At 37.7% G+C, this 576,716-nt stretch overlaps 2 protein-coding genes and 1 pseudogene across 8 annotated transcripts; 1 reads left to right on the top strand and 2 right to left on the bottom strand.

Annotated features, from left to right (window-relative positions):
• Window positions 1-80,967: 80,967 nt before the first annotated feature.
• On the top strand, window positions 80,968-82,180 carry LOC308657179 (charged multivesicular body protein 5-like; annotated as a pseudogene). The gene has a single exon. The product of its transcript is annotated as a charged multivesicular body protein 5-like (transcript).
• Window positions 82,181-148,316: 66,136 nt separating this feature from the next.
• On the bottom strand, window positions 148,317-559,166 carry ARL15 (ARF like GTPase 15). 6 transcript variants are annotated; one of them, XM_081285378.1, is made up of 6 exons: window positions 559,000-559,165; window positions 530,505-530,561; window positions 411,956-412,100; window positions 394,257-394,316; window positions 341,414-341,622; window positions 148,317-150,636 (listed from the first exon to the last, which is right to left on the bottom strand). In XM_081285378.1, the coding sequence occupies exons 1-6, from the start codon at window positions 559,045-559,047 to the stop codon at window positions 150,484-150,486; spliced, it is 672 nt and encodes a 223-aa protein (XP_081141504.1). In that variant the 5' UTR covers window positions 559,048-559,165; the 3' UTR covers window positions 148,317-150,483. The 6 variants fall into 6 exon arrangements, with proteins under 6 accessions (XP_081141504.1, XP_081141505.1, XP_081141508.1 ...); XM_081285379.1 differs by lacking the exon at window positions 559,000-559,165 and adding an exon at window positions 534,665-534,681; XM_081285382.1 differs by lacking the exon at window positions 394,257-394,316 and having other exon boundaries at window positions 559,000-559,166.
• Window positions 413,960-414,563, bottom strand: LOC308656915 (small ribosomal subunit protein eS26-like). The gene has a single exon (XM_081308279.1). It carries the CDS (start codon window positions 414,353-414,355, stop codon window positions 414,008-414,010), a length of 348 nt encoding a protein of 115 aa, XP_081164405.1. The 5' UTR covers window positions 414,356-414,563; the 3' UTR covers window positions 413,960-414,007.
• Window positions 559,167-576,716: the final 17,550 nt, after the last annotated feature.

The following is a 576,716-nucleotide window of genomic DNA, read 5'->3' as shown; positions in this document are numbered from 1 at the left end:
CTACTGGGCTGGGGATGTGGCTCAAGCGGTAGAGTGCTCTCCTGGCATGCGTGCGGCCCGGGTTCGATCCTCAGCACCACATACAAACAAAGATGTTGTGTCCGCCAAAAACTAAAAATAAATATTAAAAAAAAAAACTACAAACATTTAGTTAGGAAAAAAAGGGCACACTCATAATCACAAAAGAAGAGACTGTTAACCACAGAAATAGAAAGGATCATATAACGATGAACAAATATATGCCAACAAATTAGCCTAGAAGAAATGGATGAATACATAGACATGTACAACCTACCACAACTGAAGCATGGAGAAACAGAATCTGAGCAGACCAATAACTGGTAAAGAGACTCAGTCAGTATTAGAAATGTCATCAAAGAAAAGCCCAGACCCTATAGCATCACTGCTGAGTTCTACCAGACATTCAAAGAACTAATAAAAATTTCAAAAAATTGAAAAGCAAGAAATAGTTTCAAGCTTATTTTACAAAGCCAGCATTGCCCCTGTCACAAAGCCAAACCAAATGCATTACAAGATGTGGGTGTGGGGAGAAACCAATATCCTTGGCTCCAGAGCAGATGTGACACCCTGCCTCCTGGGGACTCGGGCTACTTACACACTGGAAGTAACCCCTCCCCTTCCTGTGAAGCAGTGCCCAGGGGTTCCAGGCCTCTGGAATCATCAGAGCAGAGCACTAGTACCTACCAGTATCACAGCTGATGTGGCACCCCCATCCCTAATTATGCAGACAGTCCAGTGACCCATGTAGCTGTGCTTCTTGGTGCTAAACATGCCACGGAATAAATTGCACTGGCTGAGTGGAGCTATTAGTTTTCTCACCTATCTAGAGGTAGAATATTCCCCTGCATTCTGAGCTTCCTAAGGCACCCCACCTCCCTCAGGAGTGGGTACATTACAGCTCTGTAACCCCAAGCCCAAATTAACAGCATCTTGCCAATTCTGGGTCCTTGCTACTGTTCTACCTTGGCTTACAGAGCCTGTCCTACTGCTATGTCCCACCATCTGAGGGCTCAGAGTCATAACTACATGGTATCTTATCCCTCAAAGCACAAGATGCCATGTGCTCTGTTGGTTTCTGGTTCTAAACTACAGCTATGCTGTAAGCCCCTAGATCATCCTTTCTTCCTTGGAGCTATACCAGTGCTGTGCCCCTCCCACGTAGGTAAGAATCAAGGCTACCTTGCAGCCCCTTGTGCCTGAGCTACTGGAGGATACCTCAGAGAAACAGCTTCGGGCTTATTGAGGGACCCAAGACTCAAAGTCACTGATGTTACAGTATTTTCATAATGTGCTGAACCCAGAAACCTGACTCCACTGCTGCTCTAAGCACCTGTATGGTTGTCTGTGAGATGGTCACACCCAGCACCCAAAGAAATTCCCTCAATTAAGATTCCCCATTGTGGGGAAGATAGGGAAAGGAACATCCATCCCTAAAGCCCTTACCCTGATAACCTGCACAGCCACTGTCACTGTCTAGACCACTGACGCATTTATAGTCATTGCTAGCATTGATCACAATTGAAGAAGCTGCTTGGAAACCACACCACCACACCCACACAAAACCAGAGTTACCACACCTTGCCCAACTGGCACCCTTAGACCTATCTGGGTGAATTCTCTCTAGCCACTCCAAAGTTGGAATACATGACTGCACCACTAGATACAAAGACATTAACATGGGAACATAAGAAATATGAAAAAGTCAAATGCCAAAGGAACAAAATACTTCAGTAACATTTCAAAGAAATGGAAATTTACAAATTAAGAAGGGATTCAATTCAAATAATAACTTTAAGAAAACAATACAAGAGAATACAAATAGACAATTCAATGAATTCAGGAAAATTTATGATCTGAATGAGAAATTCAACAGAGATTAACTATTAAAAAAGAAAATGAAGATTCCAATCAGTGAAGTAACAAGTACAATTGGGAGCTTCAGGCAAAACCAAGCAGGTCTTCTGAAATTATTCCATCAGAAGAAAAAAGGAAGGAAAATAAATAAAGACAGCATATGGGACACCAGTAAACAAACAGGTATCTACAGTATAGTAGTTTAAGAGGGAGACAATTGGGGGAATTTTTTTTTTCTGAAAAAATAGATAAGAACATCCAGATTGAAACTAAAAGTCTCTGAGTATACTCAGCCCCATGAGGTCCTCTATAAGGTACATTATAACCTGTCAAAAGTTGAAGAAAGAGACTTTTTAAAGCAACAAGAGAAAAGCATCAAGTCACATATAAGAGAACTACCATTAGACTGTAGTGGATTTCTCAGCAAAAACCTTACATGTCATGAGACTACATGATGATGCAATCAAAGTGCCTAAAGAAAAATCTGTCCGCCAAGAACACTATACCATGCAAAAGTTATTCTTCAGGAATAAAAGAGTAGTCTTTCTCAGGTAAGCAAAAGCTGAGGGAATTCATTACCACTATACCTGCCTTACTGGAAATGCTTGAGGAAATTGTTCAAGTGGAACCAACAGGACAATAATTACTATCCTAAATACATATGAAAGTATAAACCCACTGGTAGAGGCAAATAAATACATTGTCAAATCCAGAATACTCCACTACTATTATGACATTGTGTAAATCACACAAATCTCTACTATGAGGTTAAAAGACAAAATAGTGAAAATAGTTAAAGCTACAATGAACTGATAAGAATACACAATATAAAAAGATGTAAATTGTGACATCAAAAAAGTCTATGGTTTTTGAATGCAATAGAAATGATCAACTTAAAATAGTAGATTATAACTGTTAGAGCTTTTATATAAGCCTTATGGTAGCCACAAAACTAAGTACAGAAAATTACCATATCACAGAGGTAGACACCAAGAGGAAGAAAGGAACAAAGGGAGTATATAACTACCACAAAATAAATGTTAAAATGACAGTATTAAGTTCTTACCTATCTCTACTAGTGTTGAATGTGAATAGAGTAAATACTACAATCAACAGATTGTTTAAATGAATAAAAAACAAAATCCAAGTGATATACTCCTTATAAAAGACCCACTTAGGCTTTAAAAATACACAGGCTGAAAATGAAGGGATAGAAGATGGAAGATATTCCATGCAAATGGCAACCAAAAGAAATCCAGGGTGGCTATATTTGTTTTTGATAAAATAATCATAAAGTCAAAAGCTGTCCCAATATTGGAGGACTTACAAAAAGCCATTTTTCTGCTGTTGTTGTTACCGAGGTTTTGTTGTTGTAGTGTTGTTGTTTTTGTTGTTGTAGTTTTGGTACCAGGGATTAAGCCCGGATGCTTAACCACTGAGCCACATCCCTAGCCTGTTTTATCTATTTATTTATTTTTTAATTTAGAGACAGGGTCTCACTAAGTTGTTTAGGGTCTTGCTAAGTTGCTGAGGCTGGCTCTGAACTCACGATCCTCCTGCCTCAGCCTCCCAAATCATTGGAATTACAGGCATGCGCCACTATACCCAGCAGAAAGCAAATGTTAATGAACATGAAGGGAGAAATATGTAGTAAAACAGTAATAGTAGAGAACTTTTAACACCCCTCTTTTGACAATATGTAATTAAATCAGACAAAATAAATTACTAGAATTGTAGTTTTTATCAAATGGATAGAGCAGACATATATAGAACTTTATATTCAGCAGAATATAAAATTTCCTCCAGTGCACATAGAATATTCTCCTGGATAGACCATATGTTAGGCTACAAAACAAATCTTAATAAAATTAAAACTAAAGTCTAGTATCTTTCAGACCACAATGATATAAACAAGATTTCACAGATGAAATCTAATTTTACAATATGTTCCTGAACAATGAATGAGTCAGGGAAGAAATCAAAAGACAAACTAAAAAAAAATGCCTTAGGACAAACAGAAATTGAAATACAACATACCAAAGTTTATAGGGATACAGCACAAGTTATTCTTAGAGGGAAATTTACACCTACATTACAAAATAAGAAAAATCCCAAGTAAACAATCTAACATCATGCCTGAAGGAACTAGAAATGGAACTATTATTATTTCTTTCCTTCATAGCAGAAGAAGAAATGATTAGAAAATGAAAAACATAGGAAGTTAATAAAGTTGTCATTTGATTTCTTTTTAAATTTATTCTAATTTATTATACATGACAGCAGAATGCATTTCAATTCATAGTACATATATAGAGCACAATTTCTCATGTTGTACAAAAAGTAAGAGTCACACCATTTGTGTCTTCATACGTGTACTTGGGATAATGATGTCCATCTCGTTTCACCATCTTCTACACCCTCCTTCAGCCTCGTTTCCCCTCCCTCCTCTTTCTTCCAATGCTCCCTCCCCCCATCTCAATTATGGATCAGCATTCTCATATAAGAGAAAACATTTGGCATTTGTTTTTTGGGATTGTCTTACTTCACTTAGCATAATGTTCTGTAACTTCATCCATTTACCTGCAAATCCCATGATTTTATTCTCTCTTTTTTTTTTTTTTTAAAGAGAGAGTGAGAGAGGGGAGAGAGAGAGAGAGAGAGAGAGAGAATTTTTTAATATTTATTTCTTAGTTCTCGGCGGACACAACATCTTTGTTGGTATGTGGTGCTGAGGATCGAACCCGGGCCGCACGCATGCCAGGCGAGCGCGCTACCGCTTGAGCCACATCCCCAGCCCCATTTTATTCTCTTTTAATGCTCAGTAATATTCTATTGTGTGTGTGTGTGTGTGTGTGTGTATATATATATATATATATATATATATATATATATACACACACACACATATACACCACAGTTTATCCATTCATCTACTGAAGGGCATCTAGGTTGGTTCCACAATTTAGCTATTGTGAATTGTGCTGCTATAACATTGATGTGGCTGCATTATTATAGTATGCTGTTTATAAGTCCTTTGGGTATAGACCAAGGAGTGGGATAGCTGGATCAATTGGTGGTTCCATTCCAAGTTTTCCAAGGAATCTCCATATTGCTTTCCATATTGGTTTCACCAATTTGCAGCCCCACCAGCAATGTATGAGTGTGCTTTCTCTCCACATCTTCATGAACACTTACTTTTATTTGTATTCTTAATAGCTGCCATTCTGACTGGAGTGAGATGAAATCTTAGTTTTGATTTGCATTTCTCTAATTGCTAGAGATATTGAACAATTTTCTCATATATTTGTTGATTGATGATATATCATCTGAGGGACTGTTCAGTTCATTGGCCCATTTATTGTTTGGGTTATATGTTTGTTTTTTGGTATTAAGATTTTTGAGTTCTTTATATATCCAGAGATTAGCGCTCTATCTGATGTATATTTGGTAAAAATTTGCTCCTATTCCATAGCTCTCTATTCACCGTACTGATTATTTCTTTTGCAGAGAAGAAGTTTTTTAGTTTGAATCCATCCCATCTATTTATTCTTGATTTTATTTCTTGTGATATGGGAGTCTTATTAAGGAAGTCAGGGCCTAATCTGAAATGATGAAGATTTGGGCCTACTTTTGCTTCCATTAGATGCAGGGTCTCTGGTTTCATTCCTAGGTCCTTCATCCACTTTGAGTTTTGTGCATGGTGAGAGACCAGGGCTTAATTTCATTTTGTTACATATGGATTTCCAGTTTTCCTATCACAATTTCTTGAAAAGGCTATCCTTTTTCCAATATGTTTTTGGTGCCTTTGTCTAGAATGAGATAATTGTATTCATATGGATTTGTCTCTGGGTCTTCTATTCTGTACTATTGGTCTACAAGTGTATTTTGGCGCCAATACCATGCTGTTTTGTTACTATTGCTTTGTAGGATAGCTAAAGGTATTGTATTGTGATGCCTCCTGCTTAATTCTTCTAAGGTTTGCTTTAGCTATCCTGGGTCTCTTATTTTTCCAGATGAATTTCATGACTGCATTTTTCTATTTCTATGAGGAATGTCATTTGGATTTTGATTGGAATTGGATTAAATCTGTATAGTGCTTTTGGTAGTATGGTCATTTTGACAATATTAATTCTGCCTATCAAGAACAAGGGAGATCTTTCCATCTTCTAAGCTCTTCTTTAATTTATTTCTTTAGTGTTCTATAATTTTATTTGTAGAGGTCTATCACCTTTTTTTGTTGATTCCCAAGGTTTTTTGTTTTGTTTTATTTTGTTTTTTGAGGCTATTGTAAATGGGGTACTTCCTAGTTTCTCTTTCAGAGGATTTGTCACTGATATACAGAAATGCCTTTGATTTATGGGTGTTGATTTTATATCCTGCTACTTAGCCAAATTTATTTATTAGTTGTAGAAGTTTTCTGGTGGAATTTTTTGGATCTCTAGGTATAGAATCATTTCATCAGCAAATAGTGCTGATTTGAGTTCTTCTTTTCCTATCTGTATCCCTTTAATTTCTTTTCTCTAATTGCTCTGGCTAGAGTTTCAAGAACTATGTGAAATAGAAGTGGTGAAAGAGGGCATCCCTGTCTTGTTTCAGTTTTTAGAAGGAATGCTTTCAATTTTTCTCCGTTTAGAATGAAGTTGGCCTGGGGTTTAGCATAGAAAGCTTTTGCAACGTTGAGATACGTTCCTGTTATCCCTATTTTTTTCTAGTGTTTTGAACCTGAAGGTACTGTATTTTGTCAAATGCTTTTTCTGTTATCTATTGAGATGATCATATAATTCTTAAGTCTATTTTTTTTCTCTTTTTTTTTAAGAGAGAGTGAGAGAGAGGGGGACAGAGAGAGAGAGAGAGAGAGAGAGAATTTTTTAATATTTATTTATTTTTTCTTAGTTCTCGGCAGACACAACATCTTTGTTTGTATGTGGTGCTGAGGATCGAACTCGGGCCGCACACACGCCAGGCGAGCGCGCTACCGCTTGAGCCACATCCCCAGCCCTATATAATTCTTAAGTCTATTGATGTGATGAATTACATTTATTGATTTCCTTATGTTGAACCAACCTTGTATCCCTGGGTTGAACCCCACTTGATTGTGGTACACTACTTTTTTATGTGTTTTTGAATTCGATTTGCCGGAATTTTATTGAGAAGTTTTTTGCATCTATGCTTGTTAGAGATATTGGTCTGAAGTTTTCTTTCTTTGATGTGTCTTTGTCTGGTTTTGGAATCAGGGTGATATTAGCCTTATGGAATGAGTTTGGAAGTATTCCCTCTTTTTCTATTTCATGAAATAATTTGAGGAGTATTGGTATTAGTTATTCTTTAAAGGTCTTGTAGAACTCAGCTATGTATCCATCTGGTCCTGGGCTTTTCTTTGTTGGTAGGCTTCTGATGGCATCTTCTATTTCATAGCTTGCAATTGATCTGTTTAACTTGTGTATATCATCTGCTGCCTCCCAGGGAGAGGGGAAGAATTGGGGACTTTTGGTACCTTGATATTGTTCTAAGCCACAGCCAGTGTTCTAATCTGGGAGTTGCCCCAACTGAAGATGGTGACGAAGGTGTCCCAAGATGGAGGCAGCTGCTTTCAGTGATGTGGTTCCGGTGGGGTCGGGAAGTGTCATTGAGCCGCTTGTTCAGAGATGCAGCTCTGGCGTGAAGCATTGTGACTGGCAGCTGTCACCGGTCCCAGTGTAGTTTCCCAAGTGCAGGCTACCACATGTAGAAGACTGTGGAAGTGGTTGCAGTGCCCCAAGATGGAGGCAACTGGAAGAGCCCCACATTGGTAGATGGGGGTCCACACAGGAGTAATGGCCGGAATTCCTACTTGTGGCCTGCAGCAGGGTTTTCTGCATGGGAACCGGCCATCAAGATTCCTGCATGGGTGGGCAGCCAGGAGTCCTATGCAAGTGCTAATGCTGGTGGTCCTACTTGGGCACCCAGAGGACTTGCATGGACTTTGAAGCCTGGAGACCTGCACTGAGGCTATGAATCCTGCACAGAACAGCTGTTAGGTGTCCTCTAATCACTCACAGAGAAACAATATTCCCACTACTTGAATCCCAGGTCCCAGAGTGACCTAGCTTGCCATCTTGGATCTCTATTTGATTTCTTAAAAACTAAAAAGTGACAAACCCTTAGCTACTTTAAAAAATAAAAAAGGACTCGAAATAAAAATACAAATGAAGAAATTACAACAGACATAAAATATAAATAGGATCACAGGGGATCATTATTGAACAATTATATGTGAACAAACTAACCTAAAGGAAATGGATAACTTCCTAGGAAAAAACCTACCAAGATTGAATCAGGAAGAAACAGAAAAGCTGAATAGACCAATAGCAAATAAAGAGATCGAAAAAGGAAAACATCCCAACAACAAAGTCCAGAAACAGAAAGACTTTTTAGCTGAATTTGTCTAGATGTTCAAAGATATATTGTTTGAAATATATTTAACATATTTTGAAATATTTTTTAAACTCTTACAAAGAAATAAAACTAAAGGGAGGACTTTCAAACACATTACAAGGTCAACATCACCTTGACACCTAAGCCAGACAAAGGCATCACAATAAAAGGAAACTAAAAGCCAATTTCTCTGATAAGCATTAATGCAAAAATCCTCAATAAAATATTTCCATACTGAATCCAACAATGCATCCAAAAGATTATTCATCATGACCAAGTGGGCTATTCCCTGACATATAAGGATGGTGTACAAATCAATCAGTGTGTTACCTCACATTAGAATGACAGATTAAAAACCACAGGTTCATCAGGCGCTTTGGCATATGCTAACTCACAACTCAGGAGGTTAAGGCAGGAGATTGTAAGCTTCAGGAGAGCCTCAACACCCTAGAGACCCTGTCTCAAAAATAAAAAGGGCAGGGGTAGTAGCTCAGTGATAGTGTCTCTGGATTGAATCCCCAGAATTGCCCATATATATTCACACAAAAATGGTCATCTCTGTTGATACAGAAGCATTCAACAAAGTCTAATATTTTTTCTTAATCAAAACTCAAGAGCTTAGGTATAGAAAGTTCTTCAATATAAAAAGGCTCTTCATGAAAACCCACAGCTAGCATTATAATCAATAGGGAAAACACTTTCCCACTAAGGTTCAGTATGAGGCAAGGATGCCTACTCTCACCTCTTCTATTCAGCACAGTACTGTAAGTACCAGCAACAACAATTAGACAAAAAAAAAAAAAAAAAAAAAAAGGAAAGATCATCCCAATCTGAGAGTAAGATGCAAAATTATCTCAACTTCAAATGACACTACCATATTTAAAAACTGACAAATATTTTACAAAAACCATATTATAACTAATAAATTCAGTAAAGATACAAAATACAAAATTAACATACAAACACCAGTAACATTTTATAAACAAATAATGATAACAAAATGAAACCACAAGAAAGAAATCCTATTTAATATAGTATAAAAATTTAAATACCTAGGACTGAATTAATTAAGGAGGTGAAAGATCTCTACATCTAAAACTATAAACATGGATAAAAGAAATTGAAGAAGACATAAGTGGAGAGATACCTATGCTCATGAATCAGAAGAATTAATATTGTTAAAATATCCATGCTACCCAAAACAATATATAGTTTCAACATAATATATATCAAAATACCACTGGCATTTTTTACAGAAATAGAAAAACAATCCTAAAGTTTGCTGGAACCATAAAAGACCCAGAATAAGCAAAACAATTCTGAGAAAGAAAAACTAAGTTGAAGACATTACATTTTCTGATTTAAAATTATATTACAAAGTTACAATAATCAAGATGATATGATACTTTCATAAAAACAAACACATAGACCAGTGGGACAGAATAGAAAACTCTGTAATTGATTTAAAAAATATGTAGTCAACTAATTTCTGATAAAGGCAAAGGACAGCGAGACAGTTTTTTCAATAACTTGTGTGGGGAAACTAGATTTCCACACGCCAAAGAACAAAGCAGGAATCTTGTTTGACCCCATACATAAAAACCAACTCAAAATGGATAAAAACTTAAATATAAGACCAAAAATATTAAATTCCTAGAAAAGAACATGGGGGGAGCTCCTAGACATGGTCTTTGTCCATATTGTTTATATATCACACCAACAAAAGCAAATAAAGGCAAAAATAAGTGAGCCTATATCAAACTAAAAAGCTTCTTCCCAGAAAGAACACAATCAACAAAATGAAACAGCAGACTATGGCTTAGGGAAAAATATCTGCCAACTGTATATCTGATAAGGGGTTAATACCCAAACTTTATAAAGAACTCATATAACTCAATAGTCAAAAACCCACCTAACAAAAAATGGGTGTGGGTAAAAGACTTAAATAGGCATTTTTCTAAAGACATAAAACTACAGGTATATGATAAGGTGCTCAACATCATAGACATCATGAAGTGTAAATCAAAACCAGACTGAGATACCACCTCATTTGGATGCGTGTTATAAAAAGTCAAAAGATAAAATATTGGTCAGGTTGTGGGAAAAGGATAACACTTTCATACTGTTGGTGAGATTGTTGATTGTTACAGCCATTATGGAAAGTAGTATTATGTTTTCCAAAGAAATTTTAAGCAAACCTGCTCTATGACCTAGCAACTCCTCTTCTGGGCAGGTAGCCAAAGGAAATTTTAAACCATCACCTCATAAAGATATTCACACTTCCATGTTCACTGCAGCATTATTCACAATAATACACACACACACACACACACACACACACACACACACACACCAATGTGTCCGTTGGTGGATGAATGGATAAAAAAACCTTTGCTGTACGAGCACACACACATTCTCTTGGCATTTGTTACAATATGAATAAGATGAGAGGACATTATGCTAAGTGAAATAGGCCAAAAAGAAAAATATTACATGATCTCACTTATATTTTAAATCTAAAAATAAAATTTGATATACTGAGACAAAGGACAGTGGTTTGGTTTCCTTGGGAGGGTAAGGGGAGATGTAAGTCAGAGGATACAAAGTAGCAAGTACATTGGATGATGAGTCTGGAGAGTTGAAATGTACAACTTGAGAACTGCAAGTAATAAAACTAATATAGTTGTGATTCAGGCTAGATGAGTATATTTTTGCTGCTACTGTCACACAAGTGTGGGACTAATTGAAATGGTAGATTTAATTTGCTTCATCATAGTGAACTTTTTGCCATCTATATGTATACCATAACATCTTGTGTACCATAAATATACACAATAAAATTCTTTTTAAAAAAATATTTATTTAGTTGTAGATGAACACACAGTATCTTTATTTATTTTTATGTGGTGCTGAGGATTGAACCCAGTGCCTCACACATTCGAGGCAAGCACTTTACCACTTGAGCTACAGCCCCAGCCGCAATAAAATTCTTTAAAAAATGAAATAAAACTTTTGACTCTTAGAAGCAAAGCATAGAATGCTATCACCATGTTGGTGAAAGGATACATATTTTAAGTTGGATAGGAAGAGTGAGTTCAAGACATTACTGTACAATGCAGTGGCCAGACTCAATAACAAGGTTATTCTTTTTTTTAATATTTATTTTTTAGTTGTAGTTGGACACAATACCTTTGTTTTTATTTATTTATTTTTTTATGTGGTGCTGAGGATTGAACCCAGGACATCACACAGGCTAGGCAAGCGCTCTACTGCTGAGCTACAACCCCAGCCCCAACAAGGTTATTAAAAATTGCCGAGGAAGGTTTCTTAGCAACTACACTCTTGAGTAGGTCTTCCCCAACCACTACCATATAAAGGATGGAACTGCATCCCCAGCCCCCTCTCTTTTTTTTTTTAATTTTGAGAGAGGGTCTCCCAAAGTTGCCCATGCTGACCTTGAATTTGCAATCCTCCTGCATCAGCTTCCTGAATATCTAGGATAATAGACATTGTGAAAGTAGATTTTGAGAAAACCCTGGTAAGTGGTACATGCCTGTAATCCCTGTGGCTCTGGAGGCTGAGGCAGGAGGATCACAAGTTCAAAGCCAGCCTCAGCAATTTAGGAATGCCCTAAGCAACTAAGCAAGACCCTGTCTCTAAATAAAAAACAAATGGGCTAGGGATGTGGCTCAGTAGTTAAGTGCTCCTAGGTTCAATCCCTGGTATGTATGTATGCACATACATACGTAAAATAAAAAACAACAAAAAAAGATTAGTGTCTTTTGAAATTATGTTAAATGGCTCTAATTGACCATACCCAAATGTATATTCCATGTATAGTCCAAAACATATTGTACCTCAGAAATATGTACAAATTTTTATTGACCAATTAAAAGTAAAAAATTTTAAGGCTAAAAAAAATTATTAAATAAGATCATAAATATGACGTTCTAATCTGATAGGACTGTGGCCTGATAAGAAGAGGGAGAGAGGTATCTGTCTATCCATCATGGGAAGACATAACTAGCCCTGTGCCAGCAGATCCCTCACTGGAAACTGCATCAAGCACCTGAATCTTGAAATTCCCAGCCTCTAGAACTTGAGAAATACATTTGTATTAGTTTAGCCAAAAGAAAAGAAATTCCACAGATATTTCAGTGAGAAGTTTAAATGTCAGTATAAAAAATATTTTAATCACCTTTAATATCATCTGCCTTACTCTTCCACACTATTTTAATTTCAAATTTTTAGTGCTAACAATTCAATTGATCATGTCCATAGGAATCAAACTATTATTTTTACTGACTGAATCCTGAATCTGATCCCCACATTTATGTAATCTGATTTTTGGTTGTAAACCAAAAAAACAGAAAAAGAAAAATCCATTCACTAATGGAATTAAGGGATTTGTGTGTGTGTGTATTTTTACTATATACTATGTAATACACTGGGGTCACAGTGGTCCCTGCTCTTATGTAACTTGTGAACAGAGAGTTTATATTCCACTAATAGTGGCTTGTGATTTAGTATAGGCTAAGTTCAGCCACTTTGGTTTGAATTGTGGTTCAACCATTTAGCAGCTTGGTGATCCTTATAAAATTAATTACATTCCTTACAGTCTCAGTTTCCTCATCTTCACAATGGGGTAAGTAAAGATTTAATGAAGTAGTCAGAGTGACTGTTCGGCACTAATAGCCTAATTGTTGAAGTGTTTATTGAGAACATTCCTGTGCTACGCAAGGCCTTGTGCAATGAACATGCTGTGTGGGAATTGCCTTCTAGAATTGGAAGTCACTCGTGTTTCAGCCCAATGAAGTCAGTCTTACAGAACTAACAATTCCTCTGGTGCTTAGTGTGTATTGCTTTGTACTGTTAACTATCTAAAATATTTATGTTCTGAAGATGAAAATGTTGCAAAAGTATTTGATACAGAAATTCATAAAGAAGAGAATATGATCATAAATAATACCTTCCTGAAATAATCATTGTTTTACAATTGATATACTTCCAGTAATTTTTCTGTGTATGTGCATTTTTTGCTTTTATAAAATAAAGTTCCAGTTGCATTGTACTTTAAAAAGAAAGAAAACTACACTAATTAACATAAAACACTTTTTTTCACTTAGTTCTTTGCTTTCTTATGACATGGTTCTACAACATGGTATTTAATTAGTATCTAGACTTTATAATCTTCCATTTTTTTAAACACTGAGATGACTTCAAGGTTTTTACTTTTATATCTTAATACGTAAACTGTTACCTCTCTCGTCAGACTGTGAGTGACTAGAAGGGTAAGAAATGTAATCTCTTTCTTAATATCTTCCACAAAGCCATACACTCAGGAAAACTCAATAAACCATGATTGGTTGATTGTTTAGACAATTCTGAATTCAAACCAAAGCTGGTATGTCCCATTCTCTTCTGGTTTTCATCTGGTATCTCTTTGAAACTATAAGTAGATATTTACTGGGACTCGATTCAACAACTATTTAAAGTTAAAGTTGTTTACACTCATCTAAAAATCACACTGAACATTCAAAGTATTTTACAAATGAATTTTGTCATTTTAGGACTCAATTTCTTAAAAAAAATTGATGTGCTCTATCTTTAATAATTTAAAAATAATTTCCCATAAATTCTCAAAAATTGAAAATGTTCCATGTAAAATTATTACAAGTAGTAAGTCTAAATCCTAAATTAAAACACAAAATTGAAAGGAAAAAATAGATTCTGATTTGTGATTTAATTAATCACCCATGAATAGAGAAGCGATCCAACTGCTCTTTGACTCTGTTTGAAGGCAGATCTAGTCTGAAGAAACTGAAAACTGGGATCTATGGCAACTGTAGGGAACTGATGAGAAGCTTCAGGATTCCCAGTTGTTCAAGGCATTTAACAGGAATGCATCCAGGAGATTTCATTATTGGAGGAAGCATGTGATGTAGATTCCGCAAATAAAGTGTGACACTATGGTACTTGGTAACAATGTGTTAATTTTAATAACATATTTTCTCCCAAAGATCACTGATTATATTTTGCTTTTTTCCACCTGAATTCTGGGCAAAATTCTGTTTATTATTGTCATGTTTAGTGGCTCAGAGTTGGCCATTGGGAGCTCCTTCAAACTGACTCCTATGTTATTTAATTAACATTTTGTTGATATTTGGAAGAATACCTTCAAGATTTTTCTTGTACATTTTTATTGTACATTTCCCTCTCTACCTAGAATCAGTCATTTCTCAAAGGAGCTATGTTTCATTTTAATGGAAATTAATATGTAGAAATCAAGATGAAGAGGTTCTCATTGGTACACTGACAGGCCCATGTTGTGGACAGAGTTTGTACATACACACACACAATGTCATGATAACCAATTCCAGCCTAGTAGCTTAGAGTTCTTCCCTCCACTCCACCCATTTCTAACACCAGTGAATTTAATCATTTGCTCTATCCCATAAGATACACACAATAGTTTTTAAGTTGCTGCTCTAACTCCACTAGCAACAAACTATACACATGAAGTTCAAGATTTTGTTACTTCTTTTTGTATCCAGAAATACATTTATAGGGAAGATAAGTCAGAATACTGCAACCTAAGTTACTTGAATTAATTTCTTACTCGGTAGAGAATATCATATTGTCAGAATTCACATACAGAATAATCCAAAAGTCAGATTTTTCCATCCCTGCAATCGTTTGTACCATGACGAGGATGGCCCATGTGGAGCCAGGCAAAATGAAGAAATATTGGAAGAAGTATTACTCAAAACTGGCCTCTGCAAAAAACAAGGAATAAGATACTTCTTTAGTTTCCGTTATTATGAAAAACAAAACAGAGAAAAATTCTTAACATACCTTATTTGATGAAGCATTTGCTTTTTGTTGTAATTTGGCCTTCTGTTTATAAACCTATGCATGGGAATATGAATTTATTTCTAGTTATATCAACTGCAAAATGCCAAAGAGCTATCCAGCCAAAGGTGCATAACAAACAATAGGAAATGTGGGTCTGGAGCTTAGCCAACTGGACAGAATTACTGGCTATTCAGTAATAATTAAAGTTCTGGGAGTAAATAGTGTAATAAGGGCAAGATTGTGAGAAAGAGAAAGAAGGGGTCAAGAATAGCCTCTTGGGAAAAGTATTTCCAGCAAATGAAGAAGAGGAGGTGGTAAATAAGAAATGGAGGAGGCCAATAATTTTTTAAAGGAACAGTTTTTATGGGCTCAACAGTTACACATTGGTATAGATTGCTAGGTGTTTTCATGGTTCAGAGGATGATACCCCAAAGTATGATACTGTGGCATGTTGAATACTTCCAACTGAAGGGCAGTGGAAGTGTCCTTTCTTCCCCAATGGGTGTCATTGATACCAGAGTTCCTCCCCTCCAAGGCAGGTCATAGAAATTAGAACTTCTTTCTCCCAATCAAGCCGTAAGACCTAGAAAGGTCATTCTTTGAAGGACCTCCACTGAAAGTCAGTCATAATGTTTGGGGAGGGACAGATGAGGATGGTGGGAATAGGAGGTTCACAGAACAATTTGATAAAATGGGCCCACTATGCTTATCCCCTGTGCTTTCTTTGTCAAAAAGCAATTTACCTGCGGTCCTTCCTGGCCTAAGTGGATAAGATATGTCACCTTCCTCAGCCAACTACTTGTTATCTACAAGGAAATGCAGGAAGGAAATAAGTTGATAAGAGGAAATCAAGTTACTTTGAAGGGAGAAATTTTAATGATCCTTTTCACAGACCAGATTCTGGAAGATAAGATAATTCTTCCTAACCATAAAAACCTGTAAAAAATGATTAATAATCCAGTTAGAACTGCTCAGCATAGGCCAAAGTGATCTAGAATTGTCATGGCAATTGATACTTGAAAGTCTGATGTCACCCTGCTATCAGCCAAAAATCAAAAGATGGACCTGGGTGGGACTCTCTGGAAACATCTCTGGGATCCCGGATAAAACTGGAGTGCAGGAAGGACACATTGTCCCTCTCCTGAGGGGACCCACTTTCTCCCTTGAGTGTGTCCCCTTTCCATTTTCCTATCCTTGCAATCAACTCATATGTCTGAAATCTGAGTTGATTGCAAGAATCGAGGTTTGAAGGGTAGGTCTTTGCACTGCCTCAGTTTCTCAGAAGGCCCCAACTCTGTAACCATAAGACCTCCATGTGATGGATGTCCTGCTTTATACCCAGAAGAAAGGAACGCCACATAGAGAGGCCAAGAAGAATCTGAACAAACAGGCCTTGAAAGATCCCCCAACTTATTACCATCAGATTATACCCTCTTTGTTCAATCATGTTTCTTCTCAACTATCTGCTTCTTTCATCAGTCTTAGCATAAGTTATGCTTATAATTGAGAATAAAGAGGACTTCGCTGTATTAGAACGACACATAGAAGATTCACACGGCTCCCGTGCAAGGAAGACATGCAAATTCGTGAAGTGTTCCATATTTTTGTTTTCTCTGATATGTGGATGCCAACAGTAAGGGGGGTGGCTAGGGAAGAAGAGAGTTACTTTGGATTAGGTAGAGGGAAGTGAAGTGAGGAGAGCGGGGTATGAGGGTAGGAGGGATCGTAGAATGAATCAGAAGTCACCCTATGTACGTATATAACTAACGATATGACCAGTTGGATTCCACATCGTGCACAACTGGAAGAATAAGAAATTATGCTCCATCTATGTATTATGTATCAAAGTGAAATTAAAACAAATAAAAATTAATTTAAAAATGGAGAACTTCGCTGACCAATTTTAAATTCTTGAAGTAATTATTTTATGAATGAGCAATCACTTGGAAACAATGTGTGAATATAGAGTAATGTGGTATGGCTGATTTTGTTACTAGCATCTCATTCAAATTTACATGTAAATAAAATTTTTCAAGAAAATTGCCAATAAGATTACAACATAAAATCTACAGGCATTTTTCAATATGAGCCCCTGTTATGGTTTAGATATGTGTCCCCCAAAATCTCATATATAAGACAATGAAAGATGGTTTAGAGGTGAAATGATCAGGTTCTGGGAGTCTTAACCTAATCAGCAAATTAATCATCTGGTAAAGATTAACCGAGTGGTAACTGTGAGGAAGTATGGTGTGGCTGGAGAAGGTGGGTCCCTGGGGATGTGCATTTGGAGTGTTTACTTTGTCTTGTTGTGTAGAGAGCTCTCTCTCTCTCTCTCTCTCTCTCTCTCTCTCTCTCTCTCTCTCTCTCTCTCTTTCTCCTGCCTGGTATGGTGTTTTAAGCTACTTTTCTCCACCACAGTCTTCTGCCATGATGTCCTGCCTCATGTTGAGCCCCAAGAAATGGAGTTGGCCATCTATGGGTGGAGACCTGAAACCATGAGCCCCCAAATAAACTTTTTCTCCTCTTACTAATTATTCTTGTCAGTTTTTTGGTCCCAGTGGTGAAAAAGCACACTAAAACAATACATAACTATCAGCTCCTAAAAGAGTTTGAATCTGAAGATTTTATCTTGATAAGTATGTATGAATGAAGAAATAATATTTATAATAGAAAAAAATGTTCACAAAACAGATCTTTATATTTTGACCGATCACCTCTTCAGGATGAAGATCATTTTCTGTCTTTTATAACAATGATATAATTCATAAATGGTTTACTTTAGCCTCTGATTACTTGGTAAGCCAAGGGTTTGTATTATACCTTTCTAAATAAGTAATGTACATGTAATTATGAGAGTAATTGACAAAAACATAAGCCAGTCAATTTAAATTGTTAATATTAAGTAAAGGCAACAAATATGAAAACCAAACAAAATTATTTTGACACCAGTTTACCTATTTCGTAAATAGGGAAAATTACTGTAAATATGTAAAGCTATTAAATGGTTCCTTAGAGCTTTCCATGTGTGTTTGAAGTAGTATGTGCTGCAGTTAGTGGCAAGCTCTAGACTTGCTTATAATGGCAGCTCCCCCAAAGGCACACAGGGGAGTGCTCTGGGGAACATAAATTACACAAATGCAAGACAAGAATAATTGAACTCTCCACAAAAAAGAAGAAGATTGCTAGAAATGAGGTGGCAAAGGGTAATTAACAGAGAACTGTAAGATGAGTTGAGTAAATACATAAAGGAGGACACTGAGGAGCACATAATGCCATGTTACTCTACTGACAAAGGACACATGTGGAGTAGGTAAAGAATTGCTTCAGTTAAGCTTCTGAAGGATCAAGTCCATAGAGCACTTTGTTTTAGGTTACAGCTCTTAAAGAGATGTGGAGAGAATAATAAAATTCCAGAGAAGAAAAAAGCAATAGTCAAATGCTAAAAGGTTGGTTTTAAAAATTCTTTTTTTTTAATCTTAAAAAATAAGAAAATGATAACATAAAGCAATGGTTCTCAAATGTTCTGGTGTCAGAATATCTTTGCACCAACTTTTAGAAGTATGAAGTACTCTGTTTTGGCTCCAATATATCAAAACGTAAGAAGTTTTCATTTACATCCTTATAAGATAGAAGTAGACCAACTGAAAATTAGGAATTTTCCCTGGACCCCTGAGATAACTGGAGAGAAAGCCATGGCCAAAACCAGTTTAACTTGAAAAGTTAATGCAGCCATAAACTAGCAGGAATACTTAGATGGCAATTTTGACAAGCGCTGGAGGTTGAGTGTGGACCAGCCTGAAAGTGAGAACTTCCTGAATGTCAGAGTTTTGGGAGTCTACCACATTCTGTTGAATATACTTCATCCCTGGTAAAGACCAGGGATGATTTTTATAAGGTTAAAAAAAAAAGTCCTGGAAATACATTTCACAACAATATGAATATCCTTAACATTACTGGATAATACACTCAAAAATTGATAGGATGGTGAATTTTATGCTATGTGTTTACCCAATAAAAGAATCAGATAGCATTCGTATACACAAATGACAACCAGTTAGAAGAGAAAATAAATGAGAGAACCCCATTTGTAATAGTAATAAAGGATATCAAGGATAAAATATACAGAAGTAAATTTAATAAGAAATGTCCAAAACTTCTATGAAGAAAATTATAAACATTCCAGAAAGACACAAAAATAGACTAGAAAAGATGAGATATCCTTAGTTTTTTAAAAAATCAGAAATGTCATTTTACTAGGATTTTAAAAAGATAATATATATTTTTTTCATTTTGTGAGAACTCTCCTCTAAATTTTGTGTTTACATGTAAAATATGTGATCATACTCCACTTAAGTTGCTGTTACCAAAAAGCAACTTAATCAAATATGGAGAGAAAATTAATCATGACATTTAAAAAATGTTTGATGCATTATAATTAGACACAACAGTGGTATTTGTTACATTCTCATACATGCACACAATACAACAATATAATTTGTTCAGTTTCATTACCCACTACCTCCTCTTTCGATCTGCTCCTTCCCTCCCCCTTGTCCCTTCTTCCACACTATTGATCTCCCTTCAATATCCATAAGATACCCTCATCTTTCCCCCCTTTTCCTCTCTAGCTTCCACAAATTAAAGAAAATATATGACCCTGGACTTTCTAAATTTAGCTTATACTTAACATAATGCTTTCAAGTTTAATCTGTTTTCCTGCAAAAGACATAATTTCATTCTTCTTTATAACTGCATAAAACTCCATTGTGTGTGTGTGTGTGTGTGTGTGTGTGTGTGTGTGTGTGTATCACATTTTCTTTACTCATCCATCCATTGATGGACATCTAAGCTGGTTTCATACTTTGGCTATTGTGAATGGTGCTGCTGTAATCATAAGTGTGTATGTATTACTATTATCCTTTTGATAGGACATCTCAACATCATGAAGATGTTGGTTTTCCCTAAGTTAATTTATAAATATAATGTGATCCCAGTAAAAGATTCAATGTTTCTTTAATGACTCTCAATAATTTGATCCTAAAGTTTGCATATAAAAATCCATTTAAAATACTAAATTAAAAAAAACTGAGGAGATCATATCTCTATCAGATACTTAAAAAATTAAAACACATAACTGGGAGAAAATATTTCCAAGGTAAATCACAATTAAAGGGCCAATTCCAAATGTACTAAGGATTTTTAAGAGTTGAGGGCAGAAAGAACAAAAATTTCTATAGAAAAATAGGCAAAAGTCATGAATAGACAAGTTCACAGGAAGAGACGAAAGTGGTTGATAAGATGTGATAAAGCAATCTGTATACGGGGTAAAAATGGGAGTTCATAACCCACTTGAATCAAACTGTGAAATATGATATATTAAGAACTATGTAATGTTTTGAACGACCAACAATAAAAAAAATTAAAAAAAAACATAATTTCAATTATAATAAGGGAAAATGCGATTTAAAACCACTCTGGGAGCCAGGCATGGTGGCATACACCTATAATCCCAGCAACTCAGGAGGGTGAGGCAGGAGAATCACAAGTTCGAGGCCAGTCCCAGCAACTTATCAAGACTCTTTCTCAAAAATAAAAGGCCTGGGAATATAACTCAGTGGTAGAGCACCCCTGTGTTCAATCTCCAGTGCCACACACACTCAGAAGTACCCTAAGCTGCTATATTTTTACCCATTTAATTGGTAAAAAGTACACAGTATACTTTGTTGTTGAGGCAATGGAGAAATAAGCACTCTTGTATATTGCTATTGGGAATGCCAAATGGCTTATTTTGTTAATCAGCTTTTCATGGCTATAAGAAAATACCTAAGGTAGCTACTTACAAAAGGTTTATTTTTGACTCCCGATTTAGAGGTTCAAATCCATGACTGAGTAGGCCCATTGTTCTTGGCCTCTGGTGGGGATGCAAGGCGGCAATGGCGATGCACAGTGGAGCAAACCTCTCACCTCAGGGCCAGGAAACAAAAGAATTAGAGGAAGGACCCAGGGCTCCACTATCTCCTTCAAAGGCACACCCCTAACACCTAAGGATTTCATATTAGGCTCCACCTCCTAATAGCATCAGCCCAGGGACAGTCAAGATCCAAACTCTAGCACCTATGAAAAGAAATATATAACAGAATGCATGTAAATTTACTATTTGACTCAGGAGTCATACTTGTTGGAATTTATCTCAAAGACACAACTTCATCTCACAAAAATACAAACATATACATAAAGTGATTAGCCACAGAATTAAACATAATTTTACAATATTGGAAACTATCAAAATGTCAGATTGATAAAAAGTTAAATTTTGGAAAAATAAGTTCTGGTGTCCTATTGCACAATAAGGTGACTATCTATAGTAACTACATTGCATTAATTATTTCAAAATAACTAGAAGAGAGGATTTTGAGAATCAGGAGATCTAACTTAGCACAAAGAAATGTAAGTATGTGAGGTGATGAATATGTTAATTAACCCAATTAATCATTCCACAATGTGTACATCTATTCATATGTTATACTCTACTTCATAAATATGTACAATCACTATGTGTCAATTAAAAACAAAATTTGAAAAAAGAAATTGGCTGAGTGAACTACAGAACATCCACACAACCAGGTATTATTTACATGTTTAAAGAAAAAGAGCAAAAAACTTTTGTAAGAATTGATATGGAGTGATTTTTTAGGAGTTATCATTATCTACTGGAAAAACAGGTATTACAAAGTATGTGTGTATATACATGTATACATAATATACATTATACACACTTATATATACAGATATAGAGATCTGTACACATATGCATACATTATACCCATACACACACCATATAGTTTTACTTTTTGTGTAACAAAGAAAATAATGAAATTTTTGACCTCCAAGGCATAGGCATGAAAAGGGGCAGCATGTGAAATTTTACATGTTTTTAAAAAAATAAGTCAATAAAGATGAGAAGGAAAAAAGAAATCCTAAAATGTAAAGCAAACTGAAACAAATGATCCCACATGTACTTATAATTAAAACCATAACCAGGGTGAAAAGAAAAGAAAGAACTTATTCAAGTTACTTTGAACACAGCATTTGACTTTATATTTACAGTATTGGATGGGGCTGGATAGTGGGGGAGAATTTCAAATGAATCATTAAACTCTTTTTTTGTTGTTAAGTTTGTTTTATGTAGTGGTATGGACAACAAGATTCCAAAACAAATTTGGATGATTTATAAGACTGACCAAATGAATAAATGTGTTGATATTCTTGGGAGCTAAAGTTTTCACTAAGGAAGAAGGGACATACAAATGTGAAATGAGAAAAGGAAAAAAGAATTTTTGTGGGACCAGTTAGAATTGAATGTATCAATGTAAACTCATGATTTCAAAAAAATATGTTATGTGTATGTATATACCTTTGTGTGTATACAAATTTGAATATGTACATACACAAAATTTCCTAATTTTGTCCAGAAAAAAGAAAAAGAAAAAAAAAACTCTCCAGCATCACACCAATGTATTTTAGAAGAAGATTTTGGTCAGTACTATAGTTGTATATTAAAGACTTGGTCCCTAATTTGGGGTTATGGAGAGGTAATGGAAACTTTAAGACCTTTGAAATACTGATATGTCTTCTGGTCATTGGGGACATGACTTTGAAGGAAATATCAGAACCCTGGACCCCCCTTTTTCTCCCTTTGAATTTCAGTCATGAGATGAGTGGCTTTTTTGCTTTGTCACACATTCCCCATTGACTATTTCAAAATAACTAGAAGAGAGGATTTTGAATTGCTCTTGGCACAAAGAAATGTAAGCATATGAGGTGATGAATATTCCACCATAGGCCCCCAAATCAAAAGGGCCAACTGACTATGGACTGAAACCTTCAAAACTGTAAGCCAGTTTATAAGTTATTCCTCTTTATAAATTATCTCAAGTATTTAATTACAGTAATTGAAAACTGGCTAGCACAAAAAATTGGTACTGAGAAGTGAGGCTGTTGATATAACTATATCTGAGATAGTGTAAAGAAGCTTTGAAGCTGTTTTATGGGAGAAATTTAGAAAAGCTTAGAGAAGCAGGCCTACAAAAGCCTAGAAGCCTGTAAATGGATCTTACTGGATGATTCCAGGAGGAGTTCAACAGACCAAAATGCTTATGGAAGTGTGTACAGTAAAGATTACACAGAGGATGTTTCATATAAAAATGAGGACTCTTGGGAATTTGACTAGAGGCTGTCTGTGCTAAACCATGGCAAAGTGATTGTCTGCATTCTGGGTATTCAGCTGTTATGGGAGGTTGAGCTTAAAGGTGATGGACTTGTTTATCTGGTAGAAAAGCAGGAAAGCATACAGGTAGTACCATGGGTATTACTGGCTGCTTTTAGCCCAATTTATAGTGAGAATCAGGAGCAAAAAGAAACAGAGCTGAAAGACTTGAAAAGCTTGTAGTTTGGCTAGAAAAGGATCACATTTAAACCTGCAGCTAGGCAGGTGCAGTTGCTAAGGACATTAACACCATTAAAAAGAAGTCAAGTGCTTTCATTGGGACAATAGAAAAAAGCCTGAAGAGAACCCAGAAAATGGCCAACTCATAGTTATCATAGGCTCAGATACGTAGAAATACAAATCTGTTTCAAAGACTTTTGTTATGATTTGGATATGAGGTGTTTCCCCAAAGCTCACGTGTGAAACAGCAAACTAAAGTTTGGAAGAGAGATGATTGGATTATAGCCTTGACATAATCAGTGAATTAATCCTTGAGGAGGTAAACTGAGTGGTAACTGGAGGCAGGTGGGGTGTGGTTGGAGGAAGGGGATTACTGGGGGTGTAGCTATGGGGTATATATTTTGTATGTGGAGAGTGGAGTCTCTCTCTCTCTGCTTTCTGATTATCATGTAAGCTGTTTCCCTTTGCCACACTATTCTGCCATGTTGTTCTGCCTCACCTCAAGCCCTGAGGAATGGATTGAGACTTCTGAAACCAGAAATACCCAAATAAACTTTTCCTCCTCTACAGTTGTTCTGGTCATATTTTTTAGTCACAGCAGTGAAAAAGCCGACTAAAACAACTTTCATGCTCAAAGTCTTTTGAAAAGAGAATCCCAGGGTAATTTGTTTGTCCAGAAACAACTAGAGTGTTATTTTGGGGGAGTATCTTGTTATAGTTTAGATATAAAATGTCCCCCAAAAGCTCACATGTGAGACAATGCAAGAATGTCAAAAGAGAAGTGATTAGATTATGAGATGTATAACCTAATAAGTGGATTAATCCAATGATATGGTTAACTAGCTGGTAAGTGTAGGTGGGTAGGGTATGGCTGGGGGAAGTAGGTCTTTGGAGAAATATCTCTGGGGTTTATATTTTGTTCCATGTGAGAGGAGATCTCTATCTTCTTCCTGGTTTCAATGTTCTAATCTGCTTTTCTGTGCCACATCCTTCTACCATGATGTTCTGACCTCACCTTGGGTCCAGAGCTATGGGGTTGGCCAACCATGGAGTGAAACTCTCAAACCATGAGCCAAAATAAACTTTCCCTCCTTTATATTGTTCTTGTCAGGTCTTTCAGTCACAGCAATGAAAAAGGTGACTAAAATAGAAATTGTACCAAGAACTGAGGTTGTTGATGATTAACCTGACCATGGGTTCAGTAGCCTTTGATGCTAGTTTGCAGGGAAAGGAATTTTCAAAAATTTAGAAAAGCAAACTATACAAGCTGTAAAATGTTGTAAAAGGAGCTTAATGAGCAATTCTGCCGAAATCTCAAAAGACCAGAATGCTAAGAGGATGTGGACAGTAAAGATTGGCTCATGAGGTTTCAGAGGAGACAGACTCTACTGGAAGTTGGACTAGAGGTCATTCATATTTTGTTCTGGCTAAGTTGTCTACATTTTTCCCATATCCTGAGACTTTCTACAAGGTTGAATTTAAAGGTGATGGACTAATTAATCAGGCAGAGGACATTTCAAGGCAGCAGGTTTTAGCCACATTTGCTATGATAATCAGGAGCAGAAATCAAAGGAGAAATATTTGAAAACTTTCAATTTTGCCAGAAAAGTGTGAGTGAAATTGGGGCTAAGGAACTGGAAATACCACACTCATCTCAGGTTCAAGGATATAAAAGCAATAATTCATTTAAGAAGATACAATGGGGGCACACTTCTTGCACGGGGTGGCCTAGCAAATTTTTTCACCATGCTTAGCCACCCAAGCACTCAGAGGCAGTTTCATCATGGTCCCAGCGGGTTTGGCTGCTGCTCAAGAAGGTGACAGACCTTGGCATCAACCACAGTGCTGGTTCTGCAGGAATTCAGGATGCTGAAGTTAGAGGGTCATGGAAGATTCTACCAAGATTTCAAAGGAAGACATGGAAGACCAGGCAAAGTGTAGCAGGGTTGGAGTCCCTGTGAGAGTGATGCATGAAGGTGTGAAAAGGAAGCTGAGGCTTCAGTGGAGATCCTCAAGATTAAGAGATACCACTCGTGTGGGATGACTGCCAAGGAAAACTGCAGTAATCAAGCAGAAATTAGCCAATAAAGAGGACATGTGAGCTGCAATCAGCAAGGCCATAGGGGCAGGGCTACATACGTGCTTTGGGGAGAACATCACAATGCCATGGGCCCCAGAGTCTGTAAGTGAAGCTTCAGGCCTTCTTTTCTGGTCTTGCTTTGGTACTGTCCCTTATTGCTAGGCCCCTATTTCTCCCTTGTGGAATGGAAATGTTTATATATAGGACATATATAACTTGCTTTTGACCTTTATAGGGGAAAACATCGAAGTCTCAGATAAGATTTTGGACTTGGACTGAACTTTTAGGAAATGCTAGAACTGTTAAGATTATGGGGACTCTTGAAATGAACTAAATGTATTTTGTATCATGACATGAGCATGAGCTTTTGGAGGCCAAGAGCAGAACTTCATGGTTTAGACATGAGGTGTCTCCCCCAAAGCTCATGTGTGAAACAATGCAAGAATGCTCAGAGGTGAAATGATTAGATTATAAGCAGTATAACCTAATCGGTGAGTTAATCCTCTGATATGGATTAACTGGGTGGTAACTGTAAGCAGGCAGGATGTGACAGAGGAAGTAGATCACTAGGGGCTGTCATTGGGATTTATATTTTGTCCCTGCTGTGTGGAAATACCTCCTCTTTCTCTGCTTCCTAGTTAACATGTCCTGCTTTCCTGGGCCATGCCCTTCTACCACAACTCTGCCTCACCTCAGGCCCAGAGCTATGGAGTTGACTGGCTACAGACTTAACCTCTGAAATCATTAGCCCAAATAAACTTTTCTTCCTATACATGGTTTGTCAGGTCCTTTGGTCTCAGCAAGGAAAAAGCTGACTACAACAGATCTCTATCTATCAGGTGGTAGGGTACTCAGAATTCACTATAGCCATAGTTCAGCTGGTTCAGGTATGGCTCATGCTTGTGGTAAAATAGAAACTTGAGAATAAAGGGAGAGAGATACTGAGTCTCAAAGGAAACACCCATGATCCACTGAAATGCAGAAAGCACCCATGAACAATTACAACTCCTGAGCATCCTGCCCTTGGCCTCTTCTTTCAATCTATACCCTTTTGACATGAGAGCAATGTGTAAGCACAGGGAAAGCTGACAAGAAATCTTGTAGCTCTACTCAGCCTCCACCTTTAGTTTAGCCACTATCAACCATCCCTCCACATCAATGGGTCACTATCTCTTCCTCTGGAGATAGCCAGCATTCTCCATGAAAGGATATTCATTGGTTTACTCCAAAGATTTCTTTCTTGAGATTTGCCCTATTTGCCCTATCTCCCTTGAATATGTATCTACTTTCTGAAGTAATTATCTTGAACTGGTGCATGCTGAAATTCTTTTCTATCACGTATGCTAGAAACACTGCTGGTCCTGATTCAAGTCCCTCCTTCTCTCTGGTAACTCCTTGGACTCTTCTTTGGAATCATGTCTTCTCCCATGACAGTGAAAGACATTGGTGTCATCCATGTCATGCTGTTTTTACAGGCATGCAGAATGCAAGAGTCATAAGATCATTAAAGATTCTAAAATTTCAAAGGACAACCTTTGGGGTCAGTTTGTGATAGAATCAGTCCCTGCATGTAGCTACTGATAGGGCAATTCATGGAGTTGTGAGACTGAAGCCAAAGTTGTAATGAAGACCTCAAGAAGATAGAAATACTAGGAATGTGGAATACCTGTTGAAGGAAGTCATAAGCAGTATGCAAAAGTCAACCCAAGAGAGTGGCCATGTGGACTGCTCAAACCCTTCAGATCCCACATCTCTCCACAGTGTGCCCCAAGTGCTAGGACTTACAAGTTTTCCCAGCTGGTCTTGGTCTTGATTTAGTCTAATCTTTCCTTGCTATCTTACCATTCCTTCCTTTTGGAATAGGAATGTTTACCCTGTGCCATTGCATCTTGTAAATATGTAACTTTTATTTTTAGAAGGGCTCATAACTCAGTTTGTCTTGAGTTTCACAGGATACTTTGGACTTTTTAGCAATGCTGGAACAGTGAAGATTCTAGAGACTCTTAAAGAAGGAATAAATGCATTTTTGCATTGTGAGATGGACATGAGTCTTTGGGACCCAGGAAGAAATGTTGTAATTTGGATTTAAGATGTGCTCCCAAAGCCCAGTTTTTTTTTTCTATCATGACACTATTGGACTTGTTTACCGGCATGGTAATATTGGGAGGTGATGGAACATGAGTTAGGGCCTACTCAGAGGTTTTGGGTCATTGGGGCATATTGTCAAAGTAGGTTCTGGGACCCCAGTCTCTTCTTTATTCTCCATGTCCCACAACGGTGGAGCTGCTTTGCTCCACCATGTGTCCCCCACTGTAATGTGTAACTATGCCACAGACTCAAAAGCAATAGGGCCAACCAACCATAAAATGAAACTTCTAAAACTGTGATTCAAAATAAATCTTTTCTCTTTAGAATCTTATTATTGCAAGTATTTTCTGCAGTAATGGAAAGCTAACAGTTTATAATACAATTTCTCCCTGAAATGAACTGGTTGAGGTAGGATAGGTATAATGAGTTTATAACATCTCAATAAACAAAGTAAACAAACAAACAAACAAACACCCTCCAAAAACACAATGTACAGGATTGCTACATCCAACTTAAAGGGACCACCACTGGCCTAATCTAGACAAATTGAGCAGAAAATTCCTGAACAGTAATAAAATATAAACCCCTGGGGGAGGGGAAAAAGGAACTAATTCATATTGGTAATAAATAAAGATAAAGAATGAAGAAGAAAGGATACCTCTTGTTTATAGGAGAATGGCAAATGCTGAGTGGTGAATTTGGAAAGATTGTTGGAATTGAAAATTAGCAGTTTGTAACCATTACAGGAAAAAAAAATTGATTAGGCAAAATTTTGTGATCCTTCTGCAATGTCTCCATAAAAAAAATATTGGCAGGCTCTGTCTTTATGGGGGGAAAAAAACAGTTACTGGAACTTGACATAAAGGACATACAATAAATTGATAAGAGTTTACACAAGAAAATAAATTCCATCTCAGTGAAAAAAGTGGAGTCTGCATCATTTACAACAGGGACTGTTCCCATCCTTCTTATATCCACATTGCAGCAATTCCTCACTGGATTGGTAGAGCAGTCCATAAGGACTGGCAGTTACCATCTTCCTTTGCTGGTTCCATATCTGTAACATAGGTTCTATTCTAGGAGAGGATGGGGCAGGTTGGAAGGAGCAATGTTTTCCATCCCCACCCCCATGGTGCTGATGTGATGATAGCACTGTTCAGTGTGGGCATCGTGCACTGTAAGAGGGGCAGCTTATTGGCCTTGCCTAACATAGTAAAAGCTATATTCAAGGACATACATAAAAAATGGAATGACATTTAGAAATTGGTAGAATAGGAAGTTCCATCCCTTAATCTTCCTTAGAACTACCAATTTTAACAATCACTCATAAAGAGAACTACTTTTATGGAATTTCAGGAAGTCAGCTTAGAAGTTCCAGCACCCAGTAGAGGAAAACAAAAACAAACAAAAAAACAAAACAAAACAAAAACTAAGAATATATAAATTCAAGAGGGTATGAATAATTTTATTTTACCTGTATCATCCTTCCCTTAAGGTAGCATGACTCATTACCAAGAGACAGTCCTGTGGCCCAAGATTTCTGCCTTGGGGGAAACAAGAGTGAAGCAATTGTCTAGCATATCTATTTTTTCAGGACACTGCCCAAGAGGCCCACTTTTTTCTCACTTCTATCCAGCACAATGAAGAGGCTGACAAAGGTAAATAATATGAAGATGTTAAGAGCAGGGAAAAGGGGTAGGGGCTCACAGCAAATAGTATGCAGACCTCAACAACCAATGTAGATCCCACTCTGCCACAGTCTGGCTGGGCACAATTCAGGAGCCACTTGTCAAAAGAAACAAACTTTATTTTTAGAACCACACAGGCCAAACAAAACAGCTCCTCAGGAAAAACCCTCAGAGCCCAACTGCCACCACCGGCTTCCCACAAGCCTCTTCCTCAACCACCAGCCTCTCCACCTCCCATCATCCTCCTGCTCTTGAGGCCGATTGGCTGGGTCACGTGGGCGGAGCCAAAAAAGTCCCCCAATGAGCAGCTCCGTGGTCTGAAAGGGCAGGGAAACAGCCCAATGAGCATCACTGCAGAGGAACCAATCAGCTAGATGTTGCTGGGGCCGCTGTGAGCCAATCATCAGCTGGCAGTCTGAAAGGGCAGGGAAACAGCTCAATGAGCATCTCCAATGAGCATCACCACAGAGGAGTCAATCAGCTAGATGTTGCTGGGGCTGCTGTGAGCCAATCATCAGCCGGCAGCTGGAAGTTTGCTGGGGCCCCTTCGGCTGCGGCTCTGAACATCTCCCCCTCTCTGTTTAAACAACAGCATGTGGCTTACGGACCGTGCCTGCCTTAGGTTGTCCAATAGTACATATGGTGCTTACCCGTTATCGGATGAGCTGACCTCAAGGCGTCAGCCTCCTGTCTTAGGTTGGTACCATTGTAATTGGATCTTACCCGTCACTGACTACCGGTCCAGTATACAGCCACACCTGTGGAGAGGTCTTTGTACCAGCGGGGGGGTGAGGTTCTTTGCCTCACCTCTGTTGGCCCCCAAATTTTAGCTGAACGATCATGACAAGCAGAAGGGAGGAAGATACACCAAGCCAATTGACGGCTCCTTTTGGAAAAATTGTACCACCGATGACATCATCAGCAAAAATACCCCAACACTACCACAAGTCGCTGCACCAACAGATAGTTCACAATGCATACAGGTGAGTTCACAATGCATACAAGTGATACATAGTCCAGGCAAGTTCTGCAAGCATGTTAAGAGCCACAGCCGAAGGGGCCCCAGCAAACTTCCAGCTGCCAGCAAACTTCCAGCTGCCAGCTGATGATTGGCTCATAGCAGCCCCAGCAACATCTAGCTGATTGGCTCCTCTGTGGTGATGCTCATTGGAGAGGCTCATTGAGCTGTTTCCCTGCCCTTTCAGACTGCCAGCTGATGATTGGCTCACAGTGGCCCCAGCAACATCTAGCTGATTGGTTCCTCTGCAGTGATACTCATTGGGCTGTTTCCCTGCCCTTTCAGACCACGGAGCTGCTCATTGGGGGACTTTTTTGGCTCCGCCCACATAACCCAGCCAATCGGCCTCAAGAGCAGGAGGATGATGGGAGGTGGAGAGGCTGGTGGTTGAGGGAGAGGCTTGTGGGAAGCTGGTGGTGGCAGTTGGGCTCTGAGGGTTTTTCCTGAGGAGCTGTTTTGTTTGGCCTGTGTGGTTCTAAAAATAAAGTTCGTTTCTTTTGACAAGTGGCTCCTGAATTGTGCCCAGCCAGACTGCAGCACCACTCAAAGTCTTATGGACTCCCCTAAGAATCCTTCCTATAAACCCTTAGATATCTTACCTGTAGAATTCCTTCAACTAATCAACAAGTTTTCTGACCACTGTCACCACTTTCCTCCCTGTAAGTAGCCAGTGTAGTAGTCACTTCATACCAGCAGTCAAATAGACTCTTCTGAGTTGGAAGATGGTATAAAACCTTAAACATTCTGAGGAACTGTCCTTTAGAAAATGAACAAAGATTTTCAGCACCCAGTCTCAGGTTTGTGGGATCAAGAGAAGGCACACAATCCTAAGTTTTCAATGTGAGGAATGAGGTGAGCATATTCATATAAGAGATCTGAGAGACTCCTAGAATCTCTATCTGGGTTGACTAGTGAAGGTGTTTCTCTCCTAAAGCCAGTCAGTAAAGCCTGCAGGAGATAACTCCTGCTCTAGATGCTGAGCCAGCAAAGTAACTTTCAAGTAACACACACACAAACACACACACATACACTCACACTCACAAAATCTAGGAAACATGACATTGCTGAAAGAAAAAAATAGAGAAAAGCTCTAATGGTTGATCACAAAGAATCAGATATTTATGAATTGTCTGGCAAAGAATTTTAAATAATAATCTTAAAGTAGTTCAGTGAGCTATAAGAAAACACAGATAGACAACTAAAACAATACATGAACAAAACAATTCATTCAACAAAGAGAAAGAAACTATCAAAAAGAACCAAACAAATTCTGGAGCTGAAGAACACAATGACTGAAGTAAAAAATACAAAAGAGAGCATTAATAGCAGAGTCATTCAGCAGAAGAAAGAATCAGTGAACTCAAATAAAATCATTTGAAATAATTCAGTTAGAGGAACAAAAGAGGCGGGAAAACAGTGAGGAAAGCCTGTGGCACATTCAGGACACCATCAATTGAGCCAATATAAATATGAAATTCTTACAATGAATAGGGAAATAATAAAGAGTAGAAAACCTATTTTAATAAAGAGTGATTAAAAATCTTCAAATTTGTGGAAGGAAACAAATATTCAGATCGAGTCTGAACAACTCCAAACAGACTAAATATGTTTTCATAAAGATGTACTATAACTAGACTGTCATAAGTCAATAAGAAAGAGAGATTCTGAAAGCATTGAGGAAAAAAAACACACACACACACAGGAAAATTCACAAATATGTGAACAACCCATATGTCAAAAGGAAAAACAAAATATATCTCGAGACAAATAAGAATAAAAATACAACATGCCAAAGCTTATGTAATGCAGAAAAAGCAGTTTTAAGAGGAAAGGTTACAGTGGTCAGTGCCTACATTAAGAAAATATTAAGTTCTCAAACAAACTAAATTTACAATTTGATGAACTAAGCAAAGAACAAACTAAGCCCAAATTTAGTCAATGAAAGGAAATAATAAACATCAGAATAGAAATAAATTTAATCAAGACTAGAAAATCAATAGATAAATCAATAGTGTTAGTTTTGGGAATATATAAACAAAAATGACAAATTCTTAGCTGAACTTAAAAAGAAAAAAAAAACTCATAACAAATTATGAATGAAAGGGGAAACATTACAACTGATTCCATAGAAATATAAATGATCATAAGAGAACACTTTGAACAATTACATGCCAACAAATTGGATAACCTAGATGAAAAAAAAATTCCTAACACATTTCAATTCACCAAGACTGAATCATGAAAAAGTAATAAATCTGAACAGATCAATGATGAGTAAGGAGATTGAATTAGTAATCGAAAACCTCACAATGAAGGTAAGTCAAAGATCTGAGGAATTCATTGGTGAATTTTCTAATATTTAAAGAAGAATAAATGGCAATTTCTCAAACTCTGAAAAAAAAATTGAAGAGGAGAAAAGACTTCCTAAATGATTTCATAAGTCAGAATGATCTTGATAGCAAAGTTAAAGATACTATAAGAAATTTAACACAGATGTAAAATGCCTCAACAAAATATTAGCAAACTCATTCAACAGCACATTAAAATCATCATAAATCATGATCAAGTGAAATAAATTCCAGAAATGCAATGATGATTCAATATTTGTGAACATATAAATGGGATATACTACATTATCAGAATGATGGATAAAAATTATATGATCATCCATAGATTCAGAAAAGACATCCAACAAAATTAAAAATTTGTTTAAGATTTAAAAACTCTCAATAAATTAGGTGTAGAAGGAATGCACATCAACATAATAAGGGTCACATATGACAAGCCCACAGCTAATATCATACTCAAAGATGAAATGCTGAAAGTTTTTCTTCTAAGATCAGGAACAAGACAATAAAGCTCACCTTAGCCACCTTTATTCAAAATAATACTGGAAGTTCTAGCCAAAGAAATTAGGCAAAATAAAGTCATCTAAATAAAAAGGGAAGAAATATAGTTTCCTTGCTCTGTAGATGATGTAATCTTATATAAAGAAAACCCTAAAGGTTTCACCAAAACAAAACAGAACAACAATGAAAAACCTGTTAGAACTATTCAACAAATTCAGTAAAGTTGTAGGACATGAAGACCATATACAAAAATCAGTTGCAATTTTGTTCACTAAAAGTGAACAATCAAAAAAAAGTAATCCAAATAACAATATCATATATAGCACCATAAAAAAGGAAAATATCAAGGAATAAACTTAATGAGGGTAAAAAGTCTGTGCACTAAAAATTATAGAATATCAACAAAATACATTCAAGACACAATAGATGAAAAAAATAGCCTGTGTTCATTTGTTGAAAGAACATTGTTCAAATATTGTTAAAATATCTATACTATCCAAAGTGATCTATGATTCAATGCAGTCTTTATCAAAATTTCAATAACATTTTTTTCACTGAAATAGAAAAAACATACTAAAATTCATTTGGTACCAAAAGATCCATAGCAAAGGCAAGCTTAGGCAACAAAAATAATTCCAGTTGCATCACAGTTCCTGATTTTAAATTTTATTATACAGTTATAGTAATAAAAGTAGCATTGTGCTGGCATAAAAATATGTAGACAAATGGAACAGAATAAAGAACACAGAAATAAATCTACACATACAGTTAGTTAACTAATCTATAAGATGCCAAGAATACAAATGGAGGAAAGATAGTCTCTTTTTAAAAGATACCGTAAAAGCTGAATATCAATATCCAGGAGAATAAAATTGGAATCTTTACATTACACAAAAATGAGCTAAAAATGGAATACAGACTTGTTTTAAAAATTAAAACTGTAAAATTCCTAGAACAGAGGAAAAACTCTTTGACATTGGTCTTGGCAATGTTTTAGTTGATGTTTTGATTTTTTGATATGACACCAAAAGCATATGCAACAAAAGCAAAAATAATCAAGTAGAATTAAATAAAACTACAAGAAGTCTGAACAATAAATGAAGTAGTCAAAAAAATTAAAATGAAAAGAATGGTAGAAACCATTTGCAAACCACATAACTGATAAGGGGTTCATATCTAAAATACATAAGGAACTCCTACAACTCAGTAGCAAAAGAACAAACAACCTGATTCGAAAATAGACAAATGACCTGAATAGTCATTTTTTTTTTCCCAAAGAGGACATAGAAATGACCACCAGGTATATGAAAAGGTGCTCACCATCACTAATCATTGGGAAAATACAAATCAAAACTACAATGAGCTATCACCCCCCCCCCATCTGTTAAGATGGCTATTTAAAAAACAAAAGGCAAGTGTTGGTGAGGATATAGAGAAAAGGGGAATTCTGGTGCATTTTGGGTGAGAATATAAATTAGTACTTTTTTTTTTTTTTTTTTTTGGTGGTGCTGGGGATTAAATCCAGGGCCTTGAGGCACACACTCTACCAACTGAGCTATATCCTCAGCCCCAGGTACATCTTTTATGGAAAATATTGAGGCTCCTCCAAAATTAAATCAAATTATGATATGGTCCAGAAATCCAACTTCTAGGTATTTATTCAAATAAACTGACATCAAGATCTTGAACAGATGCCTGTATTTTTATCTTCATTGCAATTTTATTTTCAAGAGTCAAGATACATTGATAGGGGGGCTGGAGTTGTGGCTCAGTGGCAGAGCACATGCCTAGCATGTGTGAAGTGCTGGGTTCAATCCTTAGCACCACATATAAGTAAGTAAAAAAATGAAGGTACATCAACAACTAAAAATATTTTTTAAAAGATACATTGATTGATGGATGGACAAAGAAAATGTGAAATACATAGACAATGTAATATTTTTGAGTATTTAAAAGGAAGGAAATACTACCATATGCCACAACATGAATGGACCTGGAGGACATCATATTAAATATAATAATCCAGGTACACAAAGATACATACCATATGATCTCCCTTATATGTGGGAATTGAAATAGTCAAACTCACAGAGAGTTGAATGGTGGTTGCAAAGGGCTGAGTAGAGGGGGAAATGAAAGAAGACAGCCCAATCAAAGGCTATACAGTTTCAGTTATACAAGATAAGTTCTGACGATCTACTGTACATTATAGTGTATATAGCTAGCAACACTATATAAAAATACACCATATAAGTACATCGTATGGGCTGGGGATGTGGCTCAAGCGGTAGTGCACTCGCCTGGCATGCGTTCGGCCAGGGTTCCATCCTCATCACCACATACAAACAAAGATGTTGTGTCTGCCAAAAACTAAAATATAAATATTAAAATTCTCTCTCTCTCTCTCTCTCTCTCTCTCTCAAAAAAAAAAAAAATAAGTACATCATATGCTTAAAATAAGCTAAGGGATTAGATTTTCTACAAAGTGCTCTTAAACTCTCCCATATGCAAAATAATAACAAAAACTGGATAAAAAGAAACTTTGGAAGGTGATGAATATGTATGTGGCCTTGATTGTGGGTGATTTCACTTGTGTATACTCATCTCTATACTCATTACGTCATAGGCATTAAATATGTACAGCTTTTTTACATGTCAATCATATTTCAACAAAGTAGTGTAAGAAAAAACAAACAGTAGATAAACAGCAAACAAGGAAGGCAAATACCTCTATGTTACTAATAAGAGCAAACAAAACAGCACAATTAGAAATTTACCTCATTAAGTGTCAAGTTTTCAATTCTGCAAATATTTCTATGAAATTGACACAGGTGCATTAAAGTAGATTGCAAATCATAATCTAGAACTTATTATGTAATTCACCATTAATAATGTTAGTGATATCATTAATAATATTATCACTAGTCATTTACCTATTACTTTTTTCCAAAGACTAGAACTATAAAAACAAAAATATTTATTTCAAAGTTACTGTAAGTGGTATATTTGTTGGTCAATGTAAGCTTTTTAGGTGTTCCATAAATGAGACAATGCATCATAATGAGTTAAGAGCCATGGAAAGAGAAAACCAAATAGAGCCTTACTAAGACCACATTCACCTTTGGACATTTGGAAAACTATATACAGGAGCAAGTCTGTACCTACATAATAAGAGGAGTTACCAGTCCTTGGGGTTGAACATGGGTTGGGTTGAACATGGACAGATCTTCCTTTCAATACTGGAAACTTCTAATAAACTGAAACAAAGACCAGACACAGAAGGACTTCCCCTTCAGAACTGTGATGTGCCGCAGTCTGGCTGGGCATAATTCAGGAGCCACTTGTCAAAGAAAGGAACTTTATTTTTAGAACACACACCAAACCACACAGCTCCTCAGGAAAACCTTCAGAGCCCAACTGCCACCACAGGCTTCCCACCAGCCTCTCCACCTCCCCCACTCCTCCTGCTCTTGAGGCTGATTGGCTGGGTCGGTGGGCAGAGCCAAAAAAAAGTCCCCCAATGAGCAGCTCTGTGTTCTGAAAGGGCAGGGAAACAGCCCAAATGAGCATCACTGCAGAGGAGCCAATCAATTGGCAGCTAGAAGTTTGCTGGGGCTGCTGTGAGCCAATCATCAGCTGGCAGCTGGAGGTTTGCTGGAGCCCCTTTCTGCTGTGGCTCTCAACAGTGATGTCATAGCCAAAGCCAAATGTTGATTTGAAATGTTGAAAGAAAAGGTGGAACTGATTAAAATGTTGAATTTACAGCCAGCAGTGGGTGTTTGCAATGATTCAATAATCATTATTCATTACATAATGTAAAAAATGATCAGTAAGTCTGCTTATACATGTGTATAATAGGCTTAAGAATCTAGGTTTGTGTAAGTACACTCTATAAGGTTTGCACAGGAAAAAAATGCCTACAGACCTATTTATCAGAATGTAACCCCATCATTAAGTGAAGTATGAGTAACTGTAAGTATGGTCAAAGAATAAATGAATTTATATTTAATACATTAAATGAAGATATGATAGCAATGGTTCATCAAATAGACAATATTAATTGAGAGAGAGGGAGAAATTCTTTAAAAAAGAACCAACTGGAAATGCTGGAGTAGGAAAAAAAATAGCATACCTGACATGTAAAACTCACTAGAAGGACTCAATGATGGATTTTAACTGGCAGAGGAAGAGAGAGGTGAATTTGAAGATAGATTAATAGAAATATTCCAATCTGAAAAACAGAAAGAGAAAAGAATCAACAAAGAACAGAACCTCAAAGACATGCGGGATATCACTAAACATTCCAGTGTGTACAGACTGGAAGCATCAAAAGGATGCTTTATTGGTTCCCATGTGTGCTGCATCTAGTTACCACAAACTTAGTGGCTTGCAACAACACTAATTAATTATTATTTTACAGTTCTGGAAGTTAGAAGTGTAACTTGGACTGTACTGGGCTTAACTCAAGGTGTTGGCAAGACTGTATTTCAATCTAGAGGCTTTAGGGAGAATCTATTTCCAGTCCTCTTCCAGCTTCAAGGAGATGTTCACATTCCTTAACTCATGGCCTTCTTCTCTTTGAATCCAGCAACGTTGCACCTCGTGATTTCTCTTTTGTGGTCACACCTCCCTCTAACTTGGACCTTAGTCAGGAAAAATTCTTCAAAAAACTTGTAATTAGGAAGGACCCACCCAGAGAATCTAGATAATTTCATTTTGACTTCTTTTCTTCTGCCAGCTTATTTACCATCGAACCACATCCCAAGCTATTTTAATTTTATTTTTTAATTTTGAGACAGGGTCTCACTAAGTTGCCCAGGCTGGTCTTGAATTTGCAAGTGTCCTGCCTCAGCCTCCCAAGTCACTGGAATTACAGGTGCGTTTCACTGTTCCCAGCTTTGCCAGTTAACCTTAATTACATTTACAAAATCCCTTTTTCCGTATAAGGCAACATATTCATGGGTTTCACAGATTAGGATGTGGATGGGTTAGGGTGACTTATTGTTCTGCTTACCACAACAGCAGGAAAAATACTTAAAGTAATAATGATTAGTCAATACCAAATTTGATGAAAAACAGTAATCTGTCCAATAGAAACTCTATAACATCCAAATAGAACATATTCACATTCCTATACGTGAATATGTCCTATATGTAGAAAATTCCTATATGTAGACATATCACAGGCAAAGTGTGGAGAGACAAAGACAAAGAGAACCCATGAAAGCAAAAAGAGAAAAATAATCCATCAATTGGAAGAGAAACACAGTACAATTAAAGGATGACTTTTTTTGGTACTGGGTATTTAACCCCAGAGAGGTGGGGTGGGGAGTGGTTAACCACTTAGCCACATTTCTAACCTTTTTAATTTTTCATTTTGAGCTAGAGTCTCACTAAGTTGCTGAGGTTGGTCTTAAACTTGAGATCCTTCTGCCTCAGCCCACTGAGTCGCTGGGATTATAGGTGTGTGCCACCTACTTATTAAAAAAAAAAAAAAACAGGCAGGCTAGTTTCAACATTTAAAGTGTTGAAAGAAAAAAAAATCTTATGTTTAGTAAAATTAACTTTCAAAAATGAAAACAAAATAAAGACATTCTCAGATAAACAAAGACTAATAGAATTCATTGCTATCAAACCTGCCTGAAAAGAAATTTTAAAGGCAGTTCTTAAGGCTGAAAGGAGTGACACTAGACAGCAATTTGAATCTACAAAAGAAACAATGAGGATCAGTAGTGCTAATATTTGAAGAAAATTATAGAAAGATTATGTATGTATGTATGTTTGTACATGTGTTTTCCTTTTTCTCTTAACTAATTTATTAAAAACTACAAAAATGAGTATTACTAAATTCCAGTTGGATTTACCTAAAGTTGTAATACATACAAGAATAGCACAAAAGAAGAGGCACAGAATAAAGCTATATTGGAACAAAGCAATTATGCTAACCAATAATTTGAATCTATACAGCAAAATGCATAGTAGAATAATTAAAGTTGATCAATATAAAAAACAATTTAAATATATTTCCCCCCTTTCTTCTCTCAGTTTCTTTAAAAGGTATTATATGAAGCAATATTCACAATGCTGTGCTGTGTGTACAATAATGTTGATCTGACATCTATGATGATAGCTCTGATGTGGGGAATAAACGGAGCTATACTGGAGCACAGTTTCTCTATTTTACTGAGATAAATCAGCTTAAAAAGAGAAAAGGCTTACTTTAGTTCACCGTCTGGAGGTTTTAGCCTGTGACCATCTTGCCCTGTAACTTCAGGCCTCATAGGCAAGGGGAGAATGTGTAGTCCAATAACCTGCTCACTTCATGGCAGCCAGGAAGAAAAGAGAGGGAGAGGAGAGGCCAGGGTCCCAATGTCTCCTTTGCGGGCAAGACCCCATAAGACCAGAAGATTTCCAACTACGTCCCACCTCTTAAAGGTTTCACCACCTTTCTATAATGCCACAGTTGAAGACCAAGCCTTTAACACACAGGCCTTTGGAGGATACTTAACTCAAACCACAGCAGGTAGAACAACTAGACAGAAGCTCAGCAAGTTTATTAAAGACATACAATACTATCAACCAACTAGACCTAAATGACGTCTGTAGAACAATCCACCCAAAAGAGCAGAATATAAATCCTTCTCAAGTGTACATGGATGTTTTCCAGGATAGAACATATGTTAGGCCATAAAAACAAGGCTCAATTTAAAAGGACTAAAACCATACAAAGAATGTTGCCTGACCATAATGGAATTAAAATACGAATTAACAACACAAGAAAATTTGGAAAATATGTGGAAATTAAACAACACATGTCTAAATAACCCACGGATCAAAAAGAAATAACAAGATAAATTAGGGAATGACCTGAATAGAAACATACAGAACACATCAAATATATGGGATACAGTTAACATAGTGTTCAGAGGGAAATTTATAGCTTTATAAATCTAAGTTACAAAGAAGAAAGATTTCAAATGAATAACCCAACTTTCTACTTTAAGAAACCTGAAAAACATGAAAATGGAAGTATACAAGTGGGCTCCAGATTTCTTTTTGGGATGATAGAAGTGTTGTGAAATATAAACATAAAGCAACACCACTTGATTGTGATGGTAATAGCACAGCTTTCTAAAAGTACTAAAATTAATTGAACTGGGCATGTATAAAAAATGAATTGTATGCTATGTAGCTTACACTTCAAGAAAGTCATTCGTAAAGCTTGCATAAGGCAAGATTCATCAATGGATATCAAATCTGGGGAAAATTTTGATGAGTGTGAAAATAGTTGCATGGTCTTTGTCTCTCCACAGGTTCCTCAACAATTGCACGGGAAAACATAGTAACTATGGCAGTGAAGAATCAGACATTACCTTGATCAGTTGATGAAAATTTACATCAATAGTAAAAATTGAATGAACAATGCATCACACAAGATGTGACACACTGAGCATTCAGTTTCAAACATCAGACAAACTGAAATTGAGGAGAGTTCTACTAAACGGGAGAGGGTATGCACTTCAAAATGCATCATAAAATAAAGAAACTTGTGGAAATTTCCAGATTAAAGAAGGCTAAAGAGACATGACAATTAAATGTGATACTTGACCTCAGAACAGAAAAAAAATGTTACAAAAAAACCCATTATTATACATTTGGTTAAATTATCTACAGAGATTAATAGAGATATTGTAATCAAAGTTTAATTTCTTCATGTTGATAAATGTACTATACCTGTGAAAGGGAATAATCATGGGAATGTACTTATGAATAAAGGACATTGATATGTAACTTATTCTTAAGATTCAGACACTCTCTCTTTATTCACACATATTTGTGAGAGTGGTACAGAAGGAGAGAGGGAAGGGGAAGGAAAAAAAGCACATAATAAATTGGATAGTTGGAGAAGATAATGCTAAGTGAGGTCAGCCAATCCCAAAAAAACAAATGCCGAATGTTTTCTCTGATATAAGGAGGCTGACTCATAGTAGGGTATGGAGGGGAAGCCTGGGAGGATTAGATGAATTCTAGATAGGGAAGAGGGGTGGGAGGGAAAAGGAGGGGGCAGGGGATTAGCAAGGATGGTGGAATGTGATGGTCATCATTATCCAAAGTACATGTATGAAGAATTGAACTGGGTGTCAACATACTTTATATACAAGCAGAGATATGAAAAATTGTGGTATATTTGTGTAATAAGAATTGTAATTCAAAAAAACAAAGTACATGTATAAAGGCATGAATTGGTGTGAACATATTCTATATACAAAGTTATGAAAAATTGTACTCTATATGTGTGATAAGAATTGTAATGCATTCTGCTGTCGTGTATTGAAAAAAAATGAAATAAATAAAACTTAAATAAATAAATAAATTGGGTAAACTGTTAGTAACAGTTGAATTAACATAATAAATATATGGGTGTTCTTTTAAAATTTTTTTAATTAAAATAAAGATATTGTGTCCATGTATAACGATATCTTTATTTTGTTTATTTATTTTTATGTTGTATTGAGAATGGAACCCTGTGTGCCTCACTGAGCCATAATCCCAGCCCTGGGTGTTCTTTATATAATTATGATCTTTCAACTTTTCTGTAAATTTTAAATCATATCCAAATGTGTTCTGATACTAGCAGCTTTCCTTCGATTTAAAAAAATATTTTATTTACCAATTGTGCAAAAAGTATTTAATCTTTTTAAAAAATTGTTAATTGTGCCAACAAGTTCACTATGCTTCACTATTTAGGAAGCCTATTTTAAATAGAAAAAATTGAAGATGGTAAAAAACTTTTGATATATCTATCAATGTCTACATTATAAATTAAACTAAGACGTATTTATTTATACATTTAAAAATAATAAATATACATTCAAGAGGAAGTTAGGGGAAAGGGAAAAAAACAAGGGGGAGAAATGAATTACAGTAGATGGGGTAGAGAGAGAAGATGGGAGGGGAGGGGATGGGGGATAGTAGATAGGAAAGGCAGCAGAATACAACAGACACTAGTATAGCAATATGTAAAACAGTGGATGTGTAACTGATGTGATGCTGCACTCTGTATACGGGGTAAAAATGGGAGTTCATAACCCACTTGAATCAAAGTGTGAATTATGATATGTCAAGAACTATGTAATGTTTTGAACAGCCAACAATAAAAATTAAAGGAAAAAAAATGATTGGGAACGTAGTTCAGATGAACTCTCCTAGGTTCAACCCCCTATTACCCCGCCAAAATAAATAAATAAATAAAATGTTCCAAGAAAAAAAAATAATAAATAATAGCTATATTTTCAAAACCAAAAAATATTTAGTGAGACAAGTGGTATTGCTTTATGTTTTTGCAAAATTCTTTGTCTCACTTATTAGAAAACAATAGGATTCACAAATCTGCTTTGGCATTCAATCTGTCCTAATATTTTGTTTTGGTTGAAGTATATGAAGAAACTCTAGCTTTGCATTGGAAAAGGAAGTGGTATCCTTAATGGCCTTTTCAGATAATTGTAGGTGTTTTTTAGACAGCAGTATTTTAAAGATTATTTGCAACGTAGAATTAGAAACTACATCACTGATCTCCTCTGCTGCATTAAAATCCATTGGTTTATCTGGCATTTTGAGTAAATCTTTTACTTATGCAGGATTTTGAAACATCATGCACTAGACATCTGTAAAGTATGAGTTTACTGTATTTTTGAGTTTTGATACATTATACAGTATAAAAATGACATTCATTAATATCAGCACCAGTCTCATCAGAATATCTTAAAATATTGAGAAACTGTCACATTTATAGTTTCCAAAATTCAAAATTTCATTTTAAAGTTGTAAGACTGTCTAAAATTGGCTAACCTACTATCAGTTGCTTCCTTAAAGGGACAATATCACCTCATTCATTTTTGAGATAATGCCTACCAAATATCCAAGTCAAAGTAACCATAGTTTGTCAGATGTTAAAGTAAAAATAGTTCCCATGAAAAAGCAGTTAGTTCAGCAAATAACCACAACAATCACACAAGTGCTTTTCCTTGAGATAAGCATCATACTTCAGTGTACAACAAATGTGCTTTACATTTCATCACACAAAATATCAAGAAAAAATCAAGAAAACATGTATCCAAGGTTACATATTTAAATAACTTACTGCTTCATCAAAAATATTTTTGAGTAAAATTATTGGCTGTTTTTTTCCTAAACTATAATGGCTAATAGTATACATAATGCCATTGCTTCAATTCATGTTCTGATACCAGCAGCTTTCCTTCCATTTAAAAAATAATATTTTATTTACCAATTGTGCAAAAAGTATTTAATCTTTAAAAATAATTGTTAATTGTGCCAACAAGTTTCACTATACTTCACTATTTAGGAAGCCTATTTTAAAACATTGTCAAATAGCAAATTTTCACTATTAATTTTGTACCATCAGTGTAAATGCCAAGACAATGGAAAGGGCAAATAACATTTTAGTCTTATTATTAAAAAAGTGTGGGTCTCAGATTTCCTGAAAAGGTCTCAGGGGAAATTCAGGGATCCATAGTTGATGTGTTTGAAAGAAAGAAAGAAAGAAAGAAAGAAAGAAAGAAAGAAAGAAAGAAAGAAAGAAAGAAAGGAAGGAAGGAAGGAAGGAAGGAAGGAAGGAAGGAAGGAAGGAAGGAAGGAAGGAAGGAAGAGGGAGGGAGGGAGGAAGGAAGGAAGGAAGAGAGAAAGAAGGAAAGAGAGAAAGAAGGAAAGAGAGAGAGAGAAAGAAGGAAGGAAGGAAGGAAGGAAGAAAGAGAGAAAGAAGGAAAGAGAGAGAGAGAAAGAAGGAAGGAAAGAAGGAAGGAAGGAAGGAAGAAAGAAAGAAGGAAAGAAAGAAAGAACAAAAGGAAGGAAGGAAGGAAAGAAGGACACAAGTTATAATCCTCTTTGTTGTGTATCTTCCTGGGAAGCAAATAAAAGGGAATGAATATGAAATTTAGTTCATCAACAAGCATAGACTGAATATAATTACTATGAAGAAATTAAAGCATGCTCTGAAGAATGATGTAAAATTTTTCTTCATGTGAAGATTGATTGATTGATTTAATTTTGGTACTAATAATGGAACCCAGGGCTCTTCAACTAAGCTACATCCCTAGCCCTTTTCATTTTTTATTTTGAGAAAAGTTCTCACCAAATTGTCCAGGCTGGTCTTCAACTTGTGATCCTCCTGCTTCAGCCTCTTGAGTGACTGGAATTACAGGTCTGCACAGCCTTGCTAATTTATTTTACAGAGCTGGGATAGAACCCAGGGATTGCAATGGCTAGGCAAGGTGCTCTATCACTAAGCTATATCCCCAGCTCCTATTTTTGTAATTATGAAATTTTTCAATTATAGAGGAAGAGAGAATAATATTGTGAATCTCCATGTGCTCTATTTAAACTGTGTTAATATTTTGCCAGATTTGCGTTTAGACCTAGCAAAGACCTAGCATTTACCTAATACTCTACTATCCAGTCCATATTCAAATTCCCCCAGTAGTTTTTTTTTTGACTGAATAAAAAAATTTATCCATTGATTGGGCTACTATGAATTATTCAAGACATCTGATCATTACTCAAATAGATTGTCATGCATTCTGGATTTGTCTAATTGCTTCCAAATGGTGTTACCTCCTTCCTCAATTCCCCATTATTTTAATAGAGTTCTATTTTAGGGTTTGGTAAGATTCTGGCCCACCATTTTGGGCAATACACTACGGTGCCACGTAGCTACAAAGACTTCCATGAGAGGGCAAAGGCTCATCTTTCTGAAGGATTTCCTGGAAGATTTAACTACAAATAGGTTTACATAGTTTTGCTTTTTTCTTCTTTAGGATCTATACAATCTAATTCTAGAGTTCAAAAGAAAAGAATGCCACAGTCCCATGGTCACCTGTTAGAACTGGAGCTACTCTCCTTACAGAGATCTAAACTAACTGACCTACCCAGAAGTACGCAATTGTTTAGAGGAATTTTGTCAGCAGGTTTACTTAGCTGTGTGATTAACAATAAAAAAGCAAGTATTGTTTTTCAAAACCAGAGTCACTATTTTCTTTCATCATTAGCCTGCACAAGCATCCTAAAAATTAACAATTTGGTGACTTTCTTCTTTATCATAAAATACCTTTCAGTGATGAACAAATTAAGGAAATTCTGTAGGTAAGTGTGTGGAATTTATTTATAAAGTATTTTAGAGTCATTGAACAAGTTCTTCTTTACCTGTGTTGGACCTATAATTTCTTGTATGTGGGTTTATGAATTAATGAACTTATTGATGTAAATCAAAACCAAAAAAGTGTGTTTGGGTACAGTTCAGTGGCAGAACACTTGCTTAGCATGCATGAGACCCTGGGTTCTATCCCAACACCAATCAATCAATTAATCAATCAATAAAGAAAGCCATCGGAAGATGGCCGCTGCGTACGGGGGTTGCTGAAGTGCTGAGCCTGGTGCTCAGAGCAGCAGCTTTAATCGAGACTTCGCGCAGCTTGTTAGAACTCCTTCCACCATTAATCTGTAGTGGACCACCCGGCCAAGCAGCAGAAAAAACAAAGAGATTGAAAAAGAGACACTTGGCTCCCGGACGCTTTCCTGCTCAGAGCGGCGGGCGCTTTGCACCCATCTGCTTCCTCTTTCACTTCGCTCCCAGCAGAGAAGCTGAATGGGTAATCAGCAGTGGATTGTAAGTACCTGAGGCAAAGAAAGCTCAGTACACCCGGCCCTTTTTTTTTTTTTTTTAATATTCTCTAGACAGGGAGAGTTAGTGGATTGGAATTGTTGGCTGGGCTGTGGTTTCGGGGCCGAAAATCCACTCCGCGGGAGCCACCATTTGCTTTCTGCATGCTGTCTTGATGGCCCTGTCTACACGGTCCAGCTGCCGCATCTAGAGACTGGAACTGGGCTGCGTGCTGAGCCCTTTCCTCCGAAGGCTGGACCACGGCCTCAAGTGCCTCAGTCGCCTGTTCCCTGCTGCACCTTGGGGCAGAGCCTGCTCTTGGGTCGTTCGGTATCCCCCTGCGAGGGGACCCGTGCTCCAGAGGAGGGGGCTGGAGAGGCGCGGCGGCAGCCGCTTCGGCCCTGGATGCTAGGCACCGGGCCGAGGAGCAGCGGAGGCCGCGGCGGCGCTGCTAAGGTCGCGGACAAGCACGGCGCCCAAGAGCGCGGCCCAGAGGTGGAGGCGACGGCAGCAGGGTTTCAGTTCTAGAAAACTGGACTGGAAACAGAAGCAGCAGTTTGTATAACCCCAAGATCTTGCTTATGCCAGGAAACTGTAAGGGTAACATGAATATCATTGAGGAGGTCTAACATGGCGGCAGGCGCGGAGAGATCAAGTCTCTGACCTCTTCAACTGCGCGGGCATAGGGAGCTATAAATTATCTAAAGCCTATTTTCTCAGGATCACTAGGCAATGCTGAGCTGACGTGGAGCTAGGGTGTACACTTTGGGCCCCTCAGAAAACACACACTGAGCACGAATCTGCTGCATTTAAGCCCCGGATCACCTGCTTCTCGTGACTCAGCACTAACGATCCCGCTGAAATAACTAGTCGGCCCACCTGATCTCACAGAGGTAAAAGCCAACTGAGCACCATAGCCAGACCCAGGGAATCAGGAGTGACGTGGGACTAGCGGTGCAGAAGCCCCGGCTATCGCTCCCACCAGTGCTGACAACAGAGGTCCCTTGCACCAGCCATCAGGGGAGTTGCTACCTGAGGGCAAACAAATTCACTGGGGGTCCTCAGCCCCAAGCCCTACAAACTTAGGGTCCGAGGGAGGCAAACAGAAAGGGTGTGCCCAGACATCCATGAAAACAGGGCTCCCAGGAGCAGCAGACCCGGCGTGTAGCCAGTAATGTGGTAAGCGTCACAGGTGAGTGGGGCCTGGATTGAGGAACCACAAGAGAAGGACCTAGGCACTCAGGACTGGAGACCTGCACAGTCTGGGAAGAAGAGCTGAGGCACAGTGATTGGTTCCCACCTATCAAGAGGAGAAGCCTGGCCCAGTGGGCATAGCTCCACCTACTGGAAGAGAAGTTAATCGAGCTCTATGACTGCATTTATTATTATTATTATTTTTTTAATGATTATTATTAGTATTTTTTTAATTTTTTTTTAATTCTCAATTTTTGTAGTTGATGTTGTTGTTCTTTAACTTTCTTATTAATGAATTTATTTTTTTTAAATTCTTTTTATTCTATTATTATTACTATTATTTTTTAAACTTCAATTTCCTTTTTTTATTATCATTATATTTTTTTTTGGTTTGTTTTAAATTTTTATTTTTTCGTTTTTTCTTTCTTTCTTTTCACTTTTTTTCTTTTGTCTTTTCATTTTTTTTCAATTTTCTTATTCCCCCTCTCTTGAATTCCACCTGCCTACACTCACTCTCTTTAGTGACTTCTTCCCTTCCCTTCTAATACCTCTCCTCCCAAGCATCAAATAAATTTATAAGAGTAAACAGTAACTCAGCAGTCAAACAGAACAAGAAGTATCATGAGCATAAAAAAGCAAGGAAGAAAAGAAGTACAAACAATGAAAGACAGCCTAAATATTCAGGAGGACGTGGAGTCATCAGAAAAATGGCCATATAAAGAACTCAAGGAACACCTTAGACAGATGGAAAGGAACCTTAAAGATCACATTGAAAATGAATTACATAAACAGATAAAAGAAGAAGTTAAGCATCTTTATCAGGAGATAGAGATTATAAAAAAAATCAAACAATAATTCTAGAAATGAAGGAAACGAGAAACCAAATTAAAAACTCAATCGAGAGTATCACTAACAGAGTGGAGCAAGTAGAAGCCAGAATGTCAGATAATGAAGACAAAATATATCATCTTGAAAAGAGTCTAGCCAACTCAGATAGGCTGGTAAAAAATCACGAGAAAAACATCCAAGAGATTTGGGATAACTTAAAAAAAACAAACTTACGAGTCATCGGGATAGAGGAAGGCACAGAGATTCATGCCAAGGGAATGAGTAACTTGCTGAAGGAAATAATTACAGAAAACTTTCCAGAAATAAAAAAGGAAACAGATATGCAAATTGTAGATGCATACAGGACACCGAGCACACAAAATCACAGTAGACCAACGCCAAGACACATTGTTATGAAGCTATCCAATATACAGAACAAAGAGAAAATATTAAAAGCTACAAGAGAAAAGAGGAAGATTACATTTAGGGCTAAACCAATAAGGTTGACAAAGGATTTTTCATCACAGACGCTGAAAGCGAGAAGATCCTGGAACAACGTATTTCAAACACTGAAAGACAATGGATGCCAAACAAGAATTCTGTATCCAGCAAAATTAAGCTTCAGATATGACAACAAAATAAAAATCTTTCATGATAAACAAAAGCTAAAAGAATTTGTAGCCAGAAAACCAGCATTGCAAAGCGTCTTGAGCAAAACTCTACACGAGGAAGAAATGGAAAACAATAACCAAAACCATCAGCGGGAAGTGCCTCGGTGAAGACAGAGGACGGGGGGAAAGCTAATCATGGAGAAACAAACTAAATTAGGAAAAAAAAGAGATAAATAATCAAACATGGCAGGAAGTACAAACCATATATCAATAGTAACTCTAAACGTTAATGGCTTAAACTCTCCAATAAAGCGACATAGGCTGGTAACATGGATTAAAAAAACAAATCCAACAATATGCTGCCTCCAGGAGACACATCTGATTGGAAAAGACATACACAGGCTCAAGGTAAAAGGTTGGGAAAAAATATACCACGCACACGGTCCTCGTAAGCAAGCAGGGGTGGCCATTCTCATATCGAATAAAATCGACTTCAAGACTAAGTTAATCAAAAGGGATAAGGAAGGACATTATATACTGTTAAAAGGAACCATTCACCAACAAGACATAACAATTATCAATATTTATGCACCAAATAATGGCGCTGCGACGTTCATAAAACAAACTCTCCTCAAGTTCAAGAATCAAATAGACCACAACACAATAATCATGGGTGACTTCAACACACCTCTCTCACCATTGGACAGATCCTCCAAACAAAAGTTGAATAAAGAAACTATTAACCTCAATATCACAATCAATAACCTAGACTTAACTGACATATATAGAATATATCAACCATCATCAAGTGGATATACATTTTTCTCAGCAGCACATGGAAGCTTCTCAAAAATAGATCATATATTATGCCATAGGGCAACCCTCAGTAAATATAAAGGGGTTGAGATAATACCATGCACTTTATCAGATCATAATGGAATGAAACTGGAAATCAATGATAAAAGAAGGAAGGAAAAATCCTACATCACATGGACAATGAACAATACATTACTGAATGATCAATGGGTTACAGAAGACATAAAGGAGGAAATCAAAAAATTCTTAGAGATAAATGAAAATACAGACACAACATATCAGAATCTATGGGACACAATGAAAGCAGTTTTAAGAGGAAAATTCATCGCCTGGTGGTCATTCCTCAAAAAAAGGAAAAACCAACAGATAAATGAGCTCACACTTCATCTCAAAGCCCTAGAAAAGGAAGAGCAAAACAATAGCAAATGTAGCAGAAGGCAAGAATTAATTAAAATCAGAGCAGAAATCAATGAAATTGAAACAAAAGAAACTATTGAAAAAATTAACAAAACAAAAAGTTGGTTCTTTGAAAAAAGAAATAAGATCGACAGACCCCTAGCCATACTAAGGAAGAGAAGAAGAGAGAGAACTCAAATTACTAACATACGGGATGAAAAAGGCAATATTACAACAGACGCTTCAGAAATACAGAAAACAATTAGAAATTATTTTGAAAACCTATATTCCAATAAAATAGAAGATAGTGAAGACATTGATAAATTCCTTAAGTCATATGATTTGCCCAGACTGAGTCAGGAGGAAACTCACAACTTAAACAGACCAATATCAATAGATGAAATAGAAGAAGCAATCAAAAGACTTCCAACCAAGAAAAGCCCAGGATCGGATGGGTATACAGCGGAGTTCTACAAAACCTTTAAAGAAGAATTAATACCAATACTTTTCAAGTTATTTCAGGAAATAGAAAAAGAGGGAGCTCTTCCAAATTCATTCTATGAGGCCAACATCACCCTGATTCCGAAACCAGACAAAGACACTTCAACGAAAGAAAACTACAGACCAATATCTCTAATGAACCTAGATGCAAAAATCCTCAATAAAATTCTGGCAAATCGGATACAAAGGCACATCAAAAAAATTGTGCACCATGATCAAGTAGGATTCATCCCTGGGATGCAAGGATGGTTCAACATACAGAAATCAATAAATGTTATTCACCATATCAATAGACTTAAAAATAAGAACCATATGATCATCTCGATAGATGCAGAGAAAGCATTTGACAAAGTACAGCATCCCTTTATGTTCAAAACATTAGAAAAATTAGGGATAACAGGAACTTACCTTGACATTGTAAAAGCTATCTATGCTAAGCCTCAGGCTAGCATCATTCTGAATGGACAAAAGTTGAAGGCATTCCCTCTAAAATCCGGAACAAGACAGGGATGCCCTCTATCTCCACTTCTATTCAATATAGTTCTCGAAACACTGGCCAGAGCAATTAGACAGACGAAAGAAATTAAAGGCATAAAAATTGGAAAAGAAGAACTTAAATTATCACTATTTGCAGATGACATGATTCTATACCTAGAAGACCCAAAAGGGTCTACAAAGAAACTACTAGAACTAATAAATGAATTCAGCAAAGTGGCAGGATATAAAATCAACACGCATAAATCAAAGGCATTTCTGTATATCAGTGACAAAACTTCTGAAACGGAAATGAGGAAAAACACTCCATTCACAATATCCTCAAAAAAAAAATAAAATACTTGGGAATTAACCTAACAAAAGAGGTGAAAGATTTATATAATGAAAACTACAGAACCCTAAAGAGAGAAGTTGATGAAGATCTTAGAAAATGGAAAAACATACCCTGTTCATGGATAGGCAGAACTAACATCATTAAAATGGCGATATTACCAAAAGTTCTCTATAGGTTTAATGTAATGCCAATCAAAATCCCAACGACATATCTTGTAGAAATTGACAAAGCAATCATGAAATTCATATGGAAAAAATAAAAGACCCAGAATAGCAAAAGCAATTCTAAACAGGAAGTGTGAATCAGGTGGTATAGCAATACCAGATTTCAAACTATATTACAGAGCAATAGTGACAAAAACAGCATGGTACTGGTACCAAAACAGGCGGGCGGACCAATGGTTTAGAATAGAGGACATAGAGACTAATCCACAAAGTTACAACTATCTTATATTTGATAAACGGGCTAAAAGCATGCAATGGAGGAAGGATAGCATCTTCAACAAATGGTGTTGGGAAAACTGGAAATCCATATGCAACAAAATGAAACTGAATCCCTTTCTCTCGCCATGCACAAAAGTTAACTCAAAATGGATCAAGGAGCTTGATATCAAACCAGAGACTCTGCATCTGATAGAAGAAAAAGTTGGCTCCAATCTACAAATTGTGGGGTCGGGCTCCAAATTCCTTAATAGGACACCCATAGCACAAGAGTTAACAACAAGAATCAACAAATGGGACTTAATTAAACTGAAAAGTTTTTTCTCAGCAAGAGAAATAATAAGAGAGGTAAATAGGGAGCCTACATCCTGGGAACAAATTTTTACTCCTCACACTTCAGATAGAGCCCTAATATCCAGAGTATACAAAGAACTCAAAAAATTAGACAATAAGATAACAAATAACGCAATCAACAAATGGGCCAAGAACCTGAACAGACACTTCTCAGAGGAGGATATACAATCAATCAACAAGTACATGAAAAAATGCTCACCATCTCTAGCAGTCAGAGAAATGCAAATCAAAACCACGCTAAGATACCATCTCACTCCAGTAAGATTGGCAGCCACTATGAAGTCAAACAACAACAAGTGCTGGCGAGGATGTGGAGAAAAGGGTACACTTGTACATTGCTGGTGGGACTGCAAATTGGTGCGGCCTATTTGGAAAGCAGTTTGGAGATTCCTGGGAAAGATGGGAATGGAACCACCATTTGACCCTGCTATTGCCCTTCTCGGACTATTCCCTGAAGACCTTAAAAGAGCATGCTACAGGGATACTGCCACATCGATGTTCATAGCAGCACAATTCACAATTGCTAGACTGTGGAACCAACCCAGATGCCCCTCAGTAGATGAATGGATAAAAAAAATGTGGCATCTATACACAATGGAGTACTATGCAGCAATAAAAAATGACAAAATCATAGAATTTGCAGGGAAATGGTCGGCACTAGAGCAGATTATGCTCAGTGAAGCTAGCCGATCCCTAAAAAACAAATGCCAAATGTCTTCTTTGATATAATGAGAGCAAATATGAACAGAGCAGGGAGGAAGAGTAGGAAGAAAAGAGTAACATTAATCAGTGACATGAGATGGGAGGGAAAGGGAGAGATGAGGAAAATTGCATGGAGATGAAGGGAGACCCTCATTGCTATACAAAATTACATATAAGAGGTTGGTAGGGGAATGGGAAAATAAACAAGGAGAGAAATGAATTACAGTAGAGGGGGTAGAGAGAGAAGAAGGGAGGGGAGGGGAGGGGGAATAGTAGGGGATAGGAAAGGTAGCAGAATACAACATTTACTAATAGGGCATTATGTAAAATTGTGGATGTGTAACCGACATGATTCTGCAATCTGCATTTGGGGTAAAATTGTGGGTTTATAACCCACTTCAATCTAATGTATGAAGTATGATATGTCAAGAGCTTTGTAAAGTTGTGAACAACCAATAAAAAAAAATAAAGAAAAAAAAAGAAACTATTAGAGCTAATAAATGAATTCAGCAAAGTGCCAGGATATAAAATCAACACGCATAAATCAAATGCATTCCTGTATATCAGCGACAAATCCTCTGAAACGGAAATGAGGACAACTACTCCATTCACAATGTCCCCACAAAAAATAAAATACTTGGGAATCAACCTAACAAAAGACGTGAAAGACCTATACAATGAAAACTACAGAACCCTAAAGAAAGAAATAGAAGAGGATCTTAGAAGATGGAAAAATATACCTTGTTCATGGATAGGCAGAACTAACATCATCAAAATGGCAATATTACCAAAAGTTCTCTATAGGTTGAATGCAATGCCAATCAAAATCCCAACGACATATCTTGTAGAAATTGACAAAGCAATCATGAAATTCATATGGAAAAATAAAAGACCCAGAATAGCAAAAGCAATTCTAAGCAGGAAATGTGAATCAGGTGGTATAGCGATACCAGATTTCAAACTATATTACAGAGCAATAGTAATAAAAACAGCATGGTATTGGTACCAGAACAGGCGGGTGGACCAATGGTACAGAATAGAGGACACAGAGACTAATCCACAAAGCTACAACTATCTTATATTTGATAAAGGAGCTAAAAACATGCAATGGAGAAAGGATAGCATCTTCAACAAATGGTGTTGGGAAAACTGGAAATCCATATGCAACAAAATGAAACTGAATCCCCTCCTCTCGCCATGCACAAAAGTCAACTCAAAGTGGATAAAGGAGCTAGATATCAAATCAGAGACTCTGCGTCTGATAGAAGAAAAAGTTGGCTCCGATCTACAGATTGTGGGGATGGGCTCAAAATTCCTTAACAGGACACCCATAGCACAAGAGTTAATAACAAGAATCAACAAATGGGACTTAATTAAACTGAAAAGTTTTTTCTCAGCAAGAGAAACAATAAGAGAGGTAAATAGGGAGCCTACATCCTGGGAACAAATTTTTACTCCTCACACTTCAGATAGAGCCCTAATATCCAGAGTATACAAAGAACTCAAAAAATTAGACAATAAGAAAACAAATAACCCAATCAACAAATGGGCCAAGGACACGAACAAACACTTCACAGAGGAGGACATACAATCAATCAACAAGTACATGAAAAAATGCTCACCATCTCTAGCAGTCAGAGAAATGCAAATCAAAACCACCCTAAGATACCACCTCACCCCAGTAAGATTGGCAGCCATGATGAAGTCAAACAACAACGACTGCTGGCGAGGATGTGGGGAAAAGGGTACTCTTGTACACTGCTGGTGGGACTGCAAACGGGTGCGGCCAATTTGGAAAGCAGTATGGAGATTCCTGGGAAAGCTGGGAATGGAACCACCATTTGACCCTGCTATTGCCCTTCTCGGACTATTTCCTGAAAACCTTAAAAGAGCACACTACAGGGATACTGCCACATCGATGTTCATAGCAGCACAATTCACAATTGCTAGACTGTGGAATCAACCCAGATGCCCTTCAATAGATGAATGGATAAAAAAAATGTGGCATTTATACACCATGGAGTATTACGCAGCACTAAAAAATGACAAAATCGCGGAATTTGCAGGGAAATGGATGGCACTAGAGCAGATTATGCTTAGTGAAGCTAGCCAATCCCCAAAAAACAAATACCAAATGTCTTCTTTGATATAATGAGAGCAACTAAGAACAGAACAGGGGGGAAGAGCAGGAAGAAAAGCTTAACATTAAACAGAGACATGAGGCGGGAGGGAAAGGGAGAAAAAAAGGGAAATCACATGGAAATGGAGGGAGACCCTCATTGTTATACAAAATTACATATAAGAGGTTATGAGGGGAATGGGATAACAAACATGGAGGGAAATGAATTACAGTAGATGGGGTAGAGAGAGAAGATGGGAGGGGAGGGGAGGGGGGATAGTAGAGGATAGGAAAGGTAGCAGAATACAATAGTCACTAATATGGCAGTATGTAAAAATGTGATGTGTAACCGATGTGATTCTACAATCTGTATTTGGGGTAAAAATGGGAGTTCATAACCCACTTGATTCTAATGTATGAAATATGATTTGTCAAGAGCTTTGTAATGTTGTGAACATCCAATAAAAAAAAATAAATAAAAAAAAATAAAGAAAGCCAAAGAAATGACAAACAGAAGAGAGTACCAAAGACTACTTACTATGTTTTACAACAGTTCCTGGTAGCATCAGTATAGTTGAGACCATTCATTCTCTCAGAGTTTAAGAGTTGGGCTGTGTGGTGTCCCCCCAAAAGCTTGTATGTTAAGCAATGCAGGAATTTTTCAGAGGTGAAATGATTTCATTATGCAAGCCATAAACTCATCAGTGTATTAATCCATTTTACGGGTTGATAATATGAATGGATTACTGAATAGTAACTGTAGGCAAGTAGGGATTGGCTGGAAGCTTGTCAATAGGACTGTGGCCTTGGACTATACCTTGTCCCTGCCTGCTCTCTCTCTCTGCTCCCCGGTTGCCATGAGCTGAGCTGGTTTCCTCTGCCATGCCCTTCCACCATGATGTACTACTGCCTCCCCTCAGGCTCAGAGCAATAGACTATATAGCATGGACTGAAACCATGAGCTCAAAATAGATGCTTCCCCCTCTAAAGTTGTTCTTGTCAGGAATTTAGGTAACAGCAACAAAAAACTGAAACGCAAGTTTCACAGTGAAAATATGCTCAAGGTTGTTGACACTGGCATGCAAATATTTACCCTAGAGCAATTTTTTTTATAAGAAAAATCCGATTAAGTTAGAGAATGAAGAGGGGTTCAAAGCCTAATCTGAAACCACAGAGAATTTCTTTTTTCCATTTCAAAAGTATTGTCATGCCTGGCAGTGCTAAGAAAGTAAATGAATTTTTTTAAATTTACTAATCAAAGGAAAACTCTCATTTCCATTTCTTCCTATCCAGATTTATCATCTCTAATCAGAAAACCAAAAACCATCCATGTTGATCATCTCCAATCTGAAACTTTTGAGCATTGACATGATGCCAGAAGTTGAAAATTCCATACTGTGAAACTATGTTTCATGCACAAAAATCATTTAAAATGTTGTATAAAATTACCTCAGAGTATGGGTATAAGATATACATAAAACAAATGCCACTTCATTTAGCTTGCACCTTTCACCCAGACCTCTGGTCTAGAGTTGAATTATTCTGCTTCTGAGAGTTTGACTTTGGGACAAAGGGAAATTCTAGAAACAGTGTCTTGCTTCAGCAGCCTCCGAGAGTCACAGATCAGATAAAACTCTAGGATCAATAGTTGGGGCAAATCTCTGGCCTGTAATCTTTCAAAATCCCATGCAGAATTTCCTGAGCTGTAGAGAAGATGAATGAGTCAGTTTATGGAAATTTTCCATTCCACTGTGGTATGGATTAATCTGGATTCACTTGGAATGGATACATAGTTTAAGTATAAAGCAAGTCCTCTGGGCCCTTGCTTACCTTTTCCTCGTAACTAATACAGGCTGAAAACAGTGACAGAAATACAGCTTACCTTTCTAGAAAATAAGAATAATACCCTTTCTGGAAAATTCAACTTGCTTTTGTTTACATCATCTTATCAGTAAGTAGAATGACATGTCTAGTTCTATTGATGGAACAGGTCAAGTATTAGAGACAGGTGGAAAGGGGATTTGCCAAACACTATACCTGGAGCAGGACTAGAGGACAGATAAGAGGACAAGAACGGTTTGACCAGTGACCTCTGTTAGATGTCATTCTCTATACTTCATCTCACCAGCCTTCCCCCCAAAGCAAATAAAACATGAAAGTTAATTCCCAGGATAATGAAAACCAACACCCGTTGAGTACTATGTGTTAAGTAATGTTTTAGGTGCTTAAGACAGAATAAAAGTCCTCACAGCTCTGTGGGAGAAGTAAGACAAAGAGAGTTGGAAGTGCTCAGGGTCTCACTCTTTAGTGCAGGGCGTGGCTTGTGAACTGCTGGTCTCTTAACCACTTAGTACCTACATTCTTCTACAATGGTTGCTCCTTTGACATCACAAATGTGTACTGCACCAAAAGTGTGAGCCTCAGCTAAGATAAAGAGCTGGTGACAGTCCTTTATCCTAAATTGTTGCCAAAATTCAGACAATTCTGAAATCTGTAAGGTTGAAGTTTTAGAGACATTTCATTTAGCCCTGAAAACTGAGACTATCTAACTTAAGACTATCTATAGTCTCATTAATCACAAATGAGTGCAAATATTCACACATTTTGTCACAGAAATAATTAACATACTTGATTACAGAGTATGCTTATAGACCCTAATCAGAGCCTGCTGAAGGTCCTATATATGATATATGCATCATGTTACATATCAAAAACAAACAAATTCTGGATTTCAAAGCACATCTGATCCCAGGAATTTCTGAATTCTGGACACATAGGAAGTATTTTTTTCAAATTCATAACTTTTAGGAAAAGTCTGGAAGATACATCATATTATTCACTAATCATGTACGTAAGAAAAAATATTAAGAGAATTTTTATGAATTTAACTAATACCATAGAACTGGAACTGGGGTCCAGATCCTGACACCCTGTCCTCCAGTGCTTCTAACATACCTCTTTGGCATGGGCTCTGCTTCCCTGGCTTAGGTCAGAACTTGGAATGGCCACCGTGAGCAGACCAGAGGCTGGCGCAGGCCAGGCCAGAACCCGGCCCCAGAAGCCAGAGGCCTCTGCAACTGAGAGTTTGCCTTTGGGGAAAGGGAAAACAGCAGGCAGTAACTTCACCTAAAGGTAGTACATTGCCAGTGGGCTTGGGAATTCTATTTAAAATAGAAATTCCAGCTCTCCTATTCCCTAGCCCAGTCTCATGCTGTAGGAATCTGCATTTTAACAAGTACTCTGATGATTCCAGGGCAGAGTCCTCATATTACACTTTATCTAGCAATCATTCTCAGTCAGAACCTGCATCTGTGGCCTCCAAGCCTTTAGATTCCACAGGTAGTCTATTCAGATCAGCCTCTCTGTGGATAAGAGCCCCCTCAAGTTGTACACTGAACAACATATAGAGGTCTGTGCTGTGCCCTGTATATCAGCAAGCACACATATCCTGATAAATGTCCGCTAAGCTGACCCAGTTTGGGGTTAGGGTATCAGTGGGAAGGAGAGGGAACTGCAAAAATGAGGAAGTCTTTCCAAGCTGATGAATAGATCCAGAATGTTGCAATCAGGATATGTACAAAACAGCTACTTTAATTTCATGTTAATTATATATATTTTATATTTTATAGTAAACTGTTTTCACTGTTCCTTCCAGTGCTTAAGCATTTAAAAGATCTTAATTTAGCCTTTCAACATCTTTTTCATCTTCATCTGTTAGTTCTTCCTTACTCTTTACCACTTACCTACCAGCCAAATTCCTCCCCAGATTAACCCATCTCCAATACCCCTCTTGCAAAAAAAGAGGAGGTGGTACAAAGAGCCACCTGCCCATCACTGTTGAAATCAGTCCCAACTACCCAAAACACACCAGCTGGCCTGGCTTCTGATCATCCAGTCTATATTTTCTAATCTTGTGGAATTTCAGGCACTGCAGCAAAGTGGGAAGGCATGTTTAGGGGTCAGTATTGTTTGGGTAAATTAAAAAAAAAACACTTTCAAATTCTATATCTCTGCCTCATCAATCATGAGTATTGATGAAAAGTCTAGTTCCACTTATTGTGTAGGACTTGTTATCTGTGTTTAGTTAGGACTTGTGTTCAAAGTCCTCTTCCTCATAGGAAAAGTACCTAGAAGCCAAATAAAGGGCTATTCTGAGAACAATTGCTGCCTCCTCTCTAGACTTGGTTCTAGATTTGTGTATTTATAGACTTCTACAACCCAGAACCAGGAAGCAAATGCAAAAAAAAAAAAATCCTATTTCCAATTAAGACAAAATCTTCCCATTCTTTTACAAGAAGAATAATGTTTCCTCCTTCATGAAAATAATATGTTTTAACCTCGAAGCGTGGGCACAAGACAATTTATTAATATGAGCTATTAGCATGTATTCCATCCTAGTTACACAGACCAGCATGCAAATCCCATTCAAACTTCATTCTGGTCTTAGAACTAAGAAGTTGTAGTCAGACACAATACCTTTGTTTCATTTATTTATTCTCATGTGGTGCTGAGGATTGAACCCAGGGTCCCGCGTGTGCTGGTGAGCACGCTACTGATGAGCCACAATCCCAGCCCCCAGGATATACTTTTTAATTTTTTTATTTTTGGTGGTACTGGGGGATTAAACCCAGAAGTCCTCTACCACTGACTCATACTCAATCTTTCTTATTTTTTATTTTTCATTTTGAGACAGGATCTCACCAAGTTGACCAACCTGGTTTCAAACTTGTGATCATCCTGCCTCAGCCTTCCAAGTTGCAGGGATCACAGGCATATAACACTGTGTCTAGCTTCTTAATATACCTAATAAAGAGCAAATCACACTGAGAGGGTGGGAAGGAACACAAATATTGATCTCTGCTGAAAAAAGCTCTGCAGCAGCAAATTGAACCAACAGAATCTAAATGATCCTGACTAAGGGGTTTACAAACGTCTATACCTATGTTAAACCTGATGACCATGACCAAGGACAGGTTAGAAGTCAGATACTTGATCACATAGTCACTATTTAAAATACAAACACTTAAACGCTACCATCTTCATTACCCTGAGCCAGCCTAGAAAGCAAAGATCGAAACACCCACTGGTTTTATGAGATCTTAAATTTGTTCAGTAATTCTCAATGACTTGTTAAATAATAATTATTTCTATGTCTACATATGCTGAAAATTCTTCACGTTTCTAGTTCTCAACCCTTCAGAGCACTTGAATGAGTAAACATATCTGGATACACTGTTGATATATTCTATATAACATTCAGGTCAATTTCCTTAAGTACATATAGTTCAAGCTGATTAGTGGGTAGGTTTGTTTTCAGTGTTTACTTGGGTGAATTGTATATTGCTTGTTTGGCTAAAATATCACACATTAACTAATCAAATATTTTGTGATAGAGTTTGTGTTACTCAGCTAGGGCTACCATAACAAAATGGCACAGACTGGATGGTACAATAGAAATTCATTTTCTCACAGTTCTTAATGCTGGAAATCCATAAATAAGGTACCAAGCAGGTTGGCTTCTAGTGAGGCCTCTCTCTCTGGCTTGCAGACAACCACTCTGACCAATACACATACACTTTCTGCCCTCACGTGGCCTTTTCTCTGTACATGTAGAGCTAGTGTTGCTCTCTCTCTCTTCCTATAAAGACACTAATCACATTGGATTAGGATCCCATCCTTATGACTTTGATTAACCTTGATTACCTCCATAAGGGCCCCGTTTCCAAATACAGTCACATCATCTTAGGAGTTAGGTCTTCAGTATGAATTTGAAGGAAGAAGAGACACAATTCTGTCCAAAACAGAACTATAATAATTAGAGAATATTTGGGTTTTAGAACATACATAGAATTTACTCTTGCTTAATGTTATGCCTGTTATATTTTCATAAAACTAAATCTTCATCTTAATTAAAACCATCTTGGAAATAGATCAAAGCAAAGATGAGAGGATTATGTCCAGTATCCAAGGAAAAGAAAAGTTCTTTATGGTAGAGGAGGACAATACCCATGGTGTTGAAAACAATAAGTAGTGTTAATTCTCTCTATGCTCTTACAATATTTTGCAGTCTGCTTCATGTTCTCATCACTATAGACTGATGCACACAGAAAGCTTCCTCATTTTCTGTAGTCTATGCACAGTGCTAATTTAAGACCAGATCTCACAAAGTGGAGAATTATACATACTTCATTTAATTCCCCAAAACATCCCATATGAATGACCAAAATTAGAATGTAATTGAATGAAAGCTGTGTTTAGTGTCTGGTTGACGGGTAGCATGATCATTAATACGTAAAAACAAATTTCCAAATTATTTTTCCCATAAACCTGTTGAATCTCAAGACTTTCTAAGTCGCTTTCTCTGTTGTGGCTAAACACTGGGAATAATAGAATAGAAAAGGGCATTCATTAGCCCTTTGAGATTTCTTCTACTGACATCTCCAACTCCACCCATAAAGAGTATCCAAACTTGCTTAGGAGCTGAAGTAGATTAAATGAATGGAACTGAAGGCGAGGTCCATATCTACCTCACCACAGCCCTAGGGATGTTGCTCAGTCCTAGTTATCCTGACATTAAGGTGTGAGAAGCTATCCCAGTGGCACTTCCCTATCATGATCCCAGCACTTTAGAAGTTGAGAATCTGGCCAGGCACAGTGGCAAACCCCTGTAATCCCAGCAATTCAGGAGGCTGAGGCAGGAGGATCCTAAGTTTGAGACCAGCCTGGGCAACTTAGAGAGACCTCATCTCAAAATAAAACAGAAAGGACCAGGGATGAAACTCAATAATAGAGAACCCCTGGGGCATCAATCCCCAGTACAAAAAAAAAAGTTTAGGATCTCAAATATTGATTATAGTAGGGCATTATGGGTGATATTTTTAGTGAGCAATTAGATGCATAATAAATTACAATACAGAGTATCAGTATTGAAAAAAATCTTAATGGTGGTCTTCAAGTTTTCAGTGAGAGAGAGAAAGAAAGAGAGAGAAAAAGAGAGAGAGAGAAGCACAACAGCAGTGATCCTTGAGATCAAGAATCTCCAACCAATAAAATCAACATCCATAAATCAAATGCATTTCTATACATCAGTGATGAATCCTCTGAAAGAGAAATTAGGAAAACTAACCCATTATCAATAGCCTCAGAAGAAAAATAAAACACTTGGGAATCAATCTGACAAAAGAGGTAAAAGATGTCTACAATTAAAACTACTGAGCGCTAAAGAAAGAAATTGATGAAGACCTTAGAAGATGGAAATCTCTCCCATGTTCTAGGATAGGCAAAATTAATATTGTCAAAATTACTATACTATCAAGAGCATTCTACAGATATAATGCAAATTTCTATTAAAATCCCAAAATTTCATTCTTCATAGAAATAGAAAAAGCAGCTATGAGATTCATTTGTAAAAATAAGAGACCCAGGGTAGCCAAAGCAATCCTTAGCAAGAAGAGTAAAGCAGGAAGCATCACAATACCGGAACTTAAACTACACTACAGAGCAATAGTAACAAAACAGCATGGTATTGGCACCAAAATAGACTTGTAGACCAATGGTACAGAATAGAGTACACAGAGACAAACCCTCATAAACACATTTATCTCATACTTGACAAAGGTGCCAAAAACATACATTGGAGAAAAGATAGCCTATTCAACAAATGTACTGGGAAAACTGGAATTCCATACGTAGCAAGATGAAATTAAACCCCTATCTCTCACCATGCACAAAACTCAACTCAAAGTGGATCAAGGACCTAAGAATTAGACCAGAGACCTATGCCTAATAGAAAAAAAGTAGGCCCAAATCTTCATCGTGTGGGATTAGGCCCTGACTTCCTTAACAAGACTCCTATAGCACAAGAAATAAAAATCAAGAATCAATAAATGGGATGGATTCAAACTGAAAAGCTTCCTCTCAGCAAAAGAAAAAATCTGTGAGGTGAACAGAGAGCCTACAGAATGGAAGCAAATTTTTACCCCTCACACATCAGATAGAGCAGTAATCTCTAGGGTATATAAAGAACTCAAAAAACTTAACACCAAAAAAAAAAAAAAAAACCCAATCAGTAAATGGGCAAAAGAACAGAATAGACATTTCACAGAAGAAGATATACATAAATATATGAAAAAATGTTCAACATCTCTAGAAATTAGAGAAATGCAAATCAATATGACTCTAAGATTTCATCTCACTCCAGTCAGAAAGGCAATTACCAAAAATACAAGCAGTAATAAATGTTGTCAAGGATGTTGTGGGGAAAAGTATACTCATCCATTGCTGATAGGACAGCAAATTGATGCAACCACTCTGGAAAGTAGTATGGAGATTCCTTAGGAAACTTGGAACGGAACCACCATTTGACCTAGCTATCCCACTCCTCGGATTATACCCAAGGACTAGGCCAGGGTTGTGGTTTAGTGGGAAAGCACTTGCCTAGCATGTGAGGCTTTGGATTTGATCCTCAACACTACACAAAACAAAATAATATAAATAAAATAACGGTATTGTGTCCATCTACAAATATATCTATATCTCCCCAAAGGACTTAAAATTAGCATACTCCAATGACACAGCCACATCAATGTTTATAGCAGCTCAATTCACAATAGCTAAACTATGGAACCAACCTAGATTCCCTTCAATAGATGAATGGATAGAGAAAATGTGGTGTATATACACAATAGAATATTACTCAGCCTTAAAGAAGAATGAAATTATGGCATTTGCAGATAAATGGAAGGAGTTGGAGAATGTCATGCTAAGTTAAATAAGTCAATCCCAAAAAAATCAAAGGCCAAATGTTTTCTCTGATATGTGGACGCTGATCCATAGTCGGGTGGGGAGAGCTAAGGAAGAATGGAGAAACTTTGGATTGGGCAGAAGGGAGTGAGGAGAGGGGAGATAGTGTGGGGGTAGGGAGGATGGTGGAATGAGATGGACATTATTACCCTATGTACATGTATGACTGCATGAACGGTGTGACTCTGCATCATGAATAGCCAGAGAAATGAGAAGCTGTGCTCCATTTGTGTACAATGTGCTGAAATACATTCTACTGTCATGTAGAACTACTTAGAATAAATAATAAAAAGAATCTCCATCCAGAACCTTCCTCTGTAGAGATAATGGAATCAGCCTTAAATGAAGCAAGGATGTCTTAGAGTGAAAATAGAGAAAGCAATCCAACAAGCTTTGAGTAGAACTCCAGGCAATACAGCCCCAAGATTGTGATCATAGACTCTGGCATCAGACAGAGCTGGATTTGAACCCCAGAACCCACCACACAATAGCTGTGGCACCCTGGAAAAGTTTATGCTCTGAAGGCCTCACTGTCTTTACCTGAAAAAGTAACAAGAGTACTAACTCAACTGGTATAATTTTGTGAGCATTAAATGCTTAAACTAGGCCATACATAGTGCTCACTGTATTTTAGCTATTTACCAGTTTCTCCTTTGAACAACCTAGAAAGGCACACAGATGCAGAGATTTCAGGAATCATTTGAATAATAAATACAAGAATACAAATGTAATTATGAGATTTCCAGTCTATTTCCAATATGGATTGAGGTAACATAGAATTCTCTTCAGCTATGAGGATATTAAAAAAAATATAAAAACTGTACAAAAGATATTTAACCACAATGTTGAGTAAAAATAGGAAAAATAAAGTCTCCAGTTAGAAACAAAGGAGTAATTTATAGCCCAAGTTGTCAGAAGTGGCTGGAATGTTCTTGCAGAGAATGTTATAAGGGAAAGTGTTATGCTCATAGGCTTGTAGATGATAGAAATCTAGAATGGAAATCCTTTAACCCTGGAAGGACTGACTTCCTCATGAAAGAATGACCCAAAGGACTTCACTCAGATCATCTTGCCTAAGGCTCCAGGAAAAAGCTTCCATGAGAAATTGTTATTAAAAGGAATCATGAACAACTTGTTGTAGCAATATATCTACAACCCAGGCATCATGTTTTGGATCTGGAATGTTCCCCCAAAGCTCATGTGTTCAAGGCTTGGTCCCCAATGCAATAGTGTCCAGAGGCGGGGCTTTTAGGTAACCATTGGATGATGAGAGCTTTAACCTCATCAGTGGATTCATCCATTTGATGAATTAATAACATGACTGGACCACTGGGAGAGGCTGGAAACTGTAGGCAGGTGGGATGTGCCCTTAGGGACTGTCTCTTACCCCTGCCCTTACCCCCTGAACAACAGCTGTCTTGAACTGAGCAGTTGTCCTCTGCCATGGCCTTCTGCCTTGATATTCTGCCTAGGAGACAGTTGACCAGGGCCTGAAACCTGGAAACCATGAGCCAGGATACATATTTCTTCCTCTAAGTTGTTTTTCTTAGGTATTTGTCACAAAGGCTAAAGCTGAAAACATACCAGGCATACTAAATTTCTACACACACACACACACACACACACAGAGAGAGAGAGAGAGAGAGAGAGAGAGAGAGAGAGAGAGAGAGAGAGAGAGACTGATAGAGATGTCTTTATAATAAAAAGAAATTAAAGGCTAGGGTTGTGGCTCAGTGGTAGAGCAATTGCCTAGCACTTGTGAGGCACTGGGTTTGATTCTCAGCACCACATATAACTAAATAAATAAAGGTCCATTAACAACAACAACAACAAAATTTTTTTTAAAGAAATTAAGCTGTATGAGGTTCCAGATCATGGGGAGGCACACAGCATAAGTAGACATAAACACAAGGATAGCATTAAAATTTTGGGAGATAATATAAGATTCTGAAAGAATATATAAAATAAATAACATAAAACTATATTTAAAATTATTATCCAAGTGTGATGGTTTATACTTGTAATCCTGGTGGCTGGAGAGACTGAGGCAAGAGGATTGTAAGTTGAAAGCCAGCCTCAACAACTGAGAGGCCCTAAGCAACTTAGTGACTAAATTACTAACTAACTAACTAACTAACTAACTAACTAAATAAATAAATAAATAAGGCTCAAGATGTGAACCCTGGTTGAGCACTTTTGGGTTCAATCCCTGGTACCATAAACAAACAAACAAATATATAGATAAACAAAATTACTAAGATGACTTTTAAAAAGCAAGGAAGAGAAACTCCAAAGAAGGATACTATAGTAAAAGAATAGCAAATGCTTTTGAAAGAACCAAGTATAACTTCTGTAAACAAAAAACAAAGTATTTGAAACAAACAAAAGATTAAATATGAGATTAGACAAGCTGAAGACAGAGTGGTGAGCTGGTTGCTAGATCTCAGCAAATAACCCAAAATGATTAACAGAGGTAAAGAAATTAAAAATATTTTAAAATTTTCAATGAAATTAAAGAGGGACTTACAAGACCCAAAACACATTTTCAATAAGAGCTGCAGAAAAAATATTTGAAGAGTATGGTTGAGAATTTTCAAGAGTGATGAGCTTTGTTTGAAGCGGCATAGGTCTTGAATGAAAGAAAGAAAAATAAATTCAAATTTAAACTTGTGAAACAGCAAAAACCATCTTAAAAACAACTGAAGATGGGGCTGGGATTGTGGCTCAGTGGTAGAGCTACTTGCCTAGCATGCTCGGGGCTCTGGGTTCGATCCTCAGCACCGCATAAAAATAAGTGAATGAAATAAAGGTATTGGGTTCAACTACAACTAAAAAAAAAAAAAAAAAAAAAAAAACCCTGAAGAGCAAAGGTAGAGTCTTTACCTAAAAGTAATCATTAAAATAAAAACAGGCTGGGGATGTAGCTTGGAGGTAGCGTGCTTGCCTGGCATGTGCAAGGCCCAGGATTCAATCCACTGCATGGCAAAAATAAATCAAAATATCCTCTAAATGCTGACAAAAACAGAACTAAACAAATTTTATACTATTCAAGAATAAATGTGGATATGTTTGAGAGTTGTTTTCTGAAAGAACCACTAATGGATGGTCTTCTTTAGGAAGGGAATTGAAGCAAGCAAGGAAGGAGCAGGTAGCAAAGATAAATTAATAATTTTATAAATCAAAGTATATGTGAGTGCTATGGTTTGGAAGCAGACTTGCCCCAAGTGGTCATGTTTCAGGGGCTTTGTTCCCGGTGTGATAAAAGGTGATGGGGCTAGTGGGGGGGTCCTTAGATCACTGGGTGCCCTGTACTAAGAAGGGATCAATGCAGTTCTTGTAGGACCCAGTTTGTCCTCTCAGTGCCTCCCACCCCCTTTCTCTCTGATTCCCTATCTCACCATTTGATCTCCCTTCCTATATGTGTTCTTGTCATCCACAATGCTATCAGCTATGACATAATGTATCCAAGAAGGCCTTCACCAGGGCCAGTACTAGCGGTTTGGACTTTCAGTCTCCAGAACTGAGAGCTAAATAAGCCTCTTTCTCTTATAAAGTACTCAGTCAAGTCTCACACACTATAGTAACCAAAAATGAACTAGTAGAATGAATAAGCATTGACTTTTGAACACAATGATAATAATAAGACTAATTTGAGGGAGGTGAAAACAAGCTGCAACTATCATATTAAATAACAATAACATGGAAAGATGATGACTGGTGAAGAGGGTGCAGCTCTCAGAAGGAGGGTAGCGATAATGATTAAGTTTAACCTTTGTAAAGACAGGTATGCATTTTAAAAACCGATCAATGTTGTAAAAACGGAAATGGATAACTTTCAAACCAGAAGATAAAAAAGGCAGAATAAGAAAAACCTAATTAAGATGTCATATATACATGTACACATATGTATACACATATGTATACACATATGCACATATGTATATTTAAAATAGCACAAATAAAAATTTTTAAAAAATTGAGCTACATCAGTAATTTAAAAAACTATACAGGTATCAACAAAATGATGGAATAGGTAGGACTTTTCATGCTTGTCATCTGTAGAATGGTCAATTTGAACAATTATCCATGAATGAAGAGAACTTGAAACAAGAGCTAAGGAAGTCATTTGGGTTATTATAGCACCTGATTGTAGTACAGAAATAAGAAAAGATGCATTTAAGAAGATAATAAGGACAGTCCATGCCAGACAGCTTGCCTGGAATTTCCAGATGGACTAACTGGTGAGAGGTTTTCCCAGAAAAATCCAGCCTCCAAAGACTGGCATAAGTCCCCATTTCTTCAAATGCAAAATACCAGTGCATGACCAGGATTCAGAACAATCAGGAAAATGTGACATCACCAAAGGAACAAAATAAAAAACAGCAAGCTAATCCCTTAAAAAAGGAAGTTTAGAAACTGCCTGGCAAAGAATTCAAAATAATCACCTTAAAGAAGCTCTGTAAGTTATAAGAGAATAAAGGTAAACAGCTAAACAAAATCAGGAAAACAACACATGAACAAAATGTTAAGTTCAACAAAGAGATAGAAACCATTAAAAAGGACACAACAAATTCTAGGAATAAAGAACACAATAATTGAACTGAAAAGTTCCACTGAGAACTTTAACAACAGATATGATCAAGTCGAAGAAAGAATCAGTAAACTTGAAGACAGACATGTGAAATCACCCTGTCAGAAGAACACAAAGAAAATGGAATGAAGAAAGCTTATGGGATTTATGGGACAAGAAAAATAGCAAAGTTTTAAATTTTAGGTGTTAAAAAAGGTGGAAAGACAGAGAAAGGCTTTTTTTTTTAATTTAAAGAAATAATAGCAGAAAATCTTCTAAATACAGAAAGATAAACATCTAAGTACTGGAAGATCAAATGTCTTCAATTATAATCAGTTTAAAACAAGACATCATCAAGATGTATTCAAACCTTCTAAAAATCAAAGACAAAGAGAGGAACCTGGAAGCAACAAGAGAAAAGCAGCATATCACATATAAAAATGTTTCAATAGGCTAGCAGCAGATTTCTCAGCAGGAAACTTGCAGAACGGGAGATACATTCAAAATGTTGAAGTAAAAAACCTCCCAACTAAGACAACTTTATCTGGAAAGGGGAGATAAACTTTACCAGACAAACAAAAGTCAAGGGAATTGATGATCACCAGACCTGTCTTAAGAGAAATGGTAAAGGGAACTCTTTAAGCTGAAGGAAAGGGACAGTAATTAGTAACACAGAAACATGAGAATAAAACTCCCTGGTAAAAGCAAAGACCAGTCAGATCCAGAATACCCTAGTAATATAATGATGGTTTATAAATCATTTATATATTTAGCATGAAGATTAAAGTAAAAAATGTTAAAAATAACTATGATCACAATTTATTAAGTGACCCACACTACATAAAGACATAAATTATGATATTAGAAACACACAATGAGGGTGGTAGGATAAAAGTGTAGATTTTTTTAAATGTAATTAAGGTTAAGTTGTGATTGGCTGAAAACCAATAGGTCTATTATAAGTAGAAGATGTTTTATTTAAGTCTTATGGAAACCACAAAGCAAAAACCCATAGTAGATGCCCAGAAGATCAGAAGTAAGGAATCAAAGTATTAAACTAGAGAAAACGGCCTAACCACCAAGGAAGATGGCAAGAGAGGAAAAGGAATCTATAAAACAGGTCAGGAAACAATGAACAAAATTAAGGTAGTATCTCCTTACATAGCAACAATGACTTAGATTACAAATAGATTAAATACTCCAGTAGAAAGTCATAGAGTGGCTTAATGGATTTTAAAAAACCAGCCCCAACTATATGATGTCTCCAAAAGACATATCACCTCTATGGACACACATAGACAGAAAGTCAAGAAATGAAGAAATTTAATGCCAATGAAAACCAAAGAGACTAGGGCTTGCCATATTTATGTTATGTAAGATAGACTAAGTCAAAACTTGTAAAACGAGACAGGAAGGTCATTATATGATAATAAAAGGATCTTTTCATATGAGGATATAATAATTGTAAATACGTATGCACCCAACATCAGAGGACCTAAATACATAAAGTAAACATTAATTGATCTGGGAAAATAAACAGACTATAATACATAATAGCAGAGGATTTTGATGCATCACATTTCAGCAATGTACTGATTATCTAGGCAGAAAAATCAATAAAGAAACATCAGACTTAAAGTACACCTTAAATCAAATGAGCCAAACAGAACATTCCATTTGACAGAATGCACTTTCTTTTCAAGCAACAGAAGACACATGGAACATTCTCCAAGATACAGCATATGTTAGGCCACAAAATAAGCCTTAGTAAATTTAAGATGATTGAAATCATATCAAGTATCTGTTCCAACCACAATGGTATGAAACTAGAAATAAATAACGGGGAATTTTGGAAAATTCACAAGTACATGGAAATTGAGCAACATGCTCCTCAACACCATTGGGTCAAAACCAAAAGAAAAATCAAAAAACATCTCAGGACAAATAAAAATGAACATACAACAAACCAAAACTTCTGTGATGTAGCAAAAGTAGTTTGAAAAGAGATAACAGCATAGGAACCCAAATGAATATCCCAAACAAACAGCCTGATATTACACCTCAAGGAACTAAACAAAGAAAAAACAAACCCAACATTAATAGAAGGACAAAATAGATCAAAACAGAAATGAAACAGACTAAAGAGACAGTAGAAAAGATCAACAAAAATAAGGTTTTTTCCCAAAGATAAAACTGACAAATCTTTACCTAGACTAAAAATAAAAATAGAATCAAACAATAAAGAGGAGACATTAAGCTGATACTACCGAAATACAAGGATTTCAAGAGAAAACTATGACTATTTATATGACAATAAATTGGATAACCTACAAAAATTCATAGATAATATGAAACCAAATCATGAAAAACCACCGAATCTGAACAAATCAATAATGAATAAGCATGTTGGTTCCCAAAAGTTTCCCAGAGACAGGTGGCAGGACAATGCAGCAAAGCTATAATAAAAGCTGCTGAAAGAAGCAAGATTTCCAGTGACCATAAAGAGCCAAAGTAATCCAGAGGTCAATGTTTTCCAAGAGCAAGGAAGTTGGAAAAAGACAACTAAAATCCTTCAGGGTGTTTGGTTTTGAAAAGAAATCCACTGGTGCATATTTATGTAACTGTTTTAAATAAAGGCAAAATATTTCTGGAGCTCGTTACTGGATAAGAAAGCATTCATATTTATCTGCTGTTCCGTATCATCATTTATTTTATTTAAGAACATCAAAAGAGTTTCATTTATATGTCTCCACCCAGTTATAGAGGGGAAAGAGTGTTCAGAGAGACTTGAAGCTAAGTGGGCAAATCCTTAGGAGCTGTTATGTTCCTACTGTTTGACAAACACTACTGAAATAATAAACCCCATATAGCTCCTTCTACTGTTTTACTTGCTGGCCTGTACCTTTGGAAGTACCTATGAATTTTATGGGACATTTTAGGAACACAAACACCAGACCTGAACCCTCAGTGACTGCAGAGGAAGTATGTGGTCTGGACTTATTTTTTCCGCATAGGTCATACCCACCCCATACCAGGCTATTTCCCACAAAGGTGCTCTGTCAGCCTCAGCAATACCAGCCTCTATTCCAACAAGTTGCTTCCATTTCCACATCTATAAAATGGGGAGAGTGAAAGGACCTATCTCAGGATTATTGTGTGGGTTAAGTAAGAGAATTATCTCAATTCCCATGGTTAAAAGGCTCTGGAAACACTGCCTGGTACATAAATAAATCTCTCTTAAATGAGTAGATAAAAGGATGAATAAATGAATAGATTCATCCACCCACATCCAGGACAGCCAGAAGTCCATGCCAAGCTTTCCCTGATGTTGGGCTAAATTCCAAAGGGTTGATTGGATAGCTGAGGTACTAATTCCCACTACAGGGTTGCCAAGCACCTGCCCTTAGTCTGAAAGAAGACTTCAGAATGTTCCCTGGACTGCAAGTCGTGCATAATTTCAGCCAGTTCCTAATTCAAGTCAAACCTTGTTTCCTTTGCCCCAGTTACTACACAGAACTTTCCCAACCTTTAACCCCTACTAGAATACCTTTGGAGAAATGTCAAAGTAATTTGCCTCCTGGGGAGACATTTGGCTCTGTTAGATTATTTAGGTCCCAATGTCTGTGTGTTTATAGGTAGCTCTGGACTGAAGGGGAGTTGGGTAAATTCTCCTGATGGGTGTATGTGTGTATGACTTTTGCTCTAATGTGTTGGACCTCAGATATCACCTTTAGATCGAAAGTGGAGGGAAGAAGAGAACATGGTCTTTCACAGCATTTTGTCTTTCTCTACTGGGTGGCCAATGTAAGGGGGTTTTGACCTTGCTTTTCTTGGCTTGAAAAATCCCTGCTTTTCTCTACTAACCCTAGGTTTGCCCTGGTGTATCAGTCTGTACCTTCTGAGCCAGTGGAATTGAGGCCAAGTCTCTTGCCTACAATCTTGTAAATCTGATGGACAGCTGCAAGGTATGCCCACCTCCCTGCCCATTCTCCAGCTTCTCAAGTCTTCCCTGGTTGATGCTGAGTAGTACTGCCACTTGCTCTTGCTCCTGGCATAGACCATGTATCCCTGCGACCCACTCTTCCCCTCCCTACTCTCTTCTTCACTGTCATTTGGTCCCCTTGTATACACAGACTGGACTGTGGCCTCCAGTGCTCAGAGCTGAGGCCTGGCTCTCAGGAACCTACTCTTGCAGGGAATCCAAATGTTACTCAAAGTTGAATATGAGGGGTGAGGAAACAGACAGGGCTCTGATGTCATTTCACTTTGCAGTCTCGCCTTGCAAGCAATAGAAACTAGGTCCTATCTAAGCATGAAGGAACTGTTTTCAAAGGACATGAATAGTTCACAAATTCTTCATGAACACTAGGCTCAGAGAGCAGCAGGAGCACAGAGCCTGTCCAATGAGGCTCTCAGTCCCCATGGAACTCCGGCAGATGGAGGTCTGTGCTATTGCTACCACCCTCGCCCAATTATTTCTCTCTTATTTTTGCTCCTTTGCACACTGGCTTGCTGTTCAAAGGTTAAGATGACACATCTGAAGGCTCTGCCCTAGGTCACATGCCCAAACTTTAGTGCAAGAAGTTCATAAAGGGGAGCTCCTGACCTTTAAGAAGGGACTTTCCCAGACACAGAAGGTAGTGATATACTAGCTAGGCAAAAATGGCAGATGTCTATTGCCTTGGTCTCATCATTCTCTATTCTGTTCTTCACTCCTATCTCCTAAAAACAAGCACTGTCAGAATGTCATTTTCACTACAGAATGTCCTGGAAATCTAGACTCTGAGCTTTTGCTTCAGTCGTGGTATGAGCTTCCTCAGCCCAGAGTTTATGACACAGTTTCCATTTTTCCTCCAAAAATTTTCTTGTGCCAGTTTTGAAAAACTAGAAATGTCATCTCTCTCAGCTCATCCTGACAGACAGGCTAGGACGGCGTATGCCATCATCTTTCTTCTCTGTTCTGAAGTTTAACACATGCTAACAAATTGTTCATTGTCAGATCAGTTTCTTTGCCTACAAAAGTCTGTAATCGCAGCTCTTATAATGTACAGGGGCCGGGTTGCTGAGATCCACAGTCTTGTTAGGGCTGCTTGAACGATTTCTAGGGCCCTTGAAGAAAACGTGTGCCTCAGAAGATTCTGTCACACAAAGGTTCCCTGAATGTCAGAGCACTTACAGAGACGGAGAATCAAAAGGTCATCATCTGAGGGAGAAGATGCTCCTATCACCCCCCTTTCATGATCTTGAGCAGAGGGCTTTGTATTCATACCACCCCCCTGCCAACATTTGGTTCCCAAGCTTGTTCTCTTGTATCTGTCTGCCCAGGTCCTGGAATGCAGCCAGCCAACCAACACTGAAAGGATGGATGCTAGCTGCAAAGAGACTGCTTGTCTGCTGGGTACAGAGAGGGTGACAGCAGGACACCAGAACAGCTGCTGGAGGGGAGAGGAAGTGGGCGACTGCAAGCAGGGTGGTCAGAAGAAATGCCTCAAAGATGCCCTGAGAGGCCACAAACCACAAAGCACCACATCTTTAAGTAGCCAAGAGGCAGAGCAGCCTGTTGAGAAGTGACCAGGAGCATGGGACTCCTTTCTGAAAAGAAGTCTCAGTTAGGAAGTGAGTCAAAGAAGCAGAACTGCCAAAGGAGGTAAGGCCCATTATATACTGACAGCAGTTCTGGGGACCAAAACAAAAGCCTACTTCTGTGTGGGCCCCTGTGGAAGGTTCTCCAGGTATTCCAGTGCCCCCAGGAGAAGGTTACATGGTTTAAGATGCTTTAGGGACTAAAGTGGTCTCAAAATGCTTCTGATACTATCCAAGTACTTCCTAGCTCATTTACCATACATACACCACAGAGAGCATATGAAGTCTTTATGCTAAGGTCACTACATGCCTTGGAACAGATATATTTGTACCTTCGCATGACTTTGGAGCCCAAGAGCAAAACCATGACAAGCTGTTTCATATAACTTTTTACTTCACACTCTTCCCCATAGGATTTGAGATTGTTTACAATAAACTTAAATGCAATAAAAGAACGAACTATATAAACAGGAAAAGAACAAAGAGCAAAGTGGAGAAATCATTATGAAGATCTGACAAAAGAAGATAACAGCCCAAATTCTAGCCTTGGATGCTGAGCTCAAATCTAAGAGAAAACCCAGTAGGCTAAATAATTCTTTTTTTTATATTTTTATTTTTAATATTTATTTTTTAGTTTTTTTTGGCGGACACAACATCTTTGTATGTGGTGCTGAGGATCGAACCCGGGCCACACGCATGCCAGGCGAGAGCGCTACCGCTTGAGCCACATCCCCAGCCCAGGCTACATAATTCTTAATTTCTACTGGGAAATAAAATAAACTTTTCCTTCCTCCTGAACTTGTACCTATATATTAGGCAGTACAGTACTGAGCACACATACAATACTGGTTTTCTTGTAACACCTCCTCTCTTCCTCTAAAGCATATTTGCAATACTTTTAATGCCTGATTCTGTAAGGGTCCAGAGAAATGCAATTCAAAAATGAAACTTTCTGGTCATCTAGAAGCTTAATACAGGAACAGCATTTATAGGCTCATAAAGTCACTCTGTGCTTCAGATTGAGCCTGTTGACTTGCTCACCATTCAAAACCCCTTTTATTAATGTCTCCAGATCCAAATGAGTCAATTATTTTGAAAGATTTTTGCCAACTAAACAAATGTCCTTTTAAGTGTTTTTAAATGTTCATACTTAATTATGAACAAATGTTTCATTTTCCAACACTCTCTGAAATGTTGAAATAGCCTCCATTGCATTAAACTGTCCCTCAAGAATATCTCTTGACTCATCCTGACTTTTAGCAGAAGCCATTTTGCCTAATAACGTACGTTTGAGGTAACTGACAAGTACCTGAACTCACTGGAATCATTGATTTACATGCCGTTGCTACAGACAACAGGTATGTGGACTATAAAGACTGTGTCATGCAAGCAGTACAGAATCTTGTATTAGTGTCCTAACAGAGGACCCTAGGCTTCACCTCCAAGCTGGCCAGGTTTTTTTTCTGAACCCTGAGCAATCTTTTCTTGTAACAGTAAATTAGTGGTTGAAACTCCAGACTTGTGTATGATAAAATATGAAAGTTAGGACCTAGCCTGGCAGATGTCAAGTGGAGGGCTATCTTCCAAATGCCCGTTGCACGTTTTATTCAATATGAACTGCTTATTGGATGAGTCTACCAAGGAAGATGAATACAAAATAAGTTAACTTAGAGTAGAGATTTACTGAATATTATCCAACTGGCTATTATTACAGATTTCAATGTGATTAAAACATAGATTATCCTCCTGGCAATGATTGTGCTTTGAATACAATTAGGGAAGAATGGAAAGGGCAGCTGGGTAGTGACACATCTCAGAGTATGCAAAATCAAACAAGCTGGTAAAGAAAAGGAACAGGGTGATTGTGGATCTGGCTGAAATGGGTCTCTACCCACAAAAGATAGAGTATGAAGAGGTTGGAAGGTGTGATTGAGAAATGAAGGAAAATAGAAAAATGAAGGGTTTTTTTCACAATCAGAGTTTTAAACAAGTGACACCAGGCTGCTGGATTTTCCTCTACCACATTATTTCTAAACCTAAATTGCTTCCGATGTTTTTTCCCTTCATAACACAAATTTTAAAAGATAAATTTAATTGGGATTCAGAGAAAGTTATAACAATGATTTCCTGATTTTAAATTCACATGTGTCCATACAATGTACAGATTCTAGAATGAGTCATCAAGGAATAATATCTTTTGTAATGTATTTGTTTTCTAATCTTGAGCATAATTTTCGTGCTCAGTTATGCTTTTGCTTCAGAAGATTCGATGGCAAAGGAAGGGAGGAGGAGCTGGAGTCCAGCATTGAGAATGGTTTCCATCTGTCAGTAGCAGAAGAAAATCTGCCTTTGGTGAAATGAAGACACAGTATATTTTTACCTAGGCTTAGTTAACTCGAATGGGAGACAGAAAAAAAGAAAGAAAGAAAATAGAAAGAAAGAAAAAGCTATTTAGATCATGACAATAAAATTCCAAAGCAAAGCATCTTATTCTTCCAGTATCTATCCTTTGGGCTTGATGATATCCCAGAGCTAATAGTGGGTGGTGTGTGACTAGTCCTGTGCCTTGGGCGCCCACACACAGACCACCACTAAACAGGCTCTTGTACCTCACTAACTAACCTCTCACACTCTCCAGGTGGGCCTGTGATGAGGATGGAGACTGCAGAAGAAAGTTACTCCATTTCTCTGTACCCTCTCTGCAGTTAGAAGATAATTCCTCTATCAGCAAAGTGTGAAAGGCTGAACTGGGTCTGTGCATAGCAGATTTCAGGCCTTTCGTTTTCCTCAGACACCTACAGCCAAAGAGTGATTCCTCTCTCCTTCTAATGGAGGGTGATACTTGCTCAATTCTGAATTTCTGCAGGAGTAAAAAGATGTGCTTTTAAAGGAAGCAAAAAGTATCAGAGGCTGCTCCAACACATCTATGCTGCTAATCTCCTCACCAAACTTTCATTCAATTTTTTTTCTTTTACCAGTTACCTATCCAAGACTTCCTGTGTCCTCAGAGTTTAACTGTTACTAAGGGATGAGTGTCAAACAGTATGGTCTGCTGGCTAGCCACCCAGGCTGGACTGTAGCACACAGGGCGATTATGATCTTGAGTGCTGGCCCTTCCTAGAGAAATGCTGATCACACAAAGCCTCTGTTTGTTAAATTCCTAGACAAAACACCTGTCCTCAGGGGCTTAGGTTCCCTCTGTGGGACTTCTTATCTTTTCCTAAATGTAATATTAGAGGTTAGATCATGCTGATGCTAGAAATTTGCATTCCACATAAATACCTTCGTGCTTTGTAAACTGAATGCAATAGTCAGGTCAGGCATGTAATGAAATTAAGAAGTATTGAGCATCAACTTTGCAATAAACCTGCACTGGTTACCCTTTTATTAGTTTTTTTAAATCAAAGTATTAAATAATTGTCAATTAAGATAAATGTATTTGCATGACATTGATAAAAGTAGTATTCGTTATATATTATGATTAGATGCAATTATGCCTACAAGTTGTTTCATTGGGGGTTAATATTATTTTGGGAAGAGATGTCAATATACAAAGCAATGGCACATCTGTTCCCTACAAATTAGGGGTGACTTGTAGGCAAGCCTCCCTTTACATAGTTCTATGCTCATTAGCATTTTGATCTAATTAAATGATACTGCCAACTCTGGGCCATGGCCTGGTTCACTAGGACTTGTGTGGAGGGTGTCTTTTTGATGTAGCAAAAATTGCCTCAATAGCCCAGGGACTGTGTGGAAAGTGTCCTTGAAGCAAGTCATCCAGAGGTCTATGTTCTAATCGATGCACATGGGAAAAGGCTGAGCCCTTGCTGCCAGCAGCCATCTGGGTGGGGTGGGAGCTGTGGGAAGAACACACCTACTAATGGGAACAAGATAACCATCCAGAGAGTGAGCTATGCTGCTCAAGAATGGAGTTTTTGTGACTAAAACTGTGTGTGTGTGTGTGTGTGTATGTGTGTGTGTGTGTGTGTGTGTGAAAACTATATGAGCTGTGAAGGATCTTAGTGGAGGTCAGAGTTCCGTTTTTGAGCTGGATCCGTCTACACTTCCTGGCATAAATCATCCCCAGCTAAAGGAACTGGACCCTCAGCTTTCTCAGACCCCTATTTTTGGGGCAGACTCAGGCTGACAGTGAGATGAGCACCACAGAGAAGGCTCTCTGTAGAAATAGCAAGGAGGAAAAGACCCTGACCCCTCCAGCTGGCAGTTCTCCTGAGCTCCATCCTCCAAGCAAAGCTGGACCTTGGAAGCTAGACATCTCCTACCCTGACCACATTCAGAAGCCCTGCCCGGGGCCTCCATCTTAGTCTCATGGCCTCTGCACATGCCTCCCAGGCAGGCCCTCAGCTGGGAGTTCTTGGAAATCCTGAGTCAATAGGCGCTTCTGCTTAAACATGGCAGATAGGTCTCTTTGCTCCTGAGTGGCCACCTCTTGCCCAGGTTGTTACCTCCTTCCAAAGGGATTTAGGAGCATTACAAATCCAGACTTCTTTTCCATTCCTTGGCACTTTCTTTCTTCTTCCTTTCTCTCTTCCTTCCCTCTGGTTCCCCCTCTCCACTCAACACACACTAGAAGTAGGGCTAGAGAAGCTTCTAGACTATGAAGGGAATGCCTGTTTCCTCAGTGGCCCCCAAAGTCCTCTCTCTGGAGAACAGCTGGTCTCTGCAGTCTCTGGCACAGCCTCCAGGGAGGGGATCAGTCATGCACGTGGGAGGAAGGAGACTGCCACCTGCTTCCAGCTCCCCCCAGTGTTGTAAGGTGATGGGTCCAGCAAGGAGCTGTTCCTAGCCATAAAAAGAAACCTCTAAATCCCAAGGGATCAGCTCAGTAATGAAGGAGTTACTCCAGGGTGTGGGGCTGGGGATATGGAAAGTGGCTGGACACTCTTCTCAGCTTGTCTGATAGAGATGTGACCTGGCACCACTGAAAAGCTTTAAGATTAATGGAGAAAGGGTGAAATCTGACAGCTTTTCCGCTGGTTTCAGTCCTCCTGGGTGGGCCAATTGGTCTTGAATGTCACTAGCTACTTAATCTTGTGTATCTGAAACAGACTGGCATGTTTGGGGAGCCCAGCCTGCTCTGTATAGACATCAATTGAAGAGACAGATAAAAGGGAACTGCATTGAATTTCTCCTTTAAGCCTTTCACAGGGTACTTTCTGACTGCAAAATGACAAGTGACCCCAGAAGACACACCCAGCCTGTAGTGGATGCTCCTGCCACACCCATGCTGCTGCTGTGATTGCCCCAGTCCACCTGCTTCTGCTCTGTTCCATGCAGACTCCTGCTGCCTAGACCCTCCTTTTTGCTAGCTACCTCTTAGAGTGTTAAACTACAGAAAGGTTTGGGGGCTTGCTTACTCTTTATAACCATGGGTTATAACCATGGCTGATCTGGCAGAGATAGAGATCTACAAGCACAGACGTGGACAGGGAAAGGAAGGGAGAAAAAATCCCCCAACACACCTGTCTCAAACAAATAGTGTTGAACGATTGTTTCATATCCAAAATATCTACCCAACAAAAGAGATTTATAATCAAAATGGTGCTTTCTACATCCCATTTTGTCAAACTGAACACACAAACATAATTCAGGTCAAGTGCCACCCATCAAAGAAGAATGAATAAATAAAATGGCAGTGTTTGCCAAGGAGGTTACAGTAGGCTGGTTTCTTATATTTTAAAGATCCGGATGTTTTCGTGGTTACTGTGTGACATAGCTCTGTGTCTGCTCTGGTTTGTTCTCAAAGAGTCTCTGACACATCTTAACACATGCTAACTTGTAAACCTGATGGTTTATGAGGAACCTGCCATAAACTTAAATAATAGCTCCACTCAGAAATGAGCTTCCATGGGTGTATTTCAGATCATCCATCCTAACCTTGCATCACTTTCTGATTTTTTAAACCCATGTGCATGGGTGAGTATATAATTGGGTGATGAATAGCTGGGGTTGACTGAAGCCCACAGACTATATGTTAATTGCCCTTAGCCTGGCATCTGGGAACAAGTGAAACTCTGTATTTTCAAACATGGGAGAAAGTCTCATCCTCTTGAGTCTGAAACTTCCCACATTACAAGCAGAACATTTTCCAGTAAACATACACAAAACTCATCATAAACCAGACTATTTCTTCTGTTTGCCTAAGGAAGATGGAAGACATAAACGGAGCCCAGCACCCCAGCAATATGTCACAGGTCTCTATATGCCTTTGAAATATCACCAGCTATCTGGCTATTTGTAAATCACCATCTTGTCCTCTCTGGCCAAGGATGTCTGCTGAAAAGAAGACACAGGAAGTCACTGTTGGGCCCTAAAATGGAAAATGAGTACACCAAAGCAACCTCATTCCAACAGTCATCTCAAATATGAGGCTATGCTTCATTTTGTAAGCTTCTTCCTCTTTTAAAGACACAGCCTCACATAGTAACAAAGCATTAGACCAGAACTGACTGAGATGATGTAGAGGAAATCAAAGCCAGTCTGTGCGGCCAGTGAAGAGATGGAAGGCCAATGCATCCCTGTTCCTCCCAGGTGTGGCCATGTTCCCATGTGTTCCCAGGGAATGGAGAAGTAGCTGGCCAAAGAGCATGGAAGGGTACAGAGTGCAGTTTTCATGAATACCAAGAAGTTAAAGGGAAGGAAGGAAATTCAGTACAAAAACTTGAAATGGGACAGACCACTAAATAAAAAGGACCATTTTTCCTGGACATTGACTGTGGACATTTTTCACACTTATTGAGATATCCGAAATAATGCCTTTCCTCTTCCAAACAAAAAGAAAGGAAAAGGTATGCAGCTATGGACAAGAAACCTGAGAACCCACAGAATAGGAATCCCCAAGTTCCACATCTCAAATGGAGGAGCCAAAGATCCAAAGAACACTAAAGTCACCCTGGCTGTAATCCCTGGCAGACTTCAAGTGGTTTCTCCACAGCTATTGTCACGTTAATTTTAATAGGCTCTGCAAGTAGCAGATATAAATGTAAATTAAATTTTGGGATCCTGTAGGACCTCCTCAAGAGAATGAATCTACTTCAGACAGTTTGATGATTTTGAGGAATAAATATGTTAAGAGACAGAACTGAGAAGAAATGAATTTAAAATGCAGCATGAAAGGCTCTCAGCTCCCCAGTATGATATAATCCAGTAGGGCCGTTTTTGATATTCTTCTAGTGTTTGGGTTCTTCGCAGCCACCCAAGATGAACTGATTCTTGGGGAAAGCGAAACCCAAGGCTCTGCCGCCCAGCCTGACCGACTGCATTGGCACGGTGGACAGCAGAGCAGAATCCATTGACAAGATTTCCCAATTGGATGCTGAGCTAGTGAAGTATAAGGATCAAATAAAAAAGATGAGAGAGGGTCCTGCAAAGAATATGGTCAAGCAGAAAGCCTTGCGAGTTTTAAAGCAAAAGTGGATGTACGAGCAACAGCGGGACAACCTCGCCCAACAGTCCTTTAACATGGAACAAGCCAATTACACCATCCAGTCACTGAAGGATACCAAAACTACGGTTGACGCTATGAAAGTGGGAGCAAAGGAAATGAAGAAGGCATACAAGGAAGTGAAAATTGACCAGATTGAGGATTTATAAGGCCAGCTAGAGGATATGATGGAAGATGCAAATGAAATTCAAGAAGCACTAAGTCGTAGCTACGGCACCCTAGAATTAGATGAAGATGACCTGGAAGCAGAGTTGGATGCACTGGGTGATGAGCTTCTGGCTGATGAAGATAGTTCTTACTTGGATGAAGCAGCATCTGCAGCTGCAATTCCAGAGGGGGTTCCCACTGACACAAAAAACAAGGATGGAGTCCTGGTGGATGAATTTGGATTGCCACAGATACCTGCTTCATAGACTTTCATCATTGAAGTACACATGTAAAATAAACACATATTGTGGGACTAGGAAATACATCCAGATTTTCCATAACAGATTTAAGTTCCTTTCCCTTCTTTGAAGGAAAGGTTAATTACACTGCTCTTTTATTTTTTTTTCCGTTAAGAAATTCATTGCTTGGGGAAGCTTTCTTATACTAAAATTTGATTCTTTTTCTCTTATGAAAGATTAACTTCAAAGTATCTTTGGCTTTGTATGACTTTTATTTTCACTCATTTATAACAATTTGAAACAAAACCAAGGATATGAAATCTTAAATTTTGTGACAGTGTAACTCTACAGTCTCAATATGACCTGATAAATTGATGAAGTGAAGATGAGATTATTGAGACTGTTCATATTATGATTCAAAACCATTTTCTATTGTGGCATATAGGTGGCTCAAAGTAATGGCTCTTTTGATAGGTTTTGTTGTGTCTTGTGAGCAAATCATGTGTCCAGTGTTGGAATGGAATTGTCGCTACAGTATCACAAGTGGATATTTTGACTTTGTCATTCCCTCAGTATTACAGCCTGACTTGTAATCAATAATGAATATTTCTTGATATTTAATGTATAGGACATTTATTTATACTCAATAAATATTTTTCAAAAGGAAAAAAAAATCCAGTAGGCACATGAAGACACCCCCTTCCCCACAAACATCTTACCAATTGGCTTCTTGGGTGCTTTGAGATTAGGATTCTGTGTTACCTAGAGTCCCCATTCAAAGAGAAATAACTGGGGGCTAGGGGCAGGGTAATACATTCATTGATACAACAACATTTTTCTGAGTACCAGATACTGTACTGGGGATACTTTAACGATCACAATAAACATAGTTCTTGCCTTTAGGATTCCTTACGGCTATAGGGAATGGGAGTCAGATGTAAGATTAGAAACTGTATGTCTGAAGAACATTTGAAAAAAGGCAGTATAGGATGTTGTGGGAATGTAGGCTAGGGGTCAGAGAAGGGTGTCCTGATGACAGCTGAGTGACAGTCATGGTGATGTTTCAGAAGGAACAGAGACTCAGGGCAGGGAACATTGCAGCGTGCACAGGGAACTGAAAGGAGACAAAATGAAAAGAAGAGTGGTGTGGCATAACGGAGGCCAGAGGGTGGGCCAGTTGTGGCATAAGGATCTCGATTCTGAGAGAATGGGAAGCCACTGAAGGATACACTTTAAAAGGAGAGTGACACGTTCAGATGTAAACTTCAGAGAGACCCACTGTGATTGTTGGGTGAAGAATGTTGAATTGGGGTAAGGAGGATTCTAGGAAACAGGTAGCAGAGTCTTGCAGAAGTCCTAGTGAGAGGCAATGGAGGAGGGGACCAAGGCCATGGTAGCAAGATTGGAGAGAGGCAGGCATATCCTAACATCTAGACACATTTACAGTGAAGACCCTCAGGGCCCAGAGACAGGCGGAGCAGGGAAGGGAGCTATGAGGCATCACACCCTATCTTTTGAAGGTAGGACTTGACACATCCATTTGACTGGAACAAGGAGAGTAAGGAGAGAAAGGTGGTTAGAAAGAAATGCCCTGAATATAACCAACCAACTTCATGATTGCCAACACTTATGCTAAGAGAAATTTCATTATAGTAGAAAAAATTCTGCAAAGCTTCCTTTAAAAGGGGAGCCTGTATATATTCCAAAAATGAAATGACTTGTGAATTTTAATTTACATGCACCCATTCAGAAAAGTACCTATTTCATAGCTCCAAAGAGCAGCTGTACATATGCATAAATGTCAAAATCCTATAAATGACTGTATTATGTATACTATGTATTCCATATCTGTATTCCATCCCTTCCCTTAACACCAACAACTAGTAGACTTTTTTCTGCCGTACTTCACTTCTGGGTCTAACAGTTGAGCTATAGGTTTACATTAGGAGTTCACATTTTAGACTAATTTAGTGTCTCAATCTTGTTATTTCAATCATGCAACTTATTTGAATATTACACAAGTGAAATATAAAAGCAAATTGAATGTTGTTTCCATGGCAGTCAGGTTGGAAGCTTGAAAGGATTTAACAAAGGCGAGTCTCTAAATAAAAAATTGCTGTCAAACTAGGCATGGGCAAGACAAATATAAAGGATTAGAAAGGGGAAACATAGAAATAAATATATTGTTTATATTCTAGAGCCTTAAAGTTTTGATCCACTTCAATGAAACAGAACCAAAAATTGTAAGTGAAGCATTAAGGGCATATGCAAAAAACATGGTATAAAACCTGATCAGAAAAACCTATATAAAATGAAAACCTGTGTTATGATGTACTCCATGCAAATTCTATTTTTTAAAAATATTATTTTAGTTGTATATGGACACAATATCTTTATTTTATTTGCTTATTTTTATGTGGTGCTCATGCATGCTAGGGAAGCACTCTACCACTGAGCCACAGCCCTGGCCCCAGCAAATACTATTCTAAATGTCAGAAATAGTTGAATATTAGCAAATTCATGGGCTTATATGAATGTTTTAAGTAAAAATATTAAAGATATACAAATATACATATATACATATATATGGATACATATGTATGTATATGTATTATATATGTATAAAGATATATATGTATCTTTTCCTATGTAACTCCCCTCATAACACAATGTTTTCAATCATCTGAGTACTCGCTATTCCTAAATATAAAAGAAGCTGATAGGCTTCTACTGTTCTGCCAATATGGCATGGCCATACTTCAAGTACAGACTGCTGGTTTGCTAGAACAGTGTGGGAAACTGAAGAGCATCAGAATCCAAACTCATCTAGAAAAGAGACTATTTTGTCAACCACACCTGATAAGATTTCACCAGTAACTAGTAAGGAGGAATTGGAAACTCTTACCAGAGCCCCTGAATATCATCTATAGTTTATTACATAAACACACTGAACATGTTTAAGTTTATTGCATAGTAAACCATACACAGTTCTTATTTCATACTGTTTAGCCATTCACATTAAATCCTTTTGATTCTTCATAAAGTCCCCAAAGAAGGAATTTCTGCAGCTGTTGTTAGTGATAGTGGTGTGCACCCACGGGTCCTGCTTGGAGTTGGCTCCCAGGCAAGCTGTCTCCTTTCAGACTCTGCTGTAGTAGTCAGTTTTTAAAATACACAGGGAGAATGGCCCATTGCAAAGAATTGCCATTTAAAGGCACAACTGGATTCTAGTGATAATTACTTTCATTTATACTGAGGTCTATGGATGGGATTCAAGGGCACTAGGAACACTTGGAAACTGTTACATATGTATATATATATTTTTTGGGGGGGGAGTTGGGGTGAGGGGTTGGGGGATGTTTAGTTTTCAGCAGATTCTCAAAGGCTCCCTTAATTCCCCAAGAGATCAAAAACATTGGTATAAAAAAGAAAGAAGTACTGATACATGCTACAACAGGGATGAACCTGGAGAACTTGCTGAATGAAAGAATGTAGTCACAATTTTCACATACTACCTGTTTCCATTCATGTGCAGGGCCAAAACAGGGAAGTAAATACACAGAGTAGATTAGTGGTTGCTTAGGGATAGATATGTTGGCAGGGAGGACAAGCAGAGAAGGGGAGGATAACTCAAGGACACGGAGTTTGTGATGAACACTTTCTAAAATTGTTATGATTACAATTATCCAAGAATATGCTAAAAACCATGGCATTGTATTCTTTAGATGAATTGTATAGTATGTAAATCATCGCTTCACAAAACTAATTTTGTAAGAAAAAGAATCATTGGTACAGATTTATTAGTCTGACAATCTTGTTCCTATTCTTTATTTCATGAGATGTTATTAATCCCCATTTACAAATAAGTAAGTAAATATCCATGAGTCACTACTAAGTGACCCTCAGAGTCTTCTGAAGCCAAGTTCATTTCCCACCATGCTACAACTGTGTCTAATGACTGAACAGGGTGAAAAGAACACAGATTGGGCAGTCTATGCCACTTGCTAGCCATGTGATTTTGTACAGGTGCTTAATCCTACTGTTCAGCTCTTACTTTTGTGTTCTGAAATAGAACATTATCTGAGAGTACTGAGAATACTACTGTGAAGAGTTACCAAGACACTGTATAAAGGACCTGGCAGCATACCTAGCAGATGGTAAGCCCTTTGCAAAAGGTAGCATGTTTTTATGATCCTGTGTGTATTGTGTATTATTGCTTTCAAGTGACAGAAGCTCAGTTTAACCTAGTTGAAGAAAAGAAGGAAATGTATTAATTCTTTATAGCTTCAAGAGCAGCTATAGCCAGGGACTTAAGTAACCTCTCAAGATACTCTGTCCCACTCCTTCTGGCTTCATCTGCAGGTCAACTTTTCACATGTAGAGACAAAATTGTCAAAGTTCCAGGTTCAATTGTATCAGTTTAGCATCCCAGGTGGAAGAGTTAAACTCTTTCCAGATAGTACAAACAAAAGTCTCAGGGAAGAGTCCCATTGGCCTGGCTAAGATCCTTTGTTTGTCTTTGAGCCAACAACTATGGCAAGGAGGATGGAAGTACAATACTTGGCCAAGCCTGAATCATGTGCCTTATTTGTGGGTAAAGAACGAATCAGCCCCTACCCCTCCTTCACCCCAATAATATATCTGCTACATATATAAAGACATTTTTTTTTCTTTCTCAGGGTAAGATACCTTTTCAGGTTGAATGGCAAAGCAAAGAAATTACAATTCAACTTTGCATTTGCTGCTCAACTACTCCATGGGAGGCACTTATCAATTTGTCTCTTTCTACATTCTATGCATGCGTGTGTGTGTGTGTGTGCATGCATGTTTGTGTGCACACAAGTTCTCAAACACATGGAGAGCCTGCCAGATGCCAAGGCTAATGAGAATCTTCTATAATCAATTATACACATTTCATAACAAGAGTAATCCCTTCCTGATGGCTTCAACTAGTTGTTGAAGTCTAGAGGAGACAACCTTTGTGAGAAATGTGGATAAAATTATATGTCATGGATAATTTTACTTATTGAATATTTTCCTGGTTGAGAGTTTAGAAAAGAGAACAAGAAAATACAAATGAATGTTTCGAGAAGCCCCTGCAATGTTAGGCAGGATTGATGGGAAGAGGCCAATACTGGGTTTGCATTTGTAAATGGCCAACTCCTGCAGAGTGGAGCTCTGGTCTAGCTAAGGGTCAGCCCCCCTGGGGAGCCGACATGAGTGTAAATCAGATACATGCCATGGCTCATTCTTCAGGCCATTTTGTTGGGTGTTTGGATTTAATTTGTGGGTGTCTTTTCCTTTTCCAAAAGCAGAGTTTAGAACATAGAAGAAATTTAAGGCTCCAGGATGCTCTGCTGAGTTGTGGCCTCCACTGGGGCCTGTTTCCCATCTTTAAGTATTTTCATGGGTGATTCTCATTATGATCAAGACATGTCATACATGTGGGTCTCCCTTGCCTCAGGAAGGGCCTGGATCCAGTTGCTTATTATCACTAACAAAAACAGCTTCTTTGTAGATTCCCCATGACCCAAGAACTCAAATAGAAAACTAGAGTGTAATGGTGAAGAGTATTCATTTTGAATTCTAACCTGGCTTTGAATCTTTACCTCCTTCTACTTTTTCTTTTATCACCAGATCATATTTTAACTCCCTTCTTTACTATGTTTATTGGTTATGTCTGTCTTCCTCAGTTAGGATATGAGCTCCAGGACAGAAGGCACCTCAAGCACCTAGAACAGAACCAGGCACTTGGAAGGCACTCACATATTTATTGAATATGTGAACCTAGAATCTACCATTTAACAAAGTTTCCGTTTTCACCTTTAGAGTTTCAGGCTGAGCATGTTGGATTTTGTGGTTAATGGAACAGGGCTTAATTCCAGCATCTAAATGTTCATTATTCTTTCTATCCTCAATCTACTCCTTCACCTTCCCAGGGAAGAGTTTTATTTTTTCGGATAAACACCTGTACTTGGATCCTGTGCATTCTTCCCTGCTTGAAGTGCAGTGTACAGACTCTGTGTAACAAGTTTTCTACCTTTGCTCTTGATAGAAAAGGCTAGATTTTGGAAGGCCAGCAGAAATTCATGCTTCCGGAAAATAAAAAGTCAAAAACACTTTGGCTTTTGGACTACTGTGTCTTCTGTGGACTTAAAAAGCTCCATTTTGGAACTCAGAGCTGAGCAATGGCTTCTTTATCTCAACTATATGCCGCAGTCTGGCTGGGCACAAATCAGGAGCCACTTGAAGATTCAAGCAAGAACGAACTTTATTTTTAGAACCCACCCGGCACGCTGCCCACGCGAACTCTCATGTCAGGCACCATCTTGACCTGGCCGTGGCTCTCAACATCTATATCCACTTAATATGACAGATAGGAAACTATTATTGCTGCCTGGGAAACCAGGATTTCTCAGGCTCTGAGTTCCATAATCCTTTTCCATAATTGACTAACCTCCCCTTTGTTGGACTTCTTTACCTGTCTATACCCATCTATGACTACTGAAGTGGGAATTATGTTTCCCTCTTTGGAATGTCTTTACATGTCTTCATCTGATGCATAGTATGCTCATTTTGTTCTCCAGTTCCACAGGGCAATCTCCACATGGAGCCTCATAAACAGGACCCCCTCTCAGGAAATGCTGGGGACCTCCTGTTCAGATTTTGCCATCTAAGCCTGCTTCTCACCAGATTTTACCATAGTGACACACCTAAATAAAGCTTTGCCTGGGAAAGACAGTTTACTCTTATTCCATACACAACTTATAAATGACCCTGAAGAGTTTACATGAAGAATACATAAAGAGGGAGTTAGAGCTCCAAAGAAAGTGTCTGAAACCACCAGTTTCCTTTCCAGTAGTGATAAAAATTTTAAACACGGTGAGACCAACTTAAAGGAAATTTATCAGAGAGCTAGGAAGAAATACTTCTCCCTAAAGAAAGCCTTGCATGCGGACATGTAAGTAAGTCCCCAGCTGACAGTCCAAGGCGAAGGCACTGTGACCCCAGAGTGGGAGGTGGAAGGAGTGGTTCCTTCTCACACTGCAGTGTGGCGAGCAGGACAGGTGTCCTTAGACTGAGGCCCTGGTAGCCATGGACAGGGGAGCAAGCTCCCTACAGATTGTGACTTGAGAGAACTGGGAGAAATCTGTTGGTTATCTCTCAGGGCTTAAATCCACCACAAAAGATTCCTAAATTCCAAGAAATGGAGTTCAAATTTGGCAGTGGAAAGGGACAAATCATTGTTAGACTCATTGTCTGGTGTCTACCAGAAAATGAATATGTCAGATGCTGTGGGCTCTTTGCCACTGAAAGCCTTCCATACTTGGCAATCTCTGATCAGAGTTGGCTTTCCCATGTTTGTTTGTTTGGCTGTAAGTTAACAAAAGGCAATGGAGACTGGCCCAAACAATAAAGAATATAGATTTCTCAAAGGAGAAAGAGTCTGAGGTATGGCAGGTTCAGTGTTGGTTAATTTAGAGGCTCAATAACGTGAAGAATGAGATTCTTTTCATAGTTGTGCTCTTGCTGTCTTTGTGGTGTTGGCCTTTGTCCTCTAACAAGTCTCCTTATGGTGAAAAGATGGTGGCAACAGCCCTAAGATTCTCAAGATTTACCTTTCTTATAAACGAGGAAACTTTCCCAGGCTTCTCTCCACCCTTCTCAAAAACCTTCCCATTGTATCTACTGGTCATAATTGTTCCTCTGTCCTTTTCTAAACCAATGGCCACCAAATATAATGCATTGACTATTATTGACTTGGGCTAATCAAGACTAATCACCTTTTGCTCTTGAGGGTGGGTCTGGATTCCCTAAAACAGAGGGTCACATGTTAATGCATCAGAATTCTATTAACAAGAAAAACCTTGGAAAATAGCTGTTTCCAAAGAAACCAAAAGTGTCTGCCATAGCACAAAACATATCCTTCAAGACAAAGTGCACTTATAGAGAATTCAACTGTCTGGTCCCTGTGGCAGTTATTTGCCTCACTGTTTTAAAAAGGATATGCTTATTTACTTTAAAATTTTAAGTCCTCTTTAAGAACAAAAATGTGTCCAAAAAGAAAGAAGTGACCTTTTAAGCTTCAAAGTGTTGTTGACTTACCAGATGTGTGTTACTGTAGCATGAATGGACAGGTGCATGGCAATCCCAAGAACTGTGTGGGGCGGACAGGGGACATGGAAAAAACCTTACCTAGTAAATGGCTTTGCAAAAGCTCATCAAAGTCTCTTGATGTGTGGAGCCCCATGCTAAGCAGAATACTAAGGAGATGGGGACAGACACTACACCTTAGTACTCCAGTCAATCTCTTGCCTTTGCCTGGGAATACTCTTTATTGTGAGGCCTATACTCAACAGTCCAGGAGTCAAAGACCGTCCAGATATTTGGGGCTTCTGTCTGCCCAATGAATAAGCTTGACTAGTCTGCTACCAGCAGAGGAAAAAAAAGCCAAGAAGTAGTCTCTTAACTGTCCCCCTTGGCTCAGCAGTGTTCAGAGGGTCCTGGATCTGTTTCTTCTTGCCATCAGATAAGGCAGCTGTGTCTGCCCTGTTCTACAACTGAGTTGAGTCCAAATCTTTGCTCTTCAGTAAAGCACTGGCAGCATTTCTTTGCAACAATATCTACATCAGAATGCCTTAAGAGAAAAAGGGCAAGAAACAAGCTGGGTCAAGGACTGGAGGGGAGTGGGCAGAGTTCTAGGACCATGAGCAATGCTGTATACAAGAAAGCACAGATCAGGACTGGGGCATGCAATAAAGGGGCCTGCATCAATTTTCCTTGCAAAGCAATGGTAACATATAAAGAATGATTCCAGGGTCCAGGGTTGTAGCTCAGTGGTCGTGTGCTTGCCTAGCATGTGTGAGGCACTGGGTTCAATCCTCAGCACCACATAAAAATAAATGAGTAAAATAAAGGTACTCTGTCCATCTACATCTAAAAAAATATTTTTAAAAAATTGATTCCAAACAACCTTAAGAGCTCAACTTCTATAAGAAGCCAATACCATGACCCCTTATTGCATGGACATTTTGAGTTTTGTGGGTATATTAGATTAAGCAGACAGTGTAGAATTCTGTTATTGTCACTATGGTTAAAAGTAATTTGAATAAACTAGAATTACTAAAGGGAAAAATAAAGTGAATTCCCAGAAAAAATAACCACATCTATTATTAATGCCCAGAGGGTAAATTACTTAAGTAATTTACTGTTGCCCATATGGATGTAGATATTTTCCATGCAATGATAATTAATAGCATTGTCCATAGAAATTTACCTCTACAGATGTAAACAATGAAAATTTACCACAAACCACCATTTCTGTTTATATTCTTTCTTGATAAAGAAAATGAACTGAACAAGATTCTATCACACAAACCAATAATTAAATCCATTCTTGAGGGAAATATTATTGTCCTTTCTGAAAGACTAAAGTGCTTATGCAGTTAGAATGAAGTTTTTAACCTTCCATGTGAATGTGTCTCAACCGGAATTCTGTGAAATGAAACCTCCAACTGAGAGAAAGCTCAAAGACTGAAGGGCACTACTACTACTCTAGGATTTCCCAGCTAAATTTAGAAATCAGAGGGTGAACCCTGGAAATGAAACACCTGACAACAATTCCATTTAAGGTGAAGGGGACAAGACAATAAATTCCTCAATGAATCTTAACTTTCCTGTATTTTCCAAGCTTCTAAAGAGACCAAAGACTGTCCAGATCCCCTGGGTCCAGGATAGCTAATGTGAAAACGATGCAAAATAGCTTAAAAATAGGATGTTGGCTCCAATGTGAATGTGGGCAGCAGCCATATGAACAGGCAGGGATGCAGGATGTGTGACATGAGCGCCACAAGGGCAGGAGTTTGGCCGATCTTGTTCACTGTTATATTGAGAGCTATGCCTGCCACTTAGTAGGTGCTTAATAAATATCTGCTGAGGAACAGATAAATGCTAAATGCTGGCTGGACCATCCACCGTCCTGTGTGGGATTTCTCTTTTACAGTGTGCTTCTCTCCAATTCTCCTTTCACAGGGTCGTATGTGGTAACCTCACTTTTCCCATGTCTCTCTTTTCTGTTTACTGTCATCTAGCCAATTTATTGGGTTCCTCAGCAAATGTTTTGACATCATTTGAGAAAACAAGTTCTCAGTGCCATCATCATTAGCTGGCCCAGACTCCCCAAACAAACCCCATGTTGAAGGAAATGTCAATTGAGAGGGTTTGGTCTGCTCCTCTGGCAGCCTACGGAGTACTTACAAAGTACTTACATGGTACTTACTGCTGCAGTCTGGCTGGACACAATTCACAAGCCACTTCTCAAGCAGAAATGAACTTTATTTTTAGAACACACACACACACACACACACACCCACACACACCCACACATCCACACACACACACACACACACACCGCACCACAGGAGCTCTTCAGGAATTCCCTCAGAGCCCAACTGCCACCACCAGCTTCCCATGAGCCTCTCAACCCCCACTCCTCCTCTCTTGAGGCCAATTGGCTGGGTCACATGGGCGGAGCCAAAAGAGTCCCCCAATGAGCAGCTCCGTGGTCTGAAAGGGCGGGGAAACAGCCCAATGAGCATCACCGCAGAGGAGCCAGTCAGCTGGCAGCTGGAAGTTTGCTGGGATTGCTGTGAGCCAATCAGCTGGAAGTTTGCTGGGGCCCCTTCAGCTGTGGCTCTCAACAACTTACAAAGTCTGAAACATATGTGGATGTTGAGCTTGAGCATCTTCATAACCTCTCCAGAGAAATACTTCCTGAGCCATTTCCGTCTGCAGTGGTTCTAAAGCCCTGCAAGACAGCAGTGCCCTATTACCTAAAATAAAAGTGGGAAATTAAAATGACACTTAAACTGAAGTCACTCTGCCCTGGGACTTGAGAACAAGAAAACCAAAATCAAATCTCTTTATCTATCATATGGGAATGTGGATTCCGATTTGTGGTGTTGCATGGGTGTAACCTATTCTGTGTGTGTGTGTGTGCTTGGCCTATTGTATTAATCAAGGTTTTCCAGAGGAACTGAACCAATAGAATATACAGATACAAAAGAGGGGATTTTTCAATGAGAATTGGCTCACCTGATTATGGAGGATGAGAAGTCCAGGATATGCTCTTGGTAAGATGGAGAACCAGGGAAGCAGGTGCTGTAATTCTGTTTGAGTCTGTAGTCCTGAGAAACCAGGGAAGCTGACAATGTAACTCAGTCCAAGCAGAAGCCTGAGACCTAGGGGGTTGCTGGTGTGAGTCCTGGAGTTGGAGAGGCCCAGGAACCTGGAAATCTGATGTCAAGGGGCAGGCGAAAATAAAAATCCCAGCTCCAGCGGAGAGAATTACCTTATCCTTTCCTTTTTGTTCTGTCTGGGCCCTCAAGGGATTGGCTGATGCCCATTCACGTTGTGTGAGGGCGGATCTTCCTGGGCTATTCATTCATTGCCAATCTCCTCCAGAAACACCCTCACAGTAAAGCCCAGAAATAACATTTCACCAGGTATCTGGGTATCCCCTAAGCCAGTCAAGGTGAAAAGCAACTGTCAATCACACCCATAGAAAAAAAATTATAAAACACAAATTGGTAGCCATCATGGAAAGAACAGGCAATTTCACAGAGCTACAGCAGCTGCGCAGACTTGCAATGGAAGCTGAGTCCCATCTCCTCCCTCGTGGGGCAGGCAGTGTGTTCTTCCCTCAGTCCTCACTCCTCCTTGTCTTCTCTTTCTCCTTTAGAGTCTAAGGCCCCTGCTGTCTGTCAGGCTGGTCAGCCTGCCAGTCCTGCCTGCCTCGTTTTGCTGTTCTGCCTGATCTCTGTAAGGAGATTCAGGTCTCTGAATTAAGTGACTAAGATATCTTCTGGTTCTTTGATCTTGGGGTATTTTAACAAGCCACAGCTGAGAAATTTTGCATAATTTATTCCCTCTATCAGTGATACTCAAAATTTTAAAGTACCTTCAAATTCTCTGAGGATCTTGCTAAGATGTGAATTCTAATCCAGTTTGTTTGAGATGGGACCTAAGATATGAATTTCCAGTAGGCTTCAACAACAAGTTTCTGCACCCCATACTGTGTGTGCCATTTGATCTGGAGACTGATCCAAAATTTCCCTTCCATTAGTTTAGTGGAGAGTGGGACCAGTTGGGGAGTGTTTCAGAACTATACCAATACCCAGCAGTCTGCATACCCAGAGATTCTGATTTAATTAGATCAGGATGGGGACAGACAGTTTTTGTTTTTTTTTAATGTCCCAGATTATTATAATGTGCCTCCAGGGTTGAGAACCCTGCGTTAAGTGACATTAATCCTCAGTATCAAACTTTAGCTTCCAGGCTTAATCTTAGCTCTACTAGGATGACACTGAATTTGTGTTGCTTTCAAAGGATAGACAATAATGGTTATTGGGAGCTTTAGGGCATGCAAAGGATTCTCTTTGTGACCTCATCCGATGTCCTTGGGCTTTGAGACCAGGAACCAAACCTGGTTACATCTCTTGTATCTTTCCTCACTTGCCTGTATTTCTCAATTCCAAAGCGGATATCTTTCAGTAAATCTTTTTATGCATTCCTTTCATGCCTCTCTCCAAGACCTCAAGTCTGGCACACACTTCTCAAGTTCATTCTTTCCCACAACCCTGCTTCTGCAAGATTGCTCATTCTGGTCAAGTGCAATCAGGTGAGGTAGGCAACTGATGGCTTTAGGCATGGCTCCTTCAACTACTGTCAGCCTGGGCCTGACTGTCCCTGCTTCTCCTCTGCCCTCTCATTGTCACACTTCCTTAGCACACTCAGGAAAAGAACACACAGGAGTTTGCTTCTTGTTCTGCCCCTCTTCCACACACATCTCTCTTTCCTCTTTCCTGGCTCCATCTCCTAGCCTGAAGGCTGCTCATAAGGATACTTCTCTGAAAAGTATGGGGAAACCATTCTACTCCAGACACCACCTACACCTATCTACCTCACTTGCTCTACCTCACTTGCTCCAGGACATGGGAATTTAACTTCTGGAAATTGCCAAGAATTCATGATCTTAAGCCTATGAATAGTTGATTCCAGGAATAGAATCTTTAGAATCTAAAAGAGAGTGGTACCCTACTCTCTAGGCTATTCTGGGTTCAGAACCCATCTGCTACACTTCTCCCATCCCCAAGGCCCTTCAAATACTAAGCCCCAGCAGAGGCTTGCTAGTTGTCCTGTTTCGAGGTAGGCTGGCCTCTCCTCACTCCCAACCACAAATGAATGGAACTAGAACCTACTACTTTTTGGTGCCTTGAAAAACAGACACAAGACCTTCAGGCTTCTGAGAACTGTTGCTTCTTTCACATATGGGGAAATGAAGAGGGAAAGATTACTTAGTTCAGTTGAGGAATTTGCTTTCATTTCTTGTTTTATGCGATTTCTCTTTATTTATTTTGTTGTTCAAAATCTTTCCAGCCAAAAGTTTAGAATTTATAAAGCTACCTGCTGATAAAAATTTAAATGAATAAATAAATAAATGTGATCAAAATGAGTACAGTTTAAAGGCATGTCCCTGCAGAAAGTCCAATGAATGTTTTTTAAGCATCACCACAGGCTAGGGCAGGACCTGGAGACACAGTGTTGAAAAAGATGGCATGGCCCTTGTTTTCTCCCAGCTTGCAGATCAAATTAGTTAGGGAGAACTAACATGCATACTTTAGTATGTCAGAGTCTATGCACCTGAAGGCAGCGTTGTGTGGAATGGAGCTGCCAATCAAGGGAGAGGGCTGAGAGGACTCCTTAATTACCTCTGGGTTCCTTGATCTAAAATGATGCCTTTATGGGCAGATGATGGAGGCAGGGGCTCACTAGCTTTCTATTATGCCAATATAGTTGAAAGAGCATTAGACTGGGAATTGTAAGCTCTGTCTTCTAAATCTGGCTTTAATTATTCCTAGTCATATATGCTTGGGTAATTAGTTTTTCAGGAACACTAAAAAGTATAGAATTAATTCATTTTAGTACAGCACAACCTCTTACAGAAGCTTACTGAAAAAAGCTACGGGGGGCTATTTTTTTTGAGTCTTGGCATCTTTGAAAATGTCATTTGTCTATCTTCATCTCACCAACAAAGTAGTAAATCATAGCTTTAAAGACAGGCGGGGGAATTGAAAATGGTAAAACAGAGTAATACACATAACTGTTGTAAATGTATAACTGGACATAAATATCATTAATAATCCTTAATACTTGTTAAATCCTTAAAAGGAACCAAGGGTATTACAACAGGAAGGGATGAAAAATGACAAAGAAGGAAATCAAAGCAAACAAAAGCTGGGCAGAGAATTATAGGGTAAAAATTATGCCACCTATGCATTATAGAAACTGTTTTGTTTTTGCCCAGTTTCCAATGTTGCTTCTGGCACTCTCTGCTACCATTTTCACTCCAATTGTGATATTGGATGTGGTCTGTTTTTGCTTTCTGGAAGGTCTTGGGGTCTCCTCTATGCCTGCTGCTCTGAAAATCCTGTGATAGCCTGGTGTCCATCTTTTTTGCATTTACTGTATGTGTCAGTTGATCTGGAGATTGGTGTCTGTCAGTTCTAGGAATGTTTCTTGTCTATATCTTTGGAAATTTCCCCCTATATTTTCTGCATCTCTATTTCTTGAATTCTTGTTAGTTATGTGTTCAACCGCCTTTATTAATTATCTTTCCCTTTTTTCTCCTATTTTCCCTCTCCTCTTCAAGTCTACTTTCTTGAAGTATTTTTGGTACTAGGAATTGAACCTGGGGTCTCCTGTGTACTGGACAAGTAAGTACTCCATCACCCAGCTATTTCCCCTGTCCATCTTTTTTTTTTTCTAGGAAATTTCTCTATTCTTTTTTTAATCATACCCCATCATAGATACAATATTTCTATTGTTTATTTATAAATTAATCATAGAACTTAAAACTTACATTATAGTTTGCTTCTGCTTCTTGGAGTTTTTGCTTTCTCTGAGTTCCTTCTTGTCGTTTTCCATCTATCCCTATTGTAATATACATGTTTCATTTTGAGGGTTTAAGACTTAAGATTTATTGTTGACATTTAAATCCAGACACATACTTACAACAAGTATTTGGATTTGACTCTTTGTTTTGCCATTTTCTCCCTGTCAGTCTTTTATGCTATGATTTACTTTTTGTTCTTGGAATTTTAATTTTGATCCATCATTTACTCAACCAGATTATATCCTCAATATGATTTTTTCAAGGTCAGATAAAGTAATTCCCCCTTATCTGCAGATGATGTAGAACAAGATCCCCAGTGAATGCCTAAAACTGGGGAGAGTACCAAATTCCATAAATACTATATTTTCTCTACATCAATTTACACCATTAAGAGATTTAAAACAGTAAAATAGAGAGATTATATTTTAATAAAATTTACCTGAATGTGTTTACTCTCACTTGTTCTTTCTCAGAAAGATTTATTTGAACATAAGCATTGTAGTGTTATGATAGATGATCTAATAGCTAAGTGACTAAGGGCAAGGAGTGCATATAGTATGGATATGTTGAATATAGATGATTCTAGTCTACAGGAGCAAGCAGAAAAACATGAGATTTCATGTCACTAATTAGAACAGTATCCAATTTTAAACTTATTTTGGGGAATTTTCCATTTAATATCTTCAGACCTGTACTCTCCTATGGCAGTCAGGGAGAAGTGCCACTTAGATTTCCCTCTCTAGAGAGAGGTGCAGTTGATTAACAGCCTGCAGCTGCCAGAGCTTTGGATTCACCATGACATTCATGCTGTGGCTGGGTACCTGCTGAGCTGCAGCCAATCAGTGCCTAAGTTACAGCGGTAAGGAGTTGGGGCTTTTCTTGTCCAGTGTGGAACTTCCATGATAGACAATTGGGCTCAAGGAAGCCCCAGCCACCCAGCCAAGACTTTCTCAGAACTGCATTGCAGTCTAGAGTTCTCAGAACTGCAGTGCAGTCTAGACCCCAGCCCTCCTTCCTTCCCACTCTCCCTTCACAGATGTCAAATCCATAGTATGGTCTGAAAGCTCTGCCTGCTGTCCCATCCCCTCCTCACGAACATTACCCCCAACTCATCTCTTGCATGCCAAATCCTAACTTTGTCATTGGCTTCTTAGAGGATTCAGAAAAACCTACTTAAAGAGTAACTTCACATAAAGTAACAAAACAAAACAACAACAACAACAACAACAAAAACAACCAATGTTTAGCTCCCAAGTAACCTATTCATCTGATTTAAAAAAAAAAATTAAAGAAACTCTGTTTTTTCTTAAATTCAAACTAAGGCCAAACAGAAAATTGTGCTTGCCTTAAGTAGTTGAACATTGGGCTATTAAACATTTGCCATGTGCCAGATGTTGTGAAAGTATAGTGAAGGATACAAGGACAAACAAAAGATAGGGCCCCTTCCCTCAAGGAACTTATAGTCTGTGTCTATATCTCATGAATTGCTGATTTCTGGAATGTTCCATGTAATATTTTCAGACCTTGGTTAACTGCCACTAACTGAAGCCAAAATGTTGGAGTGACACCTCAGAAAAGGGGGACTACTGCACATAGCAAGTATATTTTTGGAATCTGTCTTTGTATAGAAATGTATTTCTGCTGCTTTAACAGATGAAAAACAATGAGTATAGTATTCTTGGTTTATAGATTTTCCCATCCAAATATTGTAGTCATAGCACCATTATTTTTTTGGCATTTACTGTTGTGGAAAGAAGCTGAAATCTTGTCTGATTTTGTTCATTTGTGGGTATGTTTTTCTGGCTTCATGCATGCCAATTTATTCACTTATCCTTGTAATTCAAAGTTTTGCTAGGATTTTTTTTTTAGAATAATTTTTGGCTGAACCTTATACAGGGTCTTTTACATCTAAATTTCAGGGATTTTATTCTTTGTTCAAAAATTGTTTGCAACATTATTTTGATTATTGCCTTGGTTCTAACTACCCTAGTTCCCTGCCCCCAAGGAAATCTGTAGCTCTTACTTATTTCTCTTCATTTTCTGAATAATACTTTATATTCACTATCTTTTTACTAGTTTTAAAGTATTCCTCCTCCCCTTTATCTTCTGGAAGTGTTTCATATTATAAGTTTAAATTCTGTCCGTCAGTTCTGTTGCTTATGCCTTTGGTGCAGATTTAAATTATGCTATTGTAAGTATTGTTTTCTTGAAGTCCCTATTTTACCACTCCTAGCTCTCTTTTCCTCTCCAGATTTCCATTTCCATTGTGTCACATGATACGGTGGTTGTGTTGTTGGTCCTTCACTTCATAATGTTCCCACCTATGGCTTTTTGTTCCTTTTTCATTATGATCATGTGTTATTGAGGATGTTAACGATTTATAAAAATTTATTTTTACAATGTCATTTCTATTTATTTTATAGTCCCTCTTAAGTCATTAGTTCTAAAGGCATCAAACTTATCTGAGAATGTGTGGGGTTGATTTCTGGCCCCATCCTAGTACCAATTCAGCAGGCTATCTAGTATGCTCCAGAACTTGAGCAGGTGCATGACCCATAGGAGTGCAGGTTCCATTACTTTATACCTATGTGCAGAAATGAGATGGATGTACCCAATATACATCACAATTTCTGGTCACTCATAGGTATGCATTATATGGGTTCTGATGGAAAGAGGTATAAACAAAGATCTGGGACATGATGAACCAATTAAATACATTTAATACTCAGATACCCCACAAGCATTTTAGCAGAGCTTTTTGTCTCTGTTCTTGTCTACAGTGTGCTGTGTGAGGGACCTCAATCAGTAATGTTACACCATTGTCTGCCCACATTTATTAAAGGAACAGGGGTTCCATGCTCAGCAGAGCACATAACGTTGCACATCTTTGAACAAAGAGAAAAAGGAAAGTAGACACAAGGGCATGAGATCTCTCTCCTCTCAAGGTGAAGGTGTAGAGCTTGTATTACAAAAGGAAATACAGATTGTGAATACGAGCTGGATTATTTTCCCCCTTCAATTTGGATCCATCAGCCAAATTACAAATCCCTTTTAGCTTCTAGCAGTAGAGGTTTGTTTGTTGGATAAGAATTTTATTCTATGCATTTACATCTTGATTTGAGCCTTTACAAATAGTTTTGTCAAGTTGGAAATAAAAGGAGGCAGCATCAGTTCCTACTACCTAGATAAAATCAATATTTTATCTGAAAACTCTGAAATGGAGCATAAGATGATTTGGAAAACATCGACAAGCAAAGCAAAGGAAATGAACTCTTGTGACCCTGTTGTTCTCATGACTGCCCCAATATACATGTCCTTTCAGACCATCCCTTTTGCTTCTTTCTTTTGTATATGACAAAGGCTCTTTCCCTTATTTCACCTTTTTCTTTTCCAACCAGACTGTTTCTGGGAGATTTCATGCTCCACTTTCTCTAGAAACTTGGAGCCCTTTTGAGGGCTCCATCTTGGCCTAGGGAGCTTACTTAAATCTGCCGCAGGGCAGTGAGTGCCTTTCTCAGGTAGATGCAAGTACTGCTGTTTTCTATTAATTTTCTTTCTACCCACACACTTTTCCAATTACCTCCCTTCTTCTCTCCTGCATACCTCCTGGCTCCTCATACAGCTGTCATCACTTAGGTATATATTTTGTACTTATGTTACTGGGGTTATTGTGTATATCCATTATATTCATCCTGTTTCCACAGTTATACTGCACACTCCTTTGACCAGAGGAACCCAGTCTTCCATTTCCTTTGTACCTTCTCAGTGTGTTGTCTGTGCCCACACATGAAGGCCCCTCAAATTGAGATGATTACATGTTTCCTTTTGCACATACACCCCCAACTATAATGACAGGTTCCCCCCCCCCCCCCTCTGTAGTTTCTCTCTGCTTCTTAATGCTTCTCATTTCCCTCCCCATTAACTTCAATTCTACAAGGTTTTGGATAGAGTTTTGATACGCAAAGCCAGAAAACCTCTGTTCTTCTCCGCTTATATCTACAACCCTGGAACTTTATACATGTCATTTAACATCAGTGAGCTGTGGACTGCAACACATCTTTGCAAGGGGGGAAATTATAATGACTTCCCCCTAGGGTTCCTGATTGCTACTGCTAATAATGAGCTCATATTATGCTCCTAGCTCTGCTGAGGTTTCAGAGCTCCTCATGGGTGATTTTTTTTTTTTTTTGTTCCACATTCCCCTGTCCCTGGGCCAACGGAGTACATATTTTCTGCAGTGTCTTCCAGCCTTGATAACAGGTGAGCCCGGCTCTTCAAGTAGGAAGACCCCACCCAAGTTATAACAAATACAACTTATAGGGTGTTTGAGAGTTCCAGAGGCCAGCAATACCTCGTCTGAGCACTCTGGTTCAAAGAGTGGGATTGGAAAGGACCTCCCAAATGCCACAAGCACAGTCTTTGTGTGTGGGAAGGAGAACTGTAGCTGAGGGCTCAAGCTCCCACTTACAATCCCTGCCCAGAACCAAACCTCTCCCAAACGCTCAAATTGGTTATGGTATTGTAGCCCCAGTGCAGTCATACAATATGCTCCATGGCTGCCATTTCATTCCAAAATATTGTGTATTTAGCCTTTATCCTAGAGTAGCTCATTGGTATCAAATTCCTTCCAGTAATAGCATTGGCTTTTCCAGTGCCTGATTCCAAATGAATCATATATGGTCTTATTTCTGAAATTGACATCAATCGATGTTAGGCGTGGGATTTATATAATAGCTAAGATGTTTATGAGCACCATGCCAGTATGAATGACTTCTCTCTCAAGCCTCTCCAAAGAGGATAGGGTTGCAATTCTAGGTTTCTACTGCTGGCTGGAGCCCCATTTAGCTTCTAGATATTTGAGACTAAGTCTTAGTACAGTGCTTGATACAAAGTATGTACTCAATAAACCTTTTCTGGAGTAAGAGAATACATAAGTCCCATGAGAGAACTTGATGGGAAATTATTATTGTTAAATTTCTGTATGAAGTATATGGAGAGATTGGTTCTCTCCTCCAGATAATAAGTGATAAAAATGACCAATTCCTTTATTCTCAAGTGTGACTTGGGTTGGGATGCAAAGAGGGTTCCAGCTTGCTAAGTAGTCTTGTTAACTTGATTCTACCCTTGTAGTTTCATTTGGTGCCAGTTCCAATTGGCAATTCCCAGAAATTCCCAGCAATAGCATCTCCTGATGGTGATAATTCCTATTGACTGCCTGGGGAATGGCAGCCACTCCTGTAAAATCTTCAGTCTCCTTTAAGATACTCTAGGCAACTTTTTCAGCACCATTCCTACAGAGCGGTTCAAAGCTGGAGCACTGCTTTTTGAGCAATTTCCATTTGTTGTTGCTCCAAGTCCTCTGCTGCCTTGCTGCTCAAAGTGTGGTCCATGGATTGGCAGCATTAGAATCATTTGGGAGCTTGTTATAAATGCAAGATCTTGGACTGCACCCCAGACCTACTGAAACAGAATCTGCATTTTAACAAGATTCCAGGTGTTTCCTATGCACATTAAAGAAACATTTCCCCACTACAATTCTGATTCAATAGGTCTGGAAGAAAGGGCCAAAATTCTGCATTTTTGAACAAGGTCCCAGGTGATGTGGATGCAGCTGGTCCAGGGACCACCCTTTAAGTAGTAATGTCTTAGATTCAAGGGGAGACTATGTGAGCCCCCAGTCACCACCACCACTACCACCTATGGCTGCACCCAGAGGCAAGGCATAAATGACTGATACTCCCTTAGCTTAAGACCCTGTTTCTCAGTCCTAGCTGCACACCAGAATCACCTGGGCAATTCTAATAATATTGACCCCCTGACCCATCCCCAGAATATCTGGTTTGAATGATGTGGAAGGGACCCAACCACTGGAATTATGTAGTAATTCCTTAGGTAATTCTAATGGATGGAGAACTACTGGCCGAGGACGAGCTCCTAAAATTACTAAGAATGCTCCCTGCCTCCTTCTTCCACCAAAAATCTCCTGCAGGTCTAATCTCTTGCATCTGGAAGACTTTAGTTGAAATCCTAATTCCTCTTTAAATACCTACTATCCTCCAGTGAACACAAGGATACTTGTGTAAATCAAATTCTAGCAGCCCTGGGTAGATATTTTAAAGACACTCTAATAATGACTCCAGAGCTCACTTGCAGATGCTTTCTTTACTCAATCTTTGCCATGAAACTAAGTCTGAAAAGTGTCATTCTTTTAAAAATCTCCAAGAAGGGCCCTGGTACTGCAGAAACCTTGTCAAGGCCTTCCCGCATCACACGTTGAAAAAATTCTCTAGCACAAAATTGAAGATTCCGCTTTCCTGTGGTCTTTGGAATCTTTTCCTCAATTCTTAAACTGTTTGTCACTTTATTTCCCACGTCATTTCCTTCATCTTTCATGTCCTTCTGATCCCACAGGAATTCTCTGGCTACTCTCTTCATGCCTGAGGGCAGTGCCAGAGTCTCAAAGCCTCAGGTGATAGTCACTTTCCTTCTTTTCAAGCCTGGCACAACTGAGGCACAAAGGAAGCCCAGAGTTAGAGACAATGTGTGTGCTCTAATGCGGATAAAGCTAGCCTCCAGGGCACAACCAGATTGGAGGCCCCAGTTGGCTTACAAGCCCTACTACCTGACAGTTCCCATCTAAACTGCAGGCCTCGCCTCTGCCAAGGCAAAGTCCAATCCCAAGAAGCTTCCAGAGAACAGAAGAGGCTTGTCTTGAGGCTTGAGGTTTCTCGGAGAGTGAGGAAGGGGTTGAACACACCTGTCGGGTTCTTTATCCCAAACTTGCCAGATGAGAAGACTCGCCTGCATCTATCTTGCTCGGGTTCTCAGAAAGTGGATGTCAGGGCTTCCCGTCCTGATTGGTCCTCAGAGATTCAGTGATGAAGAGAACCAGCCAATCAAGTTCTTGCCACAGCCTGGCAGTCTTTTTAGAGCCAGAAATCCTGTGAGGTCACCCCCGAGAGCACCATCAGTCCACCCTTCAGCCTGATGGTGATTTCACCAGATGTGATGGGCTTGGGGAAGGCTCTGCTGGTTCACATTTGCAGTAGAAATGTGGAGTGTTTCAAAAGAAATGTATTTCCCTTGCACTCAATCACACTCGGCCAGAGGCATTATGTGTGGGCCAATGAGAACTTGAAGCTGCTATAACTCAAAGAGAAGCTTAGTTAATGCCAAGCAGTTTTCCAGTAAGATGATTTTAACGGGGGGTGGGGGGGGTGGGCATGGGGAGACACAATGATGACCAGAGAAGAGACAAACTTTTAAGAAGTCACTGGAAAAGACTGCCGATCCTAATTCCAGGGAAACAATGCAATTCAGAGGCCCTCTCTGCTTTCATAACTGGAAATGTGGCTAAGGGGAGAAAGGGGAGGAGGGAGATTGGTGCCTGCCGCGGGGAGTGCTTGGGGTTCACAGTGGATACATTGCTGACGTTTAGCCAAGATCCAGTTAATTGCTCATGATTGTTTTCTCTTTTCACATTTACTCATCTAAGCTGGGGATGTCTCCCAGGCACCACAGATATAATTAGAGTTGGGTTTCTGTCTCAGACTTGGGCTTCTCTTTGGAAAATTAGCAAAAGTGTAGTGATCTTTGGTTTGAAAAACATTCAAATGATTTCCTAGAAGCATCCTCAAAGTTCATAGACAAAAGTTTCACAGGAATTGATTTTCTAAAAATGAAAGCTCAAAGAAAGTAGATATACTAGTACCATGAGTGGCGACGAAAAAAATGGAGTCTGAGTAACTATTCTAAATAGTTAATTACAAAAGGTATTGCAGTTTTCATTGCTAAGTAGATCTGGAGCCCCTCTGTGCTAATTAATGCAGTTACAAGTGGTCACAGATGTAGTAAGGGGAGTGAGCTTGACTGATCCATTCTCATAAACAGGCCCTGTGTTAGGGCTTATGTGTTTGTTTTCTTTTCTTTTATCCTTCAGAACAAAAATACTCAAATTTTAAGCGGGGACTTTTCACAGCACCAAACTTGCATCATATGTTTAAAAGCTGTGGCAAAATCATTTTTTGGCAGAAGTTGTGTAGACTTAGACAAGTCATGCCCTGGTGTGCATCCTTCAACAGAGGGATGGTTCTCAAATTTGCCATCTGGTACATCCAGTCAGTTCTGCTGATTCATTTTGGACTTGGCGCTGGGACCTGAGACCAGAGTTCAGAAAGGTACAGGTCATGCACACCACCTCAAGTGAGGGTGCTCACTGCTCCCCCAGTGAGGAGCTGCCCACTTGCCAACAAACACAGTCCAAACTATGACTTTGCAAACATCATGGTTTAGCTGTACAAAATTTAATCTCCTTTATCTTAAAATACATTTTAAGTTTTTTGTTAGTTTCTTATTTATTTATTTATTTATTCATGGTAGATTAGACCCAGGGGCACTTAACCACTGAGCCATATCCCCAGACATTTTTATTTGAGACAAGGTCTCACTAAGTTTCTTAGGGCCTCTCTAAGTTGATGAGACTGAATTTGAACTTGTGATCCTTCTGCCTCAGCTTCCCAAGCCCCTGGGATTACAGGCATATGCCACCATGCCTAGCTAATTTCTATTTGTAATTACAGACCCAAGGGTGTTTGAGAGGGAGAGAAAGAAATTTTAAGTTAGGTGGATCCCACATACAAACTAGTTTTGTCCATTTATGATCAACGAGTACAACACCCTGGTTGTAAATCTCACAGGCATACAACCTGTTCTTGAATGGGTCTGAAATTGCCCAGCTTCACTGAGAATCATTTAAAGCACTGCTGCAAATCAACAAACAAACAAAAAGTCTCTAGGTTAAGTAGCAATACTAAGGAAAAGTGGAATTTTCCATGAACAGAGAAAATAATGTTCAAGTGTATATCAGAGCAGAAATCCTTTTTTCTCTTCGGTGAATAACATTTAGGCCTGAAGCCAGTGCATGTACTATTCAAGTCCCGTTTTATCAATACCTTGGTATATCTGAAATATGAACAGGGTAGGTATTTCACCACTGACATGTCTTCAGAATGCAAGTCACAGGCTTATGAGGTTGGTAAAATTTAAGGAACTTAAGGTTGGGCTGGAATACCATGTATGAGTTTCCCTAATCCTGCTTGTTTTTGCTAATATATGTAAGGATACATTTTAGCTTGTGCCTAAACTATATCCACTGCTAGGATCCTGATGAGCAGTTAGCAACCTAACCAATCTCATGTGCATAAAGACTGTGGGCCCTCATGGGTGAGTGAAGGAAACAAGGATCAGGAAGATCTTACCTCAGTCAGAAAATCTTAGTTGTAGAAAGAGAAGGATGAGGAGACCATCCCAAAGCTATGAGCGTGACTCTACTTGTGTCCGTAGCTGATAAGACCTAGAGTCCTTCAGGTTACAAACACGAAAAACAGAAAACCCTGACTAGCTTTCTTTTGGAACAGATGATGACTTCTCAGGATGTGGACCATGGTCCTTTTTCTGGGAAAGTATCTCTGATGCCTCAGGTGAGCCCCCACCCAGCAGCTACATTTGTAGGATGGGACATTGGCCCTTCGCCTCTGGTTCATTAGGTCACTGTATCCCCTGATCAAAGTTGAACCCATCAAATGCTTCTTCCTAAGAATTCAGTCTAATTAATAGCTAGTTAATCTTCAGGTGGCTGAGAAGATAACATGTGGGGCCAGGAGCCTTAGGGCAACCACATTCTGCAATGTGGCCAGAGAACCAGAGACAGTTGGTCTGCAGAAAAAGAAAAGCAGATGTCCTGAAAGCAATGGAAACAAGAGGAAAAATTTGTTACTGGGTCATTGACAAGGTTCCCAGGCCTTATTTCCTCAGGTTGAGCAGTATTCCTGCTCTTGGGTTCCATTATCCCTTATCCTCATACCACCACTGACATTTTGCTTAAGCTAGTTCAAATCAATTTCTAGTTAAAAAAAAAAAATACGTAAACCAATACCAGAAAATACATTTTTGATGATTTTTTGTGAAAAAAATATATGTTATGTATCACTATTTTATATATCCATTGTATATTTTATACATATATGTCACTATATATAATTAGTTATCTAATTAGGACAAAAGACAAACATTCAGGAGTACCTCCTTACCATACAATATTTCATAACATGGTACCAGTATGTAAAATTGCAATGTCAAGATGTTTTGGCAGGGCTGGGATTGTGGCTCAGTGGTAGAGCACTTGCCTAGCATATGTGAGGCACTGGGTTTAATTCTCAGCACCACATATAAATAAATAAAAAATAAAGGTCCATTGACATATAAAAATGTTTTGTTGTTGTTGTTGTTTCTTTTTTAAAGATGTTTTAGCATCCAGGGATGGTAGTGTATACCTATAATCCTCAGGAGGCTGAGGTAGGAGGATTGCAAGCTCAAAGCAAGCCCCAGTTACTCAGTGAGGAGGCCCTGGCTCTAAATAAAATATTAAAAAGGGCTGGGGATGTGGCTCAGTAGTTATGTTCCTGAGTTTGATCCCTGTAACCCAAAAAAGAATAACTTAGCTACTTCACTCACTCAATTTTTCCTAAGGTAGAAAAACGTTGAAATGCAAAGATTCATGAAATTCTAGCTGAAAATTACACAGTCAATCCTAGAGAAAATTATGAAATTGTTAATGTTTTCCCCACTCTTCTTCCTGTGTATGTCTCCCACTAGGGCCTTTACCATCCCCTTACTCACTTCCCTGAGAGAAAAGCACCTGACAAACTAAATTACAGTGAAGTTAGTGACAAATTGTTATTCCCATTGGGTGTGTTTGCATTTTTTTTAAATCTAGAGAGGGTAGTACAAACCCAAAGAAATGTTCTTTAATGCCAGCTCTTTTGCTCCAATGTGAATTGGTAGAGGAGCTGTTTGGAAGATGTCTAATTTCTCTGAAAAATTACTTTTATGTGAGTCCTGAAGTAACTTGATAAGTAAGGCAAATACAGAACAGAGTGACAACATGGATGAATTTTGAGGACATCGTGCCAGGTGAATTAAGCCAGTTACGAAAGGACAAATACTGTATGATTCCATTTATAAAAGTTCTCTGAAGAAGTCAAACAAACAAACAAAAAAGTGGAATGATGGTTGTCAGGGGTTGTGGGACAGTTTTGTTTCATGTATACCGTTTCAGTTTGGTAAGATGAAAAGTTCGAGGGATCCTTTGTACAAACATATAAATATAGTCAGTACTATGTACAATACCCTTAAAATAGTTAAGATGATAAATAAATTTTGTTATGCATTTTTCAATCACAATTGAAAGCAAAAAAAAAAAAAACCAACAACCAAACAGGTGATTTATAAGGAACAAGTGGGGTTTCCTTTTTTGGTGGGCACAGCTGGAGATGGACCACCTGCAAGTCATGCTCTTCAGGAGAAGAGAGGGTAAAGCAGATCAGCAGGTGTCCACGTGATGAGGGAAAATTGACACATTTAGCAAAACCAGGCTGACTCTGGGGCGGTTTCTGTTTCAGGAGCAGCCCCAGAAGGCGCCCCATTCTTGGGCCTCCTCCTTCACTCACTGGGAAGTAAACAGAGATGGGAGGCTCCCTGTTCTGGGAAGAAAGCTAATCAAATGATCCAACTGCTCCTCATTTGCAACCCCGAGAGAGGTACCAGGAAATACAGTTTTGGCTACAAGAAGAATGGCCATGAGTAAGGAAGGCTGTCACTGAAAGCCCCCACCCCAGTTCAACCCGGACCTTAGCCTTCACAGGCAGAACCACTATAGGTATCAGCCCAAGAGCTGAAGTTAGACCAGGTTCTGGGAACACAGCCACCCAGCCTCCCGCCTCTGCATTTTGGAAAAGAAGCTGTCTTCCATCCTTGTCCCATTATTTAGTGTTTGGAAAAGGACCCAGAGTTAGCTTTAGGAGACAGGGAGCTTGGAATCACTGCAAGGTGGCATTAAGAGAACGGTTATGAAGTCTGTAAATCCAAACCCCCATGAATAGTTTCCTGATGCGCTCCCAAGTGACAATGTTGGCTGAGATGCTAGGGAGGAGTAGGGGCTGCAGAGAGATAGCTTCTCCCTCACTGGGAAGCAGCGTTCCTGTGACCCTGTTTCAATCCTTGGTAATGAACCATTTCAGAACAACCGAAGTCACTGGAGTCACTGATAATTACATAAATTTTCTTTTTGCACTTAAAACTCTTAAGTCTCCATCCACAGAGCCCCATTTTTAGTAACACATCAAATCCTGCCAACATCCCGGGGCTGATTTTGTCTTTACACTTCTAGGAATTTCCAAGGACGAGGGGAGGTTCAGGCTGCCAAGACGGATGTGAACGTGTGTGACCAACAAGGAGCTTCTGAGGTCTGAAGATTGGGAAGGTCAAGGGTCCATCTGTTTTAAGCTCTTAACAGTGAGTGGCCCCCTCTTGAATCCTTTCCCTTGAGCCCTTCTCCTCCAATCTTTTCAAAACAAGATCCCCATTTCACCTCAGCCACAAGGTGATCCAGTGCCAGGATTGTTTTTAGTCACTCTAACCAGTCCCCAGGGCCACATCAATGTACTGTCCAAAAAGGCAAGTATTTGGAACTCTGAAACCCCCCAGAGACAGCAACAGGACTCTGTGATGATGTGGTTTATGGAGTCTCATTTTTAAAAATCTGACATACTTACAACGGAAGATGCTGTGGAAAAATAATTGGATTGACCCCAACTCCTTTGCTATTTATTGCCTTGGATGGCACTAAGGTTATATCAGAACACAGCAATAAGGGGAAGAGGCTTTGGAACAACTAAAACACATTTTCCCCCAAAGTGGATCTGCAGTTAACCCTTTGAACAATCTAAGTAATGTGACTCTTGCACACTGTGTTCAAAATACTGAGGTGAGATTGGCAAACAGAAGTAATTTTATGCCCTGAATTGAGGCCACATTCAGATTTCACAGTTTCTGCCATTTTTACAACAGGGAATTGGATAGCCAAGCCCGACATTTTCACTTGCCCAGGGTTGTAAGTCTCAGAATCTTCTTTGCCTTCCATGGCTAAGAGTCCACCATACAGAGGCGTGGATACTCTTTCTTTTGGCCTCTGTTCTTTGCAGGAAGCCAGCCCAAGGAGGTATGTTGCACTAAGTCTTGTTTTACTTAGGCTGATTTTACTGTGTGCTTATGTCCCAGGACTCACTATTTGCAGCTCCTAAACTTCATCTCAAATCCATTACCACTTACAGGTAGCTAATAAAACTACTCAAGGATCAAGACAGTTGACTACAGCAAGACAAAATCTGGCACCTATTTCACAGGCAAGATTCTGCAATTAGAACTTTTGTTTCAGCTGACCACCAGTCAACACCTGGCTATCCCTCTCCAAGCTTTCCTGAGAAGTTTGTAGAGCCCCCAAGCCAGTTGATCATGACTCAGTTGATATCAGATGGGAGGTTGTTCTTCCTACCATGAATCCATTTCTAGTTAAACAAGATGGGCTAACCTGAGCCAATTATTTGCTCAGTTTTACACAGCCATGTTTGAAGATACAACAAGGAATCTGCTCCTGGATCTCTTGGGAACATTCAAATCAAAGACTGCAGAGATCAAATGTCCTGAAGAAGCCATCTGGAAACTTTGTGTGCTGACAAGTTTGTTCTTGAAGCTCACACACACACTCACAAGATGACAGGCAGATACCACAAACTTCTGGGAGAATTCAGCACCTCACCATGGTTTGACAAAAAGCCACAAGTTAGCTGGGTGTGGTGGTGCATGCCTGTAATCTTAACGACTCAGGAGGTAGAGGTAGGAGGATTGCAAGTTTAAGGCCAGCCTCAGCAGTTTAGTGAGAACCTGCCTCAAAATTAAAAAAAAAAAAAATAAGGGCTGGGGATATAGTTCAGTGGGGGTAAAGCACTCTTGGATTCAATCCCCAACACCCCCTGCTAAAAGCCACAAACTCCGGAATGTCATATTTCCCCCATGAAGGCAATACCTGCACTCACCCCACTCCCCAACCACCAGGTCAGTGGTTTTCATGAGAAACAGTGTCAATGCTTCCCTGTTGATGGTCTAGTTATCGAATAAGTAAAGTAGGTAAAAACTATAAAAGTAACTACAATTTGTTAAGTACTTGGCACTTAGGATTTTGCTATGCTTTTAACATACACAATGTAATTGACCTTCATAATTCTATGAGTTAGTTATTAATATCTTCATCTTAAAGGTAATTAAATTGATGTTGAGTGAATTAACTTGTCTCAGGACATAGGCTTTCAGAGGCATGCCCAGGTTCAAAAGTAATACATCAGTCACCTTATAATGATGAACCACATATATGATGGTGGTCCCATGGGGTTGTGGCTCAGTGGTAGAGCAACTGCCTTGCACATGTGAGGCACTGGGTTCAATCCTCAGCACCACATAAAAATAAATAAATAAAGATAGTGTGTCCATCTACAACTAAAAAATTAAAAAAAAAGATTCAAATGGAGTTGAAAAATTCCCATTGCCTAGTAACAGCTCAATCATCCTAACATCATAGTACAAAGTGTGGTTTGTGTTGCCAGTGGTATAAACAACCTACTGCATTGCCAGTTGTATAGAAGTATAGCACAATTATTTTGTCAGCTTTTTCACTGCTCATGTCTAAAGGAGCCAACCAGAACAACTGTAGAGGAGGAAGTTTGAGGGCTCATGGTTTCAGAGGTTTCTATCCATGGACAGCAAACTCCATTCCTCAGGGTTCGAGGTGAGGCTTATCATCATGTGAGTCTTCCCTGAGGGAAGAATGTGGTGGAGGGAAGTGACTCACATGATGATAAGGAAGGAGAGAGAGAGAGAGAGAGAGAGAGAGAGAGAGAGAGAGAGAGAGAGAGAGAGAGAGAGAGAGATCTCCAATTATCAGATACAAATATATACCCCAAAGCCATACCCTCCATGACACCCACCTCCTCCAGCCACACCTCATCTATCTTCAATTATCACTCAGGTAATCCCATCAGGGGATAATTCACTGATTGGGTTAAGCTCTCATTTCCCATTTGTACACTCTTGAATTGTCTCACACATGAGCTTTTGGGGGACACTTCACATCCTAACCATAACAACAGTTATGTACAGTACATAATATTTGATAATAAATGACTGTGTCATTGGTTTATGAATTTAGGATACAGTATTTTATTGTTATTTTATAGTACACTCCTTCTATTTATTAGAAAAAGATTTACTGTCATATAGTATTCCATATGATGCCGGCAGCAGCCCCATACCTCTTGTATTTACATAAGGACTCTCTATGATAGTCCAACAATGATGAAATCACCTCATCACGATTTCTCTGAACATAGCCCTGTTGTTAAGCAATACATCTGTAAGTGTGCCTCATCTGCAATACTGCTTCAAGAAAGTCCAATGTTACTAAAGAAGTGTCATTCTTCCCCTTTGAAAACTCTGTCCATGGATGTATCTGATACTGTTTCCAATAGTGGTGGCAAAGTTTGACTCACCAATTACATCTCCATCAAATCTGCCTCTTCTGAGTGAAGACCACCCTGTCTTCTCCAGGCTGGTGCACACATCCTTTTCTCAGTCTCCCAAAACATTTTATGCAGAACTTCAGGATTGCATTCATCTTGTCTTAATTGAAATTGTATACTTGTCTGTCTCCTGTTAAATACAGAATTTCTTGGGAGCAAGACCCATGTGTGTGTGGCTTCTGCCCTTAGGACTGACATAATGTTTGGTACGGTTAACAATAAATACTGCTAGATGGATGGACAAACAAACAGCTTATATCCTAAGATGTACCATCTTTTCAATAGCAGCAAAAGTATTAGATTGAACCATATGAAAATGCAATTTTTGCAGGTCAGAAGGAATCAACTGTGGGTACTTTTGTACATTTTGACCTAATAAATCTATTTTAGTGGTTGTGACCATTCAGAAATGTGGTTGGTTTTCCAACAGATATACTAAAATTCACACATCTAAATGAGCACTTTCAAAACCTGTTGCCACATTTTATTAAGAAGCCCATTAATTTTTATAGTTCTGAAACATTTAGTCCTACATATTCATCAAATTCAGCTGCTCTTTGGAAGTCCTTTTGTTGCACAAAGCATTTATCACAAGATGTTTGGTATGCTTGGAAGTATAGTATCGTGTAACAGTTAAGACTGACTCTTTAGGTATTTACCTTAGACAAGTTCTTAACTTCTCTATTACTTCCTCATCTGCAAGAGCAGGATCATAATAGTATCAGCCTCACAGCCTCACATTAACAGAGATGGTACACAATGCTTAGAACAATGCTCAGGACATATCAAGAGTTCATTGAATGAGTGTTTGCTGTTATTATTACTATGATAAGATCTGGTCTGTATGGAATGCAAAGACGCTGGAATAGCAATAGCATGTGTGAGTTGCAAGTATTAGAAAGTAAATAATTGTTCACAACAAAGACTGTATTTCTATCTGAATATTTCCCTGCTAGACTATGTAAGTCAGGAAATGTCCCTATAGAAAATGAAGTACACTAAGGGTAAATGCATTTTGCAGTTTTTTGGGTGTCTGAAGCCTCGTTCTTTATTCCTCCATGTGGGTTTCCAGCACTTGGATTCCTGCTGAGGTCCTTTACAACTGGATGCTCCCTTATTGTACAAATCCAAGTCCAGCTGTGGTATTTGAAAATAATCAAACTGGCGTCACCAATCCCCTTCTTCCTTTCTTTCTCCCCAAAGCTCCTTTCTTTCAAACAGTTTTAAAATTCCATTACTAAATTTCCTCTTGCCTTTTAAATATATTACACATTGTGTTACGTATTTGTGGTTGAGATAATCACATGGATCCATTTGTTTTAAATTAAATCAGTTTAAGCAACAAAACTCTCCAAGTGTCCTGGTAAAGGGCTGCTCTGCATGCAATATGGGCAGAGCCTAGAGCCAAATAATTAGGAACTAATTTGTCAGAATCATAACCTGCTTGCATCTTTAGCACACTATCTGTTTAAATTCTTTTGTAGAGATACAGTTCAGATTCCTGCAAGTTCAACACAACTCAGTAGCAAAGGGCACATTGAACTTAATAGGACCACTTCTAAATTATAACCAGATACAAGACCCTTTCTTTATGTCCTGTGTTGGTTACTGTATGACATTGTTCCTAAATCAACTGCATGTTTGGGGACAATTAAATGAAGAAATTGAGTCCAATGGATCCTCTATTGTTAAGTCATTAAATAAAGGCAAAGGGACAAGTTCTGCAGAGATATAAGACAGGTAGTAAATAGTAGGAGCAAAGTAGCAATGAAAGCCTAAAGTTCCCTATCTTTGCTTTATTCAAACCCATATGAAAAGAAAGTGAATATTTATCCATGTTTACATACAGGGACATTATATATAACTTACTATAATGCAAAGAGTTGTTCAAAGCTAGTACATGAAGTTTAATTTTCAAACATGTCTCATGCTGGAATTTAAGTTAAAAGGATGAGCAGCAGTAGATATATTGTTAATGTTATGTTACTTTCCAAACTTTTAAAAAATTATGTTTAAATATTTTATTATTTAACTTTTTAAAAGTAAACATAATAATGCAAATGTGTGCAATAAGTTTACAGTTCATTTGACTGAGCTCACCTACCCAGAGTCAAGACCTGAGAGGGGGAGGGAATGCGGACTCCTATGCTATTGTCTTTCTATGAGAAAAGTTAGCATGCCTGCTGCCCACAAATCTATAAAAGTTTTTTTTTTCTTTAAATGCAGTATTATCCATGACACTGTGCAATTCCCACATAGACACTTTAAAGACCTGAAGTGTTTGTTTCATTCTGCAGAAGTACTAATGAAAGCTACCAGTCATTTCTAAGAAAAGGGATATTGCATTAAGAGAACAGTTCTCTGTCCTCTTAGCAGTAATTTTAGAGGGGCATCCATTTGTCATCCACATTTGGTACTATTTGGGGTCCTTCAGCTTTACCTAAAACTTTCCGCTCTCTCAGGATCCTCCTCTGTGTCCAAATTCTCACATTATCACTTCTATCCACCCAAGTCACAAAAGCTCTGTGAGGAAAATAGACACAGAGTTAGAGGAAGGAACATTACTCAGAAATCTATGGCTTACCTGGTAAAGATTGTGTTGATAATGGTAAAGAGGAAAGGCTCTCAGGGGAATCATTATTTGAGGTTTCTGGGTATTCAGCTGGCAATTTCCTTGAACTTAGATGCTCTGAATCAATATTCTTTCCCTCTGCCCCTGGAAATAGTTCCTATGCCTGCATTTGATTCAGAAGTTAAACCAAGAGCTTAGACTACAAAAAATAAAAATCAGTGTTTTTTTGCAAAGTATAAGGAAATATCATAAGCAGAGTAAAAAGACAAATGATAAACTGGGAAAAATATTTTCAATGCAAAGTACAAGGTTTTCAATATCCTTAATATACAAAAGTTTCTAAAAAAGAAGAAAAAATTCAACTACTTTATAAATAAATAAGATAGAAATATTAACAGACAGCTCATGAAATAGGCAGCCCTTAAACATAAAAAGATGCTTAACTGCTCATAATAAAATCATACAAATTAAAATTATATGGAGTTACTATTTCTCAGTAAATATGGCTACTAGAAGGCAAAATAAAAGTTAAACAAAACATTTTGTTGATGGAACTGTGCACAAATAGTGACTTTTTTTCCTTTACGAAATGCGAAATGGCTAGAAAGGAATTTGGCAATGTCCAATGTGTTCCACATGTGTTTAATCTTTGACTCATCAATCTTAGTTTTGAGAATCTATACTACAGACACACTACTAAGAAAAGTATGAAAAAAATATCATTAGGGTTATCCAATACAGTATGAGTTTTACTAGAAAAAAAACCCCTGAAAACTATGCAAATAAAAGACTTGTTGAATAAAGAAAAGTATATCCACTCAATAAAGTACTATAAAACTGTAAGGGTTAAGTATATGAAAATTATACACATATTTTCATACATTATAAAATGAAAAGGCTCTTCCTAAAGAAGAATGATGGAAGAGAGAACAACTCCCAACTCATTCTGTATGTCTGGTTTTGCCTTGATTCAATAACTAGACATCACAAGAAAACTAAACCAAAATCTCTTGTGAGTACAAACATAAAAATCCTCAACAAATACTAGCAAAAAAACCTCAACAGCATAATTAAAAAAACTGAACATAATGATAAAGTGGGATTTATCTCAGTAATGCAAGGTTGGTTTAAGCTGAAAATCAATTAATGTAATGCTCCACATTAATAGAATAAAAAACAAAAACCACACAAATACCTCAACAGACACAGAAAAACATATGACAAAATCCAACACTCTCTTGAGGTCAAAACACTCAACAAGCTAGAAATAAAAGGGAATTTCTTCAACATGATAAAAAGCATCCATGAAAAACTTACATATAGGAGCATACTTAGTAGTGAAAGGATGAGACATAATCTCTGAGATCAGTAACAAGAAAAGTGTGTTAATTCTCACTATTTCTACTCAAGATTGTACCAGAGATTCTAACCTGAGCAATTAAGGAAGAAAAAGAAATAAAATAAAATGCATACAGAATGGAAAAGAAGAGGTTGAGACCACCTACTATTACAGCACGATCTTGTATACAGAAAATCTTAAGAAATATAGTAAAAAGCTATTAGAAATAATAAATAGGTTCAGCAAGATTGTAGAATATAAGAACTATACATTAAAATGGCAGGAAAAGGGGCTGGGGATGTGGCTCAGGCAGTAGCGCACTCGCCTGGCATGCGTGCGGCCCAGGTTCGATCCTCAGCACCACATACAAACAAAGATGTTGTGTCTGCTGAAAACTAAAAAAAAAAAAAAAAAAAAAAAAAAATTAAAAAAATTCTCTCTCTTTTTAAAAAAAAAATGGCAGGAAAAAACATTTGCGTGATAACGACATGTTATCCCTTGAAGGGAGGGAGGGGACAGGTAGAGAGGACAGACACAGGAAGCTAGAGTTCTATCATTACGCTTGGCATTGTAGATTAGACTTTGGAACTTTGAACTCAGAAAAGATTCTGGATATTTATAAAGATAAAAATTATTTTTTTAAGAAGTGACAACTCCTTGGATACATTTATTATGTGTTTGTTCACATCAATAAAATGTCTAATATCATGGGTCAATTCCAGTGTAAATTATGGTGGGGTAATAATGATGTTCATTATTACATCTACCTTGGTAGGTTCATCAACTATAACAAATATGCCATTCTGGTAGGAGATATTGATAATGAGAGAGGCTATTCATGTATAGCCACAGGGTATAAGAGAAACTTCTGTGCCTTTATATCAATTTTGCTGTAAATTTAAAACCTCTCTTAAAATCTATTTTTAAAAACACTAAAAGATTGGAAAAAATTAAAACAATGACTCTGACTGGGCACCAAATTGATGGCATAATTACACCTAGACAAACTATTTCAGTGATATTAATACACTATGATTTCAGTGTGTAAAGAAATAAGAATTGCAAAAATATTTTTTAAAATCTTAAACAGTTTCAATAATCATATTGGTGGTAGTTTTAGCTGTGTTATTTTGAAACACTGGTGTGTGTGTGTGTGTGTGTGTGTGTGTGTTGTGCAATTAGATAAAAGATCACCATATTTTGTCACTGAGAAGCAAGACTTTCTCCACTTGGAGAAATTGTGATGGTTTGATGGTATTGTGGTTTGGAATGTGAGGTGTCCCCCAAAAGTTCATATGTGAGACATGCAAGAAGGTTCAGAGGAGGAATGATTGGGTTGTTAAAGTTCTAACCTAATCAGTGAATTAATCCCCTGATAGAGATTAACTGAGTAGTAACTGAAGTGGTAGAGTGTGGCTGGACAAGGTGGGAATTGGGGCATGTTTTGGGTATATATTTTGTATCTGGAGAATGCAAACTCACTCTTTCTGCTTCCTGATCCCCATGATGTGAGTTGCTTCCCTCCATAACACTCTTGTGCCATGATGTTCAGCTCTATTTTGACTCCTGAGGAATTCAGCAAGCCTTCTATGGACTAGGACCTCTGAAACCATGAGCCCTCACATCAACTTTTCCTCCCCTAAAATTGTTCAGGTCAGCAGAACAATTTAGTCACAGCAGCGAAAAAAGCTGACTAAAATGGATGGGGTAAATCTTAGAGTCTTGAATTTGAATTATAAATGTGAGTTATGAGTTATTTCTAATGTATTCTATCTGTAAGAAAAATAATTTCCAATCTCTGTCTTAAGAAAGGCCTATATATGGGCCAAGGAACTTCTCAGAAGAGGATATACAATCAATCAACAAATATATTAAAAAAAAGTTCAACATCTCTAGCAATTAGAGAAATGCAAATAAAAACTACTGTAAGATTTCATCTCACTCCAGTCAGAATAACAGCTATTAAGAATACAAACAAAAATATGTGTGGCGAGGATGTGGGGAAAAAGGCACACACATACATTGCTGGTGAAACTGCAAATTGTTGGAGCCAATGGAAATATGGAAAATAGTATGGAGATTCCTTGGAAAACTGGGAATGGAACCACCATTTGACCCAGCTATGCCACTCCTCGGTTTATACCCAAAGGATTTAAAAACCACATATTACAGGGACACAGCCACATCAATGTTTAGAGCAGCACAATTCACAATAGCTAAATTGTGGAACCAACCCAGATGCCCTTCAGTAGATGAATGGATAGGGAAACTTTGATATATATATACACAATGGAACATTACTCAGCATTAAAAGAGAATAAAATCATGGCATTTGCAGGTAAATGGGTGAAGTTGGAGAATATAATGCTAAGTGAAGCAAGCCAATCCCCCCAAAACAAAGGCCTATGTTTTCTTTGTTATAAGGATGCTGACTCATAATGGGGATGGGGGGTGGGAGCATGGGAGTTATGGAGGAACTTTAGATAGGGCAAAGGGGAGGGAGGGGGATGGAGGGGGCAAAGGGGTAGGAATGATGGTAGAATGAGTTAGACATCATTACCCTAAGTACATGTATGAAGACATGAATGGTGTGAAAATACTTTGTGTACAATCAATGACTTGAAAAATTGTGCTCTATATGTGTAATTTGAAATGAATTGCATTCTGCCATCATGTATAACAAGTCAGAATAAATGAATAATTTAATAGTAATTTTTAAAAAGACCTAGAGGGCTGGAGTTGTGCCTCAGTGGCAGAGCGCTTGCCTCACACAGGTGAGGCACTGGGTTCAATCTTCAGCACCACATAAAAATAAATAAAGAAAATAAAGATATTGTGTCCCATATATAACTAAAAAATTTTAAAAAGTGAAAATAAAAAGGCCTAGAAGTAGTGACTAACCCAGTGATAACAAGCACTTCTAGTGCTCAGCTTGAGTTGGTACCATTTTATCTTACCAGAAAGCAATAAAGCTATCACAGTCCGTAGGGATTGTTGTGGGTGGAATTATTGCTCAAGTCCTAACCTCCTGGTGCCTGTGAATGTGACCTTATTGGAAACAGGGTTTTCACAGATATAATCAATTTGGAATGAGGTGACGCTGTTCAGCAGTAAGCCCTAATGCAAGAACTGGAATCTATATAAGAAAAAGAGAAATTCAGAGCAGATATAGAGAGGGAGAGAACATCAAATGATGATGGAGTCAGAGACTGCAGTGATTCATCTACCATCCAGGGAACATCAAGAATCACCAGCAAGCTGGGCTCAGTGGCATACACCTGTAATCCCAGTAGCTCAGGAGGCTGAGGCAGGAGGATTGCAAGTTCAAAGCCATCCTCAGCAATTTCGTGAGGCCCTAAGTAACTCAGTGAGACCCTGTCTCTAAATAAAATACAAAAAAAAAAAAAAAAAAGGGCTAGGGATGTGGCTCAGTGGTTAAGTGTCTCTGAGCTCAATTCCCAGTACCAAAAACAAAGAAAGATCACTAGTAATGGCCAGAAGCAAGAAGAGGGGCGTGGAAGGAACAGATTCTCTCTCAAAGCCTCCAGTGGGAACCAGTCCTGCCGACATCCTAATTTCAAACTTCAAACTTTCTATTGTTTTAAGCCACCCATGTTTCTAGTAATTTGTAATAGCAGCCCTAGGAAAATGGTACCGAAATTCTGTTCAAAAGACACAGCAGCCAACTTGGAGGGACTGTCACTGGCTGAATATGGACAATTTGAGCATCAGCAATAAAAATTCCCACATAGTGAAACAAACTTTTAAATCCATAAAACTGAATTGTTATTTAAAACATAAAAAAATCAAGTTGGATAATATTGGAGGATACTGGAGAACTAACTGAATATTTGGATAATATTTAAGGAGCAGAATCAAGCATTTATTTTGCCTTTCCTATAGAAATTATATCACTTGGGAAGCCATAAAGTAGGTAAGGGGAATTTTCTCTTTATAGAAACTTTCCTGCTAATATGTAATAGAGTATCAACATTTTGCAAATTCTATTAAGTTCATAGATCCAGAAAACAATAATCAAGAATGACTAATGAAAAGAGGAAGAACTTTGCCACTTCTGGGAGTGAACAACACTGATGTACACTTGGAGGTGGGGGTGGGGAATCAAACAGATCAAGACTTAAGATCCAACCACCACTTTGCAGAAACTACATGGGACAAATGAAGTTATTGAAAAATACTGGAGATACAATCAGCAGAATGCAGGATAAATCCTATAAGAAAAAGCATTTGGTTTCTTAAATAAATTGTAAGGGAAAAAATGAAAGCAAGATAGTTGGGGGCTCCAGAACTGAAAGAGACTTGAGAGACACCAATCAATTATAATGTGTAGAATTTAATTCTGCTTCTAATAGCAAAACCAAAGAAAAATATTTCATATATTATGAAAAGATATTTGGAGAAATTGACTAGATATGGAGGAACCGTTGATAATTTTTAGGCATAATAAGTCATGTTTTAAAAATTAATTCTTACCTTTTAGAGAGAGGTATCAAAATGTTTACAGATCAAAGATGTGAGGGTGAGTGCAGTGATGCATGTCCAAATCCCAGCAACTGCAGGAGGACTGAAAGTTCAATGCTGGCCTCAGCAACTTAGTGAGGCCCTAAGCAATTGAGTGAGACCGAGTCTCAAAATAAAAAATAAAAATGGCTTGGGATGTTCCTCAGTGATTAAACACCCCTAGGTTCAATCCCTGATACCAAAAAAAAAAAAAAAAAAAAAAAAAAAGATATGAGGTCTGGATTTGTTCTAAAATAACTCAACAGGATGAGGGGAATGAATAGGGGATTAAGAAAATTAAATTGGTCACGTTTTTTTTATAATTGTTGAAGATGGGCATATGAGAGTTTATTATATTTTTCATTTTACTTTGAAAAAGTAAAAAAAAAAAAAAAAAGTGGGCTGGAGATGTGGCTCAAGCAATAGCGCCCTTGCCTGGCATGCGTGTGGCCTGGGTTCGATCCTCAGCAAACAAAGATGTTATGTCCACTGAAAACTAAAAAAAAAAATAAATATTAAAAAATTCTCTCTCTCTCTCTCTCTCTCTTAAAAAAAAAAGTGATGGGGAAAAATGTTAACTGAAAGAGCTAGGGCCTCTGGCTGTTAAAAACAGCTCCAAATGTTAGTGGAGACCAGTGGAGAGGCCCAGCTGAGAGGGAAGCCCATTACCACCTCCCCACCAGCCGCAGTGAGAGCCTTGCCAGTTGGTCCTCACAGGGCCGCAGTGAGTGAGTCAAGGTTGAAAGCATGTCACAAATACAAAGTGCTCAGTGTTTAACAATGGTCGTCAGAGGGCAGTTCTCTTTATCTTTTTGCTGAGTTCAGGCTCAGGGCCACATCATTCCTTTGGACTTGTGTATTTATTGCCATTGCCCTGGGCCTTTAGACACAAAGATGGATCCAGACCCCTGACTGCCAGGCCCTCAGTCAGATATCCAGACCACCCACCCACTTCCCATGGCAACTCCCACTGCAGGAAAATATTTATGGGAAGGCACCTGCTCCCAGGGTGAAAAAAAATCCTACATTTGAACTGAAATCATTTTCTCCCATCCTAGTTTTAAAGCACCATGCCCTGTGTTGATGGCATGATATGTGGAGGTTGCCTCCCATGAGAGAGGAGTCACAGATCCCACAAAATAAGAGTATTTCATCACAGGAGGGTTTGGCCTGTAACACAGAATCATCATTACCAGAAAACTACTTTGAAAATAATGAATCACTAACGGAATAAACACCTAGCAAGTCAGACATTTCAGCTGCCAAGGCAATAATTACAATTAATATGTTCACAGCACATGCAAATCAATGGTCTCCCTTATTACTGATGTCATCTGCAGGCTTTCTGGCAGAAGTTTTAATTGAGAATTAGTATAATTAGCAATAACCACAATTAAATTTGGGATCCCTATGGCCCCTCTTCAAGATTTCTCAATGAATCTACACAAGTGTGTATGGTGGCTTCATGTCAAATACGATTACATCCATTTCACAGATAATGAAATGGTTTTGTAGTTTTCTCAACACCCAGTATGTTAAGAATACCCAGAGGGAGTCCTTCATCTGCCAGCTCACATGAGGATTTTACTCTGACATGGCATTTATAATCTGAAATTTCAAAAATTTTTTAAATGAAACCTATACATAACAAAGCTGTGCTATAATATTTTTAAAAGTGCCAAAATACAGGGCTGGGGATATAGCTCACTTGGTAGAGTGCTTGCCTTGCATGCACAAGGCCCTGGATTCAATCCCCAGCACCAAAAGAAAAAAAAAAAAAAAGAAGCTTATGTTGATCAGGAGAAAAGAAAAGTGGCAAAAGACACGCTCCTCTTCAGGATCTTAAAAATGTTCCAAACTTTCATTCAGGGAAGGTCTTCATTCTATGAAATGTGTCTTTTTGTTCTTGGGTTAGATTCTTGATGATTTTCTTCTGAGAGATATAACTACACATCAAGCAGTAAATGTTTCTTTAATCATATGCAAAAATTAACTACAGATGGATTACACGCCTAAATGTTAGACACTAAAATTTTTCTATAAGAAGATAAAGGAGAAAAATACTTGTGATCTTGAGTTAGACAAAGGTTTCTTAGAAAAGTCACAAGAAATACAGACCAGAAAAAAATCTATAAATTGGACTTTGTCAAAATTTAACAGTTTTAAACTTTAAAAGATACTGTTAAGAAAATACAAAGATAAGTCATAGACCTGGATAAAATATTTGCAAACCACAGGGTGTGTGTGTGTGTGTGTGTGTGTGTGTGTGTGTGTGTCTTTGGATTCAATAAGAAAAACACAATGTTTTAAAAAACAAAAGATCTGAATAGACACTTCATCAAAGAGGACATACCCGTGGCAAATAAGCACACTAAGAGGTGCTTAACATCATTTGTCTAAAGAAATGTACATTTAAACCATAATAGGATATCACTACCTACCTATAGAATAGCTAAAATTAAATTAAAAGGACTGATAATACCAAGTTCTGGTGAGAATACAGAACATACAGAAATCTTATAGTTTCTTGGTGAAAATGCAAAATAGTATAACACTTTGGAAAAACAAGCCATTTCTTTTAACTTTAAATGTACACTTACCTTACGACTTAGCAATCCTACTCCAAGATATTTATCAAAGAAAAGTGAAAATGTATCCACACTAAGACCTATATGTAAATGTTTAAAGCACAAATCTGTTTATGCATATTTGTGTAAGTCTTATTTATAATAGTTCCAAATTGCAAATATCTAAATGTCCACCAACTGGTTACTGATAAATAAACTGGCACTTCCACACAACAGAAAAAAAAAACCAGTATATACAAATATATGGATGAATCTTACAAACATTATGTTAAATTAAAGAAGCCATAAATAAAGAGTCACATACTATTTAATTCCATTTGTATAACATTCTGGAAAGAACAAATCTTCAGGGACAAAAATCAGACCGGTGATTGCCAGAAGCTAGAAGTGTGGAAGACATTGACTGTCAAGAGGCAGAGGGAACCTTTCAAGGCAATTTTCCAGATCTTGATTGTGGCAGCAGTTACACAACTATATGCAGTTGGAGAATTCAATGAACTAAATACTCAAAAGGGAGATTATTAATTCATGCAAATTATACCTCAATAAAACTAATATTTAAAACATGTTTGTTGAACACCAAAGGCAGTACATTATGCAAAGTGCTGTAGAAAAGCTGATAACTTAGAGAAGCTATCTGTTGCTCTGAGAGATTTATGATTTAGGTGGAAGAACAAAAGTAATATTTAAATAATGATGAGTGTATCTGATTTCTGGTTCTGCATGTAAAGAGATTGAGAGTAGCCACTCCATCCTAATCCACACTAAACAGACTTTTAAAACCAACAATTCCTCTGTGAGGGAGGTGAGGACACAGGGTAAACCACTGTTCCCAAAATTAGAGAGACAGATAAATACAGGGGTCACAGTTTATCTGCACTGAGATTTTCTAGTAGTAACTGCCATCAGGAAACAGTGCCTGGGTAGGAAAACCTGAACTGCAATTGATAAATTACTAGAGGTTCAGTGAGGACCAGTATGAGTTAAAAATTCCAGAGCCACCCAGTATACAGGGACTCCCACAATATTGTGACATTGACCTCTAGAAGCTAGACCAAGTTTCCACAGTGAATGTTAGAGAAGAAATCCTCTCATGATTCTAGTGGGTGGAAAGAAAAAGGAACTATTTTTTAAAGTATATTTATATATATATGTTGTAGATGGACACAATACCTTTATTTGTTTTTATTTTTATGTGCTGGTGTTGGGAGCTGCCCCAGCTACAAAGACTAACTTCCCCATCCCCTAAGAAGAGCCATCCAATGGTGAGCCCTGCTGGCTCACATGATCCTTCCCCACCAATCAGAGCCCTGCTGGCTCACATGATCCTTACCCACCAATCAGAGCCCTGCTGGCTCACATGATCCTTACCCACCAATCAGACTAGCCCTGCTGGCTAACCTGATCCTTACCCACCAATCAAAAAGCACCCCATGCCAACTGTCAAACCGCCCCAGCTCTATAAATATGCAGAGCTGTTCCTCAATAAACGAGCATTTTCTCCAACAGCAAGCCTTGATTGTTCTTTCAGCTGGGGATCAAACCCAGTGCTTCACGCATGCTAGGCAAGCACTCTACCACTGAGCCACAACCCCGGCCCCAAATAGGAACTATTCTTTTTTGTTGTTGTTATTTTTTTTAATTTGTTATATATGACAACAGAATGCATTACAATTCATATTACATATAGAGAGCACAATTTTTCATATCTCTGGTTGTACACAAAGTAGAGTCACATCCTTCTTACATGTACTTAGGGTAATGATGACCATCGCATTCCACCATCTTTCCTACTCCTATGCCCCCTCCCTTTTCCTTTTCCCCTTTGCCCTATCTAGAGTTCATTTAATCCTCCCATCTACCACCCTCCCACAGCATATTATGGATCAGCATCCTTAAATCAGAGAAACCATTTGGCATTTGTTTTTTGGGGATTTGCTAATTTCACTTAGCATTATATTCTCCAGCTTCATCCATTTACCTGCAAAATCCAGGTTTTGATTTTATTCTCTTTTATTGCTGAGTAATATTCCATTGTGTGTATATAACACATTTTCTTTATCCATTCATCTCCTGAAGGACATCTAGATTGGATCCACAGTTAAGCTATAGTGAGTTGTGCTGCTATAAACGTTGATATGGCTGTGTCCCTGTAGTATGCTGTTTTTAAGTCCTTTGGGTATAGACTAAGGAGTGGGATAGCTGAGTCAAATGAGAATTCCATTCCCAGTTTTTTAAAATATTTATTTCTTAGCTGTAGTTGGACACAATACATTTGTTTTATTTTTTTATTTTTATGTGGTGCTGAGGATTGATCCCAGGGCCTCACATATGCTAGGCAAGTGCTCTACTGCTGAGCCACAACCCCAGCACCCCCATTCCCAGTTTTCCAAGGATTCTCCATACTGCTTTCCATATTGGCTGCACCAGTTTGCAGTCCCACCAGCAATGTATGAGTGTGCCTTTCTCTCCACATCCTCATGAACAGTTATTGTTGTTTGTATTAATCGCTGCCATTCTGACTGGAGTGAAATGAAATCTTAGAGTAGTTTTGATTTGCATTTCTCTAATTGCTAGAGATGTTGAACATTTTTTTATATATTTGTGGATTGATTGTATATCCTCTTCTGAGAAGTGTCTGTTCAGTTTCTTGGCCCATTTATTAATTGGGTTATTTGTTTTTTTGGTGTTAAGATTTTTGAGTTCTTTATATATTCTAGAGATTTGTGCTCTATCTGATGTGCTTGTGGTAAAGATTTGCTCCCATTCTGTAGGCTCTCTATTCACCTTACTGATTTTTTTTTGTTACTGAGAAGAAGCTTTTTAGTTTGAATCCATCCCATTTATTGATTCTTGATATTAATTCTTGCGCTATATGACACTGATTGAGGAAGTTGGGGCCTAATCCCACATGATGGAGATTTGGGTCTACTTTTTTTTGCTAATAGGCGCAGTGTCTGATTTAATTCCTAGGTTCTTGATCAACTTTGAGTTGAGTTTTGTGCATGATGAGAGGCAGGGGTTTAATTTCATTTTGTTGCATATGGATTTCCAATTTTCCCAGCACCATTTGTTGAAGAGGCTATCTTTTCTCCAATGTACATTTTTGGTGCCTTTGTCAAATATAAGATAACTGTAATTATGTGGGTTAGTCTCTGTGTCCTCTATTCTGTACTATTGGTCTACAAGTCTATTTTGGTGCCAATACCATGCTGTTTTGTTACTATTGCTCTGTAGTATAGTTTAAGTTCTGGTATAGTGAGGTCGCCTGCTTCACTCTTCTTGTTAAGGGTTGTTTTGGCTATTTTGGGTTTCTTATTTTTCCAGATAGGCAGAATTATTATCAAAATGACCATACTACCAAAAGCACTATACATATTTAATGCAATTCCAATCAATATCCCAATGACATTCCAAAAAGGAACTATTCTTAACAAAGCCTATCTTCAGGGGAAACCATTGAACCAGAAGCTAACTTGCTACAGAACCCCAATGACCTACCTCCTCCAGCCATACCCCATCTGCCTACAGTTACCAGTCAATCCATTCAGACAGGGATGAACTGATTAGGTCATAGCTCTCATAATCCAATCATTTTACCTCCAACATTCCTACATGAATACAGGAGCTTTAGGGGACACTTCATATCCAAACCATAAGGATAATCTAGAAAAAATGGACCAAATTCTTGAAAATTTGATGAAATTCTTCACAACTCACACAAGAAAAAATATAAAATTTCTATCAGAGGAAGTGAATCTATAATAACCTTCCAAAATAGAAAGTACCAGGTCCATATAAGTTCACTAATGAATCTACCAAAACTTTAAAGGAGAAATTGTGTCAGTTCTTTACAATCTTTTTCAGAAAATAGAAGCAGAAGAAATACTTACTAGCACATTATATGAGGTCAGTATTACACTCTTATTAAAACAAGGAAAATACTTCACAAGAAAATTATAGAACAATAACTCTCATAAACACATATGTACAAATTCTTAGCAAAACACTAACAAGTGTATCAAAAGAACTATGTACCATAACCAAGTTTGATGTGTGGAAGGCTTGTTGAACATTTGAAAATTGTTAATGTTATCTATCAGATCAATAGAATAAAAAGAAAAATCATGTGATAAAATCAATAGATGCAGAAAAAGTACTTGACAAAATCCAAAGGTAAATGATTAAAAACTCATAGTAAACCAGAAATAGAGGGGGACCTTCCTGAACTTGGTAAAGAATATCTACAAAAACCTGCAGCTGACATCATAGTTAATAGAATTTAGAGGCTTTCCTACTAAGACTGGGAACAAAGCAAAAATGTCTTGTCTCATTGCTCTTTTTTTACATTCCACTGGGAAAACCAGCTAATGCAATAAGACAAGAAAAGGAAATAAAATGTATACAGATTGAGATGGAAGAAATAAAACTCTCTGTTTATAGATCACATCAAAATCTATGTGGGAAAATTTGATGAAATTCTTTACAAAAAAAGTCTAGAATAAGTGTCTACTACTGCAAGGTTGCCAGATATAAGGTTAATATAAAAAGTCAATCACTTTCCTATGTACCAGCAATAAACAGTGAACTTTGAAATTAAAAATACAATACCATTTATATTTGCACATAAAATATTTAAATAATGAGGTATAAATCTAGCAAAATATGTGCTAGATATGAAGAAAACTACAAAGCTCCAAGGAACAAAATTACATGCATCAGTAGGAAGACTTGATATTGTCAAGATATTAGTTCTTCACAATTTGAACTATAGATACAACAGTTTCCTTTTTCCATTGGTCATACATTCTGAGACCTCCAGTGTATGCCTGAAACCATGGGTAGTACAAACCCTATATATACTAGTTTTTTCCATATATTCCCTGCTGTATTGCCTCTTAATGCCAGTGATAATCTGTCCTTCCATGTTTTATGCCCTGGTCCCTCCTTTGTCTCACTACTCTTGCACTTTAGGGTCATTATTAAATAAAATAGGGTTTTTTGAACACAAGGACTATAACACCATGACAGTTGGTCTATAACTGAGATAGCTACTAAGTGACTTATGGGAGGGTAGCATTTCCAGCATGGATATTCTGGACAAAAGGATTATTCACATCCTGGGTAGAACAGAGTGGAATCATGCTACTCAGAATAGTGTGTAATCTAAGACTTATAAATTATTTATTTCTGGATTTTTTCATTAAATGCCTTTTGCACTTCTGTTTACTGTGAATAACTGAAACCATAGGAAGAAAACTTGCCCCCACCCCACCCCACACACACACACAAAAAGAATACTCTGCTGGGTTCAGTGGTGTGTGCCTGTAATCCCAGCTACTCGAGGACTGAAAATCCAAGGGCAATTTAGTGAGATCTGTCTCAAGTTAAGAAAATAAAAAAGATTGGGGGATGTAGTTCAATGGTAGAATACCTCTGGGTTAGATCCCCAGTACTGTAAAAATAATTACATACATACATGCATACATACACACATACATATATACTAAACAATGCAATCCCAATAAAAGTCTTATTGAGTTATTTTGTGGACATCTACAAACTTATTCTTAACTTCATATGGAGAAGCAAAAGCCTCAGAAAAGCCAGCACAATATTGAAGGAGAAGAACAAAATTGGGGGTCTTCTTAATTGAAGACTTACTATAAATCTACAATAATCAAGATAGTGTAGTATTGGATAAAGAATAGACAAATAGATCAATGGAACAGAATGGATTTTCCAGAAATAGAGCCACATAAATATAGTCAAGTGATCTTTGATAAAAGAGCAAAGGTAATAGAAGGGAAAAAACAGCATTTTCAGTAAATGGTGCTGGAACAACTGGACATCTGCATGCAAAACACAGAAATGAATCTAGATATAGACTTATGTCCTTCACAAAAATTAATTCAGAATGGGTCTTAGGCCCCAAATTATGAAACTCCTAAAATAACATAAGGGAAAAAACTAGATGGTCTAGTGTGTGGCAATGCCTTTTGACATTCAACAATAAAGGCATGCCCCATAAAAGAAGAAACTCATAAGCTGGATTTCATCAAAATCAAAAACTGTCAAGAGAATGTGTGGACAAGCTACAGACTCAGAGAAATATTTGCAAAAGACATGACTGATAAAAAATTATTATCTAAAACATGCAAAGAACTTTTAAAATTCGACAATAAGAAAATGACCTGATTAAAACATGGGCTGAAGACCTTAATGGACACCTCACCAAAGAAGAAATACGGATGAAGAACAAGCATATGAAAATATGCTCCATGTCACGTGTTATCAAGGTAATGTAAATTGAAAACACAATAAATAGCCAACTCTGCAACACTAACATTGGTGAGGAGGTGGAACATAAGAACTAACATTTATTGCTGATGGGATGCAAAAATGGTGTGGCAACTTTAGAAGACAGTTTGGCAGCTTCTTGTAAAACTAAACATACCCTTACCATATGATTAACCAGTTGTACTCCTTGGTATTTACTCAAAAGAGTTGAAAACTCATGCCCACACATACAAAAAAATGCACACAGATGTTTATAGCAGCTTTATTCCTAATTGCCCAAACTTGGAAGCAACCAAGATACCCTTCAGTAAGTGAATGGATAAATAAACCAGGGTACATCCAGGCAATGAAATATTCTTCAGTGCTGAGAGAGAGAGAGAGAGAGAGAGAGAGAGAGAGAGAGAGAGAGAGAGAGAGAAAGAGAGAGAGCGCAAGCGCCAAGAGCCATAAAAAAGACACGGAGGAATCTTAAATACAAACTACTAAGTGAAAGGAGCCAATTGGAAAAGAATACATACTATATGATTCCAATTTTCTGATAGTTTGAAAAAGGCAGAACTCTGGAGACAGTAAAAAAAGATCAGTGGTTGCCCAGAGTTGGGGCAGGGAAGATAAATAGGCAAAACACAGGGGATTTTTAGGGCAATGAAAATGTTTGATATGATACTATAAAAATGGCTGGTATGTCTCACAAATTTGTCAAACTCATAGAATATACATCATCAAGAGTGAACCCAACTGTAAATTAGGGATTTGGGGGTGATTATGATGTGTCAATGTAAGTTTATCAATTGGACCAGATGTTGACATCATTCTGAGGGAGGATGTACATAGTGGGGGAACCTAGGCATTTGTGGAGGCAGGGAATGTACGGGAAAACTTGCACTTTCCTTGGAATTTTACTGTGAACCTAAAATTGCACTTCTAGCTACGTTGTGGGCACATACTTTTTAGAAAACTCTTAGCCAAAATTTCAGTGGACCCTGGCTTTACTGTTTTGTTACCCACATTTTCCATTTGTCCTGAAACCTTTGCTTTTAAATTAAAAACATTATGAGCAGTTCTTTAAATCACCTTACATTCCTAATGGAAGGTCAAAAGCAACCAAGGTAAGGTGTGATTACAATGAAAAAAATGAATTTATTTAAAAAAAATGTCACTTGGGACCGGAGGTGTAGCTCAGTGGTAGAACACTTGCCTAGCCTGCCTGGGTTCAAACTCCAGCAGTGCACGCACCCCCCATTCAGTCCCACTAAGGAAATCAGTATAAAGTATGGCTTTAAAAAGAAGTCACTTATTTTTAAAAAGCTATAGTGAATCTTCTAATAAACTATAACATTAGTTTTAACTATTAATCTTCCCAAACCAATTGCTTACAAAAATAGAGGTTTTTTTTTTAAAGAGAGAGAGAGAGAGAGAGAGAGAGAGAGAGAGAATTTTTTAATATTTATTTTTTAGTTTTTGGTGGACACAACATCTTTATTTTATTTTTATGTGCTGCTGAGGATGGAACCCAGCGCCTGGCACATGCCCGCCCAGGGTTTTTTTTTTTTTTTTGTGTGTGTGTGTGTGTGTGTGTGTGTGTATGTGGTGTTGAAGATTGAACACATGCTTGGCAAGTGTTCTGTTACTGAGCTATATTTCCCCTATGCCACAAATATAGGATTTTTTAATTTGTTTGGTACTGGGGATTGAACTGGACTTTGCACATGCAGGCAAGTGCTCTACCATGGAGCTACTTCCCCTAGACTACTATCAAGTACTGTTTTTGAAGTGTTCCAGCAGCCTCAAAAGTACTTCCTAAATGTCCAAGCTCCTACAGGTTCATTAATAACCTGTCTCATGTACTTTGTACTGAACCAAAAGAAAAAAAAATTCCATTCTGCTGTTTCATATGACTCTAAATATCGGGGTGGGAGGGTTCATTATGTTACTATGGGGCAAGTACTTGCTGTGAATATATATGTCTTACCTTTGATCTCATTATATTTCTGCAAAGTGAATATTACAAAGTGATTATTTCAGATGAGGAAACCAAAGTTCAATAACTTACCCAAATACCGAACAGTGGAACAGATTTTAAGCCAAAGCTACTGCAATGTCAAATATTTGACTCCACTTCATCCTGCTCAAGAAGAAAACCCTAAATTCTTTTCCTAGCTCTCTATAACTAGGAAGAGAGGGAGGTTAAAGAGGAATTTTTCTCTTCTTTAGGTTTTAATCATCATTATTTTCTTCCCTGGAAGAAGAGCAACATTATATTCTGAAAATTCTATACAGGATGTGGGTGGCTGGAATATATCTGACTGAGCAACAAGGGTGCTTGCATATATTCTGCTAGTTTGGTGGGCTTGGAAAGCAATTTGATTAAAAAATGAGATGCAACCATTTTCATATATGTATACATACACATGGGGAGGGTGTGTGTGTGTGTGTACATGTTTGTATCCCTCTTTAAGCAAATAGCCTTCTCTTATGGCTCTCCTTGGCATTAGCTTTATTCTGACTTGGTGGGGGCTGCTCAGTGGCACATGGTCAGTGGGCAGGAAGGAGATCTCCCAACCTCGGCTCTGAATGCTCATATATACTGAGGATTATACGGTCTCCTTGAGGTGGGAAGGAACTAAGAACTCTACAGAAGAAAATAGCTTTTCCTTCTGGCTAATAGATGAGAAGAGTCACCCCATCACATCAAAGGTACCCATGTTCGTCCGACAACGGTGGGGCTGTGGCCATCCATCTGCAATGTCACCAGCTCGGCAGCCCAGCCAGCCACATCTGGAAAAGTTAAGTGAGCTGGGAGTTGACACGTGTTAAGGAATGTTTTCAGCACAGCATATTGACAACAGGCTAACACAGTTTCCCTCCTCCTATTTGCATCGAACTTAGCTTGATGAAAGTTAATGCTTCAAGGTTTATTAAGCTAATGAAGACACTCTGTAGGTACGATAGCCAACACCAATTCTTTGAAAGGTAAGAAATGACAGGTCCAGAGGGGGGTAATAAGATCCATTAAAAGGGTGACCAGTCTAAGGGAAACAAGAAAAGTCTTCATGAGGAGCCCAGTGTGCGCACTGTAAAAGGACAGAGGTTTTAGGGACCCCTTTCAGTCAGAACCCAACACACTCCACGACTCGTCATCCACTTTCTTAAAGTCTAAAAACCAGAAGAACAAGCACTTGGGCTCTCTGAGTGACAGAGGTGTCCCAGAGAGGTATTGTGGCTGCTGTGACTGCCCTGGATGGTTTCAGTTTCCTATGTTTAAATTCCTAACAAGCCTTTCAAATCAGCAGACATGTCTCAAGACTTTATTTATTTGTTTTTGTAGCTTTGACAGTCTTGAGAAAGGTGCCACATGGAAGACACTTCATAGCAAACCTCTCTTGTTCTGATTTGGCATGAGAGATGACTGCCTGGTACAAAGACAAAGCCCTAGAAAGATAATCTTTGGTAGCTCTAATCTTCTCTGCAAGTATCTCAAATAAGGAACACGTTCTCTTTGATTCTAAATTCTTCTCAAATATTCTTGCCATCCATCTGCAGATGCTTTCTGTTGGAATACTGATCTTTTAAAAATAAGTTTTCAGGCTGGGGTTGTGGCTCAGTGGTAGAGTGCTTGCCTCGCACATGGGGGCCACTGGGTTCAATCCTCAACACCATATAAAACGAATAAATAAAATAAAGGTCTATTTATTTTTTTAAATAAATAAATAAAAGTAAGTTTCAAAGGATCACAGCACCTCCTTCCTCATATCTTCTCAGGGAATTTGAGGAGAGAAAAGGAGGTATATGGCAGGGGCAAAAGTGATTCCTTTTCTTTTCTACAAAGGATCTCACTGCAGAGCTGGCTTCATGGTGAATTTAGCTCTTAGAAGGTCCTGCTTAGGTCCTGGTTTAGTGTCTAATTTCTCCACTCTCTCCTGCTGCTCCGTTTCCCTTCAGGAAAGGGTCATGTGGAGAACTTTTGCTATGGCCGGCCTCATCCCCCAGGGAACTGGTAGGGCAGGAGTCTTCTCAGAGGTGAAAGCCCAACTTAAGAGGCTGTTCACTCCAACTCAAGATTAAGTCAGGCAGGATGCACAGCCAGTGTGGCAAGACCCTCCCAGTCACACACAGACTGAGAGGTGTTCTTGTTAGGAAAGCTCAGTTTGTTCAACTTCTGTTTTCTAGAAGATCGTGGGTAAGCTCCTAGATGAGAGGAATGATTGGACTAAGGCTCAGTGAGGCCCACATGTGTGGTGGTGGCAGAACTAGCATTCAAATCTGGGTCTTAACCCAGTTCACTGGGAGTTTTGTATCATTCTGTGTGACCAGTCAGTGGTGGTTCTGCAGGACCGTGTGGTAGAAGTAGAGGTGGATGACCTTGTGAGGGTCTGAGCAGCTCCCCTTGATATTTCTGCTTTTATATTTGATCTAAGGATATGATTTAAGAAAGGGGTTCACTGTGAAAGAAAGGTTGTCTTTGTTTCTCCAATTTTAGGAAGATTCCAGTAAGATAAAAAACTTGGAGGCCATTTTCAGGGAGGTTTTGGTGAACTCAACAAAAAACCTTGCTTATGATAGAAAACATTTACATGTGGATCACTGGCTCACATATGCGCTCCCAATCCCCTGAGTGACTGAAGAAATTCTGATTTGTCATTTTGCTATTTCCAGATACTGTTGAGATTTTAATACTCACTACAGGAATAGCAGAGTGTTCTGAGTGTGGGCTCTTGTCAGACAGCCTGGGTTTGCAGCTCGATGGACTACATGCTAGGTAACCTTGAGCAATTAAGAAAACAAAAACAAAAACAAAAACAAAACCTAAGAAACACAAAACAAAAAAGCAAATTTTTTTTTTTTTTTTTTTGGTGGTACTGGGCATTGAACCCACGGAATACTCAATCATGGATCTATACTCCCAGCCCTTTTCTTTTATTTTGAGACAAAGTCTCACTAAATTGAGGCTGGCCTCAAACTTGTGATCCTCCTGCCTTAACCTCAGGAATCACTAAGATTACAGGTCTATACCATTGTGTCTGGCAAAAAGGAAAAGCTTTTGTCACACAGAGTTGATAATTAACTGAGCTAATATATTGAAAGCACATAGTAAGCACTCAGTAAATATACACTGTTATCATCGTTGTTGTTGTTATCTGAGGGACCCACGCAGAGACCTTATATAAGGTCTGGCACTGGCTTCTAACCAGAGCAATGGGCTCAGTCTCATAATCCAGGAAGCTCCAAATTCTTCACTTAGACCAATTAGTTGTTGTTGGTAAATGACGGTGTTGAGGACAGAGCTGTGCCCACAGCAGAGGAAAGCCAGCGGACTCCGTGGGGGAGTCCTCGGCCTCTGGAAAGGAGGAAGCTGGCAGACAACCCCCCACTTCCCCAAACTGGTGTGGCGCTACCAGTGGGAGCCAGCAGCTCTGTTCTCTCACCGTCAGACAACTGCAGTCTTTGGATCTGTTGTCGTTGGCTCTGCTAAAACCCACACTTCCAATTTTCACACTATCTGTAAACGTTTAATTCGAAAGGCTTTCCTATTTAATATCAAACAAGTGAGAAAAAAATGTCATCAGCTCATTAGTGCCGTGCCAGACTTCCACTGGGAGATGGCGGCAGGGGAGCTCAGCTGTGCGGAGGCCTCGGTAGGATTTCTCAAATGGCTGAACGGAGAGCAATACATCAGCCTCCTGAAATCTCACATGCCATTTGGTTTAAATATTAAAGTTCCTTTGAGGTTAAGTAAGTATTAGAACCAGAAGGAAGGCAGGTTTACAATCTGTTAGCCTGGGCTCCACATGCTGCGGTGATCACAAATATACCGCTTTCCAGCAAGAGGGGTCACTGCTAGCCCAAAATCTCCCCAACTCTCTTTACCAACCCAAACTGGATCCTCACTTTCCCATCAACCTTTGCCGGAGGCTGCTCAGCCCAAGGTCTAGACTGACAGACTGTCAGTAGTTGTCTAATGTGAGCCAGGAATGGGAGACACATGTCATTTAAAAATTTCTAGTAGCCATATTTAAAAAAAAGTAAAAAGAACAAGTGAAATGAATTTTAATGAAGTATTTTATTTGATACAATATATCCAAAATATCATTTCAGCATGTTATCAATATCAAGGTGATTGATGAGATAGGTGACACTTTCTGGTTCTATCTTTGCAACCTAGTGTGTATTTTAGCCTCATAGCCTGTCTTAGGACCAGCCACTTTCAAGTGTTCAATAGCTATTGTATCAGACAGAGCAGGTCCAGACTCTGGACTAGATTATTTCCACACATTGCACTAGATCCTACAGCAGCAGCAGGCCAGTGGTGAAAACACTCAGCAAAGCCCTAGGAAGGGTCTTGAGAGGCGGAGAAGAACTGAGAGGATCCGGTGAAACAGAATCTGTCACCAGAGTTCCTTTTGAAGTGCGTTTGTTTGCAATAACTTTTATAAACATCATTGGGTCTCTCCCCTTTGTTTCACAGTTCGGAGGACCCAATTTATCTCTGACTGAGTATTATTTTCTCAGCTGCAAATCATGTTAATTGGGCAGCAGATAGATAGGAATGTGGAGTAAACAGCCCTAATACCTTTAATGCTTTTGATGACTTTTCCAGCCCCATACTGTAGATACTGTATTGAAGGAGGAGAGCAGCCCCCTCTTCCTGTCAAGGAAGACAAGGCCCTGAGTTCTGCAAGGAGGTGGGGTGGTGAACTTATTTCAAAGTTCTGATCTCTTGTTCTTTGCTTTTATTTGATACTCAGATGACTTGGATAGTTTGGTTAGACTAAATGCGAACGCAAGTTATCTGGAGTCTTCTGAAATGAGACGAGGTTGGGAGACCGGAGGTGCAGAGTGGCATTTGGTCGAAGCTCTAATTTCTTTTCAGGAAGTCAGTGTTGCTTTTCCTTCTACTCCGCTTGCAGTCTTTTAAGTTCTCAGGTCACTGGAGGCTTAACCAGCTCTAAAGGGTAGGGAGAGGTCTGCCTGTCTTTCTAAAGTGGGACAGAGGAATTGTAAACAGGAGGGAGAGAAGAAGCATTTCAGTACCAGCCTCTTCATGGGCAGACCAATTTTAGGAATGAATATCTAGATGAATTGAAGAACCAGAAATTGATTTCCATAAAACTGTCCTGCCTCATATCTACTGGAACACCTTTCTGAAATGCAAGAGTAGGTGCAATGTGGTCTGATGCCTGCCTGCTTCAAGCACACCCAAACCTTCTCACTAGAGTCCTTCAGTGCTTTTCTTCAGAGTCCTCAGTAGGATTTTTTTTTTCTCAGATCTGGGTCCTCATTCTACTTCCAGAAGCCCCCTTTATATATCAACAGGGCTCACACTACAGCGTGCCACTTAGAACCCCAAGACTACAGAGGACCTGTGGATTCTAAGTCCAGGCAATACCCAACCACAGCTTTAGAAGAGCATGGCTGATGTGGGTTGAATTTGATAGCACCTGGAAAAACACATTTCCTTATTCCTAATACATCTTCATTATTGATCACCCGCTGCTGCCCACAAACTCTAAAAAGTAAGCATGGTCAGAGTTGCCTGGGGATCAGTCCATTGAAATGCAGATTCCTGGGCCTTCCACTTCAGGTCTTTTGACTGTTAGAAGAGCTGGACCTAGGAACCTGTATTTGGAGGCATACTCCAAGTCCTTTTTATGCTGATTACATATAGGCTACATGCTCAGAAACCCTGTTAGAAGTCTGCTGAAGTAATGCTATTTCAAGCTCAACAGTATGATGTCAATATCAGTGGGTAATTTTGTTCCCTGCCTTTAAAAGGTAGTATTATGATTTCAGACTTGTGTTCTATCTTGGGAAATCCACTTTATCAAAAAGACATTTAAAAAAATTCCAAAAGTTTCAAAGATCACCTTCGAGGGCAGGCCACACTTTGTCCTGGGTGAGAAGTAAGAAGTGCTTGCTGGTTGTCTTTTCCCCTGCTGGGAAGTGACAGAGGGACCCTTGTACTCCCTGGGCCTCATTTTGGAATTTCTTTTGCTACCATGTGACTTGGGCCATAATTCATGGGACTAAAAATGGGTATGCTACCTAGAGTCAGCATCTGTAAGATGGTAGGGACTTACAAGCCACCTGCCTACAAGGAGTGCCCCATGCTAGAGAATGACTGGCATATCTTTCCTCTCAGAGAGAGGAAGGCAGCTAAGTGGAGGTGGGTAGAGCAAGTACACATAGCAATGCTGCACCAGCATCACCATATGGTGGAACCCCAGACTGACTGACTGCAGAAGCTGAGTTTTACCCTGTGATAGCTAATGTAAATTAGTGATTGCAAGAGCTAACATTAAGCATCTGCTGGATAGCAGGCAAGGTGCTAGAATTCTTATTTACAGTATTTCATTTAATGAATATAAAGATCCTATGGTTATTTAGTATGGATTGTTAATATTCCTATTTTACAGACGAGGAAATTGAGCCTTGAAAAGGTCAACGACTTGTCAGGGTCAACAAGCATCCATGTTGGAATCAAAGCTAGTTAATTTGTTTCAGAGTCAGTGCATCCATTTAGCACAGGGCTGGCTACATAATTAGCAGGGCTCAGTGCAAAATGAAAGTGTAGTTCAGAAAGCAGAGGAAAAAAATGATGCTGATAAAAGTTTTTCCTTTTTTCCAAGGTCCTGATCTTGATTGGCCATGGTGATTCTATTTGCTATTTAATGTCATTCTTAGTCAAGAAAAATTAAAAATTCAAATTGTTAGCATGATTTCTACCATTCATCTTTATATTGTGTGATGCCAGTTTTTAGAAGCCAGTTGTAACTTGTATAGTCACTGAAAGTACACAACTTGTGTTTCATAGCTCACACATGCGTTTGTGTTCTTCACAAAACTAGCTTATCTGTTTTTATTTTATTTATTACTCTATCAACTCTCTACTTTGGATTCTGATGCATAAGAAAGAACTGAAAATAACCAGAACCATGTGTTGCCTTATCTTCCCCACCCTTGGATGTCATTATCTTTGGAGTCAAAATTTGGCAGATACAGAACAGCAACACAGGTGAGAAAGGCTAAGATAGGCTTCCCTGCATAGTCTGTATTTCTTAGAATGCCATGGCCATCTTCTGCAGTTGAAGCAAGTTCAGGTTTGGACAGACAGCATGGCCTCTGGGGGATGTCAGCACCTGTATTAGTCAGTTCCATGTTACTACAATAAAGTGCCTAAGGCAATTAACTTATAAAGAGAAGAGTCAGGCTGAGGGTATAACTTACAAGCTTAGCATGTGCCAAGGCCCTGGGCTCCATCCCCAGCATCAAAAAACAAAAAGTGGGGGGAGGGGAGAAGAAAAAAAGATTTATTTAGCTCATAATTTGGAGGTTCAAATCCAAGATTGGCTTGACCTCTAAAGAAAGTGGTGGATGACAATAGTAGGAGCATATTTCAGAGCAAGTAGTTAAATCTAGAGGCAGGAAGCAGAGAGGGAGAGAGGAAAAGGAAGAGTGAAAGAGAGAAAGAGAAAGGAAAGAGAGGAATGGTGCTCTCCATGACCTAAGGACCTCCTGGTAGGCTCCACCTTTTAAAGGTCTACACACCTCCTGATACCACCCTGGGTACCAGGCCTTTACTTACAGACCTTTGGGAGACACTCAAACCATGGCAGCACCTTCTCCACCTAGGTGTAGACTCAACACACCTACTTTGTATTTGGTTTAAGTCTTGCTGAACTCCTGTGAATTGTGGATCCACTGGAATTCTGTGCTAATGGAACACTTGGAGATGCAACATATGAAGAGGCAGACATATTATGGTAGCTCCTCTACTCATATTGTCCTGTGGAATTCCCTTACAAAACACAAGTTCTTAATAAAATTATTAATTCCAAGATGATGGCAGCAGAGTATTAAACCAAGCCCAGGGCCATTCTGAGCACAGCATGCTTTGTGAACACATTAGCTGCACACCTGTGAAGGTGGATCCACCTGGAGGAATGAAGTACAGGTTTTGCTTTGTTTTCACCTAGCTATTGCTGGGCCATATAAAGTTAACAACCCAGTTATGCAGCTTCAGAAATGGATTCCTATCCACCTTATTTAATGGCCTAAAAGTAAGACCCATTATCTTTTTTTTTCTCCCCTCTTCTGGAATTGAGGATTGAACTCAGGGTGCTTTACCACCGAGCTGCATCCCCAGTCCTTTTTTTTTTTTTTTTCCTTTTCCTTTCTCTTTTTCCAGACAGATCTTGTTAGGTTGCAGAGGCTAGTCTTGAACTTTTGGTCCTCCTGCCTCAGCCTCCTGAGTTGCTGGTATTACAGATGTGCACCATCACACCTGGCTACACCCTACTATTTGAGGCAGTCTGAGTGTCAACAAAACACTTTCTGGGTGGCCTATGGGAGTCTTCAGACTTTTGAAACCTTCCATGGATGGGTAGGTGGGGGCAGCACCCTCTAGAACCTCCACTTGTCCAACAGCATCATGGACTCACCAGTCACCTCTGGAGGCCATCCATTTCTGTCTTTACTATTCACAACTATGGGGCTCTGCACCAGAAGGCAGGTGAGAAAGGCAAGGAGTCTGGTTTTCAAGTTCTCTCTCATTACTTCAGCCCTTCAGTTCGGCCTTAATAATTTTATTTTTGTTGCCTTTGAAAAATGTTCTCCTGGCACACCTTTCATTCTAACGCCTTTGTCTACCTGTTGCCTGTGATCACCCAAGAGCTGCCCCCGGCAACCCACCCTCTCCCTCGTTGTTTTACTTGAAGGACTATTTTGATTATGCTAGTCTTCCTCAAAATATTCAATCATTGCCCATTAGATTTCATCCCAGTTCTCCATCCTGGTATTCAAGGCTGCCCATTATCTGACTTCAGCTTTCCATCCTCTTTGTGTTTTTATCCTTTCCTCTGGGAGAGAATAACAAATATGTCTGATGCTTGCCTTCTCTGTGTCTGTACTATGTCTTTTCTTTCTCCCCTTGTTTCATGCTTACTTTCTGCACATGGACTCATCACAAGTACATGGTGTATATTTATAAATCTTTCCAGCCCACAAATACAGACACTATATACATTGCAAATCTACCCTGTGTTCAACAGTAAGTAATAAGTGGGAGGAAAGTTTTGAGTTAGGCACTTAGAATTAAATATTGGTCACTTGTTCCATTTCCCCAGAAAATGATGGCCAAAGCTATTTTGCTTATTTAAAGTCTAGCTATAATGCAAGTTGTTGCAAAAGCAAATTAAGATTTTGTCTTCTACCTATTAAATCAGGAGATTAAAATAATTAAAAAATTCATGTTCACAAGGAACTAGCATCTAGGCATTTCCAGGAATGGTGAATTGACATTGCTTAGGAGGGTGGTTTCAGAATATGTTTTAAAAATTTTAAAGTGTTTACACATCTTGGTCCTATAACTCCATTCAGACGCTGGAATTCTAACTTCTATTTATTCTATGGAAATCACCAAGGAATGTGCACAAATATTCTTACACGAAGACATTTAAAACAGCCAAACATCCAACAAAAGGGAACTTGTAAATGCTAGGCAGTACTAATTAACCCATTAAGTCCCAAGTTTTCAATTCTGTAAATATTTTAACAAAATTGACACAAGTACATTAAAATAGGTTGGAAATTATTGGGCACTGTGCCACATGTCTGTCATCTCAGAGACTAGTGAGGCTGAGGCAAGAGGATTACAAGTTTGAGGTTAACTTGGGAAACTTAATGAGACTCTGTCTCAAAAAAAGTAAAAATGTTTGAATATCATAACTATAACTTATATGTTTTCATATATACATATTTAAATGTTCTAATTATTCAAGTATTATTTAACTAAAAAACTCTAATAAGTATTTCAAAAGTTATCATCAGTGGTATATTTGTTTCTCAATGTAAGTCTTTATATGTGTCCCACATATAACACTTAACAACATGAAACAATGTTTCTAAGATATTAATAAACAAAAATATTCCAAAAATAATTTGTACAGTATGAACCCAATTTTGTAAAAGTATATAGAAAGGAAACTGAAATAATATGCATCATAATGTTTGTCATTCTTTCAAGGATTATAGTTATTTACTAATTTTTCCTTTACAATCTTTGTATTTTTCTGCAATGAATGTGAATCACCCTTATAATCATTGATGATGAAGTTCGAGTTCAAATCCAGCATAACAGTGGAATCAGTTCAAATCAGCAACAGTGAGGCACTAAGCAATTCAGTGAGACCCTGTCTCTAAATAAAAATGCAAAAAAATAGGGCTGAGAATGTGGCTCAGTGGTTGAGTGTTCCTGAGTTCAATTCCTGGTACCAAGAAAAAAAAAAAAAAGTTCACCCTTATACAATTCTAGTCATATGGGGAAAAAAATGTTCGATTGAAACCCAACTTCATCTTTTTTTTTTTTTAAGAGAGAGTGGGGGGGGAGAGAGAGAGAGAGAGAGAGAGAGAGAGAGAGAGAGAGAGAGAGAGAGAATTTTTAATATTTATTTTTTAGTTCTCTGCGGACACAACATCTTTGTTTGTATGTGGTGCTGAGGATCGAACCCGGGCCGCACGCATGCCAGGCGAGCGCGCTACTGCTTGAGCCACATCCCCAGCCCCCCAACTTCATCTTGAAGTTGCTAGCTAATCAGCAATATTCATGAAATGTTTTGTATTAGTGCCATAGATGTATAAATGGTGACAGAAGATATAGCATTGCCTTTCTATGATTTATAAATTGATGATGCCCCATAAGCATCATAATTTGGTTCTTTCTAGCAAATACTTAGCCCTGAGCTTTACATCTTCTCATAGCTTTCCCTAGTGCACACAGCCCAGTGTATTGCACACAATGCACATCTGATCAGTGTTTGCTGAATGAATTTACTGACCTAGAAATGCTCCATGACCAGGCTAGGACTGGGTTACAAGACTAGTGTTGTAGCCATTGTGTGATTTCATTCATTATAAAACCTTACCGTTTGTACCTTCAAACCTACCTCAGCTCTTGCAGATATTTCCACCTAAGAAATGCAAAAAGAAAGTTGCTTCAAACATGTTCCTGGATTCATTCATATTGAATGTTTAAGTGCCAGCTGCTAGGAGAAACACATTATCATGTATGGTGTTATTTAATTCTCATGATAATCCTTTGAAGTAGATACATCTTTACTATGGATTAAAAAACCTGGAAACATATTAAAATGATTTGTCTAGTGTCATGTGGCTAGTGAGGAGTGAAGCCAAACTCAAGGCAGTTCTGGTTGACTCCAAAACTTGAATTAGTCAATATGTTACAAACTTCCTTCTTGGAATCAGGACACGAATTCTCAGTGGTGATTTGCATGCCAGACTGACACTCATTTTATTCTTATTCTTTCTCTTGGTGTTGTCTTTGATTGCTATTCTGGTGAGTTGTGGTGCTCTTATGGTAGTTTTTATTTGCATTTTACTAATAAGGCCATTTGGATATCCTTGTCCTTGGGAAGTGCCTGTTAAAGTCCCTTGATAATTTTCCCATTAAGTTGATTTTTTTTTTCCGATTTGCTGTTCTGAATATGTTCTGGCAACATGTTTGGTTTTGCATGCAAATATTTTCTATTCTGTAGTTTGTTTTTACTTTACTCTCTTCACTTTTTCCTTTTTTTCTTCCAAAAACTTTTTCTTGAGGGAAAATGTCAATTACACACTCAGAGGCAGAAAGCAAGGCAGCACAAATATCTGTCACCGTTATTTGGCTTCCACAGTTATCACCCATGGCCAATTTTGTTTCATCAATATTCCTACTTAATTCTCCTCTCAAAAGTAAATCTTGAACATCACATTTATCCATATATATCTCAGTAGGTACCACTAGATAAGTGTTCCTTTTAAAAATATACAATCCCATCGTCACACTTGAAAGATCTTACTAATCAAGGATTTCTTGATTTATCAAACATTCAATAAGTGCTAATTTTTTGCTCCAATTGCCTTCAATTTTATTATTTTACATTTTGGAAGGTTGGAACAGAATCCAAATAAGTCCCATGCTCTACAACTGTTTGATAGAGCTCTTAAGACTCTTTTAATCTATAGGTCTTCTCCATTTCTTCTTTTATTTCCCACAATTTATTAAAGAAACAAATTTTCCAAAGTGCTGATAGTCTGGAATTTGATTATTTCATTACTGTGTGTCATTAAACATACTTCATATTTCTCTATTTTTTCTGTGAATTTTTAGATTTTGAGGACTGATTGACTCAAAAAAATTGACTGTTCAATTTTTTTGATAAGAATACTTCCCAGGTAGTACTCACTTCTATTTGAAGCACATAATGCCTGCTTGCTTCCTTCTTTGTGACATTAGTGGACAGTGGGGTTCACTGGTCAGATCCATTATTTCCCTATCGCAGACATCAATTATAAAATCTACGCATTTTAATTTATCTCTGGCATTATGTGACTTCATTGGATCCTGCTGTTTTCCTAGAAATTTGAGTGATTTAAAATTAACAAAATGAAAATAGAGAAGTTTCTATTTCTAAATTTCTTTTTGTGGTCCTGCCTGGACATCCAGGTGGTCAGTTGTAAGGGTATGATATATCCTGGTGCTCTAGAGGCACATGCACCAAGGGATTGGGGATGGTGAGGGAAGAACAGTGTTGGCTTTAGGTGTTCATGGATATGCAAATGGCCTTGGCATAGATTTTTCAAAAATGTTCTAAATCCAAAATTCATTAACTTCTACTTAAGGAACAACTTTGCCCAAGGACTCTTTAGGAATAAATAATGGATTTAAAGTAGTTATCTCTAAGTTCCCAATCTCAATGAGAAGAAAAGAAAGCAGCTGCTTGAGACAAAAACACAGGGGTTCTACTCTCTTACAGGTTACTGCCTCTGTCTGGCACTGAACTGTAGTACGCTTTTATGCAGCAGCCTTTCCTGTCAGGTAGAATAAAACACATGAGAGAGCTACTAAGAATTTTCCTTTAGGAGAGTCAACACTCAACATTTCAAATGTAGATCATCTGTCCCATCAATAGACAGAAGGATGAGACAAAGCTATTCTAGAAAAGAAGTAAAGCCCTTTGAATACAGGGAAGATGAAAAGAATAGTAGGTAATTGACAGAGTTTGGTTTTGCATTTTGGAAGTGCTTTTGTGTGCTAGATGTAGTGCTTTGTTGTTGTGGCAGTAAAACAGCAGAATAAAGGTGCTAGCTTTACAGGGTTCTGTTTATAAAAAGATGCTAAGAAAGAGACAAAGCTTTTTCTATGTATGTGTTTTAGATTTCTAGTTTCATTAATGATCTCAAAAGAAACTAAACAGCATTCAAAACCAATTCCATATGAGGACTAAAAGCCAGGAATTAGGACCCAGAATTTAAAAATCTGGAGACTCAAATAACAATTTTAATATAACTCCCCCTCCAAGACTTCTCTACATTCACATAATAATCCAGTTTATCCAATGTTATAGGAATTAACGTCCTCCAAAAGTATGGACTAAGCCTATCATTCACTGTCATATCCCTAGCGGCTAACAGAATGTGTGGTACACTGTAAGTAGTCAACAAATGAATGAAAGCCCTAAAATTGTTAAAACCAAGAGTCTTAATTGTGAAATAATACCTGTAAAAAGGACAACAGTAGGCCAAGTCTCATAAGCTGTCATTTCAAAAATCCTGCTTAATAAAAGTGTTGGGTTGATACATCCAGTGTCTAGAAAGCTGTAAAACAACTGGAGAAGGTCCAGAGCCAGACCTGACTTGCTCCAGATTACAGAGCATGACAGCTGGCCTTACTGTTTGCATTCCTGTCTCTGCCTTTTGGTGAGCAGTTTCCGTTCCAACAAAATCTCATTTTTAAATTTACTCTGATATTTATGTTTAATGATTTAATATCATATCACACCAGTCTGGCCTTCGGGGTGCCCTTGACATGCATTTTTCTGATTGACCTTTACATATATTATATACAAACAGGCCAGAAACTATCCATCCCCCACAGGAGCCTCTCAGGTGATTTCACTTCTTGCTCCAGAAACAGACTTCTGCAGACTTTGTTTAAAGCCAGCTCCCCCGACCCTCATGTCTTCTGTAAGCTTGTCCAGACACGGGGAGCATCGTTAGGCCAGGTCTTTCAGTCGTTCCATTGCTTGCAAAGCAATCATTTCTAGGCATTTGGTGTCTTGTCTGACATCTGTTTGATGCTGCAGCTCCAGCCTCTATCTCAATGAATCACTTGTCAGCGAAGGTTGTGGCATCTGAGGCTGGATTTCACACCTCTGGGAAGGGTCGCCTGTGATGTAAGTGATCTCAGGGTTTTTGAAATGACCAACCCCATCCCCCCACATCCCAAGAGAAAATGAGGGAGACAGGGGAACCTGATGCTTGCTTATTCAAGGCTTATTTTGATCTGTCCCCATAGGCTGGAGCCAGGCTTTCTTCTCTGGGGAACATGTTGCCAACTCATCTCCATGGTTGGAATGCTGCTGCTGGGAAAAATCAGACTGAAATATTTGTGTAGAACATTTTGAGAATATCGGATAGAATAAGAAGAGATTTTTGAAAAAAGAAACAAGGAAAAAGGAATTTACCATTCTTTAGTAGTTTGCAGATCTTATTTTTTTTTAAAGTGCAGTTTGATGGCTGTATCCATGTTGGTTCATGTCTAGCCCGAGGAGCAAGGAAGGGGGATAGAGGGTCAGGAGTTAGATTGGGTTATAAACCTGTCCGAGATTAGCAAGGCATCTAGGCTTTTCTTTCTTTATTCTCCAAAAGGTACCAATGATCTCACAAGTACATATGGCAAATGACGATGCTTTGAAAACCACAAGTCCTACAGTAGCCCCTAGTAAAAAGTGATTATTCACAATGTCCTAGGGAAGCTCCCTTGTGCATCTGAGGACTTGAGGAGCACAGAAAGAAAAGGAAGGGACATGCTAAGCCTGAGAGCTCCATAGGTGCCTTTCTAAACTAGAATCCCTTGAATAGGGCATGTTTCATGGAGCAGAGGTGGAATGCAAGATGAAATTAGAGAAAAATAGTAAATTTTTTATTTCACTTTGTTTTGTAGGAAAGGAGGATGCTAGATAAGGCATATGATGGAGGGGTTCTTCTTTGTGACTTTAGAACTCTTTGCCTTGGTTTCAGAGAAAGTCACAACAGGAAGAGATTGTCACAGACAAGCTCCCAGGATGGGAAGATGGAATTTCCAGATCTGATGAAATGGGAAATTTTTAAGGTTTTAATTCAAAGAAAATTGGAAAGGGGAGGGGAAACTGATATCCCATCTGAGGCTTCTGAATCTTACAAAGGATTCTTTTCATGTTCCTAAATTAGTACAAGTGGGTGGGGGTGCTGTAGGGTGCCAAAACTTGGGCTCATCAGTCACTTCATGCATTTAAGTTGCAAAACATTTAGCCCTGAAATGCAAATCATTTAATCACCTCTGACTCAGTGGTTGACCAAAAGTTGTGAACCCTTGGGAGCAAGGAATTCCTAACACTATGGATGATATGGTAATAATACACTTCACAGCATGAACTTCAGATCTCCTGAAGGAGGCTGGGGAGCAATGGAGTATTTTTTTTTTTTTTTTGAGAATCAATATTCTAAAGTTTCTGCATAACAAAGACAGACCCTCTCTTCCAAACAAGTTGAAAAGGAGTGATCCCAAAGGGCAGCTCTCAAGTCCATCCCCACTACCCTGCACATCTTGCTCCATTCTGATATGTTAATGAAAATGCACTTTGAAATTAAAAAGAGGATAAAGTAAGAATACTCCATTTCCATTTCAGTCTGACTATGCAACCTGGGTATGAAAAAAAAAAAAAAAACAACAATCACATTTGCTTAAAAATCTTACAGTTCTGTCTACACTTGCTTGGGTAGGTGTGAGATGCTCAGGAGGTAAAGAACTGCTCATTCGCTCATTCATTGACCATCTTAGAAATGAGACTGGGGATGCAGGTTGGATTCCAGCTTAGAAGTGAAGCATTGCAAACTCTGTGCAGCCAAAAAGAAAGTGGAAGAAGAATGTTGATTTGGGGACCACACAAAAGTTGGGATTTGAATTTTATCATCTTCTATTATGTGTTTTCTTTTTTCATTTTCTCTCTTCTATCCACTGTTTAATTTTACCTTTCCACTCTCTCTGTTAGAGTACTCTCATCCTTAAGGATTGACCTGTAAATGTATAGGATTTCTTCTCTAGTCAATTAAAAAGTATCCATAATTTCCTAAGGGCATCCATCACCACGGAAGGAAACAGTTTATCACACCAAACAGTGCCACCCTCTGAAGTTGCTTTTGCTGAAAATATTATAAAATGATCCTTTGACAAAAGGATGACACTTCATTGACATCTCAAATCTGTTCACTCACTCCCCAGGAATAGCTCTCATGAGAGTAAACTGCTGCTGAAGCCACTGAACCAACTGGAAAAGACACTTGTGACTTTCTGTTGAGGTTTTCACAATGGCTTCAAAAGAAATGCGGATTAATCATTTGTTTTGACCCAAGAGCAGCAGAACTTATTTTGAAGACTTAAACAGGCAACACAAATGTAAACAGAAGTCTGCGACTCCCAAATGCTAAAGCTGAAAGGAGTCAGTCTGGAAACGTCAGTTCTACTCAGCGTTTATTTTCATTTGAAGAAAGTGAAAATCATATATAAATCACGGACAATACGAGTTCTTGCCTGGCAAATGTCCACATGAAACTGTTAACCTCTAAGTATAGATACAGTATTCTTTAATAGAAAGACAGGGCAATATGGCAGTTAATTAGCAACCAATACTGTAAACTACAGTAGATACAAAGTTTTATATAAATTAATTGCCATTATAAAAAGGCAACTGCTTTCACTAAGAAGGTACAAAAACTGGAAACTTCCATAAATATAATAAGAAGCTAAGTGAAGAAATACCTAACAGACTGTTTTTCCTATATAATATTTGAATATGCAAACTAAGACACCTGTGGCACATTACAGGAAAGTAGGAATAGGACATACACCCCCCAACCCAAGCACCCCCACCCGCCCAGGCCCACCCCTCCCCCCAGGTGGATTTCCCAAACATGGCAAATTCTAGGGTTACAAGGACAGGATGCCACACTGAAGCAGCAAGACGGCCAGCTCCAACCTGCTAGACAAAGAAGGAGCCTTATTGACAGTTGTAAAGCATTAGGCGTCAGACAGAAACTTGTCAAAAACAGCTGTTGTTGGGTACTGATTGATAATGTTTTCATTCTGACGGCTGAGATGCTACAGACAGTCCTGGGTCTGAGGAGAGGCCCATCCCTGGCGTGCACATGAACACACACAGACGACGGGAAGTCATTTAACAGATGGCTTAGGAGCACTCAGCCACAGTATCTTAAAGAGACGACATTTTACATTTAATGAACTTGCAGGGAAAGCAAGGCCTAATAATCATTTATTTTTTTCAGAGAAGATGAGCACAACAGGACAAAATAAAAACAGGAATTGTGTAACTGGTCATGGGAATATCAATTCTGTGCTGCTCACAGATTATTACACAGTGCTAAAAATATTCCAGGATAATGTAGACACAATTGTATATAAGTCACTATGGGTATTTTCTGACCCATGCCAAAAACAAAAAAAACAAAAAGAAGTTTTAGATGCTTCAAAGGTAATGATTTCAGTAAAATCCATTTCTAAGATCAAATAACAAAAACTGTGTCTGAAAGATGTGAAGGGTCTGAACTATATCATCTGGAGAATTATGAGGTTTTATGTCACTGTGTGAGACAGCGTGAGTCAGTGGTATTTGGGTATCGGTCTATGCTGCCTAAAAATTACAAACATGTTTTTATTGCTCAGGTGTAGGGAGCAGTTTTCTATCATTTGTCCACTTAGTATTTCAATCAATGGTCAAAAGTCTACAAAATGTGCCAAAGAAGATTTCATCTATGAACTTCAATATCCATAGATTATTCCTGATTTAGAAAAGGTCAAAGGTGCTAAACCTTACTAAAACTGTACATTTATCTCTAGGCAATTTTATCATTTAAATTAAGTGAAAAAAATTCGTTCCAAAGACTGAAGCTAAGCCCTCAAATTATTTATCTGCTGCAGCCCCAGCACATTTTAAGGGCACATTGAAACCCCTGAAAATAGAGGTTTATAATAGAAATACTGATAGACCTTTTAACTAGATGGAGGCTTTAAAAGACTCCATTAAACTATATTAGCACATAATGAATAAATACACAGATGAATCAGTCTTCAAATTCTTGCCAGCTTAAACATTAACCAGTATAAACTATGCTTTGTTTGGCTGTTTTAAAATTTTTATTTTTTAAAAATTATTTTCTCTATTTCAATCAAACATTTCTGGTTTTTAGAAAAAGATAACTACATTACGTTGCAGCTTGGCTTTATGGAGGCTGATTGTTCCACTAAAACATTTGAGGACTTGACCAAATGCAATCAGTGACGTATACATTGTGCCTAAGTTTCCTAAAACACCCACCAAAAAAAAAAAAAAAAAAAAAAAAAAAAAAAAAAAAAAAAACCTAGAACAGTGTTTTTGCTCTTAAAAGGGGAAAAGGAGTGTGACCTCAGATAGATCAAGGAAACACTATGCATCTGGTTTTTAAGTTCTTCAAACCTAATTTTCCTGTGGTAGGATACTCTTTCATAAGAGGATTAATCGAAGTTTTTGGTACTCATTTTTTCACTCATATTCTATAAGGTTGGTATACAAAACAAAACCCTAAAAAATAAAAATAAGATAAAAAAATTAAGAAAACTCAACCCCCAGAGATCTTGAAAATGACATACATAATATTGTGGGGTCCCGGTACACAATCTTCCACTCCCAAGCCCAGGGAAAATTAGTCAAGGTACTGTTGAGTCTTTCTGAGTTCTTCACAAGGGATTTGATTTCTGTGAGCCATGAATTTCATCCATTTTAGCACAAAGTATAGAAGAGATGCTTAGAACAACAGAAGGAGGAGACATGCGGTGAAGATAATTAGTGGTAAACAGAGAATAAATTCTCTCAGTAGTGTGTACTTGTCGTTAATGCCGATGATAATTCACCTGACTTACATAATATTCACTTTGAGAGATGAGAGTCTGAAATAACTAAAGGAAAACAGAGACTGAAGTCATGATAGTCTTGATACCAAAATAGAATTAAAATGAGACACTAACATGGGAGGTTCAAGGCCTTGTGGGAACCCGATTTCTTTGCCAGGTTTCACATTCTCATAGCTTCGTGGTCCTTTTCTTCTAACAAATGTATCAGCTGAGAGAAGCTGTCTTTCAGTGCATCCATGTTATCCAGCGAGCAGGGCTGCAGAATCCAGCGTTTTCCACGAGCAAGTGGTTCAAGTTCAAAATACTTTTTGATCTTAAGGGGGGAAAATAGAGATAAAGATGTTATTGATTATATCCGACACTTTCTCATACCGAAATTTGGAGTGATGAAATGAGGGAATTTCAAGAAGAATTTACAGGAATTGAGATGTCTAGGAATTTCTAGAACCCTGCCCACAGCTGTTGTTGTAACAGGGGTTATATGATGTGACCTGAGAGTGTTTTCTTTAGGGGTGGGTGACCTGCTTGCAAGACACCATTCCATCCATACACACAACAGCACGGGAGGTCTGCAGAAGTCTGAGAAAGAATTATATGCACTGTGGCACAAGACAAAATACACTGCAGGCACCAAGAAGGTTCCATTTCACCAAAATAATGGTAGCAGAGCAGTTTTTACTCTCACCTTGGCACATTATTAAATTGGTGATAACCTATAGTATGTACTGTATCAATTACTCAAGATAATTTTGGCCATCAAGGACATATAAACAACAATAACAAAAACTAATTTAAACCATCTTGTTCTCTCCTCTCAAATTTGCATTGTCTACTGCTGAGATCTATGAAAGAGTTTTCTAGGAAAGAGTACAGAAATAGAGTGTGCATGCATGTGCAAGAAAAAAAATATTTTTAACATACATTTACATACATGCATTGAGTCTCTCAACCTTTTTTCTGCCAGTTCTGAACTTACTGGGAGGAAAAAGTCAAAACTTTATAATGTTATAGAGGTGACATATTTGCTATCTTAAAAACTTTTCAGTTAATAACCAGTGACAGGTTGGGGTTGTGGCACAGTGGTACAGCACTTGCCTAGCATGTGTAAGGCACTTGGTTCGATTCTGAGCACCACATATAGAATAAAATAAAGGCCCATCAACAATCCAGTCAGAAGTAACTCTTACTGTCTCGGCTAGGATATTGACTAACAGCATCTACCATTACCAACTTCTGACTAAATCAATATCCAATTGTTAGGAGTTCCAGAAGGATTGATGGGGTTCTCCCAAAGTGTCTGACCAAGTACAGAGCTCATGAAGCTCCTCATTCACACACACCAATCACATAGGACAGAACTTTGCACTTACTGCCCAGCAAGGTTTATATAACATAAATTACAGTCAAGTAGCAACAGCAGAAAAGTCACTGTTCAAAGACATTCTTGATCAAATAATCCCATTAAATCCCACATGCCATGGAAAATTCCAGTGTCTTACTTGAGTCAACGCATGACCCAAGTGGATCAGTCTTAGGCCATTCTTGTGTGATATCATTTTGCTTGTACCATTGCAAGAACAAATGTCAATGGTAAAGATACATCACCCAAACTGGCATTAATATGTCTGTATATTTTTTCATATGAGCAAGAAGATATATATAAGAAATACCAAATTTTTATGCTAATTTAGGAGTGAGAAAATGCTAACATTTTATAGTTCAAGTGTGTCCCAAAAGTCATCTTATAAATGCCAACAAATTCACAATAAATACTAATTCTAGGAAAAAAGAATATCTGAGAATTGAAGAAACATCATCAATCTGATTCTGATTCTGGAGAGTACTAAGAATCCCATCACAATTTTTTTTTTTTTTTTTTGCCCCGTGTATTTCACAAATCACCTTGTTAGGAGAATTCTCATTTTTTTTTTTTTTGTTGTAGATGGACACCATACCTTAATTTACTTATTTATATGTGGTGCTGAGGATCGAACCCAGGGCCTCATATGTGCTAGGCAAGTGCTCTATCACTGAGCCATCCCAGCCAGAGAATTCTCATTTATTAAAAATAAAAACTCCATTTTTTCAGTTTCTTTTCATTAGGGTGTGGAAAACAATTTACCTCCAAGAAAATTTGAAACTACTTGTGCAATGACTAGTATCAGAGACCAACTCTGTCCCACAGAGGGAGGAACTTGCCAGTCAGCAGCAGCAGGGGGTGATGAGCAGGGGGGTGGAGGCAGGTAGGCAACTGTGGCTAAGTTCACTGCAAGAAAGGGGAGTGGGCTCCTGAGGATGTAAATGGGAGATGTGAATTTTCTTGCTTCTCCCAAAAAGTGAGGCTTCAGACTATATCACTGGGTGCAGGAACGGGGACTGCTATGCTTCTAAGGCATTCTGGTATTTTTTAATCAATAATACTTCTCATCAGACAAAGGACATCATGTAATGTCCTAAATCTGGTACATGAAGAGTGCCAGTCACAAGAAATTCAATAATATTAAAATTAAAGAAAGCACCAAGCCAGTAAGTGTATTTTACTAACAATACTTCTTCCAGTGGTTCATTTCAAAATGACACAGAATTGATGCTGGCAGCACATTCACAGCTAATTTGAAAACAATGTTGGATTTTTTTTTTTATTGGTTGTTCACAACATTACAAAGCTCTTGACATATCATATTTCATACATTAGATTGAAGTGGGTTATGAACCCCCAATTTTACCCCAAATGCAGATTGCAGAATCACGTCGGTTACACATCCACAATTTTACATAATGCCCTATTAGTAATTGCTGTATTCTGCTACCTTTCCTATCCCCTACTATCCGGATTTTAAAAATAGTAGCAATTCACGATATTTTGCATAACTGACTAGATGCAAAAAAAAAAAAAAACCCAAACAACAAAAAACAAGAACAACAACAACAACAAAAACCCCATGAGGTGTAGCTACCCATTAGATAGATTTGTTTCTAAGCAACTGAAAATACATTCCTGTAGCCTCACTTGGAAGAAAATGAAGATGTCCGAAGGCAGATATGCCCCAGGAGTTGCTCTGCTGAATACTAAACATGAGAAGGAAATGAAAGCTGTGATGACAGGGTGGTCACCACATAAAGAAGCCTGGTGGCGTTAAGCTGACAAATATTGATGGGTAACTTGAGATTTTCAGATTTGTAACCTACGTGGGTACCTAACCTGCCATATTCACCCCACTAGTATCCAAAGGATTCCGTGCAATTTATACTATCAATTTAAAAACAATATTGGGCACTCCACCCATGATCAAAGGACAGTGGGTGCTGCTGAATGTAGCCTGGCGTTTCCTGTTTTCTACACAGGTCAACTCAGCATAAGAAAGGGAATGGGGAAGACTTCATGTTCTAACTTTGATTTTTCTTTTTTTGTAGGATAATGTTTTTGTTTTGTTTTCTTATATTTACCCTAGCTTCAGATTATACTTTCCCAGTATGGTTACTCTGACTTTGTCTGTCTACCATTTACTTTTCTGTCCTTGTAGATGTTGGTGCATAATTATAAAGAAAGATGCTTAGGTTTGATAGATATAGATAATATGCTTAAATCTGAAATTGCTTTTAAAATTAAAATTTAAAAAAACCTGCCTCTGATGCAAGGATTTATTTTTCATGATGGACTTAATTTTTGAAGGTCATTTTCTCATCGAGATAAAAATTTTAAAGATGACTTAAGAGAAAATGAACTTAAGTCTTGTGAATACTTTATCAGCTGCTTAAATGTCATGGTTAACTGAAAACTGCTGGAATGAGGAGCTGGTGAATGTTTCGCTTTGGCTTTTGGAGAGAACACTTGGGGGAATGACATCAGAATACAGCTGCCTGGCAACCTGTGGTCATCTGGCTATTTTCAGGATACCCAGAGTGTGGGCATTTGTTAGTGGCCATGTGTCCACCCTAGAGATGGGAAAACAAAGCCACCATCAGTAGCCAACCTATTTTAGCTATGTCATTAGAGCTCTTCACTCTTGCCACTGCAGGGTGATCTGCGTTGCTGTATCCCATGATTGACACATCACTTCGGCTGTAAAGTCTCAATAGCGCAGAGAAGAATTGGGACCATCTCATTGTTGCTAATGTCTGTAGCAGCTGTTAAACTGGGGAAACGTTTCAGATCACAGGAGACCCACACACTGGGTAGGACATGTCCTTAATGCTTCCTTGAGTAGTGAAATCATAAGATAAGCCTTTCCTAGCTACATGATCGCTAAGGGGATCTGAAGGATGCTAACTGATTTCCTGTCTTGACCTCACTTCAGTTTCAAAAATTTTACTTTCAATTCTTGTCAACCCAGTAGGACTAAATTTTTAGAAAGCACATAAATAATTTCTGAACTGTAATAATAGCTCTTTCCTTTTTAAAAACCTGCAAAACTGATTTTATTTATGACAATAAGTTACTTATTTTTTCTGTTTTTTAAAAAATATTTTTATTTTAGATGTTGACAGACCTTTATTTTATTTATTTATATGTGGTGCTGAGGATCAAATCCAGTGCCTCACACATGCTAGGCAAGTGCTCTAATATTGAGCCACAACCCCAGCCCATTTTTTTCTGTTTTTGTTATTAAATCATGTAAATAATGAGGGCCCAGGGGTGAGCTGGTTTTCCTTTAAGCACCTTGGACAGTGTGGGGGAGGGTGGAGAACACTCCAGAAAGGTTTTATTCAGTGATTTTATATGAAATAGAGTTAGGTTCTAAGCTTGGATATTTATAAATAGAGTTTTGATCCACACGAAAGTATGGTAAGACAGTTAAAAATGAGTCAGAATGTATGACAGTTTTTTATTATCTGGGACTTGGCCCATACACTGGCTCATCCCTCATTATAGTTCATGTCACTCAGAGTCCTAGGAAACTAAATGCCATTAGCACCCATCAGTAATAGATAAAACTAAAAATGCTCCATCTTTCCTGGGTTCAAATCATCACCTGGGTGGTCCTGCCCTGTGGGGAACTGCTGCTCTAGCCCATGTGGAATGCAGGTGCCTCTTGCCTTTGTCTGGGCCCGGTGGAATCTGAATACTTCCCCATGGTTCCCCAGATCCCCATCTATGAATAACACACATGCTTCCTTGGTCAAAAACTAGCAGATTATAACTGACTCTTCTTAAGCTTGAAGGTGGTTGTTAATGGATTATGGTGGGTGGGGATCAGTCTGTTCATTTTGTAAACTATCACTTGAAGGTTGGACCCCCCCATAGTTTTACTCATGCCATCAGCACCCCTTGAAGAGGACTATGCTGAGTGAGTGGAGGCAGCAGGGAGGAGCCACCTGTGCCAGCCTCCATGAGCCAGTGTATGGGCTTCCAGTGATGTGGACACAATAGAAAAAATCCAGACAGAAATAACAGCAGCCTGACCAGAACACTGTCCTCATCATTTATATTATACAGTTAAATTTCCCTCTGGGGCTTTTTAGTGACCACAAAAGGTCATTCAGTACAATGTAATTTACTAAGAGCATTTTTACTCATTTCTAGTACCCTAGATACTTTGACTGGAAGTAACCCAACCAACTGATTCCAATGAAGAGGGACAGGGTTATTTAGAATAGTTCTTACAACCTGGAACTCAATTTGAATAAATAAAAATTTTGACATAGGGCTGTTAAAAAAAACCTTCAGAAATAAAGGCATTGGGCTGGGGATGTGGCTCAAGCGGTAGCGCGCTCGCCTGGCATGCGTGCGGCCCGGGTTCGATCCTCAGCACCACATACCAACAAAGATGTTGTGTCCGCCGAGAACTAAAAAATAAATATTTAAAAAAATTCTCTCTCTCTCTCTCTCTCTCTCTCTCTCTCTCTCTCTCTCTCTCTCCACTCTCTCTTTAAAAAAAAAAAAAGAAAGAAAGGCATGTTCTTTCTTCATCTCTGGGAAAGGGATGTGGTCTCATGAAGGCTGATGACACCAGCTCCTTCAAACCCACATGATGGGTCACCAGGAGGTGAGTATCTCAAACAACACAGAAAGTCGAGAAAATGAACTGCCATCATGGAACTTGGTAAGTAGAAGGCAGAGTTGAATTCAAAGGAATGTGGCTTAAGTAACAATCTTGAGCCCATCATTATTTTCTTTAATTCTGTTTTATATTTTGTGGTGCTAGGGCTTGAACCCAGGGCCTCCTGGGCAAGCACTCTACCATTATGCTACAACCCAGCCCTTTCTTATAATTTTAAACCCACAAAGTTTCCACTGTCTAGCTTGTACTTTTCAAAGAATTGTATGAATAATGGTCTTTAAGATAAGCTCATATTGGTTTTAAACTGGTAAAAGTGTGGTGTTGGTGCCAATTCACAGGATGCCAAGAGAGTATAAATTGACTGTGGAATTTTATTAAAAGGAAGTGTGCCTTTCCTGACTACATCCTTACTTCTTTCTTTAATCCCTGGAGCAAATATGGCTATTATATTAACCTGTCCTTCTGGGGGAAATATTTGTATTGAAATACTTCTTGGTGCATGCTGGGGCCACCTGACGTGGGCTACCAATAGTTGATTGTGCATGCTATTCTCTTTCCAAGTCCAGGCAAAATGATGTCAAATTATCTAAGTCATGAAATCAGCCATGGTTTGGAGTATTTACACCACAAAAATCTGCAAGTGCATCTGACCAGTTCTGTTCTCTTTCCAGAGAGTTGCTTGTTAAACATTTACTACACACCACTGAGTGTACAAATCTTGTCTGTGTTTGCTGCCTTAATTATGGAAGCTCCTGGAGCAGGCTTAACTTGGTAACCTTCACCAAAGTCAGAGAGAACTTTGCCCACGCCACGGCTCCAGGACGGGCCTGGAGATAGAGTGGCAGGACATCATTAAGATTCTTCAGAGTGCATTCTTGGCAGCTTGTTCAAAGAAAGGTTCGTCTACAGAGAAGCACCAGCTGTTCCCCTTTTCATTGTACTGCTTGCAGGATTTTGAAATCCTTAGAAAGGTACTAAATATGTCATTAAAGACACAAATAAATAACACAAATAAAACCAATATGCTACAGTTCCAAAGAATGAGTGTTATTTACTTTTTAGTGAGTACTACTAATATGGACCAGAAAATGACTATGTGACATTAACTAATATTATACCATCACTTTGGGAGTGCCTATTTATAACGGGTGCTTGATTTCAAGGATGGTGTGTAATGTAAAAAGCATACTTTCCACAGCATGGCTCCTTTCTTAAGGAAACAAAAGTTCAGTGCAGTCTTCCTGACTTTGGATTGATTAAAAACCAGATAATGACTGCAGGTTATTACCTGGGATTAAGTCTCATCCTTATTACTAGTCTTCTTTCCCAGTCAGTAACCTCCAACGTGTATAGAATGTTATATGTTTTGAAAATAATTGAAAAGAAACCTACTTTCCCATTGTATTGGGAAATTCCTCACAGCAAACAAAATGATGCTATTTGCTTTGGTGGTGGAACTTAGGATCTAATAAGCACTCTCTCTCTCTCTCTATATATATATATGTATTTTTGGGGTACATCTCGGGGGCTTATTTCTCTATTCAAAAAGATTGCTTATCACACAACTGAGAATTGCAATTAGGTATGGATGATCCTATCTTCAGGAACTGATGGAAGATACCCAGTGTCTGTACCACTCCACTTATGTGCTCCAGGCCTCTACAGCTTGGGCAGGTTCTTGCCTGCAGGCCTTTGCTCCAACTCTTGTTTCAAACTCAAAACTCCTCCATCTACAGGTTGTAAGGAGAAGCCTACAAATATTCTCTCATCTTTTAAGACCCAGCCAGAGTCTTTCTGTCACCTCAAGAGGAGGTCCTAATGGTATAGAAGAAACTTAAAAATTAGAAGGAACCTCAGTCACAGTGGCCTTTGTGGGTTGCTTCCATGGTACCCATGCACCATAAATTCCCTGTAAATAAAGTTTTAATAGAAGACAGCACACGCATTCACTTAAGTATTATCTATGGCTGTTTTCACGCCACAATAGCAAAGTTGAGTAATTGCCACAGACATGGTATGTTCCACAGAGCCTAGAATATTTATTATTTAGTCTTTTACAGAAAAAAAAAATATTGCCAGCCTCTGGCCTACATCATTTTGCAACTTTCTATTTTGTCTAGCAGGGAGTCACGGAGTGTTTGGGAGGGGTCTGAGGCATCACGCTTTCTGGGACTCAGTTTGACCTCAACATGTTAGACCATCTCTTTCTTGCTTGGCTCACATTTTAGTGGGATAGAGAATTTGGCTTTTGCAACTTGGCTAGACTCCAGTTATGATTTCAGATGCTTAAACTGTAGTCTAGCATGCAGAAGGGTCATCTCTCAGCAAAGCCATATTTTATTTCTTCTCTCTGTTCTGCCTGTTTTTATTTTGTATAGACTTTCTAAAGGCCACAAGAACTAGCTGGGCATAGAAGTTTTCCCACCAAGTCTCACTCCATGAGATAACATGGTCTGTGACATGTCAGTCTGAGGTTTTTGGTGTCCTTAAAGAGATGTTTGGCACACAGGAATACTTAGTTTGCAGTTTTAGAAAAAAATATACAGTTTACTAAATTCTTAAAAGCCTCGGGCTGGGGTTGTGGCTCAGTGGTAGAGCGCTTGCCTAGCGTGTGTGAGGCCCTGGGTTCGATCCTCATCACCACATATAAATAAAAAAAAAATAAAGATATTTTGTCCACCTACAACTAAAAAAAAAAAGATACATTTAAAAAAAAGTTCTTAAAAGCCTAGCTTTTGCTGAAGCTTTAATACTCAACTTAAGAATTTTAATGTTCTATTTATATTTCTTTTAGATTTTAACAATCCCATTCTGGGTGCCTTTGATATGTATATAATTTCTCCTCTCAGTATTGGGCATTGAACCCAGGGCCTCATGCATATGCTTAGCAAACACTATACCAACTAAACTATACTCCAGCCCATCTGATACTCTTTAGATCATTTATGAACTAAGTTTATTTAATCACCAAAACATTTTGTAGCTCCATTTATAAATTTAATGTATTTAATTTTCTTCTTAAGCATTTTAGCATGTCTAATAATCAAAACATCCTTAGGAAGTTGAGAATTCGTAAACGTTTCTTCCAATAAAGTTATAAATTCAATAGCTCTCAAATTCTAGTACATTTTAAATTCTCATACCTTTCAAAGGAGAGATCAATTCAGAAATCACATATTTCAAATTAGAATCAAAATGGCAATTTATCTGGTTGACCTACATCCAGCATATACTTTAATTGAAAGTATTAAAAATGTGAGTTTGACGTTTTATTATCTTTATACCCTTAATGTTAAATCTTCTAGGGTTAAAAATATTCTTCATTAAGGAAACGGTTTCTCATCCCAAATGAGATGGGTTATTATTCCATGCAACATGAGGTTCTCATTTAACTTGAATTGGTTTTCAACTAAAATTTTTGGAGACACTCATTGACAAATTGAGCCCTTAAAAAAAAAAGTTTCTGTAACTGTAAGAACTTCATGTTCTTCAAAGGTTCAAAGGGAGTTGTTCTCTCCTAGATACACATTACCATTACCTACTTCATTCTTTTTTTTTTTTAGAATCTCTTTTTTTTATTGATTGTTCAAAACATTACAGAGCTCATGATATATCATCTTTCATACATTAGACTCAATTGGGTTTTGAACTCCCATTTTTACCCCAAATACAGATTGCAGAATCACAACTGTTACATACTCACATTATTACACAATGGCATATTAGTGACTGTTGTATTCTGCTACCTTTCCTATCCCCTACTATCCCCCCTCCCCTTCCCTCTCCTCCCATCTTCCCTCTCTACCTCCTCTACCTACTTCATTCTTTACTCACAAAAGTGGACACCCTCTCCTAGAATCCTAATTTCTTTCGCTACTTCCATTACTTGGTTAGACCTCACAATTCCTTTATTTTTCTTTTTGTGGCATTGGGGCATTAAACCTAGGGTTTGTGCATGCTCGGTAAGCACTCTATTACTGATATACATCCCCAGCTGTTTTTATCTTGAGGTAGGTCTCACCAAGTTGTCCAGGATGGACTTGAACTTGCAATCCTTCTGCCTCAGCCTCCTGAGTAGCTGGGATTACATACGTGCACCACCACACCCTGCAGGGACTTTATAATTCTTCAACACATATTTTATTATCTATCTGGATTTACAGATATTTCATTTTCTTTTCCTGACATGATTTACATGCTATAAAAATTCATCCCATAGAAGTATACAGTTCAGTTGTTTTTAGCATATTCACAGAACTGTGAAACCATCTTTACCATCCAACTCCAGAAGATTTTCATCATTCAAAAAAGAAACTGCTTAACTATTGACAGTCACTCCCCAATTTATTTTTCTACCAGGCTGTGGGAACTACCAATTTACTTTCTTTCTCTACAGATTTGCTTATTTTGGGTAGTTTGTAAAAATGAGATCATATAAATATGTGAATTTTAGTGTTTGACTTCTTTCACTTAGTACAATGATTTTTTAAGGTTCATGCACTGGAATATGTATGAGTACTTCATTCTTTTTTATGGCCGAACCATATTCCATTGTACTGCTATACCCTCTTTTGTTTATCCATTCACCAGGTGATGGACACTTGGGTTAGCTCCACTTTTTGGCTATTATGAATAATGCTGCTATTAACATTTTTTAAAAATATTTTTTTTAGTTGTCAATGGACCTTTATTTTATTTATCTATATGTGCCTCACAAACCCAGTGCCTCACATGTGCTAGGAAAGTACACTACCACTAAGGCACAACCCCATCCCATTCTATTAAGATTTAAGTTTTTGTAAAAATATGTTTTTGTTTCTCTTGGCTCTTATCTAAGATTGGAATTTCTGAGTCACATATTAATTCTAGGTTGTTAAACACTTCTGCTCTATCTTTTAAGATATGTATTTTCTCCACATTCTATTAACATTATATATTTCATTGATTTTTGTATGTTGAAACAGCATTCATGGGATAAAACACACTTGAACATCAAAAGTATAATCCTACTTGGGCATGGTGATATACGTCTATAATCAGAATCCTAGTGGCTCAGGAGGCTGAGGCAGGAGGATCGTGAATTCAAGGCCAGCCTCAGCAAAAGTGAAATGCTAAGAAATACAGTGAGACACTCTTGTCTTTAAATGGAATACAAAATAGAGTTGGGGATATGGCTCAGTGGTCAAGTGATTCTGAGTTCAATCTCTGGTACCCACCCCCAAAATTATAATCCTTTTTTTTAATATGTTGTTGGATTTATTTATTGGTATTTGTTGGGGATTTTTGTAACTATATTCACAAGGGATATTTATAGTGTTCTTCCTGTCTGGTTTTGGTATCATAGTAATCCTGGCCTCATGGAAAGAATGGAGATGTATTCTTTCCTCATCTGTTTTTTGGAATAGTTCAGACTGTTAATTCTTTAAACTGTTTGTAGAAGTCAGTAGTAAAGTGATCTGGACCTGAGCTTTTCTTCTGGGAAGTATTTTGATTACTAACTCAATGTCTTTATTTGTTATAGTTCTATTCAGACTTTCTATTTCTTGATGAGTTACTTTTAATATAGGAATGTGTACACTGAATCCATGTTATCTAGTTTGTTGGCCTAGAGTTTTTCATTGTATTTTCTTACAATCCTTTTCATTGTAAGACCGGAAGTGATTTTCCACTTTCATACCTCATTTTGGTAATTGAGCTTCCTTTTTTAAATTAGTTTTATTAGTTGACCAAATATTTATTAATTTTGTTTTTTAAAAAACTAACTTTTGGTTTTATTTTTTCTATTGTTTTCCTGATCTCTTTTTATTTATTTCCAGTCTCATCTTTACCATGTCTTTCCTTCCACGTGCTTTGGGTTTAGTTTGGTTTTGCTTTTCCTACTTTCCTAAGGTTGAATCATTTCATTTTAATGGCATTCTGTTGACTATCACACCCTTATATACAATTCTGTCCCAATCTCTTTTACTTTGTTAATTGATTTAATAGTGCTCTAAGTTCTTTTCCTATTATTCTCACTTTGCAGGACTGAAGCTCTTACAAATGTAAAAATAAAATCCAATTGGATTGTGTATGTCTCACATTTTGGTTATCTTTATAGTTACAAGAGTTGATGACAGATATCAAGGTACAAAAAAGCAAAATATTATATAATCGGTTTTCAGAAAAGAGGAGTTGGAACTTTATAAGTCACAGGCAGAAGAGTCTGCCTTATTTATTTCCTCCATACAACTTTTTAACCAGTGCCTCATTTTGGAGATCATTTATTGTAAATCCCACTTTTAGTACCAAATTATGAATATCTGAAGATGCCTGAGGTTGAATGAAATAGAATGCTCAACTGAAGCTGACTTAAAATGATAAAGAGGATTTATTTGTTCACATGTTGAAAGATCCCTTAGCAGTATGGACCAACTGGAGTCAGAAGTTCACAAGGTCATGAGAGTTGAAGTTTGGTTTCTAGGTAATGTCTGCAGGATATGAATGCTGAATGAGGCAGTCCTGGGAGCTGCAGTGAGCCATCTACTATCAAATGGAAAGAACCTAAGAAATAAATTCTGAGGACACAGGTACACGAAGAAAGCCAAGAAACTACAGAAAAGTGGGTATGAATAATGCATACACTTCTGGATAAAACTGCGCCAAATATCTGTAACCTATGACCTTTTTAGTTATATGAGCCACTATGTTCTGATAACTGGCATTATAAATGATTATTGCAGGGCAGGGGTTGTGGGTCAGTGGTAGAGCACTTGCCTAGCACATGTGAGGCACTGGGTTTCATACTCAGTACCATATAAAAATAAATGAATAAAATAAAGGTATTGTGTCCATCTACAACTAAAAAAATTACTACTATTATTGCATAAATTGCTTAGGATATTAAGCCTCAATGGGGATGAAGCATTTCTGCAAGTCTGTGGTGAGAACCATTTTCAATTATAGGATAAACCAGATTTGGATAATTATTCTCCAGTTCTTTCATGTGTGTGAGACCTCTGTTCTTCAAGGGCACAGACAATGAAAAAATTTATTTTGTGTTCTCTATGTATCCAGTATAATGCTATACATAAAAAGCCTATTCATTTATTTTTTAGAAATAGATTTAAAGAGCTAAGTTATAATGAAAAAGGCAACTAAATAGGTAACATATTTCACCCTACATTAAAATGTCAGTAAAGAAAGAAATTGAATACTAGAGAGAAGTTACCACTCTTTCCAATTAATCAGGCCAAGGTTTCATGCAGGAGATGGGATTTCATGAACAGTTTCAAAACTGAAGGTTTAATTGGTTTAAACTCTATTACACATATGCCTACAGGCAGCTGCAATGAATTGTTTTGCAAACAGAAAAGTAAACAACCTATCCTGGAAAAGAACCACTCCAGAAATCTCAAGATCCATAGGACACTTGTGTTTTGAGTTACTCCTTTAATCTGTGTCCAAACAAAGCATCTAATTCTTATCTGAGAGAATGGAAAGCACTGACACACGCAAAACGGGAAGCCTCAGTACTCTTGTCTTTGCATGCAGGTGCAGGCATCAGACTTTTCAATAACAATCTATAATATAGTCATTAATTACAGAGGCAGCCAGGCTTCCACAGCACATCATTTTCTCCTCTTTCACTCCTTCCTTTCTGTAATCATTTCCATTCCACTCTTTGGAAAGAGCATTGATTTTTGGTACCATGCTCTTTTAGGATAGCATACTTGATTCTCTATCTTCCATGATTTACCTTTATTTCAAGAAAGCAAATATGGTAAGAGGAAGAAATCTATGTATGAAAAATTTTGTCCTGGCAACAGAATATGGTTATTTAAAAGTCCTACCTATATGTACAGGAGCTGGTCAAGTAGGTACTAGACAGGAAAGGAAGTTAATGAGTGAAAGCTCCAAACACCTAACAGAGAGACAACCAATTAGCTTGTCTGAAACACAGGCTTGTAAAGCTATCAGTAACTTATAAAATGGTCTGCTACACACGAGTAAAATGTTGCTTAAATGGTTTGCTTAACTAGATGCATTCACCATGAAATTGATTCTTTTAAGTTTTTTTTTTTTTTTTTAACTTAATAGCCATTAACTGGGCATATTGAAATGGCTGGACTGGGGGCAGACAGCCTAGTATTATGAAGTTCAGGTTGAAATATGAGTTCTGTATTTTATGGAGTTAAGGGGGATTTCAAAAAGAAAGACAATTCATCAATTACCAATAAATTGTGTCAGTAACTGAGATGGACCCACACAATTAGATTATTTTCCTTTGCCTTGTTGAAAATCTTGATTGGGATTGGTGGATGGGCTCCCAAGACATTCCAATACTGAGAACTGGTGCTTTTGTATTAAAGAAAGCACTGTTTTTTTTTTTTTCTTGTTGTTGTTGTTTTTTAATCATAGCCTTTGATTTTGTAAAACAGCTGAGAAGACGACGACCCTGGGTGTGGTACTTCTCAAATCTACCACTGCCTCAGAGTGAACTACAAACTTTATTCTCCAGAGATTTACTTTATAAAACACTATATATAGGTAACTTGATGTTAACTGACACATGAATGACAATTCCTGATTCGATTTCATATTTTGAGTTTTCTTAAAAATCAACTGCATAGGGCTGGGGTTGTACAGCTTGTTGGTACAGCACTGGCCTAGCATGTGTGAGGCACTGGGTTTGATCCTCAGCAACACATACGGATGAATGAATGAATGAATGAATGAATGAACAAAAATTAAAGGTATTGTGTCCATCTACAACTAAAATTATGTAAAAAGAAATCAACCACATATTTTAAATAAGGTTTTTGATCATGCTTCCTATTCAGCCTTTGCTATTACACTTTAGTGAATTTCTATCTGACTGGAAAACCACAAGAACATGATTCTGATTTGGTTGGGTCTAACTATTCTGTCTGCTTATTCACTATTTGTACCCCCCAGGGTACTTCAATAAACCACTTGAGGAATTCTCTGATTCAATAAAGTATTAGGGACAAATATACTTATATACATGGTTGAAGGTTATTCTGGACACAATTTTTTTTACAATTATTATCATTTATTCTCATCTTATAGAAAAATATTATCACATTCTCAAAAGAATCATAAAATTAATAAAATTGCATGTAAAACATCTAAACAATGCCCACCACATAGTAGATGTTTCCATCCCATTTTTTATTTAAAAGATAACAGGTAAAATATCAAACAGGTGAAAATACCATGATATATCAGACAAGTCTAGGTTCATCCCTGCAGTTTTTCCTCCTACTTGTGCAACATAGGGAAAATAAAATAACCACTCTGATTTCAGTTTCCATGACACATAATTTTAAAAAAATAGTTTATTTTCAACTTTATTTGTTTTTTGTAATGAACATTATTTTCCCCATCTCAATCTTGTAGCTGTTGGGCATGATAAAGCAATAATAGTAGTAACAAAACAAAATATGAATATATGGACCCAAGTAAACATGTTTAATATTGGCCTTGTGGTACTATGGCAGCACTCTGTCTTAACAACGACAACATTTACATGTTGGAGCAATTCAAATCCCTGGGCCTTAAACAGAAGACACAAATATGGCAAGATACACATTGCTTGGCCGCCAATGGAGGGTGCCAATGACTCTGTCCAGATGCAGAGATATTCAAAGGATGTTCCTGTCAGCAGTTTGTCCTCTGGCTACAGGAAGAAGCCACCATGGAAACACTGGGAGGAAAAGGAAAAACAGGATAGCATGGAGAGTTGGGAACAGGGAAGCAGAAAAAGCTGACAACCACCCCAATAATACACCTGAGCAAGGGGGACAGGTAACATGTGGCCTAATAACAAAGTGCCATGTTGCTAGTCATGGGGAGAGAATTTCTTTTCCTTCTGGCAATACAGCCAAGAGCCTAATATCCTGGCAACTGAGAAATATGAGCTTGGAAAGAGGCTGGCAGGCTGTCTGAGGCAAGAAAAGCTAAGTGGTAATCTGCCCTAAGGAATTTTAGCCAGGAAAAAAAAAAAAAAAAAAAAACCCACATAGGACTAGTTGAATGCAGTATAAAGCCTGAGCAAAATAAGTCTGGAGAATATTACTAACAGAACATAAAGAGAATAGCAGACATTAAGGTTCAAAAAGCCACTGACTAGATTTACCACAGCACTGTCAGTGTCACCCTGTGTCCCAGTTGCCACCCAACAACTAGTTGAAACCACTGATCATCAACCAGAGAAGGGAGAGGCAATGATACCTTTAAAGGACATCTGATCATGTTTGGAGACATTTTTGGTTGTCACAATGGGGGAAACACACAGAGGGTGAGTGCTTCTGGCATCTAGGGGGTACAGACCAGAGATGCTAGAGAACCTTCTACAATCCATAGGGTAGCTTCTCTTCTTCTCCAGCTGAGAATTCTCTAGCCCCCAAAGCCAACAATGCCTGGGTTGAGAAATCTGGCTTTGAATGGATCTTTTAAGGTAAAAATTAAAGAATGAAGATTGTGCCAATGATTCAATCCATGGTTTTGCAGCAGGAAGTCATTAGGCACCTCCCTGTAATCCAGAGATTTAAGACCTGGACTGGTCTATGTAAAAGTAGACCAGAAGTCCCAGCAAGGAGTGACCCAGGGAGGGGTTCAAAGTGAAGAATCAGGTATCAGTGGAACCCAGTCAGGACATCAAACTAGGCTGAACCAAGGGTATCAAGGAAATAACCATCACTCCACAGTTTGTTGCTTCTGGCTGTGGGGGATAAAAGGTGACTTAACACATCCTTCTCCTCACTGAGCTTGCATGATAATGGAAGAGACTGACAGAGATTTAGTAGTCAGGTCAGGTAAGTGATGTGAAGAAAAAGCAGGTGACACAGCAATGACATTCACCACATACCTAATCAAAGAGAGGGACTGAAGGCTGAATACAAAGCAGTCACAGCTAAGGACAAATCTTCAGTTGGTTCCAAAGCAATATTGTCCACAGTTACAATAAAGGCTTTCTTGATCAACCTCCACTTAATTGTGCAAGAGTAACTGACTGTCCACTGTCTAGGAGCAAGATGATGCTTGACGAGGCCTATACATTGCTGACCAGCCTCACCGGAAGATGGTCTCCACACATTCACAATGGTAGATTGCCTTTCACCAGAGCTGTGTCTGCTCATTTCTTTCTCTAAGCTGCTACATAATTCTCATTATGGCAATCATATTTGTTCTCATCATTAAGTAAGTTAATTAAATGTGACACCAACAGACGAATATGAACTTGAAAAGAGAATTTCTATTTTTATGAAAATCTACATGGAAAGTGTTCAAACAACTCCACAAAGATCAGTCACTGAAAGCAAGCTGCTGTTTATTAGATTTAAATAAAGCATTATCTAAAACTCTAAGATAAAGGGTTTGGAGGGAAAGGTACAGATTGCTTCCCAAATGTTTTTTAACTCATGGTTCTATTTTAAGGAAACAGAAGCTGAAATCATAGGTAATGGCTGTTTTATGAAAGATCAGACATATAACAACTTTGATGAGAGGCTATATGCTCAGAGAAAAGGCCTTGGACCAATATCAAAAGATTAGTACCATAAGCATATTTTAAATTAAAATAAATTACTTTGGGTATACAATTTTTAAAAATGACTTCCCACTTTAGCCAATTCTTTTGTTTTCTTTTTGGTGGGGCTGGGGATTGAACCCAGGGCTCTACCACCAAGCTATATATCCCCAGCCCCATTAATTCTTGATTAACTATTTAACTACCAGTTCAGATCAGGTCAGTAGACTTCTACCTCTACACTTACTGCCCTAAATTTCCAATCACACTTCTCATCATGTCTGAATCAAAAGCCTTCTCAGAGGGGAAGTCATTAACACCTACTTCAGTCTGAAGTTCAGAGTGATATATAAAAACATGTCCACTGTCAGAATCAATACTCATGTCTATCACCTCGAATCTTTCTGTGAAGGAGAGTAGAAAGCAACAAAATTAAAATACTCAGCTCCACACTCACATATATACACACCCTTGGAGCTTCTTATAGAAATATTCACACTATGAAAGCATATTATGGTTACAACTTGATACCACATTAGTAACTATAGACTCCTTTTAAAAATTAAACACTACCTTATTCTGAATGCACATGTGCAATATTTTCTAAATAGAACTTGTATCTATTTTCTAGGCCCAGGAATGGACACAGAACTATATAGTACATATAATGACTAGGAAAATTTTCCTGAGATTTTTTTACCCAGTCCTTTGGATTACTATTTCCCACAGGTTTCTAGGGAACAGGCAATTTTGGTGCTTTGAAGAAGAGTCCTATTTTACCTGGAAAGTATTATGTTTCTTTTTACACTTACCATATTAATTTTTCCATTTTGTAAAATGATTCTATAATGGCACTTGAAGTTAAAAATCATATAATGCTAATGCCTGACAATGACAGTTTATGCCAATTATCTATTTTTAACTAAGGGTGTCAGTAATAGGAAAATATAAAATCATGTACAAAAGTGACACCTGTGTGTGTCCAATTTTATTGTCAGTATTACCTGATACTTTGTCTTCATCACATTTAGCATAAGGGACCTAGACTTCAGAGTCCTTGAAATACGTTTTAAAAATTTTAAGTGCATATTCATAGCTAATCTTTCACACAGAAAGAAGAAAATGTGTGACTCTGGAGAAATTGGTATTTGAGAAACACATTCTTGCTTATTTGACCCCAGCCTCTCATTCAGACAGACAACACATGTAACCTGCACATTTATTAGTAGTTAAATGCAACACACGTTTTTCATAAAACATATGGGAAAGTTGAAATCTCTTACAGCTGCTGTAATACTTGAATTTTGCTTATTCTATGAAGTCTCAGACACCAAGTGGGTAGTAACCTGGTTATAGGTTGAACTGCTTTTTGGCATTCTCAGCAGGAGTGACTTGAGTTGGTAAACCTGAAAGGTGTCTGGTAAGACTCAAGTGTTGCAAGGTTTGGATCAGTAACCGAAAGCATTGTGCTCTGTAGTGAGGTTTGCCTGGTTCTGATATGTTCAATGACCCTTCAAGTTGCCAAGACTCAAGATATTTCCTAAGTAACTTAAGGAAAGAAAGTGTGGAAGAGATAAAGATGTACCACAAAACGGCTGGGAGTTCTGCATGTGAAGCGGAGATGGAACTGAATTAGCTGTCCTCTTTCTCTCCTGCTCTCATATATTAGGTTATTAAAGCAAGGAATTATTTCAAGTACTGAAAGACATAATTTATTAACTGGCCCTCATGGAAGACTTGAAAACATTTTTGTAAATGTTTGTAAATTACTCTATTCTTGCAGGCAAGTCTCAATGGAATGACTTGTATAACTATCTAAATGGTTTTTATGAAATATTATAAATTAGACTCTTACAATCTAGGTTTGAGAAATTCATTTGTGCTGCATCATAGATGTTTAAAAATATTTCTGTATCTGCACAAAGCATAGAAAGCTCTCTGGAAAATCATGAACCCCTTGCACACCCAATATGCCCCCCTCCCCAATCCTTCCCATCTGCCAGCTGGGTTTCATTTTAAGAATTTCACACTGAATATAAAGTGCTATTTTGACCATGTGGCTCCAAAAATGTGAATTTATAGTCTATTCAGTTTGTACGCAAGTGATTGACAGAAGGGGGATTAACCAACTGGATGTGGTGAGGCCGTTGCCTCTTCCTTCAGGTTGCTTTAGGATGGCCATGCTTATGTTGTTTCAGTGAGGCTAACAAGAGGTATGGTCTCCAGGAAGGGGGCCTGCTTTTCACTTAACTGCCCAAAAGGGTCCTCCATCTTGGAACTCTTTTCCCATGTTCGTATACCTACCATATTCCCCTATCTTCCCATCTGTAAAATGGGAATACTTAAATTGCCTTCTGTATGTCCCTTGCAACAAAGTCTATTTGCTGACACATAACGCTTATCTATAATGACTGGTCTTCATGTTTAAGAGTAAAAATTTTGCAAAGTATGCAAGTGTGCAAGCCTGCCAGTGTGTATGTGGCTTTCTTGAGTGGGAGCCGAGTAGAGAGAATGGGTGAGGAGGAAAAGGTTGGCCTAGAGTTCCTTTAACATGCCCTTACCCTTCTTACTAGTGATGCCTAACAACTTAAACATGGGAAAGACTCTCTGGTCCATAATAGCACAGAGATTGTCGGGCCATTTTGGGCACCTAGAAATGTCTCCAGCACCATGGCTATGTAAGCTTTTCCACATAAAACTGTCCTGCTTTTATAGCAGTTATTCAGTTTGTTTCCGACTCCTCATGGTCAGATATTATCAGAGACATGAAAATGATGTTATATCTATATATTCAGGTTTTCTAATCATTCTTTCTATAACTTTAGGGTCAGACTGTTCCTGTACACTTATTAAACTCACAGTAGGTAATACCATGAAGCAGATTACTTCCTTGTTTGACAAAAGCTCCATAAAAGGTGATTCAGGTATTGACTTTTGAGATGGATGTGTAGGATGTATTAGATCTGATACTGGAGTTGGTCTCCAAATTAATGAGCATCTCTAAACTTGTATTATACACACCAAAGTTGACATTAGAGGAAACATGCCACCATCAGAAAAATACCTACTCATCATATCCTTTCAAGTTTGGTCAGGTTCTGTTTGCAGGTGGGGTCTTTACCTTCTAAGTTATTCTGGAGAGTGATAATCACGTTTCCCCTATGTTCCCTCCAGACAAAACAAACAAGCACACTATAGAAAATCAAATATAATTAGGAGGAAATTTCTCCTACTTGCCAGCAAAAATAAATATAGCTCCATTTAAAAATCAGCAATATTATCCCTTTAAGTTTAGATGCATAAGAGCAGTTAAGAAAGTAATCTGAAGCTGGGCACAGTGGTGTACGCCTGTAATCTAAGATACTGAGTGTGGGGGTGGGGGATGCTGAGGTAGGAAGATCCCAAGTTCAAAGCCAACCTGGGCAACTTAGCAAGATCCTGTCTCAAAAAAGCGGGGGAGAGGCTGAGTGTAAACCTCAATGGTAGAGTGTCCTGGGTTCAATCCCCTGTACTAAAGAAAAAAGGAATGTTATTTGAGGTTAGAGTGAGGTGTAGGAGAATCCTCATCAACCTGTTAATACTGGATGGTGACATGGGGAGTACATGTGAGAATTATTAGCTTTTTCTTTATGTCTCTGAATTATTGGACTTGAGACAAAAAGTGCTTATACCTTTGTACTTTAAAGTAAAAAAAAAAGACATATGAATATATCCAAGAGCAAAAAGGATTTAAGAAAACAAAAATGCATATGCAGAGACATAGAAAAAAGGTAACCCAGTTCACCAGCTCAAAACCATTTGCTGTATGAATATGAAGACAATAGCTGACAATATGGACTTTTCCTTAAAGATACCACCTGCTCACACTGTCACTTTTCCCTAGTCATAGTTATGAAATATGGATTTTTATCTTACATAAACACTTTGGGGATTTAAATTTTAGGTCAATAATCATTTACATAAATTATAGGAGTCTGTCCACTTCTAGAAGGCAGGTGATTTTGCAGGCTGGCACAACTGAAAATCAGACACTGCTCACCAGGTTGCAAAGTCCATCTGTGATTTTCCATCATCAGTAGTACCAGCACTCTGAGGCCCTGGATAGGAAGTAACACCTCCTACTCTCTGTTCTTTATCAGATTCCCTTCTGGTAGAAGTAAGATTTAGAGAAGATCATTTAAAGTACCAGGTCATTCATCTTCCTCTATGGGATGTCTAATGCTATCCCTGAATGGAGCTGGAGTATAGCCTGTTCAAGGCTATAAAAATCACTTCAACTCCATGGCATTTTAATATGAGGGCCCCAACTTCATTTAATTCAGAAACTGGTTCAGAACAACATTTGCTATGAAAATGCTGTCATGGATAACTCAGATCATTTAGTGTCTCCCATAGAAAGTCATTTTAGAATAGAATTGTGCTAGAATAGTCCCCTTGACCCATGGAAGACACATCCTCCCTCTTTTCCAATGATGAGAAATGCATCACGGATCACCATTCTCTTGCCCTTTATTTTTCTAAAACAGGGCACTCAATATGAAACTCACTTGCGTTAGTGATTTCACCCACAGGGTTGCATGATTCTAGTTGCTGTTTTCTTTGTCCTGATATTCTATTTCAAGTTTTTATTATTCTATTTTGATGTGAGTCCCTTTAAGTTTTTTGTAGTCAGGTAGTAGACTATATAGACAACCGTAAGCAGCATCTCCCTTTGGAGTGAAACAGGGACACCCACTCAGTTCTCTCTTTGCAGGACACTGTTACCTAACACCACAACAGGCTGCATACAAGGCCTCCAGTCTTAAGTCTTTTCTACCATCCTGTGGGCTTCTTAGAAGAGCTTGCCAACACTATTACCATGAAGCACAGACTGCAATTTTATCAGAACTGTCTCAGTATAAGAAAATACCACAGAGGTTAATTGAAGAATGGATTTTATATACCACAGCAAGAAGAAATTCTTCAGTAGATCAAATTTATTAGAGCAAAATTTAAGATGAATCAACTATTTTACTGTATCAAGCAAATTATGCTTAAAATGTTGTTTTTCAGATTCCCTCTCCCCTTCCTTCTGAGGTAGAAGTACTTTCATGGCTTGTTCCCCCTGTGGTGTTCTTGGGTGATGGGATTTTAATTGTACTGTCCAGTTCTTATTATCTCCTAGATATCAGATGTCATGTGGCACTTTTAATGCCACATGATCAAACCCAACAACACTCCAAAATAATCTTTCAGGGTGGCTAAGGGGAATCTAAAAACAGCAAAGTTAAAGTATATTTAGCCATAGGACTCTGGCCAAACTCTGTGAGATAAATAAAATCTGCCTTTATTCCCTTTTCACCTTCCTCTCCAAGAATTCCTTCCAGCAATCCCAAGAATTTCCAAGTCTATGTATCTTATTAGATGTCAGGCACTCTTTTTAAGATTTAAAAAATATATGATTACTGTTAATCCTCATGTCAACTCATTGAGGGAAGTACTACTGTTATTCTCTTTTCCAAGGCCAGAACACTGGGGTTTGGGGAGGGTAAGTAACATGTCAAAGCTAGGGGCACAGGACGGGATTGTGGAGGTCTGGCCTCAGAGCCAGTGCACAGAGCCATGCTGCATGTTGGCATGGTACACGCTGACAGTGGAGAAGTGGGTCTCGATGAAAGATCAGTGACAACAACAGGAAATGAAATACAACCGCCTAGGACTTCAGGCACCCATAGTGGGGCAAGAATGAGACCAGTTTCAGAAACTTGAAAAGTCCCTTAAAAATTAATCCACATAAGTAGCTGCACGAGAGCATTCCCAGTAGGACACAGCACTCTGGTCCACAGGAATCCTCTTGAGATCACTACAATCTCTGCAGCAACACCTCCTCCAGAGGGCAGCACCAAATACACAGACATATGAACATGGTGACACTGTCCAGGCTTCCTGGTGGCTCTCCCATGACCTGGGGTCTCTGAGAGGCCAAGGTGGGGAGAGTACTATGGAACCTCTGGTGATCCAGACTCAATCTATCCATCCAGCCATTCAACACGCAGTCATTATGTGCAGATCCTCTTCTGGAAACTAAAGATGCAACAGTGACCAAAACAGAATAATTCCATACTTCTCGCCACTTATAATCTAGAGGAGAGAGAGTGATGATACATGGGAAAAATATATAAAATACCACCTGGTATGTCAAATAGTGTGTGAAATACAGGGAGATGAAGCGGAAAAGGTGCATGGGATATCTAGAATCCAAAACTGAGTCCTCCTCTCCCACAGGAGTCTATGTCCTTAACTTTCTAGCCTAACCAAGATGTCGCTCCTTAACTCCATTTTGCCCTTCCCACATATGAGCTCTCTGCTCAAGGCCCTAGTGCATCTGCCCTGGCTTCATGTGGAGGGTAGTTCAATATCATGTATTATGGGACTGGAGCCCAAAATAACCATGTTCAAGTTCTTACTTTACCACTTACTAGCCATTTGACTATGAGTGGGTTTCTTAACTGTTCTAACCCCTAGTTTCTTAATTTGAAAATGGAGGTAAGAATAATTATAATACCTATTTTACAGGGTTCATTGTGGAGCTCAAATAAATTAGGACATATAAAATCCTTAGAATAGTACCTGGCACTTCCCCTTTCCTACTACCATAGCTCTTAAAATCCTATCTCAGCTTATGACCCAGCTCAAATGCCACTTCCCAATCTCTAATCACAATATCTAGAGGAGAAATTTTCCTTCTCTGATTTTGTGATCTCTTGGTTGGATCACTCCAATCTTGCTTACCCTGTAATATTTGCAACAGCAAGTATTCATGCCATTTGGAAGTGGATATATATATTGCATGCCCCCACCCCCATGAAGTCACAGACCCTGAGGATTTACACTGAATGTGAACTTTTTTTCCTCTTCTCTTCCCCTCTGGGAGTTTTCATTATTCATATACATTAGTGTGTAGACAGGTCAAGGAATCAGAGAGAAATCAGCGCGCGCGCGCGCGCACACACACACACACACACACACACACACACATTATACTTCCACTTTACTTCATTAACTTTAAATCAACCAACATTCTTGATCTCCTTCTCTAAGGAAATCCTGTAGGAGATGCGAAGAAGGGAAGGCATAGTCCCTGTTACCAAGATTCGCAGTTTAAATCAGATGGAAAACCTTTAAGAAAAAAATGCTTCTGAACTAAACAACGTAAGCCCCAATCCTACTTGAATTTATGCCTCAAAGTGCTTGCTCTCTCCACAAATATATCATGTATTAATTTTCACACCTCAGGAACTTACTTCCCCTTCCTTTTCACCTCTTCTTTATTTTCCTTGATTTCTCTTTCTTTAAGAACTGACTGTTCACTCACTCAAGCTTTACACGAATACACATTTGTTCATGCATCCTCCATCTCCAGCTGCTAGATTGTGAATTTTCTGGGATGAAGACAGCTCTTAGGGCTCAGAGAATTTTGAACAAGACAGGCCCTTCCAGACCCTGGCAAACCCTACATCAGAAGCAGGAGAGGGGGAGCAGGTACTCAGTGAACGCGCACTACATGGAACTGAATGAACTACTACTAAGAAAAGCCAGAGGATGTCAGTCCCTTCTTCCCTCCCTTGTCCTTGATTCTGAGCAGAGATGCTGGAGCCAAGCAGAACAAACCAAAATACCGGAAGAAGGAGGCCCACAAATACTTCTTAAAACAGGAAGGGTGGGATTATCTGCAGTTCCTATTTATTTGGTTTGCTTTATTACATGCCAGGCACTGTGCTGCAGGGCAGAAAGACAAATAAGTCTGGATACAGCCCTCAAGAACCTATAGGACATTGGAAAAAAGAGGAGTCATTACAAGGAAGTGTGCTGCCTGCGTGCCAGGCAAAAAGGGCAGTGGGAGCCCCTGAGGGTGTGAGATTTACTCATCCAGAGATTACATAAAAATTACAAACTACTATATATCTAGTTCTCAAGTATAGTATTAAACAGTTTAAACAATATTTACATTATTTTTCAGAGAATATCTGCTTCTCAAAGCTCCTACTCTAAGACCCAACCAATAAGGGATTCTCTTCTGGCTGCCACTCTATTCATTCATTTTAATTATAAAACATTGAAAACGTTGGACTGGGGTCATAGTTCAGTGGTAGAGCACTTGCCTAGCACATGTGAGGCTCTGTGTACCCTGAAAAAAATAAAAGGGAAAAGTGAAAAGAATAAATTTTTAATGATCCATGAAGAACAATCTCAACCAGGGCAACATATATTTTGAATTACTGTGACAAAGTAAGAAAGATACTCTCAAGCTGACTTTTGACTTGCCAGGTGACTTTAAATAATTCACTGGTTGCATCCCAATTTGGCTTCTATTTGAAAGTAGAAATCCTGAAACTTGCTCATAAAACACCCAGAACAGATTTAATTAGGAGAATATATTAAACTCAACCTGGCTGTATCCACGTGAAGAGTCAAAACGCAAAAAAGAAAGCAAAATGGAAAATTAGGTTCCAGAGCACAGAATATTAAATTTTTAAAGGAAATTTTTAACTATGACAGGTGAAACATCTTTTAAATCATCAGTATAAAGCCTTCCCATCAAATACATGGCTAATCTAGCATCTTGTAAAGAAATTAAGGCACAGAGAATCTTGTATTGCACAAGGAAGAGGCTAGATGACTGACAAAAACCCAATATAATTTCTTTCAAAGGCCCTTAACATCACAGGGAGGCACAAGCCACAGACATGGAGCAAATTAAGACCTGATAGGTCACTTAGAAAACATTCCATGTTTTACCATTTCACTTTGTTCTGCATATCAAAGACAAGGCATACCTCTAACACCAAACCTCTGATTTTCAGTGATCCCCCTATTTGTATTTATATGAAGAAGCCCAGCTCTAAAGAAAGACACAAAGCTTCAGTATTGCACTGGATTGGATATCCTAGGGGAAGACAACAGATTTCTTTTCTTTCTGGGGAACAAAAGCATCAGATAGGAGAATCTGTCCCTTTGGAAAAGGACCAGCCATTTGTTCTCTAGAAGTCCCTGAAAGTAAGGAGATAAGGGAAAGTGGATATCTGAACTTGCCTGAGAAAAACCTTTTAGGTCCAATTGTAGCAACTTATTTGAGAGCTATAACTCATTAAGCGTGTCTCTGATATCACTTCAGATATGAAGATTAGTGGAACATACCAACAGATTGAATCATCAAAAAATTCTCTCAGGAATTTGAACATAGAAGATTTGCTGGAGAATTACTCCACTGGCCGGCCCTATATGGGACCCTGGTTAGAGATAAGGTGCAGACACTTTTTAGAAAAGGGCTTCATTCTTGAGAAATGAAAGTCCAGACTCAAAATGTTCCAAGGACATTAACATTAGTGTTTATTTGGAATTTGTGCACACTCTGTGGGCACTAACCAAACACAAAATCTAAAGTTTCTGCCTTTACCGAACATACAAATTTAAAAAAATCACCCATTGTCCATTCCCATTCTAGGGACTACACACCAAGGAACAGAGCGCTTTAAAAAAATGCTACCAATGTATTTCCTTAAATCCTATTAATCCAGAACTCAGTGCTCTTCAAGTCTCTGGATTATGATTAAGCTCCTCTGATATTCTTTGCCTTGCATGTAGAAGGATTCAACATTCTCTAATCCCTCATTTATCAAACTCCTTTACTAGAGGAGGGAAGGAAGCCCCTTTGCTCCTTATTTTACGAGTCTGCCAGGAGTGAACTGGCCATCAAAACTAAAACTAAATTCCTCAAAATGCTTGTGGTAAACAGACATGAGACAGCACTGTGCTTACACATACTGCCTATTCTGAGCTATCAATCTTGAACTGAGACTCCAAGAGGCTCTGAATTTCTCATTCTTAGAAATCACATGGCATATGCAATAAGAACATATGGCCACGAGATAGCTGAGGCTTCAATCTGTATCACAGCCAAGAAAACTAGACACCCAAGTGTGTAACTACTAATGAATTAAGGAATAATGCAGAGAAGTTGCTGAGAGAAGGGAAATATAGAAAAACCGAGTTAGAAAAACCAGGCATTTTAAAGGTATCTGGCAAGTGGGTGATATATAAAAATATTTACATAAATGTGATAATGAGAGTGATTCAGATTTGGGGGAACATGGGAAGAAGGAGGTTCCTGGACCAGTAGAATTTCAACAATTATCAAAGATGATAGTAAGGCTTTTAAAAACACAAACAGGACTGCATACTAATAAATATGAGGCTCTTAAAATCTGACTGTAAAGACAGCAACACAGCCCACTGACGTCTAGCAAAGGAAATCAAAGGATCTGAGTATCTGGAAAAACATTAAGGATACAAAGCAGATGAGAATTTGAACTCTATATTTTTTTATTTGAGGAACTTAATAGAATCTATGCATTCAAAGGTGGGAGGTGCAATTTGGTGAGGTTGACAGTAAAACAAAATTTTAAAAAAATGCTTCTGAAGGTCCATTAAACTTTAAAAGTTATCAACACAAATGTGTGATCCAATTACAGTTAAATCAGTATGAGTATATGTACAATTGACTTCATAACTTCTGAATTTCTACTGAGCTTTTTATTTCCTCTGTTGGTTTTATTCTCAGTCAGGAAGGAAAACATCCAAGGTTTATCTCAGAAGCGCCAGGTGTGGATGCACATTCCCTGGGCAGCCGTACAGGACAGGATTCGCCCCTCATCACACTTCCCTATCAAGGCTTTTGTTACACATCATTGCCAGTCTTTGTGAAAACAGGAACCATATTGCAAAGATCAGCAGCCATACAGTTTTCTTTAACAACTTCAACTACTACCCTCTAAGTCTAAGAGGTGTGTGCCAAAGGTGTCATCCAATAGACTGAGGAGTGAATAGCAGAAGCACCCACCCCCATCCAATCTGCTGAACTTGGTAGGAATTAGGAAAGCCACTGAAATGAATGTGGAATGGCTTGCAAACCTTAGGTATTCACAGTAGAATCTACCGCTGTAAACACATCTGTGCCCCTGCCAAGAGATCTCACACTCCTGTGGGGCAGAGCAGTCTGAACATGTTTACCTTCTTTTTGAGGAGAAAAAAGATAATCTTAGTGCTTGCTACTACTGACAATGATAGGAGGAGAAAGAAAGTAGTGGCTCGGGAAAATAAAGCAGGGTGGGAGAGGAAAAGCAGGAAGGATTCCATCAGTATGCATGTGTGTGCACTTTGAATAAACAGCTATGATTTCAAGATCAAAGGCGTGTGGCAGGCACAGGCATGGTATATTCCTATGGGATGACATCAGGGAGGGCAGGAGGAGAAGCAAAGGGACCTAATGTTTACTGGGCACCTACTGCCATGTTGGGCTCTAGAATACCACTTGTTTGGAGCATTCCACTGATTTCTCACAGCAACTGGTAAAACTGGTGTTTGAATTAGCACTTTTGTTCCTGTGCTCCCTGATCTAGAAGATAACTGTCCTGCCATCTTCTAACCACTTAGTCTTGAATGTGTCTGTTAATGACTTTAGTTTCCTAATTTTTAAAATAGGGAAATAATAGCTGTCCTTTAAGGGTTTTGGTGCAAATAGGTTGCACATATAGATAGCGTCTTTAGCATAGTGACTATGGGTGCTCAAATATTGGTGCTACTGTTAGGAATGAAATGTGTAAGTTCTTAAAAGGAAACTGGGATTAAATCCGGGTCTTCTAGTTCTAAAGACTCTTTTGTCTTCTATTTGGTTTTTCAACTTGTTTTATTCTCAGGGGAAAAAAAAATAAGATAAATATCATGCCAAAGCCCCAGACAATCTTTCCTACCTCCCTTCCTTCCAGTACTTTCATGTTCTTATAGTTTTGTGCAAAAATGGCTCTCCAATGTAAAGCAAATGTTTCTAAAGATTCAGGCTAATTCACACAGTTCCTCGCATCTGCCAAAATGATGAGCATCATGGTGGTTGTTCCCTGGGTGCTTCTGGAATTTGTAAAAATTAATAATAATAATAATAATAATAATATTTGAATATTTGACAACTTTCTTTGTGACCAGCACTTTTGGTATGAGCCTTTGATAATTGTGGCAGGAACTGGTAGTGCACAGAGACTTCTGTGTCCTCTTTTTCCACGGAAAAAGGCTACCCTACACTTCACAGCCTCTGCCATGACTTAGTGTGGCTAGGTGGCTTAAGTCCTGGGAAAGAGGGCATACATGATGTGCAGCATTTCTAGGCCTGGCCCAAATTAAGCCTATGTGATGTCCCCTTTGTGTGTACATAGTCGTTGTTGTCTCTTTCTCTGAGTAGTTGAATAAAGCAGACCCCAAAGACCTAGAGAAGAGCAGAACAAGAAGGAAGGTGTCAGGATCCTTGAGTAATTACCAGGAGCAGAATGCTCTTGCTGACTCCCACTGGACATCAACGTGATCCCTACAGTAAGCCATTGAGATTGCAGGCTGTACAACTCCTGTTACTCAGGATAACACAGAAACATAATTCTCTTACAATTGTCAGTTAATACATTATCACCTGCCTTTTCATTCACATGGGAATGGATGCTCAGAGAGGTAAGTCATTGTCCAAGGGCAAAAGCAAACAGGTAATAAAAGTGACATCCAGCCCTAGGTCCATCTAACTGTAACCCAGGGCAGTCTACAGCCCTGTAAGCATAACTATGCAAGCACCAACCCACAGAGTGGACACTTCTAGTTTTAACTCTGAGCTTACATTTCAGTAAGAGAAACATTTCTTTTCCCATTCATGATAATAGACAATAGAAAAAATTAACACAGACAGGCTGATTTCCATGATTTCACTGAGGGAGTGACAGATGAATGCAAGTAAAACATTAAAAGCAGGACTTCTCTGATTGAAGCAAGGGTGGGGTTTCCAGGAACAAGCAGTCTGAAAACCAGTGTGTGGTACCACACTGCTTGTCAACACTGTGCTACTCAGATTTCTTCCTTAAAAAATATCTAATTCAGTCCAAGAATTCAGTTTTATGGATGCACCAGAGCTATGGACTGCATGTTAATACACTCCTTTAAAGCAGTGTAAATCTACCACTGTCTGCTCACCAGAGCACTTGCTGTTTTACCTAATTTGTAGAGAAGCGCCATTTGGACACTGGTCCTCACCAGCCAACTGCCTTGTAATGAGGAAAGCCAGGTCTTCTGATAAGCCACTGGTTTGAGTTTCTGGCATGGCCTTCTCCAAATTTCAGTTCTTTCTTTCTTTAAGTCTAAAAATCTACACCCAGCTCTGTGTAGTTCAATTAACATTCACTGTCCTCTCGCCTGTGTTCAGCAGCAAGGGTGGCAAACATGGTTCAGACCTGGCCCCTGCCCCAGGGCTAGGAGCAAGAAGAATCTCATACATCACCATGAAAGATTCTTGCTCTGAACTAGTTCATTTTTCAAAAAATCAAATAGTTTTAGTTGTAGATGGAGACAATACCTTTATTTTCTTTCTTTCTTTTTATGTGGTGCTAAGGATCGAACCCAGTGCTTCACATGTGCTAGGCAAGCGCTGTACCAGTGAGCCACAACCCCAGTCCCTGTACTAGTTCACTGAATCCTTGGAAGTCCTTTTTTCCTTTATTCCTTCCTTCCTCCCTCCCTCTCTCCCTTCCTTCCTTCCTTTTGTTTGTAACTTGCAAGAGTCATTCTTGGAGGTCCCTAGCTTTCTGAGAATAATACTGAAAACAAGATATTAAAAAAGGGGTATGGAATGGACACTAATCAGTCAGAGGGAGAGCTAAAGCATGGGTCTGAAGGTTCCCTACTATGACAAGAATTACCCCTTTGGTTGTGGGATTGTGGGGCAACTCACAAGGTCCTGGGAGAAGGACCAGGGAAGTCATCTAAACAGGGTGGCCCTCGAAGAGATGGGCCAATACTTCAATATTTTAACAAGTGCTGCATACAGGGTGATGCATACTGACAAAAATATTGTCTGGACCTTGAACACCAGAAGGAAAATCAGACTTTTGAATGCCAACTACATAGGAAAAGGACAGCCACTCTGCTGTCTCAGCTGACAGTTGTGCTGTGTAGACCCTGAACCAGAAACACAGGAAAAAACAAACTGCCAACTGTCTACTCCCATGAGAACTTTTCCTTTTCCTTTACAAGCATTTCAAGTACAGCAGCACTCAATAAATGTTGCAGACTGGCTGACTGACCCTTATTGAATGCCCAGTGTATACAGAGAATGTTCTGGGAAATTATAAAGCAAATACAAATGGCCTAAATTAAACCTGCTGTTATTTTGAAGAGTGAGAAAAACGGCAGGCTTTTGGAGATGGGTATAGTTATGACTAGGCCCTAATAAAGTCTCATGAGGAGATAGGTAACTTGGGGCCAGATATGTTTTGGAGAGAGTCCCCTCTTCTTCATTCAGCTTCTGGTCTTTCCGACCACTAGTCAGAGTCTGATACAAACTCAAGTAGCTCAAAACAAATAAACCGCCACCTCCCACACCTGGGGGTGGGGTGGGGGAAGACCCTCACTGTCTCCCCAGCTTGAAACACAAGTTTGTTTTTGTGATCTGGTTGTAAAGACCATAAAACTTTACATCTGCATAAAATATGATACAGCTGCTTCTGAGGAGCCGGCTGTTCCCTGCCTCCACCCTTGTGAAAGGCTACTTGGTAAAATGATCTCTGAGTGCTGAAGATGAGTTACACATCCTGGAAGCTGTCAAATGACAAAGCTTTCTCAAGTAAGGATGATTTACTTGAAGAACTCATTAATAGTAACTAGACTGAGACATTCTTTCATTTCTGGTATATGTCTAAAGCTGGTCAAGATAAAAATTTTGTACTATCTAAAAAACCTCTACAAGGTTTCTTTTTGAAATAGTATATATATTTTTAAAAGACAGATTATCTTTCAGACCAGGTAAAATTAAAAGATCCCTAAACATTTGCACTTAAAACTTAAGATCTTGTATCTGAAAATGACTGAATGAAATTTTTCAATTAGAAAAGCTGAGGACTAGAGATAAATGAGACATGACTATGAGTTCTCTTCCTGGTGTTAGATTATGACTTTCAGGAAAAGGAGGTAATAAAAGTGTCGGAAGAAAGGTATTTGTCTGACATTGCGTCGGATTTCCTAAGGCCCAGGAGCACCTTGAGGAGGAACAGCTGGGAGGAGCAGACTGAGAGCTTCAGCAGCATTTGGAAAGCTGCCATCCCGTCTCCTTAGCTTTCTTAAAAAGCATTCATTTGGTATTTGTCTCTTACTTTTATTAGCTTAAAAAATTTTACCAGATTGTCACACAAACGACATTATGGGAGATATTCACAATTTGGTTGATTACTCTTCAAGCCTTTCTTAGTGTTACTTTAATGATTCTAAACAGCATTTTAAAACTGTTTAGATGAATTGAAAATAAGATTCATTCCAAAGAGCTGATATGGAAAAGATATTTAGAGCCAGAAGATATTTAGAGTCAGAATTTTAGAGCCAGAAGGGGACTTACAAATCATCTATTTCAACCCTCTCACTTTACAGCTCAGGAGACCTGGACCCAGATGGGTAAAATCACTAAACCCAGGGTCAGTTACCAAAGTGCAGCGCAAGAGCTAGACTCCTAACACTGCTGACTGTCTTTCTACTAATAACTCCACACTGCTTCTCTCTCTTCACTCCCACTCAGAGGCTTCTCCCTGTAAGTACCCCTGTCCCCCTCCCTAGCTCTGGACGGCAACCAGGCAGTCTTTGGCCTGTGGCATCACAAGGTGGGTGACACATGGAGCCTGGGCAATGCAATCTGTAGAAGGGAAAGGAAGAGACAGAATACAAAGAAACTACTAGCTTCCCCTTCTTCCTCAAATGGTGCAGTATCTATTAAAATCACAACTCAGCTGAATCCAATGTGGAACCTGACAGAACATGTTCTGTAGAAATGGAGCACACCTAGCTCCATGAGAAACATTCTTTCTCTCCTTACTAATGCTCTTTTCTCCCTCCACTTCAATTCACTAGGAAGTACTACTGCATGCAGACCTATGTGAGAGATTTCCAAAGGAAGTTGTTCTAGGCCGGGAAAATCCCCTCCAAAATCCAGCAGATCCAGAATATACCATGCCTGAAGGTAATGACATCACATGATGAACTATTTTATCACATTTTCAGGTGGCTATGATAAAAATAAATAAATTTATTTTGGTTGTCTTTCCAACATTAATATCTCTTTTTCAACTTAATTTCATTTACTGTGATAAAATGAACCTAACATAAAATTTAGTATTTTAACTGTTTTTCAGGCAATTAGTAGCACTAAGTACATTCAAGCTATTCTGCAACCATCGCTGCCCTTCATTTAATCACTGATCTCCTGAGTCGAAGTGAGGGCGTTAATAGGAACTTGACCTGGCAGAGACTGAACTAGGATTCCTTTCTGTGTCCTTCTCTTGATAACTTCATTAGCTGTATGCTTCCAAAGTAAGGAGCCTAGACTTTTTTCTTACACTGCCTGTTTATCCTATTTCTGCCTAGCTCCATCCTACCCATTTCTTGGCCTTGCCAAATCATACCAGTAGACAAGGCAGGCAGACAGACACACCCATACACACATGCTGCCTTTTGTTTTACTCTTTGAGCTAAAAACTCCTTGTCATATGTGGTTATTCATTTGACTCTGTTACTTCCTGTTGAAGCACTTGTCTTTGCTTTGCCCCAATTCACCTTCTCTGCCATCACATCTTTAAACCTTTTGCCTGAACTTTTCCTGAGTCCTCATCAAATTTCCTTCTCTAATCTTTGGTATTTTCTATCTTGATTCAGTGCATCCTTGAAAGCATTGATCACACATACACTATGTGTCTAGAACTATGTTCTGCTCCCTGAGAATGGCATGAACAAGGAGCTTAGGGTCTTGGTTGAGAATGGGCGCTTGGAAGAAAAATTATGTCTCTACAGAGGATATGTGCACCAAGTGTAGTGAAATGAAGACTGAGCCTCACCAAGAACAACCAAAAAAAAAAAAAAAATGTATGCTCTCAATGATGGTGGTGGCAATTCACAGCAGTCTTCAAGGTAGTGATCTTTAGACCCCAACTGTCCAAGTTCCTCTTCTGGTTTTGTCCTTTACATGACAATAGGGCTTCTCTTGAGCAACCTAAGCTGCAGTTGGGACAATAACAGCATGTAGCTCTAAAGGCTCTTCTATGGACCACAGAGAGGCTGCAAGTCAAGCAGTTAGCTCAGGGCCTGGCATATAGGAGACCCTGCATAAACATCAGCAGAATCACTGACCTCCACTCCCCACTCGCAGCCAGACACAGACTGATGGTGGCTAACCAGAGTCTTCATGAAGGAGGCAGGATTTGAGAGGGGCCTTTGATCATAGCTAAGATTCAAACAGAGGACTCTGAATTCCAGAGACGTTTCAGGAGATAGGGCTGATTTAGGGTTTTGTAAGTAGTTTAGATATTAAATTGAGGGCAATATTTTAGGATCAAAATTCAAGTTATCATTTTTTTAATTGCAAAGTTAATATAGCATTTTGGTGGAACATCAGTGCCACTCTTCTGGCCGTGATCTTTCAGAAGGGTCCCCCTGCTTCTCTGAGTCTTCTTTTTACTTTCAGTTTTCTAAACTTTACTACGAAGTGTGGATAAATAGAGGATTAAATCCAGCAGATCGCTTCAGGTTAAAGAGAGGAAGAGGCTTTGCCAAATACCCTTTGTAAGTGTGAGACATAAATTGAGACTCAACTTTGAGGGCTTTTATAAACAGATGGAGCTGGTTACCTTAAATCTACAAATTATCTGATATCCACTTATACATTCTCCTCTCTGCCTTCATCTACAAGTATGTACATATACTTATTAACTAAGTTGGAAAAAAAATCACAAGGACCTTATTATTCTACGAAGTGGATGCCTGGTGATTGATTCAAGAAGAAAATCGTATAATGCTCAGCTGAGTTCATACAAAGCTCTTATACTGTCTTAGCCTCTCATTCCCTTGCATTTGTACCACGAAAGACTCACTGCTTTAACCAGTGCCCACTCTACATTCTGAATGAAATTACTTCCTACTGTAAAAATGAGTGTCATCCAAACACCCACGATGCTGGGATGTCCACTGTAAGGCTAATGGATTTCCCAGCTTGTAGAGGGCCCACGTATTCATACTTTAGTAAAGCACTATAACTTTGTTTCTGAAATTTCATTCTTCTATACAGAGAACCCCTCCCCCCAAGACGATAATCTTTAAAGTTTTTAATGAAGTTAAAGGGCAGCAGTTTTCTTAGTCTCATTCAGAAGAGCCGTCTCACTCTTTGTTTAGATAAGCATTCCGGATAGGGAGTGTGTTCAAAAAATGAATACATAAAAGCATGTAGATTAGTTAGAAGAGAAGAAGGACAGAAGGAGGAACTAAGGGTAAATATTATTTTTTCCTTCAATGGGAGTATTTTAAAGTTAAGTGCCTTCCCCGAGAAGTTAAGTTTTATAAAGTATTGGTGGCTGTAGTCATTCGAAACAAGCACATACTTCAATGTGTTTTTCTATTATCGGTCAAAAAGAAGTCAGGATATCTGGGACTGCCCTTTTCACCACTCAAAGAGTGCTATGAAAAAAATAAGCATATTGAAAATTGCAATATTACTGTGTGTCCACTATACATGTATGCTAGCAAATAAGAACTATTATTTGTATCAATCTACTTACTGAATTGGAAATAGGTAACAATTTAGTTTTTCTGACATGGTTAGATTAATTAACCTTATTAAACTAGTCCCTAAAAGGCATTTCTTAAACTTAGTCCCTAAAAGCATTACTTAAACAAGGTCAAAAATATTTCATGCATGGCATTGCCAAGGAACTTGGCCATGGATAACTGTGGGGAAGGTCCAGGGGATCCCCATGAATGGGTGAATCACATCAGGGAGATTTGAAGCATGTGCTGACTTGGAGTCTCAATCAAAATAGTCCCTGAAAGGACAAAGTGTGACAGAATGCAAATGGAATAGCAGAACTTGTGCTAGTCTTCTGTGGTGAAAAACGGGGATTAAACAACAACAACAAAAAAATCACAGACGATGACAGTTTAGCTTGGGCAAACTTGCTGCCAACCTCAAGTGTTCTCTTTCTTTATACCCTGTCCTTAGGATGGGCTGATCCATTTATAATGTGTTCTTCTTATATTAAATACGAATGGAGCCAAATGATTTAGAGAGAGATTCAATTAAGCCCCCAAACATTAACTACCTGGAGAACCGAATATAAACCAAGATGGAGAACCAGCATTGCTCAAATTAAAAATAGACATCACTTGTCCTACATGCAAGAGATACCTTAATTAGAAAGGAAGTGATAGGTATCACTTTTGGAATTAAAAATCATCTCAAAGCTAAGTCAATAAAGAACAGAGTCTGGGTTGCTCAACAGTCCCAGCAAATACTTTATTTTTATTATTCTGTGTACCAGGAATTAAACTCAGGGGCACTCCACCCCCGAGTCACATTCCCTGCCCTATTTTGTATTTTATTTAGAGACGGGGTCTCACTGAGTTCCTAAGTGCCTCAGTTTTGCTGAGGCTGGCTTTGAACTTTCGATCCTCCTGCCTTAGCCTCCCAAGCCTGGGATTATAGGCCTGCGCCACCATGCCCAGAAGAGGGGAATACTTTATGGAGCTCAACTAATGCATATGGCAACAATGGAAGACACACCTGTGGACAAGGCAACTGGGGAAGAAGGACAGTTTCCTCTAAATTATCCAGTATAATGTCTCTGGAAACTTTTTTTTTCCTGGCTCCATATATCTTTTTTTTATTAGTTGTTCAAAAAATTACAAAGCTCTTGACATATCATATTTCATACATTTGATTCAAGTGGGTTATGAACTCCCATTTTTACCCCATATACAGATTGCAGTATCATATCGGTTACACATCCACGTTTTTACATATTGCCATACTAGTGACTGTTGTATTCTGTTGCCTTTCCTATCCTCTGCTATCCCCCCTCCCCTCCCCTCCCCTCCCATCTTCTCTCTCTACCCCATCTACTGTATCTGGAAACTTTTGATACAAGTGATTCTCTGTAGAAAAGTCACAAATTAGCCTAGAAAGTTAAGCCATAAATCTACCAGTTTAATTCAATGCAATCTTTTTGACATGAAAGCATTAAGCTTAGCAGAATGACTATGTCACAGATTCCTTGAGGAATTTTGGGCATTAGGCTCACTTCCCATGTTTTTATTTATTTCTAAATAAAAAGGATTCACAAGAATGAAAGTGGTACTTAACAAGCACATGAAGGGAAAGGTGGAAACGTAGAAGATTTATACTCTTCATAAGTCATGATTAGAAACAATCTCAGAATTTAATCCTTACAAATATCAGTGTGTAGTCCCAGTCTTATTTGGCTTACAAGAGGAATAAAGATTAATGATAGCTCTATGCTATTAATGTATGCTACTTAATTTTATAATGAAAAATTCAGGGGAAAAATTTCCCAGATTTAATCTTTCCTCCAACTAGAGTTGCTGCTTCTAGCTCAACAGGGCACCATTCAGACAAATTTCATGTGATCATGAAAATTCATGTGATCATGAATGACACTCCCACCATTTAAGATACAAATAATTAGCATACAACCCATTTGTTACTTTTTAACACAAACTTTCTGTCATTTCATTCTATTGAAGAAACAGTTTAAGATTTAATGAAGATTAAATAATTCCATGGAGGGAAGCTAATTTTTGTCTTTATATTTGGCTTTGGCAGGCATTTCCAGATCAGACCTTCCTCCTAAGGTAAGCCACAGAGATAGCTTTAGGAGCACTAATCCTATTCCCTTCATCTTTGGCAGCTTTACTTTTCACCATTTAACTAAGAACAATATAACAAGATACACACATTTTCCTACGTAGTACATCGCAATTTCCTCAACAGCATAAAACCAAACAAAATGAGAATGATTAAAGGCCAGACATTTCATTTCTTTTTACTATAGCCCACAAGCCTTTCTCTGTCTCAACTCCAGTAGACATTGTGTGTGTGTGTGTGTGTGTGTTTGCTTTTTTCAGTAAACTATCTTCCAAATAAACTTGCTAGAGAATCTTCTGTATTCCTTGCATACCTGGCACTGTAGTTATTTAATTAAAAGAATATTTTTTGATAGGTCAGATCTCAATTATTTACTACCCTCAGGCTGGTGCTCAAATTTATCATTATTTTACATAATGCATAATTTCTGGAAATTGGTCCCAACTTTGCTGAATCTCAAAAGTTAGTTTCGGTGTTACATCCAACTCAGGGGCAGCCTCGGTATCCACATAATGCTGCATCACAAAAACATCATTGCCATGCACGTTCTTAAACAAATGTGAACCTTATTAAGTAAGGAAACTTCTGCTTATTAAAGAGAACTAGGATAAAAAAATGCATAAAGGGGCTGGGGATATAGCTCAGTTGCTGGAGTGTTTGCCTTGCGTGCACAAGGCCTTGGGTTCAATCCCTAGCACTGCGATTAAAAAAAAATGCAGAAAACATATGCTTTTGGGGAGAGTGAGAGGAGGCAGTATAAAACTAAACTTAAAATGCTTTGGGTACAAATTCCCCCAAGAGTATAAACCAAACGGAACCGAGGAACGCCCACCAGCTCCTGGCCCTGCCAACAGCTCCCCTTTCCTAGAAAAGCTTTGCCAATGGCCTTTACCTCTGGCACAAAGACTAGTTACAAAATGGACCTACTATTCCCAAACCAGGGCTTTCTAAATGACAAATATGCAAGGAAGAAAAAAAAAAAAAAACCTTTGTAAGCAGATCACCATCTGGGTTGAGGAATGAATTTATGCCAATGAAGTGGTGCTACAAAATTATAAACATTCTGGAAGACTCCATGCCTTGATCTAAAGTACTGGGTGAAAGCCAAATTTGGAAACAGAAAGTGGGATACAGCCAATGTTTGTGGTCTTTATCATTCACTGCTATATTGGTTACAGGTAATGCTGAATACAGTGTCAATGTGAGGTTAATGAAGCCCTTGAGACCAGAGCAAGTGACTGCAATGACAAAGGGGGCCACAGGGAACCAAGGTTTGCAAACAGAGGTTAAATGTGAGATCTTCAAAGAGAAGGGCTCAAGAAATTTGCATGGAAAATTGCAGAAGAAGAGCTGGGGCAAAGGACAATTACAACCTGATGGTCAGTTTCTGATCTGTTTCTAGCAAATATAGTCCTTTCTCAGAATCTCTCTCATCTCCCAAATGTCCCCAAGTTTACTGTGCACTGTAAGGCTTATTCAAGATGATTTATTATGTAAGAATGAAAACTTACAGCCATAGCTATAATAGAGCCAATGTTATAGTTTATAACAAAGAAACAAATGAAAATTTTTATTAAAATAGGACCAAGCATCTTTCTGTACTTTTTGACACTACTTCCTGGGACAAACACAAACCTTATCGCCTGTCCCCTAAATAATAACCCTGCCTACCTTGGCTTCACACTCTCCAAGAAGCTTCCAAAGTCAGGGCACAGAGGGATGGGGAGAATGCATCCCTGCAAAACAAGATCAATCGATCTAGAAGAAAAAAAAAACTACACAGGACATAGGGATGGTCTAGTTTGAATACATTCCCCCACAGGTCTTGTCCATCAGGTCAAAGTTATTTTATCAGTAAAGATTTAGCAAAAACATTCACAGTATTAGAATGCTTACCCCAATGTCCATCGAGTTTAAGATATCTCCTAAAAAGAATGTATGCTTTTCTCTAAGTTGCTTAGTTCAGTTTTAGAAGATGACAGCTGATAATACATATTTTCACAATAACATCTGCAAGATATTTCCAGAATCTGGCTTAAATGGCAATGCCCAAAGGCTAAATCTAAATCTTGAATATTCCCAAGGTTATATAAATGAGTGCTGTGTGGGCAGAATCCCTTAAGCTTTAACTCAAAATCAGTCTGGATTGGTGAAATGATTTCTTTTTCTTTCACTCTGACAATTTCATAAAAAGGATATCATTAAGATTTCACTGGGGGTTCTAAATAAACTCTGAAACTATGAAAGCTATTTAATTAAAGACTTTTTGATAGATGTTCATAGGAGAGTTTACTAATCAGTACATGCATTTAGTTGACCTATGAAAATTCTCCTCTTGAGTGTTGCTTTGCCCCTTCATCAAGTCTTAATTTGGTAAAAGAGAATAAAGTATGATGAGCTGCTATTGTAATCCCACCTGGCTTGGAGGTGGGTGCAACTGCAGACCCTGTGACGACAAATGCAGAGTCCTCAAATCTGGGGAAATTGCCATTTAGTTCAAGGCTTCTTTACTGTCATTTCAGGAGAAATCTTAAGCATGTAAAACTGTAAATCAACTTAAAAGTACAATTCCATATTGTTTAACTAAATTCCAGGGAGGACTGCATATAAATTGAGAAAAAATAGAAACCTGTCCACACAGAGCTCTTAAATAAACTTAACAGCTGCCTGAAGACAGGAGATTTAAATAAATGTACACTCAACTCTTACCACTAGACACATACATCTTTTCCCTGTAGTTTGCAGGAAGACCAGTTTCAACAGAAGAAGGCCTTCGAGGATGTTATTACCCATTCTCCAGCTATTAATAGAATAATACAGTAGTCAGAAGACTTTCAAAAGATAAAAGCATCATTCTCTCTAAAGTTTCTGGATGCCTGCCCAAATCACAGTCATATTTTCATATTTGTCAGCTCAAAGAGACTCTTTTATAATAGCAAATAAAAATTAAGTGTTCACACTGGGCTTCAAAGCAAAATTCTTTCAGTGATGATGCATAAAGCACAGTATACATCTTTCTTTAGGAAGGCCTATTGCCTCAAATTCAATATTCGAACTGGTCACATCACAGAGTTAAAACATACTGGGACAATGACTGCTATGATCCAACTTAAAAAAAGTAGGCTAATTATGCAGAGAAGAGTTCTCACATGGGTGAATCCAGGGCCCTTTTGCAGAGGTGACATTTTTCAGAAATGTCCTTAATAAAGATCTGGAACTGAAGAGTGAACAGGCATAAAAAGAGAAGGGATCACAATGAAGAGGCTTTTACCACTTGGTGGGTGCAGAACAGTCTGAGTAAAGAATTCAATTACTTAATAAAACGAATCTGAAAAAGTCTGCTAAATAAAGCTAGTCCATTGGGTGAGACTTGTTTCTTGGTTGACATGCTCACATCCTAACACGTCTTGAATGACTTTCCCACTTACTGAAAGGGCTACTTCCTTTACACCCACCCTCATTCAGGAGCAGAGTTGGTTCATAAGCAGATACATGCTTGTGAAAGAGGGAAAAACAATGATTTAAACAACTTTACATTATGGACAATAAACAAGAATTCTATGTAGCTATTAGTTGACTAAAGACTACAAAAGCAAGCCTGTCCTCTTCAGTGGTGTCATCACACAGCATTCTATTTTAGCAGTCGCTGGACTTGTACATCTCTCTACAGGAAGGGAATTGGAAAGATCCGAAGCTTCAGTGCCTGGGATAGTGCCCAGCAGACAGTCAGCTCTCAATGAGTTGTTGAGAGAAATCCTTGAAATGTGGTTGAATGTTTTCTGCATTCCTGGGTAAATTTGGGAACAAGGAGGGCCAACTGGCAGTGGAGAGGAATTTATTCACATCAAATTTGCATACTGGTGGCCATATCCCCTCAAAGCAAATGGTGACAAAAACTACAAATCCTAGATAAGATTAGGAATAAATCTCTGAGATTAAGGAGAAATAAGGGGAAAAGGTGGGGGGAATCATTTATGGAAAGAATCATCTTTTAGAGAGAGGTGAATCATCTTTTAGAGAGAGGTGAATAAAACAAATTTTAATTTTCAAATATCTTCATGGTAGGCCTCTTAGGAATAATGATTATAAATAAACAGCTGAGGCAAAAGCTACCATGTACTTCCCATTTGCACATTTTTAGTGCTTTACATTTTTTGTGCATTTATCCTCATCCACTTTATTATGTAGATGTAATTTTGCCCAAGTCACAGTTTAACAATGTGAGGAAAGAGATTGGACAATTTGCCTAAGGTCACATGGCCAGAGAGAAGGATAGTAGAGTTTGAAATTTGGATCTGATTCTAAAGCCTGTATGCACAACTATTGTACCACTGTCACTTGGAAAATCTGAGCATTAGGGTAAGTATAGGGAGTTGGACCAATTTGTTTCATTCCTGGTTTAGCCATTTGCTACTTGTACGAGACTATGCAAACCTTTGTGTCATTATATGTGAAGTTATACCTATCATCCAGGGTTATTGCATGGGAATTAGAAACATTTTAAAGTACTTGATAGCTGCTATTGCAGTTGTTCTTACTATCATCATTATTACAAAGAATACAGGATTTTGAAGTTCATTTGAGGTTGATGGCCCATTGTTTTCAGTTTATTGGTGCATTTTATTTGTATATAACTTGAGGACAACAGCCAGTTAAGAAGAGATCCTGATCCTTTGCTAGGGCTGGCCCCAGGAATAGCTGAGACCAGAACTCTGGTCTCCTCTGTCCTTGCCCAGTGCAATTTCCACCACTCTCTTCTACCTAATACCAAGAAAACTAAACTAATACCAAACACTGCTAATCAAGTCCAAACCAAATAAGGAAAGAAACTGTTCTTCCTTTGCAGAGAACCATAAAATAGGAATGCAGAAAGCACATGCTTCTGGGGAAAAAAAATCAACAGAAAAAACCTCAATACTCTTTGGGTACAAATTCCCCCAAGGGAACGCAGACCTGATAGAACTAAAGGAAAAACAAAACAAAAAAACAAAAAACAAAACCTGCCAACCACACAACATAAGAAAACACCCCATAGTGAACCCTGCCAAGAGCTCTGCTTCCCTGGAGGCTCCATGTCAGTGGCTTTCACCTCTGGCATGGTGACCAATTACAAAATGGGCCTTCTACTCCTAACCACAGATGTCCTAAATGACAAATTAAGTGTCTGGGAGACAAAAGGTTATCAGGGAATAAGTACAAAACATACACTGTGTGCATACACACACACACACACACACACACACACACAGTGGCTAAAATAGGTCCCACTTGGTTTTAGTACATTTACAATGTTTCCTTTTCTAGGATAATGCTGGGTCAGTAGTTTAAACAACGTTTAAAATACCTAATAGAAAAGCCCCCTATGAAAGTGCAAAATAAATATCAAAATAACAATAACACAGACCACTTATGATGCGTCAAATCTATCCAAACATGGGTACGGTGAAGAATGGCAAAATAATTTTTAAGAAAAGCAACCATGGGCGGGGGTGGAAAGGATTTTCCAGTCCAAACAGTGCACAGCTAGGACAATCATACCACCTGCACCATTTGTACCAAGATCAGATCAATGTTCATATTAATTCTTCTGAGAATAGAAAGGGTTCATCATCAGAGATAATATAATTCTAAAATGCTGAAATAATATTCTCTTGATCCAGAGAATTATTAAAATATGCATCTTTAAATAAAAGAGTTAAGATTTTAAAAGAATCTACAATCATGTAAGATGTTTTGTTTTACTTTCATTTGCACAAAAAGTGGTTTATTCATATTTCTCCTTGGTTACTACTGTACTAAAAAAAAAATAAAAAATTTAAACTGGCTTATAATGGCTGTATCTCCAAGGCTACTTGGTGAACAATGGCACGACAGTGTTGCATACTTACTTCAGGGAATCTCCCTACCACTTGTATGGTTAAGAACTGACATTTTTGTATAAAGAATTAAGAAATCAAATCATATTTCCAAAATAGCCTGCACACATTTTCCTACCAATAACCTTTAAATTATTTTGCAATAGTGATATTTTGCCAAGATGTTCTAACCATCCTCTTAGGTTGACAATTAAAATAATAATAATTCTTACTGTGTTTTTAGCACTCATCACTTTGTTCTCTAACCACATTAGCCTCAGTTTACATTTCTGTGTTCACAGTTAATCACGATGAATTATTTAGAATTACTTTCTTATGATTATGTGAGTTTTCCTCATTTTTATACATATATTTATCAGCATATTAGAATTATAATAAGTTTTTTTTAAGTTATAGATTTCCTCTAAGTCAGCTAAAGTAAGACAACAAACATTCCATTGCTCCTTCTGAGATTCAAGCTAAGTGATAACTTGGTGCATTTATTCTAGAAGATACTTCCTCCAACTACCCACAGGAAGCATATTTCAGGCATCATAACTGATTGGGCTTGGGAAGCGCTCCAGATACACTCATGATCATGGTGAATAAGAAGGCATTTGTTATTTTTCAAGCACCTTCACCTTTCCTTTCACTTAGGTGAAAGGTGTTTTTTAATGATTTTTCTTATGGAAGTGTTACCTATCTTTTACATCTTTCTCATGGTCTTATATTTCAGGCTAAAACTTGCATTTTGGTTTCCATCCTACTGACTTTACAGTTTTTTATTAATGCCATTAAATTTCTCTTAGGGCTGGGGGGGGGGTGTAGCTCAATGGTAAGGCACTTGCCCTGGTTCTATCCCAGCGACCCCACCTCCACAATTTCCTCTCTTCACAAGCTTTGGGATTGAGAAAAATATTGTTATAATAATTCAGTTTTACAAGCTGAAAGTTCAGCATTCTATCACTCACTATTCTCTCTCAAGTCTATGGGTTAATAATCATATAGAATTAAGCACTGTATGAGGAGTCTAACGAATCTGAACAGAAAACTGTAATTTAGATATTACCCAGAAAAACGGAACACTTTGGTTTTTGCTTGAAAAGCAAACAACAAAGGATGGTGTTTTATTCTGAAGAGTTAGGGAGTCTGGTTACATTGCCCAGGCTGGCCTCAAACTCCTGAGCTCAAGCAATCCTCCTGCTGCAGCCCCTAGAGTAGCTGGGACAACTGGCATGGGCCGCCACATCAAGCACAGCCCTACAGTGGTGCAGTATCGCTTCACTCCCATAGGAATATGGCAAATTTGTATTTTCACAATTTTTCAAAGAAAAAAAATTATAACCTTTTCTTTCTACATTTGAACAGTTTAATAGAATCAAACTTCAAAAGAAATCCAGAGTAGGAATCAAAGTCTCCGTGATGGTTCACAGCAATTCAACCACTCTGATGGGAGTCATCTAAGTTTGGAGCAATTTTCCTCACTATGACATGGTGTAAAAAGAAATTCACTCACTATGCATGTCCAACTATAACATTAAATGCCAATAGGTTATTTTTAAGAATTTTATAGACACAGAAGTTACATGTGATGCTTCTATGTTTAACAGAGAACAACTAGGGATTTAAAAAGAAGGAAAAGACACAAGCATATTTCACTTATGCCCACAATCAACTGCAACTTTCATGTTTAATATGAAAAATTGAAAAAGCATTTCTAATGTGATGTCAATGCTTTTGAACTTCTAATATTTTAAATGTACATTTAACAAATAGCTTAGTGATCACATCACGCAAATGACAATTTTCAAAATTTCTTTGTAGTTTTCTTCTGTAAATGCAAACAGTTTCATTAAAAATTGGTGAGGCTTTTACAGGAAAATGTTTATTATATTGCTCATTAAAGCTTACCAATTAATTACTAAGTTTAGCCAATGGGGTTCTTTTGAACTGCCTGGGAGATGAATATCTTATTACTTATTTTCATAATAATGAGTAGATTTGAGAGATTTTTACCTTACAAAATGTCAGTGGTTTATTTCACAATGTTATTTATTTGTTAAACTAAAGCATTATTCATTATTTTCTTCTACATTTCTCCCTTTACTTTTGTATGAGTTTTTTAAAAAATATTTAAAACGTTAAGAAATCCAACGTTACACATCATCAAGCTATGGCCAAATTCACCAAAAAAATGTGCCCGCAGTCCTTTAAAAAAAAAAAAAGGATCATGCATACAGAAAATACATGGAAAACTTGCTGTTCTTACAATAAGAACAGAATGGAACAGAAAAATAAATAAATTTCCACATCTGCGTAAATTATTCTTTTTACAGAGAGGTCGGGTAAGTTCATGCAGAAAAACCCTACAGAATAGGCCTGTCATTAAAAATAAATGAAGCAAGGATTATTGGGCTTAAATTGTTTTTTTAAGAGTCAAAAGTTTTTCAAGGACTTTAGCCAAGTACATGAAGATAAGTGATGCCCACTCTGGTTTCACCAAAAACCACGATTCTTTTCAGAAATCATAAACTCCAGTGGCTCTGGCAGAATGAATAGTAACCTGGATCACACTAGCAGCACAGGAACCCTCAGAGTGTGCCAATACACTTCATCACTGAACTGTTAGATCAAAACAGGCAATGTGCATGCTCCTGATGGGGCACAGTTTATGTATTTGGTGGTACCTATTTGAGTAATTCCTTTTCTTCCTTCCCACCCCTCCATCTAGAAGAGGGCCCACTTCTTCCCATGGTTTAGCATTAGGAAAAGAAGCTGGAGAGCTAGGCAAGGGATGGCTCCTGAAGGCCTCATCAAGAGAATTATTTATTCTCCGTGTGAGGAGGAACCACTGGATGGCTTTGGGCAGGGGACTGCCATGATCTGATTTAAAAAAGGTGTGAAAGAAGATGAAGAGTGCAAGAATGGAAGCAAAGAGACCAGACAGGAGGTGTTTACAAGAATTCAGGCAGGCAAACTACAGAACGAAGCCTCGGTGCCCATCAACAGATGAACAGGTAAAGAAAATGTGATACATATATATATAAACAATGGAGGTCTATTTAGCAGTAAAGAAAAATGAAATTATGCCATCTGAAAGAAAATGAATGGAAACAGAGACCATCATATTAAGCAAAATAAGTCAAATTCAGAAGGCCCAGGGTTGCATATTTTCTCTCATATATAGAAACTTGAAAAGGGAAAGAAAGAAAAACATGGTGGTGGGGTGATTCTAATGAAAATCAAAGGGAGATCAGTAGAGCAGAGGAGGAACTGGGGGAGAGAGGAGAGAAAGGAAAGGGGGAAATTCTGGGGCAAGACACTGGTCAAATTTTATTGTTATACTGTGTACATGAATGAATATGTAATGACAAATGCCACTATTATGTGCAACTATAATGCACCAATAAAAAAGTCTAAAAAAAATTCAGGCAGGCTGGGCACAGTGGCATTTACCTGTAATCCCACTGATTTAGGAGGATGAGGCAGGAGGACTGCAAGTTCAAGGTCAGCCTCAGCAACTTAATAAGGTTAGCAAGACCCTGTGCCAAAATAAAAAAATAAGAAGGGCTGGGGATATATGTGGTTCAGTGGTTAAGTGCCCTGGGTTCACCCCCTAATACAACAAAAAAAGAAAAGAATGATCCATTTTCTTAGTAAAATAGGGATTAAGGCCATCCACTGAAAAAGGCAGAGAAGAAATGGATGGTTTGAAACACAGAGAGAGAGAAACTATGAAATAGTTCTTCCCAGAGAACTGAAAAAGGAGATATGGTAAGATGTCAGGAAATCTGGAGCCATTGGAGCTTATGGTTATCAGTTTAATGAGAAGCCAGTCAGGAATGTTGTAGGCTTTCCCTCCTATCATATTCAGCTATTCAAATGTAGGTGTGGAGCAAGATGAGAAGATGACTGTCCAAGTTATAGTCCTTGAAAATGAGGTTTTCCAGGTGGTTCAGCTACTGTCATGGAAAAGTCTAGAAGACAATGGCCTTAGAGTGGGTGACTGAGACAGAGTGACAGAAAGACTTTGGGAAAGATGGAGTTAAAAAGCTGGGAGTCCAGGGTGGTGAATGAATTTTTTTCCTGGGGGGCTGGTGTTCCTAAGAATGACAGACTGAGCCAGGGGAAGAGGAGTAAAACAAGGTACTCACAAGCTTCAGTGAGTGATGAGCAGAATTATCAGGAGGTTATAGAAAATGTTTCCAGGAGGGTGGCAGGTAGTATAGTGTGATGGCTTATAACTCAAGCAATGGGAGTTTTTGTTTTGTTTTGTTTTGTTTTCACTAGAAGGAAAATGCTCTGGACGTGGCCATGAGGAAGAAGAAAGATACTCCTTGACTGGTGTCCTGGGACATATGGGTATAGGAGATAAAAATCATGAAGAAGAGAGTAACAGGCAGTGAAAGAAGTTTCTTATAGAGACCTTATAGGGCCTGAGGCCTACATGGTAAACACCACCATGCCTGGCACAGAGCCAAATACATGACAGGGTTTGAATAAATACTTTGGTTTTAACTAAAAGGAGTTCAAAAGTATTATCAATTCCACAGACAAATAGTCTAGATATGAGGCTTTAGGTAAAGTCCAGAAGGGAGATTTAAACAGTTTAAAGAGATACTAGACAAGAGATATACAAGGCAAGAGATGAACTGAAGAAATGACTTAATCATCTAGTGAGCATCTTCTCACTGCCCTCTCAGCTAGTTTCTACCCTAATACTTTACTCTTTTCTTTGCTTATTATTTGTTCTTCCTCTAAGAATTGCTGATTTCCTGATTCACTGGAAATTTATCAGCTCAGATTCTGTTTCTTTTGCTCATCACTACACTCCTAAGTCCTAGTACAGTGCGGCAAACACGGAGATGCTCAAAGAATATTGAATGAACAAAACTGAGATGAGGAAAAGCACAGTCAGAGGCAACCAATAAACTTACATTGTCCAGAGAAAGGCTGACAAGTATCCAGCATTTCTATGAACCCCTTCTTGGGGATGGAATTGCAACTTGGAAAGGAAATGGTGAAATCTGGATGCTGACTGTTGATTCCTGAGCAAACGGGTGAGCAAAGTTGTAGTCTTGAGGGCACAGGGCTAAACAGCACGTGACTGAGGAAGAAGCTTGGAGTGGCCAAGAGAGACATGGGTCAGTTCCCACTTCTCTACTCACCCACCTTCAATGTCCTGCCTTATTCACCTCCTCCCAAGATAGCTCCATCCTGCCTGTGTTGTCTCCCACGTTCTCCATTTCCTGTTCTGATAGACCACCACTATTTCCACTCTACTTCCAGCTTCTGTACCACTCTTGCTTTGCAGCTGTGAACACGGACATATTTGCTGTATATTGAGTATGCACACATGAATTAAGACGTATTGACATCAGATAGTTTATCTTTTAGATTATAAACTCTCAGAGGCAGGGTCTGTAGTCTCCTTAATGTAATCTTTGGTTAGCTAACTCTGTTTGTTTAGGTCAAGGGTGAAGGTTTAATCTCTAAATGGATTACTTAATTTTACTTTGCTTTGCTGTCTCAAACTACCTCTAGCCCAGTCACTCTCTACACTGGGAGAAGTGTTAAGTAAAAACAATATGGGGGAGGGACCCCCACATTTGAATAAAAATTTCCACTTCACAATTGCAAACACCATATGTTAAAAAGAACAGCGGTGAAATTCCAAAGTACCTGAAAAATGAGTTGAGAAAACAAAAAGGTTTATATAATCTAAAATTCCTGACTGCAGAAATATGTAAATATATATTTAAACTTGAAATATATGGCCATTCCTATTAAATGTAAAGTCAAATAAATTTATGTTAAAGTAAAATGTAGTCTTCTCATTCCACCAACCATAAACAGAAGTTTCGAGCTGAGAAGGACCTTGCAGGCCAGCTTTCTCATTTTTAGCTAAATTGAAGCCTCGAGAAGGACTGCCGAGATGCCCGGCATCAGCCCACAGGACAGGCAGGAGTGTAGCTGGGAGACTATAGGCTTTGACCTTCTGACATGTCTTTGAACCTGATCTACTAACTATTAGCAGGGTGACACTGGGAAACCTCATTCATTCAAACCTTGACTTCCTTAAGTATGAGTGAGAGATAATGTCCTTATGATGTACTAAAGAGGTGTGAAAATTTAAAGTGACATTAATTACGAAGAGTCAAGTACAGAACTTTCAGAGTGTAGAAACAAAATCAAGCCAGATTACAGAAACTTTCCACTAAACCCTATTGGAATAAACTTTCTAATCACTATTTAAAAAGTAAAAAATGTTAGCAGAAACCAGCCAAATTAAGGAGAACATCATATCATAATCTTTAAAAGTTGTATCCAGGAGTGGAAGATTCTAAGGCAAGGGGAAGGACTGCATTGGAGATAGAAAAGCTAGTTGGCTAAAATCCAGAAAACTATGAACAGCCTCCAATTTGGGTAAAATGGATCTGAGGTAGCATTTTAGCAGGCTGGGGAGCAGGAGGAAAAATTGGAGTAAAAACCTTTGCTTGTCATCATAGGACCTCCTCAGGCACAGAAAAGTAAATGTGTGCGCCATTTTGGTTTTTCATGCCTGGGAGGAAAGGAGGAGAAGCAAAGGGAGATGAGTCATAATCAAGCAAAACTAATTCATTATAGCCAAATTCTATTATGATAGTATATGAAGGAGTCTGACAAATCCAATCATGTAACCTGAGATCTCATTATTGTGAAGCTAATGAAATAAGGGCATGGGCTGGGATGAAGGAAGGGGACAGTCAACTGTCAATTGTGTTAAATCTGGGTTTGTGCTAATCTGGGGTGTGCTAGACTGTAACAGCATTTACTGTATCTTAAGCAGTAAACAAAGGCTTAGCCAAAACGAAGAATAAATAAGATCTGAACTTGTGAGTGTTGAGGGTGGGTAAAGAATGAGAATGAAAGAGAGAAGAATTCGGGTGAAGAGTCCTTCCTTCTCTGTGGATTAATGATACATGGAAAAGGCATGCATGATTTGCTGGGAAAGTACAGAAACATGTCTGCTGGTCAGATAGGGTTTGTCAAGGGAAAGAAAGAGCTGAGGCTGATGTTCTTGGTCAAAACAAAAACAAAAGAACCAAACAAACAATAAAATACAACTAAACAAACAAATGAAAAACAAAATCCAAAAGGGTTGCTAGTATTTCACTGAATTAGAGGAATAATCAAAAGCCATAGAATTCCCCTCCCCCCATATCCTCACTCCTCCATCTGTGAGTACGTAGAGCAAACCCCCATATAGGACATTTAACACAATGACAGAGGAAGAGCAAAGGCCAGATCCTACAATCAATTGCATGTAGCCCCAGCTCAACTAAATCTACCTATTCCCCAATACACGGGTTCTCGGGTCAACCCCATAAAGTGAATGAAGGTCCGGGATAAGGCACAAGGTCAAATCAGAAAAGGCTGAATGAAAGACAAAGAATTCAGTAACACTGTAGAGCGAAGAGATGTTCATGACTGTTGTTCAAATTAAACTTAAGTCTAACATAAAGAGAAAAAAATATAATAATTTAAGCAGGATTCTCAGAGCAAAGAGAACAAAAAACAAAACAAAAAAAGAGGTGAAAAGGAGGCAAGAATACACTTTTAGAAGAAAACACAGTCCTCTACCTCTCCTCAAGATTCCCATGAGGCATTACAGTATAGGATTACAGAATATATAAATGAAAGGAGGCATCAGTGTTGAGATAAAGTAAAAGAATGAGATAAAAAGAGAGGATAAAGGAGGAAACAATTATGAATGAAATAATACTATGATAGAATAAAGAAATTAGAAACAAAAGAGGCACAGGTGAAAGAATTAGTGGCATACCCCAAAACCTTAGAAACTCAAGATAGTAATAGTGATGAGCAAGATAATGATGCAGAGATCGAGGCAATCCAGGAATGGAGGTCAGGGAATGGCAAAGAATATAAGTGTCTAACAAAGACCTGAAGCTTAATAGGAGGTTCCTACCCAATATTAATGACCTTTTCCCCACTCAACTGCAATCATCATTTTTGACGAAACAATGTTTCATGGTTCTTTTGCTTTATATAAGACTCCCTCATAAGCAAACAGTAAAAAATAAAATAAAATAATAATGTTTGGCTTTATTAAATTCTCTCTGATGTTTATTTTGTGGCCTTATAGATCTCCTATTTGTATAACAGTGACTCTCCTAGAAAGAAAGTACTAGAAATTTGGTCCTATATGGTACTCTTGTTCAGTGAATAAAAAAAGAAATCTGGAAGCAATCTGTTAATACAAAACTATTAGTTTATGCTGTTGGAGCCTTTATCTAATAGATTTCCAAAGCAGCTGTAGTTATTAAAATAGTGAACTTATTACTTCCAAGTGGACATGTTTTTATTAAGAGAACAATTAAGATAGTTCATTGTTTTTATATATTTTAACTTTTTCATTAACCAAGGTTGAACATTTGCTAAAACGCACAAAGTGGATCAAGTGACCCACAATTATTGCCATTCATTATCCCCTCACATTCATGAGGAGTACTGGGCTAGAGGCTTTAATGAGACATGCTACTTGGAACATAAATGTATGTGACCCGGATCTTTACACACACACACACACACACACACACACACGGAACCACAAATCATTATCTCTGTTGTTCTCAGGAGAATTTGTTCTTAAACTTTAAAGATTTTCTTTATGTTTAGAAGTGTCTATGAATGAAAATAACATTAACAAAAAGCATTTTATAATCTTTTTTTTTTTAAAAAATCAAAAGCTACATAATGATTGCCACATGGAAGGTGCTTGATAAACATTAGTTAGATGAATTAATGCTCAATGCCTTCAAGACAACAATTTAATAACTTACTTCTTGTTGCATAGAGCATTGTAAAATGCTCTAAATCCAACCAAAGTCAGTGTGTCCTCCATTGCATACTCTTTACAGACAGCTATGTAATTGGCACTCTACTCAATAGCCAGGGTTCTACAGGACAAGACATTTTGTTAAAAAAATACATTAAAATAATAAAAAATAACTCACTATGTATTTAAATATAAACAATGAAAAAAAAGCACTTATAGCAGTTTGACTTTTATTTTCAAGTAAAAAATAGGAAATTGCCCATTTAAAAAGTTGTTGGGTTTGAAAACAGATCTTCCTATGGATTTACAACAATCAAGCGAACCACTTTTGCAGTTCGTTCTCAAATATTAGGAGGTGCAGTCTGTCATTTAAAATGCTGCCATGGAAGGCAGAATGCACGGACCAAGCGCCCTCTACTCAAAATACAGCCTTAGTGGGCTTGGTTGTATTCCAAGGATATGTCTCCTCAAACACTGGTTTGTCTCACAGTTTTTAACTTTTTGAGGGCTTGACTTAGTCAAAATATGCCATGGCATGCATACAAAAGTTAACCTCTTATATTTTGAAACAGAAAGAAAAAAAAGGTGAACATATACTGACAGAAGATTCTCTCATATTAGCTCAAAACACTGAACTTTCTCAACTTGATGAAAGAGTTCCCCAAGTTTAAATAATACCAATAATTCTCTTTGCACAAGACTGTGGCATATGTGAAGAGTGGGGGGGGGGGGCAAATAAATAACAAAAAGAAAACAAAAACCAAGAAAAAGCAAACCTCAGTCAGGCCTAAGGACTAACACGTGAATCATGTTGCTGGAGGCTGCCATGGTAAGGGTGGCCTGGTTGGCCAACATTAAGTGAGAAAAGGCTCTACATGAATGTGGGAAAACAATGTTAAGTAAAACCATAAACATGGATGTTGCAACTGGATGATTATGTGAAAGACCAATCAAGTAATAAAAGGCAGTGCGTGGGATCGCAAGGAACCACTTCTGCTAAGCTGAGTGGACATCTCCAAGAACACAGACACGACAGTGTCATGATGGCAGATCTACTGTGGCCGCAGCTAGGGACAGAATGAGAGAGTAAAGACCTGAGAAAAGGGCTCCGAGCAGGTTCCTATTTGTTAGCTTAAGCTCCTACAGCCTGACCACGACTTCCATCATTTCGTTCCTGTCTCCATTTGGGGATAAGCATAATGGAAGATGATTTCAACCCCTTCTCTACCATGATGCATTCCAGGCAACACATTAAAGCAGTCCACCACTGCACTTATGCACCTGATAAAGACATCTTCCATTCCAGTCTTCTTCCATGCCTCTCCCCCAACCCCAAGCAAAGTTCACACAAACCAATAGGTCACAGTGAATCCTAAAACGTATTCCCACAGCGATATTCAGAGCATTTTCCTTCTGGACTTTATTAAACATAATGTTCTAAGAATTATGAGAGCTCTAAGGTATTCCTGAATAATAACCCAAACTGCAGAGAGAAAGTTAAGTAGCAATTAAAATCCCAGAGACAGAGGGAACACTGAGACTTGGAAACAACAGCACCTGCTCCTGGAGTGCTGGACTGCTGACCTCACTGGGTCAGCAGACTGCCAGAGGGCCAAATTGGGTCCACTGCTTGGTTTTGTATGGCCCACAGGACTTAAGAAAGGTTTTCACATTTTTAAATGGTTGAGGGGAAAATCTTTTTAAAAATAATATTTTGTGACGTGTGAAAATTAGACGATATTCAAATGTCAACATACATAAAGAAAGACTCATTTGAAGATGGCCGGCCACATCCATTTGTTTACATATTGTCTCTGGCACTTTGGTGTCTCAGAGTAGTTGGGACTTTGAATACGGTCTGCAAAACATAACATATTTAAAATCTGACCCTTTCCAGAAAAAGTTTGCAGCCCCTGAGTAAAATCAGCTTCCACTACCATCTGTGGTGAGGGATCTGGTTTGTTTTCTAATCCATCATAGATCTGAGCTACACTCCTGGAGAATACAAAATCACACACTTGGACATTGTAGCAATGTCAAATTACTCTAAGTTTCTCAAATGCTTTCTCTCAGTGTCAGTATGTATCTTCTTGCACACTGGTACAAAAATCAAAAATCATATGGACTGGAAGCAGACTTTGTTTTAAAAAGTACTGATCTAGATAATAAGTATACCTTCATATACATTTTTTTGGGGGGAATTTCACTCCTTCCCTAAATACTTTTGACGTGATGACTACTAAAAGTATCAGTAAATAAGTATACAGACCTGAATAAAATTATAGTTTTTCTATGAAACTTTTCTTTTTGAATGATTTGCTTTAAAATTAAACTCTTGTTTCTTCCTACCAACTGCTGCATTATATATTCTCTTAGGCTTTAGATAAAAGAAAAAAATGTTTCTTTTGTATTTTGTGCTTTTGGGAATGGTAACTCAAATTTCATAAACAGAACAATTAGTACGAATGTTTTTTGGACAATCTGTGCTGTGATTTTGGAAACTGTGAAAGAAGAGAGTGAGAGGATCTGAGTCCTTGCACAGACAAAACAGCTTTCTATGTTTAAATTTTTAAAAGGTTGAAAAGATTTCTTCTTATGCTTGCTTTATAATAGCAAAGTCCCTTGACATGTCAAAGGCCACAAAAGTAATTTTTAGCTTAGGTACAAAACGTGCTTTGGGCCTGTTTTATATGACACTCCCTAGTTTTAGTGTTGCATTTTAAAAAACGAATGTGAAAAAAAAAATCGTCTTCTTCTTCAAAAAATTTTTATTGGCTCAAAGTTAGTAGTGATTTACTTTCAAATTTCAATCTTCATCCCTCTAGGGAAATACTTATTTAATTTTACCATGATTCCTGGTTTAAGAAATAAAATAATTTCTAAATGTTTTTAAACATTAAGAAAGATGAAACTTCATTATTGTGTCAATGACTTTTTCTATTATTAGGTGTCAAATGATAGAACATTCAAATAAGAAACAGCACTGGGATTTCATTGTGTTAGTAGAAAGGAAGATCTATAAAAAGGAATACAAGGTGTATTTAAGTACGTGAAAAGAGTAAATGATCCCCGAACCTGTTTTATTAGACGACAAATAGGAAAATGTTCTCTTTATTTGTTGTTACATAAGAATGTTGTTGCTAGTAAAGGATAAAAATTTCAAAGCAGAGGCAATATAAAACTGCTGTAGATTGAGCTCCTGCAAATGCCTGGTTTGCTATGCAGCTTGCCATCATAAAACAGTCAAAATAGTAAGATATGCTAGTTTGGAACATTAATGTAATGTTTATAAATATTTATATGCATACTGAACTAGACCTTTACTAGGAGATGCAGCTGTGGTATAGAAGGAAAATTGGGACTTGATTGGAACCTTCATTTTGCCAAATACTAGGCTGCATAATCTTGTGGAAGTTACTTACTTAACCTCTCTGAGCCTCTTTCTCATCGGTGAAATAACATGAGATTCTATGTACTTCAGAGGAATTTAGGAAGATAATACAATTGTCTAGGAAACTATAAAAAAATCTACGCAAATGTAAGGGATTATTATTATTGAGTAGGGAGCTCAGAGAAACTTACTTTTTATTACATGTATAAATTTTCTGTAAATACAATGAGATTTTTACACTGCAAAATAGGTTCTAAGTTGTTTTTGCACTTTAGTGGCCTTTTCTAATGCCACTCCTTCTTAAAACTATTTATTGAGGTGGGCTTCTGTTAGAGGCTTTATTATAGGAGACTTTAACTGTAGTTGTGTTCCTTGCTGTGGGTTTGAAACAGGAGGACCCTGGTGGGAATGTGAAGAGGGAGTGATTTTTTGTTGTTGTTGTTGTCGTTGTTGCCAACACTTGAAGTTAGAAGAGGAGGGGGCCAAGACAACGCGAGAACAAACCTATCATCCCACATATTGCATTTTCCTCAGTTTATATATTCCCAATTAACATGGACACAGAAAAGATTCTCTGATCCATCATAATAAGACTATTTGTAGAATAAAAGATGCAGCCGACTTATTATATAGGAGTCTTATGCTTTGATGCATTATCTATGATCCCTCAAAAACATCAGGGTTTCCGTTTCAGAGTTAAGATTAAGATGTGAAATGGATTTTTGTTACCCTTATGCACATGCACATTAAACAGCTGCTACAAAAATAGCATCTCACTTTCAAAATCTAAGTTTATTTTATCTTCAGATTTTTAGTTAAATATATACTGGTTCAAGAACTCTATTCTATACAAGGTATTTCTCATTATCTGACTTTTTTTTTTTCTTTTTAATCCTCAAAGACAAGGTTGCTACATGCATCCTCTTCACCTATCATGTAGAAACACAATCCTCTTTCTTGGGATCTAAGTCCTATGTCTTGGTGTAGAACTTGTACCCAGGTTTCTCATGATTTGGAGAAGAACAAATGAATTAATTAATATAACAAAAGGGAAAAACGAGGTAATTGTTTCCTAATCATATTCCCAGGTTTCATAGCCTAACCCTAACCAAATCATATGTCCATTCCCTACACTATGTCCTCACCTTCCCCCACTTCCCAATCATTCCATGTCTGCCCCAGAACAGCTTTCTTGTTACGTCAAATGTTTGATAGTCTAAAAAGCCAGTTAAAACTCACATTCCATGTTTAGAAACTTTGAGAAGAGGTTACAATATTGAGAATTTATACTGTGCTAGGCCTCCAGGTCAAGGGCTTTTATGTACACAGCCTTATTTAAAATAGGAAAATTAGGCATTGTTATTCAAAGTTTGCCTTCAACGTTCTGCACACTGGACCACACTGCCTCTTTGAATAGGTGAGAGCATATTTCCTTTTAAAAGCATGGTTTGTAAAGTGGAAACTATTTCATGGAAGAAATTGATCTCTTCAATGTTTCCAACATGTCCTGACCTTGGTTAATGAATGCTTTATTCCAACACCACCTTCTAGAACCTGCCTATGGTTCTTTGTTCCTTTCAGCACCAAAATACATATCTCCTGTCTTTGGTTAATACAATACCAATGTCTTAGTTAACTTGAAGTTTATCTAACAAATAAATTGAGTACTTCTCATGCTACATTGGGCCAGGTCCCAGAGATCATCAGCAATGGAGAATTTAACATGCCTTCAGTTAAGGATTATAACACAAAAGAAGATAGCAGCAAAGTTAAAGACATCTCAATGATTTCCTTCATTAAACAATGAGGTTACTTCTGAAATGAATGAAATTTTCTATCTAATCATTTTTTTCCACCAAGATTTACCATTTCATTCTTTGTACAGCTTTATAAATATGTAAATACTTTGCAAAGTATTACTTGTGAGCTTACAGCAATTTTATATTAGGATTATACCTATAGATAAAAATCCTATAACTGGGAAGGATTTACAGTTGGGGAATGTTTTAATAAATCAAACACACTTATAAAACTTACATTTAAAACAAGGCAGAAAACTAACATCAGCAAAAAGGGCAGAGTGGTACCTCTAAAGGCTCTACCTCCAAGGAAATTTTGAAAACTTAAACAAAAACTTTCAGAATCAACTTTGTCAGAACTCTGGAAAACAGGCAAAGGGCTTCAGCAAACAAGTGAATACTGAATCAAGAGAAATGCAATTTAGAAATGGTAGGAAAGCACCATAGCACTTTTGTATGTTCTGGCCTAATTTCCCTCCCTGGCTCTCTTGTTTTGGATCTTGGCACTCAAGAAAATTTCTTTACTTTTGCCTTTTTTTAAAAAAATATTTATTTTAGTTGTAGATGGACACAATACCTTTATTTTATATATTTATTTTAATGTGGTGCTGAAGATCAAACCCAGTGCCTCAACACATGCTCTACCACTGAGCTACAATCCCAGCCCCAGAAAATTTCCTTTAAAACACTAGCTGAATACAAGCTAAAGAAAATGCGGATTTCAGAGGCCATATATGACAAAAATCAGGCCTTATAATAATGTTTTAGAAAAGTCACTAAACAGCTATAGCCTATTGCAAACAACAAAATAAACCTTGAAGAATGGAAAAACTGATTTCTAAAGTGTCCATATTGCAATACTCAAAATGTCCAATTTTCAACAAAAGTTAGAAAATACATAAAGAATAAGTATGGCTCATTCACAGGAGAAATTACCAAAAATTTCTCTGAGGGCCACAGATATTGCACTTGTTAGCCAAAGACTTTAAATCAGCTGTCTTAAATATGCCCACAAAACTAAAGGAAACCATGGATAAAGTACTAATAGACACCAGGAGAATGTTGTTTGAAAAAAACAGAGAATATTAATTAAAAGAGAAATTGTAAAGAGAAATCATACTGAAATTCTAGAGCTGAAAAGTACAGTACTTGAAATTAAAAATTCACTAGAGGATTTTGCTATCACACTTGAGCCATCAGGGAAAAAGAGTCATGAACATGAATACAGTTCTATTGAAATTATCTAGTCTGAAAGGCAGGAAGGAAAAAAAAAAAAAGAAAAATGAACAGTACCTAAAAGATCTGTGGGACACCATACCAGAGTACCAACATATACAAAATGGCAATCCCAGGAGAGAAAAGACAGAAAAAAAGAAAGAACATTTTAAGAAATAATGGTTGAAAACTCCTCCAATGTGACAAAACACATCTATCTCTGTAATTAAGAAGCTCAAAAAAATTCAAGAAGTATCGATATAAAAAGATTTGCACCAAGGCATGTAATGATCAAATTATTGGAAGCCACTGGATGTGGCTGGTGCATGACTGTAATCACAGCAACTTAGGAGGTTGAGAAAGGAAGATCTCAGTTTGAGATCAGCCTCAGCAATTTAGCAATCCCCTGTCTCAATGTAAAAAGTAAAAAAGACTCAGCTCAGAGGTAAAACACTCCTGGGTTCAACCCACATTACAAAAAAACCAAAACAAATGAAAAACACTATTAAAAACCAAACAAAGAATTTTGAAACAGCACAAGAGAAACTCCTCATAATATACAATGGATCCTTAATAAGATTAACATAAAATTTCTCATTAGAAATGTGGAGATCAAAAAGGAATAAAACAACAATTTTAAAGTCCCGAGAGAAAAAAATGCCAATCAAGAATTTTATATCTGGAAAAACTATTAGTCAAAAATGAAAGAGAGAGTTGGGGCTGTTGCTCAGTGGTAAAGCACTTGCCTCACATATGTGAGGCACTGGGTTCAATCTGCAGCACCACATAAAAAATAAATACATAAAAAGATATTGCATCCATTTACAACAACAACAAAACTTTTTTAAATGAAAATATCCCCAGATAAACAAATGCTGAAGAGATTTGTTACTAGTAGACCTTCCCTACTAGAAAGCTAAAGAGAGTCCTTCTGGATGAAATGAAAGGTCATTAGATTAACGCTAACAAAGAAATAAAGAATGCCATTGAAGTAACTCTATGAATAAATATAAAAGTCAGCATCATTTGGGTTCATAACCTCTTTTTATCCCCTACATTATTTAAAAGACAAATGCATAAAACAATCATTTTAGAGCCATGTTAAAGTATACATGATGAATAAATGTAATTTGCAAGAACAACAACATTAAGGTAGGGGAAGACAGAGTTGTATAGGAGCAGACTTTTTTTTTTATTTTTTGGAATTTTACTTTTTTTTTTAAATTTTTTTTTATTTTATTGTTGGTTGTTCAAAACATTACATAGTTCTTAATATACCATATTTCACAGATTGATTCAAGTGGGTTATGAACTCCCATTTTTACCCCATATACAGATTGCTGTGTCACATCAGTTACATTTCCATTGATTTACAAATTGCCTTTCTAGTGACTGATGTATTCTGCTGTCTATCCCATTCTCCACTGTCCCCTCACCCCTCCCCTCCCCTCCCCTCCCCTTCTCTCTCTCCATCCCCTCTACTATAATTTCTTCCACTTATATAATTTTTCTCCTACTCCTCCTTTCCTCTTATATGTAATTGTGTATAACCCTGAGGCTCACCTTCCAATTCCATGCAATTTCCCTTAACTCTCACTTTCCCTCCCGCCTATCATCCCTGTTTAATGTTATTCTTCTTCTCCAGCTCTTCGTCTCTACCCTGTCCTTGGTTACTCCCCTTATATCAAAGAAGACATTTGACATTTGTTTTTTAAGGATTGGCTAGCTTCACTTAGCATAATCTGCTCTAATGCCATCCATTTCCCTCCAAATTCTATGATTTTGTCATTTCTTATTGCAGAGTAATACTCCATTGTGTATAAATGCCACATTTTTTAAATCCATTCATCTATTGAAGGGCTTCTAGGTTGGTTCCACAATCTTGCTATCGTGAATTGTGCTGCTATGAACATCGATATAGCAGTGAGGGAGCAGACTTTTTACATGTTATGAAGTTAGTATCAAGTCAAAGTAGAATACTATACATTTAGGACATTAATCAAAATCACTATGGGAACCACTAGGAAAGTAACTAAAAACTATATATAAATGGAAATGAAAAGGGAATCAAAATAGCATACTATGAAAACTCAACTAACCAAAAAAATACTGGAAGAAATTAGGAATGAAAAAAGCATCAGACATATAGAAAACAAAAAGCAAAAAGACTTATATCCTTTTTGTCATAATTACTTTAACTGTAAATGGATCAAATTCTCCAGTTTCAAGGCAGAGATTAGCAGAATGGGTAACAAAACAGGATCCAAATGTATGGCTGTTTATAAGAAACTCACACTAGATCCAGAGGCATATGTTAATTGAAGTGAAAGATGGGAAAGACATTCTATGCAAAAAGAAACCAGAAGATGATTGGGGTGGCTATATGAATATTAGCCAAAACAAATATTAAGTCAAAACTTTTATTAGACAAAGAAGAATACTGTGTATTAATTAAAGCATCAACTCATGAAAAAGATATAACAGTTATAAAACATATGTAGCAAATAATCAGAGCTTCAAAATATATGAAACAAACATTGACAGAATTGAAGAAAAATAGCTTTAAAATAGTAGTTGGAGACTTCACCTCACTTTCAATAATGGAAAGAATATCTAGGCAGAAAACTAATAATGAAATGGAAAACTTGAACAATATTATAAGCCAATTAGATTTAATACATAGATCACTCCAGCCAATAACAGAGTATACATTTGTCTCAATTGCATATTGCACATTCTCCAAGATAGGTTATATGTTAGACCACAAAATAAGTCTCAGTAAAGCATGGTAAAAATAGATTTTAAAAGTTTCTATGAAATTGTATTATCTAATAAATGCATCTTATGTATAACAACATAAGATGCATAGTTAGGAAAAATGACTGTTAATACCTATTCAACTTTAGAGCAGAATGAAATGGAATGTGAATCTCTCAGGGACACTTTCTCTGTGCCAGGCAGTGGGGACACAATAGTGGATAAAACAAACGTGGAATCCTTACCTTCATGGGAGATGATCAATACATGTTTTAGAAAATAAAGGGAGTGGTTTTAGGGTCTAATGGATTTTATGCAAAAGGAAAAACAGGATAGTTAAGAGAGAATATTCCAGAGGCCACCTTTTGCTAGAATAAAGGAGGTATGGATCCTGCCTCCTCCACTCTGGTTCTAGCCACTGTCTTGAGGCTTTACACTTGTCATTTCTATTGCCAAGAGCTTTCTGGATTGGCTTGTTCTCTTCCTACCTTTGTTTATGTGTTACCTTCTCAGTGAGGCCTTCTAAGCTATCTTCATCTAAAATTGCATTCTTCCTCTTCCCCCTCCCCAACTCACTGGTAATTCCCTTTCCTTTTCCCTGTGTCCTCTCCTTCCCCCATTTAGCATTTATCACCATCAAACATAGGACACATTTTACTTTGTCACTGTGTTTACTATATTTTGTCTTTATTGAATCTTCCAAAAGGACAAAGACTTCACTCCTTCTGATAACTAGTATATTTTCTGGGCCTAGATCAGTATCTGAGATGAATTAATGGAGATGTTGAGCAGATTCATGGATATATGAGTCTAAAGTCAAGTGAAAGGGCTTGAATTGGAGACATAAATTTGAAAGTCAAAATAGATTAAAATGGATACTATTTTCTTCAACTTAAAGATGAGGAAATTGGTTCAGACAGAGGAAGTTATTATGTACAATGTATACACCATCTTCTTATTTCATAAGCTGAGATGAGAAACAGGAAATAGGATAATTGTTTCTACATAAAACAATGTTATGGGTAGGCAGAACATTTTTTTCAATTGCTATTTGGGCTAGAAAACCATAAATAAGTACAATCACAGACTTTAGGAATTATTACATCCATAAAGGTCAAGAGTATGATCTTAAAAACAGCAAAAACTCTTCAACTGGTTTTATTATATTTAAAAATAACATTTCCTATGGATTGTACATCCTTTATACAAAATGATTGGGACCTAAAGTATTTTAGATTCTTTTGGATTTGGGGGGGGGGAATATATATATTTAGTGTGTGTGTGTGTTGTGTGTGTGTGTGTGTGTGTGTGTGTGTATGTATTTAAAATAAGATATGTCAGGGAATGGGGGACCAAGTCTAAACATGAAAGCCATTTATGTTACATATATACCTTATACACATATTCAAAGGTTATTTTTATACAATATTCTTAGTGTACCAGCCTTTTAACCATGACTTGTCATATGAGGTCATGTGTGGAATTTGCCATTTGTAGTGTCATGTTAGAGCTCAAAAAGTTTCAAATTTTGGAGCATTTCAGATTTCAGATTTTTGGATTACGGTTGCTCAATCTGTAGTTTTTGTGATGTGTAGAAACTTTAAAAAAATACATCTAGTGTCATTATCCAAATAGCTGAGGAGAGCATTCAATTTTTTTAAAGGGGAGGGAAATATTCATAGGTTTAGAAAATTATAATAGAGAAAAGCATGAAACACAAAGCAAAAGTCTCATGATCACCTACTATCCCAGTCTCACTCTGCAAATTAGTTACCCTTAATTGTCTGTATTAATTTCAACACATTGTTCCAGAAAACAACCTTTTGTGTTTTAAGTTTGTGTTTACATTTATTAATGTGAGCATGTGTTCAGGAAAACATACACAAAACAACACATACTGTTCAGACTTCTGCAATTTCTCTTTGATTGTTTATCTTGAACATCTTCAATAGAAGCACATAGAAATCAAACATATTTTCCCTCCAAGAGTTGTGTGGAGTTCCACTGTACAGAGGTAATGCAAATAATTTACCCAGTTCCCTATTAACAGACATTTAGACTGCTCCCAGTTTGCTACTACCATCAGCAATACTTCAATGGACATCTTTCTTTAGCTTAGTATACTTCTACAATTTTATCTCTAGGGAAAACTACTGGCAGTAAGAGTATAGGGTCAAAGGGAATACTCAGTTACAATTTTAACAGGTATTAGCAAAATGCCCCGTAAAATCCTTGATAACTTGTATTCTAGATAGCAGCTATAAACCACAACATCTGTAATACTTTTAATGGAAAGATACATGAAATTAAAATCTATGATGTAAACATAAACTATGTGTCTATTCTTCCACATATTCCATCTTTAGTGCCACTATGATTTACATAAATAATTACCATTAACTACAACACATATCTGCAACTCCACATTATGTTATCAGACAACATTAATTCACTGAGAAAACAACTCATACTCATTGCTATAGAACTTTCCGTCCATAAGAATGATTCTGGGTGCTGGAAGCCAGCCCAGGATCTATAATTAGAACCATACAAGAGTGTGTTGTGTCAGGTTTTGAACAGTAAGTTTCATTTCAAAATCTCTGAAAATCTCAAAACCAAAACAATTTTTCACTGTCTCCATGCAAGGGTTGATCAGAGATATACATCAAAAGTACACTCTATTTTCTTCAAAAGTAATGAGAAATCAATCACAGAGGTGTTCAGGTTAGGTGATGTAAAAAGATTTTATCATTTAACTTTGGCTCCTTTAAATTGGATCAAAGGCCTAACTTAAAGTTTTAAAGTGAATTAATATTGTCTTGTGGATATATGAAAAGAGAAGACAATGGAAGGTAGTAGTTAAAAAGAGTTAGCAAAATAAATTTTAAAAATAGGAGGAGGCCTAGAGAGCTACATCTCAGTTTTTTTCTTTACAAAGTCGTGTGACTTCAGGCTTTTTAAAGGATAAAGAGTTAAATTACCTTTCTATGCTTTAAATGAGATAATAAAAATAAAACACCTAGCTCAGTACCTGGAGCTCAGAAAGCAAAATATGCATTTGGATTACTATTAATCCATAGCCACTATTACCTCTAAATTGAGAAATAGGTCTCAATGGAGGGAGGGAGGGAGGGAGGGGAGAGAGGGGGAGGGGGGGGAGAGAGAGAGAGAGAGAGAGAAATGTTTCCTAGGATATTTCCAAAAAATCAATATAAAATGGGAAGAATTTGACAGTAGAAATCTATTACCTAACTAGCACATTTATGCTTTTTCTTAAACAAACAAGCAGCAAATTCGTTATCTTCAAAGAAATATATCACAACGCAAGCCTGTCAGTTTCACGTTATGGTTCTGGTTTTCCAAGACTTTTTGCAGCCTTTGGCATGGTAAAAATACATCTTGAAACCCTTAATCTGAAGAATAGTAGTCTGGTTTGGGTGAAAAAGAGCATTTCCCCATAGGAGCCAGCACAGAAACTCACAGGGTCTTATGACAAGAAAGGCAAAGTTTAACTCTTATTTCTTCATCCAATTTTATCTATTTCATAGAAAATAAATTCATACAAATGAAAATTCAAGAAAATAAGATTAATCCTAAAATGTAACTTGAGTATTTCACATTCTTGATAACTGATTGCCAAGAGGATTTATTTATTTATTTATTTATACTGGGGATTGAGCCCAGGGGTGCTTAACCTCTGACCCACATCCTGCTCCCTCCCCTCGCTGCCCACCCCCCCTTTATATTTTATTTAGAGACAGGGCTCAATGAGTTGCTAAGGGCCTTGCTAAGTTGCTGAGGCTGGCTTTGAACTCATGATCCTCCTGACTCAGCCTCCCCAGCTGCTGGGATTACAGGTGTGTGTCACCACACCTGGCTCTCTTGCCTTATTTTTAATGTTGTAATAGTAAGATTCCCCAGATTTGAACTTGCAGTCTCTATTCACTTTCTCCTATGGCTGAGGAAACTTTGAAGACTAAGGTCTTCTTCTACAGTGGTTGTGACCATAGAGAGCTTCACGCCAAGTGTGAATTACTTCTCCCTCCTCCTAGACAGAAGCTGAAACTCCTTGTCACACCTTTATAGAATATTTATTTCACAGAAAGGTCTCCAATGAAACCAACTAGCATAATGTTCCACAGTAAAGTCATTTTACTTTTCTGTTTTCCTTTTAAAGAATTTTAGTAGTTTCTGCCTTTAGAAAGGTGCTTTAAGGTATTTCTACATTGTTTTTCTAACCCTCAGTGTGCTGGAGATTGAACACAGGACCTCCTGCAAGCTGCACAAGAGTTGTGTCACTGAGCCATACTCCCATCCCCTCTATACTAGTTTTAAACAGCTACTTACCAAAACTGATAGAATGTTTGAGCTTGTAGGGGTTTTCATGGTCATCTAATCTTATTCCTCCTACTGTTGACATACTTCCTACAACAGCCTTGACAATCAGATGCTGCTCTAACTTAACATTCTAGCACTATAGAATGTGCTGGTGTAGGAGTTACCCTGTTACTAAAAAAGGACAAGTTGAAACTCATGACATGTAAGGTTATAGTTCCACCCCACTCTGTGAGTTAAGCCCCTTATCCAGTTTGGGACTTTGGTATTCTTTTCTCTAAAACACATATATTGTTCACTAAGATTCCTTTGAGAACAGTTTGCAAAACATCTTGTGAGAAAATCCTTGCCTGAACCAGAAAGTCTGAATTGTTTGAAATCTGGCTTTAGTTGCCCTGTGCGGTATGCACACCTATAATCCCAGCTGCTTGTGAGGCTGAGGCAGGAGGATCACTAGGTGAAGGTCAGCCTGGGCAATTTAATGAGACCTTGTTTCAAAAGAAAAAAAAAAAAACAAAACTAGAAAGGGATGGGAATGTGGCTTAGTAGTAGAACATCCTTGAGTTCATCCCCAGAACCAGGAAGGGGAGGAGAGAAATCTGCCTTCCTTTACCTTTTGCCCATGCGACCATTCTATAAGCTAGAGAGGAACAAATAAGCACATATTCATCTGCATTTACTTAAAATTGAAAGCTAGATATCACATCTTTCTCTAGGCCTAGAAGATTCCTTGGAATATATTTCTTCTATTATAATGTAAACTTATCTACTAGTATCTGAGCAAAGTATGCGATGGTGAAAAGGACAAAACTTATTTACTGTATTTTGATGAAAGAGGGTAAGAGGGAAATTGAAGTTTTGCAATTTATAAGTGTTTTAAAGGCTTTGTTTTTCTAAGAGGTTAAATAAAGAGTATTATTTTAGCAATCTGCAGCTGATTGACAACAGCTGACATCTAATTAACTACTATTTCTATAAGCCAAGGTTCTGCTCTCTTTGTAGGATTTCAAAATGTTGAGATGGGGGACATTGTGTTGAAATATGGTGGAAGTCTTAGAGACCACAGAAGGCACTTGGGCTGCTGGGCCTGGAGTTAAATGGGACATGCACTGTGCATTTGGGGATGCTATTTCTGGTGTTTGGTTTTCTTGTATCATTCCTCACTCTTGGTCTGTCTGCTGTTACTTTACTGCCAATGGACCTGACTATAGGAACTCATCTTTCTTCTTCCAATTTCCTGCTTCTGATCTACTGTGGGTTTGGCAAACAGATAACCCAACATTTTAGAAACTTGTCTAAAATTGGAGTAAATGGCTGCAATACCATTTTTCATCTATCCAATTGGCTAAAAATAGAAAAGAATGGTAATCATTATTATTGTGGGAAACAGAAAAACAGAGATTCCTACACGCAATATATACACTGATATTAACTCTTTGCATAGATACTTGGCAGACAATTTTAAAAGCCCTAAAATAATGCATTCACCTCAAGCAGATAAATTTTTACCTGTAGTAAACTGCCCTCAGAAAATAGGTGGCTGAGTACAGAAAGATACACAAATAAGACTTCATTTATAATGATGAAAAAATGTTCAACATCTCTAGCAATTAGAGAAATGCAAATCAAAACTACTTGAAGATTCCATCTTACTCCAGTCAGAATGGCAGTTATCAAGAATACAAGCAACAATAAGTGTTGACAAGGATGTGGGGGAAAGGCACACTCTTACATTGCTGGTGGGACTGAAAATTGGTGCAACTAATCTGTAAAGAAGTATGGAAATTTGACCCAGCTATTCCACTCCTTGGTTCATACCCAAAGGACTTAAAATCAGCATACTACAATGACACAGCCACATCAATGTTTATAGCAGCTCAATTCACAACAGCCAAATTATGGAACCAACCTAGGTGCCCTTCAATAGATGAATGGATAAAGAAAATGGAATAAATCTATGGAATATTACTCAGCCTTATGGCATTTGCAGGTAAATGAATGAAGCTGGAGAATATCATGCTAAGTAAAATAAGTCAATCCCCCAAAACCAAAGGCTGAATGTTTTCTCTGATATGTGGATGCTAATTCACAACAAGGTGCAGCAGGGGTGGGGAGGTGCTAGGGAAAAACGGAAGTACTTTAGATTAGGCAGAGGGGAGTGAAGGGAGGGGGGTATGGGGATAGAAAGGATAGTAGAATGAATCAGACAATATTACCATATGTACATATATGTTTACATGACCAGTGAGATTCTACATCATGTAAAACCAAAGAATGAGAAGTTATACTCCATTTATGTATTATGTGTCAAAATGCATTCTACTGTCATGTATAACTAATTAGAACAAATAAAAAAAGCGGAAAGACTCCATAGCATTGGTTTAAAAAGCTTTGCTACAGCCATATAATGTCATGAAAAACTGATATTATAGATCTATAATTATCAAAAAATAAGTATTCGCATGCTATACTGAAAGAATAGAAACTAATTCACAAGTTATAATCCCATTTAAAAGATAATCATATATTTGCGTGGAAAAGTCTGCAATATATGGACAAATATTAATTAAGAGTCAGTTTTTGGTGTATTAGACCTGATAAATTTGTCTGATAAATAAGCCTGATAAATTTGTCACACAATTATCTCTTCTCTTTCCAAATATTCCATTGAAGTGGTAATAAAGACATATAAAAATTAATTGATAAGTTAAACCAAATGGAAGAAATCAAAAGCAGATGAGAAATTTTAGCCATGAAGATGGAGAGAAAAGTCGTTGGTATGAGGATACTAAGGCTATCCTAGCCTTGATAAGATATAATAATTCAGTTTGGAGCAAGATAAATCAAGAGTCAGATGCACGATTTAGGTTGGTGACCTGGTGGTGCTATTTAGTGAATAAAAAAGTAAGAGGAGGAGACAGACTACAAGGGGTAAAAATGGATTCAGTTCTATATATCTAACTGTGAGAGACCTGAGGGATGTCCAGGAGAGAGCTGGATACACAGATCTGCTGTTCAGATAACAGGTTTGGGAGCCATCTGCAAATATGTGGCAGCTGAATCCTGGGGAGGTTATGTAGTTAAGCTGGGAGACTTACTTGCCCAGCTACCAAAGGCCAGGGACTGGAGTCCTGGGAACATCAGCATTTGAGAAGCAGTGAAGGAAGAACAGTCTATGGGGGGGTTAAAAAAATAAGGAAAAGAAGTGTCCTCCAAATTTGGCACAAAGGAAGTGATCCTATAAATGTCAGTTACTATGCGGTGATTGGAGGCAGATTCCAGAGGCACAGGAGCAAAAAAAAGAAGAGGAATTACAGACAGCCAGTGTGACAGTGTGTTTAAGAAGCTTGGCTGTGACAAGAGAAATGACAGCTGTGAACGGCTACTTGGGGACATCAAGATGAGTTCATGGTTATGGTTTTGTCTCCTTAATATAGGAGAGTGAAGCATGATCAAGTGAAATTATACACAGCATGATGCAAACCCATAATCTATAAAACTAGTTGTCTGAAAAGATTCATACAGATTTCAAGTATTCAGTTAATATCTTACTCAACAAAATAGTTGCAAAACTTGACCTGACCTTTTCCTCTAAATTTTTCTTCTGTTTTATGATTACCTAAGACCTGGTAATATGAAAACATTAAAAATTTTAAATTTAAAACATCAAGCTAATTTTGAACACTTGGGGGAAGATGAGGGCTAAAACATAAACCAACCTTAAAGTATAAAAACATTTTCACTGATACAAGGTTCTTTAAAATACCTTAAAGCAGTATAATTTAATAGTCAAATCACATAGATACTTATTATCTTGGCAAATTAGATGCAATTTGAACTTTGTAAGAAAGTAGCCAGAAGCCAAAATCTCTCACACTCCAGTGTCTCCTGTTCAACTAACAGGAGTCCCAGTGATCTGAAAATGCACAGGGCTTCAGAGGGGCTGACTTATTGCTTGATTCACAGCATTTCAATGTGCTTCATTTTTTTTGTTGTTGTTGTTATGTGGGCACATTTTAAATCTCTTAAATTACTCACATGTCCTCATGTCTTTAGTAACTATATGTTTACATAACAGGCATGCTTTGTCTACCACAGCATATTTTTTAAAAACCAAGATACTTACAAAAGCACTATTAGGTATTCAACAATTTGAATTCCCTAGTTAGGGAGATGAGGCCAAATAGTATCATACTTTTTTTTTTTTTTGGTAACTATTCATGGCAGAACTTCAACTACTTTCCTCTTAATGTGGTGTTCTGTGCAGTTAGTTTTTCTTTCCGTGTCTATCTTAGAAAGATAGATTTTTTAAAATTAAAAACATGTGACAACAGTGATTTCAGCATATTCTGCCAGGAGCAGAATGCCGCATGAACAAAGAGAAAGATTAATTAATTTAGGTACAAGCTCTGGAGAATCAGATAGAATTATCTAACTGATAAGAACAGGTTGGTTCCCATTTTCCAGTCATCTCTTCTGTGTTTTAATATTTTTAAAAGTTACTTCTGTTCTAAATGTAATAATCTTAACAAAACCCACTATGAAACATAAAATGGGATAGGGATCTCTCAGTTTTGTGAGTTGACCATTTTCCTCAAGTGCCTAGAACATTCTGGAGTAAGTTACAGAACACCTCTTTGTTTCAATAATGGAAACATCGATGATTAAAATTATTGGTTAAAAAACAATTTGTGCTTATTCAAGAAGTTGGGATAGTAACATGGGCTAGGACATTTAAAATACAAAAATTGAGGTGGATTTTGCCTTTATTACAAGACCATATCTAAATGAAAGTATGGTTTAATGACCTAAAACATGCTGTGTTCTTGGTATATACATTACAGGTAGGCCTGGAAAGAAGGGAGAGTTGTGGAGGAGATAGTGCAAAGTGTGGCACATGTCAAAGAATGCATCTAGTTTAATCTCACAGGCCACAGCTGACACTTGAGGGGAAACTCCTCCAAAGCATTGTCAAATGTGGCTGTGAAAAATTTTGAAATAAATTTTATCTTTTATTGAAAAAGAAAAAAAAGGCAAGATAGCCAATGATAATTGAAGAACTAGTAAACATAATTGAATAAATTTTGATTATATCAACTATGAGATAGTTTTTAAAATTAGTTTTTGTATGCTTATACTGGTCTCATGGTGGTTGTGCCAACTTGAAGGTGGGTGCAGGAAAAAAAAAATCATACAACTCACTTTTTAGCAAACATTCAACACCAAAATCACTTTCCCTGAATAATTTGAACTAAGTTCCAGGTTTTCTTTTTCTTTTTTTGTTTTTGTTTTTTGTTTGTGGTACTAGAAATCAAACCCAGAACCATGCACATGCTAGGTGAGCATTTCTACCACTGAGCTACATCCTCATCCTAGTTTTGGGTTTTCTATAGCTCACTTCTTTTTCATTATCCTACTCCAAACGTTATAGGCCTGTGTCTCTGTTGAGGGAGAGGATGGGAGGGAGAGATAGAGAGAGAGAGAGGGAGGGAGGGAGGGAGGGAGAGGGCACTCCATATTTCCACCATGGAGTCCATTCTTAATGACACAGTTGCTCCATTTCACCTTCTTACCCTGATCCACTCATTGAACGTTATTAACGGTTATAGAGACAACTCAAAGCAACAGATGATTTTGTGTAGATAGGCTGGAGGACAAGCTGACTTTTGTTAATTGGGCCCTGAAAGTTTTCCATCCCACCTTGGGCAGTTTATTATAAGGCTTGCCAAACTTTTAAGTTATTATAACTAGTTTCACCCAGATGTCAGACAAAACAGACAAGGAATTAATTGGAATGGTCACAAATGCATTCCTTCTGAATAAATTAAAATACAATGACTAGTGCCAGGAGACATTTAAAATAGAAAATCTGAAACTAATCAATCAAAACAAGTTTAGTCCTTTTTTGATGTTATAGTTGGGAGATATTTCAATTTATAAATAACTGAAAAATTACCTAGGGAGAAAAGAAAAGAGAGAGAAAGTTTGATAACATTAAGAAAGAATTTTTGCACTGTCAAAAAGAAATGCCTAAAGGAGACAATATTTTCTGTGGCTGTTTCCTTTTTTTTTAATATTATTGTTATAAGTGATAAGAGTTAGTCTTTTACTGAGGACTTAAATTATTGGCTCAGTTTTTAAATTATAACACTGAACAAATCAAAGTCAAAGTGTAAAGCCCAGAACAATACTGGGAGATGAGGGTTTTGGTCAGATGTTAGACAGACTATCCAAACAGCTGGAAAAGATGTTGATTCTCCTTGGGAAATTTGTAATGTATTTGACTCATGTTTTCATGGAGCTGTGGACTGTCCTAGGGGGTTTGAAAGAGAGAAAACTTGCCAAGAACTTTATCTGGAAAATGATAGTATTTTACCAGCTTTCCAATTAGACAACAAAAGAATTTAAGGAACAATAACAAAAATACTCAAAATGGACAAACACTCTCTTTACAGCAGTAACAGGTTATATATCCACAAGTGACTAAGTTATCCAAATTCATTTCATTTATACACAATTATTTCTTAAAAATGTATCCACACATGAATACAACATGAAGTGATAAAAAGAGAGGAGAGCTGTTCATTACTTGAGTTGGATGGGTGGTAGGTTCGATCTCAAGTTCAGTACACACACATTTTCTCAACAATGTGTTCAGTAACAAGCCTCCTTATGCATGCCTTGGCATACCTACAGCTAGTATCCAATGCCGAGAGGCCAGAAAGGGAAGACTTGGTAATTGAATTCCTGCTGATGTGATGCAATTTCTAGTTCTAAACAACTCTTGTATAGACCTTGCTTAATCTCTTAAAGGCTTTTAATTATTTGTTTATCAATGACTACAATCTTCATTTCAGACTGGAAGAGGAATTGAGAATCATGTACTCTACACACTGAAATACTTATGGATGAAATATATGATATATAGGATTTGGTTTAAAAATAATCCAGTGTGGATAGGGAATCCATGGGAGTATAGATTAAATAAGACTCTCTAGGAGTTGTTGACTGTTGATGTAGGTAATGAAAATGTGGGGTTATTATACTATATTTTCAACTTTTGAAAATGCTTGAAATTTTCTACATACTTTTAAAGTTTTAAAAAAAAGGAGGGATACAAAAAATTACCTCTTGGTGTATAAATGTAAATAATTAGACAAAGCAAGCTCTTCACATATTTTTAATTTTCCAGTGATTTATTACCTGGCCACATTGACAGTGATATTTTCCCCCTTAAAAATTGGTTCTCTTATTTTGAATATTTTCAACACAATTAGTGTGATTATTTTATTTCCTAGGTGCATAGTATGGTATAGTAAAAAACATACAGACTTTTGAGTCAAGATGTCTTGGGTTCTAAAAGTCCTGGTTGTGGAATTTTTTCTTCTTATGTCAAAAATAGTTGGATTGGGCCAACTTCATATGGGTCCACCCAAATATAAGACAATGTAATTATAATTTTTTTCATTTAGAAATTTTTAGGGCCAGAAATCCTGGTCACATAGCTTGCTATAATATAGTGTTTGTGATATCCTGGATCAAACACTTTTTATGGAACATGAAATTGGGCCTGTTTCAACAAGTAAATTATAATTGGTCCGTCCTCCAGTACCAGTATTGTACTGGGATTTTGATGTCAAGGGTATATATAGTTACAAAAAAGCCACACAAAGATTTGTGGCTTCCCTTCTGGAGCTGAAGTGAATAACCGCTCCATGCCACCATTTTTCCTTGGTTATTTTTATGCTTGTAATGGCTTAAAAATACCCAAAGTAAGATTTCTAAAAATATTGTTTTTCACTCTATCACATTCAGCTTGTTTATGCAATTGTGATGCAACCTTAAAAAAAACGGCTGTATAAGAAGCATGAATGCACTAAATAAATACTATATACTAGTGATGAAGGACGGTAATTTACAAACACAACAGAATGCAAGAAATCCAAAAGTCCAAAGGTACACCGAATATAAAAATTCATATTGGGTATAAACTTGCTTTAAAATTTTAATAGCAAAAAATACATATAAATATACATTAACTGATGTTAAATAATGTCCCAGTTTTCATAAGGACCATTATTAGAGGCATTAAAAGCTGAAATGATATAGTAATTTACATATACATAAATAGTTCTAAGATATTTCCAGTCATTTCTCCCTTTTGTATTTGTGGTAAAGTCTTAAAAATTTTAGGATGATTTAAAATTTTATTAGGTCAGCTTCCAATTTTGTGAATAAGTCATGGTTCCTTTTCCACTGCTCTAATTGAATTGGTCACATCGAAACAAGCAACACAATTCTGAGGTTAGGCATTAAACACTTCCATTCCTCCAAAATGCGTCCCTTTAGGAGAATATTAATGGGAAAGAAGCAGAGTTCAAAAGATATGGCTGGTAATAAAATTTTAAAATGCAGCTCACTTTCCAAATCTTAATAGCAAACAACATGTTCTGTTAATTTCAAACTTTTAATACAAAATGCACAATTCTTAAAAACAATCATTGCCTCTGCATTAACAAAGTTATGAAAAAGTGTACGCCTTCTTTGTTAATTTACTATATTCTTCAATCTTTGAATTAAAACCATGATTCTTTTTAATGCTGTGAGCTGAGGAGGCTAACTCTAAAACTAATTTTTTTTTTTAAATACAAAAATGCAAATTTGGGGATGGGGTTGTGACTCAGCGGTAGAATGCTTGCCTAGCACATGCAAGGCTCTGGGTTCGATCCTCAGCACCACATAAAAATAAATAAATAAAAGTATAAAAAATGCAAATTTATGGGGGAAAACCTATTATGGTTTGAAAATGAGGTGTCTCCCAAAAGTTTATAAGATAATGTAGCAATAGGTGAAGTGATGACATTTTGAGAGCCGTCACCTAATCACTGGATTAATCCATTTGCTGCACTAATAATCTGATTACTGGATGGTAACTATAGGCAGGTAGGAGTAGCTAAAGAAAGCTGGTAACTGGGGCATGCCCTTGAGGATTATATACCTTGCCCCTGACTTCTCTTTTGTTCTGCTTAGGGGCTACCCACAGCTGAGCAGCTTCCCTCTGTCACACTCTTCAGTCATGATATTCTGCCTCATCTCAAGACTAGAGCAATGGAGTTGGCCAACCATGAACTGAACATTTGAATCCATGAGCCTCAAATAAACTTTTCCTTCTCTAAATGTTTCTTGTCAGGTATTTTGCTCACAGTAACAAAAAGCTGATTAACACAAACCTCTGTATGAAACCAGATTAATCAAGTTAGTATGTAAGTATTTTAGTTGAGATAATGAAATTAACAATTAGCAACCCAATACAACAAGTTGTTTTAGCCATTTTCCTAATAATAGAACAGTTTATGCTCTTAAATAGATGATCATTTATTCCATTAATATGATAAGACTGTTATAAAACACTCTTTCAAATCAACTGGTGAAGTCAATATCTTGATGTAAAACTTAAGTGAAAAGTCATTTATCTATTGTAACTCAGCTTAGTCCAAACATACAACACAGACATCCAAACATATCGAATGTGTTTGGAATAACAGGGCACATGAGCCATGTTGCATTTTGCATTTCCTCCCTCCGGTTGCACAAGCCACATGCACAGCAGTCTCCAGAATACTATTAGCAGCTTTAGCTCACTGGATTATTCCTACACACTTCTTCCTCCAGCTTCCACCTTCTCCTGGATTTCCTTAGGAGGTCTTGTTTCTTCTCCATATTCACTTGTTACCTTGGTTCCAACACCTGCCTGGCATCTTCTCTTTGATGGCTAACAGGTATATCTAACTTAACAAACCTCTACACTCGCATTTCTTAAAGCCCAATGTGAGTTTCCTAAACTTCCTAGCAACCTTATTTTCTATTTTTTTTAGGCCCTCCAATATCTCAAAGCTCTCTTGACTCTTCTCTCAAGTCACATGTCTAATCCGTGAGAAAAATCTGTGGGCCCTTCAATCTTCAAACTATCTTGATTGTGCCCACTCCAGTCTACACCACATGACTGTCTCTAGCTTGGATTATTACAGTGGCCTCCTAACTAGTCTCCATGTTTCTAGTCTTCTCCCCATGTAGTCTACAGCATCCCAAGAGAGCCAAATATCTTTCTGGTATATGTGTTGCTCTTCTGCTCTGAATCCTCCACAGGATCCCCATGTCAATCAAAGTCCTTGCATGTCATTGTTGATTACACAAATGAATGGATAAATGTATAAATAAACATGCGGCCCTATTTTGGGAAGAAGAGAAAATGGTATCGATAGTCAGGGCCTTGTGTGCAGTAATGCTGAATAGTTACTATTCTCTTAACTTTCCCTACCTGCCCCCAGCCTGTGGAACATGCCTGTGCCCCACCAGAAACCTCCCCAGGTAACACAGGATCAGAGCTCAGAGTTCGGGGTGGGGGAGTCCAGAAATTAGAAACACAAAGAGAGTGCTTTTAGCTACGTTGTGGGTAGAACTTGAGGTCTGTTGACCACAAGGGGACACTGATTCAACACAACATTATGTACAAGGTAGACTCTATTTCCCTGATGAAATAAAATCATACACTGACTTTCCAACTTATTTGCAAATTAGTTGCAGCCTATTCTTTAGCAAGGTACTGCTGTGTACCTGCCTCTTGGCAGGTCGCCTTACACCTCTATCATGCTGTCCATGTTGGTCTAGCCAAGAGAAAAATGAGCCAAGTCAGTGGCTTGGCAACTAAGAGGTTGTAAGTGCCTGGGACTGTCAATTAAGTCTTAATCTGAGAGGATAAAAATGACATTTTATAAGGTTATGAGGTGATTATTTTCCTCCATAATCTGCCCTAAGGTGTAATATATGAAACATGCCCTGCCCCTGTGAGGAATTTCTCCCTTATACTGGTAGACATGAATTATTTTTAATGCAAACAAAAGGCCCTCTGTGCTCAATGTTTTCTGCTTGGAAACAATGTGTCTATGAGAGAGATCAAAAGCACAGACACTGGCGATAATGGCAGAATTCTTAAGGTCACTGCTTAGTATTTGTAGCCCATCCTCTTGTCTAGACTTGCTCCAGAAGCATAAATTAGCAATGTACCATGATTTGTGTATTTGTTTATTCATTTATAGATGCAATGGCTCAACAAGTACTGAAGCGAGTAAATGTGACAAGCATTGTTCCAGCAGTTAACAAAAAGCCACGTCCTCACAGAACTTAAATGTCCAGTTTATGAGTAGATTTACCAACTCAAGCCTCTGCCTTGCTGCACACAGAATTTCAGGCAACTGTAATGCTACAGTTAATTGGAGCCTAGTTGAATCCTGATGATCATTGGGCAGGTATCCAAGATGTATGGAAAAAATTTTAAAAAGAACTTCTGGCTTCTTTATTGAAATGAAGCCTTCCTCCGTTTTCCTTCTGTCTATGAGATGATAATGAGCAACAAGAAGGTGAGTGGCAACAGAGAAGATGATCATCTGGTTAAGTGCTCCTCAAGAGAGGTCAGAAACAAAGGATCTGTGAATGAGGCAATAGGGCCACCCAGGGGTGCTGCCTGAATTGAGAGTGGCCAATGTGGATGTGTGGGTCTGATTACAGGGAGCCCATTCCTCTACTCCTGCCTGAAAATGCAAGCTTTTTTCTTATTACTCCAATTCTCAGTATTTCCTCCTCTGTCTCTAGCTCTTTATTCCACATCAATTCATAAGAGAAAAGTAAGAAAGGAGGTAGGCAGAAATGGTGCCTCCTGAAGCAGTTAACACAGACACCAGGAAGATTTCAAGTCTCAGCTAGGTGGGACCTGATTAGGTGACTGTCCAGTTTGACTAACTGTTTTGAAAGGCTGGCCTATGAAGGAAGCACTTGTAAAGGTTCCCCTTGTTACATTATACTACAGGGAATTCTCAAGGATATTGGCTTTTAGGGGCACCCCAAATCAATAGTAAATGTTTGACATGGACATGATGCAAGCCAATGCAAGAAGTATGCCGAGGACTGTGAAATGCTCAGTTTCTGATTCTGTTTCCTCTCATGGCAGCATTTAGTGACTTTAGTTAGCGCCAGAAAGACACTAGGATCATCTAGGCTCGTGGGGTGTGGCAATGCTAATGTCCTATTGAGAAAGAGTTTGAACACTGAAGGAATTAAAGGAAAAGTGTCTGTATGACTCCTCTGGGAAGGACTAAAGCCAGCTGAGACTCAACCAGCCACAGGGTTTGCAGGTGGGTGGGTGGGGAGAACATGTTGACCTGACCTGCACAGGCTGCTGATAGGTCTAGGAACATCAGTACAGCTGTTTGGCCAGAATCCCTGGCTTTGCATAGGTTGTCTGGCTGTGTAGCTATAATAATAAAAATGGCAAGAAGGAAATTAAGAAGCTATACCTTTCTATCAAGGAAAACTACCCACCATCACAGTTGTGACTTTCATTGGCACTGAAAGACTCAGCGTCCTGGATTTAGCTTGTGCACCATCAGTGTTCTGTTCATTGGAAGGAAAGAAAATGAGTTCTTGATTTCTTCATTAATAACATTGCATGTGTGTCTCCCATGTCCCAGGTACTGGACTATTTACAGGCAGCAGAAACACAAATGAAACATAATCTCTGCACTGAGGGTCTAATGGGGTGGGATGATAAAGGAGAGAGCAAGTAAGAGCAGAAACAGCTGGATAAGTGACATGTCAAAGACATACCTGGGTTGAGTTTAGGGTAGACAGGAAGGACACACAGGTAGAGGGAATAACATTTGCAAATGATCCAAGAGCAGAGTGATAACATGACCCATTCAGGAACATATAGTCCATTCTGCTGGGTTATTTTGTGTTATAAGACAGAGTGGCTGGAAATACATGAAGGATATGAAGTCTGGGTCACAGAGGGCCTTCTGTGCTGTGCCAAAGAATTTGAACTTGTAGGGAAAAGGGGAGCCAATTCACAATTTTATGCAGTGTCTTGATAGGAATAGATTTCCAGCATACAGAAAAATGATATGGGCAAACTTGCAGCAGTTAAGCCTGGCTGGCCTGAGACTAAATAAGATGACTGACCATTCTAAGAGACTACCTGGTATATGGAAATGTCATTCAGTGAAGTAGGACAAATAAGACAAAAAACAAACAAACAAACAAACAAAAAAACCCCCACAAATGCATGAAAGAGCAGATGAGCTCTATTAGTGGTGTATACTCAACTACAGGTGGGGTTGGTGGTTCAGAAATGTCTGTACCTAGGAGGAAGCAGCACCGGCAAGTGAGGGAGGTAGCAGCATGTGGGGGTTGCCCTAAAGACGTCTAGTAGCCACCTTCTGTGGATGATGAATTTGAATAGTGACTAACTTTATGGCTTTTTTTTCCTGGAATATTTACATCCAGTGGCAATTTGATTTGTCTTTGGACTATAGTAAATATTTCATTTTCCGTTTTTTAAAAAAAATAAGAAACACAAATCAATTACCAAAAGACTAACAAAAGGATTTTTCAAAGTTTGTACTTTTAACCCCAAATTACAATGTGAATACTGGTGTATTCAAGACACAGGCAAGAAAAACATAATAGTGGGTTTTTTCCTTTTGAAGTTAGCATCATAGCCTTTTTTACAGAGTGAATTTTACCACTCAAGGAACGAAAAGATTGTCAGTAATAACACACTTCTAAAGTTAATTCCTATTCAAACCAAAAGTTTTCCCATCGAGTCTGTGTCATGAATACCTGCTCTGAGTTTTTATGGAATATAGATCAATATAACCTCAGAACTTAAGTCCATACAATTTTGCCAAGACAAACTAACCCAGATGATTGACCCCACTGATAGAAGATATCATATTTTGAAAGATACCAGCACAAAATATAAGTATTTCAGACTCAAGCTCTTTGATGATGAAATGAGAGTAGAAAAAGTCTTATCAAGTCTCTGGAAAAAAAAAAGGTCTGAGAACAATGAATTTGAGTCAGGAGAATGTAGTTCTGTCTCTGCAATGTTTCCATGGGTGCCCTGCGTGACCTTAGGAAGTCCCTCTACCTTCACCCACCACTTATTTTCTTCCTCTCTATCACCATGTGGAGTTTCATAAAGTATTTTATGTTCTTAAGATGAAAGATACAAAGTGTACCACTTAAGTGGAACATCTGAGTCATCTCACCAGGAATAGGAGGAGACTCACCAGCACACTGCCATCCAGAGACAACAGCTTTATCCAGTGGCATTAGTTCCCAGCTAACACATCAGCAAAAGCCTAGGTCCATGTGGTCCCAAACACTTCAATGTAAAAAGGGCAGGGGGACCTAGTGGATAATCAAATCCTGTTAAGTGTTATTATGTTGCTTAGTATATAAGAAAATATATAAAGCTCAAAAGTTACTGGCAATTCAGGAAAGTTTTAAAGTGAATTTGTATTTTGAATAATTACATGGTATTCACACATATTTTCACACACATTTAAAGTAGTGATATCTGTATGTGTGAGACGACACCTCAGTCCCTAGCAGCCGTTTGGTTTGCAATGAGAATAAGAGACTCCTGACTTTCAATCTTACTGCCCACACTGATGTTTAGAAGACCTAACACTCAAAACACAACTCTTCTTAGCTTTAATGAATTGGGTTTTCTTACTCCCTAATGCCTCCACGTGTTAGAGTAGTTCAAAGAGAAAAATCATAGGCAGGAGGAGTGTTATCGGGGCTGGGGATGTGGCTCAAGTGGTAGCACGCTCGCCTGGCGTGCGTGCGACCCGGGTTTGATCCTCAGCACCACATACCAACAAAGATGTTGTGTCCGCCGAGAACTAAAAAATAAATATTAAAAATTCTCTCTCTCTCTCTCTCCCCTCTCTCACTCTCTCTAAAAAAATAAAATAAAATAAAATAAAATTCAGTACTATTTAAAATTTTCATGCAAGCAAATATTTTCTGTAGAGAAAGGAGCAAAGCACCTCAAGATGCAACTCATGTGGGAAGCCACAGAAAATTTCACATAATGAACTGAATAAGAAATGTGCTAATAAAATATATTGAATAAAATTTCTTTTGTAAAGGGTTTTATAAAATATAAAGTACTACACAAATAGTAAGAGGTTCAAATTCATAGGGTGGAACATTAATTTCCAGAACCACTTTGGCATGGCTGTGTTTTGAGACTTCATCTCTCTATCAGTAGAGCCAGTACCCCACTTGACGGTGGGGCTCCTGTCATTTCCCTAGCACTACTTGCTCTGAGTTCATGCTTTCAGAATAGTACATCTACAGATGGGCAAACCTGCTGTCAACAGGGGAAGAAAACTCAGATTAGTGTAAATTATAACATCTACCATTCATTGATTGCTTCCTGGGTGCCAGGCCTTTATATACCACTATATATATATTATATATATCACATATATTATCATTAAGCCACACAATGCAGAATCTTTTTAATCTCTATTTTCGGCAGCGGTGCCAAGAACAGAGTAATGGAGCTGGAGAAAATTATGGTATCCCTCCTCCTATACTGTACCAATGCTGCTTCCTGTTAAGTAATAGGCACACAAGCCAAGTGTGGTGTGCATGCCTCTAAACCCTAGCTACTAGGGAGGCTGAGGCAGGAGGATCACAAGTTGGAGGACAGCCTCACCAACTTAGCAAGGCCTTGTCTCAAAAGAAAAAACGAAAAAAAGGACTGGGGATGGTAAAGCACTTACATAGTATGGGGCTCACTCTTCACATACATACATACACATACATACAAACGCACACACAGTATAGGCACACAAAATTGGAGAAATTTTCCCCAGCAAGAAATGTTAAAGTAATCTGTTAGATACCAATCTGGCAGTTTTGCTTCATAGTTTAAAGTCTTGATTCTTCAAGTACTGATTTGAATCTATAATTCATCACTTTGGGCACTACTGATTTCACTGGCTGATAAGCACGTGATTCCTAAATGATCCTACCTATTGTCTTTCCTTGTTTATCTTGTTACACCCACTTTGCAAAAATACCAAAGCAACACAAACAATGCTGTTATCTCTATCCTCTATTTCTCCATTTCCTAGTAGTTTGAAAAGCAATCTGCAGCCACTCTTTCAACTAACAACCAAACAATGCCAGCATTATGCAAAGCACTTAATTCATATTACATATTTTTTTTTATTCCTTATGACAAAGCTATCATATCTTCATTCTGCAAGGGAGGAAAGCCTTCATATAGCTAAGTGGCTGAGACAGAATTCAAAGAGAGATATGTATGGGCTGGGGTTGTGGCTCAGGGGTAGAGCACTTGCCTAGCATGTGTGTGAGGCATTGAGTTTGATTTTCAGCATTGCATATAAATAAATGGATAAGATAAAGGTCCATCAATAACTAAAAAAATATATTTAAAAAAGAAAGGTACATTGGATACTTAAGACCCGATTTTTTAAAAATTTATTTTTTATTTACATGTAACAGTGGAATGCATTATAATTAAGCCCAATTTTAAGCATGATATTATGTATCCCCAGAATATGAACATAGTTTTTTCTCCTCAGAAGAGATTGATGGCTAAATAAAAGGACCTGGGTGGAGAGATACAAGTTATCAGAATTTAATACTCTACATTTGTTCAACTCCAGTCATCCTCAACTTCATTCCTTTTAATCCCACAGAGCAAAGAATTTAGGACTGTGAGCTATTCCAAGTCCTCAGATTTAAAGGAATCAGTAATAATGGCCTAAGATTATGGGCCTGAATTTCCTTTCCTAGAATAAAGGTATGTTCATCTCAAATATTTAAGGAAAACAAAACTCCAACCAAAGTACCTTACCAACACATGGAAGGGCGTCCCGAGAACCATACCCTTGGCCAGGGGCAATCACTACCGGAAAGAGACTGTTCAAGGGATAGTTTAGCTTCAGATGGACCCCAGTTTCTTCAGAGTGGACTCTGGTTGAGTCATTGATAGAAAAGAATTTTTGAAGGTCAAGGAACTAGATATAAAATAGCTAGATTCCAGAAAAAACAATCACAGAATTTCCTATTTCTTATTATTTTAATTTTATTTTAATTATGCTTGTGAAAACTGAGATATTAGTAACACGAGTTAAAGAATATGTGAGAGTGGTATTATTGTTGCCTTGAGACAGTTGTCCTTAGATTTTATCATTTGTTTTTTAAACACAGTGTAACACTTGCTACAGAGTAAGCCTGAAAGGCCTGTCATGGAATGGGGGTGTGATGCAGCAGGAATTTTAGTGCCTGATCTTTCTGGACTCTGAGAGTCTGTGGGCTGCAGTGGGTATGTTTCAGTGCAATCCTGATGAAAACAGCCACGCTACTTGGTATTCCTAGTTTGAAAACTTGAAAAATATTAACTTGCAACATCTGTAGGAATTCTTAGAAGAAATCATGAAGCATTTTCAAAAATTGGCAGAGAGTCTGGACCTTTCTGGTAAGAAAGAAGGAACTACTTGAGGTGTATGAGAAGATGGGGTTTCAATAGGAGACTCCTGTAACCAGAGGGCCAGCGAGGAGGACATGAAGAGAACCTGGTTACGGGAGTGACAGCAGGAATCGGAGGAGAGTCAGCCACCTCAGCTCTAGATGGGACAGTCTTAGATCCTTGCCACCACTACATGTCCTCAGATTTTTTATTGACTCAATTCTTATTTTCTTAGGATTAAATGGCCACTGGGTCATGGTGTTTTAATAAACCAGGGCTAATTATTTTACACATAGGGCTATGTTGAAGTCCATGAGAAGGAGTAGGCTCGAAAAATATGATCTTCTGAAAAGATGAACTCACTTATTAGCCTTGGCAGGAAGTATGGCCAAGCTACCACAAATGAAGGACTTAATAAATTTTAGTTAACCTCTCAAGATATTTTTAAAAAAACCCAACATTCAATTTCACAGTTTTTTCTTATATAAACTGCCAGTCACAGCATGAGGTGGTTTTTATTCTTTTCAGGATGGCATATGATATCATGTGGATTATAAATAGTGGACAATGGAAAACTTCTTAAGATAGAGACTTCTATAATCCTTTGGTAATTCGGTGCTGTTTATGAGATTTCTAAGCTGTTACTGGAGAAACTTGTCCACCTATTTTGAGTTATCAGGTGCCTTGTTACACATAAGTGTATTTTTAAAATACATTTTTGTTTTAGGGCTGGGAATATAGCTCCGTTGGTAGAGTGCCTACTTTGCATGCACAAGGCCCTGGGTTCAATTCCCCAGCACCCCCCCCCCCCAAATTTTCTTTTCTTTTTTCTTCTAAAAATATCATTAATTGACTCAACCCTTTTGCTCCTTAAGGGAATACAGAGAATTTAATGGTAGATTCACACTCCAAATTCATGCCACAGCTTTATAAACAGCTTCTGAACTTCTTAGTTTTAGTTTGGGGACTCTGATCTCCACAGCAAGAGAGTGTAGGCTGCTTAAATCATCACCTCAGTAGTTTCACTTCCTTTCTCTTCAAAAGGTGACAGAGGAGGTGCATAGTTCACTCCTGTTTCCCTCCAACTGCTCCCTTGTGACAATTTGCTTTTTATTTTGGACCAGGGCAACTGTAATTGTAAATTGGTCTACTTTCTTTAATCTGGGACTAGCAGCAAATCATTTTTAATAGCCCTTAATTCCCCATTTAATGGATATCTGTATTCAGCTGGTGACTCAGCCATGTACCGCCCAAGGCCAGGGTAGATGAATCAGAGAATAGATGGAAGAAACCCATTAGGTAATCTCAGGCAGCTCTCTGCCAGACTCAGGCTGATTCTCAACAATAAAACTTCTAGGACCAGTTTGGCATACGTTTTATTTGCCCCCAAGCATGGTACTGTGAACACTTTCTCCATAGGCTGGCCTATAATTTGAAAAGCCCACCCTTCCTCCCTGTACCCGGTCTTGTTAGAAAGCTCAGGGTACACTCCGACTATGTGCATGAACTTTTCTTCTTGGCTATTTGTAAGCACTTACATATTTAAAGAATGAATGCCCTGGATATAGAGGGAAAAATTGAACTACATATAAAAGAACTTCTTAACCACTGCCATCAAAATTAGAAAAGGACTCATATCATGGACTACATTCTCAGAGGCTGCTGTCTTTTATATGCTTCCCAGTTCTTTGTTCAGTCTAATTCTCTTTTTGCTGCTTTTCTCTGAACTCTGTCCAGCTGTTACACATCTGGAATCGAGCTGTGCATAATACAACGAACTATTCTTGGTGTGGTCTTACTTGGTGCAGATAAACTCTGGGTCTTATTTTCCTTACATCTTTCTTATCTTGCTTGCTTTCCCCTTTCTTTTTCCTTCTCTCTTTTTTTCTTCTCATTCCATAAACACTGTTTGGACATTATGTTGTGCTGAGTTGTCACTCATTGAATTCACTGTACTTAACAATAACAGTAACGATAAAAATCTCTTTTGAGGTCCCCAAACCTATTTAGTTGATAGAGTGATACATTTTGGGATTTCCATGTCCCATTTTTCTATAATTAACATCATTGCTATCAGCTGGGTACAGTGGCCTAAACCCATAATTCCAGCTACTCAGGAAGGTGAGGCCAGGGGATCATAAGTTTGAGGCCAACCTGGGCAACTCAGTGATATCCTGTTTCAAAATTAAAAAATCAAATGGGTTGGGAATGTAGCTCAGTGGTAGAGTGCCCCTAGGTTCAATTCCCAGTACCACAAAAACAAAACAAACAAAAACCCAACAACCTCTACCTTTTTAAAAGTTCAATACATTTCCTTCATAATTATCCTGCATAGCTACTATTGGTAATTGGCATTGTCTCATTTCCAGGTAGATGTACAATTTTATCTACTTTTTGGCTTTGGTTATTTTCATTTATGCTGATTTATAATTTTTTCTTTGCTGAGGTTGGATCATTCTGCCCTCAATTTACTGATAAAACTGGTGCTTTAAGCCTAACTTCTCCAAACACATTTGTCTATGGTCAAAATGATTCCTGCAATCTCTGCAAGATTCAGAACTGGAAAAGACTGAACCTGGAGCTAGGACACTTTCTTTTACTTTTAATCATGGCCACTTGTCCCGTCAACTTTCCCTCACGTATGTGAGGCTTTATATCAGGCTTTCAGAAGTCTTCTTTTTAAATATAGGACTTTGAACTAATCTGTGTAAAAAGCTTCCAATATAAGTTACTCACAAGAATGGAACAATCATGTAGCCAGATTTCAGCCGACCTGTTTACAAAGAATGGGTAATGCGAAAATATTGCCCTTGAAATCTCAAGGGAGCTTCTAGTGCTACACAGATGAACCTCTCCATCAACCCGCTCCTCCATGAAAAGCAGTGCTGTCTACATCCACTCCTCTTTCTCATCTCTATTAAGCTGGACTTAGGTCATTTTTTTCTTCTCTATTTTTTTTTATGGTGGCAAAATACACATGACATAAAATTTACCATCTTAAGCATTTTTAACTGTATGGTCCAGTGATATTAAATACATTCATAATGTTATGCAACTGTCACTACCATCCATCTCCAGAATTCTTCTCATCTTATAAAACTGAAACTCTTACCCATTAAACAATAATTCCCATCTTCCTCTCTCCCAACGACCATCCTGCTGTCTGTGTCTATCATTTTCACTTCTATAAGTACTTCATGTAAGTAGAATCACACAATATTTGCCTTTTTGTAACTGGCTTATTTTACTTAGCATAATGTCCCCAGGGTTCAGCCTTACAGATGCTGTAGAAATGTAAGAATTTTCTTCATGAATTGGGTATAGTGGTGTGCGCCCATAGTTCCAGCTACTTGAGAGGTGGAGGAAAAAGGATTGCTTGAGCCCAAGAGTCTGGGGCCAAACTGGGAAACATAATCAATCCTGTCTCTTATAATAATAATTTCCTTTCTTTTCAAGGCTTGATATAATCCTTTTGTTTATCTATTTGTCTGTTGATGGACACATGGATTGCTTCTATAATTTAGTTATTATGAAAATGCAGATATAAACATGGGTATACCAGATTATTCTTTGTAATGATATGTTCAAACATACACAAGAGTAGAGTGACTAATACAATCAAACCCCATATACTTTTCGGGGGGGGGGATAGTACTGGGAATTGAACTCATGGGCACTTGACCACTGACCCACATCCCCACTCCTATTTTATATTTTATTTAGAGACAGGTTCTCACTGAGTTGCTTAGTGCCTAGCCATTGCTGAGGCTAGCTTTAAACTTGAGAGCCTCTTGACTCCCCTACCAAGCTGCTAAGACCTCATATACTTAATAAGACCAATCTTTCACATCTCCAAGACCCTAGATTTCAACTACTCTTCTTCAGAGATGCAAAGACAGTCTTCATTCCCTAAGGTCCATTGGCAGGAATTTTCCAGGGTACCTTGGGAATGACCCTCTGGGTGATTACTCTTTGGATCTGATTGCCACTAATCTCTTGTAACCACACAAGTCCTCATCCTATTTGCTACTGTCTTCTTTTTCCTCTCACATCATTTATAGTTCTGCCAGAGGTTAAAAATGAAAGAACAGAGCACCTACCTTCTTTCAACCCCAACTCTAAAACACATAGCTTATTTTGAAAGTTTTGACTATGTTCTGTAATTCTTATAAGTGGTCATGACTTTTCAGTGGCTTAAGGCAAGATTTTGTAAAGAACAGGGTATTTCTAGGAGCGAATGAAAGTCAGTAAAAATAAACCAAAAGAGTGATTGATCATGATTTGGGGAAAGATTATTTAATTTTCTGTTTTGACAATCCTTTTCCACTTTGTTCTTTATCAGCACTTCTAAAACAGCTAAGAGATCAGGCTGGAGGTCCTGGACTTTAATGTGCACTACAATCAGTGTTAAAAGGGTAGATTCCGTGGCCTTACTCACCAGAGATTTGAGTCCATGGCTCTGGAGGAGAACTTATTAAGCATTTCAGAGAGTTCTGATGCAAGTACTCTCTGACTACACTTTGAGAAATGTTGAAAGATTAGATGAGGAGCACACAGTACTTATAAAACTTCTGAAGAAGGAGCAGTTGTTTATACTTTGGGTGATAAGAGGACAGTTTCACAGAGATGGAATTTGAATTTTGTAATTTTTGGTACTGGGTATTGAACCCAGGGGCACTTTACCACTAAGCTGCAATCCCAGTCCTTTTTATTTTTTTATTTTTAGATAGGGCCTTCAAAGTTGCTGAGGCTGGCCTTGAACTTGTGATCTTCTTGCCTCAGCCTCTGGAGTTGCTGGGACAGGTGTACATTACCATACCCAGCTGGATTTTGTAATTTTTAACCACTCAGTCACTGAAAAGAAACTATTAGGTATCTATTATGTACCAAGTTCTGTTTCAGGTGCTGGAGCACTAGTGGTGACCAAGCCTGACAGACCCCTATCCTAATGAAGCTGAGAGTCTACATGGTAGTATTGTAGGAACAGGCAGAAGAACCATCATAAACAAAGGGTGGATGGTATTAAGGAATGCTGGGTACTGTGAGAACACAAAAGGAATGAATATACAGTGCCTTATCCAGAGACCTACTCTAATAATTACAAGATGATTGCTTTGGATAGACTTGTGCTAGTGTTGCAACAGACTCATGAATAGGAAGACAAGACTAAAACCTGAAAGCCAATAAAGAATAATAAAGTATGTGACTTTTTAAATTGTAGGCTATGGAATAAAAAAGCAAATATATATGGATTTGAGTTCAGGCTAGTATAATTTAAAAGGGCTCCAGGAACAGTTAGATGTTGGTGCACTGGTATGCTAACAGAGAAACTGAAAGGGGAACCAGTCCTGTGGTCATTTTTAATGCCTAAGATGGTCCTTGCCACTCAAGGTGTGGTCTTTGGATTAGCATCACCTGGCAATACCCTGGTGTTCAGGCCCTATCCAGATCTCTGAAAATTTCTCTTCAAGAAGATCACCTAGTGATTCATATACTCATCAAACTTGAAAAGCGCTGTGCTATAGAGGGCTACACATATTTGGAGTACTATGGGAGGCCAGGGATGATAATATTTATTAAAATTAAAAACACAGGAACAATAACCTTTGCCCATCAAAGCGGAATGAATTTCTAAGTGTTAAGAGGAAAAAAAGTAAGAAAACTTGTGCTCATAGCTTGGACATCTCTCATACTGAAGACAGGGGGATGTTCATTGCAAGAGGGAGAAAGTAGAAAGAAAATCGGATTAGACAAAGAAGGGATTAGAAGGGGTAGGGATGGTAGAGTGAAACAATGTAAGTCAGTGAAAGAACTGGACTGGCCAAAGCTTCAATGACAGAGAGACTAAGGATGTGAAGCAAGAATGGGCACTGGACACAGCCAAAAGGAAGCCAGTGGTCATCCCAAGAGCAGTGGGAAGAGCTCCAAGGCACCTAAGCAGGAATACAATATAATCTCAGGATATGGTCCATGATACAAATTTAAAAGATCACTATTTTCCTAGAAGGTAGGTCAATAGATCAACAATGAAATACCCTAGAAAATATGCATAAAAATTGTACATGCAGAAATGGACAATGAACTGCTTCCAGAATTATACGGCCAGGCTGACAAACTTTTAATTAGATCCATCTGGTGTGAGCTCCTGTATCCCTGTCTTCTCATTATCTAGATCCAGCCTCTCCCTTCCATCTAATCTGAGGAAAAGGCATGTGCATGTGAGCATGTGTGCCCCCTATGCCCCATCTTCCTTCCCAAACCCAAGGTTTTAAGCTTTCAAGAGGACACCCAGCCCCAGACTTCCTTCCCTCATCTTTTTAAGAATCCATGCCTACCTTAGTTCTTGGATATCTCATGTTTAAAGAGAATGAAAAGGAGAGAGCATAGATTTTGTGGCTAAGTACTATTTGAAGAAAGGAGGCTCACAGAAAGTCAAGTTTTCTTTTATGTAGAAGAGAGTTTGGGGTCATTTCAGAAATTAGATTCTCTGAGCCTAAGTTTTTTACAACCATAGAAGTAGACATAATAGTCACCAGTTAAGGTTCTTAGAAGAACCTCAATAGATAAGGAACACACATCACCTGGAATAGGAGAAAAAGGAACAAGCTGACTAATATTTGTTTGAAGAACACTTATACTTATTATTGAACCAGGGTCTTTAATTTACTAATAGTCACATTTTGTGTGCTTAACATGAGCATGTTTTCTGTCTTTCTGTATTTGAATGAAAGATTGTAGCAGGAACCTGAAAAGTAAAAGTCAATATACAAAGGTAAGTCTTTAAGGAGAAAGAGGATGAGAATGAACCACAGTGCAAGTCTGAGGTGCTCATAGAGAGATGGGTTCCCTAGAATTCCAGAAACACTACCAAGCATGCCTGGCATCTCAAACTTGGGGAGGAGGGGTGAATTTTTGGAAGACTGATCAGCTGAGATAAATATGGGACATTTACTGCACATGTTCAAAGTTATTGAAAGGCATCAAGAACTCAATGTGAGGTGACCTTGGACAGTTTTAGTTGAGGAACTAAGAGGATTGGGGGAAGAGAATGACTAATTGAAAGAGTCTGAATTATGCAGTCAGCCAGACCTGGGCTGGAATTCTAGTTCTACCACCCACCTGGCAAAGAACTTTGTATCCCTGGGTCTCATTTTTTTCCTCCCCTATAAGTTGGAGAAAACATTTAATTAATGAAGAGTAAGAAATAATGTTTAGAAATTATCTGGCACATAATACATACTCAATTAAGGAAACACTCACATGTGATTTTGTGTTAAAGGTACCTACTGCCAAGTCTATGTATAGTTATCTTAAAATGGCAATTTTTCAGAATGCTAAAAAAACTTCTTTGCTTTACAAAAAAAGTTTCATCTTGGATTCCTCTTAGAATGTGAGTCAATGTTCACCCTAAGCATTAGAAAGACTTCTAGGGTATTGAGATCACCTACTCAGTGAAACTATGCATTTGTGTGTGTGTGTGTGTGTGTGTGTGTGTGTGTGTGTGTTGATGGTGGTATATGCATGCATGTGTATCCCCTTCTATTTACAGAGCTTGAAAGGAAGAAATGTGAAGCTTACAAAGTTGTGCAAAGATTGATTCTCTGCTCTTGGGAAACCAACAAAAACTTGTCTCTGTAGGAAGAGGTAAGTACACATTGCCAAAGGATCAAAAGCATTATTGTGAGAAGGAAAAATGAGGGAACTTCTTCCATAGAATAGTTCAAATTAATTAATGTTTATAAAGAACTTTGATATGCTTGTGCAGAAGGTACTTTGAATGTAAACATTTTAAGGGCACTTCGTTTTGTAAGACTAGATTAAGTACAGGGCAATAATTAGCATGCTGGGAGGCAAGAAAAGATTTTTTAAAAAGTACAGATACAGATGAATCCCAGGGAAAAAAAAAATCCGTGAAACTCCTTCCAAATGTTATGTAAAATATGATCCCAGGATGGGTTTTCTGTGCAGATGATAAGCCAGGTGAAATCTGGAAATACAAATGTTTTTGGCTCAGGAAAAGTCAAGCTCCTCAGTATAAATAAGTTTTAAATAAGTTTTTAAAAATACCAAATCAATTTAAAGTGCTAACGGCCTTACCAGGATGTAAATTCTTAAACAATTAGCCTCATTCCCAACAGGATCAAACATGAGCACACAGCCAAGGCAGTTTAGCTCCTAAGCTTGGTGTATTCAAAGGGAATTTTGATTTGAGCCGAGTGAGATCTCCAGATGCAATACAGGCCTTCCACACACAGCTCCATGGGAAAGCACTTTCTGGAAACAGATGCACCTTGTTTAAAACCAAAGTTTTGCTTCTGAAAGAGACTGGGCACAAATAGAAATTTAAAAAATTGAATCATATTTCAAATGCCCCAAGGAGGCTCATATCACAGAGAACACTGTGATGAGTATTTTTGCATTTTGAACAATTATTTTATAAATTGAAAAAACTCCTCCAAATTATTTGCTGCATTAATTTTGGGGGGCTTTGTTTTGTAATTATATGCTTGTTTTTTTGTGGCTTATGCTGAATAAATTTTAAGAAAACTTTTTTTTTTGTCTTTTAATATTTAACTTTGAAATATTTCCTTTACTAAAAACAAAAAAAATGTGTAACTTTTAATATATTCTGTGACTAATTCTTCTAACTACCCCTACCCCATGGGTATACCTCCATTTTTGAAAAAACAAAAACACACAAAAAACAACCTGTGGTATAACTGATTTGACTTTGCTGGAAATCTATTTTACTTTCAAATTTTAGGAACTCATCAACTCAATGTGGTATGGAATATATGTCCTATCAGGTCTGAGCACAAGATTAAGGACCTGGGGCATATGGTCCCTATTTTGAAGGATGGGTATAAATATCTGGCTTTGAAGCTCACCCCCGGTCAGACTAGGACTGACAGAACAGAATCGGGAACTTATGCTTCAGTGTAGAAAATCTGCTTCAGACATATTTGCCTTAACTCCAAGAGACTGAGTAATGTTGGGTAGACATTCCCAAACTTTCTTGATTCATGAATCTGTTAAGTGTCTTGGTACTTTTTTCATGGTGCCTCCTGGCCAAAAGAAATACCTAAGAGTTCATTTATTAAGTTGTTAGGACAGCTACTTAGTAGTTGTTTGAACCTAACAACTTAGTAGCAGATTGAAAAAATAATACACATAAATTAAAAGGAAGAAAAAGTAAATTTTTATTATATTCTTAACCACAGTTACTAAAAAATGTGTACACCTACAAGGAACTGTAAAACTTCTTAAATCTTAAACTCAGAATGGATACTGCCATTTTAACTTTTTATTCCACATTAATTACCATATTGTACTTGCTTTTTATCATATTAATTTCCCCAAACCCAACTTTAGAAAGATATGACATAAGCAAAAGGAATGTAGCGCCATCTAATGTTGAAACTGTAAACTACTACAAGGTAGTAGTTCACTGAGTGTTTGACAAGTATCAAATATTGTTGTTTTTCTCTAAAATTTAAAAATATCTTCTGTGAAATAAGTATGGTACCTTGGGGTGCCATGGCACAAAGTTTGGGAACTACAAGTTTAGTGTCAAGGGGAAGACATCCATTTTCCAGAATGATAAAACCATGTTAAGATTTCAATACTTTTTTAGTATACATACACAGGCAAAGACATGAAATATATACTTTCTTTCTGATTCCCAGATAAAGACTCTGCCATCCCACATATAGGTCACCATTTTAAGCACAATATTTTTATGGAAATATCTACCTGGATGCATTTAAAAACAATATACCATTACATTTTTCCATGAATTTATATATGACATGTGATATCTTTTAGTTTAATACTGGAAAACTTCTCATGAGACATTTTATGTTGTAATATTATCTAATCCAACAATGTCACTGAAACTACTATTATGGGTACCCACCCATTTCTAATATGTAAGATATTACTTATTTGGGTATAAGGGCTGAAAGGCATTTGTACCTCGCATGAAAAAGTTAAAAATGTGGCAACAGCTTTGTGAAAAAAAATATTAAAAGCATTAATTCAGGATGATAATAAGTAGAAATCTTCCATTAAAGTTGAGACTCCCCTTTTTTTTGTAGTAAGCACAGGTGAAGTTTGATATTGATAGAATGATAGTCTTTTCCTCTGGATCCAAAATACTGACCCTTTTCCTTGCTTTGCATACAGTGTATTTCCATTTTTTTTAATGTTGCTAGTTTTGAACCTGGGATTTCACACCTGCCAGGAAAGTGCTGTACCACTGAGCTACCCCCCTCCCCAGCCTGAAATCAACACCCTTCTCCCCTGCATACTGGGGATTGAATTCAGGGTCTTGCACATGGTAGGCAATTGCTCTACCATTGACTATAGTCCCAGCTAAAGCTATACCTTCAGCTATTTATTTCCATTTGATGCTGAGGATAAACCATATAATTCTCATTTTGCTATAATTTAACAATTTCCTTTTTCTACTTGGGAAATTAAACTCCCGCCTTACATCAAACTGTTACCTCCCTATTTCAACTCTCTGCATGTTCACTACACACTGCTTTTGCCCTGGGGTTCTCCTTTTTCCTCCAAGTTTTATCTGCCTGTGCTCTTACTTTCTCCTCTGCTACTTTGCAAAAGCCTCCCACACAATTTTAGGCAATAGTAATTTAACAGAATACCCTGGGGTAGAATAATCAGCCACCCTGATTAGTTCGACCCAGGTCCTGGCTGAATCCAGGATTAGTGATGGGTGTCTCCTCAGGACCAAGGCAGTCTGCAGTCCTGGAAGAGAGAACTAGAGGGGAAAACTGCACACAGTATTGTTCAGTGTGGCATTTTTAATCAGCAAGGCAAAGAACCATATTACCAACATGGATTAAAATGAACTCAATTCTAATGGCAGTGTGTCCACTGTCAAGATATTTGTGGTTCACGGCAGCAAGGAGGCTTCTAAGTCCTAACCCAATCCAGCCGGGGTAAATGAAATGAGCTGAAAAAGACAAATCACCATATTGATAAGGATGTCACCATGTAACCACTGAAAAGACAGCAGCTTAGGGGGCCCCAATCTTTTCTTCAACAGATTTGTATTTTGTTACTTTTTAATATCCTGTCATATAGTATTCCATCTCAGGAATATTTTAGCTCATATAATGACATTTAAGAAAGAAAAATAGCAAAAAAACCTAGAAGCCTTTTCCAGTGCCAAACTCATTTAGAAAGTTTAGCTTCTGACTAATGCAATGATGCAATGTAACAATACCAAATTCTTTCATAATATTTAGGAGTAAGTGATTACTTGTGGAAATGGTAATGTTTCCTAACAAACCAAGTGTTTCAGGGACAGACCACCCAAATGTATTATTATATAAATATGTCAGTTACATAATTACATGAGAAAACACCACATTTTACTTTTTTGTTTTTTAACAACAATTATCCTCTCTGGGGAGGATGGGCTGAATTAGCTGCTTAGCAAAGTGCCTCCTAGGGGTTCCAATTATCTTAGACACATTTAAACTGGAACCTTGAAAATGTACATTCAACATGAGGAGAATGAAAATGAATTTTCTTTCCCCCAAACTCCCACTTCTGCCTTGTCTGAAGTGACTTTGCTGAGACCACCAACAGTGAAGATGCATTTAAAACCTGTGACTCAAGTTTAAACGCAGACCATCTACCAGTTGTAAACGTTTTCTAGAATTTTTTATTTAACTGGTCTTATACTGACAATGTTAGAGCTATTTAAATAAAACACACACACACACACACTTTAACACTTTATTTTTTCATAGGCACTGAGCCATTCTTTTTAGTAAAGGAGAGTATTATAAAAATGTGAGTTTCATTTAATTCTACTAGTATTTAAAAACATCTGTGTACACTAGGGTTGTACAAAAAAATGGTCTTAAAAACGACTATTATATTTCCTATGTATAAAATGTAGAAACATTTGTTTTAAAAACCTTATGCTGGTGCTGGGGTTGTGGCTCAGTAGTAGAGCACCTGTCTCATATGTGTGAGGCCCTGGGTTCAATCCTCAGCATCACATAAAAACAAATAAACAAAATAAAGATATTGTGTCCATCTAAAACTAAATATATTATAATATATATTAAACCTTATGCCACATTACTCATATTTTCTGATGTTAGAAAAATGGTTGCACTGATAATGTCCAAATTAGCAGAACAGCTACAGATCACCTGTCTTTAATAGTAGAGAATCATAGTTTACCAGTGAAGTAAAGATGGCAACGGAGTAGGGCATTTTTGTCAAAATGCTCTGTTTCTCAATTTGGATGCCACTAGCACTGGGGATAGGTTAGTTCTTCCCTTTCGCAGGGCTGGCCTTATTTTGACATTCTTGGTCCCTACCCACAGAATGCTAACAGTGCTCCCCAGTGATAATCAAAACAAATCCCATACATTTCTAAAAGTCCCCTAAGCCAGAACAATACTTTCTCTATTTGGAAACCACTGGCTGAAATATCCTCTAGCTACCAAAAAGAAAAGAAAGAAACATAAGCAAGATATTGGTGAAGTCTTCTAAAACTTGGTTATGTGGTTTAAAAAGGTGTGTGGGGAAGGGGCTCTTTAATTATAGATAACCTTATTTGCTCATCTTTCATCTCATTTGTAAAAGGTTTTCTCTGAGCGGCTCATGCATTATCAAAGATTCACACCAGCTCCTTCAGGAGGATCTGCAGATGCTGTTCCAGGAGTCCAAGTCCATCTGGGGGAACAGAGCAAGAAGATGGCTCTCTCGTGCTTTTTCAAGAAAAGCCCTGCCCCCATCTGGGGTAGATGGGCAGAGGAAGTAAGATTGGAGAAGAGTGTCTCCCAGATTGATCTGTCATTTGGGGAGACTGTGGTTGAAGAAACCTGAGTATCACAACAGATGACGCACTTGTTATCATACCCAACGTTACAACACCCCTTCCACTGGTGATGGGCAGATAAGACCTCCTGAAGATTTCCCATAAAAACCCAAATGGTAACAGAAGACATAATTCCAGCACTGTGATCTGTGAGACATGGAGTGGGCCTTGGAGATCATCTAATCAAAGTGGTTCAAAAGTGCTCTGGGAACGGCTCCTCAGATTCCTCAACAGCCATCAAGTAATAGAAGGAAGGTTGATAGGAGGAGCTGCATACAGGACTTTACTCCTCCCCTCCAATTTAACCACAGCAATTCCACCTTTATCTGTATTTCTAATTTTGCTATGTATGATTTTATTTTAACAAGAAAACAAAAAGGGGATGGTGATATGGAAATCTCTGCTTAAAAAGAGAAATGGAAAACCAGGAATCACTTCAAACCATGCAGAGTCCTTTAGAGAGAGCCTCAAGTGAATCTTATAAAAATTACAATTAGCAAAGGTCTTTAAAAATCCTAGAATTGGGGCTGGGGTTGTGGCTCAGCAGTAGAGCGCTCGCTCAGCACATGCGAGGCCCTGAGTTTGATCCTCAACATCACATAAAAATAAAATGAATAAAGATATTGTGTCCAATTAAAAAATAAATATTAAAAAAAGCCTAGTATCTTAGTAACTGTAATCCCTTACCCTAGATACTGACCTGACTTGGAAAAGAGAAAACGTGGTTTACTGATGGACGTACTAGAAGAGAAATGAGGAGCCTCGAGTTTTGCTGCTGGTTTTCCTGGAGCTAGCCAAGCCACCTAACCTCCCAGTGCCTGGTTTCCTCGCCCACAGAGGGCTTCACTGAAGCATTTTCTTACTCCAAAATTTTGTGTTGGATGAACAAAACTTTGTTAGACATTTGTGAGGAAGGACACAGCCTACTTTCCCTCTGCTTTGTTCATCTCTTGAATAATGTATTTCTCTTTTCCAAAGGAGGAAAAGTGTCCAGGGACATCAGCAAAAACTCCAAGCTTTCATCCAGTCTAACGCTAGGACTAATGGGGTGTTTATAGACAGGCGGCTGCCCTCGGCCCTTCACAGCGCTCCTTTTATCCTTCTAATCCTCCTTTCCATCTGTCACCCCTCACATCTCTTTCCTTCCTTCCTAGCTCTGCTTCTACTAAGTTTAATATACCTTTAAGTGGCTACTGTACACAAGGTCCTGGGGTTCAGCACTCAGGTTATGAAAAGATGAGTGAGACACGGCTCTATCTTGAAAGGGACTTCTGTGTTTCAGGGGACGACCCTGGCAGAACTATAAATGACAGGTTAGAGATGCAAAAGAACAGAGGTAGAAAATGTACTTAAGAGACAAGGGCATGAAAAATCTTGAATTTGAAATCAACTAAACTTGAGAAACTGGGAAGTAAAGAGAGAAGCTGCTCAAAATTAACCTGCTGAGTTAATCACCTGCTTCTTTATTGAACTGTCTGTGTTCCAGGCACAGTACCAGATGTAGCAGTTACAAAATAAAAAAGCCTCGTATCTGCTCATGCTCTGAAAGGAAAGAGACATGTGGATGGGTTTGGTGTCAGGGACCAGGACAATACCAACCAAGAGATATCATGTCATAAAGTACAGACATGGGTAGGAGGAGAGAGAATAAACTCCAAATGGAAGAATGAGTTGACTTCACACAATGACATTAAAGGGATGCTTTATATATATACATTACGTTGACTCCTCGTAGTTCTATGAGGCATGCTCAGTGATCATTTTTATATTACATAGAAAGTGAAAGAGTTTCAGAGAAGTGATAGCAGCAAGGTTACTACAGTTTGAATCAGGAATGTTCCCTAAAGGTCCATGTGCTCAAGGCTTAGTCACTACTGGGAGGTGGTGGAACTTTTAAGAGGTGGGGCCTAGAGTAGGTCACTGGGGAATGCCCTTGAAGGGACTATGGGACCCTGGCTTCCTTCTCTTTCTCTCTTTTTCCTCTTTCTGGTCATGGAGTGAATGGTTTTGCTCCACCACACACTCTGGCTGTGAAGTGCTGCCTGGAAACTAAAATCGTGAGCCCCGAGATCAACCTTCTCTCTATATAAATTGATTATTTCAGGTATTTGTTAGAGTGGCTAAAAGCTAAGAACTTTTCCAGCAAAAAGTAGATGGCAAGATGCTGTTGTCAGTACCTGGATGCCACCACAGCCTAAATCCTGCATGGGACAGAGACATACTGGTGTCTGCTTGGCAATTTTTCCCCTCTCCTTAGGGCTCCTCTAAAGCAAAAAGAAAGACAACACATTTTCCATTTTATTTATTTTTATTTTTAATATTTTTTTAAAGAGAGAGTGGAGAGTGAGTGAGTGAGTGAGAGAGAGAGAGAGAGAGAGAGAGAGAGAGAGAATTTTTAATATTTATTTTTTAGTTTTCGGTGGACACAACATCTTTGTTTGTATGTGGTGTTGAGGATCGAACCCGGGCTGCACGCCTGCCAGGCGAGCGCACTACCGCTTGAGCCACATCCCCAGCCCCCACATTTTCCATTTTAAAAATATATTAATCCATTAGAAAAAAGCCTCCTGAGGATGGAAGCCCATGTTTCTGTGTACAAAGATCCTGGATGGCAAGTTCTGCAGCTAAAGTTTTAACAAATAATTAAGCCTATCTCTGGAGTACATGCTATAATCACTATTTCTCCAAGTCTGCTACTTCCTCTAAGTCTTTAATACCCTATTCCTTCTCTTACCATGTAGGAAACAACCCTAATTCTCAACAACAAAACCCAAACAACTAAAAAATATATATCTATCAAAACATTTCTGTTTTTCTGGGCATGGCGGTAAGCGCTTGTAATCCTAGTGGTTGGGGAGGCTGAGCGAAGATGATCACAAGTTTTAAGGCCAGCCTCAGCAAGTTGGCAAGGCCCTATGGAACTTAGTGAGACTCTGTCTCAAAATAAAAAAATATAAAGGTTGGGATGTAGCTCAGTGGCAAAGCACCTCTGGGTTCAATCCTCAGTATTGGGAAAAAAAATTCTGTCTTGTTTTGTGCAAACATATTCAAATTTCTCTATTTAAATCCTTTCCTGAAAAAGGGATTCAGGCTGTCATTAGATTTCACAGTAATTGTATCTATATCCAGAGTTGGCTTCATGTGTCCACCACTGTCACTATCTTGACATTTTTTTTACATTCTTGTTGGTACTAGGGATTGAACCCAGGGTCTTGCACATGCTCTACCACTGAGCTGCACTCCCAGCCTTGAAATTTTTAGTAATTTTATCTTTCAACTTGTGTTTTATAAGTGAAGTCTGATGGAACAAGGGAGTCTGTGCATGAGCAGAAGAAAAAGAGAGAGAGAAAGAAAAAGCTTTATATTTTAGGGCTTTTAATAGAACTTTCAGCCTGCTTTTTGAACAATGGGATTTCTGTTTTGTTCTAGGCCCTGTAAATTATATAATGAGTCCTGTTGGCCCCTTCCACCCCAATAGGTTTTGTGTGTTTGGTACTTGTCTCTCTACTCTTCTCCCACCTTTCCCCTTTCCTCGTATTACATTTACTTTTGAGGGGAGGGCCACTATCTTTTTCATCTCTATAAACAAGCTCTCTATACCCAGGTGCCTAATACAGTGCTAAGAACACAGAAGATACTTGATAAACATCCATAAAGTTAAACAATATACTGTTCCAGTTAGATAACTGTTAACAGTTCCATGATGACCACAACTTTTTTTTTTTCCTAAATTATAAAAACCTATCTGATTCCGAGAACACTATGAAGTACCAATCTCCTGTTTCTGTGGAAGGCTGTAAAAATAGTGGCTTCTTCCTTATATAAAAAAAAAACCCACTTCATATTAATAAAACAATAATAAGTGGCAGGGTATTAGGTTTGTTTTTAAGGGCTTTATTTCCTTTTAACTTTTTGTTAAATCTGAGCATCAAAGCATTTTTTTGAAAGTTTACTGTTCCAGCATCTTAGATTCCAAGACATGGCAACAGACTTTTCCTAAGGGTTGAATGTTGCTTCATGCAATGCTTAATTTGAGTCAACAAATGGCTGAGGGAACATCCCTAAATGCTTATCTCTCAGAAGGAGCAAATGTAACTACCAGCCTCTGGCGATCCAGAGGCAAATAACTGAGGTTAAGTTTCCATCTCAGATTCCCAACACTGTTACACCTTGTATTACTGCTAGATTCTCAAGCTGGCCCATCGGAGCCTCTTTACAAAGATAGAATTTATATCCTATGATTCAAGTCTATTACAGATGACTATACCCAAGATAAATGCCATCCGGAGCAGACAACTCTTCACACGTTCCAAAGTTTCACTGGTTATAGTCACGGGATGCTAAAATGTCACTTATATAAAAAACCTCAATTAAATTGGTCAAGTATCACACAAGACCCAGGTTCAACAGTTTTCTTTTCCCCATTTTGGCAAGCATGGAGAGGAAGAACTCAGAAATGTGTCCTTGGCTACTAAGAGGGGACGGAGATCCAGGACACACATGGAATAAAGAGAAAGCCAATTTAATAATGGTGTCCTTTATCCAAAGATGAAGGGGAGACATCAGTTGTCTTCTAAATATTAATAAAAGGACACAAAACCAAATGGCCATGCGTGAGGAACAAAGGAAGTGAGCTACAAAGAGTAGCAGTGTGAGTATTCATTATTCAGAGGAGGGGGGCCTGACAAGGTACATTTGGGTTAGGGGCAATGTCATAAGGCTTACGAGAGTCTCAGTTGCAACTTTTTCGTTAGCTTTAAAGAAGAAGTTGTTGATGTTTAACATTAGTGGTAATAATCTAAGAAGGACCAAATGTACACTGTGTTGAGATATTTTAGGCAGAGTAATCAAGAAGTGGAGAGCATACTTTACTCACACTGTGACTAAACCTAGCACACTGCCAAAAACTAGGATTTGGAACAAATTTTGGAATAAAAACTACTCATCTGTTTTGCAAAAAGGAATCAGAAGCACATCAGCGTAATCAGTAATTTAAACTTGCCTATTAAGTCAGGACACTGATCGCTAACAGATGCATATATTTGCAAATTTCTTCAACAAAGTTGACAAGCTCTGCTTTGCAGGTCTCTCCTTGCTGCCCTGGAATATATGTTTCTGAATTTCTAATTATGCTCATTACTAATGATTCTGGGTATCTTTGTCAGTTTCTATTGACTAGTCAGATGCTGTTGAGTAAGAAAGCCCAAAGAGAGGTCTCAAAGCAAGTCAGGTAGTCAATACATACCTGGTCCCATTATAAATTGAGCAAAAAGGATTTGCACTAAGTAGTCAATGGAAAATGCCCTGCTTTTGGAATGATAGTCTGGAGGTTAAATGTGGAAATACGCTGAGCTTGGAGCTAAAGTATTCTGGCAGAGGGCATGAGTTTGATTTACTTTTTAATTAATTATTATTATTATTCTTTGTACTGGGGGATTGAACCCAGGGACACTTTATCACTGAGTCTCATCCACAGCCCTTTTAATTTTTTTATTTTGAGACAGGGTCTTGCTCAGTTGCTGAGGGTCTTGCTAAATTGCTAAGGTTGGCCTTGTACTCATGATCCTTCTAGCCTCAGCCTCCTGAGTCACTGCAATTACAGGTGTGAAACACCATGCTCAGTTGAGTTTTAAAACATATTTGAATGGGCAAATTAGCTGCCAGGGTAACTCAGAAAGCAATTCATGAAAAAAAATTTATTTTTTTCTTTCAGTACTAGAAATTCAACTCAAGGGTGCTCTATCACTGAGCTATATCCCCCAGTCCTTCCTATTTTTTAATTTTGAAATAGGGTCTAACTCAATTTATTAGGCTGGCCTTGAACTTGCAATCCTTCTACTTCAGTCTCCTGGGGTTACAGACATGTGTCACCATGGCTGGGAACTAGCTCATTTTGGAATGAGCAAAATACTATGTTTGGGAGTTACAAACAAAATGCCCCCCTTATCTATGGGGGATACTTCCAAGACTGCTGGTAGATATTTGAAACCAGGGATAGCACCAAAATATAATTTAATAAACTATAATTTAAGCACTTAACATGTACTATTGCTGTATGACGTGTAACAGCAAATAAGCATGAATTTCTTTCTTTATAATTTCATGGATAGAAGATTTGTTCTTACCATAGATCATAGCAATTTCAGCACATGATTGTTTTCTCTTTTCTTATTTAGAACTTCTGCCTTCTCCTTTAAAGGAAGCACTTTATAGCTTCTCTCTAGCATATCCCAATTGTGAGCATCACTCCTCTTGTGCTTTGGGGCCATTATTAAGTAAAACAAAGATTACCTGAATTCAAACACACTCATATCACAATAAAGCAAGTCAATCTGATAACTGAGGTGACTACTAAGTGACTAATAGGTGGGTAGCATATAAAGTGTGGATACACTGGATAAAGGGATGAATCATATCTCAGGTGGATATAGGGGGATGACACAGATTTCATCATACTACTCTGAATGGTATGCAATTCAGAACTTATTAATTGTTCTGGAATTTTCCATTTAATGTATTTGTACTATCATTGACGATGGGTTGGTAACTAAAACTGAAAAGCTAAACTACAAATGGCAATGAGGGTTGGGGAGAACTACTATATGAGGCACCATGGGAGGAAATGGTATACTCATAACTGAAGTCTTTTTTTTTAAGTTGTAGATGGATACAATAACTTTATTTATTTTTTATGTAGTGCTGAGGATTGAACCCAGTGCCTCACATATGATACACAAGTACTCTATCACTGAGCCACAACCCCAGCTGTATCTTTGTTACATATTCCAGCAAGAACCATGTGTGAACTGAGAATTCTATAGGTACTATAATGTGTTATAGCCTCAAACTGGTTATATTTATTAGCCAGGTATTTCTCACAAATGTAGATTTTATATAAGAATTATGAAAAAAATATACATATTGAAGATCCAAAATTGTGCTGAAAGTCTTTCAGGAGAATTTTGAAAATTCCCTTCAAAATCAAACTGTTTTTCTCTAAACAATGCCTGAGCTATGGAAACAGGCTTAAGCTGCCAAAGAATTCACCTGTGATGTTTGTATTCTAAAACCTAAAGAGGCTGGGATGTCAGTCAGAACATATATATTGTCTTGGCCTGGAATTAAACTTTAAGAATTCAGAAACATCTTTATTGTGTTCCCTTCCTTTAAAAACAAGCAAATGAACCAAAATAAGTGCAGCTAATGGAGGTATTTCATTAAAAGCAAAAACCAAAAACAAACACAAAAAAAATTGTTAGAAACAAAAGCACATTTCAGTCAAGAACTTTAAGTACAAGAAGCCTACAGACTTCCCAACCTAAAAGTGAAAAGGGAATAGCAAAATGAACCTACAAAAAATGTAACACAGATGTGAAAACCTCTCTCATTTGTCTTTTCTGCTAGTCTCTCTCTAGCTCCACCTCAAATCTTACTAAAGTTTTACCTTCTCACTTTGTTGAAAAATCTTCTTTTAGTAACCAACTTTCATGTCATTTCTCTGGCACTCAAGTGATACCAAGAACTAACTAACTCTGCCTACCACTGGAGTGAATTTTCAGCACTTTATATATATTTATTCATTTCAGATCCATGCACAGGAAAACCCAATAAGGTAATTCTATTACTATCAATATGTTATAGCTGAGAAAACTAAGGACAGTGAGGCTGAAACACTTGTCTAGCTGGTTGGGTTGAGATGACCAGAGTCTACACTTTGAGTCACTGCCTCTCTGTCAAGAGTTATTTGCACTTGCTGGTGAATTATTTTGAAGGGTTTAATAGTTTATTTAGAGAACATTCAATTAATGTGCTTGTTGGTTAATATTCTGTGTGTAGGGGTGTGTGCATATGTGTGAATTTTGTGTGACGTGTGTATTTGGGATGGGTTATGCCTGAGTTTGTTTCAATGAGTTCACACATAGAAAAAAAAATCACATTTTATTGAGAACCTATAATCTGCTCATTAGTGTATAATATCTTCTGTTAACAATCTTCAAAATAATCTTGCAAAACAAATGTTCTCTATTTTTTAATTCTAAGTTTGCCTTTTCATATATATGTGTATATATGTATATACATATATGCCCCAGTCATGCTCTCTGTTATCCAGTATATTTGCCTTTTGATTCTCTTCTTTAGTTCTCAAAAGACTCAGGAAGCTAAATGGCTCACAGGATCTAGTGTTTTTACAGATTGTTTTCTGCCGAGTACTTCTCATGGTAGAATATATAATGTTTTTCCTAATATTATGTCATACCATTTTTTAGAATACTTCATTCTGAGGTAAAAGGATTGCAAGTTTTAGGACAGCCTGGGGAATTTAGTGAGATCCTGACTCAAAATGAAATAAAGACAAAAAATGCTTTGGGGATGAAGCTCAGTGGTAGAGTTCTTGCTGAGAGTGCACAAGTCCTGGGTTGGGTCCTCAGTACCACAAAAATGAACAAAGACAAAACATTGATTGTTTTAGATTGCATCTCCCAAGTATTGATTAGCTCCTTAAAATATGAATGTGACTGAATTCAGCCTAGTGCCATCAATAGTCTTAGTTTAACTACTGTCTACTAATAGTTCTGGAAGAAAACATACACTACTGACTATTAGGAGTCAATATTAGTAGTCAATAGTATATGTTTTCTTCCAGAACTATTAGTAGTCAATATTTGTAGTCAGTAGTATATGTTTTCTTCCAGAGCTGTAGCGAGTTACTTCTGGTATACAATTAAGATGACATTTCACAGGTATCCTATGGATATGAATCTTCATATAAAAACCTTTTGACCATGATTCACCCTTAGAAATACTCATGTTATTGAAATGCAGTACATGTGAATATATGTGTATATGCATTTGTATAACTAAAAATATTTTACAAAACAATGTGTTCTGTTACCGGAACACATTTTCCTTTTTTCTTTTCAATTCAGTGTTTTGTTGCTTTTTCCAAAATGAAAACCACCAAAGTCTTTACATGACTCCCAAATCATACTGCAACCAACAGCTTGAAAAACAGGGATCAAGAACATACTGTTTCAATTTTAATTAGTATTTTGTGCAAAATGGAATAAAACAGGCTTGTTTGAGCAAAATGAAGAATATATTGATTTCCGTGCATCTCTCTGGTTTACATGCACTTAAATGGAACTGTCACTGTCCTGTATGAGGTGGACAGACTTCCTTTTCATAATGTGCATCCTTTTTTTGCCTTTTGAATTTTGTACTTTTGAATGTTTTACCCATTTGAACGTTAAGAAAAATAAAATTTTTACTCCTTTTGAAACTGAGGGTTTTTTTTTGTTTTTAAGATTTTGTTTAGTTGTAGATGGACACACACTTTTGTTTATTTTTATGTGGTGCCAGGGATCAAACCCAGTGCCTTACGTATACTAGGCAAGCACTCTACCATTGAGCCACCACCACCCTGGCCCTGAAACTGAGATTTTTTTAATTGGGGCTGTTTTTGATTTATTTGCTTTCATTTTGTTCAGTGTTTTCAGACTGATTTCTCAAAAGTACATTTTCAGGAAAAGAAGCAAAACTTTAGGTTTCCAGGGCAAAATTCTCCTCTGTAAAAATACTGATACACTTTGGATTCTTTCCAATCTAAGGCACTTCAGTAATCCTCTTGGTATTTTCAAAATGAATAATCAATGGTGTTTTGATAAACTCAGTCAGTCCCCTTCTTTACTATCCTGGAATGCAAATAACTGTCCTTCTAGATTGGAATACAGCTATCATTCACAAATAAGTCTATCAGTAGATTTTTCTCCCTAACACATATTGGATTTTCATCCCTTCCAAAATGACATTGGATGCTGGCCTGAGAGGAAATATTTTTATCTTTAAATTTTAAAAGAAACAGAAAGATAAAGTTTATTTTTTGGTATGTTATTAATTTTTTTTAAATTTTTAAATATAGAGATAACTACTATTTCACAGTTTACATGCTTTATGTGCTTGAGTTATTCTATTTAAAAAGATACATGTTTAGTCTTTACAGAAATGGAAAGAAAAAGTAGAAAATTATATAAGCAAAATATTGCCTGGTAGCAGACTGCCATTGTCACCACTTTCCTCAGAGATTCCTTCCTTCTTTCTTTCTTCCTTTCTTTCCTCCCTCCAGACTTCCCTCCCCCCTCCCTCCCTCCCTCCCTCATACTCATGAGTAAAAAGAAGATACATAAACCAGAGTCCTCTATTACTTCAGAATTTCTTTTAAATCAAAAGCAGTTCACAGTGCTGGAGGTCTTGCCTGCTTTCACCATTTCCAAGAGGAAGTAGAGATTTCATGGAAACACTTGTCCTCAGGAAAGAGAGGGTTAACCTGCAAGAGACTTAGACCTTCAATACACCAGTGAGTCATGGAAAAATGTGAGACTGGCTCCTGCTTTAGTTCTGCTGTCTCCAAAAGCAGCTATATTTGATTGTCCTGCAGCTGATGTAGCACTATGTGTCAGAGGAACTAAATAACTTCTATAACTCAGAGGCAGATTTTTTTTTTCATATTGAGAAACTTGCCAGAAGACCTCCGGGCACATAAACAAAGGTTTAAAACACTTCACGTTAAGAGTAAGGAAAGATGAGTAACCCCACAAAAGCAGAACTGTGAGAAAAGATATCTAAGGGAAAGAAGGTGTGTCCCAGTGAACATTGGGTAGCCAGTGAAAATAGACGGGCTTCTAAAATCCATTCGACAGATGCTAATACAGTGCCACTGTGAAGTGGATTACTAAGATTGTGCAGATGGCTCAAAGCTTTGTGCCCAAAGCACCGGACTCTATCGTCCAAAATTTCAAAAGTACAAAAATCAATGCCTTTCATAACAGTAGTTCTCAGACTTTGACATCTAACCGCTGGCCTCGTACAGCACCAGGGCACACATGGGCTGGGAGTGTGGCTTCTGAGGGGCCAACCAGGTTCTCTCTCCTCCCTGTCTTGTTTATTCTTTTCTTACCAACACCAGACCAAGATCACCATTTGAGTTACTGCACACTTCTGCCAGATGTGGTGAATTGTAGGGGTGTATTTTGACTGCTACTCTGTCATGTGAACAAGAGACAAGTGCTAAAACCTGTGCTTCCACTTTGCTCTTCACATTTTCCCCAAATGTTTGTAAACAGCTCTAGAAAAATCTTTTTAACACTCCAGTCTTCTTTCCTCCTCTAGATTAAAAGGTTAAAGCTTATGTTGACAAAGTGTCATTAATTAGAAGTAATTTTGCATTGCTCTGGTATATCCCGGCATTGTCATTTCAGTATTGAGGCTGATTTGAAGTCTCAGAAGAAATTAATTTTTTAATACGTATTTTTTTTCAGTTGTAGGTGAACACAGTACCTTTATTGTATTTTTATGTGGTGCTGAGGATCAAACCCAATGCCTCACACATGCCAGGGGAGCACTCTACCACTGAGCCACAGCCACAGCCCAGAAAATAATTTTTAATGTAGGAGAAACAAACACTACAAATAATTTCCATGTAAATTACTTCAAGGTTTTGCAAATGACCTGATTATTTTCATTAGTACATCCAGGCAATATTGTTCGTGTTTCACTATATAACTTCTACCAGAATTTGTAAAATAAATTTACACACACACACACACACACGCACACACACACTTAATTCCCACCGATCTTTGAAAGCCTAAATGAAAGTTCTCTTTGCATTTCTCTCTATTTTCCATCATTGAAAAAATGCCTGACTACAATAAAATGTTACTTTTAACTTTTGAATCATGGGAGAAGATAGCAGTATTGGTGTGCACTTCATTCATGTCGAGTAACTTAGCAAAGTTTGTCCCCTCATTTCCCTCTACCAATCAACCTAAAATTACTAGCCATCAACCTTCATAAAAATCTGTAATTTTTTTCTCATTCACTTTATTTGTTCAAATATACATTTGTACTTAAAAAAAGCATATTATTCCATCATTACTCATTTGTTTAGTTAGAAAATGTCCTATATTCTTAAGGCTTTGTACTACATTTGCTGGATAACTATTTTAGGTCAAAAGAGATTGTCCTGAGCGCTCTGGCTGCTGCAGGCATTTCTGCTTACAACCCAAGGGGCTATGGATCTTGTATACAAACTGCTTTGTTCTCAGCCCAAGAGAAGGAATTCAGGAATTATGAAGCTGACTTCTGCTATATGAACAATAATCATTGTACTTCTAAAGCTTGCAACTTCTGTATTAAGAAAAACTTGACAAAAAATGGGTCAAAATTTGAGGCTCAGTATCAGCCTTGTTTGGCAACGGAGCCAATCCTTAGTAATCCTTGAAAATGGCAAGCAGGAAGAGAAGGGAATACCTCCAAGACTCATTTTAGCAATGTTCCAACAGTTTTAGTCATCAGAGTGCCTAACAAAGGGCAGATTTAAGGTTCTTCCTCCAGTCTCAGCCCACCCTGGAGGTGAGGTGAGAAAAGGGAGGGGAGTGGAGGAGGAGGAGAGGGCTGAGTGAAGAGTCTCTTTACTTTCCCTTCACAGAAGAAGAAACAAAACACAAAAAGGGAGGGTGGGGGGAGGAGATTAAGACAAACATAAGGCTACAAAAGAGGGAGAATGATTGAAGTCATCTGCATCCTTTTAGAAGGCCTAGAGTAAAAGCAAAGCCCTACTGAAAAGGCACAAAAACACTGTCCCACCTCATTTCTTTCTGGGACAGATTCATCAAGGCTGAAAATTAGCCCAAAGAGGAGACTTATTACTAAAGAATCCATGTGTAGTATTAACAGCAACTTTACATTTAACAATCACTTTCTGACTGCTAAGGCAATGAGAAAGTCTAAAGTAAAACAAGACTGATTTTTTTTTTTTCAACTAACAAGCTTCAAATTGAAGACTCTGAATACATTGTCCTAAAAAATGATCAATGCAGGCAATAATCCAGTTGATATTGTCCATGCTAAACATTTTTAGTTTCCAGTTAAAATAAAACATACACACACACACACACACACACACACACACACACACACACACATTCTTCTTTTGGAGTTATCTAGAGAGAGTTGATGAAACATAAGAAAACTAGTCTCAATACCTGAAAGATATTACTTTATTTTTTACCCAATCTAGAAGGGATCCATCCAACATGATTCAATATGTTCACCAGACTTGGCTCTGAATGACTATAATTTAGATAAAAATGATAACAATCTGTTATGCAAAGCCCTTGACTTTTTAACACAGAGGCCATCAAAAGATGACAGTAGCTGGGCACCTGCAATCCCACTGACTTGGAAGGCTGAGGCAGGAGGATCTCGAGTTCAAAGCCAGAAACAGCAACTTGGTTTCTTTACTCTTGTTTTAACAGGTGTTCCCTTAAAATTTGGGGATTTAAAGGAAGACCCAGTCATTATCTTGACTGACTCCTCTAATCTGTTCAAGTTATTTTTCTATCCAAGTCTCTTGAAGGCTTTCACCTCATGCTGGGGATAGAAACTGAATGGAAGCTGCCCACTTCTGGGCCTGGCACCAGGAGAACCCCAGTAGAACCAGACCTGAAAACAGATTATGCCTTGACCAAAACTCGGATGCATATGCATACCTCTTGGCTACCTTCTTCTGTCCATCCCCTAATAGTCCTGGAGTTATTGTTTAAACAGGAAAGACGAGTTTTCTAGACCAGTGGTCTTCCTGGTCTGAGCAAATTGAAATAAACTCCTTTCCTGTTTTACCACAATCTTTATTTCTCTTAAATGGACTTTGGGGATGGCAGGTGGCCAGATCTGATCTATTAAGACTACCTGAGTCAGGCTTCTGGCCAAGGATGCTGATAACTCTGTGAAGATATTTTGTGCACAGGCAGTTGTTAACATTGATGTTTCCACAGGGGATCACTACAGAGTCCTGGTCTACCATCTTGCTCTGCTCCCCTCCCTAGGTGATAGAAAACAGTGAGGTATATATAGGATATATCTTGCTTTGAGTTTCTTCCAAGTATTTATCATTCGCTGTCAAGTAATCTTCCCCCAAATCTCTGTACAACAGATAGTAAGTAGACAATGGATGAGGGGAAGGTCATCGAATGCCAAAGATCTTGGAAAAAAATGTAGGACCATTAAAATGACCAATCCCACCGCAGAGCCAGCTTCATGGGTGTGCCACTTGTGTAGCTGCCACTTGTGCAGTTGCTTAAAGCCTTGCACTCACAAGGGCCTTAAGCCTAGTTTAACCCTCTGCCTTTAAATTTGTATTGTCTTGAAATTCTTAACTTTTGAACATGGAGCCACAGCCATTTATGTTGTTCTAGAGTCTTTCAGCTACATTGTCTTTAATGCTAATCCCCATTCTGGTCAATGAATTAATTTCTAAAAGAGCTTTAACCACAATAAAATTGGGGCTCTGAGTCCTTCCCCAAGTCTCTTTCCCTTATTGCTGCTTGCTGAGAAGCTTATCACAACCCAGAGACCTCACTCAAATGCTGCCTCATTTTCCCTCTTCCATATGCTATGCTTTACATAGAGAACATTTTCCTTCTACTTTTCCAAGCCATATACTCCTTAACATCTTCTAAAATCTTCCCATCATGTTCTGCATTTATTACCTCCTATCTTCCCGGTTCCTGCTTAACACAAATTTCTTAGCATGGAGAGATCAATTGTGTGGTTGAAAGCACCAACTTCCTAAATGACTATAGAACAAGAAAAGGCAAATAGCAGCAATGTAAGTGTACTTGTCATCCTGTTAATACTGACACAACCCCTACTTTTGCCTCAAGTTCAGGCATTTGATTAGATCTGTCTTTGTCTCCTCTGCCTTGTGAAGCATCTAGTTCTCTGTGGAACTGAAACACCATAACAACAAAAAGCGTAGCCATGTCTGTGGAATATTCATTTACACATTTGACCTTGGAACACACCCTAGAGCACAACGGATAGGCTTGATATATTCTTCCCAAACAGTGTGCGGTGGTTCCCTCATGTGCAAATATGTGCATCCTGGCCAGCTTTTTCCTTTTTTTAAAATTAACTTCAAATAAACGGAAACAGAGTGAGGTATCCTCATCATTTTCTGCTTGGTACATGTCTGCCAGGTTCACCTGGTGCTGAGACATTGGCACAGAGCTGTCTGCCTTCCAGGAGAAAATACAGCTCCTCCGAGAGCTACCCGGGCATGCAGCCGGGATTCCCTGGCTATTCTGATTATAACTTCACTACCAGCTGTGTGGTCACCAGCCCAGGTCGACATTCCCACACCACCCAGAAAAAGCATGTTCTGTCAGTCTAAGAGGGAATCAGCTCCTTTGTGAAAGGGACCCTCCCAAAGGGAAGGCTGGAAAAATGAGCCAGAAGCAGTAACTGGGGTCTTTTGAAAACTAGGTTTTAAAAGGCCTCCTTTTCCTTCCCAATCCATCTGTTCTCTAACCCTTCCATTAACCCCCAGAGCCTCTTGTTCTTGCTCCCTTCTCCAGAATTTAAGCAATAGACAAAAGAAACTCTTACTTCCTTACAAGTCAAGGAAACAGGAATGGACTACAGAATGGTGAAGGTAAACCCAAGGAGGAAAATTAATAAACCACCTCAGTACTAGACAGGCAGATATCATAAATGATCACGATTCACAAAGAGAAAAAGAGACAAATCTCTCCTAAAAGGGTAGAATTTAGAAGGTTAAAATATTCATATAACCACCGGACTTGCTGCACACTTCTCATGCTTACCATTTTTTTTTTTTTTTAATATGGATTCAAAGCCAAACCCAACTGTACTAATAACTTTACCTCTTGCATGGTCACCAAAATACTAAGAAGTTTAAAAAAAAAAAAAAAAACCTTTTTCTCAAGTGTACACTTTTTCCCCCATGAACTTCACATTAGAGGTTTAGTGGACTGATTTATAATTTGTCACCTTTTGTCTTTTTCAGCAGTGTGTCATTAAGTCTTTAATTTGGCGTTTCCTGTAGTCTGTAGTAGGATATATGCTATTTTAAAATCCAAGGACTGCAGACATAGATGGTGGGTAAAGATCTGTGAACCATAAGTAAATTCTTATAAGGAACATACAAAAAAGATTGTTCTTCAGTCAGACTTAAGCCATTACTTTTTTCTAAAGAAGAAAAGGCACAAGTTAAGAAAAAGGCACCGTCAAAGACCTTCTGCCCAAATGTGCATCTCCATGAAGTTTCCTGCTGAGTGCGTATGAATGCACTGAGATCTGGGAAAAGGATCCAAATAGGATTTCAAACATCCAAAAATTTTAACTCAAACATTTAGGTATTTCACCATGCTGCTATTCATTCATTCACTGATTTTTTTTGTCTTAGTTTAAAGAGATGCTAAACAAAAGGAGGCAAGCTCTACATGTATTTACATTCCAAAACTAAGCTCCCCTCACCATCCCCCAAGTCTGTCATCCCTTCACAGCCAAACAAACCGTAAAGTCTAGCCCTAAGTTGGGGAAGAGAAGCAACAACTTGGAAAGAAAGTTTCTCCTTTTTTTCCCTTAAGAAAACAGAATCCATAGTGATTAATCTGCTCTAACTTCCATTTTTTAAAAAAATGATTTGCACACTTTTAAGAAAATGTATGTAGCATAAATTAAGGAACAAGATTATGGTCTTTTATTAATTTGGTACTATTGTATTCATTATTCTTCCACAGTTTTGGTCAATGAAATACTTCTGGCATCTTCATATAAAATTTAATGGAAAAACATATCAACCTAATTTATAAAATTGATTGATTCACCAATGCAAAGTATAAAAAGGCTTTCTAAATCCCTGAAGGAGATTCATTTTTATTATTTAAGTTATAATGTTTTAAATGCAGTTGAAAAGTATATAAGTTGGTTATCTAAGAGTAAAATTGTTCAAGTGATTTTATTTATGACCTTACCCATGTAGGTCAAAGGTAAACTAAGTAATGTTTAAGTAGGTACACATCTGCTTGGAAATAAGACTAAAGAAATGAATTCACTGGTATTCCTTATTTTTAAGAGGCTCTGCATTATTATTTTTGGAAGTATAATCTTATCAAATGAGATGAGACTCTTAACAGTAATTTAAAGTAGTGCCTTGTAAATCTGCAGAGTATTGTACTTATAAATCTATTATTTGTTGAAAGGATTTCTTTAAAGCCATCAATTAATATCATGGTGAACAACGATTGAGTAAAATAGGGCCATAAATCACTGAAATATGTTTACAATTCTCAAATTTTAAATTTAGATCTATATGCACATAATTCCAGAATAAACTTCTAAATTTGAAAAAGAGATAGATATTACATCTCACACCAACACAGTCTTCCATAAACATACATTTGATTGTCAAAAATCTAGAAAAGTAATATTTCTAATTGAGCTGTTATAAAATGAAGTATGAATTTAAGTACTATCTTCATTTAAAAAGCCAGACTTATCATTTAAGTGTTTTTCACAAAATATCTACAAAAGCACCAAACCCTTTCATCTACAGAACACTTGGCAATTATTCTCTTCTTCTCACATCTGAAAAGCAAATTAGCAGTTCTCAAATGTGATGCTACAACACCAGTCAAAAATGTAAGCTTTGAGCTTTGTTAAAACTAGTCTGACAAAAACTAAATATATCTGTAGATCTAAAAGAAATATAACTAAAAAAACCCTAAACTAAACAGAGGAAATGGAAAATTCATCTATCTAAAATATTAGCATGAGACTATAAAACTCAGTGGTGATCCTCCTCTCCCCTCCTCTGCCAGGGTCAGTAGAGACCCGGTGGGAAACCTGGACTTGCACCTAGGCATTGAGGAGCCCCTCTTACTCTTTAGAGGAGGAACACAGAGGAGGCCTATTGGAACAGGACTTTCATACCACCCGGCAGTAACCAGCACCTGCCCCCTCATGCAGAGCAGTAAGGAGGAATGCTTATCTCTCCCAGCAGGGCGGTATCAGCAGAGATCCAGAGGTTAAGTATGAACTTCCACCCACCTAAGCAATAAAGTGTGCTTACCCTGAGGTTGTCAATGAACCAAGGGAAGAACCTGGACTCCTAACCTCATTGATAAGAGGCAAAGCAGTATCATAGGATACTAACCAGAGGATTTTAAAAGGAATAGTACAGAACTTTTAAAATTATATAGTCAAAATTTCTAAGATTCAAAGGAAGATCACTTGTTATGCCAAGAACCTGGAAAACCTCAACTTGAATATGAAAAGACAGGACACCAATTCCAAGATAACACAGATGTGATAATTATCTCATAGGGTCTTTAAATCAGCCATCACCTCAATGTTTTAATGAGCAATTATAAAAGTTGTGTGAAAGAAAAAAATATAAAAAGTATCAGGAAATAGATGACATAAAGAAGAATCAGCCATAAATTTTAGAATTACACACAATAACTGAAATAAAACATTCAGGGAGTGAACTCAGCAGAATGGGAAAACAGAAGAAAGGGTCAATATAATTGATTTCTTCTATAGAAATTAACCAATCTGAAAAATAAAGAGAAAATAGGCTGAAAAGGGTAAACAGAGCCCCTAGGAACTTGTGAGACAATAACAGATGTATTTCATTTGTGACCTAGAGAGTAAAAGAAAAAAAAAAAAAGGAGAAAGGTGGAACTGAAAATTTTTTCTAAGAAATAATAAATGAAAAATTTCCAAATTTGATGGAAGATGTAAACCTACAGATTCAAGAAGCATTTGATAAACCCAAGCAAATCCATGCCAAGATACATCACAATTTAAGTTCTGAAAATAAAGATGCTTAAAAACAGTAAAAAAACAAATGACACCTTATCTAAAAAAGAAAAATATTGTTCAAATGACATATTTCTTATTAGAAACCAGAATGAAGTGACAGAACACCTTTGAAGGCAAAAGAAAAAAATCTTTCAACACAGATTCTTATCCTTAGTGAAAATATCCTTAAGAAACAAAGGGGAAATTAAGGTGTTCTCAGATGAAGAAAATCTGTCATTTGAAAGCTTCTCCTAAAAGAATGGCTTTACTAAGTTCTCAGGACAGAAATGATAAAAGAAGGAACACAGAAACATTAGGAAAAAAGAAAAGTGGAAAGAGTAAAATTTTACTACAGGTAAGAACAAAAGATTTATTTATTTATTTGTCTCTCTAAGATTTATCTCCATAAGATAAATCATGTTTGAAGTTTGAAGCCAGAATTCATCATAGCCTGATGTGGTTCTCAATGTCCTCAAACAGGAGATATGAAGAAAAAGTAGAAATCTCTAGAATTGAAGAATACAATAATGAAATTGAGAAATCAATGGATGGGCTCAACAATAGAATGAAGAGAATAGAGGTCAGTGATTTGAAGATTGAATAAGAATTAAGCAATCTAAACAACAGAAAGAAACTAAACTGAAAAAATAGAGGAAATATTTAAGACAAATTAGATTATAAATGAGAAAGGTAAACAGATTATGTAGAGAAAAAATTTTACCTGTAACTAAAGTTAGTGAAATGTTGACACCAATAGATTGTGATAGATTATAGATGTACAGTATAATACCTCCAACAATACAAAGAATACTGAATAAGTTGATGAATTTAAAAACAAAGATAAATCTATATGAAATTTTAAAGAATGTCAAAGTCACTTTCAAGAAGGTAGGGAAAACAAAACAGTGAAACATAAAGAGAAGTTAAAGCAACAACAAAACAAAGCATGAAGGCAGACTTAGGCCCCAACCTATGGATGATGGGAAATTCAGGTGATTCTAAGTGGGTAGCCTTGTATCTTGATTGTGATGGTGATCACACAAATCGGCACATGAAAAAAAAAATGACATAGAACTATGTAAACATGTTGTGGTGCAGTGGTGCACACCTGTAATATCAGCTTCTTTACTCAGAGATAAAAGCATCCCTGGTTCAATCCTCAGTACTGAAAAAAACAAAAAAGAAAAATGAAACCAGAAAAAAACATGTACACATATTATACCAATGCCAAATTCCCAGTTTTGATATTGTACTACATAGTTTTTTAAAAATGTAACCATGAGGGCTAGGGATGTGGCTCAAGCGGTAGCGCGCTCGCCTTGCATGCGTGCGGCCCGGGTTCGATCCTCAGCACCACATACCAACAAAGATGTTGTGTCCGCCGAGAACTAAAAAATAAATATTAAAAATTCTCTCTCTCTCTCCCTCTCTCTCTCTCTCTCTCTCTCTCTCTCTCTCTTTAAAAAAAAAATGTAACCATGAAGAAACCTGGGTGAAAGATGTAGGACCTCTCTGAACTCTTTGTAACTTTCAGGGACTATAAGTTTTTCAAAATAAAAATCAATTCAAATATGTAATAAGTCAATGGTAAATAGATAATTACAAGCTAAATGGAGATCATGGTACTTGTGTAGATTTAGGAAGAAAAACTGATACATGAGTACTGTAAAGTTGTATTGATCTGGAATATTTTTAATACTTTCAACTGTATATGACATTAAAGTGACAAATTTTAGAAAACTGATATCTGATATAATTTTACCTGATGTTTTAGGATCTATACAGCATTAACTCATTTTATATATAATTATTCTGACTCCAAGAATAAAATAATGCCTATAATGGGGATTCCTAAGCAAGTCTATAGTAAATATTCAAGAAGAACGTATTTATATTCATCAAAACATGTAACACTATTTTCCCATCTAAAGGACACATGGCTACCTCTATTTAACTTCAACAGCTAACCATAACATCCCATTAATAGTCAGGATAAAAACTTTCCAGTGTAAAGAAAATAAATAAATAAATATACATATATGTATGTATATATATACATACATACAAAAAACAAATGTATATACATCTATAATGTACATAAATGTATATACATCTATAATATATAACATTTAATATGTTATAATGAGTATTTATATAAGCTCAGAATATAACATATTAATATATATTAAATCCAGATCCTATTAAAAGGCCATTCAAAAGGGAAAGGGACTATTTTATATAAATTTACTTAATAAGTCAACAAATAAATAATCATTTGTGAATGATTCAACAGAAATATAAAAAATTGATAAAGGGAGGTTATACATGTGTGTTTGTAGTATGTGAGTGTTTTTGTGTACATATTTCTTAAAAATATAAATTTTCTTTCTTTTTTACCAGTAAAACCATTTAAGATAAGAGGTAGGCAGGACTAAATCCCAGGCTGATTTGATATCTACAGAAAAAATGAGAGCACTTTGCAGCTACTAAATGGAAATGATCCTTGGACACAACAATCCCTTCTTTGTGAAGCAAATGGAAAGTGAGGACAGCAACGTAAAACTCAAGTTCACCCTCACCTGAGTGTTTCTGTACCTGCGAGCTAAACACTTACATATGATATGACCACAGAGTGACAAAGGGGAAAAAGCAAACAATAGTCGTGTCTTGAAAGCATTCCCCATGCCAAGAACAGCAAACCTAATATCATGGCTTATGAAGGAGATTCTGTAAGGAAACAGAGAATTTAATTCAATTTCTTAAAATTAATTGGAACCTTGAACATAAGATGTTCGATTGATATAGAACCTGAGGCAAATTTCTAATATAGTATGATTACATTTTCATGAACAAGGATTTCAAAACTGGAAAGTACTACAGCCAAAAGAGAGTATTTTTAAAAAATATTCTTGATGAGCCTTTATATTATTCATTTATTTATATGCAGTGCTGAGACTCGAACCCAGTTCCTCACAAATGCTAGGCAAGTGCTCTAACACTGAGCCACAACCTCAGCCCAAAGGTTGTATTTTTTAAAAAATAAAAACAATGCAAAGTGATAATAACTTTTTATTTTCTTTCCTCATTTGAAAGGCAAAGTTCCTACACCACTAGCAAGTTGTTTGTTGGTTGGTTTGTTTTGGTACTTAGAAAAATCTAGTCATGTCAGTGAGAAAGCTATTGACGAGGGATAAATTGACAAGGAAGGGATTTTTGAATATTTTAAGCTACTAGGACATCATCTTAGAAGAGTAATTAACTTCTGGGAATATTTAACTTGCCATAAAAACCAGATTAGTCTGAATCTTCTTGGCACTTTTTCTCAGAAATATTTATAGAACTTTTCAAACTGTAGGTCTTAACATTCCTCTTTGGCAGAAATAGTAGAAACATCAGCTTCCCATGATATCTCAGCTTCCACCAAGAAGCAGAGGGCTGACAAGATAATTTCCAAAAACAAACTAAGAAGATTCAAGTTTTCAGTACCAGTGTTATAGCCATTTATTACAGAAGCAAATAATTTCATGTTAAATCATTTCCTTATAGTTTTTATTAGTAACTCAGTTAATGTTGAAGCTTTAGACTCACTAGCTTATCCCATTTTAGCACATAGTAAGCACTCAATAAACAATATGCAGAGTGAATAACTGGATAATGTCATGTTCAGCATATCCTAAAAATCAATCTTACAACAATCTATCTTACTGACAATCTGTCACACAGCAAAATTATAACCTTCAATTTATAACTCTGAGTCTGAACATTCAGGAGGGCAAAAGGGAATTTTCTTGCAGTTGTAAGAGGCCAACTTCCTAATCAGCTCACAGTAGGTACTTGGGACATGAGAGATGAGTAGAGCTGAGGCCTGCCATCACCACAAATGTCCCCAGACACCATTGAAAAAGCCATGTTAGGGGAATGGACTGGGCATTTGCCAGAAGGCTACCATGAAGAAACTTCTGCACTTTCTATCGACTGATGTGTCTCACTTGCAAATGCAGAGTTCTCTGCAGGATTATAAACCATACAAACCACAGCTATGGAAAACACAGAAATGATGGAGCTTCAGATGCTTTTCCTGGCTAAATGAGATGAGCTCACTTGTGACTGACTAAGGCACATTTTGTTATTCCTCTTCTCTTCCTATTCATTTCACATAAACGGGTTTGTGGTGATTTAAAATTTTCATCTGAGTGCCTCTGGCTTATAACACTCTAAACTGTGAACAGGCAAAACTGGAAAAAACAAAAAAACAACAACAACATAAAAAAACAAGTCATCCAGTATTTACAGACAGTAGGATCCTGTTGAAAGTCAATACAAACAAGCATCTTGTCCCTTACCTCCGCCCCTAAGCAATAAAACTGTGGTTCCAGAAAGTTTTTGAAAAAAGCTACATTACATCTTGTCTTAACTGGTTAAGGCAATTGTGAATGGTGAGATTCCTCCCTATACTAATTACTTCAACTTCCTTAATGAAACTCAGGTGTAATCCCTGAGGCTCTGCAGCCCAGCACAGTTAACCCAACTGGAGAATATGGTATTTGCCAAAGGGGAATTAATTATGTTACGAGAAGTCTATTATAAATACAAATCTAAACTCATGATTTACTGAACAGTAGAAAAGTCAGATAATAAATCGGAATTTAAAAATTCAAAATGTGCAATTCTGTCAACCTCAAAAACAAGGCCTTTCATTTGGTGCAATATTTTTGGTTTTATTTCATTTGTTACTGCTTCCATGTAGATCTATGGTTGGACCAGCCTGGACCTCTGCAGAAGATGGGGATACTTTTTCCATGTTCTTCCCTCTCAGTATTCCATACCATCTATTTCATAATCAGCATACTAAATACTAACCCTTTAGCTCAAACAATGAGAACAAACTCATCCCCTGTGTTTTGGGATGATTACTTTGAGAAGGCAGATATTATACATAATATGTGTATTACTAGCTAATATAAATATTAACATAAACTAATTCCAATGTCAAACAGATAGTAATGGATATTTCTACTTGGGAAGGCAATAATTTACACATACAATAATAAATCACTTCATGGTTTATAACTGACTTCAAAAATTAAATCATTTGCAAATCACACCACAGATCCGGGTATTTTACTTTCACAGTTCTCTCCTAATATTAAGTCCTGTAACAACTTCAGTGCCTCAAAAGCTAGGTAACTTTCTTTACCTATTCAAAATTCACCTTTTAAATTCATCGTCAAGAGAGGAGCAGGTTGAGGGCTTTCTTCTTTTTAATAAATTTAAAAAATAACTAAAAATTAAGCAAAAAAATCAACATTTCCTAACCTCCTAATAAAGTATTAGTTTCTTTAGTTTTTCACAACCTGTTGAACTGATTGTTAATATTCTGTGTTAATCAGCACTTAACTGGTACTCAGTCCACTGAAGGCAAAGGGCAGAACTGGATCTCTCTCTAAATATACTAAATATGGTCAGTCAGAAGTTTTATGAATTTTATGGGGCATGGAATAGCCTGCACCCAATTGCTTTAGACTGCAGCCTCTCAAGCCAGAATGCCTGGGTTCAAATCTCAATTCTCTTCACTGAGTTGTCAGGCTTAAATGAGCTATTTTTTGGTAAGAGCCTCGAAAAGTGCCTAGAAAATACTCAACAGTGACCATTACCACAATTACACCTAGATAAACCCACTGAATGGGAGTCATAATCCAGCTCTTAAAGCTTACAATCTTGGAGCGGGGTGTAACTCAGAAGTACAGAGCTTGCCTAGCATGTGTGATGCCCTAGGTTCAATCCCCAGTACCACGAGGAAGAGAGAGGGAGGGAGAAAGGATGTGTGTGCATGTGCTTGCTTACAATCTCGTTTAGGAAATATTCACCATCCAGAAACACACTGGCATACCAAATATCTATAATATACCTAAAAAAAACATACCCATCATACCTTCAGTGAAATGACACAAGTAAGGAAGTATATTCCCATTCAAAAAGACTTCTAGACATGAATGAGATGTAGGTGGAAAAGGAATCCTATACAGCAGCAGATACAGGTCAATCCTAAGGGCTTTGACCAGGGTACTGGAGTAGAGAATAATAAAAAATAAATAAAAGGTGTGGACCAACCCAGAGAGACTACATTATTGTGCATAATAACTTTCAATTCTTAAGAGAACAGATATTAACAAAAACTGTGGAAACAAACTCAGAATAAAATTCTTTCTAACTGTGTGTCTTTGATGTTTTACATTTTGGAATCATTAAAATAGTAACGTGGTGGGAAGTAACTGGGGCATGTGAGGAGGTTCAATGAGCCAAGGCTATAGCCAGGCATGCAGAAGTCTTTCTGAAAGATAATTCCAAGAAGAATCTTCAGCAAGCCCAAAGTCCTGAGGCAGCAATGAGTTTTGCTTGTGCAAAGAACAGAGAAGGCCATAGCATGATAAGAAGAAGTGGCAGACAAACAAATAGGAGCAAGATTATACATAAAATCTTAAGTTTGGATTTGATTCCAGGGATAAAAGGAAGTCTTGAAGTGGTTAAATTAAGCAAGGATGTGATGTTATATCAACACAAAAATTAGAAGGACAGGGATAATCTCCTACCTGTGTAAACACACTAAAATGGAAGTAAAAGCAGTTTTAATATTAAAATCATGTTAAGTGGTTAAAAGTGCCAATTAAAGTAATGGGAAATTGGGAAATGATGGTAAGATAATAAGATTAGGACAATTCTGGCAATATATTAAATTTAAGAAGAGAGGGTAACATAAATGAGGAGCTACCTTGGAAATGACTCTGAGTGCAAATTGTACACACGGCTTAAACTCCTAGCTGTGGAAGGTAACATGTGCAAGTGACACATGTGTATGTGATGTGACAAGATGAACTACTTGAAACAAGGAGCGAGTCTAAGATCGGGGTGAGAAGATGGGACCAATCTAATGCTAACAAAGGTTGAAACTTTATTTTCAAGGCACTTATAATGAGAAGAAAGTTTTGTGCCACACAAAGAATTTTCTAATAATCATGAAGCCACTTACTAAAACAGACATTTAAGACTATCTGGACAAAAATTAACGTCTGTAAGTCATTCCTATATACCACTGGGGGAAGATAACCTGATGCTCAGACCATTAAGAAATGCCATCTAGTTCCTGAAAGCCACCAGCTCAAATGTCAGCTTGGCCACTCAGTCAAAGCAGATGAATAGACGACATTCAATTTAATGATGAAACGATTTTGGAAGCGGCCTTAAAGAAAACATTCAAGTTTTATCTTGTGCAGGAACACCATAGCTCACAAACAACCCTTGTGAGAAGAAAGAATTGTCCTACCTAAGATAATATTTGCCAAGCTCTAGAGGCAATATTCTGGGGGAACATACCTTCTGCCCTATTGCTTTGGTGGTATTACTCATCAAAGAAAAGAAATTACTTTATGGGAAGTTTATTCAGAGCTGTATCACTGAAACCCATCAAATGCCCCATTCCTCCATAAAACAAGTTCCAAAATAATGCCACCATTCATGGAAGCAATGAATGATATGTTCTTGTTATAGTCATTGTTGTCTAAGAAATAATTGTCTTTCCTTTGAGAATCTGCAAATATTAAGATTGCAGTGTTCTATTACACAGATCATAGCCCCTCAACCATGCACCAATAAACACATTAAATTTGTGATACCAACGATGAAGCTTTTCTTTGGCTTGTTATATTGAAAGGGAAAAAGAGGATGTTTGGAAATTTTATGAAACACCTAATTCCTAAGGAATATATATGCTTATAATTCCTATCATGTTCATATGATTAGTGATTCTGAGACAGGTATTTCTACTTGTCAAAAGAAAAGATTTTTCATATTTTACTGAGCGTACGACTAGATAACCAAACTCTAGAATCTCCTATTTTTTTTCCCTCTCAAGGCTAAAGATGTAGTATGCAAAGGCTTTCCTGTCGTAACAGAAGAACCATAAAAGACTCTGACTTTTAAATTTTTCTTGAGACCACAGGATGAAAAAGGAGCTGCTTACTTGGGGGAATTATTAGTGTTTCCACAAATACACTTAAGGGATAGGGATACTTGATATTATTTTAATCATGCATAACAGGCTATCAAAATTCTTGACACAAAGTAAGTTAGAATTAAAAAGATGTGGTTCTTTTTTTTTTTTTTAAAGAGAGAGTGAGAGAGGAGAGAGAGAGAGAGAGAGAGAATTTTTAACATTAATTTTTAGTTCTCGTCGGACACAACATCCCTGCTGGCATGTGGCGCTGAGGATCGAACCCGGGCCGCACGCATGCGAGGCGAGCGCGCCACTGCTTGAGCCACATCCCCAGCCCAAGATGTGGTTCTTGACATTTTCTGATGGTCAAAAAATTTTAAGTTCTTTTTTTTTTTTTTTTACTGGACTGTTTCCTGAATTGATTAACCAGATTAAGTTTTAGCTAATATCTTACTTGTTAGACTTTCTTGGATTCCCATAGGTATATTATGTTTATGCACATGTTTTTTATGCATACACAAGCTGGAATCTATGGATGTATTAAAGATTTTAGCAAACACTGCTTAGAAAATGTTTACTTAAAAAACAGAAAAAAATTACCTACAAAACTTTGAGAGCTGTTGAGTATTTTGTTAAGAAAATATCCCAGAAATAATAGATTAGAATGGCATCTTAAGATACTACTCAAATTTTACTGAGAAATGTTTATGAAGTTTGTCTTAGGTTGCCTTGCTATTATTCCCTCAAATTATTTTAAAAAAAAAGTATAGCCAATATTGAGATATTCCAATTATCTTCACTAAAATTGGAAGATTAATCCACTTAATGTGGATGAATCTGACTCCAGGATGGGTGTGGGGAAAGTATTGATTCCAGTTATAGAAACTAAAATAAATGAGTGATATATAAAAACAATGCCCAATCTAAGGACCCTGGTATTCTTAATGCCTAAACCTCAACTGTATGAATCTTAACACAGACTCTGGAACAAGAGACAATAAATATTAAACTAGATCTATAAATACAGACTACAAACTATAAATATAGTCACTGCCTTCTATCATTATAAACAAAGTACATTCAAAACAAAGCTATCGTTAAAGTTAAAGGTGGTCAGCCTACAAACTTGTTTTGTAAATACTTCTGGAGATATTTCTACACTGTATAAGGAATTTTTAAAGTAAAACTTTATATGATGGTCTGAAAAGACAAACCTCATAAAAATCTACTTAAAAAGAAATACTTTTTGAATGATTTAATCTAAAATACTGAGATTGAAATGTTAAAAACATACGTAATCTTTTGAAAAATGATTTCTATCTGAGAACATAGACAAGACTACCAAATAAAATAGGTTAAATTTAAAGAAAAGCTTGTCAGTTAAATTTAAAAAATATATTTTAAGTTTTGAGTCATGCTGAATCATATGCTTCTCAAATTTGAGCAACTGCTTTGGATAGTTTTATAAAATTAGCCCACAGTTTTGTTAAGCTTACAATGACAAAACATTAAGAATTCAATCCCTGATGAGTAGCTATGATATCAAATAAAGAACTGTCTGGAGGAAAAAAACCTACAGACATAATAATTGAATTCCCTTACAGGATTAATGGGTGACATGTAAGCCAAAAAATGATTCATCTTATTTTAAAATTAATTACAAAGTCCTTGATTATTTTAGAATACATATTCCTGTAGCAGTTTTCCTTAGGCAATGGCAACACTAAATATATCTATAACTTGTTCATCAAAAGCAGTAGTAGAAAAAGGAAAACATGGCTTTTCTGAAGAACATACCTGATTTTCTCCTGTCAAGATGAGTCAAATGAGATTTACACTCAATTTTAAAACAAAGATATATTCAGGAACTAGTACATCAGTAGTAAATTATGAGATTTTTTAAGAAAAATAAAATAATGCAGCCCAGTATCAGTGTATATGCCTGTAATCTCAGCTAATTTGGGAGGCTGAGGCTGTAATTCCAATTGAGCCTGGATAACAAGAGATCTCAAGAAAAACAAAACAAAACAAAACAAAACAACAACAATAATAACAATAACAATAATAATAACCCAAGCAAAAACAAAAAAAAACTCATGGTGGATTTGCCCTATGTTCAATCCCCAGCACTGCAAACAAACAAACAAAAAAGACAAAGTAATGATAGAGCTTACTTTTATATATTCAAGAGATGTCTAGTCTCACTATTTTTCCCCCCTTGGTAAAAGAAAGGAAATATAAGTCTACTGACCCTTGAATTAAGCAAAATTACTTGAAAAAAACTGCCAGCTGCTATGGTGCATTCCTGTAATCTAAGCAGCTTGGGAAGGCTGAGGCAGAAGGATCTAAAGTTCAAAGCCAGCCTCAGAAACTTAGTGAGGCCCTAAGCAACTCAGTGAGACTCTATCTCTGAACAAAATATTAAAAGGTCATCACATTCCACCATCATTTCTAACCCCCTGCCCAGTGGAATGTGATGGACATCATTATCCAAAGTACATGTATAAAGACATGAATTGGTGTGAACATACTTTTTATACAGAGATATGAAAAAATGTGCTCTATATGTATAATATGAATTTTGTATTAATAATACATTCTGCTGTCATGTATTTAACAAATAAAATCAATTAAATAAAAAAAAAAATAAAAGGGCTTGGGATGTGGCTCAGTGGTTAAGTGCCCCTTGGTTCAATCCCTGGTACCAAAAAAAAAAAAAAAAAAAAAAAAATTACTTTAACTGAAGCATCCCTCACCTACCTATAAAAATACAATACAATAAAATAAATTCTGACCATCTACAAGAACCTCTGGGAATTAAAGGAAAATGTCAAATCATTTAAAATACAATAAGCCTCATGCAAATTATATGTTTAAAAGTGACTACCCATTATTTACAACATTTTCAAAATTTCAAGAAAATTCAGCCAATAAATTACTTTTAATCTTATTTCTGGCACTACTGAATGTCAGAATACTTTCAATTTTTAAAAAAAGATTAGAAGACATATTCAGTCCAATTTCTACAGCTACGTTTCCAATATTTGAATACTGACTGAAGATAAACACCTCATTTTCTTCACTGTTTACCCAGATGTAATAAGAACTCTGAGACTGTACCAAAAAGAAGGATCCTTCTTTCCTTCAAATCTATACTTTGTATAAGCTGAATGAGAAGCACCTGTTAAAGTTGTCAGATAATTAAAGTGGCAGATGGGTGCAAGGGCTGGGATGTATGCTATTTTCAGGCTAATAAAGGCCTAATTATTCAGAATCAATTATATTTATTACTAATTTTTAAAAGAGTCCCAAAAATGTAATGGCATTTTGCCATTTCAAATCTGAGTTCCAAAATTAAATGAATTCAGTGCTTCTTTTCATGTACCAGATAATATATAAAAATGATTTAAGCAATTTTGACACATCCCAATAAATTCAAAGACAAAGTTCAAAGGGAAGTTTTTATTTTTAAATGGTGATTTATATAAAGGATTCATCATAGATAAGGAAGAATACATTTTCTTGTTTTGCATCTTTTATCATTAAAACTGAACTGTGAGGAATATCAATGTCTTATAAAAATTCTTTATTCACCAGAAATTGGTCCATTTTTAGATTGTTGAAATTCTAACATCAAACAACACTGAGTGTATATATAAAGCATGGTATTGAAAATTTTTATGCTAGAAAAGAGTTATATACTACTTTTTCAATTATATTAAACATTTCTTAAAACACTTTTAAAGAATACATTTATTAAGGGTTAATAGTTTGTACTAATATTGTCTACCATTTATTTTTCCATTTAGAATACACTGAATTTAGCAAAAAGTTTACAGTTTTCTATGAAGAATGATAACCAGTAAGGAAAATTCAGTTAATATTTACATGAATATTAGTTTTTTTTTTTCAGTCACACAGATTAAACATTGGACAGTAAAAACTCATCACTGAACAACAACAACAAAAACAATTGCTAGAAATAGCCTATGTGATGCCTAATACTTCCACCCTAATTACTGTTAGGTTTATCTACCAAATAAAAATAATACAGAGAAGATACTTCAAAGATTTTCATATACTTGACCCAGGACTCCTGGCCACCATTGTGAACCTCAGGACAAGTATGGTGGTTAACATGAGAAGCTAAAGCACACTTGAAAATGGACAATGGCTATTTAAAAAACTTTCTCTGTATTTACCTCCATTTCATTAGAGTTATCATCTTAAAGATGTCATATTTGCAACTCAAGGGGATATCATAGTAAGTTAACAAAGTAAAATAAGCCTATAATTTTTCCCATTGGCAACAAGATAAACATTTTGAGATTTTCCAAATTTAGCAAACATTACAAGGCCTTTCATCAAGGGATTAAATTATCCACCCTAATCCCCAAACTATTACATACCTTAGAAATTATTTTATATAATAATCCACTTTAATTTTTATCTAATTCTTAGAATTGCAAATCAATCCTACTTTAGTAGACAACTGAATATATATTATTGATGTAGTTAACATAATACCCTGTAATTTATGGCTGATTATATAGAAATGGGTACTTTTTAAAAGGAGAGCAAGAAAAAGGCTCTCATGTGAATGTAATGAAATTGCTCTAATTCCTAAAAAGTTTTGGGCTTATTCTTACCTTGCTTACAGATAAAGAAAATTATATTTTATCCAAACACTATGTACTGTAATAATGGCATAATGAAGACATAGACTCTCTTGGCCTAATCTGATTCTCTGCAGAGCAGATGTAGTTAGTACTTTGCAGTCTAGACTAAATATAAGGAGATTTTAGAATGAATCTTTACCAATATTCTTGGGACGACTTGGTAAAGGATTTCGAAATTGATAACTCAAATGCCCTAAGATGAACTTAAATTTACTTCATTGTAATGATAAACCGTAAAATCATATTTATAGGCTCTAACAGAAGTATTTCAAAAATAAAACTTCCACCAAGAATCCATCAAAATGGAAATGCAAACTTTCAAGTGACTGAAAAAAGTGAAGTGCATTATGGGCAATTGTATTATTAAGCATAAGGGTAAATGAAAATTGAAATTATATAGACAAGACTCCCCCACTTCACTCTATGAATTTACATGAAGGATTTAAGAGGAAAAAAATATTTATAAACATCACTTTTGGCTTAAGAAAACAGACTAGTCTTATTTATAAAATGAAATCATGTAAATCACATGCACAGATGTACAATGAAGCACAATCAGATACCACGACACTAGATGTTTTTGGAGAAATCATCATTTCTAAGTTATAAATGCATTTGGGAACATCAAAGACTTTCCTTATATCGATGCATAAGCAACAGTGCTGATATCTGCCTTTAATAATATATTTTCCTTTTCAATATTTTTCCTCTAATTTTTTTTTAGTTGTGGATAGACAAAATACCTTCATTTTATTATTTTTTATGTGGTGCTGAAGATCAAATCCAGTGCCTCACATGTACTAAGCAAGTCCTCTACCACTGAGCTACAACTCCAGCCTCCACTTCAATATCTTTTAAAATAAAACTCTTCCATTAGTAAGATGCAATAAGCTTTTCTATGGCCACCATGAAGTCCTGAGCTCCCCAGAGATTATAGGATTCCAATCAGTAGGTCTCAGGAATTCCAAGTGACAGGGAAGAGGTGCCACATATCTAGCTTTCCAGCCACACATCTATCTACCCATCCGTTCACATGCTGATTCTACCCACCCATGCAGGCATCCCCCTACCCAGTCAAACACATCCAGCAGGTATTGTATCTTGTGATATACGGCAGGGACAGTAAGGCAGTCTGGTCTTTACGAGTTCCCATATTTGAACAAAGAAGGGAGACCTGAAAGACTAGTAGATAAAAATGAGGACTGAGAAGAGGAAATTAAATAAAAGCCATAGTAGAGAAGAATATAATATTCATTGTCATCCACAGTTCCATCATTCAATAATATCTTGGATATGAGCTTTCTACTGAATATAATATGGAATGATGTCACTAAAAAAAAGAATAGGATCACTTGAGGAGAACTTAAAAATTCTTTAAAAGGCAACTAAATTATTAAATACTGTTAGAAATGGTGGGAAATTTATTTTGAAAAATATATTTATTTTCTAACGTTTGCATTTCAGTATTCACAAGTCAACATTTCCAGTGAAGGAGAAACCACCCAGCAGTGTAAGCCATGGGTATGCAAAATTATAAAATAATGTAGTAACAATAGCAATAAACAAAAGCAATAACAATGTATTCAATTTTCAAACAAGAAGTATAGATAAGAGATGTTTATTCATTTGACAAACATCAGCTGTAGACCTCTGTGTCTATTTTCTGTGATTCACAGAATAACTGGTGAAATTCTAGTTTTTGTTATTCAATAAATATCATCATGCATTAAAATCTTATTTGAACTTGATTGGCATCACTGGCACATTCTTCCTGGCTAATGGCATTATGCAGATACTAATTTGTTTTGAAAAAGTGGCCAAGGGCATATCAGCAATACACTTGGTTCCTCTCTTAACAAAAGAACATTTATACTTAAACAGATGAATTATGATACAAATATCAGGACTAACAACATAGGAGCAAAAAATAGACCTTAAAAATGTATACTTTTAAGAGAAAGTATGTACAATTTTTGTTAGAAAATTGTATTTTAGTTTTGTGATGAAACAATTGCAGCCAGCAGCTTCAAGTATGTGTCCATAGCTCCCACGAAGTATGAACAAGGCATGAGAAACAGTACTGATCATAGCAGAGCTGCCAACTGCATCTGCAGTGTTTTTAAATCCTTAGAGCCAAATGCATTTTGCTACCAGTTTAAACGGAGTTTCAGAGTTAGAATGAAGTTCAGTACCTGCTTTAGGATACCTTTAAAGAATATAAAGCATCTTCTAAAGATACTTCTAGGTGCCATGGATATAATAAAAGGAGGAGGGTCTTCACACATGTAAATTGCTCCCTAACAATTTTATAATAAGCACTGGAAGTGATGGTCAATGAGGATTCAGCTCTCAGCATGCAGAAGGCTGACAGTTAGGATCTGCGTTTGTTTTTACTTTGTTACTCTTATTATCCAAGCCAGATTCTTCTTAAGACCTTATTTTACTCTGATTACTGCAATACAACTGCCAGTGAGTACAAAGCAGACTGGTCACTCCTTGGCTGAAGTCAGCCAAGAGAATACTCTGCTGGAGAAAGTAACATGTGCCTCAAAGGCTTGGAGGCCAAGGGAAAAACTGAGACACATACAAGACAACAATATATAAACCAATTAACTTAGCCTCTCAGGAAAACCATCTTTGCTCTCATCAATTGTGTATTATCTGGCAAAATAAACTGAAAGTCTATTTATAGAGTAGGCAGGCTACATCTTTTATAGCTAAAACAGAAGTAGTAAGGGTCAAAGAATGCAAAATCCTAGGCAACCCATCTTTTTTTCCAAAAGCCATTTAATGTGCTTTTGATACAGATCACTTTCTTGTCAATGATTCTTTTGTCTTTCTTAAAACTCCATCTGCGCAACAACCAGGTCACCTTGAATTTCAAGTACAACATTGCCTATAAATTTAATTTAACATCATATTATTCATAATTACCATGAACAGGAGACAGGTGTGACCCTTATTGTCACACTGAAGGGACTGAGGATAGAATGGGTTAATTGACTTGCTCAGGGCTACACGTGCTGTGCTGACTATAGGCCCTGTATGAACCACCAGTATGACCTGGCTATTAAAATATTATTGCAATCATATGCTTCTTAAAGAAAAAGAACTTCCCTACCAAGAGAGGCATCGGCCTCATTCACTAGAGAGTGCACACTGCTCATGTCATCTCTTAATCACTTATTTTAGCTCTGGATAGTATATTTTAACAGTTCACAGTTGGGATAGAGAGTACCCATAGGATGTCACCAGGAAAGCAAGGGATCTAAAATTCATGTCCCATGAACTCTGAATTTACAGGGAACTCTGAATGATTTATTAATGGAAGAAAAGTCAGAGCAAGGACTTGAGGGCTGTGGATTAATAGCCAGAGAATTATTTGATAAAATATCCCCAAAAGATGATTTGTTAGAGTTAGAAATTAAAAGGAAGAGGTGGTTTGTTTGTTTGTTTGTTTGTTTTCTGTTTCTAAATGCAATAAGGGCTACCACAAAACAGTGGAATTCTTCCTAATATATTTATGCTTTATATCATGCAAGTGTTCTAGATTATGTAACAGCCTAAACATCTGTCAGTTACCTTGTAAAAGGGACACCTAAGTTGGGAAGGTAGCTGAGTGACTGCACATGGAAGGTTTCTATTTTAGTCAGTTTTGTGTTACTATAACAGAATACCTGTGACCGGGTAATTTATAAAGAAATTTATTTCTCACAGTTCTGGAGGTCGGGGATTCCAAGAGCATGGCTCTCACATCTGGGAAGGGACTTTACACTGCATCATAAGATGGTGGAGGGCAGGCATTACATGGTGAGACAGCAAGGTACTATCTTGGGTCTCCTTCTTCTAAATCCACTATCATCATCATAGGGGGCCACCCTCATTTTCTCATTTAGTTCTAAATACCCCTCAAGGGCCCTATTTCCATTTGCCTTTAACAGATAAATCTGGAGATTATCTGGGGATATAGTCAAGCCATAGCAATCTCTTTTAAATGTAAGATTTTGAAACTCACAGTAGGCATTTGGCAGAGGAGCCCAAATCAGAACTTAAATCTATGCAACTGGTTCCCTTTTCTTTCTTTAACATGGGACCCTTGAAATACCTGATTGACAGGAATCTAGTTCAACTCACAGAATGCCTAGGGCTCTCTTTCTAACCAAGTTGATGCTATTAACTTGCTTAAAAATGTGTGATGACTTCTAAGTCCTCCCAGGACAAAGCCCAATCTGTTTAAAGTGACATATTGTGGTCACCACAGCTGAATCTACATGGTCTCCTACCACTCTTTTCTGACCATCCCAATAGTGCCCTGGATGATCCCACAGCTGGATAACCCAGCAGGCAGCTGTGACTCCAGCCCTCCTCCCTGTTTCAAAAGGGTAGCTTGCTTTATCTTTTTTTTTTTCTTCCAGGTAGAATTACATATAGGGTTTTTTTTTTTAAAGTTTAATTTTAAAAATCTTTGTTTCAGATATACAAAAGCATCATGGTGCATCTAACAGCACTACTTACAGTAAACTTTTGTGCATCCCTGCAGTCGTTAGACACTATCCATGTCCCCTCCAGGGACAACTGTTCATCTTTTGGGACTTTAAAAATATGCAACCTTCTTTCTGAAGGCTTATTCACCTCCCCAGCCTGAATAATTTGCTCTTTCTCAGCTCCATTCTATACACGCCTCTCTTCTGGCACTTAACCCCTGCTAAAATAGTTAACATTGGGCAACACTGTGCTTCTTATATACCACTAACTTCCCAGTGACAGGGGTATGTCCTATTTATTTCCCACACTTAGCACAATGTTTGGGACAATAGTAGACTCTTAATGAAATGTTTGAGTGGTGGTCACTGATTTTCAACCTGCAATCTCTGACATTCTAGGACTGGTCAAGACTACAAAAAGATTCTGTCATAGTAATGGTACTACTGTCCCTATATTTGTGAGCAACATTTTTCATATCTCTTGGAGTGGAAATACAGTAGTTTCCCCTCTTCTGCATCCAAAGACCCTGTGGATGCCTAAAACTATGGGTAATACCAAACTATATGTGCTTTTTTTATTGCACATACATACCTATGATAGTTTAATTTATAAATTAGGCACAATAAAAGACTGACAACAAAAATAAAATAGAACAATTATAATGAGACTGTAATAAAATGTTATTTGAATGTGGTCTCTCTCATGGAAGAGTTAAGACAAACATTAATAGTTTTGAACCACAGTTGACCACAGGTAACAAACCATGGAAAATGAAACTGATAAAAAGGGATCTTGGATGAGTTTGTCATCAAGGAGAGAGGAGGATCTCCTTCAGCGAGTGATTTCCAGAGCCATGATGAGAGAAGTCATGGAAATACACAGTTTTCCAATTAGACTGGCCTCTCCAGATATCTTTTTCTAGTTCTCGAAAGTAGGTTCTATTTTCTTCCTATGGGATCTATGCACTGAGTATTATAAGGAAGACTGCATATATTATTTCATTTAATACAATACCACAAATAAGATGGGTCTATTATTCTCCCTTGATAAATAATGACTGTGAAACTTAGAAATACTAAAATAATTTAGTCTTTTAATAACAGTAAATTCTATATTGTCACTTCTACTGCATCACGACTACTGGGCCACTCATATATTCATTCATTTTGCTCATTAATTTGTTGATGGAATTTATAAAGCACATAAGATGTGCCTTTAACATATGGAAATTTATGACTTGGACAGACTGATAACATGCGATCTCCAGTTCCAAGCTGCTTTGATTCTGTATTTAGGAAACAGCTTATCATTTAAAACAAGGCACATTTTCAATTTTAAAAAAGGTAATGATGCAATTTTTAGAGATAAGAATATCATATCCCTATCTGATATTTATAAATTATAATATGCATAGACAAGGAGGTTTTCCACTCAGATCATTTTCTTGGGTTATTTTAAATAACCATATTGTTATACTTTTAAATGTTAGTCTACATCTTATTGTGAAATCACCATTAAATTTTTAAAATCTTCACAGACCTTAGTTGATATCACATAAAAACATTTAACAATTTCAAATTCCTACTCCATTGAATTGGCATAATTTAATCTTCAACTAGTTTTAACAAACTTCAGGCAGTTTTGGATTTAAGATTTCCTTTTTAGTTTTGTTTGTTTTAAAATGCACCTCTCTGGCCAACTTTTCAGTAAGCCAAATTTCAGACTAAGAACACATTTTAGAAGTTTCTTCAGAACAACTGCAGTAAACCCAGTTATACCACAACTTGTCAGCTTAAGGATTTGGCTGTATCACAAGTTACATTATGTTCCTGGAAACACAACTGCTATGAAACTGTCAAGGCCTGGTTTACTATACCTTGCCTATGCTTATTAAGGTATGCCTACCCCAACTCCAGCATTATAAAGTAGTCCCGGACATAAAACACGAAACATATCTGTAGTAACTGGATCACCATTAGTTGCAACCAGAGTTGCTTAACAAAGCTGATTAACTGAAAAGCTAGACTGGAAAAACACTGGGGCTAGGAACCATATCCTCTTCATTACCTTTACCAAAATTGGCCAAAATAAGCTCCAAAATTCTTCTAAAGATAGTTCTGTGTCCTAAACATTGTATCAGACACAGACTACTTAAAAGATATATAATGGCAACTTTGTTATGTGTCAAATAAAAATCTCTGGCAAGAAGGCAATAATTTAACAGGGACACAGCCACATCAACATTCACAGCAGCACAATTCACAATAGCTAAACTGTGGAGCCAACTTAGATGTCCTTCAGTGGATGAATGGATAAAAAAAAATGTGGAATTTATACACAATGGAATATTAGTCAGCACTAAAAAAGAACAAAATCATGGCATTTGCAGGTAAATGGATGGTGTTAGAAAAGATTATGCTAAGTAAAGTTAGCCAATCCAAAAAAAAAACACCAACAAATGCTGAATGTTTTCTCTGATATAAGGGGGGTGACTCAAAGTGGGGTAGGGAGGGAGAACATGGGAGGAAGATTATTTCTACATAGGGAATGGAGGGGGAGGGGTTTAGCAAGGATAGTGGAATGTGATGGTCATCATTATACAAAATACATACATGAAGATTTGAATTTGGTGTCAACATACCTTATATACAGAGATATGAAAAATTGTGGTATATATGTGTATTAAGAATTATAATGCAAAAAAGAGTACATATATAATGGCATAATTTGGCGTGAACATACTTTTATACAGAGTTATGAAAATTGTGCTGTATATGGGTAATAATAAGTGTAATGCGTTCCACTATTGTCATGTATTTAAAAAATAAAAAAAGAAGGCAATAATTAAATTTGAATAAATAAGTCAGAAACCAATCATATATAAATCCACTTAACTTGGCTATTTTTTCTTGGATTGTCTACTGGGTTTTTTGGTTTGGGTTGTTTTGGTGTTGGGGATTGAACCCAGTGGTGCTTTTACACTGAGTTACAGCCCTAGTCCTTATTTTTATTTTTGATTTTGACACAGGGTTTTTCTAAGTTGCTGAGAGTCTCCCTAAATTGTCAAGGCTCGCCTTGAACTTGCATCCTCTTGTCTCTACCTTCCGAGTCTCTGGGATTACAGGCAGGCACTATCACATCCAGCAGGTTGTCTATGTCACAGAAATAGGACAGGAGCCAAGCAGAGCTTGCCAAGGCTTAGGATCAAAAACATTTTAGCATCTGCCTGTCAGTCAGTAGGAAGCAATAGATTCTAGTCATCATTTCTTTGTATAGTTCTTCATCAAGACACAAAGAATCAACTCACTTGAAGGAAACACTAAAAGCTGAATAAAAGAACAGTCACTTCCAATTTCTAGAATTTTGTCTTTCTAGATTTCTCAAATGATATTTTCTGCATTACCGAGGACCAATACTTTTCCTCTAGCAACAGTGCTTATTAGAATGAGGTTACATCTGTTAATTAAAAAGATAGTTCAAAATATCTAATATTTTACATAGTTCAGTGTTTTCATGCAAGAACTGAGAATAAACAGAACCATAAAGAACAGAATGATTAAATTCAATATTCTTATTGAGTAACTACTATGTAATAAGTACCATGAAGGATGACAGAAAGTAGTTCATAAATAGCAAATGACCCAATTAAAAAGGAATGAAAGATTTAAAAAATCAAAACCAATAAAAATATATAACTGCTTAAAGACCCAGACATTACATGATTAATTGACAGATTAATAACAGAGGCAATTAGTGCTCCAAACAGTTTGGAGGAGGAAATGATCATGCCAAAACAGTTCAAAAAAACAAAACAAAACATGGGATTGGGTTTACTGATTTTTAGAGACATGGGTAAATTCAAATGAGCAGATGAAGGGCATGAGACAAGCCATGCAAGAGAATGAAAATGAGTTGTTCGGAGAGGAGCAGATGGCTGGGGAGGTGCGGCAGGCTGGGGCCGAGTCGTCCGAGGTCTGGGCAGCCATGTCCAGGAGTGTAAACCTTCTTGCCGAGTGCTCACCGTGCCTCTGTTCTGCATCAAGCTCCTTACAGTGATTTTGGCACATTTTAGTTTCTCAGTAATCCACAGAACTAGGTCTTTGGATCAAGGGGCTCCGTGAGCTGAAGAGACTTGCTCAGTAGTGAAGAAGCTAAAAATCCAATCAGACACTCTGGCCCAAAGGCAATGTTCTTGCCAATGGGCGCATGGGGGTTTCCTGAACAGGGAATGATATAAAAAATGTAATGATCTAGGCTGTCTGATCTAGAGAGCTGGTACCAGAGGAGTTCGTGGAAATAGAACTGGTCAATAGTTTCATTAGGTTCAGAAACACAGGAGAGATCAATTATGTCATTTAACTGTGAGAGTCCACTGGACCTGGACTGAGACCAGTAGCCCCAAATCAATTAATCAATACCTCAGCCATGCTGCACTCTCTGTGTTGGTCTCATTCTCTCCTGCTGTCCTGTTTAGTTCCTTTGTCCACTACAGTGAATGCAGGAGTAAGAAAAGGAGCTACCAGCTTGGCCAGCACAGAGAAAGAGAGGACTCCCTTCTAATATCTTTGTTAGGAATCTCCGGACTCATTAGCTATCTGTGTGGCCGTGAGATAGAGTACTATGAAGTGGTAATACAGCAGAATGATTTTTAAAAAAATCGTAAGAGGGTAGCACACAAAAAAGGATATGGGATACTATTTTCAGAAGATTCTAAAAAAGAGGTGCTGAAAAGGTAAATGTTATTCACTACAACTGGTAAACAGAGAAAGCAAACAAATCACCATGACAGAGTAAATTACTCTATGACTGAAGACCATAGAAATGGCACTAATTATGCTCTCCTGAATTAATTCATGGTTACATAATGAAGTTTGCCTTTTTATTTGTAGATATGTAAAGTTATATAAGCATTACTTATCATTCTAATGCTAAGATGATTTCCATTTTTTTCTTCTACATCTTTCTTTACTAGTTCATATGTCCTTTTGGTAATTACTTTGGAAAAGATGATTTCAGTTTTGTCTCCCACCTGCTCTTATGCTATTCTACTTTCACGCTCAGTTACCTTTCATTAAATTTCTACATTTCATCATATTTATATTCTTTCTTTCCTAGCCTTTCCTGAAGGGACTATCAACCTATTACCAGGGTGATGGTGTAGCGAGGCAAAGGAAATAAACCTTTTGAGGGTTATTAGACACTGATTCTGAACTGACACTAATTCTAAGAGACCCAAAACATCACTGTGGCCCACTGCTTGGTCCTGATGGAGGGAAGGCGACCACTGGCATTTTAGTTTCAGGCAGTCCTACAGTGGATCCAGTGGGTGCCTAAAACTACATTGTGATTATTTCTCCAATTTCAAAATGCAGAATTGGACTAGACATCTTCAGCAACTAGCAAAATCCACATATTGGTGAGGCTACAAAATCTTTCTTGTATTCTTCTAATCTTTTCCACTTTACATTTTGGGTTGTGAAACTTATATGTCTAGTCTGTTTTGACTTAGTTCATTGATTTTAAAGGAGACTGCACATCTACATATACATCTAAAGACTGACATGGGAAGCAAATGTTTCTTCGTATATATACACACACACAAAGAAACACTTCAAAAATATACTCATTGCGTTGGAGATATCAAAAATGTATTTATTCCAGTTTTTCCTAAACTTATTTTATAATAAGAAGCAAACTCAATTATATTAATCAATTGCAGATAAATCATTTGATGAAACAGATTTTCAGTCTTAGCCTGAATTTGCTCTTCTGAACTTGCTTTCAGTAAGAATGAATAGATAAGTTGAAGCTGTGTTTTACTGGAGCAGACCCTCACTGGTATGTTTAGATGGCGCTGGCTCCCTTTCCTCTTCCCCTACCTCCCCCAAGCCATGTGCAGGTTAACACTCTTCCTCATCTGGACTGCCTTCAACTATGTGACAACAAAGAACTCAAGCACCAAAATAGCAGCAGCTACATATCCTCTATGACAGTGTAATTTCTTCTGCCTTAAGGCTGTGTCTAGCACTGAAATCATAGTCTGTTTACTTCGATCTGGTGCTACATTACACTGGGAGGGATTTAACTCTTACTTATAAATACACAGGGGAATTATCTCTCGGCTCTGTTTAGCTTAGAATTGGAGATGAAATTGTGCAGTTCTTTTTGCTGCTGAGCCAATCACACCATTGAGCAAAAATCTTATTCTCCAACTTTATTAGACCAGTGAGAATACAGTGCCATCTCTTAAAATGCTTAAACAATACAATTATTAGAACCCAAACAGAAAAATCTGGGTGACTGATGAATATAGGCAGTTAATCTTGAAGGTTTCACATTTGACTCAAATGTATGGTTTTCTCTTCAGATGCTTCTTCTGGGGAATCAGTACTTTTGAATTAAAGAGTTTTGCAAAATATAATTTGGCTTGGGATATCATATGTGTATGGTTTAAACTGTGTTGGTTACCAAAACATTCTAAATGACTGCGATACTCTATAAATCAATACTCTGCAATCTCTCAATCAGAAAAAGTCACTCATGTTTAATACCACTATCTTACCCACAGACCCATGTCTATTAGATTACACCTCTGAAACATCTCTTCCATCCTCTCCATTCCCAGTTCTATCCTTTTTGTTTCTTTGTACTGGGGACTGAACCCAGGAGTGCTGTACCATTGAACCACACATCCAGTCCTTTTTACTTTTAAAATATCGAGACAGGATCTCACTTAGTTGCTGAGGCTGGCCTCAAACCTCCTAGTTATTGGGATTACAGGCATGCACCATTGTGCCTAGCTCCCAATTTTATCTTGTAGGTCTTTATCATCTTGCCTGAACTTTTCAAAGAGCTATAATTAACTGACCAAATTATATTATTATGTTGTGTGCATGCATGAGAATGTAAAAACAAATCCCACTATTATGTATAAATTAATCCTTTCCTCTGGTTTCTTCCCACATAATAATCTTCTAAATTATGAATATAATGTCCGAATTCCATTTACATGACTTCTATAAATCCCACTACAAAGAGATTCATGGATGTATGTAGGTCCTGGTACAGAATAGATATTTAACAAATATTTAATGAATGAGTAAAGTCTCCATCATTGGGAGTATGAAAAACCATAATTTATTGAGCATTTCCTGTATGGTACAATGGTAAAGTCTCTAGGGCGTGCCCGATATCTACTTAACTATATTATTTACATTAAATTTGGGGAGGGGAGCAGTGAGGTAGGTAGTATTCTCACTCTTAAGTATGAAGAAACAGGTCCAAAGAGATTATATAATTTTCTTAAGGTCACAAGACTACTAAATAGCAAAGCTGTAATTTAAAGTTAAGTCTGAATTCTTAATCTTCACACCTACAACATGAAAGTCCAAGTTTTTTTCCTGATCCTTTTATTTAACATTTTAACATAGTATTTGATGTATACAAAAGAACACATGTAATGTATATGAATTATAGAGCCTAAAAATAAATAGTGAGCAACTCAACTTTTAAAAGAGGCAAAAGATCTAAACATACTTCTCACCAAATAGGCAACAAGCATAATACATGATGTTCAACATCATATGACACTAGATTGACCACACAATTAAAAACACTAGCAATACCAACTTTTTTGGAAAAGATGCCAAGCAACAGGATTTCTCTTGCACAGGAAGTGGGAATGCAAAATATTCCAACTAGTTTGGAAGATATTTTGATAGTTTCTCACAAAACTAAGGAGAGTCTTAACATATAACACAGCAGTCCTGCTACTAGGTATCTACTCAACTAATCTGAAAACTATGTTCACATAAAAGCCTATATGCAAATGCTTATAGCAACTTTATGCATAATTAAAAAACAAACCAACTAGAAGCAACCAAGATGTCTTTCAACAGAAGAACTGATCAAACTGTGGTGTAACTGTTAGATTAGCATTGGGCAGTAAAAAGAAATGAGGTATAAAATCATGAAAAAACATGGATGTGTCTTAAATGTTTACTGCTAAGTAAAAGAAGCCAGTCTGAAAGTTACATACAAAATAATTCTAACTATATGACATTCTGCAAAAGGCAAATATACAGAGGCAATAAAGATCAGCAGTTTCCAGGGATTCAGAATGGGAAAGTTGTATAAGTAAAACGGGGAATTTTTTTATGGAGGTGAATCTATTTTGTATGATATTATAAAGATGGATATAAGACATTAAACTCTTGTTAAAACCCCTAGAGGACTTTACAGCCCAAAGACTAAATCATAATATACAGAAATTTTAAAATTTCAACTAGAAGGTTGGAAGCTCCTAAGATGGAAAGCAGAAAGTGATGAAAGAATCTAAATGTATTACAAATACATAAAATAGCCCATTAAAGGGTACTGGGGCATCAGCTGCTGATCTAATAACTCTGGAAAAGTGGAGTGTATAGGTCTAAAATCAAAGGGAACTATGCAGGCGAACTGTTTCCCAGAGGGGTATGGATTAGCCATTTTGAAACCATCATGTATGCAGGCTGAAAGTGAACAATTCATTAAGGGATGGTGGATGGACTGAGCCAGGTTTCTATTGCTGGAGTGAGCAGTTACAGACAAACCAGGGTAAAAGGCTAGGACAGGCCATATGGGAATGAATTAGAGCTGAAGACATCAGTATGAACTCAAATTTAGCTTAATATAAATACAGAGGATTGCATATAAAAATATTTATAGATACACATATATACATGGATTATAGACACACATATATTTCCTTGCTCTGTCAAATGAGAGGGCCTAGAAATAACAGTACCCCAGCAGCAATGAGCATACTTAGTCCCCAGATCAAGTTGCTAATTCACTGTACAGTGTAAAGAACCATGTTTTTTTTTGTTGTTGTTTGTTTGTTTGTTTGTTTGTTTTTTATTTTATTTTATTTTTTTGAGAAATGGCTGATTCTAAGATTGGGACAAGAGATCCACAAGGTAAATGTGATACATTGTGTGGTGCTACAGAGCCAGGAAGTGGCAAAAAATGAAAAATATAAAACCCTCAAACCCCAAAATGCTGAGGGTATGTTAAAATGACCCAGGAGACAACTAAAAGAACTTTCCATGGCCAGAACTGAAACAATTGAAAAACAAAATAAAATAGTACTAGATTACAATCTGAAGTAGAAAACCAATGTCTGTGATCCTTTACTGATATAAATAAGTAAATACTTGAATAAATAAGCAAGCAGAGGAAAAGAGACAAATCTACCATGCAAAAGAATTCCAGTTAGTTTGATATCATTTCTGTACTTTGCCTCGAAGGAGGCAGGGCATAACTCCCTACTCTGTAAGTATGGCTGTGAATATTGATTACCTTCCACAGAGCACCGTATGAACAGGAGAAGAGAAGAGCAACTCTACAGCCATGCCTAACACTACCTCAGCCTGGCGCTCAGAGGGAATATCACCTGTGCTAACGCAGACTCATAGTTCATATCCTTGACAAGATGTGGTGATGCTCTAGACTTCTGGAAACTTCCCTTTAGGTCTAATGATGAGGAAAAACCTCAGAGAAATCCCAAACCAAGGGACATTCTATAAAATACCTGACTGCTATCCCTTAAAACTATCAAGGTCATCAAAAACAAGGAAACACTGAGAAACTGTTATAGTTGACAGGAGCCTAAGGAGACATGAAAACTAAATGTACTGGGGTATTGTGGACGGGATTCTAGAACAAAAAAGGCATTAGTTAAAACACTAAGGAAATCTGAATACAGATGACCTTTCATTAATAATAATGTATCAATACTGGTTAAACATTATAACAAATGTACCCCTTTGAATAACAGTGGAAGCAGGGTATGGTATAAAGTCACTCTATTATATTTGTAATAATTCTTTATATCTAAAATCATTCTACAATAAAAATTTTGTTTAAATAACAAATATCCCTGAACCAACCATCCAATCAAGAACTATGGCATATCTGTAACTTGCCCCCTGCCCCATTCTCCTTTCTGATCCCTTCTCACATTCTACCTACTTCCCCGAGTTCTCTAGAGAAATCTTTGTTCTGAGGCTTGTGCTTGCTATCTTTCCTTGTTTTAACAGGTTGTATCATACCTGACATAAAAGATTTTGCTTATTTGTGAGCTTTATAAAAAATGGGACTGTGCCTTAACTGTCTTCTAAGACTTGCACCACTGGAGTATTTACTTTTTTAAAAAAAATCTAAGATAAATAAATAAGTAAATTGCAGTATATTTATATAAATATTACATAAAAGTATGAATGGCATTCAACAATATGGATGAACTTCAGAGCTAGAATACTAGATGAGAAGACAAAGGCTTTAATCTGGTGCAGAAGGCCCTTTGTCAAATGGCCATAGGCTACCTCATCGATCTCACTTCTTAACAGTCATCTTAACGTTATAAGATTAATAATCTTATAAATGTTCCAGCCACACCAAACTTCTCATCATTAACCTAAACATTCTACAATCTTGGTTACTCACTTGCCTTTTTTAAAAAATAAAAAGTTGTCATATATTATTTACACACCACACAATTTACTCACTTAAAGTATACAGTTCAATGACTGTTAGCATGTTCTCAGAGTTACAATACTTGTTAGCAGTCAAACCCCATTTCCTGCCAACTGTCACACACCTTCCCTAGCCCTTGCAATGACCAATTTACTTTGTTATCTCTATGGATTTCCTATCCGGGACATCTCATAGGAATGATTTCATGAAAATGTGGCTTTACATGATAAATGGCCTCTTCCACTTAGCATATGTGTCCAACGTTCATCCATTTTGTAGCACATGCCAGCCCTTCATTCCCTTTTATTGCCAATATTCCACTGTATGGGCATGCCTACTTGCCTTGGTATGTCCACTGCCTTCTATCATTAGTGAATTTTTCCTGTTCTCTCCTGTCAAATTTCTATTCACTCCTCAATGCCTGGATCAGAAATCACTTCCTTAATTCCTAGGGAGTTTAAGCATTATTAAACTCTTCACACTTGTAATTAATTATCCATAGTACTGCCCCATCACCCACTAGTGAACTGTATGCTGCCTAGGAGCAGGGACTAAGCTTTGGTCATTATCAGGTTTGTGGTAGTCAGAAGATCCTCACCAGCTATTCAAGTGTTGAATTAGGGAGTCAGCAGGTTCTTTTCACATTTGTCAAGTTGACACTTTTTACATATAAGTACTATGTGACAGTGTGTAAATGATATAACTATGTAGTGTTATCATGGTTCCAAGTCTGAGTTCAGGTATAAGTTCTGCTTTTGATAACTGGGTGGGGTAGTCTTAGACAATTTGCTTAACAATATGACACTCATATAGTTATTGAATTTAACGTTATATTTGTAAAAATATACTTTGTGATAGTCATTATTACCAATAATAAAAGATATACACAGAAAGGTGGGGAAAGGGATAGAATCCTTATAGAAGGTTAGGATACAGACTCCTCATTTCTTTGATAAATAAAATAGATTTATGGAGTCCCAAGGGATGTTTCAATAATACATAGATTGTATGATGCTCCAATCGGGGTAAGCATGCCTATCTCCTCAAGCATTTATCACTTCTTTGTGGTGGAAACATTCCAAATCCTTCCTTCTAGTTCTTTTGAAATATATAGTACATTATCATTATCTATACTCACTGAATTAAAACTCTCAATTTACAAATAAAGAAACACAATTGTGAAGTTAGGTGAGATGCCAGAAGACACCTGGCTTCTTGAGGAGGGAGTGTGGTGTAATAGAAAGGTCTTACACCATACAGGAAGGCACACTTGATTTTGAATCCTGGCTCTGGCTCTTATTATTTGGATATCCTTGGACTTATTATTAAATTTTCTAAACATTAATTTCCTCCTGAATATATAAGGGACCATAAATTCCTAGGTGGCAGGACAGCTTTGATAACAAGAAATGGCTTATATAGTAAGGAGGCTTTCAACAATGATGATAATGGTAATAAACACACACCCACATTTAAAAACATACACATGTGAACATGAACACCAATACTCACTCAACAGTGCATGCTAATGAGCTGGCAGAAAGAAGTTTAAGAAAGAAGAAATGTACAACTGGACCAAAAAAGACAATAAAAGCCATCTTTAAAGGGAGATCAAATTTCAGCAGTGATTTATAGTCAGCCTGAAGTAGGACCAGCATCTTATAAATACCAGTAGATAAAATAATGTAGGATCTTTAAGAATAAAAGACATTTATAAAATTTAAGTTATTATTCATTGTGCTCTTCCTCCAAAGTAGCTAGTATTTTAAACTTTTCAATATTTTCTATGTGATATTCCTGAAGTAGATCCTAAAAAAACAAATGTTCTCTCCAAAGCATTTAAAAGTCCATCAACACAGTTTTCTCTTAAATATGAAATCTATTGAGATTGGTGACATATTTAAAGGTGATGAAGCAGGTGTTAACAGAACTATGCCATTGTTTAAAAAAGAACATTCCTATATTCCCACCTGAGAATCCTGTAGGTCCTCAAGTGTTTTTCCAAATTTTGCATTCAGTATAACACATGAACTTCAATTTTCAAGTTTCAAATGACAACTTAACCAGCTGTACTTAAGTAATGGCATGAACCTGTTCTTTCACTGAACTTGGCTAGAAAATAATGATGCACTAATTTTATAGCATTTATGCAAAAACACAGAGATAGGAAACAAAATATGTATGTAAAATGTGAAGAAGAACAGAAAAAGGTCGGAAAAGATACACTAAAGTATCAGTAATGGCTATTTTACAGATGTGGTTGGTGGCTGAAACCAGGATGAGAAAGCAGAATAATCCAAAGAAAGACTTTGCTTGATGAAAATGTAAGAATGAATTATTATCTCACTGTTTTAAAGGAGCAATATCTGGATCCTTCTGTAGAAGTTGATGTGTGAGAAAAAACTTCATTGTGAATTAATGCCTGTACTTCATATTCTACTTTTGGACAAGTAACACAGTTAAAAAAATGCTTTCCAAACTGAGATTTGAATTTAAGAAAGGAACACTGGCCATGCCCACAATATTTTGGACCTCTGCTAATGTTGAATATAAAATTTATAAAAACCAATAAGCTTATTCTGGTTCTATACCACAATAATATCTAGCTAGAAGGTGAAGAGTTAATAGGAGAGGTTAACAGAGAACAGAAGCTGGACTCAGGAATGAAAACCGGGGATGCTAAATCATAATACCAAGTTCCTTAACAGGAAGCCCATGAAAAGAAACAGCAAGAAGGAACAAAATGGTCATAGGAAGATAAGAGTTTTAGCAGAGGTTAAAGTAGAGAAATCTAGGACTTGTAGAATCAGTTGTGAGTAGTAGTTCCTCTGAAGTTGTTTTGTTTTCTTCTTTTAAGATGTTGAAATAATCTAATTTCTTTAGTCTTCACAGTAATCCTTGTATAGCACAATCATTTTATATAACTTCAAAAAAAGGAACTCTTCATACATCAAGCATGGAATGTTGGGGGGAAAAAACTAAACTGAAAACTAAAGAACCGATAATAAATCCTGTCCAAGGTAGGGCATCATGAGGACACAGAATGTCAAACGAGTGCAACTGACTTATGCTTGGAAGGACTATGGGCCAGAGACAAGTCAGTGGGCCTGTGGCTCCATACACATTCCCTAGGAAATATGAGGAGTCTGCAGCTGGTTTTCACTGTGCTGCCAGACTGTTGAGAAATACATAATAGACCTGGGGACGTCAATGAGCTTGTTTGTCCCTATTCTTCCAGTGCTCACCATACCTATCCTCATTCTGCCATTAAGCAGCACATCAGATACAGTAAGAGCAGAGATCCAATCAAAGCTTCAGATGAGAAGTGACTTTCCCACATTGTACTACGGGGAACAAAGAGGGCAAAGACCCTGGATTTAATTGCTTTTCCTACTCTAACTCCACTGTGGAGGAGCATTGATATATATGACAAACTCCAAATTTGATAATGTGAACTCATTTCTCGTTATTATGTTTCACTTGAAATTGTCTAAATGAGTTAGAATAACTCATTATTTTTTCACCCAAAGGGTTTGCCTGCTACTTGTTGTTTTTATCTCAATTAATTTGGTGTCTGCCGGACTAACACAAATTACCACTCCCATGTCTTGCACTTTTGATTTAAAAATAAAACTAATTTGGGAGGTGTTTAAAGCTTTATTAATATTTATATGGCCAGTAGCAGTGGCTATGATGTTAGCAAGCTTAGTTTTAAAATTAGAAATTCTTCTTCCACTACTGTCTCCGGGCTGTAGCATTCCCACTCTGACCACATCATTTTTAACATTTTTCTTAGGGCACAAAGCGGAACTTCACAGAGGGTCATAGAAAAGTTGGTTTTGGTTTTCCCACTACTTATCTTGCCCATTCTACTTAATGAGTCAGACTTACATAATACATTTCTTTCTTCAGAAAGTAAGGGCCAGCACTTTTGCCCACAAAAACACATAGGTGCTGTGTAACAACCAGGTGCTATTCTTTCTCATTTATTTGCTTTGTCCAACCTGAACCTGGGTAGGGAAAGTGGAAGAAAGGTGTCATGAATATTATTTCTAATATTCCCCCATCAATGTGTGTGTGTGTGTGTGTGTGTGTGTGTGTGTGTGTGTGGTGGGGGGGGAGGCAGGAAGGCAGTGCTTCTAGCACTGTGTTGAAGGAAAATCCAGTGGAAAATGAGACTATCTACTGGGAATAACAGGTCCTAAGGCTGATCACAAACAGGACAAGTAAAAATAATTGGATTGTGCTTAGAGAAATGAGAATTTGGGGGAAAGGCAGAACTGTAGTAGTTGATGAGAGCATGAAGCTATACAACCAGTTTTTCTGCTTTTTTGGGGTGCGGGGGCACTGGGGATCCAACCCAGGACTTTGCACATGCAAGGCAAACACTACCAACTGAGTTATATCCCCAGCCCTTTTCTGAATTCTTATCCCAAGTCTTTTACTTACTGGATCTGTGACCTCAGGCATTTGATTTGACCACTCTGTGCCTTAATTTCCTCATTTGGAATGTGAGGATAATGTGTGTACTTCCTTTATGGAAGTTTTGTGAGTACTAAAAAGTTAATGAAACATACAGTGGTGCCCCCTTACCCATGAGGAATATATTCTGAGACCTGCAGTGAATACGTGAAACCAAGGGTAGTAATGAACCCTACACATGCCGTTTTTTCCTATGATAAACTTTAATTGGTAATTAGGCATAGTAACAGATTAATAACAAAATGAGTAATAATTAGCAAAACATTAAAAAGGACATTATTAAGCAAAAGAAAGCTCACTTAATTGCAAGTACTTCAATACTGTGAGGGTATATCTGCTATTCAAGAGGGTTACTAAGTAACTAACAGGCAGATAATGTATACAGTAGGGATACACTGGACAAAGGAATGATTCACATCTCAGGGGATGGAGCAGGATGGCACAGAACTACATCACACTACTCAGAATGGCATGCAACTTAAAACCTAAACACTATTTCTTTCTAGACTTCTCCATTTAATATTTTGAACTGCAACTAACTACAGGTAACTGAAACTCTAGAAAGTGAAGTGAATGGGAGGAACCACCGTATTAAGTAATCAAAAAATATTGGCTAAATGGGAAAGTTTGGACAAACTAATTCAAACACTGAACTGTATAGAAAATTCTATGCAACGTACATTAAAATTATAGTAACTAAGGTATTTTTATTGACAACCATGGTATTAAACAAACTTAAGAAATCACATGCAAAACAAAGATATTTTACACATGGCATTGGGTGCTGGGGTGATGGAGAAGGGACCTTTAAAGATAATAACAAATTCCTTCCAAATATTTCTTAGATTCACTAAAAACTACACCTTAAGAGGGTATATGTAAATTACTTATAGATTAAAACTTGGCCATGTTTGCTCAGTCACTACTTGTCACAGGGATGATTGATTTAACAACTAACAGGAAACTGGCACCCTGTTCACTGTTGGGAGAGCATTTGCTAAACATCAAAATATTTTTCTCACTCCTCCAAGCAAGTAGTACTTCACGGGTGTTATTATCGCTGAGACTGACAATATATGCTGCTATTTGCACTGCATTTTAGGAAGAGATGGGAAGAGGTATTTTTTTTTTCTACAATTTTCTTCAGTAACTGCATCACTGTGATGAGAAACAGAAAAACATAAAACTTACACTTACATAAATTCTGTTTAAAAACTACTCATTTTGTGAACTAAACTACTTATACTAAGTATCTGATTAGAGACTTCACAAAAGTAGGTAATCTGTTGTGCTTACAGGCATCAAAGTGCATCTGCAAACTGTTTATAGACTCTTCATTCAGTTACATCAAAAGGGGATTTTAGCATAAAATATCTGCAGGAAATAACTACATAAATAGATTTATAGATGCTATAAGGAAGGTCTAATCAATGTCTAGCAAATGCTTGATCTCATCCTATTAGAGAAAAATGAGGACTCTCACTTAATATTCAGAACAAAGAACAATTCAGTGTTTTGTTTTTTTGTTTTTGTTCTTGTTTTTCCTTTTAATACTAATCATGGTCCTTGTAATCTCCAGTAAAGAGCATGCCACCTGGCACACAGTAGGTACTTGTACACATTAGGTAAATGAATGAATATTTATAAACAACACACCATGAGCTCTCTAGGGTTGTACTGAACCTTCTGACAAGAAGCCTTCTCAATTTCAACTCTGTTGTTTCTTAAGTTTCATTTACACATTCATTCGCTCACTTAACCTTGTTACCCACTTCTATGCTCCTTTTGACATCATGCATACCATCCCTGTGATACTGAATGCTTACTATAACAATAATTTGTTTATATATTTACCTATTTTCCTAAAATATCAGCATCTTAAGAGCAGAAACACTTCTTTTCTCTGATTCAATCTTTCCGACACATAGCTGGAGGATCAGGAAATGATGGTTGAGAGAACTTGAATAGAGCCACATACTTGAAAAGTGTTAGAGTCAGAATTTGAACACAGGATATCCCACTCCAAACTATCTTCTTTCTATTTTTATCAGAAAATAGAGAAAAATGGGAGTGGAGATAAGAGTGTGGGAGAAGAGCATGAATTAAAACAGAACAAAACCCAAGAAGTTTTAGATAGTAAGCAAGGTAAGATGTTGTCAGTTGGAAAAGAAAGTACAACTCAAGAAACTGATGCGGATGTTTGGTATGTACTTCAATAATAAATAGTCTCTAGAAAGGCAATTCATCCAGCATTTATGGAAAACCAATCACGGCCATTTGGGGCCATCCTAGATGAACTTCTTGAGGGGGAAAGACTGTATCTTTTCTCTGTTTGCGAAACTCCAATTTACACATTGCTGGAATAATGAATGATTCTATGTGGAAGGGGGTCCCTGCCCTCTAGAGTGACTTCAACAAGCCATGTATGATAAATCATATAATAAGCAGCAAATTGTTATAGGGGGATACTAATCTAAACAAAGTAGACAAAAGATTCTACAGTGACTTAAATATAATTTCCCAAAGTACCACCAAATGTAATGCTTTTGAGGATCATGCCATTTCATTGTAGTGATACCTTGGACAGGCTCTCTGTATGATGTTAACATTAGTATCACCAGGAGACCAAATAGCAGAGCAACCAGGAAAATGGGTTCTAGAGCTCAGCGACCAAGATTTTAGTTTGGCTTTGCCATTTCCTAGTTTTTTCAACTTTAGGCAACTTAACTACCCTCATCTGTAAAAAAGGCAAATAATGGTGTTCATTTCACTGACTTATTAGTAGATTAAGTGAAAGCCATGCAAAGCAGTTAACATAGTACCTAGCAAAATAGAAATGCTTAATGAATATTTGCTAATATTATTCTTGTTATTTTCAAATAGTGATCTTATTATATGACTTTTTAAAGAATCATGGGACTTCTTTAAGATAAATGACATCCTAAGTTCCAAGGATTAAAAAAAAACTGTGTTCCATATTTGGACAAATATTGTAATTTAAGGCATTTTTATCAATTTGGAATTTATGAAATAAAGCCATAAAAGTGTAAGTGGTGATGGTAATAATGATTACAATAATAATTATACCCCTTGAAAATCTAATTATATGATTATATGTATGTCTGTTAAAAAAACTATATTTTTAGATATACCAATAAATTAATGGTTTTAATCAGAAAAAATGACAGGCACCTTGTAGAAGATACCATTTGAATATCTTAAATTTGCAAAGAACTGCAAATCATTCAGGAAAGATTTCAAAATCACAGATAAGAACAGTTACAATTCAGTCCATATCAGATTTTTTTGTTCAAAAGCAGATTCTTCTTTCTTTTTTCAAAGTCAGACTTGACCTGAAGCATTCAAGTGTGAAACCTGAAATGGCCACAAGCTCTGGGCTTTTCTGATGCACTAGCATTCAGAACCTCCTCATGAACTGTGTCAGGGAACATGGTCACTGATTAGAAAATAAAAGCTACATATTGGCTATAATAATAATGAAGAGATACCCTACATCTACTCCCCCAAACCTGCCACTGCGTCACCCTTACTGCTGTCAGGACATCTGCACCAACACTGAGCCAGGTTTCATACTACTATAATAAGTTTCAGGATCTGCCTTAAAATCATACTGTGGACAGGACAGGTTGGTTACTATCAGTGACAATCGCTAACAAAACATTCCTTATCATCAGCCCTACCATCTGTCCCCTCAGCTCTCTCCACAATGGACTTGGTTGAACAGATTTTGAACTGGCCAAGGTCACTGCACAGCTAGCCTCCACAGATGGGGAGAGTGTGAAAAACTTAATTGCAGCTGTGGATAAACACAAACAAGGACACACGTTGGCAACAACCCTGTCTAGACTTAACAGTGGCTCAGTGTCACCGGGTACAAAAACGAGGACGTGGTTTCAAGGTAACAATTTTTCAGACAGAATACAAACATTAAGAAAATGCCATCATTATGAACTCTAAACTTCTCCAAGATCATTAACTATTAATTGAAAAAATGGCAATAGACAAGTAATATATTCTATGATACATACATTTGCATAAAAATGCCTGTCTAAAAAAAAAAAGAAAATGCTTGGCAATCAGCACAGTGCTATCACCCATGTGAAGGTCACAAATGTGGCCCACCCATGGCACAGAGAATACTGAGTTAGTGAAAGAAATATAATGTCCTGTTTCCACATATTTTTTCATCCTTATCAAGATTTCCTTTTCCCACTTCCTTTCCAAACCAAATTATGTGGTTAGAAACTTTACTTGTTTGCTGTTATTTTAGCAGTGTTGCATTGGGTACACATACCTTCTATTCTATACTTCCAAGAAACTCATCAAAATGGAATCACAGTGAAGCTGGTATTGTAGATTTCCCCCTGAAAGACATATGGCCCCAGGGAATTTGGACTGTCAATGTCTCTTCTAGACGCTCAACATGTCTGGTCACTTGAGTTTAAAGCCAAACTAGATGTGCATTACTTTTTGAGAAGTTGTTAAATTTGAAGTAAGTTATCAAGTCAGTGCTATTTCAAAAGATTGTTGATAAAAAAGAACATTTAACTGTAACCATACTGAACAGACAGTTGATTATAGAAAGACATGTCAGTGCACATATGGCAACCGGATAAATTATGCACATCTGGATTACTTTTGGCAAGAAACGTAGCTAAGTGTCTAAAGCCAAGTTTAGCAATCTGTCACTAACAATATGTACATTTATTTTAAAATGTCAAGGGCTCAAAGTCATATTTTCTATTTCTTCATAAACTTTCCAGCTCTTCATAAGACAGCAAACAGGTGACAAAACACATTGCCCAAACTGCCAAAGGCTGTATAAATAAGGGGTAATTTTGAACTTCTCACCACATATACAAGAGGACTCAGACTCTGAAACAAACTCATGTGTTGTGGGATGTACTGAAATACAGATCTCAAGTACGTAAAAGTGTTAACATTTTACTTTAGAAGTTGGTTGAAAAATGCTTTCATATAAAAACACGGCTGGCCCCTATACAAAGTCGTAAACAATATAGCACTCTGGGTAAAGAAGGTAGAAATAGGCTGATGGTGTCTACTATAAAAGGAAAAGACCAACGTCTCTGTGATCATCTCAGATTAAGTTTCCTTTTTCCTACTGCCAATTACTGACATCATTTAAACCCCAAAGAAATATTTTCCTCTTTCTAGTCCCCTTGATTAAAAGAAATGCCAAGAGACATGAAGGTGGCTCAAACTAGCAGGGACAAGAAACTTTACAATTGGATGTATGAGTATCAGCCAGGTGGGAATGTGGCAGTACCTGTAAGCACAACACTCATCTTGACTTTCATGCAGCTCAATAGTTATTCTAACATTCCAGGCTTCTTAACTTCAGTAGGAATGCCAAGATATATCATGGAGACTGGGTGGAGCTATGTCATTCCAGGTGTTGCCTTTGCATCACCTTTGTGCTTGCAGCAGAGAAAAACTAGCACAGAACTATTTTATTCACAGAAAATTCATATTTTGGTCATTCTCCCTTCCAGCTCACTAAGTTGACAATTCTACTGCCGATTAGCATCTTTTTTACGTACTCGACTTAGATCCCGACATTTTCAAATTGTATAAGGGGGAAAAAATCGTGTCTAAATCATAACTCAAACACCAGGTCCACTGCTTACAACTTAAGCCTCATTTATAGAATGAAGATGATGATGGAATCTATCTCCTAGTGTAGCTGTGAGAACTAAGCACCTAAAACTTGTTGGATATATCCAAAAATACTGGCTGTGATCATTATCATTCCCTTTCTCCTCCTGAAAGTGATAGGTGAGGAGAACAGACCACAGATTGCCAATAAAATAAAAACTCTAGAGAAGGTTTATAAAAAACAAAGATAGAGGGAGAATAAAGAAGAAAAAGATCTAAATGGAATGTGTTATGTATTTAGGCTTTTTGTTGTTTTTTTTTTTTTTGTGACACCAGGGATTGAACTCATGGCCTTACATATACCAAACAAGTATCATACCCAACCCTTTTATTTTTTTCCTTTGAGATAGGGTGTGGCCAACTTGTATAGTTGGTCTCTAACTTGCAATCTTCTCTGCCTCAATCTCTAGAGTAGCTGGGATTACAAACCTGCACCACCAAGTTGGCAGGAAAGGATATTTTGTTCACTCCAAATTTACTTTTTTAAGTTTAGTGAATTAGGATACCCAAACATCTGCAAGCATAAATACCTTTGTCCAACTGGATAAAGATAATTTTTTATGTTATTAAGAAAATACACACGATTTCAGGATTATCGGTTTCCATCGTTCATCAATTCAAGACTATTATTTAATAGTATTAGAGGTAGAGAGGAAAGAAGAATCTATTTCTTTAATTTTGATCCTTTGTATTTTTAAATTTTTTTGTTGTAGATGAACACAATACCTTTATTTTATTTATTTATTTTCATGTGGTGTTGAGGATTGAACCCAGTGCCTCACACACACTTGGCAAGAGTTCTATCACTGAGCCACAAACCCAGCCCCATATTCTGTATATGACCAAATAGCTTAATTTTAAAATATACCTGATATAAAAATGCTCAAATAAAATGTATGTATAAGTCAGTAAAAAAAGGAAAGAGAATTTTAAATTAGTCCATTTGCCCACATTTTACTTTCTAATACCTCAAAGGTAACAATCTTCATACACCACTCATGTTCTTTAGTCTTTACATTCTATTCTCCAAAAAATATTATGTCCCCAGGGGGTTATGAAAACTCTAGAAATATAAATTAAACGGATCTGGTATTATAGAATTGCTAAGTACCAGAAAATTTCAAAACCTAGCAAGCTGAGGAGAAACATTCACAGAAAAATCCAAAGCAGACCTGATAGAATGCTTTTTAGTAACAAATACAGAAAACAGAAGTCACGGGCTGTTGTACTTCTATTTAACTTTAAATGTCTCCTGGCTCTAAGAAGCTATTCAGAGAATTTACAACACAGATGGTTAAGTCAATGTTCATGATGGCTGCCAAGTTAAGGAGAGTAACACAGGGGGTTCTTCCAACCCCAGTGCTGTGTATCACAGACACATAAGGCAGACTTAGAAAACTGATGTGTTCTTCCCTAGAACGATGCTTTTTCATAATCAATTACATGAGGTTTTAGCTAATACTATTTTCCCAATTCTTCTATCATGATCATTTAAGATTTCTTTCACAAGATAGCCAAAACAAACAAACAAAATAATCCCAAACAGAAATTTGAATAAAATAGCCCTTGGGTTAATAACATATATTTGCTATATATATCTATACTTATGCATGTGTTATTTATTTATATATATATATATATATATATATACACACACACACACACACACACACACACACACACACACATACACACACACACACACACACACTAATGTTACAATATAGATTGCATGGGGCTCTAACATTGTCATTACTTAACTTGTATTAAAACAAACTTAATAAGTTCTCCATAAAATGTGGCAACATGAAAAGTGTGAACTAGGTGATTGAGATCTGGAATCAGAGACCCTAGGATCTGTACACTGACTCTGCAGTTTGTCTTTTACACTTTATACTATCTGAAATGTATGCATAAAAAATGTGTCCCAATCGGAGTTTGTGGAATTGTGAATCATACACATACACACAGAGGGTTGGGATGAGAACAAAGAGTATGTAGCACAGTTCCTGGAAGGCCCTTAAAAACAAACCAGGAAATCAGGGTGGTACAGAAAGAAGGTACCATGATGAAAAATTATTGATGCATATCATAATGTATGTTGAAGTTAAAGCCTGATATACTCTTTGAAACAGTGACAAAGAATACACAGTAGAATGCCTTTGAGAAGATGATCTTTATTATTGAATTAAACCACAATGAAAATAATAATCTTGTAAAAATTACCCTCTCAAGTCCAAAACATTACATTTTTAGCTGTGTCCTTTCTCTATCTCTCTCTGTCTCTCTCTCTCTCTGTTTCTGACAGAGTCTTGCTATGTTTCCCAGGCTAGCCTTGAATTCCTGAATGCAAGTGATCCTCCCCCCTCTGCCTCCTTAGTAGCTCTAGGGTCTACAGACATATGCCATTGCACTCATCTGGCTAACATCTTTTTATCTTTTTCTTTCTATTTTTTATAATGGCAATAAATTCCAATAGATTCTGGAGGTATATAATTGCAACATTTCAAAGATGAAACTAAATTAGCTAATAAAATTGATAGTGTTGAGTCTAAGGTAGGAGTGGTCCTTTTTAAAACCCTCGAACTTCATACAAAACATCTATGTTGGCAGACATCAGTGTAATTCCTAAAAAGGTGCCTGTACTCATAAAGAGGACAATCATTAGAACACCTCAGGTGCCACCTACTAAGTGTCTTGACTAAACTCTTCCTCTGAGCAGCTCAAGGAGTAGGGAATGCTTATTAGTTTCGTTTATCATAACATATCTGTACTACTAGGGCAAGTAACTCCAAGTAACTGCAAAGATAATTCTGTTTCCTTATCATCAATACATAAAATCCCAATAAGAGAGATTAAGAGCACTGATAAAATTTTCTTAATGCCTCCTGGCACACTATCATTAATTTATTCAAATTCTTTAAACTCTGACTTTCTTTTGAATGGAATGCAAAAGAATTAAGCAAAATGTTCTCTATTTGGGTTGATTAAGGGTGATCTGTTACTCAAAAGAAAGAAAGTGAATGTGGTAGGAATATCAAGAAAATGACATAGAAAACATGGCTTCAGAGAAGCAACTTAGGAAGTCTCTCACCAGGCCCAGGCAGAAAAAAATCACCCAGTTAATTGTTCTTTAAGCTTTTCAAAGGTCTGTAAGAGAAGAAAGATTGGAACCGTATATGCTAACTCCATGGAAGTATTCCCCAGAAAACTCAACTCAGAACCTTAAGTGCAAAGAACTTACATAGAATCAACTCACCTCCCAAACAACAAGGATCAAGCACTGAAAGGGGCGGAAGGAATTTAGTTTCCTCATGTCAGAAAGACTATAGGAAAAAACTCACATTCACTATTCCAAAGGAAGAAATGTTAGCATTTATGCTAAATGCTGCTGTGGGGTTCTCATTACCTAAAAAAACATGCACAAATAAAGCCTGGAGTCTATAAAAATAAAAAAAAACTGATAAAACAGCAGTCCTTGGTAATGGGTAAGTCACTCCACTTCAGGCTCTTTGCCAATATTTGACTTTAAATTGTAAACCTTATTTCAGGCGAGCTATTTTTAAGCAAAGATATTAAATTTTTACTTCAGGGCAAGGATACATAGATAGAGGGGCTCTAGCATAACCTCAGATTCTTAATTATATTTCAATGGTTATTTTATAATGCAGTTGTGAACATTTTGGTGGATTCTGGCATCCGAGAAACCACTCTCTTCAAAGGTTGCAATTAATAAAGCATTATGGGAAAAACACATGATGACAATGTCTTTCTAGAACTCTCCTAATTTGATTATAATGAATATAAATAAATTCTAAACTAATTATTTCTTTCAAACAATAGTATTTCCAGTATTTAAAGGAACTGCCCTCATAAGAGCCTTTCTAATGTAATTTTATTTGTCCAGTATTTATAATTCCCTCTTAAGGTTAATATAAGCAAAGCAAGCAGTGAGTTATTCCTATTGCCCAAACTGCTGGGTTTTTATCATTACTGAATTCAATTTGCTCCTAGGCGTCAATGCATCACTGTCAACTCAAAACCCTCAAATCCTCCGAATAGCCAGCGTGGTGGCACACACTTGTAATCCCATCTACTTGGGGAGGCTGAGGCAGGAGCACTGCAAGTTTGAGGCCAACTTGGGCAACTCAATGAGACCCTGTCTCAAAATAAAATTTAAAAAGGGACCAGGGGTGCAACTTAGTGGTAAAGAGCTTGCATAGTGTATGTGAGATCTTGGGTTCAATCCCTAGTACCACCCTCCCCCACCAAAAAAAAAAAAAAAAAAAAAAAAAAACCTCTCAGAATAGTTTTTACTTAGGATATATAATGTGCTTATTCTACAGGATGGTCTGAAGAAGAGCAAAGTTTGGAAGCTTGAAAAGTCAGGCAGCTAAAGTGACTGAAACTCCTGTAACTCACTGTCAAATATATGAGCAAAGAAATAACTGAAATCCACACTTAAAACTTTTAAATAATTGATGCATACTGATGATCAATAAACCTTTCCTTCAAGAATCACCTTATTTTAAACTTCTACTAAGAAGTATGTAATAAGGCATATCAGTGCTCAACAAAGTAGTTTAAAAAGTCTTGGCCCATTATAAACATTCAACCCTTGCCCAATCCCTACTTCATAAGATGACAAAAGTGTCTTCCAAAATTACTGACCTCCCTAACACTAATAACTAAAATGACTGCTTTCACAAACAAACTCACACAGTTCCTAAACAGAACAATAGAATAAGCATCATTTCCAACCACCAGAAATGCCTTAAGTTAGTGAATTAGCTTATAGATAATTATATGTAAACCTTAATAGCATAAAAATCTGCTTAACACAATTTTAAAATTATGATTAAGTACTAATATAAATACTAGTCTTTTAAAGTAGCAAAGTGTCTCTTCACTAAGTGACAAAGGGACAAAGTGATTTTTAAACGAATTGTTGACAATACTTTAATTCAAAAGAGCTTAGTAGTTTATTTATTTCATTGAAGTATCATATTTAATTGTTTTTAAAAGTAAATGATATTTACAGATGGATAGTAAGTAGCATTTAAAAAATTTATCATTTAAGTTATAATTTATATAAATATAAAAGGAGAATACTAGCATATTCATTTATGTATTAATGCCTATATTATAGCATTATTTCTAGTTCCTGAAAATAGGTTGCCTTTTTGTCATCTCATTACTTTGCTGTGATTTCACTGGAAAATTATGCATTGAAGTTTATTACTCAAAGCATCCATTGTTGGAAAAAACCAAAACCACCCCAACCACCACAGAATCAAGAAATGAAAGAAAATTGGATATAACCATGAATCTTAAAAGAGTACCAAGCAACAAACAAGTAATTCCCAATATTAAATGCTAATGCAAAATTCCACTGCCTGAAAATTATTTCTTTTGCTTGCAAACCTACTCAATATCAACCCATTTGAAACTCATAAATCACATTCTGATTTTTAAATACAGGAAAATTAAGAAAATCTGATGAGGGAAGAAAGAAAAAGATCTCCCTTCCCAGATGTTCTTTTTAAATGACTAAGATTGATATCTGTTGAAAACTTGGCAATGGGTATAGGCAGTTATGTAAACAGTGTCAGAACACAATATTCAAAATAAAAATGAATTTGAAGACCTCTGTTAACTCCTTAGAAAACAATGTTTTATGAACACTTTCCATGGAGAAGACCCTGTACTAGGTGCATCTGAATCAAAGTACTTCTAGGAGGGCATTACCATTGTGACTAAGTACTCAGGAATTCTACATTTGAGACAGGAATGGGTATTCTATCAGATAGTAATTTTTTTTAATTATAAAAAATTTTCCTATTTCACAAAAGAGGCGGAGTTGAAAAGAACGATGGTAAGAGGGCTCTCAAAATGTTCAGCATATGATTCGGTGCTGCTGGTTACAAATGGCACCGTATTCATTCAAGCTAGTTATTCAAGCTTTTCCTTTTCATGCACAATTTTTCAAAGATGGCGGCGCCGGGAGGGGACAACTTTGGCCCATAAAATTATTTTTTGAGTAGGTATTTGGATATCACTATAAAATAATTTTTCTTGAATTAGTTTTCACTGTACCCAAGAAAAATAGAGGCCTAAAGTTGTTTTTTTTTTTTTATTTTCTTAATGTCACTTGAAATAATCATGGAAATGGAAATGTGTTGAAACTAAGAATTTGAATACTCGTTTCAAATAAATATTCATATTCAAAAAAACCTTCAAAATTCATAAAATATAAATATCAAGCAAGGAGCAAAAAAAAAATAATCTCATGAGCCATGTATTCATCAGAGCAAATTCAGCTAAGAGCTATAGAATTGCCATGTCCTCTGAATGACACAAGAGACTGTGACAATAGAACAGCTCTTTTTTCATTTATTAAATACAAAAGGGAACCTGAAAGCCTTTAAAATTTCAAGTTTATATGTTGTCTTAATTTTCTTGGTAAGTTCACAATCGGGGAGCCAGAATGGTTAGTTTTTGATGAGGCTTCTCCTGGTATGCAGATGGCAGCCTTCTTACCATTTCTTCACAAGGGGAAAGATCTTGACCTCTGTCATCATATAGGCTATGAATTCTATTGGTAGGGCCTGACCTGGAGGACCTCTGTGAGAGTTTCAACGTGAATTTTGAAGGAACACAACTCACTTCATCCAAAAATACATATCACATGTCATTCATGAAAGTGTATGTTATTTAAAGTTTTCTTGTGTCTTAGTTATTGGTTCTTGTGTATTCTCCATTTAGCCTTAGTTTGAAATTTGTAGAGTAAAATAAAGAAGTTAAGCTAGGTGTGGTGGCACATGCCTGCAAGAGCAGCCATTCGGGAGATTGAGGCAAGAGGAGCACAAATTCAAGACCAGCTTCAGCAACTTAGTGAAATAGTCTCAAAATTAAAAAAAAAAAAATGTGTGTGTTTGGGGGGGCGCAGTTATGTTAGCTCAGTGGGTAAAGTACCCCTGGGTTCAATCTCTAGTGTGTGTGTGTGTGAGAGAGAGAGAGAGAGAGAGAGAGAGAGAGAGAGAAAGATAGAAGTATTCAGTTTATCAGGAAACTGCTGGTAGGATGGAATTGTATCAAGTATTTTAACCTTGAGAAAGAAAGGACTGAAACAGTCCCTGACAACCATTCAATTGGATGCGTTTATGTGCTGTAGATAGAAGATGTGAACCCCTACAATGGGTCACAGTTCTCCAGTGCTTCCCAGAGTGTGAACCTCTCCACTACAGTGTGTGATTCTAGTATTTAAAGATGAGTATTTCTTATTCAACCTATCCCCGAAAGCAAATCATCTACCATATCCTGTGCATAACAGAAGAAACGAACATGCTGCTTGGATGGAAAACAACAGTATGAAAATCCTAATAGATTTTTAGAAGGAATTTTGACTGTCCCCGATTTTCTCCTTAGAGGCAGACTTTCTAATTTAGTCACCATCATACTCTTGGTGTTGCTGTTTCACCTCTTCCAAAGTCACACATACATGTATGTATAGACAGATATACACATCTGAAAGGAAAATTTGCACAAAAATTTAAAACTCTCACTATAAAAAGTTTATCTCTTCTGATTACAATTGCTGTCCCAAATTGGATAGTCTGTCTTCCACAGATATACTGATGAAACACCACTATTTCACACTGTCAGCTAAGAGAAGAAGCCCTCACACAATCCCATTAGCCCCACCTCTCCTGTTTTTCTCCTGTTGTCTCAATGTAAATCACTCTTAAACCTTTAATGCTGAGAAAACCAAGGCTTCAGTTACTGCCCAGTGCTTCTTTCTCAAGCACAACATTTAGAGGGAAGAAAACACCGTGTGCAAATATCATCTCTTTATTATATGCAAATCAGTCAAACTTCTTTATTCAACAGTATCTTAAGGAAATAAGGATTGCTAAAGACCTGGGTATATTAAAAGACCTAGAGTCAAACTAATTTTATCATTTACTGCTGATCCTGGATGAATGGCTACCTTTGATGACAATATGGGAAAAGTGAAAATCCTTGATAATTGCCATTCTAACTGGAGTGACATGAAATCTCAGTGTAGTTTCAATTTGCATTTCTCTAATTGTAGAGATGTTGAACATTTTTTCATATATTTGCTGACCAATCATATTTCTTCTTCTGTGAAGTATTTGTTCAGTCCTTTGCCCATTTATTAATTGGGTTTTTTTATTTTGGTATTAAGTTTTTTGAGTCCTTATATATCCTGAAGATTAATCCTCTATTTGAGATGCAGGTGGCAAAGATTTTCTCCCATTCTGTAGGCTCTCTCTGCATTTTCTTGATTGCTTCCTTTGCTGTGAAGCAGCTTTTTAGTTTGATTCTATTCTATTTATTGATTCTTCATTTTACTTCTTGCATTTTAGGAGTTTGTTAAGAAAGTCAGTTCCTAAGCTGACATGACAATATGGGAAAAGTGAGAGAGGGGAGGGAGAGGGAGAGGGAGAGGGAGAGGGAGAGGGAGAGGGAGAGGGAGAGGGAGGGAGGGAAGTATTCAGTATATCAGGAAATATACTGATTTGGCCTACTGTTTCTTCTGTTAGGTGCAGGGTCTCTGCTCTAATACGTAAGTTTTTGATCCATTTTGAGCTGGTTTTTGTGCATAGTAAGAGAGAGGGATTTTAATTTCATTTTGCTACATATGGATTTCCACATTTTCCAGCACCATTTGTTGAAGAGGCTCTTTTTTCTCCAATATATGTTTTTGGCGTCTTTGTCTAGTATGAGATAACTGTATTTATGTGGGTTTGTCTCTGTGTCTTCTACTTTGTACCATTAGTCTATGTGTCTGTTTTGGGGCCAATGCCATGCCATTTTTGTTACTATAGTTCTGTAGTACAATTTAAGGTCTGGTGGTGTAACCACTATGGAAAGCAATATGGAGAATCCTCAGAAAACTTGGAATGGAACCACCATTTGACCCAGTTATCCTACTCCTCAATTTATACCCAAAGGACTTAAAATCAGCATACTACAGTAATGCAGCCACATCAATGTTTATAGCAGCTCAATCTACAACAGCTAAATTATGGAACCAACTTAGATGTTCATAAACAGATAGATGGGTAATGAAAATGTGGCATGCACACACATATACACACAATGGAATATTATTCAACCATAAAGAAGAATAAAATTATGGCATTTGCCTGAAAATGCATGGAATTAGAGAATATCGTGCTAAGTGAAATATGCCAATCCCCCAAAACCAAAGTCCAAATGTTTTCTCTGATATACGGATGCTAATTCACAATAAGGTGGAGGATGGTTAGCAAAGAATACAAGTACTTTGAATTAGACAAAGGGGAATGAAGGGTAATGGGAATAGGAAAGATAGTAGAATGAAATGGACATTACTATCCTATGGGCATATATGATTGCATGACCAATGTAATTCTACACATGTACAACCAGAAGAATAAGAAGTTATACTCCATATATGTATAATATGTCAAAATACACTCTACTACCATATATAACTAATTAGAACAAAAAGGAATGAAAATCATGACTACAAAAGCAAATGTGGTGTATCTAAAAGTTGGGGTTTCACACAACACATTTCTTTTTCTCAGTAGTTATGTTTGACAATGGGGTTTAATTTATCGAGGAAGAAATAACCATGCTGTCTTTTGCTGTCAAGAGAACAAACCAAAGATTTGTATTTCATGAGCAATGCCCTCCAATTAAATAAGAAAAAGGAAAGAGAAAAGCTCATGTATTCCGTTCGAGTATTTGTGTAACAAATACACAGTGCCACTGTGGCTATTTAAACAATTGAGATTCATGAAAGTAGGAGAACTCCTAAAGCAATTGGAATCAATTCAATGGTACACTTTAATTTTTAAATGATTTTTTAAAATATTCTATGCTATTGGGATTGACCACTCATTTGACTAATTTATTGCAGGGGTGGTTGTGCAAGAATGAAATGCTCTCTGGCTGTATAATGACAATGAAACAAATCTGAATGTATTTAAATGTGATACATATTTCTGCTTCAGGTCAAAAATTTTTCCACGAGAGAATCTCTCCAGATAATAGCTAAAATCAAAGGGAAAATGTCATTTTCTCCCTATTTAGATTCTTTCAGGAATGCATCAGTATATGATCAGTATCACACCTGTCCTGGTTAATAACAGATATACAGTAAATGGGTGGTACTCTGAGCTCTCAATCCTTAATCTCAGAAACTTCCTAAAGTAAATCATCAATTATAACACAGGACACTAATCATGTAGAACTATGATTTCTACACAATACCTAATGACTTTTGAGTACTATTTAATAGGGGAGTTTTTCTGTTTCAAATGACACGTCAGAAAAGGTTTATTACACTGGTCTTTGATCATTATTCAAAAAAAATTTATTATACATGTACTACAGTTTAATGGAGTAGGGAGGGGATTGTGGAATTAATAGAGATGATAAAATTAGTGAGGACTATGTGGAGGTAGTAATCTCAACATTACCAGTGTTTATCCCATAACTGGGGTGCTATGGAAACTGAGTCGCCCAGTCTTTGGGAGGAGTCTTATCTCAAAAGAAATCTTCCAGGAGGACCACTGGAAATTGGCCAGGTAGGAGTGAGGGGTAAAGGAAAGGAAACTGTAAGTGCTTGCAATGCTCCGTACCATTAGCCCTTGCTAACAAGTGGACCTGATACTTCCAGGGTGTATGAGCAAACTCACAAGGGGCCAAGGCAGCCTGTCAGGACACCACATACTTCAGAATGGGAGCAGAGTCTCACTGCACAGATGGTTGCTGATAGAATGATTGGGTGGGGTCAGACTCTTCTTGGGCTCATCTAATCTTAGAGATCTGGAGACTCCCAAAGGGGTGGAGGAGTAGGATAGTTTTGGGGCCACCACAGTGGTGTAGTCTTTCTTCGGAAAAGATCCAGAGCCTGTAACTTACAGTGGTCTATCTATGTGATTTTTTTTTTTTTTTGAGGGAAAAAGTACAACAGAAAGAAAAATCACTCTGCCCATCCTTCTGCTTCAACATTGCCCCTCCACATCCTCCTGGGAGACACTACAAGATTACGATGGTTTCTGTGACCCCTGCATGTACAAAGTTGTGGACTGCCCTCACATTGCCACTCCCTCTCCAGAGCTGATCTATCTAGGGCATCAGTGTACTGTAAGTGGAGGGGGTAGGGTTGGGGACTCTCTGGAGGACAAAGTGCTAATGCTCAGTAATTCTGCAAACATATGAAGACAACATTGCCTACCTTCCAAGGGTGTGGCACCATGTTCTGGCAAAGAGGACTGCAACTGATTTCACTCATCCAAGCAAATTCTTAGGGTGTAATGGGAGTTGAAAACATCATCTTGGAAGCTGCTAAAGGGACAAACATGATATGAAAACGACTGGGTGGGAGAGGTCATATTTATGAATCCTTAGTGAGGCTGTTTTATGGTTCAGATATTATTACTTTGGCTAATATCTGAGTGTACGTATATACAGATTTTAATAAAAAACATGAAAGCTGAGAAATCAGCTCATTGAAATTACAGAATATATATATTTATAACTTGGGTAATACACTTGGGCCAGCAGTGAATTCACTCACGTTGGATGAACTGAAATGACACTTCTACCTTATCTATTTATGGTAGAATAGGGAAACAACAATAAGAGTATAAATTGTTTTAACCCTGTGATCTTTAGAGTGCTTAGGAAACTACTGAGGATGAAAACAACACCATTTCACAGAACAATCTGTGTGTGTGTGTGTGTGTGTGTGTGTGTGTGTGTGTGTTAGTGTTACTGGGGATTGAACCCAGGGGCACCCTACTCCTGAGCTACATCCCCACCATTTATTCATTCATTCTTTCATTTTGAGACAGGGTTTCAATAATTCGCCCAGGATGGCCTTGAACTAGTGATCCTCCTACCTCAGCCTCCTGGGATGATGGGATCAAAGGAATGTGTGCCACCATTGCTGGCCAATCTTAGGTTTTATTTGACAATATTTAAGTGGTCTCATCATTCTGTTTACTTTATCTATTATTCCTTAATGTTACACCTGTTTATCTCATTTCCTTAGCCCTTGATATAGTTTAGAGCAGTGCTATTTAAACTGTAATCTGGGACCTAATAAATATAGAAATTGAGAATAAGCTCTTAAGTTTATGCAGCAATTTGACATGACTGTAACTCTCAAATATGTGATTGCTGGTTTATCTCATTGAACACATAGATTGAACAAAATATTGGTAGATGACGAATTGAGGAGGGGGCAGAGAATGGGTTCTTCACCACACTATAAAAAGTTTGATTAGCATTGATTTAAAAGATTTGACAACTAGAATGGTCAATGTCAGTGGTAGTAACCATAACTTTGAAGAAAAGACAAGGAGTTGATGGATATCAGGAAAGGCAGACTACAAATAACTGTACTTACCAAGGGTCCCAAGATGTGGTACATCATACCTAAATGTATCTTCCGAACACTTCAACAAATCTGGGTCAAGTCCAATGAATACTTTGACAGATTAACACTTTAGAAGTTACAATTTTTTTCAAAATCCCTCTAATTGCTCATTCATTCTAAAATTTTATAAATGCAAATAGTGTTACTTGGTCACAGAAGCTCTAGGGAGGTGTTTCATGATCTGAAAGAATCCTTCAAAACATACAGGCAGTGGAAGGGCTATTAAGCAAAAATAAGGTACAAGTATTTTGTAATAGCTTAAATGGCCATTTATAAGATGTGAATTTCATCAGGTTTTCAGTTGCAGAGGTTTCTTAAAATACTGTTTTATGGCTGTGACTACATTGTATTTTAGGACCTTTTGGGACAGCAGTAGTGGGGGTGTGGTCAAAAAATATTGAACTTTACTTACCACTATTGATCATAATCAATTCTGTATGAAATATGCTTGCTAATTAGCCCCCCCCCCCCCAATACAAACTGGTCCACTAAGTTAGGAACAAATAAATCAGAATGGGTTAAATAAAAGTAAGGCAACTAGCCATAAGTACTAAGAATTTGGCCTTCCATTTTTTGAACTTCGGGTTTGTTTTTCACAAAAACCGGAATCAAGTTCCTATAGGTAGTTGACTTAATGACTTGAAAATAATAAGACAAAAAATGAAGCAACTGGGAGAGAAAAGGAATTTATGTATGCAAAGTTAACACATACTTTATAGCCAAATAATTTTCATGGTTCTCATGATTTTCTTTTAAAACTTTGGTCAAGTTAGATTAATAGACTATTTTCATTTCATTGGGTAGGCAGAAACAGTAAGGTGTTTCAAAATTCAGTCATGTAACTTAGAGATGATGCTGCTCAGAACATGGGCTGGTTTCTAACTAAGCCATGATATTATGCTACTTTAGCAATTCGTAGTACCAGATCTCCTTAACAGCAACAACCAAAAGCATGCTATGGTTGGATTCTTCAAATTCCCCACTTTTAAGAAGTAGCACCTCTGGTTTGGACAGCTACAAGGAATGGCAGAGGTACTAGGCCACAACTATATTTACCACAAGTATTTCAGTCTGCTAAAATACAAATATGTGCCTTGTGTCTGTTGGCATTTATCACTTTCAACAAAGGCAACAATGGAAGAAGCCAGAAACACTGCAGATAACAGAGATGAAAAAAATGACTCAAAATATTAATAAGTATAATTATGACACTGTGTTTGGTCAGGGTATTTATTAACTGATTATACAGCCACAGAAATATGATACATCCACTAAAATTTTCCTGCTAAGATGGCAAGATCCTATGCCAACTAACATGATGGTTCCCAGAAAGTACATGGGAAGATGATAAAGAAGAAATAGAGGTAATGAGCAAAACATGAAAAGACCAAGAGAAGTAAATAATTAATTCTATAATTGGGGAATCGTTAGGACAAGGATATAAATAAATCAAGGTAAATTAATGTGAAGGAAGCAGCATTGGCTGAAGAGGTCATGTGGGATTGTTAAAACTGGGGTAGCAACATGGAAATAAAATGGTAGATAATGTGGAGCAGAGGATGTAAAAGAAAAACCTGCAGAACTAAATGAAAGAAACAAAACAAAGATATGTGCACACACTTAAGCAAAAATTTTTTAAAAGTCTATTTGGCCACTGAAAACCTGTCTCTTCCAATCTCTGCTCTATTGCCCAGCTTGAAAGTGGTTTTCTCAACATGCTCAAAGTTGGAGGAACACTGCTCCACCACCAAGGCAAAAACCATTCCCCAACAAAGATAAAGGAGGATTTGCATCAGTTTATGTCCAGGGACAACTGTGCAGCACAGTTGTATGATTTGGGGCTTGTATGATCATTTATATGGGAGCCTAGCAGAGTACCTTTAATATTATAGGTGGCCTATGAATATTTATTGAATAAAATTATTCTTAAATAGTCTTCTTTTCCATCTGCTTTAAGAATTAAATGGCTTATCGAGGAGAAAAAAAACAACAAAACCTCCAAATGTTTTGGAAGCTAAGTCTACAGCAGCAGGGGCAAGTATAGGACTAATGACCTACAATATGGTTAGTGGCAAAATAATTGCCCAGAACAGAGTAGGTCCTAAAGGGAGTTTCACTCAGATAAAACATAATACACCTATTGGAAACAATAGTCATAAGGACTATGACCTCATATGACTAATGAAGGTAGGTAATTTGATAAAGCAAATTAATGTTACAAAAATGTCATAAAGAAATAAATGGCCATTCATTAGTTTCAGCTCCAGCACCTTCTCCAAGAAGTTTGTTTGGGCAACTATAGCCCACAACTTAAAGTTCCAGCAACGTAGCAAATAATTAAAATCTATCCTTGTGGCATCTATTAACATTTCTGTATGTTAACTGTATGTTAATTAAGGGTAGAGAACTTCTGGCATTTTTTTTCTGTAGCCATCACATCTGCTCCTATGTAAGGATGATTAAATACTAGGTAATAAATTTATCACATTAATAGGCTACTACTAATAGGGAAAAAAATCACATAATCTTCCCAATAATTATAGAAAAAATTGTGATAAATTTCTACATGCATTCATAATAAAATCCATTTCACAAAAGAAAAGAACATCTTTTACAAAAATGTAGTTCATCCATCACCAGATTAAAAACATTTATCTAAATAATGAAGTAAATAGCCCACAGCAAACATCATTCTTAAAGGAAAAATGCTTAAAGCACACACTCCTTTTTACAAGCCAGAAGGAAACAGGAATTCTTGCTGACACCAATGGTATCTTTCAAAGTTGTCCTGGAGATAATAGTCACTGTAGGAAGATGTGCTAGCTTGTTATAGCTGTGACCAAATACCTGATAAGAACAACTTAAAGGAGGGAAATTTAATTTTGATACACATTTTCAGAGATTAGGTCCATGGCTGGCCAACTCCATTGCTCTGGGCTCAAGATAAGAATCATCATGGTGGAAGAGCTGGGGAGGACTACCCTAAGGCAGCCCTGGAAGCAGAGAAAGGAAGGAAGGGCACAGGGAAGATGACCCTTCCAGGGGACACCGCCAGACCCACCTGCCTACAGTCACCAGTTAGTCCATTCAAACTAGTATGGATCAATAAGGACACAGCTCTCATAATCCAATCATTTCACCTCATGCATAAACGCAGGAGCTTTGGGGGGACACCTCACAGATAAGTCATAACAAAAGATAAGAAAAAGAAAGAAGACATGGAAAGAATGAAGCTTCCATTTTCTAATGAAATTAATACTTGCTAAAAATATAGAATATATAAATGATGAGGATTAATGGTTTAATGAGTTTGCTTGCTATAAAAATCAATATACAAATGTAAATTTATTGTATTTAATAGAAACTATCAGTCATAAATTGTCACATTACACATAAAGGCTGGTAACATTTAAAAGTCAGATAATACTATATATTAACAAAGATGTAGACAAAAGAAAAGATTTACCCATTCTGGAAAACTTCTTGACAGTGTCTAGTAAGGTTGACTATGCATGTGCCCTGTAACTCTTTCCATTTTAGGTACACAGATCATTGGGAAATGGTTGTGTGAGGTCTATTTAAAATGTAAGATACACTTTTTAAAAATGCTCATAGCAGCAGTATTTGTAACAAACCAACAACGGAAAAAAAACCCAAACCCTATCAACAGTAGAAGGATAGATAAATCCTAATGCACTCATTTAACAGAATATCATACAGCAAAGAGGAACAATAAATCACAGCCTCAGAGATGAACATGAATGAATCCTGAAAAGATCATGAACAAAAATAGAAAATCACAGAATACATTCAATATGATTCTCAACTTATGAAGTTCAAAATATGGAACAATTGTTTTAATACACGATTTGGAGAAGCACACTTAGGGTGGCTGAATTAAACAAAGCAAAAGAATAGGCAACACAAAATTTAGGACAGTGGTTACTTCTGGCTGGGGAGGTAGCAGGATATACGTGAATGGCAGGCACAGATTTATAAGATTTATAAGGCACTAGTGGTGTTCTATTTCTTAATGTGGTGGGGACACTGGTATTCATTTTAATAATATTCTTTAATATGTAGTCCATATAACTTATAGTTTTTATTTTTTTCTACTGGAAAGAAGGAAGTGGAGGCAGGGAAGAAAAAGAAAGGGGCAGAAAAGAAGATAATTATAAATTTCTTAAAATGCTGAGAAAATAAAATAAGTGCAATGGAACCCTGTTTTGATTAAGAAAATACTGCTGCAGAGAGGGGGATGTGGCTTAATGATAGAGCATTTGCCAAGTATGTGTGAGGCCCTGGGTCCAATTCCCAGCACTACAAAAAGAGAAATTAAGGGGGAAATGTAAGAAGAGAAGAAAAAATATATTGCTGCAAACACTGTTGCTGCAACACATATGTGCAATACAACTGCAAGAGGCTATAACAAGACAGTCCCCTTGGGGCTGAGATTAGACTCCTTTCACTAAAACCAATGAAGTATTTTTCAAAATGCAGATGTTTTATGGCTGAAAAGCATGACTGAAAACACTGGTATTTTCTTATTTGAAAACAAGAATTTCACTAGATTAAATTTCCTCTAAAATTTTTAACCACTAGGTTGGAAATCAGAGGAATCCACTTTCACATTTCTCCAATTATTTGCAGTAAAACAAGAACATGTATCAGACCACGGGGGAAATTTTTTTTTCTTCCACACTGGAAATCTGAAAGGTACTTCTTTAATGTATGACCATCTACCGTAAATAGATTTGAATCCAAATTGTGCTATTGAGAGGCGAAAAAAGCCCATTAAAGTGTCAACACTTCTAAGACCAGCCAAACAACCTTCTGGCAAAAGCTAATCCAAATGTTTTCATAACCTATGTTTTCTAAGGTCGCTATTCAAATTTCATAGTCACACACATCTCTCTTTTCAGAGAAACTTTATTTCTGGGGTTTTGAAGGGCTGGATGTTGTTACTCAAAAATGACGTCAGGAGAGAGACCCTGAGCCTGGAAATCTATAACACTAGAGAGCTCCACTTATCTCCCCATATGCAGAGAGACAAGGTAGGGCACTGGCAGGACGAGGAAAACAAATCCAGAGACTGTCTGCAGAGCATCTGTTCCAGCAACCCAGTTGTGGGCCTTCTCCTGGACCAGTGAAACTCCATCTGGTATGGGAAGCTAACTGTTCCCCAGGTGGTGTGCCCACCTGTCAACTGACAGTTGGGCTTGTGCCATGGAGAAGAAGGGCAGACACATTTTGGCACAGGACTTTGGAGTATTTCTATAATAGCTGAGCAAAACTTGAGATGAAGAGATGAGGAAACACAAAAAAGAAAAAAAAAAGTACAATGGGCTCTACTGGTCCCAGCTAGGGAATCTAGGTCATGCCTAGAACAGGCATCTGATGGGGTATGCCATGGAGGGCGGAGAGTGGCAGGGAATGGTGCCAGCCTCTGCCTTTTGGGGCTTGCCAGCCCTTGGCAGGGATTCTGGAAAACGAGACATCCCAAGTCAGACACATTGCCGCACATTCCTCTCCCTCCCCTGCCTCTAGCTACTTACATGTGGCTCGTGGACAGACTGCTGAAACTTAAAAAAAAAAAAAAAAAGATATGGAATCTATACATGTTTATGTCAGAACCCTTAACTACATGTACAAAAGTAGTTTCCCTATAAAGCTTTATACTAAATACTTACTCTTACTCTACGTGATATCCAAAATAGTTTTGGAATTCTTTTTGACGTTTGGCTTTAGAATTCTTGGCATATTCTCGTCAGTACCTTCATTGATGAAGATGATTGGTTCAAAACAGTAAATTTTATTTACCAGGACTAGGTAAGTAGGTGCTCAACAGATACATATTAAATAAGAGAATAAATGGATGGATGTTACACACATATTCATAGTTTTAGACAAATTCATAATGAAACGGGTGACCATGCATGAAATATACAGTAATCTATTTAAAAATTAACCAAAGGGCTTGGGCTATGCCTCAGTGGTACAGCATTTACCTAGCATGTGTAAGGTCCTGGGTTCAATTCCCAGCACTGCAAAACAAACAAAACAAACAACAACAATAACAACAACACAACTTTTTTAAAACAAAAAAGATCTAGAGGTTTTCTTGTATGCCAGAACTCAGGTGACCATTTTAATAGAGAAGGGAGAAATTGCTGAAATAAGCAGAGAGTTTCTGGAGTTCATTTTGGATGTAGGATCTATCAACCCTTTTATCCCTGCATTATTCCTTAAAGCGTTCACCTTCAGAAACTCCAGGTCTTCTGCCCTTCAGTCCTCAGGTGACAGAGGACTTACATGTGGCTCGTGGACAGACTGCTGAAACTTTAAAAACAAAAAAAAAAGTAGCTTCCCAGGCTGTCCTCCCTGTTAATGGACTGGATTTCAGAGGTATCTGACCCTAATCTTAGACTTAACACCAATCCAGAGGTTTGTTAGGCCAATCTTTATTCTACAAAATCTTACATGAATTTTCAAACTGACACATTTTAAATAGAAAAATAAGATCCATATTTACCCTTTCACCTTACGTCACTTTTCCCTATAGTATAATATATAATATATAATGAATTTTGATGCATCCATTATTTGATATTGTCTATTTTTTATAATGGACCCTCCACTACCACCACCCAGTACTAGGGATTGAAACAAAGGGCACTCAACCAATGAGCTACATTGCTCCATTCCTTGCTCTTTTTAAAACAAATTTTGTTTTTCTTTCAAGACAGGCTCTCACTACATTGCTGAGACTGAGGCCTCAAACTCACGATTCTCCTGCCCCAACCTTTGAAACCACTGGGATTACAGGTGTGTGCCACAGTGCCTTGCTATGATGAATTTTAAGTCTCTGTGATCAGCAGAAGACAGCATTCGTATACTTTTGGTGTAGCCTTTAAAATGTCTTATTGCTTCAGAGTTTCATCCCATAACAGATACACATATATCATGGGCACATTTACAAGCAGACACATAAAGGAAGTATTCATAAAGGATGAGTGACAGACACAAGGCCACCCTTTGATGTTAAAGATGCAGCTCCTGACTGCTGAAAAGAACACATACTTGAATTCTTGGTAATCACTGCGAATAGTGTCTGTCTATTGTTGAACGCAGATTGCTCAGAGAACTTATCTAGGGAGTTTACTGTTTTAAGGTGAATTCTCTACAGCTCAACTCACACCTAAGAGACATCCTGGCACTGAACCAAATGCCTGGGCCAGGGTGTTCTCTGGATCCTGATGGGGCCACTCAGAGACCAAATCAGGTACCAAAATCTGACTGACATGAACTGAGAAAACTTGGGCAGCATGTGGCCCCAACCCTCTACTCACCTGCTATCTTTCTCTAAAATAAAAAGCTATGATTTAAGTGAATGTTCTGATTCTCAAGGCAGAAGGTATGAGGGAAGGTCTCCAGTAAAACTGTGCTTCTTACACATCTGCTGCCCATCCAAAGACTGACATAGCTCATCACACTTCTTAAGTAAGAAAGTAATCCCTGGCTGGGTGACAGCGCACACCTGGGAGCCCAGATATTGAGGAGCCTGAGGCAGAAGGACCACAAGTTCGAAGCTAGCTTAGCAAGTCAATGAGACCATGTCTCAAAACAAAAAGCAAAAAGGGCTGAGGATGTAGCTCCCCTGGACTCAATCTCCAGCACTATAAAAAAGAGAGCCAGAAAGTGTGATCTCTGGAAAATGTGCGAAAATGTCTTTAACTTGCTCTTCCCTCTCATAAATATCAATATTATACCATATTTAAGTGACTTCACTATTGATGGAAAGTTTGTAATGTATCCTGATGAATATAAAGAGTCTGCTATAAAAACGGATTTTAAATATAATTTATATGGATATGCACACACATATACACAGTCTTTAAAATCCACATCCTGAAGCACAGATGTTTTCAGTGTGGTCTCAGAGTGAAGGTTTCTACCCAGGGTTTGGACAGTGAAATGCTGAGGGGAACAGATGAAAGGCATTTCTGATGATTACCCCAGAGACACAGTGGTTCCCCAGGCTTCATGCATATCTGCCATACTGGGCCGGTAGATACATTTTTTGACATTTACCACCTGCTTTTCAAATGTCATACCAGTTCATCTTGATATTCACCAAATTTCTGACTTCTAAGACTAGACTAGGTCTAGGTTTTTCCTGAGATTGCCTTAAAAGTTGCCACATTTTCCCAATACACTAAATGTACTTCTACTTCTTAAGGTATAGAGGAAAAAAAGAACCATTCTACTAATCAAATTTTGCCAGAAATACACAGTTTATGTTTTAAACTGGCACTAGTAAGGATTTTTAATTCAAGAATAAAATATGAAAATTCCCAACTAAGAGCCAATATTGCATGAAAACAATGACACAGTGACTACAAGATAAATAACAATAGTTTAAAAAAAGGGTATAAAATGCACGTAGAGACTTTGAATAACTATCAACATTTTCTATGAAATACTCTAGTAAAATAGTGAAAGAATTTTTAGAAATATCATATTAATAATTCATTACCATCATTAAATGGTCCACTGTACCCATTTCTACATATGAAGCATGAAAACGACCATTCGGAGTGCTACATAATGACAAAAATGTGGTCTGGATGGCTAACAATTCTTTACGCAGGACATAGAACACTGTTTGGCTCATCATAGGCACTGAATGAATCTGTTTATCTGACAAGTATTTACTGAGCCCTACTAAGTGTAAGGAGCTACTCTAGGCACATATACATACATCAATAATCAAAACAAAGATCCTTGTGCAAGGAACATTTGCTGCCTTGATAAAAGGTAGATCAGCCTTCTTAAAAAGAATCAACTATTTCTGAAATAGAGATGGATTGCAAATACAAGACTGAAAGAAGACAACAGTATAAAATTTTTTGAGAGTTAAATATTTTCTGATGCCTCTGTCTTTCAGCAGGTCTGAAGTGAAGCATTCTTTAAGCCTGGGAGAAGAATTTAGGAATCCATTGCCACTCTGAGGTCAGGAGAGCAGCTCTACAACCCCAGACTGTCTTCCCTTTGTCACATGTTACCTCGATGGTAGAGGGTATTCAATAAGATGTGCTCTGAAAGGGAACTATTATCCACTGCAAGGGCTGCTTTTTTAACTCTGCTCTGGTTGTTTCCCGTTTAAGCACTGGAAGGTTTAACATCTAGAAAATCTGTAGTTATCTTTAGAATGGCTGCCAATTACCAAAATATGGCACATTGTTTTGTCTCTATGCTTTTTCTTAAGTTGTTTCCTCTGTCCTCAGAGATCCCATTCCTACTTTTCCTTTCCCTTCTCTCATTTCTTAAATTGATGAGTGAGTAAACACTTGAGTGAGGGAGTCTGAGAACTTCTAGAGCTGGTTACAGCTAGGAAAGTGTAGGGAGGAAGCTGGGTGTTTACAGAAATGGCTTTAGGTGCCATTAGCTCTCCATTGCAGCCCTGTGTTATTTCTAAAAACAAAGACAGAGGACAGGACAGTAAGTTATGATCAAATCAGTAGGCTTTCTTCCCCAAGTGCTGGAACACAAAAGCCACTCCATTTCACAAATATATAAAAACACACTTGGCTTAGTTTCTACAATATATTACTCTCATTTCAACTGAGCTCATTTAAAAAAAAAAAAAAAAAAAAAAAAAAAAAAAAAAGGCCTGTCTGCAAATTGGCTGCTGGAGCCTGTCCAAGGAGCAAGAAACATCCAAAGAGAAAATTACTTGATTGAAGTCTTCAAAGTACAAAAAGAAATTAAATTATATTTTTAAAATAAAATTAATAAAATGTGTGCATAATTTACTGTCAGGAGGTTGCTGTGATGAAGTGAAAAAAGCATATGATTTGAAATCCAAAGACTTGAGTTTAGGTCACTAGCTGGATCTTGCATAATTCATTACTTCATTTCTGTGGCTCTTGGGTTCTCCATTTATAAAAACAGATAAGGAGATAACACCGTACTTCCCAGGACAGTGGAGAAAATGATCCAATATAATGTATGTGAAACATACTTTCCACTCTATGTGCTAGTTCATATTAATTCCAGCCTGTCCTCTGTGTTCCCATAGCATTCTTAACTTATTTACAATGGCTCTTACATACTATGTGGTAATTATCTGTTCCAGGTGGGTGAATTAAGAAGAAACCCTCCAATTTGTCTTTATGCTTCCTTTCACAGTGCATGGCATATGGTAAGTGTGCAAAAAAAGTCAACAGAACCACCACAACTTTTTGTTAAATAACTAGTACGAATTTTAAAACACTAAAATATGCTTAAAATTCTGAATCAAGGTATTTTACATCTTTGGAAAAGCCCTTTTTGAAAGCTGAATATAAACAGGCCTACCAACAAGTAAACTGGTTTCCTTTTTTTTTTTTTTTTTAAGTTGTAGATGGACACAATACTTTATTTATTTTTATGTGGTGCTGAGGATCAAACCCAGTGCTTCAGGCATGCTAGGCAAGTGCTCTGAGCTACAACCCTAGCAACAAGTAAGCCTGTTTCTATAGATTAGTCTTCATATACTGGTCACTACATAAGGTTTACAGATTGTATCTTTATCCCACTAAATTAAATTCTCCATAGCACCTGAAACAATGTTAAGAACAGGCCAGTCCATCTCTGGGCATCACTATGGCACAAAGAAAGCACATTCACCAGCACACATTTCATAATAGCCCTCCTCAAGGACTACCTATGAAGCTTGAGCTAATGTCTGTCACAATTAGTCAATAACACTACCATTTGTTTTGGCTTCCATTTTTATCTCAAACACAAAGCTTTACATTTTACATATATATAAACACATACATTAAATAAAATGAAGAAGTTGGCACTTCCACAGGAAAATGGCTTTTATTGGTTATTCTTACAAAAATGGTAATCAAATAAAAGTAGTATTGTAATAAGAGTACTGTAATCAAGAACTGTAGAAAATTTTGTAGTATATTAACTCCAAAGTCCTTTTGAATATGCAAGAAGAAAAATTTTAAATTCAAGGTCACTTCTAGGTTCGTGACAAGCTTCAGAAACTTGGTTATCTTTTGGTAAATTATCGATTCTCTTTCACCTAAAAGGTGGAAATAACAATAAGATGTAAGATATGCTAAGCCTGAGGCAAAGAGAAGAAGGACTTTAAAAGCTAATTTTATTTTATCAATTAACATTTTGATTATACTCTATAAGGAAGACACAAATAAGTACACACACACACACACACACACACACACACGCACCAGTGTGGATGCAGAAGGACAAATCTCCAGTTATGAGGATTTGAATTCACAAACACACTGCTACATCATTTCCAAAGAGAAAGGATGGACACCTCATTAAGGGTCAAACACAGGGCATGAAAAGTATGATAACCTTGTTCAGTTTGGCTTCTCTTTCACATCCAAGCTGGCTGCAAAACAGGCCAAGCATGACAAGATGCTTAAAACTTGTAGCAATAAAAAAAAAAAAAAAGAACCTAGGGTCGCATAATTATTTCATAAATATATGCAAGACTGAAGAAAGTTGGATGTGCTTCTGTTTGCTGCAATTCAAAGGTGAGTTAAAACCAACTTTGGGATTAATAGCTTTCAGAGATTTGAAAGCTTTCTAATACAAGGATTTTCAACTTTGCAATTTAACAACCCTGCTGTTGGCCTTTCCTGACCTGTTGTGAAGTAAATCAGGCACACTAATGTGGGCTAACAAGTCTTTTTCACACTGTTCGATCACCCAGCCTCTCTTTTCTCTGCAGACATGCCTTTCTCCCGCTCTCTGTCTAGCCATCCTCCCCCAAAGCACACAAAATGGCCACTGTAACCCAGCATTACTGCTCATTAGATCACAGGTTAGTCAAGTGGAACTGCCCAGGGTTCCCAAAGGAGAGCTATACTTCAAAAATCTGTCCATGTCAAATGAAGAAAAAAAACCCTGAGCATGGGGTCACCCAGATCAATGATCAAAAGAAACTGAGAATGAAGGGGGAAAAAAAGCACACCCTCGTTTTTGTTAAAAACACACACAGGTCTGAATATAGAGATACGATGGGGTTTCCTTCTCTTATGCTCTGTTTTCATTTTGTAACTAAGTAATTTGTTTCAATCAGGTCCTGTTGGTTGTTAAACTTTAGACTTTTGGAAAAGTCTACAAGGAATCCTTAAAATTTCCCCCAAAGAAAACACACTCCAGGAAATCCAGTTTTTAGGAGAGCTCTTAAATATTTCCAAAAAAAACCACTTGAAAAGCAATAAAAGTAATACAAAGTAATCCACCTTTAATGCTTGAGAAGATTCTATTTAAATCTGAAAGGCTTGGTGTGACATACACTCTAAAATCATCTCAGTAACCTCTTGCACCTTCAAAGAGGGACAACAACAAGGCTGTCAATCACATCACGAGAACACACAAGTGACATGCTATGTAGAAAGAGCAGATCCCTGGGCTTCGGGAGCCCACAGAAACCTGCAGATAGGGCCATACCTCTTCATCACATCCCTCATTTTTATGCTTATCAAAGTTTTGCACTCTGTAGTGCTGCTTTTGTACTTTTTAAAAAAGACAATCCTAATGTAAAGTACTGCAAACTGACACATTAAAACTTAAGGCAATATATATATCTGGAACATCTTAAAGATGGAATATCAAATTCCACAGGAGCAAACCACAAAAAGATCCAATTTTCCTGATTTCTTCATAAAAGTACATTTAACCACTCAGTAATGAAAAAAAAGTTTTTGACAAGAGTGTCATATATTGTGAATGAAAGTAAATTAATTACTTATAATTTGATCTAACAAGTTATAAAGGTTGTATAAGGCCTTCATTGCTTTTTCCTTCTGTTGAATTATATTCTTCATTGTATTTGGAATGTATTATTTAAACACTCTCAAAAGTATGAGATATACTCCATGTTTGTATAAATATGTAAAATATATTTAAAAAAGTATATGAACATATTGTGCATAACTTGCATTATTGCTTTTTGTCCTGCTTTACTTTGGGGGAATTTAACAAGCATTTGCTTGGCCTTTACTGTCTCAGGCTCTGTTAGAAGGGCCTCATCAAACATTAGCCCATTTAATCCTCACAGCGACCCTGCTGGGAGGGTAAAGGACAGGAACAATGCTGATAGAGGACTCCATGGGCCAAGTCCCCACTTAATGCTCACCCCTCCCATGAAGCAGGTTCCAGTACTCTCTCTATTTACAGCTGAGGAAACAATTTTTGCCCAATATTACTCAGCAGGTCAATAGTAAGAAGGATTTAAATCTAGACTGTCTGACCTCAGAGTTTTAATGTTTGTCATCTCCAAATTCAAAGTGCCAAGTTAAATGTCCAGCAAGTAGCAGGGCACAGTGGCGCACGCCTATAATCCCAGTGGATTGGGAGGCTGAGACAGGAAAATCTCAAGAGTTCAAAGCCAGCCTCAGCAATTGCAAGGCACTAAGCAACTAAGTGAGACTCTGTCTCTAAATAAAATTTTACAAAGGCAGGGGATGGGGCTCAGAGGTTAAGCATCCCTGGTACCAAAAAAAAAAAAAAAAAAAAAAAACCAAAAAACACCACACTTCAATTTTACCTGTATACTTGGGAAACGCTTGCATGTATATACATATAAACATGTGCGACAATATTCATCAACTGCTTTGTTTACAATCACAAAGATCCAGAGACAACTGAAACTATCAGTAACTGAATAAACACATAAAAGTAAGCCAAAATCATGCCCTAGAACACAATATATCAATGAAAATCGATGAATAAGATATATAAATATCACACAGATAATCTCAAAAAGACAATGAAAAAAAGTACATTAAAATATATTCTATAAGACTCTGCTTATGTAAATATTATCACATAAACCATTTTTGTGTATCATTTAGAGACACATGAATATGTAGTAACAAACTAAAATGTTTATCAATAAAGATATACATCAGCTGCCTCTTATGTTTGGCAATAATGGGCATTGAATACAGAGTCTCAGGCATGATAGGCAAGCATTCTACCACTGAGCTATATCCCCAGGCCTTTTTGTTAGTATTTTATTTTGAGAAAGGGTCTTGCTATGTTGCTCAGCTGGCTTGCAACTTGTGATCTTCCTGCCTCAGCCTCCTGAGTAGCTGGGATTACAGGTGTGCACCACCACACTCAAGTATTACTTGCTTTTGAAGGAGTGAGGATGTGAAAAAGACAGGGGAAGGGGTTTTAAATGCATCATTTATGATTTATTTCTCTAAACAAAAGATCTGAAACACACTAAATGTCAACATTTACTAAATCAGGGTGATGGATGGACAGGTGTGTTTGTTATATTATTTTCAGTATCTGTTTGAAATGTTTCAAAATTAAATAAAGTATGACTACTTTGATGCATACTTTAATATGATCACAGATGAATCTTTCTTGTGATTTTTGAGTATATGGTTCCTCTAAGCTCCTTCCCCTCAAGTGACAATAAACTGCTTAGAACTCAAACCACGGTAACAAGTTTTAATAGTTTTATTAAAACTATTTTCTTGAATGGATTATCTTACTGAAAGTATCTTAGAAATACTATCTTTAGGATAATTACATTAATTAATATATAGTCCATACTTCATTATGTTGTTAAGCAAAATTCATTAAATTGGTATTTTAACCTTTTGACATTCAAAGTCTTGCAATAAGGTAAGAGCTGTAAATTAAAGCTGAGCAGGGCACATAAGCAGAAAGGAGAACTACTTTTAACTGTATACTCTTTGGTCCTACTTAAAATTGTACCATGTGGTTTTATTCATCATTCAGATTGTTAATTAAAACAGAATTTAATGGATTTTTAGGTTGTATAATGTTCTATGGAAATTCAAACAAAAATGATATACATTTTCTAGAAGATGTCAGTCATACAATTTTAATTGATGAAGAAAGGATCAAATGATCTCAACTATGATTCTTTACAAACTTATACATATTTGTAAACAAAATCAGTAGAAGAGCTATTATTCTAAATATAATTCTAATGAACGTAAACTCTTCAACATCTTAAAAAACATGGCCCTAACTTTTTTTACAGTATATTTTCCAGTTCAGCATTACTATGGCTAAAGAATTATATGGCAAAATCTTACTAAAATCCAAACAAGAAAAAGTAACAAAAAGAATTAGGATTTTTGTATTCCATTTCTAACAGACAAAACTTTAAAATTACAAATTCATACCAATGGTTTTACCAAAACGCAACGTCTATGACCTTACATGGATTTAGTATAAATTCAATGAAATACTCTACTTTCTGCATCTAAATTGCTAGGACTCATGTTCTAAATAATTAAAGGGGCATTACAAAATTCACAATCATTAAAGAAAAACTGCATTTTCCTAGCACAGAGAATCAGTTCAGTCAAAAAAACCTCAATAATATGAAAAGAAAACAAACAGATTCTGGAAAACTATAAAAGACATAGCTGAGATACTCAGACTTCCATGAACAATAACAGGCAAGCAATCTGGTGACCTCATGCTTTACCTGTTTTCCCTTCCTCATTTAAGAAATGACATTAATATAAAGTCGTTGACAAAGCCAGACTTAATTAAGGGGGGGTGCACCAGAAGGATGCCCAACTTTAACTAAAGAAAAACATCAGTTAATATAAAAAGATGAGAAATTGGTACCCATTGTTTTATTGACCAAAACATGCAAGAAACATGCTTACACACTTAAATAATTCAAATAAACAACTTTCCAAAAAATTCACAAGTACCACTTTAAATGAAACTATTGCAGTATTGATTAAAATATCAATCTTTATATATGACAAGAAAAACGTCCTCTTTTTTAGGAATCCGTGTTTTAATGTTTTTAAAACTCAATGCCTGGGGTATAATTATTTGCTTCTGCATAATAATCATAACAGCAATAAATGTGTATAAGTGTATATAATTTATACCTCTATATCAAGCTCTTTCTGAGGCCAATTTTTCAGGATCCATCTAATTATTCAATCTTCTCTTCAATGCACTATGCTAAAACATGATGAGAGAGTACCTTTCTTCTATAGCAGAGTCAACAATTGTAACTCTTCAACAGCTGTTCTCTAAGGATTCCCTGGTCAAGCTCTTATTCTCATTTCATTATTTCTTTGTTCTCCATGTCTAAACTGTATACAAGTTACCCAGACTTTCCACTCTGGCCCCTTTCAATAAAGACTTGTTTTGGCTTGACAAGTTATTAGTCATAACCATGGTATAAAAACAAATATTTTATAAAATCCTACATGTTACAATTATATTCTTCTATGCAACCTCCAGATTTTTTCACTGTTCATACATAGAAACTCCCTCCCAGAGGCTCACTTGATTTAAGTCATTTATGAAAATGATTCCAGTTATTTTATGAAGCTATTTACTATCTAAACATTCTTCATAGAGCATTCTTTTAAAAACCTCATCATCTTATTTCAGGTGTGGCATGAGCTAAATATGATCTATATACCCTGCTCAGCACAACTGAATCCAGACACCTGGACTTTCCTGAATTTTGTTGCTGTTGTTATTTTATTTGTAAGCCTACATATAACAAAATGAAACTCTACTTAACTCTTCCCAGCTGCAGCTGAGTAGAAAACTTATAAATTGTGTGTGTGTGTAAAAGATTTATATGCATACAAATCTAGATTTTAAAATTTTTAGTATAAAAGTAATTCTCAACTTCACTATTAGTGTGATATTAAAAACACAGCAATGACCAAAATAGGCCCAGTCAGGAGAAAACCATGTGGTACCTCGAAAATAAGATGCTATTTTTCTTCACAAGAACCTTGTAGAACACCTTCTCACTGATATTGAAAGTCTAAATCCTAATTTCATTTGAAACCAGTAGATAACAATTTTCTCCAAATAAAAATACTCAAGATAGTTATGTGAATGTATAAATAATAGAGTGTGGCTAAATAATATAATTCTACATAAAGAGCTATTACTAAAGAAAGAAAAAGAACAAGAGATAGAAGATTCTAGTAAACTAAATGGGGAGGTTCTATAGGCAAATTATTCAGGTATAGATTAGTTCCTTCCTATCAGAGCCAACATATACTGCAGAGTAGTTGCTTCTAAGCCACATTGAGTCTGCTGTTTTTACCACTGCACATGTCGAGTTCATTGTTTTCATCAAAGGCACAAATAATTCATAGGTAGAGAAAATAAATAAAATGGCAAGACGAAAGTGTCCATTTCCAAGTATCAGAGTATTCTATTCATCTCAAAAGATGAAAGCAGATATTTTTCATTCCATGTTTTTGTTCTTAAAGGAAGAAGGCCAAAAAATATGTGATTTTCATATCGGTGTTAACACAGTAGAGCCTTTTCAAAGTCACTGCCAGAAATGCACTGGTTTTCTTACCTGCTTTTTCCATGCTTTAGGTTAAGGATGCCTGCCTCATTATAAACCCTACTGCTTCCCCAGACTTTCTGTAGTCTGGCTTTGCTGTGATTACTGGTCAAAACCTTTAATTACAGTATATAGTTTGTGCAGCTGCCTGGAAATTGGTCTCAGGGTCAGTGGCTCTTCCCGTTCCCCTCTTTCCATTCTTTTGAAGCAATATTGCTGAACTGAAGGCATTGTTCCAGCTTTCTGGTGTGCTCTGTCTGCTGCACATTATGAATAGCTTTGCAATCACTCTAGCAATTGGTTCTTCAACTGCCTTTAGGTTGTCAATTGTAATTCATTGGCTCCAGGCACCTTTTCTCTTTTCATTCTCTTGAGGTCTTTTATTACTTAATTTGCAATAATATTAGGGAATGTCTTCTTCAGACATGTCACTAATGCCTTACTGATTATGAGGCTGGGAGGACAGCTGACTTTCATACATGTCTGTTAAAATGTTTCAATATTTCCTTCATCTTTGTCACTTCTAAGGCCAATCCGGGCAGTTATTTTGTAAGAAATTTTGCTAAATCCTTAAGTCCTCTAAAAATTCTCCTTAAGATATTCTTATTTGGGGTTAATTTATACAGTTAGTTATAGTTATTTTATAACTTTCCAAAGATAGAATTACTTATTTTTATAATAATTAAGCTTTTATATTTTGTTCCTATAATTATGGCCTAGTATTTTCAATAAATAAGAATTCTAATTTTGAGCTCTATACAATTCAGAAATAGTAAACTAAGAGGTAAAGGTCTTTGAATAGAAATCAATGCCTATGTTTTCAGAACCCTTTAAAACCTATAGACATCCTTTTAGAGATTATAGAAAAAAGCTTTCAAACTATTCAAAATAAGTTCCAACACTTCTGCATTATAGAGTCAAAACGAAGTTTATTTGAATTTTTAGGAGAAATAATAAAAACTTAACTCTTGATCTATTGAAAAAAAAATCTTTAGTGTATTATGTCTCAAATCCTGACTCTGGATAAAATCCAGTAGATTAACCCCTCTCATTAGGCTCAGCCATTCCAGAGCAACTAAGGGTATTTTTAAGCAGACACTATGTAATAATAATAATGATAATAATTATCATAATGATAATAACTAACGCTTATTGTGCTTTTTATCTTCAAAGCACCTTACTGACATTAACTATGTGTCTATTTTCAAATTAATTTAACTCAACAAATGTTTTATTAACTTTGTAAGCTATGGAATGTATAACTGAATTTGCTTTAGCAAATGAAAAACATAGTTAATAAAAGGAATTAAAGATCCCCCAAAACAAAAGATAGCACTACTGTATACTTCTGCCTCAAAATCATTCATTACCTTTGTTGAATCATTCATTACCTTTATAAATCATAAAATACTAATTTTTTATAAATATAGAGTTGAAATGAAGATGTAAAGAATAACATTGAACACTTACCACTTAAATCCATATTGCTTCAAGAAGACTCGAAATGAGCCAAATCATATTGCTCAGTAAAAGTAGTCTCTACCTTGAATAGTTATGATTCTTTATAAAATATAAAAACATGTACACAAAAAATTTTAAGTATGAGAATTTTTAATATCCAAGTTCATTAATGTAACACATAATCTTAAAGGCTCCATTTGTTTTTATTAAATTGAATTCATTTCTTTAAAGCCATCAACTATATTCCCATAGAGCTTATTATGTAGTACTCTCCACATGAGAATAAACAGTAAAAGACAGTTTGCAATACTAGCAAATGAAATAAACTCTATACAGTTAAAATGAGTAACTATTAAAAAAAAAAAGCATTGAAAAAATACTTGGTCAAGATGACCTGCCACTTTCTATAAGGAATTTTATGAGGAAAATAATAACTAACTATATTCTTACACATGAACACTAGTGGATACACACAAATATAAGTACATAAAAATACATAAGACAAATATTTGTAAATATGACAATTAACAGATCAAAACTTTTGTGAACTAATCACATGGTCAGAATGGTGAGGATTTGTGGACGATGTTATTCCTGAGCAATATTCAAATATCAGGAAGAAAATGAAAAATGTTTATATTCAAGGACTGAAACAGTTGAGTTAGACTGAGTGAAGACAGGAGACAGAAATCTGGATAAAGTCGATGGCATAAGGCCAGTAGGAAACTATGCATGATAAGACCCAGAAGGAGTTATTCCTGCAAACAACATATATCGAGTAAAGAGACATAAACAAGTCGTAATTCCTGTCCTTCAAGGAGCTTACAATCTTAAGGGGCAGTCAGAAAAGTTAACAGGCAATTAAATTTAATAGTATGATTTGGACAAGCCTAGGATGCCAAGGGAAATCAGAAGGGGCCACCTAACTGTGCCACAGGCATTCAGGATGTGACACAATCTTGAGGTGGTTTTCTCAGGGAATTAGGAACAGTGGGTGGTAGCTAGGCGTGAGTGAGAAAAGAAAAAGGAATCCAATTATGAAGCACATTAATGTTTAAGATATGTGGAGTTCCATCTGATTCCAGAAAGTATTAGAAAATAGTAGTCTTTAATATGGGTACCAGGTAAAGTAGGAAGTTTGTTTTTCTGGTATGTGTTGAGAAACAGGAAGGAAGGGGCAAATCTGAAGATGTAAACTACTAGAAAGGGGAGAGAAGTACTGCAGAGTCCGAAGAGGGAGAAGAGGACAATGAAAACATCTGTAAATAAATAAATAAATACATACATACATACATACATACATACTAAGAAAATAAATAAGACTCAGAAAGCAGGTTCAAAAATTTCCACATTTACATACAATGATGTCCTGAACATACTGAACAGGAGGAGAGTGGAAAGGAATGGAGGTTTTATAATGAAACACAAAGAATTCTTTTTGGAGCATGCACTGTCATGTTTTGAAACGCATTTCTTGGTGACCTCATCTAAGTATATAATAAAATGGACCTTTATTTTGTTACATACTTGTTAGTGGGACATTTACTGGTTTTCAGTGGCCATAGCACATTCTCATCATGTTACCTAGTGGACGTAAGAAACACAGATGTACAGAGGGAAGAATGTTGAGATCAAGGTGGATATGTGTAAAATTAAGGAAATCAAGTAATCAAATTAATTTCTCAAAAAAAATGTATATGAACAGAAAAAAAAACTCGAATGAATATATAATAAGCAAAATATTCTGGCTGTTCTAATACTCTCAGCTTTTAAATCACTTTTTAAAATACACTTAGAACATTGACATTTTTGTAACTAATGAAATGATTGCTAATTCAGCTTTTCTTAAAGGTTAGTAAACATTTTCAAAAGATAGTCATCTTTTCAGTGGAAGACTGACTTCGAAACCCTCTTGTTTCCCCAGGATTTAACTAACAGTGTGGAGGACATCTGTATGGAAAGGACAACAAATAACTTGTACTTTTTATATTGTTTTAAAATAAGTATATGTCCCATAAGGGAGTTTTCAGAATGATCACACCATAGGTATGTACATACTGTATGTGAAATTAAATCAGGGTTCTAAAATGCTGCCAAGGGGCAGGTCAAAATACTTGGAAAACTCTTAAGATTTAAAGTATATGACCCTTACTTCCCAATGACTATTTTACAAACACACACACATTTCTCTCCATATACAAAAAGTGATATTAAATCAAGCTAAGTATTTTATGTGATTCTGTAAGTGTGTTGCATTTTCTAATAAATGAATTGATAAGTAAAATCAAAGAAGATATTTGTTACTTCACAGAGCTACCAAAAAACAACTGGTCACTTGTCAAGCAATATAAATATAAAAGTTTTAAACTAGAGATTTATTATTTGGTGACACACATTAAGAAGAATAAAATACATTATGTGGAAAAATTATAATTAAAAGTGATAGCTAACTGCCATAAATGTACTAGTACTTTCTTCCAGAAGATATATACAAATTAGAAAATGAACACAAACTATTCATGATACACTGAATATTGAATGCATTGTTCAAAAAAAAAATCTCAACACTTATAACTAAAACAAAACAAGGTCTAAAAAATCAGTAATGTTTGCATTATTACAGAAATACTTGCAAATACTCTTCTCACGTTTACATTCTATTATTTCCAAGTAAAACAACAACTTCTATGCACATAACAACAAACTGAATTACAACTGCATGAAAACTGAGAAATTGCCTGATCACAAGTTTTAACTTTATCGACACTCTAATTTAGATGCAGGATTTTCCTATGCTATAATTAAGGAGCCAAGGAACCAATATCATCAGTGGTATATAACTCTGCTTCCAGAATATGCTACACCGTTACCATATCTTTCAACTAATATTTGGTTTAATAGAATATATTTAACAACTCGGGACTTATGGGGTAGTATTTCTGAAAAACTTAGATACTTTTAGATGAAAGAGATGGATAAACATCAAATCAGATGAGATAGCTTGAAAGAAATAATCATATTTTTAGCAAACAAAATGTGTCATTTTATATGACATGCTAATACCCAATAAAATGAAAATAAGACTTTAAAAAGACAGGAGGTAAAAGAATCACAATCAGCAACTATGCAGAAGGAAAATAGGATTACATTTATTGGCTGCTATATCAACTTAACTTCTCATAAAATCCTCTTGATCTATTAAATAACTTCAGAACTGAAGTATGCTCTCCTATGGGAGTTATAAAAAAAATTAGATACAATTACAACTCAATACAACAAAAAGTCAACCTATTTACCCTTAAGATTTTTCATTTTATAGCTTTATCATTTAAACCAGGCCAGATTTTCCCCTAATGTATCAAGGGGCCACTTGGCATAATTATGGATTTTTCTAGTGTGTTTTCTATAGTGAAAAATAGTAGATATGAATAAATTCTGGAAAACTGTGGTAACTACACCTCCCCAAAGTGAATACAACAAACATCTGTTGCAAGAACTGCTTGGCTTTCAGACAGTATATAAAGGGTGTTCTTTTTCCCAGTATTTGCTTTTTTTGTTAAAAAACCCCTATTTGTTTTAAAAAAGAAATACATGTTTCCACTATCAAAACACAAAGTCTTAAGAGTCTGGTAAGTTTGACTCAGTGAAAAAAAATGGTATATTACAGAAAGGGAAACTATGCCATGTGCAAGATTCCGCTTGCTTCTGAAAGGACACCAAAATAACTGGGCAGGTTGCCCTCTGCCTGTGGGTTCCAGAGTAATTTCAACCAGTGTTGTCCTTTCTTAACATAGTGCTCCAATAAACCCAGCAACACTCATTGTAGGAAGGGGACTAAATACTTAACTCTCTGAGGATGTTTATCCTCTGTTGGAATCCCAGTGATAATTCTGCTTTCTCCTATAGGCTTCACTGGCTCCACTCACTTCTAAGGTCAACAGCATCCTCATTCCTCAATTAAGCAAATGAATTCCAAGTTTTATTCCAGCAATGGATAAATAATGGCACATTTTCTGCATAAAGCATAAAATGTAGTAATTTTCAATGGGCAGAGGGGAAGGGTCAATAAGCCATTATGACTCATGTTTTTTTAACTGCACCCCAAGAGTGGTTCAGTACTTTTTGATAAACTGAATGCACCTTCATTGATTTTTAAAGAACAGAATCTTGCCTAAAATTCACAGATATTTTGCAGAGCAAAGCATGATCTTTTTAGCATTTGGAAATTTCAAAAAGTATACACAAATGAACAGGTGTAAATATAATGTTTACAAGCAGTAGGGCTGAGAACAGATAATACCTTTATGAAAGAGAGAATAATGAAAAGATGACCACATCTTTTTACACATTACAACTAACATATGACTTTGTTCTCAAAACGATTTTCTACCCAAGCCTGCTCCCAACCAGTTTGGGGTTATTTTTATACAACACTGAAGATTCAGTTTCACAACTCCATTTTTATTGCTAACAATAAGATACTGATTTAATTCTTACAACATGACAGAGTATTTCAATAGGGCCTTATGACACTAGTCAGAGAAATTTCTCTGCCATCAAGAAATGAGAAAGATGGGAAGCTTCTTTTCCTTTTGGACCAAGGTAAATGTAAACACTTCATTATGCTTCCATAAAACTCAAGATTTGCAACAGCATTTATTCCAACAAAGTAATCCAAAGTGGCTAACATATGGTATATGTTTATAGAACTATAGGAAAAATGCTTTACCATCTTCAAAATCATACTATACAAATTCCATTCTAAGAAAATATTTTAAGGAAAAGTGAAATTGATACAGATGAAAAGGAAAATCAAGTTTCATCCTCTACTACATACAAGTTTAGAATAATCTTCAAACCATACCTATGATCTTCTACGTTTATGGTCAACTGTCTTAATAAAAGATTAACCACAAAAAGGGTGGGGGGATATTTTCTCTTTTCCTAAGAGTTACTCAGCAAACACACACAAGGAATACTCAGAAACAATTAATTGCTAAAAGCTTCCTTTACTCAATGTAACAATGTTTAATTCCTACAGATGGTTTCTGAGTCAAATATTCAGTTTAAACAACACATCTGTCTCAATAATATTATGTCTAAGGAAAACAGATAGTTTCTATAATTTAAAAGCAAAAATAAAAAGAAAATCTCTTGTCAGATATTCATCTAACTTGAATAAAATCACCTGAAATGATAATGGCACTTTCATCATGTCTCAGATTTCACACTAATATGCATTACATACTTCATATATACAAATGTGTTGTATTATCTCTTCTATAATACACACATATGCAACATTTCTCATAATAACTATCAGAATAACAATATATTTTCAGCAAAGCACCTTATAATAATAAATTAAGGTAATATCTATAGCAATCCACCATTGCATGCCATCATACTCATTCTATAGATAGAAAGCCTGATGGTATGAAGTTAGAAGATTTACTTAAGGTCTTGAGGTAGGCACCACAGAAAGGCACCACACTCACAATGCTGGAGATCTGTACAACAATCCCTCTCTGTTTCTATTTTTATTGCTATTTTTACTTTAATTTTTATTATCTGTATTATATTTTCCAAAATCTATACACAAAAAAGGTAGTAGTTAATTCTGAATGAAGCAAATAAAGATAGATGAGAAAACTCTAATAATTGAAATAATTCTTACCTTCCTTACTATTTTTCTAAAACAAATGAAAATTGCCTATATATGGTTCCTCTTCTACTCAGTACTTTAAGCTACAAAGTAAATTACCTAAATTAATGTGAGTTACTTAAAATAATTTGCATGATTCCCATTTTATAGGTGAGAAGCCAGACACCAGAACAAAGCTATTAGCCATGGGTCATACTCTAAATGTGAGAAAGGTCTGGAGTTAAAACATGTTATGTTCTTGGCTCATTTTTCTGACTAAAGGTAATGACATTCCTATTAACCATCTTACTCCAAAGCCACTTGAGGAAACACACAATTTTCTGAAGGAGAGGGGGAAATATATCCTGAAAGTTACAGGTGTAAAGAATACATCAAGAGTTTTGATTTCATTATACTTGGCTTATAATTCAGTATAATTTAAGTTTTAGAAACTATTTATATAACTTATTACTTTAGTACCATGAATCGAATAAGAAGCTTGGCTGAGTGAGATACTAATTACTTGCCCAGAAGGGTCATGTGCTTTTATAGGAGCTAAGAAATAAAATTAGATGAGGAAAATAAAGAGTGGTTTGTATTAAAAGGTATTTGGTGGCATGGAACTTAAAAGATACAACATCAATTTTTAGCCTGGCTGATTACAGAGTAGGACCCACTGCTCCTAGTCAACAGCAGGCATTACAGAGGAGCAAGAACAAGACATTTAAGGGTAAGTGATGCATGGTAACATGCACCATGTATTTCTTGAAAAACTGTGGGAGAGGAGAAGGAATTACGTTGGCAGGTTAAATAACATTAAGTAACCAGAACATCTCTAGTTGTTTGCATCTTTCCAGATTCCAATGTGACAGCAATAGTCCAACAAACAAAAAGGTAGACAAAGAGTTGCCAATGCTAATGAGACATACCTCTTGTACTGAGCGAGCCGCTGGCTTGTCTTGATGATTGGCCAATATTAAAAAGGGTAAAGTGCATAATTGTGGGTGCTGAAGAGCTGAGTGCAGTTCATTTCTAGCAGTTTCTAAATCATCCTCTGAAGAGGCACTGTCTAATACAAATATTACCCCTTGAGATCCTTGGTAATAACGGCTCCAGTATTTCCGGATATTATCAGCCCCTGTCATAAAGAGAGAAAAAAAATCCCTTTTTAAGAATAACTTTCAGAAACTGAAAAATGTCCCCATTAGTATTTCCTACTGGGAACCAAAATTAAGTATGAAAGAAAGGCTGTGGTATAGAATAGAACAGGGATCTAGAAAAGACAGAGGTTGTGATGGATAAGAACAAAGGCCTAGAGCCAACAGGCAGATGTGGCTAACAAAATGCAAATGTTTAAGTCATTCTTTGTACTTCCATATCAAAAGACATGAGAAAGAACCAGGATGATACTTCTTAGACTTCAAGTCAAAACAATGTTCTCTGACTTTGCTTCATATTCGTAAGTGAACTACACTCCCTACAAGTTGGGTATGGACACAACTCAGAGAGTAGATGTTCCCTAAGGCTTTCTTCCACACCATTTACATCTATACCATCATTATTTGGTGATATTTTCTAATAGCACTGTACTACAAGTTTGAGGTAGCCCCCAAACTTCAGATGTTGGAAACCTAATACTCAAATTGTATATTGGTGGTATTTAAAGGTGGGCCTTTCAGAGATAACTCGGATTAGATGAGGTCATGAGATTGGGACCTCATGATAGAGATAAATGGATTTATTAGAAGAGGAAGAGAGACCCAAACCTCATGTTCCTTTCACCAAGTGATGCTTCTACCACATCATGATACAGCAAGACCCTCACCAGATGTGGACCTTCAACCTTGGACTTACCAGCCTCCAGAACTATAATAAATAAATTTAATTTCTTTATAAATTACCCAGCCTGTAGCATTCGGTTAATAGCAACATAAAGTAGACTAAGACAAACTCCTGGCTGGGCTGCTGGCTGGCTTGTTTAATTCCACCCAGAGAATTATTAGTACAATAACTTCACGTGTCAAAGTGCTGAAATTTGTGAACATCTAAAATCTTGGCCTTTGGTATATTTATATTAATCTGTTAGGGTTCATAACCCATGGGAAAGAATAAAAGGCAATGAGCACACTCATGGGCTTGATGAGATTGAGGTAGGTGTTCATAAAAACAGACACCGTGTTCTCATCAGGCAGGACATGTCTTACAACACATCTTATGTTTAACATTCAGTGCAATGTGTAACTCAAAAGTCTAATGCAGTAATGAAGAGGAAATAAGGAAACAAAACGAATTAAGCTTTCTGAGTTTGAAGATAAGAAGGAATTTTAGAGATTATTCAGTCCCATTCTCTGAGGAAACTGAAGCTGAGAGGTTGAGAGGTGAGATGAGTGATCCTACCATGTGTCTAAGTAGATCACAAAGTCAGGATTTGCAACTGAGTTGATCAACTTGCCCAGAAAGGGTATGGGCATTCCTGTTACATCATGATGATTGCTTTTTATTATACTGATTGGTGAAGGGAATGAACAATTTGTGTGGTGTGTGTAGGGGGGAATATATAATGAAAATCAGATAAAGAAATTTCACCAATTTTATGCATGTAAGTGCTAATCAGTTATTATTTTAGTCATTCATTGAACATTTAGCTACTGTCTCCAACATACTGTGCTAAATAAACATCAGGGATCTAAACAGTGAAGATTAAGTTGGTGTGCACTGGCTGGCAAAAGCCACTTCTATGTATTACTTCCCAACTCTGTGTTCAGTGATTTCATATTGGTAACTTGAAATTGGCCAGGGGTAGAAGTTTTTTTTTTTTTTTTTTTTTTTTTTTTTTTTTTTTTTTTTTTTACCATGGAAATCATCAAATGCTATCTAATCTATCAGGTCTCTTCCCTTCTTGGAGAGCTAACACACTATTGGTTAACACCAAGAAGCCCATATTTTCTGGGAGAAACAGAAATTTTATATATATTATATATATTTACATATATTTTAAACAAAATAGAAGATAAAGAAGAAAGAAATGAAGGGAAGATTCATGCATTAGAAAGAAGAAAAAGGACAGAAAGAAGAAAAAGGGAAGAAGGAAGAAAAAAGGAGAAAAGAACAGAGAGAGAGTGAGAACAAAGAAAATAGTAGCTCTCAGTTACAAGACATGCATTATGTACAGGGCAGCTTGTCAAGGACTTCACAAATGAGAAAACCCAGATTTTAATATAGTTCCTAAAGGACTATCCTAGAGGTACTCATTAGGTGTTCTGGGAGAAAGACATGAAATAGCTCACCCAAAGTGGAGAAAATAATTTAAAAGATTAATTCCAGTAACAAAATGGCTATTGGTTATTAAAGACTTCCTATATTCCAGGCACAGTGCTGTTTTACAAAGAACAGCTCATATATTTCTTACAACAACTGGGAGGAGGTATAACTGACTAAGGTTTAACCTTTTAAAGCAAGTTTTAGAACCTAAAATATGAGATATTCACCATTACATTATACTGAAATAACCAGGTATGTAAGAGAATCAGGGGCATTCATTTGATGTTGAGTAACTTTAAATGTGCAAAGACAAGGGATATGAACAGGTTGATTTTTATCAGGAAGGGTCCAGAGAGGAAAAAAAAACAAAAATAAAGAGAGGAAATTTAAACCAGAGATTAATTAATACAGAAAACTGGTTGCATAAGTGATAGTGAAACTAGGGCAAGAACAAGGGTATTGAGGTTAGCCATATCTTAGTTCAGGTTACCCAGAAGCAGGGCCTGAGCTGATGTTTTTTATGCACTTGATTATAGATGGGGTATTGTCAGGAGAAACCAGGAGTGAAAGAGCAAGCCAGATTCAGCAAAGGATTTTGGCAAAGATGTGGTTTCAGAAATCTAGTTTTAGCTTGATTCCATGAGGAAGTCTGGAGCTTGGACTGAACCACAGAAGTTGTCCAGTCCAGAGGTTAGGAAGCTAGGCTATTATACTCCCGTATAGTCGTTGGCTACAAGCCACTGCTGAAGAACAGGAGGGCGCTGGAGCCTGATCTCATAATCTCCCAGACATATTTGGTTGAAGCAATTACTGTCAGCCAAGAGCAGTTCTCTGGAGAAGGGTACAGGTGTGAGTCATTAGCCACTAATACCCACAGCAGCTGGGAGATGGATTCACTGGCCCAGTAAAGGAGATCTGGGTAGGATACCCACAGCATCTGCTGCAAGCTACATCCAGACATTATCCATATGCTAGAGAGCCATCCATAAGCTTGAGGGACAAAAGTGGAAGCCGTGATACCCAGAGATAATTATTTAAACCAACAACAATATTGTGTGCATATGTATCCACACATAAATTTGCCATAAAATTTACTGACATCATTTTATAAAAGATGTGTAACACAATTTTCATATAACAATATATGCAACGTTTTATTATAAATTCCATAGAGCCAATTAATGCTTACAGAATGCTCTTGTTATCCATAGACAACCAACGGTTGCAACTGACCAACTAATGTAGTATGGAAAATGACTGGTCATTGTTCTAAGTGGGTTTTCTGTTTTTCTTTCTTTTTAAACCTATATTAACTCTTTTATCCATGATAATCTGGCGAATTAGGTGCTCACACTCAGTTCATCAACAGGGAGATCAAGAGACAAGATAGGATTTGCCCAAGGTTACACATCTAAAAATACATGTATGTCCCAATGCGATTGAAATAGAGAAATCACTGACCAGAGGTGATGAGCTAAATAAAGAATGTACTGTATGATATAAGCTAGGGGAGTGGAGAGACCTATTGGAATAAAAGATACTTAAATGCCTGTATATATTAATATTCAGTATGGGAATATGTCTAAGAAAAAATTTCCCCACTCATTAATTCAATGAATACTTATTAAGTACTTATTCCATCCAAATTACCGAGGTACTACCTAAAGAGAGATTTAGCATTTTTCCCTTTAGCTCAAACTATCAAATCCTGTAACGTTATATTAATCACAAGGAGACCTGTAAATCTATCAGAGGGAACAAATACAGCCACACAGTAGATGGCATCCAGGGAGTCAAGTATAAAGAGAATACTTGTTATATGTTTGAGGATTGTCCATTAGAAAACATTTTGGACACAATGGAAATTCAACACATGACATCATCTCTTCCAGTAAGAAACTGCATTTTTTATTTGCCACACTGAGGAATAAAATGTCCCAAAATAGTGAGATAAAATTCCAGCAAACCCAACGGAAAAAAAAAAAAAACTCCAAGAGAAATACAACTATTTAAAAAAAGTTCCCTATAACATAATAAACAAATATTAATAGTGAAAATACCCTTTTATTTAATTTCTTGCAACAAAATTTTCTTTCCGATCTTAGGATTTCAAACTTTCTTCACAAGCACTGAATTTGGAATTCTAAATCCCAATTCATCCTGCTGCCAGTGGCTTTAGTTAGGGGCAGCTTAATCCAGACTGGGACCAAGGAAACCAGCTATGAAGGGAAGGAGGGCATACAGTTGTTCTGTCCCAGTTAGCAGACCAGAGTTTAGTAACCAGATTAAAATGAGAAATGTCTGTGTCATTAACCCAGCTGCCAGGTGCTGGGACTAATGGGGAATGCTATGGACACCTGTCTGATGTGATATCCCAACCTTCCTAATCCACAAACCAAATCCAAAAGAAGTAACAAACACAGGATATGCCACTCTTATCTAATGACTAAAATTGCATGTTCTGTGTCACTTAAATTAAAATTGTTACATAAAATGCTTAGATACCAAATTCAAACCTGGTCTACATTTTGTACTCTCAGATTAAAAACAAGGGGGAAGTCTGGATAGTAGAGGAGCTAGATAGGGCATCCGGGTGTTTCTAAATGCCCATGTTACACAAGGTCCAATTCTGCCTTACTAAAAGTTCTAAGGAATTCTTGGGAATCTAAGAACTCATTCTGAGTCAACCAGAAGGTACTATCTTTGTCTTAGTTTTTTTTGTACTCAAGGTACTATCTAGTAAGAGTAGAAGAAAAAGACAGGAGCATAATGTGCCCTGATTGTGTATGTTCACTTCTGTGGTACACCATGGTTGGTAACAATGGTCACTCATTTTTCACTAATTCATTCATCTAACAGACATGTACTAAATACCTGGCACCATCCTATGTACTGGGGATGCAGCAGTAAACAAAACAGACAGAAATTCCAGTCTTTATACTGCTCACAGCAGAGCTAGCCTACAATCACAAAGATTAAAAATGCTAGTACTTGTTTTCTCTCTTGGAGAAACATGGACATAGGGTTTAGTTCTGATAACGAGGATATAATGAGGGCTGTGGAAAGTTTCTGAAAAAGATTTTGCTCCTCAACAAGCTTTTAGATTTTTTGGGGTGATAAGGTGATACTTTGAGCAGCATTAGCCTTGTAGCAATCTTGACAGAGACATATCTACACACTCAGGTGTCCAAATAGGAAGACAGGAAGAGTCTGGATCTTTGAGAACACTGCTGAGCAGCAAATCCATCCCCCTACTTATAAGGACTCTACTCTAGTAAGTGAGAATCGTAAATACCCATTATTCAAGTCAATTTTTTAGAAGACTATTTTGTTTATTTACAACCAAAGAGATGCTAAGTTCTCTTAAGTTTTTTTTAAAATTTTTTTGTTTATTTTTGCATTACAATTCTTAATACACCATTATACCATAATTTATCATATCTCTGATTATATATAAGGATTATTAACACCAAATTCACATCTTCATACATGTATTTTGTATAATGATGAGGGAAGTTCCCTTATGTTAAATTTGAAAATCTCTGAATCAAAGTTCTTTAAAAGTTCTTCTTTGAAAAACAGATCCAATGATGAATTTGAAAATGAATTTGAAAATAGGAATATTCAGAAGTCAATAATGAAAGTAGTTACTCAATGTTTTCTCTATGAAACATATGATTTTCAGACTAGTGCTGTCCAACTGGAATTTCTTCAATGATAAGAAAATTCTACTTTTGTGCTTTCTAATATGGTAGCCATTAGTCACATGTGGCTAGTGAACACTCCACTCTAGATACTGTCATAACTAACTGTGAACATAAAAGACTGCTAGAAACCACTGCAACAAGAAGACTTACAGAGATCTAATCTGTTTTGGAAAAGAAGAGCACAGAACTCTGCTGATATTGAAGGGGCTGCAGTCACCCCATTCAGAGATAGCTTCCCAGAAGGCAAATGCCAAAGGGCTATGATGCAGGCTGCCCTAACCACTCATCAATCTGGGGTAGCATAAAGAGTCAGAATGAGAAGTTCTGATCATTTCCTCTGTCCATCCTCTTTTAACACCAGCTTAAGAAATTAAAACAGAGTAAAAATAATTTTCGTTTGGAAGACTTTATGGGATTGGAGACCCTATAGTGGAGTGCAATTTGGAAAACTTGAAATATAAATGGGTCTTCAAATCTTAGTGAACAATGTAGTTTTAAGAGCACAGATTATCTCAGCAGTACTACTTTAAGAGGAAGATTTTCCAACATAGGGAGAAAATGTTCAAAATATAAGAAAGCAAGAAGGGAGAAAAATAAAAATTTTAAACTTTTTCATTCCTTCCATCTATCAAACTTCCATCTTTTTGATCAGTGAGTTGATTCTTTTGTCTTCTACACAATAGTCTCATTTAATCTATTTGTAAAAATTGAAATACTAAGAATTCAGGAAGGGCTAAGACATACATATCAAAAGTCAAACTTCTATGCACACTTGCCTACCTATACACACACAATAGTCAGAATAAAGGAAAGTAAATGAGCCCTCTCTAAATGGACAATACAAAGTATAAAAACGTGAAGACTTCAAGTCAAATCCTCTAAAATGAGGTGTGTGGTCCTATTTTGCTTTTCAAGGTTAATGAAAGAATTGTTAGAAAAATGGGAACTGGTAAGTTCTTTCTGAAGAACATGTTTACTCTGCAAGGCTGAAGTGAGCCACCACTAAACAGTGGATAACCATTGAGCTGGAGAAAAATCCAGTCCCCAGAACCATAGTGAGATCTGCAGTGACATGTCCCCAGGAACAACCTAACTGCTTAAGAGGCTTACAGACAACATCCCCTTTAACCTTTTAGAATCTATTATCCTCACCTAATGGGTGAAGAACCCTGGGACAGAAGGGAAAAGCTTTCAATAGGTGGTAGATTTATGAGTCAAATTTTGGATGCTCTGATTCCCAAGTCTATGTGGTTAGTTCCCAGTACACCAGGCTGCTTTCCAGAGAATAAGAGAGGCTCTGGTGAAGTGCAAATCGATGGAATGTTCTATCTGAATGTGTGTGTTTAAAAAAATGTGCTTACTGGCTTTAAAGAATGGTTAAGAATGATATTGGGGAGAAAAGGAGAAAAGGCATTCCAATGAGGGGGAAGTAGGGATGGCAGAGCTCATAAGCTAGTAGAAAATTAGGACTCAGTCGATAGTGGGGCACATCGAAGAGAATGCAAACGTAATGGGAAATATGAGTTCATGACAAATAAAAGGCTAGAGTGAAGATAGAACATAGATGGCTTTGTAAGCTGGGCAATGTCTGGCCTAGATTCAGCAGTTAATGGAGAATTATTATAGAGCCCTAAGTAATAACTTCTGGGTTGTTCTTATCTTGTTTAAGGACCCTGTTGGTACTTAGGTTGGACAGTCCCACCTAACTATACCTCAGCGTCCTCCAGGCCCAACTTTCCAAGCCTCCAGAATTCACAAACCTTGAGAATGGATAAATAAACACTCAATACACCTCTTGCATGTATGGTTAACTACATAGCCTAAAATGATTAGCTCATTAAGGAATGCCTACATGTATTAGAAATCTGCTATGAGAAAATATTGTGTGGAAGGAAGCTAAAGTTCTTCTTTCCCCCAAAGGCAAGAAGATAGTCCATAAAGGAACCACGTAAACGAATAGCTTCTGCCTTTCTTTTGGATTCCCCCAGTGTAAACTGCTTGAGAGGTGAATACAAGAAACACTAGCTGCAGAGTAGGGATGTAAAATAGCGAAAGAGATAACACAAAAAAGAAGGGTAATCAAGCCAGAAATCAGTGTGGGTAACCAGAGTTTAGTCCTGCTGTATGTAACGTTGGAAGTCAGCCCAGAACAGATACTGGGGTGAAGGAGTCAGGTCTTATCTGCCTATCTCTTCTCCATGCCTCCATCAGCTGGTTGGTTGAGGGTTTTTGAGGAAGGCAGGCATTAGTTTCTGAGCACTTATGGCTTGTCCAAGGCACCCAGGTAAAGCAGAATCCAGCAGCCAGAGAAAATATCCCAGGCAATCTGATGCCCATGGAAGAGGGGTTATAATAAGACACCAATGCGGCCTCTCTCAGCTACCCAGAGAACACCACATTAGCATCACTGTTCATCTGACTAGCTGTTGGTTCATCAGCAGTCAGCACAAAAATAAAATCATTACTATGCAGATGTAAAAACCAAGACGTGGTTTCTGTAACACCTATATCCATTAGGGCAGAAGATAGGCAGTAAGTCTTCTAAAATCAAGGAACAACTCTCAAAGTATGTTTTTTGAGAACTTTCAGGAGACCCAGGAATTCAAAACTATACTTATAACTATACTGAGACATCATTTGCTATTTTCCCAGTGCTGATATTTTCACTCATGCTATAAAAGCAAAGGGGAGTAAAACCATGGCAGATGTGGCATATATACAGGTACCAGAATTAAATGAGCAGCCACTGTGTTCTTAACTACTACACAATTGCAGGGGGAAGATAAAAGCCAGTTTCACCTAAGAATAGATTTAATCAAACAGAAAAGGTTATTAGTTTTATTAACAGCTCTTAAACACATCTTTGAATATATTCTGTTCAATGAAATAGGAAGTATGCAAAAAGTATTTTTGCTACATACCAAGTAGACAGTTGTTTTGAGGATAAATTTGTACAACTGAGTTGTACTTTAAACCAGTTGCTTTTTTCTTTTCAAAAATTTCATATTTATGTCAATTTCAACTGACAAACATTTTCCAGACTTGAGTATTATAACAAACATTTTCTCAAAGATAAATGTGTATGCATGCACTTCAAGGCAAATAATTGATAGTATTTGTTGTCAATAATAAAATCTGTTTTGAAGCAAAAGCTAGGATTTTGGAAAACTCACTACTGCCACTTGTGAGCTTGATAGCTTCTCAACAGATATTGTTGGTAATATTAACAGGCACATATGTATAATGCAATGTATCAACATTTGGAAGATCTACATGACTCAATCAACACATATTCTGGATGTCTGTATTGCTCAAAACACAACTTTATATCACTACCTTCAATGTCAAGTTCTTTTTTTTTAAATTTTTTATTTGTTTTAATTAATTACACATGACAGTACAATGACCTTGACACACCATACATTTGAATCAGATGGGATATAATTTCTCATCTTTCTGAGTATACAGATTGCAGAATCATATTGGTCATGAAGTCACATATATACACACAGTTCAATGTCAAGTTCTAACAATCATGCTTGAGGACTATACCTGCATTCTGTTCTTCTCCAATGTATTTCACACCCTCATCACCTTCCAGAAAACCAATTCAAATGATGTCATTAATATACCAACAACTTGTCTATAAAAGTAGCTCAAATTACATCACCCTTCTGCTCAAAAAAATTAAATATCTATAACTTGAAGTTCCAAAATTTCTTGATTTAGCATTTATGATTCGCCATAATCTGGCTCCACTTGGCCATTTCTACTGCATTTCTCAATTGATCTCTCTGTGCATTCCCCAAATGCAACTGACTTCTTGCTCTCTGGGACCAGACCTGAGTGGGGCTTTGCTGTTGTTATTTTGTTTTTTAGTACCAGAGATAGAACCCAGGGGTACTTAACAACTGAGCCACACCCCCAGTCCTTTTTTTAAAAAATTTTTAAATTTTAAGACAGGATCTCGCCAAGTTGCTCAGGGCTTTGCTAAGTTGCTAAGGCTGGCTTTGAACTTGCAAACTTCCTGCCTCAGCCACTTAATTTGCTGGGATTACAGGTATATGCCACCATAACCAACCACATCTGAGTTTTTCACCCTCATGCATTTGTTCTTTATGTCATTTGCCTAAAATCCATACCATGTCAGTTCTCTCAGTGTCACCTACTCCACCAAGCCTTTCCTGATCTTCCAGTAGGAAATAAATTCTCAAAAGCAGTCAATTTCTCTTGGTTCTGTTCATACCACTTTCCACCCTGGAGAATAATCATATAAATGCATATATCATCTTCTTGATTCAACCGAGAGAGACATATGAAAGTTCTATGCATTTCTGTGTGGTTCTTCTCCATATCCAAACACTTGTTTTTTTAATTTTTTTATTGTTGGTTGTTCAAAACATTACATAGTTCTTGACATATCATATTTCACACTTTGATTCAAGTGGGTTATGAACTCCCATTTTACCCCGTATACAGATTGCAGAAAGTTTTACATGTAATGGGAACTTCAATAAATATTTTTCAATGAATTAACTGCATATTTATTCGTATTTCTTAAATGCAAAACTTAACCAGGTCATTCTATGGTATATACAAATAACCCATCTTTTAGGTTGATGGTAGTAGTTTGTTGAAGTAGTTTTTAGTATATAATTTTTATGTTTCTGGCACATACCCAGTTTGCAAGAAATCTTTCACTCCACATCTGTAAGAGTTTCTTAATTACATAATATGGAAATGTGCAGCTACTATGTACAACTCCACAATGCACCATGTGCTCTGCACTATACGAAACCACAAATAAGAGCAGCACCTTCTGCTCTCTGGGATCCTTTTAGAATTCATCCTATTTCTGGTCCTTTACAGTGCTGTGATGCCCAACTGAATTCGAGTCATGAGAAACCAAAAACGTTGAAAAAAAAAAAAAAAGTTGTGGGAATAGTCCTGGGGAAATATTCCCTTCTGGACTCCTGCAAAAGCAAAGGTCTCCCTGGAAGATCCACAAACCCCAGGTGATCACAACTTGAGTAGTTCCAAGTGTTTTACTAAGTAGCAAATTCCTGAACTGCCGGCATGATCCAAAAATGAAAGCACTTTTGTGGTATCTAGAAAATCTGGTAGCCAAGCTAGAAAAGCATGGAACAATTTTGTTGCAATAGCTATTAACCAAAGCAACAAATTGGGAAGCCAAAATGGGAAGTTTCTGGCTGAAGTAGGAGATATTTGTTACTTACCCAGGGGATAAAATAAGATCTTTTAAAACCATGAAAATGCCATTGCATTCTAGCATGACTTGCAATTTCTCCCACTGGGATTTTTCTTTATAGGAAATTTTCATTTACCCATCTCGTGACAAACTGATAGAGATGTATGAGGTTCTAATTAAAACAAATTCATAGCCCATGATGGTTTACAACCGTCTAATGTCTTATATGAAAAAGAGTTTATGTACAGTCACAGATGGCAAGACTTGACGCTATGAGTTGGAATATTAAATTTATCTCTCTCAGGATGGGGTTGTGGCTCAGCAGTGGAGCATTTGCCTAACACATTTGAGGCACTGGATTCGATTTTCAGCAACACATTTTTTTAAAAAATAAAAATAAACAAAAAATAAAGTTATTTAAAAAAATTTATCTCTCACTTTAACTGCAATTTGCCTTCTGTGATTAATCTGACCTCAAGACAAGTTATTACCATATAATCTAGTTATGTAATAAAACCTTAAGAAATTCTCTCCAATATTTGATTCTACCCATATTTTCTTTCATCTTATAACAATCTTTATGATATCCTTGATGGAAATGCTTATCACAGCTCTAAAGCGGAGAGTTTAGTTTTTCCGTCTGCACCATTCCCTTTTTTCTAGTTGTAACTTCATTGATAACAGAAGTATAGCCAGGATCATGTTTAGGCATAAGCACAAAAGGGTGAATGTTAAAGGAACAGCCTAGAATTTAGGGAAGTGACACCAATTTCTAATTTGATCATATACATGAACTAATACACATTATGATTTGAACTATGTGACTGGACAAATCGATATATACTAAAAAGTATAAATAAATAAGGGCAGCTCTCAGCGTAGGGATCAAGTATGTTTCAAAACTTTTCAAAGGTTCCAATATTTTCGGAATTCAGTATGTAATTTTCCTAGAAGGTCATGCACTGGAGTTGGGTTCAGCCCTGCCAGATAGACTAGCCCTGATGGACAGAAGGATATTAGAGTGATGAACAGCACCAATACTTGAGGAGCCTCACTGGGTTCAAAGTCCAGTTCTGCCACATGTCATCTGTGTAACTCTCGATAATCAGCTTACTAATTGCAAATCTTAGTTTCCCTTTCAAAAGGGTAAAAATAATAAGGCACTCACAGGATGGTGAAGATAAATGATATCACTTATTTAATATAGTGCTTAGAATATGCTAAATGTTCAAGTGTTGACTGTTCTTGTTACTATTATATTTGACCACTATTTCAATAGTAACTTCATGAACTACTGAAGTAACTTGAATTCTTAAGTATAAAAGAAAAAGAAAAGAAGAAAAGTCTACCAAGTGCTCAGTGGAACAGACAAGGGGAATTGGTTCCTTTGTAATATCTGAGACAGCCCATGTTGGGGAAAATAAGTCAACTTTTTATTTGGGATGAACCCTTTCTCCTATTCCAGTAGCCGCCTCTAGTAGTTTAGATTTTCCAATTTCTTCCTCCCTTGGTGGGGTCCAGATTTTTTCCCCTGCTCCACCAACATCAAAAAAGAGTTTAGTCTTTCAGATGGAAATGCAAAGTCCTTTAGTACAGCTATCTCAATCTAGATTTAAAAAAAAAAAAACAGTGTGATTAATCAAATTAATATATTCTCTATTTCATGATGGAAAACCCCAAGAGGATTACTGATACAAATTGAACTCCTGTGTATATGTGTGTGCCCTTGAGAGTTGATGTTGGGTACCAGGCTGGCCCACGATATACTCCCATATACACACAGAGCAATTACTCTGCTTTACATTGTTTTCCTCCTTATTACAAATGTCTAGATGAATAAAAATGGCTGGCATAGCTGCACCAATAAGAGCTCAGGTGTCTACGAGCTAAGGAAGGAGCTACCATTTGTAAGCAAGTGCTTTGTTTTTCTTTTCTTCTGTCAAGAACTACTTTTAATAAAAAAGGAATTGGATCACAAATTGAAGAGAAACAAACATACATCTAGACTCAAAATAAGCTCTTTTTCTCAGGAATTCACTCATAACCCGTTTTCTCACAGCTTTTTCATGGCTTGTCTTTAGGCATACCAGATTCACCAAGCACTTGTCTCCACAACACCACTAATTAACTTTGGTAAAATGCCCGAGATCTTCCTGGTTTGGCCTGTTCACCCCAAGGTTCAGAGCAGGCAGTTAATATTTGTTGATTAGGAATAAGTGAGTCTTAAAAGTGAATATGGGCAGATGCCACTGGTTGCGAGCGGGAGCCGAGTGCAAGCAGAGCGCAGTCGCGAGGGAGGCGCGGGGGAGGCAAGCCGGAGCCCAGGCGCTAGCAGCAGCATTGAGTGTCAGTCCGGAACACCCAACCGGAGACGGAGCCGCAGCCGCAGCCACGATGGCCGTGGCAGTGGGGAGACAGTCTGATCACTAGGCAATGCTGAGCTGACGTGGATCTGGGGCAAACAGTCTGGGCCTCTCAGAACACACACTGAGCCTGGATCGGCTGAATTCAAGCTCCCGTTCGCCTGCTTCCCGCAGACAAACAGCTGTGACTCAGCACTAATCCATCCAGCTGAAACAACTGGTCAGCCCTTCTCATCCTACAGAGGTAAATGCCTACCGAGCCTTCATAGGTAGTGGCCACAGGTTTGAAACGGGGCTTGGGAGAGACAGTAAGGACCCACCCGTTGCATTGGTCGCCCGGCAAAGGGAAACGAACTGTCGCCATTTGCAAGAGATACCACCATGGCAGAGAACTGACGTCATCAGACTGCGGTGGAGGAGATAACTTCATTGAAACCTGCGGCTACAGCATCTAATAAATTTATAGGAGTAAACAGTAACTCAGCAGTCAAACAGAACAAGAAGTAACATGAGCAGCTTCAAAAAGCAAGGAAGAAAAGGAGTACAAACAATGCAGGACAGCCTAAATATTCAGGAGGACCTAGAGTCATCAGAAAAATGGTCATATAAAGAACTCAAGGAACACCTTAGACAGATGGAATGGAACCTTAAAGAGGATACAAGACAGCAAATTCAAGCAGCGAAAGAACACATTGAGAATGAATTACATAAACAGATAAAAGAAGAAGTTAAGCATCTTTATCAGGAGATAGAGATTATAAAAAATAATCAAACAATAATTCTAGAAATGAAGGAAACGATAAACCAAATTAAAAACTCAATTGAGAGTATCACTAACAGAGTGGAGCAAGTAGAAGCCAGAACGTCAGATAATGAAGACAAAATATATCATCTTGAAAAGAGTCTAGCCAACTCAGAAAGGCTGGTAAAAAATCACGAGAAAAACATCCAAGAGTTATGGGATAACATAAAAAAACCAAACTTACGAGTCATCGGGATAGAAGAAGGTACAGAGATTCAAACCAAGGGAATGAGTAACCTGCTGAATGAAATAATTACAGAAAACTTTCCAGAAAAAAAAAAGGAAACAGAAATACAAATTGAAGATGCATACAGGACACCGAGCACACAAAATCACAGTAGACCAACGCGAAGACACATTGTTATGAAGATATCCAATATACAGAACAAAGAGAAAATATTAAAAGCTACAAGAGAAAGGAGACAGATTACATTCAGGGGTAAACCAATAAGGTTAACAACGGATTTTTCATCACAGACACTGAAAGCAAGAAGGTCAAGGAACAATGTATTTCAAACACTGAAAGACAATGGATGCCAACCAAGAATTCTGTATCCAGCAAAATTAAGCTTCAGGTATGACAACGAAATAAAAATCTTTCATGATAAACAAAAGTTAAAAGAATTTGCAGCCAGAAAACCAGCATTGCAAAGCATTTTGAGCAAAACACTACACGAGGAAGAAATGAAAAACAATAACCAAAACCATCAGTAGGAAGTGCCTCGGTAAAGACAGAGGGCAAGGGGAAAGATAATCATGGAAAACAAACTAATTTTTTTTAAAAAAGGATAAATAATCAAACATGGATGGAAGTAGAAATCATATATCAATAGTAACTCTGAATGTTAATGGCATAAACTCTCCAATAAAGTGACATAGGCTGGTATCATGGATTAAAAAAACAAATCCAACAATATGCTGCCTCCAGGAGACACATCTGATTGGAAAAGACATACACAGGCTGAAGGTGAAAGGATGGGAAAAAATATACCATGCACACAGTCCTCGTAAGCAAGCAGGGGTGGCCATCCTCATATCGAATAAAATTGACTTCAAGACTAAGTTAATCAAAAGGGATAAAGAAGGACATTATATACTGTTAAAAGGAACCATTCACCAACAAGACATAACAATTATCAATATTTATGCACCAAATAATGGTGCTGCGACATTCATAAAACAAATTCTCCTCAAGTTCAAGAATCAAATAGACCACAACACAATAATTATGGGTGACTTCAACACACCTCTCTCACCATTGGACAGATCCTCCAAACAAAAGTTGAATAAAGAAACTATAGAACTCAATATCACAATCAATAACCTAGACTTAACTGACATATATAGAATATATCAACCATCATCAAATGGATACACTTTTTTCTCAGCAGCACATGGATCCTTCTCAAAAATAGACCATATATTATGCCATAGGGCAACCCTCAGTAAATATAAAGGGGTGGAGATAATACCTTACATTTTATCTGATCATAATGGAATGAAACTGGAAATCAATGATAAAAGAAGGAAGGAAAAATCCTACATCACATGGAAAATGAACAATATGTTACTGAATGATCAACAGGTTACAGAAGACATAAAGGAGGAAATCAAAAAATTCTTAGAGATAAACGAAAATACAGACACAACATATCGGAATCTATGGGACACAATGAAAGCAGTTTTAAGAGGAAAATTCATCGCCTGGTGGTCATTCCTCAAAAAAAGAAAAAACCAACAAATAAATGAGCTCACACTTCATCTCAAAGCCCTAGAAAAGGAAGAGCAAAACAACAGCAAATGTAGCAGAAGGCAAGAAATAATTAAAATCAGAGCGGAAATCAATGAAATTGAAACAAAAGAAACTATTGAAAAAATTAACAAAACTAAAAGTTGGTTCTTCGAAAAAATAAATAAGATCGACAGACCTTTAGCCATGCTAACGAACAGAAGATGAGAGAGAACTCAAATTACTAACATACGGGATGAAAAAGGCAATATCACAACAGATGCTACAGAAATACAGAAGACAATTAGAAATTATTTTGAAAACCTATATTCCAATAAAATAGAAGATAGTGAAGACATCGATAAATTTCTTAAGTCATATGATATGCCCAGACTGAGTCAGGAGGATACACACAATTTGAACAGACCAATATCAATGGATGAAATTGAAGAAGCAATCAAAATACTACCAACCAAGAAAAGCCCAGGACCGGATGGGTATACAGCGGAGTTTTACAAAACCTTTAAAGAAGAATTAATTCCAATACTTTTCAAGTTATTTCAGGAAATAGAAAAAGAGGGAGCTCTTCCAAATTCATTCTATGAGGCCAACATCACCCTGATTCCGAAACCAGACAAAGACACCTCAAAGAAAGAAAACTACAGACCAATATCTCTAATGGACCTAGATGCAAAAATCCTCAATAAAATTCTGGCGAATCGAATACAAAAACACATCAAAAAAATTGTGCACCATGATCAAGTAGATTCATCCCTGGGATGCAAGGATGGTTCAATATACGGAAATCAATAAATGTTATTCACCACATCAATAGACTTAAAGACAAGAACCATATGATCATCTCGATAGACGCAGAGAAAGCATTCGACAAAGTACAGCATCCCTTTATGTTCAAAACATTAGAAAAACTAGGGATAACAGGAACTTACCTTGACATTGTAAAAGCTATCTATGCTAAGCCTCAGGCTAGCATCATTCTGAATGGACAAAAGTTAAAGGCATTCCCTCTAAATTCTGGAACAAGACAGGGATGCCCTCTATCACCACTTCTATTCAATATAGTTCTCGAAAAACTGGCCAGAGCAGTTAGACAGACGAAAGAAATTAAAGGCATAAAAATAGGAAAAGAAGAACTTAAATTATCACTATTTGCAGATGACATGATTCTATACCTAGAAGACGCAAAAGGGTCTACAAAGAAACTACTAGAACTAATAAGTGAATTCAGCAAAGTGGCAGGATATAAAATCAACACGCATAAATCAAAGGCATTTCTGTACATCAGTGACAAAACTTCTGAAACGGAAATGAGGAAAAACACTCCATTCACAATATCCTCAAAAAAAATAAAATACTTGGGAATCAACCTAACAAAAGAGGTGAAAGATTTATACAATGAAAACTACAGAACCCCAAAGAGAGAAGTAGAAGAAGATCTTAGAAGATGGAAAAATATACCCTGTTCATGGATAGGCAGAACTAACATCATCAAAATGGCGATAATACCAAAAGTTCTCTATAGGTTTAATGCAATGCCAATCAAAATCCCAATGACATTTCTTGTAGAAATAGATAAAGGAATCATGAAATTCATATGGAAAAATAAAAGACCCAGAATAGCAAAAGCAATTCTAAGCAGGAAGTGTGAATCAGGCGGTGTAGCAATACCAGATTTCAAACTATATTACAGAGCAATAGTGACAAAAACAGCATGGTACTGGTACCAAAACAGGCGGGTGGACCAATGGTATAGAATAGAGGACACAGAGACTAATACACAAAGTTACAACTATCTTATATTTGATAAAGGGGCTAAAAGCATGCAATGGAGGAAGGATAGCATCTTCAACAAATGGTGTTGGGAAAACTGGAAATCCATATGCAACAAAATGAAACTGAATCCCTTTCTCTCGCCATGCACAAAAGTTAACTCAAAATGGATCAAGGAGCTAGATATCAAATCAGAGACTCTGCATCTGATAGAAGAAAAATTGGCTCCGATCTACATATTGTGGGGTCGGGCTCCAAATTCCTTAATAGGACACCCATAGCCCAAGAGTTAATAACAAGAACCAACAAATGGGACTTACTTAAACTAAAAAGTTTTTTCTCAGCAAGAGAAACAATAAGAGAGGTAAATAGGGAGCCTACATCCTGGGAACAAATTTTTACTCCTCACACTTCAGATAGAGCCCTAATATCCAGAGTATACAAAGAACTCAAAAAATTAGACAATAAGATAACAAATAACCCAATCAACAAATGGGCCAAGGACCTGAACAGACACTTCTCAGAGGAGGACATACAATCAATCAATAAGTACATGAAAAAATGCTCACCATCTCTAGCAGTCAGAGAAATGCAAATCAAAACCACCCTAAGATACAATCTCACTCCAGTAAGATTGGCAGCCACTATGAAGTCAAACAACAACAAGTGCTGGCGAGGATGTGGAGAAAAGGGTACACTTGTACATTGCTGGTGGGACTGCAAATTGGTGCGGCCAATTTGGAAAGCAGTTAGGAGATTCCTGGGAAAGCTGGGAATGGAACCACCATTTGACTCTGCTATTGCCTTTCTCGGACTATTCCCTGAAGACCTTAAAAGAGCATGCTACATGGATACTACCACATTGATGTTCATAGCAGCACAATTCACAATAGCTAGACTGTGGAACCAACCCAGATGCCCTTCAATAGATGAATGGATAAAAAAAAGTGGCATCTATACACAATGGAGTACTATGCAGCAATAAAAAATGACAAAATCATAGAATTTGCAGGGAAATGGATGGCACTAGAGCAGATTATGCTTAGTGAAGCTAGCCAATCCCTAAAAAACAAATACCAAATGTCTTCTTTGATATAATGAGAGCAACTATGAACAGAGCAGGGAGGAAGAGTAGGAAGAAAAGATTAACATTAAACAGAGACATGAGATGGGAGGGAAAGGGAGAGAAAAGGGAAATTGCATGGAAATGAAGGGAGACCCTCATTGCTTTATAAAATTACATATAAGAGGTTGTGAGGGGAATGGGAAAATAAACAAGGAGAGAAATGAATTACAGTAGATGGGGTAGAGAGAGAAGATGGGAGGGGAGGGGAGGGGGGATAGTAGGGGATAGGAAAGGTAGCAGAATACAACAATTACTAATAGGGCATTATGTAAAATTGTGGATGTGTAACCGACATGATTCTGCAATCTGCATTTGGGGTAAAATTGGGGGTTCATAACCCACTTCAATCTAATGTATGAAATATGATATGTCAAGAGCTTTGTAATGTTGTGAACAACCAATAAAAAAAATAGAAAAAAAAATGAATATGGAAACTATTTCCCTATACAAGACTCATTTTTATATAGTTAAAATAACTTTCTCACTTCCATATTTGTTTGAAATACTCCTCTCTCTAAGCTTCTTTAAAGCAGTAAGTCTCATTTTATCTGTTCTCAGAAGTAAGCTTTTCCTCTGTGCTTAGAAGCTGCCATTATAAAGTGGATATAGTGATATGACTGTTCCATTCCAGATGATTCCAAATGAATTGTTACGGAGACTGAAGCTGGATGAATGAACCACTAAAATCCTATCTTAAGGTAATCAGACTTCCTCTTTTACACAATTATGTATTAAAAATAAGATTAGCCCACTGCTTCACATCTACCATTAAACAGATTTCTTCACACTTAATCATATCACTAGATCTGTTAATTGCCAACTTACATCTTTGATGCTGTGGGATGTGTCCTATTATCTTAAGAAGCAAGCAGGACTCTTGAAATGAAATTCAAGTGCGTCTGTGTCATACAACACTTGAGAACAGAGGATAACATAAAATAAAGTGCCACAATATAAAAAGATTAGGAATTAGTGCACTGGCCAAAGAGAAGGCAAATGAGTTTGAAACATTGCCTGAGGTCAAACATTACACTTCCAAATACACTTTCCCATGAAGAACACACTCAGAAGAAGATAGTGCAATTTAAATGATGCTAAGCCTCCTGCCTAATTTTTATTTAGACCATGACAGTTGAAGAATATATTTGCTTGAGGACAGAGAAGAAGACCACATGTGAAGAGATATTTATTAGGCATCCTGTAGGATTCAACAATGCTGAATTTTCCTAAAATTCTGATATTAGGTTAGGATTTATTTTCACAGCTGGCCTATAAAGAGATTCCCTTTAAACATTCCTTATTCTAGATAAATGAAAACAATTATAGGGTAGACAGGCATGAAAGCATGCTAATCTGCTGATACCTGCCATTCTGACATAGGAGCAACATCAATTTTTTCAGAAATTGCTTTACATAACTAATCATATAGACTTGCTACAATTTTGAATAGTTTTTCTTATACACAAATGGCTGAACATCAAAAGAATTATCAGAGGAAAAATACATTATCCAACCTACCCCCATTATTTGGCTTGTATCCTTTAAGATTTTATCTTTTTCTTGATGAGAAAAATTATGATCTTGCTATAAACCTAAAAGTCAGATCTAATTAAATACACAGGCTTAGTGAAATCTCTCTATAGTTATATGGTTTTGCTAATAATCAATGTACAAGAAGACTTTGTCCACAAAAATAGGCAACACGAAAAGAATAACCCATATTTTGTGTTTCTATAAAGTCAGGAACCACATCTTCTCTTTCTTTATACCCATCACAATGGTGTTACAGGTGCACAATACATAATTTGGGGGTTTACATGGGGAAGAATCTATCAGGAAGAACACAGGGGCATCCTAATAGAAATCACCAAAGCCTCACAGACATGTCACATGATGAAAGCGACTGTGACAGGTAACCTCTGGGATGAACTTCAATGATCTCCCACCTCTTGGTATTGACACCTTTGTGTCCTCTGCTAGAGTATGGCCTGGACTAGTACCTTGTTGTTAAAAAGAGAATGTGGCAAGGTGATGGGATGTCACTTCTGTGATCAGGTTATAACATATTTTAACTTCTGTTTTGCTCTCAGATTGTTTTATGAGAACTGGCAAGTAGAGACATACTGCCATGTTGGAGAGGTATATATGGCAAGCAACTGAGAGCATTCTTTGGCCAGTAACTGACCAGAAACTGAGGCCCACAGTCAATCCAAAAGGAACTCAAATCTGCCAGCAAGAAAGAAAACTTGGGAGTTCCTTTTGTGGATGAAAAGTATTCCACTATACAAATATATCATGTTCTGTTTATTCATTCATCTGCTGATGGACATTCAGGTCATTTCCATCATTGGTTATTGTGAATGAAGCTGCTCTGCATATTGGTGTGTTTAAGTTTTTGCTTAGCACCTGTTTTCAGTTCTTTTGTGTTAACTATAAGTGGAATTGCTGGGTCATATGGTAATTGTATGTTTAACTTATTGAGAAAATGTGTATTGTTTTAAGTTTCAAATTTTGTAGTAAATTGTTATACTGCCATAGATAATTAATGCAAAGTTTAAAGTGAATTTACAGCTAGGGAGAAACTTCCAAATGGGGATTAATGAACTAAAGGAAAAAAAATTTACGATTGCTCTTCTTGGCAACCCCTTATTGCTGTCGTCAACACCATATTCTGCACTCTCAAAACCTTTCTTTCAAAGGCAACATTTGAAAAACATTACAATGAGGATCTGCTGAGTGTCATGTATTATGATGTATTTCAGAGATTAAAAAGAAAGAGAGAGAGAGAGAGAGACAGACAGACAGACACATGTTCTCTACCCTCAGAGTGCACAGATCTTCAGTAAGAATTAACTGCTGCTGATGTTCTCTGAACTCTATTCATTAGCATCTCTCTTCTCCTTATACATCCTCCTTGGGAATGTCTTCATTTACTTTGTTTCAACTTCCTCTACTATCTTGAAAACACTCAGTTCATATGTTCTCATCCAATTTTCTTCTAAGCATCAATTTAACATTTCTCATGTATTCCCTTCTAGATGTTCCCTAAGCACTTTAAACTCAATTTGTCCCCAGAAGAACTCAATCCCTGCCCTGAAATTCTTGCTATGTACTTTTTTCTAACGAAGCCTCCTGAATTTCCTATCTGGGGATTGCCAGTCAGATTCAAACTATGAATTAAAAGTCATTCTTTTTTTTTTTAAATGAGTGAATGGTTAAGGTCCTTCTTTTTAAATATTTTTAGTTGTAGGCGGACACAATACATTCATTCATTCATTCATTTGATGCTGAGAATCTAACCCAGGACCTCACATGTGCCAGTCAAGTGCTGTACCACTGAGCCAACCCCAGCCCTTAAAAGTTATTCTGCATCCTTATCACTTATTCTAAGAGTAAGTCAATCATTAATCACCCCCCTTTCTTGTGCAGTGTACCTGTAGGGTTCTTGGACACTCTAAAGTGCCATGACGTGTTTTCTTCGGGTTGTTTTTCCTCTGCTCCACTCATGACTGACTTAGAAAATTCCTATGTGCATTTCAAATCTGAACCCAAGCCTTATCTCCCCATTAAACCTTAAATTTATTTTTACAAAATTGCTTTCTTCATCTATTGTGATCCAAGAGTAAATTATACATTCTTTCAGTTTAAAAAACTAGACTTATAGCAATGTAGTTTTACTTGTTAAGCTCTTAAAGACTGCCCTGGGCTGACAGTTTTCTGCATTACATTTTGAGACCAATTCTGGGTATTTTAGACATCTCCTATATGAACCATCATAAAATATTCACTAAATTCATGTGTGGGAAAATAAAAATAGCCACTGATTTGTATTATTTTTCATTATATCAACTAACATATCTATGGAATGGCTTTTAGGTATCAGACATCACACTAGGTCTCAGGGATACAGTGGCAAACCACTTAGACATGAGCCCTGCCTGACTCACGAGTTTATAGTCTAGCAAGTCACTGAGTTGATAATATCTCAATGATGCTACAGCATTTCGTCTTCAACCTACTTCTGAACAACACAAGTGTTTCCTACAAAAGCACATTTACTCTTCTGATTCTTGCAGTATTACTAAACACTGTAAAGTTAAACTTCTATTCAATGAGTTGCAAATTTGAAACCATTATCCTGCATTAAAAACAAATGCACAACAGCAACAAAAAACCTAATCCCTCCTTGTGCTTGACATGTGGTTATACAATATGTCTAAATAGGGTGTATCAACTATCTAGAAAACTGTTAAAACCTAAGAGCCATGGGACAGCCAACAGAGTGTCCCCAAATTAACATCTAAAGATTAAATACTTTTAAAATATCCCACAAGCTCACAAAGATATCTTGCCTAGAAAAAAAAAGTGATAACATTGAATTTCTTGGCAATTGTCTACATAGAGCTTAGTAGAAGGAGTAAATCATTATATGTGAGACAGGAGAGACAGAAAAACCACCAGACAGAGATGCACAGACAGCAGGAAAGAGAGACGGCTATAACAGAGATTGGATAAAAAAAAATCAAGGAATGAAAAAAGGGCAAGAACAAAGAGATCAATAACTATGAAAGAAAACAAGGTGAAGAACAGAAATTAAAAGCACAGCAGTTTAGATTTAACACAGCATGGAAGAGCCAGCTTCCCCTCTTGGTACTGCGGGTGGGGTGGGGGTGGGGGGATTCTGACACTCAAACAAATGATGAACTATATTCCTGATATTTCAGTTTCTCATTATAGAAAAATTTGAACAAATACATGTAGTCACAAAAGTATGATAAATAGTATCCATCACCCACTCTCAACAACTACCAAGCTTGGCTCATCCAGGCTTATTTCACTTTCTCCTTCATATTATTTTGAAGCAGGTTTCAGATGTTATATAATTTCATTTGTAAATATATTAAAATACATCTCTAAAAGCTGATGATTTTTAAAAAAAAAACATAACCAAACTACCATCATTGTATCTAAAGAAAATTAAAATCAAATTATAAGGTTTAAAATCCATTCTTAGCATTAAACTGTCTTAAACATTAAACCAAGATCTATTTTTATATTCTTAATGTAATTGGTTAAATGTCAAGAGAGATAAAGTGCTTTGAGAAGCATCCTCCTTGTTTATACACTAGCCAATGAAGATATAACATCATTAAGTTACAATATTTTGGTATTTAAACTAGATTCTTTAATCAAGGGAAATCTTTTTATAGAAATTAACTCATTAAGGTAAGTTTGTTTAGTCTGCAGATTTGAAGTATAACAAATTGATTAATTATTATTTGAGGGCCACATAATAATTCTCTAAAAGAGCAATCAGAATTGACATACATACTCACTTCCAGACCGAAATAATCTTAAGAGAATTTCATGCCAAAATTCAGATGCAGTGGTCCTGAGATGCAGTTACTTTTCAAAAGGATCATATAATCAAAAGCAAGCAGGGCAATGTAAGTATGATGATACACACCCAAGAAATTTCCATGTGTCATTGGTGACCATAACCTGGGTAGGACAGGTAGTCATCCCTTCCTTCAATTAAAGGCTACAGTTTTGAAGGCAAAATAAATGAATGGGGCTCTTGGTACTTGAACTGAGAACTAGATAAACATATGTGGCACCATCTAAGGAAGAGTCTGCATGTGTGTGCATGGGGGAAGTGGTTTACTGGGCAAAATGCTCAAAACAGCTTTCAACTGAAATCTGAGAAACAGAAATAAAGTCTAAAATAGAAATCTTATGTTTTTCCCAACTCAGATGTGCCTTGGAAAGATTTACGGATGTAAATCCTTTAGCACTAAAATCCCTGCACCACTTGGGGTATCTAGTGAGGCCAGGGTATGCTTTCCCACTTCTTATCACCTCTAGCTGTACAGACTTTCTGTTTATCTTCTACATCGCAAAAATATTATCATTTTCAATGTGTCTGATAATGTGAAAAACCTTGAGAAGCATTGGTGCAAAGAGCTAGGCCTGCCATTCAAAGCTCCTGATGATTTAATCTTATTGTCCTCTCTAACCTTGAATCCTCCCACCATTTTGCAACTTTGACACACCCCAAAATGAAATGCTCACATTTTCAACTTACACACATCATACGTCCCAACTGCCAATGTCTCTCTTATGACATTATGTCCATCTACAACTAAAAATATTTTTAAAAATCTATGCAAGTACAAAATATGACAATATGGAAAAAATATCCCATAATGTGTATACATGACACATATACATACATGCACACAAACACACAAAAAATGTTTGTATAAAGCATCACATGTAAGAAATAGAAATTTCAGTTGGGCATGGTATAATCCCAGAGGCTTAGAAGGCTGAGGCAAGAGGATTAGTGAGACTCTGTCTCTAAATACAAATGGGGCTGGGGATGTGGCTCAGTGTTCGAGTGCCCCTCACTTCAATCCCTGGTACCCAACCATCCCCAACAAAAAAAAAGAAATGAAAATTTCAAATCTTCTGAAACATGTTAATGAGTTTAATGTATCCCCAACCAAAAATTCAAAGGAATTTTTAATCTGAAATTTCACCTGGAATAATTAGTATGTAATAACAGCCATATTTTATAAGCAAAAATGATGAAAAAGTAAAAAACAATCACAATGGAGACATAAACATTAAAAATTTTGTCATTAAAAAAACTAAAATCACATGGTACTATTTTTCACTTATTCAATTTCCTCAAAAACATCTAAAATGGTCTGCAACAATAGGAAAGATGCAGTAACACAGACAACAGAATGTATTTCTAATGGTAATATAAATGTACGTAAATTTATTAAAAAGCAGTTTTGTGCTATGTACCAAGAGCCTTAAAATACCTTCTTAATTTTCTGTTTTTCATATCTAAGGTAATACTCAGAAACAATAAATTGAGAAGAAAATCAAATAACTAAATAAATTTCAGATCTATACCAGAGTATCTAGGATTTTATAACTACCAGGGATCTGAAAGATTTCTAGAAGGTCAGGGAAACTAAGAGTGAAGTTATTTTTATTGTTAACCATTAGAAATTGTCAAGCTATATCAAAGAGTCAACATTTCCCACAAGTCAGAATGAATTAGGAGTTTTGATGGCCTACTGAGAAGGATTAGCTAATAAGGAAGGTAGGCTGGCAGTAATACCCCAAGAAGTAGAGACCAAGTGGCAAATGTCAGCAGTTCCTACACAAACAATGCTCATGGCCAAACACGTGACTTGTCCAGTTCTGGTGGCAGGCAATATTGTACCAACAGTCACACTATCAGAACCAGTTGCCATTAGACACAAGGTTGTGATAATGTCCTGAGATCTGATATATTTATTCCTTATGCAGGTGACAATTTCATAACAAAGGACAAGAATATGATGAATCTAAGTGTCTGAATTTAATTGTGACCATCCAAGAAGAAGTGGGTGATATGTTATCATAGAAACCATAATACCAAAACTGGTCATTTACCCTAGATTTTATAAAGGTTTAAAATCATAATTGGAGGAGGAAGAAGAGAAAAACCAGCCCATGACTGATCATCCTAAAGAGAAAGATAGGAGGATGCAAGGGAAAGACTGAAGGGTCAGATGGATTTATGCTGGCAGAAATGTTAAGAACAACTAAAGGAAACACACACACACACACACACACACCCAGAAAGGACATAAAAAACAATGACTTTCAATCTGTAAAGGAGTTTGGAATCTGCAGGTAGAAGAGAGTGCATCCAGCTTCTCTACATTCACTCAAGTCTCCCAGCCCAAACCAAGACAGCAGACACACTCAGATGCCCTCATAAAAGTGCTCTAAGTGATGTTATATAGAATGGAGGATGAAAACGACACCAGACGACTGGCAACAGGCAAATATTGCCCACAGTTTTAAAAACTGGGATCACTAAGAACCACATGTGTTCATTAAGAATAAGCCTTCTAAAAATTCTCAGTTTCATTTGGACTAACTTGTCAGGTTGATGCATTTTGGGAATGAGGAGAGAGGGAGAGAGGGAGAGAGAGGGGGAGAGAGAGAGAGAGAGATAGAGAGAAAGAAGAAAGGAAGAAAGAAAATTTAATGAGCCTCTTGTGTCTTTTGGTAGGAATGAAAAAAGGAAGATAAAAAAAAGCACACCAGGTGTTAATAATTAGGTAGCATTATACCTGATAACTGCCATAACCAAAAATTCATGGATTTATGCCAACATGAAAGGACTGAGTCCTCCATGATTTGCAACCAACCTTGGTTCTCACAGCATTTTACACATAACTCTATTATAGTAATTATCACCCTGCATTATAGTTATATAATTACATGTCTATTATTCCCTACAGTCTGTGAGCTCCCTGAAGAAATGATTATATTCAAATCATCTTGATACCCTGAGCAGGGAGGACGAGACTAGCACAGAGCAGACAATTTAATATATGTTTATACATTTTAATTGAACAAAAACATTAAAGATATCATAGCAACATTTACAGAGGGCCCAAAGCTGAAAGAAATTGCTAACACATTAGATGACAAAATAAAAAAGAAATCAAAAAGTTCCTGACAAGCTAGAACAATGAGCCAGTGCTTACACAATGAAATTTAATACGGATATAAGTAATGTCTGGTACTTGGAATTAAAAAAAAATCAACCAAAGAAAAGAATGGGAAAGATCTGACTGAAAACAGCTGATGTTTTAACGGCACATCCAATATAAGCTAATGAGGTGCTACAGCTTGTATTGTTGGTATTAAGAAAAACAGTGCCAGATGAAAAGAGATGAGCCTCACTGTTCAGACCACATCTACAGCATCACACCTCTGGGCACACATTTACAAGAAACCACAATTTAAAACTTGTTCAGAATAAGGAACCAGGATGGTGATAGACATTCAGACCATTATCATATGAAAAATAGCTTAAAATAAGATATTTATATTAGAAAAACTATGTGGAGTTTCAGAGTATATGACAGCAAGATTGATGCTTTTGAATTACTGCATAGGAAGATGTAAGCATTAGTATGGCTCTATCAGATGGAATTGGGCCTGTTGTAGCAAACAAATAAAATTCAGATTTTAGTACATTACAAAAAATTGAAATAATTAAAACATTTCAAATGTGGTGTGTACAATTTAAACAGACCAATAACAAAGGAAGAAATAGAAGAAGCCATCAAAAGACTACCAACCAAGAAAAGCCCTGGACCGGATGGGTATACAGCGGAGTTCTACAAAACCTTCAAAGAAGAATTAATACCAATAATTTTCAAGCTATTTCAAGAAATAGAAAAAGAAGGAGCTCTTCCAAATTCATTCTATGAGGCCAACATCACTCTGATCCCAAAACCAGACAAAGACACTTCAAAGAAAGAAAACTACAGACCAATATCTCTAATGAACTTGGATGCAAAAATTCTCAATAAAATTCTGGCGAATCGAATACAAAAACACATCAAAAAAATTGTGCACCATGATCAAGTAGATTCATCCCTGGGATGCAAGGATGGTTCAATATACGGAAATCAATAAATGCTATTCACCACATCAACAGACTTAAAGACAAGAACCATATGATCATCTCGATAGATGCAGAAAAAGCATTTGACAAAGTACAGCATCCCTTTATGTTCAAAACACTAGAAAAACTAGGGATAACAGGAACTTACCTCAACATTGTAAAAGCTATATATGCTAAACCTCAGGCTAGCATCATCCTAAATGGAGAAAAACTGAAGGTGTTCCCTCTAAAATCTGGAACAAGACAGGGATGCCCTCTATCACCACTTCTATTCAATTTAGTTCTCGAAGTACTAGCCAGAGCAATTAGACAGACAAAAGAAATTAAAGGCATAAAAATAGGAAAAGAAGAAATTAAATTATCGCTATTTGCGGATGACATGATAATATACCTAAGAGACCCAAAAGGGTCTACAAAGAAGCTGCTAGAGTTAATAAATGAATTCAGCAAAGTAGCAGGTTATAAAATCAACACGAATAAATAAAAGGCATTCCTGTATATCAGCAACAAAACCTCTGAAATGGAAATAAGGAAAACCACTCCATTCACAATATCCTCAAAGAAAATAAGATACTTGGGAATCAACCTAACAAAAGAGGTGAAAGATCTATACAATGAAAACTACAGAACCCTAAAGAGAGAAAGAGAAGAAGATCTCAGAAGATGGAAAAATGTACCCTGTTCATGGATAGGCAGAACTAACATCATCAAAATGGCGATATTACCCAAAGTTCTCTACAGGTTTAATGCGATGCCAATCAAAATCCCAACGGCATTTCTTGTTGAAATAGATAAAGCAATCATGAAATTCATATGGAAAGACAAAAGACCCAGAATAGCAAAAGCAGTTCTAAGCAGGAAGAGTGAATCTGGAGGTATAGCGATACCAGAGTTCAAACTGTACTACAAAGCAATAGTAACAAAAACAGCATGGTACTGGTACCAAAACAGGCAGGTGGACCAATGGTACAGAATAGAGGACACAGAGACTAATCCACAAAGTTACAACTATCTTATATTTGATAAAGGAGCTAAAAACATGCAATGGAGGAAGGATAGCATCTTCAACAAATGGTGCTGGGAAAATTGGAAATCCATATGCAACAAAATGAAATTGAATCACTTTCTCTCGCCATCCACAAAAGTTAACTCAAAATGGATCAAGGAGCTAGATATCAAATCAGAGACGGTGCATCTGATAGAAGAAAAAGTTGGCTCCGATCTACATATAGTGGGGTCAGGCTCCAAATTCCTTAATAGGACGCCCATAGCCCAAGAGATAATAACAAGAATCAACAAATGGGACTTACTTAAACTAAAAAGTTTTTTCTCAGCAAGAGAAACAATAAAAGAGGTAAATAGAGAGCCTACATCATGGGAACAAATTTTTACCCCTCACACCTCAGATAGAGCCCTGATATCCAGAATGTACAAAGAACTCAAAAAATTAAACAATAAGATAACAAACAACCCAATCAACAAATGGGCCAAGGACCTGAACAGACACTTCTCAGAGGAGGACATACAATCAATCAACAAGTACATGAAAAAATGCTCACCATCTCTAGCAATCAGAGAAATGCAAATCAAAACCACCCTAAGATACCATCTCACTCCAGTAAGATTGGCAGCCATTATGAAGTCAAACAACAATAAGTGTTGGCGGGGATGTGGGGAAAAGGGTACACTTGTACACTGCTGGTGGGACTGCAAAATGGTGAGGCCAATTTGGAAAGCAGTATGGAGATTCCTGGGAAAGCTGGGAATGGATCCACCATTCGACCCAGCTATCGCCCTTCTCGGACTATTCCCTGAGGACCTTAAAAGAGCGCACTATAGGGATACGGCCACATCAATGATTATAGCGGCACAATTCACAATAGCTAGACTGTGGAACCAACCTAGATGCCCTTCAATAGATGAATGGATAAAAAAAAATGTGGCATCTATACACAATGGAGTATTATGCAGCACTAAGAAATGACAAAATCATAGAATTTTCAGGGAAATAGATGGCATTAGAGCAGATTATGCTAAGTGAAGCTAGCCAAGCCCTAAAAAACAAATGCCAAATGTCTTCTTTGATATAAATAGAGCAACTAAGAACAGAACAGGAAGGAAGAGCATGAGGAAAAGACTAATAGTAAACAAAGACGAATGGGGGGAGAGAAAGGGAGAGAGAAGGGAAAGCATATGGAAATGATAGGAGACCTTCAATGATACACAAAATTATAAGAGGTTATGAGGGGCAAGGGGGAGGGGGGAAAAAGGGGAGAGAATTGAACAACAGCAGAGGAGGTAGAAAGGGAAGATGGGAGGAGAGGGGAGGGGAGGAGGGATAGTAGGGGATAGGAAAGGTAGCAGAATACAACAGTCACTAATATGCCATTATGTAATAATGTGAGTATGTAACAGTTGTGATTCTGCAATCTGTATTTGGGGTAAAAATGGGAATTCAAAACCCAATTGAGTCTAATGTATGAAAGATGATATATCATGAGCTCTGTAATGTTTTGATCAATAAAAAAAAATGTGGTGTGTATACATGCTTTCTGAGACCCTAGCTTCCTCACCATGCAAGCACTCAATTTGAAACTGTTTAGTCCCATGCCAGAGATCTGAAAACAGAAAATACCTATTTAGCCTATCAGGTTTGAGTAAGCAACAGCTGATTTAACATGTTTTCATGTTATTTTAGGAGATAAAACCACTGGAAGTAGACTGAGACCTCAAATAATTTGTAAAACTCTTATGAAGAAGACTGCATATGACACTTTTTCAAAAATACATTTTAGTTGTCAATGGACCTTTATTTTATTTATTTATATGCGGTGCTAAGAATCAAACCCAGTGCCTCACACATGCTAGGCAAGTGCTCTACCACTGAGCCACCATCCCAGCCCTGCATATGCCACATTCTAACACTGCTTTTGAGGAGGTTGGCTTAGACCACTGCAGCAAATGTACCCATCACCCAGTGTGAACTCTACAGTGCAGGTGAAGAATCTGAAGACACTTCTGTGTGTCACATAGGTCAGAACTCTCCAAGAGGGAAAGAGGCAAGTGAGACCAGGACTATCATCTAACTATGTGGGTAAACAGTAAAAACAAAATAAAAATAAAAATATGTAAGCAATCAAGTATGAACTTCTAAATTCTATAACCACTCCCTTTTGTGCACACCAACTCCCAGACTCACTGATTCATTTAGTACCATTTTCAGCAAAAATATCTGGTTACCTAGCTGACTATCTATATTTAATATGTAATTTTTCCAAACCATCTTCAAAATACCTTTAATAGTCAGTTACATAACAGAGATAACAACACATTTGTGTGTTTAAGATTAATCCAAATGATAAGCAGAATTCCAAAGTGAATTAAAATATGACTTAGGTCCACTAAAATACAAACAAGTTAAGTTTTCAATGCATCTTGACTAAATGTAAAATATCATCTGCTTTTGTGACAAACAAGTCTGCGCCATTAATCATATGCTTCCAGCTGCAACAACTCACATTCAAATTAAAACCATGAAATAGCATCATAGTGTCAAGATTCACACAAACTGATCTTTTAACAGATTGTGAGAAAAAAAAACATACATTAAAAGAAGAATCTAGAGAAAATGTTACACAATAAAAACATCTGAAAGAGCTTAAGCACTCAAGAAGATAGAATTCTGGTTTTTGAATTGCATAGGAATTAAATGTTAAACAAAACTCAAAGCCTGCTCTTAAACAACGAAGACATCATAAAAAATATTTCTTTTTATAGCCACAGGGCTGAAAGTTTTGCAGTGTATATCTATCCCAGCATACAAATCTATAGTACTGCCAGGACTGTCCCCTCTGACTTTACTGGGAAGCTAGACAGGAGAGTCTGCCTGGGTTTCTTTTAGTAGAGTTCAGCTTGTGTCTAAAACTGGCCCAAGAATCATCTCTTTTCAGTCACTACACTCCTGCCTGCCAGTTGCACGGCTCCAAACACTTCCCTTCCAGACACAGATATTAAAATGTTTTGTTGTTTTAAAATTTGATTTAGAACTGCAGCAGATAACTACCCGCCCTCACCCCATCTGAGGCTCCCCCAGGTCAGCAAGCTGCAGCAATATTCAAACAGTGCAATAGCATCCACTGCACACTAAAAACAAGAACAGGGCCAGGAATAAGCACAGTGATATATTCTAGGTTAGTCTGGCATTTTCTAGTCCCAAAGAAGGTTTATATGGTCAGCACACATGTGGGCCAAATGATGCACAGGGTCATTCTGTACTGGCCCTCTTGTGTCTTCCTCTGGCCACTGACGTACCCCACTGAACTCCCTGGACACAATCCCCAGAGATGTTCTGCAAGGAGGATGAGTCCACAGAGTCCTGTCTTTCTGCCTCTCAGCTCACACTATATTAAAATGGAGCACTGCGCTTTGGGCTAGCCACATATTTTATTCCATTCTCAGTTGGTTCCTCTTTAGAATGGCAGCCTAATCCTCCCTTACCTGAGAAAAAGCCATTAGGAAAATAAGAAAGAGAACAAACACAGAAAACCACAGTACATGTAAAAATGTTAATAGCCACAGTGTCACTCACTCCAGGTTAACATTTTAGCTTCTCTAATTAATAAACCAAGATAAGACTGGGGTAGTTATCATAAGACATAAAGATATGAGAAAAGAATGACTATTTCAAAATTACTAGATTTTATTATTTGATACCCATTAATCTTTTGTTCTTTTCCTTATTCATAGAGACGTTTCATCCTAGATGACAAATGGAGGAGTATCTAACATTTTAATCCCACAACAGCCTACAGAGAACTTTACCAAAGAAATTTAACATAAAGTTAAAGTTGTACAAGATGGCTGTGCATGATGGGTTTTAGGAATGGATTCCGAAATACAGTAACACAAATTAGAATAATTTTAAGAGAGGAAACTTCCTAAAGGAAAATGAGATGAGTGAAGAATATAAGCAGAACATCTCCATGACTAATACAAAGAGAATCTTAGACTTGTCCTATGCTTTAAATAGTGTGGAAAATACATAGCACAAATAACTTAAAATATATTGGAACTTCAATATTTGAGGAAACTTTGGTATCAAACATTTTTTAAAAAAACAAAAATTCTTTTGAAATACTAAAAAATTACTTAATAAAGCCTAAAATATACATTTCTGTATTATTATATATAAAGTTTTCTTCAAGCTGAGTACAACTACATATGTCTTTCAAAAAGGAGGATCTCAGTAATATTTTAAATGACAGATGACTAGATTCTATTGATCTTTTTCCAAAAGCACAGTACCCATGGATGATAATGGTGGTGAGGTGTCAGAGTGATGTCAAAATCAATTAACCTCAATTTCTGGCACTATGGTAATGGAGAATTTTTTTTAAAAGTTATATTATAGGCAAGCAATCTAAAATAAACTAGTTAGGACCATTAAATCTGAGTAATACTCAATGCTTGCTGAACAAGGCAATAAAAATAGGATTTCTCTTTATCTTACCAAAGCTGAAAATCACAATAGAATTGTTTTCAAATGGCCCCATTTTATTAAATCAATCATAAAGAAATATATCTAGCAGTTTTAGATAAAATCTTTGGTAGGTAAAAACCCAAGTCCACTCCTCACTCCCTCATGCAATTTTTTCTTAAATACCTTTAGACTCAAAGTGAGCAGATCAGTGGAAAGAAGGGCAGAAATCAGCTGGAACAAAGAGCCCCCTAACAGTTATACTATAATCTCTTTCAGAAAGACGGAATCAAGATAAAGTGACAATTTACGTTCTTTGATATTTTTTTTTCCTTTTTCCCTCCACTGACCAAAAGAGGGGAAAAAAGAAATTCACAAGCCTGAAGGAGAAAGAAGGCATTAGGTGGGAAGATTCATTCAGAGGAAAGCTGTATGCTGTTTTAGGTCCAGGGAGTAATAGGACAAAGGAACTGTCCCCTGACTCCTACATGAGATCAAGTAGTTTAAGACCTGAGATTAAAAGGACCAATAGAAAGAAGTTCCAAGACTCAAAGCACTGGAACACCCAACTACCTGAAACAGGACTAGAAGAAGGCACTGATCTCTAAAAGGAGGAGAGAAAGTTGCCTTGTTTTTTTTTTTTTGTTTGTTTGTTTTGTTTTGTTTTTTGTCAATTTAAACATAAGCCAAGACAAAGGTTGATAATAGTTATCTAGTTAGAAAACAAGGTTCCTACACCTGAGCATCTGGTTCTCAGTCTGTGGGATTTGTGTGCACATTCATTTTGTCCTGCCTGGGCTTCCTTTATTTTGAATGATAATAACAGGACAGTGGCCTTGGGGTCCTTCTCTTAGTTCCAGTCCTTCGAAAGAACTACAGGAAATGTTTGTAGAAAGCAATTTCACTTAATGCAAAGGTTCTTATGTTCAATGTTGCTCTCACTTTTATTTACAATGTCATTCTTGCTATCTCAGTGTCAAAAATCCCCTAGTGAATTTTTTTTTTTAGTTGTCTTAAAAGTTGATCAATCAACAAGTACATGGAAAATTCTCTAGCAGTCAGAGAAATGCAAATCAAAACCACCCTAAGATACCATCTCACTCCAGTAAGATTGGCAGCCTTTATGAAGTTAAACAATAAGTGCTGGCGAGGATGTGGGGAAAAGGGTACACTTGTACATTGCTGGTGGGACTGCAAATTGGTGTGGCCAATTTGGAAAGCAGTATGGAGATTCCTGGGAAAGCTGGGAATGGAACCACCATTTGACCCAGCTATTCCCCTTCTCAGACTATTCCCTAAAGACCTTAAAAGAGCATACTATAGGGATACTGCTACATCGATGTTCACAGCAGCACAATTCACAATAGCTAGACTGTGGAACCAATCTAGATGCCCTTCAATAGATGAATGGATAAAAAAAAAATGTGGCATTTATACACAATGGAGTATTACTCAGCACTAAAAAATGACAAAATCATGGCATTTGCAGGGAAATGGATAGCATTAGAGCAGATTATGCTAAGTGAAGCCAGCCAATCCCTAAAAAACAAATGCCAAATGTCTTCTTTGATATAAGGAGGGCAACTAAGAACAGAGCAGGGAGGAAAATCACCATTAAACAGGGACGAGACGGGGGAGGGAAAGGGAGAGAGAAGGGAAATTGCATGGTAATGGAAGGAGACCCTCATTATTATACAAAATTACATATAAGAGGAAGTGAGGGGAAATGGGGGGGGAAAACTAGAGAGAAATGAATTACAGTAGATGGGGTTAGAGAGAGAATATGGGAGGGGAGGGGAGGGGAGGGGAAGGGGGATAGTAGAGGAAAGGAAGGGCAGCAGAATACAACAGACACTAGCATGGCAGTATGTAAAAAAGTGGATGTGTAACAGATGTGATTCTGCAATCTGTATACGGGATAAAAATGGGAGTTCATAATCCACTTGAATCAAATGTATGAAATATGATATGTCAAGAGCTTTGTAATGTTTTGAACAACTAATAAAAAAAAGTTGTAGCAAGAGTTAAACTAAACTGATGATTTTGACTTACAGAACAAACTCAGAAAGGGGAAAAGAAGCCTTTGAAGGAACCCTAACAGAGCTATATTTTCCAATTTGAGGAAGGGGGAGTCATCTGGATTTCAACCCTGAATTGTCAGGTGCTGCTGCCAATTTTCCTCCTCAGCCTCTTTTCAGTTTTGATAGAAACAGAGAGAGTAACAAATGACTAGGAAATTTAAGTCTATTCAGAGATATGCCTAGAAGATTTCAATACCTTTTCTACCTTTCTAAATTTGAGGCATAATCATTTTGGTTCTTAACCTATCACCATTTGCATTAGCTTCTCATGGCTGTGATAAAAATACCTAACAAGAACAACTTAAAGGAAGCAAAGTTTGTTTTGGCTCACAGTTTCAGAGGATTCAGTCTGTGGTTGGCTGGCTCCAAGGCAGAAACATCATGGTGGAATGTGCATTGCATAGGAAAGCTGCTCAGTTCATGGCAGCCAGGAAGCAGAAAGAGGGTAAAAATAGAAAGGGGCCAGGGACAGATATAGCCCCCAAAGACATGCCCTCAGTGACCAACTTCCTCCAGCCACATCTCACCTGCCTACAATTATGACCCAGTAGGGCATTCAAATTATGAATCCATCAAATGAATTAACTTACTAATGAGATTGTAGTCCTCAAGAGCCATTCATTTCCTAAAAGCATCACCTCTGATTCTTGCTGCACTGGGAACCATGCTTTCAACACATGGTGGAGACTTCACATTCAAACCATAACACCATTAAAGAAATCTGCACTTGGTCCTACAACTTATAAAATGTTTGCAAAATATATCTAAATATATCTAAATATATTTAGAGGACATTGGAGGTGAAGAATAAAATAAGAATGGCTAGCATTCTACCTTTGGTTCCTAAAGTATAAGCTTATCACTTATACAGTAATCTTATCACTGCTCTAGCTAGGCCACCAAAATCTATGAACACATTCTGCGATGTAGATAGATAGATAGACAGATAGATAGATATAGATACATAGATACATACATACACACAATCTGCCATCACCCTAAAAAAAACTTCATGAAGCCTTGGGCTTGATCCCCAGTACCACAGAAAACAAGACAAACCTTACCAAACAAACCCAAGAAGGAACACAGTAGCAGTGACTCCACTAGACGGAGATCACTGATGGCAAAGTACAGAGATAGAAAGCATATTTATGTTCCACCCTGTTAGCATATTGATTTTTGCTAAAAATGCCTATAACTATTTCTACCAGGCATTTTGCTGAGACTTGGAAAAAAGAAACAAGGAAAAATGCAAATGAAAAATACATTGCTTTTTATGCCAAACAAGGTCTGGTTGGAAAACTTCAACCAGAGGCATGGTCTGGATAACATAAGACTTAGGGAAGATCAGCCTGACAAGATGATTTAAAGCTGCAAAGATTCTTGAACAAAGCCCCCCCCAAAGGTATTTCACACATACATACATAAAAAATAGATTTCAAAAGCACAATTTTCTGTGTTTTGGAAGCAAGATACTTTTTTTCCATCTTAATGTCATTATTGTTGTTCTTTCCCACAACTTGTTACTTCCTATGGGATCTACATTTTGCCAACTGCAAAATTACCAACAGGAATAGCTTTTATAAATAAAACCATAAAGATTGGGAAGAGGATGTTGTACCAATATGGTTTTCAATATACCTACAGAATGAACCACAACTGGGTTAGTCTAAGAAATTGCTCACTCTTTGTATAACGAGTCTGTGGTACATATTTATTTTACTAATTAAGCACTACTATTATTAATTAAGCACTACTATGCAGATTAATCAGTCTTATTAGCAATGAGATTTAAAAAGTCTGCCTATTAAATTGATGCACTTGATAATATTTTGATATTAGTTTTAAGTGTTAATTTGCACCTTCAATTTTAATTCAGCTATATATGATTACTTATAAACTGATATATTTCCAAGTCTTTCCCCATCAAATTTAATTAATTAATCAATTTATTTATTTATTAGCTATTGCTTTTTCCTTGGCCTATTTGAAATAGCTTTTTACTGGAAAGCAATCCAAGAAAAGGACCAAAAGTCCTCCCACAAAATATATTTTCAATCATTTTTAATCAGAGATAATTATAAGTGTATCTTTTAATTTTGAAGAGTATATAATTTTTGAAAGCTTTACTATAGTATAACTGACACATAGTAAACTGTACATATGTAGCATATGCAGTTTGCCGAGTTTTTACATACATACACATGTGAAAGCATCTCTACAATCAAGGTAATAAGTCTACTCCCTGCTTGAAAGTTTTCTCATGATCCTTTTAAACCTTCTCTAGAACCTCTACCCTTACTGCCTTCCCCCCTTCTCAGGTAATCATTGATTGTTATATCACTGAAAATTAGTTTTCATTTTCTAGAATTGTATGTAAATAGTATACAAACAAATCCCATTATAATACTATTTTATGTGGCTTCTTTCTCTTGGCATAATTATGTCTAGACTCATCCAGGTCATCACATATCAACAGTTCATTTATTTATAAAGGAGTAGTCTTTAGTTGTATGGATATACTAAAATTTTTCTATTAACCAATTAATGACATTGGGTTGTTTCCAGTTTTGCATATTAAAAACACAATTGCTATGAACATTTACATAGATTTTGTATAAAATTAAGTTTCCATTTCTCCAATGAGTAGAATGGCTTGACTACAAGATTGGTGTGCTTTTCAAAACTCTTCCAGAGACTGCCAATCCGTTTTTCCAAACTGGTTGCTCCATTTTGCACTTCGATTGGCAATGTAGAAGTTTCAGTTCTACATTCTGCCAACACATTATGTAGTCAAGCCTTTAAATTTAAGACATTCAAATAGATGTATTCAAAAACATACACATATATGCTTTCTATTCATCATAACTTTTTTGGTTATTTTATTCCTTTCCTAAATTTTGTTTAATTTATCAAATATTCTTTGCTTTCTCTCTTTATTTTTTAAAAATTCCATTCTTTAAAAAAATTCTAAAAAAAAATCTCCCATGGAAAAAAATTTCATGTAACTCAGATAATGCAAAAATTGTATTTGATCCCAATGAACTCTCTCTCCATTCTTTTTATTTTTTAAATACATGACAGCAGAATGCATTACAATTCTTATTACACATATATACCACAATTTTTCATATCTCTGTTTGTATATAAAGTATGTTGACACCCAATTCGTGTCTTCATACATGTACTTTGGATACTGATGTCCATCACATTCTACCGTCCTTGCTAATCCCCTGCCCCTCCCATTCCTCTTCCCTATCTAGAATTCATCTATTCCTCCCATGTTCCCCCTCCCTACCCCACTATGAGTCAGCCTCCTTATATTAGAGAAAACATTCGGCATTTGGTTTTTTCGGAATTGGCTAACTTCACTTAGCATTATCTTCTCCAACGCCATCCATTTACCTGCAAATGTCATGATTTTATTCTCTTTATTGCTGAGTAAAATTCCATTGAGTATATATGACACATTTTTTTAAATCCATTCATCCACTGAAGGGCATCTAGTTTGGCTTCACAGTTTAGCTATTGTGAATTGTGCTGCTATAAACATTGATGTGGTTGTTTCCCTGTAGTATGCTGTTTTTAAGTCCTTTGGGTATAGTTTGAGGAGAGGAATAGCTGGGTCAAATGGTGGTTCCATTCCCAGATTTCCAAGGAATCTCCATACTGCTTTCCATATTGGTTGCACCAATTTGCAGTCCCACCAGCAATGTATGAGTGTACCTTTTTCCCTACATCCTTGCCAACACTTATTGTTGTTTGTCTTCAGAATAGCTGCCATTGTGACTGGAGTGAGATGATATCTTAGAGTAGTTTTTATTTGCATTTCTCTAATTGCTAGAGATGATGAGCATTTTTTCATATATTTGTTGACTGATTGTATATCCTCCTCTGAGAAGTGTCTGTTCAGGTCCTTGGCCCATTTGTTGATTGGGTTATTTGGTTTTTTTGGTGCTTAGCTTATTGAGTTCTTTATATATCTTAGAGATTAGTGCTCTATCTGATGTGTGAGGGGTAAAAATTTGCTCCCAGGATGTAGGCTCTCTGTTCACCTCACAGATTGTTTCTTTTGCTGAGAAGAAACTTTTTAGTTTGATTCCATCCCATTTATTGATTCTTGGTTTTAATTCTTGTGCTATAGGAGTTTTATTAAGGAAGTTGTGGCCTAATCCCACATGATGAAGATTAGGGCCTACTTTTTCTTCTATTAGATGCAGAGTCTCTGGTTTAATTCCTAGGTCCTTGATCCATTTTGAGTTAAGTTTTGTACATGGTGAGAGATAGGGGTTTAATTTCATTTTGTTGCAAATTTCCAGTTTTCCCAGCACCATTTGTTGAAGATGCTATCTTTTCTCCATTGCATGTTTTTGGCACCTTTGTCTACAATTGTAATTTTGTGGGTTAGTCTCTGTGTCCTCTATTCTGTACCATTCGTCTACTAGTGTATTTTGGTGCCAACATCATGCTGTTTTTGTTACTATTGCTCTGTAGTATAGTTTAAGGTCTGGTATAGCGAGGCCACCTGCTTTACTCTTCCTGCTAAGGATTGCTTTAGCTATTCTGGGTCTCTTATTTTTCCAGGTGAATTTCATGATTGCCTTTTCTATTTCTATGAGGAATGCCATTGGGATTTTGAACAAAATTGCATAAAACCTGTATAGTGCTTTTGGTAATATGGTCATTTTGATATTAACTCTGCCTATCCAAGAACAAGATACATCTTGCCATCTTCTAAGGTCTTCTTTGATTTCTTTCTTTAGGGTTCTATAGTTTACATTGTATAGATCTTTCACCTCTTTCATTAAGTTGATTCCCAAGTATCATATATATATTAGGTTATTGTGAATGGGGTAGTTTTCCTCATTTCCCTTTCAGAAGATTTGTCATTGATATACAGAAATGCCTTTGTTTTATGGGTGTTGATTTTATATCCTGCTACTTTGCTGAATTCATTTACTAGTTCTAGAAGTTTTCAACAAAGATGGAGTTTTTTGGGTCTTCTAGATATAAAATCATGTCATCAGCAAATAGTGCTAATTTAAGTTCTTCTTTTTCTATACATATCCCTTTAATTTCTTTTGTCTAATTGCTCTGGCCAGTGTTTCAAGAACTATGTTGAATAGAAGTGGTGAAAGAGGGCATCCCTATTCCAGTTTTTAGAGGGAATGCCTTCAATTTTTCTCCATTAAAAATGATATTGGCCTGAGGCTTAGCATAGATAGCCTTTACGATGTTGTGATATGTTCCTGTTATCCCTAGTTTTTCTAGTGTTTTCAACATAAAGGGGTGCTGTATTTTGGAAAGTGTTTTTTCTGTGTCTACTGAGATGATCATATGATTCTTACCTTTAAGTCTATTGATGTTTAATGGATTTTTATTGATTTCCATATGTTGAACCAACCTTGCATCCTTGGGATGAATCCCACTTGATCATGGTACACAATCTTTTTGATATGTTTTTGTATTCGATTTGCCAGAATTTTATTGAGAATTTTTGCATATATGTTCACTTGAGATATTGGTCTGAAGTTTTCTTTCTTTGATGTGTCTTTGCCGTTTGGGGTTCAGGGTGATATTGGCCTCATAGAATGAGTTTGAAGTACTACCTTTTTCCTATTTCCTGAAATAAATTGAAGAGTATTGGTATTAGTTCTTCTTTAAAGGTCTTATAGAACTCGGCTGTGTATCCATCCAGTCCTGGGCTTTTCTTGGTTGGTAAGCTTCTGATGGCATATTCTATTTCCTCACTTGATATTGGTCTTTTTAAGTTGTGTATATCTTCCTGACTCAATCTGGGCAAATTGTATGACTTAAGAAATTTGTTGATGCCTTCAATGTCTTCTATTTTATTGGAGTATAAGATTTCAAAATAATTTCTAATTATACTCTGTATTTCTGTAGTTGTATCACTGCATTCTCTAAGATATTTTATTATATAGGTTTGATATGTAACTTTTCAAAACGTTCATAAAGATGCATTAATGAATATGTCACTCTACTTTTATTGTGGTCATGTTTACCCTTAATTATCTTCAAGACACACATTTAAACTTCAATTTTCCTTTCATTAATTTCACTCTGTAACTCAAGCAAGAGAAGAATGTATTTTTATGCTAATTTCACTTTACCTTACATCACCCATGTTGAAATTAGAAATAATGTTCATGTGCATGTGCATGCGTGTCTGTCTGAAAGTGCGAAGAGCAAGTGTGATTACAGTTAATGATTTCTTTTTCTTCATAATATGTTCATGTATGGAACTTTCCTTGTTAATTATGTTTGGCATTCAGAGAACTCAATAAATTTTAATACTTTTATTGAGTATTTGAGGCTTTTTTCTTATTATTACTTTGATAATTTAAAAGTCTTTAGTTCTCTTCTCTCTTCTTTTAGAGCTCTTATTAGAAGAATGCTGGAACTTCTGTTAACTATCCCCCGTGTTTCTCAAATTCTTTCTCATACTTCAAAAGGATTCCTTTTTCATGACATTCTGAAAAAAATTCTCAAGCTCAGACTTTATGTTCACTAATGCACACCTAAATTGTGTCAACAAATATTTTCCTTTAAAATTTTAACGTTAAATTTTAAATTCCTAAGTTCTGTCAATCTTTCTCTTGAATACCAAACCTTTCTCCATCTCTCTGAATGTCTTCTTCTGATCACTCTATTGCCTCTAAATCTTTGAATACTTTTTCTCCCGATTTTTGATTCGGTATCTTTCTCTGTGGTATTGATTTTGTTCATACCATGATGGATCATAATTATATGTTCATCTTTTGTTCGAGAATCTCTGTTTGCCAGCTCTTTTGTTTACTCCTGCCTGTTTCCAGTGATTAATGGGGACAGACAAGTGGCTTGTCTCCTGTGTGTGTGGGCTTTCTAACCCACCTGGCAGTCAGAACATTACTGAGACACTGCCCTACCTCTCTGGGTCTAGCACCCACACTCAAGGATTTAGTTTGTGGGTAAACACAGCTGCTATCCACTACTTAACCAAGGAGAAAAGAAAAATAAAGGCACAGCTCCAAATGTACAGCTCCAATTAATAACTCCAATGAGCTCTTTGATTAATAATCCTGATGAATTCCCCTTCTATTTCATGTTTCCATTGTCTGTATATCAAGCTTTGTCTTGCTTTCCTTTCTTCATTTCACATTAAATATGTCTTTGTTATAGATTTGTTAATGTTCATTAGTTTGTTTTTGATACTTTTTTTTTTTGGTCATATGGAGTTTGAGCCAGAAAGAAAAAATAGACATACATTTTTTAAAAACTTTTAATTTTCAATCAGGTAAGTTACTTAAATTTTAGGACTTTACATACTTGTATTAAAAAATAACTAATTATATAATAAATTCCTCGTTTTTATTTCTCACAGTAATGCTATATCAGTGACTTTCAAGAATAAAATGATCAGACATTGTCAATGGAATCTTTAGACCTTGGGAAGTTAAAACCAACATATTTGTAAAACCCCTGAACAATTACATCCAAATCTATTTTATTCCATTTGAGGTCTGAAAGCCTAGTCTGGTAGGTGATGAACTGTTATAAACATATTACCTTTTCCGTGGTTGTTGAGTTGCCATTCCAATGATAGGAGTCTAGTAAAGTTCAACATTTTCTGAAAAATTACATAATCATTAATTGCCAATGACACTTTCCCACTCAAACATCCAAAGAAATGGACTTAAGATGATCTCATGTGTATGTGTACACATATGTACATGCATGCAAATGTGTGGCAGGGATTATATCCTCAGAGCCCATCATATTAATTGGTATTCACAAAATGTAAACATTTTGCATAGCATTAGTCTGGCATCTTGGGGCATCATTTGGCAAATTTCCCTCCAGCTTAGAATCACTGATATAACTTAAACTATAACACAGTGAACCCTTAAGATTATGGTGTGTTGCCAAGTATATATCACACATGCCTGTGATCCCAGGCTGAAGCAGAAGGATCCCAAGTTCAAAGCTAACCTTAGCAACTTAGTGAGGTCCTAAGCAACTTAGTGAGACCCTGTCACATCACAAAAAATAAAAAGAGCTCAGTGGTTAAGCATCCCTGGGTTAAGCATCAATCCTCCATACCAAATAAATAAATAAATAGAAAAAAGATTATAGTATACTTTTCAATGCTTTTATAACTTTCTTATACTGTTCCCATCCATAAACCAAACCCAGTAACCCCTCCATGACTTTTGTTCTGTATGTTCTTTTTCCTAGATTCTTTTCTTCTGTGAAGCCTTTGTTCTTTATATATGATCTTAATTGCATCTAGTACTTAATCCTGTTACAGTACTTACCACATCAAACTGTAATGCTTCTTAAAGAGCATAGTGATAGTAACTTTGTTAAGTTGCCATCAGTGATGTTACCTTATAAATGTATGCCCTGCGTCACACAACACAAAAAAATTAAGACTTACCTAAATGTCTAAATCAAAAATAAATAACTAAAGAAGTTAACATGAAAGGAAAACAAAGCAAATAATGCGATTCAGTTCTGCACAGTGATTAGAGGCCAGCTCTAACAGTTACAGAGGCTAGAGTGAAGGAGACACTGTGAATTCAAGATAAAAATAAGCTAGTTATGTCGTACTCAAACAGGAGAAATGTTACCAGCATCATCGGCTGCTAGAAAAGAAAGCAGCCTTGGAAAAGTTAAGTGCCTTGTCCAATGTCCCATGGCTTGTTTTGTTAGAGGAAAATACTGGTCTCTGACTTCAAGTGCTGTTGCTGCAACACCACATGAAACCAAATACACAATGAAAATTAGTTGCTATTATGGCAACCCCTGGGAGAAACAGAAATACTTATTCCCTTGAGAGGGATAGGAAGTTTTTTTTTTTTAATGTATAATTCTTCTTTTTTTTTTTATTGGTTGTTCAAAACCTTACAAAGCTCTTGACATATCATATTTCATGCATTAGCTTCAAATACAGATTGCAGAATCACATTGGTTACACATCCACATTTTTACATAATGCCATACTAGTAACTGTTGTATTCTGCTACCTTTCAGAGAGGGATAGGAAGTTAAGCCGAGACCCCAACACGGATGTTCTGTGAGTTCTGAAGAGCTGGAAGACGTGAAATGACCTGATTGCCCCTAAGTAGGAAACAGTGGTGTAGCTGCAACCTTCAGAAGCACATGAGATCCCTATTGGCAGGGGGTGGGCATGGGGTGGGGGCCGAAAAGACCAAGAAGCTAACTACTAGAACATTCTCCAGGTATACCATATTGGAAGAAGTAGACAATTATGTGCTATACTAGACTACAACTGGGAAGATAGGTTTTTAAAAATTTCCTAGGGCACTTTTCCAAAAGAAAACAAAAATTAAGGTCAGGTCTACATCAGCCAGTAACAGACTTCTGGGCCCCTGGATTCATTTATTTGGCTCTGCTGACTATTTGGCTCAGATTTCCCTTAGCAAGTGTAAAAAACGCTTGAACACCACCACCCTGGGATCCTGTTCAACCAATTCAGATAGCTGTGGCCTTTTAACTCACATCCAAGAGACTTGGCTTAATACCAATATCATTTCCCCTAGTATAGCCTAAGCTTAAGTGAGAAAGTACAAGCTCAGGGAGCCAGGAGTTAACTGGCTGTTCCCATTCCAGAGAGGCCTGGTTCTTTTCTTAGATAAGGAAACAATACTATATCAAGAAGTTTCGATCATTCAATATTACATATGACACTAGATCCACAACTATAAAAAGGGAATTAGTGGAAATACCACTGTCTATTCTTAAAGCATCTCTCTTGAGGAGCTTTAGGCAATTTAACTATTCTCTTCCAACCCAATCCCTTGGGAAATAAGTAGAGGTGACTTATTAAAACTTATATTTTACAGATAAAGAAACAATAGGAAGTGCAAATGCAGAAAGTGGCAGAGAGTCTTAAGACCCCACTCTCTTTGTTAAAATACATTTCTTCTAGAAAGTTACACACAGATAAAGAATATTACATTTCCTCATGTACAGCTGCCTCTGATGTACTCACAGGACAGTCCTAAGGTATTCCTGGGCCCTCACTCCTGTGCTGGCATCACCTCTGCCTCGGACATGGATTCTTGCCCCTCTCCTCCTCAGACACCCGTGTGTGCAGATGTTTAGAATAGCTTTCAAATGGCCAGCTGCTCTCTCCTATATCAGCAAGAAATTGCCACAACTCCACTTGTCTTCTCAAAGACAGGCCACAATAAGCCCAGAAAGTCTACCTGCCTACACTGTTTGCCTTTTCTAATATAAAACCAATTCATCGGTGTATACGATCTTTATTCTTTCCCTATTTCTGAAGTGTAGTATGACTCTGTGAGTCAGGGATTACATTAAATTTGGAATTACTAAGCTAGATTTTTTTTCATAAGAAGTGGCAGTGGGGCTATGGAGGGGAAGCGTAATATACACAGGACTGTGAGAAATGTTGTGTATAAAAATGAGAGTTACGCTTTCTTCCAAAGTTAAATCTTAATAAAAGAAGTCTCTGAAGGAAGAAAGCTTTATTTTGGTGACAGACATCAAATGGCCTGCACAGGAAGGCAGAAATTAAAAGAAACAGGCAGCAGTGCCCTAGGTTGCCTGTCAAGAAGTTTGCCCTGGATAGTTTCTGGAGAAATTCAGAAATGCAAATAACCTGGACAGATTAACGGCACCTAAAGATAACTAACAGGATACAAACAAACAGCACCTTTCACTATGAGGAGGCATGTTCCTCCAGGCAAACAAAGAAACAGGACAGAGTCAACATCTGTTTCATATAACAGCTTGGCTGCTGAAAGAAACAACCTTTAAAAAATGGCTGAGCCGACAATCCCCCCAAATCATTCACTTACTATTGCATGGGCTGAAATAAACGGGTAAAGGAATATAACTTGCACTTTCCACCCTGTACTTGCAGCCTTCTTTAAAAAAAAAAAAAAAAGAAGAAGAAGAAGCGGGGGAAAAGTTGTCCTTTCATAAGAGGAAAACAAAAAATTAAAATAGAGTGCCAAAAAAAAAAAATCCTCATGAACTTTTCCATTTGATTGACAACTAACAGCAATGAATATTGAAGCACAAAAAAGACAGCTAACTGCTTTTCAGCTTTCCTAATGTCAACTGTGAAGACAAGACTGCCAAAGAGTATACTGGGTGGGGATGGTGGCTGGGGGTGGGAAGAGAGAGACAATTCAGACACAACTTGTTAGAATATTAGAGGAAGAAAACAAGTCATGTGGCAAAGCCAATCATGGTTCCAGAATCCAGTTAGGGAACATGGCAATGTCTGGATCCTGATCAATAAATGACAAAACAAACATGTTAAGAAATGAAATTTTAATCTCTGGATTCCATCAATTCACTTCTAAAATTTCAAAATAAAAAGAGAAAAAAACAACAACAACAAGATGGCAAAAAAAAAAAAACAATGTTTGTAGATTTAAGAACTGCAAATTACTAAGATGAAAAATTATCAGAGCTACGATATAACTGTGTTGCGGATGACTACTACTTAAAACTCAACCAAATGTCAGACACTTCATGCACCTCAGTAATGTGCTTAAATCACAAATGCCAAATAGAAGACCAAAGCAATTAAGAAACTCTGAAAGGGCTGGGATTGTGGCTCAGCGGTAAGTTGCTCACCTAGCATGTGCGAGGCCCTGGGTTCGATCCTCCGCACCACATAAAAATAAATAAATAAAGGTACTGTGTCTAACTACAACTAAAAAATAAATATTAAAAAATAAAAAGAAGAGGCTCTGGCAGGCAGAGAGATGTTTTCAGGTGAAATCTGAAAACAGAAGTAAAGGTGGTAAGGTGGAAAGAGGCAAAAACAATTCACATTAACTAATGTGGAGCACAAAACTATGCTAGGTGGCTAAACAAGTCTCCAATGTAATCCCTTCCCAATGGCTTTTCAGTTTAACCAGGTAAACCACAGTGTGGGAAAAGAATGCCTTATCTGAAGTATGACCACAGAGAGAAAAAGCAATATGTGATGTATGCTGCTCTTTTTAGAGACCTTAGGGGAAAAGGCTTTGTTGAATTTTGTCTTTTATATTTTAATGTTTTTGGTTGGGGGAGTAGTGAGAATGTAACTATAATGAAAGCAAATCTGGCATAATGTTAGCTATAAGCCATGTAAACTCTAAGAACCTGGCTTGTATTACCTAATTTTGTCCTCACAAGGATGATAGGATGTAGCAATTATTATTGCTACATTTCACAGATAAGGAAAGAGAGATACAGGAAGATGGGCATGCCCAGAATTATATAGAAAAACTAGGTTTGGAAACAATCACTGGGAAGGAAAAAAAAATTCTTTAAAAGATTAATCCATCTGTCTCTGCAAGATCCCTGCTAGGAGTCTTACACAACAACGAGACAAATAAAAATAATTCAAAGCAAGAAAAGCAGAGTAATTAAATAAAAGAAGGGATTTAGAACTTGAATAAAAACCATGTAAATGAAAGAATATACAGGAAAAAGTAGTTTACAGAGCCTAGTGAGGACTATGGAATGTTCTTCAAAAGGATCAGCAAACCCTTGCTGGACAGTATTGGGAAATCCCTTCAGGTATAACAGCATTAACCCAGGAATTTCTTCTAGCCTACAGGAATTAGGATTGGGCTTTAATTAGGGAGAGAGAGAAAGAATACAAGAGGTTCCCTAGTGCCTACTGCCTGGTTTATGTAGGGACGATGTACATGTTCTTACACTATAACCACAACATCCTAAAACGGAGACTGGCATTCAATATGGATTCAGTAAACATTTGTTAATATTTATTTTAAAAATGAATACCAATTTTCATAGTCATAATGAATACAAAATATTTTAAGGAATACAATTTTCATATTTATAAAAAGAATATGAAAATGAAATGTTGTAAGCAGATCTGGATAGTTTCGAAAGTACAAGTGAGGGTGATTTAGTCGGGAGTGTTGAAGAAATTGAAGGAAGGAAGCAGGACTAGAGTACCCAAAGTGAGAGCCATAACTGAACAAGAGTTTGACCTGATTGACCTATATGTAAAAGAGTGACAGGAAAAAAAAAATGACAAAAGCAGCTGCAATAATCAGAGGCGAAGTCCCATAAATTTTTGAGAGAGAGCAATGTGTTCATGTTTTGTCAATATGATGTTTTATCAATATAGTGTTAATGAAAAAAATACCAACACTTGAAGACCTTAAATGACGCAGCTAATAATGATAAAAGCAGTAGCAGATGATGTGTGGGAGCCCTTCTCTTGTGCCAGGCCCTGGGCAAAATGCTTTACACATGTAGTACACAGGTTAAGCACCTCTGCGCAGGCCAGTCCCCACCTCCCCCTCCACGTAGCCTTGGTTAAGTCATTCAAGCTGTCCACATCCTGGTGCCCAGTGTCTCATTGTCTGTGAGATAATAACAGCACCTACTCCCTGGGCATGAAGTCACAAAGATAAAGTGAGAAAAGCTGAGGGAGAAAAAGGGAAGGAAGGGAAAAACAGAAGAAAATTTAGAGTTCTAATTTCACATAAAGATAGGCATAATCAGTGCAGATTGCAGGGGGTGACAGGCCAGATGAGGAAAGCAAGCTATTTCTAAAACGGCAAAAAGGAAATGGGCCCATCATACAACTAGGCAGCACTATCTCTGTGTCATCATTTACCTTATACTTCTGTGTTTAGCCCTTAGTTTCATTATTTTCAAAAATTTTGCTAATTCCCTGTATTTGTTGAAGACAAATTGTCTTTTAGATCTTTTATTGTCAGCTCCTGGGTACATGCTAGACTGTGGTACACGTTGTGGTACAATGACTGAGTGAGTAGTAGGAAAATTGGTGTGAATAAGAATTTTTAGGTAAAAGAGAAACACATAAAATAGAAAATTGATAACAGCCTATAATCTACCTGCACATACACTACATATAGTTAACACATGCATAATATATATACATGGACACAAACACATCAGATATGTGTGCAAACTCATAGTTTGTCACTCTGATCCCCCCAAATAGACTGTTATTAAATTTAACTCCATGACTCATAGTTATTCCATCCCTTATCAGTTCTTCTTAATAGATAGGAGCATAAAGTTCATGCCTTTTCCTATTTTGAAAAAATAAAACATTTAACTTCAGGTTATAAAAGGGAATGACAGGAAGTCTTGGAACTATCAATAAGAACAAAGAAAGGACGTTCACAGGGAGAAACAGGGGCTATGCCATCCCGAGTTAAGGATAAAGACAACTATTGGCATTCCCAGTAAGATGCCATCACTGTACTGGCTCTCCCTACCTGCCTACCTCTACCCACTATCTTCCTGAGTTTCTCCCTTGAATTCAAAATTTTTCTCCAGATTGACAATCGGACTGAACTCCAACTAACCTACCTTCTAAGCAACCCTGTGATGGTAAATATAAGCTTCAGATCTTCATACCAAATCCTAAAACACTAAACTCTTTCCTTTTGAATTTAAAAATTCTCAGTCAAGCAGCCCAGACAACTTGACTTTAATAAGTCGTAATTCTCCTAAATGCCCAAACTTTACATTGGGGATGATCCCCTTGGTATCTATAATACACTTAAAACCCTAGGAAAACTATACTTTCTTTACACATGTTAACCTTCCTTTCCTTTCTTTACATGTGTTAACCCACCTTTTCAAGTGTTCTTGGGTTAGACATAGATAGTACTGATTACAAAAAGAATATTTCGATAAATGAATTAGTGCAGGAACCATCTCTGAATCAACTCCCTCTTTTGCGAACCTCTGAGGATAGAACACAGGATACTCGCTACTCTGAAAGCTACCTTTTCCTTGAGATAGTCTCTCAACTGAAAAGACAGCTATTAAAGTTGAGAGGAAGAAAATAACCTGGACTTTTCCTAGAAATGTGCTCTTTAGTACTAACATATGCACAAAACCCACATATCATTAGCCTGGAACTAACACATCGGCTCCAATCCCTGAAGCTCTTTTACCTACATCTCTGAACCTCATTACAGAACAGGTACAAACTGAAACATTACCATCAAACCCTATAGTATTCTGCCCCATGTTATTTCCATCACCACACTCATCAGGGCACAGGTCTTTCAACAAAATTAAAATTGGGAACAGACCTATTCTCATGTTTTATATCCCTAATCCTTCAATTCAATCTTCCATTGCACTGAATTTCAGTGGCACAGAGCCAAAGTTAAAATAAATTCTTTAAATGTTTGTATTTTACTGTTCAGACACATTTGTTATTTATTTCATCCAAATAATCATCATATATAACAAATACTTCTCAATTAACCAATAGTTTTTTATTCCTGCTGCTAGGTGTTCAATAAGTTTCATGTCCAACCTAGTGAGATATACTAAGTACTAGCCAAACTTAAGGTCAACAGAATACTCCAGCCATATACACTTTGATTCTCTGGATTTTTACAACATGTTATCCAGCTCTAAAATATTTTTAAATGATATTATTGTCATTGAAGAGCAAAGAGCTGCCAGAAACTAATGTAGTATTAAAACACTGAACCTAATAAACAGCACCTTAAAATTTTACGTAAAAATGTTACTATGAGAACACTTGTGTAATGTGATTTGGGGTGTCAAAATTATAATAAAACTAAATCTTTAAAGGAAAATCAGAATTTCTCGATCATAGTTGCTTTTAAAGATTAATGCTATAAAAGCCAAATGTAGCTGTAAAACTGTCAGAGGCAAATCTGCTCTGAAAATAGACACCTGAAAAGGTCAATATTTCATTAGATAAAAATAAGAAGGTATCAAATACTACCAAAACAACATAAAGTCAGTATTTCAATTTCATCAGGCTACAAAATAGGTCACAGTTAGAAGGACCTTAAAGGAGAAGTGGAAATTAAAGAAAGAAGAAAAGAAAAGAAAAGAAGGAAGGAAGGAAAAAAGAAAGGAAAGAAAGGAAAGAAAGAAAGAAGGAAAGAAGGAAAGAAAGAAACAAACTGGGTAAGGTCAAGATCACGCTTTTAAATAGATGGAAGAGAACTTTTTTCTAAGCCATTAAACTCACTGATATTATACTAAACTACAGAGTGCTCACCATTTTCCTGTGCCATTAGAGAATTTAGTAGGTTCACTGAATTGACTGATTTCTTTGTTAATCTATTTACATGGGTTAAGACCCTGGCAGACATAAAACACAACCAAAATGTGCCAGACAGAGGGTGTAATGGAAGACTGAGTGATGTATGCCTTGGGGTACAGCCTACCCAATAAATGTGCTTGGCCAGCAAAGACCCACTGGCAAAGATTTATTATCAGAACAAATACATTCTAAAAAGATTGAATACAACAAAAGTAGTAGCATAAATACAAACTAAAACACACACACACACACACACACACACACACACATTTATTTATTTATTTGTGCCCTGTGCAGTTTGATTATACTAAAATTCTTTTCAGGTGTCATTCAAGAACAGAACAGTTTTCAACAAGTAAAGCCAAGAAGTAGAGCATATATAAATAGCTATTAGTGTAGTTCCTTAATTCATAGAAAAGAAAACAAAATTTATATCTCTTGGAAATCTTTGACAAATTTTAAAACCTATGTAAAAAGAGAAGGAAATATTTCTTGAATGTATATTATCAAGAGAAAAGGTAAAAATAAATCCCCTAGAATAAGTTATCATGTTTTAGTAATATATAATACATGGATACCAAGTTTTTTGGTAAAGTTAAACTGAGACACAGAAAGGATTTTAAATGCCATACCTCCAAGTTCTTTCACATTCAAGATGGCATTCTGAAATGGCACTGCCTTTATACTAAAACCTAAAATTAAAAAAAATAAGAATTAGCAAGTATTACATTAAAATACTCAAGATGCTCAAATTCTCTATTTTTTTGGCAGATCAGAATGTACTTTTGATAGATCATACCAACATTAGAAACGTATAATTTCTAAAATTAGATGACAACCTCATATTATCTTCTGTAATTCTGAAAACATTGTTAATTATGACAAAATATAATGCTATTCCCTTTACTTCAAAATAATGCTTTGTTATTTAATATATTATGCTACTGGGCAACATTTATCAATTGCCATTTGGAGGTATAGGGAGCTTCAAAAAATATTAAGTTGATAGCAGACTTTGGATCTAAATACTAAAATGAATGTCTTAACAGTTTTTTCACATATATAACTCAGTAACTCTAGAGATTAAGGTATTTATATTGTAATCATCTTATATTAGAATATATCATATTCATATCAGTGTTTTAAGGATATGATTAATAATGCATATGTATATGTTTCTTAAAAGTATAATCATAATTATACATTTGTAGTAATGCAATCATTTTTAATGCATTCAATAAAAATTTATATTACAAAAATATATTCAGAGTATATAGTCCTCTGATTAATAATATATTTAGGACTTAACTATTATCATTCAAGTTAGTCAATTCAGTTGAAACATAAGAATGTGCATATACCCATACAAATACACACATGTCCATATGTACACTAAATATTTTTGAAAGGGGGCCACAAAAAAACTTGAACTAGTAATGACCCTCAGAAGCACTGGGGATCTGAAAGCCTTCAATAGAAAGGAGATTCTTTTCTTTCATCTGAATGTTTTGCCATGTACTGTGTGTGTGTGTGTGTGTGTGTGTGTGTGTGTGTGTGTGTGTGTTTTAAACCCCACAAAACTTTAAAAGTTAATTTATCAGTAGTGTCTGAGAATCCATTTCATTTATGCCTTTAAAAGTTACTTAATGCATACAATTATAAGAATTACTAGGTGAATGAAACACAGACTCCTTTCCAAGAAATTTCAATAAAGAAGACCACACAAATACTTATTAATATTAAAACAAGTTATGGCTGAAAGGTGAAAAGATACATAAAAGTATGGTGTGAATAAGAACAATTATTTTACATGGATTTGCTTTGCTTTATAAAAATAGAAAATCAGCGTGTGCCTTCATAGTCTAGCCTATCCTTCACATTCCTTGGCCACATGTTGTCACAGTACATTGATAAACTATCCATCGCCATGCATGAAAGGCAGTGTTATGCAATGGTTAAAGAACTGACTTTGGAAGCAGACAGAACTAGGTTTCAATTCTAGCTTGGTCAGGATAAAACTACACATGAACTGTGTTTATTACAGTTCCCTGTGCACAATAAACATACAGTATGTCTTCTGGAATTATATTTTAATTGATGCTTAATTGTTGATAATTTAATCATTAGGTACACAGAATTTCAGCCTGCCTAAACATATTTCAAACTCACAAGAAAGAAAATTTGGGTGCTCATTTATTAATCAAGTAAAAGTTACCAGTACTGAAAAGTACTTCTGTTGAATTAATGGAGGTATCAATAGTTGAAATTTCCTGCACAGAAAGTAAATGTTCATTGGATCCTCTAAGCATCTTCCAAAACATATCCTTCCTTTGAGGTCAGTGCAGCATTAGGGTTACTGGTGCATGAAGTCCCTCAATCTTAGTAAAGCAGCAGGAGGAATGAGGAGGCAGTCCCATGTGGCTGTAGCACTGGCATGTACCCCAAGGCCTGAAGGAAAGACTCTCCAGGTGTTTGGCCTCTGGGAAATTCAGGAAAGCCGGTGCCAATCATAATACTTCTGTTGGCACCAAAATTCCACTGCAGGAGACTTGAATGCTTGAATGTATCAGTCTACCTTATGGATGTCATATGGATTAAAATGCAATGATTGTGAAATCCTGGAAACAAAAAGCCCTCTACAAATGTTAAAAAGTCTATTAGTGATCATGTTCAGGACAACTCAAATATGGATTTTCCAAAGAAGTAGGGCAGGTCCCAACTTTGGAAAAGAAAATTATGGCGCACACCAGCAATGTTTAACAGCTTTGATTCTTAAAAGCTGACAAAATGCAGGCACTCAAAGGGAAGTAATATTCTTCCAGTAATGTCCGCACCCATACACAAAATACGATTTTGGAAATTTATTAATCCAACTGGCAGATTATATTACTGTTATTGTCTTTAAATCCTTGCGGAGTCTTTATAATAAATTGACAACAAAAATATCCTCAAATGTTCATACTGAGCAAAGTAACCTAGAAACGTTATTTATAGGCATAGAAATGTTTCTATAGAATACTCATAAACATTTTCTCCACAAACAGAACACGTGTGGCTACAAAGGTATACCCAGTCCTCCATAATGCCATCTCTATATTATTTTTATAGTACAGCTGTATTAATTAATGTTCAGAGGGCAAAGTCTAAATAATCAGTCTAGAAAATAAGATATTAGTATAATCTTAAAAATACACTCATAATTATCCATTTGTGTAAGGAAATTATTTTTTAATGCATGCAATAAAATATTTATATTATAAAAATATATTCAGAGTATGTAGTTCTATAATTAACAATATATTTAGAACTTAACTGTTATCATTCAAGTTAGTCAATTCAGTTGAAACGTAAAAATGTGCATATGCCAATACAAATACACAGTGTCCATATATACACTGAATATTTCTGAAAGAAGGCAACTGAAAACGTGAGCTAGTAATGAATATCAGGAGCCATTTTTTTTCATGAAAGAAAAAGGTTTTTTTTACATTAGTCGTCTGCTGCATTTGCAAAGATTAAACAGAAATAAAAATTTAAGGCAACACTTTGAATTCACTAGAAAGGCAACCAAGAAAGGCAATCAGCACACTATATTTTACTCCTGTACACTGGGTTGGATGAGGTCAGGGAGAGAGGAGAAATTAATATTTAGTAGAGATACAAAAATCATTTAATCAAAAGACCTTTCTCAAAGGATTTCTTTGAGGAATAAAAACATAGGCTCTAGAGCAAAAACATCTGTGTTCAAATTTGGGCTCTACCTTTTACTAGCTATTTGACTAAGGGAAATCTTCTCTAGTGTCCTTAAACTAGGTTGATTTTCCTGAATCCATGTTCCTCCAACATTTAGTGCTTCTACCTAATTTTCACAGTTGTAACTACACATCAGTATACCTGTATTATGTATTTTGCCCACTAGACTGTAAGAATCCACATGGAGAAGCAAAAGTACAGCGAATCCTACATGCCAGGCTAGTGCTTGGCACACCACTGGATCTCAATATTATTTAAAGATCGAGGCTAAGGATTTACATCTATTTGCTAACTTAGCTGTTACAACAATCCCAAAGTTAAAGTCAAGAAGAAAGTAAAGCACAGAGGAGTTAAGGACCTGGTGAAGAGTACTAAGTACTATATTCAAAACCCAAACCCAGGTCTTGTCAACAGAATGCTACACCATTGCACGGCCTCCAAGTACCACAAAGTTGATAGAGTCTTCCTATTTTGTTCAACTTTGAACCTAAATACTGGTGGAGTAGACTTGGCAATGCACACATTCCTATTAAACCCAATACTTTACCCTCCTCTTTTTATAAATAATTAAACACAAGAAGTCCAAATAAGTGTTCTTAGGTCTACATGATACTGCTTTCTTAATAATGCAATAGAAATGACAGTATGAATTTAGGTTGTCTTTTTTGATAGATATTATTAATAAAAATAGGAACTCTGAAGGAACAAAAAATGTCTAACTGACGAAGCCATGTTGGTGTTATCATCTCTTACTTCTTCAGAGCTGAGTGTCCTTGGATGAGTCACTGGGACAAGACACTGCCTAGGAGGGCTGGTCATGGTGCTAAGACTCACCAGCCACATTTTTTCCCTTGCTTTGGCTTTGAATTCCTCATCTGCAAAATGAGTGAATTAGATCAGCTCTGCAAGTTTCCTTTAAAATTGGGAGTGCATTACTTTTAATCAGCAAGAAGGAGAAAATAACAGTAACCACTGAGTTGATCCTCAATGGCCTCCAGTATTTGGCTGAAGCCCTCAAGGGTAGGTCTCCCCAGGCTCCATTCAAACAACTTGATGGCTGAAGCCGAAGCAACGCACTCATTTTTTCCTGGCCTATCTAAGCTACATTAGTAAGACTGAAACCTCCCCTAAGATTTAACCCCACAAATTTTAATAAATATATGACTTAGTAACTCTTTGGGGAAATGATTTTTTGCATATCTTTCGGACTTTGTTCTGCAGTCCTTAAATCCAACAAAACCTGTGATAGAGGGAAGATAGATTTGAAATTTTTCATGCGGGAAAGAGCATTCCTGGAATTGTAACAAAATTAGTTTTGGGAGGAAAGTTAGTCTATTTTTATTCATCATGTGGAACACATGAGTGTGTTACTTGGGCCTACAAATTTAATTGTCCTCACCCCCACCCCCAAGGCTGCACACAATCATGCAGATACACGATGGTGCGTGTGCTTTTAACCTGGACACTCTAAGAACTGCTGAAGGAAAGACAGTCTATACATCTGGCAGTCTTGTTCTGGACCAAGAGCATCATTTATGCCATTGCATTGATATTTGTGATGTTTGAATAAAAATCTAGCAAAATTCTTGTAAATACAATTTCAATGTCACAAAGAAAATTTAATCTACTGGCATTTAGAAAACCATCCGTTAGCAGATACCTAAATCTGACTTTCTAACTTTGTTTCTCTTATTAACACATCTGCAGCTAATACTAAAGTTATTTAAATGCTTCATTCAAGTTTTCATGAACTTTTTCTTTCAAACCGTCATGATCTTTTTCTATTTTAACTGAATGACATACTACTTGACAATTTTTCAAGTACAGAAATACATATCCCTAAAGATATTTTCAACCTTTCTCAATTCAGAGTGTTCAGTTTTCTCTAGGTTCTTCTCCATGATATATCATTATATTATCCTGAGACTTTAGATTCCATTCCTCTGGTTTAAAAAGGAAAAAAAAGTGAATATTTGTGTAATCTATAGTTTAACAACCCCTCTTATCAACAAATTCCTCAAGCAGACACAGTCAAGAAATTTGTTCCGGGCAGAATTCACTTTTGTTTTTAGACCAAAGAGCAAGATGCCCAATTTCTCTCTCTCCACTAACCTCGTCCTGCTCTCTGGAGGATTTCTTGGCCCTTTGAGTTTTGACAATTTAAGTGTCTTTTAAAAATTATGTCAAAGCTGAAAGAATGCTGAAGTTAACGATCCAATAAAGTTTGGATTCCCTTTCTTCCTGGAAAAAAGGCAGGCACTCTTGCCTTGCTGAAATTGGATGGACATGCCCTTCTTACGATATGTTTTCATTTCATAAGAAACCAGCTCTTATGGTAGATCCTCTTTTTAATTCTTCAAAAATCTTCCAACATTTCATTTTTAATTGACTTTTTAGCGTCAAAACATTATCAAATAAAGAAATAATTTAAAATAAAGCTCAACATAATTCAGCCACATTAACAAAGTACATAGTGATGTTACATGTTATTTCCAGTTTATGTACAAAAGCATAGTTTTCCATGGCTTAACTTAAAAAATAAATGTAAGTTTAATTTTTTCACTTTCTTCAATAGAAAAATATATACATTTTCTAATCTATAATCATTTCAATTGAGATACCATAATTCATTTAATAACGTCCCTTGCTATAGGACGCTGAGGTTGCTTTTGAGTTTTAACTATCATACAAAATTTTGCAAGGAATTGCCTTCTGGATATAGTTTCTTTTAAATGCCTTGTTTATAATAAATTGCTATTGGCATCACGACCAGGCCTATGAGTATTTTGGTAATTTTTGGTTTATATGAATAATTGTTTTCCAAGAAAAGGGACAGTAACAGTCACAATGGTACCAGTAGTACATGTACATATCAATGCCACTACTATCTTCTCAGCATTGGGTCTTATCATAAAGAAATGAATTTTGGTAAATTTAAGTATAAAACTAACTTTTTTGTTTATTCCCTCATAAAAATGAATTTTTGGTAAAGCTGAACCTGCTCCATCAATTTCTTTGCTACTTTTTCTGTTTATGAATTATCTTTGTGGACTAAACATAATTTATATTAGATTCTCAATGATATCTGTAAATGTGATTGAATTCTCTAAGTAGGACAGCCACAAATTGTTATCTTAATGTTTTATGCAAATATTTCTCAATGGCATTATTTCTTTTTATGTTGAGCTTGTTAATTTTAGATTTCCAGTGACTCGGTTTTATATGCTCAAGTCCCCAGATCCCTTGCCTTGTGACTCATTCCCTATAGGCTCCCCTGGCTATTCTCCTCCCTTCTCTCTCACTCAATCATCCACAGGCATGTGTGGCTTTCTGACTTCTCATTTCTTCTAGTTACCATTTCCACTACTGATGCTTTTTTGTTTATTTTAGTATCTTCCTTCCACCTCCTTTATTCTTCACTTACATATACATCCAGGTATTCCCCAAAAAAGAACCCTGAGCCTGGGTTGTATGTTCAAACATGCCAGCAATGCCTATTTGGAATGCTAGCACATAATAGTTTCTGTGGGTCCGCTGCTTGACTCTCTGCTGCCTCTCCCTCACCCCATCCCCCCGCCATCATTAATTTGTTTCTCTAACATCTTGCCCTCCTTCTTTCACTACAATGAACACAAGGACCCAACCAACAACCATCTACTCCTTCTTTGCTCTTTGCTGTATCTTCATGCTTCTCATATCCAATGCAGCCCTACCTTGATCATTACAGAGCCCTTTCACTGAACTGTATGGAACCTCCCCTATATTAAGGAAAGTGTTCTACATGCTCCAACATTTTCTTGCACACTTTTTCTAGAGCCTTTCCTTATCAGTACCTCCCACCATAAGCCCTGCTTCCTAATAATACTTTGAGATCACTTCACTCACTACCACAGTCAATAATTTTCCACCTGAAGTACGGCATCTGCTTGCGAATGGGTGTTCATCTTTCCATCCTCTAATACTTGGAGAATATGTTCATCTATCTGATTGAATTCAGTATTCAACTTACCATTATAAACCATGCCCTACCTTCTTCTAAAATTAAGGCAACATTCTCCATATTAAATCCACAGCTAACCTCTAAGTCAGTTTTCAGATCTCTAAAATCATCAGCTCTAATTCACATCAGTCATGTCTAATTTACTGGTATAAAGTTGTAGATTCAAATTAAATTTTCTATATTGATGAGATCATGCCTGGTGTGTTGGTTAGAATCTCTACTATAATGTTGAGTAGATGTGATAAGAACAGACATCAGTCAGTGTCTTATGATCTGAGCAAGAAAGAGTCATCTTTCACCATAAATGTGGCAATAGCTGTGAGAATTTTCACAAATGTCCTTTAACAGTTGGGCAGACTTTGATATTATGATTTTTGTTATTCCTGTGGGCTGGGGGTCAAACCCAGGGCCTTGCACCAGCTAGGCAAGCACTCCACCACAGAACTACAAACCTAGCTCCAGATTGCTTTTTTAACATAAAAAGTAACTGCATTCCTAGGATAGATGTCACTTGGTTACAATAAATTATCCTACTAATATATTATTGCTAGATTTGATTTGCGAGTAGTTGTTTATCATCTCTGCATCTGTGTTCAAGAGGGATATTGGCAGGGAATTTTCTTGTAATGTCTTTGTCTGGTTTTGGTATCCAGTTAAATTCAGTTTTATAAAAGGAGGTGGAAAGTTTTCTAGAAGATATCAAGGAGAATTGACATTGTGTTTTCCTTTAAAAGTTTGGTAGGATTCACTAGTGAAGCCAATTACACTTCAAGTTTTCTCTTCTTAACTATAATTTCAATTACGTTGATAAAGGTCTATCAGGGTTCTCTATTTCCTCTTGAGATTGGAAGATTTTTCTTTCAAAGATTTGTCCATTTCAGATATGTTGTCAAATTCATTGGCAAAAAGTTGGTCGTAACATTCCTTAGGATCTTAATATTTATGAAATCTGTACTGATGCCATCTTTCTCATTCCTGATATTGGTAATTTGTGTCTTCTTTGGTTTTTCCTGATCACTATGGCTAGAGTTTTATCAATTTTATTGACCTTCTCAAAAAAACCAATTGCTTTTCCATATTATAGATTTTCATTTTGACCTTATTATTCCATTTCTTCTGCTTACTTTGGTTGTAATCTATTCTTCTCTTTTAGTTTTTTGATGTAGAGCTAGGAACACTAATTTGAACCTCTCCTTTTCTAATACGGGCAGTTGAGTTCTATAAATCCTCCCCCACCAAAATACTGCTTTGAGAGGCAAACCACAGATTGATATGTTGTGTAGTTGTGCTGTGATAAATACTTTATAGTTTCTCTTTTGATTTTTTTCTTTGATCCATAGATTACTTAGAAGTTATTCAGTTACCATACCAAGAGAAAATTTTTCAAGGTCTTCTTGTTATTGATTTCAAATTCCATTCCACTGCAATCTGCAAACATGTTTAGTACGAGTTGAGTCCGTCTAAATTTATTGAGATTTGTTTTATGTCCTAGATGATGGTCTAATTTGGTAAATGTTCCATTTGCACTTGAGAAGAATGCCTTCTGCTGTTGGGTGGAGTGTTCTATGTTAGTCAAGTTGGCTGATAGTGTTGTTCAAATCTACTCTGTCTTGGCTGATTTTCCTCTTGCATGTTTTATTATTTGATGAAAGAGTGAAAACTCTTATTATAATTTTTTCTAATTTCCTTTGTAGTTCTGTCATGTTTTGAAGCTCTGTTATTAGGTACATAAATGTTTGGCATCGTTATGTCCTCTTGAATTAAATGACCCCTTCATCATCATGAAATGAACTTTGTTATTCTCAGCATTAGTCTTTACTCTGAAAAGTACATTGTCTCATATTAATATAACCACTGCAACTTCCATCACACTTCTAGTATGATCCTATCTTTTCCCATTCTTTCCTTTTAACCTATTTGTGTCTATGTTTAAAGATTCTTTCCTAAAGTGGACATTTGGTGGAATTGCTTTTTTAAAAAAATCAAATCATATCAAATCAGTCATTTATATTTAACTTGATTGTTAATGGTTATCAACACTTGACTGGTAATTCAGTGTCACCTTGCTACTTGTTTCCTATTTGTCCCATCTATTCTTGCTCCCTTTTTTCTTCTTTTTCTGCCTTCCTTTGAATTGGTTGTTTTTGGTAATTCTATGTTATCTTATTTAAGGTATCACTGTGAGCAGGCACAGTGGCACAGGCCTGTAATCCCAGAAATGCAGGAGGATCGCAAGTTCAAAGTCAGCCTCAGTAACTTAGTGAGGCCCAAAGCAACTTAATGAGATTAAATAAATGAATTGTAAAAAATGGGCTGGGGATGTCCTCTAACCTCCCCCACAAAAAAAAAAATATCACTGATTTTAGTGCTACTTTAGGATTTATATAGCACATCTTTAATCAGTCTGCCTTCAAGTGTTATTATACCACTTTATATACAGTATAATGTAAGAACATTACAATATGCTGCATTTGTTTTTCCTCCTATGATGTTTATGTTATTCTCATGCATTTTACTTTTACAAATCTTATAAATCCCATAATACATAGTTATTTTTAAATACTTATCTTCTAAAGATATTTAAATAATATAAACTAAATCTTGATTGCCCCTGTAATTTTCATTTCTGGTACTCTTCATTGTTATATGTATCTTATATGGATACAGATTTATCCATATTTATATATAAATCTTTATGTATTTACATCTTCTTTGGATACAGATTCATATATGTATCTTATACACATATAGATTTATAACGGATATAATTTCTCATCTGCCTGGAGGTCTTCATTTATCATGTCTTATAATGTTGATCTGTTAGTAATACATTCTTTCAACTTTTGTATATATGGGGGAAAAACAATTTTTTACTTTCCTTTTAAATATTTTTTCTAGGATACAGGGGGCCTCACCACACTTTCACTACATCACTGATCCTGTTCCATTGTCTTCTCACTTGCACTGTTTCCAGTGAGAAATCTGATGTCATTTTCATCTTAGCTCTCATATATATTATACCTTTTCTCTGCTTTTTAGGATTTCTTTATGTATTCCTCAAATTCCCAAAATAAAAATCAAAAGGACATTTCTGTATATATCCATTCTCTTCCCCTCCCTCCCCCCCCCTCTCCTGGGGGTGGGTATTGATTTAAGGAATTAGCTCACATACAGGAGGCTGATAAGTCCAAACTCTGCAGCAGTCAGCTGGCAGGCTAGAGACTCAGAAAAGAGCCAGTGCAAAGTTCAAATCCAAAGGTCATCTGTTGTAGAATTCCCTCTTATTCCAGGGAGGTCAGTCTTTTATTCTGTTCAGGATTTCAACTACCTAGAGGTCACACCATAGTAAAGAGGACAATCTGCTTTACTCAAAGTCCAGAGAGTTAAGTACTAATCTCATCTAAAACAACATCATAGAAATATTCAGAATAATGTTAGACCACCTCTGTGGACACCATGGCCATGGTATATATAAAATTGACCATCATATTTTTTTTTTTAATCACAGGCTTCAGGCAATTTTATTATGATTTATCTTGGTATGCTTTTGTTCACATTTCTTACATTTGGGGTTCAATGGGCTTCTTGGATCTGTGGGTGCATAGTTGTCTTCAGATTTGGCAATGTTTCAGCCATTATCTCTTCAATTTTTTTTCTGTCCTTTTCCCCACCCCTTTGGCTTCATGCACTCAAAAGAGCTCACTGATGCTCTTCCCCCTCTCATGGATAGATTCTACAATGCTAACACTCTTAAGTTCATCAAATCCTTTCTTTTCATCAATTGGTATTAATCTCATCTGACACATATTTTATCTCAGGTATTATTCATGAGTAGAAGTTTTATACAGGGTTTCTTTTTTAAATACCTTTATTTGATTTATTTTTTTTATGTGATACTGGGGATCAGACCCAGTGTCTCACTCATGCCAGGAAAGCACTCTATCACTGAACCACACAACGTCATTTCTTAAATCTTCCATGTCTGAATCTTATGAACAGATATAATACAGTTGTAATGTCTTTCTTTGTTAATTCTAATATCTGTGTCAGTTCTGGTAAGTTTTAAATGAATGCTTATCCTCCTCATTATGAATTGTGTCTTTCTATCTCCTCCTGTGCCTGATAATCTTGAATTGAATGCCAGACACTGTGAATTTTACCTTGTTGCATGCTATTTCTCTAAATCTTATACAGATTTGTACTGGGATACATTAGCACCACCAGAAAATTACTTGAGCCTTTTGGACTGGGTAATATGATCTGCTAGGTGAATCCAGAGCAGTACTCAGCTTAGAGCCAATTCCTGAGGCAAGATCTTGTTGAGTATTCTACCTAGTTCCTCATGAATTATGACTTTTCCAGTCTGTCTGGTAGTTATAGTCATAAGTTTCAGCCCCATGAGAAGACCAAGCACTATTCCCCCTCGCACTTTCAGGTACTTCTTTTCCTGCCCTTGAGTAGTTTCCTCATGTGCTTGCTTTGTCCACTTCACAAGATATTCAAAGGATACACACTGAAGATCTGTAGGGGTCTGTCTCTGTGCAACTCTCTTTTGTCTAGTATGCTGTCTTATTAACTCTAGCTGCTTGATCTCCTTGATTCTCAGCTCCATCTTTTGAATGCAGGAAATACACTGAGTTCTATTTCAGCTCCCTCTGGAACAGTGTCACAGCCTGGAAGCTCTCTCAAGGCAGTAAGCTGGGGCAATCATAGGGCTCAATACATTTGTTTCTTATTTCTCAGGGATGACTGTTCTTTGTTGCTTCACATTCACTTACTTGAAAACTGTTTTATATATTTCATACTTTTATTTTTCACTTTATTATTTTTCAGTTCTGACAGTTGAACCCAGGGATGCTCTGCCACTGAGCTGTATCCTGGGCTATTGCTTTAATTTTTGAGACAGGGTCTAAGTTGCCCAGGCTAACCTCAACCTCACAATTCTCCCAGCCTCAGCCTCTAGAGTGGCTGAGATTACAGGTTTGCACAACTGCACCCAGGTGTTTCATTTTTTTTTAAATATTATCTCTGTTGTTTCAGGTGTGAGGGTAAGCCAGCCCAGTTATCCCATTTTGACTAGAACCAGAATCCTTACTGATTCTTGCATGCATCGCCCTCTCCTGAGCATCTTCTGTCTTTACTTCTCACCAGGCAACCACCTTTATGCCTCTGTCTCATGCTCACATGATAACCTTTCCTTATAAAAATAAATTCTTTTAACATTGCTTTCTTTCTCTCTTTCTCTTTTTATTTTTTTATTTTGTCTCTCTTCTTGAAAGAAGAGTCTATATGCAATCTTAGCCAAAGGACCAAGGAATGAAAATGATAGTTTATAGCTCATTCCCTTTACTTACTCATTATCTCCTCATTCCTGAGGTTGGTTTCTATCCCCAACAATCTACTGAAACTGTTCTACTGAAGGCAGAATTAGACAGGCCATAAGTATAGATAGGTAAATCAAGTCAGGTCAGATTAAGGAGGCCAATTTAAGTCTGAGAAGTTGGAGACTGTCCCCTGGGGATTGAAATGCCTCCAGAGCTCTTCCTCCACCCTTATCAAGATAACCGGCCCTGCTCCAACCTGTTGCTAAGGTAACCTGTCCCAGGAATTCTCCTTCCCTACAGGAAGTTATAAAAGTTGTTAATTAATGTGTTCTGGGTTGTTCCATCTGGCCCTTCCTCCTATCCATCTGCTTCTCACCTTTTGGCCATCCCACCTGAGCATCTCCTGGGCCTAGTCAAGTATACAGGAAGGAGAAAGATAAGGGAAAGAGAGCAGGAGACAAAGGAAGCCTAGGATATTAAAAAAAAAAAAAAAAAAAAAAAGGCAGAACATCCTCACTTCTTGAGATACCAGAATACCACCTATGGGCCCCTTCTCCCTCCTGAGAAAAGTTTATGTGATTTTACTTATTTATTTTTTGGGGGTGCCGGGGATTTAATTTGGGGGCACTTGACCACTGAGCCACATTCCCAGCCCTGGTTTGTATTTTATTTAGAGACAGGATCTCACGGAGTCACTTAGCGCCTTGCTTTTTCCTGAGGCTGGCTTTGAACTCGGGATCCTCCTGTGTCAGCCTCCTGAGCCTCTGGGATTACAGCTGTGAACCACTGTTACCCCTTTTAAAATAAACCCTGCTTTATATGCTTGCCTTGGCGTGCTTCTCTAATGTTATACTTCAGCATGTGAGGAAGCAGGACTCGTCACTGATAATTGGCAATATCACTACCATTGGTCATTAATGATCACACCCTTCTCATTTTTTAGACTTAGGTTTATATTGTTGGTTCTTTTTACTTCTTGACCGTACTGAACTTACATGATATTGCACAAAATTGCCCGGCTTATAGATTCCTCATCAGATACATAATATATAATAAGATACATAAAATATAAGGGCAGGGATATTTATCTGTTTTGATAACTGATCATGCTCAGTACCTAAATCAGGGCCAGTTGCACAGTATGCAGTCAACAAATATGCAATAGGTGAATGAAATATAGTTGGTGCTTAGCAACCTTCTTGCCTGTCTCTATCCATTCTTTCTGTATGATCTCATCCAAATCCACAATTAAAATTGTCTCTTCAATCTGGATCTGTAGCTCTAAAATCTCCCTAGTCTATTTTTTTTAAACTATTTGATCATTGTTGGATGTCATGCTGATACCTCAAAATTAGTAAACCCCAAACTAACCTCATTCTTTTTATCTTAAAACTATCTGTCGTGTTTTCCCTACTTCTTTTTACAATTCACTCAAACACCAAGTTAGAAACTTGAGTCATAATTGATTCTTTTCCCTTTCTTTATATTACCTAATATGATTATCACATTTTACAGTATCAATAAAATTACATGTGACTCTTAACTCTCCATCTCAAGTAACTACTTTGCCTGCTGGATCACCTCTAATGTCACAGGCCTCTACCAGCAACTTCTCTAGTCTCTGACCTTGGATCCCAACACTTCATACAATGCTGCATCTTGTGCATAAAGACCACTAACTGTTAAGACCCGGTATTCTACTCCTTTGATACCTAGTTTTGTTAAACCCTCCTCCTATGGGACAATTCCTTTTAAAATGTCCTATTTGTTCACAATTGTAGCATGTTCTTGGCCTGGAATCTAAAGCCTGTTTTACTGCAGCTGCCACAATTTGCCCTTGTTCATTAATGTCTCTGGCATCTAAAGCCTGTTTTACTGCAGCTGCCATGACTTGCTCTTGTTCATTAATGTCTCTACATAATTTAATATATGTGTTTAAATCTTCATGTTTCCATGGTCTAATGATATCTCTGCACCAACGATTCGCTTGGTCATAAGCCAGTTGTTTTATTAATGGAATTGCTTGTTCTGTATTCCCAAAAACTCTGGTAGCTGTTTGAATAAGCCTATCTACAAATTCAGCGTAAGGTTCATTAGCTCCTTGTATTACCTTAGATAATTGACCTTGTAAACCTCCATGTCCTTGTAAAGTCTTCCATGCCCAACTAACTTTTCTCTGAATCACCTATGCTTTTGATTCTCACACCCCTCTCCCTATTACTCAGATCTTCCCTATCATAAGAGGCCTTATTCAAATGTAATATTTGATTAGCCTTCTTTGATCTCCTAGGTTAGAAATGATCACTTTTCACTTTCATTTTATACTGTCAAGTATAGCCCATATCATATTCTGTCTTAGCACAGAGCCTGGCATATAATAAACATTCAATAAATGTGAACCATTTTATCACTAGAAAACTTATCTTCCAAACCCAGTGTAAACTTCTTGATGGCAAGGACCTCCAAAGAGGCCTCCAGAAAGGAACTCTGCCAAGTTCAGAATAATTGCAACTCATGGAAGTTTGATATCCAAAACGTTAGCCAACTTAATATCTAACTCACCAGAAAGTCAACTAGCACACAATGTTATCATTGGTTCCAGCAAAAAGAAAACGTTATTTTAAAAAATAAAAACAAATATAAAACACATATTATACTTTATGAGTACATTATAAAAATATTTACAGATAATTATTTCACATTATAATAGAAGAGCAAAACAATTAGCAGTAGGGCTAGATGACAACTCAGATAAAGAGAAGTATACTTTGTGTTACTCTTACACTTATATTGGAGGTTACTTGGCTTGGAAACAATTATTAAGCTAATAAAGTTTGTATAAGTTTGAGGCACATTACTCAAAAGCTATCCACAGTTTCAGAAAACCAGCAAGTACATACTCAGATCAGATCCTAAGCCTTAGATACCATGAAATGTTATTGGAAAATCTCTCCTGGCATGTGACTGTCATCGACTGTGTAACAATGGCCATATCACTACCCTCTTGTATCTTAAGATGATAAGAGGTAAAAACAGGATATGAAGATTCTTTTCTGTCACAGAAGATGGCTAGGAAGCTCACAGATGATACTTTATGTAAAAATATCATGCAGATTCAATTTACTATCATTTGTTTATTCACTTAACAAATATCTGTACCTATGCCTAAATCTTGTGACCGTGTAAAATGCTCTATCTGCCCTTAGGAGCCTGCAGCCCAGAATGGGGGAGTAGACGTGGGAACAAAGCAGTATGACAGGTACTGAACGGTAGAAATATGGACCACATCCAGTGGAGAGAGGAGGGAGAACTCTGTTCTGAGGGAAGAAGGAGGCTGGCCTGGTTCGGTGCACAGAGGTTGCTCTCCAGCTCTCTGCTCATTCTCTCTGTGGGCTCACAACACATTACCAATCCCTCACTCTCTCCCTCACCCTCTAATCAAGCTGAGTCTGTTTCTTTACAACTCCAGTTTCATGTCTATTATTCCAAGATCTGAAAAGTTCTCAAAACCTGCACTTTTTTTTTTTTCTTAGCTGGTAGCAAAACCTGAACTGCACTGATATCAGACTCTTGATTATCAATATTTTTCTGACTTGTTAGGACACTTGGGTCAACAATTTCATCATCCACCCACCACCAAAGCCAAGAATGAGTCATTCTCAGCTTCTTTTTTCACCCTCTAAACCCAACTGGTTACCAAGCCCTGTTGATTCTAGCCCTCAGATGTTGTATCCCATTTATCCCCTCTTCTCCATTCTTCCCACTCCTGCTGAGCTAAGGTCTCCAGCACATGTGTGGCACCATTTACAATCATCTCCTACCTCTGCCTCTCATCAGTGCTCTTCATGATTTATCCTCCACGTCATGGACAGCTTGATCCAGCTCATCATGCAGTTTCCTTGCTTAAAACATCTGAACGTCTCTGCACTGTCTACAAGTAAAGCTCACATTTCTGAGCATGGTATAAGAAGTTAGCCAGAAGGTGGCCACAGCCTCTCTTAGGATTCGCCCCCAGCACTCTATTAAACACACACGGCAGCCATGCAGGAAGCCATGGGGTTTCTGAGAGGTCCCATTTTGGTTTCTGCCTTCGCACAAGCTTTCCCCCTGCCCCCAAATCTTTTCTTCTCCACCTCCCACTCTGTTCCTGCTCATCTCCCTGGCTTGCCAACTTTGGATCCAAAGAAGAAAGACTCTTCAAGCATCCTTCCCTTCCCCAGCCAGGCAGCACTGACCAGACCCACTCCACTGGAAGTTTCTATACATGAATTAGCTTCTACTTGGCCAGCAGACTGGGTCTCTTGTAATGCTAGAATCATTGCTCACCCCCAGAGTACATAGTAGGTTCTCAAAAATCCAGCTGAATGAACAGCAGCTCTTCAACTTTCCCAGCCAACTTCTCGCCCTATCCTTCCCTGTCAGTTCTAGATCTCCTCCCACAGCAGCTCTATTCTTTATCTCCTACAATTGTTCTTCCGTTTATCATCTCTAATTTATACCCTTCTTTTCTGTTCCTCTGTCAGAAGAGAAAGTGGAAGCATTTGGGGAGTGACAAAGCTCTCAACTTTGGCACTGATAACCTTTGGAGCAGGAGGGTTCTTTGTGGTGGGGGCTCCCTGTGCACTGCAGGGTGTGCAGAAGGCACTGGCCTCTATCCACTCGAGGTCAGTAGCCTCTCTCCCAGTTGTGACAGCTAAACTGTGCCTGCACATCACCAACATCCTCTGAGAGGGAAATGACTGAGGAACTCTAACCTAGACTGACTGCTCTGTAAGTCAGAAAACAACATGGGAACACTTATCAAAGGCCCCCTGCACTGCTTATCCTCCCGGTGAAAAATGGTTAAGGAGAGAAAATTCAGACTCTGTCGTGGGGTTACATAGGGAGTACATGACCAACAAAAGCAGGACAAAGTGACGATTCAAGGGAGGACAGCCCTGCGAGGGCCTGAGATAAATTCACCATAAGAGGACCAGAGTTCCAGTCTTCAGAATTAGTTTGGATTAATATTTTACTGAGCCTGATTTATTCTGCAACACTGAAATGCTCAGCAAGAGGGATACAGAACACTGTGATGCAATGCTATTAAGCCCTCTTCATATCTTTTTTGGAAAAGAGGTACATGGAAATAAATACACTGACAGAAGTATTGAACTAGAATGGAAGTGGGGACATGGGCCACATAAATAACATAAGAAGCTGGAAAGGCCAGGATAGGAAGGAGAGAGGGCCTGGTACCTGGCACAGAACCTACCTGTGGTTGATACGACGTTCTCGGGACTTTCACTGCAGAGTTTTGACAACAGACTAGTCTTGCCGGAACCGGTGAGGCCTATGCAAACCAGGTCATATTCTGGTCGTGCAGGTGGTGGTCCCTTGCAGCAAAATGCTCTAAAACACTGCGGAGAAAGAAGAGGAAGTATGGTTCTTTAAACAAGAACATGGAAACAAGACTTAGTAACATTTAAAGATGTCTGTGCAGGTGTTAACAAATAGATAAGCATCCTATTAATTATAAAGAGGAAATAGTAACTTCAGAGCAAAGCAACCCAGATGACACCACCTCAACTGGATGGTCAAGGTTACCACCCCACCATGAGAGGTGTCTAGCCCACAGCATCCTTTCCTGTGATGGCAGGTGCTCTGCAGTGGGCATGACGTCATCATGCAGCATTCGAAACAAAATGCACAACCTGCACCCAACCCTGAGCAAACCAGAGAAAGCCAATCTGAGGCATGTTCTACCAGACAACTGTCCCGTTTCCTAAAGTATCAATGTCTTAAAAGTCAAAGACAGACTAAGGAACCATTCTAGGTTAAAGAAGACTATAAAAACAATATGAAATGCATCTGAGATTAGATCTTGAATCAGGAGGGAAAAAAGTGCCATAAATGACATTATTGGGACAATAATGAAGACTGAATATAGACTACATATTAGATAACAGTGTTGCATAAGGTTAAATTTCCTGAATTAAATAACTGTACTGTGGTTATGTAAGAAAAATCATTGTTCTAAAGAAACACACACGTAAGTACTTAGAGGTAAAGGGTCTTGATGTCTGCAATTAACAGGCTCAGAGAAATTCCAAATCTCTTCTCTCCATCTCCATCAGGGGAGGAGTGTAATAAAGCAAACATGGTAAAATGTTAATGATTCATGAAGTTGATTGAAGAGTTCATAGCAAAATTCTTTGTTCTATTTTCATAACTCTTTGATGCCAATTCAAAATAAAAAGAATTTTAAAGAATTTAAATGAGTCTTCTCATATCACTGTCTTCTTGGCCTTTGCTAAATTTCAATTGTTTCAGGTAAACTGACCTCAGGGTACTATGACCTGTAGGGTAGTGTGTGCACCGCACAAACATGTTTGCTCTCCTAGCGTTAAAACAAAGGGATTGAGGAGACAGAATATGATTCACACAGTTTTTGATCTTTGGCTTATGCCTCATCCATTTCATGGGGGCTTACTATATGCCAGTTTTGTAGAAACAGAAGTATCAGGCTCTGAATGATCCATGAGAGAGGGAGAGCAGGAGGAAAGGAGAGAGAAAGGCTGACCCCCTCTCTTATGGGTCATCATGAGAGAAGAGACCAATAAAAAGCTTGTGTCGATCTTCTCAGATAAAACCTGAGTCCTAATTGGCTGTCACACTTTCATAAATCAAGCTTGATTATTTCTCTTCCCCATTTCTCATATATGATCCACAAGTCCAGTCCATGAAACCTTTGAAATCTCTCTAGGATCTGTCCACTTCTCTCCAGTCCAGGCCATAGTTACCTGGACAACATCAACATTTCCCCCACCACTTCCAGTGTATTTGCTCTTGTCCTCTCTGTTCTCTGGACAGCAGCCTCTGTGATTGTTTATAAAAAGAAAATTATTACGTCTGCTTAACGCGCTTTGGTGACTTCCTCTTGCTTCAGGGCCCAAACCCCTATCGTGGACTATGAGGTGTCCACCACCTGCTCCAGCCCACTCACTAGCCCCTTGCCCACCTCCCCCAAGCCATGCGGGGGCCCCGTCTCATTCCAGGCACTGGCCTATGCTATTTCCTCTTCCCCTGACTCTCGGCTTAGCCAACTCCTCATTAGTGTTTGGGTCTCCACTTAGCCATTCCATCCTCAGGGCAGTATGCTCTGATCCCAAGACTTCATCAGCAATTGACTTCAAGCTCTCACAGCTCTTTTGTGAATTCATCTTGCAGATGAACACAGTTTCTTTTTATTATTATTATTATTATTTCCATTTTATTTTTTTTTTCCAGAAGATAGCTTTTCTTCACTCATTAAGGATGCAGTTCCTTACATGGGCTTTGGTGGAGGTCGTGGGGCAGCACCAACAGGTCTAAAACGAGGTGGGGATGTCCGGTCCTTCTGGGCTTCACGAGATCGATTCCTGACTACCTTGCTGTGAATGGCACAACTCACACAGTAATGCAGCTTCACGTACAGCTTGGGAAGCACATAAGCGTCGAAAACACTTGCTTTGGAAATGTCCCTGACGGCTGCGGCCTCCACGATGTTTCCAATGACGAACTTCTTAATGGCCTTGTCCTTGGACACACACCTGGCATAGCTCGTGCAACGAATAGGCTGCACATGCCCGTGGCCCTTTTTCACACGACCATTATTCCTTCTTTTTTTGGTCATCTTGGAAGCGAGGACCCGGGAGAGGACGTGACATCCGGCCGGACCTCTTATATAGCGCAAGATCCCTACGCTCACATGGGGAAAACCCGTAGTATCAAGAACGGAAAACCACTTCCAAAAATTTCTTGATTACTTAGCGTTTCCAAAGAAACCCAGAGCAGACAGAGGTTCCTAGGGTTTATTTATGCATGGAACAAGTTACGTTTGGGACTACTTAGCCTGGTGGCGGAAGAAAATTAGTGTTATAGGTTTCTCGAGAAACATCGCGATACCCTGAACCCAGTTTCTTATTAATTATTACACTATGGGAACCACATCTGTCCATCTCCATCCCAGTAACCCTAGTGCCCTTTATTGAGGTGAGTGTAGATCTCACCTCAATAAAAAAGGGTTAAAGAAAAAAAAAATGACAGTTAAAGTTTCACCTAAGAAAAGCAAAAAGGAAGCATGAAACCCAATAGGATGTCTGATCCACAGCCACTGGGTCACCCATGCTTGAGCAAAACGGTGTAAAACCAAAGAGAAACCTGTGACTTTCTCCTTTCACTTCAATGCCAGAAGTTAGCCTCATTTCCAAAAGAAAGGTTTTGATGTACAGGATCTATTCTTGAAAGAGGAGAGCTGCTTTTTGACCTAAATCCATTTTCCCTCAGTTTTTAAGAAGTTCTGCTGACTTCTGGTAAACAATATTTAATAATCCATATTCTACATGGATTTATTAAACTCTAATCCCATTTCCTCTCAGTCTTTTCAAGCCTGTGGAGTCTTAATTATTTCAGTCTGCCTTCATATAGCAACTCCTCCCACTCCTTGTGTCAGTTGCTTTTCTTTGGCCATGTTTTACTTCCATTAAGTGTTCCCCTATGATATTTGTGACTGCAGCTATAAACAGCCTTCTCGATGCCAACACAACACGTCCCATCCTGGATTTGCAAGAAAGTTAGCTGATATTGTTTCACTTTTGCAAACTTTTCCTCAAGTCTCCCAGACTCTTAATGAGAGTCCTATGTATGTATGTGTATGTACCTCCTTGAAGTCTGCCCCTGACTCACAGCTGTTCACACTAAGCAGAGGTCATCTGTGCTCTGCTATGACGGCACACACTGCTCACATCTGTTTCTATAGCTGGGCTGCTTCAGTCTCTGCTGAAGGAAGCAGGGAGAGACCCTATTCCAGCTCTAGAGGTGCCCGCTGCTGCTTAGCTCCAGTGCCAGAGTTCCTATGGACTGTCTCTTAGAGGGGGATGGACCCAACTACTGTGATCCAAATTACTATAAATCCTAAATACAAAATGAAATTATATGTAACTGATTGCTTTTATTGCCCTGTTCAAATTATTTACAAATCATTCATACACCAATATTATTCAACATATTTTAGCTCAAAGTTCTACAATTCCATCTTCATATTGTTCTTGATATCTGGAGTGTAAAAACTTCTGTACCCAAATCCATTAATCATCACCTGTTAACTTATTCCAGGACACCGGAGACACTTCTGACAGAACACACAATTTAGCAATGACATTCCACTTCTCTACTTTTTCTATATACTTCCCAGGATTGTCACCTATAACCCCCTGGTTCCAGTTGCACAGAAAGTAAAGACACCAAACATGGCAACTCCCCTGGCACACGTTCACTGCTTTCCTGAATTCCAGTCTCTGTAGTTCCAACTGTTTTTGAAGACCCCAAACTAAATCTGAGCAAACTAAAAATCTACCCCCAAAACTCAGGCTATGGAAATAAGGCATTTGGGAAAATAAATGCAACACTGACATTATTACAAGGCAGAATCTTTGAGATAAACTACAGAATCCTGAAAGTAAAAATGTATTTGAAGTAAATAAATACATCCCATGGCAAATGGGAAAAGTGTCAGACTTTGAGCCAACAAAATAAAACTTTTAAGAGTATATCATTTCAAATGGTGGGAGGGAGGAGGGTGTTCGTGGTGTTTGAGTCAGTTCCGAAAAGCTGTACAGAGTTTTCTTTTTTTTTCCCCCTGGTTTTGTTTAAAAACTTACTGAGGCTTTGGATCTTATAGTCAATTTACTTAAAATTACTCATTTTGGCCTCTAGACTATACTGTACCAAAGTTCATTGTGTTTGTCTCCTATAGCAGCTCCTGCATTGTTGAGAGTCAGCCCTTTTCACCGCTGTTCAATGAGAAACACAATGCCGTCGGGCAGTCCTGACAGCAAGCGGCAAACTCGGGCTTCATTCCCAGGCCAGACACTAAGGCATTGTGTAGCTCTGCCCAAGCCTCATAAACCTATCCATGCTTCAGTTTCCCCATGATTAACCAGTAACGTTTAACACTATCTGTCTCTTCCTTTCTTCAGGAGGATGTTATGAGGCATGGGTTCAATGCATTATTCTACTAAGAAAGGCGCCAGACGGGTAAATAACTGTTCATCACGATGCTCATTTTCCTAAGATATCTTTGCTGCTAGTTAGCTTCCTGGGCAAGGGCCTGGCAGCCTGACATACAGCCCAGACTGGAGTACTTCCCCTTCTTTTAGCCCACAGCTGCTTCTACAAGTTCCATCCCATCCCAGTTCAACCCAAGACGCACACACACACAACACTGCCCTCACTTGCAGCAGGAAATAGAAAACAAAGCCAGTCTGAATTATAATTATGTCCTCTGGGGGGCAACCAAGGTCATGGTCTCCCTCTGACTACTTGAGTTCACCAGGTTTCCCCCCGCCCTTCAGGGTCAGTTATGAGTCACTCCTTTTTGAAAAGAACCTATGAACCTATCTACCACATCATGCCAAGACACAGAACATTTCCCCCTGGCATGTGTGCACAAACTTCTACCTCTGTTCCTTATGAAATGGTACGTCCTGAGAGAGGCCGACTAGCTACAGCATAGCTTTTGGGAAAATCATATAATCCTATGCTCTTTAGTTGAAATATGGAGCACTCAAAATGCAGAATCATAAACGTTGGGAATATCTGCTTGAAGAAGAAACAGGGCCACATGGGTTAGGAATAAAATATAAGCAAAAGATTACATTGCAAGGTAAAATGAAGCCTTGCATTTCAGTCTGGTGGTTCTGCCCCAAGACAGCAAGACCATCTTAAAACATCCCAGCGCCGTTTGGGAATAGTGTCAGGGTTTAGCATAGCTGGCAGAGCACTGTACATGGTAGGTAGTCAGTGACTACTCGGTTACTAAGTCAATGATGTAAAGCATTGAGTAAGCACTTAACTGTGTACCTCGTTCCCCTCCCCTCACATTTCCATCTAACCCATCCTAGCTACTTCCAAGCCATTCACTAGTCCCTCCAACAGTCTGGGAACTCACCCTTCTTACCACCAGGTCCTGTGCACTTGCAATGAAAGGCCCCCTGCCCTTCTCTCTTCTTTCTGCTGAGATGGCACCACCACCAAAAGTCCTCCTTGAATCCCTCAGAGAACTAATCCTTCCTTGTCCTCCTTGGCCCTGTACACATACCTGCAGCACTGCAACTGATGCTATAGCACATGTTTATTTGTCTGTTTATTTGTTTTTTCTGAGTTATCACCTGATAGAAATAGATACACAGACCCAAAGACATAGCCATTCTTGGTCATATTACTGGTTCAAAAAGCTTAATTTTACAGGCTTCTGAGGGTAGCCAAGCACCCAAACAAAGCAACAGAGTTGTCCTGCAACTACATATTTCTGGATGAGAGATTTGCTCAAAAACCTCCCACTCTGGCACCAGCCCCTGCACTGCCAGTATTTCCAACCATCCTGAGTTGCTAAATTCCCAGCCTTTTGGGACATGGCATTTGTTTCAATTGATGCTCTGTCTTTCACCATGAATACAAGATTTTATTCTGAGCATGAATTCAATTTGATTGAAGCTCTGTATAGTTGCTGGAAATTTTTCTTCAGTCAGCTTTGGGAGTTCCTCACAGACACACAGTCACTGCCCAAGCCCCACAATGTTTCCTCCTTATTTAAATATGGGTCTCACCAGACAAAAAACCCAGGGCTCCTATCACAGACAGCCAGGTCTTTTTCTATGCAAGAGTGGGACCTGGCACAACAATGAGCAAACCCTTGTTAGATTAATGAAACATCTATAAGTTGGCACCTAAAGGCAAAAGAATATTCAGCCATAACTTTGACTAGATACAATTCTCATGCAGTTTGGCTTCAAAATCAGAAAGAAGCACCTGCACATTTAACCCTCACCAGTTTTCACAATGCAAAAGAAGTTTTTGAAAGTAAGTCAATTTCTGGAAGTGTTTTCTAATACTAAGAATGTTCAATGAATAAAACATGAAGAAGTTCTTAAATATCTGAAGTGACCTGATTTGGAACACAATGTTTTCCAGGTCTATAATAGTCAAATATGGGTCTGTCTTTTGAAAATCTAACCCCAATACAAAATACAACAGGAGGCCAAATGTGTTAGAGGATTAGTCAGAGCTGCTTGAGCTCTGTAAGAGACATGACAACTGGTGGGTGTCCTAGTAAGTCAAAAACAAAAACAAAGACAGCTAGTACTATTGAGTGCCATATGTAGGTAATTTATGTATAGTAATTCATTTATTCCCTAGAACAATTCAGTAAGAAAAGTACTCTATGACTCCCATTTTAAGATAAGGAAACTGAGGCTTAAAGTCAAGCAACTTGTCTAAAACGAACTGGATTCAAACCCTGGAGGTCTGGCTCCAGAGCTATTTGCTGAGCCACTGGAATGAAAAGCTTCTACCATCTGAGGGTGTGTCATGCGGAAGAGACCTCAGAGCTATTCTATGCAGAGGGCAACACGATTCTTTAAAAATGCACTAGGGAGCTATTAAATGGCAAAGTCAGAGGCTGAGTCAAGAGTGTCCAGCACCAGGACCCCTGCTCATGTCCTCTTGGCTCTGGGTCTGCCATGTCCACAGGCAGAGGTCAGAGCATCAGAAATGGGGCATTTCTGCTGTTTTGAAGATGTGGAAGAATCCTTTTAGTTTACCTATGTAGCTGAAGAGAAAGATGCCTGGACAGGAAGGAGGTGTTGCTAGGCTCCTTCACTGACCCTGTTAGCTTTCTGGTTAGCAGTACCTTTCATTCCAGGCAAAGCGACCTTGCAGTGTTTTCCCCCCAAGTTAGAAAATGTGGGTGAGAAGCAGAATCCTTAAGGTTCCTGTGAGCTGAATTAGGGAACAGGGAAGGAGGAGAGGGGGCCTGGCTGGGATGGAAGACAAGGGATCCTGAAGAGCCACTGGCTTCTTTTTCCCACTGTGTGCCTCTTTCATTTAACCCTTCTTTATCCTCTGGAAAGGACAAAGCTTGTCTATAGAGAGAAGCCCATGCTGGCCATTGAGACTTCTGATTCCACGCACGGCAGTGAGGAAAAAAGAAATCTCTATTAGAACAGTCCTCAAATTTTCCTCCTTAAAATACATGTGCAAGTAAATTTGACTGCAACTGCCAACATATTTCAACTGTCTTTTGAAAATAAATAAATAAGCAAATACTGAATAAAATAAAATTTGTTGAGGGAGAATATGGGAGAAAATGCACAAATAAATGGGGTTGTATGGAAATGCACATGAGGGAAATGATCTATAGGAAGCACAAAATCTCTTAGCTAGTTCTATTTGTATAAAGAAAAATGAATGTCAAATATGCCCTCGTGTCTTGGAATAACTAGTTGTTCCTGCAAACAGGTGAAAAGAATAAGTTCAAGACGGCACCTAGGGCAACAGAAAAAATAAGCCAGTGATGGAGTGCTGACAAGAGTGCCCTTGACCGCCAGATACAGCCCAGCAGAAGACTTCCCCGTGCAGTAAGAGCAATCCACTTTTCGAGGTGAAAATCCTGTCACACTTTAAAACCCTAGCGAGAAAAACAATAAATTGTTTTTACAGAAGATGGGTCAAACCTTTTGGCCATGTGGGCTGCTCCGGGCTCACAGACCAAGGCTTTGGCCCGGAATTGTCCCAGGGCTGAGGCTCCTGGCCAATACATCACACTGCCTCAGGACACTAAGTCTGTCTTTGCCTTACCCTTTGTATTTCTCAATCCACATTCCTTTTTGGGGTGAAATACTCCATTATTTCTGCTTTGTTCTGGGCTGTCTCCTGTCTCTGTCCCTATTAACTCGTGGCAACAAAAGAAACAAACAGAAGCAGGGGATTTCATGCTTAGCAGCTATAGACATTGGCCTCACGGCTTTGCAGAGGGGCAGACATCTGAGACTTTGAATGGAAGAGAGTGCCGCTGCACTGAACCAGACCAGGGGCCCACGTGGCTCCCAGTCTGTGTATCAGCCATCCTTCATCAGCAGCACCCGGGAGTCCTGGTATGTGTGTTTCACCATGAGCCAAAAGTGAGATTTTGAAAGGGCATGTATCAGATAATTAGATTTGAAGAAATCCCAGATTCTCACATATTCCTACCTATACAAAACTTCAGATCTTCTCAAGTTGGAAACTTTAAAAATAAAAAAAAATCCTATTTCTCTGATGTAAAATTGAAAAAGAGAGCTAGGTAGGTTGAAAATAAATGTGTCTTTCTTATTTTTAAAATGTAATTCTTATTTTGAAATGATTAGGTGGAAAATCTAATGTTTAAATACCAGTTTTATAATAACAGTATTATCCAATAAAACCAGCAATAAAATCCCCAGGCACTGTTGTCTATACTAGAACCCAAGCTTTATGTCTTTTCATAAATATCTGCATATCAGAGTTTCAACTAGGTTAGTTTCAGATCATACAGTATTTTTTCTTAAAGAACAAACAAAACATACAAATTTAGTTGAAACTAATATATTGATATATAATGACCACTGTTTTGGTCATTATCTTAACAGACATTTCTAAACAGAAAGTAGGGCATAAAAGGAAACACTCAGCATTCCTTACCAAGGGCATTTTTCTGTATGTTGTACACTTGGTGTTGGGTTGGATCTGGAATGTTGTCTAAAGTTTCTTGTGTGTTCAGAGATATGGGAATTTTAGAAAATGACTGGATCAAAGGGCTCTGAAATCATCAGTAGATTAATCCACTAATGGCTGAATGAATTACCGGGGGGAAGGTGGAACTCAGCTGGAGGAAGAAGTTCACCAGAAGCGTGCCTTGGAAGGGTTTACCTTCCCTCCCTTTCTTTCTCTGCTTCCAGCTGCCATGAGCTAACAGTTTTCCTCTCCCCCACTCTTTCAACATGATCTTCTGCCTCACTTCAGGTCTAAAGCAATGGAGCTAGGCCAACCACAAACTGAATCAATAGGAACTATGAGCAAAAATAAATCTTTCCAAGTTGTTCTTGTCAGGTGTTTTGGTCATAGCAACTAAAAGCTGCCTAACACTCATGGGGAAGAGTCAGGTCATGAGCACATTTAAAGAAGAGCTAGGCCCCCTAGGTAGACCTTTGAATGTATCACCTACAAATCCCCAAGAAAAATCCCAACAAAATACCTTCTATCCAATGTTGATATTTTTGAACTGGAGATGGGGAGACTTGTTTTTCTCTTTTTGGTTGCAAATCAAACTAATATTGTTTTTCCTATAATCCCTAACAGTGGAAATCTTACTCTATTTCTTCACTACACAATCTTTGGGGCCTTTCTAAAGATACAGTTCTGTCCTGCATATTCTTTGTCACCAATTCCAATACATCTGTCCACCTCTGCCTCTAATACCTTCCTGTTCCTCCTCTGTCTTAAATCATTTGATCAGGTCATCACCACAGTCTCCTGGACAACTATATACTGTGTGATGGAGTGACTGGCTGAGGTCTCATCCAATTCCAACTCAGTCTCCAAATGCTATGATATTTCTATAACACACATAAGATCATTTCCATGATTTAAAATCCTCCTAAGGCCACCTATACTTGTCTGGATAATGCCCAAATTCCTTCTCTAAGCAAACAAGGATCTTTATGATCTTGCTTTTGCCTTCATTTCTGGTCTCCAATGGTTGTTAGGGAGATTACATTAAAATAATGTCTGCAAAGCATTCCAAACAGAATTCAACACAGAAAACTTAACTGACAATAATTTTTCTTGTTATTTTCCCACTATATACCTGGTCCATATGCCTATCAAAAACAGACTTCTGTGCAGTTTCTGATCTATTCTCTTACCTGCTCCATATAATCCAAAAATCCCACCCTCTGCCTATACATCATTCCCTACTATCTTCTTCTGGCTAGACATCCTTCAAAATTCAGTCCAATGGGGGCTGGGGATGTGGCTCAAGTGGTAGCGCGCTCGCCTGGCATGCGTGCGGCCCGGGTTCGATCCTCAGCACCACATACCAACAAAGATGTTGTGTCCGCCGAGAACTAAAAAATGGATATTAAAAATTCTCTCTCTCTCTCTCTCTCACTCTCTCTCCTCTCTCACTCTCTCTTTAAAAAAAAAAAAATTCAGTCCAATGATCATTTCTTCCATGAACATATCTGTGTCCCTCAGCCTGATTTAAATGATCTTCCTCAAACTTCCTTAGCACCTTTTCTGTTCTACTATCATAACACTCATTATTAGATCAAGCAAAGTTGACTTACTGCCATCTTCCTCCACTAGACTTAGAAGTAGTTCCTATATTGAAATACTCCAATTGTGGACCTTGGGTGTCTGACCCAGAATCTACCACAGGATAAGACATGGTCTGGTGAGTAAGTGCCCAGCTTTGATGAAATGCACGGTCAGACATGCTGAAATTGAGCCCCATTCGTATCAGAACAAGTGACTTTACCTGGAACTGTAACCTAAGCTAGAAATAGGGATCATCTCACAGGATTGTTGGGAGTAGTTTGTGAGGCAGCACTTACCAAATGTTCAATAATCAATAGGTATTATAATCATCAAGATTACTGTTTTGAGATTTTTCCCTTAATGTTTTCCTAAAGAAAACTAATTTTTGTGACCACTAATCATGATTCTTTTCACAGTCTATAATTGAAGATAATTCAGGGTTTGGGTTTATTTTATCATCTATTTGGCCAAAAGATCTGATTTGATCCACCAAATAACAATGGCTAACACAGACAATCCTTTGGTTTGCTATATAGTAAGAAAAATTAAAAAGTGTCACAATATATTTTTAATATAGAGTGAGAGTATTGTTGGATTTTTTTTTCCTTCCCCTGAAAATGGGAAACTCCTAAAAAAGCTACTTGAAACATACTGGTCTATGCTAACAGTTAAATCCATTCTCTTTGAATATGAATCTCTATGCAGACTCAGACTAAAGCATAACGGGGCGGATGTGTAAAATCCCTGTGCATCCTCAAATCAGGTGGTTTAACTGCTGACAGGACAAATGTTTACTAAGGTCTAGCCCTGAAGAGCCAATACAGTGAGCTAGATGTTATCTTGCCTCACACATCCACACACGTGCCAGACAGATTCTGATTGCAAAGTCTGTTGTTGGTGATGGGAGAGGCAGAAAGGGCACAGCTGGATGTTTCAGATCCACAGCTGAGCTGGCAGCAGTGGTGGTTCAAGACATCTTCTCACCTTAAAAGCTGGAATTAATCTGAGAGAGTTATTTAAAGGTGTGTTTTATTAAAGAGGCACTTTCTGACTACTGTCAAATGCCAGAGAAAAAGCCAAGGCACATCTAATTAAGATCATCTCCAAGATATTCAATTGAATTGGTTCATGACCAACAACTCACTTATCAAAAATCAAATGTTAACAAAAATAATCAGTTCCTCCAAAAGATTAAAAGTAGCAAGTGGACTTACATATATTAAAAATGTTTTTAGTATCTGTTTTATTTTATTACCTGAAAATAATATAGGCACAAATGCCTTAAATTATGTTCATTTAAGTTACAGCCCAAATTGTATACATGACAAAAAGAATCACATAACGGTTTGATGGAGATATTAGAGGGATACCATGCACTTGATATTCTTAACTGCCGTCCTACTAAAAGGAAGGCTGAATATCATCATTCTCTCCCTCTCCCATCAAATAAAGCACCCACTCCATCAAGAGTTCTCAAACTACCAGGAAAATACATTTGAGCATTCTAAGTGTGGTTTTAAAAGGGTGCCCTCCTTTTTCTTTTGTACCAGACAGGGTTCTAATGCTAAATAAGATAAGAGCAATGCCCTGGAAGGATTCTGATAATTCACAGAATTGAGAAAAAGGCTAAAGAACTGCAACAATGAAAACAGCCCAGGTTATAAGGCAGCAAGCACTATGAGCTCAGGAGCTGTCACCGACACCAACTGCCTGACACCCTGTGCCAAACTGCAACACAGCCAGGAGGGTGCCCTCTGAAGGCTTTAGCAATGGGCTATGGAGCTTCAGTACCCAGCTAGCTAAGCTAGGGCCATGGCTGCCAGGAAATTGAGAAAAAAAAAAAAAAAGTCATCCCTTACTCCAGCAATGAAAAGGAGCCCTGACTCCACATTGTGGGAAAATCCACATTGTAGGATTTTCCCCAAAATATTCATTTGCAGGGCAGCCAAAACCAGCAACAACTATACATTTTATCCTTTGGCTCATGAGAGAAGCTCACTTATCTTTTACTACAATTTAAAGACATATACTAGTCAAAACAATATTTGTTCATCTTGTACTTCAATAAACCTACTCTGATGGAAAATGCTTAGAGAAGTCAGGTTGATTCCTGGCAGAGGGCAGGTGAAGAGCTAGTAGAAAATATGGCCTGGATTTTCCTGAGCAAACAGGTTTTGCCCTCTTAGTGTCCCACTTGTGAGCTGCTATTTAACACTTAGTGCTTCCATTCTATGGGCATTCCCTTCTTCCTTCCCATACTTCTGCAAATAAACTATTACATGTAAGAAGAGGTGGGCAGGTTGTGTACATGGAGGAGGAAAATGCCTGACAGCTCCTGTGTTCATACATGCATATTCTTGCTTTCCTTTCAACTTCAGTATCTTTTTTTTTTTAAGTGAGAGAGGAGAGAGAGAGAGAGGAGAGAGTGAGAGAGGAGAGAGAGAGAGAGAATTTTTAATATTTATTTTTTAGTTCTCGGCAGACACAACATCTTTGTTGGTATGTGGTGCTGAGGATCGAACCCGGGCCGCACGCATGCCAGGCGAGCGCGCTACCACTTGAGCCACATCCCCAGCCCTCAACTTCAGTATCTTATAGGAGGAAAATGGGCCAGGGCATACTTGGAGCCCTGTTTAGCACCTAGCCTTTGTAAATTAGAAACAAAAGCACAGTGGGGTAATCTGGACAATTGTTTCTCACTAGAAACATAGATATAAACTCTCTTAAACTACTTAAGGATGTGTGATTAGGATTATATTTTCTTTTTTAAATAAAACCACTATGCTTTTTAACATGTTTATCTAAGTAATGTATAATCCTTCAAGCCTCCCTGCTCCAATTTGCAAATCACACCATAATCAGGAAGCAACTATCACAACAAAAAATTACTCACTTGGAACATGCAAAAAAAGAAGAAAAAAAAAAGAGCAATCATATTTATGGTTAGCAAAAGTAAAACATGGTTCTTGGCTAACAAATTCAACTTTCGCCACAGACTAAAATCTGAAGGCTTGCAGTAAATTGTCATATTAAAGAAAAATAGTGGGAGAACAGAGTAGAAGGCAAATGATTAGATGAAAGACGATATCTTTTTAAAAAAGGACATCATGTCTCATTTGTTTGGTGAATCTGTGGAAATAATGATATTTTGTACAAGGAATTATGACTCTGTCCTGGACAGACTCTGCAGATCCCCACGGCTCTCTGTAACTGAGATGAGAACTACTCAGGATTCTTTCATTTGTGTTTAAAAAGACCCTCAAGAAAATCGTTCACAGACAAATTAGTGTTTGCCAGAGATACAATATTCAATGCCAGAAAGAGTTAAGAAAAATGTATTTGAGAGAATCAGGGTTCATATGACAACCATACAAGGACATTACTAGAAAAAGAGCAAAAATTCTCTATGTAAAAATATGAAATAAAGAATTTTAGTCTTAAAAGAATTCTGCATGTGTTAAAGAAAGACCTCACTGTCACATAATCTGGGGGCACAGGGATTGGGTGGAGGATTTTTAAATTACCATGAGGTTATCTTAACCAACAGGACTTTCAAAGCAAATTATACAATAAAAACAATAGCTTTCTCTTCAGTCCTATTCATTTTAAATTTCTTATCAATTAATAATTTATCTGTGCCCAAAAGAGCACAAGAGATATGGTATGTTAAAACATGAGATTTAGAAGAGCTGGGGATATAGCTTAGTTGGTAGAGTGCTTGCCTCACATGTACAAGGTCCTGGGTTCAATTCCCAGCACAAAAGAAAATAACAATAATAATAATGAGATTTTGAACTAATATATTACATGATGTTAAATTTTACTTCTTATATGCTTTTTTATTTAAGCCACATTTAAGTTCTTCACAGAAAAAACTGAGAAGTGAATTAGCCAGACAATTAAAGGATGCACAGCAAATACAGTTTGATCAAACAGGGGCAAGAAATATAAATCATGTTCAACTCAGGCTAATTTTGGATTTCAAACTTTCAAGGACTCAGGGTGAACACTAAATAACTATGATAACTTCTGGCCTGGGGGATGATATGGTCTCAGCAGCATGACTGTTGTAGTGAATGTCTTGAAAACTTCTAAGGTAGTTTACATTAAAAGTACCCAATATTTACTTTAGGTAGACAAAAAGATTAAAAAAAAAGATTTAGGAAACAAATGCACAATATTAAAATCAACTCCTACTGATAATTAGTTGTACTTTAAATATGGGCACTTCTCATTTATACTACAATTCCTAACAACTTATTACTCCTAAACCACGGCATCATTACTAAATAAACACAGAAGAAGAGGGTCACAAACAGAAGAAAAGTATAATTCAAAGATAATCTTTCATAGAAAAAGGACTCAAAATGCACAGAATATATATGAACTGGGTGGGGCCGAGAGGTGGCTACTGTCCAGGACATGTCCTAGAAACCACCCACTGTGGGCTCCACTAGCCATTGTGATGCTTATCTTCACTTGTGTGTCCTGGGTCTCTACACTTTCTCCAGCCCACACCAGTGCTGAGAGGCCCCTATGGATCCCACTGATGGGCACTTATGCTGCTGGCTTCTAGTTAGATGTGGCAGATTAAAGTCACCAGCAAGGGCTGGGGATGTGGCTCAAGCGGTAGCGCGCTCGCCTGGCATGCGTGCGGCCCGAGTTCGATCCTCAGCACCACATACCAACAAAGATGTTGTGTCCGCCGAGAACTAAAAAAATAAATATTAAAAAAAAAATTCTCTCTCTCTCTCTCTCTCTCCCCCCTCTCTCACTCTCTCTTTAAAAAAAAATAAATAAATAAAGTCACCAGCAAGAGAAGACATTAAGAGAATGAAATTGAGTTACTCTGACTTCCTACTTGTGAGGCCAAAAAGGGCTCCCTGCATCACTTGAGCGGGAATCACATCCCTTATCAGGTGAACCCTCTACTAAGCCTTCTCTGACTCTGGGGTCCAAAAAGAGCTCTCTCTTTTTTTGCTCTTTGGGGACAAGGGGTAGGTTCTGGGTGCCCTGTCTACACTTTCATAAATGATAGTCCTATTAGTTAACTCTCCTAAAATTACCAATTTGAAAATGCCATCTATTTCCTGACAGAACCCTAAAGAATAGAAATGAAATGAAATCAAGGATGATGCCTAGATTTGGAACTTAAACAACAAAGGAATTAAGGTTTGGGGATAATGGGATGGGAAAATTTGATTTTGGATACATCTGAGATGTCTATTATGAGACATCCACATGAAAATGTCAAGTATAAGAGCTGATAATTGAGCCTGTAGATGTAAGAAAGAGGTCACAGTTGAAGATACAAATATGACAATCACTGGATGGTTGAGGGGGGGATGAGTTAGGGAGTTCGTATGCATGGAGTGAGATTCTTGGTATGTTTGCACAGAAAAGACTGTATTTACTTTGGCAAATTTAAATGATTAAAGCTAGAAACATAAAGATTTGCTATTTCTATACCTTTAAGTTTATCTTACAGAACCCATTATTCTAGTTATAAACCAAGTAAATCCAGGCTGGGATTATGGCTCAGCGGTAGAGTGTTCACCTAGCACATGCGAGGCCCTGCGTTTGATCCTCAGCACCACATAAAAATAAGTAAAATAAAAGTTAAAAAAAAAAATAAACCAAATAAATCCTAGCAATAACTTTTAATAGGGACTTTAACATTTAGTCTTATTAGCACTTAAAAACTTAACTAACATTTGCAAACTTAATATATTCTATTTTCTTCTTAAAGTGCTTCAAACACTTCAAAAAATGTTTCCAATTATTAACTTCTTAAAACTCCAGCAAATTAAACACAAAACTTGGTGAATCTAGAATTCTCAAATATTCCACTTCTAAATACAAAAACATTTATACTAACAATCATACTAAATCACTTATTCAACTTGCTAATTATAACAATTAAATATTATTTTCAAACCAAAGTTTCAATACTGTGCCATTTGCCTCACAATTTTTCTCCATAATTCTACATTGCAAAATTTAACAGAGTCGTGATTTGGATTCTTCCCCACCATACTGATCAGTCATGTGGATAATTCTTTTTCAAGTCACTACAACATAAATATCATGCCTCAAACATGGTATGGTTGGTGGCATGTACCCTAGACTCAAGTAACCTATTACCTAATTTTCATCTGAAATTTGGATCAGCAACATCCGTCCTAGGTTGTACCTAAATCATTTCACTAGTTTAGTAAATTCTGCATTTCTTTGTCATTTTAATGTCTTCATCTCTAGCTCTAAGAGGACACTGAAGTCAACACTGTGGGACGAACTGTCCTGCTCTGCTCAAAACAACAATCCCTCCACTAGGCCATACCCTTCAACCTGCTCAACAAGGTGGTTAAAGCAGCCCTCTGCTCCGGTCCTGCACCAAGTTTCTCCTTATCATTGGGTATCCCCACAAACATATATTACACTGCATCCTGCCTAGAGAAAGAGGAAGAAAAGAAAAGAAAAAAGGAAGAAAAGAGAAGGAGAAGGAGAGAGAGAGGAGAAAAAGAAAACAACAGCAGTAAAACAAACTGAGAAAAATCAATGAAATCAAACAATTTTTTGAAGATAACAAAATTGACAAAACTTTAGCTATATGGACTAAGAAAAAGAAGCATCAAATCACTAAAAACAGAAATTAAAGTGGGACATTACTATTGATTCTACAGAAATACCGACTACATTAGAGTGCTCTGAATAATTATTCTCCCACAAATTATATAAAATTTAGCTGAACTAGACAAATTTCTAGAAACGCAAACCAACTAGGACTAAATTGTAAAGAAACTGAAAATCTGAATAGAACTATGACTAAAAAAAACATTGAAAAAGTAGTCAACAATCTGATAAAATCCAACTTCACTGGAAGATTCTATCACACATTTAAAGAAGTACTAATATCCTCAAAATTTCCCCCCAAAACTGAAAGAACACTGATGCAAAAACTACCAATAATGTATTAGCAAATCAAATTCAATAACATTTTTTAAAAGTACACACTTTTACCAAGTGCAATATATTCCTTAAAGGCAAGGATGGTTCGATATATAAAAATCTATTAATTTAACGTGCTACTTTAATGAAATGAAGGACAAAAGCCACATGATCATTTAATTGATACAGAAAAAGCATTTGACAAAATTCAACATGCTTTCATGATTAAACTAACACACTTCTCCTCCTCCCCTTCTTACTCTCCCCACCCTCAAAATTAGGCATAGAAAAAGACTATTTCAACATGATAAAATCCATACATGAAAAAACCAGGGTGACCATCATACTCAATGATGAAAGACTTATCTTCTAAGATCAAAAACGAGGGAAGGACACACACTTTTACCACTCCTATTCCACCTATAACTGGAAGTCCTAGCTAAAACATTTAGGAAAAATAAAGTTATATAAATTAAAAAGAAAGAAGTAAAATTGGTCTCTGTAGATGATATAAGGTAGTTGCATATCTGTGTACTAAGAGTGAATACTCTGAAAAGGAAGTTATGAAAACAATTCCATTTATAATAGCATGTAAAAGGATAAAAGCCATGGGAATTAATTTAATTTAAGAGATGAAAAACATGTGCAGAGAAAACAAGTGCTGGGGCTGGACCTGGGACTCAGTGGCAGAACACCTACCTTGCATATGTGAGGTATTGGGTTCCATCCTCAGCACCACATAAAAATAAATAAATAAAATATTTTGTCTGTGTATTACTAAAAAATATTTTTTAAAAAGAAAACAAGTGTGGAAAGAATTAAAACATAAATTAATTATAATCTATAGATTCAAAGCAATCCCTATCAAAATTCCTGTTTTTTTCCAGCAATAGACAAACTCATCCTAAAATTCTTATGCAATCTCAAAGGATCATAGATGGACAAAGCAACTTGAAAATTAAAAACAAAGCTGGAAGACTCATATTTTCAGCTTTCAAAACGAAACTGTACTAATAAAAATAGTGTAATGTCAGCATAAAGACAGACATATAGACCAAAGCACATATTAGGAAACCCAGAAATAAACCCTCAAATGTGTGGTCAAATAATTTTTGACAAGAGTGCCAAGATCATTCAATGTGAAAAAGACATTCCCCCCCCAACAAATAATGTTGGGAAAACTGATTATACACACATGCAAAAAAATGATTTTAACCTATTTCCTAGCATCATATATAAAAGCTAACTCAAAATGGAAAAAGTTCTAAATATAAGACCTAAAACTATAAAACTCTTAGAAGAAGACAGAGCAGAAGCTTTATGATATTGGATATGGCAAAAAATTCCTACTAGATATGACAACAAAGACACAGGGGATAAAAGGAAAAGAGACAAATTGGACTTAATAACAATTAAAATATTTTATGCACAAAAAGAAAATATCAACAATGTAAAAAGGCAACCCACAGCAAAGGAAAAATACTTGCAAATCATACATCTGATAAGAGATTAATATCCAGAATGTATAGAGAACTCCTAAACCTCAACAAAAACAGAAACTAAACAATGCTATTTAAAAATGGGCAAAGGACCCAAATGGTTGTTTCTCCAAAGATATACAAAGAGACAGCAATTATATGAAAAGTGGCTCATCACAAGGGCTGGGGTTGTGGCTCACCGTGGAGTGCTTGCTTAGCATGTGTGAGGCACTGGGTTCAATCCCCCCACCACACACACACACACACACACACACACACAAACTAAATAAACAAAATAAAGGTAGTGTGTCCATCTACAACTAAAAATATTTTTTTTTAAGAAGTGGCTCATCACAATCACCTCCAAAAAGCCTCACCTCTTAATAACATCATATTGAATCTTAGGATCCAACTTTATTTAAGAATTGTGAGGGGACACACACTATCAAACTATAACAGCTACTGAAAACAAACCAACCAACCAGAAAATAACCAGTGTTGATAAGAATGTTGAGAAATGGAAAGCCTTGTGCATTGTGGGTAGTAATGTACATTGGCATAGGCACTATGGAAAACAGTGTGGAGGTTCCTCAAAAAATTACAAATTGCATTGTCCTATGATCCAGTTATGTCACTTCATAAAGTATACACCCCAAAGAATTGAAAGCATGGTCTCAAAGAGATATTTGTACATTTGTGTTCACAGTAACATTATTCACAATAGCTAAAACATGGAAGCAAACCCCAAATGCATTGCCATGTGTACAATGGAATTTTAGTTAACCTCAAGAAGAAAGGAAGTTCTGGCGTATGTTACAACATGCATCAACCCTGAGTATATAAACCTAAGTGAAATAACTCAGCCTCAAAAAAGTTAACACTGTATGATTTTATTCATAAGAGATGCTTTTGGAGACAAAGTAGGACGGTGTGTTGCAGGGTCCAGGGAAGGAGGACATGGGGACTTATTGAATGATGGGTTTAGATTTCAGTTTGTAAGATAAGAAGTCATGGAGATAGGTGTTGGTAATAGTTGTACATTGTTATGAATGTATTTTCTATCACTGAACTGTACATTTAAAAGGGTTATATGGTAAATTTTATGTTCTTTGCCTTTTACTACTATTTTAAAAATGTGTGTGTGGGGGAACCCCTGCATAACTTATCACAAACCTATTCCTCCTGAAACTTTCCTTCTCTCAGCAACTCCATTTTTTTTTCAGCTGCTCAAGCCAAAAACTCTAGAATGATCCTTGGCATCTCTTTTTCTCTAAATCCACACATTCAATCCATCAGGAAAATCTGTCAGCAACAACTTCAAAATATATCCAGAATCCAACTACTTCTCACCACCTCTACCCTTACCACTCTGGTCTAAGCCACTAGCATCTTTTGTCTTGATTACTGCAAGAGCCTTATAAACTGGCTCTCCGCTTCCACTCTAACCTCCCTATAGTCTATTTACAGCACAGCAGTCAGAGCAACCATATTAAAATATGTCAGATCACATCTCTTTTCAACTTAAAATTCTCCAAAGGTTCCCCATCTCAGTCATGATGAAAATCAAGGCACTTTTATTAAATTACAAGGTCCTCTAATATCTTCTACTACCTTCATCCTCCCTCAATCCATTGCATTACTGGGGTTCAAAAAAACAATACCCATGAAGCACAACCCTTAAGCATGTTGAGTACTTTGAACTGAAGGATAGTGGAAGGCCGAGGTCTCTCTTTCTGTTCCCTTGACTCTTGCTCCTCATTCTCCCCATTGGCAAGTCATAGAAACCAGAACTTCCTTTTCCCAAGGCAGATTGTAGAAACTAGAATTCCTTTTACCCAAAACAAGCCATAAAGCCTAAAAATATTATTTTAACATTCCACTGCCTTCTGTTGATGAAATTCTATACTGTATCCATATTTTTCTTGAATGGAATGAATATATATCCTTTTAAATCCCATCCTATTAAGATTTGACATACCTTGTATCAGTTCTTCTCTTCCTCTAAAATTTTATCTCTAAGGGCATGCTAATGACAAAGAGGGGGAATCTTAGGCTTTTCAACCTTTATAAATCAGGTACAAGAGGAGAAAACAGTCAGTCTGGTGGTAGAAAACCGGGTTATGAAAGTCAAGAAAAGTTTTGCTTAGGGAGGAGGTAGAGCCCAGTTCAGGGGAACATGCCTGTAATCGCAGAGACTCAAAAGACTGAGACAGGAGGATCACAAGTCCAAGACCAGCCTCAGCAACTTAGTGAGACTCCCTCAAAACAAAAGCGGGGAGGGCTTTTTAAAAAGGGCTGTGGTTGTAGTTCAGTGGTAAAGCACCCATAGATTAAATCTCCAGTACAAAAAAAAAAAAAAAAAAAAAGGGAAGGAGGTAAATACCTATGATGAATAGTTTGAGAAGTTAAGTAAGATCAGAAGACACAGATAACTCATATCTGGGAATATGGAGGATGCCAGTTGTGATGATAACAATGATGATGTTAATGCAGTGGTGCCTACGGAAATCATGGTTTGTATTTAGCTCCAGTGACACTCTTCACTTGACAGCTTTCATCTGGCCATTCCTGCCATTCCCACAGCTTTGGAAACATTGATTATTTCCATATCCTAAGATTGGCTTCAATCTCTCTCTAGAGAACCAAATTAAGACCAATTTATATATCTATATCTAGGTGGCACTTAGGTGCTCAAACTAACAAAAAACAAAATTCAGTATTTATCCTACCATTTACAGTAAACCACTTTTAACCCCATGCTGTAATTCCTATTTTAACAAATAGCATCATCATCCAAAATACCATCCAAAGCGAGAAATCTACCATCCTCAAGCTTTCATGTTGCCGATAATTCATGAGGCACCCTGTTTATGTTAATTATACCTATTAAATTTTTGTTCAATATATATATACGCTCTATTGTTCTGCAAAAAAGTCTTCATCAGTTTTGCTAGAACTGTAACTATCTGAACACAAGAATCGTACCTAATTGATCACTGAGGTAGCTTATACGCCTCTTTTATAAATTGTCCAGATTTATGTTTATAAAATTAATTTGTTTTACCTCAATAGCATGATTAAATTTAAAGAAGAAAAAAAAACAAATTAAATAATTTGGGGCTTGGATATCCTGGATAATAACAACCACAGATAAAAAGAACCTAAAATAGAAAGTTCTATTGGATTTAGACATCCTCTGGGAGACTATGGTAGTGAATACTGTAGAATCCTGCTTGCCACACATTGGAATTATTATCTTCTACAATCCTTTCTTGTATACTCAGGCTTTTGTGACAATACATTTCCCCTTCATAACTTACTCTACACTGTTTAAAACTCATAACTTCATTGGATGAACATGAGCATTTCTAAGGCAGACAAAATACATGACATAAATTAATGGTTTTTCCTTTTCAAAGGCACAGACCCAATGAGATGTTCATCCTGAACAAGAAGAGATAAGTCATTACTGGGTAAACAGGCAAAGAGAAGGAATGACAAAAGCGAAAGAATCATGGCCCCTCCTCTCTCCTTCATTTTATGAGACCCAGCAACACAGTCTTGACCTTGATAACCTCTATAGAACCTTGCCAGGAGAACACAAAAAAAGGCCTCAGAAGTATTTGGCCCCCAAACAGTTTTGAATCAAGTTAGAGAAAGTTATGAAACTCACAGTTGTCATACTTGACTTGCATCCAGAAACACAATTCAAATGAAGCATGTAGTCTAAATGGTTGATGGTTTTCAGCTGGACATACTTTCTAGCCACCTAAAATGAAAAATCTTTCTAATCTCACTCCAATACATACATATGTGTGTGTGTGTGTGAGGTAAGGGTGTGTGTGTGTATACACATACAAATACACATATTACATATTTGGCCAGGTCAAAAATGTTTCTATTTGTGTGTGTGTGTGTATTTAAAAATTTGTATATATATATACATACACACACTACTGTGGCAAAGTGAGGAGAATCAGAGGTAACATAGTTTTATATTTTTAATTACTGATATTTATAGATTAAAAACTGTCTAGAAGACCAAAACTTGGGAAGAATTTACTTCAGCATACCTGATACATTGTACATACAAAATGAATTGTCTTTGATCTAACTCCTACCACTGGGGAGTTTAACCTTTTGCTGTATGAACTTCCCAAGAAGAACAGCTGAAAAGTTCATGTCATGCTCTTTGGAATCCCAAAGGGCTAGCCTGCACAGCGAGGGGACCCACAAAGTAAGGTGTCTCAGTCTTGCCCTACTAGTAGACAGCAAAGACATGGAGACATCTCTTGAGACATTTATTTACTCAGAAAACAAATTCTATTGTCCAAGAGGTGACATCTTATTCCTCAAGGCCCAGGGTCCCTAACTCTTTCCCATTTCAGACTCACACTACCCCTGCACTCTCAAAGTACTTAGCTCCTGCTGCTAATGTACCACCGCTATAGAGCCAGATGTGTACTGAATATTCATTTATGGGTTAACTTTAAGTCACTCTTTATCCCAGTTGGTGTCATTGTGCCTGCACACAGTATGTTTGTGAAGTGTGTAAATCAGTGGATAAAATTCATTATAACCAGTCTCAAGCAAATTGAATACATCAGTTAAAAACAACCCAAAATTAAGATTAATGGAAAATATGAAGGTTTTAGCCTTTTTTAAAATTGTGCATACACCTTCAATTCAACTAAATATATTCTAATCAGTAATTCATTTAAATATTTCACAAAGATCTGAAACAATATTTCTTGTCTTAGACTTTGAAAAACATTTTATAAGAATGAGAGGCAGAAGAGATCATTTAAAGATCTGTTTTAAAAAGAAATAAAAGATTAAACAAGACACATACACTTACATACTACCAGTAACTACTCCTTGAGAACAAAAATGAAAGCCATTAATTACCTGAATCTGTGGCCCACTGTATTCAATTTATATTTAAAAAAAGAAAAAGAGAGAGAGAGAGAGAGAGACAGAGAGAGAACTAGAGCTGCTTGAAAGCTTTGAGAACCATCAATCTTGAATCAGAGCTGTATTTCCTTCTAACAAACCCCACCAACATAATTGGGGTTCTCAAAAACATCAAGCAAACTGCACCATAGACTTGGGCAGGAACACTCTCTTAAGATAGGATCACTGTCAACAAAAAGGAAATTAAAATTTGATTCCAGATAATCATCAATAAAACTATGGAATAAATCTAATCTTTATTCATCTGGACTCATGCCAAAACGCTAACAAAAGAATTTTAAAAGGGTACATGGTGAAGGTTTAAATAGCTACCAACGCAACCCAAGGTTACACAGTCACTTCACAGGCTAGAAAAGGAAATAATGTGCTTTCCTTATTCATCTGAATGTTGGTCCAATCTGGTATTTCAGGAGACTTTCTTTATTATCTTTAGTCCACTTAAAAGCACAAATAGACATCCACTTAGTTTGAGTTTTTCCTCTATTTTTTGATATCTAAAGTAATACTTGCAATAATTCATTCAATATAAAATGTATGAAGGAAAAAAAATAAAAGCCCCCCATATGCTATATACCTCCTAGATAAAATAAGTGCTCAATTTCTCAACTTTTATATGCATATACTAGTGTATATACATCTTTTTTCTTTTCTAAATAAAAAATGGGATCATATTATGCATACAGTTATACAATTAGTTCACTGTTTTTCTAATGTGTTATAGACAATTCTTTTGTGTCACACACAGTTCTACCTGCTTCTTTTCATCTCAGCATAGTATTTTACTGGATAACCACTTGAAATTTTATCAGTCAACAACTGGCAACTAATATAAGATGAATTTTTAAGTTATATAGAGTTTAGATTTTTAGAGCTAGAAAAGTCCTTACATTATGTGTTATAGAATCCAAGGTTCTTACCATCAATAAAAATACTGAAGCCCATTCAAGGAGCTCACAGATTTGCTTGGTGACAGCTCACTCCGCTACTCAGAAGCTGAGAGCTTAAACCCTCCAGCCAGACTACTGGTTCTGATTCCCAGCTCCATCATACTTCGCAGCTGAATTACCTCTGCCAAGTTACTTACATTCCTTGAAAGTCATCTCATCTCAGTAATAGGACTAATAATACAGGTACTGTCAGGATTAATTTAGTTATAAGGTAAAGTGCTTGGAATAGTGTCTTGGCAAGAAAGCACTAAGTAATGTGTTTATTGTTACTAATCTGTGGCACTTATTAAGATTCTGTTCTTGGTGTGGGTAGAACAGGAAACACAAATTTTGGGGTTGTTATTCAAGATTTTTGTATTTGCAATGCTATTTCTTCACTATTCCCTAACTATTAACATATGAAATGGCATAAAAAGGTACAATGGGATAAACTGAACTATGGATTACAAAGGACTTAAGTGAATTCAACTAAAACAGGATCAGTAGAGTTTTGGGTTGCCCAAATTAACCTCCTTCAAATGAAGACTGGTTAAAGGAAAGGAAATAAAAATGATCAATCCTACTGTTTTTATTTATATGAATTTTACAACAAAAGATGACCTTTAAACTCTGAAGAACACATAAGTGAATACATATTGATTCTCAAGGAGTAAAAGCACCTGTCCCAGGTGGTGAGCTAGTAGTATTTGAGCTATTCATTTCAGCTCTTCAGGACTTATGAGAGTTGTACTTCCTTTAACACTATTGGTGATATTTCTGCTGTTTGATTGATTTACTTATTTTACTAAAGTGCATTAGACTGAAGTGTAAAAGCAGAGTCCAAATTGTTTGAACACCTTTCAGTAACAAGAACAAAACGTTATTTTGAGGCAAAGGCTAATAACCCCTGGGAGACGCAGAGGATTCTGAGACTAAGAAGAGACCAGGAAATTGCTCCTTTCAATATCCCCATTAACTACACATTTTGTTTTCCTTTATTGCTCAAAATAATAAAGTTTTAGGTCACAGCCTACTTTCTACTTTCACATGATCTAATAGCTTACTTAAAAAAAAAAAGGCAGAGTTCATTTTAAAAAACTTGGCAGATTTTGAATATGTAGTTCATCATAATGGCCCAAAAGAGCAAGCATGCAGTGTACAACTTAACCTTGTCAAATCTAAAACACATACAATACTCCTCCCTTAACTGCAGGAATTAAGTTCCAAGTCCTCAGAAGAAGCCTGAAAACAGGGACAGTACTGAACTCTGCCTATATTCTATGTTCTCTCCTATATACACACCCTATGATGGGGCTTAATTAATAAATTAATCACAGTAAGATATTAACAACTAACAATGAAATAGAGCAATTATAACAACATCCTATAATAAAATTACAACATCACTACGCTTCTGCTTTGGGTCCATTGTTAAGTAAAATAGGTTTATGTGAACACAAGCACTGCAATACTAGGACAGTGGATGGACTGAGTGGCTACTAAAAGTCTTACAAGTGGGTGGTGTGGGACTCAGGACACAGTGAGGCTTCATGTCCTAGGCGGGACAAAGTGGAATAGCACAAGATTTCTATCACACTGCTCGTAATGGTATGTGATTTAAGATTTATGAATTGTATGTTTCTGGAATTCTCCATTTAATATTTTCAGACTATGGCTGAGAGCAGGTATACAGCGGGTAACTGAAACCAGGGAAAAATCAAACTGCCAAATAAGGGTACTACTGTACACCTTTCAGAGAATTGAGTTCCTTATCATCTGCCTAATTCAGACTTGAACTCATCACTGGCTTACAATTATTTTACATATCTAATATTTAAATTTTTAGAAATAAGGGGGCATTTTCATAACTACTTTTCCAAAGAAATCTTTGGTAGTAAGTAGCCAACTAATACTAAGATCAAAAATTAAAATATCTCAGAGCATACTTCTTTTTCAGGTCTATCATAGCTAAAAAGGTAAACAAGCTTCAACTGCTGAAATCAGAGTTTGAATTCTAAAGAACAATTAAAATTCTTTTGAACATGTGGCAAAATACCCCTTTGAACAGAAATCAACACTATGAGAAATAAAGACAAAATAGCTGATAGCCATAGTACTAGCACAGAACTTTGTGATGAGTTTTCTAAAAAGTCTTTAAAATTTTATTTTAAATTCTTCAATTATTGAAAGGGGAAAGAAAATGAAATTTGAAAGACATCTAGCCTCAGTCTCACCTTGTCCCACACCCAATAACTGAACTGGGTCTGTACCCCAGAGAGGACTATACTGAAAAACAAGGACAGGTCATTCACAGGAGCCCCCGGGTGGGTTCCCTGCCCTGGTGACAAGCTCGCTCTTACCTCACAAAAATGTTAACGTGTGTGGTGCAGTTCCACTGCATCTACCTTTGTCTCATTTCAAAAGACCCATGTGAAAATTTGCTGACAGAAGCATCTGGAATTGGAAGTACAAGACGGAAGGGAAGGGAGAGGAAACAGTATTTAGGCGATTCACTGAAAAAAAGCAGCACGGACTTGCCTGGTTGTTCTCCAGGTAACAAGAAACATCTCACCAATGCCAAGGAAAGAACTTTAAAAAGACTGTTAACACGCCTTTCAGGTAAATGTCTTCAGGCCAGTGTCACAGAAAAGCACCTGAGCACGAGGGGCTGTGCCACTTTATGATCACACTAGCTCGGGCAGAACATAATTAAAACTAATCCTTTTACCTGCCTACATTTCTTACAAGCAATCTGTCTACTGGATACATTAAAAAGGTCTGGATGTTTTGCACCAACAAGATTCCATCACTACCTCAACATTTGGCAGTAGGGTGGGAGGAGATGCAAGTCCAAACAGCAGCATGTAGCTCATTCACTCATTTGAAACATTCAGCAATTTTAAAAGGTTTAGAAAACACAGAGCATAATAGTGTATCAAAGCCCTCATCCGACACAAGGGCAGCCAAATTTGCTTACCTTGAGCTTTGAGAGGCAGCACATACACGGAAACTCAAGAGGAAGAAAAAGTTGTGGCATGACTTGCATTAAGAAACAGGCCATAGAAACATGTGTTTGCAAACCAATTAAGAGGGCTCAAAATCATACCAGGAAGGGGGGAAAAAAGTAGGGAAAAGATTCTCTACTTGACTGATCTTTAGTAGGGCTTCAAAAACTAGTTGACAATACTAAACCAATTCCCTAAAAGGATTACCTGTTACCTGTAGAAGGGTTACGCAGAGGTCAGTGTAGCACCACCCTCATATTCATGGAATTAACTGAGAGAAAATACAGGGGAAATCTTTACTTAGGTGCCACAGAAAATAGCTTGTATCTTAGCAATAAGCACTTCAAACTGTTGATGACAAACTTTCTATATACTTTTATTCCTCCCTGCACTCTAGCCCAGGTAGGCCAAGATAACAGTTTTAAAAAATGAACCACAATCGTACTTCTTCTCATAACATTTTATTTAAACCCTATGTGTATGACAATATAATTCCTACGTTCTCGACTAGTTGGATGCACTTCCTTTGTGTGTGTGTGTGTGTGTGTGTGTGTGTGTGTGCTAGTTTAGTTTGATGATTGTAGTACACAATACACCTACAAGCTTTGGCTTCATTTAGGATTCCTCAAATTCAGTGGGTTAGGCAAAAGGAAAAAAAAAAGTGATGCTTATAACCTCAGTGGCTTGAGCTGGTTCACCCTCAGTTCATACCGATGGCTTCCCTGAGAGAAGACCTGAGCATTGCATTCTCCATGGCCTTAGTCTTGACTCTACAATGAATCACTCTTTCTTTCACAGATGCATCTCTTTCCATCCTTCCTAGTTTGTTCACCTTGCTCCTTGCCATCTCCCCACCCACATTACTCCAAAAAAAAAAAAAAAAAAAAAAGCTTTTGTGCTCTGAGTCTGACAAAGATTCTCTACTTGACTAATCTTTAGTAGGGCTTCTGAACCTTCTGCTAGGTGATCTATGTACTTCCCTATAAAATCCAGTTTTAGCAAAGAGCCAGTTTGGGTCAGTAGCAAGAACCCCTCCCCCTATCCCTGATATCTCATAACCCTTGATACAAGCTGAGGATTGGTTTCCTCGACTTGTATCAATCCCAAGGTAATGTCTAATCACCTGGCCTATTTTCAGTTAGGTTGGTTCAGCCAGAATCCCCCTCACCACTGATGTTTCCTTTTAATAATTTTCTATCCACTAACCCTCACACTGCTCCTGGCTATAAATTCCCACTTGCTCATGTTGTATTTGGAACTAAGCCCAATTTCTCACCCTCACTGCAGGACCCCATCACAGTGCTTCCTGTACCTATCACAGTGCTCCTGGGAAAAGTCTAGGATCCTTATTAATGTTTTCACAAGTAACAGTGGCTAATTTTTCTCTAACAAGTAACCCCCAAATCACTGAAACTCCTTAGAAGACTTTTAGCCAGAAATTTAAAATCACAAATGAACAAAAATCAAGGAAGCAAACTTTGCAACTAGTGAGATATTCAAAACTAGAATTCTCACACAGCCTAAAACATGGGTACCAGCTAGAATACAGGGGAATAAATTAGAAGTTTGATGTTTTAAAAGTTATATGAATGAACTCTCTTTACCCTGTCTTTAATGACTCCTATACACTTAAGAATTTTCATATTTAACTTATTTTTAGACAAGTACACCTAAAGAGCACCCTCCCATACCACGGAAGAACTAAGGCAGAAAAACTACATACGTGTGTGACACAGCCAAAGATATCCATGTTCTAATCCCTGGAACCTGTAACTATGTCATGTCAAGAGGGGAATTAAAGTTGCTAATCAGCTGACCTTAAACAACTTATGAATTAATCCTGGATTAATCCTGGTGGGCCTTGAGCAGGGAAGAGGGAAATAGAGAAGTCAGAATCACAGAGCTGGCATGGCAGAAATGACTGACCAGCCATTGCTGGTTTGAGATGAAAAGGGGCCAGCAGCCAAGGAATTCAGGCAGCGTCTGGAAACTGGACCATGCAAGAAAGTGGATCCCCCAGAGCATGAAGGAAGGAATGGAGCCTGGTTGGCATCTCCATTTTATCCTGTTGAGACTCACTCCAGAACTGTACTAAGTATATGTCGTTTAAACCATTAAGTGTGGCAACATGTTAGCTGAGAAATGAATAATGACCTCTCTCTTAGCTTATATATAAAAAGCAAGTTTATATGCAATTACCCTTGAAATAGTTGGAAGGGAGGATGTTGTACTTTTTTCTTTTTTCCTATTTTTAAGGTTTTCTACGGTCAAATTAATATCTCAAATATTACCTTTCATGAATGAAACCAACACCAAAAAGCCTTAAAATATCTAATTTTTTAAAATATATTTAATTGTTGATAGACCTTTATTTATTTATTTTTTTGTTTATTTATTTATTTATATGCAGTGCTAAGAATCAAACCCAGTGCCTCACACATGCTAGGTAAGCGCTCTGCCACTGAACTACAACTCCAGCCCACATATCTGAATTTTTAAAACATATTTCTGATTTTAAAAGCAATATACAAACAGTCCCAGAAAAGTAGTGTTTTTTTCATTATAAGGAAAGGAGATATTAATGTGGGAATTCCCTAGTCTCTGACATAGTTTCAGGAGGCCCCCTATTTTCCACAGTTATGGAGCTCCTATCAAGGCACATCACCCAGACATCTTTAAAATACTGCAGGTTGTTTTCTCTTTGCCACTTCACTTCACCTTATTCTCCTGAATCCACAGTAAATCCCATCCTACCCACTCATTCTCATTCTCTCTCTCCCTATTACACACATGTATGTTTTAGTACAAACCTCAGAGGACACAAAGTAGCTTCAACACCAAACAGAAAATACAATTGCTCTTAATCAATCAGCTACAAAATGTTTTAATGTATTTCAAAACCAAATATAGTAATATTTAACTTCTCTTGGTCAATTCATATTGATCTAAACTGAATATCACATAACCAGGAATATAGCTTCCAACCAAAAAAATATTTCCTAGCATCAAAATTCCCCTTTCTTGTCCATTCAAATAGATTCTAGACAGCTAACACCTCTTGATTTTTCTTCCTAAATCTCAAGTTAAACAAAAATACAATATCTTGTTATTTCCTAATATAACAAGACTATGAAAATATGAGCAAATATCAAATGATTAATATAGTCAATTATATGAAACTGTAGTTTGGGGTGGTTATGTCATACATGGTGTTAAGTTCTTCTCATAACACTGACTTTTGAAGGTAATTTTAATCACATTGATATTTTTATGTGTGTTTGGAACCAAAATTATTCAATAGACAAATGAATGTTTCTCACAACTGGCTTGTGGACTACTGCTGGTCAATAAAGTTTTCAGTAATCCATAGTCAACTGAGGAAAAACAAGAGCAATGCAGGTGGTTCTGCTTTATGTTGCCATTGTTCAATATAAATGGGTTTCCTTACTCAAAGATGATAATCTTCCTATGCAGGAAGATGCTAAAGTTATAAAATGAACTCGGTGGCCGTCCACAAGTGTTGTTTTTCCAAATGAACTTATTGGCAAAATAAAGTCCCACATCCATGGTTCTGTAAAATCCAAAAAAAATCTGGAAGCTACTACCTAAACAACTCTGGAAAGCTGGACGGCTGGTAAAGCATATATTGTTAAGTTACATACAATTTTCATTGTGAGAGAGAAATCAACATCTGTGTTTGTAAAACATTAACTAAACCACAAAATGTCCTATTGTGATAATTATATTAGTAACAGTGAGGCTGAAAACAAAACTGAAGCCTGAACTTTTCCATTCACAGCCACGAACACTTAGATGAAAAACAAGTCGCATACGACTGTTATTGATGCCAGACTCGACTCTCTTCACAGTAACTCCCATGGGAGACTTGCAGGAATCTGAACTGCCCATGTTTTCAGGAGTTAGGCCTTTCACTTTTCTCTCTCTCAACACTTCTGAGAACCTAGTCTTAGACTATCATAAGTGACTTAACGCTGTTGGAAGACGCGCCCTGCTTTTAACTGCTCATCAGAATCGGTAGTACCTAAACCCGTGAGTTACCATGAACCCTCTGGCAATTAAACTGACTCCACAATGGCCTTCTTAAAGCCCTGACAAACCACCCAATGCCCAGTCACCTTTCTAGAAACTAAAGATAACACACACACTCAAGATTGTTGATAACAGGAATAAAGTCACAAGTTTTGTACTATTTTTTTTTTCCCTACCTGTCGACATTTCAGTGCCAGTCAAGGTTTAAAAAATCAAAAGTTCTCCTTAGTATCATTATGGATCAATGGCCATGATTAAAGCAGTGATTCTCAAAATTTTGCCTATTTTGGAGCAAACAAAACTCATTATGTAGCAGTTAACATTTAAAATCTAAGAATTTGTGTGGCCTTTGTACCACTTTTCAAGGAAGAACAGGAGAAATAGAGTTACTTAATAGTAATCTTTATTATCAATTCACATGCACTTTTTTTTGTATTTTTAAAATTTAGAGACTGGGTCTTGCCGAGTTGCTTAGGCCTTCTCTAGGTTGCTGAGGCCGACTTGGAACTCAAAATCCTCCCGTCTCAGCCTTCCAAGCCATCGGGATTACAGGCATGCACATCCAGCTCCCATGCATTTTTGACTGCACACTCCTCAAAAATCGTAACTGCTACAGTGCAGGGAGCCCTCACTCTGGGTGAAGTACTTTCCAAGCACTTTCTTAGGATTACTGCATTTAATCCTCACTACTTCCCAGGGAGAGAGACATGTTCATCAGGCTCTTGGCTGTGAAGGAAAATGCAGCTCAGAGAAGTCACTTGCCTAAAATTACATAGCTACCAGGATCTGGGATATGAACCCAAGTCTAATCTGCCTTTGAAAATAAAAACAACCACACCACCACCACCATATTGCCTCTTGGGGAAAAGCTTGGGGAAGGGGTGGATGAAACAGAATTCTACCTAGATTCTTCCAAACAGAAAACCGTTTCTGCACATATATTCTAGAATACCACCGCACCAGAACTATTACCCCTTCTCACCCCTAGCCCATCTAATAGTTACTGAACAGTTCTTCATTAGCATGTAAACTATGCTACTTAGTGATTATCTCCAAGTCTAACTAGAAAGTTAAACCTGATCTCTTGAACATGATCAATCAGTCAACAAGTCTAATTTGAGCACAGCCATAATTAAATAACTTTGTTGTAAAAAATAAATATGTGAAAGCCATGTTTCTGTGTTCTAGGAACTTCCAGCTAAAGACATGAATAAGAAGAAAGGCACCTTCAGAAACAGCTACTCATGTTAACCTGGTGATCAATATTAACTTCCTCGGGGGCTGGGGATGTGGCTCAAGCGGTAGCGCGCTCGTCTGGCATGCGTGCGGCCCGGGTTCGATCCTCAGCACCACATACAAACAACGATGTTGTGTCCGCCGAAAACTAAAAAATAAATATTGAAAAATTCTCTCTGTCTCTCTCTCTCCCTCTATAAAAAAAAAATATTAACTTCCTTGTCCTTTTCCTCAAATTCATAAATTTATGGGGGTAGGGACTAGACTAAATCATCTGTATTATCTATATCTAGTGGAACAGACTAAATTGTATCCTTCTCCTTCTCCTTCCTTTGGACTTTCTCTCCCCTTCTACAATTTGTAGTTTTTTCTTTGGCTAATCTAGATTGATGTTAAATTAAGAAACATAGAGAGGTATTATAGTTTAGTTCCTAAATGTCCCCCAAAAGCTATTTGCTAAAGGCCTGTAGTACTATGAGGAGGTGGGGGCTAATGGAAGGAGGGTAGGTCATCAGGGTTGTGCCATGAAGGAGCTATTGGGACCCCAGCTTCTTGCACAGGCTGGCTCGCGCTCTCTAGCTCTCTCTGCACCCCCCCCCCCACCTTCTCCTTTCAAGCCACCATGAGGTGAGTAGCTCTGATCCAACATGTGCTCCCTACCATAATGTTCTGACTCGCTACAATCCCAAAAGCAGTGAGGCCAAGCAACTTTGGGCAGAAATCTCTGAAACTGAACCAAAAAATAAATAAATAAACCTCACCTGCTTTAAGTTGATTTTCTTAACTATCTGTCCTACTGACTGAAAGCTGACTAACATAAGGGTAAAAACAAACAAAAAAATAGTTCTGGGAGTAATACAGGGCAAATTTTCAATATATGAGTAGGCCAAGAATCTAAGTCTGTTTAATTCTAGCAATTATAGAATGTATGTGTAGTTGCAAAGCATACAGGGGTAAATACCTAATTCTCCTGCAGCTTGAAAAGGATGCCAAGTTGGATCAGCTTTCAGAGTTGGTTCTCTTTACTCATTCAATCAAGATAGACCAAGTGCTCACCATGCTAAGAGACAGACATTTATGGCAAACAAAGAAGACATGATCTCTCCTCTCATGGAAGTCAGAGTCTAGAAGGAAAGTCAAATTTTAAACAAAGAGGCATGCAAAATAAATGTTTAAATACTGACAGTGAGGACTATGAGAAGCAGAAGGATACTGAGAAGAAGAAGAATAGGGGGCCTGTAAATAAAAAATAATAATAATAAAATAAAAAGTTTACCAGATTATGTATCAATTATTCTTCCAAAATCTGAGGGGAAAAAAGCTTACCAAAGACATTTTAGATGGTAAGGTAGGAAACTGCATGGGGGTGGGGGTGAGGACACTTTAGCTGAAAGTAGGAGTTAGCCACACAAAGAACAAGGAGAATTACAATGTTCCAAGAAGAAGGGACTGTAGTTGTGTAAGCCTTTAAGAGGAAAAGAAATTGATTTGTTATCGAAATTGAAAGCCAGTGTGGATTTGTAGCCAAGAGAGAAGAGATGAGCAGGAATACCAGAAAAGCTGAGGGCAGCCTCACATGACCCACCTCAGCCAAGTCTTCTAATGACCCACAAGGAGGGGCTAGAACTGCCTAGGCTCAGTTTAATCTCTCAGACACAAAATAATAATAATGAATATCCAAATCCTATATCTGAAAAAAATAAGCCATTAAGAAAATACAATGAATTCTCAAAGTGACACATGTTTGGGGCTAGTTGGAAAGCCTCATTGATCCAACTAGCCCCGAACCTTTCAGTGAGGAAAGGAAGACCCAGGCAGGCAGGACACTCTTCTCTCTGGACCTTTTCCTGAGAACCCTTGCTTCACTGAGAGAGACACCTTGCCCCTTCTCACTGTATGTGAGAACACACAGTCCAAAGGGAATCAAAAGCCACTAAGAGCAGGTACAGTGTGTGGCACACTTCTAACTCCTGTGGCTCCTTCCAGTGCGCACATTTGTGTCGGAGTCCCTCTGCAGGCACGGAGAGTGGAAGAGAATAAAAAGGGCTCAACTGCTCTCAAAACTCTCCTAAAACAGATATTTCACTTCACCTGAATGTTACCTCCTCCTAAAAACTGTGAAAGGCACAAGAATCCAACTACAGACTGTGCATAGCTCTGTTCAGTATTGTTCCTGTTCCATGGAATTGCTCACCAAACTGCCTGTTTGAAAAGATAATCTGTAATTGGAAAAATGAGAAGACTTCTGATTAAAGTGGCAGCTTGAATGTAAGACATTTAGTTCCACCTTCTCTTGCAACTGCACTAAAATGATTAAAGATTTAAAAAAAAAAAAGACATAAACACACTTGGACATCAAAAACAGCAATGCTATTTTGGAAACTAGAAATCAGAAGAGTGAACAGTAACTGTGACCCAGCTAACCACAAGCAGCTCCATCTAAACAAGAGGTAGGGAAAGGTGAGCCACAACTGATTGTCCCACAGAACTTCCAAGAAGCTCAGGAAGGGATGGATTCCAGATCCTCCAGCATCAGAGATGAAACTGGGGCTAAAAACAGGGTGACTGGCTCAATGCCCTTTAAAGGACTTTGAGTTCTAGGTCCTCCCCACCATTTCACATAGCTGGCTGGCTCCGCCCCTGACACTCTCAGAAGACCACATATCCAGTTCCTAGAAAGGATAAAACAGATCTCTGAACTGAGGATTCACCAGACACTGATGACAGAGAGGGTATATACAGAAAAGGAAAGTTAACAAACTCAGCATAGTGAATACTCAGATCCCAGGTCCATGTCCCCACTTGCTTCCAGAGCACTGAGGGTCAGACTTATGTCCTCCAGGTGGGAGATTGAAAGATTCTTCTTTAGAGTATCCGACCAGCCCCAGAGAGAAAAATCTGAAGGTACAATTATGAAGGCCTCCTGATAAAACAGTCAAATACTCCTGGAGTGAAACCCACAGGGGGAAAAAAAAATCCCACCCATGCACACAGAGCTCTGAATGAGCATGACAAGCTTCACTTTTAAATATAAGTAGATAAGAACTTCCAGGAATCTAAGTAACATGGCTAATGTCAAAAAGTTAACACTCAGAAAAATAAAAACAAAAACGACTTGGGATAAGCACAGCTATACCATTAGATGAAAATTTACATACATACAGTATTTTTTTAAAAACTAAAAATTAAAAGAAAATATTGCACCCATGAAGGAAGAACAGCAACAGGGTACAAAACAAAACATGTTCCTAAAGTAGGAAAAAAGAGGGGGAGGAGAATTTGAGCAGAAATTTGAAATTCATTAAGACCTCGGCAAATTTAAGAAAAATCTTAAGTAAGGCAAAAGGACAGAGATGAAAAATGCAAAAGTCAAATATTTGAGGATCTGTCTGAGAGAGCCAACAAAGAAAGGGAAAGAAGTTTTAAGAAAATTTAACAGAACTTAAGGGTTTGGGGTTTTCAAACTTAAAGGGCCTAACACATTGGTTATGAACCCAGTCACACACAAAGCACACCATAAAATTTCAGAAAGCTAGAGTTGCCAGACAGGATTACAAACAAACCAGCCAACCAACCAACCAACCAGCAAAATCACCATCACAAAAAGTTTGATGGCTACAATGGGTTGAGGACCAGAATAACATGGCTCCTCTGGATAGCAACACTGGAAGCTTAGAAACAAAGAGTGTAAAGCCTTCACAACTGGGAAGGAAAATTATTTCCAACCTAGAATTCTACACCAACTGAACTATCAAGTCTGATAAGTAAGGTCTCAACAAATTGACCTCCAATGCACCCTGGGGTCAGCTGAGAAAGGGGACAACCTGGAAGCCAGCAGGACACTCACAGGGATGACCCCCAGCATGATAATCCAGTGGGCAGTCCAGATGAGAGCAGATCAGCAGCTCTGTAAGAAAGGTCACCAAGAAGATGAATTTGACAGACTTTGATGGCATACCTATTTAAAATTATGAAGAAAAGACATAATTTGGGAAAGAAAGATATTGAAATTAATGATAAGGACAAGCAATACTAAACAAATGGCAAAACATGAGAATAATTCACTCTATAGAAAACAGAGCAGAATAGAAAGGAAAAGTGATCATAATATACTAAATGACTGCTATGATTAGAGTTTGTAAAGATGTGATAGAATATAAAAACATGAGTCTACCCAAAACTATAACATTAACCATATTGGCAAGGTGGAAGTAGGGGTTAGAAGGAGGTAAAGAGAGGTATTAAGGATGATTTGGGGAGGGAAAAAGCAAATCTTCATTTTGCAAAGCAGAAAGTCAATGCTTAATGCCTGAAATGAGGAGGGTGGGGGGAGCAGTAGCCAAAATGCACATTAATTACAGTGATGCTGATAAATAAACACAAACAAATAAGGCTGGGGCTTAGTGGAAGAGCATTTGCCTAGTGTGTGAGGGCTGGGTTTGATCCTCAGCATCTCAAAACAAAGTAGCTGAAAAAATAGAGAGAGAGAGACAGAGACAGAGACAGAGACAGAGACTGGAGGGAATTGGAAATGGAGGAAAGGGAGTTACTGCTGGGTGTCACAATATGTTATACGAAATTATTTGACCTTTAAAAATATGTTCATGTATAACTCTGATAAAAATTAGAACTAAATAATAAAAAGGCAAAAGATATGGAATAGCATTCAATATTCCCCTCTCTATCCCCTATGATCTCATTATAAAAACACATATGCCTATATTTTGTAACACCAGTAACACCATCCTTTATAGTTAACTATTCTGAGGTCTTCTTTACTTGAAAGCACCTTTAATGGAAAAATTCATGCACCTCAGCTCATTTTTAGTACCTAGATACTGGCCAGACATGCTGAATGAAAAGGCTAATTTGTGAGCAGTTATTTGCAAAGTCAACATTCTTCTAGAGTCTTTGCAACTGCAGCCTAATTTTTTATGTTATTTATTCATAACCCCTTTCCCTCAAAGAAGCAAGGCAGCTATCTTTTTCTTACACCACAATTTTCTCTTCAAAATATAGAAATACAAAGTGAGTCAGAGAAGCATGGAGGGTTATTGGAACATACCTTCCGAAAAGCTAGACAGTTCTTGGAAAAATGAAAACAAGGGAATAAGTGGCAGAAACAAGATAATTTGTTCTTTGTGTCTTAATATTTGGCTTGAAAGCAATGCCAAATTTTTATTGCTTTACATCTTCCATGCAAGCAGAAAAGGCAAAGAAGTCAGCATAAAAAGCACAATTCACACACGAAAAAAGCTTTTTCTTTGTTATGAAATAGTTCTTACTAAAAAGCAAGAGATGTTTTTAGTGTATCCACTTCAAAATTATGTCGTAGGATTCTATGACACCAGTATCATTACCACAAAATTATCTGTCAAATTAAGATTCTCTCTCTCTCTCTCTCTCTCTCTCTCTCTCTCTCTCTCTCTCTCAAGGACTATAATTCCTTAAGAAGGCGAGAATTTGGATAAACATCATATGTATTATTGGTATTATCCACTTTAACTGGAATTCACTCTTCCTTTCCAACTAATTCTAGTATTTCCTTAGAAATCTATAATTCAAGATAGTGATTTGAAGGCACTCAATATGTTACTTGAACAAAATGACAAATATTTTATAAAATATATTGTATTTGATTAAGAAGTAGCACTGAAAATGGCCATCACAAATCCCAATTCATCCACAAAAGTCCATCCTCAAAACACTGACCCTGAAGGATACTTGAGTACGGCAAACCCTCTGAACTTAACAATCCAAGGGGCATTCTTTTTTTTTTTTTTTTTTTTTTTTTAAGAGAGAGTGAGAGAGGAGAGTGAGAGAGAGAGAATTTTTTTTAATATTTACTTTTTAGTTCTCGGCGGACACAACATCTTTGTTGGTATGTGGTGCTGAGGATCGAACCCGGGCCGCACGCATGCCAGGCGAGCGCGCTACCGCTTGAGCCACATCCCCAGCCCCCAAGGGGCATTCTTTAATGCTCTGAATTATCTTGATTCTCCAAAGGAAGATCTGCTGTTGTTTGTTTGAACTGGGTAAACATGGAGTGGTTTCTAGACACCATGATGAGTTTTTTCAAGTAGAAGTATCTTAGAACTGCAAGACACCTTAAATGCAGTATGCTCTGATCCCTTTTTGCAGATGCAGAAATGTTAATTGACAAATGACTCATAGTTAGAGTCTCCTAGAACCCAATCTAGTGCTCTTTCTACAATAATACATTTACATAATCTGCAAAACTAATACAATTACTATTGATATATCTAGCAGCCAAAATGAAAATACACATTTTTATAAGCATGTTTTGTTTATCTTTGTAGTCACACACAAAGGGATGTTCTACTTCAAACAAAAATCAAAGTAGAATTTCTCTTATTATTCAAAAGTCAGACTGTCCAATTATGGTCTGTTATTGAACCAGAAATGTATTTCCAGTTTACTTTCCCATATGAGGTTAATGATTTGTGTGCAATGTACCAAGTATTACCCATTGTCGCAGAGTGGGTGCTTGGGTAAGTTCTCCTAGTCCCACCGGATCACAAAGGGCAACAAACTTGTAGAGGGAAAGAGGGAACACAAGACAAGGAGTTGGAGAACTGTTCTCTCAATCAGGGCTTTAAGATCCATCAGCAGAGCCCATGAGAGACCTTGTGATCTTCCCAACCTATCATCCAGAACTCAATTCCTTGGACATTTATAAGACTAAAATATCAAACAGCAGATACTGTTCTAGATAGCATGCAAATGAGATACTTTCACATTCTTACCTTGTTTTTAAAAAGAAAAGAACGATTAAAGTTCTAGAAAGAAATAAAGAGGAGTAGACAAGGCCCAAAATTAGGGATATGCTCATCTGGAACAGACCTACTTAACCAGAGAAGACAAATTTGAGTAGGTAAAAATGCCAAGTCACAAATTTGTTTAGGGATCTGGGTTACTGGATGATTTCTTGGGAACTTATTTGGCTGCAAGTAACAGAAAATTCACTGTGCCTTTAAACAAGGAATCACCAAACTTAAAAGAGCCAGAAAGCAAATATTTTAGTCTTGTAGGCCACATAATCCAGTTGAAGTTACCCAAGTTTTCATAGCATGAAGGCAGCCACAACAATACATAACAAATGGGCATAGCTGTGTCCAGGAACCCTTCGGTTACAAAAAGAGGTAGTCAGTCAATGGGTCATAAATTGCCAGCCACTGGTTTAAACAAACAGGACTTTTCAAAAAGAAGCTGGCCTTTTCCCCCAAGGAAGTAAGAAAGCCATATAGTAGCTCCAGATGTCACATACATGTTCAGGAAAGGAAAAATATGAAGGGAAGATGGGGGTGGGGGTGGAGGCTGAGCCAGTCACACCTGTTCTTTTCACCAGAAAGCAAAAGCTTTCCCAAAAGCGCCTCAAACAGACTTCCCGTCCCTCATGCCAAGAGATCATTGGTCAAAAACCAAGAAAAACAGCCACACCTTGATGTGAAGGAAGCTGTGAAAATATGGAAGTCAATCCAGGGATATAAGTGGTTTAGACAATCTGTAATTCCTTGCTTGGTGCTGGACACATAGCAGCCTCAAAACTAGTACTCTTTTAATAAAAAAGGATAAATAGCTACTGGACGTACAGTTTACAGCATTGACCCCACTACGCTTTTTATATATATTTCTTCTGTTGGTATAATCTGTTGCAAGAAAATAAAATGTGCTTTCTTAACTTTGAATGCAGTCAAATTGAGACAGAGAAAGATGAAGCATGTTTAATTGGGAGAAAACAATAATAACAACAATACCCATTAAGGCTGTATGTACTACTAGCTGCTTGAAAGTAGTGATTTAAAGAGGAAGGAGGAAGTGAGAAACTGGAATGGCAGTCCTGATGGCCCAGCTTTGTGACTTTAGTCAAAATTCTTAATCTATCCCTGCCTCTGTTTCTCCAACTAGAAAAATGGGGTTGTTAAGTTAGATGCCCTTTCAGGTCCCTTGAAACCACAACATCCTAAGGTTCTTTTAAATATGTTGTCTGATCAAGCAAACAGAGCATAAAGTATACTATCAAAATTTCATTCTAAAAATAGTAAGCCCCAAATCACAGATGTGGAGCAGTCCCAGAGAGTGAAGTCTTAAAGAAGAAAAGGGAATTTACTCCAATAACTTTTCACACGTTGCTAAAAGATTGGTATTCCATTCAACGCTTCCAATTTCCAACAAAACACAAGTGTAAGAAGGGTAGTTAACTTTTTAAAAACACTATAAATGTGTCTTGTAAAATTTATAATGTTTCTTACAACAAACCTAAAATAGTTCTCATGTCCAAAATGGTAACTGCTTCAGCTGGTGACTAACTCAGGATGCTCCCTAGTAACTCCCTGTACTGACACAACTCCAAATAAGACTTACAAAAGAGCAGGGGACAGTAATTGGTCTTACTTTTGAGACCACCCTCAAATGATCAGCCTTTGAACAATGCATCGGAAATTAATGCAAACATAGTGAAGATCATTGAGGTTCCTTAAGAAATATACTCCTCAAAAGGAATCAAAATGAATATGAATAACTCTTCGCAGGTTAAGGAAAACAGGAAGAAAGAAAAGGAGCAAAAGGAAAAGGGAGAAGTTTTTGGAGAAAAATTCTGTTTAGTAAAATGTTCCCATATTTTTCTGGGAAATCTTCAAAATTTGTAGTCATATAACAGAGGTAATCTAAGTCTTTCCAATAAATTGGTCATAATTCTCTAAAAGAAAAAAAAAGTGAAATTCCAACAAATTAATACAGAAAATTAATTTACTATATTTAACTCAATATTTAAAGACTTGAAACTAGACAAAACTGAAAATCCATTACCTGTCTTGGAGAGAATGCAATTTGCTGAGATTTTATTTATTTGAGCAACAATTATGAACTTTTTTAGGTTATAATTGATTAATAAAACATATCACTGAATTTGAACACATACATGAGAGAGTCCTTTAGAAGAGAGGTAAAAAGAACAGTCTAACAAATGATGACTGTTCGGCAAAAGCAAAAAAGGAAGGAAGCTAGGGAAGGAGGAAGGAGAAAAATATCACCATCCAGAGACGGAGAGGCCACTCTTGGGTTAGCAGGAAGCCTCCAGTCCTTGCACATTTGATAGAGAATGCTTTATCAGTCCTGATCCCGCTTCACTTCACTACTGGGACAGGAGTAAATAAGATAACCTTCCAGTGAGGCTTCTGTGAGGAACGGGACTGGCAGTTCTCAATCCTGGCTGCCGAAGGGGTTAGCAGGGGTTTCCCCCAGTATCCAAGCTCAGACAGATGAAAGAACTCGCTTTGAAAAATGCTGCAGCTTTTCACCTCTGCAAAGCCCATTTCCCTATATATTGTCTGCCATGGCCGTCTGGATGTTTTGATCAACACCCACCCCGCCAGCCTCCTCACCATTTGTCATTTAAACCAGCATTCAATAGCAAAACATGTTTTCAGACATGCCTCAGCATGTCCAGGATGAGATCGACCTTCTCAAACCACTTTGGAGGAAAATGTGCAAAACCCATTCCTTGACCCAAAAAGCAAAAAGGCAGGCAATGAAGCTTAACCTGAAATGTCCTGAACACTCACATGGGCATCTGCACCCTTCTAGTGCCATGGCATCAATGATTGAGAACTGCAGAGGCTTTGGGTCATAATTATTTATTTGTTTTAAACCTTCATGTCTCTCACTTTCCTCGAAGGAACCTATGACTCTTGCATAGCATAGTAGCTGTGACCCCACGGTGGAAGGAGGTAGGATCAAAGGCAGCCTGGCCAGACTTGGGAAAACATTTCCACTGAGAATGGACATACTGCCTGTCAAAAGGTTATTCCCACTGCTTTGGGGCAGCAGATCACGTTACTCCACAGTAACAACATGAAAGGGCAAAATCTGGCCACAGTCACTCACATACATGTTTTTCTTTCCAACAAAGGCAAATGGGAGACACCAGCCCCAGCAGAACATCCTTCTTATCACTTGAGGGGCAGGAGGGGGTGGGGAGGGTTCCGTTCCCTAATCAATACAGCTCCTAAGCTGCAGCCACTGTTTAATTCCTTTTATATTTTTCTTTTCATTCAGAAACAGCTCACATTCAGCAAGACTCTTCTGTCTTAAAACTTTTTTTTTTTTTTTTTAAATCCAAGCAATCACAAGCTATATTCTGTGGAAGACAAAATAACTTTGGAGGCGTAAATCTTAATGTCAATGACAGGAAGGCTTTGGTGAACCATTACCATAAATCTGACAAACGCTAATTTGATGGGTGGCTGTATCTGTCTGCTGCACGGCCAGTCTAGACAGTCTATTGAGAAATCCTAAAACACAACTGTTTGTTCCCTGTAACACCATCTGGATATGGCAATAAGCGCCGACCCAGCGCCATTCACACATGGATCAAAGCACATGCTAATGCTATCATGAAGTCATACACATAAAAAATTCAATCTGAGAACTCGAAGCAATTTTCCTAAGTCTTCAGTGAAGAAACCCCAGACTTAGTGCGACTCAAGCTAAGTGTGCGAAGGGGGGAGAAAGGGGGAAAAAAGGAACCGAATATTTAATGAGCTTGGGCTTCCAGAGGAATGTTAGGCCACCCATTGTATTGGAAAAGGCTCATGTCACACTTCAGTCATGGTACCCGTCAGGGTGCCCCTTTACAAAAATTGATCTGAGGACCTTTGTAATTACCTGTTTCAGGCGAGGGAGGAGGGTAGATTCATGACAAGAAATAAAAGAAAGGATCCAAGGTGTAAATCGAACATTATATTATATTGGTCTGAGCTGGCTAAATTTTTCAATATTGCACACAATATGAAAAACCTTTCTCATTAAACTGCACTGTGGCATTAGATCAAAGAATCAAGGGCCTCCTATTGAACTCCTTTAAATATTACAAACATAAGAGCAAGTCTGGCTGCGCATAAAATAGAAACAAAGCCAATTTTTTTGTCCACCCTTATCCTATAGCTAGCTGGAGAGGAACGCTGCTTAAGAAATCTCTATTGCAAGTCAAAAAGGAATAAAACTTCACTTCTCCGGAATACTCAACAAGGCATAAATGAATTATGAATTATCCTGGGCAGGAATTTTTCAGTAAATACGTTGCTCTTTCAAAACTCTAAGGTACTCTTTAAAAAATATATCACTCACAGCACCAGTTCAACTTCAGACCACAGGGGCACTGACTAATCCTCACCTCCCTGCAATGGATACTTCCCAGGGAGCTAGGAAGTTCTTACTACACGGGGTGTCTCACTTCGCTGTGTGCTACTATAAGAAATTTGATGCATGTGCTTCTTGGTCAGCTTTATATCGTTTTCTATCAGTATCTGATGGAAGAACATGACTAGAAATACCTTGGGAATTGGTTATTACTACACTCATCTCTGTGTGCTAAGAAACATTAAATATGTTATGTCCCAAATTTTCATCTACTCAGCATTAGCTACACACAAATTCCCACCAGCATATTTCACAGCAGTTAGAATAGTTATTTCTATATGATGGGTATATGTTTGGGCATGTATATAAACACAACTAAATGAATCTTTAAAATATATTATTCATGGCGGGGGGTGGGTAGTAAACATAACAACAAAACCAGTCTAGAATTACATGCTATACCTACATGGTTCAGCTGTCACAGGTTGTAGCTTATACTGCAAATTTCAACTTTATATAGCAGCTGAGATTATAGTTTATACCCCCACAAACCAGGCATAAAATGACAAGTAAAGTTGTGCCCTTCTACCCAGCAGCACCCAGATGTGTTATCTCTTTCTATTCTACCTGCTAAAGCCCTCAGAGGTAATAGGGAACAAAAATTTTATCATTACATTCCTGTTTTTAAAATGTTTTTAAGTTTAAAAAATAAATAAATAAAACCAGATTAAATCTACAATCATTTTAAAATTCTAGACAAATTCAGTAGACATGGGAAAACATAAGATAAACAGTTAAGCCATGATTTTCTTAAAATTCAGTTCAATTTGAAAGTATTGTTTCATAAAACAATAAATCTCAAATGACTATTACACCACAAAGCTTTTGTTTCTTAAAAAAAAAAGCAAAAAGGGAACAAAAAAACAAGTTCATCTTCTCATATGAAATCTTCCTTAAAAATATCTTAAAATAAGAAAAGTTAGAAAATATATCAACTTGCCAATCAATTGTACAAGCTTCCGTTTTAAATGACCACAGATTGTTAATTACTTTATATTCAACCTAGAGAGCTAGACACTACAGCTAGTACAAAACCAAAAAAACAAAAACAAAAACAAACAACAACCACCAAAAAAAAAAACAGGAAACTAGCCTATTTTTCTGTACTACCTGCTACATAAAAGACCTACAAAAAAAGAAAAAAAAAAAAACTAATGTAAGAAGGTAACCCACCCTTCCACAAGGATAGCTTTAATCCCTGAACTTCCATGCAAATAAAAACTGTAAAGATATTAGCTATCTGGTCTACAAGTTAATTATTATACACAAAGTTATCTTAGCAGAATTAAGAAGCATCCCATTTGCATGAGCCAACATAATAATCATATGTTACCTTAGGGAGAATTAAGGGGGGGAAAGCTGATACAAAATAAGTAGGAAATTATAATCATTCTTGGTAACCATTTCACATATTTACATAGATTGTTTCCACATATATAATTAAAAATCTATATGCCGTTCTCTGTGTTGGGCTGACTGAAGTGCAACTGATAATCATGTCGTCTGCCAATAATGGTTTTCTTTCAGGCTGTGGCTGTAATTCTGTAAGTTTAAAAGGGAGGAAAAAAATCACCCAAACATTGCTTAATGTAGCTAATCAAGCATTTTCAAAATTAGACTGGGAATGAAATTGTATTTGCAGTGATTTTAAAATGCTGTAGTGGAACAGTACTGCCATCTACTGACAACCGTTTAACAGTGCCTGGGAAGAGTTTCCAACATTTATTTGTACCTGACCAAAGAAGTCTACAGAGGCTACATTAGGAACCAGGTGGGGGGGGGGGGGGAAATCGGAAATCTGAGTCACTTGTCACCCATGGTTTCACCTCTGACTTTTCAAAGACATATCTTCTCTTTTTCCATTCAATGCTTACCGAGTGCAGAGTGATTTTCTTTTCTTTTTGTTAGTATATAAAATGTCATTGACCTGCAGTCTAAGTTAATTTCCCAGTAATTAATATTCAGTCAAAAAGTCAGCTGCACCTTTATCTGCAGAATGCTCATGCTCCCACAGATAATTCTTTTCATTGCCACCAAATATCATATCCCTCATATAGATCTATTGTCTAAAGAAATCATATTACAAACCTACATAAGCTTTCATAAATCAGTGGGACTGTATTCACTTATGTGTCAATCATTATAGCATCCACACTACCACCCAGGAATCTCTTTACTAGAGGATTATTTATAGGCCCCTTCTGGCTCTGAATTCCCTTGGGGAAGGAGAATGGAGGGGAAGTCATAGTGCACAATGACATCCTAGATTCAACCAAACTAAATCAGAATCCATGCAAATCAGACAACAATACATCACCAGTGAGATGAGTTTTGCACACCCTCTCTAATGGTCAGGATGATACCTAGTAGATGCTTTACACAGGTTCAACTGGTTATTTTAGTAGCTTAAAAGTAGATGTCAAGTGGAGAAATAATACAACATGGAGATCCATTAAACAACTTGGGCCAGTGTGAGAGACCAACTGAAGATAGCATCTATTCCTCTATCCCTCTGATAGCATATACAGATATTGCATTCCATTGATGAACTGAAAAATATATGCCGTAATTATGGGCTATGAATTTTAACATTTCAGAGAAAAACTGCAACCATGGAGTTTTTTGTTTCTGGTTTCTTTTTTTTTTTTAAGAGTAATCTGAAAACAGAGATTACAGACAGAAAACACATAAATGACAGATTTTTAAAAGGATTTAGCCCCCACTAACATAGCCCTTTTAGGCCACATAATTGAAAAACTCTAAAGAACCACAAAATAAACCGAAAATCCCAGACATAAAGAGATCCACTTATTAATTAAAAGCAGCTCTCTTTCGCTATTAAAATAAGGTTGGCCATGCATACTTTATTGCTGTCACAGTCTCACATGAGGCAGTATTCAAAACACATAAAAGTAAAGTTGAATAGTTCTCTATGTAGGGAATGGAGTTAAGTCATGTCTGCTTGCACAAAACTGCTTTGCAAAGCAGCCATATATAGAGGATAAGGGTAGGCAAGAAAAAAGAGGCGAATGCAGCAAATCTCAAATTCAATGTCCCTTTTGGAAGGGAGAGTGAGGTGTATTGGGGACAATGTGAAGTGAGCCGGTTAAGGCCTAAAACTTTTCCTGTTTTAAAAACTGTAAACAGAAATCAAGATAGTCACCACAAAAGAAATAGGCAGGGAACTAATTAAACTATATGTTAATTAAATACAAGTTATTTGGGGACTTTTTCTTAAGTTTGGGTTTTGTTCTTAAACACATACTGTCTATCTACAAGAAAATGGTCATCAAAAGGAGAGACAGAGAGAAATACAAGAGGAAAAAGAAACTGGTAACAGTAAGCATTGCATGATAATGAGTTAATATTTTATAATATAGTTTTTAAGTTTTTCTTAATGTCATATTAGAAACATTGTGGTCAAAAAGTTCATCCCTCTCACTAACTGTTGTTTAAAAGCTATGGGTAATCAGACAACAAAATCAAGAAATTCTGTCCTTCCATATTTAATATTCATTTCTTCATGAAGTTAATAATCTACTAGCATCTTGGGGGAATGAGTACTCTCTTTTCAGTGACTAAGTGAATGTCAGTGCATGTCAAAATTATTTATCATCTTAAATGTACAGAAAGAAATTCCTATATTATTAAAAAAAAACACTATCACCTTATTTTATGGGGTACTACTAACCATGTGAATATTTCAACTGTATGGCAACTGCTATAGAATTACAATGCCTAATTATTTAGTACTGTATAATCTTGGAGACATAAAGAAAGTCACCTGTTACCATACATTTGTGTTTGGCAGATTTGGAAAACAGTTTACCATCAAGGTCTAAACTGGTTTCAAGATTGACCCAGCAGAAGAACAAGGTGTCTTTATCTCCATTCCACCCCCACACCTCCATTTTGTTTGCTTTTTGCTGTGGATGAAAGACTGAAAATAGAAGATTATAAAGGAGACAGAGAGCTTTGCAGAGCCAATGGTTTATCTCAGTGGAATCTGCTACTAAACTTTATTCAGCTGAGTTCTCCCCAGAGCACGGCCTGAAGTTTCGCTTTGACATTTCATTACCTTGAAAAACTCTGGCATGGTGTTCAGATATTCTTGGTCTTAAGTTGGAAATGGTTTTTCTGCTTGATTTTTAATAAAAGCACCTTGAGACCCAGCCCATATTCCATGGGATAAGAAGCAATGCACATCATATAATTTATTATTTTTCATTGGTAGTGGTGGTCAATAAACTGTGCAGTTGGCCTGAAACACCCGCTCTGCCTTGGTAAGACTCACAGGGCTGCCCCTAGCCCTGGCACCAAAATGGATAAATCCCAAGAATGACATTAGTAGACATGTGTCTTTTTTTCTCCTTAATTCTGAATTAAAATTCCAGAATTTAAGGACAATAAAAAGCACTTCTTTTCCCACCTGCCCCCCATACCCCAAATCTGACATTTTGTTCCCGCCCAATGTCTTATTTCTTTCCCCAAATTGCTTTAATGCACACAAAAAATAGAGTCTCCATTTTTTATCTTCAATCTGTTTTGCAGTTTGGGAATATATGAGATTATGAGAATCTTATATTCACTTTTAATTTTCTCATTTAGTAACGTTAAGATTCAAAATATGTACCTCCAGAATTGTGGTGCATTTCACTGAGGTCAAGAGACAAGCATTATGGAAATGAAATGATTTTATGATGACTTTGCTTTAATGGGGGTTTTACACAGGGGCTTTCCTGGGAAGATGTCCAGCCCAACTGTGTCCAAAGCCCAGAATGAAGGAAAAATTCACCTTGATGCAACATAGCTGAGGAGGGATTTGCTGATTTGTCATTTTAAATGAAACACAAACTACCATTCCAATCCAGGGAAGACAGCATTCCTTTGTCCTCTTGCTTATGGAATTTTACTTCTTCTTTTCCTCTCATTCTTTCAAATTTCATAACTGAGAAACCACTCAAGAAGCTGGTGTATGTATGTATGTACGTACACACACACACACACACACACACTCCGGCCTTCAAACAAGGGTTAACACAAGTCCAGCTGGTTCAAGAGAAAATATCTCCAGTGCAATCTCACTCTTCTTAAGCATGAATTTCACACAAAGAACTGGATATAAACAAAGCCACATTTTATAAGCATAAATAAAATTTGTGTCAAGTTTACAATGGGACCAAAAGAAAAAGAAAAAAAGTCATGGGATCCCAGATAAGTCATTTTTAGGTTATTTAGCCAGAAACACACACACACACACACACACACACACACACACACACACACACTTTTTTGCTTGGCAGTTTAGAAACTTCTGAACGATGAAAAAAATAAAGAAAAACTTGGGAAATTCTCCTCCTGTGCCAAATAAGCATAAACAAAATAAATTCTAAAAGTAAATTTTAAATACTAGGGGAGGATGGGAAGTAAAAATGAGCCAAGCTGAAGTGAAAGATCAATTCTGAAAGGATAAGATAAGAAAGCAACTTTTCCATGAACCTCAGTGAATCCCACATTTCTAAGGGGTAAATTTCAGTTATGTGAACTACCCTCTGAACAAAATTGAAACTTAAAAGAGACAGCACCATTATGTCAGCCCCTCAGGATTTTATTTTTTTAAATGACACGGATTATTTTTATCTAGAAGGTTTAAGAATAAGTGTGGCAATAAAGTGGCCACAAAAAGAGCCTCCCACCCCCTCAAGGCTGATGTTCAGCTTAGCAAATGGTTTGGCCAGGACTCAAAGCATGAAAATCAAACACAACCAAAAAAAAAAAAAAAAAAAAAACAAACAAACAAAAACAAAAATATCTGAACCGCCTTTTGGGGACACTATGATACTTGCTCCACAAAAAGTCTTAACACTGTTCTAGGAGCTCTGCGTCTCAGTTAACACTGACACTGCTGGTCAGCAACAAATCAGAGCTCTGCTTGTCATATGAGCATGTAAAATCATCACCTTAAATGGTATTAGAGTATTTGTACTGGAGAGAGGTAGGGAATGGGGTTCCCCCTATGCCTCTCTTGTCCTCCAAGGAGGAGCAGGAAACTTGTTCACCCATGCAGACACCCTGGGATAAAACTGGAGGGCACCAGTGAGAGATGGGGAAATCCCTCCCCACACCTTTCTTCAAGACTTGGCCTGGGCATAATTCAGGAGAGAAGATGAGTCATTTACCAGTCAATTAGACCCAAAACTACCATGCCTCGTGCTATCTAGTGGCAATAACTGTAGGGCAAATGCTCTCCTGCTTCTTTTCATGAAAACAGTAAACCATCCTCCCATCATTAAAAACAAACAAACAAACAAAAAACTTTTATTTTAAGTTTAAATCATTTTAAACTTTGTATTTAAATGGCTTTGTTAAAAAAAAAAAAAGACCACAAGGAGACATTTAAATTAAAATTTATTAAAACATGGAGACTTAAAGAATTGAAATTCTTAAAAGAATATTTTCAATACTTCAATAGTATCAAAATGCCAAGATACTTTGCAGCACATTATAATTCATGGAAGCCATGGTTGTGGAGCTAAATTTCACTGCAATCCAAAAGCCTCTTAAATAGGTCACTTTAGACATATGAGAAGATCTACTGGCTGACTGATCATTGATATGAACTATTTACACCAACAAGTACAGATTTCCACTGGTCAGATTATTGGGGCTTTCAGAGACCTAACACAATTATCTAAATATGAAAATTACAGATTTAAATCAATTTTAAGGTTCTTGAATCAAAGCTTTGAGAAAAATCCAAATACATTTATTTGAGAACTTACTATGCGTCAAGTAAATGGCATAAAAATACCTGCAACACAGTCCTTTCAAAAATATTTGCAGTCTAATGAGGCAGTAGATTTAAACTACACTCTTAACACATGGCGAAGTGGACCAAGTGTTAACATTGAGAACAAACAGCAACTATGGGAGCACAGGAATGGGAAGGGCCTCCTTGACTTGAGAACTGGAGGCAACTCGGGAGGAAGCCACAAGAGTGCCATCACATCTGAATGTTGAATGCATTCTGACCAGAGTATAGTATAAAAACAAGTAGAAAGATTAAAAAGTCAGAGCAGGGTCCAGAAACAGATGTGGCCACAGCTTAAATTCTATCGGGATAAAGTGTGCCTGTGGCCATTCAGTGAGGGGACACAATGACATTTAGGTTTGAGGAAGTTAAGTCTCAGCAGTTCAGAGTTCCGAAGAGAAGCCAGGGTAACCGTCCAAGCCAGAAGAGAGATGGGCGGAACTCCAATGGCAGCAACGTGACTGTACTGTGGTGACCTTTCTCCACTGAAAGGACCTGCCATCTGATTATATAGGGGTGTGCAGAGGAGGGCTGAATCAAGGACCTGGAGAGGACAGAATCACAACTGAGATAAGGTCAGGAAATGGGGTTGAAGGAGAAAAGAATATAAAAGAGTTGTGAGGGGCCAGTAGGACAGACAGGCAGAGATACAACCGACAGACTGAAAGATTAATTCATTGATTGATTGACTGGCTGATTGTTTTCACATCTACCACTATCCAAAAGAATTTCAAATGGCTCAAATATGTGAATATAGACAATGATATGGAAAAAATATAAATAGCTATAAATCAGCATCTGGGCTCAACAGTTACATACTGGATTGTGAAACTCAACAGGGACCTAGGGACTGAAATTGAAAACTTGGACATCATCAGTATAAAAATGATTGCTGTCACCACCCCTTGAGAGAGGGAGTGGAAGGAAGCAGAGGGAGAGAATTTTCATTTTTTTTTTACTCTATAACAAGCTTTTGTTGTTTGAATTTTTAATCAACAAGCATATACTATTTTTGAGGTTTTTATTGGCCATATTTTTTAAAGGAAAAAATGAAACAAAAAAATTGAAGCCATAGGAACATATCATATCCTAAATTTACCTCAACTATGTGCACTTTATAAGTACTTGTTTGGGCACTTCAGAAAACACAAAGGTGATCCTGCTCTGAGCCCTATGTGAATTCAGAAGGCAAAGCACAGGCATTGGAATCCAATGGATTCCAATACTTCTTCCACTAACTGATAGTAGGCAAGGTCTTGAATTCTCACATGTGTAACTTTTCTCCTCTAAAAACAGGATACTAAAAATTACTTCCCATGGTTGTTGTAAAAATTACAAAAATTAATGTAGTTGAAGTCCCTAAACAGCAGCATCTGGCTTTACAGTCAACACTCAGGATTCCCTCATGTTTCATCTAACAAGTTAGAGAAACTCAAAATTTAAGAGTCAGGAAGAAAAAAAGAGACTGAGAAGGACCAGTTAGGGAGACTAAAGTTGAAAAGGGATGGTATCCCGTCATGGAGACCGAGGAGAAAGACCGAGTTCCTTTATTCATCCATTCATTCACCTAGATTTTATTAACCATCTAGGGTGTGCTGAAGTGGATAAGTATGTTGAAGGTGGTGTAAATGGTGAGAAATAGATTCATCTGAGAAATAGATGGTGAGAAGAGGTCCTCGTGGACAAGAGAGAATGGTTCCAGTAGAAAAGCAGGACAGGATGCCACTTGGTCAGAGGACTACAGGACAAGTGGGTGGTAGAGCGGTAGTAGGAAGAGATGGGTCTCCTGGAAATTTATAACTAAGGGGATAAAAAGATCCTCTGAAGATGAGGTTTCAGGAAAGCTAAGCATTCCTGAAGAGAAGAAAATCTACGGGTAGGCAAGGCATGAGGAGGTGGGGGGCAGAGTTCACTGTTTGAAGCCCTGAAGCAGAAAGGGGCTCAGGGCTCCGCTCAGGGCTCTCCACTGACCTCAGAAAGATGCAAGTGAAAAATTCATTTGGATCAATATCTTCCTTCTTGTTGAACATCAAGGTAAGATTACTAGCGAAGGAAGGAAAGCTGATGAGAGTGGTAGGCAGAGCAGCAGGCGCCTGGATTTCCTCACCAGGGTTTCCCAGGGAAACAACCTGCTTCAAAGAATTGTTCCCACCAATGACCTGGTTTAAAGAGCTGCTGACTCGTCCCCGCAAGCTTTCCAGCAACCCCCCACTTTCGAAATAGGCCTTAACTTGACCCATACGTGACATTCGTGGGGTGGTGGTACGAGCACCTCTATCATCTTCTGTGCTGAGCCCAGAGCTGACTGCGCCTGCACGAGACCACCCTTCTCGTCTATATAAGCTCTGCTCCTCCAGCATTCTCAGGGAGCAGTTCCAGGACCCTATTCACAGTCTTCAATAAGCCTCCTTCGAATGGATTGATTTTCGTGCTTTTTATCTTGAATTGAGTAAAAGAACCCTTGAAGTGCTGGTAACACCAAAATGAGCTGGCAACAGTGGGACCACAGAGTGAAGAAGGGTCTAAACTAACAGGACTTTCTCAGCAGCACTGGGTTCCACAGAGGCAGGTGGCACACAGCAACACTAACCATTCCACCCGAGATGATTTCCTCCAGCGATTCTCAGTGACCCGGGAGGTAGAAAGTCGGAGGAGGCAGTCAGAATAGGGGGTGAGATAGAAGGTTTACAGCCAAGAGATCCTAGGGACACCAGTGAACAAATAGCTAAAAGGGTGGACAGAGGCCCAGGGAGGGGAGGGACTAAGAGAAGAAAAGGGACGTTCCTTAGATTTGAAGAACAAAGGCTTAGAGAGTGAAGGAATGGAAGGTCCAAGAGCAAGAGGCTAGGCCCAGGAAGGAGAGCTCAGAGGAGAGTCCTTGAACATGAGGCCATCACAGACCAGGCAAAGAGCTGACCAGCTCATGAAGAGGAAGGGGAACTCGGAATTGAGAGGCCCCGTATGCTGTCAGTCTTGAAACAGAAAGCTGAGGTTACCTGTGAAGATGTCAGAATAGCAAACAGGGTGAAAATCTTGAGACAAATCTGAAGGGGATCAATACCTCTAGCAATTACAAAAATGCAAATTAAAACTACACTGAGATTCCATCTCACTTCAGTGAGAATGGCAAATATCAAGAATACAAGTAACATATAAATGTAATAGGTTCACTCATACATTGCTGGTGGGACTGCAAATTGGTGCAACCACTATAGAAAGCAGTATGGAGACTCCTTAGAAAACTTGGAATGGAACCACCATTTGACCTGGTCATCCCAGCCCTTGGCATATACCTAAAGGACTTAAAATCAGCATGATAGTGATCAATGTTTACAGCAGCTAAATTCACAATAGCTGAGGTTTGGAACCACCCTAGGTATCCTTCAACAGATAAATGGATAAAGAAAGACGTGGTTATATATACACAATGGAATATTACTCAACCATAAGAAGAATGAAATTATGGCAATTGCAGGTAAATAGATGGAACTGGAGACTATCATGCTGAATGAAATAAGCCAGTCCACAAAATCCAAATGCCCAATGTTCTCTCTGATATGCGGATGCTTACACACAACAAGGAGGAGGGGTAGAAGTGCACTGGATTAGATAAAGGGGAATGAAGGGAAGGGAGCTGGGATGGGAATAGGAAAGACAGTAGAATGAATCCAACATAACTTTCCTGTGTTCATATATTTCCTATGTGTAACTCCACATCATGTACAATCACAAGAATGGCAAATTATACTTCATGTATGTATAATACGTCAAAATACACTCTACTGTCATTTATATCTAAAAAGAACAATTTTTTTAAAAAAGAAAATAAAAGAGATACATGGGGTGGGGGGAGAGGAAGATTCCACCATTCCACCATTCATATGTTTTCAAGTGAAGGAAAATATCCAGGATCTGTAATTTTCTTCTTCACCTCAACCTAGCTCACATAACACGGCAAACATCATCCATAGTACAACAGGTTCAATATTCCTTATCTGAAATGCCTGGGACCACAGATTCAGTTTTCTAATTTTTTTGGATTCCATTATTTATTTGCAAATAAATAATGCGGTAGCTTGGGGATAAAATCTAAATCTAATCACAAAATTCATTTGCTACACCTTATGCACATAGAATGAAGGTACTTTCATACAATACTTTTAAATAGCTTTCTGCATGAGACAAAGTTGTTTAATGGTAGGGGATTGTCCACTTGTGGCATCGTGTCAGCACTCAAAAGTTGCATGTCTTAGAGCATTTCTGATTTGGGATCTTCAGATTAGGGATGTTCAACATGCAATGGGAGGAAAGAACGTTGATTCTGTCATCACTGGGGCCAAGCTGTCTGAGCTCATGCTCTGGCTTCATCCAAGAGGGAAAAAAGAGCACTGATGACAGCAGGACCCCTCCACAGCGTGCAGAAGCCAGCTGCGCCGCAGCACATCCTCCCACACAAGCATGGCTCTTTGACAAAACCCAAGTTCCTGACAGCACTGCACTGACACAGCTCCTTCACCTCTACCTCACAGGCACTCTGGGAGGCTAGCTGTACTATGAGCATCTTTTTGTAAATAGAGGCTTCTGAGGCTAGAAATCTTGCTCAGTCCTTGAGCCTGGCAGTAGTTGAGATATTCCAGCTGCAGCAGTCAGCTCTTCCCATGGAATCACACCATCTGAAGTCACTGCAAGAGCCCAGGTAGACAAGGGAGAGCACAGTGGTACCAACAGCAGAGCAGCCCCCTCCACACCAACAGCCTGCACCTCTCACGCTACATAAATAAGGGCTGGGCAAAGTATGTTCACTTGCAAATCTTGGATTCTGGGTGTCATTCTCTCCTTGGGAGTGAGTCAACAGAGATGTCTGAATGTTCCATGTCACCCCCAAGGTGACACAGGCCAGCTAACACACCAGGCATGTAAGCACCATCAACAAACATTCCTTGAAGATTCATCAATTCAAATGATATACATGCTCATTAGAATACACTCAATAGCTGTCCATATGCTCATGATCAGCAAAAAGAGAAGAACACCCAGGCAACAGAGAAGTCCAGGATGACAGGATAGCCACTTTAGATCTGTAGGTATCACTCAATAAGTGGTCTCTGGGTAGGTGAAGATTGGGGTGGACTATCAGAAGCAGGAGACAAGAGTATGGGCTGGGAAAAGCAAATCACAACACCTTCTCAAACCAAAAGAGAAATAAGATACGGCAGAAATTTGGGACCCATGTCTGCAGAGCTAGAAGACCCTGGATACCTTATATGGAAATTACTAAAAAAGGGGAGACTGCCAGAGAGCTAACTCCCATGGGCATCTGGTTCTATATATATCTCATTTCCAGTCTCTGCCTCCTGTGCAATCTCTGATCCCAATAAAAGAGGAAAAGGAATATATCTATCCATAGAAAGTCATCCTGGTGTTGGCCAACCTTGGCAGAGCATTCTGGGACAGATCACATTTTATCATGTGATGCAAATTCCCTGAGATATATATTGCTGATTTGTAGAAGGGCTGAACCCAAACTAACTAAACCACTAAATTCTGCATAAAAGCATGGGGCAGAACAGATTCAATATTCAGGATTAGCTCAACTTGACTTACTCAGATCACCAGACAAATCATGTTTTGTAGACAGCAAAAAGGTACAGTAGACAGCCAGATGAAGGCACTGTACACACAAAAGTGTATCACCAGGTGATGGCTACATAATTCCACAAGGACACTAAACACTTGTGAACTGCACACTTTACCCAAGTAAACTCTATGGTATGCAGAAAAAAGAGAAAATGTATCACTAGAGACTGGCATTCATCTTATCAGTCTTTGCTAGCAGAATTTTTTGGTTTCACCTTAATTTTCTAGAAAATAAGTGCCACTTTAGCATCCCTCCCTCTGGCTCTCTTCAGAATTCAAGCTTCTGTTGTTTGAGGCATTTGCAGGCATCCTGGTGTTCCTCTCTGCTCTGCACGCTCTTGCCCACTGGACACCAGAGCACCTCTTTCCTTTACGCACCTGCCACTGTCATGAGTATTATCTCACATACTTAAAACAGGTTGAGGAAGGTGGCCTGCTTAAATTTCCTTTTCAAAATCAGGCTGTGAATTATTACTAGAAATTAATTAGGTGTCCTAGGTCATGTCCAGTAGACTCTAATTAAGCTGTTATTAGTCTTCTTAACAGAGGGATCCTTCCTATTCTAATTCTCCACTAATTTGGTGACAATTGAAATTATGATTCAATCAGCAAAAGAATCTGGAGAAGCCAATGTAGTGGCACATGCCCATAATTCCAGCAGCTCAGGAGGCTGAGGCAGTAGGATCATGAGTTCAAAGCCAGCTTCAGCAACTTAGCATGACCCTGTCTCAAAATACAAAATAAAAATGACTGTGGTTGTGGCTCAGTGCCCTTGGGCTCTATCCCCAGTACCAAAAATAAATAAATAAATAATCTAGAGAAAGAAATTCTCCAGTTAGAAAGTTATCACACACAGAGGGATTATTCTGAAAAGAGATTGAACTTGAAATATAATATTCTTCTGTAATCATCTTAGGACCAGATGAAATTTTAAGCTGAAAAATAATTCTGTAAGAAACACTGAAACCATTCATTTTAATAATTTAAAGGAAAGAATGAGTTAAATGAGTTGGAGATCTGAAAAAGAAGAAAACAGGCCATCTGGTCAACAGATGACAGAATTGAAGGAAGCTGGGAGCCCAGGTCAGTGATGGGGCTAGACCTGTGAGGAGAAGCACTGCTCTGCTCAGGCCTGGAGTCTGGCAGATGGACCCCCAGGACCTGGGACACAGCCCTCTAAGCAAGGGACTGCACACTAGCTGGTGCTGGTATCCCTGAGGAGGCAGAATAAGGCGAGGTCTGCTATGGAGAAGGGCCATTACGGAGGGGATGAACTGCAACAGCAAAAAATGGAAAGAGGGTCCCTCTGCCCTCCCCGACCTCCACTCTCCCGGGGACCCAGCAGGCGGCAGTGGCAGAATCTAAGGGGAGCACCTGGCAAAGGAGCCCCACAGCCCTACTTAGAAGGGGAGGTCTGAAGCAGAGAGATAAGAGCTTCACAACTCACTAGCTCAATAACTCACACCCAGGTCAAGCTCCTCACTCTAAATGTCACCGGTACTACAGGGACCAAAGCCCAGGACAACATAACATGAGGAAGTCAATAAATGCTGAAGACAGATGGTCATTCTCACCTCCTCTATTACTGTGTCTTGAAGTTTTCACCAGGTTTTACAATAAAAATGGATAGATAAGCAAAATAGTTCTAAGGTCTTCCCCAGTTAAGTTGCCCATTTGCTCTTCCTTTTCCTCCAGCCCATGCAAATCCCAATGTGACCTTCACTTCTGTGATAGGAAACATTTCCTTCAGGGGCTGGGGGTTGTGGCTCAGTGGCAGTGTGCTTGCCTTGCATGCATGGGGTACTGGGTTCGATCCTCAGCACCACATAAGTAAATAAAATAAAGGTATTGTGTCCTACAGCTAGAAAGAAAGAAAGAAAGAAAGAAAGAAAGGAAGAAAGAAAAGAAACATTTCCTTCAGTGAATTTGTCTCCAGTATCATCAATTCCAAGAACTCCTCAGGTAAGACATCTGTTTTCCATATTCCCCAATCTCCTTTAAATGAATTGTGCATCTTAAAAAGTTGCCATGATATTACTTTAAAAGTACCAAAAATACCATCCCCCCAATAACTTGTTTCCCATTGAGAGAAGCACAGAAGGCGTTTGTGAGGGGAGTCCTCCTGCCTGCGTGGGGGTAGGGGGTTTGCGTCATCTTTGATGCTCTTGGAGTACAAGGACCCCTCTCTTGGTTCTCAGTGGTCACACTCAACACATTTTCTTACTATTCCTCTACTGAGTTGTCTTAATTTGTTAAGCATCCACTGAACTATAGGCAGACTTTGACCATAAGGATACATCTTTGGGCAGTAACAAAAGCATGCTATGAGCTAAGGACATCAAGTCAAAATAGGATCACAAGGTTTATCTTTCCTTCTTTGTTTTTTTGGTTTTTTATTTGTTGTTGTTTGTTTGTTTGTTGTTGTTTGTTTTCTCTTTTCTTTTCTACCAGCTACTACTTGTACCTGAGAGGGTAATGGCCAAAGTATTTCGCTGACTATGCCTGCCCCCTGGTGGCTGTTGGGGTGAAGGACATGTTGTAGGAAACCCTGAGTCTTGTTCATCAGAATACAGGACAATTAATCAACAAAACAGACATTGCTCTATTGGAAAAGTATGAAGCGAGTATAAAGTGAAAAAATATAATTTAAAAAAATATTACTAAGAAACAATTTTTGAGGCAAGGTGGCAATACCTCAGCTGCAGATATACTGACCTGGGCCCCTCCTACTGAATTATGAACTGTTGTGGTTAGGTTATCTAAGGCACATGTGGTCCTAGTTCTTCCAATTAAATTACAGTCTTCAGGGTGGAGCTCAACTGTTGGTACTGATAAAGCCCCCAGGTGATTAAGGAAGATGTAGCCAGGGTTCAGAACCACTGACTTGGGGCAATGTTTCTAAGAATGTATCCAGGGACCACACAGATCACAATCAGATCCCATTTTGGACCTACTGGATTAAAATTTCTGGAGGTGGAGTCTAATATGTCTTGTATTTGCCAAAGCTTTCTGGACCATTCTTAAGCATAACTACAGCATAGAAATTACTCTCATACAGAAAGGGTTGGTGATAGGTAACTCCTGGCAATGAAGGTGAAAGGTACCTCAAGACAACGTGACCTGAAAACTAAGACCAGGTTCTCCTAAGTGGGGTCCAGGGCAACATCAACAAAGGTCTAAGAGGAGGAGTCAGCTTCAGGACAGGCCAGATAGACTCGACTTAAAAGGACCTGGCAGCAAAGGGTCCACCAAGCCTGGTGACTATTTGGAAGGCATTTCTTTTTTTCTTAGTGGGATGCCTTCTCTAACACACCCTCCTGTCCCCTCTCCTCCCTCTCTTGCCCATCCCACAGATGGCAGGCAGCTGGAAAGTGTTTTTTGAAGTAATTATTTAGAAAACAGGCATTCCTTGGGACCCTGGGTTAACCAAGGTCGGTCTGTTTTATCATCTGATTCTCTCTCCCTTCCCCCAAATACACATGCAAAGCAAATTAGGTATCTAGGCACCACATCGCTGTTAGTGGTATCAAGGGCCCTGAAATTAAGCATTCTGACTTTGGCTGCTCTTTAATACCACATCAGATCCTACCTGCCCACGAAGCTTCTATAACCATTCCCACCCCACAGTGTTCCCTTTGTGCCCTGTCATCTCATTCACTGACAAGGCCACTATTTTTTCCGATATTTTTTACTGATGCATGGTAGCTGTATATAATGGTGGGGTTTGTTGTTACACCTCTGTGCATGCAGACAACAGAACAGTTTGACTGATAGCATTTCCCACTATTTCCCCTTTCCCTCCTCTCCCTCTTCCCGGTCCCATCCCTCTGCTCTACTGATCTCCCATCGATCTTCATGAGATTCACCCCTTCCCCCCACACACACCTTTCTTTTCCTTTTTTCTCTGCAGCTTCCACATATGAGAGAAAATAATATATGACCCTTGACCTTCTGAGTTTAGTTTATTTTGCATAACACAGTTCTCAAGTTCCACCCATTTTCCTACAAATGACATTTTATTTTTGTTTATAGCTAAATAAAACTCCATTGTGTATATGTACCACACTTTATCCATGTATCCACTGACACCTAGTTCCCTAGTTTGGATATTGTGAATTGGACTGTTATAAACACAGGTATGCATGTATCACTCTAATATGAGGACTAATTCTTCAGGATAAACACCAAAAACTGGTATAGCTGTATATTCTTTGGAGGACCAAGTCTGTTCTTTGAAGGACCCTCCATATTGATGTCCACAGTGGTTGCACTAATTTATAGTCCCACTAATAGTGTAAAAGTGTTCTTTTCTCCACATCCCTTCCAGAATCTGTATTATTTTTAATGTTTTTTTAGTTGTTGATAGATGTTTATTTATTTATATGTGGTGCTGAAAATCAAACCCAGTGCCTTACACATGCCAGGCAAGTGTGCTACCACTGTGCCACAGCTCCAACCCCTATTGTTTGTATTCTTGATTACTGCCATTCTGACTGGTGTGAGATGAAATCTCAGCATAGTTTTGATTTGCATTTTCCTAATTGCTAACAATAATGAATATTTTCCATATGTTTGTTGACCATCTATATTTCTTATTTTGAGAAGTATCTGTTTAGTTCATTTGCCCATTTATTTATCTGTGTGTGTGTGTGTGCGTGTGTGTGTGTGTGTGTAGAATTTCTTTATATATTCTCGATATTAATACTCTGTCAGAAGAGAATTTTCTCCTGTTCTGTAAAATCTCTCTTCATATTCCTAACTGTTTCCTTTGTTGGGCAGAAGCTTCTTAATTTGTTACCATCTCATTTATTAATTCTTGGTATTATTTCCTGAGCTTTAGGGTCAAGGCCACTGCTTTCATAGTTGTATGTTACTTTGTATTAATGAGTTATATTTTTTTTTTTTTTTTTTAGAGAGAGTGAGAGAGGAGAGAGAGAATTTTTTTTAATATTTATTTTTTAGTTCTCGGCGGACACAACATCTTTGTTTGTATGTGGTGCTGAGGATCGAACCCTGGCCGCACGCATGCCAGGCAAGCGCGCTACCGCTTGAGCCACATCCCCAGCCCCAATGAGTTATATTTTTATACAATAGTCTCCTGATGTCTCTGTTGAAGAATTTTTTTCTGAATTAGCATGACTATCACCAGGAAACTGAAAACATTATAGATCTGAATTTGTCTTGTGTCAAAAAGAGTAAAAATGCACCCTCTGGTGGACTTGTAAGCTCACAGAACACAGAAGAAATTCCTTTGGATTGTCAGAATCATGGCTTCATCCCAGAAAATTCAGATAATAAAGGATATGAGCATAGGAATATTATTAACTTTAATTTTTCATAGCATTTCTCAAAAAGAACTAAGAAAATGTGAAACCAACTATGAGATTTAGTTAATAACTAAATGTAAAAATCAGTCTCACATTATAAAACAAAATATTCTTTCTTAAATTCTTAAGAATTGATTATACATTAGCTATCCAAAATAATCTGCTTAAATTACATCTTATTTAATGGATAATTATAACTTAAAATATTTAGAAATATTAACAGTGATTAAGATAAAGTTGGGTTTACTAGTTCAATCTCCATATATTAAAACTGCCCTCAATTTTAATCACATGGGCATTCCAAGATCCTTCACAAGATCTGAAAAGGGAATTCTGGAAGTAAGGGCCAGCACCTGGGGTATCCCTTTAAATAACTTTGTAAGTTAAAGTTAATACAATTTAAATCCTATGCATCTTCCTCTAGATGATGTAAGAAAAAGAGTGTGGAAATTTGTTAGACAAACTCTAGATAGGGCAGAGAAGTGGGAGGGAAAGGGAGAGGGAATGGGATTATTAATGATGGTGGAATGTGATGTGATGATCATTATTATCCAAAGTACATGTATGAAGACACGAATTGGTGTGAAAATACTTTGTATACAACCAAAGATATGAAAATTGTGCTCTATATGTGTAATAAGAATTGTAATGCATTCTGCTGTCATATATAAATTAAAAAATTAATATAAAACTGAAAAAATATGGCATGCAAAGATATCTGAAATATAGAGTTTAAAAATCACAGAATAATGAGGGGCAGGATCCATTTGTGTTCTTTTAATGTACACACGTGCATCCAGGTTTATGAGCATATATACATGTCAATTCATAATAAATTATTAACATTTATTATTTGGAGGAAGGAATATACATTAATAGAAAGAGTATTGAGAGAATTTTTACTTTACCTCTACCATGTCAATGTTATGAGCATTTTGAACTCAAAATAATCAAATAGGAAATAACGAAAGTTATTCAATCACTAAGGTATTGGAAGATTCCAAGATCAACAAGAAACTTGATCTAAATATTTGGCTTTTAAATCAGGAGATTCGTATTTGGAGAAAAAAAAAATTTTAATGCTTTTATCACAAAACTCAAGTGTCTGATTCCTTCAACGAAAAAACAAATGGGATTCCAGCGGATGCCACAGGAATCCTCGAAGCAGCCTCTAAAAGGTCTGGCTGAGACAGCTATTCCATTCCCATAGATTCTATTTGACCAGATGATACCTGTGTTCCTTTAACTCATGAACTCTAGTATCTGTGAAGTGCTGAGATCCTGTCACAGGGGCATCCTTGTTTGCACAGGCTAGTCTCAGCAACAGCAACCCAATGAATGCAGCACTTCATCTCAAATGCAAGTGACAGGGTAGCCCTCAAGCAAAATCTCAGTGGTACTACCAAGCTGAGGCCACTAAGGGGCGCACTCCTCCCCTTATAACTAGAGCATCAGGTGCATAAGTACAGTAGTAGTAAGATTGCTTCAGAAGCGCTGCCACTCTTCCCTGCATGTTCAATATTTCCAACTCAATGACATAGGAAGATGAAGCCGACTGGCCCAGAGTAAATTTCAGTCATTCAACACTTCTGTGAAATTCTACCGGTCCTTAAAATGTGACATTATTTCACTCTCATCACATTGCCCACTGGCTAGACCCATCAGAACAAACCCTTTCTTCAAGTAATTAAAACTCTTCAATCTTTTATCCTTTTACTCTAATGACTACTGATTCTTAGAAATTGATCTCATTTTTTTCTGAAATCCTCTGCCTGTGCTCAAAGAAATACAACTTCTAACTAGTCAACTAAATTACCTCAAATTTAAATGTGTATTTCTTTGTGCACAGGCAGAGCAAGTTTTAAAATAGTAGTAAGAGTGGATAATATGCGAACTGCGATTTTGTCATCAATGCTGCCAAAGTTTGCACGTTTAAGTTACATACAGGACACTGCTGGTCTCCAAGGCTTCCTTAACTGCTGGCCTGGCTCTCAGTGATATAAACCTTCACTCCCCCAGGGTGTCAGGCACTGAGATAAAAGGAAAGAGCCTTTCAGTGTCTGTTTTTCAACTCTCACCAAAAGATACATTCTTATTAATTTTGATATCACCTTCCAACACCTGAGTCTGAACAAATGTCTACCAGTTTGACCATTCTGGCATGCATCTTTAAGAACATGGAGATAAATAAGACAGACTTGTAATGAAATAAGAATAAATTCCTACAAGTAAGATGGGAAAATAAGACAGGCTTATAAACATGCTCTACATGAATAAAATGCCCAACAGGACCAAAAAAGTGACAAAGGGGGCAGGAAGCTGTGTGCAAGAGAACACAGAACCATCAGAACTAAAATTAAGGGTGAGGATTAACACAAAGAACCTGATGATTGACACAAATTACCTGTCCCACAAGCAGAATCTGGAAAAAAAAAATAGAGAGGAAACTTTGGTACCCTCACTTAGCACCACCCTGTCTCAACAAAACATTAAAGGGGCTGGGGATGTGCTTCAGTGGTAGAGCTCCTGGGTCCAATCCCCAATATTAACAGATAGACTATTCTGATGCACAGAACAAAACCCTACCCTGGTACCCTGGACAAAAGGAGACCCAGTGTCAGTATTATAAGAAGCAGCTGGCATTTTGGGAGAGCAGCAGTGAGCATACAGAAAGCTCTCAGGATTTCCTGAAGACTGCCCCCACCACAGCATGCTGACCCTGCTATCTTCCTTCTCAGTAGTCACGCAGCTGCACCCACGGCCACTCAGCTAGAGAATGCAGTCTGCAGCCTCCGGTGCAGCCAGGGTGGCCAAAGACACCAACAGAATGTGAGAAGTGAGCAGCACACATCATGTCATTTGCTTACAAGGGAACTGTCTGTCCTCTTTCTAATCTGTTTACTTCCCTACTGGTAGAGAATGCTCTATGGTATTAGAATATTACATAATTATAATCAAAACAATATGCTGTCAGCTCATGCTTGGATGAGAAGATCAATATACACAGAAAAAAAGCTAGAGGGGTTCCCCTATGGTATATAAGGGAACTATTATGAAGCAGGAACGTTTTAAGTAAATTATGCCACCTATTTGGAATAGTAAAATGATTATTAGTAGTGTCTTTTATACACAAAAGTATAAATAATACAAATGGAAAGAATAAAAATTCCTGGCCAGGGGCATGCCTGTAATCCCAGTGGCTCAGGAGGCTGAGGAGGGAGAATGGCTAGTTCAAAGCCAGCCTCAGCAATTTAGCAAGGTCCTAAGCAACTCAGCGAGATCCTGTCTCTAAAATACAAAAAAAAAAAAAAAAAAGAGGTGGGCTGGGGATGTGACTCAGTGGCTAAGCGCCCCTGGGTTCAATCCCTGGTACAAAAAAAAAAAAAAAAAAAATTCATTAAGAACCCATAACTTGAAGCCTGGCTCACCAACTATAAACTGGGTTTCTAAGGCAGCTGCCACCTGAGGGCACCACTTCAGCTGAGGAGAAATGGGTGATGCTTTGTAGAATTTGTCTTGCACTTGCCACATCTTCAAAACTAACTTCTAATCAGAAAGTGGCATTCTTGCATTAATGGTTAATAGAACATCTCCAACAGGAGAAAACATGGGGACTCAACAGACAGGGCTGGGCCACCAACAAGACACGCAGAAAATCAAGCCAAATCGCCCCTCTCTTCACACTCAACCAGATGCCACCCAGACTCAAATCTTAAATCAAGATTCAAATTCTTTAAAAAATAAAATAAAATAAAATCACGGAAGTACCAGAGGGCATTGAAAATAGTAATAGCTCTAAAACTTACATTCTTAGGGTGAGTATTCAAAGGACGGAAGGAGAGCCGGGAGCATTCTTTCCACATCACCAACTCTCCCAAATCCTTCCTGTCATGACCACCCCACCCGAGTTCAACAGAGTTGAAAAGCAAAATGAGAAAGAAAAGAGAGAACGACCTGGTTATTGATTTTTCATGGCCAAGGGTAAGCCCAGGGTCAGGGGCAGGCCACACTTTGTGCCCCAGAAGTGGTCGCATGTGACCCTAGCATGCCAGCTCCAAATTTGGGGCCTGGAATACTCTTTACCCCAAACCTGGCCCCTCAACAAACAATAAAATGATGGTAACAGCAACAGAGAAGCCAGGAACTGCTGGAACCAGAGGAAGCTGACAGAGAGGGTCCCCTTCCTGGCTTCTAAAACCAGCCTGCAACCCAGAACCGACTGTGAACTTGACCCTTGAGGGACGTCCAGCACTTCCCATATTTCCCCATAAAGGACTGTATTTTAGGAACACAGGGTGCTAGAGTGAGGGGTTATCTCCAAAGCCATCTTAGGATCATATTCTTCAGCAATTCTGACTCAAGAATTTGACCTTGACATTAAGCCAACTTCATGGACCAAATGTCACTTCAAAAAAAAAAAAGAAAAACAAGAAAAACCTTGAGTAAAGCTTAAATGAGAAGTGTTTTCCAAATTGCCCTCAAAGGAAACAGATCAGGTTGCTGTAATAAAGAATCCAATCCACTCATTTCATGAGCTGCAGGGGGATCCTCAGACACAGGAACACGTGACCCAGATGGCCGTGACTGCCCAAGGGTCGGGGCCTGATGTTCACAACAGGTAAATGAGACACCAAATGGCTGGGCACAGAATCACGAGCCACTCAAGCAGGAACAAAACTTTATTTTTGAAAAAGCCGCCAATACTCCATACACGCCGGTAAGCCCAAAACCGATCCACCCACGCGCGCGTCTACCTGAACCAGGGCACCCGGGCCTCCCCCGGAATTCCCTCCTACTATCCTTCCCCAACCAATGGGAACTCTCCAGGAGTCCCGTAACATGAGTCCCGTAGCAGGCCAAGGTGAACAGCAGGAGTCCAATTTCCACATGAATGTAAATCTTAACATAATCATATCATCTCAATGGCTAGCTGGCGTCACCGAAAGTGCCATGCATATTATTTGCTTGTGGCTCCTAGCATCTGCCCCCTTCTGTTTAATTAAGCAACAGGCAATGTGGCTAGGGACCGTGCCTGTTAGGTATGTCCAATTCAACATATGGTTCTTACCCATCATCGGAAAACTGACCTCTAGGCTTCAGCCTCCTGTCTTAGGTTGATACCACTGCAACTGAATCATACCCGTCACTGACTACCGGTCCAGTATATAGCCATACCTGTGGATAGGCCTATGCACCAATGGGGGGGGTGAGGTTCTTTGCCTCACCTCTGTTGGCCCCCAAATTTGACCTTGGTGCCGGTGGGGGGGGGGGGTGAAGTTCTTTGCCTCACCTCAGTTGGCCCCCAAAATTAGACCATCACTAGTAGAAGGGAAGAGGATACAGAAATGCCATGACATCAAGTCAATAGACGGCTCTTTAGGAAAAATTGCATCACTGGTGACACTACAGCAAAGATACGCCAGCACTACCATAATTCGCTGCATCAACAGATAGAGCACAATGCATACAAGTGATACATAGTCCAGGCAAGTTTTGTAAGCAGTTCAAAGTGGAGGAATCTATCAATATGTCCATTTCCTCCCAAATTAAATCGATTCAGTGATTGAGCATTACTTGTTGAGTTATTATTCATTGATGCATCAGTTTATACAGTTTGTTGTGATAATTATTGAAGAAGTTGTAGTTTGGTTTCATCTTTGTCTTCACCGGCACTGGGATGAAAATAGGGATTGACAATGATGTTAAGAAAAGAGAAAAAAAAAAGTAACATTTCAACAGGTATTAAGAAAACAATTTTTAGAACAATTTACATTATCCTGAACAGAATTATTAAATATAATGAAAAGGAAAGGTGAAAGTAAACAAACAGATCTGTTAACCTGCTTATTTGTACACATATTAAAACAGTCTTCAACAGCTGTTTACCCAAATTAAATTAAACCATTAAAATCACGTGAATAATAAAAAAAATTTGGGATCCATATTTTTATGAGCGCTCCTCATATATGATATATGGACATACGCACAGACAGACATACAACACAAAACAGAAATGTGCACACGTAACATACAACATATAAGACAATAGTAAAGGCCTTGTAGATTACCTAGGTGAAATCTCCATAGCAATGTTTAAAAACTCCATAGTCAAAAAATAAAACTGATCAGAAAAACATTAATTTATGTCTGTATGAGCTCAAAATTAAAATGGAACTTTTTGATGTGGGAAAAGCAATAATAAAATAGATATTGAAAAAAGCATCCTGGTTGATCACTGTCGCAGATGTAAGAATAGCCAAGCTGGAGTTCTGGATATCAGCTGTTATGGATTTGAGTCAAATCATCTTCTTTTTCTGTAGAAATTGTTTTGGTTAATCTCTCTGGAATCCAAATCGGCTGCTGTTCCTCCTGTGGAAAAACACAGACAGAGCCCCGACTCCAGACTATCACTGGATCCGGACCTTTCCATTGTCCTGTTAGAATATCTTTCCAAAGTACCTTAGGCTTATGTACATTTTTTGGATACAAATGTCTTTCCGCAGCACTAAGTCCCGATGAATCCAAATTTAAAAAGTTTAGAGTAAAAAGGGTTATTTTAAGTTTATCTTTGGGGGATATATACCCCTTTCCAATTCCCTCCTTTTGTTTTAATAAGTACATTTTAATAGTTTGATGAGCTCTTTCAACTATGCCTTGTCCTTGTGGATTGTATGGAATTCCTGTTATGTGAGTAATGCCAAATGATGAGCAAAATTGTTTAAAAGAGGTGGAAGTATAACCAGGAACATTGTCCGTTTTTAACTGTTTTGGAATGCCCACAGTAGCAAAATTTTGTAAGCAATGAGCTATAACATCTTTAGTTTTTTCTCCGGTATGAAGGGAACCCATCAAAAATCCAGAAGAAGTATCAACTGTAACATGCAAATATTTTAATTTTCCAAATTCTGGCAAGTGTGTGACGTCCATCTGCCAAATATGGTTAGGTATCAGTCCTCTAGGATTGACTCCAAGATTAACTTGTGGTAAAAATGTCACACAATTTTGACATTGTTTTATTGTATGTCTGGCTTGTTTTTTAGTTATTTTAAAATGCTTTTGTCAAGTATTAGCATTGACATGGAACCTTTTATGAAAATTTATAGCTTCTTCTATTGTGGAGAAAATATGTATGTCATGTGTAGATTTATCTGCTAGTTCATTGCCCATACTAAGGGCTCCAGGCAATCCTGTATGTGCCCTGATATGTCCTATAAAGAATGGATCTTTTCTGCCCCAGATTAGACTTTGTATAGCGGAAAACAAGAGAAAACAGTAGAAGAAGGTGAAATCCTACCAGCATCTTCAAGGGATACTATAGCATTAACTACATACTGACTATCAGAAAATAAATTAAATACAGAATCTTTAAACATCATAAAAGCTTGTAATACTGCATTAAGCTCTACCTTTTGAGCTGATTGTTTGGGTACTAAAAATGTAAAAGTTTGATCAGGAGTAACTACTGCTGCTGTACCATTGTTTGACCCATCAGTGAATATATTTAGAGCATTTATGATAGGGGTTTTTCTTGTCGTTTTTGGAAAAACTACAGGATGCTTAGACCAAAAAGACAACAAAGGATTAGATGGTAAGTGATTATCAAATGAAACACTAGTTTTACACATGATTATTGCCCAAGTATTTAACTCATTAGCTAGCTCATCAATTTGATCCATAGTATATGGAGTAATAATTTTATTGGGAGAAATCCCAAACACTCCCTTTGCTGCTTTTATTCCTTTGAGTATTAATTGTCCTACAGCCTCAGGATATCTACTAAGAATAGTGTTAGGAGAATAAGATAAATGTATCCACAATGATGGACCTTCTTGCCAAAATACTCCTGTAGGAATATTTTTTGTTGGTAGTACAATAAATAATAAAGGCAAACTTATATCAATTCTATTCAAATGCATATTTTCCATATATGTCTCAATGATTTTTAATGCTTTTCTTGCTTCAGGCGTTAACATGCGGGGTGAATTTGGATCTGATGGACCTTTTAGAATATCAAATAAAGGTCCCAACTCTCCTGTTGGTACGCCTAGATAAGGCCTTATCCAATTTATGTCTCCCAATAACTTTTGAAAGTCATTAAGTGATTTGAGTTGATCTACTCGTATTTGAATTTTTGGTGGACGGACCATGGTTGAGGATAATAGAACTCCTAAATAATTAATTGGAAGATTTAATTGTACTTTATCTATTGCTATCTCTAGATTATAATTTTTCAATAAGTTTGTAAGTGTGGCATAACATTCTAGCAATGTGTTTTTATCTTTATGTGCCAATAACATCATCCATATAGTGAAATATTTGTAGTTCAGGATTTTGATTTCTAAGTGGCTGGATTGCTTTATTAACATAAATTTGACACATAGTTGGGCTGTTAGCCATCCCTTGAGGGAGTACTTTCCATTCATATCTCTGATCAGGACCTTCATGATTCAGTGCAGGGATAGTAAATGCAAAATATGGACTATCCTCGGGATGAATTGGAATTGAAAAGAAAGAATCTTTAATATCTGTAGCTAAAACATGCCAGGTTTTTGGTAAAGCAGACAATTGGGGAATCCCTGATTGAGCAGGTCCCATAATAACCATCTCATTATTAATGGCTCTTAAATCTTGTAATAATCTCCATTTACCAGATTTCTTTTTAATGACAAAAATGGGAGTATTGTGGGGGGATATGGAAGGTTGTATATGTCCTTCTGCTAATTGTTGTCTGACCAAGTCATGGGCTACTTGTATCTTTTCTTTAGTCAGGGGCCACTGAGGAACCCACACTGGTCTTTCTGATTTCCAAGTAATTTTGATTGTCTCAGTGGCCCTTTCTGAAAACCCAATCCATGTCTATTTATTTCTTGATCTATTTGAATAGGTGCTATCATACCTTGTTCTTCTTCTCTTAATCTTTTTTCTTTCCTAAAGCCTTGTTTAGCCCTAGTAGTGGGCGCGTTAGGATTGATGTTATTTGTTAATGTCAATCCTAATTGATCTAGGACATCTTGTCCCCATAAATTTACGTGAAGATGATCCAATACATAGGGCTGTATAGTTCCTTCACATCCTTCAGGATCCCTCCAATCTAATACCATAGCACTTCTATGCGGATTTGTTGCCACTCCTAGGCCTCGAAGCGTTTGAGTGGCTTGTTGTAATGGCCAATGTTTTGGCCATTCTTGACGAGATATGATGCTGAGGTCAGCTCCTGTGTCCAGCAGCCCATTAAAGTCATGTGCTTGAATATTTAATTTTAGCATTGGGCGAGAATCTAAATTTAAAGACAGCATAGCCCAATCTACACCTGTGGAGCCTAATCCCTTGGAACCTCTTTCTACATTACAACTGGAAAATTTATCATGCAGGCTGGGTATTATTAATAACTGTGCTATTCTATCTCCTGGTGAAATTACTGATATACCTCTTGGAGAACTAGCTATAATTTTTATTTCACCCTCATAATCGGGATCAATTACCCCAGGACTTATCATAAGTCCTTTTAGTGTAGAAGAACTGCGTCCCAATAATAAGCCTACTGTTCCCTGGGGAAGAGGTCCTTTTACTCCTGTGGGAATGATTTGAACTCCCATCTCTGGAGTTAGTACTGCTCTGGCAGAGGCGCAGATGTCCAACCCTGCGCTCCCTCTAGTTTGTCTGATGAGGGATTTAATGGATAATGCATCCTGGGCACTACCTTGATGGTGCTGCTGGGTTCCTCCATTGCCCCGTATATTTGTGGTTTTGGGCCCCGGGGCATTGGGCCCTCTAGTCCGTTTTTTGGCAATGGAGCCTGATACCTTTCTCCATGATATCGTGGGTAAACACTTGGTCCTTGTCCGTTTTTTGATAACGGAATACCCTCTTTGGTGGTTTGAGAACGGCATTCATTAGCCCAATGTTTCCCTCTATGGCATCGTGGGCAAATACCCGGTATTCTATTCCTTTGATACCTAGTTTTGTTAAACCCTCCTCTTATGGGGCAACTCCTTTTAAAATGTCCTGTTTTTTTTTTTTTTTTTTTTTTTTGTAATGTGATAATGTAATTGTGAGAGAATCAGAAAGCCAGACCCTAATGTTACAAAATCCAAATAAATTTTTAAAAGGCCCAAGAAGACTTCCGGAGCTTTGTGTCCTGTTTGATTACAATTATAGCATGTTTTTGGCCTGGCATCTAAAGCCTGTTGTACTGCTGCTAAGACTTGCCCTTGTTCATTAATGTCTCTACATAATTTAATATATGTGTTTAAATCTTCATGTCTCCATGGTCTAATGACCTCTCTGCAGCAACGATTTGCTTGGTCATAAGCCAGTTGTTTTATAAATGGCATTGCCTGTTCTGTATTTCCAAATATTCTAGAGGCTGTCTGAATAAGCCTATCTACAAATTCAGCGTAAGGTTCATTAGTTCCTTGTATTACCTTAGATAATTGACCTTGTAAATCTCCATGCCCCTGTAAAGTTTTCCATGCCCTAACTGCATCTACAGCAATTTGTGCATATACGCCAGGGTCATATTCAATTTGCTGTCTTTGACCCTCATAAGGTCCCTTTCCTAATAACATATCTAGATTTCTTTGAGGGTAACCGGCTTCTGCATTTCGCCTAGCTGTCTCCATGCAAAATTCCTCATTGGTAACCTTCCATAACAAATATTGTCCTCCATTTAGCACAGATCGACACATGTTAGCCCAATCTGCTGGTGTCATGTCCAAGTTGGTAACAGATTCGACCATACTTATGGTAAAGGGTGCTTGCAGCCCATAGGTTGTTACAGCCTCCTTTAATTGCTTTACTGTTTTGAAATCTAAAGCACGGTGAATTCGTTGCCCTCCTGCCTGCTCAAGTACAGGGCATGCTAATCTTTGGGGTCCTGCCTCAGAATTCCGTCCATCAACTATGGGAGTTGAGGGCCGCTCAGCTGTAGATGGAGCTGTTGGTTGAATTACGCCCTCTGGTGATAGAACAGAGTTAGTAGCAGCCTCCTGTTGTAATTCTCCACCTGATGGCTGTTTTTCCTCTAAGCTTTCTTTCTTTAAATTTTCCTCTGTCTGACTAGCTTGAGAGACCTTCTCTTTTGCTTGACCTAGGATTTTTTCTACCATAGTTTGGACCTCTAACAATTTACTTAACAGTTTTTCGGTTTGTTTTTTATTAGATTCTAATCTACTATAAAGGTAACGTAACCCAATAAGATAGGATAAAACAAAGCCGAAGCAGAATGAAACAAAAATGGAGCAGAGAATGGTTATATCAATTTTCTCTTTCTCAGGGCCAAATAACTTCAAACCTTGAGCCAACCATTTTTCCCAGTTTGCCTGAGAAAATTCTAGGGCTAGGGAGCTTGAAATAAAAACAAAATAAATCAAAACAAGAACACATTGTTTTTTTAAATGGTCACCCATTCTGTCGCCTTCCCTCAGGGGCGAGCAATTTTACTCACCTCTAAGTTTCAGGCGTTCCCCTTCTGGGCCACCAATTGCCTCAGTCTGGCTGGGCACAGAATCACGAGCCACTCAAGCAGGAACAAAACTTTATTTTTGAAAAAGCTGCCAATACTCCGTACGCGCCGGCAAGCCAAAACCGGTCCACCCATGCGCGCGCGTCTACCGGAACCGGGGGGGCCCCCCGACCTCCCCCAGAATTCCCTCCTACTATCCTTCCCCAACCAATGGGAACTCTCCAGGAGTCCCGTAACATGAGTCCCGTAGCAGGCCAAGGTGAACAGCAGGAGTCCAATTTCCATATGAATGTAAATCTTAACATAATCATATCATTCAATGGCTAGCTAGCAGTCACCTTACAACCGAAAGTGCCATGCATCATATTATTTGCTTGTGGCTCCTAGCACAAATGAACGAATTTTAAGGTACAAGCATTAGAGGGATAATCCAAGGTAAACTGCTGTGGCATCACTGTTATGCTGCCATCAATGATTTTTCTAAGACACAGGATTAAAAACAGCATGTAGAGAACAGTTCAAATATTCCTTCTGTGGGAAAATACTGGTATGTAATAGGTGGGCAAAAGAATCTCTTTTCTACTCCAAATGTCAGTATGGCTGTGGGATGTAAAGGATCTCCTGAGGAAAAGAATGCTGGTTGGGTCCTAGGTTTCTCTGGGTTGGCATGAGGGTGTCTACATCCCTTGGAAGAGACTGCAGTTCCACAGTATAAATCCTCCTCTCCTTCCTAGTAAGACAGGGCTGGGCACACAGCCCTGGGACAAGGCTGTATTCTCCAGCCTCATTTGTTTATGTGTAACCACTGGTGTGACCATTTGTTTATGTTCTCAGACGGGAGGTTTTAAAAAAAAAAAAAAAGAGTGAAATTCTAAGATGCTTCCTTAAAGGATCAGAGCATATTATTCTTTGCCTTTTCTTCTTTGCTGCAGTCTGAAGGGTGGGCATGATGGCTTGAGCTCAAGCAGCCATTCTGGACAATGAAGTTTGAGCATTGCAGATGGCAAAGCAACAAGATAGGAAGCTGGGTCCTAGAAGATCAAGGGCCACCACATTTTCCTTAGATTACTAACCTCCAAATTTGCCTCCCGGACACAGAAATAACTCTGATTTGTTTAAACTGCTCTTCCCTGGAGAACACAACTTAATTCTAACTAATATCACACCCATGATATTTATTACTTGGCAACATTCAAGCACTTCAATGATCTCAATCAGAATCAGTAAATCCTCAAATTTTTAAACTTAATATTTCCCACGAGTACAGGTCCAAGCATACTTGTGCACAAACTAAGGACATTTCTAATTAAAAAGCATCAAAAAGCCCCACTCTGGGGCCATCGGGTATGCCTCGGCTGTGTTCTCTCAATCACTTACCATACTCTTTCTATAACACCTAACCTGTCATGTGGCAGGTGCTCATTTCTGAGTTTGCCAACACCAGCCCCTCCCCCTTCCAACTACACTAGGAAGTTCCTGGTTCACCATCAAATCCCAATGCCGTGAGCTATAAAGCCAGACAGAGCAGAATAAGTGAAAAGTGAAAGACTGGTCTTACCAGGGTCTTTCTCATGATCGACACCCTCCCCCGGTGCTTCTCAGACATGGTACCAGGTGAATGGTAAATTTACTCCCGTCCCATTAATAACCTGATAAGCATCCAGCCATAGAAACAGAGCTCCAAACTTCTGAAATACTAGTGATGTTGAAGCTATCCAATGACACCTAATCCAAGTCCCAATTCTTTGTTATTCCATTAAAAACAAGCCTGTAGAACAATTAGTACCAGATTACTATGGTAATATGAGGACAATTCATTCAATGGTTATGTTACCAAAAATACCCTATGTATATATTATTATTACACAAAATCATAGGAAATAAACCACTCTTGGGTTTAAAAAAAAAAATCTTCCTAAAATGTGTTATCCTCAGCTATTTGGCTTTTATTTCCGCATCTGTAAAACAGAGGTAAGTACACTTACCTCACAGACATGCCCCCACAAGATCACATTTTTTTTTTTTTACATGCTTTTCCAATAATGCCTCCATAAAGGGCAGGATAATATTATGTAATTTGATGCCTTCTCAAGTGGGGTACAAAACGCAATTCAAGTTTTTGTTGTGATTCAAATGCATTACAGTATGGGTCATCTTAAAGTAAGCAATTATATAATTCTGTGTTAAATCAGATTCCTTATGTAATAAAGGCATGTACACGCAAGCTATATAGCAAGAATCTAAGGTTTAAAAGTGAGCATGGGCTGGGTGGGGCTCAGTGGCAGAGCACTTGCCTGGAATGTGTGAGGCTCTGGGAAGGGAGAGCGGGGAGGGTAGGAAGGAGATCGCCACTTGAAATGGAGAAAAAAGTATTTTTAATATTCTTCTCTTTCAAAATTTTAGGGAGCCCCAGAGTGCCATAACTTGTTGGGGCTTGGGGAAAGGCCTGTCACCACTAAGAGTTTAAGAATAAATGAGTGCAATAATTTTAGGTCTATTTTGTTCATGACTGGAAGAAATGGACAACAATAAAAGGACCTAACAGAGGCAGAGGTACAGCCTTGGGTATGGTCACAGCCATGTAGTACGGAGACAGAAATCGAACTGAATGCTCAATTCACAATAGCTAAGCTATGGAACCAACCTGGGTGCTCTTCAATAGATGAATGGAGAAAGAAAATGTGATATATGCACATAGTGGAACATTACTCAGCTTTAAAGAAGAATGAAATTATGGCATTTGCCAATGAATGGATGGAACTGGAGACTATCATACTAAGTGAAAATAAGCCAATCCCCCAAAAACTAAAGGCCAAATGTTCTCCCTATGCAGATGCTGACTCACAATGGAGGAAGAATATTAGGAGTGCAGGTTCACCAGATTGGGACAGGGTGGAATGGGGGAAGGGAGGCGGGAATGGGAAAGACAGTAGAATGAATCAGACATCACATCCCTATATTCATCTATAAACACACAAGCAGTGTAACTCCACACCACGTTCAACCACAAGAATGGTGTTTTTTTTAAAAAAAAGGAAATTGAGCTGAGTGACCAGACCCAGACACTGTGCAGGGACAAACCAGGTCGGAACTCCAATCAAGTCTCCTCCTCCGAGAGCAGCATGGCCCAGGGACGCCTTCTGAGCAACAGGTGAGCCCCTCCGCTTCTCCTGCAGCACACCTGCCCTGCACTAGTGCTTCTCATAGTCCGTTCTATAAACTTTTTACTTAAAAAATCATTCTAAAAGCTGAATCTAAATTATTTGATTTTTTAACTACTTTTTGTTACTAGCTGGATGTTGCACCATTTCCTAACACCCCAAAGACCCAGAGTCAAAAATACACTCCTCAGAGATGATCCTCTACTCAGCCTTCTCATCTCTCATTCGGTCAGTGATCTGCTCCTAGTGCTCCAGAGAAAACGAGCCGACTGGTTATGAGCTGAGGCAGGAGCTCAGTGTGACCTGGAAGAGCTGGTGTGGGGAATAATTAAGAGGTGGGTGTGCACGGCACCACGGGGCAGCAGATGAAAATGGTATGAGATACAGGAAGGAGCTACAGATGGGCATGATTAGGTAGATGGTATACTTCTTAAAGACTATTTAAAAGAAGAAAATGGCACTGGGTGCAGTGGCACACACCTGTAATCACAATGGCTTGGGAGGTTGAGGAGGGAGAATCGCCAAGTTCAAAGCCAGCCTCAGCAGCTTAGCAAGGCCCTAAGCAACTCAATGAGATCCTGTCTCAAAATAAAATATAAAACAAAGGGCAGGGTTAAGTACTCTTGGGTTCAATCCCCAGTGCCAAAAGAAGGATAGAAGCCATATTTCAAGTAATTCCACTTATATCATTTCTTAGCTCAGAAAAATAGCAGAATTCAAGCCACCATGTTCTCTTGAAAGCACCTGAACTTAACCCAAATCTGAGATGGATCCTGGCACTGCAAGGCTTCCTTCAGAACTAACCTCTGGGTTTTGCCCACACAGGACTGCCTAGGGCTTTCCAGTGTCCAGTCATGATGCCTAGATCCAACCCGGATCTTGGTCCTCATGCACACCAGTCCCTGGGCAGGACTGGGCTTGCATGTTTATGACATGGTGTTTGGAAATCTTAAACAGAACTGCTGTAGAATGTTGGTGGAACTATCCGAGAGATCTGGTCTCAATCTTTGGTCCAATCTGCTGAGAGTGTTATGAAATTGCTGCCAGTAGACTCTATTTCCTAATTTCCTTGCTGAGTGGATGGGGCAGGGTGAATGCTGGAGAGGTTCAACAGCAGTCACCCAGCCCTTTGCCATGCCTGGGGGAGCCCTGCATAATGTCACTGCTACTGACTGCCCTTTCTTCTCTGCCCCCCTCTAGTATGAACACCTGGGCACTGTGAGCCATAGGAAGTACCCATTCAGGCTTGGGGCCACGTGAGGAGGACTTTTCATGATGGCTGGGTGACTTCCCTCCATCTGTCCTGCGGGCTAGGGCTCACGCTCTTTTCCAGAGTGGCGCAGTCAAACCGAGCAGTGTGGTACGTTGAGCTCTCCAGTTAGGCTGCAGTCACGGAAGATGTGTGCAGCAATGTGCCACAGGAACCATGCCCCTACTTCACACTCACCTGGGCTCTCAGGACAGGTGTGGGGGGCGGCCAAGGCAGGAGGAATGTACCTGTCCTTCTCCTAGTGACTCTGCTACCATGTCAGGACAAAGTCAAAACCACCCAGCCAGGCAGAAAGTCAAGAGCAAGCAGTTTTTAGCCTCTCCATACGCCCAGAGCCGCTCATTCCTATCTTATGTCCCTGTGCCGGCCCAGCTCCCCTCTCCTCTCCTCTCCACTGGCAGGAGCTGTGTCAGGCCAAGCTGGATGAAGGCAGGACACTCATCTCCTCTTGTGTGTCTCATCCTCCATACCCCCCTGATAACCACCTGATGGCCACTATTCCATAATAAAATATACTCACAGAAATACCATCTTAGAAAGCAATTAAAAGGGTTTTATCGTTACTGAGTCGTTACCAAAGGCTTCTTTTACTTCAGAAAAAAAAAAAAATTCACTATTTGGTTTCTGTAATCAATCAATCCATGAAGAAGGCTTTGGTCCTATTGCTACAAAGATTGGGAGAGCTGGTTAGAGTTCCAAACCCTGCATTATGAGTCCTAGCCCTTGTGCAAGTCACACAGGTTTTGAAAGATCAGCCTCTTCCTCATCTATAAAATGAGGTTGGTAGGCTAAAAATATTGTGAAAATAACTGAGATTGCTTCTACTTTTAAATCCCAGGTATTTCTTGAAGCCCGTCTATGTATTAGCATAAATGAGGACATATAAGACTTGATCTGAAGGAGCCCATGGTCTCATTTGGGAAAGGCCATATAATCAAATTCTAAGTCACATGTTAAATCTAGATGGATTAGGCAACATGGTAAGATAGTAATAATGATAACAACATAACAAGTATTTGAAAAACATACAGGAACATTCTTTATACTCCTGCACTGGGAAAGGGCACAGGTTTCTTCCTTCATGATTAGGTAGATGGTATACTTCTTAAGGACTATTTAAAAGCCCTTAAGGACAATTGCATTCTGGCCTCTCAGCAGCCCCTTGGGCACATATTCTCTCAAAAGATACCTTCACCTGGCAGCAGCACCTTGACTGATCAGGACAAACCCCTCCTCCTCCACATGGTTTGGGTGGGGATGAGCCCACCTCTGGCTCCAGAGATGGGCAGCAACACAGGCCTGACCCATCATAGCATCTCTAATCCTTGTGGTTCACAGATGGACACACAACCCAAATCCGGACAACCAAAGCCTCTTCTGACACTCCAGAAGAGGGCTTTTGTTGGAACTGCTGGGAACAAATGTTTTCTTGGAAGGAGATGCTGAGAGACTGGAATGCAAACACAGAGCTCTGGCAGCCATCCTGCCACCACTGGGGGTCCCCGCCTGATGCTGGAGCCAGAACAGCGGAAAGCAGAGTGGGAAACAAGCAGCAGGCAGGCTCTGGAGCTGTCACCTGAGCCTCTGAGAGCAGAACTACTCTTACCCCTAGGAGCTCTAACTCCTAGGGTCCCTCTGCACATTCCAAATGAAATTAAGATTACAGCCCTCAAAGGAAAGACAATCACTATGCTCACAACTTTCCAAGACAATGATTATAGAAATCAAGCTCTGGATCCAAATCCACAACCTTACAAATGTGATCGCCCTCAAAATATGAAAAACATCCTCTTGTAAACATGGCTGCAATGAAAAATCAATGATTTAATCATCAAACATTATTATTAACAGTAATGACTGGGAACAAATATTTTCTTGGAAGAGGTTGCTGAGAGGCCAGAATGCAACTATAGCACTCTGACAGCCATCTTCCCACTAGGAAGGCAGGCCCTACCTGAAGGTATAATATTATTACCTGCTCAGGAATAGACAGTTTCAGAAGACTGAAAGAGAATGGCAGGCCATTAGGTAATATGACAAATCATTTCTGTAAAACTATTATTAGCATCAGGAAATGGTCCTCCTAGTATCTTTTGAGAGAATATATGCCAAAGAATTCCTGAAAACATGCTGCTAAACCTCGATTATAGCCTACTATAAATATATGTAATCTAGGAAAACTCAAAAGCCTGTTATTTGTATAAATATAATGTATTCAAGCTGACAAGCTGAAATTATCCACCCTTTTGATTCTCCTCATAAACGGAGACTATGTTGTACATAAAGCCTTGCTAGTCTAGGCACCAATTGAAATTCATAGAAATGGGTGTTGGGAAAAGGCCTGTGATAAGTTGTAACACAAATGTAAAAATACATGTGTGGTAACTCACAGCAAAGTTTTCAGTTTTTTTATAATACAAAAATGCAGACACTTACAGAGCTCAGCCAGGACACAGAAAATGGGACACTGATTACCTGTGGGTCCCCTGAAATCTCCTGTTTTACAAAAGAAGTGAGAAATTTTGAATCTTTTGTGAAATCTGTTGACATCAAAAATGCACAGCCCCCAGGATCCTCTCATGTATTTAAAATTTTTTTTTAGTTGTAGATGAACACAATACCTTTATTTTTATTTATTTTATATTTACTTTTATTTTATTTATTTATTTTATTTATTTATATTTATCTATTTTACTTATTTTTGTTTTAAATGTGGTGCTGAGGATCGAACCCAGGGCCTCAAACATGCTAGACAAGCGCTCTAACACTGAGCCACAACCCCAGCCCTCTCATGTATTTTTGTTGGCCTGCAATTTCTTAAAATTGTCAACACTTTCGATCAACAGATTTCACATAAAATTTCAGGAGTGACAGCTGTCCTCTGTTCCAAGGGCAGAGAGTGAGAGATCCGGCCTAATCTCTAAAGGGTGCAGGTACAGGCTGCCTGGGACAGGCTGGAATGCAGGCAATGCAGGCAAGGCCCAAATTCCTTGCTCTTAATGAGTCCTCTTCTCTGAGCCTCGGTTTCCATAAAATGATGGAGGTAAAATAAATTATATGAAAGTCTCCTTCAAGAATGCAATTTTATCATTCCAATATGAATTCCCTGAAATCCTGTCCATATAAGGGAAGACTGTTTCAATTTCAACCATACAATGTACAAAAGAGTTTATCAGAGAAAGAAACACTTATCCACCTCCCCATACTGTCCCTATTAGGGAACAAGTTGAGTCTGCCTGGAAATGACAAGTACCTCATGGCCTGTGGTGTAAATAGTTCATGAAATCTATGAAGTTTTTCCACGTCAAATATCATTAAAGAACGGCACACCCAAACAGTTATCATAATCATGCAGAAAGAAAGGGTCTTTATCTGGAAGGAAGTATGGAACAGAACTAAAATAATGCTTTAATACCACTCCCTGAAACATGGCAAGGAATTCTCTCCTGTCTACACACAAAAGTTTAAAAAGAAAAATAGTTTAGCCCACATCATCAAACACAGCAGAGGCCAAACTAAGATATAATCTAGCATGGCAGCAATACCATAACTTCCTGTAATAAGTATATAGTATTAGGGTTTTAAATCAGAAATGCAATTTGTAGGAAGGGCCCATCCTACCAGGCTCTAGCAGCCAAGTTCAGGGACAACACTATCTGCCCCACCCAGCTCTGTCCCCCCATCATTCCCCATTAATGATTTCCCTAATTCCACACATCACTTAAACAAAAAGGCAGCCATAAAAACATCAGAAGGTTAATCCTCTGCATTAATTACAAATTATAGCACTGCTGGTGTTTTCAATGTTGTTAAAGTTTAAATTGTTGAAATTAAAAATGTAACTTTAATATTGTTAATCTTCATATTAATTTTCAATGTACAATATTTATATCATGAATTTTAAAAAAGTTATATAATGATCCAAAGTTAATTTTCTTTATGGAACCAGATTCAACTTAAGAGTAGAGGAATACTCCTCCGTCTGGGTATAATGATGTTTTGGGCCACCTTTCATTAGCTTCAGTCTTCCCTCTTGCTATCTTTCTAGACTTAAAGATTGCATCCCATCCCTTTATTTAGTCTCTCTCAAATAACCTCTAGAAGGAATCTTCAAGAGTGCTATATGATCTTCAAAAGAAATTAGAAAATCGGGATATATAACTAGCAGCCAGTAGATCTTAGCAGGAATTATTTAAAAGAAGACTCAAATAGCATGTGCCAAAGAAATAGTCACGCCCCACTTACCTTATCAAATTGAGCAGAAACCAAAGCATAAAAAACAAGAACATTTAAACTTCTTGATAGACTTCTTGAATTAACAAATTCTAAATTTTAAAATCTTTTCAAAGAGATAATAAAATGCATTAACAGAAAAAGATAACAGACACTTGGTGATAACAGACACTTGGCTCTGCTACTGCTAACCTCCTCTGGCAAGTTCCAAAAATCATCTGGGCTCTTGAGTACTGCAGCTGTGAAACGAGGGTGTAGATTTCGTCACATTTCTATAATGCAGGTCTTCAAATAATATTGATTCAATTTATGTGGTATTTAAAATAGGTCAAAGTAATCATCAACACCACACCCTTGTGTCATTCTTCGCTCTTACATCCACCCAGGGGAAGTGAAATTTGGTAGATTTCTAAGCCTGATTTCCTTATGTCATGACAATGTCCCAGAAACATTATGTGTGCCCTAGAAAGTTGGGGGATTCTTTGGGAGATCATTTCCTGAGCCAGGTCTTCTTATTTTTACACTCAAATTTAACAGGTTTACAAAAATCTATAAAGCTCTTCACTCACTGTTTAAGAACAAAACAGCCTTCAGTCAATCTTCCTCGTTTTTTCCTTCAAGACAAATATCACAACAAATACTCCCTTTATTCTGGGTCCTTTTCTTTTCACTAATCAGAAGCTCTTCCCCTCGTGGACACCATCCCTCCAGCAAGCTTGTGTACTTCTGGTCCACCTCCAACACTGAACCACCACCTTTCAGGTAACACTCTCAAATCTCTCAATACCCTGATGTTTCCTGCAAGCTTTAACTCACACAAAGCATGTATCGCAGAAGCCCACATGGACATCCCATGGACATCCCATGGACATCCCATGGACACCTCAAACCCAGCATATCCAAAACCAGCTTCCCCAAAACATGTTCTTCCTCCATTCCATATCTCAGTTCTCAGCACACCACCACGGTACATACATACAACACTACATATACATACATACATACAAATACATATACAGTATTCTTGTATTCAAAAGTCATGGCGGAGATGGTTAAGAAATAAATTTCTAAGAAGGTTGGGGGGTATAATAAGTTTACGAATGCCAAATCTGTTAGACTTATAGCACTTTATTGGTACTCAAAGAATATATAGATGCACATGTAAAAAAAAAAAAACTACAAGAGCGATGAAAAAAATTTTGTCTTCATTTTTTAAAAACATTTTTCATATCTTGGATGCTCCTGCTAAAGGGAGGGAGCCACAGGATAGACATTAAGGTGAGAACAGTTTCTTATTAAAAGTGACCTGTAAATCAAGGAATTAAAGTGTTCTTTTTTTTTTTTTTAAAGGAAATCGCCTTTTAAACTATATTATAAAATGTGTGTGAGAAAGTAGCTAGGACTGAATTAAGATTGAATAGTTATTTATATCTGTTTCCTGTTTGACAAAGTTCAGCCCCGTATTTTACAGTCCACTTTGGATAAGGCTTCCCAGAATAACCTTGAAATGGGGTCTGCTGGTAGGGAGGACCCCAGAACTACATCCTGCAATTCACACTCCATGAACTCCAAGTCTGCTAAACTCAACAACTTCAAAACAAACAACCAAACGTCACTGACCCATTTCCTCTGCAAAGCCCTTTTTTGAAACTCCCAAACACAAAGAAGGAAAGAAACACAAAACAAACAATATATTTAGAAACAAAGGCAGGCTGTGAGATAACACTAAACTGATAGTCACCTCTTACTTTAATTCAGCAAAAGTTTCTCTTCACAATCTGAAAGATGTGGGAGCCTGTGACTACAACAAACACCATTAGCGATGTATTTAACTCTGATGTGTCCAGCATCTTTACCCAATGTCTACCTACTAGGCCATGGACTAACATTTCTCAGGCTGAACAACCAAGAAAAGGAAGACCTGAAATCATAGACAAAACATAAGTAAACCATGCCCCTGAAGCTGATGTACCAAGTCTTTCACTGTAGCCCTGACCTCTACCTCAAGCTTCCAACTTACAGTAACTGTCTACTGAACAGACCCACTCAGACACCCCAGACACTTCAAACTAACATGTTAAAAACTAACCCACATAGAGCCTATATTTTAGTTCATAGCACCTCACCACGACCCCAGTCACCAAGTAGGAACTGGACATTGCTCAACATTCCTCCCTCTTAAGTATTTCTTGACTCTCTCCTTTCTCCATTTCTCACCAGCCATTACTCTCTCCAGTCTCCTATTTCACTGGCCAGTCCTAGTACATCTGCTCCTCCCCATCTCATACCTAAATTGCTGCCTCCCCCTTAAATCCTTCCCCACATTGCAGCCAGATTATTCCCACTAAAGTGCCAAGTGATTGCCTGGTTTCACTCTCTTGCTCAGACCCATCAGCAGATCCCCAATGCTTCCTAAGTAATAACATTTGTATGTAGAGCTTTGTAGGGACAATTCATAGCACAACATGTATTAAGACTGACAATAATTCTATCAGGTAGAAGTTACCTAATAACTTGGTGGGGGGAGGGGGATGAGATGAGAACTGAATCCAGGAAGCCTGATTCCGGAGCAGGTGCTCTTTAGCCAGGGAACTGGCCTCCTCAGCATGATACCTACTTTCCAGGGACCTGTGGCCACTTCCTGCCATACACATCCTCAGAGGAACACAAGTTGCCTGGAGTTCCACCCACACCCCAGGCTCTGTGTGCCTCTGCTTATGCTGTTCCTCTGAAAGGAATGACTCTCCCAAGGCTCTCACCCTCAGCCCCACCAGCAGCATGTCCAGACAGCCCTTCCTGAGGGTCCCAGTACCTATTTTCCCCTCCCACCACCACCAAAGTTCCCCTCCCACCTCTATTTTAGCAATTGTTACATTATCTTAATATTATTTTTGCCTGTTGTTCCCAGAAACCCTTTCTAATTCAGCCTTAGATATAACACAGGTCCTGATACATACTGAAAAATGTTAGCAGTTTACTTTGAAAAACCATACAATGAAACTGGACAATTCTTACAGGATTAAGAGTTGATCTGGAATAAATCCCTGGTGCCTCTCCTTTTCAGCACTTCAGATTTTGCCAATCCACTCAATCAACATTTCCTAATAAACATGCATACCTCGTTTCTCAGGTGTTTTATTCATTTGAAAATCCTACAGACAACACCCTACCAGGGAATCAGCAGATCTCCATTTCCACTGTTTAAGCAACACCCATTGGTAACAAATTAATAAAGAAACATAAAAGCCCAGGCTTTTGGGGACAGACAACCCTCGTCACACTGCCAAGAATGCATCAAGTCATGAAAACTTAAACACGCTCTAGTTATCACTTCCCCAGACTCAGCACTGAGGGAGCCTGGAAAGATGATGGGTCAGGCGGAAAAACCACAGCCCACAGAAGAGACTGGAGTCCGTATGCCTCAGTAGTCATAAAGCTCTAGCAAAATCCTTCACTCCAGGTCCTTGCTGCACAATTATTTCTTAGGACATGTTAACGACTAAAAATGAAATGTTGTAAAAAGGGCTTTACCAGGTCAAGGGAAACATCCAAGTAGGAACCCATTATTATTTTAACCTAGCAGGCAATGTGGAAAAACAACATAGAATAAAAGGAAATGTTTCATTTAAATCTTCATCATTTTGAAGTAGTTTCACCCTAAGGGAAACAAAATAAGAACCTTAAATTTAAGAAATGGTAGAAACGTCAAAAACTAGTAAATGAAAGCTACCCAAGAAAACTTATGGTGTGGCGCTAATTACCAAGCAGTTGAAATTTCCTAATTAAGAAGAAAAACAAACATGAATATCATTTCTGTCCTAAACATCAATCCCACAGTCATTTCTGGATCTCTAAGATCAATGACCTTGCTTTAAGAAAGAGACTCCAATATTTCATTTCAAAACTTTTGAAATAATTTTTCTAGAAAACTTCAAAAAAAAGTGGCCAATTCTTCCTTTAAATCAGCCCCTATAGTTACTTTCATTTCTTATCCATTCCTAAAGAGTCCAACTCCTGGTCCATCTTTTCTAGTGTTGTTACAAAATCCCCATTGTGTTTTGATAGGTGGAACAGATACAGATAAACAGATGGGGGACCAGGAGAGACCCTACTATATGGCAGACATTGGGGGAACTAGTTTACGTGACCAGTAGATTTCTTCTAATCCTTAAAGCACCCCTAGGGATGTGTGTTATTTTCTCCATTTTATAAATGAGAAAACTGAAATGCATATTAACTAAATATCAGCCTCACAACTTGTAAATGGCTGGCATCAGGGAGCCTTGTGTTTCTGTGTTGGAGAATGACATTCCTTCCCTTCGACAGTTTCATTAAATCATATCCATTACATTACGTGACAGATGTTGTTTTGATTACTTTAACAAAGTGCATCTGTGTGTGTGTGTGCAAGAGAGAATGGAAAGAGAAATGCAATCATCATAATAGAAAAATGCAACTAAAACCTAATAAAATGATTTCTTTCCCTTCAACTTACAAGTATTAGATTTAAAAAACTAAACTGCCCACACCTAAAAACTCTCGCTAGAAAAAATTTCAACAAAAAAATGAGCATACAACTTTTTACTGACCAGATGAATGATTGCTCAGTCTCCTGCCTTCCACATAGTGTCTGCAACACTACTTCATGTTCCATACATTTAATAACACTTTGCCTAAAAGCCTTCAATAGTTCCCAATCCTCCCAAGGACACTTTAATACAGACTGCAGACTGCATACAAAGCCCTTGTTGTGATGGATCCATGCTGCACTGCACCCGCTCCCTAGGGCCTTCTCTGACACATCCCCACTCTGTTCCTCCAGCCTCCTTCCCTCCAGAGAAAAGCCAGACCAACCACCCTTCTACCCCTCCAGAACCCAGGGCAAACTTGGCACAGCCCTGAGTACCTTCAAATCTTGGTTTGTCAGCTGCCTCCGACCTCTGACCATGACCTACTCCATGACTATAGTTGCCAGCACATATCAGAAATTCTTCCAAATGAGGATATTTTGGAAGCAAACTTCTGGGTTAATAGAAAAAAAAAAAAGGAGGGAAAGAAAGAAAGTGGGGTGGAGCAAAGATGTTATCACAAAGTAGATTCAAGAAATGTACCCAAAGGACTTAAAAACAGCATACTACAGGGACACAGCCAGGTCAATGTTTATAGCAGCACAATTCACAGTAGCTAAACTGTGGAACCAACCTAGATGCCCTTCTGTAGATGAATGGATAGAAAAAAAAATGTGGCCTATATACACAATGGAATATTACTCAGCAATAAAAGAGAATAAAATCATGACATTTGCAGGTAAATGAATGCGGTTAGAGAAGATGATAAGTGAAGTTAGCCAACCCCAAAAAACTAAATGCCAAATGTTTTCTTTGATAAGAGGAGGCTGATTCATAGTGGGATAGGGAGCGGGAGTATGGGAGGAATAGACAACTCTAGATAGGGTAGAAGGGTTGGAGGGGAAGGGAGGGGGCATGGGATTATTAATGATGGTGGAATGTGATGATCATTATTATCCAAAGTACAGGTATGAAGACATGGAATGGTGTGAATATACTTTGTATATAATCAGAGATATGAAAATTGTGCTCTATATGTGTAATAAGAATTGTAATGCATTCCACTGTCATAAATAAATAAATGAATGTGAAAAATGAAGGGAGAAAAAAAATATACTTGGCCTCCTGGCTGTTCCCTGACCAAGGGAACTTCCTCTGCCTCAGGACACTTGCAATGCTGTTTCCTCTGCCTGCAGGCCCATCTTCCCTTGTCTATGTGGCTCACTCAGACATCTTCCTTAGGTCTCTCCTTAGTGAATGCATTTCTCAACCCATGTGCTTTTTTTTTTTCCTCACTGCTTTAAGGGTCACTGCAGCTTGTATTACCATCTGACATTCTTACACTTATGTTTTTCTCTGATTTAGGGTCTTCCCTCCTAGAATATCAGCTCCATGAAGGCAAGGATTTTGTATGACTCACTAGAACAATGTGATCCTGCACACAGCAGGCGCTCTATAAGTACTTGTGGAATACTTCAAAAGGTCAGCTCTGAATCCTAAGTTCCTCCTGCTGCTGGTTGGGCATATATTATTCAGAGAAAGCAAGTCACATGCAGTAGGTAGATGAATCCACACCAGAAATCAGAAAAAGAGGAGGAAAAAAAGGTCGAGCATGGGAACAGTGGGAGACTGGTTGTACTTCAAGAATGAAGGATGAAAAAGAAGCCAGAGGAGAAGAAGAAAGGCCAGTCCAAGAATTTGAACAACAACTGAAAGAGTTGTACTGTGGAATTCAAACGGAAAGTGAAAATAAATGGTTGCATATAAAATTTGTTGACTGGGGGTGGGAGAGGCATGACAGTTGCCATTGACTGAAAGGAGAAGTGGAGAGAAAGAGGGAAGAGTAAGAAAGGGAGAGGGGAATGTTTTTGTTGTTGTTGTTGTTGTTGTTGTTGTTTTGGTTATTTTAGAACAGAAGAGGCTGGAATCCATGAAGGAAAAAAAAAAGGCTCAGGAAGATATTAGAGAAAAAAGTTCAAGAGGGAATAGAAAGAGCACAGTTGAACAATCTGACCTGTAGGAAGTAGGAAGGGGAGAGACAAGGAGAGAAACAGCTGGAGGAGAGGGAAAGAGGATTCCATTTCTAGTGAAGGAGTTCATAAGATCCTGTGTCTAAGGGAGGACGAATACGGATGTGACTGAAATAATTTTTAAACGATCTCTGCGGGCTGGAGCTGTAGTTCAGTGGTAGAGCGCCTACCTCGAACATGTGAGGCACTGGGTTCCATTCTCTGCACTACATAAAAAATAAATAAACGAAGATATTGTGTCCATCCACAACTAAAAAAAAAAAAATTTAAAAAAATCTTTGCAGCTAGAAGGCAAAAGAATCAAATTTCCAGCTATCTAAGAGGCACCCAGGATTCCTAGGGCACAAGAAAAAAGACAGGAGAGCTTGTGAATCCCATCTGTATGAAAGCCAGCCAATAGGTGACAGCGGCTCTTGTCATACAAAGTTTGCAGCTGGCTAGGAGAAAAATACCTGGATCTCAACAGCCCCGGAAAGAACATATTCTGGGACTGATCACAAGGATTTGAACTGAACAGTGAACTAAGAGCAGCAGGTATGGGTGGGGCTCAGAGAACTGGGCAACAGGGAGGAGACTTTCAAAATCATCACGAGAATGAAAAGTTTAAAGTAAGAGAAGTGGAGGCTTCAGGTGAGAAGACTAAGGTCCAGTCAGTGCTAGGAGGAGACAGGAACACTGCTAAGAGAAGGAGGGACTCTTAATGATCCTAGCAGGCTTGATTGATTTACTTACTTTTATTTTTTAGTTGTCAATGGATCTTTTATTTATTTTTATTTACTTATATGCAGTGCTGAGGATCGAACCCAGGGCTCACACAGGCCAGGCAAGTGTTCTATCACTAAGCCACAACTCCAGCCCCTATCCTGGGGGGTCTTGATAAGAGAGATTACAGAAGAGGGGGGAAAATGCAGGGATATGAGTAGCAGTGAAGGGACCTGAAAGATCAGATTAAAAAGCTGGTTAAGGTGACAGAGGGACATTTGAAGATGGAGTGGAGCCCAGAGGTACTGGGGCGGACGTGGGAAAACCATGTTAGCTGTGGAGTGAACTAGACAGAAGTCCCTGTCAGGTCAGCCCAGCTCTGCAAGATCTAGAATTACAAAGGGGCATAACAAAGGTTTCTGGGGGCCCCATTTTAGTCCACCTAAAACACCATTCACTCTCTGAGGTAAAATACATTCTAAAAACCAAGGTCAACTTCCTAAAAGTGGCAAGTTAATTTAGGTGTAGACTATTCAGCAATCTAACTTCAAATATGTTTTCAATCAAATGCTATACTAAATTAAATTACTTTTTTCACTCAGTATTAAGTATAGCTTGGAAACACTAAAATAACAACAACATTACTAATGTGCACAGAAGCTAAGCAAGTAATTCAGCTTCCTCAATTTAGGCAAGAAGAGAAGCAAACAATGGCATAAGGCTTTACACTTTTTACAATAAAGCACATACTTCAACCGTTCTAAGGTGACCAAAACGACAATCAGATTCATCAGACATAACTTTCCTAGCCTTGTACTGGAATACACGACCAGGGTAACTCCACATCACGGAGAACCACAAAAGTGGGAGCCTAAACGGAATAAGTTATACTCTATGCACATACAATGCCAAAATATATACCAAAATACATTCTACTGTCATGTATAATTAAAAAGAATTTTTTAAAAAAATGGTCTAGAGTGAAGCAAGAAATAAACATCTATAGGATTTCAAACAGACATCTAAGTATTGTTATTAAATTATACAAATCTTGTTTGTGGAAGTTGCTTTTCCACAAGCAGACTCAAATTAAGGAAAAGCCAGAAATTAACTGAATATTAACCCTAACCAATATCAGAAGTCTGTATTGGGGGACCAAGAATAATGCCCAAGTAATCAGCATGTAATCCCCTATAATCACACCCACCTAGCAGCAGGAAGTGGAGGTAAGGAAGGTTGAAAACCTGAGAAAAACAAAGTGTCACTAAATGAAAAGCTAGCTTATTCCAGTGACTATAGAAAACTAGAAATAGATTGATTTTAAAGTTATAGTTAATTATATAATTGAGATAAAAGGTCTGCTCATTTAAAAATAGGACACATTATAAGTACTTATATAAGGTTAAGAAATCAGTGAGATTATTATTTGTCTAAATTAAAAGAACTTCCCCACATTTTGGTAATCTTTTGGGCTCACTAACACATTCCTTGAGAAATGGAAGTATTGGGAGGTGAGGACTGGAAGGTGACAGAATATAACCAGAAGCCCTAGGCTGTCACACACAAATTGTCTTTCAAAGATTTAAAACAAAAACAAAAACAAAACACCTGTGGGTTAAAACAGAGGCTGTCAAACTATTTTCATGGAACACTGATGCCCTGGGTCTTGAACTGAGGTGTTCTATTACCCGAAATCACACAACAAAGACCCTTTGCCAAGTAGCAGAAGAGCACAGTTAACGACGTCATTCTCAATTTCGTGATGTATTGGCATTTTTTAACCTTGGGTACACTTTTCTACATAAGCCTCTGTAATATAGAGAATCTGATTTATTATAGACTTTTACCATTAGTTACTTGAAACTTATCTTTTCAACACTCTGGGTGTCACAGGAAGACTGCTATAACTTTTGGCACTTCAACTCTTCCAGTTCTGTCATCTCTACATGATTTGAGAATCAACTCTAGCAATAGTTGGACATCTGCATACTTTTTATAACTAATCTTAATAATAGACCATAAAGAACTTGACAGGAGTAAGGGACAGCCTCTTAGTACCATGGCTCTAAATCACAAAGGCTGTCATGATGGTTTTATGAGAAGGGTAAAAGATAACCATGGAACATGGCGAGGCTAACCATCTTAGACAATATGGGCATGACCTTGCTTTAACTACTCCAGTCCTTCAATTCTGGGAATTTATATTCCCAGGAAAGATTAGTTACTGAAATGGACACACATATATAATCACTTTAGGCAATATTCCGACTCTAAATGACTATCTTAATTTTGCTTTCCTTATTTGTAGAGAGCCATTTTGCTGTGCTGCCTTGTGTGGGCGTGAGCCTAATTCTTGGGCTGAGACCCAGTTCTTTGTTTTCAGCCACTCCCTAGAATACAATGTATCAATTGTCCAGCTCCTGGAACAAACTGTTTTCAAGAAGTGCTTGTTGCTTTGCACAAGCTGGAGCTGGGTGTCTCTTGCATTATGTGCAAGTGCTGGGTCTATCATTCTATTGGCTGCTGCTGTGTTGCTATGCACTCTTTGTCCAATGGTGTACGAGCAGGGCTGCAGCTGAAGTATATAAGGGGTGGTTTTTTCGGGCCCGGGGCCTTTTCTCTCTCATCTATACCTCATGGAAGCTTCCAATAAAGTGTGTTAAAGAAGAATCCTGCTGTTGTCGTCTTTCCTGCCGGCGGGTAGACGCGACAAGTGGTGCCGAAACCCGGGAGAATCAGAACTTTCAGTCGACAGGAGTGGTGCACCGATCGTCCGTGAGTGGACCCCTCGTCCCGGAGTGGACCCCTCGTCCCGTGAGTGGACCCCTCGTCCCTGAGTGGACCCCTCGTCCGTGAGCGGACCCCTCGTCCCCGAGAGCGGGACCCCGTAGGCCTCATATTTTATTGCAGCTGCAATGTGTGCTTTCACTTTTGTTTTCTGTGTTCTTTTTGTCGTCTGTGTCTTTTGTTTTCTGTGTTTTTCTTGTTGTTGTGTCAGGGGTGCCGCACCTTCAAGTCCGCTTTTCTCGGCCCTAGATGGTCTGTTACGCTCCAAGGGCCTGAAAGTGAAGCATAGCACTTTACAGAGATTGGTGCAATGTGTTGCTTCGGTATGGTTCTCTGCTTGTGGTTTCTCTGTCGCCTTAAGGCCCGCAATGCTCATGATAAGGCTATGCTCACACAAGCTCTTGCAGCTTTAGAAAATGGCAACTCACCTCAAGTTTGGCTTGCGCAAATTAAACAGTGAATCTTTGACATGGTCGTTGCACCCCAAGTTTACGGACATTGCACTGGGAACGACATGTCTCTTCTTGCTATTCTCTTAGTGTTGGAAAGCCCTTGCACTCTGCCGGCTTTACTGCCATTGCACGCAGATGGGTTTCCACACTAGTGCTTTTCTATCGCTTTAGGACCCGTGCCTTTCTTTTAGGGTGTTGCCAACTTGTTTGTCGTTGTATTTTTATAGCCACAGTTCAGCCTCAGAGACCTAATAATGACTGGCTGAGTAGATACCATTAAACGCCTTGGCAACAACGAGCTGATCTTGTAGTACCCAGAGACGGGCAACTTTCACGCTTGCACTGCAACCTAAGACAGGGGAATGGGGCCTCCCCAAGGACGGGTAAGCAATGTAAGGGCAGTGAACGACCTAAGACAGGGGCTACTTGATTCCCTTTGACGTGCAACAAACAAAAGGAAAACACTGCTGGCAGTGGATTCCCCCCGGCCCCCAGGGCTTGGATCCAGCCCTGAAGTTTATGCACGTCAAGGAGGCCAGCTCACAAGGCCTTGTAAGATCTGTGGTGTCTGTTTTCATATTCAGCCAATACCGGTCATGCGGGAACGTCCTGACCTGCTTGGGTCTGATAAGGTTCCTGGTTGAAGGCTTAGTATGAGTAATGGCAATTCACCTCTACTCTTGCCTGTATTGTTTTTAGAAAACAAAAGGGGGGAACTGTAGAGAGCCATTTTGCTGTGCTGCCTTGTGTGGGCGTGAGCCTAATTCTTGGGCTGAGACCCAGTTCTTTGTTTTCAGCCACTCCCTAGAATACAATGTATCAATTGTCCAGCTCCTGGAACAAACTGTTTTCAAGAAGTGCTTGTTGCTTTGCACAAGCTGGAGCTGGGTGTCTCTTGCATTATGTGCAAGTGCTGGGTCTATCATTCTATTGGCTGCTGCTGTGTTGCTATGCACTCTTTGTCCAATGGTGTACGAGCAGGGCTGCAGCTGAAGTATATAAGGGGTGGTTTTTTCGGGCCCGGGGCCTTTTCTCTCTCATCTATACCTCATGGAAGCTTCCAATAAAGTGTGTTAAAGAAGAATCCTGCTGTTGTCGTCTTTCCTGCCGGCGGGTAGACGCGACACTTATTCTTGTATTTACTTTTCTTACTTTCTTTTTTTTGCAGGGGGAGTCCTAGGAGCAATATGCCACTGAGCTGAGAGAGGGTCTTGCTAAGTTGTTGAAGCTGGCCTTGAACTATCAATCCTCCTGCTTCAGCCTTCTGAATCACTAGGATTACAAGCATATGCCACTGTGTCCAGCTTTATATTTAGTTTGATCAGCTGGAAATAACAATTAAAAAGGAACATACCAGGCACAAAAGTGATTTTTTTTCCTTTTGTGGAGCTGGGATTTGAACCCAGAACCTTGCATACATGTCCTACTCAAGTGCTTCACCACTAAGTTACACCTTCATTGTACACTGTCATGAAGGACAATGTAATGAGTTTAAAGCATACAAATCACTTTATAAAAAAATTCAATTCACTATAAAAAATGTAGATTAACAATAATTATGAACTAAATAAAAGATACATAAAATCAATAACATACCACCTTACTTTAGGTGGTCAAGATTGTGTGAGGCACTGGATTCAATCCTCAGCACCACATAAAAAAAATGAATGAGCAAAATTAAGTTGTTGTGTCTATCTACAACTAAAAATATTAAATAAATAAATGAATGAATGAAAAAATAAATAAATGGTAGAATCTAGAGTTGAGATATGAAGATTTAGAAGGTAGTCACTCTCATACCCAAGCTGAGAGATGTATAAACTCGTATATTTTCTGGGAAGACACTGGCAATATATATTAGGGAGGAAATGGTCCATACATTTGACTACAGTTTCATACCAAAAAGTTTATTTTAAGAGAAAAATCATAAACCTATATATTAGAAGTAAAACACCACCTGTCCTGCCCATACCCTCCTCTAGGGCAATCGCACTCCAAGCCCCTGAGATCCACACACAAAACCCAGAGCCCAGGCCCAGCAGACTGATCTAGAGTCAACACTTCACCCAGGAAGAACTTAGGCTTAGGCAGGCCAACACATGACTTCTGACTTTGAACTACACAGATAAACTGGCAAAATTCCTTTCTCATAGGCATTTCTATTTAGAAAGTAAACCAGGCTTATAGACTGTAGTCAGCATTAGGGCCAGTGAGCATGGGGAAGGTAAATCCAAGTTCAACGTAAATAAGCAGATAAGTTGTTTGATTCATTTTTATTATAATCATATACTATTTTCAAAACTAAAAAAGATGCAGAGCCAGGCACAGCGGCGCATGCCTGTAATCCCAGCCTCTGGCTGAGGCAAGAGGATCCAAAGTTCAGTCAGCCTCAGCAACTCAGCAAGGCCCTAAGCAACTTAGCAAGACCTTGTCTCAAAATCCAAAAAATAAACAAGTAAATAAATATACAAAATCCAAAAAAAAACAAATGCAGGGAATTTTCAGTAAAAAATAACCCAAAGTATGTACCTAGTTGCTTAAGAGAAGAGGATCCACTGATTTACACTTGAATCAAAGTGTGAAATATGATATATCAAGAACTATGTAATGTTTTGAACAACCAATAAAAAAAAAAGAGAAAATTTAAAAAAAAAAAAAAAAAAAAGAGAAGAGGATCCTGGTTTCCCCGAAGCTAAGAACCATCAGTATCCTTTCCAAGCCCACACAAAGAAAGTGCCACTGGCAAAACAGGGAAAGGTACTTGTTTTCGGACCACAATTGTTGGTTTCCTCTCTGCTGTTGGTTTCTTTTCAGAGCCATATATAAACACAGCAGTACTGACTTACAATATTTGCTGCCCTAACAATAACACTGTGCATTTGCAAAACACGGTTAAGTGAAGGTATGGGAATGTATGTAGACACCACCTAAAATGACTGTACTGTCCTAGAACCACAGGCTGCTGGTGTGTGAACCACTTGGAAATCAACCCACCTGCATAACACAGATAGGTACCAGTGAGGGACATCACACTTTCATTTTATTCATATATTATTTCAATTAGGCTCATTTTTTTAAAGGATCAGAGGCAGCTTAAAATTAACTAAAGAGAAAATTGCAATGTTCAGAAAAGAGAAATTACTAATCCATAAAGATGACACTTCAAGAGAGCCTACTTCCTTTTGAAAGGAAGTCCTGGATCATAAACTGACCTTAAATTCAAATATAATCCTTTCACTGTCCCTAGAGTATTTCCAGAATATACCAACTCCCCAAGGCGCACAACTCCATCTGCAGCCCTAGGACACAGTGAAGAAAACTCCAGTTTCTCTTAGTATATGCTCGGAAAACAAATCACTTCTGTGATCCCAAGATGTGTGGGGATTTCTCCCAGCAGTTAGCCAACAATCCGCAGCAGACACCAACTGAGCAGCCTCCAGTTCCATTCAGGAGGATGTCCTGGACCTGAGCAGTCCCACCAGACTGACCCCTACTCCAGTCACCAGTCACTAGCCTCCAGTTGTTTTACCTGTGCTTCTGACCCACAGGCTTAAATTAGGGTTCCTGCCACCCCCTCCTCTGGTTTGATTAATTTGTTAGAACAGCTCAAAGAACTCAGGGAAACTCACTTAACAATTTATTGTGAAGAATATTACAAAAAAAATGCAGAAGAGAGATGCATAGTGCAGAGCATGAGGGAAAGAGCACAGAGCTTGCCTGTCCTCTCTGGGCACACAACCCAGAGGAACCTCACATGGTTAGCCCTCCAAACCCTGTCCTGGTTTCTTTGGAGACTTCACTGAATTAGCATGACTGATGCATAGACATCCCCGTAGAAACGTAATTGGACAAAAGAGGAATGAGATAATGCTAACAGACTGTGTGCAGAATCATGGCCTGTCAGTTCAGGCTCTTGTCTATCTCTACAGCATTCCTTCAACCCTGGTGTGGGGCAGGGTTCCTTCTGAAATGGGGGTCCTGTGATCTACTATCTAACAATGCTGCTCAGAGAATTTCTTTATGGTCAGAAAGTCGAGGGGAGATCAGAGAACACTTTTAGGTTTTATGACCTGCCTTGGGAACAAAAGGGAACAGAGGAAAGGAGGACAGGAGAAGGTCAGAGAGAGAGGTTTTGCTTTCTGGGGCCTGCTTCTGAAGCCTAACACCCCATAATGTTATTCTGGTCTCTTAGGAAATAACAAGAGCTATAGGAGTCATGAGCCAGGAACCATGGATGAAAACCCACAGGAGCCAAAGACCCCAAGGTAGCTCCATCTTCTCTAGAACAATGGAAAGCCACCCAGATCACAAGTATAGTGTTGGAAGAGGGCCACAGAATGGAAAGCTCAGATTCTCCCTAAGATTCAGTCATCAAACTAAAACTGCTAAGAAACTTCAGGACCACAGGCACAAAAGGCCCAGCAAAGCCCCTCCAGGCCAAGCTGGGGTGGGGAAGAGAGGCATAGTGCAGTGGTATGGGAAGGACATGACTCCAGAGGAGGCTGTCTTGGAATCTGAAGGGCAAAAATGTGTCATAACACGAACCACCACACAGGTCAGTACAAAGGAGAGTGGCATGTTTATACTCTGTCCATAGAGCTGAGTCAATCCTCACTTTCCAGTGGAGACACCTTGGTCCTGCCAAGCTATGTTCTTGGGCCTCAGCTGAGAGCACATCAGTCTGCAGGTTATTAGATGTTCCCATGGAGAGCTGAGTAGTGCAGCTGGGATGGTTCTGAATGAACCCAGCACTCACCAGGCCCAAAGAACAGAACAATCTGGTGAGAATCATGAGTGCTCACCCATCTAATGTGCAGTACACACACACACACACATACACACACACACACACATACACACACACACACAGAAACTTAACCTTGAGGTTGGCTGCTGTCAAACAGTTCTGTTATCCATCCCTGATTATTCATGCCAGAGGCACAATAAATCGGTAAATGAAAAACTGCAGAATGCCCCTAAATCATTTCTTTCCAGAACGTAATTTTGCAGAAACTCAATATTTCCATTAACTTACTTATCCCATGCATCTCCTCCTTCCCAATACTGAAATCAGCTGAAATTCCCTGAAGTGACTAAACATGGATTGGGAGTGAGTGGGAAAAAGAAAACCATCCAGGACTTTAACAAGCTTTTGTGGTTAAGAGGTCATCAGTGTTCAGACATTCAAAAGTCAACTGTACCTTCTAGAGTCTCACATTGCAGGGAAGATAAGTGATTACAATCAATCTTGCACATTTCAGGGAAAATACAAACATAATAGTAGGACCAAGTAATATGCTCTCTGACAAACAAGATAATTAGTCATATGAGAACATATCATAATGTTGAATAACATCATAATTACAGCATTGCTTTATACTTAGCAAAAAGATCTCATTCCCAGCCAGCAAACAAACACAGGCACTTGAAAGTCACCAAAAATCAAAAACCTACCCAGAACACCCTTAAAATTTCCACCCCTTTTGCTGGTACAACTGACTCAGTCAATACAGGGGAATAGGAATGGAGGAAGTGCTAGAATTCACCCAGCAATCTGAAACCATTTCCCTCAAAGAACCTAAATTTGTTCACTTTCACGAGTGACACAAACCTTTATCCCAGGGCTGCAGCTGTGGAGAAAAAGCACTAACATGTACCTGCAACCATTCCACTGGGATACGTGCAGTATGGGCTTCTTTAACAAGGCCACTCTGGGATGTGCATCCCGGGTTCTGCTCTCTTCCTCCCATCCCATTCCCATGTTACCAGAGCTGCCCTCGGTCTGAATACAAACCATGTTTCTCTGTTCAAGCAGAAAGGGAAGCAGCAGCAGCAGCAGAGTAGGTGGATGAAAGTGATTCCTTCTATCCCAGTTCCCGCAGTACAATCCTATCTGAGTGCTTTGTTTTCATGACAACCACAGGAATACTAAGCCACCATGCATTTCTTTGACATTACAATGAATTCCAGAACTCCTCCTTGTCTTCCTTGGTTATGCTTAGCTGGTCAGAGTCTGGACTCTTGCTTTTGGCACCCCAGAAACTAATGAGAGTTGAACAAGTCCTAGAAATCAAACTCATACTAACACAACTCAAAAGCCACAATGTTCAAAGGAGACACAAATGCCAAAAGAATACTGGGATCCAGTTAAACTGATTTACTACTTAACAAAGAAATGAAAATCCTGATTTGAAAAACTTCTTTGCCAAAAGGACATCATATTTTTCCCATCACAGAGGGGCAGGATGCCCTACATCTCAGGTTGTTCTCAAACTGAGGATTGAACTGAGCACAGAATCAAAGAGCCAGGAAAAAAAAAAAAAAAAAAAAAAAAAAAAAAAAAAAAAACTTCTGATGCCACATGCCACAGTCCAACCTCCTTGTTTAACAGATAAAGATCAGGACAGGTACCCAAAGTCAAATAATCATTGCATTATACATAGTCCTACACACTCAATCATCAATAAATGACACCACCCATCCCCAAACCACCCAATCTCAGAACCCAGAATACAGCTAGACAATGAGTAAACTCCATGCTTCTCTGGATAGGCTTAACCAGCAAGGGCCCAAGGGGAAAAAAAACTAATTTTTCCTTGTTTCTGACTTAACTTGCTAAAAGAAGACAGGCAAGTAGACAACTGCTCTCATTCGTGAGGAGTGAGGTACTACCAGTGAGAAGCTGTTTCCCAGGTCAGAAATAACTCCAACAGGACTTACAGACCCAGCAAGGGAGAGTCCTGGTCCAGCTGGTTGTTAAGCATTCCAGCCACATCCATCTGAGGGGAAAATGCCTGCACCATGATGTCCTACAGGAAATAACCTTTCTTGCTCACCAACCACACCCGGAAAAACAGCTCATTTTGTTTTTGAGTAGCTCATGTTTAGAATTCACAATCCAGGTGGACCACTGGGAATTAAATAGGTAGAATTTTTGATAAGGTATCTCATCCTGCTCAAAGCTATCAAGCCAATTCAGAAAGGCCTTCTAGAATAATCAGTAGATTCCTCCAGGGTCAGCATGCCATCTTACCTCTAGAGCTTATCACTATACTTAACCTACAGTAGATATTCAACAGAGATTTGTCAAACTGAACTGGACATACATGGAGTATGGAAATATGTGAATAAAGTATGAAAAGAACTTTAAAAGTCTGGAGTTTGTATTTTTATATTTGTAATCATATAGCATATGCACTGAAAGTATGTTCAGAGAATATATAATCTAGTATTTTTTTATATAGCAGAAAACTGAGACTCAGCAGAGGAAAGGTAGCTGCACCATACTTACCTATTATGGGTACAGAGCCATTTCTCACATATACACCCCACAAGACCACCACATTTTCTAGAGGAGAGGGAGGTTGTTTGCGCTTATTATTTATGAATGAGAGAGCAAAAATCCTGATGAAACTCTGATAAATTGGGTTCCCAAACTGAGTTTTCACTTTAATTATGTTCCAGAGGAGAACGTGCTTAATTGCTTAGTCAATGTGCAAAATTTATCTGGGATGATAAATGTGTTTAATACAAAAGCTTTCCTGAAAATCATTAAATCAATGGAAAACTACAGACTTTTGAAATAATTACTCATGTGCAAGTAACAGCCATTTCACTTTGGGATATTATATTTCAACCTCTCTAAGTAGGCTATTTGCCCAACATACTTTTCTGTTCATAAAACCCCCATCTTCCACCTATATTCTAAATTCAAACCAGTATTTCTGACTTTTTTTTTTAAGAGAGAGAGAGAAAATCTTTTAATATTTATTTTTCAGTTTTCAGTGGACACATCTTTATTTTATGTGGTGCTGAGGATCGAATTCAGCGCCCCGCGCATGCTAGGCGAGCGCGTTACCACTTGAGCCACATCCCCAGCCCAATTTCTGACTCTCTTGATCAAAAATTTTCCCCAAGACCCAAGTAACCACCTAAGCTTCTGATTTCAATGCTGCTTTACAGCCAGGGACAGAATCAAAAGCAGCAGAATCTGGGGGAATTTTAGTGATAATTTCATTCACTCTACAGAAGGGAAGGTCCAGATTATAAAATATTTTGCTCAGGGCCTGAATCAAAAGGGAGTCATTGCTTTTATAGAATTGATTTTGAGACTCTCAAATGACTCACTTACTGAAAAACTCTCTCTTCCTTTAAAAAAGAAAAAAAAATCAAACTTCAGTTATCTATTTTCATTCCTTTGTTAACAAATATATTCCTATTTCACATCCTATGTCTAATTATTGCTAGTTTTGTCCTTTCTTTTCATTAAAACAATTACTTCTATTTCTCATTAATAAAATGGTAAAATATATTGATCTTTCCATGCAGAGTAAAGAGTCCCTTCTTGTATTCATGTGATCTCACTGAGAAATGAACATTTTTCATGTTCCAAAACTTTAAAGATTTAATTCACCAATTTGCTTATTACTCCTCTTTCCCCCACTCCAACACAAAAAATCAGCGTTCCTTTCATCTTAAAAGTTTAGACAGGAAATTAGATGACAATTCAGTGAAATGAACAGGCACTTAACTTTTTTTGCAGCATTTGGGAACATAATGGGCACAAAGGGAGTCATTGGGCAGTAAAACTTCTGGCTTATCTTCTTATCCAGGTTGAATTCATTTGGATGGGGTAAGAAAGCAGGATAACAATATAGCAAATTTTCCATTTTGCTGCTTACAATTGGTGGGAAAATGCTAAAGCAGAGATTACAGGGTCAGTAGCATAGTACTGCATTGTGGTTTTTGAAAAAAAAAATCAATTATAGGCTGAAGGGAATGAAGCATTTATAAAAACCAGAAAATACAAAATAGAAAAACAAATGTATTAGTTTTATGATAACCCAGCTATGATAAACAGTTTGCATTTTAAATCTATACCAGACAAAGCTGAAGTAGAATGGCAGTTCAAATACCCCAGCTATGCTACCACTGTCACTCTTAACAAATCAAACAATACCGGACAGAATTAAGACACAATGAAGCAAATTTTATTCAAAGATTTTTCTACCCCCATAGTACAGTCAGGAAAACAAAAGGAATCATGTAATTTAAAAAGGACTAAAGGAAAAAGGTAGTATTTTGATCATGAAGTATAATAAGAAAGATACATGTATGTTTCCTAGCCCATTGTCTATAAGTCTACAGCTCCAAGCAGAAAGGAAACAGGAAACTACAGCAAGGCATCTAATGAACCAATGATGCCAAGACAGTAGAAAAGCAGTCCTCTCTACCTGGATGACTTCCAACATTGCATCCATCCATGCAACAAACAATCACCACCGAATGCTTACTTTGGGTCAGGCATTCTTCTGAGCAATAGGATAGAGCACTGAATAAAGCAAAGAGGGATGCTAACCATACAAATTCCCAACTTTAACTTTGTTTTAGGGCTATAAGAATGCATTTCCAACATGGCACCTCCAACTCACACATCTAAAGCCAAAGTCATATTTTTTGCTTCCCAAATTACTCCTTCTATATGTTCCCTGTTTCACTTAAAAATTTAGCTTTTCCTAACCACGAACTTTCAAGGCATGTGAAACTATAACCTCTCCTTCATTTCTACCTCTACCAACTCTTTTAATGCATCCCCAAAAACCTGATCACTGAGGTTCTACAAAGTTTCTTTAACCCATCTCTACCTTTTCATTCCCTCTAGTATCTGATTAAGGAACCTCACCATCTTTTGCCTACATTATGGTAAGAACTGAGGGTTCTGGACCTAACCGAGGGTTTGGGGTCTTCCCTTTGAGGACTGCTCAATACATCCTTTTCATTTCAGTTAACAGCAACCATGTCCTTCTCCACAAAACCTCACATCAAGTCTTAACACCACTCTTCATTTTTCTCCACATCAGGAAACTCTTATCAAATTCATCTCCAAAACAGAATCATACTCTTTGACCACTTGCCACCACCTCCACTCCACTCCTCCTACCCTAGTTCAAGCCAAATTCATCTCTACACAAGCTCTAACAGCTTCCCAACTGGCCCCCCAGCTTCATACTCTTTCCCTTCTACAGTGGCGATACTTTTAAAATGCAAGTTCATTGATATCATTGTCTACTCAAAACCCTGTAAGGCACACACCACCACTCACAGTAAAAGCCAAAAATCCTTTAAAAAGTTCTCAAAGCCCTAAATGATCTGGCCTATCCCTTTCTCCTTTTTGTTTTCTAACCTCATCTCCTCTACTTTCTCATTCACTCATCCCACTTTTTCAACTCCAGGCACTGGCCTCTAAAAGCTTCCTCAAATAGAAACACTCCTGAGTATCACTGCACTCTGGTCCTTAATACCAAGAACACTCTTTCCTTCATGGTTACTTCCTCTCTCCTTCAAGGCTTCTCAAATCTACCTCCCCAACAAAGCCTACGTTGAGCACCTACCTGGTACACACTGCAAATTCCTCCTCTGCACTCAATCCCCTTTACCCTGTGATGTCTTTCCCCAAAGGAATTATCTTCTTCTAACATATGATATGTAGTTTGCTTGCTGTATTTGTTGTCTACCATGTTTCTCCTCTGTAGAATATTAGCATGTAAATTCTACAAGGGGAGAGACTTTGTCTCTTGTTCATGGTTTTATGCCAAGTGTCTCAAATAGCACCTTGCAGATGGCTAAGTTCAACATGGAATGAATCAATGATCATGCTGATCACTGCTCACAGCTTATCTGCTCCAAAGTCACCTTCCTACACACAGCTCATGATGTCACTTCCCTGCTATAATTTCTTATAATTTTTTAAAAATTAGCTTCCTCTCAAAAAACAAAAAATAAATCTCATAAATCTCTTGGCTGATTCCTTCTGGCATTTTTGCTTTAATGCCAACTTTTACGTGTTACGACTATTATCACTATTCTACGAAACATTTCTTCCTAAATTAATAGCACAACACAGGGGTTGTTTGGCCTTTTTATGGCATTTTAACTCATTTAATTTCCTTTTTGGAAGTTATTGATTTTTTTTAAGAAAACATATTTCCAGTGTGAACACAGCCACTTCCAACACTACTTAGAGTACATAGAAGGAGCTATAAAAACAACATTAAATATTGACACATTTGCAAAAGTTCTGATGGGAATAAATAAGGATCAACTGACATTAACAACCACGAGCCACACTTAGGCAGCTTTGAGACTGAATAAACCATAATGATTCAGTTTCAATTGGAGGAGGACTCTGAATTATTTCAAGTTTTACACATCACACTTCATATCACACTCTTTCAAATGTCTATGAAGATGTACACAAATCATAGCTAAGTGCCAAGAAAATGCCAATAAAACAAAAGTCTTCTATAGTCAGAATCTATCTCTACAAAAGTTTGCAAGCACATCTATTCCATATATCTAGATATACTTTTATGTAAGAGACAGACTTAAAGAAAGCCCTTAACACCTTTTATTAAAAAAAAAAAAAAAAAAAAAAAAAAAACCTATGGACTGATCTTGTATATGAGACTATTGGTAACTTCTTCTAAGCAATTACTACAAATCGGCTCCAGGTTCAACATTTTACAGGTATTAACTCATCTAACCTCCACCAGGACCTTAAGAAGTTGGTACTATTGTTATCCCTATTTACAGAAAAGACTTCGGTTCAGAGATGTTAAGTAACTTGCCCAATACCACAGAACTACTACATAAATCCATCTTTTACTTCAGATCCTTTGTCCTAAACCACTGGTGTCAGGCTTACTGCTTTGGGTGACTCTTCCAAAGTATGAAAGAGAAACAAACCAGCTACACTAATACCCTTTGAACCTAAGCACCTTGACTAGGCCCAGGATCCCAGTAGGGCAGCCATGTGAGAACAATGGAATCCCAGGAATCCCACCTGCAAGCCTGCAGGTTAGGAAAAGCTCTCTCCTTCAGAACCAGGAGTTAGGTATGGGAGACTGATCTCCCCCATGGCTGTTTGTAATGACCTTGAGCTCAGCTTCTGCCTGCCTTGTAGAAAGAGGAGGAAAAAAAAAATGTGAGTCTGCTGAAAAGGAAGGAAACAGATGTGGGAGAGAATCAATAAGAGACAAAAATCCTGCAGCATGTCACCAAGCCCTCTTGGATTGATTCCAGGCCTTCCTGGGTATGGGCACATCCCTGCCCTTAGATGAAATAAGAAATCCCAGAATCTAGAAAATCAATTCCCTGTTTGTATTTAGTTGAAGTGCCTACTGAATTTTATTATTCAATGCTTAGATTCAGGTTCATACATGAGCTGAAAACATATGAGAACGTGAAAAGTCAGCATTTAGAAAGACAGTAAACTGAATGAATAAAATGTGTCCAGAATAACAAAAGCTGGACAGCTTCAAGACATCAGGAAAATAGGAGTTTTACCTGAGAGAATTAGAAGATGGAATGAACTCAGAGGAAAGTGACATATTAAACCAGCACCAATAGAAACTCCCCCAAAAAACAAGTTTCCTGTCGTATTACTAATGATAAAGAGCACACATGAGAGAAACAGAACAAAATGAGACCCATTTTCAGGTAGATGAAAAGTAATTCCTTTACGATCACCAGATTGTATATTCAAATTAAAACTAGACAATTATATTGTCTTATTTACAAAACTACAGTCAGAACAAACACTTCAAAAGATAGGCAGTCACCTTATAGTTAGCTCTTCAATACTGAAATGAACTTGGAATATTTGGGTTCTTAGATCTAATGAGCAAAAGATATTATGTACCATCTCAATCCATGCAAAACTATGCTTCTAATGATTCCAAATGATTTTCACAGGCCAGGAGACACCTCCCACATTCATACCCATGTTAGATGCTGGAGACACAACAAATGTCTCCATAAGTACTATGAGGCCCTCTCCCCCATCCTGTAGTAAACAGATTATTAATAGTCACATCAAGCGCTGCAGCACTTACTACAGAGTAAAGAAAGGACAAAAACTGTTTTCTGGAGCAATTTTGAGGCTGAGCAAGAGTTTCATAAAGGATTCCTAATAGACTCTGTTGGTTTATTCTTGTAAGTCTTTCTTAACCCTTTTTAATATTTTTGTTATTATGCTTATATTACACTTTCTTTAAAAAAACTGAATGACAACCTCATATCTTGAAGCAAAAAGAATATTTCTGTTCTTTTCTATCTACTTTATGTTCACCAAGATAAATAAGTATCTTCAATTTTCTGTAGTTGGAGGCAAGCTCTTCTAGCAGAGAAAAGTGGAGAACAGCTCAGGTGGACACCCCCAGAGTACCCTTGGGGATGTGCAGCATTCTTTTTTTTCCTTCCCCCTTCGGTACTGTGGATTGAACTCAGGGATTGTTGGTTGGAATATATCAGATTACCAAATTCTCATCGATTTCTCATCTTAAATCTCATCAATTTCTCACTTTTCTTCTCCTGGGATTATAGAAACCTGATATTTCCTATTATCCTATATTATCATCAGTAACCTATGATTCCTTGTAGCATTTTTCCTCAAAGATTACTAGACTCCAATATTATCTGAATATTTATCAAAAGGCAATATAGACCTACAGAGTCATCCCTTCATATGTGGCTATGAAAACTGTTTTACAGAGAGGTCCCATTGAATTTTTGTTCCACCATCCTCTGAATAATGTTTTACATCTGCACAACCCCTTACATATTTTTTAAGTAGACATCATTTCCAACTTGTAAATATCCACAAATAAAACCATTAATCATTCTCTTATATAGATAAAAAGCTCCGTAAATATCACTGAAATTTAAAAAACATTATTCTAAAAAAAGAGCAAGCTCCTCTTCAGTCTTACCTTTTTGATTCTTCTTGAATTCCTCTTTCCCTATCCCCAACAGAATATTAATATTAACATAATGTTTTCATGTTTATAAGTATTTACTGATCATTCTACTATGTTTCCCTGTAAATAAAGTGTGTATAGTTGATATTTCAAATTTTAATTTCATGTTACAAGTTTTAAATACTTTAAAAAATATATTTTTCTTGGGCTGGGTTGTAGCTCAGTGGAAGAGCACTTGCCTACCATGTGTGAGGCACTGGATTCAATTCTAAGTACCACATACAAATAAATAAAATAAAGGTCCATCAACAACTAAAAAAATAGCTGAATTTTTAAAATTTTTAAAAAATTAGCTGAATTTCTAAACTTAATGGCCCACAACTGAATGAATATATATATATACACACACACACATATACACATATATATATTTGTGCATATTTTATATGTACATACATAATGCATATATGTGTATAAAATGTTGATAAATCCATTATACATAAAAAGCAAACTTTTCAGTAACACATTTCTTAAAAGAATGTAAAAATAAAATAAAAACATTTATGTTTGAATGTAATAAGGTTCTATTCCTTTTTCATATTTTTTACATGCAGATATATGCCATTAAAAACCTGTTCCAGTAAATAAGTAGATGAGAATAGAAGTTTTGCTGCTGTGATGTCATTTAATTCTTTTGACATCTTCCTAGTTAAATGACAAAAATCACATCAAGACATAAATATCTCAAAAGATCAGTTCAACAACTTGAGTATATTTGCTTTAATTTTATTGAAAGAAAAAAAAATAAAAATGGTTTGTTATCAGGTCATATTAGAATATGTCATATTAGAATCAATTATTTTCTCAACACCAGTACCAAATTGTGAATTTTTTCTTCCTTTTGTGCCCTGGAAGTTTCTACTCCAGAGGCTGATGCATCAGGGTTTAGAATGAGAATGATCAATCCCTTTGTCTCCCAAGTGTAAGGAGAGTTAAAAGGTTGATAGCATGTATTTTAGTCACCTTTTGCCACTGTGACCAAAAAAGCTGATAAAAACATGTAGAGGAGGAAAACTTTATTTTGGCTCACCATTTCAGAAGTCTCAGTCCATAGACAGTCAATTCCACAGCACTGGCCCAATATGAGGCAGAACATCATGGCGGAAGGGCACGGAGGAGTAAAGCAGCTCAGGCCATGGCCACAGGAAGCAGAGAGTGAGAGACCCCCCCCACCCCCCAAGGTCAAAGACATACTCCAGTTACCTATTTCTTCTAGCCACACCCTACCTGCCTACAGTTTCCACACACTTATTATCAGTGGATTTATCCAGATTCAGGCTCTTATAACCCAAACACTTCACCTCTAAACCTTCCTGAATTGTCTCACACATGAAGCACCTCATATCTAAACTGTAACAGTAAAGGAGAAGCTACACAATGGGCATTGATTTCCTTACAATCACATTGCTGTTCACCTACTTCTTAGAATATTTTGTGTATCCACAAAGGCGTATATATGCCAGCTACAACACAATGATTGAGCTCTGTTCATTCATTCATTCCACAAAATTTTACTGAGTAACTACAGCATTCAATACACCTCCCTAGGCACTGGCAAAACAGCAGTGAGAACTCTTTGCCCTTATGGTCCTTTTAAGAAGCAGCACACAATCTGTGAGGTCTTTCCTTCTTTAAGTTGATTTTCTCAGGTACAGCCAGAGTGGCCCAAGTGCTCTAGAGCCTGGGCAAGGCACTCTGTTCTTCCCACCACAAAGAGCTATAAACCCACTTAGTCAAGAGATAATTATTAAATATCTACTGAATTTCAACTAAACTCAAAGGAATACAGTGGATGCAACTGATTCTCTACTGTATAAAAAAAGCATAATCTCTTCCAGTGGCTTGGGAGACTGAGACAGGAGGATTGAGAGTTCAAAGCCAGCCTCAGCAATGGTGAGGCACTAAGCAACACAGTGAGACCCTGTCTCTAAATGAAATACAAAATAGGGCTGGAGATGTGGCTCAGTGGTTGAGTGCCCCTGAGTCCAATCCCCGGTATCCTAAAAAAAAAAAAAAAAAGCATAATCTCATTCAGATTCACTTTGGATAACATGTTATCACTTCAATAAATTTGAATTCTACAAAGCAAAGACCAAATCATACCCAGTGTTAATTAAATTTTTCTCTGTATACATAATATTAATTTATTGTGCTTTAAAACTGAAACATAATTTCGTTTCCAAATCCATAGAAGTGAATAAACTATATCCTGACTATTGACTGTATTCTAGCATAATTTTTAATCATTGACAAAAACAAATTGTTCTTCCTATCAAGAGAAAAGTACTAGTACTGAGGACCAAACATTTGTCAAGAAAACAATTCCACCACCCATAAAAGCAATAACATAAAAAGGCACATTTCCTAAATGGAAATTTCCACCAGATATACTCCCGGTGAAAACTAAGAGCTACCATGTCATTTCAGTTGGAATATTAAAAGTATTTTAAGTTCCTAAGTTAAATGACTCTAAAGGTTTTTTTTATCAAAGAGCCTCTCCACCCAACCACACAGTTACAATTTACATTTATCAAAAGAAACTTCACAAAGTCCCTTTATAAAGGGTGATCGTAATGTAGCTAGCTAGTCAATTTCCTAGTCCTTTTTTTTTTTTTGTTTTTCTTTTTTTTTTTTTTAAAGACTTGGGGGGGGAGGATATTTGCAGTTAGGAGACAGAAATGTTATATTTCATATGTGAATTTTAGTTAATATAGAATATACAATTAGATTCTATATACAAAGGCCCATGTGTTAAAGGTTTAATTCATAGAGTGGTGGTATTTCGAAGTGATGAAATTTCAAGAGTTGGGGCCTTGTGGGAGGTCTTTAGGTCACTGAGAGTGCTGTGGTTTGGATATTGAATATCCACCAAAGGAACATGTTGAAGACTTGGTCCTCAACTGCTGATATTATTGGGGGTAGTGAAAAATTTAGGAGGTGGATTCTATTTAGAGGAAGTAGAGTACCCTTCCTCTCTGCTTCTCCACCATATTTAAGGTAACCCTCTCCACCATGACATTCTTCCTCACCACAGGGCCCAAAACAACAGAGTTAAGTGACAATAGACTGAAACCTCTGAAACCATGAGTCAAAATAAATCTTTCCTTCTTTAAGTTGATTTTCTCAGGTAATTTGTTAGAGTAATAATCTGCTCACTAACACAGTGGGCTTGCCCTTGAAAGGGATTATGGGATTAGGGCCCTTTTCCTTCTTCTCTTTACTCCTTGGCTCATGATATAAGCAGTTTTAGTCTGTTACATCCCTCCTGCCATGATGTGCCGCTGCCTCATCACAGGCCCAAAGCAATGAGGTCCACCAATCATGAATTAGAACTACCTAAACAAACCTTTTCTCTTTATAAATTGATTATCTTAGGAATTTCATGGTAGTGACAAAAAACTAACACAGCCCCCAACTTTCACTGGTTTGACTTGTAACTTTTAGACATTACAATCATGCAAAAGAAATATACATTCAATAGAAACCACACTTAAAATTTTGAATTATGATCTTTCTCGGCCTAACAATAGCCACAGCTCCTAGTCAGCTATACAATCACAAGGGAAACAACTGATCCTCTACTGTGTTGCTAAGGTGTCCATATTTAGTAAGCAATATGGTCTGGTTATGAGTTGCCCCCCAAAAGCTCCTTGTTAATGCAGGAGTGTTTTGGAGGTAAAATGACTGGACTGTGAAAGCTGTTACCTAATCAGTCCATCCTCATTTGAATGGACCCACTGTAGTCAGGTGGGGTGAGGTTGGAGAAGTTGGTTCACTGGGGGTGTGCCCTGGAAGGTTTCATCTTCCCTGCACCCTCTTACCCCTTTCCCCTCAGCTTCCTGGGCCATAAGCTGGGCAACTTTCTTCTGCCATGCCCTTCCACTACGAAGTTCTGCCTCACCTGGGGCCTAAAGCAATGGAGTCAGTCAACCATGGACTGAACCTCTGCTACCGTTAGTCAAGATAAACTTTTCCTCCTCTAAGTTGTTCTGGTTGGGTATTTTGGTCACAGTGATGAAAAGCTGACTGAAACAGTAAGTTAGGAGTATTCAACACATTCTCAACTCACCATGAGTTTATCAAGTTATAACTCATCAAGAGTCAAGGAGCATTAACAGTTATCTTCTTAGAAATATCCTGTAAACAAATTTGTCCATAAAGGCCTCAGCACAGTGCTTGACACTTAGAAAGTGCTTAGTAAATGTCGAAAGTGATGGTGGTGGTGGAGAGCCACCAGAGGCTGGGAGAGAAATACACAACTGGACTAGCATGGTCCCTGCCCTCACTGAGCTCACAGTGAGGCCCAAGTTAGACAAAAATTACCAGGCAATTCAAAAACAGTATAATATAAGCACTCTGGCCAGTGAAAGGGTCTAGAGTGCAAAGGAGGCTCTTAGTCTTTCTAAGCAAAGAATGGTGGTGCCAGGACCAGGGATGAGAGGGGAGAGGTGGAACTTAGGGACCTATAGGATGAGGAGGCAGAAAGAGTGGAGACCTGAGTCCAGTTCCTGGTGGGGCAACTGGAAGGGCTGTGGAGCAGTCACTGAGAAAGGGAACATAATGCATGAGCAGGGTCACAGGCAGAAAGTGGACTCCCACCAATTCAGACGCAATGGGTAGGCCGGCCCCAAGAGAGCTTTGCTACAGCCACAAGTCTACAACAGGGAAGTCTTGATCTTGAGAGGAAAAGAAACATTTAACATTCCCCAGAACAAAATACCTGAACAAAACAGATTTTATCCTGTCCTTGCCTGGGCTCCAATTTCAAAAGGAATTTTTTTTTTAAGTGGCACTCCCATCAATCCCATACATTTCATAGTATAAGCTTTCTGTATTTTATAGTGTGACATTTTACTGTGTAAACTGATGTCAGGATGGCTCTCCACAGGTTCATTAACCCTAAGACTTAAGATTCTTACTCTCCCAGGAAAGTCAGAGACATTGGTCAGATATTCTTACTCTACTTAAGAACATTATTTTGCTTAATAAAGGTTCAAAAAAAGAAAGCAAACATAAACTCTCATTTCCTAGGTTTCAAAGCATATAACTACACCTCTATACACCTCAAAATAAATTGTCAGAAACAACTCACCCCACGTGTTTCTGTGTCTTTAGCAAAAACACATTATATGTTAATAATAAAACATCTGATTAGATCTTGACCCATAGTCTCACGTATCCATCCAACCAGCACTAGTTTTGCTACAAGAAACAAAAGCAGCCTTGCTGTCTTGCTCCGTGCTCACTCAGCGTGTATCTGGCAACAGTATGCTGCCCAGCACTGTTCCATGCTGTCCCAAGCTGCCCACGAGGTACACTGCAATGGCTGTAGCTCAACCGCAGATCACTCTGCTTTAGCTCATTTCCTTGGGAGGGACACATGGCTAACTGTCCCCTACTGCCCATCGCCTACTCCCCTTTAGGAAGAAAACCCCAGGGTCTGGGCTCCTTGCTGAAGCCCACATCACAAGCCTCTGATGTAGTGATGTATCTTTGTCAGACTTAACTCTGGCAAATTGGGAGGAGAAATGATGTCTGTGACGTCCAGGTCTGGCCCACAGAAGGAACCGCTCAGACTCTACTTGCTCTTTCCCCCAGTGGTGGGAGGGAGACGCAGCAGTGATGAGCCACCTGCCACTGCAACAGGGCAGAAGAACCTAGACAACAAGCTAGAAGGAGCCCGAGTCCCTAACTGACCAGTGAAGAAAGGGCTGGACACCAAACCAACTATAGGCTTGGATTGTATATAAGGGGAAAAAATTACACTATTTAAGCCACTCTTATTTTGGTCTTTATTAATAAACAGCCAAACAAATATCTTAATTCACTTCTGCTCCACTGAAGTCTCCAATTATGCTGAATTTAACATGTGCCTCTCTTCATCTTGGGGCTCTTCATTTCTTTATCATGACTGCAGACAGCTCAGCATCACGTCAGGTACAAATAATGTTCACACTGGAGTCTTGGAGGAGTACAATAATAAATAAGTTAATTCAATATCATTCCTCTCCACAATGGTCATGTATGCAACCTGCTTTTTAATTTGTTTCTAGAGCTGGTATTTACAGATTTCCAGTCTGCATGTGCAGGACTTCCAGTCCATCTGAGGAATTTTTGACCTTGGTGTTATACATGGCGACGACATTCCAAACCCAGCATCAGGACTTTTCTACATTAATTCTGTTTTTCCTCAGGACAGACTATACTGAGTCCCCTTTACTTTCCTCTTTGATATTTGTGGTAGGCAGGATAATGCTCCCTACCTCTATACCCCCAAGACATCCACATCCTCCATCCCTGTGTTGTAGTTCATGCATCTGCTATTTACACCCATGGCCACAGGGACTTTGCAGATATGATTAAGGACCTCAAGATGGGGAGTTATCCTGGATTATATACAGAGTCCCAATTTAATCACAAGGGTTCTTGTAAAAAGAGAAACAAGAGTGTCAGAGTTATAGAAAGGATGTAAAACAGAAACAAAAGTTAGTGGGATGCCAATGCTTGAAGGAAGCAATGAAGTAAGCATGAGCCAAGAAACACAGGTACCTTTAGTAGCTCTGCCACCACCCTGAATTTAGCCCACTGAAACCCACTTCAGACTTCTGACCTCCAGAGCCATAATAAATCTGCATTATCTTAAAGCCACAAATTTGTGGAAATTTGTTATAGCAGCCATAGGAATCCGATAGCACCTATTTATTATAATAACCCAGTTGAAGTTTAGGGTATGTCACCTAAAGAGTGACAGTGAAATTTAGTAATTTACAATATTAACAGTATTGTTATTAGTACACAGTAATAGTGATACCAATAATATACAATTGGTTTGTCACTGTACTGTAATGGCACAAGCAGCTCTCCCTGCCAGCTGCTACCCATCCCCACCAAAAAGCCACAGAAGTTGAATGTGAAAAGCACAATAGGTACAAGCACACCTTATAAGCAGATCAAAGGATTATTTAAACACTTCGATGAGTGAATCTCCATCTCAAGATAAAACTGTTACTGTTTTGAAGGATGAAAGCTTTCTCTGCTAGTAAAACAGCATAATTTTTAATAATTTCCACAAAAGTAAAAGACTTAAGGAATTTTTAAAGCTCTTATTTCTAACCAAAATCTGTAACCATGCATGATATTTTACTAATATTTAGTTTAAACATGGTTCATGAATTGGTTAAATTTTAGTTCATGCATTGAGTACAGTGTGCTTTGAACATTCCCATTCCTTGAAAAGTATAAGATTAACTGACCCTGGCTCTATCCATATGCAACTGCCCACTTTCGGTGTCCAAAGGGTCCCACAGAAAGATCAGAAGATTAAATTATCCTTCCACCTTCATTCTCCTTTCAGCCAGCACCAGCTCCTAGCTCCATGACAATGGCATTTCCCAACTCGGAGAAGTCTGGGGGGAAATGTAGGTCACTCCGAGTGCCCTTATCCCAATTCTCCAAAGGGAGGTCCCAAGCAACACCCTTGAAGACCACTCTGACGCAAAGTTCATCTATACCTGACCACAGGAGGTTCATTTTAAGATCACGTTTTTAAGCCAGGGCTGTTTGCATTGCCAGGATTTCATACAAGTCATAGAACCACAACTGTACTATAAACTTTTGGCCTCAATCTACTTCCCCTCCTTCCTCCTGACCAGAACCAAATGAAATTTCTTTAATACCCAAAATAGTCCTGACCCCATAACAGGGCTCCTTTTGTGCCAGAAACTCAATAACTTCTTTGTAATGAATACATCCCTACATTACATTCAAGAGAAGGCACACTATCTCCTGTGCTACACTCCCAGGAAGTCTAAGTGCTATCTGTTTGGAGCAGATGCTTGGTTCTAAAGGCTGGATTTCCCCTCCACCACCATTGCTGTTTGTTCTAGACTTTGGTAGCCATTGTAACCATACCACTGGTAATATGTAAGGTTTTCTACCTGTACCTCCAATTCCCTAGCTAGACAACAGGGATAGGATAGATATTTCCAGGTTAAGGCCTTCTCTACAGTCAGTAGTCTGTCTATCCCAAACCTTGAGGTGGACAGCATGCAAAGGACATCTTCTGTTGTCCCTAAGTGACTTAATACCAAACCTTAAGTATTAAAATGTTTAATTATTTACCCCTGTATAACACATTTACTTTTATTCCTTAGGCTTTAGTGTATCTGCCTTATACACATATTATTTCTGATTATGGATTTCTAATATGTAAAACATATGGCTTTTTGTTCCTTTATTTTTTTAAAAAAATACATATTTTTTTAGTTGTAGATGGACACAATACCTTTATTTTATCTATTTATTTTTATGTGGTGCTGAGGATTGAACTTAGTGCCTCACATGTGCCATGCAAGCGCTCTACCACTGAGCCACAACCCCAGCCCTTGTTCCTTCATTTTTAAAGCCACTATTTGACAATCATGTTAACAGCACATAGGAAACAAACTCAGGTCAAGCACTGACACTCTCGTCTCATAAACTAACTCAATCTTTTGAAAGTTCTTCCTCTACTTTTATGTTTGACCTTAGAACTTGGCATCTATTTTCAATAGGAACAATGAGAATTGTTCTGACTTATGTTCTTTATCTATAATTTATAAGGTATTTTTTTCCTCCCTTTGTTAGTCTACTTACTCCACCATTAACTACCTTAAATGGGTGGCTTAAACAACAGAAATTTACTTTCTCACCATTCTGGCAGCTGGAAGTCCAAGATCCACAAGGTCAGATTTGGTGAGGGCCCTTTTCAATGGCTTACAGATGACCAGCTTTGAACTATGTCCTCACAGGACAGAGATGGGAAGAAAGCCCTTTGTCTCTCTTCTAATAAGAATTCGAATTTCATCATGAAGGTCCATCCTCATGACCTCATCTGAATTACTCAAAGGCCCCATTTTCAAATGCCATCACATTGGGGATTAGGGCTTTAACACAAATATTGTAGGGGACACAATCAATTCAAACCACTGCAGTCCCTTTGACGGACAATTTGTATGTACCTTAAAATGAGTCCACAGACAGACTTTCTTTATTATTAGAGACAACAGTGGCAAGGTCTTGGGCCCAGACTAAGTGCTAGATATAGTTGAACATACACAATTCCTGAAATCCACAACTCCAATATTCTCATGTTCTTGATGTAAATATATAAGTACTTCCTTATCTAGGGAGACTACCTTCCCAAGAGCCTCAGTGGATGCCTAAAACCTCAGATAATACACCAAACCCTACATGTACTATATTTTTCCTATACATACATATTTATGATAAAGCTTAATTCATAAATTAGACACAGTGAAAAATTAGCAACAATCACAATATAATACAATAATTATAACAATATACTGTAGTACAATTGTCAGCATCACTAGCTTTGCACCTCTGGGGCCACTGTTAAAGTAAGAGCTACTTGAACATAAGCACTGTGTTACCATGACAGTCGACTGACCATTTAATATCATCAGACCCATTCCCTCCTGTGGTGACTCCTTGCGACAGCCATGGAGAAGTGCCACTTAGATTTCCCTTATAGAGACCAACTGATTGACGGCCTCCAGTTGACACAGATTTGGATTCACCATGACATTCATGCTACGGCTGGGTATCTGCTGGGCTTCAGCCAACAAGTGCCTAAGCTGCAGAGGTGTTCAATTGGGGCTTTTCTTGCCCGATGTGGAAATTCCATGATAGACAACTGTGCTCAAGCAAGCCCCAACTGCCCAGCCAAGACTTTCTCAGAACTGAACTGCAGTCTAGAATTCTTCAATCCCAGACCTCCTTCCTTCCCATGCTCCCTTCACCGATGTCAGACCCACAGCATGTTCTGAAGGCTCTGCCTGCTGTCACATCCTCCCCACTTACCCTCCATGGACATTTTCCTTATTCATCTCTTCTACGCCGAATCATAACTTTGGCATCTGATCCCCAGAAAATTCAGGAAACCTACTTAATGAAGTACTTCACATAATGAAACATACATATTTAGCTCTCATGTAACCTATTCATCTATCTGGAGACCAATACTCATCTGAGATAACAAAAGGTGATGGAAGAAATAAGGGGAAAAAATCAGAAATTCAAACTAAAGCAAAAAAGAAAACTGTGCTTACTTTAATACAATGGAACATTTGGCTATTGAGCATTCACCAGGTACAAGATGTTGTACAAGGTATTATGGATGATACAAACACAAGAGAGGGCCCCATTCTCAAGGAATTTATAATCTGCACTTGTATCTTTTACCCAGAATCTATCATTCATTTTAAATAATTCCCTTAAGTATTTTATGTATACATGTGCATATTTCTCTGTGCAAGGTGAATGAGAAAATAAAATTGCTTCACACAAATCTTTTTAGGTCCTTTCTTAAAAAAGAAACTAGTCTTCAAAATTAAACATAATAGTATTTCCTGTCCAACCTCAGAATCCACTTCTGAGATCTCCAGAGGGAAAATATCAAGACACCTTCCTTGTCACTTAAGAAAAGTCATTTAATGGGTCATTCATTTACATATAATTCATGCTGGACAAAAGAAGGTTTCTTCCTAAAGGAAGAAATGGGATCAAGGCATTTGAATCAATTGATACAATTGTGTAAAAACAAAATTCAAAACATCTATTTTCTCTCATGTTGTATTATAAAATGTATCACGCATACACAGCATAAAGCAAATATATTTTTTAAAGAATAACAAAGTAAATTCTGTGTGCCTACTATTCAAGTTAAGGACTATGATATTACTATAACTTTTAAAGCCCTTCTGCTTCCCTGTACTCCTCCAGAACAGTTTCTCAACCTCAACTTTGATATTTTGGCCCAAATGATTCTTAAGTGCTCAGTCACTGCACTTTTGGATATTTACACCCCTGGCCTCGACCTACTAGATGTCTGTAGCCTACACCACCATCATTCCCAGCTGTGACAACCAAAAATGTCTCCAGACACTGCCCTAGATCCTCTGCAGGGTCAAGTCACAACCTGTTGAGAGCCACTGCCCTAAAGGTAACCACAACTGCACTTTTGCTTTTCTTTACATTCTAAAACAATGTATTATTTGGTTTTGATGTGTTTGGAATTCATAGCAATGAAGTCACACTCTGTGTATTTTCTTGTGACATCTTTCATTCAACATTATGTTTTTGAGATCCACACGTGGTGTGTTGCCATAAGGTATATTCATACAATATTTTAACCTTATATTTTTGCTGCTGTACAGTAATCTACTAAATGAAATTTTCACTAAATGAAATTTTCACTATTTACTTAATCAAGTCTCTTATTGATGGATATTCCTACTATTTCTGATGTTTTGCTTCTATGGACTTCTGCTAGCATTATTCCCTATCTGGGTCTTGTAAGACACAACAGTTTTTCTAAGGCACGCACCTGGGAGTAGACTGCTCGGTCACAGAAGACTCTTATTCGACTTTATTATTTTCCAAAGTGGTGGTGTAGACCTACACTCCCACCAGCAGCAGAGGACAATTCCCACTGCCCCAAGTGCTCTCTAACACTTGGTTCTTCACTTATTTTTTTCATGACATTTGATACCACAAAAATATACATTGCTTACCGTGTAAGTGCCAATTCTACAAACGGCAAATGAGATCTGGATACATTCAGACATTCTCTACAAGATTAAAATAAGAATAAGCAATTACAACTAAATGTTTGTACCAAAGAATTGGCTTCATTCCCCTTATTCTTTTTTCTCCCTCTTTAAAGAAAATCTGCTATATTCTGACATCTGCTTCATGAGCAGGCATTGAATTCTTTCCTTCTGCTTTTTCTAAGCTAGTTTGAATAAGAGAAAGATAAGAGGACAGGACACACCACCTTACCAAGGGATTATAAAGCAGACAATTCATCCTCTACTACTATAGACCACCTAAGGAATGTGACTTATCATGGTTTAATTTCATTGTTTAAGTCTTTCCTCCATATCTAATTTTTAATGAAAAATTATTTAAGGAGTCTTACAAGCACTTTTTTAAGTTCAATTCTTATTATAAATGTCTACAATTCTTAAAATGGACAGAAAAGAAATGCTTGTAAAAGCAAAACACTCTTAGTTACATGCAGAAAGTTCTGAATGAGCTAAATTTAGTGAGAAGACTGAGGTCCTTGGTCTCAGATTATCAGTGGTAGTACTCAATTTAGAATTCAAACTTCTCACACTCAAGTCAAGTTCAGATTCCTATAAAATTCATGCACATACACAAAACAAAACATGCATACTAAACATGAGCATTGGTTTCTTTTCCTCTATTTAACCAAAGAAATATTTTTAGCACATTAAATTGATACGTAGTCAAAATAACCATAACTTTATACAGTCTAACTGTGTTATTATGGTTTATTATCATCAAGTTAAAGCTTCTCTGTTAAGTTGATAATGGCCTGAATCTGAGCCAGCATGGTTTTATCAATGGTGTCAAGGATCCTGTGACAGTCAAGTGGCTTTGAAAAGATGTTTTGTTTTTTTTTTTAAGGTCCAACAAATCATCAGACCAATTCTGCCAAAGTTTCCTGCCTCTTCAGACAATGTCCATAAGACATTGGATTCAGTATAACTAACAAAAAGTAAGGAAAAGCCTGAAAAGCCAAAGGCTATGGGCATAGATATTCAAAATAAAAACTAATAGCAATGGAGAAATTAAACTCAAAAGATAATTGTTGGGTGATGTTCTTAGACTCACTCTGAACTTTCAAAAAATCCCAAGCATTCACTGGTTCTATTGTTCAAAGCAAGTGACAGATTATTTAATATTAAAGTTTTATTTATCACTATTTATTAGTTATTAATAATATTTACTATTACTATTGTAACACCACAGGCTTTATTTTGAATGAAATACACGACTGACCAATGAAATACACCCTGGACCAATGCCACAGTTGTCCTCAGAGCTGGAGACTACTGAAAATGTTCATGACTCTGACCAACATCTGTTCTTCCCATTTATCTTTGGAAATTACCCTGAGGTATACCTTCGGAATGAAATGGTAAATTATTGAACAACTGTCTCAGTAAGCTGGAGACCTTTTTTCCCAACTGAACATTAACTCTTGTTTATGCCACCTAATAAAAGACTGGATTTCCCAGACTTTCTTAGAGCTGGGTGCCGTGGGACTAAGTTCTCCCAAATGAGATGAAAGCAAAGGATGCATTAAGGGAAGTGACATTAGAAGGGCACCTTTTTGCTCCTTTCCCACTTCTGCATTCCATAACTGAGCCTTAAAGCAGCTCCGGTGACAATCCTAGACTGTGAGGGCACACACAGAACTGGGGACACGTGAAGTGAAACACACAGGTGAGCACTCCTGGAGATGGCTGTGGCCAAGGGCTGCCACCCCTCCTCTTCCAGACTCTGTACATGTGATGGAAATAAAACTTCCCCATTCAGACACCACTGAGTCTCTCTCAGCCTAGTCCAATCCTGATGGGACAGAGTAATGTTTGTTTTTAAAAAGTAGGTCCCCCCAAGGCCACAGGAAAGGGCTCCAACATTTGTCATTAAAGAATAACTCTTTAAAGAGCTTTATTTTTTAAAAAGGCAAAAATATCTATTCTCTAATTACCGAAAACCTGCTTTCTACTCCTTCCCTCTCACAGCCCCAAAATGTACAATTACTGGAACTGCCAAAATTATTACCCTGAAAACCCTGAACTTATTTTCTGAGACTATTTTTCCTGAATAGCCTTATTACCTCATTCTCTTCTCTTCTCTAACCTCTAATCCTTACTAATACTGTGTTGCCCTTGAACATCCTACCTCAAACCAAGTGGCACATCTATCACTCAAATTCCATTCATTCTGACAACAATGCTCTCGGCTTGGCCTCATCCCTCTAATTAGTGAGAGGCCAATATGAAGAGAATTGAAAATCATATTCAAACTTCCCCTGGTCAAGATACAGAACTAGAAATTAATTTAGGATGGTTACACTTCATATTTTTCCCTGTTATAGGTGCTCTACTTGTGAGAGCCTATCTTAACTGTAAGTCCATGAGACATGAGGCATAGCTTGGAATAAGCAATTAGTACTTACTTTCAGTTAAATACAAACTACCTCATATAAACTGTGACCCAGGAGCCGCCAAGTCAACATTCACAAATCTACATCTAGAACTGCCAGAAGAAGCTCCAAAGAATATTACTTCAAAAACAAATCACCCATCTTCTTTGCAACTTCATCTGATGAAAGATGTGTTGTCAAAAAAGATGTGTTGTCAAAAGAAAGTCACAGATTGGTTAAAATCTGTTCCAACGGGTCTATGAAAAAAGTGTACAATACAGAAAAAAGGAAAAAGAACACTCAATGTGAAATTAATATGATTACTTACAGTTTACTGTTGTTTTCCCTAAGAAATTTCAAAGGTAAGCATGAAAATAAAGGAGAAAGAAAAAATCTTCAACATGATGGCAGAAAATAATTATTTGCTATATTGTGCAAAAAAAATGATTTCAAGGTATGATTTCAGTTTCAGAGTGAAAAACAATCTGTTTTTTAAAAAGCTAATTTTTAAGTAATATAATTGACAGTTTCAATTCTGATGCACTATGTAATCTTTTATCCTGATATGAAGCAAGATGGCCATCTTCCCTTATTTTCCCCACTATCATTTTGCTTTTGATGATAATAAAAAGTTAATATAGCCAAGCCAACTCTTCAGTCATGGAGGTAAGATACAAAAAACTATCAAACAAGAAAACAGATAAGGGAGAAAGAAAACACCTTCCAATTGAGCCTTTACCTGGGACCACCCATTTCCAAATAAGGTGAAGTAGGATTAAGCATTTTCTCACAACAGTATCCCTACCAAAAAAAAAAAAAAAAAAAAAAACGGGACAAGGCAAAGATGCAGGACTGTGGCGAACAAAGATCCAAGATCTTTTTCAAGGTGCATGGGAGCTCTGAAGGGCTGTGTGGGTGGCATCCTCTGAGAGAGGTCGTGTCTGTAATTACGCTTCAGTTACCCCTCAGACTGGAAATAACCGCTTGGGAATGCCACCTACCTCAGAGCTGGTGCCTCCTTCTGTTAGTGTTGTCACTGCAAACATTAACAGTGAATTACTTAACAGCTCCCTTAGTATGCTCAGAAGCTGTTCCCCCAAAATGGGGAATAAGTAACTTTTTAAAGAAAACTCATTAAAAAATAAAATGAGATTTTGTTTACAAAATGTGGAGGCTTTTGCTCCTCAACCTTTTATAGCTTCATCAGACAAGGAAAAAGAAGGGTGATAATCAATCTGAAAAGAGACGTTTGCATCCAAGGCAAAGCTACCAAAATTGGCCTCTCAATAATTTTCTAAAGTGTTTTTAGCTGTAACAGGGCCACCAGCATCCCCAGAGCAGCTACACTTCCCGAGTCAGTTGCAACTGGAACCAGGAATCCCAAAAGGAATCACTGCCTCCCCCTATTAAAATAAATACATAATCTTAGCACATGGTCTCTTTGTGAAATTCACTCAGAAAGACTTGATAAGTTATCTTGCAAAAAGAATCAAATGAAAACAATATCAAAATTTATAAACTTCATCTCAGCAAAATTTTAGTCTTCTATAAGACACCACAGATAAACAAACAAATAAGTCACATGTTCTACCCAAATAAAAGCATATCTTGGCTTAAAATCTTAATAATAATTCTCTTTTTAAAAAGCACGAAGATGAAAAGAGAAATCCCCTTCTAATTTCACAGAATAAAATAATGATAAGCACGACTTACCTTGGAGGATTTATTCCTTCAACTTCTATCAGGCACTGGGGATTAGAAAATTCAACCCCAAAAAATAAATAGAACATCTTTAATATGGTGGGTACTTCCAGGCAAATCAGTAAGACCAAACCCTGGCATCAACAATCTTCCAGCTCAGGACACAGTACTAGTACTCCTCCCATATACACACACCCATCCTCCACCCACTGCAGGTACTGGGGATTGAACCCAGGACCTCGGGCATGGCAGACAAGCCCTCTACCACTAACTACACCACCAGCCCTCAGAGTGGTAATCTGACATACCTGTGGCAGGCAAGAGCAATACAAACAGTTCAGCACAGCAAGAAGTTAGTACAACAGGCATTAGGGAGAACAAGTAGGGATACTGAACCCACAATTAGGAGTATCAGGAAAGACTTTCTAAAGAGCCATCTCCTGAATTCAGTCTTAAAAGACTAAGGGTTAGCCAGGTGAAAGGGGAGAACAAAAGATAATTCCAGACACAAGTGACAGTGTGAGGAAATGAAGAAACATCCCAGGTCATGCATGCATTTGAAAGCTGCTGGTACGTGCCCTGAACATCCTCCTGTTCATTCCAAATAATCACTTTCCAATCTGGTATCCATTTCTGATGTTCCCAGTCAACACAGCACCTAAGTTGTCACATTAATATACAAAGCATCTGCATGGTAAGACCTCTCTACTCCTGCCAGAGGGCTTCCATCTACCAGGACTAAGTGGGTCCTGGAGTCTGCTCTGTTGTGGACATCCTGACAGATGAGAAGCCCACCCACCAGATACACCACTGACGAAGGTGGCAGGAGAGCCATTTCAAGTTGGCCAGCCACCACAATGTGGCCCAGCAAAAAAGAGCCAGGATCGACCAGTCCAGGGCCCACCCAGGGGATGGCTCTGCCCTCAAGTCTATGGACACCCTGGATTCAGGCCTTGGTTCCTACTCCTAGTGTTCCCATCTGCTACATTATCAGAATTAACTCCTGTGACTTGTCACTGCAAATATTGTAAAGCAGGATGGCAACTCTGAGCTTCCCCAAAGAAGAAAGCATTGCAAAGCAAGAGAGCTCAGCTCCCAGCACTGAGGCAAAAATGGAGAGAAGGATGGGACAAAAGGGAAAAAAAAAAACACAATTCATTCTAGTCAGACCTCAGAGTACTATCCAGCGAGGCAAGGTACTACATGTAGATTGAAGAGGTTCAGTCTACAGGATATAAAATTTTATCATTCAATTATCATTTGATATCTTAATATTCAATGTTATTTGATATTGAATATTATTTTAATGACAGGCATCCAGAGGGACATGCATTGCTCACTGACATTTAGAAGCAGCATCACTTAGAAATCATAAGTTATATTTAATACTCCAAAATATAGATTCTTTCTCTGTTCTTTCTCCTTTCCTTTTATTATAATCTCTTTTTGGTTATACTTAATGATTCATTTTGACATAATTATAAAAGCATAATTGCTTTCCTCTATTCTACTGATCTTTCTGCTATTTAGTTGTGTGTTTTTTTTAAATTAGTACCTTGTGAAGATACATGATGAGAGCCTCTACCTCAGTTGCTTTTGATATAACTAAATCAACACAAATTTCAGCACTTTCTGCTAAACCCTTAGAAAAATGTTTAGATATTCTCACCTTGAACTTACCATTTGAAGTCTCTTCCTTGAGCATGATACCTATATTGTCAAATCTTTATTTAAAGTCCTCAAAGTATTCACATGGCTGAGCCCTTTTTACCAAATCAGTACTTTCTTATTAACTTAACAAAAATCATTGTACCACTGTAGAAATCACTGGTTGAAGGAAAACATGTCCTAAAACTTACCATTTGCTTATAAACTAGACAACCCGGGCTTTTTAAAATTCTTTTATATTACTGTATTTTTATGCCTTTATTTATTTATTTTCATGTGGTGCTGAGGATCAAACCCAGTGCCTCACACATGCTAGGCAAGTGCTCTACCTCAGAATAAAACTTATGCTTTGCCTTCTTTCTGAAGATTAACTCAAGATTGCATAGTAAGCTTCTTCATAATCTGTAACATTTATAGCTATGATTCCATCAGAATCCTGTTTTTTTCTTTTTTTCTTTTTTTAATGCCGCACCAAAAAGAATAAAATGCAAACATCAAATAAACTGGAGGATAAGTCTTCAGTTCTCAACCACATCTCAATTCAGTTTTTGTAACAGATTTCTATTCTTAGTGATAATGATATGTAATAACACATAAGATCAAAAGTACAAATTTCTAAATATCCCATACAGTCAAAGATCACCTGTTTGTTTCATAGTTCTGCACTGTTAGCTGGAAAACAGAATTCTGCTGCTAAATTAAAAAAAAATACAGAAATATCTGAAATCTTCCCCTATACCACAATGATTTTTAAATAACTCAAGGTAAAGTGAGGAGAGACTGCCTGATATGTGAGGACTGATTGAGAAGGAGGGGGATCACCCAGAGGAATCTTGCATCCAGTTCAATCTCTTACTCACTCAGGAACCCTTCGATAATATCCCTCAGGGCGAAGGAAGAAGCACACTCTGCTTTGTCATTTCCTACTTGAGGCAGATGAACACAGCTTAAGACAGTTCTGTCTCATCCTGAAACCAGCATCTGCCTTCTCAAGACTCTAACCCCTCTCACAGTACGTCTGTCTTCTGGATATTCACAGAAGAGTGTTTATGCCTTTTCATAACTAAAGATAGGGGGCAGATGTATTCTTAAACACATCTCAATCCAAAAAGTTATACTTCTCCTTCTTCATATAATTTTGTAAATTTCTATAAAACTCAGCCCTCAGAAAAACACTGCCTTTCTTCTTTGAGAAGGTCCCATGGTTGGCAAACTGCAATCTGCAGGTCAAATCCAGTCCAATACCTTTCTTTGCCAACAAAGTTTTATTGGAACACAGTCGTAACTATCTGTTTACCTATTATCTACTGCTGCTTTTGAACTACAATAGCAGAGCTGAGTAGTTGAGACACAGCACATGACCCATAAAGCCTGAAGTCTTTACTAGCTGAACCTTTGCAGAAAAAGTTTGTTCACTCTGTTGTTCCCTAGCTCATCATTTGGGGTTTTCACACAAGCAAAGATATACATTATATTCAATGTTACAGGCTAGAGTCTCAGTAGCTACAAGGATACCATCCCTGTATTATCTGAGACCCCCATATTAAGCTCTCAAGAAATATTTCTTGAGAGAAAAAAAGTCAGGCAGAAAGAAAGAATAAGAAGTTGGGAGGAATGGGTAGGGTTTTTCTTCTCCAAGACAAAACTAATCTGACTCCAATCTTCATAGAATGTTTTAAAATCCTGCAGATCTTTTCCATGCTGTAACAAGGTATTTTAACACAGGATGGCACGCCAGAATTAAACTCAGGGACCTAAAGTTACATGTTTCATTTTGAGTAATAAACACTGATTAAAATATAATTAGAAAAATGAAGTCCCTATTAATTTTGATCACCTTTTCCACTTCCACTCTTTGAGCATATTTATTTGTTATTGCTGTTTTAATATCACCCTGCAATAATGTAATAAGGCAACTTATTATAATGATAAATCATCATTGCCTCAGAGAGAAACCCTTAAGAACGCTGAATTTGGGGAACAGAAAAAAAAACTGCTTTAAGACAGATGAAGAAAGAAGCAAAGCTTCAATTAGTTTGTTATAAATCTTGATTCTTCACCTCCATCATTTCTTCATAATCAGGCATCTTTATAAAAAGGTCTTGAACAAACTGACAAAGAATTAAGAACACTGAAAAGACAAGAAGTGAAAAAATCCATCTATGGGTATTTCCAAAGATAATCAATATAGCTATCCAATGTCTTCCAAATAAGGACATATTTGGAAAAAAAACTAAAACATCGCTAGCACAGGAATCTATTTCCTACACACTCAGGGCTTGCATAAAAGTTGGTATGTACCCCTGGCTCAAAAAGCAATCCTACCTAAATCCCAAGGCCAGGTCAGAAAGAGTATTTAAAAAGAAAAATCAGGAATGCAAAGAAAACCCAGGAGCAATAAATGATCCTGTCTAAATGATTTGTCTTTAAAATATAAATTTGAAAACCAAACAAATTGGGAAAAATAAGTTATACTGAAGAAATATTACTGACGAACTATATAGATGTACAGACTTCTATATAAAATGAAACACAAGAAAGAGAAATGCAATAATCACAAGTAGTTTTCTACATCTAGCACAGTGACTTGAAAAAAACATCAGTTGCATTCAGGAAACTGAAGAACAGCAACATTATCCCATAAATCAGCCCAGTGCTCTCTCCCCTGCAACAGACTGCCTCTCAGGAAACATTCATAAAGGAAGAAGGGATAAAAGAGCAGGCTAATAAATTACATGCTAGGGGAAGAAGTCCTCAAAAGCAGAAACCTGACTTTTAAACCATCTGATTCCAACAAAAGAGGAGCTGAGAGTTCCAATCATAATTCTAGAGCAGGACCTCAGAAAACTTGCCTACTCAGGTGAAAGTGAGCCAAACTTACATAACAGCTGTAAGCAGAACAGGCCTGAGGACCAATGTGGGCCACCGTATGCCACGCCAGGACCTTTCACCCCTGTAAATCAGAAATAGCTGCCACTTAAAACACCAACAAGCAGCTGCAATATCTTTAACCCAGTAACTCTGCACTATGCTTATGAGGTGGAAGCAGAAAGATTTTTGAAAGGCTGGTATGGAAAAATGAACATAATGGGAATGGAATCTTTTTGTTAACAACAGTAACCTAAGTCCTTGTTTTACACACTAAGTCCCATTTCAATAGTAGCACTTTTCTAGTACTTACAGCACTAGGCTTTCTTTTAAATCAATCTCCCCCCCCCCCTCTCTCTCTCTCTCTCTCTCTCTCTCTCACACACACACACACACACACACACACACACACACGAGCATCATTTAACCAGGGAGATACATTCTGAGATATGCATACTTGGGTGATTTTATCATTTTGTGAACATCACACAATTATTTACACAAACTGACAGCTATGACCTCACTGGGCAATATAACATTATTACATATGAAGTTCATCAAAGACTAAAACATTATTACTCTAAGAGGCCTGCAACCCAGCCAGGCACGTGACAGTGTGCTTTATCCTGTAACAGGCAGGAACATAGGACTGAGGCAGGGTCACAGCTAACCCTTTAGACACCCCTGTGCCCATTCATAAAGGAAGCCTTGGCAAGCTGGGTAGGGGCTGGATTTCAGCCCTGATTGCCCCATGGCCAGGCATCTCTGTGCAGTGCCTCAAAGGCATAAGTGTCTAAGGCTGCCCCAGAGGCATCCCTGAAGGAGCCTCAGGTCAGCTTTTGTAGTTAAAGACAAGAAGAGAAGAAAGTTTTAAAAAGAGAGAGGAAAATTACTTTTTCTATACTGTGCTCACTGATCATTTTAATTAGCTAGAAGTCAGGATCACACAAGCCATTTTAGATTACTCACAGGCATTCAGATTATTATACAATTGCTCCAGAGAAGAGGCTAACTTCATAGGCTACTCTAACAAAGCAGCCCCAACAGGCTGCCCACAAGGAAACATTCAGTGCGCCAGCACACGCCTTTGACCAGCTTTCAGGCCAGTAGAAAGGCCTCAGCCTGGGTCTCCATCATCTTCCAGACTCAGTGTTCACACCACCAGCTCTCTGCCCTGGGAGCCTGGTCAGCAGAGACTCAAACCCAAGGAGACCTCTAAAGAGATCAGGCTGTGTGGCAGAACCAGGCAGCAACCGAGCCTCTTGAGAGACCCTACACTTCTCTGGGCCTCTTCTCCCACAAGCCAAGCTCACCTGGTCCTCACCCTCCCAAGCCTTTCCATGGAGCCACACAAGTGCTGGTACATTCCTGTGCAGGAAGGCCTTTCTCACCAGATTTCTGGGCTTCAAATGGCATCTCTACTATTTACTAACTTAATTTCCTTAAACAAGTTTCTTAATCTTTCTGTATCTCAGGTTTGACACTGAGGGGAAAACAGAGAACATACTAGTACCCACACACACACCTCATGGGGTCATTGTGATGATCAAATAAGGAAGGCCCTTAGAAAGCATCTGCCACAGAAACACTGGTAAGTCTTTTCTGCTATGACAGAGAGCAAGAAGAGGTACCAGAGAAAGAGGTTCCAGTCACTATTCTAAGAATCCATGTATTATATTGTCAAAACAAACCCTTTTCCTATCCCCACTCAACAGATGAGAAGAAGAGAGACCCTCAGAAGTAACCTGCCAAAGTTACACATAACGGTAGCACCAAGCAGTTCACCCCAAAGCCTACAGCACTCAATCAGGAACAAACTTCTCTATACCCACAAAAAGTCTGTTAAATGTACTCTCTACCTGTGCCTAACTCAATCCCTCAAGACCACCTGGGACTACTCCTCACTCTTCTTCCACTCCTAGGCTAACCTCCTCTCTGTTTTGTTTGGGGACTGAACCCAGATCCTCATACATGCTACACAAATGCTGATTCTTGGCCTCAACCCCAACCCTCTACTCTTTTGAAGACTCAGGAAAATGTACTCTATCCAGTGTCCTCTGCTGCCCCTTGTTTATGATGTCCATTGGCAGACCTTGCCTTGTTCACTATATTTCTGATATCTGGTCAGTCTTTCACTCCAACCCAAGCCCAGCCATGGTCTTGGTGACCTCACTATCCATGAGGATGATCATGGCTGTATTTTTTTCTCCCATCTTCTGACTTGCCCATCTTTTACTTGCTGCCTGCCATACCCTGGAGTCTCCTCTCGGGGAACTGAGTCTACTCCTGCAATCTTAAATTCCGATTGTCTGACCACGCGGGAACTTCTCTCCTCGCGTTTTCTGACAGGTACTCCTGACACTTACTGTGCGGTCTCATCAGAACCATGGGTCCCTTGCATCCTCTACTTTCTATTTGCTCCCCCTTCCTTTCCATTATCCCAGATCTCACTATCACTTCAACCATTTTCTTACCAGTGTCCTTAAGTCCTTGACCCCACTGTCTGCCCATCAAGTCACCTTAGAAAAACCATAGCCTTCTTGAAACTACATCTAGATAGTTACAAGGGTTGGAAGAAAATAAAATCTCAACCACTCAGATCTGTGTCACTGTTAAGTTGCAACGACTTTAACAGCACACACAGCAACCAGCCCTTCTGTTTCCCTGGTCATCCCTCACCCTCCTTCTTCACTGCAGCCTTTTCCACCTTACTCTGCTCAATCCCTCCTTCTCCTATATTTCAGTCACACTCAAGAAGACCTCACATTCTCCTTCATCCACATTCAACCATCTCTAATTCCATTTCAAGAGGAAGCCACCACCAATCTTCCTGCCCCTCTAGTTCCCGCCGTCTTCCTTCTATTCCATGGTGAAATGTCTTCCAAGAATGGCAGTAGTAGTGCTTCACCACTCCCACTCCTCAACCTGCACCCCCAGACCCTCCACCCAAGGTCAAGGTCACCACTGATGAGAACCCAGTGGTCATTTTCACAATTATCTGCCATGATCTCTGGGCAATATTGAACAAAATGAGCCACTTCCTCCTTCCAGAAATAATCCATGTCCTCAGCCTGCTTGACCCTACACTCTCCTAGTTTTCTTGTAACCTTTCAGTTCTTTCTCCCATAGTCCTTTTTGAGGTTGGTGATACCATAAAAACTCCTGTACCTACTATGTGCTAGTAGCGACTGAGGCTCTGGGTCTCCTCAGGGTTCTTCATTCCTACACTGCACGACCCAACACTCACATGTGGGTTATCTTCTGGAATGGCCTGAATGGTCTGAAGAAAGTGAGCTCAGACATTAACCAGCTCCAAGTTCAAATTTTGGCTCTTTCACATCTTGGGCATAAAAGTCTATTTTCTAATCTCTAAAATGATAATGTAAATGTAAATGAATACGGTATGAAAAAAATACTTAGCACTGTTTCTCAAGTGACGATAATATAGTATGGTACAGTATATAGCAAGTAACAATAAAAGTTAGGTACAATTTTTAACTACATCTACAACCCTTATCTGTTTTCATCTACTTACTAAAAAAATCTCAGCTTGATTTGATACAAGCAGCTCAAATTCAGCCAACTCCAAAATCCAATGCCTGACTTTTCCTCCCAACCTGCCATTCCTTTAGGTGTTACCTGTTATAGTGTGTGACCCCATTAGCCACCTCCACACTTGGAGTGCTTTTAAAACATACCCACAAATTCTTCAACCCTCCTCCCACCAAGAGATGTCAGTTTCCTGCCTTTGAACCTGAGCATGCCTTTGTGACGGTCATGATGAAGAGAACACAGCAGAAGGGATATGCACCTCCGCTAGAGTTAGTTAGAAAAGACCAGGCAGTTCCTACCCAATTTCCTTGGTACATTTCTCGATAAACCTTCAGCCTCCAAAGAAGAAGTCCAGCTACCCTGAAGCCATCACACAGAAAAACCACACAGAGGTACCCCAGGAGTCTACTTGTCCAGTGCCCAGGTGTTGCAAAGTTCCTCCCAGGTGCCAGACGTGTGAAGAAAAAGCACCTAGATACCATCTAAGTATAACTTCTTGAGAGATCTTGGGCAAGAACTGCCTAGTTGACCCTGTCAACCTCCAGATTTATGTGTAAAATTAATTTCTGTTATTGTGTTAAGCCACTGTTTTGAGGTCATTTGTTACTTGGTAACAGATAATCAGAACAATGTTCAACTCCCAAGCCTGGGAATTGTCCCGAAGATCACTTCTGTTCTCATATTCCATATCCAATTACAAAATTCTCATGATTTTTAAGTATTACTAAATCCATCCATGCCGCAGTCTAGCTGGGCACAGAATCACAAGCCACTCAAGCAGGAACAAAACTTTATTTTTGAAAAAGCCGCAAATACTCCGTACACTCCAGCAAGCCAAAACAAGCCAAAACCGGTCCACCCACGCACCAGTGTCTACCGGAACCAGGGCCCAGGACCTCCCCCGGAATTCCCTCCTACTATCCTTCCCCAACCAATGGGAACTCTCCAGGAGTCCCACAACATGAGTCCCCTAGCAGGCCAAGGTGAACAGCAGGAGTCCAATTTCCACATGAATGTAAATCTTAACATAATCATATCATCTCAATGGCTAGCTGGTGTCACCTTACAACCCCAAGTGCCATGCATCATATTATTTGCTTGTGGCTCCTAGCATCTGCCCCCTTCTGTTTAATTAAGCAACAGGCAATGTGGCTAGGGACCGTGCCTGTTAGGTATGTCCAATTCAACATATGGTTCTTACCCATCATCGGAAAACTGACCTCTAGGCTTCAGCCTCCTGTCTTAGGTTGATACCACTGCAACTGAATCATACCCGTCACTGACTACCGGTCCAGTATATAGCCATACCTGTGGATAGGCCTATGCACCAGTGGGGGGGTGAGGTTCTTTGCCTCACCTCTGTTGGCCCCCAAATTTGGCCTTGGTGCCGGTGGGGGGGTGAGGTCCTTTGCCTCACCTCAGTTGGCCCCCACATTAGACCATCACTAGTAGAAGGGAGGAGGATACAGAAATGCCACGACATCAAGTCAATAGACGGCTCTTAGGAAAAATTGCATCACTGGTGACACATCAGCAAAGATACTCCAGCACTGCCATAGTTCGCTGTATCAACAAATAGTGCACAATGCATACAAGTGATACATAGTCCAGGCAAGTTTTGTAAGCAGTTCAAAGTGGAGGAATCTATCAATATGTCCATTTCCTCCCAAATTAAATCGACTCAGTGATTGAGCATTACTTGTTGAGTTATTATTCATTGATGCATCAGTTTATACAGTTTGTTGTGATAATTATTGAAGAAGTTGTAGTTTGGTTTCATCTTTGTCTTCACCGGCACTGGGATGAAAATAGGGATTGACAATGATGTTAAGAAAAGAAGAAAATGTAACATTTCAACAGGTATTAAGAAAACAATTTTTAGAACAATTTACATTATCCTGAACAGAAATATTAAATATAATGAAAAGGAAAGGTGAAAGTAAACAAACAGATCTGTTAACCTGCTTATTTGTACACATATTAAAACAGTCTTCAACAGCTGTTTACCCAAATTAAATTAAACCATTAAAATCACGTGAATAATAAAAAAAAAAATTGGGGGGATCCATATTTTTATGAGCGCTCCTCATATATGATATATGGACATACGCACATACAGACATACAACATAAAACAGAAATGTGCACACGTAATATACAACATATAAGACAATAGTAAAGGCCTTGTAGATTTACCTAGGTGAAATCTCCATTGCAATGTTTAAAAACTCCATAGTCAAAAATTAAAACTGATCAGAAAAACATTAATTTATGTCTGTATGAGTTCAAAAATAAAATGGAACTTTATGATGTGGGAAAAAGCAATAATAAAATAGATATTGAAAAAAGCATCCTGGTTGATCACTGTCGCAGATGTAAGAATAGCCAAGCTGGAGCTCTGGATATCAGCTGTTATGGATTTGAGTCAAATCATCTTCTTTTTCTGTAGAAATTGTTTTGGTTAATCTCTCTGGAATCCAAATCGGCTGCTGTTCCTCCTGTGGAAAAACACAGGCAGAGCCCCGACTCCAGACTATCACTGGATCTGGACCTTTCCATTGTCCTGTTAGAATATCTTTCCAAAGTACCTTAGGCTTATGTACATTTTTTTGGATACAAATGTCTTTCCGCAGCACTAAGTCCCGATGAATCCAAATTTAAAAAGTTTAGAGTAAAAAGGGTTATTTTAAGTTTATCTTTGGGGGATATATACCCCTTTCCAATTCCCTCCTTTTGTTTTAATAAGTACATTTTAATAGTTTGATGAGCTCTTTCAACTATGCCTTGTCCTTGTGGATTGTATGGAATTCCTGTTATGTGAGTAATGCCAAATGATGAGCAAAATTGTTTAAAAGAGGTAGAAGTATAACCAGGACCATTGTCCGTTTTTAACTGTTTTGGAACGCCCACAGTGGCAAAATTTTGTAAGCAATGAGCTATAACATCTTTAGTTTTTTCTCCGGCATGAAGGGAGCCCATCAAAAATCCGGAAGAAGTATCAACTGTAACATGCAAATATTTTAATTTTCCAAATTCTGGCAAGTGTGTGACGTCCATGTGCCAAATATGGTTAGGTATCAGTCCTCTAGGATTGACTCCAAGATTAACTTGTGGTAAAAATGTCACACAATTTTGACATTGTTTTATTATATGTCTGGCTTGTTTTTAGTTATTTTAAAATGCTTTTGTCAAGTATTAGCATTGACATGGAACCTTTTATGAAAATTTATAGCTTCTTCTATTGTGGAGAAAATATGTATGTCATGTGTAGATTTATCTGCTAGTTCATTGCCCATACTAAGGGCTCCAGGCAATCCTGTATGTGCCCTGATATGTCCTATAAAGAATGGATCTTTTCTGCCCCAGATTAGACTTTGTATAGCGGAAAACAAAGAGAAAACAGTAGAAGAAGGTGAAATCCTACCAGCATCTTCAAGGGATACTATAGCATTAACTACATACTGACTATCAGAAAATAAATTAAATACAGAATCTTTAAACATCATAAAAGCTTGTAATACTGCATTAAGCTCTACCTTTTGAGCTGATTGTTTGGGTACTAAAAATGTAAAAGTTTGATCAGGAGTAACTACTGCTGCTGTACCATTGTTTGACCCATCAGTGAATATATTTGGAGCATTTATGATAGGGGTTTTTCTTGTCGTTTTTGGAAAAACTACAGGATGCTTAGACCAAAAAGACAACAAAGGATTAGATGGTAAGTGATTATCAAATGAAACACTAGTTTTACACATGATTATTGCCCAAGTATTTAACTCATTAGCTAGCTCATCAATTTGATCCATAGTATATGGAGTAATAATTTTATTGGGAGAAATCCCAAACACTCCCTTTGCTGCTTTTATTCCTTTGAGTATTAATTGTCCTACAGCCTCAGGATATCTAGTAAGAATAGTGTTAGGAGAATAAGATAAATGTATCCACAATGATGGACCTTCTTGCCAAAATACTCCTGTAGGAATATTTTTTGTTGGTAGTACAATAAATAATAAAGGCAAACTTATATCAATTCTATCCAAATGCATATTTTCCATATATGTCTCAATGATTTTTAATGCTTTTCTTGCTTCAGGCGTTAACATGCGGGGTGAATTTGGATCTGATGGACCTTTTAGAATATCAAATAAAGGTCCCAACTCTCCTGTTGGTATGCCTAGATAAGGCCTTATCCAATTTATGTCTCCCAATAACTTTTGAAAGTCATTAAGTGATTTGAGTTGATCTACTCGTATTTGAATTTTTGGTGGACGGACCATGGTTGAGGATAATAGAACTCCTAAATAATTAATTGGAAGATTTAATTGTACTTTATCTATTGCTATCTCTAGATTATAATTTTTCAATAAGTTTGTAAGTGTGGCATAACATTCTAGCAATGTGTTTTTATCTTTATGGGCCAATAACACATCATCCATATAGTGAAATATTTGTAGTTCAGGATTTTGATTTCTAAGTGGCTGGATTGCTTTATTAACATAAATTTGACACATAGTTGGGCTGTTAGCCATCCCTTGAGGGAGTACTTTCCATCCTTCCTGCCCTTACCAGGCTGTGAAGACTATCATCTCATTCTTCATCAGGACGTCACCCTAAACAGCCTTAATGCAGTGGCCCATCCTTTCTGATCTTTTTCTACATGGTGCCCAGATCTGACCACGTCACTCCAGGCTAACTTTTAAGGTTTCCATGATGTGACCTTAGCTGGGCTCTGCAGCCTCATGTCTAGCCACTGTTCCAAACCCCACCACAGTCATACAGAGCCCTTGAAGTCATGAGATTACTTACCTCCAAGTCTCTGCACATCTGCTCCCTGCTGGCTGAGGCCCTGCCTGTCACTGGGCCAACTCTTCTCAACTTCAAGGATGCAGATCTGAAAAAATGCTCCTTGGCCCTCAAGTGTAGGTTAAGTTCCCCTTTCATGTGCTGCCTTAGTAGCCTGTATTTCTCTCTAGATATACTGTGCTATTCCAAACTTTGAATGCTCCTTTTTCATTGTACAAGAGTACAAAAGTAACTTGAGGATCGATCAGGGTCTTATTCACTTGTATATCCCTAGTGCCCAGGACAGCACCAGAACACAAACACTTATTTTTTAAAAAATAGTAGTTGAGTAATAAATGATAAATTATATAAAGGCAATGTTATAAATCATTTAAACCACAGAATTAAGAGAATGAAGCCAAAAATACCAAAAAGAATATAAAATGAGAAATTTTTTAAATAAGAGTTTTGATATTTTCTAACTAATCTCATCATTTTTTAATTTTTTTTTTAGTTGTCAATAGACATTTATTTATATGCAGTGCTGAAAATTGAATCCAGTGCCTCACACATGCTAGGCAAGTGCTCTGCCACTGTGCTACAACCTCAGCCCCTAATCCCATCATTTTTATACATGAAGAAACCAATGTGAGGGACATTTATTGGTTTGCCCATTTCCCACACACAAAACCAGGAACAGAATCAGGTCAACTGTCTCCCAAAGTACCTCTGCTGGATATCAGAAATTTCAAATGAGTCATACAACTGAATAATATAACAGGCTTATTTCAAAATAAGCCAATAACTTCTCCAAATTTTTTCAAAAGTTGTCTTATAATTCTCTTTTACTATTTTGTCCTCATGCCTGGACATCTGGAAATAGCTCTGAGCAACTTCAAATCTCTTTGGTATACACACCTATCAGAATGGCTAAATAAAATGATTGACAATATGAAGTACTGGTAAGGATATGGAATAACTGGGAGTCTCTAACTCTAGTGGTGAGAGTTCTATTGGTACAACCACTTTGGGAAAATGTTTAGCAGTGTTTAGTGAACCTAAATGTACATATACCCACGACCCTGAAATTCCATTCCTGGTATGTATTCAACAGAAATGATTGCTTATTTCCACTGAAACACATATAAGAATGTTTGTAGCAGCTTTATTCCAAATATACAAAAACTGGAAACAATCTAAATGCCATGGTATATTCAAACAATATAATATTAAATTGCAACAAAAAAGAACTACTAATTCATGCAACAAAATGAATGAATCCTATAGGCAGATTGAATGAATGAAAAGAAATCACACAAAAAAAGAATTTATATAATACTTTATTTTATATATATATGTATATTATACATATTTTATATATAAATATATGTGCATATATATAACATCTATGTATAAAAATAAAAGTCCACTTTTATGAAGTTTCAAAATCAGCAAAACTAATCCGTGGTGATATTGCCCAAGATGGGACACAGGGTGCCCTCTGGAGCAATGGATCTCTTTTACATCTACGTTTGGGCGTGGTTACAAGATACAGGCACATAAGACTTCTACAGTTTACTGATTTTTCCATGTTGCCATGGACTAACTTTGAGAAACACTTTATATCACACAGATAACAGGTGGAATACTTGGGACAGGAGTTCAAACAGTTCTTTCTCTTAATCTGTCACAATAAAAATATGTACAGATTAAGGCCACAGCCATGTCACCAACCCTTCTAACAACTGAAATACTAAGGACTGATGACTCCACTCTCCCCACCCTTAGTTTCCTCAACCATAAAACTGAAATAATAATAGCTCCTACACCTCTCACAGGGTTGTTGAAAGGACAAACCAAGAAGTGGATGTCTGTTAAGCACTTCCCACAGAATAAAGTGAAGAGTAAATTTTCAATAAATATTAATTAGCATCTCTATCATCAACTTTATGACATAACTACATCTTAACAAACAGTGGCTGATAATGTCCAGGCACCATTCTAAGTGCATTACAAATATTAACTAATGTAATCAATATCAAGAGCTTTAAAATGAAAGTATTTTTTCCTGACCCAACAAATCTACTTCCGGAACTTAATCGTATGCAGACAACAACCATTCTTTTAGGGATTCACCATGTACAGTCACATGTTAAAAGCTGTACAATAAAGAAACCTGTTTTACTTTGACACAGTTGAAAACTATGTACAGATTTTTTTAAGTCTGAAAATATTTATATACAATGTTCAAATCAGCATTACTTACAACAGCCAAAATTAGAGCAAACAGAATATTCAAGGAAAAAGTGGATAACTACAGTTTACCAGTAGGATATTTAAAAAAAAAATCACATTGCAGGAGAGAAATTAAAATACAAAAGCTCATAAGTGCAAAATGTAGAGTCATAATACAATATTATGACATCAGGTTGATTTTCTATATGTAGAAAAGTAGACTATATACGGACTATAGGACAACATAATAAAACAAATGTTAACTGTTCATCTGTGGGTTGTTGGATTACAGATATTTTATTCACTGTAGTTTGTTGTACTTTCCAAATTTCCTTCGCTAAGCTTTTACTTTAATAATAAACATGTTATCAAAATAATCTCAGTCCTTACATGGTCAAGGAAAAATATGTATATATTCATTCCATATGTTATTAGAAAGTTACTTATAAACTGTAAAACAGATGAGTCATAATAAAAGCTAACCTATACATAGTAAAATTCCACTAAGTAGCATATGATTCACATGGAATGCTAAAAGCTAGTAAACACACCTCAAAATTAACACATTATATTCTTTGAGCTTCTCACAAAATCCAGATAACAAAAAAGTGGCAGAATCAAACCAGAAATATGAAACAAATATCTACTGATCTACATGAAGGAATATTTGTTAATCTCAACATTACCAGGGAAAAAAGTTTCAAAAAGATAAAGGCAGTATGTTGCAATGTCTGTAAAATTTATAACATATAAAAAACTACTACAAGCCGGGCGTGGTGGCGCATGCTTGTAATCCCAGCAGCTCTGGAGGTTGAGGCAGGAGGATATTGAGTTCAAAGCCAGCCTCATCAAAAGTGAGGCACTAAGCAACTCAGTGTTACCTGACTCTAAATAAAATACAAAATAAGGCTGGGATGTGGCTCAGTGATCAAGTGCCTGAGTTCAATGCCCAATACCCCTTCACCCCACTCCCCCCAAAAAAAACACCACCACAAATAGTTTATGCATGCATACACACATATCATAAAAATGTAAAAGCATACAAGAGAATGATACTAACTTAAAGAAGGGTATCAACATCAAGAGAGGCAGGGGAGGAAGCAGGAGGCTTTAGCTGTGGCCTTGAAATTCCTTTTTTTAAAAAGCACCAGAGTATTGATGTTAAAAATGGCAAAGCATTAACATCTGTGGAATCAGGGGATACTCAAAAGTACTGTACTTTTTCTGAATGTTTGCAGTAACTCATAACTAAAAATAAAACTTTGAAAAAGCCTTATTATGTTTTGGCTCCTAACTCCATATTTAGAGTGATTCAGAACAGGTGCAGGCCTTCTGTGCCTCTTCTGTGGTCCTGAAATCACTCCTGGTTGTTGTGCCTTTCCCCGAGAATAAAAGGAGCAGCTATCCAGTAGAGAAAAAGAATCCCTCTCTCTGTGAGACATAGACACAATTAGTAGACATCCTTAGCCAGAGGGAAGCAGTTTACAGGTCAGAACAGATCCCTGCAAACTGAGGTACAATGAATTAAGTGAATAAATGAGATTGTCCTGAAAACCCAACTTTCAATATTATCATCAAAATACCATGAAAACCATGTAGGTACATTAGGCTGTGAGCAAAAGAGCAGAATGCTAACGTTTATGCAAAAAGTCAAGGAGAGAGTGGGTGACAGCACAATCAGAGCAAACGCTCACCTTCAGACACAAGCCCACGCAAATCCCCAGCAGAAACTGCACTAAGTTCCCAAAGGGCCTTTCCAAGGAATCAGGTGACAGCAGTAATCAAGTGACCTGTCAACTTCGAGCACTGTACCTATAACTCATTCAGCTCCTCTCACAATTATTATTTTTATAAGGTACGTCACACCTAACAATGCTCACAAGCATGGGCTTGAAATCAGGAAAGCTGGGCTCGTAACCTAGCCTTGACCTTCCACTGGTTACAGGACGGTGGTAGACAATCTTTCAGGGACTCAAGATCACTGTTTTCTAACTTGCTAAGTCTTTTGTAAATCAGTAACACCTGGTTAGCAGGACTGTTGGAAGGATTAAATTGTCAGAAGGTGAAGTAAATAAAATGCTCTCCACTGTACCTGGTAGAGTCCCCCTCTACCAGGCACCAGCCTGGAGTCCATAAAAAATGGTGATTGAGTTGGTCAGGAAACCAGCACTGATGCAGGTTACAGACTCAGGTGCCAGCCAAGTCTGTACTTTAGCTCTAGAAATCAGGACCAACTATGTACATTGTAGGGACCTGAACAAAATGAAAACACAAAACACCTTGGTCAAAAATAAAGAATTCTGGGCTGGAGTTGTAGCTTGGTGGTAAAGCACTTGCCTCACAAGTGTAAGGCACTGGGTTCAAGCCTAGCACCACATAAAAACAATAAAATAAATGAAAAAGGCATTGATCCATACACAACAAAAAAATAAATTAAAAAAAATAATTTTGAAAAAATAAAAATAAAAAAATAAAGAATTTTGAGATGGTGACTAAAGAGGCTTAAACCAAGCACAAGGCTCTGGTGAGCCCTGTGATTCTACGCTGTAAAGTCAGTCCTGCTACAAGTAAATGTACCCAGATACTTGCAGACACTCAGAAATGAGGTTCAACCAGAGCTGGGCTGTTTAGACTCATCCAAACACCTGAAGCATTTGAGGTGATACCACAGCATAACTACAGGGGGCTACAGCCTCCAAAATAAGAAGCCATTGGCTATGGGTTGACTATGGCCTGGCCCCTTGAATTCAAAGAGGAGTTTAATACCCAAAGTCTTTTATAAATGGATTAAAAGGATGGAAACTTACTCCAATCATGGTATTTACAGGTAGGGTTTTGGGGAAGTGATTAGGATTAAATAAGGTCGCTAGGGTGTAGCCAGCATAATTAAATCCTGGTGATTTTATGAGAAGACCTTACTGACACAGGCAAGCATGATCTCTCTTGCCATGTGATGTCCTGCAACATTGCAGGATTCTGTCAATAGAAAGGCCATCAGTAGAAGAGACCCCTTGATCTTGCACCTCCAGAAAAATGAACCAAAACAAACATCTTTTCTTCATAAAATACCCTGCCTCACATATGTCATAGTAGTGAAAGGCTAATGTGCCATCCTTAATTCAATTTGTAGGAAATATCAGGGGAAACTCCCTGATACTTGTTATCTACAATGCAGTCATCAAACCTAAGTCCGCCTTCTCTCTAATGGTAACTTGGCAGAACTGAGTCCTTGAGAAGGAGGGAGCATCAGCCAGCCTGCTTAAGGCCCCCACTTTAATGTGGCAGTGGCCAAGGAGCACTTTTTAGTACCCATTTACTTAAGCATAGGGGAGTTGACCCTTGGTACTCGGAGGGAGCAAATTTTTGGACACCCACCCTCTGCCCCAGCCAGGATACCAAAACTCACAGATGCTCAAGTCTCTAAAGGGGCATAGTATTGCATAACCTAGGACATCCTGCCATAACTTGAAAGCATTCCTATGTTACCTATACCTAACCCAATGCAAGTGTTATATAAATAGTCGTTGTATATGTTAGAAAATAATGAATAGAAAAGTCTACACATGGTCAGAACAGATACAAATTTTTTCAAATATTTCTGATTAATGGTTGGTTGAAACCCTGGATGCAGAACCCTGGTATACAGAGGGACAACTATACTCACATGAAACATGTCATAAAAATTTCAAGTGCATTCCAACAGCTCTAATACCAAGCTGCCTGAGCCCCTACCCAGGCTAAAAGACAACAGCTTCCACATGGAAGGCAGTGAAGAGGGCAGGCCCTAGAGCCACAGTGCCAACTCACCTACCTCCTACCTAGCTGTATGAACTTGAGGAAATTATATAGCATTCTTTAGTCTTAACTTAGTGCCACTACATGTGAAAATCACAATGTTATCTTCTTACAATAAATGCTCAATGAATGTTTACTGAGTTTACCCTCTTTATTAAATCTATTTTTCATTACTATAATGAAATACCCGAGGCAAACTAACTTTATAAAGAAGTTTATTTATCTCAAAGTTCAGGAAATTCAAGGGCATGACAGCAACATCAGCTGGGCTATGGTGAGAGCCTCATAGTGGATGGCAAGAGTATGTGGAGAAAAGATCACATCCCAAAAAACTAGGAAAGACAGGGAGGCTGAGGTCCCAACATCCCCTCTGAAGTCATACATCCAATTGACCTAAGAGCCTCCAATAGGCCCTGCCTCTTTCAAGTCCCACCCCTCCACATTACCACAGCAAGGCACCAAATTATAATACATAAACTTAACCCTTCCTCTTCCCCTTCCCTGTCCATATGCCAACCAGCATGTGGCTGGGTATCCTTCAGAATGTAAGCTCCTACAGGACACAAGTCAGTCCCTGTGTGTCCCCTCCTCAGTCTCATACTATACTACTGGAGCAATGGAAGCTCAGGAGCCAGACTTAATAACTTTGTAGTAAAGTTCCCACCTAATCTCAAACACCTAATAGCATGGATTTTCTTAAAACTGCTGTGTGGTTCACAGGTGGTAGGTCTTTGTTTATCACATTCATATCTTATAAGTTACTAATAAAGGAAGAATAATGTAACTTGCACAATCCAGTTGATGTTAAGACTAAAAAATGTTTGACCTATATTACTTTTTTATTTTGTTGTTGTTATTGTTGATGGACCTTTATTTTACTTATTGATATGTGGTGCTGAGAATCGAACCCAATGCCTCACACATGCTAGGCAAGTGCTCTACCACTGAGCCACACCCCAGTCCAGACCTATATTACTTTACAGTCAGTCATAATAAATACAATTTTTTAATGTTCACAGTCACTCGAGTTAAAAACAGCACACTTTATCAATAAAGAAGTTCAGTTCATAGGTAACTGAACATCACATAAAATCACAAATGTGCCCTCAATCCTTTTTTCAAATGGGCCCCTTTAAACCTTCTTAGCTAGTACCTATGGACTCTGCCCTTTGTAGCATATCATGAGTTTCTGTCTTGGTTGGTTGCTTAACTGGTTTTTATCAGTGATGGATTTATGATGATCCACCCAAGTCTCTTACCAGATCTTCCCCACTGACACACAAATTTATGATGATCCACCCAAGTCTCTTACCAGATCTTCCCCACTGACACACAAATTTTTATCATGGCAAATACAAGCTGTGACAAAGAAAGGAGGCCAACTTCACCAGTCAATACAAAGATGAAATCTCATTAAAATAACCATAGTAAATCCCAAAAACAATATGCAGATGCAATGAACATTAACTGACTTAGCAGCCCAGATTAATCAAGCGTCTTTACTTGTCACAATTGCAAGTTTTACTTCACATTATAGTTTGCAATAAAAAAAAGAAATACATGAGAGAAACAAATTAGAAAGCAAAGAAGCACATCAAAAGTCGCCTCTTTCCTTATATGCCTTCTTCAACCTGTCCAGCCAAATGGTCCCCAAGAGTCACATACCTACCAGTCCTGCCACCAAAGGGAACATCAAAACTCACCCCTTATGACTTTCAGGATCATGCACAAATAAGTTCCATAAATATTTGTTGACTGGGTTCGTGAGAATATCAGAATGTGGATTTTATTTTATAGGTATTAAATAATCCTCAAAGATTTTTGTGACTTCCTGCATGCTGATTACCACTTCCGATTTTTCCATATATTGAGACTAATCTAAAAGGCAATTCAATACTTATCACTAGGTAGTCATTCCACAAGAATTGTGATATCAGTAACACAATCACAATAATCACAATACACTAACACTTTACATTTGCAAAGCAATGGGCTGGTTTTTGATAACATTTTCTCCATTATCCCATTTAATCGTCCCTGGCTCTACATGGAACATAACCAATTTTACTGTTGCTGTTTTGAGGGCACTATGGGGAAAAGGGTCAAATCCCAGTCAACATATGAGTCAAGACAAAAAAAAAAAAAAACTTGACTGGGAGAACCTAGAAGTTCAGGTCCAACCTCCCCCCAAAATCTGGTAAATGTTTTTGTGCTTTTCCATCCAAAAAGCTCTGCTCATTGTCTTACACCTGTCCGAAGGGAGGGAGAGAGTGCAAGAGAAAGAGACAGAGATGCTGGTACTGCCTGCTGGGACAAAGGCCAAATTTTTACCCAGCGACATGACAGGTGTGAACATGGCCTGTAAACTCCAACTAGGAAAAGCGGGAAAGGCATGTGGCCTCCTAGGAAGAGGCCTGTGCCAGCGGGAAAACAGATTTTTATGCTTAAATTGCCAACCCAAGACTTACAAAGTGTATCTTGATAAAGGTAAGTGTAAAGGATACATTCTGCATTCCCCAGAACAACACACCTAATCCAAACAAGATAATATCTTGTCTCTGTTTAGAAGCAGATGAGGAAAGTAGAACTGCCCCTCCCATCTCACACTCATTCCATTCAACAAATAAATATCAGCCCTAACTACATGCCAGGCATTGCACCAGCTGATACATATAATTATTTAGGATTTGCAAGTTACCACTATTTCCTTTAAGTCAATAATACTTCATCTTAAATGTTATGGTTCTGTCAACTGCCCTTGACCGTGACCTCTGAAAACCTTTAAGAAATCAACAGCAACCTCTAAGATCAGAGAGATCCTTCATTTGTTTTACTAACTCAATCCTATTAAAAGCTGCTAAAAATAGTACCTCTACCTTTCTCTTCCTTTCCACTCTCCTCCAAATAAGAAAGGTTAAGTGATGACACCCTGCCCAAACAAAAATGGACAATACACACACAGCACTCCCCAAAGCAACAAGAAAATGGAATACTGGTTAAAGAGAAAAGACATACACCATCCTACCTGTCAGATGCATGGTAAGGGCACTTACTCTAGTCCACTCAGTAAAACACGGAGTCCACCTTGGAATGAAAGAACTTTTTTTTTTTCCCCTGGAAGTAAAAGAACCTGGAATTGATTTGCTTTACAAATAAGATCCCAAATGCAGTCAAAAAAATAGATTTTTATTTTTCAGAAATAGGGCTTTTAATGAACACCATACAAAATTATGCATAAGCAAACAAGTCATGTGAAAGGCAGGAAGGAGTGATATGCAACATCATTCTCTCTGAAAGTTGACAAGCAAAAAAGTAAACACAATAAAACCACCTCAGGAGGGCTGGTTTTTGTTGTAAGATTTTTGTTTTTGTTGTTATTGTTTTGTTTTTGTTTTATTTTGCACCTCTGGTTCAATTACTGGTGAAGGATTTTCTTAAATTTTTTTTTCAGGGAATGCCTGGCACACTCATAAAAACTGAACTATTTCCTTTAAGATTTCTTCTCACTTCTAAAGAGCAGTTAATTTTCCTGGGACTGTTTCACTGCACCTGTGAATTTTTGAAAGCAGGTGAAAGTGACAAAATAATTTTTTAAATGAAAGCAAAACTAGGGTGGCACCACAGGTAAAATACATCAAGTCAAAATTGGAGCCATTGATTTGGACACAAAGTTTTAGTAAACTGGCAAAGAATTAATCCACTTTTAGGCTAATTTCACCCACAAATATTCATCCACTTTCCCTCAGACCAAGTCTAGTTGGAGGTTTACTTGAGTAACCAGACTTTTCAACACAGTTTTCACTAAATGCTTGTTAGGCTTGGCACCTTAAAGACAGCTCCGTGATGCAATTTGTAAATTCGAAACACATTCGGTAAATAAAATTATCAGAACCACCTGAATCCCTTTTAGCACTAATGTATTCAAAATTATTTGTCAGTAGTATAGATAATATCACCCTTTCCTATTTGGTAATTATCCTCAACAAAGTTTGACTTTTATTTGGGCATACTGCAAGGAATAATCATAGTACTGTTTAAGACAAGCTGCAAATTAATCATTTAACCAGAAAATAATTGTGTAGGTTGCATTTGGCAATCTCTTAACCATTAGGGCACCTTGTATTTTAAAAGAATGTTCATAATCAGATAACCCACTTAGCCAGTTATGGTTGATAACATCCCTTTATCACCAAGGTAGTGGAAGTTACTACCATCAACAAATGAACCACAGAACAGAATTTAAACTCAGAATTTTTTTACTCAGCTCCATTCACAAGGTCATGCCTTAGCTGCAGTCACCATCCTTCCCCACAAGTTCATCAAGCTATGCAGCTTTAGGAGAAACACTAGAAGAAGAAGAAGAAAAAAAAAAGCCCAAATACACAGATAAGTAGGAAACAGCCCTTGCCCAGCATTTCTTGATCACAAAAGCATTCAGTCTTTCTCAGTACACCCTTAAGTGTAATTCCTAGAAGGCACTGGCAGGCAAATCTCTGCCAGGTCAATCTGCAGTAGAAAACCGAGAGTGCATGTGTCCAGCAAGATGACAGGCGGGTCAATGTTTCTAACGTCTACTTCAGCTGGCAGGGCAATAGCGGTTCCGTCTATCACCTAAACACAGTAATTGTAAAGGATCGAACACAGCTCATGTAAATGAGAATCCACTTGACCACAAACGGGCAGCTCTGGGGAAATATAATTTCTGGTACAAAACCCGGTGCTTGCATAATTCCACAAACACACACGAGTCAATTTTTACCATAACGTTCAGTCTCCACATCTGGCTGACACTTCCCACCTAAACTTCTCAAGTCTGGCCTAAAAGGCAGCTGGGTTTCAATCCGTGCACTGGGAAACCAGCTTGCACCACCGGACCCATGCGGCAATGCCCCTACCCAATCCTGCTCTAGCCAGGTTGCAATGTAGTTTACTCCAGACTACTTTATGGTAATGTGTATTTAAAATCCCGCGGCGACCGAGGTCATTGCTTTAGAGATCTAATAGCAACCAAATGACCGGAGCTGCCGGGCACTTAGTGAGCCATTCTGGTTATGGCTCTTTAATAGCACCTGGAGTTCTGCAAAGGGAGAGCGGAAAACTCCAGCTTCCCCCGAAAGTCCGCCAAGGGGAGCGCAGAGCGAAGCTAGGAAACCGACCGATGGTAAAGGACGCCCCACCGCCGTCACGGCCCCATCGCTCAGGCAGCCCCGCGCGACCCTCGCCCAGCAGCCCCACTAGACCCCGCCACACCTTTACCTGTCAGCCCCACCACCCAACCTCCTGGCTGCTGTCCCTCCGAGTCCCAGCTTCAGAGCCGGCTGCGGGGAAAAGAACCCCAAAGGCATCCCATCCCAAAGAAAGAAAGCAAAAAGGCTGCTCCTATAGGCGAGGAGCCATCGGACACTGTGCGACCCGGGAAGCTACAGGCCACCCCTGGCCCGCACCTACCAGATAATCCATGTACAGAAACGCCTCAGTTATCCGGAGATCAGACATCCGGCAGCCTAAAGCATCCGGAACGGCTCCGAACCCGGAAAAAAAAGCAGCGTCTCTGGCTGCAAGCGAGCAGCTCCTGAAAAAGCCAGCAACAGCGAAAATATCCGAGAGCTGCCGAGAAGCCGAAGATTACACAAGGGGCGCGGCGATTGGCCGGGAGGGCGGGCACAAGGAAAGGAGAGCGCTCATTGGCTGCAGCGCCTATAAAAGGCAGGCCTCTGCGGGCGATAGAAGAGAAGCGCGGGAGCGACCAGGGCGCAGGTTCCTGTGTGCGCAGGGAGGGGCAGGGGCGGGGGCGAGGGCGGCGCAGGCGGAAGAGCGAGACTGGAGAGCGGAAAATAGCTGTTGCGGCCGCCGCCTGAGTTCTGCGAGTTTCCACAGCCTTTCAGTTGGGGAACGCGGAGTAGAGCTCCAAGCCCCAGGACTAGACAGCCTCGTGTCCCCGCCCACCTCCAGTAGGAAGCAAACGCTGTGCGTGGGAGACGTGGTTACCAGAGACTTGCTGTCTCTGCCCCCAAGTGATTTTCTAAGAGATCTGTGGCCTCCAGACTGCACCACCAGCGTAATGTTTAGAAGGGTGCTCTCTGAACAGGCACCTTAAACGCTATCGGGTGTCAGAAAGAGTCTCCACACAATAATCTGATGAAACTGTTAAGGCAGGCAATTGCAGCCTGTTGTCGCTGCGAATCCGCACAGGGCCCCGCGCAGCCCAGGATAACCCAGTTGCAATGCCAAGGGAAACCCTGGAGAAATCGCTTTCCTTGGGAAAGTGTGCTCCCCAAACGCCCAGAAAGGAGAGGTTGATCAATTCTTTGCATACTTTTAGTCCAGTTACATTGAGCATAAATTCAATGCCCCTGGATTAAATGAGTAATAGAATAAGCAGCTCTCTGGAAGGACCAAAGTAATACAGTATTTGTGATCCTATCTCAGTTGAAGAGGCAAAATTATCTATAAGCAAAAGTACTTGAGACTTAACGCCGTTTCCTGGTAAATAGCTTGGAAATGGGTATTGGGATTTCAATGGTGCATTAACTGAAGTGGATGAAGAGCCTGAATTGAGCAAGTGAACATTTACTGCAGTATTTATAATAGCAATATTCAGAGGATTTGTTAACAGTACATTTATAAAATAAAGCTTTATATTGCCACTAAAATTTTATTTATGAAGGTGAAAAATAGCTGTTGCAGCCGCCGCCTGGGGCTGGGGCTCAGTGGTAGCGCGCTTGCCTGGCATGTGTGCAGCCCAGTGTTCAATTCTCAGCAACGCCTATAAATAAAGTAAAGGTCTAAGGTCTATCAACAACTAAAACAAAAGTTTATGAAGTTTCATGATAAGTTTAATAGACTACTCTTCCCTAAGTTGTTATAAATCAAACAAATGAACAAAAAAAAAAGAGTAGGTGGAAATAGTTACTTTATATTGTTGTTGTTGTTTTTTTTTTTTTTTTTCTGGATAGTAAGATTTGGGAGACCACGTCACAAAAAATACATTTGTTTTTATTTTCTGCAAGGCACACCTATCTCATTAGGCTCTTGTGATTTAAATGTCCCCCAAGTCTTAGGAAAACGCAAGGTGAGGGGATTGATCCCACCTGTATTAATAATTAAAGCTTGCACAGCAAAGTTTTTCAACTGAAATATTTCTGAAGCGACTACCTGACTGTACAAATGTGTTAGGGTTGGATTTTTATCCTCACTCCACTCTAGCAATTTGACACTTTCCTTTTTGGTGTCCTGAAGTAACAAATTTCCAAACAAGTTTACCTGGGGCTGCCAGAACAGTTCTGTTATAACCATGGAATTCACTTAATCAGAAAGAGCTCACAGTTCTTTAGACTGATTCAGGTTGGTGAACCATGTGATTTGGGGTGTACTACCTGATCTCCATAAAACTGTTTCCTCAGCTGCAAAATGACAGTTCCTTTGCCTGAGGGATTTCGAAGTAACTAATGGACTATGAATACTCATGGTTGTGCAGCCTTGACTTTGTTGATCCGATTTGTAGGCAATTATTATGTGTAAGTAATATACTTCAGAAGAAATTTCAGTGAGTTTTTTTCCTACTCGGGGGCTAACAAGTCGTAATTGTTAAACCATGATATCCAATTTTGATTTGACTTGGCATTTCATTAATTCAAACATGTGGGTTTAGAAGAGATTTTTATGGGATTCTGGAGGTGATAGACGTGCATAAATTTTGTCTTCGTCACAATGGTTGAAACTAATTACAAAAATTGAAAGTCTTTCAAACTAGCAAAAATAATTCAAACTGCCAAAGAACCATTTCATTGTTATTTTGTTTTCCTTCTCCATGAATAAGCATATTGCAAATAAGGTAAAGGACATGAGTTAGCAAACAGACACCTTTTGATCCATTGTCTTAGAGACAAATGATGTCTTGACTATTGCCAAGTCAGACTCTGAAGAGACCTGTCTGTTTTTAGGCAGGTGAAGATAACAACTCAGAAGCAATTGGCTTCTACCTTTAACAGCTAAGCTTAGAAGAAGACAGTCCCTGAACTGAACGTCATTAGGCTAATAATGTTTCATGCTGCCTCTAGGAATCAGTCAATGGGCCCAAAAGCAGGAAGATGAAATAATTTATTCAAGAAAAGTTCCCAAAGGTTGTGCCACGGTACTTCCTTTATTCCATATCATTTGCACATTGATCATGACTGTCATCTATGAAAACTTCATGTTCAGTGTGAAATGTGTTTTTTGTTTTGCATTTTGGAAAAGTTCTTGCCAAAACAAAACAAAACAAAAACCTTGAAGCTTCAGAACTCATGGAGCACATTTTTCCAATTAGTTGTCGATCTTCTGGGATGTTAATGTGTTACTTCTGTAAAGAGGAAAGAGCTAACATGATTTTGTACACATGAACAGATTATTCACAACCCACTACATGAAGCTGCAGTTATGGCTGATAAGGTTAGTAGCCACAAAAGTAATCACCTCAGTGTGTGCTTTTGAAAAGAGTACACAAAGGTTAGAATGCATTTTTTCAACATACCTTACTATATGCCAATTAACAAGTGGTCTTGCATAAGACATAATCTCATTAATCTAGTCCTGCCCTTGCTTTCAGTAAAAAAGAATGACTCTCTTCCAGATGCATCAGAAAGCAGGTGTAAACTCATGAGGAAAATGCATTACTGCACAGGTTGTAAGAGGCTATCTCTGTTGCTTGTCAAAAAGCAAGGAGAAATTATTTTGACAGTCCATACTCTACAGTTCCATGAAGATTGCTAGCTAAGATTTGGAGGAAATTTTTTTTTTGTCAGTTGTAGGAAACAAAAACAAGTATGTAGTTAAAATTTGGTCTCCTAATTTCTACCATCAGGAAAAAAAACTGACATATTAGTGACTATTTCCTTCTTTTTTGCTGTTATTGTTCATTTGCTTGATATATAACAACTTGGGGAAGAATACTGTCTTTAGTAGTTTTGTTTCATGTGTACTCACTATAAACTTCACTATATCATGAAATGGTCCATAAATGTTTAATGTATATATAAAGCTCTATTGTACAAATGTACATTGACAGATTATCTGAAATACTAGTATTATATACATTTCGATGTTTGCTTATAAAACTGTTCATAACTCATCCTAAAGTTGCTGCACAAAAGTCTCACTCTGTTCACAGAACTATGAAATCCACTCAGTCAAGAGGCAAGGTGGTGGCAGAGAAAGAACTTTATTTAATAAGCCGGCTGATGGGAAGATGGAAAGAATGCTTTTCCCTAAAGAACCATCTTGCCAGGAAGCTTATTTAGGAGGCCATTTATGTAGAAGATGGATAATCAAAGACTGGTGAGCACCTTCTTCAAGGTGAAGGTTTATGGCCAAATGACCTACATCTGATCCTAATTGCCAAGTCATGGTATGTTTTTAGTTCTCACATCTCGTGAATGAAGATCATTATTTCCTCGGGCTAAACTTATCACTTACTAGTTTGCCCACAGGTAGTTCCTGACATAGTATGTGGTGAGTAGAGTAGAGGGGTAGCTGCCCCAAGGCACAAAACTCAAGGCAATAAAAGAAAATATATTCACCTGATTATTGTGGGAGACAATGGTCAGGTGAAGTTATAGAGGGAGTCAGGCACTAGATCTGGTCTCAATTCTAACTTCACTAGAGTAATTCCTGGAAATGAAATTACTTGTACGAAGGGTATGAGCACTTTTTCATACTCATTTTTGTGCTGGCCTATAGCCTCCTCTTTACCCTCAACTCCAAAGTACACTTGATTATCTTGCATCATCTTTCTCTTGATTGAGTGTATTATTCCTTAATAGCTGAGAGATGGTATAACTCTTTAGAATAATTCTTAAGTCATTGACAGTCCTTTTTCAGAAAAAGTGGAAGTGCCTAGACCAAGCACTTACCACCTCCAATAACTCCTGTGACTTCAGAATTCTGTCCTGAGCCCTGTTCCCTATTTTTCCAGGTAGTTGCCTAGACCCTCACCTCTGATTGAATCCAGTCCCTATCTTTGTTTCCTAACCAAAGGATCACAGTGTCTCAGAAGATGAACCTCCTCAGAGTGTACACTGCCACATGAAGCTGCAGTCATCACTTGGCTCATAAATGGAAGAGGTCAGAATGAGCTTGAAGGTTAGAGGTGAGTAGGGTTTCCTGTTCTTAGCATAGTGGCAACTCAAACTGGAAGGAACCTTGGCTGTAATGACTGACCTTCAGTTTTAAATCTAAAAATTCTCCATGTAGATATAAATGTTTGTTCTCCTGCAAGTAGATATTAACATCTCATATGTCTATTGTGTAAAGCTCGTGATCTAGCAGTCCTAATGAACATTTGCCACTACTTAACCATATGAATGTGTTCCTTCTGAGCTTTTATTCACTTAGCTATGGTAAAGAGGTGAACTAATCACTAGATAATTAAGGATCACTCTTGGGTCTAGAATATTATGTTCCTGGTTAGGAAGAAAGAAATTATCCTAAAATGATGACACCTCTCTCATAAAGAATTGAATGGGTCTTAGAATGTTCAAGCAATTAAGACATTTAAAATGAAGAATAACCCCTTTAAAGTAATAAATCATTATACTGGGAAAAGGTAACCATACTCTCAACTACTATTCAGACAATAAGTATCAGGAAGTATCAGTATATCCTTCTCAATGCCTCTCTAGAATCATTTAATCTCTCACATACAGCCTTGAATTGCTGATTGTATAAATTCCAATTTCCTCTGTAATAAATTACCATGAATGTAAAGACTTAAAACAACACAAATTTATGCTCTTACAATTCTGCAAGGTAGGGGTTCTGACTAAGTCTTTATTGGGCTAAAAGCAAGGTATTTTGTAGCTGGCTTCTTTTTGAGGTACAGAAAATCCCCTCTTTGTCTCTCCCAGCCTCTGGTGGCTGATGGCATTCCATGAGTTGTGGCTGCATCACTCCTTTCTTCAGATCATCACATTGCCTTCTGCTTTTCTGTAGTCTGACCTCCTTCAGCCTTGTGATGTTTGTGATTGCATTTAGGTCCAAACACATAATTCAAGATACCTCCTCCAACAAGAAATGTAATCACATCTGCAAAGTTACTTTTGCTGTATAAAAAACAAAAATACTCACAGGCTCCAAAGATTAGGATCTGAGTATTTTTGGAGGACATTATCTGGTATATCACACTGATCTTATACAGAAAAAGCAAATACTTTCCTAGAAATCCAGGGTGACTGGCACAGTTTACTAATGACTTGGGGTGGGGAAGAGGAGTTAAAATTTCGACTTTAGCAATGATTCTGGCCTCTTTCAAGATTTCCATGTAAATAAACCTTAATCCAAACTAGCACTTGACTCAAAGCACCTGCAAGGAGGTGAAAATTTCAGAACAAGGAGACTACAATATAAGGCTAATGAAGAGGTGGCCATTATGTGCCAGCTAAGTAATGATTTCTTATCCAGGCATGAGATTACAAACGTGTAATTAAAACCGAGGAACACAGGCACACGGGTACTGTGAACAGACTAAATGTGCTCATTCATTCAACAAACCTATTTAGTAAGCACCTACTATATGCTAGGAATGCTAGGGGAATAGGATCCCTGCTCAAACAGGAATTAGTCTCTATGGATAAGAGACAAGAAAAAATCAACCAGTGAGAAGTACTAAAGAATTAAAGAGATGTGCTAGAAGATAACAGGGAAGCTATATTCTATACCAGCTAGTCACAGATGGCATCTCTGGATTGTGCTAAGTAATATTGTTCAATAAAAGTTTTTGTAATTAGTGGAAATTTTCTAAATTTATGGCCAATGAGTACTTTAAATGTGGCTGGTGGCCACCATATTGGACAGTGAAGATGTGAAGCTGAAAATATGGATGTTTTCCATTTAAACATTGGGTATTGAGACCTCCATAGTGAAATTTCTAATTTTCTTTGCTCACTTGCTCTACATTTATCTTTTTGGATGATTTCTACATTGAATACGCCCATCCTGATCCTCACCCCAAGGTGCCAATAAAGGAATAAGAAGTGATCCACAAAGAGAATTAAATGCAAGGTGCCAGCATACAAGAAAGCATAGTGGAAAACAGAAAGTGGATAGAAAATGGCAACTGACATAATAGTGAAAACTGAAGCCTAAGTTCTAGAAAAGGGAAAACCAGTTTGGAAACTCATTCCCCTGCCACCTCAGGATGAGAGGCATCCAACTCTCTGAGGTGGGAGACTGAAAACAGTGAAACAGCTTGGGAACTTTTAAATATTTTTTTTACAACTTTGATTTTATTTATTTTTTATGTGGTACTGAGGATGGAACCCAATGCCTCATATGTGCTAGGCAAGTGCTCTACCACTGAGTTACAAAGCTCAGAAACTTTTAAAAGGAGTTGTTGAGTGCATTGACCTGCTTTACTCCAGGCAGCCAGACCTCCACCTCCAGTGCAGACCAGAAGGTTACTCCTAAGGTTAAACAGAAGAGGGCTTGAACTTGGAGCCACCACCACAATGTAAAGTCAAAGGTAGAAGGCAGCTAGAGAAATCACCCAAAAAGATAAATGTAGAGAAAGTGAGCAAAAAAAATTAAAAATGTCACTATGGAGGTCTCAATACCCAATTAGATGTTCCAAAAAAATAAAACAAAGGCAATGATGGGGAAAAATGATCAAAGTTCTAGTAGGCATTTGAGGACTGGAAGACTGTGCAGTTATATACTTGGAAAGAACCAAAGTGGCCAGAACAATTGATGGGGTGGGACTCATTACCATTTTAAAAATAACATAACTATTTAAAATAATTCTGGTGGAAGCACCATGCCAGACAGATTTGCCATCAAGTTCTACCTAAAATTACAGGAGCAAAAAAAATAAATAAAATTCAACCTGACACTACTCTGGAGTACAGAAAAGGAGCATAGCCAGGTCATGTCAAATGACTGTAATAACCTTGATACCCAAACCAGATAAAAGACATTGAGTAATTATATCTCTGTCTCAATGACAAAGATGAAAAATATTGCAAAACAACTTAGAAATAAAAAAGGAAAAAAATGAATTAATTTTGTGACTAATATGAACTTATCCCAGGAATGTTTGTATTCTTAACAATAGAAAACCAGTCAACTCTCCACGTTAATTGATTCAAAAGAAAAGTCAGGGGCTAGGGATATAGCTCAGTTGACAGAGTGCTTGCCTCAAATGCACAAGGCCCTGGGCACTCAATCCCCAGCACCACAAAAAAAAAAAAAATCAGTTTGTGTGTGTGTGTGTGTGTGTGTGTGTGTGTGTGCGTGCGTGCGCAATAAAAGCAATAAGAAATATTCAGTCTCCACTGGTATTAGGGTTGCCATTAAAGAACACCACAGACTGAATGACTTAAACAACAATTTATTTCCCTACAGTTCTAGAGGCTTAAAATTCAAGATCAGGGTTCTGGCAGGTCTGGTTTCTCCTGAGACCTCTCTCCTTGGCCTGCATATGGCAGCCTTCTCATTGTGTCCTCACCTGCTCTTTCCACCAAGCACTCTCACTGACGCTGAGTCCAAATTTCTTCATAAAAGGACACTACTTATACTAGATTAGGGCCCACCCTAACAGCTTCATTTTACCTTAATCACCTCTTTAAAGGCACTATATCCAAATACAATCCCATGCTAAGGTACTAGGGGAGGGGACAAGGCTTTAACAAATATTTTTAGGAGAACACAATTCATTCCAGAATACTACTCATAGTTTGCAGTCTAAGAGCAAAAGGGAACTTACTCAGACTGATGCTGAAGATATACGAAAAGCTTACAGTAAACATACTCAATTGTGAAACATTTGAAATTGAAAGTGTGATTTCAAGTCAGAAACAAGACAGGGATACCAGCTATCATGGTTTTCATTCTATATTGTATTGTAGATCCTAGACAGGATAATCAGACAAATAAAGTATAAATAAAGAAGGGAAAAGAAGAAACAACTCATCTACAGGTTAGCATCTGCATGTCATTTTTTTAAAGTTAAATTTTTGCCAGTCCTCAAAAATCAATATAAAGTTAATTGTATCTCGGGTCACTTAGCAACAAAGTTAGGAAATGTGTTTTAAAATTTTTTTTTTAATTTGTAGTTGCTGATGGACCTTTATTTTATTCATTTATTTATATGTGGTGCTAAGAATCAATCGAACCCAGTGCCCCACATATTCTAGGCAAGCGCTCTACCACTGAGCCACAACCCCAGCCCCTTAAAATGTTTTTTTAATGACCTTTAAAGCAGAAACTTTAGAAGCCTCTAAGAATAATTCTTACCACTATAAGATTTGAGAGAAATTAAAACCTAAAGAGAGAAATACAATAACATTCAGAATTGTAGAGCATATCATCTGGAAACATTTCTCAGTGACCCTTAAATTGAGGAGCATGCCCTCCTTTCTGTGAGCTGAAGCACCCATTTTCTGAATGTATCTGGTGCTTATCATACTGTTCTGGGTACAGTGGTTAAGAGCATAGATGATTTAGTCAGTCTGTCTGGGTTTGAATCTTGGCTTTACCTCGTTCTAGTTCTGTGAGCCTGAAGCACATTACTTAACTTCTCTTAAGTTAATGCATTACGCCACTTTATAGGTGAGGAAACAAATAACCTACATCACTGGGTTATTGGGATTAATAGTTAATGTCGTGCACTTAGAACAGAGCCTGGCATGCAGTAAGCATTATGTAAGTGTTGGATGCTGCTGCTGTTTTTGTTCTCTCTCCCACTAGTCTGAGTTCCTTGAAGGAAGAAAACACCGTCTCATTGGATTATGCAGCTTTAGAGTGTGCTTCAGTATGTGGCACATACTCAAACGTTGGCCACAATGTTATGTAACACAAAATAAACTGGTAGTCAGAGCTGTGGAAGATCCACGTGTCCCAAAGAGTATCATATTTAAAGAAGTCTGAAGTATTTGAAAAGTATGTATGCCTTAAATATTAAATACCCAAGGCATGTTCATAGCAAAAATGCCCAAACATGATCCATAGCAATACTTGTAAAAAATACTTTTAATCATCCAAATCTTACCTCTGAGCCATTTAGAAACCTTTGTTCACCAATTACCTGAGATTATCCCAGCACACCTTAATTATGGTATCCAAGCATGGATGGTCTAATGTTCAGTGTTCAACTCATGGCATCCTGAGTTGGCATCCCTGGTGCATGCAGAGTACCTCTCTCAATTCGTTGATTTTATCCAACTACTTCCATTCCATTCCTCCAATAGTCAATGTGCCTAACTTGTAACTCCTACTTTGTCACCTCATCCATGTCTCTGGCTGAACAACAATCCTTAAATATGATATAAACAGATCATCCACTTTGGATCTTATGGCTGATTGTTATTAAGTTAAAAAAGCTTTTTCCCTGCCACAAAATCATAAGCCTCCATCTTCAGGGAACTTCATAGCATTTCCTTTTCACTTTGAGGTCATTTATCCATTTGTAGTCCAACATTTTCTTCTCTCTCTCTCTCTCTCTCTCTCTCTCTCTCTCTCTCTCTCTCTGTTTTTCTTTACTGGAGATTTAACCCAGGAGTGTTGAACCACTGACCCACGCCCCTGACCCTTTTTCTTGTTTTAATTTGGAGACAGAGTTCCACTAAATTTCTGAGCTTGGGCTTGAACTTGTGATCCTTCTGTCTCAGCCTCCTAAACCACTGGGATTACAAATGTTTACTGCGTCCAGCTGGTAGTCCACCTTTTGTACATGCTATGAAGTTCAGATCTATCTATGTCCATCTAGTTATCCAGGTATCTAGCCCCCTCTGCTAAACAATTCATTCTTTTTCCCAGTGATAAGTGGTACTACCCTTAACCTGCATAAAACTCCATATATATATGGCTCTTCCTCTAATCTCTGCTCTGTATCATTGATCTATTTATTTTATGCAATTATAGAGTATATCTCTCTGGCTTCTTTCTCCCTGTTTCACCCCACTACAGTTCCTTTTATCTATGTTGGCTTTATCTCCTGTACTGCAAGAAATGACTTTTGGGAGGGAAAGGCAGGGTATTGGGCTTGTAGATTCAGAATTCTCTTTAGCAGAGCAGGCGGAGTGAATCTGAACTCCCTTATTGGCAAGTGTGTTCCTTCCAAAGTGCACATATCATGACACAGTCCTGGTCCTTCTTTCTGCCTTTTTTTTCTTCCAATGCGTCTTTCTACTCAGTAGTAGTATGCATGGCCTATAATGACACAAAAACAAAGGAGAAAATCCCCTGCAGCTGAATTTTTCTTTCTAAATAAGTTATTTTAAAGTTAAATCCTCCAAAAGTAGTTGGCTTTTAAAGCAATCACTTAAATTTGGAACCATTTCTAGTTAGAAGGAAAAGAAGCCCTAAATAAAATAACTTGCATAAAAGTTATTAATTAATGAATAAAGGGGATTCTTAGAAGCAAGTGAATTCACACGGGCCATGAATTTCCAATGGCTTCTTCGCCTCCACCATGACCGTGGCGTCTGCATCTATAGGTTGTGTTTAATGCCTCTTCACATGCACTAATTCATCATAATGCTTTGTCCTTGAGAGCTTTACCTTCTAACAGGAATTTATAGTGTCACTGTGATAGTTTTCATGCACTTTGGTGGTGTTGAGTGCTCTGAGGGAATGAGAGCTAGAGGAGGAGAGAATAAGCACATCTGTGAATCACTCTTCATACAGTTGACACTTTACAGTGTCATCCTAAGTTGAATGTTCTGGAACATGCTTATTCCATCATGGCTTTTTATTTTCTTTGTGCATGTGTAAGTTACAGCGCACCTCATGGTTGACTGATTGTGCACATCTGGTAGTGCGAGACCTGGTAGAAGGAAAAATAGGAAAAACACCATGGAACACCATGCTAAATGTTATATCATGCCTCCAAGGAAATCATTTGGAGGACAGAGGATAATTTGGAATTGGTATAAGTCATTTGGGCATTATAAAGGGCATCATAATGCTATACAGCTTAAGAGGTTGGCCACTTTTATTAATAGGAAATGAAAGAAACTATGAACCAAGGCATGTCACTTCATGGGATTTCAAGAGGTCCAAAGAGTAATTGCGAACTTACAACACCATGATCATGTGCTGTGCTGTAGCTAATTAATATCCTTCTGATTCAGTTGATTCAAAGGATAAGATCAAGCTTTGGCAAAAGAGAAATGTAGTTTTCAATCCCAGATGCTTTATTAGCTATGTGAGCTTAAGAAGGATATTTAATCTCAGACTGTTACCTCATCTTTAAAATGGATATAAAATATAGTTAACTGTTGTTAAGATTAAACATGAATATACTAAACACTGGGAGCTGGCTGTCTGTCCTTCTCTGTACTGGAAGCACTGGAGGCATTGTGTTTCCATAGACAGTACTTCTGAGTTGGTCTTGAAGTGGAGGAATCCTGCTTCACCTCCAACCATTTAGGGTCACAGGAAAGTTACTTACCTCTAGAATTTAAAATGTTGATGAAATGAAACAAACTAAGAAAAGGGGCAAACTGAAAAGCAATAGATGCAGATGGCTGTCATTGATTTTTCTCTGGCTTTTACTGGTATGGCCCATAAAAGAATCCAAAGAAATCATGAACTGAACAATCTAGTAATAATAAGTTGACTCTGTATGCCACTAACCTCTATATTTTGTGCCAAGTATATAAAAGCAGCAAAAATATTCAGTAGGAGACCCCATATTACAACTACAGGAAGTGATTAACCATTTCATTTGGTTTACTTGGCAATTTCCACTGGTGAATATGATATCTGTCCTTCAGCAGGTGAATAAAAGCAAGTAAACATAGTGTTCACAGATTGTCTCTTGACAGATGCCCATGCACAGAAATTCAGAATTACTGCAATTCACTTTGGTTGGCAAAAGTATCTATTGAGAACATAGAATTAGGTAGAGCTCTCATTATATAGAAGTGAGAAGTAGAAAAAATATTATAGAAAATATCTGTTTTAGAAGAATTACTTTAAATCTCAAATTCTTGTTATAAATGTTCTCCACATAACATATTACTTTGATAATATCTAGACTCTTAGATTAAATGTTCATGTCCAGAAAGTATCAATATGTAAGCAATACTTTGAATGAACCAAGAAAATACATTTTGTCATATGCCAGTAATCCTTACCATACCCCAACTTTTAGAATATAGAGGGAAAAGAAGAAAAATAAAAATGTTCCCTGGTGCATAATTAGTTGTACAGCATCTTGTTAACTAATACTAAGTGAGAATTCAGTTTACGCCCTTTAAAAAGGTATTATAACCCTGATGTGATACTCTTTAATGCTCAGTCCTGGTATAGCAGGATTAACAATTTTGATTTGCTGCAGGATAAACTATTGTTCTTTTACAAACAAAAGGACACTTCAATAAGTTAACTATTTTTATGGCAAGGAAAGAATATTGTAGTAATATACAGACCCTCTGTAGCTTTTTTTTTAATTAAGAAATTCAGTATTGAATTGTTTCTCCAAGCCTCAACATTGGTAGGAGAAGTAATTAACCATCGGGGGATGGTTGGTTTTTATGAGTGGTTGGAGAAGCCCTGGGACTCTATTTCTTTTTTGAACTCTCTCAGGAAAAGTTTACAATTATTAGTAAGTAGAGGAATATCAGTCATAGTTATGAGTGGTATTGTTCATAGGCCATTTCACAGCACAAAGCAATAATGAACCAGTCAATTTTCAGGATATCAAAAGTCATTTTATAAAGATGATTTGACATGCCACAAACCTAAAACTTAATGAGTTACTCTCTAAATGTTTTATATGGGGACCTGTGAAAACACTAACCTCTTTTCATAAAACTGCTACCAAGGCTAATGCACCTCATTAAAGGTAAAGGCCCTTGCATTGAGTCCACAGCAGTCAGTTGGTCACTTTCAGGTATGTTTATATTTTGCAGAGCTGGGAACATGGCTAAATAGGAGACCAAATTAGAATGTTTGAGTCTCCTCAAGTCTTTTCCTTTGTGGTCTTATTTGATACATTAAAATCTCCATATACCTTATGTAGAATGCAGCACAGATTGACAATAAGCAAAAATTTGCATCATGGTCTGAAATTCTAAAACAGAAATTGACACTGCTGGGCCATGGAGTAGAAATGGAGGAAATGCTACTCTGTGTCTTATTGAAAGTGATAAGCTCAATTTTCTGAAAATCTAAAACATACCTTATATTGAGAAAAGAGAGAAGGGTAAGAAGGACTTGTTTAAACTTGCAAGTTGATCCTGAGTGATACCCTACCCTGACGACATCACGGATGCAAGCCTGAAGAAAGAGAAGTCTCTTCACTGATGAACAAGATCCTCCTTTTGTAAGGGACAATTCAGGTCATGTGCATTTTTAGTAAATTAACAGATGTTTTTGATAAATCTGTATCTTGGAAGGATTCATCATGGTCATTGTGTTTGACAAGCACAAAATTAAGTAAGTTAGATAATTTCCAAGGAAAAAAGAAGCTGCATAAGGAATCTATGAGCTGAGTGAAAACTGGGTAGTCCCTTTTAACATGCAGACTGCTTCTGCTCAGAAATGGTTTCCACTGAAAGAACCACAAGTATGAACTTGTATATGAATTTATAAGAGTTTTCGATCTAAAGCCTCATAAAATAAAGTAGTTTAATAGTTGGTGTAAAAATTTGCATCATATTCATAGCACCAACTAATTAGAGAAAAACAATTGTTAAATATTCATGTGTTCTGTATAATAAGGGTTCTGGCATGCATTGAGTAACAAAAAGCCAGTACCCTGTTCCTGCAAAATAATTAGTTAACATCATGGGTTCTGGAGACAAATTCCATGTAAGTTCAAACTTGCGCTTCATCTTTTAAGGGCTAAGTGATTTGGGACCAGTTATTTAACTTCTCTGTGCCTCAGTGTTCTCATCTGTAAAATTCTAATTAAAGGACCTACTCCCTTAGAATTGTTTTTGATTAAATTAGAACACATAAAGTTGTAAAGCATTTAGAATGGTGCTTGGCACATAAGAAGCATTGGAGGCATTTTTTTTTCCCACACATGATTCTCTGGAATTACTTGGATCATAACAGAAGGACAACTAAGGTCTGAATTTCAGAGCCTGGGAAAGAGGTGGGACAAAGACGGCCTTGAGATAAAGGACTTGGTTTAGTGGAGGGGATGAGATATTTTAAGTGACTGGAAAAAGATTGGTCTTTAAGACAAACAACATAACCATAGTGGCAGAATCAGGCTGTGAGAACACCTTGACCAGATAAGATGTCACTGGTCAATGGAGAGCTTGATTGTCATGGCTGGGAAGTTCAGCCTCTGACAGGAAATCATTATAGTTTTCTCAGGGAATGTTTTAGATATAGAATTGGATTGAAGGGGAATAGTCTAGAAGCATCCCAGTTAAAAGACATTGAGACCCATGCAAGAATCAGTAGGGGAGGTAACTGCTATGTGATTAGACATGGGAAGAAATGAGAAGAGGCACAGCTTATCAAAAAGTGATAAGCTCAGTTTTCCAGAATCTGAGGAGCCTCCGCTGTGGAGATTTTTTTCTAGAGGAGATAGGAGTGGGCAGATGGTGTGTCACACTTTAGCAGAACACAAAGGGGAGTTTAGGAGGTGGCCTTGCCCTTTGTATCTGAAGGTTTCCAGATCATTGTTTATAAAACTAAGAGAAAGGAGGGGCCAGACTTCTGAACATACAAGGGAATGTCCTGGATATTGGAGCTCTGTTCAATACAGCTGCTTGTAATTAGAACCACCTGAAGGATTAAGTGCTTACAAGGGCTAGTACTAAGGCAGAACATGAGCCACAAATGAGCCCTGAGTGGAGGGTCAGCATAAAAAACCTTACAGCCATTTAGTATTCTCTTTTCTTTGTATGCACTTTGTGTCTTTTACCTTAATAAATGGACTATTGCATAGTATACAGTATTCCACAGGAGTTAACTACACCACAATTGTCAAGCACTTAGAAAGTATTTAGAAGGGCTGCTTATTCTCCTTGATTCCAGAAGAATCATGATAGAGTAGGAAGAGCCTGAACTAAGCAATTCAGGCTCTTCATCACTGAACACTCCTTGAGGAAAGGGTTGGGGTAGGAAAGAGGAGGTCATTCTGACAGAGTTGGGCAGGTAGGTTTATGAGCAGGAGTGGGTAGGGAAATCAACAGGGATGGGGGAAGCAGAACTACCCATAGAGGAAGACATTGCCACCTTTGTGCGCCTTCTCTTCCTGCTAACCACCATAATTGTTCTGAATTTCATTTTCTTTAAAGAAGCAAGGGTTGAGCTATTTTATAAATATGGGGTTTTCACTAATTTGAGATCCTTGCCCAGAGACACTCTCAAAAACACACTTGTTATTGATTCTGCAAACAAAGATGCTGGCTATAAGATAATTTGTTCTATGATTTCTGTAGCACAGTAAGAATTGCTATAGGACACTTGTTCATCACCAACCCTGAATGCCTTCTTTCTTTAATATGGCTGTTGGGTTAAGATTGCCCACCCCACCTTCCCTTCTCTGACCCACCATACTAACCATATCACTCAGGCTCCCTTACCATGGGAAACAGCAGCTGGAGACAAGGAGGTCAGAGTGGAAGAGAAGCTGTTCTTCTATCCTGCTGTGGCAGGATGTGGCAGTGGCTTCATCTCTCCATACCTACAGTTCTCATTGGTGACCCTCTTCCATGGATGTAACTCAGGGGACTATGATGGTATTCATTTCCTCTGTGGGTAGTTCTGCTTCCACCATCCCTATTGATTTCCCTACCTACTCCTACCCATAAACCCACCTGCCTAACTCTATCAGAATGGCCTCATCTTTCCCATCTTAACCCTCTCTTCAAGGAGTGTTCAGTGATGAAACCAAGCTGATATAACCAGACATTCCCGATGAATGTGTAACTTCATGAAGTTTTATTTTATATGGGCATATTTTAAGAATTTAGGTATGTAACTTTATGCCTGAACCTTGTGTTTAGCAGGAGTCTTCTTAAATCGTGTGAGATATGTTGAAATAACTTAGTTTTTGAAGGGAAACTATGATGTCAAATTTGTTTTGATTTTTAAAGATGTACAAATTACCTACTTGAGTAAGCATATCAAACATTCCTAAACAAGGCTAAGTGCTGCTACAAGTAAATAGAATAAGGGGTTTATTATAGGGTAAAGACCTTGCACAATTATGGGAACTAGTGGAGGAGTCTATGGAGCTTGTTGTCTCTGTATGTTGGCCAGACCAGCAGGTGGGAAGAAAAGCAAAGGTGAACTTGAACCCCAAAGGACAAGCTGGAACCTGTGTGGATAAACTGGAATCCACTTCTGTACTGTAGGGAAGGCTGGCTCTTTTCACTGAATCTCACAGACCTCTGGCGTAGGATTTGGAGAAGCTGGGAGAGATATGGTAGTAGCAGGAAGAACTGTGGGCTCAGGGCTGCCTAATGCAGGCAAGGGCAGCAAATATCAGCAGTATATGAGTTTCCTGCACCTTACCCCAACTTCCAGAGGGTAAAAAACTTGGCTGCATGCCACTTCTGAGGGGGTACACAGGATTCAAGTATAGAGTGGCTTTTCACTCTGTCAAATTTCCTATGCTGGAGAATTTCCTGTTCTCTAGAATTCTCATCCCTCCATGCTCCTCAGCCAGACTTAGCCTCTAAATAAAATAGTGACAAAATCAGGCTTCAGCCCCCAAAGCCACAACTATCACTGCCACCACATCTGGCAAAAATGCCTTAACAGTTTTCCCCAAACAAGAAAAATCCCTTTATCACCCCATATTTGGGTAATGTTCATTCCTTTTTTCATCTGAGTCATACTCCCATTGATATCCTATAACTTATGCTGAGATATAAAGTTATTTGTGATTGTATAGGGGAATAGGAGGAGGGAAGAAAAATTATAGATAGATAGATATAGATAGATATAGATATATGTGTATATCTATATGAATATATTCAAAATAAAGTATAAATACTTATAACTAACATTTATTTTCCTTTTTTTTTTTTTTAGCCAGTGACATTGTTTTTGTTCTCTCACTATTTCGTATTCTTTACCCTCAACAAGTACTTTATATTCTCCTGGCCTCCTGGGATGACCCACCCCTTCAGAATCCTGAAAGATCTGAGCCATTACAAGCCTCACCTGGATTGGGTTTTTGTAATTTTCTACCAGTGTATTCATCGCAGGGTGTATAT

Source organism: Spermophilus citellus, assembly GCF_964194105.1.
Source record: "Spermophilus citellus genome assembly, chromosome: 1".
Classification (NCBI taxonomy): Eukaryota; Metazoa; Chordata; class Mammalia; order Rodentia; family Sciuridae; genus Spermophilus; species Spermophilus citellus.
The sequence above is the reverse complement of the archived record's forward strand: the minus strand, read 5'-3'. Positions and strand labels throughout refer to the sequence as shown.

Bases quoted from the DNA above. Each gene is read 5' to 3' on its own strand.
- LOC308656915 (XM_081308279.1), bottom strand. From the start codon at position 414,355: ATGACCAAAAAAAGAAGGAATAATGGTCGTGTGAAAAAGGGCCACGGG.
- ARL15 (XM_081285378.1), bottom strand. From the start codon at position 559,047: ATGTCTGATCTCCGGATAACTGAGGCGTTTCTGTACATGGATTATCTG. The intron at 412,101-530,504 runs GTAAGCAATGTA...CTTTCTCCGCAG, and splicing joins GTAGAATTGGCACTTACACG to TGTTTTAGAGCATTTTGCTG. The intron at 394,317-411,955 runs GTAGGTTCTGTG...TTTTAATTTTAG, and splicing joins GAACGTCGTATCAACCACAG to GTTTTAGTATAAAGGCAGTG.